The sequence below is a fragment of the Brachycentrus maculatus genome, unplaced genomic scaffold (genome assembly GCF_059751285.1).
Source record: "Brachycentrus maculatus isolate JH-2025_06_01 unplaced genomic scaffold, ASM5975128v1 h1tg000589l, whole genome shotgun sequence".
NCBI lineage: Eukaryota > Metazoa > Arthropoda > Insecta > Trichoptera > Brachycentridae > Brachycentrus > Brachycentrus maculatus.
This window is the reverse complement of record NW_028281329.1, coordinates 533905-1045000: the sequence shown is the minus strand read 5'-3', so window position 1 is coordinate 1045000 and position 511096 is coordinate 533905. Positions and strand designations below refer to the sequence as shown.

General features: G+C 32.7%; 31 protein-coding genes and 5 long non-coding RNA genes across 55 annotated transcripts in view; 15 read left to right on the top strand and 21 right to left on the bottom strand.

Annotated features, from left to right (window-relative positions):
* Positions 1 to 117283, top strand: part of wge (BAH domain and coiled-coil containing protein winged eye) — a 155183-nt gene extending 37900 nt beyond the window's left edge. Inside the window, exons 3-14 of one of the 3 annotated variants that reach the window (XM_088273609.1) lie at positions 71626 to 71697; positions 76662 to 76763; positions 81419 to 82060; positions 85773 to 85910; positions 100899 to 101009; positions 105652 to 105924; positions 107492 to 110826; positions 111174 to 111402; positions 111806 to 112743; positions 113187 to 113378; positions 114610 to 114774; positions 115295 to 117283. In XM_088273609.1, the coding sequence (XP_088129735.1) occupies positions 81586 to 82060; positions 85773 to 85910; positions 100899 to 101009; positions 105652 to 105924; positions 107492 to 110826; positions 111174 to 111402; positions 111806 to 112743; positions 113187 to 113378; positions 114610 to 114774; positions 115295 to 115507 (6069 nt within the window). In that variant the 5' untranslated portion in view covers positions 71626 to 71697; positions 76662 to 76763; positions 81419 to 81585 and the 3' untranslated portion in view covers positions 115508 to 117283. The remainder of the gene's footprint in view (positions 1 to 71625; positions 71698 to 76661; positions 76764 to 81418; positions 82061 to 85772; positions 85911 to 100898; positions 101010 to 105651; positions 105925 to 107491; positions 110827 to 111173; positions 111403 to 111805; positions 112744 to 113186; positions 113379 to 114609; positions 114775 to 115294) is intronic. The other 2 variants (XM_088273608.1, XM_088273610.1) reach the window with 2 other exon arrangements.
* A 5383-nt stretch (positions 117284 to 122666) lies between these two features.
* On the bottom strand, positions 122667 to 132337 carry Fmo-1 (Flavin-containing monooxygenase 1). 3 transcript variants are annotated; one of them, XM_088273578.1, is made up of 8 exons: positions 132098 to 132337; positions 127193 to 127387; positions 126503 to 126644; positions 125883 to 126057; positions 125401 to 125676; positions 124617 to 124783; positions 124300 to 124443; positions 122667 to 123346 (listed from the first exon to the last, which is right to left on the bottom strand). In XM_088273578.1, the coding sequence occupies exons 2-8, from the start codon at positions 127378 to 127380 to the stop codon at positions 123164 to 123166; spliced, it is 1275 nt and encodes a 424-aa protein (XP_088129704.1). In that variant the 5' UTR covers positions 127381 to 127387; positions 132098 to 132337; the 3' UTR covers positions 122667 to 123163. The 3 variants fall into 3 exon arrangements, with proteins under 3 accessions (XP_088129704.1, XP_088129703.1, XP_088129705.1); XM_088273577.1 differs by having other exon boundaries at positions 132034 to 132175; XM_088273579.1 differs by lacking the exon at positions 132098 to 132337 and having other exon boundaries at positions 127193 to 127511.
* Positions 132338 to 133709: 1372 nt separating this feature from the next.
* On the top strand, positions 133710 to 141799 carry LOC148301245 (uncharacterized). Of its 3 annotated transcripts, none has more exons than XM_088273606.1 (6): positions 133710 to 133796; positions 135267 to 135456; positions 136121 to 136294; positions 137696 to 137994; positions 139194 to 139273; positions 139815 to 141799. In XM_088273606.1, exons 2-6 carry the CDS (start codon positions 135277 to 135279, stop codon positions 140042 to 140044), a joined length of 963 nt encoding a protein of 320 aa, XP_088129732.1. In that variant the 5' UTR covers positions 133710 to 133796; positions 135267 to 135276; the 3' UTR covers positions 140045 to 141799. The 3 variants fall into 3 exon arrangements, with proteins under 3 accessions (XP_088129732.1, XP_088129730.1, XP_088129731.1); XM_088273604.1 differs by having other exon boundaries at positions 133740 to 133904; XM_088273605.1 differs by lacking the exon at positions 133710 to 133796 and adding an exon at positions 133966 to 134098.
* A 2444-nt stretch (positions 141800 to 144243) lies between these two features.
* Positions 144244 to 155546, bottom strand: Shmt (serine hydroxymethyl transferase). Of its 3 annotated transcripts, none has more exons than XM_088273599.1 (9): positions 155343 to 155546; positions 152256 to 152500; positions 149274 to 149389; positions 148797 to 148957; positions 147773 to 147968; positions 147210 to 147340; positions 146119 to 146259; positions 145350 to 145569; positions 144244 to 144594 (listed from the first exon to the last, which is right to left on the bottom strand). In XM_088273599.1, the coding sequence occupies exons 1-9, from the start codon at positions 155445 to 155447 to the stop codon at positions 144356 to 144358; spliced, it is 1554 nt and encodes a 517-aa protein (XP_088129725.1). In that variant the 5' UTR covers positions 155448 to 155546; the 3' UTR covers positions 144244 to 144355. The 3 variants fall into 3 exon arrangements, with proteins under 3 accessions (XP_088129725.1, XP_088129727.1, XP_088129726.1); XM_088273601.1 differs by lacking the exon at positions 155343 to 155546 and adding an exon at positions 155206 to 155337; XM_088273600.1 differs by lacking the exon at positions 155343 to 155546 and adding an exon at positions 153487 to 153623.
* Positions 155547 to 156538: 992 nt separating this feature from the next.
* LOC148301243 (neprilysin-4-like) lies at positions 156539 to 170258 on the bottom strand. Of its 4 annotated transcripts, none has more exons than XM_088273593.1 (14): positions 170106 to 170258; positions 168183 to 168328; positions 164439 to 165047; positions 163814 to 163885; positions 162915 to 163024; positions 162315 to 162483; positions 161283 to 162176; positions 161013 to 161199; positions 160614 to 160732; positions 159422 to 159814; positions 159075 to 159314; positions 158637 to 158754; positions 157833 to 157976; positions 156539 to 157256 (listed from the first exon to the last, which is right to left on the bottom strand). In XM_088273593.1, the coding sequence occupies exons 2-14, from the start codon at positions 168290 to 168292 to the stop codon at positions 157080 to 157082; spliced, it is 3342 nt and encodes a 1113-aa protein (XP_088129719.1). In that variant the 5' UTR covers positions 168293 to 168328; positions 170106 to 170258; the 3' UTR covers positions 156539 to 157079. The 4 variants fall into 4 exon arrangements, with proteins under 4 accessions (XP_088129719.1, XP_088129721.1, XP_088129718.1 ...); XM_088273595.1 differs by lacking the exon at positions 170106 to 170258 and adding an exon at positions 169580 to 169800; XM_088273592.1 differs by lacking the exon at positions 170106 to 170258 and adding an exon at positions 169636 to 169800.
* Positions 170259 to 170589: 331 nt separating this feature from the next.
* Positions 170590 to 177108, top strand: STUB1 (STIP1 homology and U-box containing protein 1). Its single transcript, XM_088273607.1, has 7 exons — positions 170590 to 170872; positions 171954 to 172152; positions 173185 to 173326; positions 175250 to 175355; positions 175437 to 175493; positions 176080 to 176196; positions 176749 to 177108. Exons 1-7 carry the CDS (start codon positions 170753 to 170755, stop codon positions 176872 to 176874), a joined length of 867 nt encoding a protein of 288 aa, XP_088129733.1. The 5' UTR covers positions 170590 to 170752; the 3' UTR covers positions 176875 to 177108.
* An 8627-nt stretch (positions 177109 to 185735) lies between these two features.
* Positions 185736 to 282801, bottom strand: LOC148301239 (uncharacterized). Of its 2 annotated transcripts, none has more exons than XM_088273602.1 (3): positions 224467 to 224763; positions 192787 to 192936; positions 185736 to 189230 (listed from the first exon to the last, which is right to left on the bottom strand). In XM_088273602.1, the coding sequence occupies exons 1-3, from the start codon at positions 224629 to 224631 to the stop codon at positions 188454 to 188456; spliced, it is 1092 nt and encodes a 363-aa protein (XP_088129728.1). In that variant the 5' UTR covers positions 224632 to 224763; the 3' UTR covers positions 185736 to 188453. The 2 variants fall into 2 exon arrangements, 1 of the variants encoding a protein (XP_088129728.1); XR_015838827.1 differs by lacking the exons at positions 185736 to 189230; positions 192787 to 192936; positions 224467 to 224763 and adding exons at positions 239034 to 239702; positions 275965 to 276166; positions 282500 to 282801.
* On the top strand, positions 209973 to 213390 carry LOC148301241 (basic juvenile hormone-suppressible protein 2-like). Its single transcript, XM_088273598.1, has 5 exons — positions 209973 to 210130; positions 210738 to 210871; positions 210983 to 211816; positions 211906 to 212063; positions 212210 to 213390. Exons 1-5 carry the CDS (start codon positions 209998 to 210000, stop codon positions 213282 to 213284), a joined length of 2334 nt encoding a protein of 777 aa, XP_088129724.1. The 5' UTR covers positions 209973 to 209997; the 3' UTR covers positions 213285 to 213390.
* On the top strand, positions 220367 to 223794 carry LOC148301240 (basic juvenile hormone-suppressible protein 2-like). Its single transcript, XM_088273597.1, has 5 exons — positions 220367 to 220527; positions 220955 to 221088; positions 221172 to 222005; positions 222089 to 222246; positions 222496 to 223794. Exons 1-5 carry the CDS (start codon positions 220392 to 220394, stop codon positions 223583 to 223585), a joined length of 2352 nt encoding a protein of 783 aa, XP_088129723.1. The 5' UTR covers positions 220367 to 220391; the 3' UTR covers positions 223586 to 223794.
* A 4112-nt stretch (positions 282802 to 286913) lies between the features above and the next one.
* On the top strand, positions 286914 to 296516 carry LOC148301238 (uncharacterized). The gene is made up of 8 exons (XM_088273591.1): positions 286914 to 287064; positions 287276 to 287466; positions 288310 to 288501; positions 290110 to 290256; positions 290499 to 290604; positions 291813 to 291946; positions 293200 to 293333; positions 293811 to 296516. Exons 2-8 carry the CDS (start codon positions 287278 to 287280, stop codon positions 293896 to 293898), a joined length of 990 nt encoding a protein of 329 aa, XP_088129717.1. The 5' UTR covers positions 286914 to 287064; positions 287276 to 287277; the 3' UTR covers positions 293899 to 296516.
* Positions 296517 to 296604: 88 nt separating this feature from the next.
* LOC148301237 (uncharacterized) lies at positions 296605 to 336637 on the bottom strand. 2 transcript variants are annotated; one of them, XM_088273564.1, is made up of 4 exons: positions 336122 to 336637; positions 307609 to 307701; positions 300678 to 300891; positions 296605 to 299575 (listed from the first exon to the last, which is right to left on the bottom strand). In XM_088273564.1, exons 1-4 carry the CDS (start codon positions 336297 to 336299, stop codon positions 299488 to 299490), a joined length of 573 nt encoding a protein of 190 aa, XP_088129690.1. In that variant the 5' UTR covers positions 336300 to 336637; the 3' UTR covers positions 296605 to 299487. The 2 variants fall into 2 exon arrangements, with proteins under 2 accessions (XP_088129690.1, XP_088129687.1); XM_088273561.1 differs by having other exon boundaries at positions 296605 to 299580; positions 300680 to 300891.
* Positions 336638 to 337361: 724 nt separating this feature from the next.
* On the top strand, positions 337362 to 340048 carry Lamtor2 (Late endosomal/lysosomal adaptor, MAPK and MTOR activator 2). Its single transcript, XM_088273590.1, has 2 exons — positions 337362 to 337565; positions 339551 to 340048. Exons 1-2 carry the CDS (start codon positions 337498 to 337500, stop codon positions 339858 to 339860), a joined length of 378 nt encoding a protein of 125 aa, XP_088129716.1. The 5' UTR covers positions 337362 to 337497; the 3' UTR covers positions 339861 to 340048.
* Positions 340049 to 340187: 139 nt separating this feature from the next.
* Positions 340188 to 343652, bottom strand: LOC148301235 (uncharacterized). The gene is made up of 5 exons (XR_015838826.1): positions 343312 to 343652; positions 342882 to 343027; positions 341913 to 342170; positions 341207 to 341464; positions 340188 to 341051 (listed from the first exon to the last, which is right to left on the bottom strand). It is a non-coding gene; the product is annotated as an uncharacterized LOC148301235 (long non-coding RNA).
* Positions 343653 to 345034: 1382 nt separating this feature from the next.
* Positions 345035 to 353163, bottom strand: LOC148301234 (inactive fucosyltransferase B-like). Of its 2 annotated transcripts, none has more exons than XM_088273557.1 (5): positions 352801 to 353163; positions 350417 to 350559; positions 348170 to 348427; positions 347120 to 347377; positions 345035 to 345606 (listed from the first exon to the last, which is right to left on the bottom strand). In XM_088273557.1, exons 1-5 carry the CDS (start codon positions 352981 to 352983, stop codon positions 345138 to 345140), a joined length of 1311 nt encoding a protein of 436 aa, XP_088129683.1. In that variant the 5' UTR covers positions 352984 to 353163; the 3' UTR covers positions 345035 to 345137. The 2 variants fall into 2 exon arrangements, with proteins under 2 accessions (XP_088129683.1, XP_088129682.1); XM_088273556.1 differs by lacking the exon at positions 352801 to 353163 and adding an exon at positions 351156 to 351247.
* Positions 353164 to 357746: 4583 nt separating this feature from the next.
* Positions 357747 to 373138, bottom strand: LOC148301233 (inactive fucosyltransferase B-like). Of its 2 annotated transcripts, none has more exons than XM_088273553.1 (5): positions 372840 to 373138; positions 362708 to 362850; positions 361463 to 361726; positions 359992 to 360252; positions 357747 to 359258 (listed from the first exon to the last, which is right to left on the bottom strand). In XM_088273553.1, exons 1-5 carry the CDS (start codon positions 373047 to 373049, stop codon positions 358778 to 358780), a joined length of 1359 nt encoding a protein of 452 aa, XP_088129679.1. In that variant the 5' UTR covers positions 373050 to 373138; the 3' UTR covers positions 357747 to 358777. The 2 variants fall into 2 exon arrangements, with proteins under 2 accessions (XP_088129679.1, XP_088129681.1); XM_088273555.1 differs by lacking the exon at positions 372840 to 373138 and adding an exon at positions 365428 to 365572.
* Positions 373139 to 374204: 1066 nt separating this feature from the next.
* LOC148301232 (inactive fucosyltransferase B-like) lies at positions 374205 to 379593 on the bottom strand. The gene is made up of 6 exons (XM_088273552.1): positions 379248 to 379593; positions 378559 to 378705; positions 378282 to 378424; positions 377620 to 377871; positions 376182 to 376439; positions 374205 to 374827 (listed from the first exon to the last, which is right to left on the bottom strand). The coding sequence occupies exons 1-6, from the start codon at positions 379452 to 379454 to the stop codon at positions 374365 to 374367; spliced, it is 1470 nt and encodes a 489-aa protein (XP_088129678.1). The 5' UTR covers positions 379455 to 379593; the 3' UTR covers positions 374205 to 374364.
* Positions 379594 to 380608: 1015 nt separating this feature from the next.
* Positions 380609 to 386118, bottom strand: LOC148301231 (inactive fucosyltransferase B-like). Its single transcript, XM_088273550.1, has 6 exons — positions 385790 to 386118; positions 384582 to 384854; positions 383596 to 383738; positions 382965 to 383216; positions 382095 to 382352; positions 380609 to 381326 (listed from the first exon to the last, which is right to left on the bottom strand). Exons 1-6 carry the CDS (start codon positions 385979 to 385981, stop codon positions 380867 to 380869), a joined length of 1578 nt encoding a protein of 525 aa, XP_088129676.1. The 5' UTR covers positions 385982 to 386118; the 3' UTR covers positions 380609 to 380866.
* Positions 386119 to 386657: 539 nt separating this feature from the next.
* On the bottom strand, positions 386658 to 392209 carry LOC148301230 (inactive fucosyltransferase B-like). The gene is made up of 5 exons (XM_088273551.1): positions 392067 to 392209; positions 390007 to 390149; positions 388718 to 388975; positions 387705 to 387968; positions 386658 to 387206 (listed from the first exon to the last, which is right to left on the bottom strand). Exons 3-5 carry the CDS (start codon positions 388726 to 388728, stop codon positions 386738 to 386740), a joined length of 744 nt encoding a protein of 247 aa, XP_088129677.1. The 5' UTR covers positions 388729 to 388975; positions 390007 to 390149; positions 392067 to 392209; the 3' UTR covers positions 386658 to 386737.
* Positions 392210 to 395127: 2918 nt separating this feature from the next.
* Positions 395128 to 398688, bottom strand: LOC148301229 (uncharacterized). Its single transcript, XR_015838822.1, has 2 exons — positions 398532 to 398688; positions 395128 to 395558 (listed from the first exon to the last, which is right to left on the bottom strand). It is a non-coding gene; the product is annotated as an uncharacterized LOC148301229 (long non-coding RNA).
* Positions 398645 to 403046, top strand: inc (BTB/POZ domain-containing protein inc). Its single transcript, XM_088273544.1, has 2 exons — positions 398645 to 398909; positions 399014 to 403046. The coding sequence occupies exons 1-2, from the start codon at positions 398721 to 398723 to the stop codon at positions 399464 to 399466; spliced, it is 642 nt and encodes a 213-aa protein (XP_088129670.1). The 5' UTR covers positions 398645 to 398720; the 3' UTR covers positions 399467 to 403046.
* Positions 403047 to 405735: 2689 nt separating this feature from the next.
* EMC3 (ER membrane protein complex subunit 3) lies at positions 405736 to 416147 on the top strand. 2 transcript variants are annotated; one of them, XM_088273646.1, is made up of 6 exons: positions 405736 to 405785; positions 412513 to 412780; positions 412854 to 412992; positions 413273 to 413390; positions 414442 to 414603; positions 415183 to 416147. In XM_088273646.1, exons 2-6 carry the CDS (start codon positions 412632 to 412634, stop codon positions 415401 to 415403), a joined length of 789 nt encoding a protein of 262 aa, XP_088129772.1. In that variant the 5' UTR covers positions 405736 to 405785; positions 412513 to 412631; the 3' UTR covers positions 415404 to 416147. The 2 variants fall into 2 exon arrangements, with proteins under 2 accessions (XP_088129772.1, XP_088129773.1); XM_088273647.1 differs by having other exon boundaries at positions 405736 to 405786; positions 412534 to 412780.
* LOC148301227 (uncharacterized) lies at positions 411067 to 412505 on the bottom strand. The gene is made up of 2 exons (XR_015838833.1): positions 412062 to 412505; positions 411067 to 411932 (listed from the first exon to the last, which is right to left on the bottom strand). It is a non-coding gene; the product is annotated as an uncharacterized LOC148301227 (long non-coding RNA).
* Positions 416148 to 417384: 1237 nt separating the features above from the next.
* LOC148301225 (developmentally-regulated GTP-binding protein 2) lies at positions 417385 to 422274 on the bottom strand. Its single transcript, XM_088273645.1, has 8 exons — positions 422094 to 422274; positions 421775 to 421932; positions 421518 to 421688; positions 420627 to 420770; positions 420246 to 420353; positions 420002 to 420159; positions 418653 to 418779; positions 417385 to 417675 (listed from the first exon to the last, which is right to left on the bottom strand). The coding sequence occupies exons 1-8, from the start codon at positions 422155 to 422157 to the stop codon at positions 417514 to 417516; spliced, it is 1092 nt and encodes a 363-aa protein (XP_088129771.1). The 5' UTR covers positions 422158 to 422274; the 3' UTR covers positions 417385 to 417513.
* A 566-nt stretch (positions 422275 to 422840) lies between these two features.
* On the top strand, positions 422841 to 445010 carry Rab40 (RAS oncogene family member Rab40). The gene is made up of 6 exons (XM_088273621.1): positions 422841 to 422876; positions 432356 to 432967; positions 435718 to 435855; positions 436872 to 437065; positions 439279 to 439501; positions 440262 to 445010. Exons 2-6 carry the CDS (start codon positions 432865 to 432867, stop codon positions 440513 to 440515), a joined length of 912 nt encoding a protein of 303 aa, XP_088129747.1. The 5' UTR covers positions 422841 to 422876; positions 432356 to 432864; the 3' UTR covers positions 440516 to 445010.
* LOC148301224 (uncharacterized) lies at positions 422886 to 424561 on the top strand. The gene is made up of 3 exons (XR_015838829.1): positions 422886 to 423179; positions 423477 to 423607; positions 424245 to 424561. It is a non-coding gene; the product is annotated as an uncharacterized LOC148301224 (long non-coding RNA).
* Positions 430680 to 432358, bottom strand: LOC148301223 (uncharacterized). 3 transcript variants are annotated; one of them, XR_015838830.1, is made up of 3 exons: positions 432059 to 432358; positions 431631 to 431761; positions 430680 to 430993 (listed from the first exon to the last, which is right to left on the bottom strand). It is a non-coding gene; the product is annotated as an uncharacterized LOC148301223 (long non-coding RNA). The 3 variants fall into 3 exon arrangements; XR_015838832.1 differs by having other exon boundaries at positions 431318 to 431761; positions 431891 to 432352; XR_015838831.1 differs by having other exon boundaries at positions 431891 to 432337.
* Positions 445011 to 445083: 73 nt separating the features above from the next.
* LOC148301221 (glucose-induced degradation protein 4 homolog) lies at positions 445084 to 448432 on the bottom strand. The gene is made up of 4 exons (XM_088273622.1): positions 448239 to 448432; positions 447792 to 447959; positions 447177 to 447409; positions 445084 to 445727 (listed from the first exon to the last, which is right to left on the bottom strand). Exons 1-4 carry the CDS (start codon positions 448383 to 448385, stop codon positions 445664 to 445666), a joined length of 612 nt encoding a protein of 203 aa, XP_088129748.1. The 5' UTR covers positions 448386 to 448432; the 3' UTR covers positions 445084 to 445663.
* Positions 448433 to 449547: 1115 nt separating this feature from the next.
* TrpRS-m (Tryptophanyl-tRNA synthetase, mitochondrial) lies at positions 449548 to 453784 on the bottom strand. The gene is made up of 7 exons (XM_088273560.1): positions 453639 to 453784; positions 453351 to 453536; positions 453115 to 453269; positions 452623 to 452852; positions 451186 to 451337; positions 450980 to 451098; positions 449548 to 449854 (listed from the first exon to the last, which is right to left on the bottom strand). Exons 1-7 carry the CDS (start codon positions 453723 to 453725, stop codon positions 449626 to 449628), a joined length of 1158 nt encoding a protein of 385 aa, XP_088129686.1. The 5' UTR covers positions 453726 to 453784; the 3' UTR covers positions 449548 to 449625.
* A 639-nt stretch (positions 453785 to 454423) lies between these two features.
* Positions 454424 to 460881, top strand: Pkn (serine/threonine-protein kinase N). Its single transcript, XM_088273558.1, has 3 exons — positions 454424 to 454566; positions 454675 to 456037; positions 458809 to 460881. The coding sequence occupies exons 2-3, from the start codon at positions 454746 to 454748 to the stop codon at positions 460619 to 460621; spliced, it is 3105 nt and encodes a 1034-aa protein (XP_088129684.1). The 5' UTR covers positions 454424 to 454566; positions 454675 to 454745; the 3' UTR covers positions 460622 to 460881.
* A 139-nt stretch (positions 460882 to 461020) lies between these two features.
* LOC148301218 (protein Cryzl2-like) lies at positions 461021 to 465835 on the bottom strand. The gene is made up of 6 exons (XM_088273559.1): positions 465524 to 465835; positions 465279 to 465404; positions 463515 to 463725; positions 462510 to 462595; positions 461927 to 462108; positions 461021 to 461607 (listed from the first exon to the last, which is right to left on the bottom strand). The coding sequence occupies exons 1-6, from the start codon at positions 465710 to 465712 to the stop codon at positions 461190 to 461192; spliced, it is 1212 nt and encodes a 403-aa protein (XP_088129685.1). The 5' UTR covers positions 465713 to 465835; the 3' UTR covers positions 461021 to 461189.
* A 604-nt stretch (positions 465836 to 466439) lies between these two features.
* Positions 466440 to 467703, top strand: Cby (beta catenin antagonist chibby). The gene is made up of 2 exons (XM_088273569.1): positions 466440 to 466711; positions 467350 to 467703. Exons 1-2 carry the CDS (start codon positions 466528 to 466530, stop codon positions 467559 to 467561), a joined length of 396 nt encoding a protein of 131 aa, XP_088129695.1. The 5' UTR covers positions 466440 to 466527; the 3' UTR covers positions 467562 to 467703.
* Positions 467704 to 467986: 283 nt separating this feature from the next.
* On the bottom strand, positions 467987 to 480413 carry Top3alpha (topoisomerase 3-alpha). Its single transcript, XM_088273565.1, has 15 exons — positions 480053 to 480413; positions 479763 to 479972; positions 478283 to 478535; positions 477333 to 477503; positions 477075 to 477250; positions 476427 to 476709; positions 475560 to 475771; positions 474742 to 474853; positions 474015 to 474244; positions 472983 to 473121; positions 471528 to 471688; positions 470371 to 471019; positions 469776 to 470073; positions 469078 to 469220; positions 467987 to 468427 (listed from the first exon to the last, which is right to left on the bottom strand). The coding sequence occupies exons 1-15, from the start codon at positions 480242 to 480244 to the stop codon at positions 468267 to 468269; spliced, it is 3390 nt and encodes a 1129-aa protein (XP_088129691.1). The 5' UTR covers positions 480245 to 480413; the 3' UTR covers positions 467987 to 468266.
* A 289-nt stretch (positions 480414 to 480702) lies between these two features.
* On the top strand, positions 480703 to 484392 carry Fie (Fire exit). 2 transcript variants are annotated; one of them, XM_088273568.1, is made up of 4 exons: positions 480703 to 480952; positions 481854 to 482064; positions 482164 to 482379; positions 482452 to 484392. In XM_088273568.1, exons 1-4 carry the CDS (start codon positions 480803 to 480805, stop codon positions 482649 to 482651), a joined length of 777 nt encoding a protein of 258 aa, XP_088129694.1. In that variant the 5' UTR covers positions 480703 to 480802; the 3' UTR covers positions 482652 to 484392. The 2 variants fall into 2 exon arrangements, with proteins under 2 accessions (XP_088129694.1, XP_088129693.1); XM_088273567.1 differs by having other exon boundaries at positions 480887 to 480952; positions 481841 to 482064; positions 482452 to 482789.
* Positions 484393 to 487856: 3464 nt separating this feature from the next.
* On the bottom strand, positions 487857 to 492542 carry LOC148301214 (WD repeat domain phosphoinositide-interacting protein 3). The gene is made up of 6 exons (XM_088273566.1): positions 492399 to 492542; positions 492037 to 492318; positions 491217 to 491368; positions 490108 to 490296; positions 489559 to 489796; positions 487857 to 488091 (listed from the first exon to the last, which is right to left on the bottom strand). Exons 1-6 carry the CDS (start codon positions 492463 to 492465, stop codon positions 487985 to 487987), a joined length of 1035 nt encoding a protein of 344 aa, XP_088129692.1. The 5' UTR covers positions 492466 to 492542; the 3' UTR covers positions 487857 to 487984.
* A 923-nt stretch (positions 492543 to 493465) lies between these two features.
* Mrm2 (Mitochondrial rRNA methyltransferase 2) lies at positions 493466 to 497086 on the top strand. The gene is made up of 3 exons (XM_088273572.1): positions 493466 to 493720; positions 494659 to 494860; positions 495733 to 497086. The coding sequence occupies exons 1-3, from the start codon at positions 493566 to 493568 to the stop codon at positions 496099 to 496101; spliced, it is 726 nt and encodes a 241-aa protein (XP_088129698.1). The 5' UTR covers positions 493466 to 493565; the 3' UTR covers positions 496102 to 497086.
* A 2785-nt stretch (positions 497087 to 499871) lies between these two features.
* Positions 499872 to 509363, bottom strand: Rad60 (DNA repair protein Rad60). Its single transcript, XM_088273570.1, has 8 exons — positions 509217 to 509363; positions 507135 to 507323; positions 506232 to 506453; positions 505739 to 505803; positions 504150 to 504272; positions 503704 to 503848; positions 502563 to 502738; positions 499872 to 502114 (listed from the first exon to the last, which is right to left on the bottom strand). Exons 1-8 carry the CDS (start codon positions 509269 to 509271, stop codon positions 501956 to 501958), a joined length of 1134 nt encoding a protein of 377 aa, XP_088129696.1. The 5' UTR covers positions 509272 to 509363; the 3' UTR covers positions 499872 to 501955.
* Positions 509364 to 511096: the final 1733 nt, after the last annotated feature.

Below are 511096 nucleotides of genomic sequence, written 5' to 3'. Positions count from 1 at the left end.
ACATTAAAAAGTCAACCTTTTTTTTGTAAAATAATATAATTTATTTCATTGAAACGTTTCGTCATTCATGAATTCTAAAAAAATGTACACTAGGGAGGCTCGTGGCAAGAGAAAATGATTGTGCTCCAATTTTCACCCGTTATAATACAGATATTTTCATCTTTCTTTTAAGTACATTCGTGTCTACAGAGCCTTCTTTGAACCATCTCTGGTTTTCGTACGATGTTTACGGTTTTTCATCCCTCTAGCAGCCGATTTAACAGACAAAAACCACTGCGCATCTCTTCTGATTAAATTTCAAAGATGTAATATGTATGCCAAATATCTACTAGATTAAAATAAGTTATTATTATTTCCCATTTAACACTTCGATTCAAATTCAATGTAAACTTTTAAATTATCAACAAAAAATACAATTAATCAATCATCATTTTTGCCATTTGATTGATTAGACGTCTTTTACGTTCAAAAATAATAAAATTGAGCGGAAGCTAAAATGCCAACGGTGAATGCGCGAGAACCATGAAATACTTGTAATGCTCTTCTGCGGCTTATTATATTCTTCAAGTATACAATATTATGCATTTGTAGGTATATATGCAGAGAGGATAGAGGCCCCATAATCGACATACTGCAGTTAGCAAGTTGATAATTACTCATTGTATATAAATCTGTTAAAGCTTAAGTATCTTTCAATGTCGCACGCCATCCCGGCTGATTTTTTCATGCATTTCTTGAGAGGCAAATATACGTCATACCAAAAAAACGATTTTAATAATATTGGAAAATATCAGCATAATACAATAATGTATTATGCTGATATGTTTTGTGTATACAGTAATACTTTTTTTTTAAATAAATGCTGCCTTAACATATACACGCCATACCGCATATTTATGATTCGACATTGATTTTTAAAATGAAAGGCATTTCCTCTAGTTGAACTGCATTTTTTAATAGTTGCATAGTTTTTAATCGTAGCATAGTTTTTTATAGTAGCATAGTTGAAAATGCAAAGCATTTTTAAGGGTTGTTATGCCATTTGTATCACCTTATCGTTAGCGTTATGTAGTCATCAATATATCTTCTAACCCTAATTCGCACCTAATGATGCATAGGGCACTGCATCGTAGTGATGCAGTGTTATCTTGATCGTTACTAACATGAAGGCAAGATGATCACTCCTGCGCTTCAGGGATCAATCCAGGGTAATATTTAATAAATATGTTTAAGAGTGCAAAATCACAAATATTTATTTTCACCCCCCTTGGGAATCGAACCCGGGGCTTCCAGTACGGTAGCTAAACACGCTAACCATTATACCACGGAGGCGGACATCAATATATGCGTCTTGTAAATTTATAATGTATACCGTATTTTTTAAAGAAATAGAGATAGATTTGAGTTCAACATATAAACATATGTCGATGTTAGGCTGCTCATCTTGCATAAGACTGATTTATGGGCGATAGGAATGGCTGAATTATGAAAATATACCTTCGTAATGCATGTGCGAATATTTTTATTTGGTATTCGAACGGCAGATGTCACATATGGTAATTTTAAATATTTTGTAAATTTATTTTGAAGTACACCCTCTGTATCCTATGCTACCTTCATTTATTTAAATTCATATTTTTCTCTAGTCATTTACCGGCTTTCGGGACCATGTGCCAAAAAACCGAAAGAGACGCAAAGAATTTCATCGTGTTTAACGAGATTATCAGCGATAGATAGTAGATATTTGAACAACGCTATAAATTATTTACTTTTTCTATGGTTTTATTCGTTCGTGATTGTAAAACCTTAAATCGATAGTTGATTAATTTGGATATGAATAATATGCGAAAACTGACGAAAATTTATAGAATAAGACAAGGTAGGTACTTTTCAAGTATGATTTTTTAAATGTTTTTCGTCGTGTTAAAATTTTTTGAAGAATAGACTAACTTAACTATAATTGTGCGTGTGGACCTATGTGCTCAGACGAATTTTTAAATTTTTTGAAGAATAGACTAACTTAACTATAATTGTGGGTGTGGACCTATGTGCTCAGACGGATCTGCGATGCGAAGTGATGGGGCAAGTGAACAAAGCTGCAGCCATCTCAGGATGCCTGAAAAATGCTATATGGAAAAACCCTGAGATGAAGATCGGCAGCAAGATCAAGATATACAAAACTTGTGTCCGACCCATCATGACGTATGGAATCGAAAGTAGAGCAGACACCGCTGCCACAAAAAACACGCTTAGAGTGTCAGAAATGAAGATTCTGAGAAGCATAACAGGCAAGAGCCTTCGAGATAGACTGAGAAATGCCAAGATCAGGGAAATATGCGAGATCGAAGATGTCGTTAGGTGGGGAAGGCAACGAAGAAGACAATGGTATGCGCATGTGAGAAGAATGGAACCATCCAGACTCCCCCACATCGCATTGTACGGCCAACCCCATGGTAGACGACTCCCGGGCAGACCACCAAAGAGATGGGCCGATAGCTGGGAATCGACGTCGCAGGAGGCTAATCCCTCTTAAAAACAGGCCGTAAGGCCTACAATAAGAAGAAGAAGAAGAAGAAGAACTATAATTGAAAGAGCGGTAAATAAGTTACTCGATTTACTGTATTTATTTACAAAATGTGGTTATCTTGATGTTGGTACAAGTTTTAAGAAAATATTAGTTAATTTACTACAGAATTTTATCAAAGAGCTACTCATTTTGTCATTTAACACTACCTAGCTACTAATGATACCTAATCATGCAATATTACCAAGTCTCGCGTTTTTGGAGTTGCGACGTTATTCGCGGGGTGCGTCGATGTATTGTCTATTTATGTTTTTGGTTAGCCCGCGAAAACATCCGATTTTATCTATGTGCGAACATTCGAAATTCAAATGACCCATTGTCCGTGGCCTTTTTTGTATCCCGAGGATGTTCGGGCTGACCTCTGCGCCGGCGCATGGCGGCGTGGGTAGGTACCGTTACTATAATACAAATCACTGCCTCTATAAATATAACGCTTTCCCAAATAATCTATGATAATACCTGCCTGAAAATGTGCAAACGGATATAATGAAACCTACTTACAGCCTGTTCACAGTTATTTTACCTCTAGTTTTTTTTTTTAATTATTTGCACTGCCAAATAAATAATTAAAAAAATAACAACTTGAGGTAAAATATCTGTGAACAGACTGTGGGTACACAGATAATGTTTCGGAAATATTCCATGAAAATACATGCCGGGGCAAAGATAATCCTTTCGACAATAATCTAAATACCTAACCTGCCTACATAGGTTGTAAGAGATGATAGTCTATAGAAATACATAGATAATGTTTCAGTAAAAATCTTTGGAAATAATGTAAGAAATAATGACACTGCCAGTAAATAAATAAATCGGGGAAATTTGTCGACATTTTTGTTTTATTGTCTGAATTAAGCTTTTCAGAAATCACACAAGAGAGTCGAATCCTTTAGCTACGTGAAATATGAAAGAAAATTGTTTATTGAAAAGTGCACATAGGTACTCGTATTGATTATTTGGTGCAACAACGACGTTTTTTTTAATAAGTTAAATACATACTTATGTCAAAACGTGCAGAAACTCTATTAACATCGGGAGAAACATCGACAGAATTGATTTTGTCGTGAAATACTGCGAGATGGTGCAAGAGTCATTGTAGAATTGGGTAAATTGGCGCCATTTCTGTTGCTACAACGTCTGAAAGGCATCTCCTGTAATATGTCCAAAAGTGTAATTAAGCCATTGTTCCACCAAACGAGCGATATATGTTTGTTACATTACGCTTTTTTACAATAATGAAATCATTTTTAAAGTTCTTAAATATTATGAAAATAACAGTACGAATATGATCGACCATCTGTCAGAGCAAAACTTATATAATTTGATGATAAAACATCCAATTATCTTCATATAATATTTTTATTTGCTCGTAATTATTATTCCCTTGTAATACCATCGTCACGGAACAGTAACGCCCTCTCCTTTTATTAATTTATCATCACGGCTTGTATTCCAGTCTTGGTTTTGTTTCATCTCGACCGCCAGCGGGTCAACTGCTCGTATTGAGTGACTGCCTTGGGTGGTGGTTAACCAAACAAAGCCCGTGTTTAGTTCGACACAATTGAAATCTCCCCACACCGTTTATAAACACTGTATTTATTCATTTTAAACGTTAATTTTATATGTTGACCATAAGGTTTATCGACGCAGTGTTTGATAAGCGACCACTAAATACCTATCATTTGAATGGAGCGATTATTTGAGGTACTATGACGGTTTCATTAAAATATAACAGCAAATGGATTTTTTTAAACCACACAAAATCGCGGTAGGAACAGAAAAATTATTTTTACTAAAGGCGTTCGATTCTAGACATTTAAATTGAACTAAGACACTTTTTTGTCCGCCTCCGTAGTGTAATGGTCAGCACGCTTGGCTACCGTGCTGTAGGTGCCGGGTTTGATTCCCAGGGGCGTGTCAAAAAAATATAAGTGCTTTTTCATTCTAATATTTATTCAATATTACCGTGCCTGAAGCGGAGAGCTGATCACCTTTCCTTCATGTGTTAACATTCGAGATAACACTGCGTTTATATGATGCTGTGCCCTATACACCATCGGGTGAGGATTAGGGTTTAATAAAAATACATTTAAATCACAGTGAAGACGTGTTGGGTTTGAAAAGTTGCAAAAACTTCCCGTTCGTTTTATATATATGGTGAGGGCTTTTTTTCCATGTAACGCGGTGGAACGGCGTTCCGGCACCGTTTTTTTTTTTTAATTTTTAAATTCAATTGTACGAAACAATATTTGTGCTTCCGTAAATCAATCTATATTTATATAATTCGTCAACATGATAAAATATGTTATTTGAATTATATGCAAACTTTTTTTTACAGTAAAAAGCTTCACATGAAGTGAGTTCCGGGACCTTTTTTGTTTTAAAAAAAGCCCTGTATAAGTATGGTTATGTAAAAGTTTATTGGGTACTGATCGATTTGTTTATAAGTATATCGTAGTCGTACAAGATAAAGTGACCAACTAACAAAGCGTAAAATGTTCAGGAGGGCCATTTAAGTCACTTTTGCTTGGCAAGAAAATAAACAATAAAGCAGTTAGTCATTTTTACCAAGTCAATATATTATACTTCCAAGTTTAAAATCGCTTTTAATTTTTTTCAGGGCAATATTAAGCTAGTAAGATACTCAAATACTCAATAATCACGTTTTTGTAAAAAATGCACTTGGTCACTTTCTCCTGTATGACTACGATATGTATTTTATTGTGTGCAATATTATGTCTCTAATTTAATCACCATACCGTAAAATTTTGGTTTTATTCATGTCCAATAATGCATAATGTATTCCGACAACTTTCTAATAATGTTTTTTTTTATCTTTGCAGGTAATCCATGGTTTTTCTTACACTCTACTTTCTATTGGAGATTTACACTTTTGAGATTCGGAAGGTATGACATCACTCATTGTTTCTTAATATACCATCTTCATCTAGAATGAAAACCTAAAAATAATCAATGAAAGTATATAACAAAGTATATTTTAACATTAATGAATTTAGAAAGGCGAACTTAATGATAGAGACTCCACATTTAATCAATTAGTAAACATCACGATTTGATGAATATTCGCTAAATTCATATCGTTAATCACGTTTCTTCAACGTCAAGTATTTTACGTGTACGTTCTTCGGCAGAACAGACTCGGTCTTTGAGATTCGGTAACATTTCAATTTCTTTATGTTAGTTATTTTTCTTCCGGAATTGGACAAAGGCATGTCCTATCTTGGCATTATAGATATTGGCATTATGGGCTGACACTGTTTGTGTCTTTGTGAATAAGCATATACGTATGACTCAAGTATTAAAAATACCTATATCTACAGGGAAACATATGCAGAACCATTGAAATTATATAATTTTTTGACATCTCATCAAAGATGAAGAAGAATATGGAAGTCTGGGCATTTACGGGGCTGACGACCGCCATAAACCAGTTTAATTGATCATTTTACACACGTGCAACATTCACCAATTCTACCCATTATTGACAACCACACTACTCAAATTCTTGGAAGTTCTGTATATATGAATCAATTTCGAAACGTTGTTCTTGAATCATTAGAAATTCACTAGAGACATCTATTGGTGAGATGAAAAGAAGCTTTTTATTGAGCAGAAACTCTTTTATTTATATTCAAAGCATTTACTTTGTGGTCAAACATTTTAATTGATATTAGTAATGTTAGTAAATAACCACTCACCGACTACTTCTGTCTACCGGTTTCGAGACGTACCCGTCTCTTCGTCAGGACATACACTACAATTTAACAATCATGCGAACAACACTACACCACACCCACTTAGTACTATTCACATACACTATCACTACACATGCAAAACATGCAGAGCGAGTTGTTAGTCCCACCATGCTTTTGGGAAACGTTTCCCAAAAGTTTCCCAAAAGCATGGTGGGACTAACAACTCGCTCTGCATGTTTTGCATGTGTAGTGATAGTGTATGTGAATAGTACTAAGTGGGTGTGGTGTAGTGTTGTTCGCATGATTGTTAAATTGTAGTGTATGTCCTGACGAAGAGACGGGTACTTCTCGAAACCGGTAGACAGAAGTAGTCGGTGAGTGGTTATTTACTAACATTACTAATATCAATAGGAACTCTTTTATTAGTATGTTATCTTTCTGTCTCTAAATATTTTTATTTTGCCTCAATTTCAATCCAAAGAATCTGGCGGAAAGTCTTAGTATTTTTTAAAGTTTCATTATCAGTAAGTACTCTTTAACCTACGTCCATTTTCGGTTTTATGTTTTACTATATTATTATTATTGTTTTATTTTGTAATTAAAAGCCATTTTAACTACTGTTTTTTAAAGATCTCCTAATGATGATGCAAACTAGCTTATGCAAGATTGCATATCATATTTATATTCTGGAGTATGTACCTACATATATATAATATATTTAGATCCATTCGCTATGACATCCTTCCTATAGGACGTCTCTTTGAAAATGTCTTAAAACCCAGTGACTACTAATAATTAATTTAAAAAAATACCGGTCTAAAAGTATTTCCACACCATTCCACACAAAAAAGTCTATTGCATTTCAAACAGGTTTTTGGTACTGAGTACCAACTACCGCATTATGAATAAATGAGAGTTTCGTTACAATACCCTTTCATCCGCAATCAATTCTGATCTCCGCAGCAATTTATCGCGATAAAACGAATAGCCCGTTCCATATTGTACACAAAAGGTTAGGCAGGGTAGCACAGTCCCAAAGTCCTCGAGAGCGTGATAGTTTGATAGTTAATTAAACTTGAAAGTTACGCGATCCCGTGTGTCGGTCTGACGCTCAGTCCCCGCCGAGTTGAACTTCCCCCGACGCGATAGGGGAGCCGGAAGGCCGTTTGGGTTTTATTGCACCTGTTATATAGGCGGGGATGGTTCAACCCTTCGGTGCCAGTATCTCGGCATCTCAGGCTTGCCAATTTGGCAGTTAATTACTATTACCGCCGTAACGTCCGTTCATGGGTAGCGAAATTGCGGACTCGGTGCCCTCGCTTCCGGTGCAAATCAATTTAATGAGAAACAAACTTAAACGCTCCCGGACAGTTTGAATGTCGTTTCTGCGCGAGCACTTTCTATTTTGTTTTCCTTCCTCGGTAATTCTAGCTGATATAATTGAAGTCTGCGTTTCTGAAACGTTAAAAGTCCCATTTGTTTGTAAAATTGCTTAAGTATGTGGAATTTATTTATTGATTTGGCGTTTAATTTGTAGAACTCCATTTTAATTTATGTATTAATTTTAAATCAAACACAGATTTTTTGAGTCTACTAAGTTGTATTTTATTCACAAAAACACATAAAAAATTATATTGTGACAATTGTTTCGCCTTGTTAGGGCATTATCAAACGAATGTCAATGACATTTATGTGGAATTTGTTCATTTTATCTGAAAGACATTCGTAGTCATACAGGAGAAAGTGACCAAGTGCATTATTTTACAAAAACGTGATCATTGACTACTTTATATTTTACTAGCTTAATATTGCCCTGAAAAAATCCCAAAGGATTTTAAACTTGGAAGTATAACATATTGACTAGTTAAAAATGACTAACAGCATTGGTGTTTATTTTCTTGCCAAGCAATAGTGACTTAAATGGCCCCCTAAACATTTTACGTTTTGGTAGTTGGGTCACTTTCTCCTGTACGACTACGATATATTCGATTTATTTATTTGAACATATTGCATACATAAGGCACAAATGTTATATTCCCGGTGAGAATTTTCCATTAGAGATGGGATTAAGGGTACCGAGACTGAAAATCAGATAAGAAAGAAGCAAATAAGAAAACACAGGGCAAAATGTAAAATATAAAGCAATATGAGGTACAGTAAATAGGCATACACAAGTAAGAAACATGTTTAAAGAAATAAAAAGAAATTATAACTATTCACTCACACGAATATCTTTCCAAAAAGTATTTTTTCAGTTCATTCATTTTGGATCCCTGACTGGGTTCTATTTTAAATACATTATATGTTTATATTTTATATACATATTATGTCAGTATTTACTTTGTCCACCTTTGTTAATAATTCAAAACTACCGTTACATATTTAATTTGTATTACTGTTCCGGTATTTTCAATGCAGATATGTCATTTATTGCTTTAGTTTTACCATAACGTGATAAAATGCATTTATCCAATAAGTCTTAGAAACAAAACAAGTCAATGAACTTTTTAATTTTTAATATATTTAATTACTTTCACTTGTATTTTGAAAACGTAGTCCAGTTACAAGTCCTCAAAAATCTCCTAAATTACACATATAAATATAGAATAGGAAAACAAGAAGGGTTCAAAAGAAAAGGGTGCAAATACCTACTAAACTATGTATAAGATATCGTGAGCATACAGTGAAAAGTGACACAGTTAATCCACGTAATTTTGACATATCGCTCACACTTTTCAAGAACGTCATAAATAAAAAAAAACTAGATTTTTCAGGAGATCGTTTTTAAAAGTTAAAAAATATAATACAATGTATTAAAAATAAATATCAAGCCACTTATTGAACATTTTACTGTGCAACAGATCTTTTTAGGTAAATCCTGAAGGTTTTTTCTCCATTTGAAAAATATTTAGGAAATTTAAAAAAATACTTACACAATACCTTTTCTTCAAAATGCAAAAACAACACTTTCTGCCCTGTTGCGGGTAAATATTAAGTATAAAATATGCCTCTTTTGCTGGGATATTGTACATTTTCTGGGCATTCCGAAAACATGCACAACTGAAAAATGCCAATTTTTATTTATGACGTTCTTGAAAGGAGTGAGCGATATGTAAGCTCATTTGTTTGGTTATAAACATATTTATTTTGTGAAATATTTTCTGTAATTCAATTATAATATTAATCTCACCTTCTAGTTTAAGGTTTCAAACATTGTTTTGAACTTGAACCTACAATTTAATACATTATTTATTCATATCAACTAATTTAAAAAGTTACTTTTTGGCAGTAAAGCTCGCGATATAAAGCGTTGTTTTTGGTGCTATTTTTTGCACTGCTGTTTTTTATTTTGTTTGTTGAATTTTCGAGATAATCAGTTAACAGTAATAAATAATCAATATAAAAAGCGATAAATTAAAATCATTTGAGTGTTTCTTATTCACAATTGCTTAATTTCGCTACGCTTATTGTATCAAGATTTGAGCTTGTATCAAGATTTGTGCCTTGTTGTGTTTGTAACATAGAATTTTGTCCAGCCTCATACCAGTCTGATGATGTCGGTTACGACGAAACCCGGTTGCTGGTCAAATGAAATTCATGTTGAAAAAATTACATATTTGCTATTTTATTATACCTACGTTGGATGTGTCGATCGATATTCGTATTTTACCATATCTCGATTGTGATTAAACCGACGACACTCTATCGCCCTCCATTGATGTCATCCAGTGTACTGAACCGTGAAATAAATATGTTGGGATTTACCCATTTGCTCGGTCGCCTTCCGCGCACAACCCTGGGATGGAAAATCTCTCGAAGCGACGACAAGATGGCGCCTAATTTCCGGCAATTTCCCGCCCAAAATTAACACGTTTCTCTCCGGTTAGTCACCTACATACTGACGCAAGTGTAGTCCCACATACTTCACTTTTTTTATTGAAGGGTGGGAAGAGGGCGGAGAAAGAATCCTCGCTTTTATAAATAAGATATTTTTCCCGCATTTTCGTCCGCTAAGTAAACGTTTAGTTATTATCATACGTTAGGTAGGTAGGAAGGGGAGAACGGGGTGTAAAGTTACATGGGTCAAAGTAACAACGGTCATTTCTCTGAAAAGTAACCGTCCTTGTAGATTTACCCACAATTACATGCTCCTTTCTTTGCATGTTACATCCCTGAAGTGACGTTGGATGAGTGACTTCAGGGGTTTGAAATCTTGGCCAAAAATTATATCTCCATCACGTATCTCTGAATATAAAAATAAACTAACTAACCATCACGGCGCTTCTCCGCAGGGATAGACAGAGAGAATTGAACGACACACCATTCTGTCTTTGCAAACTATCTTCGCCTCTTCCATATTCATGCATCTCTTCACACATACCCGCCGATGATCACGAGTCCTAACCTGACACCTTTAAGTATCATATTTGAAATACTTGATCATGCTAAGTTTTCTTCAGTCTTCCTCTGCTTCTTTTACCAGCCATATTTGCTTCAAAATTTTGTTTTGCTATTCTTTCTGATATCATAAATAGAAGATTTTAATTGCTTGCGAGTTAAAATTATCAAATATACCTGTAGTAAAAAGGTTTATTTTAAAAGTTGCACATTGTGCTAGTTGTCCGTCCCTTCACAAATATCATAATTTATCCTATCATCTTAGATCCCATCCATAACTGAACAAGCGTTTCATAAATTTTACCTATTTGATTCATGAAATAAATCGTTCATTTTTTTACCCTTATACGACTGATTATTATAATTAGACACTACTACTACTACCATCACGCCGTTTCCCCGCAGGGGTACACAGAAAGGATAGAACGCCACACTTATCTGTCCTGACATACACTCCTCGCCTCCTTCACATCCATACATCTAGTCATACATGCCCTCCGATTACGCAGACTTTTTGTGGTTGCATGTTGCAACGATATTTAATAAATATATAAGCGGCAAAGCAGCAGAGCAGCAAGCGGCAGCATCAAGAGTACGAGACGTCACCATTTACGATTCGCTTTTTCTATTGTAATCGACTCTCACGCGCCCTTCAACTACATACGAGTATGTAGTAAACGAAATACACCATTGAACGGAAACTTAAACATTTAAAAAATAGTGTATATGTTTTGGCAATACTGATTCTACCCTTTACATTTTCATGGTCATCACTCATTACTCATTAAAAATATAATTAATCTGTCCTAGAAATTTTTCCGCCTCCGAAGTGTAATGGTCAGCACGCTCGGCTGGAGTACTGGAGGTCCCGGGTTCTATTCCCAGGGGGTTAAATAGAATTTAGATTTTTTTTAAATTGTTTTGTAAATTAGTAAGTTAGCGAATCAAAATTCAGAACTCAGGACAAAATGATTTCGTTAGATTTTAAATTCCAAAATCATCATCTTGGCCCTGTAGACTAAGCATATCTAATATCAGAAAAAAATGAAATTTGAAAATTTGTCTTTTGAGTGGTAGAAAGTCAATGAATACTATTGGATCCTCAGTTATATTTTCGAAAAATGATCCCAGAATACAACCGAATCAATTTCCAAATTTTCCGGCGAAAATACTTCAAATACTTCAAAATACTTCAATTTCATACTATTTCTGTGAGGTATAAATAGGTATCAAATTGTGGTAGAGTGGATTCGAACCGAGAAACTCTGACTACAACCCGACCACAACCCGACACAATTATTTAAAACAAAACTGCCTGCCTGCCTACTTTTAATCTTACAAAACATTTTTCGTTGCGTTCCTTTTTTGCATTGGTAGTGTTTTATGTTTTGTCGTGTTTTTTTTCTCTTTTCCTTTTTTTAAATTAATTTTCGATATACACGTTTATCATGGACAATATGTAGATATACGCAAACTCCAGTCCTAATATTTTTCAATGTCTTATTTGTCTCCATTCTTTGACTTTGCAATGCATTACTGTACTCGTTCGTAGCTTCCACGGAGCATTATTTGGCATTCAGTATCCGCGCTTACAGCATGGAGTTTGTGGGATCACTGACTCCTTACTCTATTTCCTTTCTCTATTCCAACCCCTACTGGTCCTCCCTCCCCCCCCCCCATCCTCCCTACCCTCTCTACCTCACCCCCTCACCACACAGTTCCTGTACCCGCTCTGCGCATGACCGATCCTAAAGAACCACTTTTCTAAGTTCAAACCCAGTAAATTTTATTATAGGATAGGTCGACCAAATACTTAATAGATAACGCCATAAACCGCTAATTAAACTTTACCGCTCAGAAATTATTCTTGTTACGTTTTCGGGTGGTCTGAGTCAATATTATAATTGACATTGTTCGTGAAAATATACATTAGAAGGAACGGTTCGTTATTTTTACAAATTTGGGTCGGGCCGTGGTCCCGTGGTTAGTGTCGATAAATGTGAGTCAATGTTTCTACGTTCGAGCTCACATTTTTACAACTCGATTTCTATTTATACACACACGTGTTTGTATGGCCATTATAATAGTTTTCAAACCCTTATCCGCACCCCAATGATGCATAGGGCACTGCATCATATAAACGCAGTATTATCTTGATCGTACACACGAAGGAAAGGTGATCAGCCCTCCGCTTCCGGTACCAGTCCAAGGTAATATTGAATAAATATAAGAGTGAAAAAATCACTTATTTTTATTTGTCCCCCCCTGGGAATCAAACCCGGGACCTCCAGGACGGTAACCATTACACTACGGAGGCGGACAAAATATTTATAATAGTTAAAATAAGTTATTTTTTGTTTTTTTTTTCAACTAGATTGGGGTTGTATGGACATGTGAAGCGAATGGATAGCGAGAGAATGACTATATATAATAATTATAAGTGGCGAATGTGAGCAGAAGAACAGAACGAGGACGGCCGAAAAATACTTGGCACGGTCAGATTAATGAGAACCTAAAATCTAGTGGTGTCCAAAGTCTGCGTAATCGGAGGACATTTATGACTAGATATATAGATGTGAAGAAATCTAGGAGTGCATGTCAGGACAGAAGAGTGTAGCGTTCCATCCTCGTACCTAGTATAAAACCTCGCATTAAAATAACCACACTTTTCGTAGATTTTACAAATACAATATAATGCTTTTATTTAACTTTTAAGAATTAGATTTTTTTTGTAACATAGTTGCGATATAACAGATCTCTAATTACGGTATTCTCAATAAACTATTATCATTTTTCATTACGGGAAAATAAATTATAACAAAAAAGCGAGACTTGCTCTCCGAGGGCCACTGCCTCTCAGTGGGTCCACATCTCCTCCTCTGGGGGTCATCGGTTTGAACTATAAGAAGTATTTCAAAAAATGTAAACATGTTTATTGCATTACTTAAAGCTAGAAAGCTTCCGAGAAATGGCTATTTTAAGCCACCAATATCAAAGAGATTTTGTTTATTCTCGTATTATTTCTCTCACGGCTACCCTGTCAGTCTGTCCAAAATGAAGATGCTACCTATGATTTCCGTTACACGTAATATACGGTCTTCCTAGTTTAAAAACTCGTAATACGTCTAACTTTTTGGAATAAAATTCTTCATATATTCATCTTTTAACCCTTATCCGCACCCAATGGTGCATAAGGCACTGCGTTGAATAGAAACAGTTTTATCTTGATCATTAAAAACACGAAGGAAAGATGATCAGCCTTGCGCTTCAGGAACCAGTCCAGGGTGATATTAAATAAATATTAGGTTCAAAAATCACTAATATTTATTTTGACACCCCTTGGGAATCGAGTCCGGGACCTCCAGCATGGTAGCCTAGCGAGCTAAGCACTACACTATGGAGGTGGAAGATTTAAGGTCTACGTCAGGTCTGCGTATGAGTGTGCTTGTATCGATGTATGTAATCTCTAGCAAATGTATACAGCTAGAGCATGCTCGTTTCAAGCAAGCTTTATTAGTAGCTTATCAGGTTGTCTTCTGTCCTCGTACCTACCCTGGGAACGGTCAGCTTTCACGAATGATGCTCATCGATGCGACAAATTGATCGTTTCAGAGGCAATGAAGTTTATAGGATAATATAACATTCGTGCATTTATTTATAATTTTCTACGCTTTATGTAACACCGCTTCTGTTCCTGCTTACGAGTTTGCACTATTTTCTACATTCTACATTGACGCCTGTTGCTTTTGTATTATCCTACCTAGATAAAAACCCACTATTATCACTTTATGTCTTACTTAGTAAATTCTTCCATTCCTTTGTGAAAGTGATAAACTATATAGTAGAAATAGTGTAGAAATGGTAGTAGGACCATATAGTATACCACTTTCATATAGAAATAGTGGTATTTACTAAGTAAAACTTGAATTAAAATGGATAGATTTTACTAAAAAGTGACTGCGGAATCAATTAATAATAATAAAAAACAAAAACTACTAACTGAGGCGTATATTTTGGTATAAGTGTTCACTTTTCGCACTGTGCGACATTCTCCATTCTACCCACAATAGAAAATCCATACATTCATTTTCGAATATTTTCCATATCTTTTTTGTTACGCAAATCGTTTTTAAAGCGAGTTTAACTTATGAGAAATTTCACACGAATTATATATAGCAGAAGCTGAATAGGTGAGATTCTTACCGAATTAAATCACCTCAACGCCTGAGCACACTTTTATATACTTTCAAACTTAGTTTTGGATCAGTCTGATCGTGACCCAGTAGGTAAATTGCACAGACTTCTATTCCTTATCCATTCGTCTCCGTCAAGATACGTTTAAAAAAATCTTGATTCGAATCCTTAATTCAATTATATTTTATGTGGATATTATTTTGGCGCACTTAAAATTTTGTAACGATAATTACATATAAGATTGTAACATAAGTAATACCGGCGCATATTTCTCAAGAAATAATAGAGGTATTAGAAAATCACAAACGCAAAGTTTGTACACTATGAAAGACTAGTTTGAAACGCAGTTCATTAACATATTAATTAAATTTACTATATTATTTCACGTGTTAACGCCGAGTGAATCCGTTGGTCTAAGTCGAAACCTGTGATATTTCATAACTGTAACGTGATGAACGATTGTTCGGACCTCTAGTTTCCTGTTTAGATATAATACTCCGTTCCGGCTAGTGATTTCGTGAATAAACAAAAACCACTCTTATGTAGGTCAATACGATTCGTTCGCAAAGATCTTTGCCATTAACTGTAAGCTCTTTTTTCTCGAAGCATTGCCATAAAATGACGTTCTTGCCTAATATCAGACTAAGACTTTCTTTCGTGTTCAGAGTTCAGAATTCAGAAACACACCATAGAAGCTCGTTAAAAATATGTTAATTATTGTTTTTTTTTCTTACTTTCCTAATTCTCTATATTTCACTTATTAGCTGGTCAAATTTTTATCTTACATGTAATATATTATGTGAACTTTATTCTCTAATATGTATTGAGGGTCCATTTTGCTTTTTTATCGCGCATTTACTAAAATACCAAACATACAATATTTATTATACTTCTTTTACAGAGTACATACAATACATATGCATTGGCAGTCTTATTAGTACATCAATATCTTTCAACCAACCAAAAACAGTAGTAGTAATAGTTTTTAAGGTTTGTACCTTATTCCGTTTGAAATTTGTGGGCAGATAGTGATTGTACACTAAAAAAGAAAGAAAGAAAGGGATTGTAGGGAGTTTTAATAAGAATCATTAAATAAATACAATATTGGTTTGTTTATGAAACTGATATCAACAAAATGCAAGACAGACACAAGGAGTAGAATCGGGTGAGGAGGTGAAGGAGGGTAGGAGAGATATGAAAGATATATATTTCGGATGTTTTTACGTAGAGTAGTGCGGCTGTCCAAACTCAAACCACAGTAAGGGACATTTTTTTTGTAGTACGTTTTTTTGCAGTTTTGGACTAAGTAGACTCTACTGAGTCCAAAAATGCAAAAAAAAGTACTACAAAAAAATGTCCCTTACTGTGTTTTATGTTTGGACAGCCGAGTGAGTGGGTTATTCATTATATAATATGTACATTCTATGACAGTTTGGACGGCTCAGAAATTACTGAAAAACGATCACGTGTCGTTTTCTTCTTTGCAATTTCTAATGTTGAATACTTAAGCATCAGTTCATTTTTCTTTTATACTTAAGAAGTGAATAATTAGAAAAATGATTAATATTTTGTAATAGGACGATATTTGATGTAAAATAATTCCATCTTCTTTATTTGCACAAAACGCACCACGAAGGAGGGTCATGCGGTAAGGAAAACAAAGTAAAGCACTAATAAACATGATAATTTTGTGTCACTGGCAATAAAAGTGCACATAAAAAGTTTAACTTTTAAACCGACAAAACAAAATGTGAAAATGTAAATAACCTGCCGTTGTTCGATCTCGCATCCGATCTTCGCCTCCACCCGCATTCAGCGCACCCACCACAAAACCACTATCCGAAATAAATTTAATGTTAATTTTATTTATTATCCACCCTTTTTACAAAATCTTTCGGCGGAAAAGACACGTTAAATTCATGCTGTGGGTACAAGGTACGTACATACATAAGTGTATGTTCATTTCGTTGATGTAACAAAAATATGAATCGGTGATTTTTCTTCAGTAATAAAATCAGATTAATGTTTCAATTTAACAACTAAATAGGCTTGATCAATGGGAACGTTAAAAAAATGCGATTTTAGTCAATTGATGCCCTTGTAAGAAGGTGTTTTCTTCGTCATTGAGTTAGAGAATAAAGCTATCTTGGTTTGCTTGTATGACAATTCTCCATGGATTATTGTATCAATAAGAAAACTCATAGAAATAGAATGAAGTTCCACCAAATTTCTGAAAATATTCAATGTATTAAACTGTACAAAGCTTAACGTTTGTAATTCGATGTACGCGGGTATTATATATGCATATTTTTAAACACCACATTACAAAAAAAAGGATTATTGACTATTTGATATATTACTAGCTTAATATTGCCCAGAAAGAATCCCAAAGCGATTTTAAACTTAGAAGTATAATATATTGACTTGTTAAAGATGACTAACTGCATTGATGTTTATTTTCTTGCCGAGCAAAAGTGACTTAAATGGCCCTCCTGAACATTTTACGTTTTGTTAGTTGGTCATTTTCTCCTGTACGACTACGATATATATATAGATTTATGTATTCGTATTATGGCGTGGTTGTTCGGGCCTTTGCTTTCAATTCAAACGTGGGTAATTGAACATACTAATGTTTTTAGTGATGCAGATGGAACAACTTTCAAAGTGGAGATGACACGATTGATATTATCCTCCGAGAAGTGCTTGGGTATGATAATCCGCCAGCTGTCGTGGGCTCCAAACAAAACCCTCACTCCGTACCTCCTTGATTGTACGGCACCTCCCACACCACCAAACGACTCGTCACGCTCCTTTCGAACGAGGCTATAAAAGAATCAAAAGCTTGATTTTTAATGCACAAATAAAATTTTACATGCGCCATGTTTACGAGGCCAGTTTTACAGCTTTCCCGAACGCACTCGTTATGTTTTGTTTTCAGTTTTCTGACAGTTATTGATGAAACTTCTTTATTTTCGATGGCACGAGAATGTTTTGACAAATGGTGCTGAGGATCCAGCGCTACCAACAATAACCGCTTGAATAACATTTCTGTGTTGTCCTCTAATGATACGGGAAAACAAATAGACTTGACAGATTTTTTTTTTAATATTGACCCACAACAGCCAAATTATTTTCGCCAATATATTGATAACAATATAAGAGAATATTAAATGTTAAATCAAACACTAATTTTTAAAGTTTTTAAAGTTATATTTTATTGTTTTAAAAAAACACACACAAAATAAATCAATTTTGTCACAATTGTTTCGCCTAGTTATGGTATATTCAAACGAATGTGTATACTTATATACAATTGTTTCGCCATTACTAGGCGAAACAATTGTCACAAAATGTATTTATTTAATGTGTTTTTTTTTAAACAATAAATTACAACTTAGTAGACTAAAAAAATCAGTGTTTGATTTAACATTTAATAGATTTATATTATCCACTGACACTTCGTGATGGAATTGCATTTTAAATTTATTATTAGATTAAAACCAATATTTTTAGCTTTTCCACTTTTTTATTTGACCAGCGACCGGGTTTCGTCGTTACCGACATCATCAGACTGGTGATGTCGGTAACGACGTCCAGTCTGATGATGTCGGTAACGACGAAACCCGGTCGCTGGTCAAATAAAAAAGTGGAAAAGCTAAAAATATTGGTTTTAATCTAATAATAAATTTAACATTTAATACATAAATTAACATGGAGTTCTACAAATTAAACGCCAAATCTGTAAATAATATAATGTAAGAGAGCATCGATCAGTATTTTATAGAACTTACGCCTAGATTAATGCAATTTTTCATCAAACCTTGTAATGCCTTTAGTGCAGTACGTTTGAAGCTAAATTTTAATTAATTTGCCAATATCGTAATCTGGATTTACTCCGCACCAAAGCATTTACCACAAATATTAAGATGTGTTCCCTAACGATGAACATGATGAGTCAGGTTAATTAATTTCAGGAATGAGATACAGATATTAAAATACAAAGCATAGTGTAAAGAAACTTATTTAAATAATATACAATTTAGCCATACACTGTCTAAATGAATTATTTATTAATTCAATTATTTAAATTTCTTCTACCGACCAAATGCTGACAGTGTTATAATTTTAATATTATCTTTTATTACATATATAATTTATTAACTGTGAGTTCTTAACAGTGAAAATTTACTTTAACCAATAAGAGTTAATTCTGTAGAAAAAAATCTTTTTTTTTCTACAAAATTATGAAAGCAATGTTTGTTGTAGTCATACCTGATTTGTTTTTGCCATAATAGGTGCTTTTATGACGGAACTGATGTACTTTTTCGTTCCCTCTGTCTGTGTCGCATTAAATATTTTTGGCACAGGGTTAGCGCAATGGTGCGGAAAAAAAGACGCGTATCACGTACGCTGGTATGTGTAGGGCGGCTAATATTAACGTCTTTAACTTGGGTCATATTCTGAAGAACTCCTCTCAATGATGTTTCGGTACGAGTCAAAGTCAAATTTCGGTGCGAGGTTGATTCTTTCAAAGTTATTTCTGGTTTTCATTCTTGTCAATACGTTTTGAAAACATGCACCTGAGGCGAACTTTTGGTGTAAAATACAACCACTTTACAATTTTTGTATTCTTCAGTTTACTATCGTGTCTACTCAGAGTGGGCTATGACATTTTACGTATTTATTTAGTTTCATGACTAGTAAGTATCAAGAGAGATCGTGGTGAAGTTGAGTATTCAACTTTATGATGGCGCCTTCTGTAACACACGACCGATGTTTCCTACAATGTACGTTTTCACAGTAAGGTTTATCGAAACGAGAGACACGTTTGCTTTTGATTCAACCAATGTATTATGTGAACACTCTTGTGAATTAATAAACATCTGGAGAACGTAAGCAGTACAAAAATATTAACCTTTGGCTGGTCGCAAGTAGTCCTTAGCAAGAAAATGTCCCTCTCCAGAGAATCCCTAAAAGTGAGATGTCGGCAAAATCGAGAAAAGAAGCCTATCTCTAACCCTTACCCGCACCCAATGGTGCATAGGGCACTGCATCGTATTGACGCAGTGTTATCTTGATAGTTACTTTCATGAAGGCAAGGTGATCACTCCTGAACTTCAGGGTCCAGAGTAATAGTTAATAAATATTATAGTGTAAAATCACTCATATTTATTTTCACCCCCCCCTGGGAATCGAACCTGGGACCTCCAGCACGGTAGCTAAACACGGTAACCATTACACCACAGAGGCGGACAAATTTACCAATAGCAACCTGAAAAAACTGCAATATTTTAATTGTTTTTTTTTTTAAATAAACCGCGTTGCCTCGGAATATCTACCTTAAATTTTATGTTGTTTACATATTTTCTTAAAAAAATAAATGATCAAATGCTAATAAAAACCTTAACTTAACATGCATAAAATGTAGCTCCTTATCTATTTTTTTTCTTTGGAGATGTCTCTATCCACGCAAGGACGACGGTGTTAAAGTAAAGTAGGTAGTGACGACATGTAAACTAGGATATATTTTTAAAAGGCATTTATAAATTATATTAATAATAGGTAGAACGGTTGTTTATTTTGATGTTCCCTAGTGTCGTTACGGGCCTAATTTCATTCTCAATCCCATTTTCCCTCCAATTTCAGTTGCGAGGTTAATTTAAAGTTACATTCATCATCCTATAACCATATCTCTTCTTACTGCCATTTATACTACTCGGCTATAGTATGTTCACTGCGAACGTGACTGAAATACCATAAACTACAAACCTTGTCAGTCCTGCTATTTTTAAATGTGCTTATTGAAACTTATTTTTACAATATTTTATTTCCGGACTATAGCAATAAAATATTTGACGTCATTGAATGTTTTTTTTTTTTTAGGTACATTTTTTGATGGAATTGCATAATAATGATACTTGATTTATGTACTTTTCCCAAACCATCCAGACTCCGAGTCTCACTGTGTCAATTTATAACAAAATTAAGTACCTACTTTTAAAAAAAGAAAAGGGGAAATATGATTTCATTATAGTTATATGCATTTTTTTCGTTTTCCATTGTGTTTCTCAACTGACGTAAACAATTCGATACGCATGTTGACATAATAATTAATATCTTTCCGAATATTTTAATGGAAAGTATATCAAGAGTATATCAATGTTTGATGATATATAAATGCTTAAGTAAAATGTTGACCTTTTATCTTAATAGTATTAAAGTGTAATGGTATCACCGATAGAAGCGTTATATCTGAGATAACTATGTGTTTGATGTCAACAAGTCATCGCGCTCGATATTAATTTAACGAAGAATCTTAATTTTAGAAAATTAATTTTATATCCAAAATAAGACTTTCTGGCGCATAAACAACTGTGGAAAATATTAACACATTAGCGTTGGGAATGCGGAATCTTTGTGATCGATAGATGATAATCTTTATATTGAATCGTGGGCCTTTAATGTGTTGATGATGAATTTTATTGTATTATTAGGTTATATTTTTAATTTACACTTCCCTCATTGTGTATTCTTAAAAAGCGGGAGTATTTTTTTTATCAACAAGAAATGATTATTATTTTTAATTTTCTTCTTCGACTTTGATTGAAATACAATATATATCGCGTACTCTTTTACTACGAATGAATGCACTTTGATGGACTTCATCAGACAATTTATTCGTCAGAACAGAGTTCAAAAAGTGATATGTTGCGCGCGAGGTGGTTTCCAGGAATGACTCCTGTTTACCTAGGTCAAATCTACTATTTCACAAAATAGTTTTACACAGTACAAAAACGATGTATAGTGACATCTACAGTTCATTGATGATCTTACTCTTAAGAATTTCACCAGCAAGTTGTATTAATTATGGAGTTTATATAAATTAAACACAGTAGTTCTAAATGCAATCAATAACATTTAAAATAAATCTCAATTATTATAGTTGATAAAATCTTCACAAATGAAATATGACTCAGGCACAGAAAAACCTAAAGCGTATTTGTATGAATTTTTAGCATTAACTTTGAAAGCATAAACAATAATAATTGATGTGTTGATATGACTTCAATTAATTCCTGAAAAATATTCCTTATCTTTCAACGCGGTCTAAGAACACAATGCCGAAATTCAAGTTAGTTCGATCTCATCCGTAAATGATGGTAATTTCAATGTTTCAACTTCAATTTACAAATGGATAATACCTACCACAAATAATGTAGTATGTCTGCCGGATCAATTGGTTTAAAGTTAACAAAAATGTTTCGTTGTTTCGATTGGAACGGCCTATACGAGCGAGAGACCAGTTTTTTCTATCTGCCACCACAAGTCATGCCTCTCCGCCGGGGCCGGCAGGTGAAAAAAACCGACTTCCTAAAGACTTTTGGCGTGTGGCGACCGCGGCGAAACCGGTTACCGGCCGGTCTGTCGTGCCTGGAGGGGGGGGGAGGGGGGGGAGAGGCAGAGAGAGGAGGACCATCCAGCCAGCGACTGCTAGCGCCGAGAGATCCGAGATTACTCTCCTCACTGAGAATATCTAGTTATTTATATACCTAATCTATCTCGTAAAACTGTTCGGGTCCGCGGAGTAGACGTTAACGCATCTGGCTAGCATACATGCGGTCCCGGGCTCGATTCCCGTGGGGCCAAAATAAATATTTTTGAACTTTTCTCTCTAGACCGGTTCCAGAAACGTAAAACTGATCACCTTCCTTCGAGTAATTACCACAAACGAGACAAGAGCATTAATACTATAATTTGTTTTATGGAGATACAGGGACTGCACTTATTCACGCATATTTTACATTTTTAAAGTCCAGAAATGTCTCCTGAAAACAAAAATTTTGACTAAATACGCCGATATGGGATATATGTACTCTACATACTTTTTCCCTACGAATATGTTTTTAAATGAGTTGTATTATCAAATGTAGTAGCCTTATTTATTGATAAAAACGAAATTTAAGAACTCAAAAATAAACATGGATGACTGCTCTGTAGGGATTCTGTCTTTTTTCAGCACAATTCTGTCTCTACCAATATTTTCATTTTCGCTTCATCTGGTGAGATACAATAAACAGTCGACTTCAAATGAAATTTGCATTATTGTTTCCGGCATAACACTTCAGTAGGTACCTACTTCCTAAATCTCCTCCAAAAACTCCTCTCAATTAGAATCAAAAAGATGTGTCAGTTATCTCTTCTTTGGTTATTACGCTGAGAGATATATTTTATAATCTCTTTTTCTTTATGATATTCTACTATACTTCCTCTTTCGTTCTTCACCATCCTCTTTGTCTTGCATTATAATAATTGAAAGCCGTCATTCACTTCGTATTTATTTTCCATAAAGTCTAAAGGCGACGAATTTGTTTTTAAAAGAGAACTTTCCTCCCCTCAAGTTTACTTTATGCCTTCTATTTTTTAAAGTAAGAAACTTTCCCATCAAGCAGATTCATTGAGAACCGAAAAGGCAGTTCCCAACTCCTGTCTTGAGAATGGTTTTGCAACACTTGGAGGTTTGCGGTAGCCGTCACCCGTTTTGTAAAGGATTATGTTAATAATCGCATCATTTTTTATAGCTTTTCTTTCCAAACGCCCCGTAAAATAACGTATTTTATCGTCGATTCTTGACAGACCTAATTTTCACAACTGGACATGGGATTGATGTCGAAAGTCATCAACCGGAATGCAAAAATAAATCAAATGAGAAACAATGAAATTGTTTTTTTTTCTTGTTTTGTTAAGTCGGGATATTTGATACCCGCAACCTTATTTTCTTTAAACCCAGGTAACATTTAACGTTTTTAGATTTTGTGCTTAAAACACCGTTTTTGTATTGAAAAAAATTCGGCGAAATAAACATATTTACACGAAAAGAAAAGAGTTATTGATAGGTAAAGAGGTTTAAAAAACGTTTAAATTTTTTTTTTGTTTTTTGTTTTTTTTTTAATAACTGTGCGCGGAGACACGTCTGGCTCCTCGTGCAGCCGGTCACTTACTAAACTATATGTTTGCGAGATATAAAACGAGACTTGTATTTCTAACGACTCCGGTTGAACTTGAAACCGGTTGTCAATGAGTATTATCTGGAAATTAATGACGTTGCATTACTGAATATTTTTTTTGTTTTTGTTTTACCGATAAGAAGTCAAGGATCTCCCAGATAAAATATTAAAAATTCAATCTTTAACCGTTGTAAAATGCCAATTAAATAAATTTATTGTTAAAATTAAATTGATGTACACTATAAAGTTCATTGTAATACCACCAAATGAAAAACAGTTTACTAAACAATGTTGATTCTCTCGAATTCAGTTTTACCTTCTGGTACTTTCTGCTCTCCTGATACTTGATACTTTTGAAAAAATAAGGTAATTAATGGTATTTTAGTTTATAGAACAATAATTTTGGGCCTTTTTTACAATGTCACGAAAATCTACGGTTTTAATTCTCAAAAATATCCAATTTTCATATGTAACACTCACATAGTAGACATTAAATGAATTCACACCATCTGAATCACGGGTGGAATAAATAACTAAACTTTGACTATACATATAGTGTGTAATATATGTTTATCTGAAATAACGTTTTTCTCCACTTTTATGTTAATGTTTATAAATATACATTATAATTTATTGTAGGTACTTAAGCATGATTTATTTGTACTGTTTTTATTTAATATTTTGTGACTGCATCACCAAATACAAGAACAATGTTATACCATTTATTTTATTTTATTCTTATTTATATTTATTAAGTGTGCATTTGAAATCAATAATATTATACGTGGTGCATATGTTTAATAAATGAATCATGAAAACTGTTTCTTATCGTCTAGTCCCAACGAACTATCTATCGTATAAGCGCCCTTGTGGTAGTATTTTACGAAAATGGCGCTCTGTAAATTATCGATTTTTTTTATTTATTATTCTTAACCGAAAGTCTAACGGCCTAAAGAGAAAACATACCTTAAATATAAGACAGAGTTATAAATACTCGAATATTTAAGCTCGTATTAAGAAGAGAGAAAACAGTGTAACGCCCTAGACAGGAAATATTCTTACGACCTAGAGGAGAAATAGTCTAACGGACTGAAGAGGAAACAGTCTTACGGCCTAGAGGAGAAATAGTCTAACGGCCTGAAGAGGAAACAGTTTTACGGCCTAGAGGAGAAATAGTCTAACGGTCTGAAGAGGAAACAGTCTTACGGCCTAGAGGAGAAATAGTCTAACGGTCTGAAGAGGTAACAGTCTTACGGCCTAGAGGAGAAATAGTCTAACAGTCTGAAGAGGAAACAGTCTTACGGCCTAGAGGAGAAATAGTCTTACGGCCTAGAGCAGAAATAGTCTAACGGCCTAGAGAGGAAACAGTCTTACGACCTAAAGAGGACAAATTCTAACGTCTTAGAGAGAAACAGTTTAACGGCTTAGAGGAGAAATAGTCTAACCGTTAGAAACAGTCTTACGGCCTAGAAGAAAAACAGTCTTAAAGCCTGGAGAGGAAACAGTCTTACGGCCTAGATGATAAATAGTCTAACGGCTTAGAGAGGAAACAGTGTAACGGTCTAGAGAGGAAACAGTCCTTCGGCCTAGAGAGTAAGCAGACCTTGAAAATTGCTTAAATATAAGGCAGAGTTAGAAATACTCGAATATTATTTAAGCTAATAGTAAACAATAAAAACATAACCGACGAGAAGCGATCTCGGAGGCGGTATGGACTATGCTCGCAACTCCACGCTGTGCCCGTCGCACATGCTCGTGTTGCCGAATTGTACGTAATACGGATACGGTCATCATTGCGTCATTTTACGGCGCTACTCGGTGGACCTCTTGCACCACTGTGCATTAACGATACAAAACAATCACTCGAATATACATATAATACATATATGGCGGGGCTGTCTTGCAATGATGTGTAATAGATGCGGTCTGATCTTTAAAACGATAATTAAAATTCTACTGCATTAGGTTTTTTTGTTGTTTGCAAAAAAAATAATCCTTTCTCATGCGAGTGAATTTCCCATGAGAAAATGAAGTATTTCGTCTTTATTATTAAAAATAAAACACTTGTATTAGACCAGTGTTCCGCAAACTTTTTCTATTCAAGGTACACCTACCAAATTAAGAAATTTCAGAGGTGCATATTTAGCAGTTTATGGTAACATATTTAACATATTATGTTTAATGCGAAATGTGAGCCTACTTAACTGACCATAGGCAATCAAAGTTTAGAGCAATTGTGTTATTTTCACAAAACTAGACTTTTTTCCGCGGCACACCAGTGTGCCGCGGTACACACTTTGTGTTAGACCACTATTGTTGTGATCACCTGTCGATTAAAACATATTAAGTATATATAGTTTTTGAAACTAGTGTGAAATTAAACTCAATAAGTGGTCTAATACAAGTGTTTAATTTTTAATAATCAATATATCATTCCACAATGTTATTGGCAAATCAGGAAGTAATATTTTCTCTTTTTTTTCTATTTAACTAAGTAATAGGCGTCTGATCTGTCAACTTAATTATTTCAAATATAAATATTTTACATTATTTTTGCCATCTCAACTGGGATGAGAAGTAAGTGAAGTGTGTAAAGTGATCACTCAAACCAGCCTATGACGGTCGTAAGTCCTGTAAATACCCAGACTTCCATATTCTTCATCTATGTTGAGATGTCAAAAATAATGTAAAAAAAAACTGCTAATTGGAGATTATCAGATTTGTGAACAAGTATTTAAGCACACTCAAAATGTTGCATATAAATATTTTTTATTTGTCTTTTTTTTCCTCGTGGTTTCTGGCTTCTGTAAATTAAAAAAAAAAAATATTGTTATTTTAAGGCGTAAAAAACACTGCGTTATTTTTTTTATTGTATTACTATCACTTCGTCATTTCACCGCAGGTATAGGAGGAGAGGATATAACGCCACACGCGTTTGTACATATTATCAATTGACCTACACACACCCACACACATAGACACTTCTATGTTTCTTACTCAACTTTCCCTTTTGTTTTATAGACTTGTGATCTTTATTATTGTAAAATAATATTTTTTATGATAATTTTTTTTTCTAACCCTTATCCGCACCTAATGGTGCATAGGGCACTGCATCGTAGCGACGCAGTGTCATCTTGATCGTTAATTGCATGAAGGCAAGGCGATCAGCCCTGCGCTTCTTCTACCTGTCCAGGGTGATATTAAATAAATAATAAAAAATAATAAATATGAGAGTGAAAATCGGCCATATTTATTTTGACCCCCCTGGGAATCGAACCCGGGACCTCCAGCACGGTAGCCAAACGCGCTGACCGCTGCGCTACGGAGGTGGACACAGCAGCAATTAATTCATTAATACTAGCTATGCAAAAAGTGCCTACCGGAGTTCCAAAAACGGAAGTGAGTTTTTTTTGTGGCTGAATTTTATTGAACAGCTTCCGCTTGTACAGCACCAGCAGATACTGTTCAAGTGATATGAACTAGCACATTTTTATACCTATATTAAATCGTGTATACCTACTAGTATAAAAAAGGTCCGAGTCCAAACAGACGCGATAGTGAGATTTACATATTCGGCTGTGTAGTTCTATAAGAAAACTGATAACGTTTATTGGCACTGGGTTCAAGTGTCAGAAATAATGAATTATAGTGTGAAAATATCAGATAAAAATTATATCATAGTCTTTACTCATTTTTTTAAAATTTTCTGGGACTCTATTCATAGAGACAGAACGTCATTTTTAAGACATAAAAAATAATCAAAGATAAGAACATCATATGATCCTTCGTATGTAGTAATAAACGTCTTATTTTTAGTCTTAGAGATGCGTTTAATTTATGCGTTTTATTATAAATATGAAAATATAAATTAACACAAATAAATTATGAATATCTCAATATGTTAATATTGAATATATTTATATTTTTATAACATTAAAAAAATATATATATATATATATTTAAAAAGAACATTTTTACTTCGCTAATTAAATGAATATACATATAATAAATACCTCCATCAACGCTTCACGTTTATTCAGAATGTTTTTATAAACATTTACGGCGACTTCCTTGGCTTGTCCAGTCAAAGCCCTTCCTTGTCCCAACTTCAAAACTTCAGACATGGTCACTGTATACAAACGGATGTTCACCCAATCGAAACGCGTGATTTTACTACTACATTTATATGCTTGCATATAATACAAATGATTTCTTAAGTGTTAGTTTTGCATTCTTATGTGGCGACCGGTAGATATACGTAGCAGTGTTGCTATATGCCAAACCAAAAAATCTTAATCAAACATTCTAGAAATCTGTATAGATCAATAACCCAAAATATAAAATTAATTTTTACTAATTTTAGAAATCAAATCTTTTTCTATTTTTAGTTTGTAGCATGCATCATTGTAGTTGTTTTGATAGTAATAATCCTTCCAACGTTTCAGTACTTATTATCAAATGTTAATCATGCTCTATACATATCGTAGTCATACAGGAGAAAGTGACCAAGTGCATTTTTTTACATACATACATGATCATTGACTGTTTGATATCTTACTAGCTTAGTATTGTCCTGAAAAAATCCCAAAGGATTTTAAATTTGGAAGTATAATATATTGACTTGTTAAAAATGACTAACTGCATTGATGTTTATTTTCTTGCCAAGCAAAAGTGACTTAAATAACCCTCCTGAACATTTTACGTTTTGTTAGTTGGTCACTTTCTCCTGTAGGACTACGATATTTTCATTCTTCTGTTTTATCATATACTATGTCCAATTCCAAAAATCTGTATAAAACTAAAAGTACTACCTAAGACTAAAATCTGTCATCTGTAACGGGAGCTTAAAATCCGTATCAATACAGATAAATCTGTATACTTATATGGCAATACTAATACGGAGTATGAATATTAGGTACACGGTTGGTCCTCTGGAATGGGGAATTCTCGCTCCTTTTATTTCACTCACGCGCTGTCCCATTCGTCTCGTCAGTTGTCGTCGGGTGACAAAGGGAACGGGTAGTCCGTCTCCCGTCTCCCGTCTCCCGTCGGGGTAGGTGGCTGCCTGCGGACAGGTGGTCGCGGGCCCCGGTCGGGGGGAGAGTGCCGCTCTTTGTGAAGTGAGAATTAGGCAAACCATCCCTAATTGGGGCATTTACATCCGATTGTTCGATTCTTTGTGCCGTTCAAATCTGAGAAAATTAATTCATAATGAAATGTGCGATCGCGTAACGCGTTTTTTTTAGTTCTTATTATCACGGCGACCCAGCGATTCGAACCTTGTTGTAGAAATGATGAGATGTATAGCGCTGTAAACGTAATTTAAGACATCTGCATTTTACATACATGTAATATCGTGGGTAAACTGGCAAAAAACGTTAAGTCGAAAATACGAAATTTTGACTTCATGATGCATATTATACAGTTTTAAACGTTCTATAATCTGGCAGAATACACTAAGTAGTTTCAAACGTCATATTTAAGTATGTGGTTTTAAAAGTATATAAGTGGTTTAATAGCGGGTATTGTATTCAGTCTAAAAGCTTTGAATAACAGGGATTATTCAAACAGGGATTTTAGAGATAACGTTTTTTGCCAGTATCACACGATAAACTAATATGTTATATTATTTTTTGACATCTCAACATAGATGATGAAGAATATAGGAGTCTGGGCATTTACAGGGCTTACGACCGTCTTAGGCTTGGTTAAGTGATCACTTTACACACGTGTAACATTCACGAATTTTACCTATGATTGACAACCACACTACTTAAATTTTCGAAACTAGATATATTTGTTAATCTCTTAACACAGCGTGTGCGAGTTCAGTATAGCCATCTATGGTGGGATGAGTAAAGCTTTTATTAAGCAGAGACTCTTTCCATAATATGTAATATTCAGCGCAATGTACATAACTTCTAATTCGTTAAATTTGGAACTACAGTAGGAAGTAAAAATTTTACTCTTATAACAATTTATCGGCCCGGCTCTAAGGCACCGACTACTAAATTTTTTTCAGAAATAAAATCCCTGTTAGAATGGGCGGTTACTCGCACAGAATTATTAATTATAACTGGAGATATAAATATTCGTTTCGACCGTGAAACAGATTCAGCGACCAAACGCTTTAATGTACTTCTGAGTGATTTTGATTGTCTTCAAGAAGTAAATACCTCAACTCATAACGCAGGGGGTATATTGGATGTTATAATACGACGCAAATGTGATGAACATATTGCAGTCAATGTAACAGACATCGGACTGTCAGATCACAAACTAGTACATGGCGAAATCAATATCGGCAAACCCACCCCTATCTACAGATCCTTCACATCACGGTCGTGGAGGAAACTAGATATTAATAAATTTAAGACCGATATCTCGAACTCCTTAATTGGTCTGGATACTGATCGTAGTTCCAAGAATGTCGACCAGCTGGCTGATTTGTACAATGGTGTACTTTTCAGCTTGATAGACAAACATGCGCCTTTAACCACGAAAACCGTTCGTAAAAGGAAATCAGATGCATGGTTTGACGAGGAATGTCGACATGGAAAACAAAAACTACGGCGTTTTGAGCGTAAATATAGAAAGACGCTATTAGTTTCAGATCGCTTAAAGTGGCTCGAAGCACAAACCACTAATAGATTTTTGATTCAATCAAAACAATCTGCATATTGGTGTTCAAGAATTAGAGAACATAGGTCGTCTCCGAAACTCCTGTGACAAAGTCTGCAATCTGTCCGCGGAGATTGTGAACTTAAAATCAACACACAAGCCACTGCTTCCGAATTCGCTATTTTTTTCAAAAATAAAATCGAAAATATTCGGAAAGCAACATCATTGGTTAAAAATCCAACAATTTCCTGTAATGCCTTGCAGTATCTGAAAATTTTCGAGTCCACAAATATAAGTGAGGTAACAAAACTTATTAATGCTTTGCCCAATAAACAGTGTTTACTGGACCCACTACCGACATGGCTTTTGAAAGAATGTGTTAACGAGATTGCTCCATTTATAAGAGATCTTATAAACATGTCTCTGGAGAAAAGCATTGTTCCAAAGGCCATGAAAAAGGCAAACGTTACACCACTAATAAAAAATTCTCAGATGGACTCCGAGGACCTTTCAAGCTACCGCCCAATTTCCAACCTTCCTGTCATATCAAAAATAATAGAGAAAATTGTTGCCCATAGACTGACAACGTATGTTGAAAATAGCAAGTTGTTTTCAGAGAGGCAATCGGCATACAGGCGATACCACTCTACAGAGACAGGCGTAGTGAGAGTACTGTCTGATATAATAACTGCTGTGGATGCTGGTGACCTTGTTTTGGTTTCCTTTTTGGATATGAGTGCTGCTTTCGACACGGTTGATCACAATATTCTGCTGGAACGCTTGAGGAAGACATACGGCATCTGTGATAAAGCACTTGCATGGTTTTGCTCATACCTTCGAGAACGTGAATATTCAGTCATTTTTCAAAAAGTTAAATCCCCTTATCATTCCGTCTCTACTGGTGTACCCCAGGGATCAGTCCTAGGTCCTCTTCTATACCTTCTATATACGAAAGACATAGAAAATATTATAAAGTCACACGGATTGTGGTCTCACTGCTATGCGGATGACACTCAAATTTATTTTTATTGTAGGCCGGAGGAAAAATATAAACTTGTTGACTCTATTAATAAGTGCATTGAGAGAATAGGAGAATGGATGGCTGAAAACAGACTGACGTTAAACCCGTCCAAAACGGAACATCTCTGGATAGCCACACCTAAACGACAGAATTTGATTGATAACACGACACCACTCAATCCAAAGAGTACCACTACACCGGCCGTCAAACTGCTCGGCGTGTTCTTAGATTCTGATCTCTCCCTTGAGACTCAAATTAGCAAGACAACAAGTACATGTTTTTATCAGCTAAGGCAAATTAAAAGCATTCGCAAGAATCTGCCAGTTGATGCTGCCCGTCAATTAATAAATGCGTTTGTAATATCGAGAGTAGATTATTGTAACGGTATATACACGGGTCTACCAAACAATAAAATGACTCGACTGCAATCAGTGTTAAACGCAGCAGCGAGACTAATTTTTGGAATTTCTAAATTCAGTCACATCACCCCACTACTTCACAAACTCCACTGGTTACGCTTTCCAGAAAGGGTTGAGTATAAACTCTGCCTACTCATGTATAAATCAATACACAATATGGCTCCAGAGTATCTTAAGGAGCTGTGTATTCCAGATGAATTGGTTGATAGACGTCTCACGCTTCGATCGGCTACAACATCTGCAATGGGCAAAGTTATCTTACCAGCTCGCAAGCAACGCACTAAATTTGGCGAGCGTGCCTTTGCTGTTGCAGGACCGACGGCGTGGAATGCTCTTCCACCAATGGTTAGAAATAGTGAGAGTGAGATGATCTTTAGAAAAAGACTAAAAACACATTTGTTTTCTAAATCATTTCCACCATAATATTTTCCCCAATTCATTCACCGTGAAGCGCCCTTGAGGTATTTTTTTACGAAAATGGCGCTATATAAGTTATCCAATTTTATTATTATTATTATTATTACTCTTCTGTGATGTTGCTATTTTTTACATCAACCTGCAGTGCATGAGATCTTGAGTTCGATTAGCCATAAGATAAACATGAAATTTTGTGTTTTTTTTCACCATTTAATATGTTTGGATTGGTGCCTGAAGCGTAAGAAATGTCAGATTCACGTAATTTGCAATGTAACATACAAAAGAAAATATTACAAAAATATTTTAATGCATACTCGTGTATCGAGTATGTCGTATATTTATAGCTGTAGATTTCGCATTTTTTCTACTATTTTCACAAACAAAATCTTTGGCATTCAAATTAATACAATTGCTCCAATTACTAACTCCCGTCGTACACATGCGTCATTTTTTGAATGGATTATATTTAACCACTGTCAATCTTCTAAAAAATTTCAATCGCTCAAAACGCTGTTACAAAAGTACGCATATTGTATTATACATGAAATAACAAAGCATTCAATTTTATATTCCAACGCCTTCTCATTGAATCAGTTTAAAGACCTTATCAAACTCGAGATGATTAGATTCCCAGACAATACACTTTCGCTCTCCTGACGTGTATTGCTTTTGTAGAAAGTCCATACCACGTTTCTCCGCATAAGGGGTGGGCTGCATGAACATTTTTATTGCTTCTTCCTTCTCTGGTCTTATTTCGTTTTCACCCCTCACAGAATTTCCTGCACGTCAAATAATCAAATCGATATTAAGTAATTACAATTCACATGCATTTTTATTTCTACCTCGTCTTCTAATCTTCTCCACGTTTATTATGGACTTTTTAATATATTTTGACATTTAAAAAATATGCAAATGTTTTTTCAATTGACACTTTAATGTGGATGAATAGAAAAATGCATATCAGTGATGTACTATATTTATACTACGTGTAAATACAAGATTTCTTACATTATTTTCCTATATTCGAATCAACGACTTAAAAAAATAATAAGAAAAAATATTTATGGAATTAACTTATTACTTTAATACCTTCCTACTCTTATTGATTGTAAAAATAGTACCTACACTTATGTATTTATTTAATTAATTTATTTGTTTCATAGATAGATATATATTTATTACGGCTCTTTAGGCATTGCCTGTGTTGAGCCGAAATACTTACATGTTAATAAAAAAAAATATTCTTGTTTTTTTTTTTTTTTTTTTATTATTAGATTATATACATTACATACAAATATAACATTGATAAATATGATTTACAATTTTTTTCATAGGGTAGTATAACAGTTAATTCTTTAAGCCCACCAATTTGAATTTTTACAATTATTTTTTTCATCATTTTTGTATGAATATAAATATTTCATCATCTCCGATAAAAAATATTTTTTGATCGCCTCCGTTCTCAATTTGTACATCTTTTTTATAGATAAAATAAATGTTTTATATTTGTTGTTATCTAATTGTATTATTTTTATTTCTTTTCAGGTATGTCTACAATTTTCGGAATTACCTAACGAGTAGTTTCCATGTTGAAATGAGGAATGCATCGCAGCCGTGTTTATACAATTTATTAAACACCGCTCGAGTAAAACGTACTTCCCTGTAAGATAATCCTTGAAATTTATCAAGATGTCAAAACCGTAAGTATTTTTCTGGTTATGACTTAATTGCTGGATAATAAATTCTCCTAGTGTCATTTAAATAAAACAAAAAAATATATCCTAGGACCGTGCACGAACCCTGTCAGTTATTTTTTGGGTGTCCTGATAAGTGACGATGCGTGGGTCGTTCTTGTCTATGTAGCTCTGGTGAATAAAGTACATAGTATCCGCTGCTAGCCAGACGTGTCCAACTCCAGTGACGAACGGCATATTGTTATTGTACGACAGCTGTTGACTACTGCGGCATGTGGATATTATTCTCTCGTCAGGCTCTATGAGATAAACCGCGTGGTACAGCATTCGTCTCCGTCTGAATTCATCTCTCACGATAGAGAACGGCTCGCCTGTGAGAGAACTTCCGCCATCTGGAAAGGTCCCGCACTCCTCCGTAGGAGTAAGTCATTAGTCCCATTTGCCACTGATGACTTCATCAGATTCGCACCCTCGACACGTCTATCGATATAGTTTCCTTCAGGATTACTTACTTACTTTTGGTGTGGCTTCGGCTTTTTCTTCCACCATGGCTTGTGTCTTATGGGATTTTAGAGTCTTGACTCCAGTTTTGTTAGCCAGTCCACCGCCTACGGGGTCGCCTCATGGATATCCCGAAGGTCTCCATCGAAACCTTTGAGCCGGCAGTCCTGTACCATGTGTCCTTCAGGCTAGGGCTCATACGGAGAAAGCAATATACAAGGCTTGTTATTTTACAATACTAATATATCTGTTTTGAAATACAGTTTGACGTTATTTTTTACCATATCTACTCCACGCCATGTATGGTTACTGAGTTTTTCTTAAGTACCGGGCTAACTCTGATCTGTTCAAAAAGTTAAACGAATAGCGAACTGTACGATTACACACGAGTTCGAATGGCGGGGTCTCACTGTATGCTAGTTCGTACTATTCTTTGCCTTTTCTGTTTCCGTTGTTTGGGAATCCGCTCAAACTTTTACGGCACATAAATCTAAGAGGCCTTTAAAATTTCGTTCTCCGACTTTAGTTTTCTAACTCTCCCAGGAAATGCCGTCTTTTTATATTATCACGGTATGTTGTTTTATTTCGTGAGAATTACAAACGAGGTTAGCATTGATTCTCAAAAGCTGTATACGACTTTTGCATTGAATTCAGTATTTATAAATATATTTAAAACGAAAACAAACAGCGATTCCATATTATTACATTGACATCTCAATGAAAAATCAAAATTTAATTACGCACTTAATTATTTTTTATTTGTGGAATGTGCTTGAGTTTACATCATAATTTATTTCGCTTCTGCAAAAAAATGATTTCTTTTAATTTTCCAAAAACTTGATACACAAACAAATACTATAAACTAAAAAAATAAAAATAATAAGTGGAATAAAAGTGACGCCTTCGCGGTTTAGCAAAGCAAATATTATATTACGCGGTCGTTTAATTAACTTAATGAATACATTAATTACCTTTATTAATTGACACCCTTGAAGTACCTAAGAGTATACTTAATTTAATACGTATGAAATAAACTATGTATTATATAAACCCTTTCTCAGCAAAACATCTTTAGCACCAATTAGTACACTACGAGGATTTCTGAATAAATATATGCATGTTCCGGAAAAAAAATAGCGATCCATAGAGCGCTTGTGCACAACACGCAATTTTACCGTCCGGCAGTCTGGTTTTTTTATAAAAGTGACTACGACAGATTAACGTGATCGAATTTACGCGCACCGCGATCACGCACCGATCAAGCGCACCGATCCGAAGAAAGACGGCCAAAAGCACAAGCCAATCCAAGCCAATCATCCGTTTTATCATGCTAGCCGGGCTGACGGACAGTAAAATTCCGTGTAGTGCACAAGCCCCCTTAGATCGCTCCAAAGTGTACGATTGTTTCCAGATGATGCGTTTATTTATTTTAACCAGATTTACTAAAACAAGCCCATCTTTACCTAACCGGCGTTAACGCAGTTTTGACGGAAAAGGGTCGATATGCTAAGAGCGGGTAGGGATTCCATACGGATTGTTACAGATTGAACGTTACAGATTGAACGACGTAATGTAGATAGCTTTAACATTACTTCTGGCCTTTTATTTAAAATGACTTTTGCATTCTAAAACCGCTTATGGATTGTCAGGAAGGATTGTATTATCAGAAGTTAAAGTTAGCGACAAAAATTGATAATTACTTATGTTTTAACGAATAAAGGCAATGTTTAAGTTATCTGAATTACGTAGTTAAAATATTAACTCCCGTATGTAATCAATGCCCAGGGTTGGAATGACATGTAGCGAAGACAATTTTAGTCAGTCCATGTACCTACATAACGATCAAAATAACACTGCGTCAATACCATACAGTGCCCTATGCATCATTGGATGCGGATAAGGGTTAGAAGAAGATAGTTTGACCAGCTATTTTTTTTATTCGCAACACCGAGTGTGTCCACATACTTCATAGTTTCTGCAAGTTCAATTGAATAAATGGAACTTTCGAGTCACCGTTATGCGTAAAACTGAAGGAATTTAATATTCTTCTCGCAAAGCTGCATAGTAAACCCGCGATCGATTGTGATCCGTCCGTTTTTGACATAATGCACTTCTTCGAATGCAGCGTGTCTGAATTGGATACCTCTGCCTCCGGTCGGCGTGAGAATGGTGTGTAATTATTCGAAACGTGCGTCAGCATAAAACACAAGTGCGCCAGACACTTACAATACGGTCCACGACCACATTCACAAAGCCACGCAGTACCTACATATTGTGCGCTAACAACTCACACCATCGCACAAAAGTGCATTGTAAGGGCCTCGAGCGATTTTATATTTTTTTTGTCTTTTGATTCCGTCACGGATTGAATTTTTTTTTCATGGACGATGTCGACCCATATTTATTTATACATATTTAATTTTCAATATGAAGGAAAAATTACCTACACATTGTGCGCTAACAACTCACACCATCGCACAAAAGTGCATTGTAAGTGCCTCGAGCGATTTTATATTTTTTTGTCTTTTGATTCCGTCACATATTGAAGTTTTTTTATGGACGATCTCAAGCCATATTTATGTATTTGTATTTAGTTTTAAATATGAACGAAAGCAATTTTCTTTGTGTCTTTGTATAGTATTCGCAAAAAGATTTCGAGAAAAAAGTGTAACTGTTATGGGACCTCTCCGCATTATCTTTTGTGATAGAATACAGCGAAAAACTCAAGAGTAGACGTTGGCATGTTGACGTCAACAGGCCTTCCGTTTCATTAGAGTGCTCGGCATTTTGTGTCCTTTGGTTTATTTCACCAACGGTCTTTTATATTAATTAATATATTAATTAGTTTTACTTGATTTATGAATAAAAATATCATTACTTTGTTTGCTTTGTTTGAAAAGGCATTTAAATGGATTCATCAGAAACAGATTCAGCTTCGTAAATATTAGAACATTTACTCTTTTGTTTACAAAAATTAGTGTAATTCAGTAAAATAAGAAAATAACTCAAATAATTTACGTCATTAAACTTGAATCATCTTTTTTGTATTACAAATTTGCATAAGCCGCACATTCGTCTGTTGTGGTGACACAAACAATGTATGATAGATGTCCGAATATAAGGAAGGAATGCAAAGCTGTATTTGAGATAAGCATTATTGGTAAAATTAAGAAAGTTGTGTTAAGATGGAACAAATGAGTGAGGAAAGAACGGTAAAACAAATTTATGAGGCGAATGTAGTTAACAAAAGGAGCAAAGGAAGACCGAGAAAAACTAAGCACGATCAGGTATGTCAAATACTTGAAAACGGTCAGGTTAGGAGTCGACATAATCGACGGGTAGGTATGTATGAGGAGATGCATGAAAAGTGGAAGAGGCGAAGAATGTTTCCAAAGACAGAGTGGTGTGGCATTCTATTCTCTCTGTAGCGGCGTGATGGTTAATTAGTTAGATAGTTCAAATTTGCGTATATAAGTTCGTTCTCTTAATAGTAAGACAGCAAAATCATAATAACAAGTGAAAACGAAATGCAAGAAATGATTCATTTTACGTTAGTAAGACAATCTGTACTGCATTAATGTGCATTTAAATAACATTAGGCGTATAGTCGACGGTGTGTACTTACTTATACTGTATAACGATGACTAGTACGAGTGTAGCACATTTCACAGAACATGATAACTTGATGTTGATGGTTGATATCACTCGTATCAACACATTTTTCTGCTACAACCCAATTCACTTTCAAATGACCGCCGTTATCGCAACCTTATCTCGCTGGTTTAGTCGAAGACTTGCCGAATGTAACCTGCGATTGGACAACATACATTATACATTATTATTTTATTTACATACATCGTGCTTCTTAAAAAACTCACATATAAAAAAAAATATATGAAAAAAACCTGACTTGTCAATAAAAGACTAAATGTACGATTTCCATTAGTTTTCTTCGTTTTTCCCATTTTTTCCTATTTTTTATGACTCAAGGATGGAAGATGGCTTTCTCTGCTATACAGTAGGACCTCTTATAGTGAGAATAATTCGTTCTTAAATCTTACTCGCTACGCGAAACATTTTTTGTTTTGACTAGCGCGGAAGTCCAGGCTCACAAGTGAATGTCGTGAAAAAGGGACTTGTCCTTTCTCCGTGGCTTATGCGAAATGTCGCTCGTTAAGGGAGCATTTCGATGAGGCGAATGTACTTGGAAAAAGGAGCAGACGAAAACTGGGAAAAACTTTGCACGATCCGGTATGTCGAATACTGTAAGCGGTCAGATTAGGAGTCGAAATAATTGGCGGGTAAGTATGAAGAGATGCATGAACGTGGAAGAGGCGAAGAATGTTTGCAAGGACAGAGTGGTGTGGAAACGTGGAAAACGCCTACGTTTATACGCCTTGAATATTTTTTGTTAATTTTTTGTTGTTGAATAAATTGAAATTGAAATTGAATTGAAAAACGAGGCGAATAATATTTGCAAAGACAGAGTGGTGTGGCGTTCTATTCTCTCTGCCTACCCCTGCGGGAAAACGGTGTGTTAGTTAGTTAAAATTCCAGCCAAGTTAAGGGAAAAACTCTACTAAACAATTGTTAGACCCGCACTCCTCTATGGCTCCGAATGCTGGACGATCTATAACATCTACTCTAGGCAACTAAAAACTGCTGAAATGCGAATGCTTAAAGCGGAGACTGACCGGAGCATTTCGTCGTAACGTAACACGTTACGATGCTCCATCCATAGTTTCGGATGCTCGCTGATGCTCGCCGCGAGCGATGTTACGACGTTATGTTACGACGAAATGCTCGGGTCAGTCTCCACCTTTAGAGGCAAGATAAAGAGAAGCCTGGCTGTAACAGGAATGGTTAGTTAGTTAGACTGTTTTTAATCCGATTATGCGCTGGTCTTCCTACTCCCTCGGAGAAATCGCTCACAATGTATGCGTTATTGTATTCCCGCTGTTTCGCGTCGTTAATTTCTGATTTATATCGCCTATTAACGGTGGATTGTTGTCTAGTTGCATTGCGTGCCGATAATTGACACATTGTTATGAATGCATCTTTTTACATTAGCCACATTGTTGACGCGCAATTATAATTTACTGAGAGGTGATCAGTTTTGACAGACACTTTTCTCTTTTTTAGGCAGCATTTGAAAAGAATTCAGTTTCAGCATATCACGTCACGCATACTGGAATGATCGTAGTATTATCTGATACCAAGATCTTCAGACGTTATGAAACTAATCATACTTGCGAGATAAGTATTTAGTATTGAGACACTAATTCCAAACTCGAATTACCCATCCATCAAAGTCGAGTTATCGATTCCAAAATATAGATCACCAATAAATACAATATAACAAAAATCATGTATTAAAATCTTTTCTCGAGGTCAAAATATTCTAAACTCTTTCCATGGATTTTAAGACATCTTGTTGTTTCCCTCATAGCATCGTATTCTAGATATTTAAATCCCTTTGAATTTAGATTTTTTAAATCAGAGAAATATTTGTATTTTTATTATTTACAAAAATATTTCAATTTCATACTACTCATTATTAGAAATAGGTTGTTGTAGAATGGGTGCGAATCGAGAAAGTCTGACTCAAAAGTCCGCGACACTGACTACGGGACCACAGCCCATATTATTATTATTAGACAATATTAGAATTTGTTCATTGATATTGGCAAATGTGAGCGGAAGACCAGAACAAGGACGGCCGATAAAGGCTTGTCACGATCAGATTAACCAGAACCTAAAATCTGGTGTTATCAAAAGTCTGCGTTATCAGAGGGCATGTATGACTAGATGTATGAATGTGAAGGAAGCGAAGAGTGTATGTCAGGACAGAAGAGCGTGGCGTTCCATCCTCTTTGTCTACTCCTGCTGGGAAACAGCGTGATGGTATTAGTCTTCTGCAAACCTGTATCCGCACCCAATGGTGCATAGGGTACTGCATCATATAAACGCAGTGTTATCTTAATCGTTAACACATAAAGGAAGGGTGATCAGCCCTCCGCTTCCGGTACCAGTCCAGGGTAATATTGAATAAATATCAGAGTGAAAAAAGCACTGTTATTTATTTGACCCCCCCTCCTGGAAAGCGAACTCGGGACCTCCAGCACGGTAGCCGAGCGTGCTGACACTACGGAAGAGGACTAATGGCATCACGGCGGACGGATGGTATTAGAGTAGTAGTAGTCTATAACAAAACACCTTCGTATATAAAAGTACTAATATTGTATTTTTACGCCTGTAAACGTTCGTTGTTAACTGTTTCTCGTGTTAAAATTCAATATCTGCATAATATTACAGTTTTTTGTTGTTTGCAAAATATGTATTATTTATTAGCTCCTTCGAGCGTGCACTTCGGTCGTGAGTGACTTTGTTATTAGCGCTGGGTAGGCGTGCTCAAGCCGACTCGCCTACGCCTACCCAGCGCTGGGCCTGGTGCCTTGTGCCTGCCTACTGCCGATGGAGGTGCCTTCGCGGTTTCCCCTCTCCCCGCGAGACGCCATTTTGTCTCCGCGAATTGGCGCTTTTTCCATCGCGTGCATCACTTGAACGCGCCATGACAGCGCGATATCCCCGATAATAATAATAATGCGGTAGCATTGTTGGTCGTATGTATTTGCGTTTCACTGATTCAGCCACAAGGTACAATACGGTCTATACCTACAAGATGCTTTTATTTATTTATTTAAACTTACAGAAAAGAAATAAGCACATTGGCGGGCTTATTGCTAAAAAGCAATATATTCCAACCAACCAAAAACATACTAGTGATATTGATCAAAATGTTTGATACCATATACATATAGCTCGGCTGTCCAAACTCAAAACACAGTAAGGGACATTTTTTTTGTAGTACGTTTTTTTTTGCATTTTTGGACTAAGTAGATTCTACTTAGTCCAAAAATAAAATAAAAAAAAACGTACTACAAAAAATGTCCCTTACTGTGTTTTAAGTTTGGACAGCCGAGCTGTTTGCAATCAGATGGTAGATAGTACTTGAACATTAAAAAAAAACATTAGTTACAAAATGATGATAATTAGGAGGGCAAAGGAAAAAGGGAGTTTAAGGAAGGAGGTAGAGGGAAAAAACTAAAAAAGGAGGTTTGATGGACAACTAAGATTCTAATGATAAATAGTAATATCTCAGACGTTACTTAAAAGTTATCAAAGTTCTTTAAGCTTTTCAAGTATGCGTGTATTTTACTTTCTTCCTTCCAATTTCTTCAAATTTATAGAAGACCTTATCTCAACAGATTTTTAATCTTTAATATTAGGTCGTCGTCGTCGTCTAACTCCAACCCTTAGTTTGATACCTTTAGAAATACAAACTCATTATTTTCTTCTACATCCATGTTTCTTGTTTGAAAATGGTGATCACCCTGACTCCGTAGACATCTGTTACTGACAATTCCATCAGCCCTGTACCCATTTTTATCTATCTATTCATCACTTCCTCACACATCAGATTTGGATATGGTACTCTACATATATCATAGGTCTATATCAACGTCCCATCACTTTTTACCATTATTTCTAATAGAATCATTAGAATTTTTTGTTTAATGATTAGACTAGACCAGGGCTGTCCAAACCGGATATGATCCCGGGCCAATCCAAATAACTAAATACCTTGGAAGGCTGCAGAAACAAAAAACAATTAGAATGAAAAAACAATCAGACAATGATATCATTGTTACAATTCGCTTAATTTTATTGAGAAAACTTGTTGCCATCTGAGTAAATATTTAATTCATTTATTTGGTAAAAGGAAATTTTTCGTATTTACGGTAGATCAAAAACTCTTGCTTTGGTCAGCCCTGGACTAGACGATTAGACGTGTAGGTTAATATTAAACCTGTACGGCTGTCCAAACTTAAAACACAGTAAGGGACCTTTTTTTGGTACGTTTTTTTTGCATTTTTGGACTAAGTAGAATCTACTTAGTCCAAAAATGCAAAAAAAACGTAATGCAAAAAAATTGTCCCTTACTGTGTTTTGAGTTTGGACAGCCGTGTACTGGTCGCGTGGATCTCATCTATTCGTAATTCAAATATTTATGTTTATAATCTGGATTGTTAGTGTATTTAAGCATACAGCGATACTGCCGAAGGTCTCTCAAAGTTCTTAGATTACATGTGTCATCCATGTTCGTATTTTTTTCATGAACATAATTATTAAGAGAAGAGGACAGATGTAATTAATATTTTTGGGTTAACAAACCGTGCGTCTCTCACATCAGCCTAGAGTACTGCAGTATGGTCCGAAACATCGGCAAGAAGTCACGATAATACAGAAAAATGCTTAGCAATATTGCAGGAAAATGCATCCCTATCTGAACGGCCGTGAACATAAAAAAATCAACACGATTTTGTTATTTATGTCAATTTTAAGTCTTTTTGCAACAAAATTGTATTCTTCAAAAAAACGTACATGAGTTTCAAGGTGATCAAAATCAAACCGAATAACAGAATAACGTGAAAAACTTACCTTTTCTCGGTCAAAAAACGTAATTAATGTCTTCGTAAATAAAATAAAGTCGTAACAAAAAAATAGGAAAGAAGGAATATGAAAGAAATGAGCGTAAGTCAATTTTTGTTGCGGTATCTTCTCTTAAAGTCTTTTTAAGAGGTTAGAAATAAGCTCGTAACATAATTTATTTATTAGTGTAATCCACGCAACCCCCCCGCCTTACATTTTGCTGCCCGATCAGTTGCGCGGCTAAATATAATGTTAGTTCACCCGAAATGTTAGTTATCCACTTTTGACTCCAAGCCGACAATAGGTACAAACGGGTGATTTATAATTTTTATCTCGATATTCATCGCATGAAACTAATTTAGTTCCAATTCCGTTCGTGATTTAGTAAAGTCGTTTATACTGTATTCGTATCATAATACTGCTATCTACCCACGAGTAAATTTAAAATCACCTAAAATAATAACTAATAAATTTACACTCTCACGATATGTTTATTACCTTTTAAAGTAAAAAGAAAAATAGCAATAAAATTTGAATTAGCGTCTAATGTTCGTGTACCTGCCTACGTATTATTTTTAACGAGTTTATTTTGAAAAGAAAATCGTAAATTTTACTTAAAGAGAATTTTGGCTTCCCTAATTAGGTAAGTAGTTGGCCAATTAGGTAGGTACCTAAGTAATATTCCTGGGTTTCCAAAATTGCTTTTCTTTTTTCTCACAATGGATACATAATTTGGCCTTCGTAATGTATAATGCCTCCGTAGTGTAATGGTCAGCACGTTGGGCTACCGTACTAGATATCCCGGGTTCGATTCTCAGGAGGGAAGTCAAATAAATATGTAAGTGATTATTCACTCTAATATTTATTTAATATTACCATGAACTGGTACCTGAAGCGGGGAGCTGAACACCTTTCCTACATGTGTTAACGATCAAGAAAACATTGCGTTTATAAGATGCAGTGCCCTATGCACCACCGGGTGCGGATAAGGGTTTTTAAAAAATGTACGTAGTTAGCACATTACGGATCTCCAAATAGAATTCGGTGCCCGTCGGCTTAGCATAAATATTAACTAACTAATTACCACGCGGATCTCCACATGGATAGACAGAGAGGATTAGAACACCACACCATTCTATCTTCCATTCTTCACTGTTTCCACATTCATGCATCTCGCACTAATAAAAACATATTTACAGCGTCTGTATCCGCGCTTTGAAATATAGGTAGTAAAATTAAGTTTCCTTCTTATTGTTATCTTTATTATTTACTACCGAAGATTTTTCTTGTCTGAATATTTGTGTTTAGACAATCAATCTTTAACAGTTAAGATTAAGATATATTCTGACATATTCTTTCTTAGTAGATTAAGGAATAAGTTTTAAAAAATACTGCAGGACACGTTTATAAAACGTTTATTTGGCGAATGAAGGAAATTTAAATAAATTATAGATTATACAAAATAAAGCGATGAGAATAGTACTTAAGAAAAAAAGATTTAATAAACTAACTAACTAACCATCACGCCGCTTCCCCGCAGGGGTAGGCAGAGAGAATCGAACGCCACACCACTCTGTATTTGCAAACATTCTTTGCCTCTTCTACATTCATGTATCTCCTAATACATACCCGACGATTATAACGACTCCTGACCCGGCCGCTTTCAAGTATTTGACATACCTGATTGTGCCAAGTTTTCCTCGTTCTAGATATAATAATATAGAAAAAATGATAGAAGAACTCAACTGGTTACCTATAAAAAAGATACTAATATATAATATGCTTATCTTTATATATAAATTTATTAACGATGAACTACCCAAATATTTTAAGGAAAAAATAGATTTAAACAAAAAAAATTATTAGCATAGTACTAGAAATAAGGAGAACGTGTTAAGAAAATTCCGTGATCGGGTTAGGTAAGGTTAAGTCTGGGTATTTGTTTACATGGCAAAAGTCCAGATTCCGTGTTCCCTTACAAAATACTTTTTCTCCCATCTTGAGATATTTATAGTTAATTAAATTATTTAAAGACTGTCATAATTGATTCGGTAATAAATTATTTTTGACATCTCAACATAGATGAAGAAGAATATGGAAGTCTGGGCATTTACAGGGTTTACGACCGTCATAGGCTGGTTTAAGTGATCACTTTACACACGCGTAACATTCACCAATTCTACTGAATGATGAACGACAAACACACTACTCGAATTCATTAAATATCTAGATATATTGATTAAACTCGATCACGTGTGTAAAGTGATCACTTAAACCAGCCTATGACGGTTGTATGCCCTGTAAATGCTCAGACTTCCATGTTCTTCTTCATCTTCGTTGAGATGTCAAAATAATGTAATAAATAACTCCTTATTGGAGATAATCTAGATCTGTGGACAAGTATTTTCTTCTAACCCTTATCCGCACCTAATGGTGCATAGGGTACTGCATTGTATTGACGCAGTGTTATCTTGATCATTACTAACATGAAGGCAAGACGATCACTCCTGCGCTTCAGGGACCACCAGTCCAGGGTAATATTAAATAAATATTAGAGTGTAAAATCACTAATATTTATTTTCACTCCCCCCTGGGAATCGAACCCGGGACCCCCAGCACGGTAGCTAAACACGGTAACCATTGCACTACGGAGGCGGACAAATATTTTCACTCGCCCAAAATGGTGTAGATTCGGTAATATTTTATCCTACGATTCATTCGTATTTTAATAAAAGCGAACTACGTAAGTAGTTTATATTTTTTACGGTCAAGCTTTATGTGACATGGGTCTCAATGCTTACAACATCGTTGTCGAACACGATAACTTATGTAAATTCAAGGGTTGTGGTCTCCCCGGCGTGTAGGGATGATGCGGGCGGTAAGGTAAGTTCAGAGTATTGTGATTCAACCCTAGATTACTAAAATGTCCTACGAGTGACGTTGTTACTAAACATTCGTAAAAAAAACGACACTTAAACGGAAAGAAATACGATGGTCAAAAACTTTTATTATTTTAGAAGTAGGTACCTACATAGATAATAGTAACATTTTTTGGGTTCTAGAGATCACGTAATACTGAAAAAAAAAGTAAATATTGAAATTAAACACTGATTTTTAGAGTATACTAAATTGTATTTTATTATTAAAAAGTCATAAAAATAAAATTTGTAAAAATTGTTTCACGTTGTTATGGCATTTTTAAACTGAAAATGAAAAAAAATTAAGTCACATTAGCCAGACAATGTGTAGAAGGAAGCGCGGGAATGACGCGAACATTTTTTGCTTTTCAAGAATTGTCATTTTGCCGTCGTAATTTTTACGATAGTTTAGTATTCTACGGTTAAATAAATAAGTGGATGTTACCTATCGTATTTTTTTGTTTCACGCTATAACTTCTGGTTATAAGTTGATGGATTTGAATCAAATCTAACGCTTGCCAGGAATACTTTACAGTTTGAGTCGAAAAAAGCTACTGTTATGAGCAAAGTCTCGTATGTGGAATTACGCCACTAGTGTTGTGACAGACGCGCGAGCACAACGCACATGTCACCCGCCGTTGTCCGGACATTTGGGGCGTCTATTTTTGGAAGAACGCTCCCTTTCTCCTGCACTACTCCGCGACGACAGACGAGAAAGATTAGTTAAGTTAAACGCCAGAAGACTAATCTACTTTTATCTTCATATTTCTTCCCCCTATAGCAGCGTTACAGTCAGTGTGAGATCCTGGTTGGTGTAACACCGCACAATACGATATAATTAACCGCTTAATTATTGAGAACGAGACCACGCAAATTGTGCTCCGAAATATTTGCCTTTTGCTAAGGCAGTCTCGCAGCTAACCAATATGTTTTTGTACCATAAAGGTTAACCTGAAGCAAATGTTTTAATTTTGAAGAGTTATTAGGGTGAAAATTCATGGAGTTTAATAATAAAAGGGTTGTGGGTTAATTTATTAGTTTATATTTTTATCGGATTAACTTTTAAAATTCCGCTTACATATCTAACATTTGTTTTTGACTACGTTAACTAACATTTTAACTACTAACATTTTACGTCTACTCTTATTTCAAACCCATTTTATGAATTGTACCTGGTAAATTTTACAATTTAATTAATTGATTCGGCAGTCACTTTCTGGTAATATCTATCCATTTTGAGTTTAAGTTTTGCTTTGTAAATATTACTATTTGTTAAAATCCATTGTGACACGTGTTTCGGTGCATTCCACATTATTCAACACTGTATTTGAAAATGGTGCGGAATGCATCGAAACACGTGTCGCAATCAATTTTAGGAATTAGTGGTATTAACCAAGTAAAAAATAATGTTAAATTTAAAAAAAATTAAGTCCACCAAAAAAAAAAAAATTTTAATGAGGATGATATATCGAATCTGATGCTAGTTTCTTAACGGTAATCGATAAGTAGCATTAAAATAACCTATCTTTTTTTCGTAGTTAAACATATCGCTTACTCCTTTCAAGAACGTCATAAATCAAAAATCGTCAACTTTTAGTTGTGCATGTTTTCGGAATGCCCAGAAAATGTACTATATCCCAGCAAAAGCGGCATATTTTAAACTTAATATTTACCCCCTACAGGGCAGAAAGTGTTGTTTTTGCATTTTGAAGAAAAGTTATTGTTTAATTATTTTTTCAAATATACTAAATGTTTTTCAAATGGAAAAAAAAACCTTCAGGTTTTACCTAAAAAGATCTGTTTCACAGTAAAAAGTTCAATAAGTGGCTTGATATTTATTTTTAATACATTGTATTATATTTTTAAACATTAAAAACGTTCTCCTGTAAAATCAAGTTTTTTGATTTATGACGTTCTTGAAAGGAGTGAGCGATATAAACAATTTCCCTTTTTAAATATTTTTTTCGTTTAAGGATTATTTAGTTGGAAAAATAGGACAGCAGCAATGGTTAGGGCACCCCGGGTTGTATACCCGTACTCCTACAGGAGTTTACAACCTTGTCTAATGTTGGACATCGCTGAAGCGTACAAGTCCCTTTCTCGGAATACAAGTCCTTAATGACTGGTTTCTTAATTTATCTTTCCCGTGTCCTTAAATAATTACTGTGCACGTTTGTGCCTTGGTGTAAATTGTAAATCGTGGCATGTTATTCTTGGACGTCCTCGACATTCCATGCAAATGTGCATCGCAGATCCTAGCTGTGCCCTCTGCAATTTGCATTCAGATTAAATCGACTGCAACTTTCAATTTTACATTCTTTACTTAATTAAAAGTATCTATAACTGCTATCAAAAGTTTCTTTGGGGGACTCATACTTAAGCTTGTACGCGTACGGTGTAACTCTAAGTGCCTTAGTTATTGCTGTTATGCTCTTCTTCCTCTTCTTAATTAATATTACCTAGTAGTTATTCCCTCATTTTATTTCCCATGTAGCACGAATGACGCTGAGCTCCTTCACTTATATTATCTGCGATTATCTTAGTCCTATCAAATACACTATATTCCCATATATAAGAACTCGAAACGCAGTACCGATTACCATTCCTTCATTTATATGATTCCATATCGAGATAGCATACATAAAGCATAATAACAAAACTCTTTTATTATTAAGACAATGCGATCTACAATAACTCAAGCTGTTATCTGGGCTTTCGACCTGTATTCGGGTGACTTATGTGATCACTTTATACACTTGTGTAAGATTTCACCATTCTGCTCTTGACTAAATGAACATTGATTTTTGAAACCTACATAAATTCGATATCCAAGCACCCTTTCCCGTACAAGTTATAGGAGATATCTACGGAGATTCTTGTGAAGTAAATAGATGTGACCTTTCATTGTTTTGTGCAACATTTTTCCAATCTATTACCATAAACCAAAAGACGCTAGAAAATATATTTTCATCCCTACTTTAAGCAGTTTATTTAAGTCATTTATATTAATAGTACCTATATAAAAACATCTGTACACATTTTAATACTGGCTTTACGTGTACGAATATTATCACTTAGATTGGCCGATGATATGAAGTAAGTTTTCTATTTCTCGTAAATTCCTTCGTCTCTGTTGAGACGTATAAAATATATCATCTCAAAGTAATACATATGCACAAAAAATCTTTAAAACACAATACGTATTCAATACGCTTTATTAGGTACGGTGGAACCCCAGGATACGAATTTAATTCGTTCCGTAAGATTGTTCGTAACTCGAAACAATTGTTCACATAAGAAGCAATGCAATACAATGGAATAATTCGCTCCGGACCCCCTGAAATTGGTCCTTAATGTACTTAACCGTTACGGCAAAATTATCGAGACCAAGCACCTCAAAACGAAGAATAAAAACTTCCTGGTTTCGCTCTTCCGTTTGGTTGTATTGCAAATCGGTAACGATATGCCATTTAATATAATAAGATATTTTTAAGGCCCAACATACGATAAATCGTAACTTAATTTTCTTTGAACTCAGGTAATTTAAGGTAATTGAATTTTTTGATTAAAATACCGTTTTTGTATTGAAAAAATAAGTTTTTCTTCGAAATATTTTTTTTAAAAAGGTTTCAAAAAAGCGTTAATAAAAGATAAGGTGTTTAAAAAATGACATAAATATATATTTTTTCAAAATATTTAATGTATCCTAATAAAAATCAATTCTTAAATACTCGTATATTCTTTAAAATAATCTAAGATTCAGTCGTGATTCCACGACTGGCTCTTAGAGCAGCCGTTCGCGTTCTGAATTCGATCGTCTGAGATCTTGGACTTAAGTCTAGATTTAAATATCTGATATTTAAAATTTATTTTTAACTCGAAAACTCATTTCATATTTTTCCAAATGTAAAAGTTTTTGTATTTATATTTAATTTTGACTTTTTGGCTTAGGTTAAATGATTTTAAACAGTCGAATTGCGTATACGGTTCGAGTATGTATAGAGTATAGTGGCCCTGGATGGTTCTATGACATTCTATTCCAGATGTTGGTTAGGATAGTAAATGATTGAAGCCATAAATAAGCGGCAATATGCTAGGCAACGGGAGAACATTGCGTTGGTCCAGCATTCTCGGAGCATCATATCTGCTGCAAAAACTGATATATTTTCGGATATGCGTTCATTTTCTCGTAATAGCGAATAACAGAAATAGATGTCTTTACATGTCAACTATTTCCAACTTATTCAGCAACGACTTTCTGAATATTAATAATAATTTTGAATAATTTATATAGCGCCATTTTCATAAAATACTTCTTCATGGGCGTTCGCTGTGATTTATTCAAATATGTTAACATGATTTTAATTATTGGAACCAAAATCTGCAATATTAGTAATGCAATAGTCCGTAAACTATCCAGCAATTATTACTTAAGAATAAGAGTTTGTAGATATGTTTTTTTATCAACCAATATGAGATAACATTTTTTTTCATAATTCAAAATTATGGATGGGAATCAACATATGGCAGTTAACATTTTATTCAAGAATAAATAATATACCTCGATGGTGATGAAGTAGTTTTTTTCACCGCTCTCGAATGGGTTGACTTTCGGAAATAGCGCGAGGGAGTAAAAATCTACTTTAACATTAAAATTTCAGCTTTATTTTTAATTTGATATATAAAAAATGGTAATCATATGCCCCACGAATATAAGACATACTTGAAATGATTCCTAGCGTGGGTGATGGAATTAGTTTGTGGGGCAAGTTTATGAAATTATTACAAAAAAAATATAGGAAAAAGTAAGGTTTTTACGACAGCTTTGTTTTAGAAAAGACTAAGACATAAGTAAATAAGACAGTGATAAGGTCCCCAAGAACTTTTGGAAGAAAAAGTGAAACATGACGTCAAGAAGGGGACAGTCAAAAAAATCTTTGAGAGCAGTGGGTCTAAAAAGGTCGGAAACCTCTGCCTTATTATACACTCCAAAATCCAGACTTTTCATCAAAAAACTAGACTTTTAATCCAAAAACTAGACACCACCTGTTGACCCCGACATCATTAGTATATCACATCGTTATTCTTTGGTCTGCATAGCTCGTCTTCGTGCAATTTGTACGGATTGAGTGAGTGTTGCGTAGAGCATGTGGTTCCTCTGAGACAGCCGACAGTTTCGCCCACTGTTCAACTTGCCCCGCTGTACTGTGGAGGGTGGCTGTCTGCCCCCTTCATCCCCCGTCTCCTGGCAACCCACGCATCCCCTGCGTCGTTGCAACACTTTGATGTAGTATGGTCGTATCACCCACCCCAATGCGTCGTATGTAACCCCGACGCCCGTCTGTAAATATAATAACTCGTTCTCATCAATGCAGCAATTACTTCTTCTTTTTATGTATTAAATTTTAAATCAAACACTGATTTTTTTGCACTGACATTTTAACTACTGATTTCTAATTTCACAAAAAATGAATAATCAGCTTACTGATTTTTTTTAAATGAAAAATATCATAAATAAGTGTTTAAATGTACATAAATATTTTTTCAACATTTTATGTATGAAAGGTACCTTGTTATTAAGTAATAATTTATAAAATACCTAATACATTTTATGTGACCTTAGAATAAAACTCAATAATGTATGGAAAGGTACCTTACGTATTATTTATAATATGCTGAACGTTAGAGGCGTAGGTAATTATGTAAATCGATTATTTAATTAATTATAGTGAGCATATGTAGTAATTGGTAGGTAGGTAGGTACTGGTGCCTAATGAGTTTCGAAGAAAACATAACTTTTATAGTATTACCATGTGTGCAAAACAGTTTGTAGGCGACAAGAAATCAATCAATTTAAATAAATATTCATACTTTCATTAGAATAAGTAAACATCTTATCGATTGCCCAGTATTAAACGGTATGAAGTCCGAATATTTGTTTTGAACAAAATCGATATCAAACGTTTCTTTGAAATATACTATAGCCCCACATACGCGTATTCGATAACAAACCCTTTTGAAATTTACAACCTTTCAAACATTCCTAGTATCAAATCTGATTAATTTTCTCCACTAAATATGTAAAATGTCATGATTATAAATATAATATGTTAAAAATATATTTAGTGCGTTTAATTTTTTATCTTGTATATAATACAAGGTTTGTGTAACATTTAAAAGATTTTTGCTCATGTGAGATTTTCGCAGGTGGATTTTCGTAATTTTATAGAGTAGATTATGAAAAATCGCTCATTTTTTAAGTGTAAAAAACTTAATTCCTTTTTCAAAGCAGGATTACCGAAAGCAAGCGCGTCGATATCAAACAGCAACGTTTCTTGACGACTGTCCCAAGACGATAAATAGAATTTTGTTTGTGTTTTGTATTGTTTATTTATATAAAATTACAGTGTTTATATATTTTTTTATTTTTCTTCTTTAAACCTATTTTTATAAAACATACTTTCGGATTTAATGGATACCCCCTCCACCCAAGTATTCCCTTATATCGAAGTTTTACTGTATTCGTATTTGGAAAGCGAAAAATAGTACGATCAATCCGATTATAACTGCTTCTCAATAATGCGAAGTTACAAATCACGCATATACTCGTATGTATACACAAGAAGTATATAAATATGTATGTATATGTATATCCTAATAGTAATTATTTTGGTTCTAGAAACGTCGCAAAAGAATTATAGGACCCTTCAGTGACCTTTCTAGACTAAGAATGTTACTCGTTTTGGTATATTCTAAAGAGAGAATGTAGAATTCGAGTATGCCGAAAAAGGAAACCTTTTCTTGTGTTTGTTGCGAGAGTTGTTCCCAAAGGAACCGTTACTGTCCACTGCACACCTATTCATTAATTTGCGTGACTTACTTGACCCTGCTCTCCTCAAAGACGTTTATTACGCTGAATTTCAATCCTTCATTCATAGAATTATCTGTATTAGACCCAATATTTCCAGTGCACAACCTAATTTTAAAGATTTTAAATACATATCCACCGTCCCACTCACCTAAGACCTATTTAGTACTCACAAGGTCCTAGACAATGATTAAATAATGAAGCCCATCCTTAGTACTCACGTACATAAATACAAAAGATTGTCAACATTTTGAGTGTGTCCAAATACTTGTTCACGAAATCTGGATTATCTCCAATTACAAAATCTGGATTATTTTTTGTGAACAAGTATTTGGACACACTCGAAATGTTGTAAATAAATTATCTGGTCAAATTATAAGCTTAAATAATAAAAATGAAAATGATATTTTCTAGCGTTTCTCATGTGTGTGATTATAATCCAGGATTCGGACCTCACATACTTACAAAATAGTTTCTGCTCAATAAAAAAGGTTCTTTTCATCTCATCAATAGATATATCTAGTAAAGTTCTAGTGATTCAAGAACAATGTTTCAAAGTTTGTTCATATATATATATATAGAACTTCCAAGAATTTGAGTTGTATGGTTGTCAATAATGGGTAGAATTGGTGAATGTTACACGTGTGTAAAGTGATCACTTAAACCAGCCCCGTAAATGCCTAGACTTCCATATTCTTCTTCATCTTTGATGAGATGTCAAAAAATAATACAAAAGATTGTACCGATATTTAATACAAATTTTGTATCTATCAATTGAAATAAAAAAATAATGATAATCTGATAATAATATTCAATCATTCCTCTAAAACCTAAACATACTAAACTAGTTATACCTAGATCGTAGCTTCTTTACGTGGGCCAACTTTCACTCTCTATTGCCTGCATACATACTTGTGCATCGATAGTGCAGTAACCACGGTACAGAATTCACGAGACACGATAGTAGAGGTCGAAAATTGCATTTGTTTGGGTGCACGCATACTACAATAATTGCTTCAAATACACTCGTAATCAAAACGCAGAAGAGATTTGTAAAAAAATATCACCTTTTAGTTTATGTAAATTGTTTCACGCCACTCCTTATCCCTTGCTTCGAGGTGCATTTCTATTGCTTGCTGTGCATAATTTTAAATTGTTTTCTATCGTCCGATCTCTCGGGGAGACACTATCGATCGTCCCAATTTTGTGTTTCATTCGTACTTACTAAATTGCTGTATACCTGTCTCGTTTCGGAGTGCATAAGGATGCAGTTTGGGATATACCACCGGAAGAGACTTTATAAAAAAGTGTTTTGAATACGATTATCATCACAAAGTTTAAACACGTATTATTCTTGTTTTTAACTACGTGCCTTAAATTTTTATCGCGATCTCGTTTTAGGGATCTTTTATCCTAATTGATAATTCCATCGCTACATTATGTATATTACTGTATTTCGTTTCGTGTTTATTTACTTGTAATTACAGAGTTAAAAGAATTCATTTTATATGCATTGGGGGAAGTGTTTGAAAGTCTTTTAATTAATTTTTCATTACTTTGTTATGAATTTCTTTAATTTTGTTGAATTTACTTTGTTTTTCGTTCAATTATTTTTGATCAGTCAGGTTGTCAGTTGGTTTTGTTATTAGTACAATTTTTTTGTTGGTCAATATTTTCGCATAATTTTCAAAGACTGTTTAATTTAAAACGGTATTTTAAAATGGTGCTGAATGTATCGAAACAAGTGTTACAAAAGATTTTAAGAAATATTGATATTTACCAAGTGTTATTTTAATTACAATGTGACTGCCGAAATATTTAAATTTATCATTCATCTACAGCTCTTTGATCAATTGTTCTGCTTTTTTTATTTTATTTATTTTATTAATTTTTCTACATTTCATATATCGCTCACTCCTTTCAAGAACGTCATAAATCAAAAATCGACAATTTTCAGTTGTGCATGTTTTCGGATTGCCCAAAAAATGTACTATATCCCAGCAAAAGAGGCATATTTTTAACTTAATATTTACGCGCTACAGGGCAGAAAGTGTTGTTTTTGCATTTGGAAGAAAAGGTGTTGCTTAATTATTTTTTTAAATATACTAAATATTTTTCAAATAGAGAAAAAACCCATAGGTTTTACCTAAACTGATATGTTGCACAATAAAAAGTCCAAAAAATTTACTATATCCCAGCAAATGCGGCAAATTTTTAACTTAAAATTTACCCGCTACAGGGCAGAAAGTGTTGTTTTTGCATTTTGAAGAAAAGGTATTGTTTAATTATTTTTTTAAATATACTAAATATTTTTCAAATGGAGAAAAAACCTTCAGTTTTTACCTAAAAAGATCTGTTGCACAGTAAAAAGTTCAATAAGTGGCTTGATATTTATTTTAAATACATTGTATTATATTATTAAACTTTAAATCGTTCTCCTGAAAAATCAAGTTTTTTGATTTATGACGTTCTTGAAAGGAGTGAGCGATATATTTTTAGTATATTTATCCACAGTGCATACCTATTTAGATTCAACGTTCTGCCGTTTACCTATAATTATTATATAATTCGTATTTTTAGTAGTATGTGTATCATGTATGTATATATTTATAGTATTTCTTAATTTATGTATTCTAATCATACTCATTTGTATTATGTCTAAAAGGCTTGATTGAAAATACTAATTAATTGTGTATTTTTTCTTGCTCCTTGTCTGGATCAGGGTGTGAAGGTAAGTTATCGAAACCATTATATTGTTTATTACTTATAATATACATATTTTATATTCATTTTGAATAAAACACATAGTATATAAGACATCCTTTTTAATATTCCCGTATGTATTTTTATTAATCTATGATAAATATGTGATATGCGTATAATATAGCCTTATAAACACTGACTTATGGAGACAGATATATCGTGGGTATACTGGCAAGAAATTTTAACTCTGAAATCCCTGTTATTTAAAGCTTTTAGCCTGAATAAAATACCCGCTTTTAAACTTAAAGTTGAATTTACTTTTAAAACCACATAAATATGATATTTCCAACTACTTTGGTGTATTTTGCCAGTTTATAGAACGTTGAAAACTTTACAATTTGCATCACTATGTCAAAATTGCATATTTTCATTTGCCAGTATACCCACGATATGATATTCTTAACTAACTAACCATCACGCCGCTTCCCCGCAGAGGTAGGCAGAGAGAATAGAACGCCACACCACTGTCTTTGCAAACATTCTTCACCACTTCCACGTTCGTGTATCTCCTCATACATACCCGCCGATTATTACGACTCCTAACCTTACCACTTTCAAGTATTTGGCATATCTGATCGTGCCATGTTTTTCTCGGTCTTCTTCTGCTCCTCATATGATATTCCCTAAATGTCAATAAAATTCTTAATAAATACAATACACCTTGGTGGGGTTACAGATCCAGCATGCTTGGATAAAATTTGAACACGGTCAAATTATGGTTAATATGAACAATATGAAGCTTTTAATTTTATTTATAAATTGGATAACTGTCAAAAACTCGAGTTTCCCATCTGTGTATATTTGCGTAATAACCATTGCACTATGAGACAAAGACTGGTTCAACATTAAACTTACATTATTCAAATTGATTACTTATTTATAGTAACTTAACTTAACTTCAACTGTCATAAACGTGTTGTTGGAATGCTAGAAGTTATGGGTTCTCGGAACTCAGCTGGTCGCCGTTGCCAGTCGACTGTTGATTCTGCCATATTTCACCAGAACTGACGTCATGTTCATCCACCCATTCCTCGAACTAAGTAGAACCTAGTATCAACTTAGTAATCTGGGCCTGAAACGGATTGGACCGTTATTTTTAGATAAAGTAATTATTATTAGCCGTTAATTTATGGGCATGTGCAATTTTAGAACTTGTCCAAAAATGGAATATTTTGTATTTTCACTAAAGGAATATTTTGGTTTCAAACCTGCAAGGATACGATGGATCATGGATATGGACGTAACGTGATTCAATAAGATTTTAACGCCTCGTTTTTTTATGAAAATCATATTTCTAACATTTCTTGGTTGGTTAAATTCCCATAAAACCAAAACGATAGATAATGGATATGGACGTAACGTGATTTAATTAGATTTTAACGCCTCATTTTTTTATGAAAATCATATTTCTAACATTTCTTGGTTGGTTAAATTCCCATAAAACCAAAACATTTAAATAAAAATTGACTATTAACTCCCAACAACAACTTACATTTACTTACATTTTTGTATATGGAAATTTGGGCATTTACAGGGCTTACGACCTGTCATAGGCTGGTTGAGTGATCATTTTACACACGTGTAACATGTAAATATGTAAAAAAATAACTTTTAAGTGGAGATAATCCAGATTCGTGAACAAGTATTTGGCCACGCTTAAAATATTGTAAACAACATATGTATTATTATTGTATTTGTTTGTCACATTGATTTGTTCCACTACTTTATTTATTTTCCTCTGCTTTTCTTATTTGTGTATTAACTTTTCTATAATTATTAAAATAATTGACTGTATGTTGAATTTCCTCTATATGCGTTAGCTTTTTGCACAGCATAATTTAATGGGATTCGCAGGTTTTGTTTTTGTTTTGGTAGACATATATTGTTATCATCCACGACCTTTTCGTATCGATCTGAATTATCTTCGATAAACAGAAAACCTTCAAATGCCGATGGTACGTAATCAGGGTTTAAAAATATACGATAAGTATGTTTACAAAACCACACATTAAAACGTTGGTGTACTTCTTTTGAACTTTGTCCGTTTGCTATAAGGCTTACGGAGTTCTTGTCCATTTGACATGTCGTTCACTAAACCACTATTCGAATTTAACCCGGCATCATCCATTCATCTGTGAATTAATAATTTTCCTGATTAACATCGCACGTTCCTACGGCCTTCTCTCTTCCTCCTATGCGAAAGAACGAGCGCGCGATACAAATCAACCTTCCTTTTTTTAAATTCTTTATTCTGCCGCGGTGTATTTTTTATTCGTTTATCTTCCGTTCCGTTCACTCTCGCCGTTCACGTATCGAGATTATCGCTTTAGAACGAGACGCGATGTTTTCCCGCCTTATCTGGCATAACCCATCCGGACTACGGACGAGATCACGCGTAAAAGGCGTAGAAATTAAAATCAACCGCGTATAAAAAAGTAGAGAAAAAACAAATAGGGTATTCACAGTTCACAGTAACGAGCATCGGTTTTATCGTAGGCAGGTACTTTGTCTTTATTGGGACATTTTTAGACACTTGAACAATCCGTGGATACGAAAACTACCACATTTATTGAAGGGATAACGCAACGCAGTATTTTTTTTAGCATAAATTCTTTGTTGTGAAATGATGTACATATATATTTATAAATTTATTTAATAATAAAAAATGCCGCGGATCAAAATGCGTTAACGTATTAAATTTAAAAAATATTAACATATTTTAAGTTTAAATATTAAATTTTAAAATCAAACACTGATTTTTAGAGACAATAACTAAAATAGTAAATACTTAATTGTATTTTATTATTAAAAAACAAATAAAAATAAAAATTGTGACAATTGTTTCGCCTTGTTATGGCATTTTTAAACTAATATTTAAAGTTATTGATGCTATAGGCAAAGAGGATTAACAACACGCTCGTCTGTGCTGATATACACTCATAGCTGCCTCTACATTCATACGTCTACTCATACATGATTTGGTCGAGTCAAGTCTCTCTAGGCATTCTCGTTCTGTTCTCTTTCGTTCATTTATTCTCTTTTATACATTTGCTCCACATGTCCAAACCCCTCCAAAGAGCCTCCTTGATCTTTACAATAATTCCTAACACAGACTTACCTTCCTTTTTAATATTTCCGCTTAAATTTTTTTCGTAAGCCGATTTTTCCGCACATTCGCCGAAACGATCGCAGAAGTCTTAGTAAAAGGAAAGTCTATGAGTATGTCCCTTCGGTCCCCCTGAAATAATGGTCACCTTCGTTGTTCATAACCATGTCATCTTGTAGTTTTACGGTAATATAATAATCAAATTTAGTACATACTATTTTTTTACCATTTACGTTACAATACCATTTTTTATTGTAAACAGTTGTTTTTATCATACATCAATAAAAACTCAAGTACCTACCTAACTTTAAAAAAGGCATGTAAACTTGGTAGGTAATTACAATTACCTACATGATTTGCGACTTTTTGTATGATTACATCATATACTTATCATGAAATACCGTAGTGAAAGAGGAAATACACATTAGTAATCCATAATAGTAAAAATTCTATCCATTTTCAATGTAAGTTTTACTTAGTAAATATCACTATTTCTTATGCATTCCGCATCATTTTCAAACACCGTATAAGGTTAAAATGCTGCGGAATGCATCGAAACACGCGTCACAATGTGTTTTAGGAAATATTGGTATATAATAAGTAAAACTTTAGTTAAAAATGGATTCATTTTATCATAGAGTGGTTGCCGAATCAATCAATGAAAATAAATATTCTCCCCACAAAACCTAGCTTAAGGGACGTCAGTGGAAATTCGGTACTTTTCAATAAACGCATTTGAAGCTATGCTTCTTAGGTATTTGTGTACGTTAACGCATTGCCAGGACTTAATTCCATCTAATTACGTATTGCATAAGTACGTTGAGATAAGTACCACGGTATTCGAGGAAACTTTTTAGAAGGTTAATGTATTTAAATTGTATTTTAATTTTAAATTACTCGTTTCAGTAATTTCTGTTGGTTAAATGTAAAAATATAATTTAAATATAAACCCTCTATAACTTTCCCTCCGATAACGCGGTAGCCATCTCAACGTTATACAGTAGTGGGGTTTACTGTATAGCAACGTAACTACTTGACGAAACTATACCGCTTCAAGTGCGTCACCAGCCTGCTAACAGTCGATATAACCCATATCGCTCACTCCTTTCAACAACGTCATATATAAAAAAATATTGATTTTTCAGGAAATCGTTTTTAAAGTTCAAAAATATAATACAATGTAATAAAAATAAATATCAAGCCACTTATTGAATTTTTTACTGTGCAACAAATCTTTTTAGGTAAAACCTGAAGGTTTTTTCTCCATTTGAAAAATATTTAGTATATTCAAAAAAAAAATTAAACAATGCCTTTTCTTCAAAATGCAAAAACAACACTTTCTACCCTGTAGCGGGTAAACATTAAGTTAAAAATATGCCGCTTTTGCCGGGATATAGTAGTATACGATCAAAATAACACTGCGTTTATATGACACAGTGCCCTATGCACCATTGGGGTGCGGATAAGGGTTTTATTATTATTTTTATTATAGTACATTTCTGGGCATTACGAAAACATGCACAACTGAAAATTTACGTTTTTTGATATATGTCGTTGTTAAAAGAAGTGAGCAATATGTTTATTTTTTTTGTTTGTTGTAAATTCATCTTTATTTTAAGTTAATATTTATATAAGTATGAGTTTTCTTAATTTATGTTTAAGCGTAGTATATATTTCGTCCATTTCTAGGGTCGCATATTCTCGCCCTCTCAATTATCGTATTCACGTTTGTTAATAATTTTCAATTTCTAAACTAAAATATACCCTACATTTTATTGCTTCCCTATATATTGCTTAGGGTCCTAAATACACATACTACACGTGGCCTAAACCATGAATTATCCTGTAACTGGCTGAAGACCTGGTCATGACCTACTATAATAACAAAAACATTATCTGGGTACGGTTGTCGAAAGGTTTTTGAGATGTTTCCATTTTTTTTATTCCCGGAAGTCTTTACTTCATTCTTGTTTTTGTGTGCCAACGCCACAGTTTGTATTTTTTTAAATTAACATTTCTGAAGGGTTGTGCTCTGTGATAGTTAATCGCTTGTCAATAAAACGTATGGATTTTGCAAAAAATATATTCCGGGATAAATGTCTGGCAAATATTTATTACTTACTTGATAAACAAATAAAACCAATGTTAGGTACTCAATGAAGTAAAAAACACTGGTTACTCAATGAAATATTTTTTGTTGTTGTTGTTGATAAGAAGCCGAGGAAGTCCGAGGATAACTTGGCACAATCAGGTATGTCAAATACTTGAAAGCGGCCGGGTCAGGAGTCGTAATAATCGTCGGGTATGTATGAGGAGATGCATGAATGTGGAAGAGGCGAAGAATGTTTGCAAAGACAGAGTGGTTTGGCGTTCGATTCTCTCTGCCTGCTCCTGCGGGGAAACGGCGTGATGGCTAGTTAGTTAGTTAGAATATGAAAGTCTGAGTATTTGCAGGGCTTACGACCTGTCATAGGCTGGTTAAGTATTCAATTTACACACGTCATTTCTAGTTTCAGGGTTATCCATTGTTTTCGAGACATCCCGGATATACAAACTTTGGTTTTGATCAACCTAAAGATTGTGTACGATGACATAGCGACCCGACATATTTCATCTATTTTATTTTATTTTTCGTTTTAAATGGATTCCTTTTTTACTCGGTGTCTTATGGCTGTTTTATCTCGAGACCCAGAGAAGTCGCGTATTGGAATTCAGTTACTCTGCTAACTTGGGAGCACCTTCTGGTACCTACAGACTATAGATCGTCCTATACCTACTGTATTGTAATCACTATATGTGTAATAAATGGTTAGCATGTAATATATCGAGTGTTGACCACGTGGTTTGGAGTTCAATGATTGCTTCCATAATTTTGGGTATTATGACGATTACGATATTACCGTTATAAATTCATCTCCATAATGCCATTCCTTATAAATAATACATACTTGCAGGAATATCATTTAGGTAGGTTTATTTATTGAAGGTCCTATTCTCTGTCCAAAGCTAGGGTTTATAGTTCTTTGGACTACACAACGCCCGATTCTCGTCTTTGTAAGTTGATTCACGTAACTTCTCTTGGTATAACATTTGTCTTTTCTTGCTTTCTTCTTTTTCCCTGTTCTGTTTTATTAAAAAAAAAAACATTTATAAAGGAACATACATTGTATTCCCAATGAGTAATTTTAATTACAACATTTTGAGTGTGTCCAAATACTTGTTCACAAAATCTGGTTTATCTCCAATTACAGGAGTTATTTTCATATTATTTTTTTGACATCTCATTAAAGATGAAGAATAATATTTAATTTATTTTCTTTTCATCTCACCAATAGATGTCTCTAGTGAAGTTGTAGTGATTCAAGAATAATGTTTCAAAATTGGTTCATATACATATATAAAACATCCAAGAATTTGAGTAGTGTGGTTGTCAATAATGGGTAGAATTGGTGAATGTTACACGTGTGTAAAGTGATCACTTAAACCAGCGTATGACGGTCGTCAGCCCCGTTAATGCTCAGACATCCATATTCTTCTTCATCTTTGATGAGATTTTAAAAAATAATAGTAATTTTAATCACTTATTTTGTGTCAAGTTTATAAAAAACAAGTAACAAAAAGTATAGGAAAAAAATAGTAGTTTAAAACATATAAAGGCCCAATATATGATAAATTGCAACCCAGGTAACATTTGACGTAGTTGATTTTTTCTTTGAACATTGTTTTTGTATTGAAAAAATAAGTTTTTTAAAATAGTATTTGAAAGGTATGGAGTTAAAAAAGAATGACAAAAAACATTTTTTCAATGTGTACATATATGTATATTTTTTTGTTTTCAATTCGTGCGCAGTAAGACCACCGGCTTTTAGCGCTGCCGATCGCATACTGATTGCGAGTTCCCCCTTAAGTCAAAAGTTTAGTAAATGTTTTTGTTTTAAAATTTGTTATCCGGAGCTAGTGATGATATTTATTTGTTATCTGTTTCGCATTTTTTTACTCGCGTGCATTTATTGACAATCCCTGGGCAAACTATTCACTATACTGATGTCCCGGATATGGGTACTATTAGGCCAACTTCGACTGGGCTTTTCATCGCGTCACATTTCGATGGTTCATTCAACGATTCGGCAGCACACAACACACAATGCATCATACAAACAGTTGTTTTGTCTGTTCGCCCTGATTCCAAATAATGCGTCATTCATGTTCGATTAAGGCAGAATGCGCGACCCTTTCAATGACGCCAAGGCGTTGGATAAAAGCGAGTGTTTTTGCCTAGAATTTTCACTCATGAATTACATGAAATTATAGTAACTTTAAACATAAAGAGTAAATCCACTCGCAAGTAGGCATAGGCTATGAAACTTATAAAGTTGAAGCCTGAGTAGGGACACGATAAACGGTGTTGCATAAGCCGTAGCTAGATTTCAGAGTCACTTGGACGTTAGGTAATTAAAAAAAAAAGCGTTGGATAATGCCATGAGGCTTCCAAGATCAGTGGAAGACTTGATTTACGCAGAATGTTTTGACACTATCTAGAAATGTATGTTATTATTATTTTGAAACATTTTTTTTGTAAAAAAATCATTATGAAATGTATTATAATACAACAAATAAAAAGTAAATTCCAATTTAAAAAATAAGTTGATATTTGTTGGTGTAACTGCATTATTTTTTTAAAGCAAATCTATAGTTTTTTTTTGTCCATTTTTATTTAATTTGACCAGAGGCCGGGTTTCGTCGATCCGACATCATCAGACTGGTGATACCACCAGTCTGATGATGTCGGTAACGACGAGACCCGGTCACTGGTCATATAAAATAATAAAAAATAAAATCAGTACCTTCCAAATTATATGATTATAGTTGCTTTCAGTTTTATAAAATCATTCGCCTCCCCCCAGAACCTGTTTGGCATCCTAACTGAATTTTCGATAAGTAGCAAAACACGTGTTTAATAATTTTTGAAGATTATTTAAAAAAAGTTTTACTTGGTAAATACCACTACATATTTCTTACAATCTATTGTAACATGTTTCGATGCATTACACATTATTTTCAAACACCGTATGTGAAGCTAAGTCTAAATTTTTGAGTTGTGTTCTTGGGACGTTGAAGGATGTCATAATAGTGGTATTTACCAAATAAAACTTTTTAAAAAAATGGATAGACATTCACCACAATGTGACTCCCAATCAATTAATGAAATACTTATTTATTTTTTTACAAAAATGTTAATAAAATTAGTATATAACCACTCACCGAGATTTTTACGTCTACCGGTTTCGAGACGTACCCGTCTCTTCGTCAGGACAATCACTAACACAGCATGCAAACAATACTACCCTTCACCACCATAGCACCATTTACACACTCAAAACTACACAAAATGTCTAACACATGCGATTTTTTAATTAATGAAATGATTGAAAACCATTACATAACCACTATAAACGAAAAATAATGATTCGCATATCTTAAAAATGTTTTAAAATTGTTATTTCGATGCTCCTTTAAAAGTAAAGAGACGCGTATTTTATACTATTTTTTTGAAAATCCTCTTAAGAGTTAAAAGCAGGTAGACGAATTTACGAAGACCCATATTCCAGTAACCGAAGACGTTATACAACTGTATTTGACTCAAAAGGGAACGGCTTATAACAATTCCACGAGAATATTCAAAGTACCAAAATGCCAGTTGTTGAGATACGAAAAAAATCTTCTTAGCACTGCAATTTAAACAAAATCATTATTTCTAACAATAAAAAATTAAAGCTACACTACACTGTCAGTTCGAGGTTGCTAGTTTTAGTGTCTTTCCACACCGCAAAAGTATTGTGAAAACCATCGAACTATTTTTCTCCAATCAATTTTTGAGTCGCGGTTACGAAATAGGTTCTTCATCTTCGGTTGCAAAAACCACAGTTTATCTGCCTTTGAATAGAATATTTATGGGACAGTGAGCTGGTGCAATCCGCGTTACAACAAAGTGACATAAATGCAGTCTTCATCGTAAAAACATAACCAATTGTATAAGTCATCCTACAAAAACAGTTTTAGTTTAATTTATAGTCAATTAAAATTAAATGGTTACTTTACTTCGGGTTTCAGAGTACCTACAATGTTGTAACTCATCTGCATTTTTTTCTGGTGATACGTTCAATAAACACAATTCAAAATATAATGTGACCAGCCATTTACTTTTGGACAAAAGAACATTTGTTAAAAATAATTTTATATCCTTTTTAAAACCTGCGTACACTTAACCCTTCAAGCGTGTTGTAGATTATTTTTTAAGCGACTCGTACACATAAGCTGTAATTTTAATTTACGCAACGTATCATATCATTATATTATTTTTTAACATCTCATCAAAGATGAAGAAGAATATGGAAGTCTGGGCACGTGTAACATTCACCAATTCTACCCATATTCTTCTTCATCTTTGAGTATTTGGACACACTCAAAATGTTGTATCGTATCATTAGTTTAAGACAGATATAAAACAAGTTAACTTGAAATGCATATTCTACAAGATACGTTGCCATGAAAATGGTTAACGTGTCCAGAGCTACAAAAACAAAAATGCTGCCTAGTAAATATGATAATCGATAACACGTCTTGTGATGATAATTAAAAATAATGAAGTTATTTTCTTCTTCCGATAGTTGACAGGTCACGAGTTTTCCTCTGTTGTTTTTCGTATTCAACGGCCTACTGAATGCTTCGCATCGTGATCATCTAGGACGTCGGGCACTAAGTGTATGATAGGCCTCTCGAGTCAATCACTAGCGGCGTTTGATGAGGACCCCGCTCATTTCTTCATTTGGCACATCTGTCTTGTGGAATATGTATCTAATTAAAAATGTATGCTATTCAAGTCAGTGAAAACGTCATTTTCCCTTTTTTCCTGCACATGGATACCAAGGCCCTAGACTGTAAATCTTAACACGTTGACTGCCAGTGTCAGCTATCGGTGGACGAAACAAAGTATTTCAATTGTTCAATACTTTGTACCTTATACTGTCGTAAAGTCAATAAAAGGTAAATAATGTTTGCCTGCGGTGGCCGACGAGACGCAATTGAAATGTTTTGCATCGGTGGCTGACACTGGCAGACAATATGTTAAGATATATGTGCAGTGTGTGGAGAGCAAATGCTGTTACTATCGCAATTCGCGAGATGGTGATTAATTTTTCTTCATTCTTCATTCTTTATTGCACTCTTGGTGATTTGAGTTATTTCTTTCCGAAGACCGTGAAGTTATCCCCCGTCTTTCTTTGAAATTTCTTACACTATCCTCGTCTCGGCCCATTTGGCCGTAGCTGTTGGTCACGGGTCCGCAAAGTTAATGCAGAGTGCTCGGCCCGGAAAATCGATCCGCGATCCGCTAATGGACTCGTGATCTGACGTGATTCGCGAACAGGAACGTGATTTGTAATCCACGGGATCTGGGATCAACGGACAACCGAGTAAACTTCACGCATCGCCTTCTCCGGTAATCTGTCGATCTCTCTAATAAAGGAAAACTTTCTTCCCGCGATTTGCGTTTCTGTAACTCTACACATCTTGACTCGAGCCCCCCTTCCGCAAGTTTCGTAATTGAAAAAAATGTGCGACGAAGCGTATTTTTTAAAACTTACAATTCAGTCTGAAAGCGGACATTTGAAATTGCGTACATGCACTAAATAGTGCATAGGCAGTGGCGTGCACGGATAATTAATTAGGGTAGGCAGTAGAGGTAGGTAGTAAGGTAAGCTAGGTACTACTTAGTTGCGTTTTCATGTCAAGCGGGTAAGATAGGACAGGCACTTCTTGTCTGCCTATATGGAATGCACGCCCCTGTGCATAGGGTAGGTCAGCAACCATATAATTCAAGCAATTGTGCAGACCAACACCTTGTATAGTTCAAAAAAATATATATAAAAAACATAAGATTTTTATTCCACAGCGTCCTCGTCAATCTTTTTTTCAAGCTGCTAAGACTCGAGGTAGTGTTGTGAGTTATTCCTAGAAAAAAGTCATCGATCTTGTATTTTGTGTTGGTAATATGAGCCCGGCCTGATAATCCCCCTTCACATCCCTCCACTTCCGTCCCCGCACATGTACATATTTCGTCCTGACATCTTTCTGGGTAGGGTGGACATGGACAGTGGACGTACCATTGTTAGACATTTGACATAATTATAAACATTCAGAATTACGTCATATGATAAGTGGAAGCAACCAAATTATTTTTCTGTATTTTTCCTATTATCTGTATTTTATGTATAAGTCACATGTAACCGCGTTTAACGTCACATTTAGAGCAAAATTATCATTTTACATTTTTTTACTCCAACCGTGAATCGAACGTCAGAACAGGATTAAATCAAGCCGTAGTTATTTGACGTCATTTATTTTTATTTTTCGTATGGCGGGCCAATTAACTAACTTACCATCACACCCCTCCCCGAGAAAATAGAATGCCATACCAATCTGTCTTTGCAAACAATCTTCGCCTTGCATTCTTTCGTTATATCATCATTTGAACATACATCGTTTTACCGCGAATTCGAGAGATCGCATCACGACTGCATTTAGACCACTTTCTTCCTTCTTTTGCCAACTGCATGTTTCATTTCCATAGATAAGGGTTCAAAATATCCCAAACTCTTGATTAACTATGGCATTTTAGAAATGAAATAATCACGAATCGTGATAGATGGAGTGATGAGACACCGTAACATAATAACAAGTTGAAATTAGATTTGTCCCCTCGGGCTGGAACTAAACCGGCTTAAATTATACATTTAATTTTTATAATCTGATTTACAACCGTTATTTTCTCTAATGATACCTTTAATACCAATTATATCGGTTATAATCTGATAGGCGTTACAATACATAATCGTTAGCTTTAAGTGAGTTTTATTTCGTTGTAACCTAACCCAACTTACCGACCTAACCGAACTAACCTAACCCAACCTGAAAATAATATAATTAATATGATTGCATGTCCAATATCAAGAATTGCCTTAGGGACAACTGTTGAAATAATTTGATTTTTACCAATCATTTTTATACGAGAATGAAACCAGCTGTTTCATGTGTGAAAACTATATGTTTAACTGACTTTCAGATTTAGCGTATGATTACAAATTTAATGGAAAGAAGATCAAGAGAAAATGATAAATGCATCAATTGAAGTTCAACTCTAAAAAATGTATCAACTAATAAAAAATTAGGTATTTTTAGGTACCGTACTTGTAAAAATACTCGTACACAACATTTTGAGTGTTACTAAATACTTATATTTACAACATTTTGCAACATTCACCATTCTACCCATTACATTTTTATATAATATACATATGTAATCGGTATGGACCCTAATGTATGGAAGTGAAACATGGAGTTGGCAAAACAAGGATGAAAGTAGACTGAATGCAGTCGAAATGCGATCTCCCAGAAGAATGTGCGACAAAACGATGTATGATAGATGTTCGAATAGTGAAATAAGGAAGGAATGCAAAGCTGAGATAAGTATTATCGATAAAATTTAAAAAAAAGGTGTGTTGAGATGGTTTGGACATGTAGAACGAATGAGTGAGGAAAGAACTGGAAGTGTAATTGGAAAAAGGAGCAGAGGAAGACCAAGAAAAACTTGGCACGATAAGGTATGCAAAATACTTGAAAGCGGTCAGGCCAGGAGTCGAAACAATCGGCGGTTATGTATGAGAAGATGCACAAACGTGGAAGAGGCGAAGAATGCTTGCATAGACAGAGTGGTGTGGCGTTCTATTCTCTCTGCCTACCCCTGCGGGGAAGCGGCGTCGTGGTTAGTTAGTTAATTAGAATGGTGAATGTTGCTCTTATGTAAATTGATCACTTGACCAACCTATACGGGTCATAAGCCACTCCCATGTTCTTCTTCATCTATATTGACTGTCACAATTTTTGAGGTTGGAATATGCAAGCCACACTAGCCGAGCAAGTGTAAAATAATTTGAGTCGAGAGTTAGTATGAACACGTTATTCTCCCCTCCTTTGCGATCCTGTTCCTAAGCGCCTGTGCCAAGTGAACTTGTGTAGGTCCTGCACACTGATGTGGCGTCACACGCATATCGCTCACTCCTTTCAAGAACGTCATAAATCAAAAATCGTCAATTTTCAGTTGTGCATGTTTTCGGAATGCCCAGAAAATGTACTATATCCCAGCAAAAGAGGCATATTTTTAACTAAATATATACCCACTACAGGGCAAAAAGTGTTTTTTGCGTTTTGAAGAAAAGGTATTGTTTGATTATTTAAAAAAAAAATAAACTAGTTATTTCTCAAATGGAGAAAAAACTTTCAGGTTTAACCTAAAAAGATCTGTTGCACAGTAAAAAGTTCAATAAGTGGCTTGATATTAATTTTTAATATATTGTATTATATTTTTAAACTTAAAAAACGTTCTCCTGAAAAATCAATTTTTATGATTAATTTTTTTCTTGAAAGGAGTGAGCGATATGATCAGTAATAATTTGTACATCTTTTATGATTTTACGCACCTTTAGAGAAGTTTTGGCATATAAAACAATTAATTCAATTTTAGGTTGCACTGATCTTCCTTTGCAGTAGGTACTTACGAAAGATTTAGATAACTGAATACTTTTATCAACACGTCCAATGTAAATACAACAATTTTTTCTCTAAGCAAAAGTCGTCTTTTTTTCAAATTTTAGATTCGTTACCCTTGAGGTAATTTTACGAAAATGTCGCCATATAAATTATCCATAATTATTATTACTAATTATTACGCTACGTGTCAACTGGTAAGTAAGCTGAAATATGCCCAGAGACAATATTTTTCATTCTTGTTTATCAGTCATAGAGTTCCAATAGGAAGGCACTTCAATACTCCAGTTTCGAATCATGTTATGAATGATCTGATAAAATTGAACGCTTCGATCGGAATTACTTTATGGCCGCAATTCGCGATCAACACTTCGACTGCAGACTTCTCTCTAATGACTGCGTGTTGGCTCCCGAGCTGGCTTCAGAAGCTTCTGTTGGCGATATGAATAAAAAATAAGTTACCGCTTATTAAAAGAACATCACGACCATAAACTGTTTTTATTGCCGCTACCATTGGATGCCAATTATTTTTAGATAATGAACATCAGCGTGTACCTTAGCTTTTTGAAAAAACTTGTTTTTGAGCAAAATTTCCACTACCCGTCCGACCGACCAGCCCAAAACCAAACTGGTTTCTTGTACTTAACAATTCGCGAATAAAAGTGATTACGCCATCGTTGTACTCTTATTATCTGATCCGCTTTACGTCCAAAATTATACTCTGCCGAAATGGCTGTTGGCGTCCCTCAGGGTCAGCTTTTTGAGCCTTTATTAATATGAACTATTCCAAATGTTATCAGTAGAAAGATCTCAAAAGTTCATCAACGAAATTGATGATACCGGTACAAAGTATAACGAAAAATGGAAGGTAACAAGTAAGTAATGAAATCGTAAATCTTTAAAGGTATTCTTGTAATGTTTCTGTTAAATAATTTATATTTTTATATGATTTACCACATTTTTTCGAATTTTACGCTATATAATTAAGTTTTATTTCAGCCATGTATTTATTTATCTTATTTTACAGAGTAAACAGCTCTTTTCGTTCACTTCTTTTTAAAATTATTTTTTTATTTGTAAATACGTTTTAAACCCTAAATGTATAAATACAATTTCATCGCCAAAATCAAAATAACAGAAAAATCACTACAATTAAAACATTTACTTATTTGGCATTTTGAAAGCATAGAGTATGAACGTCCACATTTAAAATGAAGCTTTTTAAAGCTTTCCTCGTTGATTAATAACGATTTTTTATTAAACGTATATGAGTAATTTGTAAAAACTCGCATATTATGTAAAATATTCCTTTTTAAATTATTCTTTAATATGGACTTTTGAAATATATATTTCTTCGTTTGTTAAAAAATAAATATATATCACTATTTAAAAATTAACCTCTAGAAATCTGGTTTTATTGTTATTTTGATAAACGCCTTCGTTAAAATATGAGCACTAATAAATTCTAACCGGTTTCGCATTAGCTGATGCTGTATAACTATATCCCAATTAGATACACCAAATACTAAACAAGTATTTTTGCATATTTAACACAACCGAAATTCAGTACTCTTTTATTTATTCGTTATTAAGTTTCACTAGATTCAAGGTTAGTTGAGATCGCTCTTTAAGTAGTTGTGGAAGATTTTTTTATCACTTAGCGTTTATAAAAGGGGCTAGGCTCGAGGTTGTAGCTTAAGTATTTAAGCTAATACCTGAACTAAAAGTAGACTCGGAATTAGAAACAAGCGAACCCTGCCTGTGTAAATATAATTGCATGGAAATTCTAACACCGTTCCCATCGGGTGAAAAAATGTTTTTTCGGCCCTTGCTAGTATTTTGTTGCCCTTGCCCGTATTCAAAAGCATTAGAAATTCCAACAAAATGACAAAATTTACAATATAATAGTGTTTTTCTTGGTCATTGTGCCACGTGCTTTTCGCAGTTTTACGATGTAATATGATTTTGGCAAAATATTCTGTAACTGTTCCAATATATGCCACATATTTGGTTTCCAAAAGTGGACTAACTGCCCACCTTTTTCATTCTTGAAACATGGTAATGCTAATTTAGATCATAACGCGTTTTAAACTGATCTTCGGGAAAAAAGTAATTCATTTATTTATTTTTTCTCAATTTTGGGGAACGTCTTTTCTTCTGAATTTGGGGAACTTGACCTATCTTTTTTTCAGAGTTGCTTTTTCGGCCGATGCTTGCTGTGGAAGAGAATCAATCGAACTACGTTTCGGAGTGTCCATTCACTCTGCGACTGTTCTCATGTGCGTGTGCTGGTATTGTGTTCCAGGTGCGGGTGTAGGGGCGCCCCCCCGCGCGCCGTGGCTCCCCCCGCCCGCGGCCCCGCCCACCTCCCCTGACGGTCAGTACTGCGCCCCCGCCCTGGGCTGCTTGCGTAGACTGCTTCCTGCTTCCCTCTTCCTGTCCTCAATATCCCGCCGTGTCCCCGAAACACTTGGAAACTGCGATATAAGAAAAATGGTCTATTGTTTTCTAGGCACTGCCAGGCTTTCACTCTAGTCAACATGGTTCGACGAGATATTTTGGGTTCACACTTAGATGATCGACGGGATGGCTCAACATATTAAACAGATAAATCTGCATGATAAAATAAAAGATATTTGACAGATGTTTGTCAAGAGTTTAATCTACATTGAAAAAACAGAATTGTACTACGCTCGAACGGTGGTAACTTTTTCATACAAACATCCTTCTTTCAAAACCACTATCATATTCTAGATCTTACACCAATTCAATACAAATATTACTGTTAAATCAATATGGTGCAGAAACATCACTTTTTTGTATAAATTTTACTTGGCTAATACTAATAAAATGCATTGTCACACGTGTTTCGATACATTCAACATCATTATCAAGAAATTTAAGAGTTACGTCCTTGGGACCTTAAGGAAAGAGAAGTGAGTAGGATCTGTTTCTGATTTGTTACCATTTGGAACATAAACAATGGTGGGGAGGCTTTCGTCATTGTCATATCGTTAATTATTGATTCGATTTTTAATGTTTCCCATACGTTGTTCCATAATAATATTGAATGCATCGAAACACTTTTCACAATACATTTTAATGCATAGTGATATTTACCAAATAAAATTCAAATAAAAAAAGGATAGAGAGCCTCGTGACTGCCGATTCATATTTTTTTTTACGACAGAATGTGTGATGATCATTTAGAATAAGTTAAAAAGGGATACCTAGTGCGATTTTCTTTTTACAGCGAGTGTTTTTTTTATCGTACTTCATAATGCGTTTGCCAGAAACATTCCTGGAAGCAAAGACCATAGATTCATGCAGTTTACGTATCTTCTTCTTTCTTGTAGATTCGAGTAACTCCGCTTTTATAACGCCGTAGTCCGTTCTTTTGTAATGTCCAATTTTGGAATACATCTATCTATCTATGATAAATCTATTAGCTTTTTTAAAAATTTATTCGCTTTCGTAGAATTATTTTCTACTCGATGAAAATAACTATAATATTAGAGCTACATACTTCATTTATATTTTTACGTACCAAAACATTTCGATTCAGCTTATTTATGGTTTCGTGTTCTTCTTCAATTTAAGTAACATTTAGAACTACAATTATGTATTACAATCCTTTTTTTCAGTTTGTTTCATTCATCACTAGCAATCATTATTATTGTTGGTTCCATTATACATCATTGCTTCTAATTAAAATTGACTTATAAATGTCGTTAGCCACAGTCAACAGATTAAATGGTTGAAATATGTACATATTTTATATTGCTGAAGTGCTTTTGTATATTTTAAATCATTTTGTGACCGGCGATTCTAAAAAAAAAAATACCCGTATTTTTGCCTTCCGTTGCCTTAATTTGTTAGCATGACTTATTTGTAACTTTATCTCTTGTTATCTTAATTACTGTTAAAAACTTACTTTATTTATTTGTTAAAGTCTAGTGAATGGCTCTCAATGAGGTTTACTTAAAGGTTATTGAACTGACGTTTCTCAAATTAGCTTTAAAAAAACCAAAGCCTTCTTAAAAGTATTGTTCACTTTTGCATTTTTTTGTTACAAATGAGTTTTTTCAACCATCTTTTCAAAATACCGGTTTTGGATGATTTATTTTCTTTTATATTTTTTTTAGAATCGCATTGTGTCTTTAATTGGTTGGTCACGACTTTTCAAGTCGATATTCGATGCCATAATAAAGTCTGTCTACAATCCGATTATAATTTAGTTCGGAACACGGGCATAGTAACGTGTTCAGTGGTGGGAGATCATATTACTGTCATTCGTAGATTGTAATGGTTTTTTTTACCTTCGACAACTTTCACCTTCGATCATCCCCGGTGGGTAGAGGTTCCCAAACAAAATCAGTTTGTCTAGACGTTCAAGTTATTCTACCTTAGAAATTTTATCTGGCGAGGGGTTGTAAACAAGTTTTGCCTCCGGCTTTATACCTACCCACCACACTGTGTTACGTATCCTTCTACCTCGGGCTAAATCATCCAGGCCAGCGAAATTAATTAAACTTCGACGGTTACCTACACCCAGACGTCATTGCTCCGCAATTTAATAATGCTTTATGCGTATTATGTCACAAACATGCTAGTCCATCTTTTTGCGCTTACCTACACTAAATTATTAATCGTAGTACGAATCATCAATCTAAAGAACCGTCCGGACGCTCGGCCGCAGGTCATTATCAAGCGATAAAAAAAATTGTACGTTCACAAACTACATACAAACCGAGAAGCGGTAGATATACCAACACAATTATTGTGTTCTTTCTTTTACTTTGCTCTGATTCTGAAATTGAGTTCATCATTCTCATTTATTTCTTCTTTTTATTAGTTTTGTGTGCCTACTTTCGTAATATTATTTTCTTCAACCGTTGGGGTTTCACAGCACTTCTTTACTTCACTGGACAGGGGGGTCACTTTTCTTTTTCAATCTGTTGAATCCTTCACGGTCGCCCCACTAGGCTTCCGTTGGTCGTCACCGCTTAAAGTTATTGGTCGTGCTAATGACAACCGAGAAATTCGTATTGTCGAACTGTTGTTATGAATTGATTTAACCAGCGTACTCAAAACACTGGCATTCAACTGCTGATTTTTTTTACCGCAAACGAATGACAGACCACAATCATGACTTATTATTTGCTCGCTGTAAAACTTTTGGTAAAGAACGCAATTCTCTGGTGGTCGGAGTATACTGTCCCCTTCATTGTCTCAATATTTTAATACATAAAATTATTATTATATATAATAAGCTTGCAGTATTGTTAGTGGTTATGTCCGCCAGCAATAAATAATCTGAACGTTCAATACGAAACAATATTTATGGATTCATATATGTCTTCTTAATCTTAGTGTGAATGTAAAAAAAATGTGCACAATGTACCTTTAAAACGGATAATTACATTATCAGATAATGTGCGGCTTGTAAAGTATAAAGAAATGTAAAGAAGCTAACGTTTCCTAAACCAGGGAATTAAAATATCCACCATGCAAGCTAGCGAGCGAGATCTGTTTGATGGCCATTTTACAATGCAATAGGAAGTCAGCGATGTAGGATTATAGAGATAAGAAGATTTCCGTTTTTAGTTTCAAACGACGAAACAACTTAAACTCTTTTCACTTACCAAGTCTTGAACATTTGCTTGTATGTAATGTCCTTGTATACCTACCTACTACCAAGCGACGACGGTTCGGGTCCCGCGTATTTTTCTCATATTAAAGATTCAAATATTTACGTTTACTTTTATGGGGGAGCATAAATAAACATTTCAGAATGGTACAGAATGGGCCATTAAATAATATTGTCATGTATTTACAGCATTCGTACATACACCGATGAGAGCAGATTAAATGTGGGCAAAGTCCTGGAGAGACTTCGAACACATGCACGATGAGATGGCATAAAATTATGTAGATTTTCACATTGAAGACTCGAGAGACTGGCGTCTTTAGAATATACTCGAAGGTACTTGCCTATAACCGTTACATTGATTATGAAGAAGGCAGTTCTTTTGATGCATCTTCAGACAAAGCATTAATTTGGTACATTCGTATATTATTCAAAGGTCTTGATCTACCATACCTCGTGCTTTTAGACAACGCTTTTGATATTGTAACACATAGAATTTCTGAATGCTTAGCTTAGCGAGTACTTTTTTTAAAATATTTTAATTTTTATGAATAAACCAAATTTTAAGATTGAATGGTTTTGTTGTTCCTTTTGAAATTGTTATTATTTTTATACCAATCTAGCCGGGAACTTATCAGGGTTGCCAAATGCCCGGTTCTAGACTGGGTAGTCATTTTGTGAACTCCAAGCATGTATTCCAGTTTAAATTAATATCATTTTCTCAAAATGCTCCTGAAAGCTTGTTTGATTTTTCTTCCCAGCCCATCTCGTAGTTCCAGCTCAAACTTGCGGCTTCTCGTATGTAACCGACTGAATATGTCCATCAATGAGCTAGTAACTGGCTCACCATTATGTTGAAAACAATTCATATCCACGAAAAAAGTGTTCGACGTTATTGTACAGTATTCAAAGCGATAAAAAAAAAGTCGAGGGATTGGACTCCCACTAAAAAGCAGCGCCGACTTCAACATTCATGCGATAGATACATATTAGCCTTAAGCTGACTCCACGCAACACTCTCCTTATCTTTAAGTATTAATTTTAAATCAAACACAGATTTTTTTAGTCTACTAAGTTGTATTTTATTAACAAAACCACATTAAAAAAATAATATTGCGACAATTGTTTCGCCTTGTTAGGGCATTATCAAACGAATGTCCCTTATCCCCTACTATCCTTATCATTCCTCATTACCTTGTGTAATACCACTTAAAAAAAACACTACTTTATGACTACCGTTTTCTACCGACCTGATGATGGAATGATTATGCCGAAACAGCTAGTCATGAAGTAGTGTTTTTTTAAGTGGTTACACAAAGTGAACAATGAGTGATGAGAGAGTGTTATATTACCATACCACAAAGTTAAAAATGCTTTTGATATACAAAATATGACTCCATCCAAGCCAAATCGACTGGTCCAGTTAAGATTTATGAAATGCAAAAATAACGTTTGCAAAACTGGTTTTCTATATTTTTGGGAACGCATAGGTTTAAAGTATAACGCATCGGTTATGCAGTACGTAATCACCAAGTAAATAAATACATGGAACATTATCAGCGGAGATTGACAGCAATTTAACGAGTTTGTTTACAGCCCTGCGCTATTTGTGATTGGTGAAGCGGCATTTTTCAGCTATCGCAGCTCTTTTAGATAAATATAATATTAATGTTGGTGTTTTTGTGTTTCAGGCGGTGGGCGGTATGGCGTGTACTCGCTGTTCCCGCCCGCCCCCCAGGCTGCCCACAGAGTCGCCTCTGCCTCCAGCAGCGCCACGCACGCCTATCATAAGGGTATGTCCAAAATGTCTTATCATATTCTTTTTATTCATAATCTCCATCTAGTCCAGACACATTAAATCTTCCACTGCCTTGGAATTCATTCTACGTAATGATATTTTTTGAAAAAGTTCTTTCTGCTACATTGTATTCAAAAATCCCTAGAACTGGTGCATGAAATTTTATATCTAGGAAGCATGTTCACAAGGAATGGAAAAGTAAATAAAGATATTGATAGAAGAGTGAATGCCTTCAACCTTCAAAATCCTCATCCGCAGCCAATGGTGCATAGGGCACTGCATCATATAAACGCAGTGTTATCTTGATCGTAAACACACGAAAGAAAGGTGATCAGCCCCAGGGTAATTTTGAATGAATATTAGAGTGAATAAATAACTTATATTATTTGATACCTCCTGAGAATCGAACCCGGAACCTCCAGAACGGTAGCCGAGCGTGCTGACCATTACACTACAGAGGCGTCCGCCTCTGTAGTGTAATGACAGTGAATGCGGGGAATAAAATCAATGGTGCGATAAACAGAGTGATTGCAAATAAAAATATGTCTATGGAAACCCAAATGGCGGTTCACAACGGAGTGCTGGTACCAGCACTGATGTATAAAGCGAAACGTGGAACTGGCAAAGGAATAATGAAAGTAGCGTGAACGCTGTTGAAATGCGCTCCGCAGGCGATTGTGTGGAAAATCATTGTATGACAGAATTAAAAACGAAGATATAAGAAAGGAATGTAAGGCTGAACAAGGGATACTTGAAAAGATTAAGAGTTTTTAGTTTTAAGAGAAAAGATTAAGGTGGTATGGACATGTGGAGCGAATGGATAGCGAGAGAATGACTAAGAAAATATATGTGGCGAATGTGAGCGGGAGAACAGAACGAGGACTGCTGAAAAATACTTGGCGCGATCAGATCAATCAAAATCTAAAATCTGGTGGTGTCTGCGTAATCGGAGGGCATGTATGATCAGATGTATAGATGTGAAGGAAGCGAGGAGTGTATGTCAGGACAGAAGAGTGTGGTGTTCCATCCTCTCTGCCTACCCCTGCGGGAAAACGGCGTGATGGTAGTAGTAGTATTGGAAAAAAATAGATCTCTATTTTTTATCATAAAGAATGTTGAAAATTATACCATAACATACCGTTGGAAAATGTCGATTTCTGACTCCTTTTAAGAGTAGTAAATAGAATTTAAAACTATTGTTCCAACCTGGTAAATATAGCCATTATTTTTGTTTTTAGCCTTATCACTCCTATGTCGAGTGTGGCTCGACATTGTATTTACTACGCCTCGACTTCAAATGACGCAATTTCTAAAATAGGTACATAAAAAAATAGTAAGACCCTTTTTGAAATCTATAAATTGGTAATTTATTTACAAAAAAATAATAATTTAGAAATTAAGGGGTTCCAAGGATTAACAATGCAAATTTACATTAGTTGTTAAGTATATCTGGTTTTGTAATTAAAATCCATCAACATCCTCCATCAACATTTTTTTTTCTAACTTTGGCACGTGTGTTATTTATCTTCGCCATCTATTTACCTTTGTTACACCAATTTGTATATAATACCTACATACAAGCCATTGTAAAGTTCTATAGAAGTATTAAAATACTAGTCGATATCCTAAACTCACATTATTTATTATTTGACTACATAATATAAAATAAAACGTGTTTGTTAGTCGTGAACATATAAATAAACATTGCTTTTCGTGACAAAAATATTTTATTACTTATGACATAATAAAAATATTTTTTCAACTGTGATTTTTTATGAAGCATTGTTTTTTTTTCTTGCCAAACAATTGAATTTCCAGAAGATAAGCGATTCCATACAAACGTGATGAAACAATGCATCGCAGCTATCAGGATTGTATAACATTATCGTAGTGTGCGTTAAGTGCGCGTTTGTGTAAGTTACCGGTTGACCTTGGAGCGCATGAGTGGGCTGGCCCGTGCGCAGGCGCCTGCCCACCCCCCTTCCCCTCCTGTCGCGATCAATCCCATTCCCGCCCAATGTGGTTCAGATGCCCGCCTTCTCCGCGAGAGAAATACAATCTCCTCGAAACATATGCTATCCGGATACTAGAGAAAAAGCAACCGCGAACCGCTTTGACGTTTGGAGTTTTTGGACAACGGCATAAACGAACGAAATTTATGCGATTTCTTCAATTGCGCTGTCAAATTAAGGCTCGCAGAACAATCGATAGATAAGATAAATATTTTTTACTTACTTATCTTAAGTATTTTTTCCCTCTTTAAATAAACTTTATTTTTTATTTTTTAAAACATATTTTATAAAAAAAATATGGCTATTTTTTTTACTATCTGGAAAAAGATTTTTCTAACAGACCCGCACATTTTTTATGCGAGCCATATCCTCTTGCAGTTCTGCTCTCCTGATCAAATAGGAGGGACTTCAAAACCGCTCGTTGTTCAGTTATGCACACACGGCACACTCCTCCGCGGGCGTGTGTATACCAACACAGCTACACCGCCACGTGCATACGATGTTATAACACTAATACCTTTCAAGTCTCCCGCCCATAGCCGTTATCTTGAACAATCCTCCTTCCTTTATGCTATCCTGGTGCTCGCTTTAAGGTAGTCCGTAACCTGATTCGACATTTGATGAAAAAACGCGCGAAACGCAAAAAAATCGTTTTATACGCGCGCGCGCGTCTTTCTATAAAAAAATATAAAAATGAATTTAGAATTTCATATATGTTTTCAAGACTGTTATTAAATTGTAAACAGTCAATCAATGGCTGGACATACCCATTTTTTCAATTAAGCCGTACGTGTGTGTTGGTACGTGTAACATAAATAATCCCGTTGACCTGATTGTATTCGGTAATCAAAGATATCGATTTTCCAGAAGTGGTTGGCGTGTGACAGGTTCTAATGGTGAAATAGAAATTGGACGATAAACTGTGACATTTCCACGCGCATGTAATATTTACGAACCATCTATAATATAATGGACATTGCTAGAATACACATTTGCGCTGACGATTCATTGATATTCAAAACGTTTTTCCTTTTCATAAATACATTGGTAATTAGGAAATGCTTATTTTGTTATCATTTATATCTAAATTTATTAAATTGTCTATCGATTTTCACATTTCCATGGAGTCGTCCCTAGGAGCGTGCGGGTGTACAGGGCCTCGCACCTTTTAGAGGAAAAAGCTCAAAATTTGTGAAAAATTTCACGTCCATTGTTTACGGTTTAAAAAAAGGTCTCTTGGATTTTTTTGAATAATTTGCGACGACTTCGTGGAATTTTTTTTTCTTTAATTATTTTTTTGTCATCCTCGTAAGATATCATCTTACACCAGGCTTAGTTTTTCCTTTCGACGATTCCGATTCGTTTAAAACTTAAAATAGTATTAAAGATGCGCTTTTGGTGTTATTTAATTGATTTATTATTCATTCATCTTTAAGCCACTTATTCATTTCAGCTGCTTTTAAAATATTATTAAAAATTCATTAGTAAAAATAGTTTATTTCGATCGATATTTATGTTCGAGTCTATCTACCAATGAGTATATGAAGTATCTATCTATCGCGTTGCGTGTATCGATCCCTGGTTCGCCCCAACAGGTTTTCTCCTCTCCCCTTTCTCTGCATCCACCCTCTAGTATTTTCCTTCCACCCCTCACCCCAGGAAACAGCTGTGACAGTCCTTCCAGTATGTCCAGGGGTGGTCAGCTTGCTGAGGGTGATCTTGAACCATTATTATTATAGTGTAATTTTTGTATTCGCATTTTATGGGTGTACCATTCAAAGAGGCCGTTAATGATTTTATGTATTCACATACTCCTCTTTGTTAATTTCCCCCAAATTTGTTAGCAAATTAGTAGAGAAAAAACTTTACAGCCAACTTTGTGTCATTCATCTAATTATTATTGGTATTCAATGGTACTCACTCTAAGGACAATTACACAGTTGTTAAAAAAATCAATGAATTTCATTTTGAGGAATTTGGAAAGTCATATTTTAAAAAAAAATCTATCATAAGGGGTTTTGATACCTACAAATGTTACATAATGTTATAATATAAATTACATAACATCACACGTGTCTTGTTTTTTATGCATGTAATATTTTTATACAACAAGAGCTAGATATTTTGTCACTTTGCGAGTATATTGTAATGATCGTTGTTTTTTTTTGTATATTATTTGTAATTATTCTTACAATGGAAAAATAAAGGCTTGTCAAAAAAATGTCAATACCATATGTATGCGCGTATGCATTTCTTCTTTGCACACACGTTTTTTTTTAAATTATGTTATTTAATATTACATATACTTATATATGTATAATATATTAACTAATATTCAACTATTATATCCTATCCAGAGTTATTTTAAAACATCCATAAGTAGGTACACGCAAATCCTATCTAAAGTAAAACATCCTCTCAGTGCACGCAAATGTCACATAAATTACATAAAATATTTTTATTTTTTAAGTACATACTTATTTATGATTAATTTGAACGACTTTTTTGCTGTTATTGGTAGGTATTATTCTATTTCTCCGAACTTACCTGCGTATTTAATCGAATTTAGCCAAATAAGGCATTGGTACTTTGTTTCGTTAAACAATAAAATAAATTTTTCTTTTCTATTTTGTTTTAGTGTCCGAGTCGCTGTTTTCTGCTGCAGGCAACTTCTCTGTGGGAGGCCTAGGCGCTCCAACTCCTCCCCCTGGCTCGCCATACTCCCCTCTTCAACTGGACCTATTAGGCTCCTACTCCAACCATAACTCGACCAGTACTACTAACATCCTCATAGAGCAGCAGGGCATGCACACTACCACCTTCCAGGCTGCCAAGAAGTGCTTCAACTCCAACACTATTTGCTGCGACATGCAGACCGATGACTCGAGAACTTGGGACAATAGAACTAATTTAGCAGACGTCATTACGACGACAATGCAACCCTTGACGATCAAAACAGAAAATATCATCACGACTTCAAAAAAGTCCTGTAATTCTTGCGTGGTTGAGTCACCGGCTAAGAAAATGCCTCATTTCTTGAACGATGGATCGTTAATTTCAAATGGAGGCTGCAGTAGGACGAATCCAGTATCATGGACAACCACTGTACCATCAATGGGAGGAGCTTTAGTCCAAGTGAAAAGAGAACCTCCGAGTATCGACAACCACCAGGGAATGATGCCCATTAAATTGGAACAGAATTCTCCTTCGTCCAAGCCAAATGGAGAAATGAACACTCATCATTCTGTAGTCACCTCGATTGCTGGTTCCATCAGCAATGGTAAGTTATTTTTTTATTTTAAATATTAGGGCGGTAATAATTATTCCGTCATACAAGTCTCGGGTTTCCTCAACTGCATAATTGAACTGAAGTTAAATATTATCTCCTTGCGGCATGACAGATTTTTATATGTGTGTATGTTCGAGATAATTTCAACCACTACAGTCTCAATAAAATTACTGACCGCACATAATGTCGTTTGACTGTAAACCGGAACGATGGCAGCTGAAATAAATGCAAAACGTTTTTGTTAACGCTCGACCTGCGCACGGTGTTTCAAAGACACAGGAAATTCACGTCATATTTCTTTAGCGCCATCGTGATCAAAGATTCTCCTCGGTATGGCTTAACTGGAAACCGGAATCGCTGGTTTTATTTTATCGGGGTTTTCCACACTTTATATTTTAAAATAGTTGTAAAAAAATCATCTTAATTCGCTAAAGTATTTACTTAAATTATATTTTTTTAAATTTATAAATGAGAAAAAAAATTATCTTGCTCAAATTAAGTTGTGTTCTGTTTCGTTCGACGCTTGCTGACCTTGGTGAATCGCGCGGTGCCCGATGTGGCTCAGAACTGTACCATAGTACCAGGAGCGCATGAAACTGAGTCGGATTATCGGAATACCTACGTTACATTACATTCAACGTTCAACGCTGCGCGCCATTTGCGACATGATATTCAGTAATCAGTACGCTCAGCGATCCGTTCTCATTTCTGCGGCCCTCGTATTCTCATATTGTTATATTTCGTCATTGTAATTTTATCAAAACAGTTCACAACCAACCGTTTATTGTTTGTTAAGCTTGGTCTGAGTTTGCGCACGATTAGAGATATTTTTTTTCATTCGTCGTTGTTTTTATTTTTATAGTAAATAAATATCCATGCAATCAATTCCTTCTTCATAGCTAGATGAGAAACATCCAGCAAAATTTGCAGCAATAAAAATTCACCTATTTGTCTGTTACTGCATATAGAAAAATCAACACGCGATGGGAATATTTAAAACCACTAAATAATCAAATTGTTTGGCTGTGAACGGATAGTATACATGTGTATATGTGTATAGCTGTGAGTACTTCGAGTTTGAATTTTAAACACATTGAAGTGAAAGGAACGAAACACGCTGAATATATTTCGGAGTCAAGCTGCTCCGAGATTAAGAGGCTCACGCGAAATGCTAATCTATATTGTTGAGCAACAATAATAATACATAATATGTATAATTCTGTTAAATATATACAAAACTAAAATTTCTTACATCCTAGGTCAGTTGGGAAAGTAAATGCACTAAATTAACAAAGTATTGTGTCGGGTTGTGGTCCCGTGATTAGTGTAGCGGACTCTTAAGTCAGAGTTTCTCGGTTCGAACCTACTCTACCACAATTTGATACCTATTTCTAATAATGAGCCGCTTAGGCTCACAGAAATAGTATGAAATTGAAATATTTGTGCTAATAAAATAACGCAAATCTTGTTCTTTAAAAAAAACAACAAAAAAGGTATAAAATAAACTCGTAAAAACATGATTAAGGGTTCCATTGAGCTAAAAGAGAAAATACAGTTAACCTATGAATATGCTTTGTTTTGTGAGTACTCGTTTACTCGTTTGAAGTTCATTTTCAGGACACTATCTATGGCATTATATGGTATCAATATTATCTATGGTACCTAATAAAATTGTGCAATGTGAAACGTAATGTGTGATTTTTTTTCTACCTTACCAAGTCTAAGTTTCAACTAATAAAAAAAATAATTTTAAAAAGGAAATATGTACCGCAAACTGACTTAAAACATGTAGGTAATCTCGTAAAAGTTGACTGTCATTTTTTATTTAAATATTATGATAGAATGTTTACAAAAGTAACTAAAAATATTTTTATTTACTACTAGTTGTATCTGGCCACGCTTTGCTGTGGTTCAGTCTGGTTAAATGGAAAAGAAAATATAAAAACACGTGAGTGTTAAAATGCAACGTTGTGGCAAAACATCAAAGCAATAGGTTAATAAATTATTTAAGGAGATTTAAGATTTTGAACAAACGATTATTTTGATTTTTTAGTAGTACAGATACTGCCTCAGTTATTGAGGAGATTTCCAAAGAAAATACTTTATTATTGTTGAATGTTACCAAAGTTCCGCAAATCATAATGGTAGATCTTAATCGTTAAGTCGTCCAAAGAAACAATCCTTTATCTTTGCACTCCTGGAGGTCATGACAAGTGCTATATATTATATATTCTATTTTAACATTGTTGTGGATATCCAACCCGATCTAAATGCATTTATTTATTGGTCACGTGTTGTGAGACTCAAGCATTCACGCTGTTCATGAATCTTTTTAAATTGCGTTTGAAATGGCATATTTTAAATGTCAACCTCAAAGTTATACATAAGGCATAATAATATCGAATAGTGTAAACAATAATATAAAATGGGGAAACTTTTTTACTGTTTATTTTGACCAACGGCCAATGGAATTTTACACAACACCAAAAGTAATAACTATGTTACATAAAGCATTTAGGATACACGAGGTTATCACCGAAATAGAAATAGTGTCCAAACCCACAAACAGGGAAATTTATATTTTTGTTTTAACAATGTCGTAAATATAATACATGCATATATTAAATACCCAATGTTTTGCACACGAGTTTCCGCAATCTGTTACTGGCGAACGAATGCAATTTAGTGTATAATATAATTTACGCTAGGCATTTAGTTTTACCATCAGTCCATAATTCTGTCTTATTCGCTACATCTAAGTTATCTAAATTGCCATTCATTTTGGATAAAATTGTTAAACGTCGTCGTAATGTTTTTTTTATTCGTTGTCCTTTTAACTCAATTAGGCTAAGTCCTTCACAGCATTTTAGGCCTTCCTTAACACGTTCAATGCGTGAAAAAATAATGCCATACACTGCGAATTTTTGAAAATCCATAACATTGGTCAAAATCAATTCTACTTTATATTTAAACATCATAAATAAGTGTATTCCTTCGTGTTTTCAAAACATACAAAACCGGCTACGAATCCTTACCTTTATTCGACACGACTCCCGTCAACGCCTTGCTGCAATATTTGTATGGACACGAGAACTGTGTTCTTTATATATGGTACATATCGTAGTCGTCCAGGAGAAAGTGACCAACTAACAAAACGTAAAATGTTCAAGAGGACCATTTAAGTCTTTTTTGCTTGACAAGAAAATAAACATCAAAGCAGCTAGTCATTTTTAACAAGTCAATACTTCTAAGTTTAAAATCCTTTGATATTTTTTTCAGGGTAATGTTAAGCTAGTAAGATATAAATTAGTCAATAATCACGTTTTTGTAAAAAAATGCACTTGGTCACTTTCTCCTGTATGAATACGATATTTTTGATTTGACAAAACGTTCGACATTTATCACTTACAAAAAAACTGTCTTGCCCAAACAAAAAAATGTGTATGTATAAAATGAAACCTTTAGGTTCATTGGCATTTAATTTTCGTAACTTTTCCATGTGAAACATAAGTTTATCCTACTTAAAATTTAAATTAGATCCTTATTTTGTTCGACACGACAGTTGCACAGCGAGGGTCTGTGATGGTTATGAATAATTGATAAATGTTTGATGATTTTTTGTCGTTTCCGTTATGTCATCTTACTCGTATGCATTACATAATATAAATTATGTATGTACTTAATGTTTGTAATTATTCTTTAGGGACTATTCCGGTCGGCATAGCAGTGGCCAGACAGCGATTACCACACGAGTTGGGCGGAGGAGGAGGGGGCGGGGGCATGATCCCCGCCCCCCTCTCGCACTCTGGCAAAGATCAACTCCCGAGGTTTCCCGATTTGGGTAAGTGCTTTTCACTTTGTTCCTCATACCTTATACGCTTCTGCACTCCTGAGCAAATTATTATGTAAATGTCAACCACGACGGCCGTATCTAAAAAAAACCCCGTCAATATTAATTACAATAATTAATTTATTACACAACGTACACACAATTAGTACACAACGGAGTTCTGGTTCCCTTGTCTATGGAAGCGAAGCATGGAGTTGGCAAAAGAAGGATGAAAGCAGACTGAATGCAGTCGAAATGCGATCTCTCAGACGAATGTGTGGCAAAACGATGTTTGATAGATGTTCGAATGATGAAATAAGGAAAGAATGCAAGGCTGAGATGAGTATTATCGATAAAATAAAGAAAGGTGTGTAGAGATGGTTTGGACATGTGGAACGTATGAGTTAGGAAAGAACGGTTAAACAAATGTATGAGGCGAATGTAGTTGGAAAAAGAAACAGAGGAAGACCGAGAAAAACCTGTCACAATCAGGTATGTCAAATACTTAAAGCGGCCGGGTCAGGAGTCGTAATAATCGTCGGATATGTATGAGGAGCTGCATGAATGTAGAAGAGGCGAAGAATGTTTGCAAAGACAGACTGGTGTGGCGTTCGATTCTCTCTGCCTACCCCTGCGGGGAAGCGGCGTGATGGTTAGTTAGCTATAATTAATTTAGTGTTAATAATAATAATAAAATTGGATAACTTATATAGCGCCATTTTCGTAAAAAAATACCTCAAGGGCGCTTCGAAAATCAAATTGTCTTTATACCAAAGATTGCTCGTGTAAAAAAAATAGCTTTTGGATGTCAGCAGATCTGTTTTAGAGTGTTCATTAGGTAACTGATTGCCTGCCCATTTTTGTTAAATCCAGGAGTGTTATACGTCGCAGATTTATTTTCATAAGATAAAATAAAATAAATAAATCGTTTCTAGTGTATGTCGTAATTTTGTATATTAAAAGCATTGTTAACTTTGTGGTATGGTAATATAACACTCTCCTTATCATTCATCGTCCACTTTGTGTAATACCACTTTAAATTTATAAGTGGTATTACACAAAGTGAACGATGAATGATAAGGAGAGTGTTATATGTCAGAATTGACTGGAATGTGATTTTTTCCAGAAAAAAAAATCAATAATAAATTATCAATTTTGCCCAAAAGAGTTTTACCTGTAAAGTCTAAATGGGGGATTTATAGCCGGATATGAAAATCAAGTTTGTATTACTCATGTTGTCAAAAAACACGACTAAATAATAAAATGACTTTTCATGAGGGTTAGTCCAGTATTCCTCCGGGCTGTCCGATCCCGCACCACCGCGCACCGGGATGGAGTGAAGTAATTCATGACTGATTTATTGAATAATAAAATGAGAGAATAACGACTCACGGCTTTCTTCATTCTTCATTTAACTTCTTGGCTTTAACGACTCAAAAACTGGAACAGTCAACAACTTGTCACATTTCAAATGTCGCAGATATTTTTTTTGCCTTTGTTTGACACTTTACTTTGAAGCGTTTACTCTTCAACTTTACATACCGTACGTTGAATGTGAGTCGGGGACAATAGCTCCTTCCTACTTTTAATTAACTTTCTCGTGTTTTTACTCTTTACATCCCTCGAAATGGAATCTTTGGAGTAATTTGAAAAAAATATTTATTATTTGAATTGATACCTAATATGTAAAACTGACCATCCGTGTTCGTTATCTGTGATAAAGAAAACGCAGCCAACAATTAAGTCCTGAAAAGCGTTTTTTTTCTCATTATAGTTTTGTCTATGCTGTATCGTTTTCTAATGACATTTGCAATGGTTAATAATTTTGACATAATTTTCAATTAATTCTTAATAAAATGTTATGTTTGATATTAAATTAATATGAATTATAATATATAATAGCCTTTTAAATAAAATACAATAATACAAATTAATAATGATAATTGAAAAATTCTTATTACCTACCATTTATTTGAAAAAACTTATTCTATTATCAAAATCAATTGAGAAACAGACACACGAGTCACAACACGAGGGTTGTTTGATATACTTCGCCCCTGATCTATTTCAGAATGGATGAGAAAATGTTTTCATATCTTATTTTTCGACCTAGTTCAGTGATGCACCAACATTTCTTTAGCTTCCTGGTAGAATATTTGTCCGACTTCTGTCAACTATTGATCTACAGCAGTCATAAAAAATCATTGAATTTTGGAAATAGCCAACAGTCATCGGGTGCTAGTAGTTCAGGTGAATATTGGGGGTCTTCAAGCATTTTGAACACAGCCTCGTGAATAGCAGCCGTTGGTACTAACGCCTTGTGATCTTAAATACCGTCCTGATAAAACAAAACCCTCAGTTTCTTCTTCCTTTGTTATTTTATAATCTGCCGCAATTGGAGTAACAGCTTAGCGTAATAGAAGCATGTTACTTTGGGTCCCTTTGAGAGATAGTCATCAAGCAAACACCCTGCACCATCTCAGTAGACTAAAGCCATGAATGACCTCGTCAGAAGACGTTTGGATCCCAAACTTGCGGTGCGATGGAGACCCTTGTGTTTCAATGCATGTTTTGGCATTTGATTTCATTGTCATGTTTTTTGGGCCCATTTTTATGGTTATATACCGATCGAGAAAGTCCTGTTTATGAAGCAGAGAATAAGCTTTTTTGACATTCGAGGAACCCATCTTGCAACTTTTTCCATCTCCTAAACTTCCCTGTTGGACGGTCTGATAGAACACGCCCACTTCTTCAATCTCTGATGGGTTTTTTAAATAAAATTCTGATGAAAAATAAAAGTGAAAATTAATAAAAATGGTTAAGATATATCTATTGACTTGTAAAAGTTTTGACGTGATTTTCACGTGTATATAAAAAAAATACAAGATTTTAATCGCATTACATATTTGTGAAGTAAACATGAAAATTATTTATATGTGAAGATCTACATTGTTAATCATATTATCAAATGTACATTACGTAAATAATTCGGCGCAAGTACAAGTCGATTGTCACGAGGGTTATTCGATTATTCTTCAATGTGATTTTGTAACAGCACTTTTTTTTTATTTTATACTAGCCATTGAATCTAAAAGTATAATCATTCCACTAGGTCTGGAAGGAATGTTTAACCTCGATGGTATTAGGTTGGTTTTATTTGAAACTATCGAAAATCAATTTTTTTTAATTGTTTACTGCTGAAATTGATTTGACCGCGAATATTCCATAGTTTATTTTTATGTTTTCACAAACAACATATTGATAATTTAATCGATATTCTGTAATCAATCAAAAGTGAAGTTTTGAAAAGAAATATTTCTGGGAGAATTACTTAAAATATTGCTATAGAAATGGTTTTTTTTCTTTTTACATGGTTTTTCTCCATTCACAATTGATTGTCAACCATTGGAACGATAGAAAATTGAGTAATTAACAAAAATATACTGGATTTAAATTTTCATTGTATGAATTATTCCACTCTGAGAAGTATTAGGAGAACAGCGGGAGAAATGGGTACACGGCTGACGAATAACTAATCGATTTAATGCCCCAGGTCAGTTAATGTGAGTACAATAGCTGTACGAGTATGTATTGTTCATACAAAGTTCGCGCATTTCTCGTTCGTTTTCTCCCTCTGACTGAATGCGCCACCATGTTAGTATGTGCACTTTGAACTTTAATCAGCAGTGAAAAAAACGTTATTTTCGTTTTGCTTTCAACTCGGTGGCCGTAATTTATCTACTCGGAGACGGTGCGGATGGAGTAGGCGGAGAGCGCGGGCGCGAACGCTGAGAACAGTCTGAGTGTGATAAATCTCTCTCATTTCGTGCCGCCCTGGTACCGCTGTCGAGGGAATGTGAAATGGCGGGTAACTTTGCCACATAACCAAACCTTACTTATTATTTTCCGGAAATTCATATTAATATTACAATAATGACTGAATTATGAATAATAACTGTTTTTTGGTTACCTGATTAGGTTAGTATGTTTCATCACTTTTTCTCGGTTCAGATCAGCTTGTGATTGACGTCAAATTGTCATATTAGGAGATAGAAATACGCAATACGTGACCAAATTTGAGCACTAATTGGCATGATTGATCGAAATCAAAAACCGAAGTAAGTAAACCACGTATTTTAAAGAAGTTTTTTTATTTGATCCCCCATGTCCCATTTTGGAATGTGCCTATCTAATATGGCGGTCAATCATATTTATTTATGTATTAATTTTAAATCAAACACAGATTTTTGAGTCTACTAAGTTGTATTGTTGATTTAAAATTAATACATAAATTAAAATGGAGTTCTACAAATTCAACGCCAAATCAATAAATAAATTTATTTATGTAATTACAAGTGAAGTGTGCAGGCCTCTAAGGTTGTTCATATAACATGTACATTATTTACTTACAACATTTTGAGTGTGTCCAAATACTTGTTCACAAAATCTGGATTATCTCCAATTACAGGAGTTATTTTCATATTATTTTTTGACATATCATCAAAGATGAAGAAGAATATGGAAGTCTGGGCATTTACGGGGCTTACGACCGTCATAGGCTGGTTTAAGTGATCACTTTACACACGTGTAACATTCACCAATTCTACCAATTATTGACAACCACACTACTCAAATTCTTGGAAGTTCTATATATATGAACCAATTTAGAAACCTTGTTCATGAATCACTAGAACTTCACTAGAGACATCTATTGGTGAGATGTAAAGAAGCTTTTTATTAAAATGCCCAGACTTCCATATTCTTCTTCATCTTTGATGATATGTCAAAAAATAATATGAAAATAACTCTTGTAGTTGGAGATAATCCAGATTTTGTGAACAAGTATTTGGACACACTCAAAATGTTGTAAATAAATTATCTGGTCAAATTATATGCTTAATAATAAAAATGAAAATGGTATTTTCTGGCGTTTCTCATGTGTGTGATTATAATCCAGGATTCGGATCTCACATACTAATATAAGAGTTTCTGCTTAATAAAAAGCTTCTTTACATCTCACCAATAGATGTCTCTAGTGAAGTTCTAGTGATTCATGAAAAAGGTTTCTAAATTGGTTCATATATATAGAACTTCCAAGAATTTGAGTAGTGTGGTTGTCAATAATGGGTAGAATTGGTGAATGTTACACGTGTGTAAAGTGATCACTTAAACTAGCCTATGACGGTCGTAAGCCCCGTAAATGCCCAGACTTCCATATTCTTCTTCATCTTTGATGATATGTCAAAAAATAATACATTATTTACCATTCAAAAAATCTTTATAAAGTTGCATACTTTCTCATATTCCATGAGTTATTTCCCATATTATATACGAATATTCAAATGTTGCCAAGAGAATCCCTACTTTAGTTAAAAATAAATAAAAAAAAGTAATGTGATAAAAGAGTTAAGTTACCGGTGAGATGGAAGCGACTAACATTTTGCTTATAGGGCAAGAGCTCCCCCGTAAAAGCAAATAATTATCATCGTAGACGAGAGTGGAATTTCGGGTACCTTTGAATTGTCCATTTATGAACCCAGCTAAGGTACGTCCTCCCTCTCGAGTTTCGGTAAAATGAAACCCTTAAAACTCACTCCCTAGCCAGTGTCAGAAACAAGCGGTACTATTCTCACACACCCAAACCCACCCCGTTAGTCATCTCGTGCTACACACAACCTTTTTGAGGTGTAAACATCCGAATTGTAAGAAAACCTATATGATTATGCTTAGGCACGTCTAGTGTGTGGGGTTGATTGGGTTTTTATTCTAAAAGCGATCAACGATTAATTTTGAAGATATAATTTTTTTAAATTAAACAGTAAAATACGTATCCCTGTTATGTCACGCGTCAACAATCTGTCATCGTGCGGTCAATTTTCGCATTCTTTGGCATTGGGATTAGAGTGATATTTTTCCATGTCAGGTATCGAAAAAAGTAAATATGTAAAAATAGTAATTAAACTAAAGCTTTGACATTTCTTGAAGGAATGGAAGTGTAGAAAAAGTGTCAATGTTATATAGTTTTTCAAAATTTATCCTTATTTTTGTTGAAAAATTATAACGATTCAGGTTGTTTTGTAGCGCTTCTAAACGCATGAATAACACAACATTTTGAGTGTGTCCAAATACTTGTTCATAAATCTGGATTATCTCCAACTATAGGAGTTATTTTTCATCCTTATTTGTCTTCATCTATGTTGAGATGTCAAAAAAATAGCATGAATTACAATTTTTGATTATTTTTGTTGAAAACTTATAACGTATCGGGTTGTGTGGTATCGCTTCTAAGCACATGGGGTACAGAGCGATGTTAAATTACTAGAAAAAATATCATTTTAAATGGATGAGGGTAGAATGAATGGAATACGCGGGGGGCCTAGATCTGGTTAGTCGTTTTTTTTGTATGAACTTTTCGTTAGAAGGTCAAACTTTATATACAGGAGCACTGAATACGGGCGTATTACAGTTTATGAGTCGATTTGTAAATCCATATTTTGTGTTTTATTCAATCGTATATAAATATAATACAGTAGACGGTGATCCGGACTGATATAAAAAGAAGAAGAAAAAAAAGATGAATAAATCTAGTTTCCTTTAGTAGAGCTCCCTCGCGGTTGTTTCACGAAGTTCCAGGAACGAATAGTGAATTGCTAGTCCACCATACGTGACCATGACTGGATGAAGGGATCGCGTTGCGTGCTGTCTAGGTGCTCCTTCGCCCCAGCCGCCACCGTCTCGATCGTCCTAGATTATCGTATATCATCCATCTATAATCGCATGTTACAATTCCATTTAAAAACGGTGTATCTTTATTTCGATTGATGAAGGAAGTGGATATCTCCAGCCGACAGCTAATTCGAGGGACCCATCTTTACATTTTTATCTTACAGCAGGGTCAACAAGATATCGTACCGTTGTTGATGAGCTATGCTTAACATCCACCTGTAATTCCGTATTGTCAATTAGCTTGCATTCTTCCACGTGTCTCATTTTGCAAATCAAAATTCCCCTCACTTTTCTAAATTGAAAAAGAAAGATGACCGGAATATACCTCGTAGAAAACATTTCTGAGAAAGAAAAGGGATAGATATATTGACATTCCAGGAAATAGGACAGGTAATAAAGCACACACCGTTCTATCTAACTCGAAATGAATTAGCGCTGCAAGGAAACACGTATTTTTACATTGGCTGCTCTTTAACGACTTAAAATCCGACATTTGAAGATGTTGATATAAGGAGTAAAATTCGTTTTTTTTTCATTAGTAAAAAAAATACAAAATTATTTTTCTTTTAATTAAAATTCAATCTTACGAAATACTTTTATATTCTGATGACTAAAATCAAATTGCCGAATTTCGATCTGATAAAAAAAAACTGTTTTGTTTCAAACACTTTTTTTAGAACCTCTTTACCACTTAGTTAAAACTTATATTTAAAAATAATACTAGCCCCGCTCCCATAGTTACATTAAATTCAATGGTCAACAGTTGGTTGTTTTGATTTTTGGTTGAGTTTTTACATTCTAATTTTTGTAACGAAAAATTCATTTTATTTTTTCAATCTTCTTATACTTGCTAATTATATTAATTATAATAAACTTCCGTAAATATGTTTAGGTACCTATATGTTTTATGGTTATTACTGAGCTTTTCAATGAAAAGGTTTCATTATTCTATTTAATGACGTACTAATAATGCCGGGTAGGAGGCTGAATCCATCCCATTCCCCACACTTTATCCCTATCTCTGTACTGAATACAGCGGGGCTTCCTGTGGGGTGATCTACCCCCGAGGGTTTCCCAACTAGGGGTGGTGTAGTGTAGCTAGCTACTAGCTGTGTACCTTGCGTACCCACCCTGCATCCCTTTCGTATCCCGGATGACCTCTGTCGAAGGGTGGCATATATATAATTAAAGGATGAATCAACTGAGCTCAAGTGGTAATATTTATAGGTAAAGTTCGGGATTTCATAAATACCATATTTTTCGGAACATACGACGCTCGGACGATAAGGTGCACATCAAATTTGTAGAATTTTTTTTCAAAAAAAAGAATAATGAGGTACTGCATTTTCAGATTGTGGTTCGTACTTTTGGACTATGTGTCCATTTTTTTTCAATTATGAGACGCATCGCAATTTTGAGGTGATTTTGCAAGAATGAATAATAAGTACGATTGAATTATACCAAGACTAAGAAATATAATTAAAGTGGGTTTGTAATAAAATTTAAAATAAAGTAAACTGTATAAATAAAGCAAAAACCTAATAAGCAAAGCGAAACAAGTAATAAAATTTAACATCATCTGATTTATTGAACTTTAATTTACCATTTTGATTGGTATTTACATATTGTTATGATGTATCCTAATTTAGAGTATAATTTGTGTAGGTATGTAGATATGATATTTGACATCTACACTGAATTAAATATCGAAATATCTGTTACTAATAATAAAGTTCCATCAAGAAATATCTATACATAGCATCAATGAACGTGTAGCGTTTAATAAACAATAAACCTCTGCTTATAGAAGATAAGTATTGTCAGCAAATCTTTATTTCCTTGTTTCGTTGAATATTAAGTTAATTCCTATGCCGGAGGGCCCATAAAAATATTATTCAATTTTATTCCGTGTTACTTTTCGATCGCTCGAGGCCTTCAGGCATCAAAATGAAAATAAAACAAAAGCAGTGGGGGGACCTTTTGGCCCATGCAACCGATCTTGCGTCTCTTTTCCCTTCCGCGAATCCCTCAGTACAGAAAGAGATGGTCGCGTCTCTCGCATCTCCGACACATTTTTTGTGAGAAAAAAGAGAAACCTAACGAAGGCGTGCAGAGAAAAAGAGACGAATGGAAATTGTAAGCTTTTTTAAATGGAAGCTCTTTAATGTCTATATATTAAGTACCTACATATGCAGTCGTTTTAGAGTTTAGAGAGAACGGTGAATTTCTGCTCGTAAATTTGACAGAATTGGATTTGGGAACCCGTATGCATTCATGCTACGTATATGCAAAAGGAAATATTATTAAATTCTATTTTGTTGAAATAAAAACAAATAATTTATTTAGATAAATGATGCGATTAAAGTTCACCTTTCTTTTATAAGTATAAATCCAATAATATAGAGAAAAATTTAATCAATTAAAGTTGAAATTAATTAATGTACTATTTCAACCTACTATATATTCATGATGGCTTCATTACGCAAAAGAGTTAGAATCTCGAAAAAAAAAAATATATATATATATATATATATATATATATATATATATATATATATATATATATATATATATATATATATATATATATATATATACATATGTATATATTTTTTTAAAACCATTAATGATCACAATAGAAAATAAGTGTTGTGTCTGCTTTTTGTTGAGCCAATTTCAAATTACTTGGGTATTTGGAAATTGTCAACACATTTTCTTATTTAGTGATTCGCTTTTACCATTTTTAACAAATAGTGTGAAACTTGTTTCAAGTGATTACCTACTTTTACTTATATTTTGATGATCTTGTATTCGGTACTCGGAAATTCACCCTAAAAATAAAATTATACCATTAAGTAATCATTAAAAAGATGTAAGTACAAAATGACAAGACAATAAATATTTTTGTTTCTGGTGGGTTACAACTTTTACATACAGTTATCGGGAGATCATAAATTGAGGATCCTTTTCCCTTGTAATGAGATAAAATATCGAACAACCCCTCGAGATTAAAATTCCAGAGCTCTTCACTTGACATTGTCTTGTTCGTTCTGTATAAATTACATCTATGCTTGCTGGCAATTCTGAAGCTGCGATGCAGGGCTTCTTCTAAAACGTTGCACGAAATTATTTAGTGTTATTTTTTTTTTAACATCTTTCCCATTCCGGAATGCCAGAGTTTTATGTTGAGAAGGACATCTATAAATCCTAAAACGAAGTGGTATTGTCGAATGATTCAACTTTTTTTTAAAGATCCTTCTTTTCATTTGGTATCAGTTGGTGTCTTAGGAAAGAAATGATCGGGAAGTTAAGTACCTTCAGGCTATTTTGACAGCCTATGTACCTTATATTCCAAGCGAAATTCTTTGTCGAACTTCGGAAGGCTTGAGATGAATTCAAACTTAATACTTTGAACACGAGTCGAATGCCAAATTTATTGTCTCTTATTTTATTAGTATTTTACATCGCTTTTTTGTACGTATGTTTGCCATTGAGTTTGTCAATCTAAATTGTAAGCGGGTTGGCTTTCAAATGATTGGACGAGTCGAAATAAGTCGATAAAATTACTACAGCATTGCCAGGAAACCATGTGACAATGTCGGTGTTCGGTACTTCAGAATATATAACCATAAATAGCTAGATAGAATAACTGTGGGACTTTTTTCCACGGGAAATCTCACACTGATAAGGTTATATCAGATTGCAAAAATAATATCGCTTGTATTGTTTTCTACCGTGATTCGCTGGCCTTTTACAATAATGACAGTGTGAATTATATATTCTACCTACCTATAAACGCTTGTTGAATCATCCGACGACGGTCATGTTGCCCTGGTACTTGATATTCATGTTAGAAGAGGTTGTCCTCTATTCTCGGTACTTTCTTTAAAATCCTGTCGATCCGTCGTAGGTAGGTACTTCAAAGTATCTTGTAGTTTTCCATGACGTTGCGATTTCGTTGGAAGTGTTTGAAGTAGGAGCAAATATCGAAACTGGTAACATATAATACAATATCTTGTTGAACCAAAATACGTAGTATTATTATATAATATACACTTTTCACCCTCATTTACTAACAACAAAAGATCTCATAATGATTTAGTCGGGAGTGTATCAAAATCCTGTCAAATTTTACCTTGTAACGAAAAGTCCACGCCAAAAAGATTATGCTGATCCTCACTCCCTGATCGTAACTTTCGTCTAGTTAAACCATATTTCCTAGTGTGCGCGTGTGTCTAAATGATAATGTGGTGTTAGTTTTGTCACCTGTATTACAAAATAATCATAAAGTAAGATTTCGTGAACACCGTAGATTTAATTTTCCATTAGGCGAATATCCAGTTCCCGGTTACTAGCACTATTGAGACTACGTATAAATGTGAATTATGGTGTTGTGACTTTAATATTCCGTCTTCATACAAAATGCTTTAATAATAGCCCACCTCGGAGATCTTCACCTCCCACATGTGAGATGATAAATCACGCGTATTTATTTATATAAAGGCCACCATTGTGGGCTTTATAATATGAGATATTCACTATTTACAAAAAGGAAACGTTTTTTTATCCCACCTGATTTTAAGTCTACTTTTATAACTAAATTAGTTTTAGCTACCTATCCAAATAGAAACAGAGTTATTCGTATTTTCACCGATCTAAAAATCTTCAAACTTGCATAATATATTCGGGTCTTTTGCGTACGAATTTACCAATCCGAATTCCTTTAGAATTCTGTTATAAAAGAGTCAAATTGAATGCCATTCAAAACCTAGAGCGAATCTATCACAAATTTCTCCGATTCGAATTGGGATTACCTGCTAGAATATGTATACCTAATGGACCAATTGAATTTAATAAATTTAGCCGATGAACATAAGTCACATTAAAATTCTCAATAACTCAGAAAAATGTGCAGAAACGGTTTGTTGATTCATAAATACGTATATTAAGTTATGTGATATTTATTCCATAAACAATAATTGCGCTATATTGTGTAGAAGGTTACTGAAAATCTAAATAAAAAAATAGTAATCAAATATAAAAATAACCACAAATTTATCATACATCTCTCATACAAACAACAACGAAACGTAACCATCAGCTTAATGTATGTGTAAGTGTAATCTCACCAACTTGAATCTTGAATCATATTTTTTGTTAGTAGAGAATGTGAGATAGGCTCGGCTCTATCGTCAATACAATATAAAAAAAAAGCCATCGTGAAATTGCCAAAACACGGTAAATCCATTTTGCAAAAGAAACTGTTGAAATATTTTTTGAAAATATGAAACATGTGATATTCTTTGATGTTTGATTTGTTCGTATTCGTTAGAATTAATCTTTTAAAGTAGCTACTGATATCTCATGCCCTTGATGACTCAAACTTTTAAATGTCCTTTTGGTACTTATTGAATGTAAAATGTTTAATTGAAGCCTTCCGAAGCCGAAGCAATGGATCGGTGACTTGTCCAAGTGCATTCGTACACATACTTGTAACTGTAATAACAATAGACCTCGTTGCACGCCTCAGTTGACGAGTGCGTACTCCGTTTACTCAAACGCGACAATTTTCGTAAACCTACCCACCTGCGCTATTCTATTTGCGCAACCATTAAAATTTCCTAGTGGTGGTTGCGTTACTTTTCCATTTTTCTCACCCCGGTAGTTACGAAATAGTTACGAGCAAAACTGATTTCCATCGGTCGTCCGGCTACCAGGAGCGCATAACTGGCGAGGAGGTACGCTCGAATGCGCTCGAGAGGGACGGAGTGCCGTTCCCTCTCCGTATTCTATCGCGCATTAGAGAGAGCGCGAGCGAGTCGACTAGATTACCTTCGTTCGCGCGGGACCGATCAAATAAAAGAGAAGCGAATGAATCGGTATAAAAATATTTATTACAACTCGCTCCGCAGTGTCGTACATTCGTTTTAGATATTATTTTGTTTCCCGTCGATGATTGCATTATCGCGTGATTCCCTGGAATTGCACTATCGGAGGAAATTCACTTGCATTCGGTGTGCACATTATAAAATTAAATTTAAAACAGTAAGCTCGTTTTGTAATGTTTTCTTTCTATTAAAATAGATGCCAGTCACGCCCATTGCCATATTATTATGAAAAGTGATTATCTTCTTTCGTACATTCTACGAAGTGAACAATTTATTAACAGCAAAGTAAATGGGCCAGCAATTTCAGATAAGAAAAAAAGTGCACATTAGTTTATTTCTAGCATTTAAAATACATATAAAAGTAAATAGGATAGTAAGAGTAAGCTACAAGTAAAAAGATGAATCTAAATATAAAACTTATCATCTGGAGCAGATTATTTTAATTTTTTTTAATTATTGATAGATCTTTGATACATCGTTTTGGGTATAGGTACACTTGGGTCTGTTTTTATGCGGATCTTATTTATGCGATTTTGAAGTTCTGCGATTTTCAAATGTGATGGAACCTATCCCTTATTTTGTATGTAGTTCAAGTCTTTTTTTATGCGAATTCGCACAAAAAATCTAAAATTTACAACCGTTAAAGTATGATTGTGTCACTGGCCCAAAGTTAAGATCAAATCTTACATCGCATCTAAGAGATACGTACTTTATGGGAAAAAACAGAAAAAGTACTTGTAATTTGGATTGAAGATGTATCTCAAAATTCGATTTCCCAGGAAAAAGCGCTTCTGTTTTTATTTTTATGATTTTTTTATAAACTTTTCAATGCGATTTTTGGTACATTCTATCATATTGATTTGAAGTTATGCGGTTTTTAAAAACAATGGATGTATTTATTTTAAATCAAACACAGATTTTTTTTTTTTTTGAGTCTACTAAGTTGTATTTTATTAACGAAAAACACATAAAAAATTATATTGTGACAATTGTTTCGCCTTGTTAGGGCATTATCAAACGAATGTTCTAACAAGGCGAAACAATTGTCACAATATAATTTTTTATGTGTTTTTTGTTAATAAAATACAACTTAGTAGACTCAAAAAATCTGTGTTTGATTTAAAATAAATACATAAATTAAAATGGAGTTCTACAAATTAAACGCCAAGTCAATAAATAAAAACAATGGAACCTATTCCCCAGTTTTGTATGTAGTTAAAGTCTTTTTTTATGCGACCCCCCATGGAACGTATGTATCTATCGCATAAAAAGAGACCCAAGTGTACACACATACTTTGAACATACTGATTGTTATTACAATTATTTTTAACTTTTTGTATCTCATACAAATTTTTTAAAGTCTCTCATTTGTATGTTAGTTATGCAGCTCAATACGGCAGTTTAGTATAATAATGATCTAATACTTGGTATTATTATGTGTCACACAATGTAACACATCTGGCTGAGTTAGTAACCTTTACTCAGCTGTGTGCGATGTGCTGCATGTTTGTAGAGTGCTTTATCTTTTTTATATTTTTTATCACTCCACACACAAAATACTTACGAGAAACATGGTCTAAAAAGTGTAAAGGTACATTTGATCACACTCACTTCAAGAGATGGACGAGTGTGCAGGAAAAGAGCAATATGTATGAAGGTAGGAGTCGTGCACTCGTTTTCCTGATTTTGGTAAAACGTAACTTCAACGTCTACTTACCTATTTCAAATATTCCGAAAGAGAAAAAAAACAACTAAAAAACTTCACAAATGTCGTTATAAGAGATACCCTCTAAATTGTCGAGTCTAAATTGATTAGACCAGGTGTCTATTAATGTAATTAGTCCAGGGTGATATAAATTGTCCTATAAATTGGTCTGTCCTTTGTCGATCAGGATCTATGAACGGCCATGAAAATACAAAGAATTAAATCAATATGCCTCTGAAAACAAGTGTTAAATGTTTTAAATTCGTTAAAAAAAAAACAAAAATTTAATTTAAGGAAAAAAAAATCATACAAAAAAAATCCAAACTTAAAATCAACAAAAAAATATTTTATGTAAAATAAATAAATTATACAAAAAACTCATTTAGCGTATTTATTTATCTTTAAAAATTTCACTTAATTATGGACGCAAATATTTATTTATCGTCTAAAAAATCCATTTCGTTAAATAAAAATTATCAAAGAGAAAAAAAAAGCGGAAAACATGTGACACCAATATGCCAGGAGCGCATGAGGAGCGCGCGGCCTCTCCCCGAGTCGAGTACTGAGCACTGAATACTACTGTAGACAGTGAACAGGCAACACCGAACACAGAGCATAGAACGCCGAACACTGAACATTGAGTAATCGAGAATTCCTCTTTATCTGGTGTGTGTTGTGCAGATGCGGTCGGCGGGATGGCGGTGCTCGGCGCGGGGGAGGGCGAGGCCCCGCCCGCGTGGCCCCTCCCCCAGCACCAGCTGCCGCCCTCGGCCGCCGCGTGGCAGTATCCTCGTGAGTATTCTACCATTACGTCATCGTATCAATATTTACGGCTCTTTGTTGTAATCATCACTGCAGGTTATTTGTCCAATTATAATGCAATAGGTAGGATGGAATTTCGCCATTCGTCTATTTTCAAACTGATTCGCTATCCGTGCGACAAATGCGCGTTGTCTTCTGGCAGTGTTGGTAGATATCCCAAAGTTAAAGTAGTCGGCGGAGCCCACGAATCGTGCATTTATCTAAAAATAAGATTATCATTACAAATGTTGAATCTAAGTAGCTAATGTTGCGGGTTCGATTCTGGCCAACTGTTAAATGAATTAAAAAACAATAATTATTTTAGGTGTTTGTGGTGTATTTTTCTTATCTTCTTTCCTCACCCCTTTTCTCCTCCCTGCTGTCAAGCATCTAAAATAGAAGCTTTCCGAGTTACTTTCATGGTCTTTTTATGAAAATCTTATGTCGATTGAAAACTGTTTTTTCTGTTAACTTTAGTGCGGGTGAGCATTCTACAGTTGTCACGTCTAAAAATCACATTCCGCGCACAATTTATTACTTTCCCGAAAAATCGTCTACCTCACAAAGCTCTTGTTTGACATCAAAGCCCAAAAGCATAGCCAAGGCTTTATTCAGGGAAGGATTAAGGGAATTTAATGTTCCCCCAGAAATTCTCGCGATTAGATTTTTTAGCAAAATTAGAAGTAGCCCATCAACCACAAAAATGAGCCTCCCGCTCCAAATTCTAACATTTTTGCGGAATTTTAGATAGGGACACTTTTATTCTAGTGGTAGGGTTGGGCTAGAGAGAGCTCGGAGGGTCTGGCGCGAGCCCCTTTTTAAAGTTAAGTACGAAAAGCAGGGAAACCTTTGTTAAATTTAATGTAATATATAAACAAAATCTAGAAGATGAAAATGTTAAAAGCCCAAATAATTTCGGCGTAATCACCAATTTTGAAACTTTTCCTATTCGAAATATCTCAATATTTAACTTTTTCTTCTATTTTATTACAATTTATTTATTTTATTATTAAAGACCCTTTTTGTTGTCTTCCTATGCCACTTTTAAGTTAATGTATGTGTAATAAACATTATAAGCAAATGTGTAAAGGATAAACATGGTGTTTCCAGGGGCGTGCTTTCCATATAGACATATTCTATAATACTCGTATAATCATATAGATTTAAATCGTGTTGACAAATGGTTTCGTCCATCATTTTCTTTTAAGCTCAAAACATTAATTCCAGTGGAGGGCGAAAGAATTTGCAGTTTCATTGAAATGCTAGATAATGGGTGACTTTTTCACCTTCCACTTAACATTTACAAATCTGAGTTTGGCATGACATGGTGTCAACATTTTATTGATAACGTGTCTTAGATCCATAAACGAGTATGCTTATCTTCAAATACCAAGGCATTTCATGCACTTGCTACCATATCTGCCACGTCACGATCTTCGATCTCTCTCATCTTCTTCATTTAGCATCATTCTCAGCGAGCTGTAATTCACTAGAATACCTACTTTCAAAGCGTGGAAAAACGGATACAACTACCACATCGTGCCGTTTTCTTCAAATATAGTCATAGAGGATGGTACGCCACACTCGTCTGTCCTGACGCATACTCCTAGTTTCTTCTACATCCATTCATCCAGTCACGCATACTCTCCGGTTACATAGACTTTTGATACGACCAGATTTTTGGTTCTAATTAATTTGGTCCCACGTCCTGTTCTCCAAAATTTTCCAATTGCCAAATATACTCATTTATTCATTTTATCGTCATCCATTCGCTTCAAATGTCTAAACCACCTCAAATACTCATTCTTAATCCTTTCGATTATCCTGACTCTACCTTAGGTACATGTCTTTCTAATACTTCATTCTTAACTTTTTCTTCACACATTCGCCCGAGAGATCGCATTTCAATTGCGTTAACTCTGCTTTCATTTTTTGCCTATTCCATGTTTCGCTTCTATATCGTGGGTGTACTGGCAAAAAACGTTCACTCGAAAATATGAAATTTTGACTTATTGATGCATGATTATAAAGTTTTCAACGTTGTATAAACTGGCAAAATACACTATAAGTAGTTCAAAATATCATGTTTATGTGGTTTTAAAAATAAATTCAACTTTAAGTTTAATAGCGGGTATTTTATTCTGACTTAAAAGCTTTAAATTACAGGGATTTCAGAGTTAACATTCTTTGCCAGTATAATCTTAACATTAGTGTTGACACTAGCAATCCACTCTAAACTGGCGTGGGAAAAAATCATGCATGACCTGAGAAAATAATAAAGTTTAGTATATGACCATGACTTCCAAAGTTACATTTTTTAAATATGTTAATTTTACTTGTGAAGTTTATTTACTTACGGCTTTACTGCCTTTAACAATGTTGCAGTGCTTAATTAAATTGTGAAACGTGCAGTGCTTAATTACATCGGGAATCGAACCCTGGAACACTTACTCGGTAATAAAAAGTTGACCAACATGGCTTACATTTATCGTTTATACGCCCGAACGATCTATGTATTTCAAGCGAAGAAAGGAAGATCATTTCGAAGTTTTTGTATACATACATACTTCTAATAAATTTCACGGTTGAATGTCGAATGACCTGGCCCTGTTGCACTGCCAGCCACATCTCCAAACATATGCTCCAAATTACACCAATTTCCTGCTCCAAACTTGACAGTCCACGCCCCGCCCCCGCCCCGCCCTGCCCGCCTGGCCCCGCCCCGTCCCCGCGTCGACTAATCGCGGCCCGAGGAGGAGTGAGGCGTGCATCGTGGCCACCCCCACTTTCGTAGGCTCACTTTTCACTTCGTGGAATAAAATTATGGCTGTTTTGCACGTTTTTCGAGTGTGCACTTGTTAGATGAGGGGCTTTATGGAGATTTAATTACAACATTTTGAGTGTGTCCAAATACTTGTTCAGAAAATCTGGATTATCTCCAATTACAGGAGTTATTTTCATATTATTTTTTGACATCTCATCAAAGATGAAGAAGAATATAGAAGTCTGGGCATTTACATCTCACCGATACGGCTGTCCAAACTCAAAACACAGTAAGGGACATTTTTTTGTAGTACGTTTTTTTTTGCATTTTTGGACTAAGTAGATTTTACATAGTCCAAAAATGCAAAAAAAACTACTTCAAAAAAATGTCCCTTACTGTGTTTTAAGTTTGGACAGCCGAATAGATGTCTCTAGTGAAGTTCTAGTGATTCAAGAACAAGGTTTCTAAATTGGTTCGTATATATAAATATATAGAACCTCCAAGAATTTGAATAGTGTGGTTGTCAATAATGGGTAGAAATGGTGAATGTTACACGTGTGTAAAGTGGTCACTTAAACCAGCCTATGACGGTCGTCAGCCCCGTAAATGCCCAGGCTTCCATATTCTTCTTCATCTTTGATGAGATGTCAAAAAATAATGTGAGATTTAATTACGTGTTTTATTGAATCCAGACGCAGCGATGGCTTTTATTGTGATGTATTTTTAGTTTGCTGTTTAAAATGCAGTTTGATGTGGCCTGCCGTAGCAGCCATGGGCAGGTACTGGTGCACTAAATATAGCAATCGTACCTTTGATGTTGCGGATCGAATGGCATGGTAAACGAAAGTTAAAGAACGCTAGTAAACTCACGTTTGGAACAATGAGAGTGATATATTTAATATAATAAAACTGAAAACGCATTTGTTTACAAAATAATTTCCATAAAATTTCTCATAAAATATTTTTTTATGAGAAATAAATAATAATACTAAAAATAATAATTTTAACTAACTAACTAACCAACAAGCAACTTTTTCGTAGGGGTAGGCAGAGAGAATAGAACGTCACACCAATCTGTCTTTGCGAACAATCTTCGCCTCTTCCACATTCATGAATCTCCTCATACATACTCGCCGATTATTCCGACTCCTGACCTGACCATTTTCAAGTAGATGAAATACTGGATCATGCCGAGTTTTCCTCGGTCTTCCTTCACTTTTATTACCAACCACATTTTCCACATACATTTGTATTCTATGCTCTGCTACTTCCTTTTCCTCCTCCACTAACAAACTCTCTCTCTTGCTGTGAAATATAATGCAACTCCAGAAGCTCTTCGGTGGTCAGCTCTTGGCTCTTCCACAAGCTCATCAATATCCATTTTTAGTTTTCAAACACCGTATGTGAAGCTAATTCTAAATTTTTGAGTTGGGTCCTTGGGACGTTGAAGGTTGAAGAGGGGGTACGAGCTGTTTCTTATGTTTACTTATTTATTTAATTATTATTATTATTTTTTTAATTCTTATTAGTGGGAACATAGACAATAGACAAGGGAGGCTTTAGTCATTGTCATATTTGTCATATTGTTAATTATGGGTTTATTATAGCAGTAACGTTGTTATCCACCTCTAGTCCCGTGGTATTGGCCAAAGAAACAATTTTCACAAAGACGTCTTTCTGCGTCACTCATTTCGCGAAATGTCACTCGCTGAGGGAGCATTTTTTTCACAATCTGTTTTGCTCGCTAAGCGAATTGCTCGTTATGAGAGGTTCCACTGTATATTGCTCTTAAAGTGGATTAAAAAAATGATTCTATTAATCTTCAAAATTACAATTGTTTTTAACGAGTGTTTAATTTCCCTCTCGTAGCTCAAGTGTCGGTGGAGTCGTGCGTGGGGGGCCTGCAGCTGGTGCGCGACCCCGGGTCCGGGGGGCTGCAGCTCGTGCGCGAGGCGCCCCCCGCGGGGCTGCAGCTCGTGCGGGACCCGGCCGCGGGACTGCAGCTCGTGCGCGAGGCGCCCCCCGCGGGGCTGCAGCTCGTGCGCGACCCCTCCAGCGGCGCGCTGCTGCTGCTGCCGCCCGCCTACCTGCAGCCGCCCGCGCCGCCCGCGCAGCCGCCGCACCACCACGACATGTGGCAAGGTGACTACCTTGCTATATCTCACCCCCCATCCCCATGACTAGCCAGAATGCCCACTGAGGATTGTCTCTCTTCTCTCCTTCCCCACAGAGGCAGACGCCAGTTGAATGACGTCTACAAAAATACCTGCAGACAACCTACCATGGGTACTACACGGAATTTTACTGTCCGGCAGTCCAGTTTTTTTCAAATAAAACCGACTACGACAGTTTAACGTGCCGAGTTCACCAATCCGAAGAAAGATGGACAAAAGCACAAGCCAATCATCCGTTTTTCAAGCTAACCGGACTGTCGGACAGTAAAATTCCGTGTAGTGCACAGGCGCTCATACTGTCTCTCTCCAACATCCGATTTTATCGAGTTACATCAACTTCCATTTGCTCCGTGTTATTGTATTTCTCTCCTCGTGTAACGTTGTGTCCGGATCCTATTAAATAATCAATAGTCATCAATTATTTAGATGGGAATTGCATTTATTATTTACCTTGGTTATTATGTACAAGGGTTATCATTAATATAGATCATTGAGTGGATTTTTATTTCTTCTAACTTAAAAAGAGATATTTTATTTTGATCTGTGTTGTGGAACAGGAGGGATAATATAGTTTGGGCCAAACAGGAACTGGGCATTTGCTCATTGCTGGCAGGAAACCATGTAAAACTTCTCAGGGGAAGCCGGAACGGAAGGTCTTTTGACTATGTACTATGAAAGGTATGGTACCAAATAGTTGCCAATCAGTCCGATATCCGGTTATACTCTCAGCAGTTCACTAAAGTTAAGTGAGTGCAATTGAGCTGTGAATCACTTGATCTTGAAGGTACTAGTATGATTAAACCAAGGAATATATTCGTGAACATGACTTCTTTGTCTTTCGTTTTCACATTTGCAGTTTCCTGTTAATATTTGAACATTGTTGGCACGGTGCCAGCGTTATTCGCTTCCAAAGCTAGATGGGCTAGTCTGAGAGTTATTGTGAAATAGGTTTTCTGCCATTTACGAGGTCCAGGCATCAATTTTTGGTTTTTTCAACACTACATTTAGTGTATTTTCACATTACTAAAATGATAAATTGTCAAAAAAAAATATTTTTCTCGCTTGCACAGTAGGTCGGGCCAATCTGAGAATGTTTTCGCATTAATTTAACAACGATATAAAGTCTCATACACTTTGATTGGTATTTAAAGAGTGGATAGTAGGAAATCGCCGGTTTTATCTATAGTATCTAACTCCATCCAGGCTCACATCATGGAGGAATTTCAAATGGAATTAACCAGTTACAAAAATACGCTTTATTGAATTTTTAGATTCGCATAGAAGACAACAAAGTACTCGTATGCTGTTGGAAATCAATAGATTGTACTCAATAGTTTTTTACTCTCTCCCTAAAGTATGCTCCGATGGATTTATACACATTACGGATGAAGCCGACCAATGACACGAGCATAATGGCGATCTTGTTTAATCTTGAAAATGCGCGATGTGCGATTTACGATGTCGTGAAACCGCAAAAACAATACGAGGAATTCGCAGAATAGGTTATAAGTATTATCGTTTTGTTTCCTTCACAGAACAATTCCAGCAAGCGGTGGTGTGGGGCGGGTATGGCGGGGTGGGCGCGGGCGTGCTGCTGCCCCACATGCCGCCCCCGCTGGCGCCGCTGGCGCCGCTGCAGCTGCTGGGCGCCGAGCTGCTCACGGCCTCCACCACGCTGCACCACCACACCACGCACCAGACGCACCACAGCACGCGCCTCGTGGCGCTGGCGGCCGAGCCCAAGCTGCCCCCGCGCGCGCCCGCCCCGCGCGACCAGGGCTTCCTGCTCTACCAGCTGGACTGCCGCGAGCGGGCCGCGCCGCCAGCCGCGCCCGCCTTGCCCGCCGCCGCCGCCTCGCCGCCCGCCTCGCCCGACGTGCAGGACGCCTCCAACCAGACCGACACGCCCACGCCCAGCGAGGAGGACGAGCTCAACTCCAGCCACGCCGCCGAGTGCGCCTCCGAGGACATCAAGCACATCATCATCCCGCGCTCCCTGCAGGACCAGGTCGACAACATCAGGATCACGACGGTCGGCGATAACAACATTCAAATCACTCCCATGCTCTATGTGGATTCGTCGGTCCAAACAAAGAAAGAACCGAAGACTCCCGGCGTTGAACACTTCAGTCCTTCACTAGAATCTGATGCCGGAACTTCCCAGTCCTGTCCTCCCGCGGATGTTACCGAGAAATGTACCGATCCTCGGGAAAATAATTCCCAAGTACCGGAAGACCTCTCTATCGCCGACCCGAGTCCGGCTGACATCACCGAAGCGACCGCCGAGTGCCAACCTGAACCTAATTCGACCGTTCTACCCGATATCACAAAGGACACTGTTACTAATGAACCGCAAAACTCTATGCCCGAAGTTAACAAAAAATCCGATACCCCGGAAATGAAAGTCGTCGAAACGTTTCAGCTCCAGAAACCTATTCAAGTCGATTTGAGCGGATTAGAATTGCTGTCCAATAGTATCGAGCAATTCGAAACCAGGTCGAAAAATATGGAATCCTCTCCTGGTAAAATACCCGCGCTGCATATGCCCAGTTTAGGAGATCAGGTAACTTCTACCTCGACCCTGAGTGTAGATGTGAGAGATTCTCTCCATCCGCCACCCGTTATTGTGATAAAAACATCGCCCAAATCGCCCAAACCTGTTCCGGAAATGGAGACTACTCGTTTTGATTTTCCTCCCGCTAAGGCTCACCGAGCTAACGGCGCCGAAGATAACAGTTCTCTGGATGCGTTGGGATTACTGTGCGCCCTAGCGGAACAGAGGTTTATGGAAGAAGAGGAGGAGAGAAGAAGTGAACACGGTTCCGTCTCCAATACCAGCGCTAGTGAAGAATTTCCTCAAAGAGAAGTTACATTGCCAAATATCAAAATCGAAAACCACGACAAGAGCTACTCGGATAAATGTTTAAAATCAAAAGAAGAGTGGTCAAAAAGTAGACTACAATTGATAAAATGTACCGAAAACCAGACACCATCTGATCGTAGTGGAACTTCTCTAGATGAGAATTTGAAAAAAGAGTTTGGAAATGTCAAAAAAAATCTTTTTGATAAGGAAGACAATGATAGGTTTAAGAATTTGGATAAATATAAAGAGTTTTTATCCGCGATGCAATCATCGGCGGAAAGAAAACAAGGAAAAGAGCAAATCCAAGATAACAGAATACTTGACAAACGGAGAATGTCTGAAAAATCTAGAAGTAGTTCCACCTCTACCATCGACACAACAGAGTTGAGTGAATCGTTAGATAAAAGCTTTTCGAAGTTCAAGAAATGTGAATGTAAAGACGGGGAGACTCACACATGTAAAGAACGGGTCAAATGGCTCAGTTCCATGAATGCCATGGAATTGGATATGATAAAGCGTCTTGCGGATTTAAAACGGCAATATAGGGAAAAACAAATGGAATTGAGTAAACTTACACCGAAAAAGAGCCCGGAAGATCCGTTTAAAAGAGGTCCGGGAAGACCCAGGAAGAAGTCCACAGCGTCTGACAGAGCCAGTTCGCCGACTCCCGATATATCTACTTCTTTAAACTTTAGATTAAAACCGGCATCTGGAATTTTTACATCGTCTATATCTGACGACACTTTGAAGACCGTCGACAGAATCGGAGGCTTGGCTAAACTGTCGGAAGATGAACATAGTAATCACAACGATAGCAGAGACAGACACTTGAGAAGTGTGTCTCCCATTGCCGACAGCAACAGCAGTCAGTCATCTATCGCGACTCAGAGCTCATCCAAGAAGCGTAAAGTTGGGCGACCGAAAAAGCTTTTATCTACTCCCGGATCCCGCATTGCGACTGAAACAATCGTCGCTAAGAAACCAAAATCTAAGAGTAGTCTTGTGGGTTATTTGTTAGCTGCTAAAAGTAGACTTAACTTGCCCACAAGTAAAGGTGGAATTATTTATTCTAAAACTAATCCTCCTAGACCATGTGAAAATGATAATTCTCGGAAGAAAATTACTACTAAAAATTATAAAGGTTTGAAATTGAAGACTAATTTAAAACCGACAGATACTACTTGTTATTCCAGTCCGGCTAGTTCTGTCTCCGAATACAAATATCCAGTCGGTTACGATATCAAGCAAAAGTACGGTTCGCTTCTGAATATTGATACCAGCTCTGGGAGTAAAATGAGACCGAAGCTAAAGGCTGAACCGAAATTGAAAGAATATTCGGAAGAAGACGATGTAAATAACGATTGGTGCGGCTCTCAATCCAATCTCACAGATGTCAAATCTCAAAGTTCCTCCATGGAGAGTTTGCAAGAAGTGCACCTTAAAAATAAGCAAAAAACTGATCAATTGGCTCTTAAACATAAAAAAGTGATTGTTCCAAAAACTACTCCAGCGAGAAAGAAAAGGGATTCTAAAGACGTGTACGACACGAGTGACAGTGAAAATGAGAAGACGACCCCTAAAAAGCGACGGATGAGCAAAGCCAGCGATTCAAAAACTCCCACTGCCGGAAAGGTGAAGAGTTCTAGTAAGAATGCAAACATAAAGAAGAATATCAAGAAGCAGATGGATTTTAAAGACGATTATGACGCAAGTGACAGTGAGAATGAAGAACACGTTAAGCGGAAGATTACCAGCAGCAATGAAAAAACAGTGGTCAAGGCAGACAGCACAGATATCCTGGTGAAGAGCGTGGACCGCGGGCGCTGCACCCTGATGTTGGACCAGCTGGGCGGGGGGGAGGTGCGCGTGCTGACGGCCATGGGGGGGTTGTTCTACGCGGGCAGCCTGCGAGCTGTGAGGGCCCCTGATGTATACGCAGTCACTCTCGACGGAGAGAGGGGCAACCGACCACACATTCTCTCTAGAGAAGAAGCACTCCGTGATGCGGTAAGTTTTGCCTTCTTGCATCTAAATTTCTTTATTATTGTCTTTATTATTTTAATTTCTTTATTATTTTAATAAAGGATTCAAACAGCAGCCATAAATGAAATGTGGACCTTCCTCTACTCATAGCACAAAACAAAAGATATTCAGTCAGTTGGAATTATACTGTTTTTTTAGTAATAAACCCACCAATATATAATATACTTCCTTACTTAATCTGTACTCTATATGGAGCATGTGGAGTCCACAAACTACCTTCAAGCGAACAATGTATAGTATAGGTACTTATTAAATGTTAAGTGGAAGATTTTGTATTGCTACTTGTAACTATTCTCATTTATCTAAACCAGATTTTGGAAGTCTTACCAACCTCTACGAGCGAGTTACTTCCCGGAACCCGGCTGTGTGCGTACTGGTCTCAGCAGTACCGCTGCCTATATCCCGGCACAGTGGCTGAACCTTCCACCCCGGACCCCCTCTCCGACCACAAGTTTGTGTCGGTAGAGTTTGACGATGGAGACTCCGGCAGAATAGCCCTCGAAGACATTAGGCTATTACAACCGGACTATCCCATTGTTGGTGAGTTGATAATGGTTCATAAATTACAAACTTATTGTGGTAAAAATATTCATATTAACCTCTCGAGTAGTAAGATATTAATAAAAAGTTTGTATGTACCCAATGTACCTATGTGTATTATTGAATATCAACATTTTAAACATTTGCCACACACATAATCAATAAATTTTGTCATTTTAAAATAATCATACAGTAGGCACGGAGTGGTTAAGTTATAATAATTTGACTAGCTGAAAATACTACCTAATAATGTAAATAACGATATTTAAAGTACATAAATGCACTTCTTGAATATGTCAGTATAAAGGATTATATTTGAACGCTTTGTTTTATTTCCTCAGTCACAAATTGATTTCTCTAATTCTCCGGATAGAAAGTAATGTTTTATTTTGTAATTTTGCAGAATATGACTTAAATCCCCTGTTGACACTCAGCAAAAGAAGACGGCAAACCAGCGTAAACAGCACTGATGACAAAAAGGCTAATAATACTTCCGTGAGTTCAACTACGTCGACAGATTTAAACACCTCCACTCAGATTCCGAAGGTGGGTAACGGATTAGATACTTTTGTATCCAATTCTGAACAGTCTCAATTAGAAGCGGAGTTCAGCCACAGGGAAAGGAAGAGACTAAAGAAACACAAAAAAGAAAAACTAAAGAAACTGTTATCGAGAAGCGGCGATGAAAATTCCAATGAAGATTTTATCAGGAAGAAGAAGAAAAAGCACAAGTGTTGCGATGATCACTGCAAACACCGAAAACATCATAAAAAACATCATAAGAAGCATAAGAGACATCACCATTCTAGTTCCAAGGAACATTCCGGTTCATCTAGTGAGGATCCAACCAGGAGCGCAATGCTCGCCACTGCTTTGAGCCAATCTCCATTCTTCAAGATCAAAGATGTCAGTGTGAATTTATCCGGCGGTTTGGATTCAACTAATATAAAAATCGCCACTAAGAGCTCTACCGAAACTAATGCAAATGTTTCCGGTACCAAAGCCCCAATCAAAAAGAGACCACCTGTTAAATTAATCAAAAAGTCTCTTTTGGCCAAATCAATGAAAATGAAGAGAGGTAAGAAGATAACGGTCACGGATGTAGTTGAACAAAATGGGTGCTTGGAATTTGCAACAAACTCTGGATTGACCGGCACGGATAAACCGGGAGGTCCTTTGGTGAAGAAAATTAAAATAACTAACACCAATGGAAAGAAAGATGATAAAGAAAACTTGAAGGACAGTGGAATTGGCATTGATCATGATGAAGCTGATGGGGAGGAGGGCAGTAATTCAGCCTTCAACGGAGCCAATGAACCGGAGACAAAGAAAGAAATAAAGGTAAGAAATTAATAAAAAGAGTATCTTTAGAAATCACTTTAGTTCACCAAAAAAGGTCCCGGAACTTACTTCATGTCAACCTTTATACTAAAAAAAATATTTGTTCAAATATCATTTAAATATCTATTACAATACCATATTTTATCATTTTGACGAATTAAATGAATATAGATTGTAATTACGTAAGCGCAAACATTGTTTCGTCTAATTGATTTGGAAAATTTGAAAATAATTAAATTTATCCGTGAAACAAGGTGCCGGAATGCCGTTCCACCCCGTAACATGGTAAAAAAGCCCTGTTCATTACTATCTTTTAAGCATATCCAATATACCACTTTCCAATACTAAATCCTATGTGACTAAATTTCACAAAAACACCTCTTTAGATTATGACCAAATTCAGTATGACTATGAATATTGCAATATCTAATCTTATCTTGCAGAATATCAAGAAGCGGTCCAGCTCATCCACATCGGAGTGTGGCGGTGGTGGCGGCAGCAAGATGGCCGCCTTTCTGCCGGCTGGCGCCCAGCTGTGGGGCTGGCGCGGCGCCGGCCACCGCCGCCCACAGGCTCGTGGCCGCGCGCGCAAGTGCTTCTACCGCTCCATACAGAGAGGACAGGAGGTCATTAATGTGAGTGCTGCTCCTCTTACTTAATTTTCCTCTGGGGAGTCTTAAGGTGGGGTCTGACTGGAGCATTTTGTCGTAACGTAACATTCGCAGCGGGCATCCGAACATCGGATGGAGTACTCGGAACGAGCTCGGCTCGCTGTACTGGCTATACGAATGCTCGGATCGTAATGTGTTACGTTACGACGAAATGACTCCGGTCAATCCCGACCGTAATATGGATGAGTATTTTTTTATGTCTACGGACCGCTGGCGATGGGATTTGATAATTATGTACAAATAGTTAAGACCTTAAAAAAGAGATTGGTATTTTATATTAATATAAAAACACAATTGTATAATTCTTTCTTTTCTGTCTTTGAAATGAGGCCAGCGCAGAACGGCTGTCCAAACTTAAAACACAGTAAGGGACTTTTTTTTTGAAAAACTTTTTTTTGCATTTTTGGACTAAGTAGAATCTACTTAGTCCAAAAATACAATTAATGTTTTTCAAAAAAAATGTCCCTTACTGTGTTTTATGTTAGGACAGCCGAGAAGGTAAAATTACAAACCATTATTTGAAGAGAATAATGAATAAAAAAAAGTATTCATTCTTCTCTTCAAATACCGGTTACATAGATTAATTATCATGGATAATGGATAATAAAAAAAAAATAATCCGGATATTGTATGTTACTCGTATAATATATATTCTTCTTCTTCTTGGTGTAGGCCTTGTGGCCTGTTTTTAAGAGGGATTAGCTTCCTGCTATGTCGATTCCCAGCTGTCGATGCATCTCTTGGGTGGTCTGCCCGGAAGTCGTCTACCTTAGGGTTGGCCATACATGTGGGGGGATCTGGATGGTTCTATTCTCCTCACACGCACATACCATTGTCTCCTTCGTTGCCTTCCCCACCTAACGACATCTTTGATCTCATATTTCAAATATCATATTTCCTTAATCCTGGCGTTTCTTATTCTGTCTCGTAGACTCTTGCCTGATATACTTCTTAGAGTCTTCATTTCTGACATTAAGCGTGTTTTTTGCTCCGCTCTACTTTTGATCCCATACGTCATTATATATGAGTAACATAAAATATTAATTTAAAATCATTAATCTGATAACAAAAATCAGCACAATAATCCAGAATCCAGACAAAGTAATCCTGTTAGATAGTTTGCAACGCTATTTTCTTTGACAATTCAGTAGAAAAGATTCTAAAAGACAGTTGATCTCATATTCGGTATTGGCAGGTGGGAGACTCGGCTGTGTTCCTGTCCACTGGACGCCCGGACCGGCCATACATCGGGCAGGTGGAGTCTCTCTGGGAGGGCTGGCAGGGCAGCATGGCCGTCAGGGTCCGCTGGTACTACCACCCCGAGGAAACCATCGGCTGCCCCGGGACCCTGGCCACCGCAGTGAGTTAACATTTCTATCTCTGTACTCGGTGCCGAACCCTTCATTTAACCCTTTGAACCCGTTAAACAAAAAATAAAAGTTGATTTGAAAAATGACAACACGAAAAATGAAACCGGACTGATCCCTGAAGCGGAGGAGTGATTACCTTGTCTTCAGATAAGTAACGATCAAGATAACACTATGCCAATATGATGCAGTGCCCTATGCACCATTGGGTGCGGACAAGGGTTAGAAGGAGAAATAAATGTTGAACTCCTTACCAAAACACATGGCGGACTCTAAATTTTTATTCCATAGCAAGGAAGTTTGTAGCAACACAGACTTGTCACACCGAATTCGAATAAAATCTAGTTATTTTGACATATTTTGTAATAATATAACACAGAATGCAATAAGTACATAAATATTTTTTCTTGTTTATTTTTTGAAGCGCATATTTTCAACTTCACAATGAATTCATTTCTTTTCTCACCGTGGACGACCAAAAGGATCACTTCTAATAAGGTTGTCATTTTGCAGGGTGGACTATTTGAATCTCCTCACACAGACGAGAATGACGTGCAGACAATATCTCACCGCTGCGAAGTGTTAACTCTCGCTCAGTACCAGCTTCGTGTGTCTAATCAGCCGCAAAAGTGCGATAATAATGACACATATTATCTGGCCGGCCACTATGATCCTACTCACCAGACTCTACGCATGGAATCGGATATTCCGTTCGCCGCAGAATAGAAAATCTCTTCTCGAATCATATGTCTCTGGTACATACTTGAAATACCAGAGTGCTGACGAGAAATTAATATTTTCTCGAAGCGTATGAATTTTTTTTTGTTTGAAATAATACTAGCTTTACACGTGTGCTAAGTTTTCTTCCAAATCTACACTTTTTATTGTAGTGAGAAGTATTACATATATCGACAAAACTTTAAAATGTCAGTGCAATTTCAAGGCCATTTCTTGCGAGATTCGGGCATGACCTGTTGAATGATTAAGTCATACTTACAATTTTAATTGAAAACAATGATGCATATGTACAAACTATAGGTATTCCCTTATATGATAATATAATACAACTCGAGTAAATTCTTAGATTGTGTGTGTACTCAATGTTGTATCCTATAGAATACTTTATTACAATGGGAATTTCACTACACTTTGATGGCAAATTTAATAAACCTTTAGGTTTTTTAATTCTACTTTTCTGATAATGTTGTATATGCGTATTTGTAACCAGTAAACTATAGCTTGTGTTTGACTGTGTACCTATATGTATTTAAGGAGAACCCATTGTATTAACTTAAAAATAGTTGTAAGTTTCTAAATAAGAAAAGACTTAATACAAAAATATCCAGCATTTTGTTTGTTTTTTGATAATTTTATAAGATTTAGTATTTGGCCTAAAATATTATTATATTTTTCTTACGCAGTTTCCAGTCTAACTAACATTATGTATTTGCAAAATGTCACGTGAATTTACAAACCTAAATTGCGATTAATTTTGACCTTTTGTATATATGTAGTATGTAACTCAATTAGCGCTTTATATTTGTATTTAATGTAATAGAGAACTTAGGCGTAGTTGTACTTATGGAACATTGTCGCAGGAAGTGAGGAATGATGTATATTTTTGTATGGATTTACCGATATGTGAATATGGTCGTGGAGAAAAGGACTGGATAAGATAGAGGGTTTTTTTACACATTTTGCATGAACATACATATTGCGTAAGTGTTGCCGCACAAATGGATTATATCAGTCCAGCATTTGTGCAGTTAAAGAATACAGGGAAACTTTGAGATTGAGAATTTATAGATGATTGCTAATACTAGTATCATATCGGATAGGGTTGAAGGACCTGAGAATTTTGGAAAGTAATAACTTAATGGGATGCGTAAAGTCTAAGTCTTTATTGTTACGGTGAGGTGTCGGACATATTGTTTTCAAGTTATCTTTTGAATTTTTAGAGTTGTGGTTTTTATACCAAATTCTTCTTAGAGTATTATAAATTACAATACTTACATAAACTCAGCCAATTATTTTATTATTGACAATACGATGAACGAGAGTTGAAATGGCATGCATGTTTACTTAGGCAACATGCATTACTGCGAAATGGTTCCATTTTATAAATACCTATTGTAAAATGATTAAGTATCTTTATGTTTCCTGTAAATTTAGACGGAATTCTTTATCGCTGTAATTATAATTATTTGTATTTAATTTTCTGTGATCCTTGTTATGTAAATAATTTTGAAGGATATTATTTAACATGTTACATTTATTTTTTATTACCGATAAGTTTGATAGTTATTATTTCATACATTTTGCATATTGAAAATTAATATAATGCGTATAGATGTATGTATGTTGTAACCGAGGTTTTTTCTTTTTGGTTTGTTTAATTTCACTGATACGAAGACAAATTGAATATTTTTGAAATATAAGGGTTTTTAAAGATTTTATTAGTCAAAGAGATTCTGGTCAGAAAAATAATAAAGAGAAACAAAATTTATTTAAAGGACGTACAAATTTGTACGTAATATATTATTTTGCTCGTAAAAGATTTAAGAGTATTGAAAAATTGACGTGAATAAGTTTTATTTGGATCTATTTGGAAAATTGATCAAACATTGTATACTACATTTCTCTTAGTTTAGGTTAGTTAAGTTATATAAACAAGAAAATAACCTCAAGTGGGAGGGGTACATCCCCATTACATTATACATTCATATATCTCACGATTGGTGCTAGGATTTTATTTGTATGAATAATACTTAATACTTCCAGGGTTTTTTTTTTAAATAAAATTTATTTACATTTTTATGCTGTTAATCTCTTCAATGCGGTAGACTTGTAGATTACAGTAAATAAAAAGTACAAAATCAATGTGCTTGAACCATCTTTTCTCAGCGTGATTAGTATTTTTATAAGTATTCCAGTGAGAGTGTCATTTAACAAACTTTAATACGCTGTTTTGATTTTTTACACTGCAAAAATATCAGCGTCTTGTGATTATGTGGAGTTTTTTAAGTTTATTTATAGCTATCCTAAGTTTATTTCGGTTTCTGATTGAACTCACAAATAGTTTATATCCAAAGAAACTTTTGAATTAAGCGTTTTGTGAATCCCATGGCAAACTCTAATTTAACAATTCAAAATGCGTAAGTCATATCAAAAGCAATGGATAATACTTTATGGAAAATTTTCGTCCAAGCCCAGAGGTAAGTTTTTGCAGCTCCACATCCATTTGCTCTTGACATGATGGTGCGGTTTTGTTAGTTTTTTCGCTTCTTAAATAAAATATCATAATTTTATACATCATACATTTTATATGTACATATTTATGTTTATTTATTTAAAATCCACTGCTGTTATGGAGTTATGCTATCTAGTTTGCCAATGTCACTTCTCTCAAATATGCAACTAGTTGCCTATGGCATTCAAATAATGATAAGCGTAAGATAATATGGGTAATATTGTCTAAACATATTATATTTTACCATAAAATAATATAATCAATTTAACAATTTGCTTTAATTCCACTAGACCGATCTATTGGCCCAACAGTGTATGCGAAGCATTCTCCAAGACGATCTGTCTTTCCCGCACTTTGCTTGCTTAATTTGACACCATAATTTTTGTTATTTTTTTTTTCACTTGACTTGTTCGGTTTAGAAAAAAGGGTTCTCATCTATCTGGCTGACCGAGCGAGATAACAGTAAAATAATAATTATTGACAAGTATACAATTCATTGTTTATACATTTTAGGAATCTGTAATGTCATCAGATCAAATAAATAAAAACTAGTTATTTATTAGAATAGAATTCTTCACATAACCCACACTGTTTGCAGCTTATTTAGCTGCAATCAATTAATTGACTAAGAAAATAAGCAAAAATAACAATGTACTTTTATTACAAACTAGCAACTAACTCCATATCATATATGTATATAGTTGTTGGAAATCAAAAAGTGCTGATTTAAACCTTGCTTATTCTATAGAAGCAGTGGATTTTAATACATTTCGTGTATTTGGCATTCCTAAGTCTGCCATAAAGGTGAGATACATAACACATAATATGTTCAAATATGATGCATAATATTATACAATATCTGTCGCTTTATAAGTATGTATGGATTAAGATAATATTGACAATGAAAAACAAAAAGGGCGGATAAATAATTAATTTTGTCATGTTGTATTTTAAAACAAATAATGTTACAAAAAATATTCATAGAAATCCCAATCTATTGTAATATATGTATTTAAATTTTTTTCAATAAATGATTCAAAGTCATCAGAATACACAAAACCAGATGTATTTGAATTTAAAAAGTGTACAAATAACTCATTTTTGGATGAAGTGTTCGTTACTTACGCTCTCTTGTTTTTTAAGCATCAATATTTAATTTTTTTATGTTGTGAGTGCTGACAAGTGAATAAAGATTTTCATATCAATTGTCATAAATGAAATTTTAAAAACTGCTTTCTTACATGTAATCCAATGTTTATTTTTGACTGCACTTATTTTGTTTTATGAAGGGAATTTGAGATTAATGAAATATGTAAATACTAACTATGGTTCTCCACAGTTCAAATGACATGTTTATGTTTACTCAAATAAGTAATGTGTCAAAATTAAAATACTCGATAGTTTTTGTTGTTAATCTGTTCTTCATATTAACTGGTGCCAATGGGTTATGTTGCTTGTTTCCATTGTGTGTAGTACGGTGCACTCTACTCTTCATAATTAGTTAAGTCCAGTTAGCTATTATATTTTGTGATTAAGTTGCTTTGAAATTCTACATGAATAGGCAACAAACAACTCAATTCCTATTTTTGTTACACTAGAATCTGTGAATTGAGAATAGCATTTTATATTATTTATTTTTTAATAAGAATATGTAATCAATAAATATTCATAAGCGATGAATGTATATTTATAATATATCTATTGAAATGGAGATAAGTTATTTAGTTTAAGGATGATTATAATTTGCACTATTTCAATATGATTAAATAATATGGATTTTATTTATAAAAAAAACAACAAGCACCAATTTTTTTAATGTACTAATTAACCAAAATTATTTTAATCTGTCGGCTCGAAAGTTACTAGAGTTGTTTAGGTTGTACGACATTGAAATGCCTCAAAACGGTCATCTTTTCAATGGATGTGTGACTAAATGAAGGTTGACAAAATTTATTATGTCATTCTGATGTTTTTATTTCGATAAAGTCAATTAAGTTGGAGAGAAACTTACAAATTATGTAATATTTATTAATATATAACTGGCTGTTCATCTCTCTGTTGATGATTGTCCCAACTGTGTATTATTATTATATTCTTATTAGTGAGCTCATATGAGAGTTCATTTTATTTTTGTTAATCAGAATAGAAAGCCATATAAAGTAGTTTATACTATAAACATATACATATTATATAAATAAAATACGCTTAAATAAAATATTTTCTCTGGAAATTTAGTTTCATTTGGCTAATGGTGACGACATTAACATTCCAACACTCCATAATTATTTATGATTTAATTTATACAGTTGAAATATTTCTATATTATGGTTTTAAATTTACACTACTGTTTTTGGGAGAGCAGTCCTACCATTTACAGAGGTTTAAATCGTCTGTGGATTGAAGGACTTCTCTCTCAATACTATCAGCGTAAATTTAACCAGCAGTAATTTAACACTCCTGATAACACAAAGAAGTAAAATAATTTGATTTGCTAAATACATGTTTTGAATATTGAAGGCATTAACTTTGTGGATCATCTTGATGTATTATTTCGAGAAATAAAAAATACTTTGTGTTCTGATCCACTCACATTATGTGAGTGGATCAGAACACAAAGTATTTTTTATTTCTCGAAATAATATGCTAAATACATATTTACCACAAATCCCCTCAATAGTGTCACTACTTACCACTGTAAGTAAACACATTTAGCTACCATATTGGAGGTTCCGGGTTCGATTCTCGGGGAAGACAAAATAAGAGATAGTACCTACACTCAGACCTTGCTTTGCGTCGTTTCACTTTGCATTGTTTCAACGTTTTACTTTTGTTTCGTTATGTAAATATTCTCATTTTTTTAACATTTAAGGACTGAATGAAAAATACGGTAACATATTTTTGATGTTTATATGATTTCCAATGGCAAATAGCAATTCACTTTGCGTTGTTTCAATTTGCCTTTCGATATTTTGGAACGTATCTACGACGCAGTGAGGTCTTAGTGTATTTATTTATTACCCTACCAGACAGACGCTCAAGATTTATTTGCTTTTAATGATATAATCAACATCATGTCGATTTGGCACTTGCCCCATGTACCATTATTGGGTGCAGATCAGAAGAAGAAGAAAACTACAAATAAAACCCACCAAATAAATAGATATCAAAGGTTTCATCATCTGATCATTTAATTTCTTAAGGTAATAATAATTTCTTCCCAACTGTGACAGAAGAAAGAGAAGGCTATATTTTCCTGAAAAAGAGCAATAAATTCAAGAGCAGCGCAAAATAAGAGAAAAACTTTTCAGTACTGCAACAGCAAATCACACTAGGAGCGCAGAAACGCGAGTAATATACGTACGTTTACTTTTTAATTGGCGGGAAAACTAATGTTTGGGGAGACACGCCTACTACAGCTACCAGGAGCACAGAAAAACGGCATGAATAAAAAAACTAATTTATTTTAAGTAGCCTTCGTAATGCGCTCTTACAAATACTTTGTCCTTTTTATAAATGGTATTAAATTGCTGGTTTCATTTATTTTGTCACAAGTCAGAGGGGCGGAGCTTGGGTCGAGCGAGTTTCGTTAAGTAGTTCGCGCGCTTTACCAGCACGTTATCATGTGCTCCCGGTAGATTACTTGCGTTGCGCTGTTAACACAGGCAACAAACAGCAGGCCCGCCGCGCCCCCGCAGTCGCCGGCCTCGTTTCGTACGAGGGAATTTCAATCGATTAAAAAATACTAAAAGTTTTGTTGATTGGTGTGATGGAGAAAACTTTTTTCTTTTGAAAAGTAAAATTTCTGTTACAACTTAGGTAGGTACTCTTTCTTGATTGAGGTCTAAAGAGACCCCACGGGATGCACGTGTGATGATGTTGATGTATTATATGTATTACATCGTAAATGGAAATCTCAGAAAAATATGGTGAATAATAAATACATACGATTGAAGACTTGTTTTAGACCTGATAACATACATATATTCCAGATCGTTGGTTGTCTCATTTCCTGATTATGTATTTATGTTTTAAATACATATGTATTATTATTTTAAGAGTTATTTTGCATATTATACTTATGTATTATTTTATTTCCTTTATTTGCATATTCTAAGATTGTGGATTTAATAAAAATTCTGTTAATATGTATGATTTTTTGTTTATGCTATATAAAATGATCAAATTATAATCTACTACCAGTTGGCGCAGGTTCCATACAGAAGCTTACGTTGTGTAGATTACACTATTCGGTAAAAAAAAACAATTATTTATTCCTCTTTTTTTGATATCTTCATATATAACTTCCTGGCAATACTGATCGACAACCAGTTTCAAAGTGGCAAAGTCGTTAGAAATAAAGTTAAAGGTGTAGTTATTTTTTCATTATTCAGGTTCGGGTATGGATATGCATATGGCAGTAACTTATGGGGTTTTATATACACAGGTACGGGGTAAATAAAAGGTACGGTGGCTTGGAGATCATAACTCATCCCGTGCCCCTGGCCTTGAATGTAACGTGCAGCAGATGAGGAACCGGATTTTTTTTCACTGCAGCGTTTTCTTAGTGAGGAATTGGCGTAAGCTGTATTAAAAAAATAAAAGGTTTTTCAGGGAAGTTATGAAATAATAGTGATATTAAACGAATAAATCATTTTTTTCCAAGTAATTTACACAAATAATGGTTATTTAATCAAATTCCATGCTAATGTTTTTTATTCCTATTTTAATGTGTGGTATGCAACTTAAATAGCACATTTTATGATAATAAGGAGGGGTAATTTGAGTATATTGAATTTTATTCATATTAAAATGCATAACTACCCCCACAACATATGAATTTAGGCAGGCATATTTTTTTGTTGTTTACCCGACTGATACATTTAAAACAGATGGATGTTTTTAAAATTTCTAAATCTGAATTATTACAATTATGAGTATGTATGTAGATTGTATTGTGTAATATATCGTATACAATCTATGAGTATCATCAAATATATAGGTACGACTGTTTAATATATGTATGTATATATTATGTACTTATGTTAGTGATATTAAAACACGTCGAACATGCATGACTATCCACTCATGATATGAATTTAGGTAGGCACGTTTCTAGCTTTGCATTGGCAACCCTACTTTGGGTTTGTAATTCTATAGTACGAGAAGTTATTTTCGTCCACGATTTGAAAGTTGTAGTCTCTGAAGTGGACAATGTCATCCAGGAACATCTGGCTGGACTGGTTATGGACTTTGGCCATCGCTGGAGGCAGTGGGGTCAGGCTTGCTTCTCGTGCCAGGGATAAATAGTAGGATTCCTAGCGTGAGAAAATAATACAATAAATAAAAACGATAGTGCAATAAGCGAAATAGTACAATTTGTACAAAAAAAAATAAAATAAAATTTGGGGAAAAATATTTAATAGCTCTTTGATTAGAGATATATTAAGTGTGGAGGTTCTCACCAAAACGTTATCTTTCCATTATAAATGATTTCAAGTAGAAAATCAGGAATTCTGGCTTGTAAAATTGTTACGTTTTGGTGCGATTTAATAATTTCATATTGGTTTAACACAGGATTGCTCACGTTTTATCGCAACTTTATTTAAGATTTGTATAGAATACAGTAAAAAGAAAAGATTTTCATTTAAAGGATTTTTTGTGCAATGTTGGAAATGTTTTTCCAATATTGCACAAAAAACTTTTTGGTGAGGACCTCCACAAGCCACGAGTATATTTAACTTTGTATTTAAAATACAGCTATACTATATTGCGTGATACATTCGCATTGTGTCGAAAACATTGGAAATCTAAATTTTAATTTACGATATATGGTTACTTATTTATAGATAAACATAAATAAGAAGAGTAGAATTGAAAGCCAACGTTGTGTTTTTTTTTAATGTTAAAATACACATTTGGTTTCTTTTTCTTAAAAATCATACGAGTGTATTTTTTGTCCATTTCATTTGAAAGAACAGTATATCTGTAAACACCAACTCACACAATATTTTTAATGTGCCCTGGAAAAGAATTTGGTCGAGATTATACAGTAGTTATAAAAAACAGTTTTAAACTAAATCCAACGATTGAAAACCAAAGTCCCAATCCAAAATTGACGATATGTTTGCAGTTTATTTATTTTCTTAAATCTTTTTTTTCACTAAATGGTGTCTATACACCCTATGGCACTGCACTCCAGCGGAGTTGAATATGAAGCGGCGTGTATTTACATCCTCTACCTCTTTATTTGCATACGTGGTTTATTTACCTGATCTGGTCCCATTATGTGTGCCTGCCTCTTGGTATATCCCTTGGATAACCGTTCCTCCAAGTCCCTCGCTGTAGCTTTGTACATTTCTTCCTTGCTAGGTAGTGAGAATTGTCCTTGCATCAGCTTGATGAAATATCGCACCTAAAAAGATAAATGTCAAGTATAGAACAATGGCGATAAAAATATCAATTCAAAAAATCTTTCGAGGCTGAGAAAACTGATTAATTTCTCAGGTTCTATTCTTTGATGTTTGGTAGATAGAGAATATGCGATATCAATATCTTATTAGGATTAACGAATATTGTTTATCTTACCTGTAGGTCAAACATGGGGAAAGCGCAGACGTAGAAGGGAATTCCCACGAGGCACATAGTAGAATGCTCTATATTCACCAAGTGCTTGTACAGAGGCTGCACGTATTTCTTCTCTTCTACGGTGATTCCGCAAGAAGGGTCCAAGAATGGAAAGTTGTAGAGATATCCTGCAAATCGTTGATTCTAGTTAAATACTATATGGGCATAAGTAATCTAGAATGTTATAATGCAAAAATCAGACAATAAAAAAATTGGTAGATAAAAGAAGAGATCGAGATGGAAATAGGTACATTCATATGACATTATCGATTATCGAGAGATATTATTATATGAAATTACGGAAATTAAGTTAACGACGAAACTTGATCGGTGGTAAAATAAATAAGTGGAAAAATATGGACTTGTTATTATTATTTTATTGTAGTATTGATGCAATTGACTGTCCTCCATCGGACTTTCAGCAGCTTGAAAGCATAATAAATAAGTAGTTTATTACAAGTGTTTAATTTTTTTTAAGCTTGAAAGCACTCGTAGGGGCATCCTTGATCTGATTGGTCAATCGAGTTAAAGCTCTTCCTTTTAATAAAATCAACTACACCTTAATGTCTCCGGGTCATCCTGTAAAAAAAACACTGAGAATGCGACTCAAAAAGACAGTTTACATGTTTTATTTTCCTTAAACTAAAGTACAGTTTAGGTCTTCTCTTGTCTTAAGTAAAAACAAAGACATTCGGTGAATTTGACAGTCCACCAGGTTCTCAACACATATCCAACAACTTCTTACCGGTGCAGAAGAAAACTGCATCAACATCTTCTTCTGTCCCATCAACAAAAATCACCCTGCTGTCCTTGATCTCTCTGACGTCAGGTTTCTGGGAAAGGTTGTCCGGAAACACGGATTTAGGACTCTCCTCCATGTGGTGACTGAGCAGGACGCGGGTTGTGACGCGGCAGATCTCCACAGCGATATCCATCCCGGAGGGACCAGCTCCCACCACCAGAACTCTCTGTCCAGAGAACACTGAAGGCACGCGGTAGTCGTGGCTGTGGATCACAGTGCCTGTAGATAAACAACTTAAATTGATCTTATGCGGGTCTCGGATCTCGTGCGCATCTTTACTTTTCTCTGACATTTTGAAAACAATTTTGAAACAGTAACTACTTTCGTTTTTCTAGCCCTTTTTCTTAATCAAATATGTCATTCAATGGCTATAGTATTCGTATTTGTTCTGTATTGACATATCCAAATACATAGTATTTTCTTACCTTTGAATGTTTCGATTCCTTTGACTTCGGGAATGAACGGTGTGTTGTAGTGTCCATTGCAAATCATGACAGCGTCAAATTCTTCCACTTTATCTTCACGTTTCTCCAAATCTTCATATTGCACAATCCAACCATCATTACCACGTGGTTTTATGTTCTTGGCATAGTGATTAAACTTGAAATATATTGAATATTAGATATTATGGTGTACATTTTGATTTTTGGTTAGTTACATACGGTTAGGGACACAAAGAAATGTGCTAATAATGCATTATTAATTTCAATTAATTAAATAAATAATTAATTATTTATTAATATTTAAAAAAATATTGTTTGTCAATTTTGCATTTTTTATCGGGGTTTATTAATGAAATTTATTTTATACAAGTTGGAAAGTTATTAGATGATTTATTTGATTATCTCTAATAATAAATCATAATTCAATTTTGCTTTGTTCAAAATCTAAAAAGGGTCCGTTTTTAGACTTGTTCCAGTGAAGAAGAACAAAAATCTGCCCATCCAATTATTAAAAAACTGTCCCTATGATACCTATAAATTACTCTAAATATTCGACAACACTTCCTGTCGTGAGCATTACTTGGGTTTAGAGTGATGATTACCTTGATGTGTCTGGTGACGTCATGGTGATGTGCATACAGCTGCAGGAAGGAGAGCATGTCCTCAGCTGGTAAATAGGACCTGTCAGACTTCCCTCGAACCGGAAAGTCTGGGAAGCCCATAACTTCCTTGGGGAGGTTTGTTCTGTAGATAAGAACGTTAAACTGGAGGTTACAATAAAATAACGACTACGCATATATTAATAGATAACTACAGCAGGACTCTATAATCCGGATTAGTGGATCGTTCGGATTACAGTACAGAGAATCTGTAGGGTATTTTTTTTATCAAATAAAGTAAATATGTATTATGAATTTTAAAATGTTTTTATTAAAATTTTTAAAGAAATCAAATATTTAAGTGAGTCGAGATTTATTTAATGACAAGTAAAAAGCTTTGCCTTGCAATTAACTCAAAACTTGGCACAGGAATATCCGCTTGGTCAGCCCATTCTAGGCAGTTCTTCACTTTCGCCGTCATATTCTCGTGTTACTTGCCTCATCATTTTATCGTCATTTCCGTTTTTAAGAAGCGCGGGATGAATGAGTTTACCTTCGGATTACAGAGGTGTTCAGATTAGCGGCGGTTCGGATTAAAGCTGTACTCACAATAACAATATTAAACATTGGTTGTAATGCGATAGACACAGAAGTACGAGTAACGTATTATAGGTCTGGATTTCTTGGTCTAACCTGAGACTCTTGTACATGCTGGAGTGAATGGGCAAGCCATATTGGTCACACCCTGTTGACTCCGTGTAGACCCAAGTACCACCAAGTTCTGAGGCTCTCTCCAACACCAGCGGAGTGACTCCAGCCGCCAGGAGGTGACGAGTCGCACACAACCCTGATGCACCAGCTCCAACCACGCAAACCCTCATTTTTAGTCTTAAATCAAATACAAACTGGTCAAACAAGTCTCACGAAGATACATACATTATTGGTATTTGGATTCAATTGATTTCCCAATTATTATTGTAGTGATAATAGGATTTTGGACACAAAGATCTCCAAACCAATTACCTTTGTGCGAATTCATCCAAGTTAATGTCTAGTACAGAGTACAGGCATGGGGAACCTTTCTATTTCAAAAGGCCACATTCACTTATCTGATTCAACATGAGGCCGAAGTAAAGAAAACTTTGACATCCCTCCTAAATATTTTAATTATATCACAATATAAATTATTCAAAATGCAATTTAAAAAAATATAGAAAAAGTGCATATTTACAAATCAATTTACTAATCATCAAGCTGCGTATCTATAAGAAACATACTTAATACATAAAAAAAAGTACGTACATCATTAAAAATACTTGTTAATGTTACAGGTTTACCAACCTTTAATGACTAATTTGCATCTGCTTTTTGTTAGAAAGCATTTGAATATTTGGTGCTCAAAGCGAGCTCACTCATTCTCTCTCGCTTACACATCGGTAATCTGTGTTTTATTTTTACAAAAAATTGGCATCAGTCAAAAGGCCGCACTACAATAGCCAAAGGGCCGCATGCGGCCTTAAGGCCGCAGGTTCCCCATGCCTGGTCTAGTACAACATTTTGAGTGTGTCCAAATACTTGTTAACAATTCTGGATTATCTCCAATAAGGAGTTACATTATTACATTATTTACATATATATATATATATATATATATATATATATATATATATATATATATATATATATATATATATATACATATATATATTTATATACATATATATATATATATATATATATATATATATATATATATATATATATATATATATATATATATATATATATATATATATATATATATATATATATATATATATATATATATATATATATATATATATATATATATATATATATATATATATATATATATATATATATATATATTTATTTATAAATAAATATATTTTTATATATATAAATATATATATATATATATATATATATATATATATATATATATATATATATATATATATATATATATATATATATATTTATATATATATAAATATATATATTTATATATATATATATATATATATATATATATATATATATATATATATATATATATATATATATATATATATTTAAATATATATAAATATATATATATAAAGGGTCCGCCAAATAACTTTTTTTTTTTGAAAATGGGGCGCAAAACATCGAGTGTAGCTTCGGCTGTGTGGCACGTAGCGCCGTCCTGTTGAAACCAAATGTTGCCAATATCCTCCTCTTCAATTTTTGTGAACAAAAATCCGTTCAACATGGCCCGATAACGATCGCCATTGACTAACGGCCACTCCTTGCTCATTTTCAAAGAAAAATGGCCCAATTATGCCTCTGGACCAAAATCCGCACCAAACAGTGACTCGTTTTGGGTGTACCGGCTTTTCAATGTATGCGTGCGGGTTTTCTGTGCCCCAAATACGACAATTTTGCTTGTTTACATACCCGCCAAGATCAAAATGAGCTTCATCCGAAAAGATGATTTTTTTGGCAAAATCGGCATCTTCTGTAAGTCGAATGTCGCAATATTTTCCAGCGTTGTTCAAGCGTATACACAACCATATTCGCTTAGCGGAAAGATAAAACTAATTATTTGTCAAATCAGACATGAGCTAAGTGTTACCATTCACAAAATAAGCACTAGTTGAAAAAAAAAACTTTAGATGGCGGACCCTATATATAAATATATATAAATATATACATACATATATATATATATATATATATATATATATATATATATATATATATATATATATATATATATATATATATATATATATATATATATATATATACACTTATGTATATAATAAATGGAGGTTTCGATCCCTTCCGAAACTAGTCCAGTCCAATCAATTGCTGACTTGACTCATAAATTATATTTAGAGAGGTCTGGGTTGGACTTAAAAACCTTTTGCGACACTGGCCATATCCTTATAGGCAGCGGTGGGCTACAGGGGGCTCGCGCGGGCCCCTGTTAAATTATAGAAATCAATATTTTCCGATTAAATCAGTCATCTGCCATAAAAAAACAATTTCTATATTTCGTTGTGTGATGTGCATTTTAGGAACTTTTGACTATTTTTAATTATATGTAAGTATTTTGGATTCTCCTTTTTCCTCCACCCTTGTTAAAAAATTGCCCCCTGTTTATAGGTGTGAGATATGAGAAATGATAAACATGGATAAAGCGTAAATAATTTATATTTCAATGTATTTCACATTTATTTCGCATTGTTGTATTTTACCAATAATAGGAAATTCGATACAGAATCCAATAATATTTTTTTGTACATTCCTTACGAGGGCAGTACATTAGTAATGTAATAAACTCATTGAAAATAAAAAAGGATTTAATTTTATAAATTATTAGGATTTATACATATTACGACTAATTTATTAGAAAACATAGAGACAGTTACTATCTGACCTCGATTTCACGTAAAGTTTATCGTATTTACGATTATTATAGATGTTATGAAGAAATATCAAAGTTCATAGGGTCCGTGTCTCGTTTAGTGCTTTATTGACGTAAACTGACTATTTTCTTAAGATTAAAAACACATTTAAATATAATATAAGTAGGAATAGGTTTCAACACGTTTCTGTATAATCAATTGGAATTGCAAACTGATGCACTCAGTTATAAGTTATAAAATACATTTCATATTTCGGACAATCAATTATAGTTTGTTTACATCTACAGCTAATAATAGACAGCAAAAAACAAAATCCCTGTTTAAAAAAAAACTTAACCTTTTCTGAATCACTTGCATCTCTTTTTATTTTTATTATATGCGTGTGAGGTCGTCTCTTTATTTCAAATACGTGTCGACCTTTGTTTTCCCTAGGTCGCTTTTCCGATCTCACGTCGCATATAAGTGCAAAACATTTTTGATTAATTTGAATTTTGCAGTTGGAAAAAATTTAGTTTTAATTTCAAAACTATTGACGGACAAATAATTTGGCCAACGACAGGTCAATGTATTATATATAATTTTATCTTACTTATAAGTTTAATAAGTATAACTTATAAGTTTATCTGACTCCTTACGCGCAATGCAAAATAAATACCTATATATTTTATAATACATGTCGATAAAAACTATTCAGATAACACAATAATCATAATCAGTGTGTTAATATCTGTAAAATAATATAATAAGTAGACTTCTATAATTCTAAACAACATTGTCATCGAAATCTAAATTTGTTTTGTTCTTACAATGCTACAAACAATATATTATTATTTCCATCACACATAATTATTCCTTCTCCCCCCTCTCTATGAAGTTTGAAAAGTTTTGAAAAGTTTGGGAGTCTGTAATTAAAAATAATCCATACTGGTATGAGAATCATAATCGCAAAAATTTAGAGGCCTGAATTTTTTTTTCTTCCCAGGATTTTCGGGCCTGAAAACCGTCCTGGTCTATAAATTGTATCTTGCCCGCAAGTCAGTCAATGCAACCCTGGATAATAAGGAGCTTTTTTTAACCTTTTGGTCAAAATAAATGTTTACTTTATTATCACGATTGCTTTATCGCACTTTAAAAAATATTTTTAATTGTTTTCTGAATTACATGACATAAAGGAGGTAAATTACATGAGCTAAAAAGGAGAATAACGATCCTGAGAAAGATGAAAAGCCAGAAAATTACTAGAAACTAACATACATTCCAGAGACGCCTTAAGATCCAATATGGTATATAATATGTAAATCCAGGTAACATTTGACGTAATTGATTTTTTTCTTAAAACACCGTTTTTGTATTGAAAAAATAGTTTTTATTCGGAATAAATAGATGGGTTTGAAAATCAAAGAGTTAAAAAATAAGGAGTTAAAAGTCTAGCCCTCAGCGCGGTCGAGTGGGTTGTGATTTGAACGCTTGACATCTAGGCCTTAAGGGGATATTCGCAAACACAGAAGTCATTCCACCGGAGAGGTCACATGCCAAAGGCATTTTTTTACAGAATGAATGTTGGAATTTTTTTTTGTTTTTTAGAATATAAGTATATAAAAAAATTATTTTGATAATTTTTTTAACTCCTCACCTTTCAATAACTCTTTTCTTTTCAAAACCATATAATTACTTCGAAGAAAAACTTATTTTTTCAATGCAAAAACGGTGTTTTAAGATTAAAAAAAATCAATTACGTAAAATGTTATCTGGATTTAGAGAAAATTAACGAATTTTTAATTAACGTTTTACTTAGTAAATACCACTTTTGTGGTATTTACTAAGTAAAACATTAATTAAAAATGGATAGATTTTACCACAATGTGACTGCCGAATCAATTAATGAAAAAATTAACGGATACTGGCCTTAACCTAACTACGAGTACCTTTCTATTGGATCCAGAGGTATGTTAACCTGTAGTTATCGTAATAAATAAACACAAATAAAATGAAAATAAGTATTTTCATTTGATATAAAGCTGGGTTACTTTTAGCGCTTTTTGTATTCCTTTTGAATAACATTTGTTTTTGTTATAAAGTTGTAATCACAATACTTACGTATGTTGGGATAACGTATGAATTTTACCTCAAACACTGATTTGTATAATCACAAACCACTTACGTTTTAGTTCGCTGTAACCACTATTATTACGAGCTCACAGAAATAAAATTATATATTCAATCCGATACATCGCGATGTAGAGAAAACAGGTCAACTTATTTGTTTTAATAACAACTATCGGCAAACGGAGATAATATTATTATCGTACTGTATTTTTTATATCTTGGAACTCAATTATACATTATCGATAGGTACCTAGATTGATACAGTTGTGATTAGACTCGCAATCAATCCACAAATGATTCAACGAGAATGGTTTTCCTTCTTAAATAGTTACCATTTATATTTTACATGCACATTGCGTCAATTGCGAATGCAGTTTATCCGGAAAACTTGAGTATAAAGAAATTTATTTATTTATATTGTTTATTTATAAAATGTGAAATTAATTCACAATTAATTAGTTAAATTCATAAAAATCTGGGTGAATGATGCACAAGCGATAAAAGGGCCTCGCAAAAGCTTTGGTATCTAGCCTCGCTTTTGATTTCGATTTGAGACTCTATAACTTGCAATAAAGTAGATAGGTACTCATTAATTCGGACCGGTACTTATAATTAAATGTTTTTACTTATTTATTTATTTTTTTTTTGTTTTTTTAGTGTGAGTGAGGAAGTTTTTTTGTTGTTGTAGAAACAGGCTATTTTTATTTTCATTAACATTCTATTAATAGTATGTATAGTACGATCTTTTGGCTGATTACTGATACGGGAGGAGTCAGCAAAATTTCGCAAACGGCATCGGTTACGTATTATATTTATTGTCATAGGTCCTGGTTGGATTATTCATCTTAAATTTATATTTGATTATATTTCGCGGTTTAATTATGACAAAATAGAAGTAAAAAAATATTAAAGTTTTTGGCGAGGTGGTATATATGCACATATTATTACGTGCAAGTATACCACGTTATAATACGTGCATATATACGCGTAGATGTAACCATGATCGAACGTAGCCTGTTTGTAATTGTATAATATATATGCGTATGCGATTCACACGTATGAGAGATTAGGGAGTGCTTTTAACTAGAATTTTCACTCAAGAATTATATTAAATTCTAGTAATAATAAGTAGTAATTTAGTAATAAATAAAAATGAACCCACTCACAAGTAGGAATAGGCTATGAAACTTATAAAGTTGGAACGGGAACAGGATGAACGGTGTTGCATAAGCCGTGATTAGATTTTAGACTCGCTTAGGTAAAATTTATTTAAAAAAAATCAGATCGTATGCCAGAACATCGAATTACAGACTGGATTGCTCTCTCTATGAAGTGCCGCGCCAGATATATAGAGAAAAGGGACGTTAATACACACGTTTGTAAATTAATACAAGGGTATTATTCTCCCCACCTTTTAAGTAAGTGCCTAGGCACTCTTGTAAATGAGTGGTGGATACGGTCCGGCGCTATGTGAGTGCCATAATTTGGTTATTCGATACCGCTTATCATGTACATAATTAGAAACATAGTAACAGAACTAGTAGCTTGTTAATTTTTAATTCTAATAACATGAAATAAGCGAGCGAAAATTATAGGCAAAAACATCATGTGGCCTTTTCAAAAATAACAAGTAAAAGTTTTGCAAGGCAACAACATAAAGATTTAATGTTGTTTACGATTATTTTTCATGGCGTTGGCAGCTTTACAAGAATTCAAGATGGCCGTTAAAATCCCGCCTGTTTGAATGTTTTAAAGTTTGTGAAAAGTTTTTATTTGTTTATTATAAATTATAACGATAAAGTATACATCAAAATTTCAATCCTCAATAATTTTTAATCCAGAAATAAGAAAAGTCGCCTGAAGTAAGTACGCTCAGTAAATAACAGAATGTAAAACAGGTTTTGAAAGTGTAGTAAACAATGACGCACAGTTAGCATTTGTTTAAAATGTCCAAAACGTTTGTTGCTATTTACATTGCGTCAAAATTATTAAATCGACCCCATCGAAGCGATAACCAAATTCGTTAAACGTATTTGAAAATTCTTTTTTCTTTAAGGTTTGGTCTGTTTATTTGTTTTATGCCACCTGCAAATAAATAAGCTCTATTATTTTTATTTACAGAGCATAGTATTCGTTTTCATTTACCTTTAGCTATTTTATAATGTCATTTTAAAATACGCGGTATTGAAGCGTACGCATAAAAATATTATAAAACGTAGTTATATTTATAAGTGGTTTGCGATATTATGTCAAAAGTCGTGGTTTTCTATATCTGTCACTAACGTCAATCAAAAAGTACGATTCGAACCCAAGATTATATTTTTTACTGTTCGGTTTATGTAATGATGTAGGAATTGAATAAAGCTCTGTAATCCTTGAATATTTTGTTTTGCATCATGATAAGTATGCGTAAGTTTGTTATGATAATGTAGAATGGAACTCCATTATTCATATAAATTTGTTTTATACGGATTCTGGATCAGGTTTTTCATTCTCCTAGTTAAAGATTTTACTCGAGTAAACTTAATGTGCAGTAGAGAGGTGTTTGTTTACTTTTGACATACACAGAATGTTCTTATTTTACTAACAACTGCCTATTTCATACATTTACAAATATATTCAGAGGAAAAATGAATGTTGTTGCATCGAAACAAGATAAAAAAGTATATTTTTCTTGGAAAAATATAACAGTTGACAATTTTTTTCTCGCAGTGAAATTCCAAGTCTACAAATATTCATTTTATGAAACAAGAACTTACAACTTTTACTCTTAATCAACTTTTACTTATAGAATAATAAATATTTGTATACTTTCTGTGAAATTATCAAAATGCGCTATAGATCGTTACGATGCACACTTCAATTATAAAAACTGGAGGAAGAGCCTTAGAACTTCAAACTCAAACCTCATCTGCACCTGATGATGCATAGAGCACTGCATCATATAAACAGTGTTGAAGGATGAAGGAAAGGTGATCAGCCCTCTGCTTCAGGTCCAGGATAATATTGGAGTGAAAAAATCACTAAAATCTATTTGACACCCCCTTGGGAATCGAACCCAGGACCTCCACTATGGTAGCCAAGCGTGCTAACCACTACACTACATAGGCGTCACGATATATAATGCAAATACAATAATTAATTATATCTTTTGGACAGTTGAAAAAATTGAGCACATGTTACAATAGAATAGGCTATAAAAGGAGTACATATAATGTTTGTAGATCGGTCCAGATGGCGGAGGAGTACATCTTACGATGGAACAATTTCAATTCCATGTTGTCGGCGGGATGTGTCAGCCTGTTGGAGAATGGAGACTTGGCAGACGTGACTATCTCTGTGGGAGGGAACTGCATTCAAGCGCACAGATTTATACTATCCATCTTCAGCCCCTATTTCCGCAAGTTATTTAAGGTACATCAAGGCCACTTTACCCGATTCTCAATAAACTATCCCTTAGTTATTCAATAAGACCTCTTGAAGATTGCACTTAGGATATAATGTTCAAGACTGATGCTAGGCATTCCTAGGCTAGAGTAGAATCCTTTTTTCCTATTCTAGGACCCTGTAATATACTTTTTGGAGCTCTGATTTGTTTTCAGTCAGTCAAGATCTTACTTGGGTTGTGCTTGTTGAAATCTCGGCGAGCATATAAATTCATGGCATTGTTGAAAAATTACTTTAAAATTGGCGGTTATTGTAGGGCCGAATCGGCATTATAGCCGAGAAATTATTATGCGACCCATTCTTCCGTTAATATTGCCTAAGCGTGTCATTCAACAAATATATGCTCTTTTTCTTGTTTTTCGCATATACTTTGTGGCACATTTTATAAACTTTATAAAATATAACTGCTTTGTTTTTGACCACTTTTTATTGGTACTTTTCTCCAACCGGTTTCGACAAGAACCTTTGTCATCATCAGGGTTAAACATGTACATGTACATTTGTAGTTTTATTTTATAAAAAAACATTCTCGTTTTTAAAGTAATATCTCTATTACGCCACCGATTTGCCTCAAGGTTTTGTTTGATTTACTGTCTCAATTACAATGTCGATAATATTTTTTTAATTACAGGAAATTCCAACAAATCATCCTTTCATAGTCCTGAAGGATGTCACCCACACAGATATGACCGCTCTATTACAATTCATGTACAAGGGGGAAGTTTGCGTACAACATGAAAACATCAATAGTCTCATGAAGACAGCCGCTCATTTGGAAATCAGGGGACTCATGATGAACAATGGAGTAAGTAAATTCCTCACTGTAATGGTGTCATCCAGAGATTCTAAGGTGTAGTTACTTGAATAACTGAGACAGTTCTCTGCGAGTTGTGTTTTGTTAACTCCAGTATTGTCAGCTATTTTTATAATCCTTATCCACACTCAATAGTGCTTAGGGCACAGGATCGTATATGAGCAGTGTTACCTTGATTGTTAAATACACGAAGGAAAGGTGATTAGCCCTGCGCTTCAGGTATCAGTGTAGGGTAATATCAAATAAATATTAGAGTGAAAAATCACTTATTTTAACATTCCTAGGCATCAATCTTGGGAACTCTAACATGGTAGCCAGACGCAATGACCACTGCACTACGGAGGTGAACAATTATATACATTGTCAGGCTAAACTGTTTATGTACAGTGGATCAAATTTTGCTTTACCGTTTCACAAGGGATAACATTTCTTTTTTCATGGATTCTTTTTTAACCTAATGTTTTTTATTTAAATTTGTATTTTTAGCGCCGTACTCAATATGTAACTTACTTCAATGTTTTCACAATAAGTTCGGGTTTTGTTTTTGAGCACCAATTCGTCCTGCTGCCACAGTGCAAATATAAAACAAAAAAGAATTATGATCTCAAATGGTTAAAAATTTGTTTATTGACCACGGATTGAAAATCGTGAAAATTGCATATCTGCTTCTAGTGTGGGTATAAGAGCAAACTTTCAACATATTATTGCTAATCAATTGCACCAGTCAATGAGTTAGCAAAATAATAAAATTAATATTAACACACTTTGGACGGGTGATTTTTACGCCTGCGGACCGCTGGTGTAAAAAAGACCGATGGGATTTGATCTTTATGTACATATAGTTAAGACCTTAACAAAGAGATTGGTATATAATATACATATAAAAACATTGAATATGTAATTCCTTATTTTCTGAACTTGAAATGAGGCCGGCGCAGAATGTAAAAATACCCTTCCTGTCCTTAACCACTTAACAGTCAAATTTTGGCGAGAAAATTCGTCGGTGCAGGAAATCATCAGCAAACAACTCGAAACAGGACTATCCGAACACTGCTCGGGTTAGTCAATAAAAACAAATAAATAAATATATTTGGCTCAAGCAAATCAATACCACCAAGTTGGAATACAATTTACCCGCGCAGCATTCGGACTCATCAATACAACACAAACTCCTTGCCCGAGTCACGCCCGGGATAAACTGGCAACTGGTTAAGCATCAATCGACCAAACGGGTAGAAATACCTTTCCTGTCCATAGTGTGTTAATTGGAATATATTTTTGGCTCAGTTTGTAATCAGCAAACTGCAGTTTCCAAGGTTAAATCCTCCATTTTGCGACATTGATAAAGTTCTTCATGTTTTTACTAATATTATTATTTTCGTGTAATTTTAGAAAGTGGATACAGAACATGATATTGAGGTGAAAGATAAAAAAGAAACGCTTCCAACTGAAACGAGTATTACTAAGGAGGAGGTAATAAGTATTGAAATCCCTGCGGAAAATAACAGGACGGTGAAGCAAGATGTTGAAATAACTCAAGAAACAAATACCAATATGAAGAGAAGTCGGCCCGTTTCCATCTCCGCTCAAAAGCGGACTAAGAAAAAATCTAAAATTTCAGACCCGCCGGCTGAAGTCGTTCCGTCAGAACTTCACAATGCGTCTTCTTCATATAACAAGGAAAATGAAAGGTGAGTGACTCAGAACCTCTTTGCAGAGTTGTAGTTAACTATTTTATTCAAATAAAGTGTTTTTTTTTTAGATGGGTATTGCATTTATTTACCTTGCTTATTATGTACGACTTTTAAAGATCATTAAGTGGAGTTTTTTCTTCTAACTTAATAAAGATGTTTTATTTAAATCTGTGTTGGGAACAGGTGGGATAATCTAGTGTGGGCTAATCAGGAACTTCTCAGCATTTGCTCATTGCTGGGAAAACACATAAAACTCCTCAGCAGAAGGCGGACTTTTAAATGTCAATGGGCCTTCCGTTCCACTAGAAGAGAATTCATCATTTTTTATCCTAGCTTGGTTTATGGTACCAATGTTCTTCTTATGAACTATTTTTATCATGTATGATACCACCTCTCGTGACAGTTCCTTATGAACTATAACGGATCCGATGTCGGATAGGTCCTCACCTCATATAATCTGTTTCTAATGTGTCAACTTTGTGGTGTACTGGTTCGTTCATTTGCCTACTATTCTTGGATCACAATCCAGAGATTGATTCTCAGCGGGGTTAAAATATAAAATTAACTGTTTTTTTTACTGAAGTGTTTATTCCTGGATTGGCACAAGTACTGGATTGATAACCTCATCTTGATGTACCCAGTTGTCAATCAAGTTAACTCTGCATTAACATGATTTTTTTCCTATGGACCATTGGATCAGTGTAATATGGTTTTATTATATAATCAAAGTATAACTTTGTTTAAATATAACTATAAATATTTTATTATAACTTAATTATACCGGTTTCGAAGCTAACCACTTCTTATTATTATTTTTATAAAAAAAAATGATAAATTTAATGAATCAGGAATTTATTCCTTACAATGCTCATCATGTCCAAGCTTGTATATAGGAAAAACTTCTAGAAATTTTAACATCCGATGTAAAGGGCATACAAATAAAAATAAAGCCACTTGAGATCTACCCAAGCTCTTTTGCTTAGCGGCCAAAATATTTGGAATTTCGTTATGTAGTTTTGTTTTAGTATTAATCAGTCTTGAAAAAGAAGCGGTTAGCTTCGAAACTGGTAGACATTATAATTAAGTTATAATAACATATTTATAGTGATTTTAAAATAAAGCTATATTTTAATTATAAAATGGAAAATTAAAAAATTATTGCTTTAAATATAAATTATGGTTTTATTATGTTGCAGTGCAATTAAAACAGACCTACAGATAGAACCAGCAAGTACAGTATCCAGTGACGAATCTACTAAAGACACAGGTATCTCAGGTAATACTACATATATTCTTGTCCTAAAGAGAGATAAGCATTATCGATAAAATTAAGAAAGGTGTGTTGAGATGGTTTGGACATGATGTAAAGAAGGTACTTATAGTTTATATTTTATTAGAATTACATTTATTTTAGTCGTTTTTCAACCATCGATATTTCCTAAACAAATAGGAATTTTACTAAAATTAAGCATTTGGAATTAGTTATTACGTATAGTAGGAAAACCTTAAGAAACAATTGCTTTTAATAACTTTTCAATTATATGTTCAAGTACAACTTTATCATTTATACTCTTTGAGTGGTCGGCTGCAGTCTAAATGTGTAAAAACCATCAATATTATGCCATTTATTTTAGTTTTATGAGCTGCAAAGGCACTGTAGGGTATAATGGCTTGTCTTAACACTGAGGGTTTGCTTTTCCCTTACAGAATGTGTAGTTTAGAAAATGGTTGAGGGTGTCGAACAAAACTATGTGTAAATATTATATATATTTTACATATATCTCAATAATGTTGACATTTTGTTTCTCGAATTTCAGGTGGAAGTAAAAGCGTGAAGTGTCCTCAGTGCGATAGAACTTTTGCCAATTCTTATAATGTCAAGATCCACATACGGGACATGCACAACACCAGTCCGGAGAACTCTCTCGTATGTCCCATCTGCAACAAGCAGATGAAGAACCAGTCCTGTCTCCGAATGCACGTCTACAACCACAAGAAGCAATTCAACATCGACGAGGCCAAGAAGTCAGCCCAGTGCGTCAATTAAGAAAAACGTCTCAAAGAAACTACATTTTCCAAGTTGACCTGCCAATTTTCATACGTGTTGCATGATGGATGTCACAATGCTTGATGTATTGAGAGAGAAGAAAATTGTATTTTTTCATTGAATGATCAGGAATAGAAAAAAAAAAACAAATAAATGAATGAACACACTATTAAATAATAATGAGGGCCAAAATGCATTTTTTACAATATATTATTTTGAGAAAAAAAAACGTAAGATCAATTTCATAAATGTGGCATAATCTTAAACTGACCAATAGAAACGCAAATATACATGAAGTATTGCCTATAGAGGTATAAAAGTGTGATGTTTAATCATCATTGAAAATCTCATTAAAAATAGTGAGTCAGCATCAACGCTAAGAGATAATGAAATCCTTATAATTTTTTAATACACAGGGCAGTGACAGTATACTTGGAAAAAATATGGTTTAAAATGGATTTTTTTGTTTTAACCTTGCTTTAATGCACGTTGAACGAATGGAATTTTTTAAAAATGCTCATATGTTCAGACCATTTTCTTAATGGTCGTACTCTGTATTTTTCTTTATAACTTTGTATTTTTAAAATCCGAGTAAGATCAGATTAACTTTTCATTTAGGGAAATGGGATAAACCACTTCATGCTTATGTTGTTTTCACAAAAATAGAACAATTTTTATAATAGAATAATCTTATTTTTTATTTAAAGTGTTCAAAAAATCAAAACAGATGCAACGAAAAATGTTTACAAAAACTTAACCTTTATAGAAATATAAAAAAATAAATAAGTCTAACTATAATAGTAGAAAAAAAAATAACCTTGGTCATTTATCAAAGAATTTCCAATAAACTCAAACAGAGCGAACGAAGGTGGTGGATTGGCGAGCTTATTGCGGTTGTTAATCTTATGTAACCAAACAAGTCGAAACACGCGAGCAGTGCTCGGGTTGGCGTTATACACACATACGTCGTCCACTAGCACTGTTCGTTCAAAAGCATAAAGTGGTTAATCTCACAATTTCTCTCGAAGGCGCTAGTGTACTTAAAAAGCAGTGTGTAAGAGCATAATATTTGGTGGGCGTAGAACTCCTCACTCCTTTCACTTTGGTTTAACTTTGACCATTTATAAATCGGACGATTAAGAAGAATAAAACTATATCCGTGTAAAGGAACAACGTTTAAACGCGGCAACATTTTATGCATATATATTTTACAGTACATTATTTATTTTACAGAAATATACACGGTTTAAACGCTTTAATTTTGTCTTATCGAATTAAAATACACATTACTTTTTTAATTTTTGTTTAATCTTTAAGTATGTATTGGGTCGAGATAATTATGCAATTTATAATTTTACTATTGAAATTCCTGTTTATATGCCAGTTTTCTGTAAATTTTAAATGCCAGTATTGCAATTTTAAGATAAAATATTTTTGAATAGCTCCTATTTGTTTCGAATTAGAAAAAAGGTATTATTTTTTGATAATGTTAATTTTGTTGAATGAAAACATTCCGTTCTGAATAGCATAACTAAATTACATCATCCTGACAACTACAAAAATAACAACTTTAGATTTACTAGATTTACAAGATGGATGAGCTGCATTTAAATATTTTGAATAGTTTATTTGTTCAATGTTCTATCAATTATGATCGAGTTCTGTATGTATTTATTTTAAGTATCAATAATAAATTTACTAATTTAATTTAATTTAATACTATTTAGAATTCCATCCTATCTAAGAATATAAAAAGTAACCATATATCCCGTATGTGTCAGCCCCGGGTGCTCAATTTTTACTGCAAAATAATTTATTGTGTATAATTATTCATCTAAATTTGGTGACTGACAATCACCATTTGGAAACGCGTTATGATAATCAAAATTTTATTTAAATTATAATTTTTTTAACTCATTTTCCTTAGTACATTTTTAGTTAGCATTTTTGTAGTTTTTATATTTTTAAATGATGATAAGTTTTTATATTTTAACACTTTCAATTACATATTTTGTTACTTTATACATAGGCTTTTTTACATAAAAGCCGTAGTTGAGAAATCATATTCTATATTTTCCATATTTATAATGATTATATGGAAAAATTAAATTAGTTAATAGCATTTATTTTGAGGCATAATAAAAAAATGTACCCATTGGGCCCATTCCCATGTAAAGAAGTACATACTCAAATTCATTTTACCTTGTCAAATAGAAAAAACAATTGCATAAATAGTTTTTAAATCTTATTGTAAATATATTTTAAATCATATTTTTACAACATTGTATAATGTCAACATTCCATACATTATAAAGTAGATCTAATTTCCGCTTTAAATATATTTTAATTCATAATATTTTCATTGCAAATACCATAAAATAATTGCTCATGATGATCAACCGTCCAAATTATATTTAAATTTACATCTAATTTTATACACCCGTATATTAAGCATTTTAATTGTAAAATATTTAATTTTTTAAATATGTAACTCAATGTACCTAATTTAAATGTATTTTTTTTTAGAATATTAGTGGTGTGTTGTATTTTTTTGTTAATATAAGTTTTCTTAAAATTATAGGTTGTGAATCAATAAAAACATGACAATTATTATTATATATATTTATATAATATGGCAATTTTAAACAACCCGTTTCTCAAATTGAATTTGGCCAACAACATTCATAGAAAACCAGATCCCGATAGCCCAGTTGCCAGAATTAGAAAATATTTCTGAAATTGCATTAATTACATACGGCAGTTCTTATTTTGTAATCGTTAAGAGGTGCCTTAATTAGACTACTAAATCCAGAATTTTGGGACTCCAACACTGTTATGATAGGTATCATTAGCCTTTCAGGGAGTACAATAATTGATGTCTGACTTTCTCTGGGGAGTGAGTTCTTTTTACATGAATTTTTTTTCTTTACGAAATTTACATATATTGAAGATAGACATTATGTCAAAAAAAAACTCACCATATCTAGGTTTTATTTTATGACAAAACTACATACAAATATCCACAGATGTCATTGCTATACAAGCTACATCATACCAACTGACAGATGGACTTCTGATACTCCTTTGAGGAAAATTTGTACCAACGTTCATTTACGTCCATAATCCGGAAAGGTTAATTTGTCCTTTTTTAACTTAAGGCTAAAAAAGACATTAACCTCTTCTAGGAAATTTAATTCTGTAGACCTTATTTTAAACTTTTTTCTAAAATATTGATAATTTTCAACTCTTAGACCTGAGAGGTGAAATTTAATTATCATTAAAAAACACAGTCAAACGTCTTGGAGAAAAATATTGACGATTACAAAGTTGTAGGAAATATTTCCCAAAAATATAGATTTTGAACTACCAATGACCCCCTCCTTAACGTTTACAACAGAAAAACTGCTATGTATGTAGTTAGGTACATACCGTCTTAGGCTTTTTCATAAATAATTGATTTCTCATGTGTAAATTATTCATATTTATACTAGTAAATATCACTAGTGACCAAACTATTTTTGTACTATAAATGTGTGTGTAAAATAAGTGCCATTAAAAGGGTTTTTTTTCAAAGTCGAAGTTATTTAAAAATAAATAAAACAGCACCTATATGTACAATCTTTCTGATGAAGAAAAAATCCACAAAGGTGAGTATTAGACAAAGTAAGATACTTGTTGTTCTGTATATTAACCCCATGGTGCGTAGGGCACTTCATTCACAAATTTGGGTTTCTCTACTTGGGAGTTATTTTTATATTTTGACATCTAAACAGATGATCATCTATGTTGAGATGTCAAAATGATCTCTTTTACATTTAAAGTATGACCTAAAAAACTTGCATGCCAGGGCTACATGTTATTTTAATCTGGTTAGTATCCTTCTAGTGGCATCTGTGGGCAAAACCTTTAAGTATTGATCTGACTACTATTTTATTTTCAAAGTAAGAAGTATGCAAAGACTCGTATACGAGTCATCTGTGTTTTCTTAAATAAAAATAACAGACTAGTCATCCGTGGGAAATGTGTTCAAATAATATTAATATGATTAATATTTTGTGTCTCAAATTAACCACTTATATAACCAATTACTCACACAAATTACGATTCTGGCAGACTACTAGACTAAAAAAAAATAATCCAACCAAAATATTTTCCCTTTTTCTTCAGTGGACCCCTATTATTAAAATAAAATAACATTATTTCAAAAAATATATTTATTTAAAATAATTAAAAAAATAAAATACAGTGAATCATTAAATTTGAAGCTTTAAAGTAAAATGGCAATAAAATATATGGCAAGAATATACGTATTTAGAAATCCGAGTACCCCGGCATGCTAAACTTTTTGCTGAAAGCTTCCACTTCATTTTTTAAATTTTCCACAAGGGCTTTAATCTTTGTATTCTCACTTAGGACCTTATTGAAGTCAATCAGTTTGGGACCAGATATTTCGGAGACTTCTAGTGACAGTTTGAGGCCCTTATCTATGAAGTCCACGACCTTGTCGATGTCTTCTTCTTTAAATCCTCTGGTTGTAAGAGCCGGAGTGCCTGAAAGGTTGAAAGTCTTGTTTATTCATTGAAATATTAAATTCAATAAGAGTTTTATAGGATTTAACCCTTAGCTCTCAAGTCAATATTTTTGATATATTGGTTTTGTATTTTTCAATATTGATAAAATAAAAAAGGTGTGTTGAGATGGTTTGGGCATGTGAATCAAATGAGTGATGAAAGAATAAGTGGAGCGAGCTAGTTTTAACGCGAGTGAAACATTGTGTCATAATGAAAAAAAATACTTTGGGTATCGGTTGACATATTTATGCAACGTTATGAATTTGAAAGACAGCGTACGGTTTTAAAAAAATGTTTTCGTTTCCCTAAAAACAGTGCCGCGTACGAGTGTTGCTCGCATACATTGAAGACGTGGAGAAAAGGTTTAAGAAAATTATTAAACATAATTTTTATTTTGAACTCTATGCCTAGCGTGGAGTGTCTCATTGCTCTCTGCGCCACTTATAGTTCCTGAATGGTCTATTCAGTGGGGGTCCATATGTCCTCTCTATAGGTCATAGCAGATAGGATGCTACTATAGTTGACTCCTAAAGTTCATCGTTTTGAACACTAAAACAGTTTCCCAAACTCTCCTCATCCAAGCTGGATTCATCAGTTTCAGTGATCTTGTCATGAACTATAATGTAGTCTGTAGAATTCTCTTTATAAATGTAATACAATTTAAGCATTTTGAAGAACATATAATAAGGATTGAATGTCATGAAGTACAATGTAACAAGTAATGTAATCGGTACCCAGTCTGATGCCCGAGGGGTTGAGAGCACTCTTGTCTCCAGGAACCGTGTTCTTGTTGCAAGCGATGGAGATGAGCTCCAGGATTCTCTCGGCCTTGGCTCCGGAAATGGAGTTCTGGCGCAGGTCCAGTAGCACCAGGTGCACATCCGTGCCGCCCGTCGCCACTTTGTAGCCCCGGGACTGCAGACCGGAACACAGCCGCTTTGCATTCTCGACAACCTGAGGATTTGCTCATATTAAAAACAGTCTATTTTATCCAATTTGAAATTATTTATTTAGATACACAAATATTATAAAAGTTCAATTTTATTTAGGAAAGGTACAATATGCCTGACGGATAAATTAAGAAATGAAGATACCAGGAACAGAACCAAAATAGAGGATATCATGGATCGCGTGACAAGACTCAAGTGGCAATGGGCGGGGCATATTGCAAGACAGGACCCTACAAGATGGAACCCAAAATTTTTAAGATGGAGACCTTGGGAGAAGTAAGGAGGCGTCGGAAGACCCCAAAATAGATGGTCCGACGACAGCCGCTGTGGGGGGGTAGAAACTGGCTGAGGGATATGGAAGAGGGAGATATCCAGCAGTGGAGGACAGAGGGCTCATGAAGTAGAAGAAGAATATAATATGCGGAGACGCGTTACTTTATAGACAGAATACTTTCTTCAGTGCACTTTCAGTGCAGAATACTTTCTTCAGAAAATATATTTTATAACTTTATTATTTGATTCCAATAGTTAAATAGGCGTCTGTAATACTTACTTGTTTCTGGTAAGTTTTAAACTCGGGTGTTTTGGCTAACTTCATAGCGGTGGCGATGCCGGCAATGGCGTGGTTATGTGGTCCTCCTTGCAGTCCCGGGAACACGGCTTGGTTTATCTTGGCTTCCAGGTCATACATCACCTGGAAAAACATTACCAAATTATATTCTGTTTCACTTAGCCGTACAAATCAACAATTCGCATATCACCCTCAAACCTTGCCCTTGGTTAGTATTGTAAAGCTTTGACCACACTTTTCAATGATGATGAAGCAAAATTGAGTAATCCTTCATCACAATATTTTTAGTGTCAAAATCTTTCATTGATGAAAAGTTGTCTTTGCTAGACAGAAAACTATTTTTTTTAAACATTTCTTCTTGCCTTTCTGTAGTCAGATTCATATTTGTAAGTGAGTTTACTATGAATTGATATTTTTAAAAAGCAAAAAATAATTAATCGCAGCGTTCCTCTTTCTTTCTTCCTCCCTTATCTTACAGTGGTGCTTAGGGCGCTAGAATGAATTGTGTTATTTCGATCTTAGTTTATGTGTAGGAAAGGTAATTTTTCTAGAACTGGGAAGACCAGGCTAAAAATAAATAATTGGGAAAATACACTATGTACGTTACCCTAAAATGAAAATCAAAGAGACACATTGTAAATGATACTGCTCTAGAGGCAAACACTTATTATAATAAGAAAATATATTATTATTGATATATTTTCATAGTATGGATTTCCATTTCATTAATACATTGAGAATTATCTCTTTAGCAGGTCATAGCCAAAGCCTTTTAGACTTGGAGACTCATAGCCAAAGCCTTTTAGACTTGGAGACTCATAGCCAAAGCCTTTTAGACTTGGAGACTCATGGCCAAAGCCTTTTAGACTTGGAGACTCATAGCCAAAGCCTTTTAGACTTGGAGACTCATGGCCAAAGCCTTTTAGACTTGGAGACTCATAGCCAAAGCCTTTTAGACTTGGAGACTCATAGCCAAAGCCTTTTAGACTTGGAGACTAGTGTTTGTTTTCTTCAATATTTCTCCCTCGCTTACTTTTATTTCTGGTGGATTTCAATGCTTATGAGGTCAGTACCTTATCTCCATTGGGTTTGACCGACCGAACACCTTTCCTGAAGAATATTACTCCGGCACGAGGTCCTCTCAGGGTCTTGTGAGTGGTGGTGCTGACAATGTCACTGTACTCAAATGGACTGGGTATAACACCTAAAAAAAAACAATGAAATGGGAAAAACAAAAAAATTGAACGCGGAACCTCCAGCCCTCATCACTGAACTATGAAGGTGGATGATTTTTTATTACTAAACATTATTCTATGATTTCTTCACAATGAGTTAAAAGATACGTTTGTAAAATTACTGTATTTTCAATGACATTTTGCAATGCAACGAGTCAATCATGTGCCCTTTATAATGGCAAAATAATATATGATTTTTTTTGTTTTATAGTTTATATAAAAACAATAAGAACCATAAAAAGACACTAAAAGTTTTTGTATAGTTAAAAGTGGATGTCGGTAAAATATTTTTTTATTAAAAATCATATAAAAATTCTCTCGACAAATGTAATATTTCCTTTCATTAAGTAAAATGCCACTTGAAATGATATCCAATAAAGATTTTGAAAATAAAATGTTACCTGCAGCAACCAGTCCAGATATATGCGCCATGTCGGACATCAAGTAAGCCCCATTCGCATCAGCAATCTGTCGGAACCTCTTGTAGTCGAGGCAGCGCGAGTAGCAGCTGACCCCGGCGATGATGATGCGGGGCTTGAAGAGTTTGGCCGTCTCCGTTAACATGTCGTAGTCTATTAATCCTGTTTCCGGATTCACCTAAATCAAATAAATCGTCAAAAATTAGAGAAGCACTGACTACAGGTTCGCCCGAATATCGACTAGTCTGGTATTTGTAAAAAAATCATCTTCTACATCACAATCTTCCATAAAATCAAAATATCAAAACAAAATAAAATCAATACGTATTTGATTTGTCTGCTACCTCTCCGGTGATTATTTTATTAAAACTAAGGATAAAAAAAAGTTTACATGGAAAATACAGGTATCTTCAATAATTTTTTAAAAATTCTTCTATTAAACTACATTTTTATATGTATTCAAAAGCTACTGATATTACATATTTTTTACTGTTTTACTTTAGCATCTCAAATACTGATTTTTTTCTATTATACTTACTACATATCGGCAGTGTAAAGGCAAAGGACCAAATTTTACAGGAGAGCAAAAACAAACTTGTGAAATTAAATAACTCATTTGTTTTATGTATTTTTATATGGACATATCTTAAAAAAACTAAATAAGTATTGCAACTACAGCTATATCCTTTAGCCAGATTATGAGATACATAACATGGAAAATTAAAATTTTTACAGATATACCCCTTTACCATTACACTACAGGTATAGGTTTTCTGTTTAATATTTGTAAAAGCTCTTTGGGTGTTCATGTTAATTGAATAAAAATTTAATCTATTTTTTTTATTCACTGTTGAGGCATTTATTTAGCCTAATATATTGGTGCAACTTCACTCAATGTTTTTTTAATGTAATTTATATTGGTTTGCTATCTTTTAAAAATAATTACTCCACTTCAATCTTTTTGATAAGTCAGAATATAAACCAGTGATGGAAATAAAAGACATACCTTATAAGGCATGCTTTCAAAGAATATAGAGGTCGCGGATATTTTCTTGGTTTGAGTGAAGAATCCGTGAGTCAAGTGTCCGCCATCAGGGAGGTCCAGCCCCATGATGCGACCGTGAGGCTCTGCGATGGCCGTGTAGATAGCAAAGTTTGCCGGTGAGCCTGTAAATATTTCAATGTAGTTTTCAGAACAACAAAATGACCTTGTAAATATTTATATGCAGTTTCTAGAACAACGAAAATTCATATAATAGGTGATTTAAAAAGGCAGTGATTGGGTTAAAAAATACTCTTCTCTATAAATATAGCGGATGGCAATAACAATAATACTGGATATTTAATATGGAGCTAACTGTGAAGCATGTATGAAAATATGTTAAAATTATTTATTCAACATTTGAAATAAAAACAAGATTTTTTTTACGCTTTCATAATACATAATTGCAATTGGTAATTTTTTAAAAACTTTTGAGTGTACCTGAATAAGGTTGTACGTTGACTCCCCATTCTTCGGGATTTAAGTTAAAAGCTTCCAGTGATCTTTTTTGGGATAAGTATTCTATTTCATCGATGTATTCATTTCCACCGTAATATCTGTAATAAAAAACAATAAATATAAATAGAATTGAATGAAAAGTAAATATTGCTAGAATCAATACATTATTCCTATAACTGTGAACACAGCTTGAAATTATCTTTCGGTATGTATTCAGCACATATTCTGGTAAACATAATATGTACCTGTGGTGTATGAATTTTGAAGTTCAATTGGTGTAGAGTAAACAATATTATATTTACTTTTGTACACAAATAGATAACTTTTTTGCAATCTTATTGCTAACCAATAATATAAATAATACAGTAAAAATGGTAACAAATTTATTAAAAATTCAAGTACATTTTTGATGCAGTAATAATTTGTCATTATTTTGCTTTCTAGTGTACAAAATCACAGAAAAAAGTAATTATAGAAAAATAATATTTTCAGAGTTTTTTTTATTGCTTTTCAAACTATAAAAGTTACTTAAAAGATTTTTTTAAAACGATTTCTAATAAATCAAAATATGTTTCATAAAATTTGAGGTTTAACCGAGACTTCTATTTCTGGCTATGTTATTAAGATAAAATTAGTGTTTTTTTACTACTGGTGCTGGGTAAAAACCCATTGATCGGGAATGCCTAGAGCAATTGATAATGTGTAAAAAAAATTCTTATGTATGCAAGTTAAATAGATTGCAGTTAGCAAATTTAATTTTGCTATATAGTTGATAATTATAATGTTTTCGAGATAAAAACTATTTTAGTACTCAAGTCTCAGAGAGGTTATCTCATTTCTGAATAACAAGCTGTTTGTTATGAACAAATATAACATATCGCTCACTCCTTTCAAGAACGTCATAAATCAAAAATCGACAATTTTCAGTTGTACATGTTTTCGTAATGCCAAGAAAATGTACTATATCCCAGCAAAAGCGGCATATTTTTAACTTAATATTTACCCGTTACAGGGCAGAAAGTGTTGTTTTTGCATTTTAAAGAAAATGTATAGTTTAATTATTTTTTTAAATAAACTAAACATTTTTCAAATGGAGAAAAAACCTTCAGGTTTTACCTAAAAAGATCTGTTGCACAGTAAAAAGTTCAAAAAGTGGCTTCATATTTATTTTTAATATATTGTATTATAATATTTAACATTAAAAACGCTCTCCTGAAAAATCAAGTATTTTGATTTATGACGTTCTTGAAAGGAGTGAGCGATATGTTTGTTTCCAAAATGACTGAAAATATTTCTTTGATTATTTTACGTCAAGTGTCCTAAACTAAAGCAAATCTCCTTAGTAAGAATTATCTCAAATCAGAGTGTAGGGACATGGACGGAAGAATTAGAATATCGAAAAAAAGAGATTATAAATAAAATAATAAAATAAAACATGTTTCTTGTTATCCTTGATTAGCTGAAAGTCATTATTTAACCTTGAAATGCAGTGGTGATCTTGCCATGACCTTAACCCTGAATAAAAAAATAGCAATGAAATACTGATAGTGTTTTTTTTTGCCCACACTAGTTTATAGTTATATTTTATTTAATTTTTTTATTATTTTAAAAAATTGTATACGTTATTTAAAAAAACAATTCACTCACTCCTTTCAAGAACATCATAAATCAAAAAACTTGATTTTTCAGAACATTTTTAAAGTTTAAAAATATAATACAATTAATTAAAAATAAATATCAAGCCACTTATTGAACTTTTTACTGTGCAACAGATCTTTTTAGGTTAAAACTGAAGGTTTTTTCTCCATTTAAAAAATAACTAGTTTATTTCAAAAAAATAATTAAACAATACCTTTTCTTCAAAATGCAAAAACAACACTTTCTGCCCTGTAGCGGGTAAATATTTAGTTAAAAATATGCCTCTTTTACTGGGATATAGTACATTTTCTGGGCATTCCGAAAACATGCACAACTGAAAATTGAAGATTTTTGATTTATGACGTTCTTGAAAGGAGTGAGCGAATTATAAACATATTTTTAAAAAAAATCAGAGACCCAGCAAGCCACCTTGTGTGTCTTATGGGTGTTAGTTAGTTAGTTAGTATTTAGAGGTTTAATTATTGAGAAATCTACATCTGCAGGACAAAACGATTTGTTGGTGCTTTATGCTAATTCATCTTTTAACTTTGTTTGGTAGAGACATAGCACTAAGCAGCATTGTTGGACTAGGCAATGTCTGTTAGAATGATGATACCTGGCAATGCAAATTATTATGAAACCGTTCTGTGGTCAAATAAACAATTGACAAAAACTTTTTTTATGGTTTCTTCATTAACTTCGTGCTACATCATAATTTTTGATGATTTTTTATGAACTTTGTTAAATTAAAAGTATTACATTTTTATGTTTATTTCGACCCTTAGCCCCACCCAATGGTACATAGAGTACTGCATTATATTGATGCAGTATTTCTCTGATTGTTAATTACATGAAGGTAAGGTGATGTGCCCTGCACTAAAGATTATACACTAAAGGTTGCGCATCCAAAAATCATATACATGAACTTCCCTATAAACAAAACTGGGACCTTCAGCACGGTAGCTAAGCCCACTAACAACTAAATTAATGAGGGAGTATTAAATTACCTTTTAATAATAATAATTATTGCTTTTCCGAAACTAGTGGAAATTTAAAACCAAAAAGTGCACAATACTCTTAACAAAGTCTTGTAAATGATGAGTTGTTTTTTTCAATTACTTATAATAAAATACAGTTCCACCAAGAAATGTTAGAAGACAATCTGAAAGTTATCTCAAGTAGGTTTCAAATTTCACTTTCATTTAGCAGACTTCTTCCTCAATGTGCCGGGGTTACCAGTCCCTGAGGGGTGTGGCGTCCTTGATGACCCTTTTCCTGGCATTCTTTCATCATTACTCTCACATTTTTGTAAAAACAAATATTCACCTCAATCCCGGCAGCCCCTCGGAGTACTTGTTATGCAGACAGGAACTCAGGCACTGCAAGACGGCGAGGGAAGTGAAGTTCTCGGAGGCGATCATCTCTAAACCGGCTTCCTGCCTTCTCTTCTCCTTCTGTATGATGTCAAACAGTTCTGGATCGGAGTCCCAGAGATCCGCATTCATGGGGTTCTTCTTGTCAGAACTCATTGTGAATAGTGTTCTACTAGCCTTTGAAACTTGCGAATTTGCCTAGAATCAAAAGAATTAAAAATAAAAAAACTCAAATTATAAATGAATTTTTTTCCTCAAGTTAAGATTCCTATGTGGCGACTAATGTAATGAATGACGCGCCTCTTTTTGGAAGTGGTGTTATTATGATTTGTTGGTGGGTTCACTTAGGTTGGTGTGGGCAGAAGACAGATCTCCTGGGTCCGGAATATACGAGATTGGATGGGGATCAGGACTGTCGAGGCGCTATTTCGAGCTGCTTAGGACAAGGACAATTACTCTCAAGTGATAGTCGACATCAGGGGGACTTGACATGACACAAATAGAAGGTGAAGAAGTTAGATTCACTTAGCTGCGCAGCATTACTGTTGTTCAACTGGGGTGACAGTAATGCTGTATACAGGAAGCTAATTTTAATCAGCTTGTAATTACATGAGGCTAATTTTAAAGATATTCCATTAAGCCAAGTCAATATTGGTCTCTTTGAGTTAAGTACACTTTTCAGTTTTCGGCTTAGTGGGCAAGCATCACAATTGGCCTCATGTAAGTACCGTTTTAGGTAAGTACAGCCAGTCTGCATTGAGAGTAGTATAGAGATAACTGTTGATGGGGATTGTTACATGTGTTTGTATATACCTGTAGAATGCATTTGACTCATTAAACAAATTACGGTAATTTTTGCTCCATCCAGCCTATCAATGCTAGCTATTGCAAGTGAATCACCCTAATCCTTTCACTGTGGATGCAGAGCGCAATAGATATTCGGAGCTCACTTGAAAAATTATGTGTAAAAATAATTTCAATATTATTTTTCTTGTTCAATTATATTTTTCTATAATGAAAATAAAACAGTTTTCCCTTGCTTCTTTGTACAATCGTATCCTGGATATTTATGGTATTGAATGGTAAATGGCAATATTTTTCTTACATTTAATTACAATTAAAATATTGTAAAAAAATATGCAAGTTTCATTGGTAATTTGATTATTTGTTTTAAAAAACCTTACCATATTGAATGGATTTTTACAGGATCTAAGAGTCAAAAGTAACTTGCTTCGGTAGATAACAATATGCTACTGAGAGCAGAAAACAAATACTGGAATAATAATCAAGCAAAGTGTACATACTTGCAGGGGGCAAGTATATGTAATATCAGCGATATAAAGTGCAAAGCTAATAAAAATAAACATTGATAATATAATCAGGGAAAAATACAAGTCTGTCACAATTACTGTAAGTAAATGAGATCCCAACAAATAATATTGACTACAATAATAATTATGTTTTTTTAAGGTTCTTTTCAATTATAAAGTAGCAATTCAGTATTTTAAACATAAAACTGAGAGTATTTTTTGGGTTACTATGCTATGTCTTTTTTACTAACTGCTTGTGTTTTGGACTGCAATGCAGCGTCAATCATCTAGGTAAGTGGTAACAGTGGCATGAACAGAGAATTAATTGGGGTAGCCAGTAGAGGGAGGTAGTAAGGTAAGCTAGATACTACTTAGTAAGGTAGAGTAGGTACTGGTTGTGTTAAGCACTGCTTTTCTGCCTATATGGAAGGCACGCCCTTGAGTGATAGTCAATCTAAGCTCGGTAATGGTTAGGGTAAAATAAACTTATAAAATGTAAATGGAATATCATTTTCTACAATTATATTCAAATATAATTATGGAAAATGATATTCAATTTAATGACACCTTTCCTCACGAATATACAAGAATGATATTCAATCCTCATATCTTGTAGAATCCGGGCTGCAGTGCTCTTAATCATATTATGATTTAGCAGTTGGTATATTTCCCAAGGAGACCTTCATTTGTTCGTAACGAAAATTGAGCAAGAAATCAAACATTTAGTTTCCCGGTATCACTTTCAAGTATCTCATTAATAATCAATTAAATGTAATTTTAATAGACTTTATATGTTTATGTATGCAAAAAACAAATAAATAGATAAATTTTATTACATATTTTTAGTAAACCTCAACTCAAAAATTACGAGTACTTTGCAGTTGCATAAAATATTAAAAAATAAACAAACTAGTAAATGGTTAGAATTTTTTATTATTGCGTAAATGGCATTGTGGGTTCGATTCCCAACTGCAAAATGAAATTAAGCTATTTTTTTTCAATTGGGCTGGGTGTTTGTGATGTATTTTCACATAAATCCCCATCCATAATATCTTACTTGTAAACAAAGCTGTAAAAATAGAGACCTTGCGGGTTTATTCCTTAAAAACACGAAGATACGGAAGTCGGTGGTGATCACGATGAAAAGTTATTCCATATTGAGACCACGTAAAACTTACAAAGTTCCAGTTAATTGGATTTTAAAGCCTATATTCAGATAAGAGAGATTGTGAAATTTTGTTAATGAACAGTTATTAGAGTACGTAACTAAACAAGTTATTCAAATATGAACAAGTTCATTTCGCTATTTATCTCGAATGTCCGTGTAATAAAATATTTCAGACAGCACCCAGGTAATTATGATTGTAGGTATGAAAAGAAAATGGTTAAGAATTTCTAATTCCATTCCATTGAACAAATTAAACAGTAAAATATTGAATAATATACAGTTTATTAATTCAATAAATGCTTTATAATTTCATTGACATTGAAAACATTTCAAAAATGATAAGTAAAAAAAATGTCTGAGGAAATGTGGTTTCAAACTTCGCGTTATCACTAAAAACGTTAATGATAATAAAAAAAATTACATACCAAATTAAATCAACAAACTGATTTGAGATATTTAAAACATAAAACACTATTTAAACAAACTTTTAAACTTTATGGAGCAGAGCTTGAAAGAATTCGAAGAAAGTGTTTATAAAACGAATAAAACATGCCAAACTTACCGATAAGTCAAATCTCCGGAAAAAGGAGATAGCACTACTATAATTGCTTCTGCTTCTGATGTGTTGAAGTGAGACAGAAAGAAGTGCCAAACAACGTCGCTCCATATCTTTTTCGGACGCGAACTTGACCACTTTTTAATTATAACTTTTTGGTTAGAAATTAGAAAAAATAACCTTGCCACGCCGACTGGTTAACATGTTCTTAATTCAAAACTAAATAATATGCTCATACATTATTTTTGTCGTTGATGGATGTAAACTGAAACATTTACGTTCTGCCAAATAATGTGATAATAGATAACCTTTCACCTTTGTTTTGATAACGAAGATATCAATAAAAACAGTTTATTTATTTGTTAAATATAAATGCTTTTATATTAATTTCAATCATTTATACCACTAAAGTTGGAATATTTTTGTTCCGTATTTCGCAGAAGAGAAAACATCGAAGTAGAATAAGTGGCTCTATTTGACACTAGTCACAAACATAACCTATAGCATTATCGCTTGACGTATAAATTTAACAACAAGAGTATAACTTTTTTTATTGAGTAATGCTGACGATTTATTTTTGATTGAATAAAAGAAAAATATCACAGTATGCGATGGAGTCATTACGGGATGTCATTATTTCTTTAAAATTTCCGCCTTTTTCGTTTACACCTTGTCATTTTTATTTAACAGTTGGTGAGAGTGTTGGCTGTTGGCGCAGGTTTGCCAATACAAGCAAGCTGAAAAAAGTCTTTATACAAGAAGCTATCACAAGGTCAGTGGGTATTACAAAGTATATATCATACCCATATTACAAATAGTTCTTACTTGAATATGGTGTTACAGGTAACAGCAGAAGTAGATTTACATTATTGATATGAGAATATATTATTAGCATAAAGCAGAAATAATTTCTCCAGTTTTGTTATGAGTACCAACACTATAAAAATAACATTGTTCATTTCCCTGTTTTCTTTCATTATCTGCATAGGACACTGAAGTGGATTCATTGATCGTAAATGATTTGCAGATAAGTTGAGTATGCATTAATTAGAATGTGGACCTAGCCGGGAATCGAACCTGAGTGATTTAATAAGGCTAACTTGAATATGGTACTATGGAGGCGTGCCACTTTAAAACAATATAAAAAGGTGCATAAATGTTTTTATTTCATTGGGTTAAAGTATAATAAACTAAATAATATATTTTTATTTATATTTATAAAATATCACATTTTATTGTCAATACAATACATTTTATACACTAGTGCATACAAAATAACATTTTGAATTGATAAAATTACTACACCAGTATTAAAATTCTTAATATATTGATAATTGTGTCATTATTATCACATCTTGAGATTAACTTGTCTCTTTTGAACTACAGAAGTAATAGTACTAATTATTTTTAAAAAAATAACTACACCCTATTCCTCTTTAAAAAAAAGATACAGAATAATAACAATACCGTCTACTCCATTCTATTTACTTAGTTCATGCTTGTTTGATTTTTGAAATGGGTAATTGCAGAATATGTATATCTAGGCGTTTACATTCAAAATCCCTGGAATAGGGCATAGACATTTTTATATCCATATAATCATGTATCCTTTCATTATGCTTATTAATATTGCTCAAAACATGAATATTAATTGTCACAGGTAATGTAATATATTTTAAAACTTACAATACTAAATAATTATCTACACTATTTTTACTTGGTAGAACTTATTCACATTTTTTTTTACCAAACATTGCATTTTTTAACAGGATTCATGGGACTTCCAGAGGGACAATTAAAAACTCTGGCAAAGTCTTCAGAATTTGATACTGTTCCTATTACTCTAAACTTTCCTGGGCTGTGCACTGCTGTCTTTAATTTGTTTTTCATAGCTTCTGGTCTCATAGCACCACACCATACCTAAAAAGCAAGGGAATATTTGAGAGGTATTTAGTCATTCTGTTTGATGTTAAAAAAAATTGTAGTGCAAAGGATTCTTTTGATTAAGTGTTATCTTGACTGTTGAAGGTGATCAGTCTTGCCCTTTAGGTGGCAGTCAAAGAAATCCAGAGACTACGAGCAAAGCAACTAAATTTAATAACCTTTATATTATTGTGTACAGATAAAATATATTTACATTGTATGGAGGTTTCATTGTATATTTGTAGGGAAAATAAAAAGTAATATTTAAATCTCAATTTATATCTAGTTATATGTTATAAAAACATTATATATTATGTTTCTAGTTATAAAATATAACATTTGGCTACCGTACTCGAGGTCTCTGGGTTTAGTTTTCGGGGGGAGGGGGGGGTCAAAATAAATATGGGTGATTTTCACTCTTATATTTATCACCCTGAACTGGTACAAGAATTACAGGAATGATCACCTTGCTTTCATGCAATTAAAATAACACTGCGCTGATATGATGCACTGCTCTATGTACCATTGGGTGCGGATAAGGGTTAGAAGAGGAATAATATTTTATTTTTATACCTGAGCAAAATTCAAAAAGAAAAGTTGCGTGTTTGTGGCATTCAATCCGGGTAATGTCTCGTCTTTGTCATCGTTTCTATTTAACCAATGATTGTATGCTCTGAATGCTTGCTTAATCCCGCCATTATCGGCTATATTCTCTCCCTGAAATAAGTAAAAATATAGAACCATTTATTGTTCATCTTTTTAATGCATTAAAAAAATATAAATTATACAAAGACATATAAATTCATATTCAAACGTTGCATCAACCTGCGAATTGTCAGCAGATATTTAACTTTGATATTACATTTTTACAATTTAATAGACTGTGAGTTATGATCTTTGGCCAATATATGAAGGATTGTATTTTGCACACTCTCGCATGCTCAATTTAGTTTTGGGTTTTTAAAAGGTTAATAGTTATTGCAGGTATTGTAATCATAGATATGATATTATCACCCTTTTGTCTTTTTAGTAGAATTAAGACTTGATTCCAGCACTACAGCTTTGGCACGCATTTAGATAAAAGTTTTAGCTAGTTTTATGGATATAAGTCTAGTCTGAGGACTGTTACTTGGTTATCACATTTTATTGTTTATCTATCCTAAGCAGTGGTATTTCAGAACTTGAAGATGCCAGTCTACCACCACAGCTGTTATCTTTGATATTCGCCGACAAAATTCTCTAAATTTCAAAGTAGTGTCAAACAATGACGTGATTTTTTATCATATAGATGATAATGACTCCTACATAATACCCAAATCAAGCTCCCTTGTAGTAGGAATAAAACAAAATGAAAACTTATGTACAATTTCCTCTTACCTGTGTATTCACCCCATCCAGTGACATGGAGACTTCAGAAACAGTGTATTCACTGTATTGATCTATAAGGCATTGCGCTTTTTTATGGAATAATTTTATATCCAAGTCATGCCACCACCTGGAATAACATGGAGTAAAAAATGATATTTAAAATATGAATATGTATAAAAATGTGAATGTGTATTTGGTAAATATTTTTTTTTTAACTCCTGAAAAAAAATACCTAATTTTAGAGCTGGCTGTTTGGCGAAGACTAGTGGAGTATATTTTTGGTTGGGATTGATCCGTAAATTAGGCAAGTAAAGAGTTGGGCTATGGTTCTTTGTTTAGTGCCGTAGAGTTTGAGGAAATTGATTTGTGTTTTTGATAATGGATCGAAAATAGTATGAAATCAAAATTCTCAGTTGAGTTTTTAAGATAATTATTTAAAAAAAATACCTGTGAAGATTTCCAAATTTATCGAAGAGTCGTCCTTTATCGTCGAACCCGTGGGTAATTTCGTGTCCAATCACTACCCCGATTCCTCCAAAGTTTAAGCTTTTCGGAAAATATCTGTGGTAAAATGGAGGTTGCAATATGCCAGCAGGAAACATAATTTGGTTTTTGTTTCTGCTATAATATGCATTCACTACTGCTGGGGCTGTATTCCATAGGGTTTTATTCACGGGTTGGCCTAGTCTGATAAAAAATATATAGATTTATACATCATGCACATAAATAAAATTAGCTGAAAAAAAAGATTGAAACCCCTAAAACATTAGTAAAATTTAAAAAAAAATTCTTACCTCGCTTGTTCAGTTTTTGTAAGTTGCTTTAGTATGTTCAAGGTATTCTCAAAATATGTGTCCGGATGAATGGTTATATCTTTATATCGATCATTTAGTTCATCAAGATTCAGAATAAAATCTGGATAGCCAATTCTCAGGGTCATTGTATCAACTTTATCCGTTGCCAATATTTTAGTTTCTCCATCTATCCATGCCGTCAAATTCAACAGTTCTCTGAAGGATTCCTGGATCTCTCGTGTCATGATCAATGTGTCATTCTTGCTGTTCTCGTCAAAGTATTTTTTAACAAACATGGCTCCTAAAGCCATTCCCATATTGGAGTTCACTTGAGCCACACAATTCTTCCAGCGAGGAGGAGCTTGCTCACGACCAAACAGTATGTAGTAAAACCTATAATTTTAGTGGATTTATTGAAAGTATCGACCAACTAAAGTTACCGAAATCATCAAATACAATTTGGGAATCAACATGGATATACATTTTTCTAGACAAGATGGTAAAGAAGTTTGATGACACAATAAAAAAAACTGGACTCACTGTAGTACAAATACTCGAGTACTATATTTAATTTGTTTTTAATGTAATTGTTAGGTAAGTACTTTTTATTCAAAGGTTGTATAAGGTAAGTGTAGCAGTGAAACTAAAAAAAAATCACCCATTTTCCATGTACAAATTTACAGGCAGCAATATTAAAAAGGCAATTAATATATTTTTTTTACAAAATAACATTATTTAATTAAATTAATGATTTAAATATAAAAAAAACACCAAAAAAATTGTTGAAAAAATATCTTTCTCGAAAAAAGTTTTTTTTCTTTTCTTATAAATGAAAACCTTAATTGATTCAATTTATTAATAGTTTTCCTGTAATCTAAAATACGAATTCATCTATTAAAACGGTTTACTTGATGACAAAATTTGTGTTTAAAAAAAAATAATAACCCGCAAAGCCTCCATTTTAGAGGCTTTTCTATAGGTAGTATAATGAGGAAAGGGAAGATAGATGTGAACAATACATCACAAACACCCAGGCCAATTGAAAATAAATATTTCTTGAATTAAAATAAAGAAATTTCTTCAGTTTCTTGTTGATATTTATTTTATTACCCATATATCAGTATGACTCATCCCAACTCATAATAGTCTTGCATTCACAATGCAAATAAATTTTGATAATAAAATTACTTGCCTTTGCTTGGCTTCTTGAAATTTGTCATCAAGATTATTGACCCTGTGGCGGACAAATCTCCACAGAAGGTAATTGGCAATTGTTTTGGGCTCCGTCTGCTCTATCAATGATACTAATTCCTGTCAAGTGAGTCAATCAATAAATGTATGCACTTTCATTACAACAATGAATGATGGAAGATGGAACAAATACAGATTTATGAAGTATAAGTTTTGTGAAAAAGGGTTATTGAAACAAACCAGAAAGTCATAGCGAATTTGATAGAGAAATTTTTTAAATTAAGGAGCTTTTGAACATTTAAATCAATTTATTTTAGAATGACATATAGATTTAGTTTTTGCAGTAAGCCAAGATATAGTCTGTTATATGTATAATATGCATAGAGCAATTGTTACGAACCTCTGCATATTTTAAAGCAAATATAACAACAGTTTCATTGGACAATACCGTTCTATTCAAAACAACATTTAAATATCGGTTCCAATTTATTTTAGGGATCAGAGTTGTTAGTTCTTGTAAGGTTAGTCTTTGATACAGCTCCGAGATGTTCCTTCTATCCTCTGGAGCTGATGTAATTTTAGCTAATCTAAAATAAATAAGTTTACATTAAGAAATACAGTTGATGATATATGCTTCAGTAAAATGCATGCATTTGTCACATTTATTTACTTGGTTTCAAATTCTACTATTTCATCTGCTCCTTTTGCCGCATTTTCATATTCTGATCCGAGTAAAGTAACTATCTTGATTAAATAGCTCTTATAAGCATCCAAGTAAAGTTTGTTTGTTGCTTGAAGAAAATAATCTCTAGTAGGTAAACCTAAGCTTGTTTGGTCGAACTGTATCACAAACTCGTCAGAATTCTTAATGTCAGGCCCGACCCATTCGGAAAGTAGAATATCATTGTTAAATAATCTCAAATATGCCATAAGCTCCAACCAATCAAACTTGGAACCATCCCAGTCGGGGTTCAGTATTGGCCAATCTCCGAGGGTTTTTAATAAATCTAACAATGGCTGGTGTCCCCTCTGCTCTAGAATTTCATAGTTCATACACGATTCATAAAGATATTTTGCTTTTATTGTTGCTATGTTTTTATTATCATTTTCAATTTTATAGTCATCTTTTACTATTGCGTCAAAATCATAGAATGCCTTCCTTTTAACGATCTTTGCGTGTTTTTTTCTATTAAATTGCGCTTTAGTGTTGAGCTTGATTATTTTAGTATCTTTTTTAGATTTCTCATCCTTTTTGTTGGCATTTCTCTTTCTTCTTCCAGTTTCGTCATTTGTTAAGGAGTATATATCTCCATTTATATTTGCCAAAGTACTTTCAGTTGTTTGGCTAGTTATATCGTCGCTATCATCTAAGTTGACTAGACTGTTACGAGTATCCGAATCCAAATTTAGTCCATCAGTTGAAATTTTCCTTTTGAATTCACTTTTTAAATAATTAGAATTCACGTCAAAGCTGGTTTCTGCCGAATCATCCAAATTATCATCTGATAACAAATCCCGTAAAACAATATCCAAATTTTCTCGCAGCATTTCGAATGTGTCAAAGCTAAAAATATATAAAAGATCTAGAAATATACAAGCATTTAAAATACATAGACACTAAAAGATCCACTAAATTATGCATGTAATGTAATGGTTAGTCAAGCCGAAATAAATAGTTGTTATCATCATATTTGCATATTACCCGGCTTTATCTGCTGGAATGGGATTGAGTTGTGGCCAGTTACCGCAGGCGTATTGATAAAAATCTTGGCATGGGTCAGCCGTATGGTCCATATGACGTTTCATTATATTTGCTTGAGTTTTTCTTATTGCCTCAGGATTGCCTTGGTTGGTCCAAAAAGATTGGTTTCCTATAAAAAAAATTATCTGTTTTTATCTGATTTTTTCGTAAAAAATGATATTGACCATAGGACTGCTGGATTTCTATTTCTACAAATATCTCAGATATTCCCCATATATCATATTCTTTTGGCCTCTGTGACCACTTTTTGTTATACAAGATGAGCTTCAGACAGAAAAGGTGTCATTTATTTAAGGACTCTCCTTTTGTGTCAAAAATGAGAGCTTAAATATTGTATTTTAGAGAAAAAGCACAGTATAATAATAAAAATAAAACATTTTTATTTTCAAGATTATGAAGAGGAATATCCTCTAACTTTTAGCAGTCATTATTTGAAACACAGTGTATACAAGAACATGAACCTTTGTAAGGAGAAAATAATCTAATAATTTTATTTACTCCAATTTTACAATGATATATTGTATTTAATCAGTAACATACCTATTTCATCTTCTTCTTCTACTTCAGAGGTACCTTGATTTACATTCTCTATAATATCTATCTCTGCATCTTCCAAGACTGTGTCATCATCATTAACCTTTAATTCATCTCTGAAAACATTTAAAATAAAATGAAAGACTAATAGACGAATGAATTTTATCTTTGTAGCATTTTTTTTTTACAAAATTTATGATAATTGTTTGTTCTAGAATGCATTTTACCAGAAAAAACACCATATTGCAAGTATCCACTGTTGGTATATGATACAAAAAAGTCATATGTACTAAGAAATTCAAAGAAGTAATTTATCATTACATTAAATTTTATTCATTTCGTTGAAACATTTTTTTTGTAGTTTAATGATAGTTTAACTGAATAAAATTAACAATTAGGCCAAAAGAATATGCAGCGCTCTACATTAAATTTGCATAGTGAATCAATAGTCCAATTTAATAAGAGATATATTTGATTGAAATTGAATTATTTTTCAAAAAATGTATTAATGGAAAAAAGTATTATTTTTATTTGATTCACTACATTGTTAATTACAAGTATTATAATTATTTCTTTGCACTATTTTTATATGGAAATATCTTTTGATGATAAGTTTCTTTGATCCGTAGTACTAAGTAAAAGAAATTGAATTGATTGAATAATATTACTGAAGGACCAATCTCCATTGCTAGCACTGCAAGGTCAGCTTATAAATAAAATGTATATATCACTATCATTGGCTACACTGGCTTATTTTCCTTACTACAATGAAACACTCTAATATTTAGATTTAAATAGACCATTATTTTCAATAGGCTGAACTTGTGACCTTATCCACCAAATTAAAGATGTGGATGTTTCATTTCTTATGTTTACAAAACAAGATAATTATAAGACATCCAAACCTTGAAATATATTCTGTTTTAGTTATTTGCGATCCATTTTTTATGTTTTCTGGTTCAAGTGGAAAAATTAAACTGCAAACAAAAAATATAAATAAATAAACTGCAAATACAAATAGTGTGCATGTAAAATTTTAGTCTAAATCCATAATTATTACAACAAAAAGTTAATATTTGATATTAGCTTATATTACAATAATAACAAATAAGCAGTCAGATATCATTTAACATAGTTTAAAAAAAAAGACTTTAATTTGTATCAAAAGTTATAAATTATTTATATCCATTATGAAAACAATGTTGTCAAACATCATTGCCAATTTGATGTTTAATTTATCACATACAGAGTTTTATTACAGTTTTTTAATATTTAGAAAAATACTTCAATTTCATACTATTCCTGCGAGCCTAAGCGGCTCATCATTAAAAATAGGTATCAAATTGTGGTAGAGTGGGTTCGAACCCAGAAACTCTGACTCAAGAGTCTGCGACACTAACCACGGGACCACAACCCGACACTTATTGTGGTCATAACTTGTGTTTTTCAAATGTCAGACTACTGTCAATCAGTTTACCACAAAATGTATATATAACTACCGATCACATAATATTATTTAGTCTTACTTACTCTTTAATTTCAATGGTGGTGATGATCTCAAATTGTGAAGTATCATGCTGAGCACCAGTGCCGATAGTTAAATTCTCCGGTGGAGTTTCCCTTTTTTGTCTGAATGGAATCTGATTGGCAATGTCTATTGTGGAAAGTGGTGCGGTTAAATCTTCAGTGAACATCGATACATCTTCTAATCCATCATTCCCGCTGTTTACAAATGCATTAATATTGCTTTGGTCACTATCCGTACGATCAAAAATGTTTTTTATTAGATTTCCTAAAAAGCCTGATGGTTCTTGGTATTCTTCTTTAGATATATAGTCATTGTTAATCAACATGTGCATTTGTTTAGTGTCTTCGAATGAACTCAGAATATTCTCACTTTGTCTGTCATAGAAGTGTAGAAAGTTCTCAGCGGGAGGGAGTGCTATTGATCCGGTGGGAATGAATGATGTGCGAATGTCGCTGAAGAGCTCCCTGTCTTCGGGCGCCAGGATTTCAGGATGTGTGTAACGGTCTGGTATTCTCCGTGCAGGTTGCGGAGGCTCTGGGTGAGGGGTGATGAGCAGTGCACATGTTAGTGTTCCAGCTAACACTACAATAATTGATGCTACTAATTTTACCCTAAAATAATTGGGAAAATGTTAAAATTGTTGCATAAAAATTTTGAAGAGGGGAATGGTGTTCTTGTCTGTGGTTAAATTTATTTATTTTGTATTAATTTTATTGTTTTTTTTTGTAATAAGAATTTTTTCGACTTTTTTTTTCAAAATTATTAAAGTCGTCGCTTTCTATCTGTAAATTTGTATTATTTTGTATTTACCAAGTCTACAAACATAAATAATACAGAATATGTGATGAAAACAAAACTTCATAATTGTATGGAAAAAACATTTTACTGACTGAAAGTTGAATTGATGTCTTTTCTTTCTGATTTCATTCTAATTTCTTTCATTCATTTCTTTTCGAAATATGCATATTCGAGACACCCGTAGAAAGTTTTGAATTTTGACAGGCAGTGCTGCCAATGTATTTTTTTAAAATTTCACATAAAACACAAGGAAATTATATTCACTTTACTGGCAATAACATAAAAAACTATGCACCAGCACACGAATTCTATAAAAAAAGAGTATAAAATAATTGGAAGCGCTGCGCGCTGGCGCCAGAGCATTTCAGTCCTTGAATTGAACTCCACATTTACACGATATAAAAACGGGTAAAAAAGTATACTATAATAGTAAGTATATATATAAAAATGTATTTCAGCATATCGAAAAATGAATATATTTTTGCTTACTGTATATAAATTTTATTTAAAAAAAGTTTAACGTATAAAGTTAACAAAAATTGTTTACTTAGCCCCCTTCCGCGTGCCTCTGTGCGCTTAGTATTGAGTAGTACGTACATGCGAAGGATTTAGTAAATTTTAAATTACTGTTACACATTGTTAAAGAATATTCCTTTTTTTTGTTTTTTTTTGGCACCGTGTTATTTTGAAATCGTGTGAAAAAACACGTAAAAATGGAGTTCAGTATAACTTAGAGCACTGTGAGAATGTTAGAATTAACATTATCAAATAAACAATCACAAAAAAACTCGCATAAAAAGCCATGATGATAATTTAGTTTGGCATTTCTATAGATCTTATTTATTTTAGTTATACTCGATAGACTGCGTACTAAAACAGATACTATTATGAATTGATAATTTTTGTATGGGTTTTAAGCATTAGGAATTCCGACAGTAGGCTGATGGTGGATTTCCCCCTCGATGAACCACAATTTTCCGCAGTTAACACAACAACAAAAAACACACACACACATAAACATATACATAAATATATATATTTTTATATATATATATATATATATATATATATATATATATATATATATATATATATATATATATATATATATATATATATATATATATATATATATATATATATATATATATATATATATATATATATGTATATATAAATGAAATTTAAATTAACAATAATGGTCACTGCAATGTTAGAGCTGCAGTGCCGTATGCACCATTGGGTGCGGTTAAGGGTAAGAAGAAAAAATAAAATAAAATCTGTTTTTGGACTCACAAAAACGGATCATACACGACCATTTTTGAACTTAAAACGTTTATACTGAAGCTTTTTCGGCTATTACCAAAAGTTTGTTGCAAAACTCGTTTGGGCTTTAAGATTAAGTAAGTAGGTATAGTGGGTAATCACCGATCAAATTTATTGAATATTCAATAGCCCTTCTTCCCAAAGTGTGGAAAATTTACTAAGATGTAATAATTTATAAACGTACAGTATTAAGGTTTTTTTCAATACATGCAATCAAAAAATATTAATTAGGAATAGTTGGACATTTCACGTCGACTTTTAATAGTTCTGATTTCCGTTTTATTCATATCTAATGGTGCATAGGTAACCGCATTTAATCCGTACAGCGATATTTTGATGGTAAATTAACTAAAAACTAACTAACCATCACGCCGCTTCCCCGCAGGGGTAGGCAGAGAGAATGGAGCGCCACACCATTCTGTCCTCGCAAACATTCTTCGCCTCTTCCACGTTCATGCATCTCCTCATACATACCCGCCGATTGTTACGACTCCTAACCTGACCACTTTCAAGTATTTGGCATACCTGATCGTGCCATGTTTTTCTCGGTCTTCCTCTGCTAAATTAACTATTGGTATGGAATCATGGGGATTTGCTTAAACATCGAGATGTGCTGTTAGGATTAAGTGCATACTCCTATGCACAATTAATTACAAACAAAACGATAAAGTCTACCTTTTAAATTATAATAAAAAAAAAACATTCTATTGAACTGATTTCCATGTTTCATTATTATATCCATCATTAACAAACGTTTTGTGATTTTACTAACACCGATTGAGAGAAAAGGGCGTGGCGATGTGCTTTTTTTTTAAAATATAGGTTCATATCATAAAGTATATTGAAATGTTTCGGTGCCTCCGACAAAATATTATTACGGAGGTGTTAAAAATAGTTTAAGAACACTTGGTTTCCATAAAATATTATGCAGGTACTCGCACAAGCAAAATACTGGATGTATGAGCCCGCAGATTATTTTATTTTATTTTTATAAACGATCATTCCCTTTATACAGGGCATAAAGGTTCATTGAATTAAGAATCAGGACGAGTTATATGCGATTATGTATTCCGGCTCACAAGGTTAAAGTTTTCTTGAGAACCCAATGTAAAAATAATGTAAACATTGTTTCTTTCACCTACTAATAAAGAGTAAATTCGAAAGGATCATTTAGCAAAAATTTTTTTAAAAGTATTACTTCGTAAATTTAATTTTGAAATGATTTTTTTCCATCTTGCATATACATAGAGCTACTATGAAGAATTAGTATTTATTAATTAATATCTTGACTTGCATTATGTAACTGAGAAATTGTTAATGTGTATATATTTCTGAATAGAAACATATGATACATCATAATAAAGCTACAGTAGGTACAATAGGGCCGTAACTGTAAATAATATTGTATTTTTAATTGAAAATTTAATACAGAAAATTAACAACTCAATTATTTATTTTAGAATTAAAATATGTAGAAATGAAAAAATTATGATTATTTATTTTTACCTTGCTTGTCAGAAAAAAACACGGTGTCGTATACCTACTTAGTTTACACAATTTACATAACAAAGTAGAAATTAATATATATAATTATAATATAATATAATTTTTGAAATATTTACTTTCTTTTACTGGATTCTTTTTCCTTTTCTTCTTCTCGCATCTCTGATACTTCTATAATGTGAAATTGGTGAACCTTTTTCGTCTGACATGTTTTATCAACACTTTCCATAATTCAAATTAAAACGAAAACATCACTCGCTGTTTTCTGAAAGAAATTTCATCGTTTTTTTTTACACCTGATTGATAAAAAAATTTGTCTTCATATCAGTGACATGCAAATACTTCAAGTTAATATGTAATAAGCTTCGATCACGTTAACACTGTTAATTAAAATCGTTTTTAACATGAACATAGGCGCTTTTATAGAAACAAAGTGGATTGAAAGTACACGCAAAAGTCGTTATAAATAAATGTATCAAAACAAAATTTAACATTGTTATGAATACAAACGTCTCGGTCACTACTGGGCAAAATTTTATTGGCTCCTTCCGGCAAGACTTGAGATGCCAATAAACACTACTTAGGAAAATAATATTTGCATTTCTATTATGTAGGTATACCTATTATTTCGTAGACCATTGGTTTGAATAAACACCACTTATTGAAAATATTTACACATATGTACATACACGTATATATATATATATATATATATATATATATATATATATATATATATATATATATATATATATATATATATATATATATATATATATATAAACTTCAAAAAAAGTTTGTTTGAATTGGCCGTTTGAACAATTTACATGCACTGTGGCGTAACTGCCGTTGGGGATTCGATTCCCGCCAATTGCAAAATGAATTCAAGAAATAATTATTTTAAATTGGTCCGAGTATTTGTGATGTATTTTTCATATCTACGTTCCGTTTCCTTACTACCCTACTTTGAGACAAGTTTTTGAAATAGATGCTTTGCAGTTAATAATAAGGTGATCTTTTCACTTTACATTATTGCTTTTCTCTCTCCGCATTATATTCTTCAAATATTTTAATTTATAAATTATAGCCCTTGTTAAAAAATTATTTCTAGTATAAAGTAAACTAATAAAAACTACTGAACAACAATATTGCTGGTAAGTATACTTACGACGACGTAAATTAAATAAAAATATTTTTTATACTATTTATAAGGTATTTCAATATAAAATACTTAATAAACCAAGAAAAGAGTTGTTGCTCATTTTGTAACACACTGGATTGTCGAATTAGTGAAATAAGTCTGATTTTGAGTCTACGTTATATGGACAAATTGATTTATTTTCACAAATTTCGGAAATTTATTATAATATAATATTGAGATTCTACAGGATGACAGTATATTTTTCACATAGACTTTTATTTTTCTTTATCATGTTGCTAAATAAAATTTATTTTATTTATATTTAATATCGAATACTACAAAATGAACACCATTTCAATCAATGAGACTTTTTACCTCGATTTAAATTATAAGCAGATATTAAATTATTAATACAGTAAAAATATAAATACGGATAAATATTCCAGAACGATCACGACATTATTCACAGCTTCTATAAATTTGATATAAATAATATATTGAGTTATAAAACAAACAGTGAAAAAACTGTGATTTCTGGCAGATCACAGCAGCACAGGACTAAGATAGGTCTGCTAAGTATAAGGACTGTTGTACTTGTGGTATATTGAGGAAATCACAGGAGGAAATGGATCTAGTATTGTCTAGGCTCATGCTCTTACTAGTGACACGGGCTCATTCAGCCAATTTAGATCAATTGGATATTGTGTAAAAAAATGCTTTATATCATTCTGACGATAGCTATCAGTTGGAAATTACTAGTAAATAGGACTCGTGCTTTGCGTGGGAAATTACGAAAGATGAAGTGCATTCATTAAATAAAGTAAAATCACTCAAATAATACATGCTATGAGTGAGAATACAAGATATAAATCGGTATATAAAAAAATATTTACTTTTCTACCTTGACATGAGAACGTGCATCAAAAAGGCAACTACTTATGGAATTTAATGTTTTTGTGTACAACATTTCACATGTAAATCAAAAACATATTAAATTTGCTTTTGAATGCTTGATTATAAGAAAAACTGGTGCAGACTGCACATAAAAACAAATGCTTTATCTAAAAGAGTTCTAATCACATTATACTTGTACATTTATGTAGCGATACTTATAACAATATTATATTTTCGTATACCATTTTTATACGAGTCAAGTCGGTTGAATCGAGTAAATTGTCTTTCTTAATTTTTTCGAATGATTTATAAATATTAATTTTGATCTCCAACAATTGATTTTCGGTAAATAAATATTATTTTGTTCAAAATATAAAATAAATGTGATCATTTTTAAAATTCGCGCTATGCTCATTTCTTGCCATCATAAAAATATCGTGTCTATGGTGTAATCCAACGGAATTCTCTAGAATTAGGGAAACGTCAAACTTGCGTCAAAATTTATCCGTGGTGATCTGATTAGCTTGTTCCGATGTGGACGATTATTATTGTACAAATTACAATGTTTTGATAATTTCTTTCTTCCACTTTGGCCCCGTTTAAGTGTAAACACGTGTTTTATTTCCTCCAACGTCGTATATAACCTGAATCAACATGAGTAAACATATGTATTCGACTGTCAACCTTTCTGACAAAGAGTTGAAAGAACAGGGGAATAGGTTGTATAGTTTAAGGAAATTTGAAGACGCTCTCAACTGCTACACGAAAGCTATCGTGAGTAAACAAAATTTTATTATTCATTGGAACTATAAGTCACTTTTCGGTATGCATTCCACGCATTACAGACTGTTTGCACCACTCAAAAGACATTTTGGATCACATCTGTATTTTTGGTATGATAATCGATTTCTAAACGATCAATTTTATTCCATCAAACACACACACACACACACACACACATATATATATATATATATATATATATATATATATATATATATATAAATATGTATATATATATATATATATATATAAATATGTATATATATATATATATATATATATATATATATATATATATATATATATATATATATATAAATGTAAAATTACCTTATTTGATTCATCAATGTGGTTTACCACAAAGTATTCTTGGTTTTGTTTACTGTAGGGTATTGCTTGTTTGTTCGATATTGGCCATACTTTAAATAGAAAAATGGAGAACTGTCTTTTTTTGTGCATTTTTGGAGTAGCCGAGAAATCACAGCAAAAACAAAGATGTTTTTGATAAATGATGTCATTAGGCACAGTTCTCCATCTTTCTGACTCAACAGCTATATAGTCGATGCTTAATAATGTTGATGAACATATATATCAGTAACCTTTATTTAATTACACCAAACCCTCAGGTAATACAAAAATGTTTTATTAGGCTAAATAGAAAATGCATCAAAGGTACCATTGTACCATGAGGTAGGGATCGTACCATTTGTACGTTATCTATGAAGAAGAGAAAAGTAATTTGTATTAAGTAATCACTTAAACCAGCCATTTACGTAAAGTCGTAAGCGCTGTAAATTCATTTCTCAATTATTTTTTCATCTATACTCCGATATCAATGGGAATATAGCATTAAGTGGTTATTAGTTAGATTTGGTCTGTCAATTTTTGTTAAATACTGTAAAAAGAACACATCTCTAAATTCCCCGCCACGTTATATTGCTGACTTAATTGACATGTGAATTACTCCACATTCCATTGCTTTGTGTATCCTGCTACATAATTATTGTTTTTGATCACATAGATCCATTGTTAGTTGCATCAACATAAGACTGACTTGGAGTGCTATTTACAGATTAAGAACCCCACTGTAGCTACGTATTTTACAAATCGAGCTCTTTGCCAACTTAAGTTGAAAAGATGGGATTCATCTTGCCAAGATTGCCGCCGTGCGCTGGACATTGACGCCGCTCACGTGAAGGGACATTTTTTCCTCGGCTTAGGGTTGATAGAACTTGAATGCTTCGATGAAGCCATCAAACATCTTCACAGAGGTACTTTTTATTTTACTTGTATTTAAATATTTTTGTTCAATCAATCAGGTATCATCCAACGAACCAAAGAGTCAAAAGAAATTGGTTTTTTAATGATTTTTGAGTCGACACAATAAGATTGTTTCGTTTACTGACTGTTGATAACCATTTCCATTTATATTGCCATTATGACCATTGTGTAAAATATGTGCGTTTACTAATTGTAGATGATTCTTGGAATTGATTTAAAAATAAGATAACAATTGCATTGTTGATAGTTATTTTACTAATTTTTATTAAGCTTAAAAAGCATATTTTTATTTCAATAGGTGTGAGTAAAGAATCAATTATCTAAAATGTCAAATTATCAAGAGAGTATATTGTAATAGAATCAGCTACACGTAAAGTACATATACACATATCGCTCACTCCTTTCAAGAACGTCATAGATCAAAAAACATCAATTTTCAGTTGTGCATGTTTTCGGAATGCCCAGAAAATCTCCTATATCCAGCAAAAGAGGCATATTTTTAACTTAATATTTACACGCTACAGGACAGAAAATGTTGTTTTTGCATTTTGAAGAAAGGGTATTGTTTAATTATTTTTTAAAAAATATTAAATATTTTTCAAATGGAGGAAAAACATTCAGGTTTTACCTAAAAAGATGTGTTGCACAGTAAAAAGTTCGAGAAGTGGCTTGATATTTATTTTTAATACATTGTGTTATATTCTTAAACTTTAAAAACCTTCTCCTGAAAAATCAAGTTTTTTGATTTATGACGTTCTTGAAAGGAGTGAGCGATATGTGATAGAATCCTTTTAAACTCTTAGGAACGATATGATAATTCATTAAAAGATTAAAAAACTATTTTTTTCCTTTAAATATCAATTTGAACACCAAACAACTCTACATAATTTGATAATTTTTTTAAAGTAATGCTAACTTCTGTCCAATGGCACATCTTTTCCTAAAATGTTTGGTTTGTACAAACATAAATTAGTGTTTCATTACATTTAAAGATATATTTATGAAGAAAAAAATGATTACAGCTAACGATCTGGCCAAGGAACAAAAGTTAAACTTTGGCGATGACATAGCAGCTCAGTTGAGAATTGCTCGCAAGAAGAGATGGAATGTCCAGGAAGAAAAAAGAATAGCGCAAGAAATAGAATTACAGTCATATCTTAATAAGTAAGTTCTACATATTCAAGTTATGATTAGCGTTATTGATAAGATAAATTATTTTTTATCATTGATCATTTTTTATCTTTACATAGATTTTCTTTTTATAAAAAAGTCATAATGGAGGATTTTAGTTGCATTTCTCGTAAAAGTAAACATGGTGATATAATTTGTTTAAAATTTTATTTAATGGAAAACCAACAGAATATTTCGACAAAAATAACATAATATGATAAAATACAAAAAATAACAATTCCAATTATAGGTTTCCACCTAAGTAATCTAAAACGATTTTTTTTTTAAATAAACTGTCATAAATGTATAACTAAATAGAACATTTCTTTATCAACTAGTCAAAAAGACATCAACAACATTTCTTTTAAACGTATTAAAAGAAACATTATTGATATCATTTCATTAAGCATTTCATTGCACATGTCGCAGGCTCGATTTAAAAATGAATTTTGGTAGGACTTGGTGTGCATTTTAGGGATTTTAAGTTTTTGTTTCTGGTCTGTGCTCCCGGGACTCTTGGGGAAAATTGATGAGTGATAAAAGCTCTGGGCAATCTACATAATTATTTAAAATTTTATACAGAAAAATAATAATTCCGTTTCCTTGACTCCGCTATTAAAACTCCTTAAAACCCTCGTTAAGTTGTTCTTTTGAATTGTGGAAAGAAGTAGCGTCACTCGTTTGTCTCAATTCTTATTATTATACATATTAATGATTACCTAGATTTCTTTTTACTTTGATAAAATAAACTTAAAAAAAAATATTATGGCTGCGGTTGAATGTTAACTATGACTTCTTGTTTTACTACAATGACAATTTTGTTTGTAGTCATCATTTAATTGACTCCTTTGCTCATATTTCAGTGACACTCTTTCTCAATTGAAAAATTAATCTGTTTGTAGATTTTGGAACACAAATCACGGTTTTCCTCTTGTTATATTTTTTGCCATAGAATTTTAAATTAATAAATTAAAAAATAAATATCGAAATAGTACCAGAATTTTTTGTCTTAGGCTAAGAATTATTTTCTATTTTTTCTTCACTAACTTATGCACTTAAATACAATTCGCAAGTACCACACACAGTTGAAAAATTATAAAGGTTAAAACAAAAATAACGGTGTGAAATGATATCGTGCAAACACATTAAGCTTAGTATAGAAATGAAGCCATATAATTTGCGGTAAAATGTATTTCTGTACAAGAGATAATAATTAAGGAAAGGTCGAAATATTAGTAGAGAATTAGCATTCAAATGCCGTCAATGCATTCATATTAGTCTCTGATATTTCCCAAACTTTAAATTGTCTACCATTAATTTAATATGACTGTTTTTGACATGCATTTATGTTTGTTTTTGGTTTAGGAATGAGTGTGTAATTCGTGGATTTGTGTAGTAATGAGATATTTTTCACGGCTGTTTTACTAGGAAATATGGTCATACTTGTTTGCTACCACAGAAACATAAATTTAATCAGATTTTTGATTACTAGATTTATTTTAAATACCGGTTGCAAACCTTTACCTTCTAATTAAGTTATGTTGTGTTCCAATGAGTATCAATATAGCCCGACATTAATTCCTAAAGGACCAAGATATTCAATTAATATGGGTAATTAGTGTTAAAATAAGTAAAGATGTTAAGAACATTCAATCGTACACATTAGCAGTGTCTGGGTATGCAACTCCTGTGCTCCTTTACTTACATCATCTTTATCGCATTAGTATACATATTCCATTCCCATATTCAATAATCTAGAGCGCGGACAGACCACCTTGCCTTTATATAATTAACAATCAAGTTAACACCGCGTTGATCCAATGTGGTGCCCTATGCAACATCGAGTGGGGAAAGGGATCAGTTATTACTCGTCAGATTGATTAACGTCTTTGTTTGGAACATTTTTTTTACTTACAGATTGATTAATGAAGACACAGAAAGAAGATTAGCCGAGCTACGTGTCGAAAGCAATATAAATGAAGAAGAACTTCAACAAAAAAGTCAAGAAATCGAACAGCAAGCTGTGAGTTTTTATCTAATAACTTATTTTAAATAACTTGATCAAATTATCCAATTGTAATAATAAAACTTTGTGTTATTTCAGAATGACTACTCCAGTGAATTAAATAATTTGTTTGCTAAAATCGACGATCGAAGAAGAGTAAGAGTTTTTTTTAATTTTTAAAAAATAATTATTATTACAGAGTTAAAATTTGTTTTAAACCCAAGCTTATACATAATATACGTAAGCATGGTGCCTATTTTAATACAAATCAGGTTTTATAGTATGATTGGAAAATGTGTTTAAATGGAGACAACCAGTGGAAAGTATAGACAACATTTTGTTGAAAATTGTGTCCGAGAAAATGCAGAAAATCTTTTTTACTATTGAAAATAATTACAAAAGCTCCTTTTCATCAAAGATTGATTCTACTAAAAGTTATTATCAGGTCACAAATTTTTGTAAAATTTTATTTCATCGTCATAAATTTCGGATAGTGTTTGTATAGGTATGAAATAGGAATTTAATTTATCTATGTAAAAAGCAAAAGTCAAAATGAAAAATAAAAAAAATGTTTGATTGTAATTATATATTTAAAACTGTTGCCAGCAAAGGTCCACTACAATTGTCTTTGGTGTAAATGTCTTATAAAATGAACGATGACCATCGTATATAGAATCTGTATCTTCTGAAATTTGGCTGGCAGATTAGATTGTATATAAATCTTTGTTTATTTCTATGACAGAAACGTGATGTGCCCGATTACCTGTGTGGAAAGATAAGTTTTGAAATTCTGAACGAACCTGTTATTACACCGAGCGGAATCACATATGAAAGAAAAGATATTGAAGAACATTTACAGGTGAGAATCGTATATGTATATTGATTATGAACCATTTGTATCTTGATTCAGTGTTGTCGTTGCATAAACACCCTAAAAATTCACATTTTGCGCATGTATTAGTAAATGCTATATTACACAGTAATGCTGTATGTCTACCTGCGTAGTGTAATGATCACCATGCTTGGTTACAATACTGGAGGTTCCGGGTTCGATTCCCAGAGGGGAGGGTTATATAATTATAAGTAATTTTATCACTCTAATATTTATCCAATACATATTACCCTGGACTGGTACCTAAAACGCAGGGCTGATCACCTTTCCTTCATGTGTTAACGATCAAGATTACACTGCATGTATATGATGCAGTGCCCTATGCACCATCGGGTGCGGATGAGTATTTGAAGATGAATATTCAAGAATCTAGATCGCGGGACTGATCACCTTGCCTTCTTGTTCATTAGTGATAAACTTGAAAGTGTGTTGATCAACCTTTGCATCTTGGTGGGGATAGTGAATTTTCTGTATTGTACCTGTAATTTTACAATAAACTGAAGCATTTTTCTCTTTCAGAGAGTTGGCCACTTTGATCCCGTGACCCGCGTGAAGTTGACTGCGGACCAATTGATACCAAACTTCACAATGAAGGAAGTTGTAGATTCCTTTATTCAAGAAAATGAGTGGGCTCTTGACTATTAAATTTTTCCCATACAAGTTTTCCTCGGAAGCAATAATCTTTTAATTAATATTCACTATAGGTCCCCTTTTAAATATTTCGTGTGCATTGTAAGTGATAAAGCAATACCTCATATCTGAACACAAAATAGATTTTATGAGAGATAAAAATGTAATAAACCTTATTGTTCCAGATGATTATAGAATAATAATGATTAATGTAATAGAAAGTATAATTAATAAAAGTACAAAAATATTTTTTCTTTTTCTTTTCTTTATCTGAACCTAATTGTGTAATAGCTCAATGACGATACAAGGTATTGTTTTATTACAAGAGAAATATGGATGATATAACATGGTATCAAACATTGATGTAAACTGTGGCAGTGCTTTGTTTTATCACTTTAAGTTGTACAGTAAAAGCTTATTGATATGAACCTTGATTTTTTTTACCATTTTGTCATAATTTGAAAAATATGTACATATTACGAAATTCTAAGCCTTCGAACCATTTTTCATGTGAAACATTCAGTTCGTTCGGGTCCGAATGGAAGCCAAGAATTTCTTTACCAAATCCGGGAAATGTGTTGGATGCTTTCAGAGAGTGCTTGCGCTCTGATAGTTTTTACATGTGAATTTTTTTCCTGAAATCTCTTTGTAATTGATTCTATACCTTCCCTGTTTTTTTCAGTTGTTCTTTGCTATATGTTGTACAAAATCACCTGTAAAAGAACAAAAAAAAAATTCAAAATACTTTTCATATTTTGGTTTTGTAAATTTATAGTCAGTAAACTTTTACTGTGAAGTAATCACAAACCAAGCGTCAAGATAAATACGACATACTGGTGTTGTTGATAAATTTGTGCATTTTAATCTGTGAAATTAAGTTTTTATTTATTTTCGTATCAGAATGTAGCATCCGTCAAAGTATCCTCTATCTGATAAAATATAGCTTCCCTAAAGGTTGTTCAATAACTATTGTTAATTAACCATCACATTGGCATAAAAAACTGATTGCCCAACTACTCTGTCATTTCGTGATACATCCACGCCATTTGACCTTACTCCTGACCCTTTCATGCATTTAATGTAGCTGGTGCCGTGTGTTCTTCAGCCTTCTAGGTTTCTATTTCTGACCACATTTTCAAAATTTATAGTCACATAAGAGGTTGTATAATTTCCCACGTCCCTATGTCTAATATGTGCTTGGAATTTTGTCACTTTTTTGCTATGGACATTTAAAAAAATAGGAATTGTGATACATCATGGTGCAGATGTTTGGGCACAAATTCAAACATGTATTTCTGTTAATGATGTCATTATGTAAATATCATTGACATTTTCACTTTACAAGAAATGCCAGTCTGAGTTGAGATTCAAGCAAGAAAACTGTGATCCCAGTTAAAAATTTTAAACACTGAAATTGTCATTTATATTTTTTCAACTTTATGCATTTTTCTCAAGGAAGTATATAAATAAATTTTAATAATTTTAATAAATACTGTGACAATGTGGAAGTTTTTATTACATTTTTATCAAATCGTGTAATATATAAAATATATTTAACATAAGATGTGGCTAGTATCAGCACCAGATCTAGTGAACCGTCACTTACTGAAAAGGAACAGGAATATATTTGTTTGTAAATTTAAACCTGATTATTATTTTCCTCTTTGTTTTAACCAAGTGCCTGGGCGAGTGAACTTAAAAGCATCCGGTACTTCGATTCCATTGATGACAATCGTGAGGAATCTATGAGAATTTAAAAAATGAAATTGATAATTTAAAGTAATAGTTTTAACAAGCAACGTGTTTAAAAAAACTGGTTACCGATACAAAAATAATTAAGATGACCTTTTTAAAGATGTTTTTGCCATTGCACATATTTTCTCTTTGTTTTTAAATATATATTTGATTTCTCCCAATGTTGTTAGTAGTATGAAAACATTTGAGAGTGTGAAAAGCAAAATTTGATTTTTTCAATGGAGTTTTATTAATAAATTCTTATTTAATTTCTAAAACTCTCACTTATATTCTTGAATCTACTACTACCTAATAAGTGGTGTAATGGTTAAATGTGTAGAACCACGGCGTTTTTATTGGTGGTAATTCCCCACCCTTTACAAATATTAACATTTATTTTGTTTGACTGTTTTGTAAGTTTGTTCATTGCAGCAGGTTGTATGATTTTTAATCTGCATGATTTCAAAATGTTGTCTTTTCGAAACTCTCTGAAGGCCGAAATTCATTTGACAACCAAGTTACATTCCAACATGAAACAAAAGACCGACGCGTGCCTTGGTCCTACTTTATTACTGTTACAATTGATTATATTTTTATTAACCTTATACGACAATAATGTAGACATGATGAAAAACAACGAATTGAAAAGTCTGATGTCTAGAACTCAGATCAGAGCATAAATACCTTATATTTCCTAGTATCTATCTGCCTCTGTAGAGTAATGGTCAGCACGCTCGGCTACCGTACTGGAAGTCTCGGGTTTGATTCCCAGGGGGTCAATAAATATAAGTGATTTTTTCACTCTAATATTTAAACAATATTACCCTGGACTGATCACCTTTCATTCATATGTTAACGATCAAGATAACACACTGCGTTTATATGATGCAGTGGCCTACGCACCATTAGGTGCGGATAAGGGTTTGAAGAAGTATCTCCTATTCCTTTCAAATAATTCAAATGTCCAAATGTAAAATCACTTGGATCCAATACAATATAGAGTTATTTCTACGAACAAAATCCAGAAAAAATCATCACAATATAGAAGAGGATTGTATTGTGAGTTCAATCAGATTTATTGTATATATTTTAAAATCTAATTACACTTGGGTCTCTTTTTATGCGATAGACACGTTCCACGGGGAGTCGCATAAAAAACTTGCATAAAAAAAAGATAACATACAAAACTGGGGGATAGGTTCCATTATTTTTAAAAAGCGCATAACTTCAAATGAATATGATAGAATGTACCAAAAATCGCATAAAAAAGTTTGTAAAAAAATCATAAAAATAAAAGCACAATAAATATGTGTTCTTAATATAATATTTTATTAAAGTGGAAATGATACCCTAATCTAGTGGCTAAATTAAGTATGTCGTGTTGGGTAGAAGAAACACTATTTTCACATTAGATTTTGCTATGTAAATTCGCATAAAAAAAGACTTGAACTACCTACAAAAATAGGGGATACGTTCCATTACATTTGAAAATTGCATAACTTCAAAATCGCATAAAAACAGACCTAAGTGCACTCATAAATTAGTCTTATTGGTAGAAGTTAGGTTTTTAACTGTCATGTTATTTCATTTGCATGTTGTCATGTTTACTACCGCCATAAAATTTGAAATTGCATAGGTTTTTTATATCCATAATGCCATGCTGCAACATGTTTGGCAACTCTGTACATGATCTTTGCTATAGCAATCATCATAAATCTGTTGACATTACTACATATTTTGAATGTTTTGATTGGTCATGATAAAATATTTATTTACATATTTATATACAAGTACCTAGCCATTATCGTCCACCTATCTAGTGTACTGGTTAGCGTAGTTAACTAACTTTCTGGAATTCCCAGGGTAGGGGGTCCTAATAGATGTAAGTGATTTTTATCACTAATGTTTATTTAATTTCGCCTGGACTGAATTTCATCGGATGCGCGTACCTTTACATAATAAATGATCAAGATAATACTGTGTCAATGTGATGGAGTGCCCATTGAGTGCAAATAAAGGCTAGAAGAAGACTTACCCATCAAAAGTTTTTAAAATATGTATACAGTTGTAACTGTTGATGTGTTCTTTTTGGTGTTATGTATTACATTGATTATTAAGATTATTTAAAATATCTTTTTTTACTGATAATGTTATATTATATGATACGATACAATATTCTTAGAATATTATACAAATCAAACTAAATTTGATAATAATTTTACTCGTGAGTTTTAGAATTGAACTTATCAATCTCCAACTAATGATTTAGAGACTTCAAGATCTAATACCTTTATGTTCAATTTGATAACTAGCATATGTTAGCTCGTATTCTGTCAGAACTATTGGAAAATATTTTAAATCTGATTGAACAAAAATATATGAATTCAAATTCAGAATTCCAGAAGCCATATTGCTTGTCTCCGCCAGAGCATGAAAACTTATTTTTATTTTTAAAAATAATTATTTTTTCATATTTCTAGCGATGAATATCGAAACAATAAATGAAAATATGCTTTAATTCAACACTTAGGTAGACTAGTGTAGATACTTCTTGAAAGCAATATTAAGATAAATTATCTCTAGATTATGTAAAATAATGAATCGTAGTTATATTGATAAAGTAATTTAAAAAAAAAAACCTTTGTACTTATTTTTGAAAGCCAGAATTTATTTGCTGTAAGTACGGATATAGCAATCTGTGGGGTTACATTTTACCTTTATAGTTCAGAAATATCACATTTGGTAATTTTGCTGTTTCCACAGATAAATATCGTTTTAAGGTCTAATTCCTAAGCTTTTAGTTAGAGTGGTGTATGTATCCATTTATCAATAAATTACTGCGATTTGTTCAGTATGACATGAAATTAAAATCCCTCATATACTGCAATACCCATTAATGACTGTGGATATACTGCTTTCAAAGCGAATCAACCGCAAATCTCCATTTGTTTAACTATTGACTCAGTTCTGCAGCGTAATTAAATGAGATCAGCAACAAATCACGCTAATTCATCAAACAAATTCATTCATAAATGAGTACATTTACTGCTCTTATTAATTACGTCTAAGACATATGTACAAGCAAAGGATTGGTTTGAGACAAAGTATTATACCTCATTTTAATGAATAATATCATCCACTTTGAGTTTATACCTTGGAATAAGATGAGTTTGGAGATACCCTACCAATTCTACATAATAGAGTTTAATATCAATTCCGTATATCGGTCAGTTTAAGCAAATGTTCCAGATATCCAAGAAAATATCAGCGTTCAAAGTCACACCGGTTGTACAGTGAAAATGTATATTGAAAATGTAGAACTGCAGAAATGTTCAGTGATCATTCGCATTAAGTTGGTAATAATTCCTGTCTCACTAATTAGAACCTAAAAAATAAGATATTAATTTGATTGAGAGAAACACAGGATATTATTTTGCATTTTACATATTAATATTGTGAATTTACTGAATAGACCTTTTGCAATCATTCTCAATATAGTTGGGTGGAATTTAGGCTGTTAAAATTTTTGGTAAATAGATTACTGTGAAAAATGTTGTTTTATATTTTGGATGTCAAAATTTCTTGCTCATTTAGAGACTTACAATAATTAAACTGCATGTAACTATTTGGGCTAAAATTGTATTTATGTAAAATAAAATTTAAGATAGAACATTAGAGACATTGTGGTTCTAAAGTTACTTTAAGTTTAGCCATTGAGATTTAAGAAACATTAATTTTTAATGTTAAATATGAATAAAGGGAATGAAGTAAAATTTGGTGTTTTTATTAATAATACAAAATAAAAAATCCAGGCGGTGTTCTAGTTTGTGTGGTTGGTTGCGGTCAAGGGGTTAAGTAGGAATATTATGTCGAAGTGAGTTTGGATACGAAGGAACATTCAATAATAATACATATTAATTTGTCTGCTTAAAAATCAGATATTTTATTCCTGTATAATTTTAAATTTGTCGCATGGGTGAAATTATGCACCCAGGAATAAAAAATATCACCTGACTCGATATTTTGCTGTATTGGCTGAGAAAAGTCACCACCACTTTTGTTAGTTTTAGATTTAGCAATTTTGTTTATGATAGACATATTATATTTGTTTAAGATAAACTATACCTGTAATTTGACTTCAATACAATACAAATGTAATATTTTGAGGATATATGATATATTTTATAACAATACTCCTGGGATACTTAAGTGATTATCCTGGGAAGTAAGTCAAAATAAATCCGACAAAAAAGAAAAATTTCAAGAAAAAAAAGTTTATTTCTTTTATCTATTATCGTTGAATCTGGTTGTTTTGCAACCCGATAAATATAATCCCTGATAATTGCAAGTCCATAATTTTATATCTGGCTCCTTTCAGAGGTGTAGCTGTTGATGGACTGGATGTGTAACTGTTGATGTTTATACAATTGCTTGAATGTTTTGGGAATATGACAAAGAATCGGGTGAAAAGGAGAAGAGAAATAAAAAATGATGATTATTTATTCAGTCATGCCATTTGACGAATTATAGGTTTAACATTACTGGCTTATACAACACAAGTAATCAATATGTTACGAAATTTCTAGTTGTGAGCGAAGCATATTCCATCCCACAAGTTGTGTATGTTTTTATAAATATATTCAAATTAAAATTAATAAATTTCTAGGAAGTAAGGATATAAAATGTATTTTTTACATGAAATAAAACTGAAGCTCAAGTTTCAAATTCATATAAATTAAATTCAAGATGAACGAGGTACTGTAATTAATTTCAGAGCCAAATTAATGCTAATTTTATTTAAATTTCTTTGAGGGACAATGTTGCTTCTAATGTAAGTGAAATGACGGATAACTAGATCAATGCTCTCTTTAAACTTTCAGATCTCGCAGTGGGTGATTAATGCCCCTTTGGAGGTAGTAATTGGTGATCATGATACAGCTTGGGCTTTTATTGCTGGAAAGCCGCCTTGCACAAAATTGGTCATATAATTATACGGTATTCATTAGATTCTTTTATTACATAATATTAAAATAGATATATTAAATAACAGATCATAACAGAATATTTAATAGCATCCATTCTTTATTACTGCATCAAACATTTATATTGAATTACGGAAACAAATAATAAATAATTATACAAATATCTCATTTGTTGTTTTGACTTGCATATTAAGACAGGTGTTTAATATTTGATTTGTATAGATATTGACACGTAGTTGAAAATCAGAATTGAGCTTTTTGAAACTTGAGTCTACAGCTCTCGTGGTTAAGTGGAATTAGAATTGTGTAAAACATTAGAATTAACAGTGGTCCTTAAATACAATTAATTTTACAATTTGTTTTTCATGAAGTACATATTCAATATAAACTCTTTAGTAATTAAGTATTTGGCTATTGTTAGTACATTTATTTATTAAACAAGATTATGTAGAAGCATAGTGTAAAAAAAGATTTTATAAAATTATTTTTGTAGAAATGCTTTGTAAGCCTAATTGTTTCATTTAAAAAAAAATTGTATTTGATAAAAAGGAATATTTAAAGTATGTTCATAATGATACCCCGGAAAAGGTTTGTCTCTTTTTTAATTAAGCAATTTGAATTGTCACTACAATATTTACAATTTATTCAACTAAATAAAAACTACACCAAAATTCGCTTCGGAAAGCAAGAAAGTAATACAGATTTGCATTAAAATAAAAGGATTTATTATTATTTGCTAAAAATAAAATAATAACAAAAATAAAGTTTCCATAACTTCGATGCAATTTATAAAAAGTAGGATACAGGGGATGAGGACAGTCTGAATGTTATTTTTTCACAAATTTTCAAAACAAGGTAAAATTTTAATGGCAAATTTTAATACGAGCAATAATTTGCCAAAATATTTGTATTTTAGAGTACTTACATTATTTTATTATTAAGTCTCGTGGAAGAAGCAGGTTCTTGTAACTCCGCCCATTACTATTAACACTCGGCGTCCGGGAATACAGATACATGCGTTTGGGAATTGCCATTTCAAGCATGAAAAAAATGACATCCCAGTGTTAGATATAGATGTTACTAATGGTATGAAGCTTGTTTTAAGAACTGGCCCAATATTTGGATAAATTAAATTAAATTTTGGACAGTACTATAATTTATGACTTTTTACAATAAAAAAATTCAAAGAAGCCATGTTATATGTTTGTGAAAGGAGAATAATTTTATTGCTTTATCGTATATTTAAAAGAAGAAAAAATGTTTTGGATGTTTGATTAAACATACATGTTTCTACAATATGGGGTCTACAGGATCTCATATTGTGAAAACTTGTTTGATTATCATTTGAGTTATAAATTACATCCCAAAACTATTATATTTTGACATTTCAACATAGTTGAAGAAGACTATGGAAATCTGTCAATTACTCCTGTAATTGTAGATAATCCAGATCTGTGAACAAGTATTTGGATACACTCAAAATTTTGTATCCTAAAACTAATTTAAAAAAATATATATATCATTCGGTTGAATACAAGCCAAGCTTCATGGCGATGACCAGTGGACTCCCAAGTTTTAATAAGTTGTAATGATTCAAAGTAAGGTAATTTTAAAAAGTGAAATAGCATTTGAAATAAATGTTATCGTGAAGTATTACTTGTCCAGGGTTTTAAATAAATGCCCTATTATGAAGAGATCTACAATTCATAAATAATCAAAGTATTTATACGCAATGCATAACTGGATCATAAAGTTTAATCTAGTTCTATTGGAGAGTATTTTTACATACATTATTTGAGTATTTAAGGTGGTGTTGTTTAAGTAATAATTATGTATTTAAAATTTTCTTAATTTTTAAATTAAATTCATTTCATCGTGTCTATATGCTAATCTACAAGCACTAATTATATTAGTTAAGACATCCAAAGTCTATATTATTTTCAAGTTATTTTAAAATCTTCATGATATTTTGCAATTTAAATATCCATACTATTTTCTCCAACATGTTATTTATATATCATGAAATTATCTGGTTCATGGTCTGAAAAACTTCATAATTGCAAAATGTTAATAAATATTGCTCGATTTTGAAACTAGGATAGCAGGATCGATTCCCGCCAATTTTATTTATTTCAAATTGGTCTAAGAGTTTGTGATGAATTTTTCATTTTTTTCTCATCCTTTCTATTCTACCTACAGAACACCTTATAAAATAGAGACTTTGCGGGTAATTCCCTAAAACAACCACGAAAGACATTGATTATTCAGGTATATATTATGTACTATTTTATTATTGGTTATAATAAAGGTTAAAATTGGTTCTGATTCAGAATTTTAGGTAGCTTAGTAATAAGTTCAGGTTATATTGGATTGAAATAATTAAGGAAAAGTTTGATCATTTATAAATTTTGGATACATATAGAAAATAGAATATCCCATTAAACAGTCTTAGATATTCCATCTTTCATTATGAGTGAAATTTCCATGTATGCATGTATTGACGGAGAAAAGAGTATAAATATATCAAACTGCACATCACTCTTTACACTATCAAGTGCACACAAACTTGTTATACACAAAAAATGTGTAATCATTTGTAAAGTTGTATTTAAGTCATTTATACATTATAAACTCTATCCTATTATTGCATTAACGCTTAACTCAAAGATAATGTGAATTATACGCATTACCATTGTACATTTTAACAATATTTTTAAAGAATAATGATGTATTTTGAAGAGAAAAAAAAGTCTTTGTTATGAATATGTTGCAGCATAAGCTTAAATCATAATAAGATCTGTAATACACTTTACATCTACACACTCAATTTGGATCCTGTATGTATTTCGAAAACGTTACAACACTACCAACTGCAATTTTACAGGGGAATGAATGCCAAATATTAAAAATTCAAATTATTACTAGTATTATTTTATAGTTTTAAGATTTGTTTTTTACTTAATTGCTTTTTTATTACATTAACATTAAAAAAGTAATAGTAATTAGACGTCGTTAAATTATTTTTCTTTGCATTTCATCTGAACTCATACTTAACTCATTTTTCCAATAAATGTACCTTGTACCGTTTTCTGTGGATACTTTTACTTAATCATATGTGAAAACATTGTATGCATTTACTAGTGAAAGTTTACATTTGATTTACAGGTAAGTAGTATATGTATACACAGTCAGTATATAGATTCATTAAGTAAAGGCTTGTACTGCAACGTATATAATATTTTTTGATTTTCTCGGCCATTAAGACTTAGATTTTTACGTTTCACAATGCCTTGTATTGTACACACTTCTTACCGACATTTCAATCCGCATTGTAGCTCTGTAATCTGGGCTCACGTCTGGAATAATTTGAACAGGTGGTTGAGTTAAATATTTTCTTTTACTTTATGAAACTGATGTTTGCGTTGTGGCATAAAGATCCAGGCGAAGAATGCTGTATGTGGTCCGAAACGTCGCTAAAAAGTGCAAATACCAAATCACTGAAAAATTAGAGCAGACACCTTTTACTGCTCGTAGCACACAAAACCAAACATTATTGCTGAAACTATAAACTTCAAAAATTGAATTCCAAACTGGATATAGGAAATCCTTCAATATTGTCTTTTCTTTCGGTGTTTTGTGTTACGGGCTGTGTGTAATAAAGTTAGCATAGCATTTGTCAGTGATATTTTTTTTCTCCAAACACACAGGTTAATTTATTAATTAGTAAAAGAAGTAAGTAGCCTTTTTAGTACTTTTATCATTATATGGCAATGTGATCTGCATGAAAACCCAAAAATATGAACCATTTTACCATTTTGTGAGCAATCAAAATAAATCTTCAGGCAAACAATAAGCCTTAATTGCAATTTGATATTAAAACAACAATTGTTACAATACCCATAAATTGTTTTAAAAAAAATAAAAATTGTGACTATTGTAATGATAAATAAATAAATTATGAAACATTGATGATTTATAACAATTCCTGTATTAGTACCGATTTAGCCATCTGTTTTAAAATACTAGGTTTGAGAACCTAGCATATCTATAGGTGGAATATTACACCACATTGTGAAAATATAAAAGTCGATTTGTTATTTTGCCATCAACAAATAGTTATCACTGGGTATATTAGATGTACCAATAATTATGATTGAAATCAGTTCTCCATTGACAAGGAACAATTTCAACATATTTAGAAAAACACATTTGAAAACCTAGTTTAAAACAGATATTAGCCCGAGTTCTGTAAACAGTATTTGAGTAGTTAAGATCTTCTCCTTAAACCATGAATTTTAAGGAGAGAATTTTCAAAATTGTTGATTATTTTGGAGGTAATATACAATACTTTCACGCATCAGTAGCGCAATGTCATTCATAATTTATGGAATTTTATTTCTCGGTATGTCATTGTAGAATTGATACCAATTTAAAAGCGGAAATTTAGCTTTAGATAAAAATGTAGCAGTACCTAATAATGGTCTATATAAATTTTGCACATCTCTTAATAAAAAAATGCTTTCTGTAGGTTTGGAAAATGTGGCTACTCCTGTAAAGATACTCATACACTAGTCGCCGATAAGACAAGTGGGTATTGTCACCGAAAATATATTTTTCTAAATGTGATAGTGAGTAATAACATTAGATTTATTAAGAATAAGCGTTTTTCATACGACATATATCGCAATTTAAAAGGGCGTAGGAAAACCCAGTCTCGAATCACTTTGTCGCAACAGCCCAAATATTGTAGGTACATTAAAATTAAACGGATACATTAAGAGGCTTCGAAGAATCACTCGCACCGGTAAGGAGTCCCGCTCGGTCGAATCGTTTAATAGTTCTCGACGTCACTTCGGGTGCCTCTTAAATGAGTATGTGCTATTGTCCCAACTTGGAAGGGGTGAGCACGATCTCGGCGGGGGGCGGCGGCGCCTCGCTGGGCGGCGCGATGATGTTGGGCGTGTCCGCGAAGGTGACCGTGCGCGGGATGCCCGGCACGTGCGGCGCGCGGCGCGCCAGCAGCGGCTCGCGCGCGCGCGCCAGCTTGCCCGCCCGCTCCGCGCCCTCCGCGCTCTCGATCACCGTCAGGTTGTCCGCGCTCATCTCGCTGCTGGATATGCTGGAGATGTCGAAGCTGGACCCGTCCAGCGTGCGCAGCTCGGCGAGCGAGTCCTCCTTGGCGGGCGGCGGCTGCAGAAGCACGAGCGGCGCGGGCGTGGAGGGCGGGGAGGGTGGCGGTAAGGGTGCCGGCGGCGGTAGGGGAGCGGGTGCGGGCGGGGCCGGCGCGTCGGGCGGCGGCAGCGCGAGGCTCGGCCCGGAGAGGCGGCGCGGGGGACGCTCGGCGAGCAGCAGGCGCTCGGCGGCGGGCTCCTTGCGACGCGCGCGCGCCCGCGGGGGCCGGCAGCGCGCCGGGCACGCGCACAGCAGGATGCGCAGCAGGCAGCACGCGAGGCCGGCCGCTATGAGCGCGGGGCCCGCGAGGCGCAGCTCGTAGGTCTTGAAGCCCTTTTCCCCCGTGCCCACGAAGGAGATGACGAGCCCCAGCGCCACCGTCCCGAGCCCCACGTACAGCAGGCCCCCCGCGGCCCCCGCCGCCCGAGCCCTCACGCTGTCCTCCTCGTCGGACGACGATCCTCCGTACGATAAATCGTGAATCTGTAAAGTTACACGCGTTCAATTAGTGTTACTGAGGCCACAAAATGCCGAACATTTCTAGTGGAATTGAAGGTCTGTTGATGACAGTCAACAGTCCGGCTTCTCCTGAAGAGTTTTACGTTGTTTTCTCCCAGCAATGAGCAAATGCTGAGAAGTTCCTAATGGCCCACACTAGATTACCCCTTCTGTTCCCAACACAGATTCAAATAAAACATCTTTATTTAGTTAGAAGAAAGAAAAATCCACTTAACGATCTTAAAATTGATTAGCAAGGTAATTAATAAATGCAATTCCCATCTAAAAAAAATAGTGTTACTGATAATAATTTATCGACGCGTTCAAAATACATTAATAATGCAATAGTTTCAAACTATGTACTTTTGAATAAACAATACATTACCTCCACCCGGTACCTACTTTTAAAAACAATCCTAAAAACTGGGAATAAATTTGAAAACTTCTATGTTCAATCTCTCCTTCTCCGAGCAATAAAAACATAACCTCCTGAAAATTCTGAAAACTGAAGATGATAAAGAAAAACGGAAGCAACACAGCTGACAAAGTACACGTGGTGCGATGTTGTCGAATTACGCAATTAAAAATTTTCGACTCCAATCTTGGGTGTGTAGACGGAGTTGTTGACAAATATAAATATTCAAATAAAAATTGTTTGAACAGAAAGAGATTGTGGTTTATTATGGACAGTTCGTGTGGCGAGCTGAAGGAAAGCACTTCCGTGAAGGAATTTTAAACGGAACAAAATTCATACATAATGTATTTTCTTTATCAAACAAAAGGAAGCCGTTTATCAGTAAGTAATGCAAGTCACACCTCGCTATTCAACACCGCAAGCTACATTAATAAAGAGTTTTATTAATTCGAGTAATTAGCGTGAAAAGGTACATTTCTAAAATTTGATTTATTTTCCGAATGGAACAGGTACAAGTGTAATATATATTATATATATATATATATATATATATATATATATATATATATATATATATATATATATATATATATATATATATATATATATATATATATATATATATATATATATATATATATATATATATATATATATATATAATTTATTATTAGATTAAAACCAATATTTTTAGCTTTTCCACTTTTTTATTTGACCAGCCTGGTCAAATAAAAAAACCAGGCTGGTTAAATAAAAAGACCAGGCTGGTCAAATAAAAAGACCAGGCTGGTCAAATAAAAAAAGTGGAAAAGCTAAAAATATTGGTTTTAATCTAATAATAAATTAAAAATGCAATTCCATCACGAAGTGTCAGTGGATAATATAAATCTATTAAAAATATATATATATATAAATATAAGTGATTTTACACTCCCATATTTATTTAATATTACCCTGGACTGGTCCCTGAAGCGCAAAAGTATTCACCTTGCCTTCATGTAAGATCAAGATAACACTATGCACCATTGGGTGCGGATAAGGGTTAGAAGAAGAATAAAAATAATAACAAATATTTGTCTTTAAAGTATTCACTAAGTTTATTTACAACAATAATCACGATCATTTGTCAATCATTTGTCCGCCTCCGTAGTGTAATGGCCAGCACGCTCGGCTACCGTTCTGGAGGTCCCGGGTTCGATTCCCAATGGGGGTAAAATAAATATAAGTGATTTTTTCACTGTAATATTTATTCAATATTACCCTGGACTGGTACCTGAAGTGGAGGGCTGATCACCTTTCCTTCATGTGTAAACGATCAAGATAACACTGCGTTTATATGACACAGTGCCCTATGCACCATTGGGGTGCGGATAAGGGTTTTATTATTATTATTATTAAATAATCACGATACAATACTTGAGTTTTTGAGTAACGATATTTGAGTAACAAGTTATCTTTGTGATAAGAGCCATACCGCTCGTGTTTAGGGAGGAAATAAAAAAAAAATACTAAAACTTAAACTATGATGTAAAAAAGAAATAGTTTTGACTTATTTTACCTAAGTAATTAGTTTTAAAAGTGAAAATTATGTACTTGTCTTGAACATATCAGATTTGTGAATAAGTATTTGGACTCACTAAAAATGTTGAAAATAAAAATTTACTTGTTGATTGCTAACCAGCGCCCTTCAGAGAGGAGTGGTACAGTGAGAATAGTCAGTAGATTGTTCAATATATACAAATACATACTCCTCGATAGATTTTTTTCGTTGTGCGTGGACTGTGTTTGGAGGCTGTACCCGAGTTGGACAGTACATACGAAGCCATCTTAACATATTACATCTTAACAAGGTGACAGTGACAGCTTGTCCCGTATTAAGTCTTACTGGGATTTAGTAGGTTAGAGGCATGCTGTCCATTTCCCTTTCCACCTAGGGAAGTCATGAGTCTTTTCTGACCCCTTGTGTATAACGGTTATTTAATTATGGTAATAAAACGGCGTAACCTTGAATGAAAGAAGCGATTGGAAATGGTAATTGTTTTTATTTTTTATTTTTTATCCATGGCATGAACTTTGCACTCCTTGATATATCATCACGCCGTGTGCACTGCTTAGTGCACGAGGACGATTAAAAAAATTGAGAGTTATCTCTGTTTTTTTTTTAAATTTCGCCACCGATGCGGCCTCGTATCAAGGTACGCATACCGAGGCCATCCATAGGTGAACAGTTCACAATTTTTTGCGAGATATCGAGTTTATTATTTTTATTTATAGATTTGGCGTTTAATTTGTAGAGCTCCGTTTTAATTTATGTATTAAACATTTAAATCAAACGCCGATTTTTAGAGTCTACTAAATTGTATTTTAACGCATAAAAATAAAATTTGTGACAAGCCTTTCGCTTTAATGTGGCATTTTCGTAGTTTGATATTTACATATTTTTTTAAAAACCCTTATCCGCACCCCAATGGTGCATAGGGTACTGCGTCATATAAACGCAGAGTTATCTTGATCGTTTACACATGAAGGAAAGGTGATCAGCCCTCCGCTTCAGGTATCAGTCCAGGGTAATATTGAATAAATATTACAGTGAATAAATCACTTATATTTATTTGACCACCCCTGGGAATCGAACCTGGGACCTCCAGAACGGTAGCCGAGCGTCCTGACCATTACACTACGGAGGCGGACAAAAATACATATCATATTATTATATTATTATTTATATTTTTAGAAGATATATATATATATATATATATATATATATATATATATATATATATATATATATATATATATATATATATATATAACTTATATATATATATATATATATATATATATATATATATATATATATATATATATATATATATATATATATATATATAAAGTTCCCTAAAAATATAAATACGACATCGCTGAATGATCTGAATCTACATATTTCATATCTGCCTACTTCTATTATCCATTTATGGATAAGACTTTTACATGTATTGTCTATATTTACTTCCAAAAGCACAAATTTTAATTTTACTTTCCAAATATTGAAAAACCGGGAAAACACCAACTATTGGACTACGATCCGCCACTGGTTAGTATGGACTTATGTGAGTAGACACTCACCCGGTTCCTCTTCATCCAGCGCAGATGCGCCTCCGTCTGCTTGACCCGGTAGCCGCCCTGGCCGGGCTCGGCCGCCACGGAGCAGCGCCGCCCGCCCGCCAGCCCGGCCGCCCCCGCCGCCTCCTGCCACGCCGCCTTCCCCTGCGCGCACTATAACAACACGACTCATTACTTCTATATAATATAATTCCCAAAACCTGCATCCTACCCTCGTCCAGTTAGAATCATCACGTTTTATAGTAAGTCGTTTGGGAATTTGACAGAACAGTTACATCAAGTTATACACATACATATATGAGTATTACAAAACAAGAAATTACAATGTGGCAATTACATAATTCGACATTTCGCTCATTCCTTTCAACAACGTCAAAAATAAAATAAAAAACTTGATTTTGCAGGAGATCGTTTTTTAAAGTTTAAAAATATTTTTTTTATTAAAAATAAATATCAAGCCACTTATTGAACTTTTTACTGTGCAACAGATCTTTTTAGGTAAAACCTGAATGTTTTTTCTCCATTTGAAAAATATTTAGTATATTTAAAAAAATAAATAAACAATATCTTTTCAAAATGCAAAAACAACACTTTCTGCCCTGTAGCGGGTAAATATTAAGTTAAAAATATGCCGCTTTTGCTGGGATATGGTACATTTTCTGGGTATTCCGAAAACATGCACAATTGGAAATTTACGATTTTTGATATATGACGTTGTTGAAAGGAGTGAGCGATTTGTAAAAATACCTGGAAGAGGGACGAGAGGGAGCAAAAATGGAAAGGGGAAAGATCAAAGCTCAAGTCTAAGACAAATTGTACGAAATGAGGGGCACACCACGATATCAATGTCGACTGTCAATGTTGAATGATTTCAGCGCTAACAATGTCGAGTTGAATGTATCGAATTCCTTGTATGAATATGGTGAATATGATAAATAGTTCCTGTATTAATCGTTAATCAATTTTGATGAACGATAAATACAGGAACATTTTTTTTTGAGTTTGTTCTATTCGTGGAAAGCGCTAAGGTGTCAGCTGTCGTGGTGATCCGACTGGGAACCCTAAAACATATACCTACGCTCCAACAATTCCGGCGATTCCGGTACTCAAGATCCATGTACCAAAAAAACCCAAAGCAAACACAATTAAGTTCGTTATGTTTAACGAAATGATCAAAGACGGTTAAAAAAACAATTTTAATCAAAAACTTACGCAGTCTACCTCAGACGCTGAAAGACATTTTATGTATTTATTGTACAAGCGTCTTTATTAATTTGAATTTAAATTTTGCCATCATAATACAAGTTTTCAAAATGACATTTTTCATATAGTTGTGAAATATAACATGTCAAAAAAAACACATTGAAATCATTATATACACAATAAAAATTATGCACATAATCAATATACAAATCTGTAAATGGCAATAGTACCGGCAATCATATATATTTTTTTAAATCATAATTGTCTTGAGAATGGCTCCTGTAATGGTGACCGATAAGTCGACAAAAAGTACAATCAACACACGGCATAGTAAATATCTTATAAATGCGTAATGAAATTATCAGACTATACAATAATTGTCTCCTTTACGCTGTAGTGTAGAGGAATAACGGATACCATGATAAGTAGGCAATATACACCTAAAGCAAGTTCCATCAAACCTCGTGCAATATTCAGCGGGCCTTGAAACTTACATTTCATTATCTTGTAGGTAAATCTGCCGCTGCTTATTACTTTATTCCCACCTGGGAATCAACTCTTCAGCGAGCCGGCATAGTGTGTTTTCATCACAAGATAAACTTTTGCAGATTTGGGGAGACCGAGTCAGACACGGACTCAAACTCTTCGTATTAATGAGACAGGGATAGAAAAGTAAAATGTGATCGAAATGACTGCCTGTAACTAAACTCTTGGTAAAAAATCTGAAATAGACGGAAAAAAACAAAGGTGAAAGACTGTGTTGGACATAAGATTGCCTTCTCGAATTGTCACTGACTGGTGTAATTAATCAATTTATGCTCGTGTAACATTAACCATTGACAAGTGGAGAAACCCAGATATGTGAATCAGGATTTGATGAAAACTCCTAAAATGTGTGAATTTTCTAGTTTTTCATATATTTTCCCATAATATTTTTTTACATTGTATGTAAAAATATGTATTTATTATCCACCACACAGGAAAGACATTACGTTAAAAAAAAAAGAACTACATACTTGAAATATTTTCGTACGGTAACAGGACTAGTAAAAGATAAATTATAACGTACGAACAAATATCGATACAAAACGACGAAATAATATTTCTTCGCTCAAAAATAAGCGATATAACGCATTTATCGCGCGTATTTATGTGTCCTATCGTGATTTTCCTCGTGTAATCAACGGGAAGAGTTTTCGCTCATTTTACTTGTACGTACCTTTTCTGAAGCGCAGTAAGTAGAAATACAAGTAGAGGTAGATGGATCTGCTAAACATCGTTTGGCGTGCGAGTTTACACGTAAGTAGGTGCTTAATATGCCATTGTAAATAAATAGTAATGATATTCGTCATAAACCTTCCACACAGCTGTGATTCTCAACATTTGCGGCTGCTCAATTTCAAACTTTAGCATCAGTGCCGATGTTACTACATAAAGGCGGTGTTCACACGTGGCGGGGCGGCAGCGAACTCGCAATGCCAACCCTTAAGGTTTACATCGACTTAATTATTATCAGCAAAAAAGCATACCACTATTGAGCAATAGCAAGTTAGTAGCATGAGTGTACGTACTTTACTAGAAATAAGCATGGTTATTTCGAGTATGCTAAAATCGACGGACGTTCTATTTTCGAGCATGCTCGAAAATAGAACGACCTTCAATTTTTGAGCATAATCGAAATGACCATACTTGTTTTTATCAAAGTATGCACACTCGTGTAGCCAGTAAGCAGGTGCTCTGAACAGGTTTGCTTATGAGCATGCTTTTGCGTGTTTTTTTGACATTTTAAATTACCAAAAATAGTGCCAGTGCAATTTGGCGGGACTTTTTATCGATTTTCGGTTTTATTTGGATAAGACTTTGTTTAAAAAAATTAAAAGAGATTTTATATATTAAAGAGGATGGAGATGAAAAAAAGTTGAGAGCCGCTGGCAGTTTAACGTGTAAAGTTCAAAATGGCGTTTTATATGCGATCGATTTATTTAAGTAAAGCTTTTCACAACTTAACCAGATTTAAATCGCGTTTTATATTACCAAACAATCTTTCAAACCCCTCTTTGTTCCTGAAGGGAATCACAAGTCCCGCAATGTTTTAAGACTTATATCTCGATGTCTGTTTTTTGTTGTCGTTCAACTTGAATCTGTCCTTTTAGGTCACGATCAACCAAACATTATACTTGTATACAAGATTTTTAGATCATTTGTCACTTAAAATTACATTTTCATATTTAGTTATCCATGTTTTATTCGTATGAAATAGTATTAAATGAAAAAAATAGAAAAATGCTGAATATGATTCAATAAGTTGAATTTATGGAATGATTCCATGAAAGATGTCTCAAATTTATCAACAGGGGTTAAATTTAGGAAAATTGACATTATTTATAATAACTAATCTTCATTTTGTCGAGTTTAGGTAGACCGCTGCCAATTCTAACTCAGATGACCGTCGTCAGAGTCATCCAAGAGAAATTACACAAATGTGACGTCACCCTGACGGATTGTGTGAAACTACATATATTGTTCAGGAAAGGAGAAACTGTAATAAGTAATGAAAATGTATTATATCATTAGACAGTACATTTTTTCCTCATATATTGCAAAAAAATTATTAAATATTTAACATTAAAGTATGTAAACTAATATGGGAATCAATTTACGCGGGCGAAATATAAATAGCGCAGTCATAAGATATTAAATTAAAATAAGCAAGTATGTCTTAAATGAACATAATAATATGACAACCATATGAAACGTAAAATAAAATAAAAGGAAATATGCATTTCGACAATTTTATTTAAAAAATCAAGACTTGTCAGAAAAGTCCAGTCATTATGCCATATGAATTTACATGAATAAAATACCATAAATTAATTATTACTTAATTTCTAACAACTTTGCAATTTGTTAATCCGTATTGTCAGGTAGTTGAAGTTTCCATTTTTTTGCTGTTTTTTTTCGCCGATTAGAAGTCAAGTTAAAATTATCCACAAAACGTTTATAAGGGTTTACTTCTCTTTGGAACCGACGCCGACGCCCAAATATTTATTATAAAAGTACCTACTCAAATTATAATATATTTTTATCTGCAACTAATATGTAAAATATCGGTATTCTGTTGATAATATTGTATATAATTGCGAATTATTTGATTGTGCACATATAGCAGTATTAAATAATGTACTCATTATTTAATTTAAATCTTATTTGTTGCTATTGAAATATTTATAAATTTGATAAAAAACAACAAAAAAACACTGCAAAAAATATTAGATAAAACGGGAAAAACAACATTTCTCAATTTATACTTGAAGTTGTAACTATGTGGTTTCATATTAATAAATTGAATGGTTATGATTATTGTCAGTCCTCTGAAATTTTTAAGAAAGGTCACTTAAAGGATATCTTCTAAGTCGATCATCTAATTTGAAAATAGGTTTTGCAAGAAAATAGATTTTATTAATATTTTTTGGACATCTCAACATAGGTGACGAAAAATATGGAAGTCAGTGTTATTTACAGGGCTTACGTGTGCACGTGTAAAGTGACCATTTAACACACGTGCAACATTCAACATTTTCCCATGACAACCATGCTATACAAAATTTTGGAATTCCTATGTATGTATATATATATATATATATATATATATATATATATATATATATATATATATATATATATATATATATATATATATATATATATATATATATATATATATATATATATATATATATATATATATATATATATATATATATATATATATATATATATATATATATATATATATATATATATATATATATATATATATATATATATATATATATATATATATATATATATATATATATATATATATATATATATATATATATATATATATATATATATATATATATATATATATATATATATATATATATATATATATATATATATATATATATATATATATATATATATATATATATATATATATATATATATATATATATTTCTTTATCTTTTAAACAAATCTTGAGGTGAAGTGTGCTAGCATAAGTATCAGAAAGTACAAACATTATTTACAAGTATAATATAGTGAAAAATAAATAAACAGATTGTAACAGAATTGATCAAAAAGAATAACAGTATACTAAAAATTAAATGAAGAAAGTATAGAAAAATGATTAGCAAAATATAAAACTTGATATTTTAACCTTGGGCTTAGCAACAAATTAATGATATCTGTTTAAATAATGTTATTAATGTTAAAATTATGACTAAGTTACTAAGAAGATAAACTTAGAGGGTACGTGAATGTCATTTTATTTTTATTTTTATTTCTACCTATCCCAATAACAAGTTATCAACCGTTTAAATAATTAATTTCACCGTGATAATAATTATTATTGGTGTCAATATTATTCTTGAGAGATAGGTTCAAGCATACATTTAAGATTACTTTTTCTTCATTTTGTTTTTTTTGTAACAATAAGTCTAAATTTCATCATTTTAAATTAGCATTATTATTTTTGCTCCAATTTCTAGTACGTTATTTATAATTGTGGATTAGAGATTATTTGATATGGGTAGAAAGAAAAAAAACTTCAAAGGACTCGTATACTTTAACAATGTCTAAGTAACAAAGTCACAATAGACCTTGTACGGTCCCAGTAACACAAGAAATGATAGATCTTATAAAAAAGAAACAAAAGCTAGTAGAAGTGCAGGAATGGAACTCAGAGTTCCCGCTTGCTGCTATTCTCTTTTCACTGCTACTTCTTAGCCTATTTTTTCCCCTCATAAAGTAGTTATGTTATTTACTCTGAGCTTCATTACTTACGCCGTCTGTATCAAAAAATCTGGAGCGGTGGACTGATCAGTCTGATCACCTTGTTCTTATGTAATTGGTGTTGAAGTTAACACCGCGTCGTTCGCGTGTTTTCTAACGTGTTGCCAACGGACCCCCCGAGGTCTGTTGAATATGAAAAATGACTCATATTTTATCTTTACGTCCCCATTCATTTCAGACATTAAAACCAAATGCTAAGTAATTTTGCTATTATAAGGTTGTGTGGAGTTATTTTACTTGGAGTTTCGCAGTTCGGTTTTTGCTTTGATAGCATTGTACTGTTTTAGAAGGACTAATTGATGAGGAATAAAATATGAGTAAAACTGTATCCAAGCATCGAAATACTTTGGGAGTTACGTCAATTATTTACCTTTTACGTAGGATATATCAAATTTTCCCGCAATTTATCGCGTCTAGAAGACAATTACTATTAAAATTAATAGGTTAGTAACTGTCTTTCAAAACGAGATTTATATTTACAGGTGATGATGACATAATATGATCACTTGCATTTTTATAAACATGATAATTTTTTTTATTATCAAGAGTTCCGATGCTAAATATTTGCAGTATTAGTTTAAAAATTCAATTAAAGTTATCATGAAATGTAACAGATTCATTTAATTAGCATGATAGCGAATATAGTTATCGTGATTAATTCGTTTGACCTGTTCAACTCAGAAAAACATTTTTATCCCGAATCTTAGGCCCTGGATTCGTTTCTTAACACTATCACAACCTGATTCTCTTTATTTTGACACAATTCAGTAGAAGAAAATAAGAATTTTCAATACATATAAGGAGTTGATCAAAATAGCTTTTATATTTGGACCAAAGGTCGATACTCCGCGGTCAACGTAGTAACGAACTTTTGATACATATATATAGTTTTTTTTAATTACAAAAAGTGTTTAGCGTATTATTCACTAAAATAGAGTTTGCCATTTAGATTAGAACACGAATGATTGATTTATTTTTTATCACTGCATGACACAATACAGAAAAAAGTAAATTTAATTAGCTCGTATTAATGACCGCGCATTTCTTCAGCCTTTTGTCGATTAATTTTCCACGTATTGCCCTTGCGAGTATAAGTTGGAAATCGAGATTAGTAAGAACAGTCACACTCTTCATACAACCATTTGCAATATGTATGAAAAGTTCTTGGCCTACATCAAGAACTTTCCATACATTTTGTAAATGGTTATATACAGAGTCGCTAGTCTAAGGTGATACAGTGAATCGAAAACTATATTGAAGTCGCGACTTTTTTTGTTTTGTACAGCGAGGTCGGCGTTGTCGCAAACGATATTTTCAGGATATTTGTGGTTCAAATACGTAGACTCAATGGAAGGGTATTTTCACATCCTGCGCCGGCCTCATTTGAAAGTCAGAAAAGAAGGAATTGTTTAATGTTTTTATATGAATATTATGTACCAATCTCTTTGTACAGTCTTAGTCTTACCTATATGTACACAATTCTTTAATTCCGACGCCAGCGCTTTGCAGGCGTTAAAAACACCCATTCTTAGTATGTTAAGAGTAAAATTATAATATACATACATTGTTCGACAAAGATAACGGCTACCTGTGCCAACTACAATAATTACTCCATGGGCCGAGAACTTCTCGGACACCCTAGTAACATATATAAGGTACCTGACTTCATATTGCTGGGAACTTTGAGGGATTTTCACGTAACGCACGCCACCGACTTTGTGTAAACTGGCAGTTTCGTAAGGAATAACGTGGAATAGGAATCTGAATCACACGCACATTCATAGCTATTTTACTGGGGGTGAAATTCAGGGTCATCTACGGTCAATTGTTGCGTAATTTTTTTTTACGAAATACGAATAATCACTTTTGACCCCATTTTACCTTTCATTACAAAAATATTGTTTTCTTTTATAATACAACGATTACACGTGATAATGTACAGAATTCAAAACACCGAATAGTATTTGTATGTGTGTTTTTGTATATACGTATGCATGTATATATGTGTCCGCCTCTATGGTGTAATGGTTAGCGTGTTAAGCTACCGTGCTGGAGGTCCCAAGTTTGATTCCCAGGAAGGGGTCAAATAAATAAAAGTTATTTTTAACTCTTTCAATATTACACTGGACAGGTACCTGAAACGCAGGGCTGATCACATTTCCTTCATGTAAGTAACGATCTAGATAACACTGCGTCAATACAATGCAGTGCCCTATGCACCATTGGGTGCGGATAAGGATTATAAAAGAATGTATGTAAGAATATACGTATATACACACACATAATAATATATGTAAGTCCCTCTCGAAGCACAAGAGCTAAGTCTCTTTTTTTGGAAACTAAAATTTTAAGTTTGCCATATGTATAAATGTATAGAAATTGTATCGAATTGTATTTGAAAAATGTAACTGTATTTAATAAATAATAAAAAAAAGATGTATATTTGTGTTGTATATGGATTTTGCATTCCTTATTCTGTATTTCCCAAGTAATATTTTCTTGAATTGTTGGGTAATATATCCAAAATAAACAAGGTTTTTGTTGGATTGAATTCTAAATTTATTTATGGATTTCTTAATACGTGACGCGTTTCGTCTTCTTAGGACATTATCAAACAGCAACAGTGGGCAGTGTTTGATAAAGTCCTAAGAAGACGAAACGCGTCACGTATTAAGAAATACATAAATAAATGTAGAATTCAATCCAACAAAAACTTTCTTTTATTTTGAATATATTAATTACCCTAAAATTCAATATGGAATTCTACCAACTGTCTGCAGTTACAATAAATAATATTTTCTTGCACAGTATCTTCATATTTTATTAATTGTTTCGGCATTAACTTTGTGGTAAGACATGTTACAATGATTGAAGAAAACACTTGTTTTTATACCACTTGAGTTTTATTAAAGACTACTAGTTTCAGTTATTATTCAGACCTGAATGATTGAAGTTAAGCTTCTGTTCAGTTATTATCTATTAGTTAGTTATTATTCAGTTATTATTTCAGTTATATTCTATTCAGTTATTATTCAGACCTGAATGATTGAAGTTTAGCTTCTGAAACTAGTAGTCTTTAATAAAACTCAAGTGGTATAAAACAAGTGTTTTCTTTAATATCTTCATATTAGTAGAAATGAATAATGTCGTTTTGTCCATTGTTATGTAGATTTATACCCGCCCACATACACCATTGAAACCCGGTTTGCCCTGATTTTCGAATGGCTGTGATCCTAATACCTACATATTTCCCCAACACGTCAGTCCAGTAATTTAAAAGCAATTAAGACTGGTAACCAGAGGGTGAATAAGTTATTAGCCAGATAAACTACCAACTAGCTGACCGCAAAAAGCGCCGCGCACTCGATCGGTCGAATGGAAGCTTTTATAGGTTCAAATACAAAAGAAAGCGATAAAATGCTTTCCCGTACAGAACGCTAGCCTCTCGTGACTGAATCCAGGTATTTTTTTCTACTGAAAAATGTACAGAAATTAAACGCAATATAGCAAAACATATTATTGCCAAACTATTGATAAACCAAAGTGATTTAAACGAGAGTCTTTTTTCTAGAACTTTCAGGAATTCTCTCGTTACTTCTAATTATTTTTAAAAAATACCTCTAATTTTTCAACATGTTCCATTTAAAATGTTGCATAAAAAACAGTATTCAATAATAGTCAATAATTCATTCATTTTAAACCACTATCCGCACCCGATGGTGCATAGGGCACTGCATCATATAAACGCAGTGTTATCTTGATCGTTATAACACATGAAGGAAAGGTGATCAGCCGTCCGCTTTAGATACCAGTTCAGGGTATTAGAGTGAAAAAATCCCTTATATAATACTTATTTGACTCCCCCCCTGGGAATCGAACCCGGGACTTCCAGTTCGGTAGCCGAGCGTGCTGACCAGGCGGACAATACTTAGTGTGGAAGAAGATACTGAAATCGTTCAGTGACATGGTCGACACATCACAAATCCCCGAATCGCGTTAGGTAAGATTAATGATATTAGCCGAAGCTAGTTCGTATGAGATAACGTCAGATTAGGTTATTACGTATCAGACACGTTGCATAAAGCTGGGAGTTAGGAGTATAATTGGTTGCAGTCGGCAAGATGGCTACCTCAAATATACAGCATTTTACCCAATTACCTACCGTATGTATGAACATAATACATATTTAGCCATATGCATACCGCGACATGCCATGCAGTCTTTGCACGAGGGACCAATCATGTTTATTGCCATATTGTTTATAAATGTAAAGGTTCCAATCACGGTTCTAGAATAAAGTTCAACCAACATAACATAGACTAAAGTAACCATCTTGAACGGGACCTTCCTGTTTTTAGATTTAAGTTAGTTTGCCTGAACAACATTATTTTTTCATATTCATAGTATTTATTCCTCTTATTTTCAAACAACATTCCTTTTCTTTTTATTAATACATAAAAACTTGAAAAAATAAGTGTTTTCTTGAATATACATACTATCGTAAAAAATTGGTAGATGTCCCGTTTTGAGGACAAAAATAAATGTTCACGTTAACTTAGACCCAAAATGAGTCAACTTGCAAACCACGCTATGTTAAAAAATTAAGTTTTTTAGCCAATGGTGGCAGCCGGTAGAATATTGAATCTTTTTGATTTTGATTTGAACCGATTTAACCTTTTTTGAGAGATTTCAGAAAAAGAACTGTGGATCGGCATAGCGAGTTTCGCAAGAGTATCGATTTTTCCATTCCATTTTATTACTAACTCAACGAGTTTTAGCAGATTATGTTAAATATGGACGTTGATTATTTGAATTATCTACCGATTGAAGCCATTTTATAATTATTTTTTTAACATAACGTGGTTTGCAAGTGGACTACTCAAATAACAACAACAACTACAAAAACTTGAGAAAATTATATCTATATTTAAAATTTTATTTTGTATTATATGTAAGTTTTTTTCAGAATATTATTGGGACATATAGTAGGAAGACAAGGTATAAAAAGTAAGATAAAAAAGATAACAAATGAAGAGGGGTATTTACTTCCCACAATTATAGGACGCCACAGTAATAAGAACAATTATTATGATAGAAATTTAACATATTTTTTTTCAAGAAGATCCGAAATCTGGTGATCAAATAAAAAAATCTTTAAACTTGTTTTTCATCATAAAGTGATAAAAGCATTAATAAGTAAGAGTAATCAAAATAAAGAACTTAAAAATATATATGTTAATAATTTTCTCCAATGAAAGTTGTGAACTCTTAATTAAATCAATTCAACAATTATTTGAATCAAATCGACCGATTATGTACCACACACGAATGTTTTAGTAATTTCATATATTTATTTTTACATTTAAAAAAAAAAAAAGACTGAATCACATCAGGGAGTTCAACATAACGCAATTAGAGACGAAAATGCATAATTTAATATGTTGCCAAGCAAATGGATAGTAGAAATGCACCTTACAATATGCACCTGTATATATTTACGTATATATCTTTGTAATAGGATTACATACAGATTATGCCTATTACCCTAACACAGATTAGGGCGGGAATTTCCAGTGAAACATTTATTTGTGTATGTGTAAATACAAAATTAGATTGCGCATGCAAAATGCTTTGTCGATTGTCGAGAGTCGCTTTAAGTTTTCATGAAACACATTTTCTATCTCATTAACAGAATTGCCATTGTAAAATAAACTACTTTTGATTCCTATAAAGGTTCAAATTATTTATATTTCACGGATCTTTTTCAAAAAAGGGATTGATATGTTGATATGATATCGATAACAAAGTTACCTTTACTGAAAATACAATTTTGAATGACTTTTTCGGTGAAAAAAGGAAATTGATATTAATTTTCGTATGTACATAATATGTAAAAATAAAAGCGTGGAAGAATAAAACTGAAGAACTCCAGTTATATTAAATAGGGCGTAATTTTCGGGCACACCTAATCGTGATATCATTGTATAATAACAAAACTTCAGCCCCGCCTGTATATGGTGGATCCCATGTTTTGTAACAGGCAAATGTATTATTATACGTTAAATTGTGGTACGCGTTATGATTTAATTTTTTATAGTCCACATTCTTTTCGAAAACTTTATTAAGATTACAGAGGAAACTTTCATACCGACCATAATTCGTTCCAGAATCTTACTCGTTAAGCGAAACATTTTTTTTTGACTGGCGTGGAAGTCCCGGTTACAAGTGAATGTCGTGAAAAAGGCACTTGCCCTTTCTCTGTAACTCGGTATGCGAAATGTCGCTCGTTAAGGGAGCAACTTTTCGCATTTTTTTGTTCGTTATGCGAATTACTCTTTATGAGAGGTTTCACTATATATAATTTTGATATTTTGATGCAACGATGTATTTTAAGATAATTCGAGCGCAGTACAGTAAAGTTGGGTAAGATCCGATCAATCTGAAGATCCGGCTTGATGGATCTACATCACCGTAGATTTAGATGAATCGAACGGTTGAAAAAAGCCTTCGAAAAAAAACACATCTGGTGGGGGAATTTTAATCACAAATCCTATCGACGACGACTAGTAACCGAATCAACTAAGGATTCGTTCATCTGATCAGATCAACGGCTCAGTATACGGGCCAGGGTTCGTGAACAAGATTCACTTAAAGCTGTGGTTACTCAGTGTATTTAAACGTATTATGAGAACCCTCGTTAGTAGCATAATAGTAAGCCTCTTTGACTATAACCATCCTAAATATTTTAATTGTATTGCAGAAGAGCTTCAATATTATACAAACGTTCTTGTAAAATACAGCTATAACGTTGATTATACGTGATATATATATATATATATATATATATATATATATATATATATATATATATATATATATATATATATATATATATATATATATATATATATATATATACATAAATATATATATATATATATATATATATATATATATATATATATACATATATACACAAGTATATATAACAAAAACTAGTTAGAGTCGCTTTAAGTGATCATGAACCCTCTTTTCTTTCTCACTAACAGAATGGCCTTTTATATTACTATTAAATTAATATTCGAAAAAAAGGTGTATAAAAAAGGTCCAACAATATTTCTTTTACTATTTGATTTTTGTATGTATAAACAAAATACATCGTTAAATACATACATAGTACTTAATTATCTCTGTACTAGTGTTTTGGATTCGAATAAATTGTATAAAAGTTACGATTATTTTTTATAGGCAATAAAAAATGAGTAGGTACACTTTTGATTATTTTAATTCGAAAATTGACATTACAAAAATAATTTCTACAATGTCATTGGAGTCAAGATAAGAAACAATGAAAAACACTTCTATCTACTGCAATACTGACCTCACATTTAAACCTAAAAACGATAAGTGTATTTTACGAGTATAATTAAAAAATATCGCATTTTGATTTGGCGATTTTTAAATTTTAATGATTTAAAACTCGATAAAGGCACGCAAATGGTCACGGGTTTCCTACAGAATCATGCCGCGGAGAATAGCACCATTTGTTACAATTCTAACCCTTCTTTCTTTATTATTTACCCTGCCTTCGTATAATCATGATCGAATTAGAACCGCTTCAAATATATGCAGTGCCCATTAAGTGCACTTACACATGGGTGCGGATAGGAGCGAGAACACTCACGACTCGACATGTACTTCTATAAGGATATTTCATATTATTTTTGACATCTCATCAATGATGAAGAAGAATATGGAAGTCTGGGCATTTGCGGGGGTGACGACCTAGGGTGGTTTAAGTGATTTAAGTGATCACTTTACACACGTGTAACATTCACCAATCCTACTCATTATTGACAACCGTACTACTCAAATTCTTGGAAATTCTATATATATGAACCAATTTTGAAACATTGTTCTTGAATCACTAGAACTCTACTAGAGACATCTATTGGTGAGATTAAAAGAAGCTTTTTTTTTAATGAGCAGAAACTCTTTTATTAGTATGTGAGGTCCGAATCCTGGATTATAATCACATACATAAGAAACGCAGGAAAATATCATTTTCATTTGAATTATTTTAGCTTATAATTTGACCAGTTAATTTATTTACAACATTTTGAGTGTGTCCAAATACTTTGTGAACGAGTATTAGGACACACTCAAAATGTTGTACTTTTAGTTTAGTGTCGCGATTATTTTTTTCCAATTCATTTTGTTTCGAAGCTAAATTTCGGACTGACGAACAAGGTCAAGTCAACACCACGTCGATACGGTGTGGTGACCTATATGACATTCGACGCGGATACAGGTTGGAAAAATACTTTATTATATAATATTTCTGCAATACTTTATTGGCAACAAGCGCAGGGTAAAGATTATCATTAAAATAAAAATATTAAATTTAATGAAGGTTAAATTTAATATAATTATTATTTATTAAAAAAATACCTGATAACAACTATCTGTTTGTCTCGTAAAATACGTGAAATTAATTTCTTGTGTTGCTACTTCAAATGAAAATCATAAAACAACATAATTAGAGGAATCGTTTAAGAATAAAAGCTTTATATGTTACTCGAATAAGGGTCAGATATGGATAGAAGTCAATGTTCGATGTATTGAGGGAATAAAATATATTTTTTAATTCGAATATTAGTCAAAAATTAAAATTTATTCCCAAATGTATAATCACGCTACACGTTGCTGCGGGTCAGTCTGGTTAAATGGAAAAGAAAGAAAAGAGAAAGGACACTTTTCAATATGTTTAATTTCACAATACTGGTAGGTATACAATATTTGAGCAGCTGTCAAGAAACACGCTGTCCGTATGAGCAATTTCGAGTATTGCGTGTGTTGCTGTTACGCACATCAAATGTCGCATGTCGCAAATATGTATATAAAATATGTATATAATGCGCGTATTCGAATTCAACGTTGTCTCAAAATTTTGAAGCAAGTCCTTCAGCCCTCTAGTTTTTTTTTACTTGTTCAGCTTTAAGCATTTATATGTATAATATTCTAAAGTATTCTTCTTCTTCAAACTCTTATCCGCACCCCAATGGTCCATAGGGCACTGCATAAAATAAACGCAGTGTTATCTTGATCGTTAACACATGAATGAAAGGTGATCAGCTCTCCGCTTCAGGTACCAGTCTGAATAAATATTATAGTGAAAAAAATCACTTATATTTATTTGACCCCCCCCCGGAATCAAACCCGGGACCTCCAGAACGGTAGCCGAGCGTGCTGACCATCACATTACAGAGGCGGACTTAAAAATACATGTTAATTATTTTCTATCTCCGCTTCAGGTACCAGTCCAGGGTAATATTATTAATTTCATTAATTGATTCGACAGTCACTCTGTGGTAAAATCCATTCATTTTGAATAAATGATTTACTTAGTAAATACTACTATTTCTTAAAATCTACCATGACACGTGTTTCGATGCATTCCGCATACGGTGTTTGAAAATGATGCGGAATGCATCGAAACACGTGTAAAAGTAGATTTTAAGAAATAGTGGTATTTACTAAGTAAAACATTAATTAAAATAATATTATTAAGTAAACTCTATATTTTCTTTGTAGATTTTGTTTTTTTTTTCAAATCAACTTCAATTATCATAAGTGCTTAAGTTACAATTATAAATAAAATTTGTTATGCGGTAAGGACCATTCATTCGACACCATAGTTTACTGGTAAGAGCGTTCGGCTGCTGTGCTGGAGGTCCCGGGTTCGATAACCAGGGTAGTCATAATAAATAAGTGATTATACTCTCAACTCTCTGGATTGGTACAACAAGCGCAAAACTGATCACCTTGCTTTTATGGAATTAGCAATCAAGATAGCACTGCGTCGATGCGGTGCCTTGTGCACTTTTAGGCACGGATAATGAAACCTAGAAAATCTCCCACTGCAAACGAAATGGAATTGATTTTGACTGTGATCTAAGACCGAGGTAATATATGATTAAAAAAAATACATGGACAAAAAGCTTTTATATTTATTTTATCCCCTTCTCGGAATAAAACCCGGGACCTCATCCACGGTAGCTAATTATGCCAACCACTTAACCACGGAGATGGATAAAGTATTAATATACTTGTTGAGATAGTTTGGACACGTGGAACGTATGAGTGAGGAAAGAACGGTTAAACCAATTTTTGAGGCAAATTTAGTTCGAAAAAGAAGCAGAGGAAGACTGAGTAAAACTTGGCACAATCAGCTATGTCAAATACGTGAAAGCGGCCGGGTCGGGAGTCGAAATAATCGTCGGGAATGTATGAAGAGATGCATGAATGTGGAAGAGGCTAAAAATGGTTGCAAAACAGAGTAGTGTGGCGTTCTATTCTCTCTGCCTACCCCTGCGGGGAAACGGCGCGATGGTTGGTTATTTATTTATTTCAATTCATTTATTTATAGATAATATACACATTACAAACTTAAATTAAATCGTATACATTAACAAAAATAGAAAATAAGCAAGAGTACTATTGCTAAAGGTGTAGAAGAATCCAACTTCGGAAAACTCCATCAGACACATGGAACAGATCAATATCCAATGAGATATTGTTCAACATAGCGGTAGCTATGTTAGTTAGTTAGTTGGTTAGTTATTTTTTGACATCTCATCAAAGATAAAGAAAAATATGGAAGTCTGGGCATTTACGGGGCTGACGACCGTCATAGGCTGGTTTAAATGATCACTTTACATACGTGTAACATTCTCCAATTCTACCCATTATTGACAACCACACTATTCAAATACTAGAATTTGAGTCGGTCGGTCGGTGAATGACGGTCGTCAGCCCCGTAAATGCCCAGACTTCCATATTTTTCTTCATCTTTGATGAGATGTCAAAAAATAATATGAAAATAACTCCTGTAATTGGAGATAATCCAGATTTCGTGAACAAGTATTTGGACACACTCAAAATGTTGTATTTGGTTAGTTAGTTAGTTAGTTAGAATAATAAGACGGAATATCTGTAAAGTCTTGTTTATAATTAACGTTTTACCCAAAGTGTTGATATCCATGCAATCAGCGTGCACAGGTTAAACGAGCATCCCGCCGCACCGATACCAGAGCGGAGATAGTCGGCGGGTATAAAAGGGGGCGCAGCCTCTGAGCAAGTCACATTTGTCAACAGCAAGGGTCAACATGAAGACAGCATTCTTATTCCTGGCATTCTTGGTAGCGGCTTCGGCCACCTACCTCACGGGGACGGACAGCACGAGGAGGATCACCACCGCCGGAACCAACAACTTTGGGACCACCAAGACGGAGAAAATTGGTAAACATCATTCAAATAATTCGTTTAACCATTGACTTCACGTTACAAAAACTAGTCTAGCATAAGAAATTCTCTTCTTTGTTGATTTTTTTATTTAATTTTTAAGTATATTGATTTAAAAAATTAGATATTGTTGTTTGTTTTCAATAAGTATATAATTTTTTTTAAACTCTCAGTTTTCAGTATTTTGGATTCTCTTTGAAAAATGTTTTATTTTTATTTTATTCATTTAATATATTTACATTTTTAAGTATAACATAATACACTTGAAACATTTATACATATGGAAAACTTTTATATTTCGATTCGCTGTGCCTCTCCAAAACAGAGATTGAGCTCCTGTGCTTGGAGGGGGGGGGGGGACTTAGACTCGCGGTTAAATGTAATATAATAAATGGTATAATATTTTTTTTTGTATATTTTTTCATGGTTTATTATAATGGGCTTTAATTTTTTTCGTAAGAATTTTTATACCATCTATTTTTTTAATTCTTTAGGGAGCTTATTGAAATATTTAATTGCCAAATGTTTGATAGAGAATGAGCGTTTTTTTGGTTTCATTAATACGAGTATGTTAATATCGATTAATTTATGTTTTGTTGAACAGCTGACAAGGAATTCCTAGTCCGTAATAAGAATCTCGTCCGTCTCCTGAACCATGTCCATACTCACAACACCAACCCCGACCAGTCTGCCATTGCCAAGGAGTATCGTATTGAAACCAATATGGATAAATACGTAGTAAGTTAATTTATTATATATTCTATGTGTTAACGCTCTTGGTCGCATTCAAAAAGTAATTTTATTTTGTAATAATAACTCAATAATAACATAACTTATGATTGCTTCCAGAATACCCCCGCTATCAAGGAATTCATCACAATGTACAGGCACAAGATGTTGCCAAGGAATAAGATTTTCACCATTGCCAACGAGAAGCAAAGAGAAGAAGTCGTAAGCCTATTCCACGTCATGTACTATGCTAAGGACTTTGAAACCTTCTACAAAACCGCTTGTTGGGCTCGCGATAATGTCAATGAGGGTATGTTTGTCTACGCCCTGACGGTTGCTGTAATCCACCGACACGATACTCGAGGTATGACCCTTCCACCTCCGTCCGAAGTCTACCCATTCTTCTTCGTTAACTCTGAAACCATCCAGAAGGCTCAACGTATGAAGATGCAGGAACGCGTGTACGACATCAAGCTCGCCGAATTCAACGGAGTTCGCCAAGTCGATAATACCTTCTATATCAAGAGCAACCACTCCGGCTGGTATACTGATACCAACGAAGAGACGACATTGACTTACTTCACCGAAGATATCGGTCTCAACACCTATTACTACTACTTCCACACCGCATACCCCTTCTGGATGGACGGTGAAGAGTTTGGTTTGACCAAAGATCGCAGAGGAGAAATGGTAGTGTACACTCACCAACAGATCTTGGCCCGTTATTACATGGAAAGACTTTCTTGCAACTTGGGAGAAATCCCAAGATTCATGTTAACTAAGCCAATTGAGACTGGATTCAAATCTTCTCTGAAGCATCACAATGGATTGGAAATGCCATCGAGACCCAATGACTTCCTAATTAATACCGAAGATAATCTGTGGGATCTTCAAACAGTTAAAGATTACGAAAGGCGTATTCGTGACGCTATCGACTCAGGATTTATTATTACTGTAAGTATTTTTTTTCCCGTAATTTAATTTGACTTCTTCAATTCCATTGTTCGAATCTAAAAAAATCTAATGCATTTTTAACTATACAGGAAGATGGAAGAAAACTATCTCTTAGGAAGCCCGAAGATATTGAAACACTGGGTAACATTATGCAGTTCAATAAGGATTCACCCAACACCCGATATTACTTAAACGGAATTTTAGCTGCTAAGAAACTTTTGGGCAATGGAGATGATAACATCGATGAGTAAGTAAAAATAATATAGTATTGTCAAATCTAATACAATTTAAAAACAATTCCGTGTGTTATAAAATATAATTTTAAAAATTGTGAAACATTTAAAGGTATTGGTGATGCTTCAGAAAAATAAAAACAACCTCTTTTGTTTTCAGCTACATGACTAATCCCACCGTTATGGAACAATTTGAGACAGCACTTCGCGACCCCATTTTCTACCAGTTGGCTCAGAGAATATTGATGAACGTCGTGAAGTTCAAGGACACTCTCCGCCCATACACCCGCGAGGAAGTTTCTTTCGATGGAGTAAAACTCGAGGACATCCATGTTGACAAGCTAGTAACATTCTTCGATAACGTTGATGTGGATATCACCAACGCCGTTACCCGCAAAGGAGAAGAAGTTGAGCAAAACCGCGACCAATTCACTATTAAAGCCATTCACAAGCGTCTTAACCATCTTCCATTCAATGTAAAATTAGAAATCAACTCCGACAAGTCAACCGAAGCCGTAGTTAGGATGTTCTTGGGTCCCAAGTACGATAGCATGCATCGCAGGATCAAGTTCGACGACAACAGAGTTAATTTCTTCGAAATGGACATGTTCTTGCTTAACTTGAAGACCGGCAGAAACACCATCAACCGCAACTCGCGCGAATTCACCGTTACTCGGGAAGACCGCACACCCACACGAGATCTGTTGAAGAAGATCACAACTTGCGTCAACGGAAATGAAGAATGCATCGTCGATATTGCCGAAACCCAGACGGGCTTCCCAGATAGGCTTCTTCTTCCCAAGGGCAAGAGGGTTGGTATGCCATTCATGATTTACGTTGTAATCACTCCTCTCCATAAGACCAAGACTTACGGAAGCACCAACTTCGAGAAGACCAGCAAGACCACCGATTTGAATACCAAGACCAGCTTCATGGATATGTTTGTCAACAAGCGCACCATTGATGACAACGCTTTCGGATTCCCACTGGATCGCAAGATTGACTATACCACTTTCTGGAATACCAACATGATCATGAAGGAAGTGACCATCACCCACAAAGCTGGAATGAATACCAACGCCTACACAAAGGATATGGATGTGGACACCACCTACGACACAGAAACCGATAAGACTTACTATAAAGACACATACAACACGGATAGAGATACAACAGGCATGAGGATGCACAATACAGACAATGTCATGTACAGCAAGTCCGATCGCATGTATTAATTTATCAATTTTTCACTTACGTCTGATCTCATGTTATTCCATCTGCACACATGTCTTCAAAAGCTGTTTTTCTCAATAAACACGAGAATGAATAATTAAAAAAAAACTTTTATTTTTTCCTCCTACTTGTACTATTTATGTGAATAAAAAGGTTTTTTAAAACACTGGGTTGACTAGAAAAAACTGATGGGTTAAAAAATACAATATTTTGAGCGTGCCCAATTCATTGTTGTTGTGATACTGTGGTCAATGTCGAAGACTCTGAGTCAGCAGCGCAGCGACAAGTTTTCTAAATTCGAGACCATACTGCCACTAATTGATTCCTTTTTTTTTGGTCCGCCTCCGTGATGTTAGCGTGTTTAGCCACCGTGCTGGAAGTCCCGGGTTCGATTCCCATTAGGGGTGAAAATAAATAATACCGATTTTACACTCTAATATTTATTTGATATTACCTTCAATTCAATTAAATTAAATTCAATTCCGGACTGGTCCCTGAAGCGCAGGAGTGATCACCTTGCCTTCATGTAAGTAACGATCAAGATAACACTGCTTCAATACGATGCAGAGCCCTATGCACCACTGGGTGTGTTAGAAGTAGAAGATTTTTAATAACTTGAAGAAATTCAAATATTTGCGTAGATAATAAAAACACAAATATTTGTCTGTTAAGAAAAATGTTCACAAATTTTAGTTTCACCCCACTTAGGAGGTACCCATAACAAGATTTTGTTTCATTGCTACATCAACATAGACAAAGAAGTTTATAGAGATGAGATTATGGGTGTTTGGGTTTTTATCATTGGCATTGGGTGCTTTAAATTATATTTATGAATTGTGTAACATTGAATATTCTCCTCATAAATGATAAACCATATTACTTAAATTACGTTTAAATGAAATATTATTGATGTCTATTTGACTGTCTGATTATTGGATTAAGAAATGTAGGTTATATATAAAATTATACAGTTATACTTATGGAATGACAGTATTTTTTAGATTACTTTTAAGGGAAAACCTGCAATTGTAATTAAATTTTATTTTATTTTATTATATTTGTTGTTTTTTGTAAATATTCTGTAGAATTGAAAAAAAAATATTTTGAAGACTTGTATATGCATTGTGTGTTACAAAAAATACTTAACATTTTTTATGTAAACTTCAGGTCCTAAGAGCATAGTAAGTCCTGGAAATACCCAGACTTCCATATTCCCATCTCAATATGCGTCTACGAGTATATTGGATGAGATAAAAATAAAATAAAAATAGAGTCTAATTATTAAACCCGTTTATCGTCATGACATAAATGCCCGGGCATTCTAAGCAGAACTGAAACCATTAATAAACTTTATTGTTAAATTTTATAAAATTAAACAACTTTGTTTTAACCACTTTTTATTATTAACCTAATGGGGTTGCTACGCAATACATCATAAAATAGCATTTAGGATTTTTTACGGAGTTTTTGGTAGGGGAATGTAATTAATTATGAGTATTTTAATGTTTAATAATTTGATAAACCTTGATGATGATAAGGTTCTTGTCGAAACCGGTAGGTTAAAGTGTACTAATAATAAAAAAGTGGTTAAAACAAAGTTGTTTAATTTTATAAAGTTTATAAAATGTGCCACAAAGTATCTGCGAAAAACATTCAATAAATTCATTGTTAAACATCATGTATTCGAAGAAACATGTGCCCGGAATGTTGAATGAAAAAAAGAATTTGGTTGATCAGTAAAATTCAAGAAAAGAGAATTGTCCGCCTCCTTAGTATATTGGTGTCGGCACACTCGGCTACCATTCTAGGGGTTCCGGGTTCGATTCCCAGTGGGGGGTCCAATAAATACAAAAGTGATTTTTTTCACTATAATATGTATTCAATATTACCCTGGACAGATACCTGAAGCGGAGGGCTGATCACCTTTCCTTCACGTGTTAACGATCAAAATAACACTACGTTTATATAATGCAGTGCCCTACGCACCATTGGAGTACGGATAAGGGTTTGAAGAAGAAGTAAAATTACACCAGACTGATAACATGATTTTAGCAGAAACTTCTGACTGAACTATTGAATGCTCATGTGGTGTCCATAATATGAATCCACCATATGTTGTCGGTAGAAAAAACGCAAAGCATTATCCGAGAAAATTTTATTGGAAATGATGGTTATCCACAATATCGTCGTTGATAAATAATGTCAACGAAGCAATAATTTTAATTGATAAAACCAAACGAGAGGATGTGCTAATTCCAAGTATACCAATGATACAAACAAAAAGGCCATTTCAATTGAAATTATCGCAAACTGGCTTTAGCAATAACTATAAATAAATCACAAGGTCAATCATTGCAAGTACGTGTGTGGATTTTTTTTTAGAATTTGGAGAATCCGTATTTTTAACGTAATTAGGAAAACCAAGGGATTTGTTTGAATATACATACATACATCGCTTACCTTTCATATCAAGCCACTTATTGAACTTTTTACTGTGCACAGATCTTTTTAGGTAAAACCTGAAGGTTTTTTCTCCATTTGAAAAATATTTATTGTATTTAAAAAAAAAGTTGAACAATACCTTTTCTTAAAAATGCAAAAACAACACTTTCTGCCCTGTAGCGGGTAAATATTAAGTTAAAAATGTAACTTTTGCTGGGATATAGTATATTCGACATATTCAAAACAAAGTCGTTAAAAACATTGCATGTTTTTCTCATACGTTGGAAAACCAAGATATGTGTTAGTTTGAATACGGAAACCCCATAAACATTGTATATCCAAGAGCATTGCTATAAACTTAAGTTTGAATACAATAGAAATTATGGTACAGTACAAAGTACCTACTCAAATCTAGTAATAACAAAAGACAAATAGCCGGGTTCAGATAGTTTGGTATAAATAATGCATTATTTTAAACTAGGCGTAGGCAACCGTATTGTTAAACATAATAAAGTAAAATAAATGAAATGAAATAAAGCGACATGAATAATGAACGACATAATATTAATAAAATATTACAAAATTTAATGTGAAGATTGGTCTTGTACTTGAAATAAGACACTATCAATATTGGCGTTGGTATTGTTTATTGTATGTTTCATTTTCAACAAAAAAAATCAAACGTATATGTGCTGCCAAAAAGATGATCTTGTAAATAAGTATAAATTTGTATATTTGTATGTACTTATATACTTTGTGAGATGATTGAGGGCCGGATAAAATAGCTTGGCGGGCGTTGTCCATATTATACATAGTAGACTAGGTGTAGACTAAAGCAACTGATGTTTGTATTGGCAAATAAGAGAACTCTCAAGCACATTAAACGTTTTTTAATGTATTTTAGCATGAGGGAATATTAATTAACTAATGAAATCTCTTTAATTTGCTCATAATGGATTTTTAACGCCTTGTGAGAAAATATATCCAAATTGTATTTAAATCATATATGTACACTATCGTACCATTCATTAGAACTACACAGTTCATTCTAAATAATTTTAAAAGGTTGCTAATTTCGTTTGGTCAAGGGTGGCGCTTTGCTGTTGAGGCGGTAAGATTCAAGTAATTAATACAGAATATATAATAAAGTGATGTACCAAATGAAGTTTTTTTACGAGAAATTATAGCATATTATTTTTAATTGCATAAGATATCTCTAAATATTTTATTTTTCATACTGATTTGCGTAATCACGCGGTAAGTTCAGAAGGTATCACCGCGTGATTACGAACAAGCAGAATATGACCTCCTAGAGAGAGCTTCATACTAATGGAAGAAATGAAGATAATTCATATTATTCCAATGCATAACACTGATAAATTAATTCATAAGAAATAACCGAGCGATAAAAATAATATTTACAAGAAAAAATATTTATGGATTATGTAATATTTTTAATAGAAAATTATGAGACAATTATAATCATTAAATAATTAAACTAACTGAATTTTAAAACTTAATGTAACGATGAATAACCTTCCTTAGAAAAAAAAAAGTTTTTAGCGTAATGTTTTTTGCATCGTTTTTTCGTCTATCAAATTAACCCCTCTGGTGAATGACTATTATTTAAACCAATATGATGTTATTGGAATAAAAAGTCGATCCCGAGTATGAGAAGCAAGGCTTATTAATAATAATTTTTATCATTATTTACTACAAAGTTACATTTGTTTTCAGATAAATCTCAATATTTGCCTATTGGTATTTCAATAATACTCGATTGAGTTTAGAAAATAACAATATCTTTCATAGTTTGAAACTTATTAATAATTTTTGAAAATTTCGTTTAATTTAATGAACCACTATCTTGAATACGTTGGTTACAATTTTTACATACACAAGGGACAAAGTGACGCAAAATTACAAGATAAAATGGTTTTTAATGTTAAGTTTTCGATAAACAGTTAAAACTATAACAGGTTTTGTGAATTCGGGCATATCCCAGTCAGACTTGAATGTGGATAAGTGCCTATTTGCATAAAACCAAATATTAAGCAGTATGAGGTATGACTAGCAAACATTTACAAGTCCAGATTTTTCATCGATCTCATTCTCAGGTGGCAATTTTTTAGAAGTTACAATTTTGTGTGGAAAAAGGCCGTTAGTGATGTAGTGACTTTTGCAAACTGACGGATTTCCATACAAATTCGTCTAGAGGCATTCCAAAAGAAAAACAATATGAACGGCAATGCCTAAGTTCTCCGAAGGGCTCACTGCAGTTGAGAATTACTAATCACAGTGAATTGACCAAAGGTGGAAAATCTTGGTGACGTGCTACGTACCTGATTTCATAAAGTATTTCAGCTGATTCTCACGGCCAATATAGAAGGAAGACGTGTTATTGACAGTATGCAGCCATCATATTTTAAAAATGACCGAGAATCGGAGGAGTTCAGGGCATCGATTCCAAAGGGAAGATAATGCTTTAACTACATAACTTATTCGGTGAAATATAAAAATTCATAAATTTTCAAGTTTTGAAAAACTTTATCGACAACCGGTTTAAAAAGGGTGTAGTCGTTAGGAGTAAAAGTCAAGAAGTTAAAGTTATCTACATATGTGCGCCTCCGTGGTGTAACGGTTTGCGTGTTTAGCTACCTTGCTGGAGGTCCCGGGTTCGATTCCCAGGGGGGGATGAAATTAACTTTGGTAATTTTACACTCTAATATTGATTAAATATTACTCATGACTGGTCTCTGAAATGCAGGAGTGATCACCTTAGCGTCATGTAAGTAACGATCAAGATAACACTGCATCAATCGATGCAGTGCTCTTTGCATCATTGGGTGCAGACAACGGTTAGAAGTAGAAGACACTTTGTGTAAAATGTGTTATTTATTCACTTTAATTGACACTAGATAAAAAAAATATACATAGATACTTATAAAAACAATATTTGATAAAGATCGATGCGTATGCAGATTGTTTTCTCAACATATTTAAGGAAATTTTCATTGAAAAATACCTAAATTATCTACGTCATTCCGAAGGACGAAGAAAACTAGATTTTTGAGGAGAACGATTTTAAAGTTAAAAAATATAACACTATGTATTAAAAATAAATATCAAGCCACTTATTGAACTTTTTACTGTGCAACAGATCTTTTTAGGTAAAACCTGAAGGTTTTTTCTCAATTTGAAAAATATTAATTAAAGTTAAAAAAAATTAAAGAATACCTTTTCTTCAAAATGCAAAAAACAACATTTTCTGCCTTGTAGCGGGTAAATATTTAATTAAAAATATGCCTTTTTTGCTGGGATATAGTAAATTTTCTGGGCATTCCGAAAACATGCCTAACTGAAAAATGACAATTTTTTATTTATGACGTTCTTGAAAGGAGTGAGCGATTTAGATTTTAGGTCACGAATTACCAAAAATCTAATAAACTGCAAAATAGTAAATTGGATTGAAGCGGACATTCACATCGCAAATTGTCCACCTATGTTATAATGTTGTGCCTTAGTACTGCTTTTCTTTTTCTGTAAATGTCACTAAATAAAAAAGGTCGAAACGTCAATTTTTTTGTCGTTTTCAAGACAATAAGTTCAATACACAAATAAACTGTCTAGTTAACTAACTAACCATCACGCCGATTTCCCGCAGGGGTAGACAGAGAGAATTGAATGCCCTTTCATCCCTTGAAAACATACCTCCCAAATATACGAAATCATCTACCTCTTCCAAAGTGATAAATGAATAATTCTGGGATATTGAGCAATATTTTTATTGCATGCTATTAGGTACGATACTGAAACGGTATTAGGAGAAAGGAATTTAGGAAAAAACATCGTAAAATATTAATATTCGTCAAAATTCAAGTCTCTATGTTTTTTTTCAAAAAAATAACTCGCAAAGCCTCTACTTTAAAAGGCTTGTCTCCATGTAGGATAGTAAGGATAGAGACGGTTAATGTGAAAAATTCACCACAAATACCTAGACCAATTGAAAATAAATCTTTCTTGAATTTATTTTGCACTTGACGGGAATCGAACCCGCGACGCCAGTTTCGCAGTCGAATGTCTACCCAACTACGCCACGGCGCCTACTGATGAAATGTTTATGTTCGATAAAAAATAATTTATTTACAAAACTTTTCAAAACAGAAAAAAACTTTGTTAAATAGATGGAAGTTTAACTATAGTTTAATAATAAAATGTGATTCAAAACTTAAAAAATGTTCTTCGTGAATAGCAGGTTATCTACTACAATACAAACATTATATATTTTAAAGAAGTCCCAAGTCAGACGAAAATGCTTTGGCGTCTAATAACAAAAAGATAAACGACAATGTTGCATATTTTATTATAATTAACTTAGTAACACATATTTGATAGTAACAAAATAACATAAAATCATTTTTTGAACGCAGGTGCCGCGATTGGATACAGTTGTTTACGAAAACAATGCGCCCATTATGAAGTGTGATAACCGCTAATAATAAAATAATTCGATAAACTGTATCCAATCGCGTACAGGTTAAACGTCCAACGGTCCAGATTACGTGGATGGTTACTAAAGGAGATAGGCGAGTATTCTAAGATAGCCGGAGGTATAAAAGCATCCGCCGGACATGCAGAAGTCACAATTGTCACAGACAACGGTCAACATGAAGACTGCTTTCTTGTTCCTGGGATTATTGGTTGCGGCTTCGGCCACCTTCCTGAGTGGCACCGTCACCAACACGGGCACCGCATCAGGAACCTCCTATGGAAGCCACTATGGTACCAAGAACGAGAAGATTGGTAAGCCCAATTTACTTTATACTAACTTAAATTATTGAATAACCCATTAACCGGGTTATTTAACAGCTTCTGAGACTATAATTTTGCTCTTCCTTTTCTGGCATGATCATTTATCAACCATGTTTGAAAATAAGTACCATTTATTTCTTCAATATTTCTAATTAAACACTACAAAATACAAAATATATAGTTTTTTCCGCATAAATTTGATTTGACCAGTGACCCAGAGGGTTTCGTCTTAACCGACACCGACGAAACCCGGTCACTGGAAAAATAAAATTTATATGGAAAAAACTATATATGCGTAGTTGATATTTTATTTTATAAAATGCAGTTCCACTTAAAATGTCACTACAAAACTTAAATCGAATACATAAATTATTTCCGATTTTAAAATTCTTAACGTTAATGGGTATTTTATTTTTAGCTGATAAGGAATTCCTTGTCCGCAACAAGAACATCCTTCGTCTCTTGAACCATGTAACCACCGTCAATACCAATGAAGACCAGAGGGCCATCGCCAAGGAGTTCCATATTGAAGCCTACAAAGGCAGATATACTGTAAGTATATTATATGATGAAACTAGAAAAATTGTAAGTTTCAAGAGAAAGTAATTGTATTTTTTTCTACTTTCTGTGAACAGAACACCGAGGCTATCACAGAGTTCATCAAGAACTACAAGTATGGCATGCTACCCAGAAACAAGATCTTCACCATCTCCAACGACAAGCACAGGGAGGAAGCTATCAGTCTATTCCACGTATTCTACTACGCCAGAGATTTCGATACTTTCTACAGGACCGCTTGTTGGGCTCGCGACAGCATGAACGAGGGTATGTTTGTCTATGCGTTGACCGTTGCCGTCATCCACCGCCACGATTGCAAGGGAATAACTCTTCCTCCCCCAAGCGAAGTCTATCCATTCTTCTTCCTTAACACCGAAGTGATCACTAAAGCCCAACGATTGAAGATGCAGGAGCGTGTCTATGATACTAAGCTCGCAGACTCCAGAGGAGTCCGTCAGGTTGATAACACCTTCTACATCAAGAGCAACTACTCCGGTTGGTACACCCAGACAAACGAAGAAAACACCATGACTTACTTCACCGAGGATATCGGCCTGAACACCTATTACTACTATTTCCACTGCAGTTATCCATTCTGGATGCAGGGTGATGAGCTTGGTTTCTCCAAGAGCCGCAGAGGAGAACACTTCCTTTACACTCACCAGCAGCTCTTGGCTCGTTATTACATGGAAAGACTTTCCAACGGCTTGGGTGAAATTCCTCAATTCATGTGGAATAAGCCAATTGAGACCGGATTCAAGTCATCTCTTAGACACTTCAATGGCATGGTATTCCCTTCAAGGCCAAATGACTTCTTGGTTAACACTGAAGACAATTTGTGGGATCTTACAACTGTTAAGGATTATGAGAGGCGTATCCGCAAGGCCGTCGACAAAGGATATGTGATTACTGTAAGTATTTGAAACGTTTCTTTCACTCAATATACTTGTATTTTTTAAACTTAATGTTTAAAAAATTCCTTTTCTACATTCAGGAGGACGGAAGGACTCTATCTCTAAGGAAACCTGAAGATATTGAGAAGCTGGGTAATATTATTCAGTGCAACAAGGATTCACCAAACACCCGGTACTACTTGCTTGGAACATTGGTTGCCAAGAAACTATTAGGCAATGGTGATGATACTATCAACGAGTAAGTCAATTTACGTTGTACATAATATTTGATCAAAATGAGTATATAGTGTAATTAATGGAATACCGTATGTTTCAATATATTTACGTAATGTTGCATAAACAACAAGTAGTTTCCAATAAATGTATTTATTTCTTGTCGTAATAAATAATTCACAAAAGAATGCAAACTTCATAATGCGGAATTTGGTCAAATATATTGTCTAAAACGAAGATTTTTAATTTTCCTATTTTGTAAACCTTTTTTCAGTTACTACACCAACCCAGCTGTTCTGGAGCAGTTTGAAACCGCACTCCGTGACCCCATGTTCTATCAGCTCACCCAGAGATTGATGCATAACGTTCTGAGATTCAAGGAAACCCTCAACCCTTACACCCGCGATGAAGTCACATTCCCCGGAGTTAAGGTAGAAGATGTTACGACAGACAAACTTGTTACATTCTTCGATCTGCATGATGTGGATATTACCAACGCTGTGAACCGTAAACCCGAAGAGATGGATAAGAACCAAGAACTGCATATCTTCAAGGCTGTTCAGGCACGTCTTAACCACGTTCAATTCAACGTGAAGATTGATATCAACTCTGACAAGTCAACCGAATCCGTAATCAGAATATTCTTGGGTCCTAAATACGACAGCATGCACCGCAAGATTAATTTCGACGATAACAGAGTTAACTTCTTCGAATTGGACAGATTTGTGTACAACCTCAAGACTGGCAGAAACACCGTCAGACGTAATTCTCGCGAATTCTGGACCACTGTTGGTGACCGCACTCCAGCCCGTGAACTCCTGAAGAAAATCACCACCTGCATCAATGGAAACGAGCAGTGCCTCGTCGATACCGGCAGAACCAACAATGGCTTCCCAGACAGGCTTGTGTTGCCTAAAGGTAAAACTGGAGGCATGCCATTCTTGCTTTACGTTGTCATTACTCCTCTCCGCCAAACCAAGACCTATGGTTTGCCAGAAGAAAGCGCAAGTGGCAAATTATCTACCGTCCAAACGAGCACTCCGATTTCCACCGACAACAGGCGCAATCTCGATGATAATGCCTTCGGTTATCCTCTTGACCGTGAAATCGATCACACGACCTTCTGGAATCCCAACATGATTGTGAAGGAGGTGATCATCTTCCACAAGCCCGGTCTGACGACCAGGGATACCGACAAGGAAACCACCAACACCTTCAGCACAGAAACCGCCGACAGCGTAAACGTGTATACCAAGGACGAGACCGACAGCAAGTACGTGGACACAACTCGCACAACGGGCACAGGCTACAGAGACTTCGATAGCACAGAGAACACGGATTCTTACAACAGACAACAATGGTAATCTAGTTACCGAGGCATCTGACTACCCCGAAGATCTCCGCGAAAGCTATCGCTGAAGCATTACCTTTAGCGTACGTTTTAAAACCTTAATTAGCTTTAATTGCAAAACCTTGTGCGACATTGTGTTTATGAATAGCAATAAAAAAACCTTTTACACATTTGTGTAAATAAAAAAAAACTTTTTATTATTACTTTTATGCTCCTTTATTTCACTGTATGTGACAGTACAATACTGTTGTATTGCGTCAAATGAAGTAATTAATACATGTTTAAATTTTTCATGCGATGTGAGGCGAACAATCCTTCAGATATATGCAATACATAATAAATTAATTACAATTGTTGGACAATATATGGACGCATAATAAAACCATTACCTCCTAGAATATCTAGTTAATACATAAAACACATAAACTTAACGGACCTTTACAATTGTGGTAACAAGCACAACATAAAATTCAATAGTATTTCAGAAATATTCGGAATTGTTTCCACAAACTGAAAAAAGGAAATGCGTTAATTGTGTTTGATTTTCTTGTCAATCACATTATACAGATATCATTTAATCTAAAAAATGGATTATGTATTCTGATGCATTCTTTTGTAAGCAATTTAACGAGAAAAAACTTCCATTAAAAAAAAATAAGTTGCAAAAAACAATGGCTTCTTCAAATAGTTAAACAATCAGATTCTGTGAAACTGTCAAAGTAAATCGGACAGTATTGATAACAAGGAAATCTTGACAATGGTCAAAAAACTAATATGAAATTTCGACTGAAGCGTTATATGCTGACGCTATTAAGTTTAAAGAGGTGAATAATGGTTGTGCGTTGTTTTTTACGTGGTGCATAAAAAGTTTTCTTTAATGATGAAAAAACATACCCATGAAGGAGGTGGATATCTGGGGAACGGAGCAATATCCTTTGTGGCAACATTGCTCGGCAGCTCGTTCTTTATTCCTCTTCTAATCTTGTCCTTCCTGCGCGAGCGCTGTTTCGACCTAATCATCAAAGCCGCCTGCATACTGGCCGATAGAGCAGCTGTCATGTGACGTCACAAAACAAGATGGCTGGCACTATTTTGGAGCCAACGGTAAAACTTTTGCATGGAAAATCCGCGCCACACACTCGAGCCGACAGCTCCACCGAAACATAGTACCCATTTTAAAGGAAAACACTACGTTATAATATTAAATTATGCACATTCATTTTTCTAGCTTACGGGGAAAATCACATTTTTTGGAAGCAACTCTTGAAAATTTATATTCACTGTCATGTCGTCTGCAGATTCGACAATATTTTTTACATTTTTACGCGTGTTGAATTGACATTTACATTGTCACGGTTTGGAAGGATGGAAGCCACTCTTACTCCATGCTTCACCGGTGGCTACGTTACATTGCAGCAATTGAAGCATTTTCTTCTTGATTTGAAAATGGCGAGCCAAGTGTCGTCCTTACTCTTCATATTTAATGGTTTTGGAATCACCCCTTAAAAATACTAAATACTAACACTAAACAAAACTCCATCACTCTGAATGTTTGATTTTGTTCCGAGATATTAAAGACTGATATATTTTATCTACTTCACTACGATACTAGAAATTAGATCACTGGATATTAAAACGAATTAAGGTAATTTTAAATAATATTATTATTTAATATTAGAGAAAATAAGTTATTTTGGTTACGTAATGAATTATGTCATCGAGAATTAAAAGTTTATACAAGAATCATCAAAAGTTTAGTGGCGGTTATAAATATTTGTCAGTTGTGGCATGACACAACCATGCCAGGTTTATACATTGCAAGAAAAAGAAATTGTAAGAGATTTTGCTGGATTTGTTAAAATTCATATGGTAAATAAATTTTTGTTTTTGTTAATACAACTGTATTTTGAGTGTGGCCAAAATTTTCTACGCAAATACTTGACCCGATGGGTTATTATAAACATGTAGTATAAATATCTCAACAGAGACGGAGACGATCTTTTTACGTGAAGGAAATATAAATGACAGGCCTGGTTTTTATATAAACGTTAAACATTTAATAATGCAGTCTTGATTACTTTATCTTTTATTCGGTATAAAATATTTTTAAAAAATGGTTACTTAATCTTTCTGATAAAATTGATCGACGATCGGTTTAAAAATGGCAGTCATTATGAATACAATTTAGGACCCAAGTCAAAAGAATCTACACTGCAAAGTAAAGGATTGACTTTGTGGAATACCTGGTCTGGGTAATTACAGGACTTACGACCTTTCATCATATACTTGTGTAACATTCATCACTTTGTATTTATGATTAAACATTCATCGTGCATTATTATTTTTTTGTTGTTGAATATGTAGTCAATTTATTGTATAACAGGGATATCGTACGCTTCGAACTGATGAGGTCATAAGCCCAGTAAAGGTTCAGACCTCCAGTTTTCTTCATAAATTCTATAAATAAAGTTGCAACAAAATGGCTACAATTTAAAAATCAATATTTATTACTACATACTATATGTTTGTAGACTCAATTTGTAGATTCGTTCGTCACAGTGAGAAATATTATGCATATGACACATATTCTTAATGTGAATTGGTAGGTACCTATCTCCATATTTATTAGTCGAACCCTATAAGGGGAGGGGGTATATTTAGTTTTAGTTTCGATACATAATATCAATCATGCTTCAGAAAACTGGAACTTGGAATCTATTATAGTTTACATTTGATTAAATTAAATTATAAATAAAACACTTTAGTATTATATTTTAACGGCTAGTTTTGGAAGCTTGCTTCCATCTAAAGGGTTTGAATACAAACTTAAGTATCAATAAGGATAAATTATTATCCGTACTGATAGAAGTTGGTAGGATAATAAGTGAGGGGGGAGAGGTAAGTATATCTGATTCAGTATGTCCATGAATAGGGATAGAAAATAAATTAATAATTATTTCTAAGCACTATATTTAAATATGATGTGGATCTCGCATGGGTAAGTAAGTTTGGTCCCCATATTTCAACGTTCTGAATGCAATTTATAGGAGCGAGTCATGCGAGTTTAATATCGGTCATGCAGTTGCCTTAGAAATATTGGCATTTTAATGTACGTAATCACCAGTTAGAGACTATTTGAAACACGCGGCAGCTTTTTGAATGAGAGCTTCGACACGATCCCCAATTTGGCACACATTTGCACGGCATTTTTATCGGTGCTTAGTTTATGTTATTGCTAATAAATAATATTGGGAATTGAATATTGATAAAAACGTTAACAATCTCACGCCCCGCTTCGATAATGATTCGGGGTTACCACCATACACTCGACATCAATTACACCAAAAAATTACATATATTTTGAGGTGTTAAAAGGTTACAGTTTCATATTTTAAAACATGGTGATATAATACAACAGTTAAACCCTAAACCATGTCAATCGGTTGGTGATACCAACTTTTGTATGTGGCGTGCACTAAAGCTTTGATCAAGGGTTTTATATATATTTTTTGTTATGAAATTTAATTTTTAGTTCACTTTTTTTTGTTCTTTTAAACCCTTTATTCGTTTGCACACGGTAGGAATTGTATGAAACACCACTTCTCATATTTACAGTATTCAGACTGGCATTACAAGTATTAACCATAGAGTTTAAAATATAAATAGTTCTATATATAAATATATATATATATATATATATATATATATATATATATATATATATATATATATATATATATATATATATATATATATATATATATATATATATATATATATATATATATATATATATATATTTATATATATATATATATTTATATATTTATATATATATAAATATATATATATATATATATATATATATATATATATATATATATATATATATATATATATATATATATATATATATATATATATATATATATATATATATAACAGTTTATTTTCGTGGTTATTTCAAGTTTTTACATTCAGTATGTAGCAACGATATACACACAGGAAGCAATGAACAATCTTTACAGGTAAGTATAGAAATGATTCATAGGTATTGCCAACGACAAGATAGCGTGATTTTTCAATATTAACTATTGTATAGTGAGAAAAATGAATTCGGCGTTAAATCACCTTGACTTGCCTTATGTAAAATAGAACAAACTTCTACCATATAGCGGAGAAATATACGTGAATTTAAATTTAAGGTAAACTCGAATAAAATATAACATTTCAAGTAATTATCGACCGCGTTATATTTATTTTATATATCAGGGTAACTTTCGTCTTCAAATATAAATACAGTGATATCTCGGTATACGTCCTTAATCCGTTTGTTCTTAATTACTGCACTACTTGATTTTTCCGCATGAGAAAAATAAGGAAAATTGCACTATTTGATGCACGGAACTCGTATTCCAAAGAAATGCATGTCACACGGGCGTTTCTGCTTTTAGAAAAATTCAGTTCGTAATATTTTCCGTTAGAAAAACAAAAAGAAAACTCATAACGCCCGTGCGCTATGTTAAACAAAAAAAAACGCATCCTAACGGGAGATAAATATTTCAACTTATTTCAAATGGGACGTACATCGAAGTACCACTGTACTATTTTTACAGTCTAGAATCTAGAGCAGTGGTTCCCAAAGTGGTCCCTAGGGACTCCCAGGGGTCCCCGGGATATTTCAAGGGGTCCGTGGAAAGTTAAAATTGATTTGGAGGTCCCTGAACAGCGTCAGGGAGTCCGTAGAAGGTGTAATTTAAAATAATAATAAAATATGTGAATATTTTTATTAATATGGACATTATAATAAATAGATAATTTTAAAACGAGTGTTGTGAATGGTTTTCTCTTTTTTTTCTCCTCGATCTTTCTCACTCATATTATTTTTAACCGAATGGGCAGAACACAAAATACTTCTTCAAACAAATGTTATTTTATTATTCCTATTCAGTATTTTTTTTTAAAATTTATACTTGAAGCACTAACTTTGTGATTTTCCATTTTATAAATAAAATGTAGCATTGTTTTAAATAAAGTTACATTTGATTTTTTTTTCTATTATGCATTTATGTAGTTTTTCACCCAGGGTCCTTAGGCAAGATTTGATTATGAAAAGGTGTCCGTGGGTTAAAAAAGTTTGGGAACCACTGATCTAGAGTAATTATCGATTTTAGATTATATAATTTATTCAACGGGATTATTTTTAAACTAGGAAATCATTGTGCCGTAAGATATGACTAAACTCTGCTGAAATTGTGAACTCTGTATTGGATATCTGTGAGAATCAAGTCGGTTAGTTGAACTTTACTTCAGTATTGCATTTCGAGAACGGTTGGCGAATTCACTGAAAGTTGACGTTACCGGTGAAAAACGAAAAGCATATTATGACATCTCAACAGAGAAGAAGAAGAATAAGGAAGTCTGGGTGTGTACAGGGTTTATGGCATGTCATAGGTTGATTAAGTGATGAATTTACACATGTGTAACATTCTACCCATGATTGACAACCACATTTTCGGGCGTCTCCACAGTACATAAAATAATCCGGTTCGGATCATTGAATAAATGATAGGATACATTTAAATAAAATGGTTCAGCTAAATAAAAGTTTTCTCAACCTCAAACTTTTTCAAAACTAACAATAGATGGCTGCTATGAACACGAACATAAAGCGTCATAAGTTTTATGATATATGTGTGAGTTATACGTGTGTTTAAATTGATCACTTGACCAGTCTATACAGGTCATAAGCCCTGTAAATACCCAGACATTTATATTCTTCTTCGTCTATGTTGAGATGTATGAATTAAAAATAACTCCTGAGTGGAGAAATACAGATTTGTGAACAAGGATTTGTGACACACCTTAAAATGTTGTGAAAAGTGCTTTAGTTTTTTTTTTTGGAAAACAAGTATCTAATTTGAACTCAGAATCAGAATTCCATCCATATAAACTTTTTTTTATTCTCACATATACAGCGTTCCCATCTCTTGGTAGACCCTTAATGCACTTTGAATGACTTATCATATATCGCTCACTCCTTTCAAGAACGTCATAAATAAAGAAAAACTTGATTTTTCAGGAGAACGTTTTTAAAGTTTAAATATAATACAATGAATTAAAAATAAATATCAAGCCACTTATTGAACTTTTTACTGTGCAACAGATCTTTTTAGGTAAGATGTGAAGGTTTTTTCTCCATTTGAAAAATATTTTGTATATTTAAAAAAATAATTAAACGATACCTTTTCTTAAAAATGCAAAATCAAGACTTTCTGCCCTGTAGCGGGTAAATATTAAGTTAAAAATATGCCTGTTTTGATGGGATATAGTACATTTTCTGGGCATTCCGAAAACATGCACAACTGAAAATTGACGATTTTTTATTTATGACGTTCTTGAAAGGAGTGAGCGATATGATATATGCAGATTTAATTTCTTTTTTAGTTCCTCTAGTTTTTTTGAATTATTTATTTGGCAGTATAAATAATTTAAAAAAAAAATAAAAATTTAGAGGTAAAATAACTGTGAACAGACTGTAGACATATCATTGTATTATCAACATAAAGAGCTTGAGGACTTATCTGATTCGGTCACAGTAATTTTTGTTCATCAACTTCATTAAACGAATTTGATTCGTTCCGTCGAGCAACTACAACGCAACAAGTTATTTGCTTTTAAATAATTAACAGTTTTGATTACCTGCCCGGCTGTATTCAGATTTCTGAATATTCAATTTACGTGTAGGTTTTCGAGCATGTAATTGTCAATATTATTATGTCAAAACATAGGTTTGATGTTTATGAGTAGTTCTTGAATAATATATGTAATCAATATCGTAACAAGTGCGATGAATTTGTTCGGCTACCGTTACTCACATGAATTGTACACTGCAGTAAGAAATAGTTATCAGGGGTATGAGTTAACATAGATACATTTAAAAAAGGCAGTCAATTTTGGAAATCAATACAGATTGAGAAAAGTTGGTCAAAAATGGGAAAAATTACTGCGTGGAATAATCATCTATACAAATATTACCTTATTTTCTAGATCCAGATTACAATATGAGGTGGTAGACACACCTTAACGGCCAATGTCAGCCACCAGTGGCCAACACAAGGCATTTCAACTGCCTCTCGTCGGCCACCGGAGGCTGACACTTTGTACCTTATATTGACAATCTTCTTCTTTATGAGCCCTCTGTCCTCCACTGTTAGAGATAGGCCTCTTCCCCTTCTTTCCATTTCTTCCAGTCGGTTGCTGCTTGCAGCCAGTTTTTAGGCCCCAGAGCGACTATGTCGTCGGACCATCTCTTTTGGGGTCTTCCGAAACCTCTTTTGTTCTCCCAAAGTCTCCATCGTAAAATTCCATTAATATTGACAGTATAATGTCAGGCTGACAAAGTGTCAGCTTGTCATTGGCAGTCAATGTATTAAAAACGAATAGCGTGATTAAGGCGATGCTTTGTTAAACTACTCGATTTTGTCTCCAGACTAGGAAAAGAGTCAGATAAGTAAAAAAAATGCCCCCGATCTGTCTCGAATACCGGTATAATTGCAGCAGTGGTTTAGTGTTTTAAAGTGTTTTCGGTTCCTATTGTATAGTGCATTTGCCTCATAGAACAAATCAAGGTGATTGGCAACTCACTCAATAAAATCCAAAGTCACGTGGTTAATGTCGCGAATTCAAAGTTTATAGGTTCGAACCCGCCCTGCCACAAGTGTTTTCCAACATAAACCGTTTAGGTTTAGATTAAAAATAAAAAACAAATAATATTAAATATTTGTGTTGTATTTTATTTATTGATTCGGCATTAACTTTGTGGTATTTTGAAATTATTAAAGAAAAACTTGTTTTTTTACCACTTGGGTTTATTTATGACAACTAATTTTGGAAGCTAAGCTTCCATATCAGGTCTAAATGTAAACTAACGTAGTTTACATTTAGACTTGACGATATAAGCTTAGCTTCCGAAACTAGTTGTCATAAATAAACTCAAGTGGTAAAAAAATCAACTGTTTTCTTTAATAATTTGTGTTCTAAATAAGTTGTTAATACTGTTTTCATGTAAAAAAAAAACAGTATTAACAACATGTTAAACACAAATATTATCAAAAAAATCCATCAACAATCAATGGCTGGGACTTGCTGCGTTTAAAGCAGATCGTCCGCATTTCTCTATATGATTTTTTAGTTTTGACCTTGTCTTGGAAAGCAATTAAGTAAGTTTAATAAATCTCCTTAATTTACTCAACGAATGATCTAATTAAAAAAAAATAGTATCCGCTGATTTTATTATCGTTTATAAGGGATTGGGCCTTTAGACAGCCCTTCGAGCCGTAGCGTGTTTGAAGATGTACCTGTATTAAATACCTACATTACTTACGTTATAAGTTCTTAACCATTGCACTTTAGAGATTTCAAATTAATTACACTGCACCTTGGTGTGGCTGAAAATATCGCTGCATAATTTAGGGAAGCAATAAATGTGGAAGGCCGATCTATAAAGCAGCGACAACTTTCACATTAATATTTATTACCCGACAGTTTTATCGCTTTTAGAAGGAAAAGCAAAAGGTCGTCTCGGTAAAAATACTTTCTGACAAATATTTGTTTTTAATTCGTTGAAAGGTTGACAAAAGTTTTTAATAATTTATTTCATAAATTCTGTATTTCGATGAATATTTTTTTATGTTTAAGAAATGGACTCTTACAGTTTTTTATTAATTTATTTTTCTAACGTTAAATTGATGTTATAATATAGCATTTCCTAATGCTTCTGTCTCTCGGTATAAAATAACAATTCAGCTTACGATGGCAAATCAACGGATATCATTAAAATTCCCTTTTAAGGTTAAGTTTTCTGATATCGTATACCTACTAGCAACATAATTTAAATTGCGATTAAATTAAAATGCAAAAGGAGGAATTCTAATTATTTTTTGTACTAAGAGAACATTTCCCAAAATTATTCAAATAAAATTATAGTTAAGTCGGAAAAATTAGAGGATTATATATATATGGATATTATATTATATGGATATCGTAGTCATACACGAGAAAGTGACCTCGTGCATTTTTTTTACAAAAACGTGATCATTGACTATTTGATATCTTACTAGCTTAATATTGCCCTGAAAAAAATCCCAAAGGATTTTAAACTCGAAAGTATAATATATTTACTTGTTCAGAATAACTAACTGCATTGATGTTAATTTTCTTGCCGAGCAAAAGTGACTTAAATGGCCCTCCTGAACATTTTACGTTTTGTTAGTTGGTCAGTTTCTCCTGTACGACTTCGATATGCTTGAATGAAGAAAAGTAGAAAGATGATTGCAAAGACAGAGCGGTATGGCGTTCTATCCTCTCTAAAGGAAAGCGGCATGATAGTATTTAGTCAATGATGTTTTAAAAAAAAGACATTTGATTGAATCATTCTAAACCGCAACATTAGAATAATTTCATATAATGTGATATACTGAAACATCATCAAACGTCTAATTGCAAATCTGTTTTTGTTACAAACGTTAAAAAACTTTTGATAAAAAAACCTTACGAAGCGGTTCATCCGATTTAAAGCTAGATTATAATTTAATGGGTGATTATTTCGACGTTACTTTCACTCCTTGGTGTAATTAAAATTAGAATAAAATACGATAGCATGTTGTTGGCATTATTTTTTGTATTAAACTCGCATGTTGTGTAATAATAAATGAAATATTTTAAGGTAGGTCCTCATCCACGGAAAAAATATCGACCGGGACGACACGTTACAAGTTACAGCCCTCAAGCGGTGTAGGAGGGACGTATATCGATTATTCCATTTGGTTGCGGCAAGTCGCTTGACATGAATTCAGGTGGTCGGGTCGGCGTGAAAAAATCAATTGACTGAAACCTCTAACACAAAGTAGCTACTTGCCACTGAATGAACACTTTATCGGAAATTCCATGATTATTTTATCGCCATAGAATTTCCTGTCTGTAAAATTATAATAAAAATGTAAAGAGGATATCCCAAATGTTCTATGTGACTTTCGATCGCGATAACACGAGCTTGTGCGTTTATATTATATTTAAATTTGATGAATTTTTCGACTTGATTTTTATTTATTTATTATAATAGAACAATTAAAGCTTTAAAAAAATATATATATATATATATATATATATATATATATATATATATATATATATATATATATATATATATATATATATATGTATATATATATATATATATATATATATATATATATATATATATATATATATATATATATATATATATATATATATATATATATATATATATATATATATATATATATATATATATATATATATATATATATATATATATATATATATATATATATATATATATATATATATATATTCTTTATCAAATTAAACAACTTTGTTTTAACCACTTTTTTAATTACTAGTACAATTAAACCTACCGGTTTCGACACGAACCTTGTTATCATCAGAGTTAATTGAATTCTAAAACATTAAAAACAATAAAATACTCATAATTAATTACATTCCCTTACCAAAAAAAGTGTGTGTGGAAGTTTTTGGTAAGGTAATTAATTATGAGTATTTTAATGTTTTTAATATTTTAGAATTAAATAAACCCTGATGATGACAAGATTCTTGTCAAAACCGGTAGGTTAAAGTTTACTAATAATAAAAAAGTGGTTAAAACAAAGTTGTTGAATTTTATAAAGTTTAAATTTATATCGCTAAAATTCATAATTTTAATAATACATTTTCCGAATCCAACTAAACATAGTTATAATATAATCAATATCTTATTTTTTCCTTTATAATTGAAAGTCAACTTTTCATTAATTTTCTTTTCCTTCCCGTCGAAATAGAAAATGGGTATCGTAATCTCACAACCTAACATACCTGCGCCCACACAGCTGTCCAACTTTAATCAAATCTCCAAACTTTCAATTCTCTTCAAAGCAGTCTTAAACTAAATTATTTTATACTTAAATACCAAAAAAATACTTTTTTAATATGCTTTTTCTTCAGGTAACAGTAAAACGATAGTTGTAAAGTTTAGATTAAATCAGACGTAGTACAAACGATAAAAAAGTTACCATTTCAACTTTTCTAGACGTAAGAAGAACATTTATGTTTACTTTTTTTGTCCTTGTTGAACACATACTTCCGCTCCCGTAATATCCATTCCATCATACAATAGTAATCATCGCTCCACATTCTCAAAAGGAAGAATTCATAGGCTCACACTATCAAGAGGAAGAATTCATAGGCTCACACTATCAAGCCATTAATCTAAATTCAATTAGCTAAATACAGGAGTTCCTCAGGGTAGTCCCTTATGTCTAGTCCTTTATCAAATCTAATATACACAATATCTACACATTAGAACATTTCCTATTACTTATTTGCTGATTATTTTCAACTTCATCAAACATGCCATCTGAATTTCTATATTAGTCCTTTCATATAAAACCAACTAAAACATAATTCCCTCAACCTGAACAGTAAAAAACCTTGGCATCGTAATAAATTAAAACATAACCAACCTAGCAAGAACAATGATAATTGAAGTTGGGATTCTTTCATCTTATCTTCATATATCAAGGACTGGGACATATTCTTCCAATCACAGTAAAATTACATACACTTATTAAAATCCATATTTCTTCCTTCCATATGCTAAGTTAAGTTATTTGATATCTTGACACAAATATCGAATTTATTGATCATCTGGAGTGTCTAAAAATCAAAGTACCTACTTCATTTTCAACATAAAAATAGTATCATCCTCTCGCATTGAACTAAAAACGCTTTCTTTTAATCAGCAAGGACGACATGTTTATTAATTTCCAAAGTCATAAGAAAAAAGCTTCATTATAAAAAAAATATTTAAAAAATGATCTTTCGAATTGCCTTGATACTTAAAACTTAACTATTTGAAAAATATTTTTTTTTTATCTAAAATTTTATGCACTTGTAAATTGTTTATATAATTTTTATTACCTACCCCGTCAATTTTAGTAATCTATTTAAAAAACATACATTTTATTAGTAAGTAGATACGTAAAATGTTTTTGACTTAATTTTGTGAATAAATATAAGTGTGAGTATAAATGCTAATATTAACGTATTTCTAATATTTTGATTATTTTATTTGTTTCAAAAATGCAAGTTGATAAGATAATTTGGCGGAAAAGGATCGATAATACTAGAGTACTCGCTTTGGACACTTGATTAATAATGGGTCGATGGTTATTGACGAACGTTTCACATATATTGTTTTTATTAAAACGACACATAGAGAGTTTGTAAATTCCATTCATCAAGTACGTTTCATGCGTGCGTAATTTGTAGTTATTGATAACAGAACTATACCGATAGAAAACAATTATTTTAATATTCTAGTGTAAAGTTATAGCTGTCAACTTGTCGAAGGGCTCTTGGACATAATTCGATGCGCGGGTTGGATTATTTTTATTTGTTTAAATTTAACCATTGATTTTTTCATGTTGTTTGTTATTGTTTGAAGGTCAATTATTTTCATTCAATATTTAATATTTTTTTCAAATTAAAGCTTTCCGTTAAATTAAGAAAGATTATTATTCTAAAGATATTATTACAATTGGTTAAATTAAAGCGGTTAAAATATTTAAAAACGTTAAAATGCTCGATATTTATTCTAAGATATCGTGTTTTGAACTAATATTTGCTGGATTAAAAATATTCTAAGAGTTGTTATATTTTCTTAACACGTAAAATTTAATTATTGTTTGGATATACTTAATTGTATTTTTATTTCTACAAATAAAATTATTATTCTAGTATTTACATATATTTATGTAACAATTTTTCCATACATATATTAATTTTAATTCACCTTATACCGAAAAAATATGTACTTGTACATTAACAGGTTTTTTGCTCGAAAGGAATATATATTAAACCAACTAGTAACAGATAGGTTACACTTAGTTGCCTTATACAGTTGTTTGAAAGAAGTGAACAGATAGTGCTGGTATAATACAAATAAGTGGTAAGAAAAAATATATAAGGGGTGGCGTATATATGATAAAATAATAACAATCAGGGATGAAAATGAGTGGGGGAGGGGATCGGAGAGTATTTAAGGGATGATATGGTGGAGAATCAGAGTTCCAAAGGGAGATAAAACATATCAGACGTTTCTTAAAGGTTATCACAGAAGATGTATTTGTCACTTGGAAAGTCCAAAGTCTGGCAGCTTAAACTGAAAGGAATTACTGAAAAGTGGTGTATAACATCGAGTAATGGAAAGCGTTTTTCTTTGAGAAGAGTGAAGGGATAAGTGTATAATGATATTTAAGTTTATATTGATATCTCAACAGCGACGATATTTTCTGAAGTGATTATTCGATGAAAGAAAGTGGAAATCACGACAGGCATATTTTAATTATCTATCGTTACCTACATCAACGCACTGGAACGCACAAAACCTTATCAGATTACAATCTATTGACTGCTTCAACAACGTTTGAGGGAGTAAACGTTTTTCATTTTGTAAGGGTTGGTCGGGTAGTAATAATATTTTTCTTTTTATAAACGTGAAAAATAGGTAAATATACATATCTATCTATCATTACTAAGTGTCGTAACACTCGTACATATAAGTTCACTATTTTGAGTTCACATTACAAACATATATTAGTACCTAGTCATGTTTACATAAAACGATTACTTTTGAAAACCACAGATGTTCTCATCGACAGGTGAAAATACAAACTAATGACAACAACAAAACTGTTTTCAAATGTTGATGAGAACATCTGTATTTCTCAAAATTGGTCGTACAATAATAAACTCAGAAAAGTGGTCACATACAAGTGTTTTATTTTCATATTTAAATGAGTCACTCAGCTCCAAGACTTGGCTACCCTAAACATAGCTCGAGCTATTCTGTAGTACAACCAAAGAACTAGTACGTTTTGCAGGCGGCAATCCTATAGACCATAGATTCAAAGGATTTTTCCCCGAGACAGCGAACATACCGAAAGTACAGCATGACCTTGCCAACCTATTCAGATATCGTAAAGTTATTATCGTATTACGCCCTCGTTGTATAATGAGGTAATTTTTTTTGTCTATGGACAGTCTGCACATAAAAGAACCCGAGACAGAGAACATAACGAATGTACAGGATGACCTTGCAAAGCTATTTAGTATCCTAAAGGTATTATCGTATTGCGCCCCCGTTGCATTGTGAGTTAAAAATAAATAAAATCTTGTCTATGCACAGTCTACACATCAAAGTACCCTGAGACAGCTAACATACCAAAAGTACAGAATGACCTGGTTAAGTTAGACATTGTTGCATTACCCTCTTCGTTGCATCGCGAGTTAAAATAAATAAAAAGTTGTCTATGCACAGTCTGCACATCAAAGTCCTCCGAGACAGCGAACATAACGAAAGTAGAGAATGACCTAGCCAAGCTAGGCATAGTTGCATTACGTCCTTCGTTGCATCGTGAGTTAAGATAAATAAAAAAGTTGTGTATGCACAGTGTACACGTGTGAGTACCTCGCAGACCGCGTAGGGCACGTCCGTGCTGCCGAAGCCGACGATCCTCTCGGGCGGCGCCTTGTGCAGGCGCGCCTCCCAGTGCGTGCAGCTGTAGGCGCGCGGCGGGCTGCCCGTGGCGCCCAGCGCGCCCGGCACCCCCGGCTCCGGCGCCGGCCCGGCTCCAGCGCCGGGCAGCTCGTGCGCCGAGCGGCTCGCGCGCAGCTCCTGCGACCCGCCGTCGCCCGGCCGCAGGGACAGGGAGCGGGAGTGGGGCAGGGCGGGGGCGGGGGGGACCAGCTGGCCGGACTCGTGCTTGTGGTAGCCCTCGGGCAGGTGGTGGAACTGCTTGCTCTGCGGGGCCTTCTGGACCTGGCTCTTGGCCGGCTTGGCGGGCGGCTTCTTCGCGCCCGTCTTGCCCTGAGCCTTGTTTTGCCGCGCCTTGCGGCTGGCGATCGAAGCGCCACCTGCCGCCGCGTACATCTTATACTTATTTTATTGCGTCACGCGAGTGTAATCATTTCCGTACAAAACAATCAAATTGATCGGTTTCATATTCTAACGCGATATTCTGACATGACGATGTTGGAAGAAAGTACCCGTAATGGGAAAAATACTAGGAAAATCCATTTACGGGAACAAACGGTTGATCGGAAAACATTTCCTTTATTTCGTGTTATAAAATGACAACGTCCAAATCACATTAATATACTGTTACCGCGCTCGCTTATCTACCGCGAAATTTCAACTCGAGTCGGTAAATTTCTATATTGTCCTCGTTATTAATAGTACAATTACAATTTATAACAATACTTTAAAATCTAACACGGTTCAACTTAACGACACCTTATAGTTAACGTATCAACAATGATTATGTATTTCAAATATATTAATTACACCATTAACTAATTGAACAACGATCCAGTCTAATTTTGACAACTTATGCGACGTATTGCTTTCGTAGTTTCAACCGAAAATATTCCCTAAATGTACATCTCAGTTCGTTTTAAATCAAACCTTCCTCAACACGTTACATCTCTTATAAGACACACAGGGATATATTTTCATATATTGCTTATATTGCTATGATATTATTTATCGAGGAATTGATTAATCCATCCAACCGGTATTTAGAAATTGAATAAACGATCGACAAATTAAAACCCTTTAGAAAACAATTGTAAATATTGTTTATTAAAATTCTTAAACTATTGTCACTACCGAGAAGTCAGTGTTAAAATCAATTTTAAAACAAAATGTATAAAAATGTAAAATATTGATAAACGACCCTGTCAAATTGTGTACTTAAATCTGTATACTAAAAAGGGATAAAATCGGTAAAAAATTTTATTTCAATGAAAATGATCAACCATGGTATTAATTTCAATAACAACGTTTTGGATATTATTATAGTTGAACCTCTCGTATTTTAGCAAAGGAATTTATCAATGATAACGCGCAACGTAGTAGTATCGATGATGGAAGAATGCGAGAAGGAACGGGTTGATTGTGCGATGGATGGAGAAGAAAGGAAGATATAGAATGAGAGACCAGCCAAAAAAGCCAAAGAGGGTCGCCATGTCTGTAGAAAAAATATTAATTCACAAGTAGGATCTAGTTAAGTAGAGACGGTTCGGGATGATGAGATACTTGGGTATAGTAAAATGGTTCATATTTATTTCCTCCAAAATACTCATATCTAACACATATATTTGCATATTGGCATAATCTTATTTTATTATTTGTTAGTTTGGTTTAATAACGGGAAATGGAAAACAATTAAACCATGAACGACGATCTCATATCACGAATCGCCTCTGCCATAATTGATAATTAAAATCCATTATTACAATCATTTCAAAGGAAAAAAATACATGAGACATAAATGCAATCTTTACACATAATTAAACCAGTATTTGAAAAAATACAAATATACAATTTAGGTACTATAAACCTTTTATTATATTTAGGCATTTTGAAATTAATTGTAATATTCAATGAAAATTACTTGCTTTTAAATAATATTTAATAATTATTTTACTTTTTTATAACAGTAATGTTTTACATGCTCAATTTAAGGATTTCTTCAACTTGGTCGTCTAAATATAACATAAATTTTTACCTGTTTTAAAATCTAAAACTATTGATAAACCTACTACTACGACTACAATATACTAAATATTGGAAGTAAAAACATTAAACTAAGTTGCATAATTAAAATAATACAATAAAGTGTGAAAAAAAAACACACACAATACATGATTTTTTTTTTAAAATACATAATTAAAATATTTTGTGAACTAAATAATTAAATAAGTAAAGTGGATTGTTTTATTGCTATTAAATACATAATTATTATTCACTAATGTGCTATTATCATAAAATATATAATAGACAAATAATAGACAATATACAAAAAAATATGAAGTATAAAACTTAAAAAAAACCTTTAACATAAATACTTAAGACACACTTCTTTTCTTGCATTTGAGTGAAAGTTTGTTTAAACTTGCGCATAATTAGGAATCTTTTAACAGTCGTTGTTTTTTTTCTCTTCAGATAAGGGTAAGCCAACCTATCTGTGATGTTCAAACCCTCCCTAAGGCCTTATCGTTCCGCCCACATCCCTTGCGTGTTCAATATGTTCAAGCGCAATTTAGAAGCAATTCTTCGATTGTAGATAAAAAGTATTGATTAGATTTTATCACTTCACAGTGTTGTTTATTTCTTCTCTGGTAACATTAGACGGAGTATGTGTCATAAAAATATACATTTCTGGCCATCGCATAAATTTCTACAATTCATGCTTTTTATTATGACTGGTTACAACATATGAATGGTTCTAATAAATTGTATTACAAGCGGGGTAAAAAATTATTAATATAAATGATATTCAGTTAGTTAAGTCTACGTACCTCTTAAAAGTAAGCAACGTAAATATTAAATAAGTACATTATATAAAGTCGCCGTGGCGTAGTTGAGTAGACGCTCGAGTGCGAAACTGGCGTCGCGGGTTCGATTCCCGCCAATAGCAAAATGAATTCAAGAAAGATTTATTTTCAATTAGTCTGGGTGTTTATAATGTATTTTTCACATTTACCTTCCTATCCTTACTATCCTACCTGCAGACAAGCCTTTTAAAAGTAGGGATTATTTCTTAAAAAATACAGTATATAGATAGCTAACGTGTAAGATACAGTAAATATAAATGTTTATTGCAACAATATTATTTAAATATGGTGAAATGAATTTATTAATTTGTTTTTTAGTTAACATAATTTAAAATGGATGTGCGTTTATTTTAAAATTTTGTATCAATATATATGGCAGTCTTATAGGATAGCAATAAAATATTTCACGGTATAAATGCACCTATTGAATGTATGTACATACATATATATATTACCTACATTTATGATTGTCTTATAATATAGAAGTTGCTGTGACATTGATTCATTGAAAGGTCAGAATAATGTATTATAAAATTGGTGATTAAATTAATCTACATATTTTTTTCTCGCTGTTTACGAGACTTGACGAATCAGTCATATGAAGGACAAAAATGTAATATAAATTTGATTAGCGTTATATTAATAATTGTATTTCATTACAAAGTAGCTAAGATAACCCCCGTGTCAAATAGCGATTAACCGTATTCTAATTTTATAAGCTGATTATTGTATATTATTTGCACTCTACATACACATGGGTAAATGATAATTCGAAATTAACATAACATATTATCAAAAACATTTAATTTCTCTTTGTTGTTACGTGCGGTGTATTTTTAAGGAATACTTATAATTTTTATACAAAATAATGCATAGTAACAAAACATTTATGTATACGTGGTGATTGAAAACATATACACTCATATATTTAAATGTATATATATATATATATATATATATATATATATATATATATATATATATATATATATATATATATATATATATATATATATATATAAATATGTATATATATATATATATATATATATATATATATATATATATATATATATATATATATATATATATATATATATATATATATATATATATATATATATATATATATACATATATTAAAACATATATATTTGTGTCTGTGTATACCATACATATTGAACAGCGTGTACTACAAGAATTCAATATTAACTTATTGTGCTAGTTATATATTTATTTATTATAATGGTCATAAATTGACTTTCCACAAAATAATTCAAACAATTAGAGGGAAGCCGGTTGTAAACAAAATATTAGAGAAATAACGTAACTCTTAATAAAAAAAAACAACTTTACAATCCTGAAGTACTATGTTGAACCTTAATTGTGGCTATTTTTTCACTTCGACGTCATGGTTATAATTATTGATCTTTGACCTTTCAATTAGTCAGCAAATTTAAAGTAAAGTCTCCATTTTAAGCGAGCGCACAGTTAAACCAAACGTCAAAACTTTTTTGTCGACGTAGCAGTAAATACAATTCCGATAGATATATTTCTCATTTTTAAAACCTACCCTTGCCCATTAACAAAGTAAGAATTACTACAGTCGTAATAATTGTGCTAAGGGGACACGCAAACCTAAACAACCAAGGAAGGATTTTTTACAAGTAAAACTACAAAGTATGCATAACCTCTGAACTTTTGTGTAAGTAGTAACCTTTTTAACTATTCAATTTCCCGAAAGAAAAGTAAAGAAAATTAATGAAATTTTTACTTGTTTTCGTTCTGTCGGATTCAGTTAATATGGCAATGTGTGAATCATATTTTTGTCTTTTTTTGTCTAGCACGTTAGGCTAATATGGTTAAGGTCTCAAGTTCGCTTCATAGAATCTTGTTTGACCTGCTATAATATTAAAAAAAATATTTAATATTAAAGCATCGATACAACGAAAAACATATGTCAACTTCATTTCAGAAAAAATAAATTGAAAAAAAACATATCGACAACATAATGCACTCCAATACAGAAATAACTACAGCATATGTGTATCTCTCTAAATTATAGAGAGTACCTTATCAAATGTTTTATGTTATATTTCTTTATAATATTATAGTTATATAAATATATAATATAATAATGTTATATAAATAAAAATTCTAGTGTTATATTACCTTAGAACAGAGATGGAATGAATATAAAACTCTTCTCAGTATTATCTTGAATGAATGCTGAAAATTATTACTTATTTACTGAACTAAAATTGATAATTTTGCACGATTTTTAATTCTATTTCTTGACTTTGTATTGGATAGTTCATGAATAATGTAACAGCTCCATAAAGGGTGGATTCCTATAATACCGGAGCATAGCGCAAGCTGCAATTTACAAGTAGGAATTTTGTGCCTTAAATGCTACATTTATGGAAAAATATTCCTTTAAATACGAATTTGATGTCTGTATTTTGTAAGGAAATGATACGCTTAAAATGCAAGAGCCGTAAAAGCAAAATGAAAAGGCGATGAAAAAATGCTAATGCTGGTTTTTTATTCTAAATATATTCGTTTCTATTTGTAGTTTATTATAAATAGTTCGTTTATTCGGGAAGATAATATGCTTTGCTGAGCACCGAATTTTCGTTATGATGTAATTTGAGATATAAAAAAAAAACAAACTAAAATTGGTATGTCGATGACATTTCATAAAAGTAATGCAAAAAAAGTAAATAATATTTGAATCTTTAGTGGCATAATCAGAAGTACATAATAATTTTCATTCTTAAAAGCTAGAAGGTATTAACTAGGATTTCTACCCGTCAATGCTCATAATTTTGATTTTTGGACCTATGGTTCCATTTGGTTCAAGAAAGAGGAGAGTCCTTCGGATCAACAAATGCAGATCTTTCGGTACAGATGTAAGACTTCGAGCTAAAAACAATCGTTGTGTTATCAATTATAACAAAGAAAATTTTAAAAATCCAGATTTATATGAAAATATTTTTTTCTTTAATATCTTATGATAAAATAATCATATTCAGTCACCACAGTTAAAATGCCGTTAAAAAGTGAAACAAATACCGTAAAGAAGAATAGATTAATAATAATTATAACCAAAGTTTAAAAAGATTTTATTTTATTCACTCCTTAATTTTAAAATTATTACATATTGATTTAAAATAAATATATTTTCAGATAATTAATAATGTTGCCATTGATTTATTATAAAAATTTGTCATTTCAAGATATTAAAAATAAATTAATCTAAAGATGTACCTGCTTAGAAGTTAAGAATCTTCAAGTTATTTCACTCTTCGAATTATCTAAGTAGGGCACCGATGATAAGAAATGATTTTCTCGAAGCCTGCAATCTATCGGTGATATCGTGTCGAATTACGGGGTAGACATACGAGTATGTGGGCATGTAAGCTGTACGTAGGGACTCCTTGTAGTACCGAGGGAGCTAAGGTTACATTCTTGGAATGTTTCCAAATATTCAGTAATGCACTGCATCCGATGGAACATGTACCATAATGTGAAGTAGCTATCTGCAGCCGGTAAAACTGATATAAAGTCAGCTAAATGTGGATATTAGGATGGTCTTTTATAAGCGTGATCGGATATTAAAGCCGAGTTGAGGTAATTTATCAAGAGCGCTGACTTTATATATTTTTTCTAATTTATTATTCGAAAGGAAAAAAAAGAGTTTCTCCATGTGTTATTGTTGTACAAGGCGGGTAGGTACTAGTGTAATATATATTTTTAAATGCAGTTTTTGTTACTTTATTGACTTTTAACAGATTTTAAGAATACGGGTATTTCAAATATAAAATTAAGCCACGTTGGCTGATGTGCGTGTTTACAGTATATTTACTAATATTTATCTATGCGTCTATCATTATTTCGCTTGCCACAACGTTATCTACTTTTGTACTGTGTCTCTCTATAACAATCAGAACTTGTACAGTTATCAACACAGAGAACCAAACCGAACCTCGGTCATTAGCGTGATCACGTACCTCAACAAAACACGCATAGACTTGGAGTACCAACATGTAAATATAATATTAATAAAACAAAATAAAACACACGTAATACATAAATAAATGAAAAAGGATTTCATATTTACATTCACACTGGTTTAGAGATGCTAAACTTACGACTCACGTGCCGGTAAAATGACATGTTGACATTTGTGATAATGAAATTTGAAAAAAGTTGTTTACCAAAATATTCTTCTAAGATCGACTTTTTGTAAGATGTAAAATGTGAAGTATGTATGTAAAATAATGTAGCAAAGTTTTACCATCACATGTGTTAGGGTTGATTTCAAATCAAGCAGTAACGCGAAAATGACCTTAGAATGTTGTCATATAAATAAAAAAATATTTATTCAATTTGGTAAAAAAACATCCACATTTTTTTTATATGTAATGTAAATAATATAAAAAAACCATTAGTAGCAACGAATCTTTATCTATGGAGCAAAGCTAGCATGATCGTAGAAAAACAATTCCAAATAAAAAAGAAAAACACGTGAAAATCCTAATTTTTCTTTTTCTGTTTTCAAATTGAAAACAAATAAGAAAATCTTATTCCATAGGAGATGACCCTAACATAGGGCTCACATTTACCTAAAATGAATATATAATGCGTGTTTGTTATATCAACGCTGAATAATATGCGTTAGCAAATTAAAAAAAAATAAAAATCTGGAAGATAGTTAAAAAATATTTCATACAATAAAGATGTGAAATATATTTATACCAATAAATATGGTAAATCTCCTCACTAGCATGTTTTAAACGTAAGTCTTACAAATGCACAATTAAAATATTATTAATCCATACTGTGTTCTGATAATTATGTACATCTGCTTAAAATATTAAAAATACGCATATTTTATATATGCCTGTGATGGGAAAAAATATTATAAAAAAATACAAAGTTAGCGAAAAGGTAAAAAAATAATTTATACACCCCGAGTGTATTTCAACGGCAGTTTCAAGAGGTCACTTTATGTACCTACCTGAAGTTTTAATGCAAACATTTGGTCACGACATGAAAATCATGACTGAAAATCATGTCAATGAATTTTTCACTAAAAACTAGTTGACGTAGGGCCTAGTATTATGCATAAAATATTATTTAAGATGAGAAAAGAGTACGTTTAAAAAAAATAAACACTCAATTTAAACCCAAAACCATCGGTTATTATTATCAAAATCATAAGATTTTTACGGTCGTTTATATTGTTACTTGATTTTAGAATATTATGCCATCATGCGAAGAAGTTTTGGCCTTTGCAATGGTTGCTGGATGATTTCATCCAAATCAGTCCTTATTTTTTATTTTACCGTAGTTTCAAAGGTGTTTTTAACACGCGAACCCTATTTTACATAAATATATGTAGTATGAAATAGTCCAATAAAATCAAATTTGTTATTCAGTTTCTGATTAAGTCTATGGATGTTTTTTTTCACAATAACATCCTTAAGTATCCTTGCTATTGTTTTTTTTAATTACCTATCGTTCAAGTGGGGTAGAGTGGATTCGAACCGAAATACTCAGACTCAAGAGTCCGAGACACTAACCACGGGAACACAACCCGAAACTTTCAGTTTTATAGCCTTTGCGTACATGTGAGAAGATTCGCCCTTTATTATTAAAGTTACTATAATTTCATGTTATTCATGAGTGAAAATTATACGCAAAAACACTCGTTTTTAAGTTCCTTAAAAACGAGTGTTTTTACATAAGTTAAGTTTTTAAGTTACTATAATTTCATGTAATTCACGAGTGAAAAATTCTGGGCAAAAACGCTCGCTTTTTAAGCCTGTTCTTTTTTTGATACTGTGATTAATAAATAACACGGCCTCCTCCATTTTCAACGCGAATTATTTGATGTAGACAAGCGAAAGTAAAAGAACACATTTTTACAATAAATTAGAAACAAGATTTAGAATTTCATATTAAATTGCAATGTGCGAGTATGTATATGATATACATACGCATTGTAATGAATTAAACTGTATGTATAAGATACGAGATCTGCAAATCAAGTACTGAGAAGTGTGGGTCAGCACGAGATATCGACTCATATCATTTTGTCTCATATTATTGACTGACATCAAATACAACCATAAGCAATTTATGACATTAATTATGTTCATACACTTTTGACATCTCTACATAAAAGAAAAAGAAAATGGAGGTCCCAGCGTTTACGGGGTTTACGACCGTCATATGCTGGTTTAAGTGATCACTTTAAGAAGCCTATGATGGTCGCAAGCCCCGTAAATGCCGACACTTCTATATTCTTTTTCATCTACAATATGTTGAGATGTCAAAAAAAAAAAGTTAAATAACTCCCATAATTGGAGATAATCTAGATTTGGACACACTCAAAATGTTGCTTCGTTCATATGGATATTTTTATTGAAATATTCATATGGAAATCGGTTCAGAAGTAAACCGAAAAATGTTTTTCGGGGCGTCTGACGAGAAGAAAATTAATTTTCTCTGTAACTAACCACTACAGACTAACCAAAAGCATTAACAATGTTAATATGATTTACGGATATGGGCGCTACGAACGAATATGATAAAAATAATTTTTATGAATATGAAATCGCAGAAAGCCGTGGCCTCGAATTATAATCCGACAATGGTACAATATGCTTTCGCTGAAGCGTCGAGTCACGGCTCTCGGACTAAACGACACCCCTGAAAAGATGCCACTGAAAGGCGTCGATTCCATCCACAAAGCGTTGTGGCGTCGGCGTCGCACACTTTATTTACCCAACTGAATGGAAAAGGAAATTAATTTATGATAACCGACGGTACAACTTACGTTTTTAAATCGTTCTCATTGAGTAAAGTAATGTGTTTTGACAATAGTATAATGATGACATTATTGAGTAAGTACAATGATCAAAGCTTTTTACGTAGCACAAAACGAAAGAATCAGATAACAAGAATTTCGTTAATTATAAGCTTAAATAATAAAAATGAAAATCATATTTTCTGGCGTTTCTCATGTGTGTGATTATAATCCAGAGTTCGGACCTCACATGCTAATAAAAGATTTTCTGCTTAATAAAAAGCTTCTTTTCATCTCACCAATAGATGTCTCTAGTGAAGTTCTAGTGATTAAAAGACAATGTTTTAAAATTGGTTTATATATATATATATATATATATATATATATATATATATATATATATATATATATATATACATGTGTATATATATATATATATATATATATATATATATATATATATATATACATGTGTATATATATATATATATATATATATATATATATATATATATATATATATATAATATATATATATATATATATATATTATATATATATATATATATATATATATATATATATATATATATATTTATAAATATATATATTTATATATATATATATATATATATATATATATATATATATATATATATATATATATATATATATATATATATATATATATATATATATATATATATACATAGAACTTCCTAGAATTTGCGTAGTGTGGTTGTCAATAATGGGTTGAATTGGTGCACTTTACACGTGTGTAAAGTGATCAATTAAACCAGCCTATGACGGTCGTCAGCTCCGTAAATGCCCAAACTTCCATATTCTTCTTCATCTTTGATAAGATGTCAAAAAAAAAGAATTTCGTTAGCTATTATACACGTAACCAAGGTTGCCAATCTGTAAGGAATTTCCCAAACTGCGGAGAATCTCAACTTGATTGGGGAATTTGTGGGGATCGGCACTATGTGGGGATTTTAACATTTTAACATTTATTCATGTCCGCCTCCGTAGTGTAATGGTCAGCACGCTCGGCTACCGTTCTGGAGGTCCCGGGTTCGATTCCCAGAGGGGGGTCAAATAAATATTAGTGATTTTTTCACTGTAATATTTATTCAATATTACCCTGGACTGGTACCTGAAGCGGAGGGCTGATCACCTTTCCTTCATGTGTAAACGATCAAGATAACACTGCGTTTATATGACGCAGTGTCCTATGCACCATTGGGGTTCGGATAAGGGTTTTATTATTATCATTATTCATAAAAATGTTTTGGAAGTATATTTTTGCGTGTTCTTTTAGTATTATTTTTTATGTGTTTAACATAATTGTTTGCATTTTCATTTTTTAAGCTCTGTTTATATGCTACAAAATAATGAGTTAAGTGTTTCAATTATTCTTTTTGTGTACTATGTAACTAAAAATATAATATTAGCAATTTTTTTAGACTGTACTTTCTTATATATTTTATTTCGTGTCAAATGCATTTTTAATTATTATGCATTTTATGTAAACGCGCAATTAAGGCGTTAATATTTAAAATTAAAATGAATAAGTAGTCGTTTTTTTTATAAAAACTGTTTCTTTCCTTGGGATAAGTATGTGGGTAATTTGTGGGGAGTCGAAACTTTGTTTTTCCCCAATTTGGGGAATTTGAACTAGATTTTAGGAGAATTATGAAAATTGGCTTTGGCAACGCTGCACGTAACCTATCTTCATTATAAAAAATGTATAACTGTTAGGAGCCTAAAAATAAAAACTTTTTATAACCTACCTTTTTTTTACAAATTAATATAACTACTACTACTATTACTATCACACCATTTCTCCGCAGGGGTAGGCAGAGAGGATGGAACGCCACACTCTTCCGTCCTGACATACACTCTTCGCTTCCTAGACATCCATACATCTAGTCATACATACCCTCCGATTACGCAGACTTTTGATACCGCCAGATTCTAGGTTCTTATCTGATCGGATCGTGCAAAGTCTTTTTCGGCTATCCTCGTTCTGTTCTCCCGCTCACAATCGCCACATATATCTTCTTAGTCATTCTCGTTATCCATTCGCTCCGAATTAATTTTGATTACTGATATACGTAAAAACATATAATATCAAGATATTTTGGAAAAATCAAATATCTGTATGTACCTAATGCTCTTATATAAAGTACTATTCACAAATAGACTTTGGATTATATTTCAGTTTTATGTTTTAAAAAAATATATTAATATGATCGACATATGGCCATGAGGGCCCATATAAGATAAATTAAAAGTTTCATATTACTCTCCTTTTTGGCAACCAAAACGGAAATATTTCAATATTATAACCAAAAATATTGGGCGTTTTCAGCGTTGAATACAAAGTATCTACTTTAAGAGTATTCAGCAGTAAATTAGATAAAACAAGTCGTTATTAATGAAATATTATATATAAATCGTCGGCATGTTTTTGATGTAAATACATTCATAATATTCACGATAGACATCGATCGAACAAAAACAAATATAATAAAATAAAATAAAAACAGTATAATAGCTGGTAAATAAAACCTCAATGTCAGCATTACAAAGTGCTTTAAATTTATAAACAAAACGTTTTTCATTTATTAACGAAATATTATGAATATTAGGAATCATGAATTGGCAGTTTTTAAAAAAATGTAAATACAAAGTATAATTAACAATACATATCGATCGAATAACCAACGGAAAATAATATTTAAAAAAAAAGCATCTTAGCCAGTAAATATAACTTGAATGTTAGCATAACAAAGTGCTGTAATTTTATTAAAAAAACGTATTTTATTTATTAATGTAATATTATGTATTAATCGTTGGCATGTTTTTTATGTAAATACATAGAAATATTTAAGATAGATATTGATCGAATAACGAAGAAAAAAAATCATTTAAAAAAAAACAGTACAATAGCTGGTAAATGTAACTTGAATGTCAGCATTACAAAGTGCTGAAAATTTATTAACAAAACGTATTTTTAGCCAGTCATGGCGCACGGTGGATGAGTTGTAAAGGTTCTTGTTTACTTGGGAAAACCGCTGCCAATTAGTATCTCATTGTTCGTTAAAAACCTTTCATAATCATTATTCCGCCAAAGGTTACTCACTGCAAATTATATAATCGAACCGATCGAAGGACTTCCAGCCAGACTCATCTACATTTTTTGTTAAGTCGATACCGGTATTTCTTAAAATACGCGCATTCGTGAGATTTTCAAACACGCTTAGGATTAATGACATTTAATTGGGAGTCGATATCAAGGAAGTTATAGTTTTGGAAGTTCGCGTGTTTTGAGCGATTTAATTTTCCTCCATTAGTTACGTTATGAAGTAGAAGAATAATTACGATATTAATTTGAAGCATATTTAAAATTCCAAAATGCTTAATTGGAAAGATTCGTACGATATTTGGAATATTTGATGCCAAAATAAAATAAACGTCATCGAGTCATAGGGAATCTGCAGGCCATTATATAATATTTAAAATAATAAAAATACATTATATTTATTTATGATAAAATAAAATAAGTTATAATATCTCTTACCAAACCCTAAAACATAATTTCTTTCTGATAAGGTGTGACTAAAATTTTTATCAACCACTTTACACCCACCTAATAAATAAGATGTTGTTACATTTATATTTAATATATCATGCAGCTTCGCCGCAGGGGTAGGCAGAGAGAATAGAACCCCACACCAATCTGTCTTTGTAAACAATCTTCGCCTCTTCCACATTCATGCATCTCCTCGTACGTACCCGCCAATTTATTCCGACTCCTGGCCTGACCACGCCGAAATACTTAATCGTACCCAGTTTTCCTCGATCTTCCTTTGCTTCTATTACCAACTACATTCACCTCATAAATTTGTTTTACCATTCGTTCTTCATTTATTTGATCCATTTGCCTAAACCATCTCAACACACCTTTCTCAATTTGATCGATAATGCTTGTCTCAGCTTAGCATTCTTTCCTTATATCATCACTCAAACATCTATCATACAACGTTTTGCCGCACATTCGTGTATTACAAATTACAAGTTTATTAATAAAACACTCAAGTTTCGACTATACTTTCGATAAAGCGTTCACTTATTGGCTGTTGAAATACAAACATAATACCAACATATCGCTCACTCCTTTCAAGAACGTCATAAATCAAAAATCGTCAATTTTCAGTTGTGCAAGTTTTCGGAATGCCTAGAAAATGTACTATATCCCAGCAAAACAGGCATATTTTTAACTTAATATTTACCCGCTACAGGGCAGAAAGTCTGTTTTTACATTTTGAAGAAAAGGTATCGTTTTATTATTTTTTAAAATATACAAAATATTTTTCAAATGGAGAAAAAACTTTCACATTTTACCTAAAAAGATCTGTTGCACAGTAAAAAGTTCAATAAGTGGCTTGATATTTATTTTTAATACATTGTATTATATTTAAACTTTAAAAACGTTCTCCTGAAAAATCAAGTTTTTTGATTTATGAAGTTCTTGAAAGGAGTGAACGATATGTATTTTTGTATTCTTTACCTATAATATATTACTGAAAAATGCAAAAACTAAATGAAAACCCAGGGCAACAATTACTTACGGAATTTAACGTTTTAACTAAGTAATGTAGATAACTTTGCTGTTAGTTAGTTAGGCTTTTATTTCTAATGACTTTTCTATTATATTAGAAGTCACTGTTAAAAAAATGTTTTTTTTTTTAACGTAAAGTATTAAAATTTATATTAAGCTCATAAATAGATATGAAAAAAATTAACCTTCCCTAGCGTTGAACCTAGATTGTAAACAGGCTATTCTACGGTAAAAGGCATAAAGTTTTAAGTGTCACATTTGTGTTCAACTGTAATGGATTAAATAACGCAACCAAGGTAAATTAAGTGATTACGAAATACACTTCAAACCTTTGCACAAATGTTGTATTCAATAATATAAATTAAAACAAACAAAAAATTAAGGGCGAAACTAATAGAACGGAATTGGTGTCAACTTAAAAAATCAAAAATATCGATTCCTGTAATCAAATAAATGCCACTTTTTTTGAAAAAAACGGATCGAAAATCAGTTTTAAAGTACCAAAGCTATTAAACATAAAAACCCTATTTCCCACCCATTAATAAAATCCCATTAAAAATAAAAACTAATTACCATTTTTCTAGTTGCATTCAATTTCAATTAATCTCTTTTTGGCTAATTCAATACTTTCTTCGGTAAATTTCTTGTTTTATAAATTTCTCCTAATATCTGAAAACACTTTAATTTTAGAGTATTTTATAACTTTCTCTTCTTGTGAACGAAGATTTGAACACACTTAAATGTTGTGTATGTAAGTGTGTTTACAATATTTCGAATGTAAATCATAAATGAAATCGGTCCTAGAACTGATCCTTTGGGCAGTCCCAAAATTATTTTCTAAAAAAAGTAAAAGTTATTAATACATATTTTTTCATTCATTCGAACCCTTATCCACACCCTATGGTGCATAGGGCACTGCATCGTATAAACGTAGTGTTATCTTGATCATTAACACTTGAAGGAAAGGTGATCAGCCCTCCGCTTCAGGTATCAGTCCAGGGTAAAATTGAATAAATATCAGAGTGAAAAAATCACAAATATTTATTTGACCCCCCTGGAAATCGAACTCAGGACCTCCAGTATGGTAGCCGAGCGTGTTGACCATTACATTACGGAGGCGGACTATTAATACTACGGAGTTAAATGATTATTTTCGTATGAAACCCAGCCCTGATCCAGACTACCGCAAAGCACCTCCCACCATATCTATTTTTAATTCGCTCTCAGCAATCAGGGAAACTCGTTAGGCCAACGCGACACATTGATTTTCCATGCTTTGCCGTGAATATTTTAAGTCCTTATTATTCTTCACACACGCGCACATAAACACTTAAGAATATTTTGATTGTCATGAATATGATTCGTTAAAAAATACGCGTATAATAGGAGAGGTTGGCTAGCCTACGAAATATTTTAATTTCAAAACACAACACTATTCGTTTTAAATAATACTTTTTACGTAACGCTTCATATGCAGAATCGTTTCTTTTTATGAGTGTTTGTTTTTACTTATTATATTATATATTATTTAAAAAATGCACTAATGTTTGTAATTGTTTCGTTAAATACTTCGTTTCTATACCAGAAACTCCAATAGGGATCTGTATCCGTAGAGTTTGATTCCAATGGAAAGATAACGTTTTAACTTGAGACTTCAGGACCATTATATTTAACGAATTAAGTATTAAGAAACCGGTTGTCGATCCGTTTTATCAGCATTAACGTTACAGATTCACTGGGTAACTCTCAAATTAATTACTAATAATAAAAACTTGCATGTTGCTGAATTGAAGTAAAATTAAAACTACATATCTATACTATATCTATAAGTATAATAAATAGGTTACGTGTTATCCGAAGTAATTTTGTTAAAATAATATTGCGGAATGGCGAGGAACAAAAGAGTTCCCTCTTTCATTTGGAAAAGCTTCCCTTATTGGACTAATACAATCAGTAAGTAAGTAATAAGGTTATAAATTGCTATACCAACATTCTATTGGTAAAGCAATTTATAACCTTATACTTGAACCATTGAAGAGCGGAGGAGATATAATGTTAAATAAGTTGCCGGTTTCGTGGCATTGGTTATGAGAAACTCGTGCTTTAAAAATACAAGTTAAAGTAACTAACTATGGCACTCACTATGTAAGACACTACAGTCCATAAATTTAAATTAAAGCAACGTGTCCCAACGCCTGGTGTGCAGGCAATATTTAAACAGGATTGTTAATATGAAGGTACCAGTTAACTGAGAAAGTTTGTAGCGGTTTTTACATGTGCAATATAAAAACAACACTTTGCAAATCGCTAGTTTCTTGTGAAACACAAACTATATCCCGATTAATCTATTGATTTTCAAACCTCTTTAAATCAATATATCTCGAAACCTTCTATGGTTAACTTGATTTTTACCGTAATTTGCAAAACCTTGCGTTTTTCTTTGAAACCTTTGGTTGGACATAAATCAAAGCTAAGGAACCGAACGGAACTATTATAGTGTGTGAGCTATCTTTATAATAATATATAATTTGCCTGCATGGAAGCTAAAAATAAAACAAATTATACGCAGTAAGCCCGTATCCATAACTCTTCTAAATGGGAGCGAATCTGGAAGAGGAAAGTACTTAGAAAAATTCACTAATTAATTCACTAATAAATTCATTACTAAGTCCAATATTCAAGAATTGACGGATTAAAGTCAGGTGGAACTATGAGCTGCAGGCCTTATATGGTGAACCAGATATCGTAGCCACTGTGAAAACTGGCCGATTATGGTAAAACAGATTCGTTTAAAAAATGCCCCCATAAAGGTAAATAAGGATGGGGTTGTCACGTGCCACTGTGTACCAGACAATGAGGGAGAGCAAGAAGATAATGTTGTAATAATGTTTGAAAATATGTATTCAAGAAAAGCATTATCGAATCCATAATTATTTACTATGGAAGCGGTTAGTGCTAAGTTAAGTTAAAATAAAACAAATATGTGTAAGTATATAGTAAATTAGTATTCTCAACCTTCTCCCATAGGTGCATAGGGGACTGCTTACGGTTGATATAATATTGAGTTGATTGTTAATTAAATTGAAATTACTCATCGGAAATATTATATGTATATATGATGAAATATTATATGTATGTAATATGTTTCCAAATAAAAAAAAATGACGACAAGGCGAACGTTACAGGTTCCAGGTAATAAAATAAAAATTAAAGTGAGTTAAAAACATTTACCTATATTTTGACCCGCCTAGGAATCAAACCTGGGAACTCCAGTATGGGCAAACGCGGTAACACTATACTACAGAGGCAGTCGATACCATATATGAAAAACGTTTTTTGGATTTTTTTAAAAGGCACATTTATGGTAAACAAAAATACTGGAATTTATACAGTACGTACAAGAAAAAATGCCGTGACGTATTAAGGTAATGAAAGAGATTTGGCATGTTTTCCTTGTCAGGCGTAAATTACTTGGGCCCTGCACTATTATTTCTCTTGTAAAACATACTTTAAAAGGGAAAAAATGTAATTGGTGTTTTTTTTAACACGGCAACACGTCATGTTGTAAGAAAAAATACATTATAATTTAAAACACTCTTTAGTAAAAAAGATTCAGTTTGCTTTAATGCGGAAACAGAATTATTATCTACCAATTACACTAACAATTTCTTCATATTTATTTTCAATACTATATTTTGAGTACCTAATATATTCTGTATTTCGTCTTCTCTCTTGTCTTCCTTTTTTATTCCTTTTTTGTAAGATATGTAATTTATTTTACATACTTAAATATTGAATTAATTTGAGAGCTGTAACCACCTAAAAAGTACAGTAAATAAAAAAAAATCTTTTTAAAACATATACTCGTATAATAGTAAATAATTTGATATTTTACAATATCCACTTGACAGTTTTAGTTTAAGTACGTTGTTTTTTGTTTCTGCCATATTTGATTCAAGCTAAAAGCTACTCGAAAGCAAAAATCACACTTTCAGGAAAATCAAGGTGTGGACCCATAAACTGAAGTACATATGTATGTAACAATCACAATTATCCAACTACATAAATTGAATCTCATGGAGACGGAGTAACCAATAAATTTAGTGATAAAATAAAAAGTGTCTTATTGAATACGTATGTGTTTTAAAATAATGTTATTCCTTTCAACGATTCTCCTCGAACAGGAATTCTAGTATCAATATGAATTGTAACCGGTATATAAAGAATAAAGCTAAGCCGATTGACCTCCAATAGTAGCTCACTAAACTAATAACCATGGCCCTAACGACCCCGGCGTGTTGATATTACCCTGATTTTGGTAGTGTTTGGTTAGCGAGCACCTACTGGGGTGACTAACTATAGGGTACTAGCATAATGAAAATTTATTGCATTGTTTTATGTATTTTCAATTTCATTATTTACTAGCTGTGCTCGGCTACGCGGAAAATAAATACAATAGAAAGCACACATTTTTAATAAGTTTAATTTCACAATGCTTGTGAAGCGATGAAAATATCAAATCTATGAAACAACAATGCAATTAATGACAGCTGCTGTCAAGAAGTACGCCTGGAGCAATGTTTAATGTTGCTGTGTTCCTGTTACGTTCAACAGATGTTCGGTTTTAAAACTTACAATGCCTATTTTTCTTGTATCTTGAGATATTATATATATATATATATATATATATATATATATATATATATATATATATATATATATATATATATATATATATATATATATATATATATATATATATATATATATATATATATATATATATATATATATATATATATATATATATATATATATATATATATATATATATATATATATATATATATATATATATATATATATATATATATATATATATATATATATATATATATATATATATATATATATATATATATATATATATATATATATATATATATATATATATATATATATATATATTAAACTTTTTAAAATTTGTTATTGATGTATGCAATGATTGTATGCAATAAAAAAATCTTTTCTGTTTTTATTGTGAAATAAATAAACCTAAATATCAGATAAATGCTTTATATGTAAGTCCAGCATATCCGAATTATGGCTGCTTCCCACCTACCCTGTTATCCACCTCAATAGGTGCTTCACATCTGTTCAGAGGCAGGTAGGTTGATTCCTATCATTCGACTGTTAAATTTATATTTTATAAACCAGTCTCGGTACTTTTGTAGACGTACAAGCGTTTGCCTGTAGTCTACCATAGTTTTTAATGGGTATTGATTTCTGCAACAAATTATTGAACTGTGTTGACAATGTTTGACTGTATACACATGTATACAGTCAGACATTGTTTGTGTATAACACTTTGAACATTGTGTAAAATAAATGTTCAAACATTGTTCAGATTAGAGCTCAAAATAAGCGAGAATTACGTAAGTATGACAAGTATTGGAAGCTACTTGTTTATGTTATATTAAACTTAAAAACTGTTTTAAAAAAGAAAATTACTATTGAATAAATTACAATAAATGATAGAGTTACAATATCAGTATTGTTGGCAAAAATCAATATTCAGATGTCACCAAATGAGCATGGATATGTTTCTGTTTAAAGGTTTGAATTATTCTGGGATTATTAAGATAAAAGTCAAAACTACTAAAAAAATCTGATTCAAACGTTTCAAAATATTATAAACAGAATATCTGAAATTATGTTAACGGATAAATATATTATATATTCTGAATGTGACATATTAAGAAGTTTTGAAATATTCAAGCAAGATAAGTGTGTATTCGTAATGATTCGTTAAGAAAGACGGAGATGAAAGTTTATGGAGTTTTTTGAAACATATTTGTACTGATTAAGATCATTCACATGGAAATAATTTTATAAATGTCATTTATATTTAAAACCGTATGGTAGTAATAGTAATGTTCATCAGTAGGTATAAACTCCAATTACCTCTTTTATTAATTATTTTGTTTGTATAGGTGCTAAGACGTTTATTAGTAGTTTATATACATAACACAAATTTGCGATGCATGTGTTAAGTTAAGTCGCAAAGTTCACGTTAGTACCCAATTCCTAGAGCCGAGTGATAAATTAATAACGTAGTACCTACCTATTGTAAATCACCAGCCACCCAACAAGGTGCATTAAACTTTGGTATGAAGCAAAGTAAGACGCATAACTAATGACGGAATTTAGCCATATTAAACATAACTTCCGCTGATATCTTCCGTGAATAAAATACGTCAATAATTTACAAAAAAATTATATATATATATATATATATATATATATATATATATATATATATATATATATATATATATATATATATATATATATTTAGATATTTTTATATATATATATATATATATATATATATATATATATATATATATATATATATATATATATATATATATATAATATATATATATATATATATACACATATGTATGTGTGTATGTATGTATAAATATTTATATATAATGAAATATTTTTTTTTAAATTTTCAAAATCAGTTAGACGAAAAAATGTTTGCGCTTACGTAATTACAATCTACATATATTAATATAATTCTTCAAAATTATTAAAAGTTTAGTACTGATTTAAATTTTATTTAAATGATATTTGAATAAAACTTGTTTTAGTAAAAAGCTTGACTTGAAGTGAGTTCCGGGAACGAGCCCTGTTGATGACTAAGTAAAGGAACGAAAATAGTTATTATAAAAAAATACTAATTATTTCATTTTGAGTTTTATTTAACCTCACTGCACCACAAAACTTTAAAAAAAAAATTGTAATATAAATATAATTATTTATGTATTAGTTAACAGTTTTTGGACATTATCAGTGTAACGTTTTGAATTAAATAATTTTTACAAAGATTAAAATTAATCAAAAAAATTGAGATTAATTATTTTATGTAAAACATTTTAAATTTCAAATTTCTATACGGTGTGACTCGTTAGACATACTCCTTGCATATAAAAAGGAACGATAAATTTGGTTGGAATATGTCAACATCAACTTCATAAATGTCAAAAAGTGTCAAAGGGTAGAATGTATAAAAAAGACCTTGAACAATAATATCACTCTACGTGTGGAAAAATACTCCTTACTCAAAAGTGTCATTAAAACGACACACCTTAACATCGGGTTATATATCATACTGGAGCCGAAGTGAATATGAAAATTGTTTTAAATCCTGCATAGATCAATATGTGATCAGTTTAACTAGGTCGTTTTATAATATGCCGTTTTATAATACCAATCACAAAAATATTCACACTAAATGCCGACTTTTTCCATTGAGAAAATAAATAAAGCCGAGGGTATTTTTTATATTATTATAAAAAGTCAATTTAAAAAATGTATTTGATATTTATAAAATTCATAGACGCAACACTTAGGTTTATAAAAAAATATTTCAGTTGTGAAAGATATAAAGGACGAATTAAAATTTTTTATATTATGTTAAAATATTTCTTTCATTAATTGATTCGGCAGTCACTTTGTGGTAAAACCTATCCATTTTAATTGAAGTTTTACTTTGTACATACCTACCACTATTATTAGTTTATTTAACACTAACATTTCTTCTCTACAAACGTTTCCCATTAAAAAACTATATTCTACATAGATAAAATATTTTATTTATTGTTTCGGCATTAACTTTGTGGTAAGACATGTTACAATAATTAAAGAAAACACTTCGTTTTTTACCACTTGAGTTTAATTATAGACTACATGTTTCAGAAGCTAAACTTCCATCATTCAGGTCTGTATAATAACTTATACAGACCTGAATGATATATAATAACTTTTTAGTTATTATACAGACCTGAATGATGGAAGTTTAGCTTCTGAAACATGTAGTCTATAATTAAACTCAAGTGGTAAAAAACGAAGTGTTTTCTTTAATTATTGTAGATAAAATATTATATTTTCATAAAAAGGAGGTAAAAAAAAAAATAAGCTGTTGTTTGTATACGGATTTTAAAATTCATATATTCCCATGGTATAATGATAAAACTAATTATATTGTTATCATGAAAACATTAATATGTTTTCATGCTCTCTGCGTTAGGTACTATTGACCAACTCATTTAAAATTGCAAAATTCAAAACTGCTCAAAGTTATTACTCGGACCATATCGGTCCATGTCATAATGAATTGATATTATAATAATACATTTATCAAAAAATATAATTACTGTGATTTTTTAGCATATTTTTTTTACTTATTTTACAACACAGCGGTCGACTGTTTTTAGAATGGATTTTCAGAATGGAATGAAGACTAGTTTAATAATTGTCGCCAATGACCGACTGTTGTCTGGTAGTTCCTATTAGTTATGTAATGAAAATAATATTAATTACAGTAAAAATGTAAACGGCTATCGATTAACAAAACTAATTTGATTTAAATACTTAAGTATTATTTGATAATTTAATATCCATATTTAAAAAAACTGCAACTATTTTGTACAAAGAAATGCATATACGTTAAATTTCGTGTTTACATTATTTTAGGTTTACCGTGAATATTTCTATTTTATTTATTTATTTGTAGAATAATTTTCATATAGTTCATAGAAGGCGACGGTTTATTTTTTTTTATTTCAAGTGATGGATTGCCATAAATTTACTTTCATACATTATTTCATTCCGTGTTGAAATCGCGCTTAAACCTGCGAATATTTATTCTTTGATTTGACGTTTATTTCTTATATGATGATTTGAAACATGCGTGCATGTAGTTTACGTGAGCAGCTTTTGGTAAAATAAGGAAATGGGTAAATTTTAGTTTTAGATAAAGAAAATCTCTGACGGGCATGATTATTTGGAATATATATAAAAAAATATATATATATATATATATATATATATATATATATATATATATATATATATATATATATATATATATAGATATATATATATATATATACAATATATATATATATATATATATATATATATATATATATATATATATATATATATATATATATATATATATATATATATATATATATATTTATTTATATAAGTATATTTACATTTATAATATTGATAATATTTACCAATCGCACAGCAAAAAATACTTTTCTTATATGTCAGGACTAGATATACTAAAATGCATACCAAATTGGATAGAACGTGTGGAAACTCATTGATTATTAGGATAGCAAAAAATAAGATTCTATCTTCCGAACCAACTTTATATAATCTTCCATACTCTTCTTCATCTAGATATAGATTTCATCTTCATAAAGATTTGGACACACTCAAAATACCATAATAAATAACTAGTCATACTGTTGTAATAAGTCCTTAGTTTTTTTGGAGTAATGATTGTTTTATGTGTTTTAATTCATATTTATAAATATTTTATATCAAATACAGTTATAAAAAACCGATTGAAGCATTGTTTTTATAACCATATTTTATATACGAATTTCAGTTGAATACATAAAACAGCGATTACTTAAAAAAAATCATGATGTATATTCTATTTTTATATTGATGATAAAACAACAAACAATAAAAAAATCAATGTTATATTTTGTTAATATATAGGGAAAAATATTTTTTTAAATATTCATTTACCAATGTTTTTTCTCTCTCTCTAATATTTAATTACTAACTGTTTTAAAGCATATTCACCAAGCACATACTAACACTATGATATTATAATATTTTGAAAATATTACCCCCACATAAAAATACATTTTATTTAACTGTATATTTAACATTATTACTACGTAAAATATAATTTTATAAAATAATAAAACATTGTGCATTATTTTTGAAAATATGTTAATTATTTCGTAGTTTAGTCAGTCAATAATAAATATAAGCAGACGAGAACAGGTCGTTATGTTTTGGTATATTATTTTTAAGATTTAAAGTGTTTTTTAAATTAACCCAAAGCCGTAGGAGTTAAAATTTTTATCTAAGCAAAGTTTAACAATTTAAAATTAAAGATGTGTATTTTTATTTTATTTTTTATACAAAGGCACTAAGATTTAGTCAAAATTAGAAATATTTAAGAGTAATTGGTCTACTATTAAATTTTATCACTTATTTATTATGCTATGTTACTACATTGTCTTAAATTTCTGTTATAAATACTGATATTGTTTCATCCCATTTTGGCAAAAAATATTATCCGATTCGTAGATATATTAAAGGTTCTATTATGGAAACATATTTAAACAGATTGTCATCTTTTTCGTCACTACAAAATACTCCCCGGAACTCATAAAATAAACGTTAAACAAATATGACGATATTTGGTTTGTTGATTTTTAAGTGGTGTAGTTTCGCGACGCTTTTCGCTGTTAACATGGCCGCTCTCCGAAGAAGTAGGCGCCGCGACGGCCCATCGGAGACTGGTAATAATTTATATAGGGGCATGGCTTAAAGCTTCGTGGACGGCGCCTATAAAACCTTTCACGGAAGGTGAATACTTTATGTCGTTGCACGGAGCCGGAGGCACTACGGCCTTGCGAGTTGCAATTGACGAGAAGAATTAACGTTAAATTAGGCGAGCTTAATTAACCGCACGAAAGTGAGATTAGAAGGGACGGGAGAAAAATTACGGTTCAATTGGCTGAGACAGGAACTAAAATTACAGTATTTACAGAATTTTTGGACCAATTAATTTATTTAGATATATGTTTAAGGGGTTTTAGCAGCACTTATTACATTTGTGGTCATTGAGCTATTCTAAATCAGTTGCTAAAATTATTATGTAGGCAGATAAATAATATTTTTGTCAACATTAAAAAAAACATAGTTAAAGAAGTTTACTGAGAACGAAATATGAAAACCGTCTTAATTTTTGTCAGTAATTATAGCTATACTCTTTACTCGAAGGCGTTTGGTAGCTATTAAAAATATTTGGGTATATGTCTCGTGTTTTTTCGACCAAGATTTCAGACCCTATTTTTTTCAGTGCCTTAAGGCCTTTTACAGAAAACATGATTTACGAGTTAATGACAGACAAATCATTATCTAGCAATTCGATGAGAATGGATCATTTTAAAAACCTGTGTTGGATTCTTCCGAGCCTCAACCGATAAACTTTGTAAAAAAAGACACCTCATGTACTCGTATCTCACGAGATCCTTAGTTTGCAATGAATGTAACCAAAAAAAAATTTGATTTATTTATGTTTATACTTATTTTTAACAAATGAAGACGTTTTACGCCAAGAAGTAAGACGTCTTTATTAGTTAAGACGTAAGACGTCACTTTTGAGGATTGACTTGTAACGAATGAAACATGTAAATGTGTTTTAATAAACAAAGACGGTTACTTGGTAAAGTTCTGAGGCTAAAAGAGGAGCGCGTTGCTACTACTTTAGACCTTTGCTTCATCCAAGTAAAGACTGTTGGATGTATCGCTAAATTTAATTTAATTTTTCTTAAAAACAACTAGTAATCATTCTTGCCATCCAAAACTAGTTTCGTTAATGATTTATTGATAAATTGGTTGTTAAAAAAATACATTTACGAATATTACCACCAACATATATTTTAATCTGGTAAAAGATGTGATTAATAGCAGAAAATATGACAGTGTGCCATTAATTTACTAAAACTCATTTATGGTTCATTTTAGACAAGCAATCCAATTTTCAAATTGACGAGTGCTTTGACAGATATATAACTTATATTTTTACAAATTTCTTAGCTATGAGGTAATTTACAAGATCGAAGTTTTTATTTCGTAAACGAATGTAGAACGGGGTTTTCCATTTGTGTATTTTATACAATTATGATTTACAAAAAAGGAAGATGTGCGTAGACCTGAAACCCCGAGTTAAGGGTATTTTTAAAACCATTCTCGTTTTCATTAAAATAATAATGTTTGCGAATTCGTTTGATATTTTTCTTTTCTCTATTAAAGTACATACTTAATTATCTAGAAGGTAATATTTTTACGCACAGTGTCTATTTATGAAGGTCTCAACTCGTCTCAATAAACATTAATTTGTATTATAAAAACTACAGTTTAAATTGTACTTCAAGTAATAGAAGAAGTCAATGTGACCAAATTAAAGTGAAGGTACATAGTTTGTGCGTTTTTTAAACGCTTTTTACCCCAGGATTTTTTAATACACAAAGTTTCATAACCGGTATTCTCCAATATTTATTTTAATGTCAATTACACGCCGAATTCGTTTGATTTAAAATCGTAAAAACACCATAATCAATTCATTATCTTTTGCGTTATTCCGTTTTTTAAATATTAGTTTATAAATTTACAAAAGATAATACAGAGAAAAAAGCCAAAAGCTTAGTGCTATTTTGCAACAAGAACACAAGTTATAAAAAGAATTTTCAAACTTCTCAAATCTGGAATTTAAGCGATTAAATCGTTTTTTATAAGAAACAAATGTATGTATTTCTGGGCAGTTAAAAAACTTTGATATGATATAATTAATCTTAAACAAGGTTTGAATTTTCGACGTAAAGCACTCCTATCGGCATTTTCTGAAACTTCATTCCGACAGTTTTCATTATTATCCAAGTTATGAACCAAATAAAAATCATTCTATTATCAACACAATTTCACAGATGGCGTTAAAGGGTGATAACGTTTTTTAGAGAAACATCCTCCTGTCACGAGTTATCGATTAGATTTCGTTTAAATAATTAAAAATGTATTACATCAATATTGACGTTCCGTAAGCACAAAGGGAGTAGGTAGATGGTTACACATTATAATAATTATCTACGTCAATCATTCTTCACTTATTTGGGCGAATGAATAAAATAGTGGATTATGAATAATACAAACACTCGCTAAATGTAAAAAGTTCTTTGAATTCGTAATTTTTGTAACGGAAATAATATTTGATTTTATCGCATGTATTTATAAATAATAAATAAATATTGTAGTAACATGTAAAACACATTTGAATATGAGTAAAGAAAATACTTTTGTGGGTTTTATTATATTGTTAAATAATAATTGTAATTATTATGAATATCACACACACACACATAAATTTATATATATATATATATATATATATATATATATATATATATATATATATATATATATATATATATATATATATATATATATATATATATATATATATATATATATATATATATATATATATATATATATATATATATATATATATATATATATATATATATATATATATATATATATACACATTTATAAATTAATATATGTAATAATCAATATTTATTTGCGGAGACCCACCAAGCCATCTTTGGCAACCTGTCGGTGGAGTTCCTATTAAAAAATATATATTTAAGCATAATATATGTACACACAAAAAAGAAAAAAAAAGAAAAACTAAAACTTTTAAAAAAATTGAAGAATATCATTTCCTAATCATTTACCCATTTCTTTATTTTGCCTTAGGTCCTTATTTTTGTTTGCCCTCTTACCCCCGTCGGCAAGAAATAAAACTTGCTCGAAACTATGTTTTGAAGTGTTCTACTTCCTTATTCATTGTTGGGACCATCTTATACACTCTTGGGACCATCAACCCTTCGTTGTGGATGAAGCGGGTATCATAGTTGTGTACCTACTAGAGTATTTTTATGCTTTTTACTAGTTTATCGCTATTAATGGGTTTCCCATAACTTGCTGCTTAAGGACTGGTCACCTTGCCTTCGCGTAACTCATTATTTACTTTATATTAATTCAATGAAGTAAACTTTGCATCATTAGTTGCGTACGAGGGATGCGATCGATGGCAGTTAAAAAAATATCTCTTCAACAATGCAAGTTAAATTATTATACTATTACATATCTAACATATGCAGTAAATGAAGAAGAAATGTCGTGGTTTAATTAACCCAATAAGTCTTAATTAATAAAAGTTTTATTGAATATTATGGTTCGAGCATGCAAAATCGACTTGTCACGCTATTCGCCCAGCCTTAGCGTGGGTTCACACGAACCCATACTGTACAAAGTTGCACTTCCTCTAGTCGATAAAAAATCTTGATTAGTGTATACCATTATTTATTTATTTACTTATTTATTTATTTAATTACTGAAACATATTACATAATTCACATTTATAATTTTCCCGATGAGTAATTTCCATTACTAATTTTGGGACATGGGATTAAGGTTAACTGAAAAACAGAAAAGAAAGTAAATAACAAATAAGAAAATGCAAGTCAAAATGTGAAATATAAAGAAAGAAAAAGAACAGCAAATAGGCATGTAAAAAAACGATAGGTAAAAAGCACGTTTAATGGAAAAAATATAACTTATCACTTACACAAGTATCATTCCATAAAGGATTTTTTCAGTTCATTCATTTTAGATCCCTGATTGGGTTCTTTTTTATGTATGTCAGGCAGCTGGTTAATTTGGGTATATGCAATATATTGTAAGGACTTTACTCCAAACTTAGTTGAGTTTATCGGCCCCACATGTATTTTATTATGTCCTCAATTATTATAGTGATGAATTTCTCTGTTAAAAATCGGTTTGGTGTTGCTGTGAGTCGTTTTAAACATTATTTGAAGCGATTATTAGATCAGATCTGAGAATCAGTAGCGAAGAAATCAAATATTGTCGAAATTAAGAAGAAATCAAGACAAAGGTTTTCGATGTGATCGCGTTGCCAGACTGAAATGGCAATGGGTGGGTCGTGTTAGGAGACAGGAAATGGACATATGGACATCCAGAGATCTGCGGTGGAGACCATGGGACATGAAGAGAGGAATAGGTCAGCCCCAGAAAAGATGGGCTGATGACATTGTCCAAAAAGCCCAACGTAGAGAAGTCTGGGAAAACTTAGAAGAGGCCTATATCCAGCTATGGAGAAACAAAGAAGAAGAAGAAAAAGATTAAGTAATGTATAAGTATCAACATCTTGGGGATGTTCAATCGTAAATGATATTATAATCTATACTATCTAAATAAATAAAAAGAAAAGTTCTATAGTTATTTACAGCTTCCTTTGCAGTTATGACACAACGTTGCATTAAAAAACGCGCGTTTTTATTTAAGTGATAGGTATTTTTACTTGTGACAGATAAAACCAATTTTTCACGAAAAATCTTTTACCGCAATGACAGCGCCATCTGTTAAGTGTAACAGAAACACAGGCAAACTAAACATTGTTCACGCATGCTTCTTGATAGCCGTTGACACTTGCCATTTTCAATGTTTTCGATAGCATTTTTGGTTTTGATAGTTTAATTGATTCCAAAGCATGTTCAAAAGCACATTAGAAATGTGCACTTCCTGTTTTCTTTCTTTTCCTTTTAACCAGACTGACCCACAGTTACGCGTGATGGACTAGTTTTAAAATAAATGGAAACTGCAACTATGGAAGTAAAAGAAGCCATTTAATAGTAGCTTAAATATCAATAACTAATAAGTTCAACATTCCATTTTTTTAATTGCTCCAAATATAGTATTTTTGGCTGTGGTTATCTACAATAAAGTGATTTTTAAAAATCACATTTTATATCAGTAAAAAAAACCTTTTTGCACCCTAGTAACTCATCTCCCAGCGATCTCTTCCCTCGATTGAGTAGATGTAGTGCTTGTATAGTAGGTACGTAGGTATTGTATGTATGCCATACAGGCAAGTCAGTATACACAGGCCGAAGTGTCGTATCGTCTCTCATTACGTTTAAGGATCAACAAGTCCGCTATATTTTTAGTTCAGCAACAAGCGGAAGTGTTGGCAACAAGTACGGTCTCTTCATCATTAAGGATTTTACTCTTTTTGCCGGAAATATTCAGTTGGCCGCGCAACTTCTTGGCACACGGAACCGCAAAGGGGATATGCCTGTTAACTTTTGCATAAAGCTAACAACGAACGATTTCACGCGAACTTAACTTTTCTCACGAACTTTCCTTGCGCCAGTATCTATGATTCTATCTTTCTTTAAGTGTTTTAAAATTTTCATTACAAACATTATACACCCATTCCATTTCGAGAAAAGTTTTATTGAATATTTTCCAGACAACTTTTCGTTGCTGTAAAATTCTGCTAAATTTACAATGATACTAAGAATTAATGTTTTTTAACGCTTATTAATATGACGCTGATGAAAATAATCCTAAAAAAACAAGAATGAACTAGAGAAAAATCTTTTTTAATAGTCAGAAATTTATGCAAAATATATCAAATGATTCAATACCAAAAAAAAATAGTAATACCTTCAATTATAAACTTTAAAAATGGAATTGTTTAAGTTTGCCATAACAGAAAAAATAATATATTCATAAAATTGTTTGATTGACAAAGGGTTAAAAGTATACAATTAGTGTACCAGAAAATCCAAATAATGATAGTAAGTTGAATAAATTAATAAAAACGTTATAAATATTGTATTATATTATTTTAGGATAAAAATGCCTAATAAACGACAGCAATTAATTGATAATATACCATATACATAAGATTTTAGAAAATAACTGTTAAATATTACTTAATTTAAATGAATGTTACATTAACTACATCAAATAAAGAATGAGTTTTACCCTGAATTTTACGTAAAATTTTCATATGTATATCTGAGTTTGATATTTCATTTCGTGGGCGATATTTTTTTAATAAAAAGAATTTTAAGAACACTTACTTTTTCAAAAATTGGAAAAAAAGTGAATACCTTATGACAAGATATTTTTATTCTTTCGATACTTTTTACTCTAACATAAATCAAAAAATCATTTTATCTCCCTTTAAACTGAATAATGTATTTTAAAAACGTTACAGGCTAATTTCAAAAACAACATAAATATATACATTCATTTACAAATTCATAAACATGATAAACATGTTTTTTTGCAGAAAGCCACCAAGCCACCTATTTTAGTTACTATACAGACCTGCATGATGAAAGTTTAACTTCTAAAACATGTAGTCTTTGATAAAACTCAAGTGGTAAAAAACAAGTGTTTTCTTTAATTATTGTAACATGTCTTACCAAAAAGTTAATACCGAAACAATAAATAAAATAAATTTATACAATATAATACCTGTTATTTTTTAAGTGTGCAAACAAATCGCTTAGGCGGTTTCATTGAGCGCTATCAATTTATTCCATCTAACAAAAAAAATACATGTAGAACAATAAAATGCGAATGGAAAGTAAATGAGAATTAAAAAGGGGTTTTATTTGTAATTCTAAAACGAGATTAATTCAAGGCTTTATATGGATCCGAATAAAAGGCTTATTCAATACCCTTAAATAATAAAAATAATGAAATAAAAATGGTTAATTCTTACAAAAATATATTTATTTCAGGCACCAAAAAATACTATTTTTTTACAAACCACATAGTTCAATGATGCTATGAAGACAAAAAAATATCTAACCAGTAACTGAATAAAGAAACGAAACGTATTTGGTTTACATCGTTCTTACGTATTTTAATGAACCAAAAAGATTAAATAATTTTAAGAAAAATATATTAAAAAAACCTAAAAAGTATGAGAATAATTACTTAATTCTCGAATCCTCACCTCTTAAAAAGTCTGTCAAGTCTAGACGCCAGTCATCAATTGCAAGTAAATGATTTTTAAAAAAAGCACTTAACCCTTCGTCGATCGTGTAGGTGCTAATTAACCCTTGTGAAAATCCGCCCCCTATTTGCATTCCAATCTCGGCTGTGTACACGGGGTGCGGGCGCGGGAGAGGGTCCCGCCCCGTCCCGGATCAGTCACTCACGGCCAAGTGGGTCACGACGAGAATCGATACGAGGGGTCGCGCGGGACCAACAGAAGGTTAAGTCTGAATGCAATCAGACCGCGGAATTATACACATACATATTTATACACTTGTATAATATAATGAAGTTGTAGGTGTATGTATGTTCGCCTCCGTAGTGTAATGATCAGCATGCTCGGCTACCATACTGGAAATCCCGAGTTCGATTCCTAAGGGGGGGTGAAATAAATAAAGTGATTTTTCCCTCTTATATTTATTCAATATTACCCTGGACTTTTCCTTTCCTTCATGTGTTAACAATCAAGATAATACTGCGTTTATATGATGCAGTGCCCTATGCACCATCGGATGCAAATGAAGTTTTAAAGATGTAGGTAAAGGTGTCCGTAGTATAGTGGATGGAGGGATTGACTATCGCACATAAGGTCCGAGATTCGATTCCCAGCGAGGTAGTTTAGCACTGATTGATTCCAAATCCAACTATAGGTTTTTAATCAGACCAGAAATCACGAAAAACATTTGTTTTTTAGTTCAATTTTTTATCGATCGTATCGTAAATCTATAGTGTAGGTCACAATGTAAAAAAGTTGCTAAACTATTTTCAATTTGAAGATTTGATCACTCACTTTAGATTTTCCATTCAAATTATGCGTGTTTTATTGTTGTAGTGAAAATGGCTTTTTTGGCCATTATGTGGCGTTTTATTGAATAATGCAGATTTTCTCCATTTTTGTTCGATTTAAAGGAATTTGTTTATTGAGTTATTTGAGTTATTGTCAAAATATAGAACCTTTGCCGCACAATAATAATACTATAATATATTTATATATGCATATCAAAAAATCTTTAATCTCCACATTGCATCCTACATCTCAAATATATGGAGAAAATATGATAAAAACAAGTACTAGACAGGTGAGAAGAAAGATATGCAACATATAATTTACATACGGAAAGACTCTTATAGCCAATAATGATAATAAAATGTCTGAATTCTTCCGTAGAGGCGAAATAAAACACCAATATCTGGAACTAAAAATGGACAAAACAAAAACGAAAGTTCTTATCGGTAATGCAGAGACAATTTTTTAAGAGATATTTATTTATTTACGTTCTCATTCCTAAAGAAAAAGATTGTGAAACCGATATCCGAAGAGAATTGGAATGACAAAATCATCAATATCTAGTCTGACAAAAAAATACAAAAATCGGTCCATACTGGGTAAACGAACAACTGTACCAATGAAATTATTTATCATTTCATTGTATGAAGTGAAACACAAGGACTCAAGAGAAAGGTGTATGCTGCCCGTGTTTGAAATGTGGCACTGAAGACGGATGCTACGTAGTTCTTGTACTGCAAAACGCATAAGTACAGATATATCCATCTTCTAGGAACAATTACCGGAAGACCTCCACAGCATGCACAAACGGATTCTTCCCTACTTTTGGAATATTGTCAGAGAGACCAAGGAGAGTCTTGCCAGAGAGCCGGTAGTAACTGAGACATTCAAATGTGAATGAGTCTTCCGTTAGATGGACAGATAAAATAATGGAGTCAACCGCCTCCTCACTAAAATCCGCCTTCAACTTAGCCTAGGACGACAAGGAATGGAAAGGGATTGTGGACCAAGTACCTGACATTCCAGTCGACTATATAACGAGTCATCGAGCAATAAGATGAAAAAGAGATTCTTCACATGCAAAAAAATCATACATACAAAAATATATTCTTCTATTTCTTTTCATATTAGTCGGTATAAGAATCCGTAATATCCCTTTTTACAACATGGTAAACAACTGAAATTGTTTCCCGATCAAAACTATCATATTACTATCTCGGGCGAATGAAATATGAACCAAAGCAAATATTAGATTCGGAAAATTCCCATGCTACTGAAAATCTGGCGTAACGAGCCTTCTTCATTCAAAGATCGTACAGACTATTTTTAGAACAAAAATATCTTCATATTTACAATAAAATTTGTTTATTTCATGTATGGAAAGAAACCGACACTTCTATCTACCAAAAAATGTGTTGCTAACGCTAAAATAAAATATAAGGTAAATTACTAAATCACAAATACGTTTAAAGCTATTTCTTAACATCTTATGAACGTAGTAAAAAACATAAAACCTCATTTGAAAGTATATGTTTCGTATTTGTAAATCTTTTATAATAGAGAATTCTAATTTAACAAACTAATACCCTCGTACATATTTCATTTTACACATTTAATAAATGATATGTGCCGTATAGAATATTTAGGAAAAAAAATTAAACATTTTTATTGTCTTATTTTTAATTGAATTTTAAAATAACTTTTCTTTTGTTATAAATATAAAATAGTTAATTTTGCATAAAGGATTATTTAATTAAGTTTTGAGAATAGCACAGAATTTCACTATTGACTTCACATAAAATATTTGTTTTACAGCATTTAAAACATAAAAAATATTTGTGGAATATTTTACGTAAGTTTTTCCCATATGTCATTACATATCCGCAATGGATTACCATCGAAAGCGTACTAATAATTTCAAACTACTTGTCAAACACTGATATAAGACCTATAATCATTGATAAATGCTTCCGATAGAGGCATATTTTGTGCTCATATCCACGGGTTACATGTAAGAAAGTTTATATTTGAACAGTCAATTTTGGAACATTAAATCTAAAGTAGATTTTAATAGATTTTTAGATGGCTAAATGCGTGAGTCATAACTTTACTATCAGTATCTTACAAAATATTACGAACTTTGATAAAATTCGCCAGTTTTAAATGGAGAATTATTATTGATAACCTTCTCGAATTCTATGGGGATACTTAACTATGGTATACTGGAACAGTAGCCAAATAGCTATATGAATGTCGTGTCCCGATACAATAACGACATATCAACTATTTCTGTTTGTATTGTATGTTTGTCAGCCTCCGTAGTGTAATGGTCAGCACGCTCGGCTACCATTCTGGAGGTCCCGGGTTCGATTCCCAAGGGGGCTAAAATAAATATAAGTGATTTTTTCACTGTCATATTTATTCAATATTACCCTGGACTGGTACCTGAAGCGGAAGGCTGATCACCTTTCCTTCGTGTGTAAACGATCAAGATAACACTGCGTTTATATGACGCAGTGCCCTATGCACCATTGGGGTGCGGATAAGGGTTTTATTTTATTATTATTATTGTATTTTTGGGATATATGGATTCGGGAGGGATACTCATTACTTACTGAGACAAAGGGTGCGATTTCGACTAAAGATTCGATAAAAAGCTAAAAAGATTTTAAACATCACAATATTGGCGCAGCTACGTCGGCGTTAGTGGTTAATTTTATCTAACGATAAAAAAAATGTTGAACGAATGACTCGCATGTTAGATAGTCACAAAACACTAGAAAAATCTCATTTATCAAGTAATTAATTAAGGGTGAAAAGAAAGCACCATATGTTTCTAAGATCAATGTGAAGTTCACCCGTTTATCTGAAAATAAAATTAATGGACAACGTAAAGGAAACTACTCTTAAGTTGTTTCACAATCGTTGATATGGATCAAAATGTAAACGAGAATATTTGTAAATAAACGTCTTGTAAAATAAACAAATTAAATAAATGATGCTCATTTCAAATTTGGTGGATTAGGCAAAAAAATTAAATCTGCATACGTTTAATCAAGTCAAACGCACCTCATATTCAAATGATGTGCAATGCTGCGTTGCCTCCACGTAAATATATTATATTTCTCAAAATCCAATCAGTACCAAGTTTTATTTTCAGTGCTATTTGGGCACCGCCAACGGTTTAAAAAAACATTGCCCATATGTTATTTTTACTGTCCGGTTTTTTATTGGTTACTGATATTTCGTAAATTTTGTTATTGGTTGTTAAAGAATTTATTTATTAGTCGAATAAGTTCTGTACAAAATATTAAAAGAGGGGAAAAAATCTCAAATAACATCGTTATATTCTAGAAAAAGTTTATTATAAGAAATAAATTATCAAATAAGTAGTTGCTAAAAGTATTTGCGTTTTAACCGATTGTGAACTAATCCTTATTAGCGTGACACGTTGCTATATTTTAATATTATGTTTGCTAAAATATTTATGGTTTTAATTTTGGCCCTAGGAGCAGGCGATTTTCTCCTACAAATGAGAAATAATTCACTTTCACAATACCTGCCTACTCACTGTTAAACAATTTTAAACATTCCACTTAATTAAATCGAATTTAAATTTACGTTATTTGTAAAAATTAATCTGCTTGATTGTATTAAAAAAAAACGACAAAAACTTATTCATATGACTATTTATATTTTAAAATCTAATACGAATATGAATATTTTTATTAAATTACGTTTTTTTAGTGTGTGAAAATATTATTGTGTTTTGATAGATTTGTATACACGTACATATTACTAATTTAGACGTATTTTTAATATACTTTAACATGAAAAAACACCTTAAATTGGACATTTGATATAAAATATGCTCTTAAAAATGAAAAAAGGGGGGAACGTAAAATATAATTATAACTAAAATGAAAAGTTATAAATACTATACATATATTAACAAAGCACAACGATAAGAAAATATTTAGCATGCAAAACTTAGAATAGTACGTATCGTAAGTTTAATGTGTTAATTTGTCAAACTAGTAGTTTGAAAATGCCATAACAAGGCGAAACAATTGTTACTTTTTTATATGTGTTTAATAATAAAATACAATTTAGTAGACTTTAAAAAATCTATGTTTGATTTTAATATTTAAAATATAGAGTTCTACAAATTAAACGCCGAATCTATAAATATTAAAAAAAATATGCTTGCAAGTAATTTTTGTTATGGAATACAGTGCTGTTAGTACTGTTACTGAACTTTTAAAAAATACGTTGTAAATATAATTAAATAAGATTTTCTTTTTAACACATTAACCTGACGATATTGACGACTTAGATTTTTTTGTGTGAAACTATAATACTTAGTTCCCGAGGAAAATTCTAGAGTTAGAATGTTAAGGCCTAGCATTCGTTAAGTCGCTACTTAATTTTCTCCAAATCCAAGTAACATTTTATTTACTTAATTTTTTTCTTGAAATACCGTTTTTGCATTGAAAAAGTAAGTTTTTCTTACCAAAGAAAAGAAAAAACTTAATGAATGGTACGGAGATAAAAAAAATTATATATATATATATATATATATATATATACATATATATATATATATATATATATATATATATATATATATATATATATATATATATATATATATATATATATATATATATATATATATATATATATATATATATATATATATATATATATATATATATATATATATATATATATATATAAATATATATATATATATATTCTAAAAAACAAAAAAGTATCCAATATACATTCTTTTATAAAACGGGTGTGAGCAGACAAGTGACCTCTTCGGTGGTCTCTAGTGCAATGAATGCTACTTAACGAATGGTGGGCCTTATAGGTGGGGACTGACATTTATCGCAGCGTCGTTCGCGGCGAGCATCCGACTTCGGATGGAGCACTCGGCTCGCTGTACTGACTATACGAATGCTCGCATCGTAACGTGTTACGTTACGACGAAATGACTCCGGTCAGTCCCCAGTGTAAAGACACTTCAAGCAAGCTATATTTAAAGCCGACTACAGAAAATAGCAAGCCTCTCATTACGAATCCGAAACTCACAATCATCAGACTACATCCGCTGGCTCGGGATGGCATGGCTGCCGGCGGGGGGCGCGAGGGGCGCGGGGCGCGCGGGGGGCGGGGAGGTCGAGACGGGGCGCATCCTCCCTCAGGCCCCTAGGCGCCGGACGGGGGGCCGACCTTCAGTCTCACGTGCCGCTGGATTACCGACATCGCTGCTGGTGCTGCCCATCCGCGACTTCTGACAAAAAAATAATAAAATAAATAAACAAAATTGTGTCGGGTTATAGTCCCGTGGTTAGTGTCGCGGGCTCTTGAGTCAGAGTTTCTCGGTTCGAACCCACTCTATCACAATTTGATGCCTGTTTCTAAAAATGAGCCGCTTATATATATATATATATATATATATATATATATATATATATATATATATATATATATATATATATATATATATATATATATATATATATGTAATAAAATAACTAGGTACCTACCTATACATTTTATTAAGTACTTACAAAAAGTACCTACATAAAACAGTTCTACCACCAGATGCCGCATGCGTCGCTCAGAATAAAACAAAAGACTTCCGATAATATTATTAACGGTCAGAATCAGATAGATAGATAGATAGATAGATATAAAAATTATTATAAAGATAAATTAAGAATAAACTTTAATTACAAAGCAACACATTGTTTATTTTATTATTATACACCCACTTTACATATTATTTACACTTAATTTTCAAAAGGAAAATATTACCACGTTATATATATATATATATATATATATATATATATATATATATATATATATATATATATATATATATATATATATATATATATATATATATATATATATATATATATATATATATATATATATATATATATATATATATATATATATATATATATATATATATATATATATATATATATATATATATATATATATATATATTGAAGGTGTCCGTAGTATAGTGGTTAGAGCGACTGACTAATAACATAAGGTCCGAGATTCGATCCCCCGCGAGGTAGTTAATAAGGCATTGCAATATTTGGCATGTAAGGTGGTTGATATCAAATCCAACATTAGTTTTTTTTTATAGCGGTGTTAGGCACTCACATTTGATTTTCCATATAAATTGTATTTTTTGTTGTAAATATTTCTTATTTGGGCTATAATGTGGCGTTATATTGCGTAATGCAGGTATTCTCCGGATTTGTCAATTATTGTCCATAATGGAAAATATGTGATGAAACAAGTACTTGATAGGTGGGAATAAATATGTGCACTATTTAATATTAAAATTTTATATTTCGCAGTGCATACATATCTGACGACTTTGCCAACAAGATACAGAAGCTACTTATACGAATACCTTCTGTTAGCTTTCCATCCTCCGTTGTAATAATTTAACGTCATTTTCCTTAATTTTGCACTAAATCCTTTTACTTTGTAATAAAATAACATGGAATAAAAATGTAGGTATGCAGGTATGCATATCTATGATAATCACAATAATCTGCTAAATAATCCCGTTAATAACAAAGGAAATGTGTCGCCTGAACTTTGTTGATCTCACAAAGGTTTGACTATCCTTCAATTATAATTAATAGATTCATCGGCGGCTTCAATCTTTGATACGAAATATATATTAAAAGATCATTTCTCTTCAAATTAATTATATTTTTCCTATTTACAGAAATGCGTCATTGTAAGACTATTTTTTTTGAATTAACATTCTGTATGGAATAATTTTCAAGTGTGCCTCATATTACAAAATATGTTTATTATTCCGACAGCTTTTACCTAGAATTCAGACGGTATCCCTCGGTGTTGATACTATGATTTAAAATTAATAGTCGTTTGTGGTGAAACGCGTAGTATAATAGATGAAGCAGTACCGTGTTTGTAAATGTCAAATATTTTATGAAACACCGTCGAGACAAGCGTCACCATTAATGCAAAGTTTTCCATGGGGATTGTGGAGAAATCATTCTTATTTATAGCTAGTAATTGCTTTTGAGAAATTAACGTTTCCCATAGCTGTTGTTATCGTTACGTAATAACTAAGTTTTATACGTAAAAAATCTTATGTTTAATTCAAAAGTTGCTTACCTGTTATTCGTTAAAAAGGTAAGATTATTTTAAACCCTTAATTACTTTAAAAATAATATCATTTGATATTCAAGAAAAGCTTCAATTTTGTATTAAAAGCCTAAAAAATATTTTAAGACCAATTTTTGTTTATTGTGATTCGAGGTAGAAAAAAGAAAAAAGAGCTTTATTCATAAGCATTTTTTTGGCTTTGCTAAAAAATATCATAGATGAGTATGAGAAATAAGCCTCGCATCTACCTATGCAGAATAGGTACATATATCTACTACAGCTAGCTGTATTTGTGATTTTTCCCTCTCGTCATTTCATTGACCTTTTCAATTTTATGGCCGAGTATATAAAACGTCCATCTTGCGGAAAAATACGGTCTAACTATCGAGTTTCTATTTGCATAATAAAATAGAAGGAAAAATATCCGCTCTCGCTAACATAGCATTGAGTTTAATTATTAAATTACCTTTACTAATTATGGTACACTTTGTGAGTTTAAAATTGAATATTTAATATTTTCAGCTGTTTAAATAAAATACGAAATTAATGTGAAGTTATAATTTTTACAAACATATCATTAAAATTTCCCATAAAATAATAGAATATACTTCACGCGACTCACTTCTGTAAATTGCTTTAAAAAAACTATTAAAATTTTTAGAAATCGTTGATTATGGTAAAATTACAATGATTATAATTTATAACGTTCACGCTATGAATTATAAAAAATATAAATGAATCAAGGACCGAAATTACATGTAATTATTTCGAAGGTTTTTTAACGATACTTCTTGGTAGAAATGCACTTTATATTAGGTATTTTGTATTTATGATCATTTCGACACCTACATCCTTACTCGCAACGTGACGTTAAGGTGACAACTTTACGATTTAGTACGAGAAACGCGATTTGGAAAATTTTATCGCATTCTTTGTTTTATTTATTCCTTTGTCATTGTTTATAGGCGTCAATTCCAGATGGTTCCTTCATTTATATGTATTATTATGTAGTCATGGCGAGTTTGGTGGCAGGCACCGCCACGTGCGTGTTTGCTTACATTTCTACAGATATCTTGCTTGCAACTCAGTAGTAGTAGGTATCTATGAAATAATAATAATAATAATAATTTAAAAGCCAAGAAACACACAGACAATCCTTTTCATCCAGGACTATTATTGTTGCGACATATTGTTGAAGTGGATATGAAAAGGATTTGACAAAATTTTAACTGCTTATAAAAATAATCCAGGTAATATGTATATTTGTGATATTTGAAGTGGTACGGTATACCTGGGAGTGTGCATAAGATCTTGATTAGTGATATAATAAGAAATAATCTCTTTTTTTCAATTTACCCATGGGTTTTTATCTGAAGATGTTTTAGGAGCTTGTTTCATGCATGCAAGTCATCGAAAACTAACTCGAATAGAGGCATTACGAACTACATCCTCATAACTTCTGAATCTCTCGTAATCTTTCAAAGATCAATCACTGAATAAAATTGTACAATAGACGATTTAGAAGTTAAGAAATATATTTAAAAGTCGGAAAAACGTAGAAAGCCAATAATTTTTAATGTCAATTTATCGGATGTAGAAGGTGACGATGAAATTTCGCCTGAAGCTGACAGATAAAATTCTGACATTCTAATGATTCAGTTTATATATTTTGCGCCATGAGGAGGACAATGAAAGTCCATAAAATAGAGAAAAATAAAAAAAATGTAATTATATGTTTGGAATTAACAAAATTACAGGAGATTGATTTATTAGAAACGTTAACAATGATGTTTATGCGTTCCTTGAGAAAAGTAAAACCTCAAAGTGAACTTTTTTGTACAAAGAGATTAATTTGTAAAAAAATGTACTATTTGTAAAAATGTACATCCTGGAAACTATTTGCCAAAACTAAAAAATGAAATTATTTTTCTTATTTCGTGTTATTTCAAAATCGTGTAAAGAAAAACTTGTAAAAAGGAGTTCAATATGTGTTGGCGTGTGAGTTAAAACTTTTACCGCTTATGTGAGTGTCAGTTTTACTAATTACAGCAGTTCTGGCATAACTGCTATCGTGTGCTTAACGTAAGTACGATTATGTCGTGAGAAATAATGCAAATTAAACATAATATTATCATTGCAACAAGTTGGATTGTTTAACGTGGTGAACGAATATAATTTACATATTACTACCAAAAGTCCGTCGAACATAGCTTGAAAACTTTTCGAAGTTTAAAGTTATTTTTATGCTAAAGAGACAGCTAACTTTTTAATGATTTTTATTTAATTTCACGTAGTATTGTATAAATAAATAAAATAATTTACGACGATAAATAAATTTTACTTCTGAAATGTCAATGTTTATTGACAACATTAGTGCGCGGTATATTTCAAAAATTACTTCAGTTCATAATAAAGCAGAGAAAATCGTGCTTTTGAAAAAAAAGTACCTGAAGTATTACAAAGTGTTTGACTCAGAAAAAAATCAGACTTTTTGCCACTAAATAACATTCCTGAAGAAATTTTTAATAGCATAAATAACTAAAATGAAACCGACTATAAACATTTTATAAAATTTTTATTGCCATAGAATAAAAACACGACCCTAGTAAAGGTTCTCTTTGTTCCAAATTCCAATAAATAAGTAAAAAACATACGTTCTGCTTGATGAACGCAAGAATAAATTACACCTACCTAGATTAAGCGGTGTAAGTACGCATAATAAATTAGGACACACACTTATATTTTATATATGTTGGATTCGGAACAAAAACCTGACAAATAAACGAAGTGATATTCTTCTGTGTTTTCTATATATATATATATATATATATATATATATATATATATATATATATATATATATATATATGTAGAAAATATATATATATATATATATATATATATATATATATATATATATATATATATATATATATATATATATATATATATACATTATGTGTGTTTGTTATGTACTGAAAACGTGTAAACACACTATATATTCATAATAAAATAAAGATAAAAAAGTCTTAAGTTTTATATATTTTAGTTTAGATTTTTTTTCTCCTATTAACATTAAGAATAACTACTCTGAAATTTTGCAAACTTGTCTATACTCATGAGTACTAAGTATTAATGCACACATATCATATGCATTATATACCTCCATAACATAAATGAATATGCTTCAACGTGTGTTATTGGTAGATTATGTATCTCCGCTTATGGATTACACATGTGTACTATGTTTATTATAAGGAACCGCTCTATTGCATGAGAAAATTTCATAAAATATTTCAATAAACATTTATGTGACTTACACCTCATTTAGTAAAATACGAATACATTAAAAACTTAATTATACCTGTAGGTATGAGCGTATGAGGTAAACAATCGTAAAGCCAAAACGTCAAGTGTACAGGAGAAAAAACAATAATTGCGTAGATTTTTTGTTGCTAATTATTAGGAGTAAATATAAAATAAACAAAAACAGCTCTCACCGATCGTCAAACCGTATTGTTGCAAACTGATTTTAGAAAAAAAAAATGTTTAAACTTAAGGATACCCAATTTTTTTTCAAATATACATCGGAATTATAATAAAAAAATATACTTAGACACATGCAAGTTCGAGGATATTAATCTGACACTATATTAATAAATTAAATCATTTAAAAATAATCATCACGAAGTTCATTAAGTTATTTACAAAAAGTCAACATCATCTTCATATAACCAAATCAATTAAATACCAGAAATACAAATAAACAAACAAAAAATCGCAATTCACCAGCATAATCCTGGATTATTTTTTAATGAAACCATTTTTGGTAGACTGAGGCCTTAAGTTATGATAATTTGTGTTTCTACATACTTGTACATACAAGCAACATTTATATTTAAAAAAATTACTAAAAATCCTCGGTTACATTGTAATTTTCCCTGGCAACTAGTTGGCCAACTTAATATTTTAAATTAAAAAAATACGTTTTTACATTACCCTTACCTGAGTATACAACAATACACCAAACGACTGTTGTATTATCTTGATTGAAAATTACGTCAAGACAAGGCAAGACAAATATTACTGTGGATATTAATATGATTATTTTAAAGGTATGTTTAGTTATTAAATACACTAAAATAATTACTATTGCTTTAAGCCCGTAAACATGAGATCAACATTTTTCAATTTGACATAAAAGCACTAAGATATTATATTTAATAATTCAGTTTTCAAATAGAATTTCACAATCAACTGAAACATCAATAGAAGAAGGGTACACGTGGTAGTGTGTTAATTATTATTTATAAATAATTGATGTAGGTATTTCTAGAATTAAACGTATATAGGCGTTGTTTAATATTTTTAAGTACACTTTTATTACTGATTGAAGATATTATATGATACCTGATTAATTAATAAAAAGTGTAAAAAATCTTGGACCTACCAGTATTTTTCCAAAAGGAGGTTTTATGATACCGCCTCCGTAGTTTTCTGAAATACACCCATTTTCTCGTATTCCGTAATTATGGTTACATTATTTCACGTTAAGAATAATGTGTACCTGTCATTCAAAAGGGGTTTGGTCCATATAGCTATGTGTGATAAAACTGATATTATTCCACAGCGTCCAAAAAAGTCTCCCCACAATTCACTCGGCTGATAAGGAAACCCGCACCATTTAAAATAATATTCGCAATCGATTCACTTTGCGTATTTTCGTTCACAAATCCCGCAAATAACGCGTACGAAAATGTCATCACCATCCAAGAAAATCCACGCACTGACATTCATTATAATGGAGGGATGGCCGATTTTGTATATTTGTGTGTATGTCTGTCCCTTTCGGGACGGTCATATTTTCTTCAGAAAAGTATCGAAGGGGCTGCGAGGGAAAGAAACAGATATAGAGCGGGAATGAAAGGTGAATGCGTGCGCGCGCATCTTTTATTCTTGATTGAATTTGAGGTTAAGATTTTCCTGGAAAAGTGTCGTGGATAATAATAACTTTATTTTTATTTTAAATTTAGTCATTTGTTAAGTAATTTTTAAAAACATAATATGTCAATTTTATGTTGGCAAAAATATTTATAATAGAAAGACAATAATTATTATTATCGTAGGTATTCTACCTACGTACATACCAATTTTATTACAAATGTAGGTATAACATACCTACCTGTTCAAAAAATTAAGATTACCACACAGCACCGGCTGCAGGAAAGGTGTAATGTGTATTATTAAATGTATTTTGATTTTTAAAAAATATTTTTATTTTAATAAACAAAATTTTAGGCCAATTTTTTTCTTTATGACAAATACTAATCGATTAATGATTAATTTTTAAAATATGTCATTGGCCTCTACAAAATTTACTATCAACATCATTGCGTCAATCGAATGCAATCCCCTATTCACCACTGTTCGCAGAATAAAAATATGTTGTGATATTCACTCAGTGGCGCATGGGATACTAAATTCAGTGTCATTCCTATCAAAAGCAGTTGTAAATTCCGAAGGCTCCTTTCTACCAACAAAATACGTTAGCATAACACACGTATTCTGATAGATGGGAGCAGAAATTTTGATAGATTTTTCAATGGTCTTCAATTTTTTCAGCTTTTCAGGACGCATAAAAATTCATTCACCAAAAAAATTATGGAAGTTTTCCATTCTGGAAATTTGAGGTTTTCGTAACATTTTTCAAAATGAAATTGATTGCGTTAATTATATAAACATGACTTATATCAGATGCAAATTCTACCACTAGCATCATTATATCGTCAACCTCTCTAGAGGCAAAATAATTCAAAAGGTTGGGAACTATCAATAATCAGAAGTCATCTTGGTTTAGGTCGAAACATATCGCGAGTTCTGTACGCGCGCCTAGCGGACTTCATCCGAACTTGCTCAAACAATCTTCTATTTGTTATAAATCACAAATTAGGGCTCAATATATAATAAATTTGTAACATAATTTTCTTTAAATCCAGGTACCATTTGACGTTATTCAATTTTATTTTATTGCTTAAAATATAGTTTTTTGTAATGAAAAAATAAGTTTTTAATAAATATATGGTTAAATATATGGATAAAAATATATGGTTTTGAAAAGAAAAGAATTATTTAAATATAAGGAGTTAAAAAAATTATAAAAATATATTTCAAATATATATTCGAAAAAAAAGTTCCCTTACATATTAAAAAAAAAAAAAAAAGTGCGCAGAGCATGTAGAATAAACCGAATTGCGAGTTACGCCTTGGTAAAAATGATATTTAGTGCAATACTCGTACTAGGTCAGACATATTTTGTTTACAAAGTATTTAATATTAATAAAAAAAACAGACAGCTGCGAAACACCTAGCAATTAATTATGAACGTGTTATGTCTTTTGTTTGATTTATTTAATTTTGCTTCGTAACAGTAACATTACATATAGTCGAACTCGGTTTAAACGAGGATGAAGGGGCCGACTGAATTTGCTCGTTATAACCGTTCCTCGTTATATCCGAGGATAGGTATTTTTTTTTCAAACTTACCTATCACATGCAGTATGTTATCTGGAATGGTCACATAATACAATATGTCGCAATTGAAACAAAATTCATACAATTCACTCATTACACACATGTCATATGTGTGTAATAAGTTAATTGTCCGTGATGTTCTTTTTAAATGCAGATAAAAATACAATATTGACACTGAGATTGATGAAAACGTTTTATACACTTTCGCCTCTTATTCACTTAACATTTTTCGCGCCATGTTCTATTTCACGAGTAATATCCGCCTTTTCACGAATTGAGTGACACTTTTTATTATTAGTAGATATGTTAATAATTTGATGGTTTGTTTTGACTGACCTGGTCTAGAATTGATCTGACATTTCCCACCTACAAAATTTCCCACATACAAAATATGGAAACTATCGTTAAAATCCCCGAAATGACATTCAAAAACTATAAAATAAGTTATTTATTGTAATAAAGGAGGTCCTTACAGACATGACAAAGCTTGCAATTTGTAACATGTAATTTAAACCCATATCCGTGAAAAAAAAATTATTGTCGGTGACCACACCAATTTAGTACTTGGAGTCATAAACGTAATCCGATTGCCTAATTGCCTAATTGTCTAATTGCCCGGTTGGATTTTATTGTTTAAGGTCGAAAATGTTTTAAAATATTAAAATATTTACAACATTTCAAAAAATGCGATCTCTTTTTGCTCGCTATAGCCAAAAAATTGCTTGTTATAACCGTGAGTAAATGTAAGGAGAAAACCAGAAACCAAAATTTCAACGAATGTTTCCTCGTTATAACCGTGCACTTAATAACCGAGTTCGACTATATTTCTAAAGTAGGTATGAGAACAGGAGGGTTTAAAAATTACAGTTATCTGTAAAAAATAGTAACAAAAATCAAGGAATTACTAACGATATTATTTCCTACGAAAGCAAAAAATGTGCCATTTGCAGTAATTTTTTAGTTTTAGTTTCATTCGTTTTACTTTTTAGGCACTGTAAAAAAATATATCAAAGGTTTTTAATGCTTACTCACTTTTTTTCAATATTTATTAGTTAATAAGTATCATTACTTATATTGTTGGGTACTTCAACAAAGTCGAAGAGTATTCATTGATTTTTATGGTGAACGTTATAATCATAAACATAGTATTTGCGAGTATATTCTCTACCTTTCTGACTTTAAATATTGCAAAAACTAGTTTTCGAGAGCTGAAAAATGTTTAGAACTTATCGATTATAGATCAAGGGGTGCTCATATTATATTACTTTCTTAAAATATTAATAAAAGCTTTCATTTATAAAATCTGAAATATAATAAAATGAAGTAAAACACACACACGCATTTAAAAAAAATATATTAAAATAAAATTTTGTTTAAGAACAGAGCATTTCAATTTTAAAACATTTTTGGTTAAATTGAATTGAGGTATGTATAATACAGTGGAATCCCTTATAACGAACATAAATCGTTCCAGCCTTTTACTCGTTTAGCGAAACACTCGTTAATCGAAACATTTCTCCAGAAATGTATGTAATCATTTCAGAAATCTATGTAAAATACGAAATACGTTACAATACAAAAAATACCATTTTTTAAAGATTATTATCTAAAGACATTTGTTTTTGCCGACTGATTTTACTGAAAATTTACTGAAAATGTGTCACAGTATTATCATTTAATAAATTTGTAGCACGAAGAGCCATCCCCTTATTACGGTGGTGCTTCTTAATGTTCGATACAAAAGTTTCCTAGAAATGCTGAAAGCATAAGAAACTTTCCTATTCTTTTAGCATTTCTCTTAATGTGCTAGAAGATTGTTGCTCTACTAATTCCTTCTCCTCCATTAACAAGCTCTCCTCCATAATTTCTCACTGTGACATACGATGCAACTGAACAAGATTTTCGGTGGTCAGCTATTTGCGGTGCTCTTTCACAAGGTCTTTAATATCGTTGTTATCCACATCGAGTTCCATGATATTGGCCAACCACACAATCTCATAGACTGTAGACTTCACAGGTACTGTTTCAAAATCAAATTCGACAACGCTCTCTGGTCAAAGTTTTTTCCAAGCAGAAGTGAGGGTCCTCTTGATAACTCCTTTCCAAGCCGCGAAGTCTAGCTCACAAGAGAATTTCGTGAAAAATGGACTTGCAAGGGCAAGGAGCAAGGTCTCTCTAACTCGTTACGCGAAATAAACGCTCTTTATGGAAGCAACTTTTTCCTTGCTCGTTATGCGAATTACTCGTTATGAGAGGTTCCACTGTATATTTAAATTCCAAATAAAAATTAGAAATTATTTTCTGTTTTAGTTCATTAATCTCTGGAATTTTTGTTTTGGCAACATTTCTCGCGCTAAATCTTGTCTATGCTTTTCGAAAGCGTAAATAAAAATGGCGTTCGTGGCTCCAAAGTTTTTCGTTTTCATTTTGCTTTAACTATCAATGAATTGTAAAATTTCATTTCTGTGGTGCTATTTGATATCGGTAATTATGAAATAAGTTTGAATCCTTTCCGTCCGGCTTTTGATATATTTTAAATCCAAATGAAATTGTTCAAAACTGTGTACGATATGTCAATAATGGTGCAGAGTAAACGTTGTTTTTATCTGGCAAACAACATATTCCGCTGCATAATGGTGTATATGAAAAGAAATATGTTTTGTGAGGTTTTAAACGTTTAATTTGTTTGATGCAGACATGTTTCGACATCAGACCCACCCTCGGAATGTCCATCCTTATCAGACGACCATCGTCCCTCGGACAGATGCACAATTTCACAACTCTACTCAACAGCGGATGAAATACCCATGGCTGGAGAATCCTCCGTTCCAGATTCCACCTGAATGCCAAAGCACCAACAGCTCTAATTCAGAGAACTACCATCAGGTTAGCCATTACAAGTCAACTTCTTAGGAATATATTTCAAAACTATCATGGCTATCATCTAGAAATAACATGTTTTTCGTCATATTATTACAAAACATAACTTCAGTAACTATATCTACTTGTATTATTTTTTATCAAATGAAAGTAGGAAATTAGGAAATAATGCGAATATGGATACATACCGACCTATTTATTTTATTTACATATTGACCTATTTATTATATTTTGTGATTTGATTAAATAATATGACTCGAATTTACCATTTTTGGCTGATGACAGTCGGTAAGTCTGCACTATCTACCTTAAATATAGTAAAAATACCAGTCTCAGTTGTATATTTTTGCGCTAATCACTAAAAAACGTCCGCTTCCGGCTAAAGTCTATTGTGTTTTTAGACCCCCACATACAATGATGTGTTAATATCAAAGGCAACATTTTTTTTTATGGTCGACTCCATCGTTTTTATTTTGTTTTTCGGCCTCGCAAATATTGTATCACTAGATCTCGCTTTCCCTAGAAAACGCCCAGTTTGTGACACGTCTGTGTCTTTATTTCATAATGAAGATTTTAAAATGCTAAAAAATAAATTAAATGAATTTTATATATGTTAATCTAAGAGACAGAAAAATCACAAAATAAAAATTCAATAAAAATAAATTGTATCACCAACAAACATAACTAACAAGTGTAAGTCCCTCTCCAAGCACAAGAGATCAATCTCGATATTGGAGAGAACTGCGTTTTTGATTTTAAGATTGTAAGTAGAAATTTTTAGAAAATGAAATAAATCATATAAAAAAAATTTGGATTCATATAAAATAAAAAATTTAAAAATACTTTCAGGTGGCTCATTACTCCAATGTGCGACCGCAGTGGTCTACTCGGAGCCAAACGGATGGTGTGGCATCTCCGGTATACCACACGCCGGATGGGGAAGATGGTTCGCGCCTCTCCCCTTCTATTCTGGGGGTCTATTCCAAACCCTATCAGCCGGGGATAGAGATTCCTACGTACACGCTTCCCTTAGGCGTACAGGTAAATAAAATAAAATAACAACTAAGTAATTTTTTTCCACTTGAATTTTTATTTCACCAGCCACCGGGTTTCGTCGTAACAGAAATCATCAGACTGGCGTGAGCCTAGACAAAATTCTATGTTATGTATTCTATGCACAACAAGGCAGGAGTTGAAAACCATGATTTTATATAATTTTTCTGACAAAATGAATTTAAATTTAATGAGTTTTAAATATTGTATTAAAATAATAATTACATGTCGCTCACTCCTTTCAAGAACGTCATAAATCAAAAAACTTGATTTTTCAGGAGAACGTTTTTAAAGATTTAAAATATAACAGAATGTATTCAAAATAAATATCAAGCCACTTATTAAACTTTTTACTGTGCAACAGATCTTTTTAGGTAAAACCTGAAGATTTTTTCTCCATTTGAAAAATATTTAGCATATTTAAAAAAATAATAAAACAAAACCTTTTCTTCAAAATGCAAAAACAGCACTTACTGCCCTGTAGCGGATAAATATTAAGTTAAAAATATACCTCTTTTGCTGGGATATAGTACATTTTCTGGGCATTCCGAAAACATGCGCAATTGAAAATGGACGATTTTTGATTTATGACGTTCTTGAAAGGAGTGAGCGATGTAAGTTATGGTAAAGATTTTAGCCATGATTTGATATATTTATATGTTAGAAATGGATTTTGTATGTGAATTTAAATAATATATGATAATTAAATCTGGAAATGTTGGTTGAGGACCTCTTCTACTGCTCATTAGTATGGGAAATCCTGTATTCTCTGAAACATAACAAATTTTTCGGCAGCTTCTTATCGACATGACATTTAAGCATCTATTGTTTGTGTCTTAATGGGTACAGGTAAATATATAGGTCTTCCACATTTTAGATATGAAACTCATTCAAACTGTTTATTTGTCACACTCTTCCTCACTTCGTTATGGTTGGTTATTTCGTCTCATTCCTTACTATGGATAGCTGGAAATAGCAATTTCTTGTTTATAACCTTTATTGCACAAAATTATAGGCTATACAAAAATTAACTGATCTCTGTGGCATCGATCCATTGTGGTATCAATTGATGATATTGATAATGGAAAAATGAGTAATAGTGATCTTATGGATTGAATAATTTATTTGATGATTATTTTACAATACCTTTTGTCCGCTTCTGTAATGCAATGGTTAGCGCCTTTGGTTACCGTGCTAGAGGTCCTGGTTTTGATTCCCAAGAAGGGTTAAAATAATATTGATTAAATGAATATTTGTGTTTTATTACTCTTATGTTTATTTAAATTACCCATGACTGGTCCCCGAGGTGTGAGATGATCACTTTGCCTTCATGTAAGTAACGATCTAACACCATGTCAATATGATGTATGACCCTATGCACCATTGTAAGCGGATAAGGGTTAGAAACAGAATACAACACAGAATTTTTTAGATGACCTAAAAATGCCTGTATTGCCCCCTTTTTTTTTCCTTGGGGGTCAAGGGATCTTGCATCCCTTATGTCACCGCGACCATGTCAGGTCTATTGTGACTTTATTGTATTATTGTATTGCCCCTGCTGTAATAAGAAACTAACTTGATTTGACATTGTTTAAGGAATCGGGGAGTAGTGTCGGAGAGTATTGTGAGAGTGGGCGGGGCGCAAGTCCCGTGGTCACTCGGAGTCCCGTCCCCAGTGAGGTCCCGGGGGGTTGCGGGGGTCACTGCCCCGGCTTCCAGTATGTTTGCTACTATGTCCTGCAGGTAAGCTTTGCTTTATATTGCTTAGCAAGAATTTTTTAGCTCAAAACTCATGGTTTCATAATACAAATTGTTTAGAAGACCCATAAATAATATATAGGGTATCCGGTTGCAGAATTAGGATTTAAAATTTTAATAAAAAATAAACTGCAAAGGAAAAACATTTATTTCAATAACTATTACAAATAAGAGAAGTGCGGATTTGTTTTCTTAAAAATTATTTCGTCTTTGGTTTGTGGTTTCAGATAATCTTCGTGGTTGGAATCCTCACTGGAATATCCCTCTGTATAGCCGGTAGTGTGTTGAGACGCAGTAACCGAGGAGGTGACTTAGGAGTCCTGGTGTATATAGGTACCGATTCATATTTAAATTTAAAAAAATCTAATTAAGCATAGACATTAGAAGAAAGATATTTCTGGTGATTATAAGTTAACAATAAACATAAAATCAAAACATAATAAATAATAAAACCCTTATCTGCACCCCAATGGTGCATAGGGCACTGCGTCATATAAACGCAATAAAAATAAAACTCAATGAAGTGGATTATTCAAGTGTTATAAAAATAAAAATAATCATGTCATTCCACGAAGTTAATGCCGAATCAATAAATAATATAAAGTTAAATAAATTTCTCTATTGGACCTTTGGTTCAAAATAGAGGGAAGCCTTTCCGGTTGACAAAACGTAGGTAGGTACCGTGGACCAAGAACGGAAGCTAAAAAGGAGTTCATCAGACGAACCAAAGAACCAAGTCCTTCAGCCCTCTAGTTATGTTTTTTACTTGTCCAGCTTTAAGCATTTATATGTTTAATATTCTAAAGTATTCTTCTTCTTCAAACTCTTATCCGTACCCCAATGGTCCATAGGGCACTGCATCAAATAAACGCAGTGTTATCTTGATCGTTTACACATGAAGGAAAGGTGATCAGCCCTCCGCTTCAGGTACCAGTCCAGGGTAATATTGAATAAATATGACAGTGAAAAAATCACTTATATTTATTTTACCCCCCTTGGGAATCGAACCCGGGACCTCCAGAACGGTAGCCGAGCGTGCTGACCATTACACTACGGAGGCGGACAGATATCAAAAACATACTATCGGACGAAATCAAAACATACTGAATAAAAATCAATTCAAGTATCCATATTACAAATGTCATTAATTCACAGTCAAAAATGTTAATTATGAAGAAAAACCCGAATTATACACACACACACACACACACATATATTATAAATATATATGTGTGTATAATTTCATTTTCTACATACATTACAAAAATGTTTCGGTGAAATTCTGAACCTGCATTAGAGATGTCAATTTTGTAAAAAATAAAACATTGTAAAATAGAAGTAAGGATTTTACTATGTACAAAATACACAAGGGATTTTCAAAAAATTCTCTTTTCTGAAAAAAAAATATTACTAACTTTGTTGTATGGAAGTTCAACTATTTTAACAAACTATTCTTATTAGAGCCTAGTTAAGAATATGAATAATCCCAAGGTGCTGCACTACAGATGAAGATCTAGAAAAATTGGGTACGGTTGTTTCAGGTTGTCTCGCATCCATGGTGTGCAGTCTCCTTCTGGGTGTGCAGTGCTGTGTGCGCAGAAACAACAAGCAGAGAGGCAAGCAGCTGCGCATGAGGGCGGCCGCACCAGACTGCATTCAGCTCGACACCATTCCGGTAATTGGAACCTCTACCCGTCCTTTTGTATGTTTAAAAAAAAAGTTAAGAGCTGGAGTGCAAAACTTTTATGTTATTCATTAATTTGTTATTAACTTCAATTTCCTGACAATACGAAACAACAATCAGTTTCAAAATATCATGTTGGAAACAAACGTCCACTAGGGATTACGTTATATACAATAACTATGTTAATACTACGTGGTTCATACATTTGTGATACCATCCCTAAAGGCATGTGTAACTCTAGATATCACCGGGAAGGTGCTACAATATTTTTTTCCTGACAATACGAAACAACAATCAGTTTCAAAATATCATGTTGGAAACAAACGTCCACTAGGGATTACGTTATATACAATAACTATGTTAATACTACGTGGTTCATACATTTGTGATACCATCCCTAAAGGCATGTGTAACTCTAGATATCACCGGGAAGGTGCTACAATATTTTTTTCCTGACAATACGAAACAACAATCAGTTTCAAAATATCATGTTGGAAACAAACGTCCACTAGGGATTACGTTATATACAATAACTATGTTAATACTACGTGGTTCATACATTTGTGATACCATCCCTAAAGGCATGTGTAACTCTAGATATCACCGGGAAGGTGCTACAATATTTTTTTGCTTTCAACAATTTCTCCTAAAGCCTTGCTATGTTCTGAAATCGTAGAGTTTCATTGACCTCCATTGTTTGTGGGTTACAATTATAATTTGAAAATTGTCATAAAAACTATCTGTCATGCGCATGCTTTTTTAACTTTAGCGCATGCAGTTTATTGCATGATTTGTGTTGTAAAAACACAAGAAAGACTGCAGGCTCGGTGCATAAAGGTGTAAATAAAGTCTTCTTCTAACCCTTATATGTACCCAATGGTGCATAGGGCACTGCATCATATATAAAAGCAGTATCATCTTTATCCTTAACACATGAAGGGAAGGTTATCACTCCTGCGTTTCAGGGACCCAGGGGTCCAGGGTAATATTAAATAAATATGGGAGTGAAAAATCACTATTTATTTTACCTCCCCCTGAGAATCGAATTCGGGACCTCCAGTACAGTTGCCGAGCGTGCTGACCATTCCACTACGAAACCAGACAAATAAAGTACCACATACTTTAATCTGGAAATTTAGTGTTCAAGTACTTTTGATGAAGTGTGCTTTCCTATGTCCTACTCGCACTTTTCGCACGTTTAAAAGTAACTGTTAGACATTAATGGTAATTTGTCATCCCTATAGAATATGGGCCCTGAGGAGCACAGTGGGCCAGTACAGCACCCAAGCTTGGGCCAAGCCACAGCTCGACAGATGCAGCCCTTACTCTACCCGACCGGGAACTATGTAGGCGTCACATTACCTCGGGACTATTACAGGTAGTTGCTTCTTAACATCAATAGATATGTACCAAAAAACGATGCTCTAGTAACTAGAACTAGAACCTATGAACTATAGTCTAGTTCATAGGTTGCCGACAGGACGATACCAACTTATTGGGCACTGGAGTGGTCTTCTAGCAGCCAGTAGAGGTCCTAGGAGGGTTAGGAAGATTTATTCTGAGGAATTTTTATTATTCCCCCTCTGGGAATTTTCTTTTTCTTATCGATGAGAGTAAGTTTGGGAACTTGTGTTAAAATTCTTTATATCTTGCAAAAAGTGTAAGCACAAATATCTCTGCTAATGAGTCACTCTTCTACACGTACAATTATTATGGAGCGGTGTTTTGTAACGTGTCGTCTCAAAATTCATCAATATGGCCACTTGACACTCAAATCGCGGGACGACTACTATAATAGTAAAATGTGAACTTACTCTTCATATTGTACCTTGAATGGAATATAACGTATTTCCAGAAGCAGTCAACGTTACAACATGCAACAGGTGGAAGCAACCAGTCCACCGGGAGAGCTCAATGGAGTCCCGTGGTGGAGGCGACAGTAGATCCACTCTCGACTGATAGTCTTAGTAATAATACTCACCTACTTTATATTCTACACTTTTACTCTACAATACTTTAATCACTACCTAAGGGCAATGGTATCTCCAAGTTCTAAAGCCTAAAACTGCATACAAATCAAACTCAATTTAGCATTTTAAATGTCCGCCTCCATAGTGTAAATCCATGCTGGAGGTCCCGGGTTCAATTCCCAAGAGGGTAAAAATAAATATTTGTGATTTTTCAGTCTAATATTTATTTAATATCACCTTGGACTGGTACTGAGACGTAAGGCTGATCACCTTTCCTTTGTGTATTTAACGATCAAGATAACACCGCTTCTATATGATGCAGTGCCCTATGCACCATTGGGTGCGGATTAGGGTTAGAAAAGAAAAAAATGTTTCTAAAACTTTTTAAAACACATCTTGTTGACTATGGTGTACAAATGTTGAGCCAAGGAGAATTGTGACAATCGGTTGAAAGTTATTCATCTTGGTTTCAGTTTCTTTCCACGGAAAACAACAACTGTTTCTTGCTTCATCCAAATGATGGTATAGCTAAAACTATAAAATTTGGAGAATCCTGTTTTACCATTGCCCTAATTATTTATATCGGATCTTGGGTGCATTTTCATCACCACAGTGCCAAATATGTATTGCTAAAGAAAAAAAATAGCTAAAATAAGGCTTTGTGAATTTTATACACATAATGGTGCTAATAATATTAATGTTATTGCACAGTAAGATTTAAATTTCTTCAATATTTCTGTTTACCATATTGAATCAGAACATAATCGCTTTATATATATATATATACATATATTTGCTTGTACATACTACTAACAAATTAATATTATGCATTTACAAACGGGTATAGATAGTTTAAATTTTAAATTGATGTATACAATAAATATATATTCATAAATCGCTCACTCCTTTCAACAACATCATATATCAAAAATTTACAATTTTCAGTTGTGCATGTTTTCGGAATGCCCAGAAAATGTACTGAAACCCAGCAAAGGGTTCTACTGTACCAGAGGGGTTCTACTGTAATTAATATTGGATAATACTGGAGTGAATATTTTTGTGACCTTGGCCTATTGGCAAATCATAAGGTGAATAAAATATATGTGAAAGAAAACAAAATAGTATGTGAATGTGGCAGACTGTTTTGTCTACTTACAATGGAAGAAACGACTTGTTGACAGGACTTCCAATGCTGCATAATGTGATGTTTAGGGAAGTATATGTGATTTTTAGAGAAATCTTTATATGTAGATCAATCCTTAAATGAATCAGCACAAAAATGAACATTTGACAACATAGTGATATTTTTTCATAGATTTCAATTTTTATATTTAAAACACGACTAATGAATGCCTGGGCTTCAAAATTGGGAAGATTTTATTTTTGTATTTAAGGAAGTTTTAGAAAATTTAAAATAGTTTCTGCAAATAAGCGATGATGCAGATCTGACTTATTCGTTGGACGTGTCGATTTAAATACATTTTAGTATTAAAATTCGTAAAAATAGTGAAAAAAAACTGTTATTATATTTTTTTAAAACAGTTTTTTTACAAGCACAAATTAGCCTGTGGAGCAGTATCAATGTACTGGTATGCATCTCTTATGTATGTAATACTTTAAACAAATATTTAAGTGAAAGTACCGACTGTTTCATCCAAATTATGTCATTCGACATCTGCAGTGTTGAATTTTTTTTTATTATAAGAAATAATATTGCCAATTCACATTTATTTACATGATATTTATTGTAAAAATTCACTGCTCGACAGGTTAGTTCCATTTTTTTATAATTTTATACCAGTGAATGAATTTCTGTATAGTTTGTATATGTTGTGAATACTACAAGACAGCATTAGCATAAAGGAAAAGGTTGTAAAAAAATATTTATTTATGTAGCCTTATATACACTGTAAATTTATAATGCTCCTAATATTTTTGCTACTTTAGAAATAAAAGAATATTATAAGTAACTAAAAAAGCACTATTGCATTATACATGTTACACTGATGAAGTATGTTAATGGGGCCCTGGCACTATCAATAAAAATATAATATTACTAGTACATAACTCTGGAAAACTGCAATATTGTCCAACTAGAACTTTAACTTTAACTTTAAATTTATGTTCCATGAGCAATATATTACCAATGATGGCACCAGATATTATTTTAGATAAATCAATCTGGACTGTAGTTTTTGTTTACTTTATATTTTACAAAATGGAGACAATATTTAACATATTAAATACAAGATTCTATTCTCCACGTCATAGACAAAGTGTAATGAACACCTGAATAAAGATTGCCACTATTCGAAATTCAAATAGTTTTTCACCAATGTAATGTAATGTAATGTTTTTTTTTCGCAAATGTCAAAGTAATCCGTAGCAAAGAAATTGTCACATCAATGAGCAACATTCCCAGAAATATTGATATAACCTTATTGATACTGCCGAGGGAAACGACACTATGTACAGGATGATAATATACTCTCTTACTAGAGGCTCATTTTTATACTTACAATATTTTACCAATGTAAATCGGTAAAAATGAACATTTCTTAATATGCAAATAAAATTATTTTACATACCAATTGTTTGTTTATCCATAACTCTACCATCCACAAAAGAGAACATTTCGGAGTCTAGGAATAAATTAAGAGGAAAATGAAACAACATATATTTGTAGACTTAGCTTTATTGAACAGAGAGCCAAAATCATATTATAAATTTAGAATCCCTCAAAATAATTAATTGTTTTTTTTTAAATAATACATCAAAATAGGAATAAATAAAATTATTTCAGGTTATTATTTTAAAAATTCATCCGCAGTCTATTTTTGGTAGCAGGTTTTTTAAAATTCATGAATTTCACACTTAGTTTTATTTATTTATATAAAATACACAGATCTTTTACAAAATCATGTAATTTTACCTTAAATTTTAAATGACCCGCTACTGAAACTTACTGTGATTGCCGAAGGTGTTACGAATTTTGGAAATATACACTTGAGTTACTTTACAAGGTATAAGAAAAATAAAAATATCAAAATGAACAGTCACAACTCAACAAATAGAAATATGAATTCAGGCGACAGCTATCATATTACATATACATAAATATATTTTTCATCTCAATTTAATTTCCTAACTTGGAATAAACTCTGTTTTCAAAATTTTGGCCTTTTTCCAACAATATTGGATAATATTTGTCAATATAATACTTTGTTCAAATCAAACTAACAGAATTAGTTGCACGGATACAATATTTACCTGTATTAATTCATTTCAAATATATTTATCAACTTACGTTTACAAAATATTTGCAAGTGCATACAAAAATACAGATACTTAATCGGTAAATGATTTGAGCTTAGTTACGAAAACAAATTTCAAGCGCTTATGGAGACATTTACACATAATATTAGTATGGATGGATATATGTATGGTATTAGTAGATTATATTAATGAGATTCGTGCAGAGATATAGTTTAACTATAAAAGGCTGTTGAAAAGAGGCTCAAGATTGAAACAGAATTAGACAAAATGAAAGATTCATACTGAACAAGACAAACACATTTATTTGTACCTTCTAAAATATTCCATAAATTAAAAAAAGTATATAATTCAATATACTTCAATAGATTCAAACAATCAAAATTATACATACTTTATTATGTTTCTTAGCAGATGTATAATCATTTACAATTTAGCATATTTAAGAAGCGGCATAAAATGGATTTATTTAAACATTTATTTTTCACAATACGGAAAGATAAGGTACTTAACTACACTGATTAACAATGAATTTGTTTATTTCCCAATCCCTCATGATGGTTTAAGAATTATTTTATCCTAATATGAAAACATATATCATGAATAATGTTTAATTTATGAAAACAAATATGATTTGAATTAAAATCAATAATCAAATAATTACAATTTATATTTTGTCACCGCACTCGTTTGTTACATATAATTTTTAGAAAAGAAAAAAACAAAATGTATTTTTTTTCGAAGAACTTTTTATTTTAAAACTGAAACATTTACTTCATAACCTTATAATTGTTATTAACTTAGTTTATGATAAAATATTTTGGGTTTCTTTCTTCTAAATTGGACACACAAGTACTCGGGTGATTACTTGATTATATCTTTCACACTTTTGTGCCTTTTGTTTGAATTATATTTTTCAAGTAAATGCTGCAACAAGAATGGCATTCAAAATATTCACAATCACGCTTTCTTTTCAGTCTTTTTAAATACTTTTGTCAAACACACAATCTATCACACACATCCTCTGACATTCTCATTCATTTACATTTGAATATTACATAGGGCTTGTTTAATTACATGCATGTAAGTTTAGTAAATACACATTTAAAAAAAAAAGTAAAAAATAGTAGCACAATAAATCTGAACCTCTTTTACATACAATGATAAAATTTAAAAGATGAAACAGATCAAATGTAAAAAAAACTTTCCTGATTAATTGAGATCTTTAATCCATGGGAAAAATGAATTAACAACTTAATGGTTCTTTGAGTGCCAAAAATATAAAAATGAGATTGCAATATACTTTTCAGTCTGAGAAAAAAAACTTAAGTAACGCCGAATATTTATTATCAATATGTGAAAACATATTCTAAAAATATTCACAAAAAGTAGTGTGTAAATAAATTTAATTATTTAATAAAAAAATATATTGATAGAATTATTAGAAATCGCTAAACACAAAGTAAAGTTATCATATTAATCTGATACCTGAATTATCTTATATAATTCTGTTCTTCAATAATTCTATAGTAATACATAACATAGTATGTTCGAATTGGAAATATATAATATAAATTTTCTTGAAGTATCATACTATCAATTCAATACAAAAACAAATCGCACACATGTAATCCTTTATAGATGTTACATTCCCTTACTCAATGAATGACCCACTTGTGGACCCGAGTCCATGGTACTTTGATATGTGTTGTTTAATTTGCTTTGCAATAACATATGTGCAATTCTTCAATTTAGGACTCAAAACATTTTTGTCAGAATCATGTCAATTCTTAAACTGATGGACAAAATTTATACTTGCTATCAATACTAATGGAATATTTTTTTTAAACTTACATATCTCTAACATCGTATTCTTTAACATCAAAAGAATAATATGCAATTTAGAATAAAGTATTAAAAATATAGTTGAAGATTTTAGACAGGAATTTATCAAAATTGGAATGAATCGATAATACATAAAGGATAAAATTCTCCTTAAAATGTCAAATGGCCACATTTTACTGTTGGAACTAAAACATAAGATCATGTTACCTTAACCTAATAAGTAATGTTCATTACATACTAACGGATAGTATACACCTTTTAATGTCATCCTCCGAATGTTACATTATTTCCAAATCTATTATTATCTTTCCGTAAACATACTCGACATAAACATTAAATTTATGATTGGACAGCTTTCCCTGATTGTTCTTTTACTGACGGTAAAAAGAGAAGCAGGTATCAGATGCACCACCTTCTGCGGCGACGAGGCTTCCCGAAAGGAACTTATGCTTCTTCCACGTTCTTCAGGGGACGGAGCACTATCCGAGGGTCCGACTCCAACATGCGGTCACTCTCCTCGGCGCTGCTCAGACTACAACAAAAATCATACCAAACTTACGGTATTGACGTAGCAGGGTAATATATACATATAAAATTTATATATCGCTCACTCCTTTCAAGAACGTCATAAATCAAAAATTGTCAATTTTCAGTTGAGCATGTTTTCGAAATGCCAAGAAAATATACTAAATACCAGCAAAAGAGGCATATTTTTAACTTAATGTTTACCCGCCTCAGGGCAGAAAATGTTGTTTTTGCATTTTGAAGAAAAGGTATTTTTTAATTATTTTTTTTAAATATACTAAATATTTTTCAAGTGGAGAAAAAACATTCAGGTTTTACCTAAATAGATCTGTTGCACAGTAAAAAGTTCAATAAGTGGCTTGATATTTATTTTTAATACATTGTGTCATATTTTTAAACTTTAAAAACGTTCTCCTGAAAAATCAAGTTTTTTTATTTATGACGTTCTTGAAAGGAGTGAGCGATATGTGATGTGTTATCCCTAAAACAGTATCGGAATTAGAAACATCTCTCATCATCAGACAACCATTTTTATATTCAATCGCCATAAAAATAAACTCTTCTACTAGGCAAATAAAACACGCCTTTTGCTTTCCAGAATTTATAAAAGAACATTAATAGTTTTAAAGACCTTTATTTTTGTACCTTATGGACGTTTTAATTAAACCGTAAAATAAAAATCTGCGATTCGATCTAACAATCTGATCAAATCGAGGAGAAAAATTATGGAAATGATTTTACAAACACATGCTTTGTTTAAAAGATCATCTCAATTTCACAGATTCAAATGTGCCGGATTGTGGTCCCGTGGTTAGTGTCGCGGACTCTTGAGTCAGAGTTTCTCGGTTCGAACCCACTCTACCACAATTTGATACCTATTCCTAATAGTGAGCCGCTTAGGCTCACAGAAATAGTATACTATACTATAAAATACTTCAATTTTATATAATTGAAGTATTTTTGTAAATAATAAAAACACAAATACTAAAAAAAATTGCCAGTGAAAGAGCATTTCTACACTGTTGAAAGCAGGCAATACACGGTGGTTCTAGTGTTACTGCCCTCGAATTTATTATGATTTTCAAATAGAAAAATGATATAATTGTTACCACTCCTTGTTGTCCATGAGCTGGCGCCTCTCGTCGTCGGCGGGCGGCGCGTCCCTCACGGGCGCGTACTGCGCCGCCACGAGCGGGTCCGTGGACGGGTTGGGCTGGCCGCCCAGCACGCCCGTGCCGCCGCCCGCGCCGCCCGACTCGCCGCCGCCCACGCCGCCCTTGCCAAACACGCCGCGCCGCCGCACCACCATGTGCATGAACACGCCTGGGAAACAAAATCACACGCGGCCATTAATTATTGTTAAATACCCTCAGAATAATTAATGAAGAAGTTCTCAAAAAAGCTGGATCACACAGAGAACTCTTGTCGAATATCAAGGTTCGTCCATTAATTATTGTTAAATACCCTCAGAAGAATAAATGAAGTTTTCAGAAGACCTGGATCACATAGAGAACTCTTGTCCAATATCAAGGCTCGGAAGATTTCATATCTTGGTCATATATTTCGTGCAGATAAACACTACATTCTGCAAATCATCATGATGGGAAAGATAGGAGGACGTCGAGGACCTGGTAGAAAACAAACATTGTGGCTTCGTAATATTCGCGACTGGACCGGGATAAGAGTAGTGAAGGAGTTTTTCCGGACGGTGCAGGATCGCGAGCCTTTGCCATAGTGATCGCCAACGTTGGGGGGGCCTAACGAGGCATGCAAAGAAGAATCGTGCCGCGAGAGTGGTCATAGATTCCGTCAGTGTGTGGAATATGCAAAACATATCCCTTAAGGTGGAGACTGACCGGAGCATTACGTCGTAACGTAACACGTTACGATGCGAGCATTCAGGCAGTCAGTACACCGAGCCGAGCGCTCCATCAATAGTTTCGGATGCTCGCCGCGAGCGATGTTACGACGAAATGCTCCGGTCAGTCTCCACCTTTAGGGATCGAAAAACGAATGTTTGGATAAGGGAAAAGTCAAGGTAACAGATGTGGCTCAAAGAATCGTGGATTTAAAGTGGAACTGGGCAAGTCATGTGGCACGTATATCTGAGGATAGATGGACGAAAAGGGTGCTTGACTGGAGGCCTAGAACAGGGCGCAGAAGCGTGGGTAGGCTCCAGACAAGATGGTCCGATGACATTAAAAAAGTGGCGGGCCAGCACTGGAAGACCGTCGCCTCCGACAGAGAACTGTGGAAGTCCAAGAGAGAAGCCTTTGTTCAACACTGGAGACAAGAAGAAGGCTGAAGTATGTTATTTGAAGTAAAATATTGAATCGCCCCTTTAGACCCCTAAAAAGTTTGAAAATCGGAACTTTGAAAGTTTGATTTTGACTCTTACAAACAAAATACATTAAAATAATAATTTAAAAAATTAATTGAATTAAATTGAGAGTTTGGTTTCCATACTTTTTTGTTCCAGTTTGTTAGTCGAAAATTCCCAAACATCGCTTAGGATAAATTTATTCATATTTTTTTTTGTTTTTTTTTAATCGTCAGCGAGGGGTTGGAAATGAGCTTTTACCCCGTCAGACCTTGTACGCCCTCTAAACCTATCCAACAGATCCCACAATACCGCGATATTGCCCACTTTGGGAATCACTGAGAGCCAAATGAAGAAAAAAAACCTACTCACAAAAACCACGTTCTAGGCTGCGATGAGGCGAATTCACGATACTTCAGGTAAACTTATTATTTTATTTTATCTTAATATTACCATAAGAAATTATCTATAGTTTCATGAACCAGTCCTGAAATATGATAGACGTAAATAAGGACACATGTGATGATATAATTTGTTGATTAAGTGAATAATTAAAAACTCTCTACTTTTTTCTGAGTAACAGTGATATGAAAGGTTTCCTGTATAGAAATAAAAACGAGTACCTACGCAGGGAATAAATCCGAGATTCCCGAGAAAATGTCGACAGCGGCGTTATCGATCGTCCCAGCAAACGGGATTTTATAGCGGATGTTTTTAACTGCGTTTAATTACAGCCGTTATTAAAATCTATCATTCCTAGTTTGGAAATAATGTTTTTTTTTCAATTTATCTTGGAAATGGACCGCAGGATTCCGGCGAAACTGGATGAACTACCGATCTCGGTATAAGAAAGCAAGATCTAGACATTTGGTCAATTATTTTAACGATTAATAAATTTGCTATTGTTACATTACATTTTTATATATTAGCTGTACACAGCCAAGAGTTGCTGTTACTCAGTCTAGTTAAATGGAAAGGAAAGAATAGAGCATATAAAAACAGGCGCGCGTTCGAGTGTTGTGAAAAAATTAAAGCAATCGGCGAATAACTTTATGAATTTAAGATTTTGAACAATGTTAACGAACAATTACATTTGTATTTATATAAATGGAGACCCACCAAGCCACACGCGGCTGGTAAGGTAAGTAGCTAAGACTTTTTTTGTTTGTTTATTTTTAAAATAGAATATCTATGATTAAAAGTATCCGTGGTACTTAAAACTACGAAACACATTTATATCGAATATATTCCATTCCAAGATTTCAGAAGCTAGAGCCCACATGACTGACCGCATAATTGACAAATCAAGCAAAGTTGAGTTACGATAACGTTGGGCGTGGATAGGGGTAAAAAAAGAGTTAGATAACAAAGACCTTCAGATTTTTATCTGAATATAAAAAATGTAATGACTCATGACTGCGTTGAAATGGAAAAGGTTTTTATTATACTAGGTTAAGTAGTGTTTTGTCATTGGGTTAATTGTAACCCGAGTCGTTACAGTGATTGGCTGTTGGCAGTACATAAACAGTAACCACCGACCGCGAGTAACATAATACAACAGTTGGAGTATTTATTACATCGTAATATGCACAACAATAATAATGTTCACTTGGCCGACGCGTCATTCGTCGATGTTCGGGGGTAGGAGCATTAAAGATTTTTGTTCAAATGTATATTCAAATGATCACTCGAAAATAACAGAGTTATCAAAATAATAAAATTAAATTGTCAAACGCAAAGACAAGTAAATCCGAGAAGAAAGAATGGTAACAAAAACGACTTAAAATTAGTTGGAAATATTCGAGAAACGTCGAGAACGAAATGAGGCGTGCGTTAAAATAATTAAATAATGGACTCGCCAAAAAATTCTCGTTATCCAAATTCACTTTAATAACATCAACGACGTTTTTTAAAGACATAATTCTAGTTGTAACAAAATACTATGTACGCTTGTTTCAAATTAAGGTTGTCTGGCGTAAAAACCGTGAAGTTTTTTTCATCGTATAACACATACAAAACTCATTACTATAAAGTTTGTATGGTGATACGTTTAACAAATTAATAGCAATCACAAAAAAGGAAATAAAATACGTGTCCGGACACTTGAGCGTGGATATTATACGGACGAGTGCGGGTCAGAAGAAGAAGAAGAATAACTTATACAGACAATTTTAAAAAAATTGGTTGGTTTTTTCTCTTACGTATTTTAATTATTTTTTTAAATAAAAAACAATTGTAACCAATTCGAATTTTATTCGGCCAAATGCTCGTTTTGCTGAATGTCCGTCGTCGACGTGCCCGAAAGGAAATAAAATGTTATTATTTAAAACAAGGACAGAACTTTTTAACTAGGAAATGTTGCCAGTTATATTTTTTATCGGATGAAATATAGAAGAACGCAAAAGAAAAACACATTCAACCTGGTTATTAAGTTTGTTGGGAAAATGGATTAAAAACGATGATTATTGTAACTTCGAGGGTTAATGATCGGTAGAGGTAATAATATAAGGTGGAAAAATGTTAGTACAGCGGTAAAAAAAAGTAGGTCACGGTTAAGGAAATACAATTTATAGGTAACTTTAGAAGTTATCGAATTCATCTATGTACTTTCGTAAGGGGCGACTAAGGTAATATCGATTTACCAATAAATAATTACAAACAACCACCTTTTTTTATTTCAAGGCGTTTCAGGCGAGGGATTTCAAAGACTGTTTGGCTAAAGTCGAGCAAGTTCCAATAGTATATGTTCATACTTCAGATATTTCTTAGTAGTTTTGGGTTGAAATCGCTATATGGCGCTTGTATACTACACGGAATTTTACTGTCCGGCAGTTCGGTTAGCGTGATAAAACAGATGATTGGCTTGGATTGGCTTGTGCTTTTGGCCATCTTTCTTCGGATAGGTGTGCTTGATCGGTGCGTGATCACGGTGCGCGTAAACTTGATCACGCTAAACTGTCGTAGTCGCTTTGATTTTAAAAAAAAAGCGGACTGTCGGACGGTAAATTCCGTGTAGTGCACAAGCGCTCTTACGAAAGTGTAAATGAACTACGTAATACGAAAAGTTTTTTTAGATGGGAGTTTCATTTACCTTGTTATTATGTATATATTATTTACCTTGATTATTATGTACAAGATAGATCAATTGGTGTATTTTTGTTTCTTCTGCCTAAAAACATGTTTTATTATGATCTGTTTTGGGAAAAGGAGGAGCAATCTACTGTGGGCCAATTGGGAACTTCTCAGCATTTGTTAATTCCTGGGAGAAAACCGCGTAAAACTCCTCAGGAGAAGCAGGACTGTTGACTGTTGTCAACAGGCCTTCCGTTCCACTGGTAGAGGGTTCGGCATTTTGTGTCGTAGCTTGGTTTATGGTACCAAATAGTCGCCAATCAGTTCGATATCCGGTTATAATCTCATCAGTTCACTAAAGTTAAGTGAGTGCAATTGAGTTGTTAATTACTTGATCTTGAAGGTACGTCGTAATACAATGATTGAGCCGAAAAGTATATTCGAGAATATGCCATGCCTTATTTGTGTTTCGTTTTCACATTTGCTTATTTTTGTTATATAAGTATTTATTTATAACCCTTATCCGCACCTAATGGTGCATAGGGCACTGCATCAAATTGATGCAGTGTTATCTTGATCATTACTTACATGAAGGCAAGGTGATCACTCTTGCGCTTCAGGAACCAGTCCAGGGTAATATTAAATAAATATTAGTGTTAAATCACTAATATTTATTTTCACCTCCCCCCCTGGGAATGGAACCCGGGACCTCCAGAACGGTAGCTAAAACACGCTGACCATTACACCACGGAGATGGTCAAGATCTTGTGAACATTTTCGAGAACCAGCAACGAGGACTTTGAGATTTCAGGAGACAAAGAACTGGACAAAGATTTCAATTTTGAGCAATCAATACGCACTTTTACTAGATTATTCAAATTTTAAAAATAACTGTGATATCTACCCTGGTACAAAAATATACCTACGGATGGAAAATCATAAATATGGGCATTATAAATTATCTGGGGCCTGTGTTATCATGACATCATCACAAAACGTACACACCATTCAACGACATTGAATAATGCATTGCACAATGGCGTATGACGTGGTACAGTTTAAGATAATGTGTAAAATAAAGGATGCTAAAACCATTACGGATTCGAATCCGGTTCACAAACGGAAGAGGAAGTGCGTGCAATTAAACAGGCGACGCATGCGGGATACAAAATGCTTTCAATCGACCATTCATTCACCACCACACAACACTGCTTCTTCAAATTTATTATTTTTTGTGGTAAAAAATTGTCGAATGAAATTTGAAAATTAAAGGAAATAGAATTAAAAGAATGGTGAATGTTACACGTGTGTAAAGTGTACACTTAACCAGCCTATGACAGGTCATAAGCCCTGTTATTACTCAGACTTCCATTTTTTCGTCTATGTTGAGATGTCAAAATGTAAAAAGTGGAAAAACCCAGATTTGTGAATTTTGATCTGAACACACTCAATATTGCAATTTGTAATGATTTTCAGTATTATAATGCAAAAATAAATAAAGTTTAATTTTTTATATTTACCGCTATATCGTTATTGATTTAATGTGCAGGCTTGAACCCCTAACTGCAATTAAATTGACTATGAATCAGTCCTATGATTCCAATTAGATCCGAATATCATGTTTTTCATATTAATTAATTTATTCCTACAGTCCTTGTACCAAAATATCACATTATTAATTTCGGTATTTAGTTGAAGTTTTAGGAACACTGTCATCAAATAGAAAACATTTATAAATGAACTCTTGATGACACTGGTCTAACGATTGTCAGTGGACAAATGAATGAAATAGATACAATTTCAAAGGTTTTAATAGCGATAATAATAATTATAACGTGCATCATACACGCAAGGAAAGACTTAATTAAATATAATTTTATAATATTATATATCAACGTGTCTATGTGTATTGTGTGCGATGTAAAAATTGCTCTAAACAGTGGGTATTGATTTCGTCACTCAGCTGGATACTAATCTGAAAATAAGGCTTGTGCTAAAATTTTCATCCGAATCGGTTTGTTTGTTGAGAAGAAATTTGGCTTTAGTATTAATGTATGGGTAGATTAAGTACCCAATTAAATAATAAAAATAGGCCCACCCTTTAAAGCGCTAGTCTCTAATTTGCAAATACAAAAGGAGCGTTAGTAAAAATAGATAATTTGAGGGGTGAATAAACGGGTTTTTAAAAAAAAAGTCATATTAACAGAAAATTGTTCGTTTTACATAAAATGTGGTGCATAATTTTTTTTTGTTACTAAAAAAACACCTGTTTTTTGGAACTAAAATACATTTACAAACGTTGTGTCAATAATATACAGATATACTTATATAGCAGGGTTTAAAAATAAATTCATCTAGATTTATTCTTCAATAAAAGCAGTCGTCATTTTGACAAATATGAGTATTTTTCGTAAATATATATCTTGTAATGGTAGCGCATTAGCTACTGATGGTACGGCCATTTATCGTATGGACAATAACAATTTATGGAAACAAATTTGAAATTTTAGTTGCCTTAACATGATGTAATGAGATGTAAATAAGCATCATTATAAAATTTCTTAGCACGAAATTATAGTAAAAATGTGCAATCTAAATCCTCATTAAAGAGTACTTATTATATTTTTTAAATAAAAAATAAAACTCACCAAGAAGGGCAACACCGCCTAGCAGCATGAGTATGCCAATGACGAGGTATGTGACATAAGAGTGCAGGGCTCCGTCGATCACTAGTTTAAGGCCTGGAAATAAAACAAAACAAATATTAATAAATTTGAAAACTTTTCAACAATAACAAAATACCATTAGAATACTCTCAAATCTCTAGAGTTGGTTGCAATACTAATGCATTTTGTGTTATCAAATTAGAGGTTAACCACAAAGAACTGGTTACTATAGAGCAGTGTTCCGCAAACTTCTATTTATGAATTATCTATTCAAGGCACACCTACCAAATTAAGAAATTTCAGATGTGCATATTTAACATATCGCTCACTTCTTTCAAGAACGTCATAAATCAAAAAACTTGATTTTTCAGGAGAACATTTTTAAAGTTTAAAAATATAATACAATGTATTAAAAATAAATATCGAGCCACTTATTAAATTTTTTACTGTGCAACAGATCTTTTAAGGTAAAACTTGAAGGTTATTTCTCCATTTGAAAAATATTTAGTATATTTAAAAAAAATAATTAAACAGTACATTTTATTCAAAATACAAAAACAACACTTTCTGCCCTGTAGCGGGTAAATAATAAGTTAAAAATATGCCACTTTTGCTGGGATGTAGTACATTTTCTGGACATTCAGAAAACACGCATAATTAAAAATTGACGATTTTTGATTTATGACATTCTTGAAAGGAGTGAGCGATATTATGGGAACATATTTAGCATATTATGTTTAATGCGAAATGTGCGCGCAGGCATTCAAAATTTGGAGCAATTGTGTTATTTTCACAAAACTAGACTTTTTTCCGCGACACACCAACTAATCACCGCGGTACACCAGTGTGCCGCGGCACGCATTTTGAGGAACAATGCTATGCAATAAACACGATTAACCACAATAGTATTATGAATTACGAGCATAATAAATATTTCCTAAAGATTTATCTACACTTTAATGTTTTTAAATAAATGTTAAAAAGCAGTTTGATCAAATAAAATAGTAACATATTAGCGGAATTTATAAGTTAAAAGAAGAAATCTGTACTGTAACTATGTACCTACAAAATTCTAAAAAAATATGTTTTTAAAATAGTAGGAGTAAATCCTGTCAAACGTGATCTGGCCACATTATAAGACAAGGGTTCCACATTATACTACAGTAGGGATCCCATTTGTCCCGACACGTCACGACATGTTACCTTTAACGACAGTTACTGTAGTATACCTACGATCTGGAAAAGGTCCTGAAAGATTCTGAAAAGAGCGGACCATGAATTCTGTTCCCCTCGCGCACCGAGGAGAATGATATCGGGAAGATATGAGATCATTTTACAAATTAATTCAATCAGGACCATTTTAACTGACTACAAATATAAGGGACATAATACGTGTGCGTAAATATATAATTTATTTCTTAACATTGAAAAAAGTATCGACTATTTGAATTTATACAGCTGGTACTTGTTATGGAATGCGAAGTAAATAATACATAATTTTTGCCATGCATTCCATATTTTTGTCTTATTAAACGTTTGCGAGTGTAACGATACTATAACTGATATCTAGAAATATATTTTTGACATACGAAATGTCTGCAATAACTACGTTGTGATGCCCATAGTTAGCATTTTATTCAATTACATATATTCAAAGGGATTGAATTTGTATACAAATACTATTAGGTGCAATATTAAAAGAATGCGGATCAAGTGACACATTAAAAAATTATTAACCCGTAAAGCCCCTACTTTAAGAGGCTTGTCTGCCGCTAGGATAGTAAGGATAGGGAAGGTAAATGTGAAAAATACATCACACAGCACGCATATTGCTGCATGGCGCTCCAGAATAAATTTATTTCAAATACAGCATTGACAAAACAGACTACGTAATTCAATCTTTCAATCACATAAACCCAACGCGGAAAACAAGCAAATTTTTCATCTATGAAAGGCCTCATTAATGTCATAATTAATTTCAACTTTCATTAATTGATTCGGCAGTCACTTTGTGGTAAAATCTATCCATTTTTAATTAATGTTTTACTTGGTAAATAAGTGTATTTACTAAGTAAAACATTAATTTCAACTTAATACAAGAAGCTTTTTTCTATAGACGCCAATATAAAGAAAAGCTTTTTGTATGGAATCGCGCTTTAAGAAAAAGTCGGTAATTTTCAGGGTTATCGAGTTTTATATTACCACACGATATCATTGTGATTGAGCCCCAAGAATTGACATCAAGTAACACTGTAGGGGCAATCGAGATAAAAATATTGCATGATTCTATGGTTCAAGGCTATTTGCATAAAATAAGGTATACTGATTTCAAAAACAGTTCATGTCAGGTAGGGTAAAATATATATTACTATACGATAATACCGTTCACATAGGGGTAGGCAGAGAGAATATATTGTTACTTTATTTAAATTTTTAATGTCTTTGTGATCTCTTTATACGGGTGAACAATCCGTTCTAACATGAGAATATAATACTGATTGAAAAAACAAATACATATAATGAATGCTGGGCTAGTCGCAGTAGAGTAGTCATCCTAGCATGTAAGATATTAAAATGTACTAATTGCCATGTGATTAAGAACCGGGAAGGTGACATGCGAGGTCGTCATTAAGATGAAATTAATTTCCACTTATGCTAAGTGCGTTCTGCACTCCAAACAATGGCACGATGTGAATTAACTCCGTAATAACAGATCCGTTTTTTTAAAGCATTTCTTCGCCAGATCACATTATCCATAATGCTCGGGTCTCATAGAAACAGTAAATTATCAACAGCTTTGTTTAAAGAGATTTATTATACTAGGGCTTTGTAAGAATAATAAGACATATTGCTGTGTATAATCGTGCGATCATTAATCCTGTTACATTTGTATGATTCATTGTTCTCTTAGCAAACATTTGCTGCTGGCCAGTATTTATTTAAACAGAATCTAATTTGAAAACGGGTATGAAGCTGCGAGTGTCAGAGTCTCTTCTATTTCTTTTCTCATATAGTAATAATGGCCTTCACCCTGGTTTCCTTCACTGTTAGTCATCTGTATCTCATAAAATATTTTCCACTTCCATACCCAGTTATCAAGAGTGCAGGACTGGTCTTTGCGGTACTAGCGATCAAGTTTATACCATGTAAATCTAATGTAATGTCCTATGCACTACTGGGTGCTGATAATCAATGTACTAAGTTGTCAATAATATTGTAGAATAAACGGTCAGTATCCAGTACATAGTAATAAATGAAACTGTTAATAATTTGTATTATTTAAAACCGTAGAAATTTACGTTTAAAAAATTAAAGTAATCTACTAACCAATTTTTTTCTGTTCCTTTTTGAATTTCAACTAGTTTCATTGGAAAAAAAATTGACGTTTTATAGCATCAAAGTACTAACCATATATTTATCATATTAGAATAATAATTGACATTCTTATAACACAGGTGTAGTTGCCTTTGTTTCTTTTTAAGTTCACTTTTAAAGTTACGCTTTTTTAACATGTTAAACGCCAACACTCAAATTTGTCAATTTTGAAATTCACAAAAATAACTTTTCGGTTATTTACGTGTTTTATTGATATTAAGTTTTTTTTTATTTATTTGACGATGGGTTCCACAGTTCCAAAAATTTTGAATATAGTTCTTGATTGAGGCCACCGGTGCCCCCCATGGCGTTCAACGTATTAAGAAAATCATAACAAATCCTTGTATAATGTACAGCTATCAAAGTAATCAATAAAAAAAATAAGGAAATTGTAAATGTTTTAATCAAATAATTTAACCGATAATGTTACCGGAGGTAAGGAATAATCTATATTTCATTGGGTCATCGATATGTTCTTTCTAGGAACTCACCCTAGTTAGCCAGGCAACGTGGTAATATTTTTTTGCATTGTGTAACTTGGTTGTGTTGCCAAAGTAAAATATATACCTATATACCCATCATGAATCACAGCAATATGATATATAATTTGTACTACTGCTACTACTACCATCACGCCGTTTAGGCAGAGAGAATGGAACGCCACACTCTTCTGTCCTGACATACACTCCTCGCCTCCTTCACATCCATACATCTAGTCATACACGCCCTACGATTGCGCAGACTTTTGACACCGCCAGATTTTAGGTTCTGATTGATCTGATCGTGCCAAGTTTTTTTCGGTCGTCCTCGTTCTGTTTTCCCTCTCACATTCGCCACATATATTTTCTTAGTCATTCTCTCGTTATCCATTCGCTCCACATGTCCATACCACCGTAAAGAACTCTTCCTAATCTTTTCAATTATTCCTCGTTCAGCCTTACATTCCTTTCTTATATCTTCGTTTTTAACTCTGTCATACAATGATTTTCCACACATTCGTCTGCGGGAGCGCATTTGTACGCATTTGTAATTTGTACTCAAATAATAAATAAAATAAAATAGTAAAATACTGAACGTATTGTATATTTTTTGATAAATCTAGGATCAGAAAAATTGTTTTTTTTTTACGTAACAAATACAAAGATGATGTTCAAATTTCAGTATTTACCGCGGGTAAACAAGGAACGGTTGTCACGAGTAGGTACTGTGGAAGTAGGGACTGTGCCTGCCCAGGTCCTGCGTCCCCATTACATCGGTCGCTTTGTTATGGAACCACACGTTTCTATTGATGTCTGAATAAATATTTGAGATCACAATGAACAAACACAGTGAGTGATTTTCAATAGTGACCGCGGCATAAAACAATGGGTGAACACAAGCCCGACCCCCGTGTTACGGAAACGGTACAATAAACAAATAGATAATAGACAATAATGTACAAACTTTAGACACTATTATTCAAATATAATATAAATAACTCTGGACTATGTTCTACCATCGAGAATCAATAGACATAAAATGATTTTTCTACGAACGGTTTTTCCCAAAACGATACAAATAAAGCGATTACCGTTATTTTTTTTAAATAAGATATATTTATTTTATTTCAAATATTAATTTACTAAACCTAAAAAAATTGCATGATAATACCTAAACACTTTTAAAGTCATATATTTTTTGACCTTATTGCTTCATCTTAGATTACTACACAATGAAGTCCAAATAAAAAAGTAAAATATTATTTATTTTACAAACATTATGTTTTTCCTTATAATTTAAAACAATTCGGATAGCATTTCTCTCCTTTGTATGTTTCATGCTTCGTTCCCCACCAAAATGCCAGTGTACGTAGTTGAACAGTTAAGCATAAAGTGTCTATCTCGCATACATATGGAACGAGATAAAGGACTCTAGAACTATCCAGCAACAAAAACAAAACATATTTATTGAAATAGGGTGTAGGACTGCGTCACACCAGTAACTAAACAAATTGCCAAAAAAGCAAAAAAAAATGGGTGTATAAACTAATAACAGTAAAATTTAATATATACTCGAGAGAGAAATCGTTGCAAAAAACAGTATTAGCAATTTTGCAGAAAATAAATAAATTATCCAAAAAAGAAAAAACAATAACACGGCACAATAAATTAAAACGTCTATTGAATGAGTCATCTATGAATGGTAAAAATATGGAACAAGTCTGTCTGCACAAGGAAAATACGAAAGGTCAAAGACTATTGTAACACAATAAAGTAGTTCAGTAAAGCGTGTTGTCTCCTTTATCATCATAAATCAAATGGAATATGACATTGACAATAATTGAGTCAATTCATCAAGTTTCACAACTTAGGCAAACAACATAAATACAACTAATATATTTGTGCAACTATGTGTTACTCGCTGACGAGCATCCTAGCTTGCGGTCGGGGAAATATGGTATAGTCTGTCTACCTTAACAATAAAAGAAGATACAGAAAAACCTCAACATAACGGACAGATTGGGGGGAGAGGGTGTCCGTTGAAGCTAAGAGTCCGTTATATAAAAATAAGTTTAAAAAAAAAACTTAGATACATTTTTGGCACAGTTGTTGCTCCGGCTAGGTGCAGTCTACGAACAGGACAGCATTATGTCTCAAATTCTAGTGGTAGACGATGACGTGATTATCACCGTTAAAAATTGTTTACATGCGGCAACACTTGAATTTAAGCATTTATAATAACAGGACGTTTGTTTTTTACATTTGACCGGATTTTTTGTCCGTTATATCCGAAGTCCGTCAAATAGAGGTCCACTATATCGAGGTTTTACTGTAATAATAATAAAAGCTGTGTCACTCGATAAATATGCTCAGGAAAATAACAATTCAATTTTATGTAACTAAATTTAAATAAAGCAGCATTGAAAACAGGAAATAGCATTCGTAAGTCAATTACTGCGACAGTAAAAATGTCCCAATCTCCTCCCACAAGTTGAATGGAATTAAGGTAAGTCGATAAGAAAATGTTGGCCAACAATGGAAGTATAACATAATCTCCGGAGTACACTCCTACGCGAGGAAAATCAGACTAGAATTTGAAAGCAGTATGCCAACGCGTTTTCAACATGTTCAGGTAAACTGTGTTGTCAGAAATCTGGATACAGCCATTTTCAAAACTGTAATGTACGTCTAAATCTGGATACAGCCATTTTCAAAACTGTAATGTACGTCTAAATCTGGATACAACCATTTTCAAAACTGTAATGTATAATATATTATTAGATTAAAACCAATATTTTTTTTTAGCTTTTCCACTTTTTTATTTGACCAGCGACCGGGTTTCGTAGTTACCGACATCATCAGACTGGTCTGCCAGTCACCAGTCTGATGATGTCGGTAACGACGAAACCCGGTCGCTGGTCAAATAAAAAAGTGGAAAAGCTAAAAAATATTAGTTTTAATCTAATAATATATTAAAAATGCAATTCCATCACGAAGTGTCAGTGGATAATATAAATCTATTAAAAACTGTAATGCATGTCTAAATCTGGATACAGTCATTCTCAAAACTGTAATGTATGTCTAAATCTGGATAAAGTCATTTTCAAAACTGTAATGTACGTCTAAATCTGGATACAGCCATTTTCAAAACTGTAATATGCGTCTAAATCTGGATACAGCCATTTTCAAAACTGTAATGTACGTCTAAATCTGGATACAGCCATTTTCAAAACTGTAATATGCGTCTAAATCTGGATACAGCCATTTTCAAAACTGTAATGTACGTCTAAATCTAGATACAGCCATTTTCAAAATTCTAATGTACATCTAAATCTGGATAGAGCCATTTTCAAAATTGTAATGTACGTCTCCTAGTCTCGGCATCGATTGTAGTTTACAATTTCTAAAATATAAAATATCCCGTCTTACGAAAACAATTTATAAAATTATTACATATAATATTACATATATTATATACCATAGTATTACTCTAGTAGTATGTACCTTGATCGAATTCCTATCATGATCATAATAAATGGTCGTATCCAATACAAAGTAATAAATTTAACTGATAATAGTTATTATCTAAAACAGTACAAATTGACGTTTAAAAAGCCAATCATAACCTGATCTAGTAACCAAAAATATTTATTTACTGTTCCATTTTGAATTTCAACTATTTTCATTCTCTGATATTTTCATTAAAAAAAATACTGACGATTCATGTTTATTTGTTGTTACATTGAAGTATTTTAACGATTTATCATTTTGTCTACACTCAACGCTCTATTTCTCTGCACTGATCAAGTAATGTTGAACCTATCGTCAAATTCAAGAAGGCGTTGGAGTAAAAGGTTGAGAAACACCGACCTAGAAATAAGAATAACTATAAAAATCGATATTCTTAAGTGTAAATCAGCTCCACTTAAAGAAACACGGGGGAGTTTGCATTTTACACTCTAAACCAGTAATATCAATAATACCAACAAAAAACTGGTGTTTCCTCACTTTACGTATATCGAATGCGGTTTTTGTATTTTGAAAAAGTAATAAAACTGTAACAACAACAAAAAATTAATCCATGTATTTTTTTTTCTGTTCCTCCCATCATTTTAATGTTAGATAATAAAATATTTAGATTAGGAGTATCTAAGTCTAAAAACGAGTGCAACTTAAAAATCGCAAAATGCATTGCATTGTGACGTCACGTGTAGGAATGCTTTTACTGCACCACTTTTGACATTTCGATGTGAGTGGAGTCTAGTTCTCGGCAACAAACTATGCTACTGGTATTATCATTTCGCAGAGGCGTCCATCTTTTACAAGTAATAAAATCATAATAAAATTTACTGAAAACATGAAAATTTATTTGTCAATTTGTTTTCGGTGTTATACCATAAAACAAGGTATTAATGATAGTGTGTATTACCTATACCTGGATTTATATAAAAGATAGGTTTAAACAGGATAGTATTATAACTCCTATAGAAAAATAACTCCTATAATTGGAGATAATCCAGATTTGTGAACAAGTATTTGGACACACTCAAAATGTTGTAGGAAAATAACTTATTGAGCTATATCTTAAGATATATCATATCGTGATGTAACTTAATTACAAAGCGATTATTAATGCAAATAAAAAAATATGCAAGATGCTATTCCGGCGTGAATAAATTAACAGTAATGGCTCAATAATTTAAAGAGGTCTGGAAGTAATATTAATTTCTTCGCGTATCGACAATCCTCAGCCAAAAGGGCATAAGTGACAAATCGCTACTGTTCTGGAGACGCATTTGAGGCGCTTTAACTTTTCTAGGTAGTCGTTTACATTAACGTACTGCCAAGGCTGTATTCTATGTAATATTATGATTGAATAGTATAGGGACATAACTACTTAATAGCGTATAGCGCTATGAATACGTCTCGTGAAAAGTAGCGGCTTGTCACTCACCCCCTTTTGGCCGACATACCTTTTATGATGAAATGTTTATAAGATTTTAAGAGAATAATAAAACAGTGACCATTTCGGATTACCCTAAATTATTCATGAAAAATAGTCTATCAAATCAACTCTCCAGTATAAAACGGGAGCAAGTCCAAAAAAAGTTTTTGTTAAATTTATCATTATATATCAAACGATTCGTTAAAACGAGCTTTTACCAGTTTTGCATAGAAATAACTTTAAAAAAAAATAAAAAAATTATAGAGCTACCTACTTACCATAAACATATAAAAGCGGGAGTGAAAAAAGTAAAGACGAAAAATTGAATAATACTTCATACGACAAGCCACAAACGTTCAAGATGTCGCACTTATATCTTTATTGTAATAATTTTATCAGACAAAAATATGTAACGTTACTAAAATTCACGAGACTCTTTTCTCTGTCAGTTGTCGGTCAGGTCCATATAGAGATGACTAGACTCTGAAGACGGAGAAGTGAGACCAAATCGACCAGCTGCGTGTCAGCTCGGTTCGGCAACCGCCTCACACCGGAATCGATTGTATGTAAATGATAATCGTACTGTAATAGTAGGCAGTGTTACAAACCACAAATGGCGCGAGCTTCCTGCAGATTCCAAAATACGACGGCCTGTCAGTCATGTGGATAACGAAGCGCCATTCTCTGAATGAAAAGTCGAACGCTACAGTTAACGATGCATTTTATTTTGTACGAAACAAAAAAGTTTCACAATAGTCAAAACGATTGAAGAGATCGTTGTTTAAAAATCATTATGTAAAAAAACGGGTGAGATCCGAATCCGTCTGATGTACAGCATTTTGAACGATAATAAAAAAATCCACTTCATTTGTACTCTTGAGAGCCATTTTTTTAGTTAAATTATTGTGATTTAAATTTTAATTAGTAAATACCAATGATTCTTAAAATCTATTGTGACACGTGTTTCGATGCATTCCGCATCATTTTCTAAGTAAAACTTTAATCAAAATCTATCCATTTATAATTAAAGTACAACTTAAATTAAAGTCACAAAGTGACTGCCGAATCAATAAATGAAATGAAATTATTGTGTTTTAGATTTACATAATTGAAATTTCTATAAAAGCTTCATCGGGCGTGTGAATCGAATGAAATAGAAATAATATAATACATGAAATATTATTGAAATCAAACAAAAAATTTAACATTTCTCTGTGGTTTTCTTATGAAATTGTTTAGTAAAGTACGCCGGCATTATTCAAGAATTTTTTTTATCCGTAAGGTTAATAGCAAATGCCAAGCTGGAAGTCGATACGTTCATAAAAATAGATTAGCCTTTGTGTATCCGAGGCCCAGTTCACGTGGCAGGTTTGCTCACGATAATATTAAAATTTAATCATGAATGCACGTACTTCCCCAAGTAGCAAATAGTGTACGCGGTGGCTGTCCTGAGAACACTATTTCACAATTCTGAGACTCCCACTAAACTCCAATACTATCGCAATCACCGAAAGGACATTTTATGTTTATGAAAAATATTTATGGTACCTACACAAAAATTATTGTATGAACGAAAAAAAAGTCGAATTATGACGTTTGATTAAAAGGTTTTAGGATATTTTGCTCGTTACCTAGAATTTGATATGTACTTTTATTTTACACCGATTACCTGACATCTGCAACCCACGGGAAAGTAGAAAATTATTTAATTCAAAACTCATTTTACTTCCAAGAGATCAAAGATTCAAGTCTAGGGACGTATTTATTCATTGTTTTGACAGTTAATTTTCTTCCCGGAGACAAAGTATTTTATGACATCAGTAGGTGACTTCATTTATAAAGCGATCAACCTACCATCTTAAGCTTTTACGTTTGTCTTAAATTCAAATGCGGGTGCCATCTTTCAAGCATTCAGAATGGATAAAGAATATCAATGAAAAGTATTGTTAAATAAAAATAATAAGTATTGGATATACGCAGGCCGTGCTTTGTTCAGTGTAGTGGCGGATGTACATAGAATAACGATAAATCAAATCGAGGAAGATCCTAATTTACTGCCGTAGAAGTCACACAAAGAATACTATATGTGAACGTTTTCGGAAATGTCATCTTACGCCTAGCACATTCATAAAATAGTCGAGTCCAACTGCTACTTCCTGGTGACTCAAATTGATTCAATGAAACTGTGGGTATTTATAAATAGTTTATCCTCCAAAAGATAGGATTACAAACCATAATCTATAATATTTATGAACTTCGTACATTTACTTTATGAATTATTATTTAATATTTCCATTTTTTATTGAAAGCTGTCCCATCGCATTCCCAGATATGATACAGAAGCATTTAAGCTTCCTGACAGACCTGCGAGAGATCGCAAAGCATTTTTTGTATGTTTTATGAACAAAGTTGCGAAATTTATAAAAAAATGTGAAACAAAATAATGTGAATTTATATTTAAAAGTTTTCAATGTCCCTGTGCGTGCAAATCTAAATAACGCAAGTTTGTAAAACCACCACCAAATTATCTGCAAGTGCCCCAGTATAGGCAGTGAAAGGGAAAAACAAATTTTAATAATAACATTTCCATTGATTCATATTAAAGCTTCTTTTGAGTTAGGCTGTTGCCATGTGGCGGAGTGGCGTACTTTGGCTCTGTGTTCCGATTCGTGACGTCCGCCATGTTTTTCATTTTGCTCAGGGCGTATGAATAGTGCCGATTGTCTTGTGATTGAAAAAATTAAAGTTTATTATTTTATACAAAGTACACTTTATCGTTGAAACTTGTGTGAAATTGACTTTTGGATGTAAAAAAGGATAGACTCTTGTCACTCGAGTACCAGAGCACCCATTGATTGAATGTTATAATAAAACGCACCGCATGACAACATAATTTCTAACTACTCCCAAACAACGAACAACGTTGATGGAATGCCTTCGGATTTCAAGTAACCCTTCTTCTCAAATCGGAACTATCTTGAGTGAAATAAGACAGCCGCAAGACAAGAGCATGACAGCACTCTGCGTTTCTGGAATAATTACTTTTTAATATAACAAAAGGTCTGTGTAATAAAGCAGCAGCCTTGGAATATACACGTGCGAGAGTAAACCACGATCTTCACACAGAAAAGAGTGGGGGAATACTAGGTATGTATTATGTAAGTAGGCATATAAAACAAAACGAGCGAGGGTTCTAACCGCATTTTTGTGGTTAAGGAATGTTCACCAAAATAACGAAAATTCCATTTTAGAGATTGTACTAAAAATCTATCCAAAGAAATTTTAATTTATAATATTTGAATGCGGTTCGTCAATACACAACAGAAATGTCTTTCATGGTAAACAAAATATTGTATCAAATAAAATTAAAAAGTGAGCACTTTCATTCAAATTCCAATTAAAAGTTTGACCTTGTGAGTCAAATAAAAAGAGTTCAACCTTCAATCATTATTTTTCGAGCAAGTTATCGTCGCTGTGTACCCCCAAATGCTTAAAATTAATATAAACGCAATACGTTACGTTATGTTTACGAAATTTCCAATTTTTTTACTCCATAATTTTTGCTCTTTTTCTATGTTTTTGTAAGTTCCAGAAACGTCACGTCAACATTTTCTAGTTATTAATGCACATATAATAAGCACCCTTGTAGTAATTTACGAAAAAGGCGCTATATACATTATCCAAATTTATTATTATTACGATTAATTGCTATTCATTTAACTTATTTTTTTCCTGGCCGATATTAGATGGAAAATATCGTTTTTCTCAATGAAAATGTCAAATAAACGCGATATTTACACAAAAAAAATCCGAAATTTTACAGAAAACGAGGTTAAAGACGCGTAATATGACAGGAATACGCGTTTTGTCTGTTTTTAGTCTGTTGTTAAAAATATTTTGTATAATAAACCCAATATTCCTTTTGCATCATATTTATAGTGTATGTAATGATACACAGAGCACATTTGGGTAGTGCAGTGATACCTTTAATGTAATAAATATGAATTAAATTTTGCTTCATGTTTTTTTAAGATACCAGTTAAGGGCAGATAAATATTTTTCTTCAGAGTTGCAACATTAAAAAACGCCGAAATACAACAAGGGTGTTTATTATGTACGAATTGTTCACATACATGAAAAGAAAAAAGATGAATCAATATCAAATAAAAACCCCGAACGTAAACAATTCTCCAGATGGAGTAAACTTATAAACAAGTTTTATTTCCGCAAACTGATACGTGATGTATCAACAGGAAAATAAACGGGAGAACGGGAAGATAAAAACGCCTGCTTCAACACAACTTTACCGTTTTGATCGCAAATAAGCAATGGAAGCCTTAGAATAATAAAAAAGTATGCGTGTATTCTGTGAACATGTTAAAAATATTTATCAGTTAAACGAAAAATCCGTGGAAAAAAAGATTGAGCATATCTTGTATCCAACACCCGTCGATAAAAATCATAATTCTTGTAGTAAATTATCGTCACTATGACCCCATCTGCTTGAAAACCAACGTACCATATTCAACAAAGACAAGGACAATTACTCTCAACGACGTCACGGGGACCTGACATGACACATAGAGAAGAAAATTCAACAAAGCAAATGTATCTTTTCTATATAGCGACTGATAGCGAATCATTATGTTGAATGATATTTCGAAAGACAATTTTTATGAGTACCTAACGCTAAGAGAAATTGCTTTATATCTATATCTTGGTGCTTTTGTATTGGTCAGCGGTTTAGGATTATATCTCTTTACGCATGGCCAGACCTTGAATTTGAAAAAAAAATAGTCAACTGTCCAAAAACGTTTTAACTTTAATTATTGTTGAAAATGAGTGTGATCATACATTTCAATCCAATTAATTAACATATTTCCGACTTCTGACCAATATTCGACGAGAAAATATCATTTTATTCTCTCGATCATTGAACATTGACAACCAGCACGCAACACACGTGAAAAAAAAATCAGTTCGATACCTAGGATCGAACTACAGTATAAAGATGAGTTTACGGGTATTTCGTAATATTGAAAATTTATAATTTATTATTAGATTAAAACCAATATTTTTAGCTTTTCCACTTTTTTATTTGACCAGCGACCGGGTTTCGTCGTTACCGACATCATCAGACTGGTGATGATGGTGATGATGACCAGTCTGATGATGTCGGTAACGACGAAACCCGGTCGCTGGTCAAATAAAAAAGTGGAAAAGCTAAAAATATTGGTTTTAATCTAATAATAAATTAAAAATGCAATTCCATCACGAAGTGTCAGTGGATAATATAAATCTATTGAAAATTTATCTTTAAACTGACTTGTTCAAATTGTGACTCATATAAATATACCAAAAAAAAATATATCGTTAGAATAACGAATGAATCGAGTAGGATAACGAACAGATCGTTAGAATAAGGAATGCTGAATGCAAAATGCCGAGTCGTCCCACTCGACTACCGATCCTTGAGAGCGAGTAACCCATTGCATGGCTCTCTTGTAGGATTCGGTGAACACAAAGCAGATCAGGGTGCGGCGTAGGTAAGGCTACCAGCAGCGCTGCAGCACTGCAGCACTGCTGGTAGGTACCTACGTGGGCTCGCATACAGCGCGACGATAGCTCGGCGTAATGATAGGGAAAGAATGTCAAATTTTACAAAGGTGCAGAAAAGGACTGGTATTTTGACACCAGAAACTACGCTAATAGGGTCAAAAAAATAATTACGTGCTATATTTTTATAATCGAAGTTCCAATTGAACATAAAATTCGCCATCAAACGAATTCAAAATCTATTTTTAAAACCAAGTGTGTAATAAGAAAACGTTCGGGATTTTGCTAACTTACAACAGTACTATCGTCTTAAATTAAAGACCTCGGGAAAACCATAAATATGTGTCTTCTTCTTGGTGAAGGCCTTGCGGCATGTTTTTAAGATGGATTAGCCTCCTGCAATGTTGATTCCCAGCGGGGTTGGCCGGTTGGTTTGCAATGTAGGGGAGTCTGGATGGTTCCATTGTCCTCACATGCGCATACCATTGTCTTCTTCGATGTCTTTCCCACCTAACGTCGTCTTGGATCTCGCATATTTCTCTTTTCCTGGTGTTCCTTATTCCATCTCGTAGATTCTTGCCAGATATGCTCCTTAGAGTCTTCACTTTTGACACTCTTAAAAATATGTTACATTTTGTAATATGATGACATAAATATTTGGTTAATGTCTCCTAAAAAAGGTTTTTGTAACGAAGCATTAATTTTTCCGTAACGTATTTTTTTGTGTGTATGTACCAGAAAATAAATATGCAGTTTGTCGTCATGAAAGGGATTCGAGTTGTGACTCTCCAGTAACAAAGCAAGGTGTACCATATTCAATGAAGTGGGAAGTTGAATAGAGCAAAAGTACCAGCGTGGGCGATGGACACCAATATCTCGTTTACCTGATACAACTCTTTCAATTTAAAATTGATGCAATGAAATCGCAGACACACTATTGCGATAAATTCAAGTGTATACATCTAATGAAATACATCTGCAATGCCGCACGGTTCGTGCTTTCTCGCCTTGGGAATGCATTAATAAATTGTGCTTTTACCTATATAAAATGGGAGGACCGGCGTACTTGTATTGATATGAACGACCCAGCTGTGAAAATAAGCGAGCCAAGAAAACAAAATTATATCGATAGAGTCGAATGTTGTATTCGTACATACTTATAGGAAAAAAAATCAATATACCATTATTAAAATAGTATGTACGAATAGGTATGTTAGACGAGGCAGTGATTTTATCGAAACTGGTCGATTACAAAGCTGGGGTCCCGGGTTCAATTTTCGTCAATTCCAAAATGAATTTGAGAAACATTTATTTTCAATTGTTTCGGATATTCGAACAATTGAGTTATACTTTTTGTACCTTCCCTCCCCATCCTTTCTGTTGTTTTGCAGTGTTAGTTATTGGATTATTTACGCTTCTGGAATTTCGTTTGAAAAATCTGAGAAGAATTATAATCAACGGTATAATATTACGTACGAAACTAAAATGGAAATATTTTTAAATACGCACAATGAATTATTTTAATTTTAAATAATACGTATACTTTGTTTCCCTTCGTCTAGTCACAAGACGAAGGGAAACAAAGTATACGTGTCTGGTGCATGGGTTCCCAACGGAATGTGAGATTTTTAGGGGGGAGACCCCCTCCGTATAAGGAGACATTCTGGGAATTTCCTCTCCTCGTCGACGAGAAATTTTAGGACGGAGGCGTTAGACCAAAAAAGGTTGAGAGCCTGTGGCCTAGTGCATTAGCCTCTTGTAGAAAATGAGGCATAATATTATTAAATTATATTAAAAGTCAATTATAATTGTAATCAAAAAACAGGTAATGATTGTGATTATATCCGTATATGAATGACTATAAATATCTAAGCACTGATATACAAAATATATAAATAATACATCGTGATGAATAATGTAGGTACATACCACTGATATTATCTCATTACCTTAATAATATTTCAATCTTAATGAATTCCTAATGGGAGTGTCAACTTAAGATCATTATATTTTGATGTTCTTAAGATCTGGATTCGATTCGAGACACTTGTCACATCATTTCATTTATCATATTACCTTTATTATGATTGACGATCATGATTAAACTGCCGAAAAGGACCGTTTGGATCTAATAAGGGAGAAGAATAATCTCGTATAATTATTTTGAATTTTAATGTTTAAGCGTTCATAAATATATAAAACGTTGTTTTCCGCAATATGTAAAATTTATTCAATATCTTATAGAGATTTTATTTATTGTTTCGGCATTAACTTTGTGGTAAGACATGTTACAATGATTAAAGAAAACACTTGTTTTTTACCACTTGAGTTTTATTATAGACTCTACGTGTTTCAGAAGTTAAACTTCCATCATTCAGGTCTGTATACAGACCTGAATGATGGAAGTTTAACTTCTGAAACATGTAGTCTATAATAAAACTCAAGTGGTAAAAAACAAGTGTTTTCTTTAATCATCTTATAGAGATATCTATGTATAATATATGTTTAAACAGAGACGTAGTATCTTTTAAAACGAAGATAATATGAAATTTTAGTACAGTAAAATACATAAAATATTGTCTTTAGAGATATTTTGGTGGTCAAGTATCGATATGTGTGCATCACGTATATAATTAATATTTAAAATTACATTTCAATGCGAGTTGCATTTGGTCATACTTCTACAACTCGTTTAAAAACTGGTTGGCGATGAAGCCTGAAAGTGTATTAATACAGTGGCCATAATAAGTGATTCAGGTACATCTATTAGAAATTCTAACGCGTCGAGTCAAGGACGCAACCCGTTACAAATGGGCCAAATTTCATATTCCGAGAAAAATGTCATGAATAATATTTCGCGGAATGCCGTGTCAATCAGTGTAAAGCTCAATAACGACGTACTTGGCAAGACAGGCGGTGGGGTATATTAGTAAAATGTCTACTTGAGGCACGGCCATGCAAATTCTTACTTGGACGAGTACCGGGTGTTTCACTAGGTAATTTACAAAAAAAAAACGTATTTTTCATTCCACCCTTCGTTAAAAAAAACCTCACTTTAATGTACTGATTTAATAAAAATAAATTTGAGTGATGATGGTAACGATGGGTAAAAATTATTCTCGGATGCCAGTGTTTGACGTCTTGTTCGTTTTCATCCTGCTGTTTTCTATCTTCTTCCTCTTGTAAAAGAAAGAATTATCTCGTTTTTGAACAATTTTGACCTTGCATTTTTTTTACTTTTTAAGGATATTATTTTTATCACTCAGAACAGAGATATTACCGCGATATTACCATTACCTTTCATGGTACATTCATTCGATATTACCATTCATGCTAAGAGTCCCGGGTCTGTAAGTAAAAAACACTTCCAACGGATAAAGCTTCACGCCACGAATCCCGTGTTTGGAAATATAATTCCTTCTAAACAGAAGGGTAAACACCCTCTAAAAAAATAGGGACCTCAAAAATGGAAGACAGTGACCATCCGTTCACTGGATTGATCGCCGAAGACCCGTGCTTGCATTTTAAAATGTCAATTTGAGGGATTTGTATTTTTAAAACACAATTTCCACCATCTTTTGTGAGAGATGGTAAACTAAGACTCTTGCAAACATCCCATTAGTTAGAGTAGGAAGAAAATCACATACATTTTAAGGCAATAATATGAAACACCCTATATGAATGAAGCTGGGCATAACTACCGCGCCAACAGTCGGTATGAGAAGAATGCCAAGGAAAACGCGTGTACTTTATTGAGACGAGATGCGTACGTGTTATTATTTTTGATACCAAATGTGGAAAAGTTCTCGCTAGAAAGCCAAACAGGTGGATGTTTTCCTACCAGTACCCACTCACAATAATGCGACATCAGCCAAAGGAAAATTCAAAAGGCCATATTGCAATTTTATTAGCTACCTACCATGAAATACCGGGCAGTGTCTTCTGTTGGAAATCCTTAAAAGATTGTCATGTGAGCATTGAAAATCAGTATTAGTTATTCTCAGTTGATTTAAATCCATTGATTTGTATATTAATTCAAATCAAATCTGATTAAAAAGCATAATTGAGTATTCCTTTTATTATTAAAAACATATAAAATATAAATGCGAGATATTAGCAGTAAAATGTTGTAGGTAAGTGTAAAGTCTCATTAAAACGCAGATTTCGCAACAACACAAAAAAAAACTGATCGTATGACGTCATCCAATGTTTTTCGAGTATGTATTAAAAAAGCCCCTAATTCTAAGCGTTGTTAAGGAGTACTTGATGAACTCAAAGTATTTTATTTTTTTAAACATTATAAAACTCCTCATTCATTTAAGATGAAAACACCGAGTACTTGGATTATCCAAAAACATAGGTTGCCTTAATCATACAGTATGTTAATAAATTATTCACGATTAGTGAAAACCCTGATGATTTAGATATACGCTAGAAAGAAATATTTAAGCTCAAAAACAAACAAAAAAATACCCAAATCTAAGACTTTGGGACAAAAACCACACATGTTACGAAACCTTTTTTACAGGACACAGCAAAAACCAATAACATCTGATTTGAGGTACATTAAAAAAAATCTTTATACAGTTGTGTGTTAATTATATGCAAGAAATCTAAAAATAAAATAAATAACAAATAACGAATTCCACAAAATTGCACAAAACATAGGGTTTGTAATTAATAATAATAATAATAAAACCCTTATCCGCACCCCAATGGTGCATAGGGCACTGTGTCATATTAACGCAGTGTTATCTTAATCGTTTACACATGAAGGAAAGGTGATCAGCCCTCCGCTTCAGGTACTAGTCCATGGTAATATTGAATAAATATTACAGTGAAAAAATCACTTATATTTATTTTACCCCCCTTGGGAATCGAACCCGGGACCTCCAGAACGGTAGCCGAGCGTGCTGACCATTACACTACGGAGGCGGAGGCGGTTTGTAATTACTTGTCTTATATTTTTAGTATGTTTATTTGCTAATTTAATTTCTCATTTATATATACATATATTCAAATTAAGCACCCAACAGCGAGGATGCCAAGGCATTGAATCTTTTGCGGCAGGCGCTGGTGTAATAAAGTAAGTATTCAAAGTTAATTTGGCGTAAAATGAAGCAATACTAAGGTAGGCAGTTGGTAATGATTAATCAGCATGAGGTAATAGAACCAGTTCACGATATGTGGCGCACAAAAATGGATCTTGTACGCTCCGAGCCTTGTACTGTACTATGCGCAGAAAGAAAACGATTCGAAGGCATTAGACACGAAACGTTTACGATGATTTTTCGTTGCACAATACAAGTTCATTGTTGTAGACAAAAGAAAATTGATATAAAAATCACAACACAATCGGTAACATGCTATATATTCATTTTTAAATTCGTAAAGAAATAAAGGATTGAATTTCAGCCATATAAAGTTCCACCAACACATTTGCCACGGATGACTCGTACAAATATACAAGTCTGCGTTGAGTCATACTTTGAGCGTAAAAAAAACATCTTAAATCAACCATAGATACTGCCACGAACTCACAGATGGAGCGACGCGAGATCTATATGATACATGTATGAATTCCAAAACATTAAGTAGTGTGGCTGTCAATCGTGAGTACAATGGTGAATGGTACACGTGTGTAAAGTGATCACTTAAAAAGACTATAACATGTTTCAAGCCAGACTGTTGTAATGTAATATCGAGACATCAATATTTTCTTCATCTATGTTGAGATATCAAAAATGTAAAAAAAAACAGTCAGAGCAATACTATATTAAGATTTTTCTAACATATGTCACTAGAAGGATATTACTAACCTGAACAAAACACGTGGCCCTGAATATACGGATTAAGAACCTTCAAAAATATTCTGTTTAAATACTTCGGATTGTAAAGAAAACGTGAAAATTGTAAAATTCCAAGTAAAATTAAACTTAAAATTTATGGTAATTTTTCGAACATAATGTTTTTTACATATGTGTAAAAAGGTCCTATCACCCGTGGTGGTCCCGTGGTTAGTGTCGCGGACTCTTAAGTCAGAGTTTCTCGGTTCGAACCCACTCTACCACCATTTGATACATATTTCTAATAATGAACCGCTTAGGCTCACATAAATAGTATGAAAGTGAAATATTTCTGTAAATAATAAAAACACTAATATTTCTCTTTTTTAATAAAAATGTGTGTAGAACATATTCATAACTGATCTTTTTTCCTAAAAAAACTTATAATTTATAATAGGCGAATTGCAGATTTCTTCGTGTATGTTAACAGTTAAAATACTATTTTTTTAAGTGAATGTTGCGTAAAAGTATATTTCACATTATTTTAAGGAAGCGGTTACATTTCAATTATTGTTCAACATGTGTTAAAAGTATTTAGTGTAGTACCTTATACAACATAAAATATTGCTTAAGCGCCTAAATACATTTAAATTCATGTAAAGTGTGACGTACGAATTTCTAAAATTTATACGTTAACTTTTAAAATAGCTGAAAAATATGCAATCGAATATTTATTACGAATTTATTTAAAATCTTAAAGTGTTTTTTAACTCGATGATACATAGACGATTTATTCAGATTTCAATACTTTTAAATAAAATGGTAGTATGAAAAATCTAAATAATTATAGACCTCGTAAAATGAAAGCCATAAGTTAGGTAAGGACTCATTATAATTCCATTAGTCATCTAATTTCAGAAGGCAGTTAACATAATAGCGTTATTGCCAAACATGGAAACCGTCTGTTTAAACATTTTAACCAAAGCAGCGATTTCCAACTACATAACGAATTACATAGGTCTTAAAATATCTATGACTTTTTTACATCACGTTTAACATTGTCTGATAGTTAAGTGGCTTTTTTGCCTCAACGGAACCGATCAAAGTTTAGACGGTTCAAATTTCTATAGAATTGCATGTTGATCGAATGAGTGAGTCACCATTATGGTCTAGAAAACCGAATCTTGATAGTATGAGATTAATCATAAGAAACTTCGTCAAAAGAGATTTAACAACAACACGCAAATAATTATTAATATAATCAAATGAAAACAATCTTTTACGAGACGCGCTCTAATTACGTCCATATTAAAACAGTTTGACTGCGTTCGATTTCATTAGGCACATAAGTAAGTCGTAATAATAAGTATGTAAACGTTATTAGCCGCCATTGTTAAACGATCCTATAATATTTATTCTGTAACTTAAACAGTCAGCAAACAATTTTAACACCGCTATTCTCTAAGGCGAGTTCATATGTACAAATCGTTGAATACATTTACATAAGCAACTGCCTAAATAAGGAAAAATGAAATAATCTTCGTGGATATACTAACTTATGGAAATGTTCCTACTGCCTTATCTTATTCCGGTTCAAAATATATTCTACCCAGTTTAAAATACGTGTCAAAAGTCAGAACAATCAATGTTTATATACGTTAAGAAGAATGGTTTTGGATAACACGAAAAAAGAGTGAAAAATAGATTCGTGGGATCTTTACCTCTGTGTATCAAGAGTGAAGGGGCAGGATGGTTATTTATTATTTAGATATTATTTTAATATTGATCATACCACTAATATTTATAATTGCCATTATTTCAACTCCGCACTCAGAAATATACATTTTTTTTAAATCTTCAACATAAAAAACTAAAAGCATGTTCAAATAAACTACCTTATGAGCTCTTGCCAGTTCTAGTGTAAATATACTTACTAAACACATACAATTTATCAGATCGAAATTCTGAAAGGAAAATGCATGGGAAAGTTCTACAGCAGTATAAATAAATTAAAATGGTTCAAGCTGTTTTATTGTCTATTTACTTGAAAAATAGTGCATGCGTCAAAATAAACAGTCACTTGTGACTCGTGAGAGGGAGGTCTCAGCGGACGGGGAGTACCAAGATAAATATCACGCGAGTATTTAGGGGCCATAAAACACGAAGAAAAAGGTCAGTGTGTAACATGTAATGGGGTGTTTGTGTTACTAGGGGGCTGTCTGTTCATCGGGAACTATAATATTATGAAGGAAGGTCATAAATAGCAGCATGAAGAGTTTCTACAATAGCTAGCATACATTTAATAGCCCTATAACTATATACTTAACTGTAGAAATTATACCAACAAATTCTTAAATCTTCAGCAAGAAAAAGTCCTAGTGAAAGTCCACAAGTTTACTCGCTACGAAAGGGATTTTTGCATTATTAAAAATAAATAAACTATTTTGGGGAAAGAGAATAAGTTGACGGAATAATGTGCCATATTATGTAAAGTAATAAAGCAAAACGAAGCTATTTTATTTTATTTTCTGGGTTAACGTCAAATTCATGATTTTTTTTAAAAATCTCAAATAGTTATGAATCAATGCTTTAAATAAACTTTATGACTTTACTCAAGAAATGGTGGGTGAAATAAGTACCAGAATTTATTTTTGTACTTATTCGAATGAAATTTATCTATATTTTTACTATCTTATTGATTTATGCAAGGATTGTTACTACATTAAATTAAAATGCAGAATGACAAGATGATTACTTGGAATAAACAGTTTACAAATTTTAATTTGCGTTTTAAAACGTTTTATCTGCCATATCGAAAAATCAACACATGAATAATTTAAGCCAGTAAGTAGTATATCTACCTTATCACTTCATAAAATATTCGGTATTTTAATTTGCATTTAAATAAATATAAACTTTTAAATATTTCATAAAATTAATTTTGCAAGATAAATTTCGGGAAATTTGTAGTTTGAAATCACCATAAACGATAAAAAATTATGTTTAACCAGTAACCAGTTTTTTCGTGATATAAACATATATTGACGCAAGAAGACTTTAGGGGGAAGGTTTTAGAATTCATAAAATTGAAAAAGAAAATTTCATTGTATGTAGAAATGAGACGATTTATTGTATAATAATAAAGTAATGAAAGTTTCCGCCTATTTAACGCATTTACCATGAACGTACTCGTAGGTAGATTAGTAAAGTCACCGAAAAACCGCGGAAATTTCACTTTCCAACTAACTTTCACTCTTCTCAGCGTAAAATTTGTACAATTACTCGTACTGTACCTTCGCGAGTGCGTAACAAGTAGCGATTTAGTTTTAAGTAACAAAAACACAAAAGGGCACATCTAAAGTCACACGGTATATTTGCGTGATTGCTACATTATATATATTTTTTTCAAAATGGATTGACAATATTGAGGAAAAAAGTACACATAATTTATGAATAATTTAAATTTGAAAATTTATTTATACAATATCATAATTAATTAGTGAAATGAAGTAAAAAAATATTAAAACGAAATGTACATCAATCAATCGATTTTCAATTCGCTTAACACTAGAACCGCCGAGAAATGCTTCATATCTAAAATTATCCGAAAGGTGAATTTAAGGGATGTGTATTCTTTTTTTCTCCATCTTTGAATGTTTAATTACCATAGTGTTTTCAAACACAGTAATACAATTATGAGTAAATAAGAATACATATTTGAAAAACGAGCAAATTTACCGAATAAAAGCAAAACGGAGCAGTTCTGTTTATTTTATTGCAATGGGCAGGAATTTGCGAAGGGCATATTTGCTGACCGGTTTCGAAGCTATCTGTTGGGGCATAATAACAGATCTTAAGTTAAACAAATCAATAAATATACATCCTATTTAAGTACATGTATAAAATTGATATGAAATGCGGAAATACTACGTAAATACGATCAGAAAATGGTGAAAGGAAAATTATCTGAATAAATCTCTATACCTTTTATAAAATTGTTCATATTCATACATAAGTATGTGATTGAAAGTGGAGTTCACGATCTAGGACGTAGAGTTGAATTATTTTTAAAATTGAGAAATTTATTATACCTAAATTGATCGACGCTTTAACTCTCTTCTTCCGGGTCATAAAATAATCAATAAACTTGCTTGATTCGGAATCTGTAGGTACCGTAATTATTTATACTGCCCATAAAATTACAGTTTGAATATTATACCTTCTTACAGATGTAATGTATTCAGAAATATGCATATATCGCAGATTTACAAAAGAGAACATCGTGAAAAAACTTGGCATGATCAGATCAATCAGAACATAATTTGGTGGTGTCAAAAGCCTGCGTAATCGGAGGACATGTAGGATGTGAAGGAAGCGAGGAGTGTATGTCAGGACAGAAGTGTGGCGTTCCATCCCCTCTGCCTACCCTGCAGGGAAACGGCGTGATGGTGGTAGTAGTAGTAGTAGCAGTAGTGAAAAAACTATGCAAATATTGTTTGACGTCGTTGACGAAGGCCGCCAAATACGTCACGATCGGAATAATAGGCATGTTTTAGGAAAGAGTCTGGTAATGGTCTTCTAGTCAAACTCCACTCCATCACATCATGATTCTCAAGTACGTAACTATAGTATCTCAAATTATAATATTATTTATGTGCATCTAAAGAATGTACCCTTTAATTTTCGAAATACATATTTTAAAAATGCATGATTACGAAGAACTCGAGTTGATTTGTAAAGATCTCTTTCAGGTATGCCAAATACTTGAAAGTGTTCAGGTTAGGAGTCGTAACAATCGGTGGGTATGTATGAGGAGATGCATGAACGTGGAAGAGGCGAAGAATGTTTGCAAAGACAGAGTGGTGTTGCGTTCTATTCTCTCTGCCTACCCCTGCGGGGAAGCGGCGTGATGGTTAGTTAGTTAGATCTCTTTTTCTACATCTGCAGAATTGAAGCGATACATAATTTACATAAAAGTGTTTTTTTTTTACTTAACACATTCGTTGCTAATTTAAAAAAAACCCATGAAAACATATTGCTGCTCAATATATCAAATTATTTATATTGTGCATTATTTCATTGCACGTGTAGTTATTCAGGCATGAACGCGCTGCGCGTGTAAGTGAATGGCACACACGGACACACTAGGTGTGTTCTTAGCACGGAATAGTATAAAAAGGCGCATTATTTTGATGCATAATCGCAAAAACCTGTGTATGAAAAAGCCATAAAAATTCTTAGAACATATTATTGAAAGTCCATGACAAACAACTGTAAAGTGCAACATAAAAAAACACAATGCCTTATGTTAATATAGTAGAAAAGTAACGACTTTTATAGATTGTTGGTGATAATTTTGTGATTGTATTTTTCGATACATTAAAAAAAATCACATTTAATTAGATGCATTATATAGATTGAGAAAGTTTTGTAGCATATATTTGTTAAAAATACTGTTAATACTCTAATGGAGATCACTATATATTCTACCGTTTTTTTTTTCAAACATCCTTCTTTACGGTAAGTACCTTTGCATGAGTCATCCTAGCCACCTTGGAGCGGAGTTTCTCAAACTAGGGGCCGCGGTGAAAAAAAAAGAATGCCAATATATGTACAGAGAGTAGTGATAAAAAATATGTAAGTATACATAAGACGAAAACAGGCGAAGACAAAACATTTTAAATTTGTAAGGGTGGTGACTGACCGGAGCATTTCGTCGTAACATCGCTCGCGGCGAGCATCAGACACTATGGATTGAGCGCTCGGCTCGATGTACTGACTATACGAATGCTCGCATCGTAACGTGTTACGTTACGACGAAATGGCTCCGGTCAGTCACTATCCTAAAGGAAAGCTACAGCAACCAATTTTATTATATAGCATATTTATTAAGGATATACAGTAAAAACCGATTAAGAGACACACCTGTAAAAAAGAGAACCTCCTGACCGAGCCTGTCATCCATTTGGAAAGAGTACCACATCCCAATTTCGGCAGCAGATTCCGAACAGCCTCCATGATAATGATAATAGTCAATCTTCGGTGGGAGATGGTGCCCAGAGATGAAGACAAATACAAAATCAAACAAAATGCTACCCCGGTATGAGAGAAACCAATTTGTGCCAGCGAGTGAAACTGGGGATGTGAGGATGGGGGTCACGACGGTGAACAGATTGAGAATGGCTCTATAAAGTTGAGTACAGCCTGTAGCCAAGTGGTGAGCAGACAACGAGACAACGACCTTTCGTTCTTCGATACTCGCCGTAGGAGGAAGTGCGGAGTGAAACAAAAAAATGGAAGGTCACCTTACACTCTACACCGCAGGGAACCGGTAGGAAAATTGAATTAGGTTAAATAACCTTCGGAAGTGGAAACGAATTGTAGAAACGAACGAGTCGTAAGAACTTGGAAGACACCCGAGCCTTTGTACAAAATTATATATCCGTTCTTTTGAAATTCAGATAATATTAATTTATGGATTGGGGAGATTTGAAATGAAATTTTTCGACGTGTCAATAGCATTTACCGAAAAAAAATACATATGATATACAATACATAATATGAATACATATGATATGTAGTTTCACAAAAAAATGCGATAAGAAATTTTCCATTTCAATTAAATAGTTTTGGTAATAATTTTAATTTAACTAATTTATAAACAAAATATGTACGTGAGAAAATATGTTTAAAAGTGTAAAATAAAATACATAAGTACTTATATACTTTGAAAAAACAGGTACTCAATTGATATAATCTTCCTCCTGTTGATTTAATTGACGACTGGTCACGATGACCTTATCGTCTTCGAATGATCGTCATTTAAGGAGTCAAAAGTCATATATAGTCAAAAGTCATTGTGACAAATTCTGTCTCCCCAGTTCGACAGGAACAATTGGACAAATTTATGCGTCATAAACTTTTGACTGCCTATATCCAGTACTGTAAGTATGTTGTACCTTCCTTAGTGTTACTCGTAACTCAGAATGAAGGGGGTTTATATGGAACTGACAGAATCCATTGTTATTACTATAAAGATCGGCAACCGGGTTGATAAAATCACCAGAAATTAAAATCCAGAAGTTAATTTTACGTTGCCTACAAAACGTATGTAAAGCATGAACTTTTGTATGAAATCCCAGGTCAGATCATAGGATATTGTAAATATGACCTGGAGGGGGGAGTGGCGATCAATCTAACCGACCAGCTGACCAAAATAAATTAATATATTTTTGACAAGCGAGAATGTTTACTCAAGAATTAAGTATATTAAATTATAGTTACTACAATTATACTCACAATAGTCTATAAAACATATAAAGTTGGAGCCGAAGTAGGAACATGATAAGCTGTGTTGCATAAGCCGTAGCGAGATTTCCGTTAGGTAATTCCAAATTTTATTTTATCTTATTTCAGTCGTTCTTCTAACCTATTCTTATTTCTCATCACCAATGGCCAACCATGTTGAGACTTCCTTGATAAAATTTGAGTATTATTGCGATACAGAATGTGCATTGAAATCGCATGTATTTTTGAGCAATAGTCATCATGACGACGAGCAAAACAAGTCTTGTACCTTTTTTTCTTTTTTATTGTTACTCTACTGTGAGAGATGCATATGTTATTGTTTTTTTATTGATTAAATTGGGATTAAACTCTCAAAACTTACTAACTAACCATCACGCCGCTTCTCTGGAGGGGTAGGCCGAGAGAATAAAACGCCACACCACCCTGTCTTTGAAAAACATTCTTCGCCTTTTCCACATTCATGCATCTCGTCATGGCCGATTATTCTAACTCCTAACCTGAATACTTTCAAGCATTTAAAATATTTCATCACGTCAAGTTTTCCTGTTTTTATTTCCAACTATTGTACATTCGCCTTATTTTTTTACTGTTCTTTCTTCACTCATTCGGTTTACATGCCCAAACCATCTCAATGCACTTAATTTTATCGATAATGCGTATCTCAGCCTTGCGCTTATTTAAAAATAGATTTGTTACACGAAGGTAGTATTTTCTAAAAATGGTTCTTATTTTTGGCACCTTTACCAAATTGAAGCGGTGTTAACTTAATCACTAATCCCATAAAGGCAAGGTGATCCGTCCTGGGTATCAGATCTTGGGTAATATTAACACTTGAATAATACGTTTGAATTGAGTGTTTTTTTTGTTGTAAAAATAAATATACATGCAAAACGATTGGCATGCGTCATAAATAGATATGTCTAACTAAATATTCAAAGTGAACTCATAAAAACAGTGAGTATTGTGTATAAAGTAGTGTGTAAATAAGGCATATAAAAGATAAATTATAGCGAATTATTAATATGAAAATATAAAATAAAACATACCTGTAGCCACAACGATAAGCCCCAAAACAAATGTACCCCAAAGGATGCATCTTGACCTGTTAATTCCACTCGTAAGCCTTTGTGAAAAATACGACATGGGACAATGCCATCTTGACTCATTGGGCTGTTGTTCGTATGTCACAGTTGTCGGTTGATAAACCGCACCGCTGGCTGGCATTTTTATATAAATGAAATATATTTCCTTCTACAGGGCACAGAATTAACAATAACAGCACGAATTACCACACAAATGTATTTTAACTCAACAGATGGAGCACTGCACGAAGAGACTAACTCTTGTCAGCCACAACAAAACAACCATGAAATATACTTCTTCAGATCGGCGCAGGAGAGTAGAGATTTTATTATAGTAACACTCGATGGCAGTTGTGTTCAGAACTCAAATAAAAGGGCGCAATGTTACAATCTGACGCAGTTGACAAGGTTAACTCGGCACAATGACGTTTGAAACAGGACCCGCGTTTCGCGTCGTCCGTTCCACGTCCGTTCTCTTGTAATGTAAAACTGTGTAGGCACTTACAACTTTAGAAAGATTAAATATTCATTTCAGTCGTTGCTATTGGTCACAGTGTCTATTTTTTATCACCAGGGACTAGAGAATATTTCTCCTCGATTAGATGATAAATTAAAATGATTTTTATTTAGGTATTATTTTAGATTTTTTACTTTATTATTTATTATTTTGGTTTCTTTGGACATAAAAATAGCACTATACCGCAATAATGTAGAATTATCTTGATTGTAAAATACACAAAGACATGAAATTGATACTTTGTAAACATTCTGTGAGCTAAAAAATGAGGCTTTCCACAGAACTTTAACGTTAATATCTATATGGATAGAACCATTCTTCTACTTTCTGGCCACCAACTTATCGTCTTTGTATACTACTGGGGTCAGTTCTCTTCGTCCTCAGGTTGTAGGTCCTTCTGTCATAAATAACGTCACCGAGGCCATGTCTTCGAACCATGTTCTCCCTTTGCAGCATTCAAAGTTTTTTGTTATTCCTCTAGGTATCTTTCGATGAACATATATTGCTATTGCCTGGTTTACGATATACTCGGGTAGATAGAAACATTCAAACAAACGATTTATGGGATCTATAAAAATGGTGTCTTGCCATACGATATTAATAATTATGTAAATAAGTACCTACTCACATTTTCTATTCTAGTCACTTTAACAGATGTCGCCATAAAGAAAATCAAAACTAAATGTCAAACTGACAATAGATACGACAATGGTTTTTGGGTGTTTTTAGTCAGTGACAAATTTCGTACAAAATAAAAAAATTATAATCACTTAATAAGAACAAGATTGTAATTCAGGGGCATTTGTTATATTTCCTCGCTACTATGTTAAAACCAAAAGCCCTTACTCAAGTCTTGAGTCAAGCAAATACCGGAGGCATCGAAAATACCCTGTAAGACAAAGTATATTTTACATTTACATTCGTAGAGTATTAATGGAGTGAATCTACCTGCACTCTTCTTATAAAATCTCATAGGACTTTTGGAAACTTTTTTAATAAGGATTTTTTTGAAATAAGCCTGACGAAAAAATATTACTAAAAATACCTGCATTAGAAGCATGTGATTTCTCAAAATTAGAGTTGTGGCACTATTGTTGAAATTAAAACCTATTTTTATTGTTATTCTTTATCAAATTTTTAAGTACTAAAGAGCGAGCTTATTAAAATCACTACTTTTCCAGTCATGACTCTACTAATCTCGTTAAACAATTTTCGTTAAATTCATCTTGTGAGCCAGGAAGGCCTTAATAATCCAATTATACTCTTTGTAGAAATTGTATTTCATTGATTTAACTCTAGATTATCAACCATATTTACAATGTTTAATTTCTCAGACAACCACATTCACGTAGAAATTTTAATAATACTCTCCTTATTCATTGTTTACTTTGTGTAATACCACTTTAAGAAATACCACATCATGAATTTAATTTTTTGGTACAGTTAAGTCCAATTTTATGGAGAAACTAGCTCCGCATGAACATCCTAATTCGGCTTTATAACTCTGAATCCAGATTTGATGAGTTTTTCAGGATAGTTGACTGCTGCACCTTAAACGATTTTGATTTTTTTTTTTATATACATAAATTGTATACATTTATTTAAAAGAACAATTATAAAACATATTTTAAATGTTTTTTTGCAGAGACCCACCAAGCCACCTTATGTGTCTTGTCGGTGGAGTTTTTTTACATAAGTTTTTTATTGTTTTTATCTATTTTAACTTAATATACACACAAAACAGAGAGAAAAAATTTAAAAAAATATAAACTATTTTACAATTTTCATAGAAATTACTCTTGATCATTTACCCATTCCTTTATTTTGCCTTTGTTCCATATTTTATTTAGACCTCTAACCTCCGTTGGCAACAAATAAAAAATGTTCGGAACGATATATTGAAATGTTCGACTCCCACATTTATTGTTAATTTTTGGGACTATCAAATCTTCGTTTTGGGTAAATTGTGTATCATAGTTGTGCACTTGAAGATTTCGATATTTTTGTCTAGTTTGCTGTTCAACGATGATACTCATCCACAATATTCCACGCACCGGAAGCAACTTTAAATGTTTATATATCAAATTTGGATTGACCCTTGGATGGTATATATGACTGGGTACAATTTTTTTAACTATGGAATATTGCAGATTTTGAACCATTTTCAAATTTGTTTTTGTCGAATGGCCCCAAGACTTAATTCCAAAATGAGATATATATCATGTTTGTCTGAAATTTATACTTTTTAAAGGTTTTAGCAAATTTTTAAATAGATGACCATTTCACCCGGATGATAGATATCACGACAGTCAAACACAAAGTGATAACAAATGTCTCAAAACTGAGTCAGTCAAACTGCCTACATAGACCTACTAGCTCACTTCCACTCACCATCTTCCTCAAAGCGATAATTTTCAATCTCAATGTCATTGTAAGTCATACATATTCAATACTCTCCTTATCATTCATTGTTTCTTTGTGTAATACCACTTAAAAACACTACTTCATGACTACCAGTGTCGTAATAAACATTCCAACAGGTCAAATGTAGAATCCGGTAGCCAAAAAGTAGTGTTTTTAAGTGGTATTATATAAGGTAAGCAATGAATGATAAGGAGAGTGTTATATTACCATAGCACAAAGTTAACAATGCTTTTAATGTGCAAAATACAAAGATGTCCATTTTAAGTACATATTTTAATATAACATATTGCTTAAATTCCAATAAATAACGACCATAGAAATACACTTATCCAGTTTCACAATAAATCTGTTAATGCAACATCCTTCTGATAACATCTAACAAAATCCTTTCGTTTCCGCAAGAGAGGCATGATAAATTTTATATAAGCATTTTTTACTGTTTATTATTTTAGGCTGCTGAATCATGAGGGAGCATTATTGGCATACTCCGGTTACAACGATAAGGATGCGCGGGTCACAGCCGCTATAGCCAGTAACATTTGGACTGCGTATGAAAAAAACGGACGGAGCGCTTTTAAAGAAGATAGACTGCAACTTGTTCTCATAGATTGTTCAAATGGAAAACTAGTCATCACACAGGTGGCGAACCTTTTATTATGTTTGTATGCCAAAGAAAACGTTGGATTTGGTTTATTGAAAGAAAAGGCAAATGCTCTAGCGCAGTATTTAGAAGGTCCTCTTAAGCAAGTTGCAAATTCTTGAATCGTTATTTATATTATTGATTAGACATCTTAAGGTCTTCTTTTTGCAAATTTATAACTAAATACTTATTTCACACTTTGTAAATAAACTATATTCTAATGTAAAGTGCGATCAGAAATGTAGAAGACCTCTTAAAATTATTTGAAACTATCACATTATATTTACATCAATAAAAGTATAAGACTGTTTTTTGTTGTTTCATTTTATACTATTATATTGTAGTATAAAATATATTTTAGTTTTTTTTTGCCTTTTTATAATAGCAAATGAGATCTGGAAAACAGCGTATGCTTTCATAAATTCTTTAGTTTTATTGTTAATTATTGATATTTTTTATAGGATAAAAATCATTAAGGGGAATTCAAATAAAAACGTATATCAAAAACATGTTTATTATATTTAAATTATAAAAAAAATTACTACCTCAGATAAATATTCTGCATTCTGATCAGGGTTCTACCTAACTGCATAACAAAATATGACAAAACGATTAAAAATTATTTTGGACTAATTTGAATGTAAGAATTCGATACTATGGTAGGCTGCTTGCCACCTTTGTATAAATATAATAGATGGAAGTAATTATTTCAAACATCCCTAATATTTTTTGTATCTACTTATATTGTATAAATTCAAATAGTTTTATTTAGTGTAAATACATAGATATTTATTGTATAAATAAATTATTTTGGTATGTATCATTTTCAAGGAGGTGGTTTCAAGTAACTTATTAGTTTTGTTTATTTTACTGCACAATTCTTCAAAGGGCTTAAAAAATCAGATAGATCATCATAAATCTTAGGGCGGTCATCATTATAATTGAGAGCTTCACATATTCTACAGTAATGATAAGACCTTGTGCCATAGTAACCATGCTCATTATTAACGGCATATGCATTCCTCCATTTATGCAAATGAATATATTTATCTTCCCAAGTATTATTGACAACTAATATTAATTTCCCTAAATTACTTCCTGTCTCAAAATCATTGCTCAGAAAAGACCCGGGAGGTAGAATTTCTTTTAGATTGTTTAGTTTTGTTCCTACTATAATGGGCACCGCTCCCTTTGTATAAGAATTCCAAAAGACATTTTGTGTCAAATATTGGAAACAATCAGCAGATTCAAATGTTAAATAAAATGGATATTTGTTAAGAAGAGGACAATCCTTGTTGAATCCCTTTGGGCAGCTAAAAAAAGTTGAAATAATTAATACATTGAATAAAATGTTAATTTAAAATTAGTCAATATAAACAATATTTAAATTTCTTCTGATATTTATGGTTGTCAAGAAAATTATATTGAAGAAGTGAGAAAACTGATAGTATTTCAAAAAAATACATACGAAATCTCAGTATTGCCGCATGATCCATATATATCAACATCTAATACGTGTTGCAGGTCATTTAAAAATTGAAGATGTGGTCGATGTGGAGTACCACTTGAACAGTCATTGAGAAAGGCGGCTACCAATATTTGCCTCTGCTTTTCATTATAATATGGTATCAAAGATTTTGTAGCTGTTCTTATATCTTTGTGCTGTGGTATTTTAGCACGATATGGCAAAGTTCGTCCATTTGGAACTGGTATATCGGAGTCCATTCTGGAAAATTTTCATTTAATTTATCAACCGCTATTTACTATGTAAGTATATTACTGCTTTCATCACTACCTTAAAGCATACCAATCCTATCATCAACTAATATTGAAATATACTGGATAACTTAAGCTTGTACTGGAGACAGTTCTGTATATGTAATGAATTACGTGTGGTTCACAGAAGCAGCTATACTCCTGTGTCTCGCTGGTGCAAATTTACATGTGTACATGGTGTGTTCAAACAGGATTGCACATGGAGATATGCGTTTACTAACTATTAGTTGCGCGTTTTGAGTAACATGGAGTTGTCATTAGATATCAGTACCCATTAGGCGTTCTTTCCATTTAGATTGGGTGTTAGAGTTTATTATTAATAAAAGTAAACAGCCCAATATGAAGTATTTCTTGATCTGCTCTTTTCAAATTAATGCAAAATAATTTATAAAACAAACCTGTAAGTCATGGACCAGTTAAAAATACCAGCATAGTTAGCTAACGTATTGTTGTTCTTATACATAAATGTATTATACGGGCTTTCATCCGTTAAGAAAATCCATCGCTGGTTTGGAAGGCGAGTAGATAGAGGGGGTAAGTACTGTGGACCACGGAGCTTTAGTAATAGAATCACCACAGCATCAGCAGAACTCAATGCGGAATCCAAATAAGTAATTTCACAATTATTTACAGAGCAATCATCAAAAGGATTATTTCTAAAAAAATATATAAAATAATTTTCAATGAAAAAAAGGGATTTGGCCAATTTGTGAGAGGTGTATTTTATCAAATAAATTTAACTGTATGTAAGTTAACTGATGGAAAAAAGATAAACATTTAATATTTCTATTTTTTACCGATCCATCGGTGTATAAAAAAATAGGTAAAAATGCTTAATATGTATTTCATTTACAAAATGAATACTAATTGAAAATTATTTAAAAAATATCAAATTATTATATCTCTCTCCGAGAAAATGATTAAAACAATATGAAAAAAGTAGGCCCCCACTTGTAACCAGGACCTTAGTCAAGGAATGAATGGTTTCTAATCAAATGACAACACATGTAGTCATTTGATAAATAGCGTAAAAAGTGACTGCTGACTCAAGGACTCTAGCTTTATCTGCAGATGAATAAGTGAAAAAATGAAAATATTGATACAATTGCAGTGTTAAAATTCTACTTTCTTCAAACCCTTATCCACACCCCAATGCTGCATAGAGCACTGCATCATATAAACAAGTGTTGTCTTGATCATTAACACATGAAGGAAAGATGTCAGCCCTCCGCTTCAGGTACCAGTCCGGGTACAAATACATATATTGTTTATTGCTCAAACCAAACAGACAACATATATACATATATTGTTTATTGCTCAACCAGACAGAAATTTTATTGAGCAAAATAATAAAATAAAGTACTTACAATTTAGAAGAAAAGTATTTGATATGCCGTCTTTCAAGAAATGGACCATCTTTCCATATCAATATTTTATATGATTTTTCATCTTGAGATTTCGGATGATCCTCGTCTAAAAACAGTACCTCACCAAGCTTGGAGAAATTATGATACTAAAACATGATAAAAAAATTATACATATTGATCTCAAAACAAACATTTTTAAGAATAATAAAAATTAAAAAGAATTTATTTGAAACCGCCGATATTAAATTAAATAAAGAGGTAGGTATGTAATTATCTGTAAAAAAAAATTACAATTTTTTTTCTGCAAAAATTGTATTTTTATGAATAAATATTGTTAAAACATAATTCAATATTATCAAATAATTAAATATAATGAAACTTGTCTTGCTTTCATTGAATTATTAAATCATATTTTAAATTTATACTGTACCCGTCGCGCTTCAAAAAACTCATGCACATGATAGTTTGTTACTTGATCCTGGAAGAGTCGCAGAGGAATCACAATCACTATAATAATATTAATGAAAAGAACAAAAGATGTCCCTATTATACAGCGAAACAATTTTTTTTGACAAGACCTCGGTTTCAAATTAACTATATATTTTTTACTAAACATTTCAATGATAATAATTATATTTTACACTGCTTAAATCACTATAGTAATATTCATGAAAAGAAAAAAAAATGTCCCTTATATAAAGCTAAACATTTTATTTAAGACCTAAGTTTGAAATTATCTATATATTTATTATAGAACATTTCAATGTTAATAATTATATTTATACACTGATTTTAAAACTATGATGTCATAGATTTATTCTTATTTTTATTCTTTGTTCAAAATATATTTTTTAAATCTTTTAAGTAGGATGTTTTGTGTTTACTACACTTTGATCAAGTACAAATGTTTTATTTTTATTTTGTTGATAATCAATAGTTATTTACAATTAACGTTTTACTTAAATACAATATTTTTTTTGTTATTTTTATTGTTCTGTATGAACATGGTTCGACTTTCAACTGATGCGGAGAGGAAATTAGTTAAACTAAACAAATTTCCCATAAAATATTTGTATTTATACAAGACATAAATATCAGTGTGTGACTTCATGGTGGTTTGAGAATTAGGAAAATTACTTTTAAATGGACCGGTAGGAAACCAATTACCTTTGTAAATATTTGAATATGTATTCATGTAAAATCAGTGATCAACTGTAAAAGTTTCAAATGGAAAACCCATAAATATACTACAGCAATTCTATAGCTAATATTCCATATACACAGTGGCATGCACATAGAATTATTAGGGTGGCAGTAGAGGTAGGTAGTAAGGTAAGCTAGGTACTACTTACTAGGGTAGGTAGTAGGGTAAGCTGGGTACTACTTAGTAAGATAGGGTAGGTACTGGTAGCGTTTTAATATGTCACGCGAATAAGTTAGGACAGGCACTGCTTTACTGCCTATATGGTAAGCACACCCCTGGATATACAAACATGTAAAATGTAAATGAAAAAGGTAATGGTATGAAAGACAGGTGTACATGTGTATTAATAAAATAAAACATTTAAAAAATAAACAAACAAATATACACAAATCGATTATCAAGATAAATTGGCTTCTGGTCCCGTGGTTAGTGTTAGGTACTCTTGAGTCAGAATTTCTGGATTTGAGCCTACTCTTACACAATTTATTTTCTGTTTTTAATAGCGAGCCACTTAGACCTACAAAACTAGTGTTTATTGAAAAACATAATTAAGCAATGTATAGATATGTATTTTTTAAACTAAAAAACACAATCCGCCACTTCGATTCAGTGAGATGCAGGTAACGAGAGATTAAAGAGAGACTAAAAATTATTTAATTAATTCTGGTATGACTATAACTTTATATGTATTCTTATTAGAAAATTCATTTTTTATTGAAAACTTATTCCTCAAATAAAGAAAAAAATTATAAAACTCGTGTTTTCATACTAACCTCTGATTTCTTTATACATATTGTGTAAAAAAAAAGCATTAATCTTTATATATTGTTAAAGTAATATATTTTTTTTTGTATTACTGTATCCATTTTTTGGTTTAAATTTTTGTTTCATTGATTTAATTTATTGTTGTTTTGGAAATTTGTGCAATGGGATATGAAAACAGAAAATGTAAGGTTTTTCTTCATATTTTTTATACATTTATCAAATACATAGTATTCAATTAAATAAATTAAAATTTTGTACAGAACAGATAATATTTTTATTGCTATTATTTACCAGCAATTAAGCTTAGGATCTAACATATATGAAAGGTCATTCAAAATTTTAGTTTCTTCATTATTGTAATTAAGTGCTTCGCATAACCGGCAATAATGGAAGGAAGGCGCACCAAAGAGTCCGTGCTCATTCCTTGCTTCAAAGTGCTTTCTCCAGTCATGGTACTTCATGTAGTTACTCTCAAGTGTAGAATTGATGAACAAAAGTTGCCTTGCTAATTCAGCTGCGGATGAATAGTCATCAACGTGTATGTAAGAGTTTGGAGGCAATTGTATGCGACAGTCAGTTTTAGAAGGCCCCATCACTACAGGCACTGCACCAGTTCTGTATGCATTCCAAAATGGTTTCTCGCTAATGTATTGCTTGCAGTTTGCATTCTCAAATGATAAATAAAATAGATATCGATCCATTTGAGGACAGGATCCACCATATCTAGAATTTTTGGAAGTTCCTTTCTTGGGGCAACTGGAAATGAATAGTAAAATAGTAATGAACCAGTCTACTATTTTATCTATAACTCGCGATAAAAATATAGTGGCATGCTTATTAAACTATCTGACATGATCATTTCTTTGACTTTTATGGTGCCTTTACAATTATGGGAATTATGTGTAAATATAACATATCGCTCACTCCTTTCAAGAACATCATAAATAAAAAAAACTTGATTTTTCAGGAGAACATTTTTAAAGTTTAAAAATATAATACAATGTATTAAAAATAAATATCAAGCCACTTACTGAACTTTTTACTGTGCAACAGATCTTTTTAGGTTAAACCTGAAGGTTTTTTCTCCATTTGCAAAATATTTAGTATACCTATTTAAAAAAATAATAAAACAATACCTTTTCTTCAAAATGCAAAAACAACACATTCTGCCCTGTAGCGAGTAAATATTAAGTTAAAAATATGCCTCTTTTGCTGGGATATAGTACATTTTCTAGGCATTCCGAAAACACGCATGACTGAAAATTGACGATTTTTGATTTATGACGCTCTTGAAAGGAGTGAGCGATATATTATGCTATTAAGATAACATTAATTACAATTGGTAAATAGAGTATAAGTCTCATTTGGATAAGGTGCTAGACATTTTTTGTGCCTGCCTTTTTTAAACATACATTATGAGAAAAAGATTTATTCAATCTTCAAAGTACTTATTAATATTTTTTTGTATATATTGGAGATCAAACCAATTTTAGAGAGAATTTAAAAAGGAAATTAATTTTCAACAATCATAACCGACATCATCAGACCAGTCTGATGATGTCGGTTACGATGAAACCCGGTTGCTGGTGAAATAAAGTTGATGTGGAAAAAATGTCAGTACGAAACTTATATTTAATAAATAGATTGTTGAAAATTAATTTCCTTTTTAAATTCTCTCTAATTATGACACATTTATTATAATGTCATAAATCGTACTAGTACCTTTTATAAACGGATGTTATAACCAACATCTACCTAGAGTTATTATATATCAGAACCTGTCTGCTCTTTCATGTTCATGTCTGACCTTTAAATATCCAGCATTTAATTTGTGGAATTTAACGTCATAAATGGTGTAGATGAAAATATATTTTTACCACACAGCGGTATCACTACTTGTGATATCAAATAAATAAATACAAACACATTTATGATGGAAACAATATTACATAATGAGCTGGTAATGTCCATTTTTTTTGTCCGCCTCCGTAGTGTAATGGTCAGCACGCTCGGCTACCGTTCTAGAGGTCCCGGGTTCGATTCCCAAGGGGGTAAAATAAATATAAGTAATTTTTTCACTGTAATATTTATTCAATACTACCATGGACTGGTACCTGAAGCGGAGGGCTGATCACCTTTCCTTCATGTGTAAACGATCAAGATAACACTGCGTTTATATGACACAGTGCCCTGTGCACCATTGGGATGCGGATAAGGGTTAAAAAAAACCTTGTTTTAATCATATATACATAATATCTTGAAAACTTACACGTTGCGGAACTCAGTCCCGCAAGCACCATAAATATGTACGGTGAGGTGTTTCTCTAGTTCCCGAACATACTTCAGGCGCTGATTGCTTGGATTACAGTTGGACATTAAAACTGCAACCAAAACATCTCTCCTCTTTATATCTGCATTGGGTACCAGCACTCTCAACTTGTCTTTGAATTCCGCAGCGTGATCCACAACAATAGGCTTTGACAACGCCATGGTTCTCCCATATGGTACCGGAACATCAGATTCTAACCTGAAAACATTCAAAATAGTACTACAAATGGTTTTTTGTGTTTTAGATTTTTAAACAAAATAGGTTGACTGGTATAGTGGAGTATTCGGGAAGTTACTTGATTGCGAAACTGGTATCACAGGTATTGTAGACAAGGGGGATCGAATTCAATAATGACTTATTTAAAAGAAGTTCAACTTTAGTCTTGTCTGAACACCTTCATTAAATATCTGAAACATTACAATCTATCCTTGGAACCCCTCTTAAATTCTTACCTGATCCTAATCCCTATTCCTTGCTTTCATCAATATAGAATATTGTTATTAATAATTTGTTTTACAATTTTTGTTTATTTATTCCTATTTTGTATGTAAACTCTATATGTCTACCCACTAATTTCAAACAGGTATAACCTTGATCTACTAGTTAGTTGGAAGATATACCTTCACAAAAATACACTTTTCTTCACAGTGTATATATATGTATGAGCAAATTGACAGGTTTAAGTTTCAACTTTCACTACGTAGCATTCACCATGCTATCCATTATTGAACATTAATTTTATATAGTAAATGACTAGACATCCATATTCCCTTTGTATAAAACATGCGTCATCTCTGTAGAGACATTCAATATGTCTTGATATCCGTGTTTGAGTACAATCAGTTAAAAAATATTGAAAATAATACTTTATGTAATCTCAGTTATTTTTCTTTGATATTATTTTTACTATTTTGTTTTGTTGTTTTTAGCTGTACAATATCAGTAAAAACCCTTTGGGAATTTTTATAGAATAAAATATATTATAATCACCTATAGGACATTGACCAATTGAAATATCCTTCATACTGCTTCCAGTTATTGCTGGAGAATAGAAATGTGTGTACAGGACACTCATCAGTCAGAAAAACCCAACGCTGACCGGGCGGCCTCTCTTGACCGATATTTGGGAGATCCTTTATACTGGATAGCCTTTGCATCATGAAAACGACAGCATCGGCGTCCTTTATATCGCCATCACTGTAAGTCAACTCGCAGTTACTTACAGAGCACTGGCTGAATGGGTCCCTTCTAGAAATATAAATGTGTCATTGTTAAAATGAATTAATATTTTCTATCTATATGTAACTAAGCAAGTGTGTCTCTGAACACAATGAGGATGCTCAGTATTTTTTTAAGTAAATATCCCACAACTTCAAACTCTCATCCTCACCCGATGGTGCATAGGGCAATGCATTATATAAACGCAGTGTTATCTTGATCGTTAACACATGAAGGAAAAGTGATCAGCCGTCCACTTAAGGTTCCAGTCCAGGGTAATATTGAATAAATGTTAGAGTAAAAAAATCGCTTATATTTATTTGACCCTCTCCCTGGGAATCGGACCCGGGACCTCCAGTACGGTATCCGAGTGTGCTGACCATTAAACTACGGAGGCGGGCAATATCTCATAAAACCAACTTAAAAAATGAATATGTAGTAATGACTTTTTAATGTCTGAACATGAATGACATTTTTGAGGCTGAGATCTCAAATGTTCGAATTCAGAACGCAAACGGCTGCGTTAGGGGCTGGATATATTTCCGCGTGCGATTTTTTACAATATACATATATTAAAAATTACTTTTTTTATTGATTTTTTAAATTTTTTTTTAACTCCTTACCTTTCAATAACAGTTTTCTCTTCAAAACAATATATTTATTTCGAAGAAAAACTGTTTTTTTCAATACAAAAACGGTATTTTAAGCAAAAAATCGATTACTTCAAATGTCACTTGGCTAGCATTTATTAAAAGCAAATGCAGCAAGATTAGATTATATCACCTACATAATATGCGCTGTTGCTTCTTTTGACAGATATATCCACGTGACATCAGTGCATAATAATTTAAGACTTTTGTATTCTTTTTATGCAGACTTTTGAACAATATAGTATTTTTTTATGATGAATAAGGAAATAAATCATATTAGCTTTTTGCATTAAACACCTACGTGGTGTAAATAAATTTGACTGATACTTCTATTCGGTGAAAAAAAAGGAATAAAAGTTAATGTTACCGACGAAAATAAATCATTTTTACAATCAATTGGTTTTGCAAAATTGTTAGAAATAGACGTCCAGAAGTCAAATAAATATTAGTACTACATAATTGAGCAACAGGTTCAAACTAAAAAACAAAAAGGAGAAATATTTTAAATAAACTTATGTTTGTCCATCCCTCTGGTGAGTTTAGTACGTATACAAAGACAGTACAAAGATAATAAAATAAATCTCAAATTATGTTTTTAACCACTCTCATTTTTGCACGTTTTTCTAACCGGTTTCGGCAAGAACCTTGCCATCTTATGGGGTAGATATATACTATCTATCCCTGAAGATGACAAGGTGCTTGTCGAAACCAGTTGGAAAAAAGTACCAAAAATAGAAATGGTTGAAAACAAGGTTTGAGTTTTCATTTAATGAAGTTTATAACATGTGCCACAAAGTATCAATAACAAAAAACACTCAATAAATTGATTAATCCATTATAGCAAATAATTACCTGGTTTAGCTTAAAAACAGTGTACAACGGAGTCCTGGTTCCAACTCTAATGTATGGAAGTGAAACATGGAGTTGGCAAAAGAAGGATGAAAATAGACTGAATGCAGTCGAAATGCGATCTCTCAGAAGAATGTGTGACAGAAAGATGTATGATAGATGTTCGAATAGTGAAATAAGGAAGGAATGCAAAGATGAGATAAGCATTATCGATCAAATTAAGAAAGGTGTGTTGAGATGGTTTGGACATGTAGAACGAATAAGTGAGGAAAGATCAGTAAAACAAATTTATGAGGCGAATGTAATTGGAAAAAGGAGCAGAGGAAGACCGAGAAAAACATGGCGCGATCAGGTATGCCAAATACTCAAAAGTCGTCAGGTTAGGAGTCGTAACAATCGGCGGGTATTTATGAGGAGATGCATGAACGTGGAAGAGGCGAAGAATGTTCGCAAAGACAGAGTGGTGTGGCGTTCTATTATCTCTGCCTACTGGCGTGATGGTTAGTCAGTTAGTTATTACCTGGTTTCCTGAAAACTGAAAATATGCCTTGCTTCCAGGAACTCTCCCTGTTTCCATATTAATATTTTGTATTTTTTATAGCGTCTCTCTGGTGGGATTTGGTTCCGAAAAATTATGTTTCCAACAGCAGACATATTAATATCCTGAAAATAGTAAAACCAACCTGAACGTTACATATTATTTATTGATTCGGCATTAACTTTGTGGAATGACGTGTTGATTATTGAAAACAAAAACATTTTTAATAATACCATTTACTGAATTTTATTTCATTCACACTAGTTTCGAAAACTAATCACCTGTTTTGACTAATCACCTGTCGGTGAAAACAGCTATAGTTTTCGAAACTAGTCGTGTATAATGAAATGAAACTTAATTAGTGGTTTTATACAAATGCTATTTTTTTATTAATAATGAACGTTACATGGTGTATAAAGTGATCACTTACCCCAAACAATCCTAGGTCGTAAGTCCTGTAAACACTCAATCTAAAAACAATCTACGTCTCTGTTGATACTTAAAATCTTATATGTTATAATTTTTTATTAATAAAGAATTGTATTTTTTCACTAATACAATGTGTATTAAATTGTCTGTAATTATGTATAGGTAGTTACAAATTTGCTTTGGATTTTTTTCTATTTATTGCATTTATTTCTTTAAAAAATGACAAAATGATGAATTCGCGGAAAAATCAAGTTATTTAAAAAAAAAAGTTTGATCAAAATAAAATACTTACATTTCTCGGTTCATAATAAGATTCTACCATTAATAAATGGTGGACAATATCGACGACATCCACGTTTTCATTCTTATAGTGTTCTTCGTATATGTTTTTACTTCTATGTCTCGACACATGACGACAAAAGTAAACCACCAAAAACCCTATTAAACTAACTACTATGACATCTTTTTTAGTGTACCGAGCAAAAATGCGTGTGTGATGTGTTTTAATCATTGTGAAACTATCGACTTCTAGACATTCTAATTAGAGGAACAATATAACTTGTTTTATATTTATCGATAGCCTGCATAGCAAATGCACTTAATAAAAAACATGGAATAGTTGACAACCTATTCAGTTCATTCAAGAAATACTGATAAGTATTAGTTGTTTCGTGAGACATATATAATACATAATATGGATATTATCATTTTAACTACTGTAACTACACGTACCTGCATTAGTGCTAGAAAAGCTTTTATATTTTGTAATAATATTGAGAAAAATATATAGGTACATATTATATGTCTATATAGCCTTTGACCGAGACATCTATATCCTTCTTCATCCATGTGAAGATGTAATTATAAATAACTCCGAAGATGACAAACCCAGATTTGTGAACAAAGATTTGGACACACTTAAAATATTATGAATAAAAAATAAAATAACTGGAGCAATTAAACTTTGCCCGGGGTCAGATAATTTGAGTTTGTAAACGTCATGTGAGGATAAAGTTTTTTCATACTCTTTGTATTGCTTGCTACCTTTTTACTCATTCGGATTTTGCTATACTGTTCTAAACTTTTTGAAGACAGGTTAAAATATATATATATATATATATATATATATATATATATATATATATATATATATATATATATATATATATATATATATATATATATATATATATATATATATATATATATATATATCTGATATGTTATATAGAAAAGTAAATTTGATAAAAATATGCAGAATGTCAGTATTATTAATTAATAATATTAATGATCAACTTTAAACTGTAAAAATGTATATTGTTATATCAATATTACAGCCACCCTTGGAGAACCAAAAATTGTGAATTTTTGTATCGAAAACGTGAAAATAGTTATACCGATGTCATGTCGATCACTCCTTTCAAGAACGTCATAAATCAAAAATCGTAAATTTTCAGTTGTGCATGTTTTCGGAATGCCCAGTAAATGTACTATATTGCAGCAAAAGCGGCATATTTTTAACTTAATATTTACTCGCTACAGTTTTGTTTTTGAAAGTGTTGTTTTTGCATTTTTAAGAAGTGTATTGTTTAATTATTTTTTTAAATATACTAAATATTATTCAAATGGAGAAAAAACCTTCAGGTTTTACCTAAAAAGATATGTTGCACAGCAAAAAGTTCAATAAGTGGCTTGATATTTATTTTTTATACATTTTATTATATTCTTATTACGATCTCCTGAAAAAACTAGTTTTTTGATATGACGTTGTTGAAAGGAGTGAGCGATGTGTCACAATCGTCGGAGCTCACAAATATCATCTAGGCAAGCACATGTACAATATACAAATGGGCGACCATAACTACTATAAAGACCCTCTAAGAAAATCTACAATTTTGTGCGAGTCAATAGATTAACCAAAATCATTATATTCTTACCTCTCGAAAAGAGAAAAAATAATCCGTTCTTTCTTTGTGAAAATCGTCACCGAAATCATTTGCGCTGGTATACTTTTCATTCACTGGATATTTTAAATAAATTTCGTATGAATGTATCAAAAAAAGTATAATCGTTGTCAACGCTAAACTTACACACACAATCACAACTCTTTTAAGATGCATTTTGGAATTTAATAAAAATATATAATATAAAGATATATTGACTAATTGCTAACATTTTTGATAAATAAATTAAAGATTCTAAGAATAAAAGTTTTTATAACATTCAGCGACCATTTTTTTATACACGTGTTTAAACCAATATGAGTCAACTACTCACTTCTAAACAGTTGTTTTATTTCTAAATATTGACCTTATAACTTTACCTATCAAGCTCAAATATTATACTAATATTTGTACATTAATGTGACGCAAAATTTTGGATATCATCATAAATTGTCTGGTTATACGCGTTAACTTACTTTTATCTATAAAGATAGCATAAAATAATCGTGATCCTGTAGATTAGAAATACAATAAAAATGTCGCGTTGTGGTTGTTAGTGGTTAGTGGCTAGAGTCGCGGACTCTTTGAGTCAGAGTTCCTCAGTTCGAACTCACTTTACCACAATTTGATCCCTATTTCTAATAATGAGCCGCTCAGGCTTACTGAAATAGTATGAAATTTAAGTATTTTTATAAATGATAAAAGCACATATCGCTCACTCCTTTCAAGAACGTCATAAATCAAAAAAATTGATTTTTCAGGAGAACGTTTTTAATGTTTCAAAATATAATACAATTTATTAAAAATAAATATCAAGCCACTTATTAAACTTTTTACTGTGCAACAGATCTTTTAAGGTAAAACCTGAAGGTTATTTCTCCATTTGAAAAATATTTAGGAAATTTAAAAAAATAATTAAAACATACCTTTTCTTCAAAATGCAAAAACAACACTTTCTGCCCTGTATCGAGTAAATATTAAGTTAAAAATATGCCGCTTTTGCTGGGATATAGTACATTTTCTGGGCATTCTGAAAACATACACAACTAAAAATTTATGAATTTTGATTTATGACGTTCTTGAAAGGAGTGAGCGATATATTACTCTTCATTTCAATAAAAAAAAAATCTTAATTGAATACGACAGGAGCCGCGCCCTGATGTAGTCGGGTAGACGCACAACTGCGAATCTGGGGTCGCGGTTTCGATTTGTGTTAATTGCAAAATAAATTAAAGAAAGATTTATTTTCAATTGGTCTTGGTGTTTATGATGTACTGAACTATCCTATCTGCAGACAAGCCTTTAAAATGTTTAATATTTAATGTAAATTTCTTTCAGGGTTATTCCTTTAGAATAAATATAAAATAAAATTAAATTTATATACATACACCTACTCTTTTCTTCTCAACACCGGATGTCGCCAATGGATCATTCTCATGATGAGTTATTATTGGCTAATAAATTAATATGAAAAAATCACAAGACTATCGGTAACATTCTTATTGAAATATGTAGAGAAGTAAGGGAGATATTAGGGTTTAAACTTTAGATATTTGAATAAAACGAAAAACGAACACCGCTATACGTCATCGGGTGTGTTATGGGGCGTATCCCTTTATGTATCTGCTTTATAGAGCTGTAATAGCAGTAGTATGGATTCGTTTCTGTGACGTCATTCGTTACCAACTTACGAAAACAACGTTTTTACGAAGCCGAATTTTGCAAAAGAAAATGATTAATGAAAAGATTGATTATATAGGCTGTTATAAACACAAAACGAGTCTTACACAATCCTTTATAGATTGAGTACGTTAAATTAGATATTCTTCCCGAGTGATAATACCCTATTATTTCGGGAAGTCTTTGTTTCGAAGTTGGATTTGCAATGTTGTGCAGACGGCGCGGCGTAAAAAGGAGGTGAACATCATGCGAACAGCATTTACTTGTTAGTCGATTTTTTATAACGTTGCATATATTTCGTTCACTAAATTCCGGGAGATATTTTCGTCGCGCCGAAGATGAAATTTTTAAAAACAGATTTGTTTAAATAATGGCATAGTGTTTATAAATTATCGAACACATTTTACTTTTGAATTGTTTATGTTTAAATCGCGGTATTTATAGCGCAGTAAGCCTAAAAGTCCTAGTAGTCAAAGGGTTGATAATGTGTCGCACATTTATGCGTGATTCAAGTGAAAAAGCACATTGATTTAATTTATCAGGACATAAAATTGTTGCTCTTATCTTTTTTCGAGCGCGATAAACACTTTAAGATAAAATAATTTAAAAAAAGATATTTCAGATTTTCTAGATTTTCGGCTTATGCTGATTGTGTAAAGTTGTATTTTTTGTAAGTTGTATTTTATATATATATATATATATATATATATATATATATATATATATATATATATATATATATATATATATATATATATATATATATATAAATATGTATATATATATATATATACATATATATATATATATATATATATATATATATATATATATATATATATATATATATATATATATATATATATATATATATATATATATATATATATATATATATATATATATATATATATATATATATATATATATATATATATATATATATATATATATATATATATATATATATATATATACATTCGATTTGTGTAAATATGATTTTCGCAATAGTATTTGTTTTTTTATGAAATACGTTTGATGGAGATAAGTCATAGCGTACATACACATATGTATATAATAAATAATTTTAAGTTATTGAGTATTTAATGTAAGATTAAATTTTTATTATGAAAGAAACACAAATTGTTTATCGAAAAGTACTTTTAGCACGCAATAAGCGTAAAGTATCTTTGAAAGAATAATCTGTTTATTTTAAAAAAAATTCTAAATCGTATATTTTTCTTTCTAAAACAAAACAATTTACTGTCACAACTATGCAAAAAACAAAAAAAAACTATTATGCCTTCGGAGGGGTAGACAGAGAGAATAGAAAGCCACATAACTCTGTCTTTGAAAACATTCTATTCGCCTCTTCTATAGTCACGCATATCCTCATAATACCATAAAATATATTATCTCTCAGCTAGATATTGTACTGTTTTTAAATTGTGGAAAATAATTTTTTTGCAAGTTTTATATGTTAAAAAATAAACAGGTTATTGCTTCATAAAATTAAACACGGGCTGCAGTCCCGTGGTTTGTGTCGCGGACTCTTGAGTCAGTATTTCTGGGTTCGAACCCACTCTATCACAATTTGATACCTATTTCTATTCATGAGCCTCTTAGCCTCACAGAAAGAGTATGAAATTTTTATTATTTCCAAAAAAATATTTTTGTAAATAATAATAACAACACTAATATATATTTTTCTCTTTTTTTAATTAAAATAAAATAAGTAAATTTAATGTTAGTACTGTTAGTTATAACTGATTATTGGGGAGATAATCATTTCTAAACAAGGTATTCCAAATTTGTTCAACGTTGCCCAGTTGTTCTAAAAAATATCCAGAAGAGAGAAATAAATAAACCGTTGTGTAGTTATTACAAGTTTATTATTGTAATTTTATATTAGACCTTTTTTCATATGCATAATAAATATTAACGCGTTTCAAAACAAAATATAAATATTATATTTTTGTTGTAGCTCTTTATAAGTAACTAAATTATATGTTTATTGTATACGATTTTTTTTTTAAATCGTCAGTCTTAATCTGTTTTATTTTAGGTGTCAACTTTTTACGTTTATTTTAATTAATTAATCGTAAATAAATGTAATTTATTAATTGTTGTAAGAGTATTTATTTATTTCAATTTAAAAATTAGATCTAATAAATATACAAAAATGGATAACCGTGAATAAAATTTTATTTATATAGTACTTAGCATTAAAATTTTATATTTTTTTATGCTAATAATATTGAAAATAAAAAAAAAATACAATAAAATATTATTAGTAGTACATTAAAGAAATTTGTATGGCGGAAATCTAATTTTATTTAAAAAAAAATTATAATATAGTTCTACAAATATAATATTCGTAATTTATGGTAAAAAATCTAAGAAATACTTTTTTTTTGCGATGACGATGCCATGTCAAATCATTCGCTTTGTATTTAAATTTTATCGAAAATATTTCAAAAATAAAATAAAATGTATCCTGTGTAGAAAAATATATACATATATATTTAAGAACCACGATATCGGCGAGAACGATTTAGAAAGTAAATGTTTTTAAATTGAATTTTAATATAACGTTCCCTCTGATAACGCGTTGAAAGTCTCAACGTTATAGGGAGGAGAGTTACTGTTCTAATGGCGCCGTTTAAACTATGTTTGTAGTAAAAGCTTTTAGAGGGTAAACTCTAGATACAGTTTAATAAAAAATTATCAGTTATATATTTCAAGGCAACGAAATCCAGATCATTTCAAAATTATTTTAAAATTGTTTTAACTTAACACATAAAGGTCCATATATTTAAACAGTCAATACATTCTTTCCCTGTCCCAACGAGTATAGTGAGCCCCCCTTTGACGTTGAGATAGGTACCGCATTAACGGAGGAAACGATTATGGGTGTTAATTTTTTGAAAATTTTTTATTTTTATTTTAATCATCGGAAATTACTGAAATGAGTAATTTAAAAATAAAATACAATTTAAAAATGTTAACCGCCTATAACGTTCCTCCGAAAACGCGGTTCCTGTCTCAACGTTATAGGGGATTACTGTATTTAAACTCGTCTTTGATTTTTTAAATACATAGAAACATATGAAAGCAATTAAATTTGAGTATCAAATAAATCATTATTTTACAGTAATTTAGGCATTGTTTGTATTTTTATCATATATATATTTAAAAAAAAATTGTAAAAATGTTAATAAATTTATATAAAGGATCCTATTTTTATTAAAATATATATAGGTGTTGAATAATGATTTATTTCATACTAGATTTAAACATCATAATCATTCACGTACTTAATCCATTTTTACAAAATTAGGTCAATACATTTAAGCGACTTTTTTTAAATATATTTAATAATCAATAATTTACCATGGCACGCTTTATTCTTAACATTAATATTGCAGAATCAATGTTTTTAATTATAACATATAAATATTACAGACATAAATTTAATATAATAATGCGTCAAACATTACTTAAAAACTATAGAGATTAAATACTTTTTGAACTCCCTGTTTTTTCAGTAATGTGGAATGAATAAATAAATAGAGAATGATGGGAAAATATTCCAAAATCGTTGTATAGAACTGAACTATTTTGTTGAAATTGGAGAAGATACTGTCGAAAAACAAAAAAATCCACTTAAGGGGGTACTCGCAAACGTCCAATTAGTAAGCGATCGACTACGCGAGGGGCCAAACGTGTCTCCACCCACATATTTTTTTTTTAGAATATATTATATTTTAATTTTTTTTTTTTTAACTCCTTATCTTTTAGTAAATCTTTTCCTTCCAAAACCATAGATTTATTTCGAATAAAAACATTTTTTTTCAATACAAAAACGGTGTTTTAAGAAAACAAATCAATTAAGTTAGGAGTTAAAAATATGGTAAAAAAATCACTAGAAATAAAAATAATAAAAATTCCAATGTAAATTCCAAAAAAAATTGTGCGCGGACTCACGTATGGCTCTTCGTGCAGCTGGTCGCGTACTGAATTGTTTATTTGCGAGTACACCTTTAAATTCCAAATAACTGGACTACGACTACGATAGAAAAGTAAATATGTACTCTCCTTTCTCCTCCTACCGGGGTGATAAAAAATAAGTAGAAAAAATGCTAAGAATGCTGTATTTTGAAATTGTGCATTGCTGGTTATGGAACGACTTGTCCAAGGGCGTTCTGGAGATACAGCCGCCGCGCCAAGTCGTATGGCCGCTCCCCATGCGCTCTTCGAACCAGATAAAGGAAGAAACTCTGTTTAACTATCATTGCTTTTCTATATCCAATTCCCAGTCAGCAGTGTCGTGACAATGTTTACTGTCCAGCATATCTGACAGGTCATCGTACACTTTTGGTTCCTCGTCGTTGAAGTTGAGCGCCTCGCAGAGCCGACAGTAGTGATACGAAGGGGTTCCGAAGTAACCGTGCTCATTGGACACCTCGAAGTGTCTCCTCCAGTTGTGAAACTTGAAGAACTCTTCGTCCCAAGTGGTGTTCATGAATAGGATGTACCTCGCGAGATCTATGGGACGGGCATAGTCCCAAGTGTTGATGGAAGAGTCCGGTGGAAGCAGCTGACGCGAGCAGTTGCTCTTGGCTCCCAAGATTACTGGAACAGCTCCTTTGGCGTAGGAGTTCCAATAAACCTTCTCGGTCAAGTACTGATCACAGTTTGAGTTTTCGAACGCCAGGTGGAACAAGTATTTATTCAACAGGGGACAATCAACGCCAAAGTGCCCCGGGCATCTAAAAAAGAACGAAGAAATGTATGTTTTATTGTTCATAAAATTTAAATACATTACACTCATATAAAATGATTTTTTTTTCGGTATTTCAACTGTTAAATTAATACAGATATTTTTTTTAAATCAAATTTTTATAAAAAGTCTTCACATCGGTGTAGTGTATTCATTAACATTTTGGTAAAAGTACAAGAAGTCCTATGTTCGATGACATATAAAACAGTCAATTCTATTGAATAATTTACTGTTCCTGGATTGACACTAAATCTATCTAATTTATCACATATCACCATACCGTGCATAATATACAACCAATATAATACTGCATAATTTAAATGTTTGATTTTTCCATCATTGAGACAAGACACATTCATATAAGAAGAACAAAAAGAGAAATTAGTAATTTATATTAGGAACGTCATCTTAATTTTTGTTCTTTATTATGACACAGGTAACTTTGGTCACCTTTATAATCTTTTGAATTGTGACGTAAAAAAACGTTTTAAAATTAGATATGATTTTTTTGTGATATACGGATACTAACGTGCAATAAAACAGGCGTCATAAATATTACTATTCATAGCCTTAATCTTTACTAATTGAACCCTGATCTCTTGTTGACATTGCCAATGGCCAGATTTTACCAAGTTTTAAACCCCGATGTTCAACACTTACATTATTTAATGATAATATTACAAAAGTTATTAAAAAGTAAGTAAAATACGAAAAATAGTTACTCATTTTTTAATTCATCTCCGCAGCTCCCGTACACGTCTACCTTTATGTGTTTCTGTAATTCTTTAATATAATTTAACCTCATGTTATTTTTACCACAGTTAGAAATCATGGCAGAAACAAGAACATCTTTTTGCTTGATATCATTATACGGTACTAAAGACATAATTTGTTCGTCGAATGCCATTTCCTTGCCAGGCAACTTGACCTCGTTAGGTAGTGCAACTGTTCTTCCATAGGGAACAGGTACGTCAGAATCCAACCTGAAATTATTATTGAATTGATCAAATGAACACATTTTTGTTATGGAATTAAAAATCTTTTATTTTACATGTTTAATTTATTTTTTGTATTGAACGGTGTTATACCGGGATATATGTTGATTTGTAACCGAATCTATTGCATTCATGACTTATTTTGAAAAGTGATTCGACGTTCTGTTTTTACTGTTTAGATGTGTTTTCTTTTACGTACGTACATACTAAATCAGAAATAAATGTAAGTTAAAATTCAATAATAGTATTAAACGGTTGACTTAGTGCTAAAAAATAAACAAAATGAAATCAGGTTTTCTCATTAAATTGTCACATTAAACGTGTCTAAAACGTTTTTCAAATATAATAACATAGATGAAGAAGAATATGGAAGTTTGTGGATTTACAGGGCTAACAACCGTTATAGGTTTGGTTAAGTGATTATCACTTTACACACGTGTAACATTCACCAATTCTACACATGGTTTTACAAGCACACCACTTATATTTTTGGATCTTCCTGATACATTGATCAAACTCGTGGCACAGAATGTGTGAGTTCACGACAGCTATTGTTGTTGGAATGAGAAAAGCATTTATTAAGCAGGGACTCTTTCCATTTGTATGCTAGGTCCGAATCCTGGATTGTGTTCACATACTTGAGGCCCGCCTGAAAACTTATTTTTTTTTATTTGGCTTATAATTTGACCATTATATGTATTTACAAATACATATTTAAATAAATTGTTTAAAATATTTATGTTTTAAGACTGTAAATAAAGTGTCTTAAACATTTTGGTTGGGTTGTGATCCCTTGTACTCAATACTATCGGTAGTAATTTTAAAAACAATTGATGCCTACTTATGCGAAAATGCCTCCGTGGTGTAATGGTCAGCATGCTCGCCTACCGTTCTGGAGGTCCCGGGTTCGACTCCCAGGGGGGTTTAATAAATATAAGGGTTTTTTTCACTCTAATATTTATTCAATATTACACTGGACTGGTACCTGAAGTGGAGGGCTGATCACCTTTCCTTCATGTGTAATCGATCGAGATAACACTGCGTTTATATGAAGCAGTACCCTGTGCACCATTGGGGTGTGGTAAGGGATTTATTATTATTATATTATTATGCGAAAATACGAATAGTATTTACACTAGTATTTTCGCATTGAAGAACACATTTTTTCCTGAAACTAAATAGTATATTTGATTAGTACCTGTACGTCATTGACCAGTTGAAAATGCCATTATAATCCCTCCACGTATTATTCGAGGACCCGTAGAGAAACGTGTGTCTCGGGCTTTCATCCGATATGAACACCCACCGCTGGCTCGGGGATCTCGACTCCCGCGGAGGCAAATCTTCCTTCTTCAGGCGATGAAGGAGAAAGGCCACTGCGTCAGCATCTTTCAGGTCCTCCGCTTCGTATGTTAGCTTGCAGTTGTGCACCGAGCATCGTGCGGAATCAAACGGATCATTCCTTGAAATCAGATTAAATGAAAATAATTAATTGGTTATTGAATGTGATGCTCATAATTGAACATTATTGCAAATATTAAGTACTCGCAATGCTCATTCAGAATTTAACTACCTTAATTACATTAGATCCTAGAAAGGGCTTATTTCTCTGCGTTTGAGGGTTTATTTTTAATTTTTCTCGGTAACGTAAAATTCCTTGGCAAGGAAATATTAGAGTAGTATATATTTTCTGCTCAGTCTATTTAAAATATGTAAATAAAATATTTAAATTCATAAATATAAAAATTATTTAAACTTTCTTCGCAGAAGTTATTAACCGCTGTTGATTGAGTAAATATCTTTTTTAATCGACAATCATACATATTTTTTTACAGTAATCGACAATCATACTGATTTTGATGCATAAAATATAAAAATTGCATTCCACATATTTCGGGTAAAGAAAAAAAATAGAACACATGTAGTTACGTGTGTGTCTTGCTATTGTAATGTGTTGCTGTGATAGAAATTAAAAAGTGATATAACTGTTGCTCTATCGCGATACGGCATTAGTTTCGATATTGTTCATTTAACGACTTCTCCGAACTATAAATATATTTTGGATATATTAATTGGTAGTCAATAAATATAATCAGATAACGTTAAATCTGTCTATTTTTCATTAGTATAAATTTACTGTTGCGCTCGTTTATTTTTCGGTACAGGGAAAGAAAATTATATTTTAAAATTTTAATCAACCCTCAATACTATTTTAGAAATTAAAAAGAATATACATATTTTATTTAAAGTTTTTTCTCATAAAAATATGATATTTTTATCATTTGCAGTTATCATTACTGGAGGAAATACTCCAGGAAAATTCTTACGTTACGCTGATAACACTATTAATTTAATTATTCACGCTAATGGCGCTTTTACTTTATTCGCGTTAGATACATCGTTTTATGTGTTTGACGCTTACTGAATACAAATAAATATTTACTTATTTGCTGAGAAATGACGAACGTGCCTCCGTTCCAAGAAATCTCCATCCTTCCAAATTAGTATTTTAAATGTTTTATCCTTTTTACTGGGTGGCTTCGTATTCAGGAATAGGTATTTTCCAAGAGCAGATAAATTGAGATTCTGAAATCAAACAAAAGAAGTGATAAAAGTGTCAAGAAAAGAAAATTCGTTTTATTAATAGTAGTACCTATCATCCTCTTTATTGTTTTTAAAAAAGGTTGCTAGATAGAATCAACGAATCGCTGAAGATGACGAGGTTATCTGTGCTTGTCGAAACCGGTTAGAAAAAAGTACCAATAATCAAAGTGGTAAAAGACAATGAGTTTTATTTTGTAAACCTCTTTAATTTTGCCTGCGTTGAGAATCAATATCTATAGTTGTTGTTTTGGGACATTTGTGATGACTTTTCCATTATAGTTCAACTGAAACATACTACATTTTAAAGTTAAACATTACCTACATGTATTTCATCGATGAAGCATACAATAATTAAAAGTAAGACATAAAATCCTGGTAGTAAAAGGGATGTCTGAAGCGAGATGAGAAATTGGAAAACCACTATTTCAATTCTAAAAAAAATCAATTGCACAAGGTACATATATTTCTTCTTCTGTTGGTTGTTTTCTCTCATAATGTGATGTCCTGATATTGAAATACATTATTACGGGTAAACTTTCTGTAAACTAGTATTAATTTCATATTTTTTTGGAAGTACTGATTTTTGTAAATTATGCATGTCCTAATTATCACTAATTATCCTTGAAATTTCATAACAACTCATATAAAATCACGCATAGTATAAAAAAGCGTGTCGGTGAAATTACGATTAGTAGACAGAACCTTTACAATGAAAATACATCGTAGGAACTGATTACGAAGCGGAAATATATTGATTTAGGCTTTTTTTAAACTATGTCAAGAAATTTAGATGACTATATTGACATAATTAAACTGAATCTATTCACAGGCTTGTTTTGTTACTATGTAGACCAAGATATTAATTTTAATCGAAGTTTTAACCTTTCCTGGAGTACAAAAATTGATGTCCGACTTTCTCTGGGGAGTGGGTTCTTTTTACATGAGATTTTTTTTTTTTAATTAAATATTATAGATTTATTATGAAGATAGAAATTTTGTTACTTTTTTTTTTTAAACACCTTTTCGAAATATTGTTCAATAATGACAAAATTACACACAAATATCCACAGATGTCATTGCTACACAAGTTACATCATACTAACTGACAGACGTACTTCGACGTTCATTAACCTCGGTACTCCTTTAAGGAAAATTCGCACTGACGTTCATTTACGTCCATACTCCCGGACAGGTCAATGATTAAATACCACTATATCTGGACTATTGTCTGGACGACACAGAGATCGAGATATAGCTAGTACAATAGCTCATAGAAGAAATCTAAACTAAATAATTTTAATAAATAATAAAATGTGACATTTACTAAGTAAAGTTTCATTTAAAAATTGATAGATTTTCCTACAAAGTGACTGCCGAATCAATTAATGAAATCGAAGATATATATTTTAATATTAGTGTGAAATGTAAATGTAAATGTCATTAGTATGACCAAAATTAAGCTACTTATTCAGTTTTTCAACAGGGTTTTAACGTGGGTTGATTTTTTAAAGCCAATCCAAGAATGTCTTCGTTGCACAATTTTGTTTAAAGAAAATCGCATATTTTTAAGTAAGATTTTATTTTTTTATAAATAAAAGTTCTGGTAGAAAAAAAACCTGGCATGTTGCATTAAGTGTTGTTAACATTATGAAAAATTGTTCAAAATCAGTTTCAAAAAAATTGAAAATTCGTCACGAACGAAGTATTTCAAATGATGAATTTGTTATGCTTGTACCGATACACACGTTCCTTTATGCAAACACACCCAAAGCAATAACGTATTATTACGTTTGATTATTTACATATGAAAACGAAGGTGCACTTAAGCAACGTCATCCCAAGTCGTGGTGCATTACCCTATTTGACACGACGAATAAGACGTAATTGCATTGGTCTTGGTGAAATAAACGGATGGTCAATTGGTTGTAAAACCTGATCTTTTTAAAAAACATGTTCACAAAAGGTAAAATATACAAAAATTATTAAATTATATAAACGCAGTGTTATCTTGATCGTTAACACGTTGAAGGAAAGGTGATCAGCCCTCCGCTTCAGATTGAGTCCAGTGAAGAAATCACGTATATTTATTTGACCCCCCCCCCTGGGAATCGAACCCGGGACATCCAGAACGGCAGCCGAACGTGCTGACCGTTTACACTACGGAGGTGGAAAAATGGCGGAAATATAAAATTATTAAACCGTTGGTTATTGTTTTAAAACTAATAATAAGCATTTATGGGGCTGACGACCGTAATGCCCAGACTTCCATATTCTTCTTCATCTTTGATGAGATGTCAAAAAATAATATGAAAAATAACTCCTATAATTGGAGATAATCCAGATTTGTGAAGTATTTGGACACACACAAAATGTTTTAATAATATAAAAGTATTTGCAAAGGTTTTTGTATTTTATTAAGTTTTTTTAAAGATACAAAAAACATGGACGGATAAGTTTTACTTCTCCCTTGAAATCCAGATTTTAATAGGAAGATATACAAATGGATATAAAAATGGCGATATAATAATTTACATGCAAAGCATGAGACACTTTTAGTACATTTTTGAAGGCTATGACAGTATAAAATTGCATGTCTTGCGATAGTTTTCCATATTGCAATGGCTAATGAGTTATGCTCGTAAATGTAATATTATACGAGCGTGTCTTCGACTAAAAGGTACAAATTAACAAAGTAGACTGTTTCATGAATGTATTTTCATACATACTTAAATAGATTCACCAAGGTGACAAATAACTTTAATCTGATAAAGAATGTACTTTAACGCAGACAATACATAATAACATCATGTCTGCAGTCAAATGCATACATATGAATTATATGCCCGACATTTTATTTTTACAGGTGTATGTATGTATTTCAATGTCATTTAACATATGCGAAATAGTTATTTTAGGGTTGAGCATTTCGTCCGCCTGGCTTAAGTGATGGTAACCACGCTTGGCGACTGAGCTGGACGTCCCGGGTTTGATTTCCAGGAGGGTCAAAATATTTATTTCTGAAGTGCAGGACTGATCACCTTGCATTCATATAAATGATCTTATAAGGTAGGTGATCTTGTAAGTACCGTGTAAAAATCGAGAAAACACTGTTTCGATACAACTACAAGTTTGCAACATACAGAATAATGTTACAAATAAGAATTGATTAAATCAAATGTGAATTATGCGATTTAAAAAATATGAAAATGCCTATTCAATAATACATATAAGTAAAAATATTCTTAATGATACTTGAATACTAGGTAAAAATATTTTTAATGGAAATTGAAAATTTATGAATAAACTTTAATAACAATGTACGATATTTAATCTTTCAAAAAAACATTGATTCGTACGTGAAAGTCATAATTTTGGAATGAATGCGAAACAAACAATACATTTATGAGTTTGTAAGATATATTTTTTGGAAGTAATCTACAATAGTAATTAGTACTTAAGTTATTTATCAAAAGAAGGCATGTATCAGATACTTGGTTATTAATTGATTATTTTTGTGTTTTAGAAATTTTGAAACTGCAAATTTTACTGCAAATTTACTTTTGTAAAGTAATATTTTTGCATATCCGACTTTCATTGGATGCGGACGTGTCCGTATTTCATAATACGTTTATCATCCTTTAGTTTCGGGGATGTACGTACCTATACATGCATAATTATAATGAAAGACACTAACAATATTGGCACATCACCTTGAAAACTGGGTCGATTCTCTTAATGTACGGTAAGGCACTCTATCTAATGTAATATACAATAGTATGCTACATTCGAGGACCGATGTGTCGTTTCGAAGTAAGAAACATATTTAGATTATTTCCGATTTTGGCTAAGACATCGTGCACATACATATCGTGGTCGTACAGGAGAAAGTAATCAACTATCAAAACGTAAAATGTTCAGGAGGGCGATTTAAGTCACTTCTACTTGGCATGAAAATAAATACCAATGCAGTGTGTCACTTTTAACAAGTCAACATATTATACTTCCAAGTTTAAAATCCATTGGGATTTTTTCAGGGCAATATTAAGCTAGTAAGATATCAAAAAGTCAGTGATCACGTTTTTGTAAAACAATGCACTTGGTCACTTTCTCCTGTGTGACAACGATATATCAATAAAATATAATAGTATAATTTCGAAAGTTATTAATTTATATATTATTTTTGACATTTCATCAAAGATGAAGAAGAATATAGAAGTCTGAGCATTTACGGGCACACTACTCAAATTCTTGGAAGTTCTATATATATGAACCAATTTCGAAACATTGTTCTTGAATCACTTGAACTTCACTAGAGACATCTACTGGCGAGATGAAAAGAAGATTTTTTATTAAGCAGAAACTCTTATATTAGTATGTGAAATCTGAAACCTGGATTATAATCAAATACATACATGAGAAACGCCAAAAAATATCATTTTATTTTTATTATTTTAGATTATAATTAGCTATTAATTTAATCCAGATTTGCGAACAAGTATTTGGAAACACTCAAAATGATGTAAATTTCTATTAATGTTTATTTAATATTGATATATTTTTGACAAGCTTCGAACAATTTGGTTTTAAATCTTAATATAGATTCGAACATTAGTGGTCTTAAAACTTGGTTTTTAATATACAATATATCGTACCTAAAGACGTTTGTACAATACAAATAATAAATGTGTCACCTGAAAGTGAACCACTGGCGCTCTTTTCCTGAATGATAAAAGCGTCACCTATATAATTGAAATTATTTATATCAGCTGGGTAAATAATACGTATATTTATAACATTTAATGCGGTCTCGTAATGTAATTATTTACATACAATATGAATGTAATTACTATCAAAATAGGCGAACTTTTGTCTCATGATTTCTAACTCAACATAACAATGATAATTAATTTCATAATTTCTAACTCAACATAACAATGATAATTTGAGCATACCCTAAAAAAACAATTATTGGATAATATATTATACTGACTGCCTGCCTATAAACTGTGCCTTTTACTTATCATTTTGCATAAAGTTTATTTTAATTACAAAGAAAGAAGTCATTAATAAAAAAATGGATAAATTATATTAATACCAGTATTCATAAGTTTATAAAGACATTTTTATAATGATAAAAAAACATTTTATTTTTTGACATCGCATCAAAGATGAAGAAGAATATGGAAGTCTGGGCATTTACGGGGCTGACGACCGTCATAGGCTGGTTTAAGTGATCACTTTACACACGTGTAACATTCACCAATTCTACCCATTATTGACAACCACACTACTCAAATTCTTGGAAGTTCTATATATATGTCCGCCTACGTAGTGTAAAGGTCAGCATGCTCGGCTACCGTTCTGGAGGTCCCGGGTTCGATTCCCAGGGGGGTTTAATAAATATAAGTGATTTTTTCACTCTAATATTTATTCAATATTACACTGGACTGGTACCCGAAGTGGAGGGCTGATCACCTTTCCTTCATGTGTAATCGATCGAGATAACACTGCGTTTATGTGAAGCAGTGCCCTATGCACCATTGGGGTGCGGTAAGGGATTTAAAATTAAAAATATATATGAACCAATTGAGAAACCTTGTTCTTGAATCACTAGAACTTCACTAGAGACATCTATTGGTGAGATGTAAAGAAGCTTTTTATTAAGCAGAAACTCTTATATTAGTATGTGAGGTCCGAATCCTGGATTATAATCAAACACATGAGAAACACCAGAAAAAAACCATTTTCATTTTTATTATTTAAACTTATAATTTGACCAGATAATTGGAGATAATCCAGATTTTGTGAACAAGTATTTGGACACACTCAAATGTTGTAAATAAAAAAACATGTTTTATAAATATTAGAAACCCATTACAATCCTTTATAAGAGGTAAGGTTTATCACCTTTTATACAAATAAGTCCAAAGGACTCCAATTATCCGAATAAATTGGGATTAAACACCATTCGTGTAACAAAAATTCGGATAATTGATTTATTCCGAAAAATCGGTATATTTTAATTAATTACTCCACGAATTTTTTTTATTTTAATACTTGTTTTTTTTTACCGCTTTACTATATTTTATGATGACTATTTTCGAATGCTTCAGGTCTAAATGTAAACTAGTCGTCATAAAATAAACCCAAGTGGTAAAAAAAACAAGTGCTTTTTTCAATAATTTCATCATGTCTTACCACAAAGTAAATGCCGAAACAATACATAAAAAATTACTCCACGTATGTTGAAAATACTATTAAAAAAGCGCTTTTAATTAATTTAGTGAAAAGGTACCACTTTTACATGTTAAGCATAGGTATAAGTGCTGTAGATTAATTAGTGCAGTATGTACGTACCGCGCTGTAAATGTAAGTCATTGCTTGCTGAACATATCGGAGTTCGGATAGTTCTACTGTATATCGAATTGAAATAGATACACTTCGATCAAATATTTTGTTGATAGTGTTTTTACTATTGTACGAATTACAAAGTAAAACGGAAAAAAAACATTAAATTCTTTTTAAATTTAAAACGATTTTTGTCAAATATGTGATGAAGAATGGTGTTTTAAAACTATTGTAACGTGATAACGAATTTGTATTTCTCACTGGTATTTTCAATAAGTGGTGATTAGATTGGTTTAATATTTCGTACATTAAAATCACTGATAACTTTGTGGTAAGGTAATAAAACACACTCCTTATCATTCATCGTTCGCATTGTGTAATACTACTTTTAAATAATACTTTGTGTACAATATGTACGTGTATATGTGTATACAATCAGATACGTATATATACATATATATGTATACAATCAGATACGTTTAAATTACCTTCAATAATGATTATGACATTTATCGAGTATGTACATATCTGGATTGCTAAACAAAGTTTTCATTAATTTTATGATCAAATTGTGTACATTAACGACGTGATCAATATTAAGAAATTTAATATTATTTTGCTGTCAATGCCATCGGATAATGCACCATAGCTCAAAAAAATATCCACTGAATTTTCAAGCAAATATTTTATACTTGGGTTTAAAAATACCACAAATATAACAATGATATCAGATATTTGAAACAATAATATTTTAGAGTTACATATATGCAATTCAGACGTCAAGTTAGTTTGGCTTAAGATAAATTATCATGTGCACATTCTTTCATAAACAAGAGTTAAACAAACCGACGAGTAGATAACATCAACTCATTGCAAATTTGTTTTAAACAATATTTATTTAGTATTTTTTTCTTTATTAAGTTTTTTTATTGCAAGTACATATAACATAAACAAGCTATTTGTTAACGCAAACAAATCTCTATGTTACTATCATTATTATTTTTAAAAATATGGACCTTATGGGAGGATATCGCAAGTTTTTGAACCCATAGATGTTCCTTCATTGATTAGGGTTTGTGCTTTTAAGATGATTATTTCAACCATTAAAACAAACCTCACCCAAAAACTCTTAATACATATCGCTCACTCCTTTCAAGAACGTCATAAATCAAAAATCGTAAATTTTCAGTTGTGCATGTTTTCGGAATGCCCAGAAAATGTACTATATCCCAGCAAAAGAGGCATATTTTTAACTTAATATTTACGCGCTACATGGTAGAAAATGTTGGTTTTGCATTTTGAAGAAAAGGTATTGTTTAATTATTTTTTTAAAAATACTAAATATTTTTCAAATGGAGAAAAAACCTTTAGGTTTTACCTAAAATAATATGTTGCATAGTTAAAAGTTCAATAAGTGGCATGATATTTATTTTTAATACATTGTGTTATATTTTTTAACTTTAAAAACGTTCTCCTGAAAAATCAAGTTTTTTGATGTATGACGTTCTTGAAAGGAGTGAGCGATATGTCAAGAGTGTAGAGAGGTCGGTCAAAATATGACAAGAGTGTAAGAACGTTCAAGAATTCATGGTAATTTGGTTTATATCAATTTTTGATCTCGGGTTTAGTATGCGCATCTAGCGATTTAAAAAAAACTCTTACAACATCTTAGCGTAATTACTTATCCACATTACGGTTTCCGTTTGTTCCGATACGTCGGACATGAAACTTTTATTTACAGTGGTGTCCCGACATGCCAACAACCTAATGAATTTTATGATATTTAACTGAAATACGGTAAATTTGATTTTCGCACAAGTTATAACCAATTAAAGGTATAAAACGAAAACTAAAACTGAAAATCGAATTAAATTACTTATGAAAAACTAAAAAATAGAGATGTGTTCGACCTTTTACAGATCGTCAAGTTTATATTTACCGACAGGTGTAGGAAAAATATGGCAACCGTAATCTACACACATCGCTCACCCTTTTTAACAACTTCATATATCAAAAATCGTCAATTTTCAGTTGTGCGTGTTTTCGGAATGCCCAGAAAATGTACTATATCTCAGCAAAAGCGGCATATTTTTAACTGAATATTTACCCGCTTCAGGGCAGGAAGTGTTGTTTTTTTTATTTTGAAGAAAAGGTATTGTTTAATTATTTTTTTAAATATACAATATTTTTCAAATGGAGAAAAAACATTCAGGTTTTACCTAAAAAGATCTGTTGCACAGTAAAAAGTTCAATAAGTGGCTTGATATTTATTTTTAATACATTTCATTATATTTTTAAACTTTAAAAACGATCTCCTGAAAAATCTTTTTTTTTTGTATATGACGTTGTTGAAAGGAGTGAGCGACATATTCAATTCATAAATCAGTTCAATATGTTACTCGTAAAATAATAAAGTAATAACCAAGCATTATGTTTCATAATCAAAGGCAATATTATATCTTTGATAAGAAAATGAGAAAGTAATCAAGTAAGCCAGTTTTGTTAAATGAATATTCTATAATAAAGTTTGCCGTTTCCAACTGCCATATTGTTATGATCTTGGTTATTATGCCGTGTGTTCTACCTTTTTATAATGGCTACATGTAAATTTGTATAGATATGTGTAGTAAAAAAATACGGTATTACTTCCGATAGCATATTTTTATTTAATGGAATATGACTAATCGTTTTATCTTTGTCAAAAAATATCTGTCGTAAACGTAAACTTTAATAAAATTTTATCAATCAAAGGAGATTCCACTTTGTCAGTATCTAACATGCTCTTTTCCACGTCATCGTATTTATGTGTACGTTCAATCAATTCTTATTTATTTATTACTTTTTTTATCAAACTGTGAAACGAATGAAAGATACGTGAGAGAGATTTTTTTTAACGATACCGATAAAAAAAATAAGGTAAATTATTATAAATTAGCAACGTATGGTTATGAATATGTCATGATAAATGTTAATTTTGCCATCTAAAAAAATGTATGTTAATGCCTATTCAATGACATTAAAAATATTCTTAATGGAATTAAGAATAATTAATTACTCAAATGGAAATCGATAATATCTTTAAGGTATTATCTTTAAGGAGAAGAGTGTTATAATGTTAGTGTTATTTATAATCGTCTTAGATAAAAAATAAGCGTCATCTAAAAATAGTTTAAATGTTTTCTTCAGAGAAAAGTTATTAATCTCTCAGAAAAGTCGTTCATTTTTACTATTTCGATACAAAAAAAACACTTGCAATGAAAATTCTGAGTATCTTTAAGGATTAGAGTGTTATCATGTTAGAGTGTTATTTATTATCTTAGATTAAAGCGATAAATTTCTCTGAAAAATGTGTTAGTTTTAACTTTTTCAATACAAAAAGTAGCACTATTTAACGAAAATTCTAGTGATGTATATATATATATATAAATATATATATATATATATATATATATATATATATATATATATATATATATATATATATATATATATATATATATATATATATATATATATATATATATATATATATATATATATATATATATATATATATATATATATATATATATGTGTGTGTGTGTGTGTGTGTATGTGTGTATACATATATATTTAAATCATACCTTTAGTCCGGTAATGAATTCCTCTATCACAGTGGAATGATTTTTTTTAAAAAAACCTAAAAATTCGACACTTAGCGCTGGCGTCAGAGAGTTCTCAGTGCCTCTGACAAGTGGCTTACGAATATACGCCGTTTCTGAATAAATGAATAAAATAAGCGTCATTAGCAGCGCTACAGCCGCGCAGAAAACGTTCACTCTCCGAATATGCATTTTGAGGTAATTTTGAATATTATTACTAATTACAGACACTTATTCTTCGCGAGCGACACTTTTCATCTAAGGAGAGCTCGGAAAATTACGAATACGTCGGATAATCTGATACACACTCGCATTCCTTTATCTCGCCTCGTAGTTATGCTACCCTGATGCAAACATCGATCGTCACAATGCACTTTTGCATATAATATACGAGTAAAATTAATACAAATATAAACAATCTATGATTCTCCTAAAGACCTTAAAGGCATTTCCAAACTTATATATGTGCTTAACCATTTTTTTAAATATCACTTTAATTAATCAATCAGTATTGTATTAAAGATTTCATGTCTACCACAACTTGATTCCTATTTTTAAATAAAAAAAAAAGAAATTTATGAATGCATCATTTTCTTTCAAAGAAATGCCATAAGTTGTTTTGACTCATCTGAATAACAAAACATAATTTTTCACTTTAAAAGCGAAACAGCTGTCACTGTTTATATGAGCCATAAAACACTTTTCTATTTATTATAATATTAAAATAAATTCCATCACTTCAATTAATGAACCATCTATCACTAATGTCAACATTTCACTGTCTCGAACACAATTAAAGAAATGCACTCGATTTTTTTATTATTTTGACACGCATTTTTACAAAATTTTGGAACAAGGCTGAGGAAACTTGTGAAATATGCTATGATAGCACAAATCAATAATTCGCATTTTTTTCATATTAAAACATTACCTATTCAATTATTACTGAATTGTCTTTCGGTACAAATGAACACATTTTTATTATCGAAGAACATTAGTGGCCTTTTTAAACCTTGCACGATTTAAATATAAAATAGTGATACATCATTTATTAGCTGCCTATTACATATTACTATCGATGTTGTGTAACATATTGTTCCGATATAACGCTGCGCAAAGTGTACCGAATTTAATACTAACCGCTTCCCAACTACCAACATTATCTCTTTTTTATCGTGAAATTAATATTATAATCTAATGATTATTTAATCACGTTTAATGCAAAGAAAAGAAAATACGCTGTCATAAAATTGCCAGCTAAAAATATTTTTCTTAACCGTCATTAGCAATTCATACTTTTTTTTACAAAATGGTGAGGAAGAACTGGTTTAATAAAAAACAGTAAACAACAGTGTAATCAAAAATTTAATAAACATAACATTATCAGTTCTAGCATAAAGCAATATTTTTAAATACATAATAGAGTAGAATTTTGAATCACGGCTAAATATTAAAATTTTGTGGAGCTCCATAATATTACAATATTAAGTTGTTTAATTAACCACTTTTAGTTATTTTTCTGACAATTTGGACCAGGGCTGAGGTAGTGTTCCAATTCAGAATATCCATAAATTTTGGGTTCTTCGCTATTGTAGTTTAAAGCCTCGCAAAGTCTGCAATAGTGAAAAGAAGGGGCATTGAAGTATCCGTGTTCATTCACGACCTCCAGATGTTTCCGCCAATCTTGCAATTTCAAGTAATTTTCTTCGAAGGTTGCATTTATGTGCAAGATGTGATCGGCCAATGCTTTCGGACTGGGATAGTCGTACGCATTTATGTACGAGTCTGGAGGCAGAATGACTTTCAGAACTTCCCCCCGCGATCCCATTATGACCGGCACAGAGCCCTTTCTATAGCCGTGGCTGAACGTTTTCTCCGAGATATATTCGTCACAGTCCGAATTTTCAAATGCGAGGTAAAACAAATATTTATCCAGTAACGGGCAGTCATCTCCGTAGGATCCCGGGCAGCTGGAAAATTAAACGAAAATTTGTAAAATGGCATTCGCGAGTGTTAAATGAGTCGTTATGGATAAGTATCCGGTACTCTAGATTCTAGATAAATATGTATGTTTTATGTGTATCATTATCGTCTCCGTGAAAATCGCTTGACACAGATTACTCGTAACGTTCGCTTACCGCGCCGGATACGGTTAGAGTAAATAAAGCACATACATAATCCACGTGAACAAAAGAAACGTATTTACGTGTAAAAATATATTTATATTATAATAAAACATTTAATACAAATTTTATAGAGAAACGTAGGTCTTTGTCAATTATTATAAAATTAGATACTCAATACTGATCGAGTATGTTTCTAAACCGGAAAGTTATTACTTTTTTTATAGTGGTCGTAGTTTTAGATTTAACATACTCTGATCGCATGACATGCAGTCTGCACAACAAATTTTACTTAAAAAATCAAGATTTTTTAGTCAAACTCGTAAAAATTATTTAATTTATTTAGTCCCAATTTTTGTTCACTGTTTACAACAACTAAGATAAGAAAAAAATATTTAAAATTATCTGCTATTGGATGTCTTGAGATCGTTTATAAATTTGTATATGTCTGTGTCCATTACAAGAAATGTCACTAGATGCGCAATGGCAAAGGAATTTAGTCAAATATGCAATTGCAATAAGAAAAATAATATACACGAATCTAGAACATGTAGATCGTGAATCGAAACAATTCAAGTTTTATTACAATTTTATTCATGATATATTTTTAACTTAAAATTTATCACGCAGAAGTCGATAAAAAATGACCATATAGTATTTATGTTGAAAATCCAAAAACTTTATTATTTTGCAATAAAAGTCTCCTGCAGTAAAAAACACAATTTATTTAAATATTTAAACAGTGGTTTGCTTTTTACCCTAACCAGAATATTCATAACCATGTAATTTGTACTTTTCAAATTCGAGGTGCATTTTTTAAATTACATTACATAATTAATTTAGGGTTATTGATTGAAGAAAAAAAATAAACATTCATAAACAACAGAATTCGTTAAGTCGCAATTTAATTTTTTTCTAAATCCTGGTAACATTTATCGTAATTGATTTTTTTCTTACAACACCGTTTTTGCATTGAAAAAACAAGTTCGAACTTTCAAAGTTTCAACTTCGAAATAATATATGGCTTTGAAAAAAAAGAGCTATTGAAAGGTAAAGAGTTAAAAAATATTTTTTCCATATAAATTTTAAAACACAAATAAAAAAATCGGGCATGTACAGACATGTAACCTCTCCGGTGGTCTCCGGGGGAATGAATTCTGTGCTTGCGAATATCCCCTTAAAGTTAATTTTTTTAACTTACGCCTTTTTCAATTCTGTCCCGCAACGTCCATAAAAATCAACGTCCATGTATTCTTGTAGTTCTTTTACGAACTTCAGTCGACTATTGGCAGCTCCGCAGTTGGACATCAGCACTGCGGCCAGGACGTCTCGGCGCTTGCTGGTCGCATTGGGAACCAGGGCGGTGAATTTTGCCTGAAAGTCCATTGTGTCCTCCAGTACAATTGGACTTTTCCGTGGTATAGTTCGTCCGTACGGAACGGGAACATCAGAATCGGCCCTGAAAATAAAGAATTAAGAGTATTTAGAAAACATATTAATTTTCATACTAATAAAAGAGTTTCTGCTCAATAAAAACCTTCTTTTCATCTTACTTAGTGAAGTTCTAGTGATTCAAGAATAATGTCTCAAAATTGGTTCATATATATATATAGAACTTCCAAGAATTTGAGTAGTGTGGTTGTCAATAATGGGTAGAGTTTGTGAATGTTACACGTGTGTTAAGTGATCACGTAAACCCTATGACGGTCGTCAGCCCCGTAAATGCCCAGACTTCCATATTCTTCTTCATCTTTGATGAGACGTCAAAAAATAATATTTAGAAAATCATTATTTTTTGCATTTAATTTTACTCATATTCTTTTACCGATTATTAAAACAGGAAAATAAATAAATTTAGAATTTATATCATGTTTCTCGTGGTTCTAATAACTTGTCTAGGTTAAAGTTATCCGAAATAAGTACACAATTTTGAAGAATTGACATATTTATAGAGAATATATTATTCATCAATATTCTGTTAAAAATATTAGTTTTTTAGGAACTGTACGTATCGAAATTCAATTATAAAAAGAAATAAATAAATGTAGAGCTTTTTATTTAGTCAGTAAATTAAACATTTGTATTTTACAAATACATACACTATATAAAATAAAAACTCTTTTTAAAAACTTTTTTTAAAAAAGTCATAATTTAACATTGAAAAATGTATCTTATCCTAAATTATTGACCAAATTATTGACTACAATTTATATTTGAAGCACTAACTTTGCAATTTTCCATTTTATAATTAAAATGTAACTTTGTTTTAAAATCACTATAAATATTTAATTATAACTTAATTATAATGTCTACCGGTTTCGAAGCTAACCGCTTCTTTATCAAGACTGATTAATACTATTAATCAGTCTTCATAAAGAAGCGGTTAGCTTCGAAACTGGTAGACATTATAATTAAGTTATAATTAAATATTTATAGTGATTTTAAAACAAAGTTACATTTTAATTATAAAAATTTTACTTTTTATGTTTTGGTATATGTTCCAATGAGTACACAAGTGCCTTCAATCAGTCTGGGTCAACTGCTTCAAACTGTGCATTCCCGCTATTTTTTACTATTTTGATTTGCTAGGTCAAGTTCAATATCGGAATTCATCAGCTTTAATTACAGAGATATCTTACTTATAAGTCATGGACCAGTTAAAGAGCCCAACCAAGTCAGTCCAAGGACCCTTTCCCAGAGTGAAGGTGTTGTAGGGGCTTTCGTCGGTAATAAAGACCCATCGCTGACCGTCTGGCCTCGTAGCGTTGGGAAGACTCTTGGCTCCTTGCAATCTGTGGAGTAACACCACTACTGCGTCTGCGTCAACTAAGGAAGCATCTTCGTAATCAAGATAGCAGTTGTTTACGGAACAGTTCCCGAAAGGGTCGTGCCTGAAAAATTACATAGATGAGCCACGTATCATGGTATAAAGGTGCATGGTAGTACAAAGTAGCATGGTAGGCTACCCCATCTGGCATTCTAAAATAATGGTGCAGAAAATTACCTACGAAATAATTATTCCAAAATACAAATTTTACTGAAATACCAAGAGCATTTTGAGAAAGGGATAGAATATTGCTAATACTGTCTGTAACAACAGCTTTCACATGATATATCGAAATACCAATGATCCACCATGTACGCACAATTAAAATGGTACTCGTTCGCGATAATGTTATATCTACACATGGAAAATTACTCCTAGATACATATTTAAAAGTTTTTTCTTTTACTGTAAAAGAGAGGAAAACTAATAATTTTTCTTATGTTTGTGAATATTTTTAATATTTGGTTACTTTACCTTTCTTTGTGGAAGTAGTATAAATGTCGATTTTCCATATACTTTCCTATTTTCCACACCAGAATCTTGTACTGTTTCAACCGTTTTTCAGGTGGAGGCTCGTTAAGAAACAGGTATCTCCCGACAGCGGAAAGGTTATATTGCTGAATATGAAATAATTCGTTCAAATTTATATTTAGAACCAGCATATAAGTTATATATTTTTATATTTTTTAAATTTGTTCAGGAAAATTAAATAATTTTAATACATCATTTAAAAAAGACAATATTTTTTTACCTTTCTTGCATTGAAATAGTCATTGACATAATTTTCGTTTTGGTCCACGACTACGTATCGCTCACGTTGAGAACTTTCTTCTGAAGAAGACTGAAGGTTCTTCGAAACGGATTCGTCAATCACAACACTTATTTTGAATTCGCCCGACTTAAAAATCAAAAAAGAGTAATAATTAAATGTTTTTCTAGCAGATTCCGACTAAAAATAACGGTTACCGTAAAAAATATAAGCACCCTTATCTTTAAAAACTTTAATTAGATCAATCATAATAAAAGGTTGTTCTTAACATTCTGGCCGTTTTTCATTTCACTCAATTTAGAATTCACTTGATTATATCTAAGTAAGAATTATGTTATTTACGCGTCTTCTTACGAATCACAATTCCGTTAAGTAAAACTTGGTGACCAATATCAATAAATTAAGACACTCTCAAATATTAATAAAGATTGAGTTTTCAAAATATCAACAATATTAAATAATGACCTAGGAACTACTCAATACGCCTTGTTTACCGTTTCCTCGCCAACCAAGTTTTATCTTTTCAAACACCTATGATATATACACATAAAATATTTTAGTTGAAAAAAAGCATTCCAGAAACACTTTCAATATATTTGATAATATGATCGATTGGTCAAATAACATCGTAAGAGTAAGTATGTATTTAAATAAAACAATGGTATGCTAACCTTTCTGCCATCGAAATATTCGTTGATTATTTCGGAATGGTTTCCATCGAAGTTTTTGAGTAACTCGAAATCATCACCCATATAGCCAATCGCGTCCCCTCTACGTAAGAATTTATCCAGATACACTTTGTCAGAATAAATGAAAAACAAAAACGTGAGTGTCACAGCCAATGAACCGCACAAAGCAACCGCCTTTCGCAAACGCATTTTGTAGAAAAAAAATATGAGCACTGTTAAAAATATTCCGATTACTCCCGAGAGGAATATAAATTGACTCTATGACCTAAAAGTAGAAAAATACAGTATTTAGAGTACACGTTGCTCATTCCACATATTGTTGATATATATTTGATCGAATCTTTTATCTTCTGCAGTTGGTTCTATGTACAAAAGTAAATATTGATCTATTTTATTGATCCGTGAAAAAGAGCGTGTGTGAAGTTTGTATTTGACTGACATTGGGTGATCAATGAAAATGAATATCACAAATCATACAAACAAAAATGAAAGCATTAATATGTTGATCGCTAAATAAGTTTCCCATATTTTATTTTCCCTTATTTTTGCTTCCCAAACATCGGCAAAATAGTTTAGTAAATGTTTTTTGTTGTTGTGTTGTAAACGGCCAATTTTCCCTTATTTTTTTAATGCGGTCATGATAATAATAAAATTAACTCTATTTTTAAACTATAGGCATAGAAGTAAACATCATTGAAGATTGGTTTTCTTAAAATTACACTTTAAATAATCATAACCAGTGCGTAACCTTATTTACTCGGCTCATTCGTGGAAGGCTTTTCTTAAAAATTTCATAAAGGTATATCTCAAATAATCGTCGGCTCACAATACTCTATGTAATATTTTTGATTTTCAGAATTCTTGAATCCTAAAAATCGAAAATATGTAACATTTAAAGTATTACAAAATACTTTCCAGATTTTCAACATATTCAGGATTTTTAGGACCAAATAAAAATGTTGAGCAAAATTCTGAATTTTTGCTCAAATTTATTTTAACTTTCCGGTATTTTTTAAGACTTTCGATTTTTAAATCTTTTTAAAACTTGTGCTCATTTAGGAAAGGGTAAAAAAACATTATATTTTCAGATTTTTAAGGTCTTCCAAATTTCTTTACAAACCACATAACAATGTATTTTATTTTCAAAATGCCATTGATTTAACATGAAAAATATACTCCCCTTCATGGGATCTCGCAGTGACTTAAAATTCATGAAAATCTCGATGAAGTTGGATCACATCCATTACAAAATTTAAAAAAAGGGCATCTCACTTACCATACATAGCACCCTCGCACTACTTCGACCCCCACTTACTGACTGATAAGTCAAAATAAAACGAGAATTCAAGAAAAAAAATGTTTTTATTGATCTTAAAATAAAAGTATAGTATGTATAATAAATCGCGCTGAAAACAGTGAATAAATGTAAATTTTTACGTTTTAACGCTCATTGATTAGACCAAATGAAATCGAAGCAATTACCATTTGCTTCTCAATCATAAGAATTTTGAGTGACGTAAATATTGACACTTTTATTGACCGTCCCCGTGCCGTTTAACACAATTGGTTCCTAACAAAACGTTTATAATTTATATGTTTTATTACAAATCGTAACAATTTGATACAGGGTCGAGAAAATGCTCTAACTCCTTATACCCATAAACCTTTGGCTGGTCATCGTTATAGTTCAGAGCTTCGCAAAGCCTGCAGTAGTGATAGGAAGGCGCATTAAAGTATCCGTGTTCATTGACCACTTCTACTTGATGTCTCCATTGGTGAAATTCCAAGTAAGTGTCTTCAAACGTGTCGTTAATGTACTTCAAAGCGTTGGCCAGCTCTTTGGGTTTTCGGAAATCCCTCGTGCTGAGGAATGAGTTCGGTGGTAGGAGGATATCGGTGATGTCGTTTTGGGCTCCCATTATGATTGGGACTGCTCCCTTGCTATAAGCATGGTGGAACACCTTTTCTGTGATATATTGATCGCAATTTGAATTTTCGAAAGCCAAATAAAACAGGTATTGATCAAGCTGAGGGCAGTCATCGCCGTAGGACCCTGGACATCTGCAAGAAATAATAATAAATTATTTAAATACAGTACTGCCTATATCTACTACTTTCCATGTGGCTGGTTACATGCTATTGACTCCTTGATTAACTTTTCAGGAGCATATCATAAAATTTTTGGCCTTTATGGATCATTTCTAAAATGCACCTTTTTTATTACATTTCATCGTTATATACCTTTTACAAATTTTTATATAAGTGTATATATATATATATATATATATATATATATATATATATATATATATATATATATATATATATATATATATATATATATATATATATATATATATATATATATACATATATATATATATATATATATTTATATATATATATATATATATATATATATATATATATATATATATATATTATATATATATATATATATATATATATATATATATATATATATATATATATATATATATATATATATATATATATATATAAAACTACAAAAACGGCCTCCTGAAAAATCAAGTTTTTTTGATTTATGACGTTGTTGGTAGGAGTGAGCGATATGTTATGTACCATACCACATAAATAAAATGTTAAAACTACAATTTTCTACTTCTTATTTTTAGTTACTCGTATTGCCATTTTTGTCTTCAGTCGAAAAAAGGCGAGTTACGGGTACCGAAATCTGGATTTAGATTACCAATGACTTCTCCCCTTTCAAGTTTTACAATATTACTGTATATGATTAATAAAATTTGTACGTATATGGAATTTGTTTTTTTTTTAAACATTACTTACACGTCTTTCAAGGTGGTTCCACACTCTCCATAAAAGTCTACATGCATGTATTTTTGCAGCTTCTCTATATAGTCGAATCTATTGTTGTTTCCCCCGCAGTTGGACATCATGACAGCCACCAGAACATCTCGTTTCTTGATATCCGCGTTGGGAACTAGGGCGGCGAATTTAGAAGCAAATTCCTTCGAGTTGTCTGGCTTCGTGGGATTTTTCAATGGCAGAGTACGGCCGTAAGGAACGGGAACATCAGACTCGGCCCTAGATGTGAAACAATAATAAAATGCTATTTCATATTTCCATGTGCACTAGTACGTGTCCATTTTAACGATTTTGAAATTGAAATTTTCTCAATCTAATTTTCCTTTGTACTTTCCTTCCTTTATTTCCTTTTGCATAGAGCAGTAATGTCCTACACTTCGAGCACTTTAACTTTCCATTCACACTGAGCTCTTAAATTTTTTATTTATTCTAAATTATAACTCCTTAAAGGGTGTTAATATTATTTGACTTGAGCTTTGATCTTTCCCTTTTCCCCTTCCCATCCCGTCCCTCTTCCAAGTATTTTCATTAAATTACAAATTTGAAATTTTGTAACTGGAATGGTACAAATACTTGTTTTGTGTTACTCGATTACGTTTATGTAACTGTTCTGTTCAATTTTCAAACACAAAAATATAAAACGGTTTAACCACAGTAGCATATAAACTATATGTTCGTAAGTACGTATCCAAAATATAATTACGAAAGTTAAAATATTAACAAACATAGATTTAAGCGATATTTCATCACCGACTGAATTTTCGTGCTGAAGAATTCAATCTCAGAGTAAGTCTTTTTTGCGTTATGTAAAAACAGACAACAAAACATTACTTGTATGTCATGGACCAGTTGAACACCCCGACCAGATCAGGCCACTCTCCCTCCCCCAAATTGAATGTGTTGTGAGGGCTTTCGTCCGTGATGAAGACCCATCGCTGGTGGGCTGGTCTGGTCACATTGGGAAGGTTCTCCACTCCGTGGAATTGGTGCAGCAGGACGAGAACGGCATCAGCGTCAGCCGCGTCCTCGTCATCGTAGGTTAGGTAACAGTTCTGCACAGGGCAGTCGGCAAAGGGGTCGTGCCTGAATTTAAAAATAAAATTTCAAGTCCGAAAAATTAAACTTTAAAAAATTGTGTTTCTTCGTGGCGTTTAATTTGAAGAACTCCGTATTTTTTATTTTAAGGTCTTCTAAGTTGTAACGTAAAAATTAAAAATTAAAATTCGTCACCATTGTTTCGCCTTGTTAGGGCATTATCAAACTAGTGACAGTTGTTTGTTTTGCCCCAACAAGGCGAAACAATTATCACGAATTTATATTTTTTTAATATTCAAAAAATATATATAAGTATATATACAACTTAGTAGACCCTAAAAATCAGTGTTTGATTTTAATATTTAAAATGAAAATAATGTTTCACTTTTTATACAATGTATCAATGGGAATGTGAATATATTTATACCTTTGATCGTGGAAATAATATAAATGACGTTCCTCCATGTATTCTCCTAACTTCCACATTAAAATTTTAAACTTCTTATTTCGTTTTTTGGGCGGGGGATTATTGAGAAATAAATATTTCCCAACATCGGATAAGTCCAGTTGCTGAAATTATATACAATTGAAAATCATGAAAAATTTCAGAAACGCAATTCACGTAACACTGATAGCAAAATGTTACTGTTTTACTATATTATTTACTGGTTAATTAGTATTTACAATATATATACGTATATATACTACTAAGGGTGCTAGTAATTTTGAACGGAATAAAATGCTATTTTAAATAACGGCAAAAAATGTATTCTCTTGCATTGATTCGGCAGTCACTTTGTGGCAATACATATCCATTCTTTTTTTCACTTTTACATAGTAAATTTCCCTTTCTTCGCTTTATTTCGATGCATTCAATATAGTTTTAAACTAAATGAATAAGAAATAAGAAAGAAATCATAAACAATGTGAATACTTAACATTTTAAACTTCAACATTTTGAAACATTACAAATCCATAAAAATAAAAATAAAATTAATAATACTGATGTAATTTTTTTTACTGATAAAATAAGGGAATAGCTTTCACCCCCTCCTCATCATAACTCGCATTACTCTCAACTTTTTCTTCAATATCAAACTTAGTTTTACATACTTTGTTAAATAATGATGTGGGAATCATCGACACACGAAACACGTGCTGGAATAGATTCTAATAAATACTTTACCGGGTAAAAGTAAAACATTGTCATTATTATTTTGTTTGTAAATAAAAATAAAAATGGCAGAAACATTCTTTCACTGGGTGGCTGCCAAATACAATAACAAAATAAAAGTTTAATAAATAAAATGGTACATTTGGGCATGTAAGTAGGTGCCCGTATATTTAGTGCGAACCTCACAGTATATAAACTTGCGATAAAGGATATGCAGAGATTGATAAATCAATCCTTACGTTTCTTGCTTTAAAGTACCGTTTTGTACTGAAGCCGCCAGGTCCATAGTCCTCTTCGAATGATGTACTAGAAGATCTAGAAGAACTAGCAGACGATGACGACGATGACGATGAAGATGACGACGACGAAGAAGAAGACCATGATGAAGAAAGTGATTCTGAAGATTTGTATTTCTTTGATGGCGACCTTAATATCATTTCTACAGAACTTTCCTCTGAAGAGAAAGAGTCATCACTTTCATCAATCAAAGGCATTGGTCCTTGTTTTTCCATCTAAAAAACACATAAAATACGTTAATTTTGCAAAACTAATAACACATACATGTGCGTGTCGTGATCAGTACTAGAAATGTTTGGATAATAATGGAACTTACTATCATATTTGCAATTTGTTACATATTACAATGTCCAAAATATTTTTTCATTCATTTCTGAAAAATAATGATGAAAAAAAATGCTAAACATTTTTTCATTTGCTTTAAAACTGTGTCAGATCTCACAAATGTAGAAATAATCATGAAAATTTCAAGTTTAAATGTAAATTTGCAACTTACTTCATTATATTCACACACCCAGTAAAAGTGATTATAATATACACATCGTCACATTTCTAAATCGGTTCTGGGAAATTAGAAACAATTTAGTAATTATATTAAGAGATCAAATTCAATACAAAAACGTCGAAAATAAATGTCTGAAAAAAAGTTGTAAGCATCAAAAACATTCACAGCCAAGGAGGAACGGAGGAATGATGCCGTATTGTTTTAGTCAGTTCCAGTAATAATCTATGAGTAAGACAAAATTTGACAATACAGTACAGGAAGAAATACACCATGAACAGGATGATCGTCATTAGTCACCACAGTGAAAGCTAACTTTTGATAGCAGATGCCACATTAAAAGAAAAGATGGGTAAAAGTATGGAAAAAGTTATATTATGCATCCGATGCCTCCTACTAGTCGTATATTTTTACTTTAAAATGGGGATCCAAACTTATTATTGGTATATTCTAGAAGTTAGTATCTAGCAATTTGTGATAGTAATCTTTATTCTAGATTTATAAGAAATCATTATATTGCTTTTCATTGTTGGCGAAATTATTGCATCAGGTAATGTTTCTATTCGATTGTTTCATCAACCACAATCGTATCTTTATATCGTCTTCTATATGCGCTTACTTTAATAAAATTATTTTAAAAAATCTTACCCATTTATGATTAAAAAAATCTTCAATAAGTTTTGGATGCCTTCTAAAGTAATTTTCCAGTTGCTTGTTTGACATAAAGGTAAAGTTTGGTTCTTGGCGTGATAGTTTCAATAAATCCGAATACATTATTAGGACGACCATCATTAACACTGTTAATGTTCCACACACAACCACAAACGTTTTCAACCGCATATTTATTATTTATTATCCAATTTTCAAATGCGACTGCTCGTTCAAAATTATTTTTTTATTCAATACAAACCTCACAGCACTACTTAAAGGTATGGAAATATTGCGTGTTCTCGACAATACACGTAGCAAAATCTGCCATGAATAGTTTGATGCTGTGTGGCTGTATATTTGACTCTGTAAATATTGACCTATCCGTCGGTCCAATAAAAGAAAAACATGTTGAAATTGTTGTTTCAGCCATTTCTACAGGACGGTTAATCCAAGAGGCGAGTAGTCGATGATCAATAGTAACGGATTGTTCTAGAAGCTAATGACCACAGTATATAAAAACGTTATTTATTACATCGGGATGAATTTTCATTTGACAAATTTAATGTTTTGTACCTGTACGTACATGACTGTACTCACGGAATAAATTACGAATTACTTCAGGACCTCCAAAACCTACGAGCAGATTCAATTCTGGTATCACAATATACGTAGGTACTGTAAAAATTGTTTTTGTAAAAAGACAAAATAGCGTTTTGTTCAATCCGGTATATTTCTCAGTATTAATAGATTTTTCATGTTAAACGTATTGTTAAAACTATTTTCATCTCAAGCCATGTACTGTATTTCTAATATAAATCCAAATGTTGTATTTTTTAGATTTCGGAATAAATAAAATAAAAAAGACTTTTAAATAAAAATAAGGTTTTTAATTTAAATTAAATTTATATACAAAACTCAGTGATGCAATCCACTGGCGTGTTACTATTATTTAGAATTATTGTCGCAATTTGTCACAGGATCAAGTAAATGCTTCAAGTCTTCATAGCCATAGACTTTCGGTGTTTCGTCGTTATAGTTTAGTGCTTCGCATATTCGGCAGTAGTGATAGGACGGGACATTGAAATACCCATCTTCATTTGAGACAGAAAATTGAGTTCTCCACTCGTGGAATTTCAAGTAATTTTCTTCAAAGGTAGAGTTGATGTAGATAATAAATTTCGCTAGATCTTCCGGAGATTCAAAATCTCTAACATTTATGAAAGAGTTCGGGGGGAATAAAACGCGACCAACTTCAGTTTTCGACCCTAATACGATAGGGATGTTTCCCTTTCTGAAACCGTGGGTAAAAGGCTTTTCAGTGATGTATTGGTCGCAATTAGAGTTTTCGAAGGCGAGGTAAAACAAGTATTCTTCCAATAGTTTACAATCATCGCCATACCCCTTCCCCACGCACCTGAAAAATTTGCTAATGCATAAACATAAATAAGTTTACAACATTTTGAGTGTGTCCAAATACTTGTTCACAAATCTGCATTATCTCTAATCATCAGAGATCCATATTATTTTTTGATATCTCAACATAAATGAAGAAGAACATGGAAGTCGTAAATGACCCAGACTTCCATATTTTTCTTCATCTATGTTGAGATGTCAAGAAATAATATGGTAAATAAGTTTATATCAATAAAAAAAAGGGATTAATAGTAATAAATTTAGAAAACTTATATAGCGTCATTTTCGTAAAATAATACCTCAAGGGCGCTTCCATAATTACAATTGTGTATTGGTATAGTTGGCAGAATTGATTGATATTGATACCATGATATTTAGAACTAAAATACTTTTTTGATAATGTTACGCTCAATTACAGACATTTTTACGAAACTCTTAACCTATTTTCAAATAAACATTTCCTTTATACTTAATCAAAATGACATTCAAAATTGCTTACCGATTTCTCACAGTGCTATTGCCCCCACACCTTCCATAAAAGTCGACAGATATGTGTTTTTTTAATTCGTTTACATAGTCCAGACGACCGTTTTTAGTTCCACAGTTCGACATCATTATGGCCACCAGAACATCTCTCCGTTTTCTATTCGCATTGGGAACTAATCTCTGAAACTTGGTGGCAAAACTCATAGAATCGTTCAGCTGTAAAGGGGGAACTCGCTGGATAGTTCGACCATATGGAAACGGTATATCGGATTCCGCTCTAAAAACAACAATATAAGTTAATATACCCAACCATGTTGAGTATAAAATTGTATAGTAGACGAATATGCAAGGGAACCACAGAAATAGGAACAAAATATAATCAAACTATTTTTTTTTTGACAAAGACATTTTGACCATGAAGTTCGGAGCGATCAACTGGGGTCGAGATTATTTAGGGTGGGATTTCAAAACCATGATACAAAAATAATAAAAATAATATATAGAGACTTGGAGACGTCTCGTGTTGGCCATATGCTCCACCTAGAATGCTCGAACATGGAAAAAGAAGAAAAAGTAGATCATATATTTAAATGCACACTACACATTTCCCTGGATACATTCTAATTCATTAGTATCCCTATATTTTAATTGTATTTTGTAAAATGATCAGACTTCAGACGGTTTGAGATAAAACGTATCGATTCCTGATAAATTTAAGGTGTGAATATAATACATTTTGGACAAAGTCTCAAGACATTTTTTCATTTAATCTAAAAATTTTGCAGTATATCAAGTGATAACCGTGAAGAATTTTTTTTCATTATTGACAAGTATTCTTCCAATAGAAGAAAACATATACAAAATGACACATTTAAATTCTCTATTTTCCAAGCATATGGAACCATTTCTAACCTGTCATAATTGATTTTTGTTACAAATATGTAAACAGCAGTAACTGCATATCTGTAAATAATTCTAACATTTCCAAATGGCAGAATTACTAAGCATTGCATCTTGATGACGTACTTGTAAGTCATAGACCAGTTGAAGAAGCCGACAACGTCAGAGAAATATCCTCTTCCGAGAGCGAACGTGTTGTGAGGACTTTCGTCTGTCGTGAAGATCCATCGTTGGCCAGGTGGTCGAGGCACACTAGGGAGGAACTGGGCTCCGTGAAATTGGTGAAGAGATACGATTATAGCATCAGCGTCTTTGGCGGAAGTATCGTTGTAATCTATATAACAGTTGTCCACCGAACAGTTTGTGAATTTGAATGGATCGTGTCTGAAAAAATATATGAAATATCTATGTGATAAAAATGAAATATCCATATGACATAATATATGAAATTTGAAATATCTATGTGATATATTATATTAAATATAAAATATCTATGTTATATAATATATGAAATATATAAAATAATCTTTGTCATAATATGTATATGAAATAAGGTTGCATTTTTTATTTCACAATTTCTGCAAATTCGCATTAATAAAATTCAAAATATAATTAAGTATTTCTCGAATGTTTTCCGCAGATACATTGTGACACATTTTATAAAATTTATAAAATTAAATAACTTTGTTTTCACCACTTTTTCATAAATACAATTTAACCTACCGGTTTCGACAAGAACCTTGTCATCATCAGGATTTATTTTAATTCTAAAATATTAAAAACATTAAAATACTCTCACCAAAAACTTCCACACACTCCGCAAAATTCTAAATGTTATTTTTATTATTCATTGCACAGCAACCCCAAATTAAGTAGATTCTAAAAATCAGCGTTTGATTTCAAGATTTAAAAATCAATTTAAACGGAGCTCTACAAATTAAACGCAAAATCAATAAAAACCTTATTTGTTGATGTGAGATGTTGATTTTGAATTTTTTGCCTTAATGGAGCTCTTGAGGTTTTATAAAAAGTGTCGATACGCAATCCTAGAACAACAAGGGCTAGCCACCGGCCAAGTGGTTGTTCTGATGTCGCGTAAAGTTTATTTCGATAATATTTTTTAACTATCAAAACTATGATGTATACAAAGATATTGTTGAAAATAAAGCTTTTTTAAAATTAAAAAAAAAATGGACACATTTGAAATCGCGTGTTTCCATTCAAAGCCGGATAACTTTAAAAAATCATGTGTATGCTCATTAATATTCACAATAATACGTTATGGAACGCCTTTCCAAAAAAAAAACTTTTTAATTATAGGGTAAAAAACTTTTTTAATTAATTTTTTAAAGTGAAAATTTAAATGTTTCAAATGAAAGTCTAATGCTATTTGATCATGTTATTTAGTAGCTTACCTAATTTTGTTAAAATAATACAAATGACGTTCTTCATCGTGCAGACCTAATTTCCAAACGAGTATTTTAAACTTTTTTTGTCTCTTCGGTGGATGCGGCTCGTTCAGTAAAAGGTATCTGCCGAGTTCAGAAAGTTTCAGACCCTAAAAATAACATTTACAATACAATATGGGATTTTGATTGTAAACAAAACAGTTTTCATAGTTTGCGTAGGTGTATGTTTTATTTAAAAATAAATTAATGCTCAATTTACAATTCAATAAAAAATATTGATTTTGTATTACGCGTATAGTAAAGCAAAACACCAGGCACATTTTTTAACGACCGACCTACAAACATCGTTGATTACTCAATCGTGACCTCTTTACCTAATATTATACATCTAAGGCCTACAAACTACAAACTTTTTTATTTCTTGTAAACAATACATCACTTTTTTTACTAACACAAAAACGAAAACAACCGATTTACTGCATTGGAATGCAGTAAACCGCTTGCGCTCCCATCGAAACAGCTCCATCATACGGGCTGCTCCGTCCATGGGATTAAAGAATTCTGCGAAAACCAAAATTTCCGGCTGTCAATTCTTAAAATAATAAAATATGGTATTTTATTATTTAAACTAACTAACTAACCATCACGCCGCTTCTCCGCAGGGGTAGGCAGAGAGAATAGAACGCCACCCACTCTGTCCTTACAAACATTCTTCGTCTCTTCCACGTTCATGCATCTCCTCATACATACCCGCCAATTGTATCGACTCCTAACCTGACCACTTTCAAGTATTTGGCATGCTTGATCGTGCCAAGTTTTTTTTTTGTTTTTGTTTTTTAAATACACTAAATACATCATAATTTGATAAATTAAATAAACTAAATTAATCAAATAGGGAATTCTAATGAAATACCTAATTCCTAAACATTTAACATCTCCAACACCATTTCTGATAATACAGACTTCTGATACTAACTATTGATAATAACGAATGATCAATCACCCCAGACCCATGAATCAAAACTTTGTGCACAAAAGGTGGTAAATTGTACCACGGATAAATCTGCACAAGTTTTCGAGCAGTTTCTAGAGCAACCTCTTTAAATTAATCTTTATTAATTTTATAGCCTGACGATAGACACTGCAGCAGGTGAAAACATCTGTCGATCAAATTCTTAAATTATCCCGTAATTTCAGCCAAAACAGAAGAATTTATTTTAAAAAATACGAGCAGTATTTCCATCGTTAGAAGTGCCACTTCCTCCACCACGCGGCATAACAACATAACAACCCAATCGTTCCCTAAATTTATGCTGAATAATTGTTTTTCTTCGTAAAAGAAGAGTTTTGATCTGCGATGCTGTGGGCGCTTGATGCAGTCCCTGAAGTTTTTCCTGTGTACAGGACGTACACAAGCATCGCGGCTGTGCTAGCACCCGCTGGCGCTGCCAGAAGGCACTGGCTGAACTTCTTCGACGACTCGCACCACAGAAAGATTGCACTCTTCTTTGAAGTTTAACCAGTCATCGTACTTAGTGATCAGTATGACCGTTGAGCGGCCGACCTTCTTCCAATATGCTGACAATATATGACATATATTTGCAATACGGTTTTGCAAGTTGTTGGTATCAATATTTGTGATATCCGGTGATGATTGTGTCAACACGTGAAAGAGGTGCCGACTCCTCTCTACCTGGGACTTATGCTCTTTTACCAAATGCCAAAGCCAAACGTCCAATAAATGCATACGTGTATAAGAGAATTTATAAACGGTACCTGCAAAAAAAGAACAATAAATTAAAATACTAAAAAGTAACACGTGGTATTTTCGCACAGTCTCTACGCGGATATCGATTGGTGATACGAGCGACAAAAGGGGTTCCCCACGCAAGTTTACGCAGACAAGAAATTGCTCGTGTCGATCCACAGCAGATAAGTTAAAAGTCTACACAAAGAAAAAGAAAGAAGAAATAATAAAATAATTTTACGTACTGCGTAGAATCCATATAATTGAGTCAACCTATGAAATAAAAGAAAAACAAAAGTAAGTAAAATATTGTACTAACCTTCTTATTGAAATTCCATTTGTAAACAACCGTCACTAACAAACTTTTTCTAGGAACCGAACAATTGGAAACAGAGTGAGTAATTGCCCCTCGGATAACGCTAGTGAGATCTAATGCGATATGGTCACTTTGGATGCCAAAAAGCGAATGAATAATTTTAAAATCCTAGATTTATTTTATACCCTCAGGTAGTATGGCTAATGATCATGACTTGGAAGTAGTATGATCTTATAATCTTCGTAGATTGAAATATTTTATACGTAAGACAATTTTGTAATTTTGTTTTTTCTTTTATTTCCAGTTTTGTATTCTTGAATCCCTTGTTACATATCTATGATAAAATTATATAAAAATATCCTATAAATATTCCGGTTTCTTAGTAGCCTTGTTCACGTGGACATGGACGTCGTATACATAAATAAAATAATCGTACATAATCGTATATATAAATAAAACTCATTAAAGTGGTATATTCAAGTGTATAATTTTACAAAATTCAACATGTCATTCCACAAAGTTAATGCCGAATCAATAAAAAAGAAAACTTTATGATACCTATGAAGATTTTTATTTGTAGAATATTTTCATTTACATATAATATCAATTTGCATCTTACCTTTCTCGCCTGAAAGTACGCATCTACATCAAATGAATTTCCTTTCTTTGGTAAAATAATTTTGTCAAGTTTCTTAACCATATAAGAGTCAACTGATGTAGAAACTGTGGTCGTTTCTTGACTAGTGGTCAAAACAATTTCTTCTGTATCTTCAAGCATGCCCTGACTACCATCATCTCTTGATTCTTGGAATAGGGTAACTCTATTCATTAACCGAGTTCTTACCCCCTGTCGAAAATTTTCTTCATTCGGTATAAGAATCACGTCATCGTCATCATCGCTCGAATTAAATGTCAACAAAAATGTTAGCAAAATTAACAAAAATAGGACCACAAGTATGAATGTTTTATTTCTGACAAAAACTTTTAATAGATTCATTTTACAAGATGACACATAAGCAGGCTATACTAACACTATTTGTACTGTAATTTACAATGAGAATAAATGTAGTTTTGTGTGTTTTACTTTTCTTCGAACTAAATACTAATAATAATTTATTTACAGCTTGGAGTTATCGAATATTTCTAAAGAGCGACAGTATAATTTTTAGTACCATTAAAATATAATAGTACTCGTGATTGCACTGCTGCCTTACTTTGTTATCATCATTATTATATATTGCTTGCACGATTAAAGAACTCATTTTTCTTCTTCGTTTTCTTCCTCGATGCCTAGCTATGTGGTCTTCTGGGATGTCAGCCACATCATGCACAAGTCTTCTCCATTACTTTCTTTAATGGGCTTAGTTGAAGGAGGCGTTTGGTGGGGACCGTTTTGCTCCCTTGATTGATATGTCCACCTTGCAGGAGTCTCGCTTACCCTTGACTGTTCCAGTTGCTACCAGCTTCTCGAGACTCCCCTTGTTCTCTCTGGCGGTATTCCCAAAGTAGGGCGAATACCTTTTCTGCATACTGTGTGAAGGGTTAACTGTTCCTAAAGGACGGAGATATCGTAGTCATACAGGAGAAAGTGACCAAGTGCATTGTTTTACAAAATCGTGATCATCGACTATTTGATATCTTACTAGCTTAATATTGCCCTGAAAAAATCCCGAAGGATTTTAAACTTGGAAGTATAATATATTATATTGACTAGTTAAAAATGACTAACTGCATTGGTGTTTATTTTCTTGCCAAGCAATAGTAACTTAAATGGCCCTCCTGAACATTTTACGTTTTGGTAGTTGGTCACTTTCTCCTGTACGACTACGATATGTGTGCGTCTTGTAGTCGAAGAAATGAGAGGCATAGCGCAACATTTCAAACACATACAACATTTATCTTTCTTTTTTGTGTTCATGTTCTTTCCATACAATGCAATGGAGTATACCATATACTTAGTAGACTACTTCTAACATCACACCATTTCCCTGAGGAGGTAGGCAGAGAGGATTCAACGCCACATCATTCTGTCTTGACATACACTCCTAGCTTCCATCACGTCCATACATCTAGTCATACACGCCTTCCGACTACGTAGGTTTTTGATACCACCAAATTTTAGGTTCTGATTGATCTGGTCGTGCCAAGTCGTTTTTGACCGTCCTCGTTCTGTTCTCTCGTTCACATTTGCCAAATAAACTTTCTCAGCCATTCTCTCTTTATCCAGTCGCTCCAATGTCCATTCCACCTTAAAGAACTATTCTTAATCTTTTCAATAATCTCTAGTGCAGCTTTAAAATATGTACTTTATAATATCTTCATTTTCAATTCTATCATATTACGATTTTTTCACACATTCGTCTGAGGAAACGCATTTCCACGGTATTCACAGTGGTGGGATTCAGCCGGTTCGCACCGGTTCGCTAGAACCGGTGCCTAAGTTTTTTAGAGTTCGCCGAACCGGTCCTTAACCCTTTGTTGTCACACAATATACCGATTGAGATCATATATCGGAGCACGCACGGTTTACTTGGTCCGCCACGTTGTAAAAATATTTGAACCTCACGAAGAAAAAAATATATTGGGGAAAATATTATGGTGGAAATGATTTAGCAAAAAAATTTGATTTTGGTATTTTTCTAAAGATCATCTCACTCTCACTATTTCTAACCATTGGTAGAAGAACATTACACGCCATCGGTCCCGCAACAGCAAAGGCACGCTCGCCAAATTTAGTGCGCTGGTTGCGAGCTGGTAAGATCACTTTGCCCATTGAAGTTGTTGTAGCCGATCGAAGCGTGAGACGTCTATCAACCAATTCATTGCTCTTCACAGCTCTTTTAGATACTCTGGTAGATTTTTGAAATAGTGTGTATTCTCATACAATCGTCGCATTATAATTGAAGTATGCTTTTTACTGTATGTTTTTTTAATAATCCAGGAGGAAATTCAATTTTCCCCGGTATTCATATCCGTACTCGTCCAAGCTTGTGTGAAATATAATCCTTTGGAAATTTGTGTGAAACTTGAAGAATATCATAATAATGTATGTAAATAATACAAATTTTGACATAAAATTCAATTTTTATTTTATAATGGAAGTCAATAAAAGTTCACCAAATAAACTTAGACCGAAATTAGATTTAAACAAATTAACTCGTTTCAATTTAATAGTCATACAGTTTTGATTATTCATTACCACGCGCTGGCGCTGGTTGTAAATTGTATTCCTAAGCCCGTACTCCATCTAGCGAGCTGTAACTGTAACCGTTCGAGCTGCTATAACAAAGTCACAAACCATGTTTTAGTTAGGTACAGTAAGTAGTTTACATTGGTTCCCGAGTTCACCGCGAGCGCACTGCGTACCGCTCGCTACGATCCGGCAATGACGCGAGCGTAAAGGTTCGCACAGTTGGCAGACATGGAGTGCTCGTTGCTCGCAGTTGGCTCGTTGACCTTGTGCGTTTGGCGTCGTCGTGTGCGCGTACCCGCGAGCTGTAACAGAATCCATATTTACATTTACATCTGGCAATTTCTTTTTGAAAATGATTGATTGGGACGATGAGAAATCTCTAACATTAATCGATGCCTACAAAAACGAACCCTTATTGTGGGACCCAGCTAACATAAATTATCACAAAAAACATTTGAAAGATGACGCTTGGGCACACATAGGTGATATTATGGACGCAAATGGAGCGATATGTAAGCAGAAAATGATAAGCATACTGGCATCATACAGAAGAGAGAAAATGAAAATAAGGAAATCTAGGGACACCGGGAAAGGTAACTACTACTAAATTACTAACACTGAAATATTTTTTGGTTAGGCAATATAACTGGTTTACCTTCCCTTGGTTATGTATTAACTGCTTCGTCTGTTACAGATACAGTAGTTGCGTGAAATTTTAACTAAACTAATGAGCGGATACTAGAGAAACAGATAAACCAATGGCTCTCAAACTTTGCGAATAAAACGTTATAGAAATAAAATATGTATATATGCAAATAAGGACATGAAAATCCTAAAATTCTGGTTTGACAATAATCTATTATCCCTAAATACAGATAAAACATTCTTTATCCCATTTTGTATCCATAAACTCAAAATACCGACAAATATAAAAATTACAATTCACAATGGTGACTGCAGGGATTCAAATTGCAAAAACTTATGTTCTGTTTTATGTCCAAAAAAAGAAATAAAATATCTAGGTGTAATAATAGACCAACATTTGAAATACCATAGTCACATTAATGAACTAGTAAAACGAATAAGAAAATGCATATATATATTCATTAGAATCCGAAACATACTAACCATCGACAACCTAAAAAGAGTTTACTATGCTATCGTTCACTCACTACTACAGTATGGCATTATTGCATGGGGAGGCTCATACAACAACATACTGAACTCAGTGAAAATAGTACAGAAAACCATAATTAAAGTCATCTTGAAAAAAAAAAACATATTTCCAACAAAATTATTATTTAAAAAATTTCAAGTCCCAAATATAGAATCCATTTATAAAAAAACCGCAGTTTTTCAAATACTAAAGGGTGACAACTATTTAAATTTAACAAAGAATTTATCATCGAGATTCTCAAACGATTTTTCTATTCCAAAATGCAACACCAAGCAATTTCAGCAAAACTTCAAATATTTGGCAATCAAACATTTCAATAAACTCCCTAAAGAAATAAAAAAAATAGATGATATAAAAATCCTCAAGAAAAAAATTAAAGCTCTATACATTTAAATCTTTAAAAAAATATATTAAAAAAACTATTATATCTTTTATTATATAACATTAAACCACGAGTGTAAGTCCCTTTCCAAGCACAAGAGCACAGACTCTTTTATGGAGAGGCACAGCGAATCGAAATATAAAAGTTCTACATATGTATAAATGATTCAAATGTTATTATGTTATAAATAAAAATGTAAATATATTAAATGAATAAAAAAAAAAAAAAAAAAAAATATATTTTCACCATTCACGAATTCATAAATTAATATATTCTTGGACCATATGTATATATGGTCCAAGAATATATTAATTTAAGCGTAAAACGGTTTTTGTACCTGTAAAACCAAATTATAATATGGCATGACTGGTTTTATTTTCGTAGCATTTTTTGCAATAAGTACAATAAAAAAACGTCACTGATTGTTATTGTAATGTTTCTCAGTCTGATTATTTTTAATTCTCAATATATATATATATATATATATATATATATATATATATATATATATATATATATATATATATATATATATATATATATATATATATATATATATATATATATATATATATATATATATATATATATATATATATATATATATATATATATATATATATATATATATATATATATATATATATATATATATATATATATATATATATATATATATATATATATATATATATATATATATATATATATATATATATATATATATATATATATATATATATATATATATATATATATATATATATATATATATATCCTTATCTTTTTATATTTTGGTTTTTGTTTTCATGCTATAATTACTTACATTCTATTTTGCAGTAGGAAATGATTTATACGAAAGCAGATGGTATGCGTTCAAGGCACTTGATTTTTTAAGGGGTCGAAATAGATCATACGATGGAATGACATCACAGGTATTTATTGCAATTGATTATTACAAGCTTTATTAATAGATACATATGTTTAGATCGGTATTCCATAATGTATATATTTTTTTGTGTTAGTTAAAATATGCAAGAAGATTCAGTATTAGTATGTGTACATACACGCACAGTATGTATATATATATATATATATATATATATATATATATATATATATATATATATATATATATATATATATATATATATATATATATATATAAATATAAATAATGTAAAAATATAAATGATTATTTATTTATTTCAGGGCACAGAAGATTTTGAAATACATTTTCATCCTGTTGAAGAAAATATTTCGTCAATTAATTATGTGAAGGAGGAAGTTTTATCCCCTTCTCCTGCAGATTTACCAAATACTTCAATGACAGTGCCATTTACAGCCCCAAAAAGATTCAAGAAATCTGGGCCGCCTAATGCATATAAGGCCTTGGAAGAATTAAAATTGATATCAAAAACACTAACTCAACCTCAAATAGAAGAAAATGAATTTGATTGTTTTGGAAAATCTGTCGCGTGCCACCTGAAAAAACTTCCAGAGTCATTGGCTTTAGAATCAATGGGATATATTCAATCTTATTTAGTGCAACAACGACTAAAATCTTCTGAACATGTAAATAGTGAAACAAGCTTGCAGTATTCTGAAAATATATACTGAGTTTATACTGTGTGTGGAGTGTTTTATTTTATATTTTCAAAATTAATAACGTGTTTATTACTTAAATAATATTTTTGACATTTAGTTTGAACTTACTTTTTTGTAATTAGGAAAAAAACATGTTGATAAATATTTCACTCCTACATTTTTTCTGGATAGGAAAATACCCACAAACAAAATACTTTGTAAAATAGTACTTAAATTATTGTTTATGGCGTATAGCCCTGGCAACGCACTCAAAAGGTTTCTGTGGTAGAATCCATAGAAAAAATTTACAATAGCATCATGGCGGAAAAAGGAGACTCCTCAAAAGATATTAAACAAAATTGTTTAGAAAGGCGTAGTAGTAAACAATGGGTGAGATTAAATGTTGGGGGAACGTATTTTTTAACAACAAAAACCACTTTGTCTCGTGACCAAAACTCCTTTCTGTCACGGTTAGTCCAAGAGGATAGTGATTTGATTTCTGACAGGGTTAGTGTTTTTATGTATATTGCGAATTCTTCGCACAAAATTGGTTTCAGGTAAGGAGAAAAAAGTTGTTTACATTTATTCATAAGAATTGTTGCGATTTGCAGGACGAATCCGGCGCATACCTCATAGACAGAGATCCTACTTATTTCTCGCCTATACTCAACTACCTCAGGCACGGGAAGTTAGTTATGAATAATGAAATAGCTGAAGAAGGAGTCTTAGAAGAAGCGGAATTTTATAATATCACGGAACTGATTCGATTAGTGAAAGAAAGGATAAGTGTCAGAGACGGGCGACCGCTACGGGACTCTAAGAAACATGTGTACCGAGTGATTCAGTGTCACGAAGATGAGTTGACGCAGATGGTGTCCACGATGTCGGACGGGTGGAAGTTTGAGCAACTGGTGAATATAGGTTCTCAGTATAATTACGGCACAGAGGAACACGCCGAGTTCCTGTGTGTGGTGAGTCGAGAATACGGAGCGTCCCTCAATAGCCAAGAAGCGGAACCAACTGACAGAGCCAAAGTACTACAACAGAAAGGTTCCAGAATGTAAAAGACTGTACTTTTTCATTATTGTAGGTCGACACACCATCTTATGTTTAGGTTATTGAAAAGTCTTGCAATGACGGGCATTTAATTTACCTTACATCATCCACATTTCCAAGTATTGATAAGTATGTTACTCTGTTGATTTGTTGTAATGATTTTCATTTCGAATACGATCTTCTGGACAAGTACAAAATGTGTGTAGTCTAGCGATCATTTGATGTTGTAATAGTAAAGGTCCATATTTTGTATCGGAGTAACATTTTGGTAATTTGATCAAGCTGGATTATATTGACGTATGTATATATGGTGGGCAGTGTGTTCTAAAACTATAATCATGTTTCTGTATTTAAATTTTATGGATGATTGTCTTTTGATTTTTAAAGAGTTGATAATACTATTCTTTAACCCTTTTGAGTCTCATGGGAACAATATGTCCAACAGATTGAAAATCACCAATAATTCAGATTTGCTCTACAGTCGGGATATATATTCCCACCGGTCATATTTGTTTCCCCATACTCAAACATACAAATGACAATTTCTCGCATCAGTAATGATGCATTCTTGCCAGTGTTTACCTCTCCTGATGATATTTCCATTTGAGAAAAGGTTGTTCAGCAATCATTTCATTTTATTAACATCTAAATAAAGAAATGAATGCATGTTTTTATTATTTTTGTTTTTATAGCTTATAACATTTCTTGCTGTTATACCAAACTTTTCGTTCTTTTATACCAATACAATAGATTTTTCGTCAGATAAATGGAACTGATAAGGCCGGAGATTTTTATCACAAATATTATGACAACTTAGGAATGAAATAAAAAGGTTATCAAGGTATTTTACAAATGTTTTAAGCCATTAACATTATAAATGCTCTTGTGAAATATTTTTGTTTTTTATAAAATACTTTTTTAATGACTTAAGTGTCCCGAATAATCCGTTTCATGGTTAATCCAACCCGAGTTTACTGTAACTCAATTTCAGAAAAGAAAGTAGTTTGGGACTCAAATGGGCTAAAATAATCATAAAACTATGTAATTTTTTTAGGGCTTATTATAAAAATGAATTGATTTGCCAATTCTCAGGTTTCCATCACATCTCACGTGTAGACTTAATGTATTTATATACAATTTAATATGTGATGTTATAGAATTGAAAATTTAATAATAATTGCATTGTTAACTGATATTTATATTATTACCTACTATTTACGTAATGTTGAAAATGTTTTTGATTTGCTCATTTCATGTGAATAATTCTAGAACCACGATTATTACTTCTAAGCTACATGTTTAATTATTTTGTTTGTATAAAAGATGTGTGATAAAAAAAAACTAATATGGATTCCATTTGGAAATTTAGAATATTAAAAGATATGCTGGTTTCACAATATTGGTATTACAGATTTAAGAGCTGGAATAAAATGTACCGTAACCATGAAGTAACCCATTGTCTTATACGAACTTTATCCACCAACACCTTCATCACTCTACACATCACCAAACTTATTCACGGTATTATTATTCAACTTACTTGTATGCTAGATATGAGAGATAAACAAAACAATAACCCCCAATCGACGAGAAAAGCGTTGGTCTACAATTATGTGGCTGTCTATAATGGCAATCATGTCGAGATGTGTACCTATTGATATGTACAGCATCGCCACTATGAGAAACTTTTATGATGCAATGTTGCATTCCTTGTAGAGGGGGATAAGCCTACCCTGTTTATACCTGATTTTCTTACATCCGTATCCAAGAATTAAGAACAAAACTTTCAAAGCAACATAATATGTTATACTTTTTCCCATTTGATTTATATCTTGGTATAACATAGTTTTACATTTGATAAAATATTCATGACAATATTATTGTTAGTTTCATTCTGGATATTTCAATACAAGTACTTTTTTTCATAGAATAAATACTTTCTATTAAAATATTTGTTAATATAATTTTATTTTTAAAAATTATATATTTTTTTTATGTAATAAATGTATTCGAATAGCTCTCCTCAATGATTATTAAATCACATTTTAATTTACTGCATTCATTGTGTACAGTCGAATTTCCACATTATGCATTTGATAGTACGTTTGTTATATTTATGTATACATACAATTTTAACCAAAATGTATTATTACATGGAATTACATAAACATGCCTACAATAGGAATATTTTCTTAGATATTCTTCTGCACTCAACACTTAAATACATTTTTTAATGATTTCTTACTGAATACTGACCTTCAAAGCGCATGCGGGTTTGCCATTTTTTAAATTTATTGGCAAAGCACCCAATTTTGGGTGATACCTGAGGTTTGCCATTATTCATGTGTGATTCTGGAATTTCTCAAATAATCATGAACATATGCTTGCTTATACATAGTTCTTGGTTAAAAATCGTTTATTGGACGTTGCTGTCATACTGGACAATACATTTTAAGCATGTTATTATGTGAAATCCTAAATCAATTATGTGGGAAGAACCATAGAATGAAAAAAAAAACACTTTGTATAATAGAAATTAGTGTTTGTTACATAGATGATATAATACATGAAAATTCATAGATTTCTCAATAAAGATATTTGTTATTTGGAGAACTTTGGTAAATAGAAGCTGTTTATACGGAAGTTCACTGTATTTTTATATTACTTAAATATGTATTTATTTTAAAATGCAAAAGAAACTGACCTTAAATTATAACGTTTACGTTATAACAGCATGTGTGCTTTCATTTTTTTCATCATACCCACATGTATGCAGTGGCGTGCGCAAAGTTAGGCAGGCAGTAGGTTTGGGTGAGGATAAGGCATAGTAGGCACTGGTTGTGTTTCTATATGGAACACGAGTAACCCAGGGTAGGCACTTCTTTTCTGCCTATTTAGAATGCACGCCTCTGCATATTGGGTACAGTTAGTATTTATGGTAGTATTGAATGGGATTATTCATATTTATAGTGTGTATATAATATTTATGTTATAGAAATTTATTGAAATCATTGTTAATATAAAAAATTTTAGCGTGAATTTAAATATACTCCTTTCTTTAAAAAAATATATATTAATCAAATTCATTTTACATTATTCATTATCGTTAAAGCAACCTGTTATATTCTCAATTCTTATTTTGTATATGAAATCTTTTTATTGCGCTCTAATACAGGGCTGTTCAAACCAGATACAATCCCAGGTCAATCTAAATAATTAATTAGATTGAAGGGCTCCAGTAACAAATACTTCAACTTTAGCCAATCAAGCTGTGGGTAGCATCCGACCCGCAGGCCTTGCTTTGGACAGCCCAGCTCTAATAAAAGACAATGTTTTCGGAAATCCTCCACTATAGGACCTTACATTTCTGAAAATGCTAGAATACTTTAATAGGCAAGCAATGGTGTTTGTTTTTCGAATGTCTGCTTATTATTTATACATCATACATGCATCATATTAACATTCACTGACCTTTGTAATAGTTTTATATAGTATGTTATGTAAAAAATTTAGACAAATTTTTCATTTATGATCAAGTATACACTTATAATATTGTTAATTTTATCATTAAAAAATAATTGAAAATTTTGTTTGATTATCTTTCGTTTAAACCTTATAAACTTATTTACAGAAAACTTTCCTGTAAATAAAAAAGCTTTTAAAAAAAAATGTATATGCAATTGAAGGATGAAAATGATTGCGAAGTTATTTAAAAGTTGTCTAATGGCAGTCCATCCTGTTTATTACTGTTTTCATTTATTGCATTTCAGTACACATAAATTAAATGACAGTATACAGGCATAATATAATAGATGACGATACATGAATTAACAAGTCATACAATATTCAATAAAATCACCTTGTCTTACTAACTAGGGTAGATCTCTTTTCTAAGTCACAAAAAAGATCTTTAATACAAAAGTAACAAGAATGAATGTAAGTAAAGATTTATTTAGAGATAAATTAGATATCATTGATAGGCCGCCACCAAGAAATATTTTGAGGTGACCTCTATTAGTCACCAATTCCCCACAGTTACCTTGACCAATGCAACAAAGAAATCAATGACTCCTTCAGATTGACAGTTATTTCGCCCTTCCATATTCAGGCGTATGTTTTTAAATTTATATACCAATATAATTCAATTGTCTATAAATTTGTTTTTAATAATGCTATAGCAATCAGATCTCTATCAGAGTTTTGAGTAAAGTAAGTATGGGTTTACCAATCACAATAAATTATCGGCGCATTTTCATTGTTCTGAGGTCTTCCGAGAGGGACTCGCTCAAAAAGTGGTAAGTTTTTTTTTTTAGAAGGTTTTCTGGGATCCATGTGGTTTTTTTAATCAGCCCACCTCCCCAACCTGATTGACAATGCATACTGTACTATTTTTTAAATTGGCAATATTTGGAATATTGCTTGTAGAAAGAAAGAAAATGATGTTTTTCTAGTTTTTATGCATTTGCTGCAATTTGGATATCTCATTTAAATAGAAATCTATAATACCAAAATATTTTATATTTAGAACATTTTATAATTGCGTTCAGTCGCATAATACCCCACTTGAGTAGTGATGCAGTCACAATTGATGGCGTGAACGTGGGTGCCCCCCTTAAGTTTTACCAAAACAAATGTATTCAGGTGTTAATGTATTATTATCTCGGTGTCAAGTGTTGATCAATTTTTTTTCTAGAAAATTTTGCACCCACCACATTATTATTTATTTTAGCATAAACTTTGTAACAATAAACGACACTGTGGACTATAACTGTATCAACTGCAAGTTACACCAGTTTAACGTTTTATGTATAATTGCCAAAAAACCAATCTCATGACTATTAAGTTATTATTTTTATCGTCATTTATGGATGTCTCATGACACCATCACTTGGTCACAAAAATATTTGTCCTATGTGGATGGAGCATGGCATAGTTAATATGTGACCACCAAAGTATATCTAAATCATTTGCACTGTGGCATAAGTGCGTAATTTCTCAACTGCGAAACTGGCGTAGGTTCAATTTACCCTAATTGTATCGAGTATTAAAAAGTATTTGTTTTGAGGTAGTGGTGTGTTTTTCATGAAATCCTTTTTTTATCACTCTTACTTGCAGATAAACCTCAAATACAGTTGTTTCAAGTTATTTATATAAAAATGCAAATATTTCTGTGGGAGAGCATGAGCAAAAAATTTGCGACTTGAAAAATCGGTACTCTTGACGTGTTGCATTTTTAAATGAATAGGTAACATAGAATTTTTATATTGTTACATCACAAATATCTATGGGAGTGTAAAACTCAAGGGAAACTTTACTTTCTGCACGCACATGCGCATTTTTAAAGTCTTAACAGGGTTTACTATACAGGGGAGTGAAAACATTATACTACTACCATCATGCTGTTTCACAGCAGGGGTAAGCAGTGAGGATGGAATGCCAATCTCATATGTCCTGACAAATGCACTCCCACCCTTCCTTTACATCCAAACATCTAGTCATACAAGCTCTCCGATCACTTAGACTCTTGACACAACCAGATTTTTGGTTCTGATTGATCTGGTCGTGCCATCCTCATTCTGTTCTCCCATTCACATTTGTCAAATATACTTTCTCAGTCATTTTCCATTCACTCCACATGCCCATACCACCTCAAGGAACGTTTCTTAATCTTTTTGATTATTCCTAGTTCAGCCCTACATTCCTTTCTAATATATTCATTTTTAATTCTGTCATGTAATGAATTTCACACTTTTGTCTAAGGGAACGCATTTCAATAGCATTCACTCTGCTTTCATCCTTCCTTTACCAATTCCATGTTTACAATTACATATTTTTATTTGCAAACATTATATTCAAAGCACCATTTCATATGTTTTCTGCTTTCACCCTGCTCTCAATATCTTCATCCACTTTTCCATCCCTTGAGAACATACTTCCTAGATGTAAAAATCCTCGCACTTCTTCCAGGTATTTATCATGTACGATAATCTTACATTCTGTTTCATATTTCTCTCTTTATTTTTTTTACTTACAGTCATTCATTGCCATTTCCCATACATATTAACAGTTCAAAAGTGCGGTATAAAGTATATAGTGATAAGCGCCTTTGAGATATATAGTATTTTTGGAAAATGGCTCTATATAAATTATTCAAAACTATTATTTTTATGTCCCTACTCATCTTTATGTAAAACAGGTACCTACTTAATTTCGGCAAAAATATTGACTTGTTGCAACACTATTTTTCTCCATAGAAAAATATTTGATAGTAGGAATTGGAAAATGAGATTTTTTAATACATATTGACAAATTCCGCGGTAGGTTTATTGCTGGTCACTCACGACGAGGAAAATAGTAGATTTTGTTACATTTTCTCTGGTTTTGTAACGTTCAAGTACGAAATTTGGAAAGACGAAAGATTTCACTGCCAACCTGGCGATATGACGCGAAATCATTAGTATATAATGTTTGTATATAAGCTTCGTTCGAGTCTGGCCGGGCGGCCGTTATGAATTCATTGCACAAACTAATTTATATAATTCATTGTAAACAATAAATGACAAGCCGGGTGATCTCGTGTTGAAAATAACCATTATATATTGGAAATGTGAGTACTTCATTATTGGTAAGGCGTTTCCTCTCATTCCGCCGTTTGCCAAACAGCTGTCAAACAAATTACGCAAGAAATTTGTCTCGACTGCTGCTCAAATAAGCGCTAATTAGAAGAAATATGTATTCTATAACCTCCGGAATGACCCCATCAACAGCATTGCAGGTAATCAACTGTTTTTGTTGTTGTTTTTCATGCCTGAAAAACTGTGCAATCTTCTTTGTGTGAAATGTCATTTTGACAGTCCGTTGACAGCGAGTCTGTTTTTATTATTGTTTTTATGTTATATTTTAGGTAAAGTACGGACAACCGGCATAGTTACAAGCACATTTATTGTCATATAATGTTATTTATTGCACTATATGCATATAAAATAAGATTCAACAAACACAAAAGATGTCATTCAAAAAATAGCTACAGCACGTGGCGTATAGATTTTGAAATGGTTTTCCAGTTTTACTTATACAGTTACAAATGTCAATTTACTAGTGGGTGCAATGCTTGGCCATGTTTTGTTCACAAAGAAATAAGTATGGATGATAATTAATAAATAATATTGGATATATGATGTAAGAAGACCAGCCCGACGAAGCTTGCAACCGCAAAACCGGACTGGACTCTTTTGCTGACAAATTTCCAGCCCCCATCTGTGCTCCACGAGTAGTTTTATGATGAGGTTGGAACTCTTCATATCAACCCCTCCGAGAAGCCTGCCACTGTATACCTTATAAGACCATCTTAGTGTATACCGGTGTCTGATATCCTCACATCGGAGATCGCTCAGTGGGTCGTAATGCTCGCAATTATTTTTCAAACATAAAAACTAATTCTGTAACTTTGTTACCTTTTCAGACTCTTGCAACTATTGGCAAATGACTTGTCGCGGCAGAAGGGTTCCATTTCCCCCATTGTGTTGGCGCTTTGGACAGTTTCATTTCCTAGCGCTGGATCAGAATATATAAACTACAGAGGACGATTCGGCATTGTTTTATTTGGATGTGTAGCCAGTAATTACTGTTTTAGTGTTTGCAGATATGTATAGGCAGATAGATGATATAACCATGAAACGTGTGTTATTGCACAATTTTCTTGGGAGTTATTCATCGTGACTAATATATGTATACTCTCCCCCCTGAAAATAAACATATTATGCTCTTAAATATGTTTTTATTTTGTTCATTAATGACCGAGATCCTTGAAAAATATCATCCTATCCCGCTCTCTGTGATCTTACAACATTGGCCTTAATTTTTTACAGAAATGCAATCTAAAGTAACTAACTGACCATCACGCCGCTTCCGCAGGGATAGGCAGAGAGAATAGAACACCACACCACGCTACTCTTGTCTTTGTACACATTCTTCTTTACGCATCCCCTCACACATCCTCCTCCCAACCCTTATCCGCACCCCAAAGGTGCATAGGGCACTGCATTATATAGAAGCAGTGTTATCTTGATCGTTAAATACACGAAGGAAAGGTGATCAGCCTTTCGCTTCAGGTACCAGTCCAGGGTCATATTAAATATATATTTGTCTGAAAAATAAATAATATTTATTGCGACCCTCTTGGGAATCAAACCCGGGACCTCCAGCATGGTAGCCTAGAGCGCTAACCGCTACACTATGGAGGCGGACCTCATACATACCCGCCGATTATTCGGATTCCTGAATTGACCACTTTCAATTATTTTAAATACTTGATCATGCCAAGTTTTGCCCGGTCATCCTCTGCTCATGTTCCCAACAAGATTCGCCTCATAAATTTCTTTAACACTCCTTTCTTCGCTCGTTCGTTTAGATCTTTTATAACTAACTAACTAACCATCACGCCGCTTCAGGCAGAGAGAATAGAACGCCACACCACTCTGTCTTTGCAAACATTCTTCGCCTCTTCCACGTTCATGCATCTCCTCATACATACCCGCCGATTACTACGACTCCTAACCTGACCACTTTCAAGTATTTAGCATACCTGATCGTGCCATGTTTTTCTTGGTCTTTCTCGGCATAAATTTGATTTACCGTTCTTTCCTCACTCATTCGTTCCACATGTCCAAACCATCTCAACGCACCTTTCTTAATTAATAATGTAATAAATAATAAATAATATATATAAATAATAAATAATGTATGTAAAAATAAAAATAATAGATCAACCTGGCTGATCGGTGATAATATGCGTGAATAGCCTATAAATAAAAAAAAGACATTCATAATAACAGCAATGGGGGCGCGAGATAGAGACAGGCATGAATATAGAAAGAGGTAGAAAGACATTCGCCGGAGCTAGCGGTTGAGTTCGGCTTCGTCCACAGAACCAAAGATCAATTAACGAACATCTATTTACTTATATTTCTTCTTTTTTTATGGCTATTCACCCTTCTAGCCAATGCGAGTTATTTTTTATTTATATATTATTATTTTACACTTTTTACAATTTAAAAAAGATAAATGTTTGAGTTTTTATTATTTACAAAAAAAAACTTCAATTTCATACTATTTCTGTGAGCCTGAGCGGCTCATTATTAGAAAGTGGTATGAAATTGTGGTAAAGTGGTTCGAACCGAAAAACTTTGATTAAAAAATCCGAGACACTAGCCACGGGACCACAACCCGATACGATTTGAATTGAAATCGTTTGTTTTCCTGTAATTGGGGTTAGCTTCATTATTAAGTTAGTTTGTTTAGTTAGTTATTTTATATATTTCATACACATTTACAAATGATTTTCAATTAATTTTGTTTGTTAGGGGAGGTCGATGAGATTGAGATGTTAGTGGAAAATGGAATTGGATTGAGAAGACAATACTTGACATGTAAATTTATCTTAAAATTTTCGACTAAAAAATATAATATTCTGATTTAAAAAAATGATAGTTAATAATTCCGAGGGGGCGTCAGAGGCCTGCACTTGCAGGGCATTAATTGGAGACCTAGATCTTATTTCATTGGGTGCCCGTTTAATGACGGCTTCCTTTCAGACCTCTCCAGCATTAGCATTCCGTTTTCCACTAACCTCTCAACCTTATTAACCTCCCAAACTTGTTTGTAATAATTTTTATTTCTGCTAATAATTTGGATGCAACTGGCTATCCAGAAGCTTTCAGATTCATTGTCGTTGCATGACCTAGTTGTGAAAGTAGAGTGGAGTTCCCTAGATTTTCAATTCTGCGGCGATTGCATCGTTCAGAACTATCTTCAAAAGCTGTTCCGCACGATCGCGCTTTTGTTGTTTTCGAGTCATCTTGCCCCTATGTGTGGCGCGGCGAATTGCCGGCTTTGTGAGTCAGTGACAAATTGACATTCTGATTCTGGAGAAGGGTGATTGATGCAGGGGACAGAAGACGATTGAAAGCACGCGTGGAGAAGAATCATTAAAGATATCATGAAATACATTTAAAAAATAAAAAATATAAATTATACATTTGTGGGTTACAATAGTACATGTAGGAAGGCTCAATATATAAATACATACAGATAAACTTCACAAAAAACATAATAAGATAATAAAAAAAAAAACAAATAATTCAAATCGTATCGGGTTGTGGTCCCGTGGCTAGTGTCTCGGATTTTTTAATCAAAGTTTTTCGGTTCGAACCACTTTACCACAATTTCATACCACTTTCTAATAATGAGCCGCTCAGGCTCACAGAAATAGTATGAAATTGAAGTTTTTTTTTGTAAATAATAAAAACTCAAACATTTATCTTTTTTAAATTGTAAAAAGTGTAAAATAATAATATATAAATAAAAAATAACTCGCATTGGCTAGAAGGGTGAATAGCCATAAAAAAAGAAGAAATATAAGTAAATAGATGTTCGTTAATTGATCTTTGGTTCTGTGGACGAAGCCGAACTCAACCGCTAGCTCCGGCGAATGTCTTTCTACCTCTTTCTATATTCATGCCTGTCTCTATCTCGCGCCCCCATTGCTGTTATTATGAATGTCTTTTTTTTATTTATAGGCTATTCACGCATATTATCACCGATCAGCCAGGTTGATCTATTATTTTTATTTTTACATACATTATTTATTATTTATATATATTATTTATTATTTATTACATTATTAATTAAGAAAGGTGCGTTGAGATGGTTTGGACATGTGGAACGAATGAGTGAGGAAAGAACGGTAAATCAAATTTATGCCGAGAAAGACCAAGAAAAACATGGCACGATCAGGTATGCTAAATACTTGAAAGTGGTCAGGTTAGGAGTCGTAGTAATCGGCGGGTATGTATGAGGAGATGCATGAACGTGGAAGAGGCGAAGAATGTTTGCAAAGACAGAGTGGTGTGGCGTTCTATTCTCTCTGCCTGAAGCGGCGTGATGGTTAGTTAGTTAGTTATAAAAGATCTAAACGAACGAGCGAAGAAAGGAGTGTTAAAGAAATTTATGAGGCGAATCTTGTTGGGAACATGAGCAGAGGATGACCGGGCAAAACTTGGCATGATCAAGTATTTAAAATAATTGAAAGTGGTCAATTCAGGAATCCGAATAATCGGCGGGTATGTATGAGGTCCGCCTCCATAGTGTAGCGGTTAGCGCTCTAGGCTACCATGCTGGAGGTCCCGGGTTTGATTCCCAAGAGGGTCGCAATAAATATTATTTATTTTTCAGACAAATATATATTTAATATGACCCTGGACTGGTACCTGAAGCGAAAGGCTGATCACCTTTCCTTCGTGTATTTAACGATCAAGATAACACTGCTTCTATATAATGCAGTGCCCTATGCACCTTTGGGGTGCGGATAAGGGTTGGGAGGAGGATGTGTGAGGGGATGCGTAAAGAAGAATGTGTACAAAGACAAGAGTAGCGTGGTGTGGTGTTCTATTCTCTCTGCCTATCCCTGCGGAAGCGGCGTGATGGTCAGTTAGTTACTTTAGATTGCATTTCTGTAAAAAATTAAGGCCAATGTTGTAAGATCACAGAGAGCGGGATAGGATGATATTTTTCAAGGATCTCGGTCATTAATGAACAAAATAAAAACATATTTAAGAGCATAATATGTTTATTTTCAGGGGGGAGAGTATACATATATTAGTCACGATGAATAACTCCCAAGAAAATTGTGCAATAACACACGTTTCATGGTTATATCATCTATCTGCCTATACATATCTGCAAACACTAAAACAGTAATTACTGGCTACACATCCAAATAAAACAATGCCGAATCGTCCTCTGTAGTTTATATATTCTGATCCAGCGCTAGGAAATGAAACTGTCCAAAGCGCCAACACAATGGGGGAAATGGAACCCTTCTGCCGCGACAAGTCATTTGCCAATAGTTGCAAGAGTCTGAAAAGGTAACAAAGTTACAGAATTAGTTTTTATGTTTGAAAAATAATTGCGAGCATTACGACCCACTGAGCGATCTCCGATGTGAGGATATCAGACACCGGTATACACTAAGATGGTCTTATAAGGTATACAGTGGCAGGCTTCTCGGAGGGGTTGATATGAAGAGTTCCAACCTCATCATAAAACTACTCGTGGAGCACAGATGGGGGCTGGAAATTTGTCAGCAAAAGAGTCCAGTCCGGTTTTGCGGTTGCAAGCTTCGTCGGGCTGGTCTTCTTACATCATATATCCAATATTATTTATTAATTATCATCCATACTTATTTCTTTGTGAACAAAACATGGCCAAGCATTGCACCCACTAGTAAATTGACATTTGTAACTGTATAAGTAAAACTGGAAAACCATTTCAAAATCTATACGCCACGTGCTGTAGCTATTTTTTGAATGACATCTTTTGTGTTTGTTGAATCTTATTTTATATGCATATAGTGCAATAAATAACATTATATGACAATAAATGTGCTTGTAACTATGCCGGTTGTCCGTACTTTACCTAAAATATAACATAAAAACAATAATAAAAACAGACTCGCTGTCAACGGACTGTCAAAATGACATTTCACACAAAGAAGATTGCACAGTTTTTCAGGCATGAAAAACAACAACAAAAACAGTTGATTACCTGCAATGCTGTTGATGGGGTCATTCCGGAGGTTATAGAATACATATTTCTTCTAATTAGCGCTTATTTGAGCAGCAGTCGAGACAAATTTCTTGCGTAATTTGTTTGACAGCTGTTTGGCAAACGGCGGAATGAGAGGAAACGCCTTACCAATAATGAAGTACTCACATTTCCAATATATAATGGTTATTTTCAACACGAGATCACCCGGCTTGTCATTTATTGTTTACAATGAATTATATAAATTAGTTTGTGCAATGAATTCATAACGGCCGCCCGGCCAGACTCGAACGAAGCTTATATACAAACATTATATACTAATGATTTCGCGTCATATCGCCAGGTTGGCAGTGAAATCTTTCGTCTTTCCAAATTTCGTACTTGAACGTTACAAAACCAGAGAAAATGTAACAAAATCTACTATTTTCCTCGTCGTGAGTGACCAGCATATCGGATAGTTTTCTTAAGTTAGTCTGTGTTTTCTTACATTCAAGTAGTTTCACCAGTTTAATGGAAATAATGCCACACTTTCATACAAATTAATGTGTTCAAATAGTGTATCAAAAAATAATGGCGGAATTACTATTAGATCCTAATATAAGAGGATGGGTGTTTTTACCTATAGTCACGATCACGTTCCTTGTTGGAATTCTCCGACATTATATTTCAATAATATTGTCTTCACAGAAAAAAGTGGAAATACTTCAATTGCAGGATAGGTAATACTTCATTTAAAAAAATACATTCGTATCTACTGTCGCAATTTCCAATTACATTTCCTTTTTTTTTCAGCCAGGTGATGATAAGATCTCGACTGTTGAGGGAAAATGGAAAATACTTGCCGAAACAATCGTTTTTGATGAGAAGACATTGGTTTAACAATGAAGAGACAGGCTATTTTAAAGTCCAAAAGAGAGCAGCCGCATCTCAGGTAATTAAAAACAATATATTTAGGTTATGGTCAACTTATTGGTACTTAATCGACCTTTGAATTTTACTTTAAATATTACTTGTCCAATGTAATAAACGTATAAAGACAGCAGTAAGCTTGGATTATTCATTCGAATAACTTTTATTCATTCGTTCATGGTATAAAATAGCCTTTATAATTGCCAATGTTTGTAACCCTAAAAGGTAGGTTTTGAGATAGTATGATATTACATATCAACAGCAGATAATTAAAAAATAACTTCTATTTTTTTTCACTTTAGAACCCGATGACAGATCCGAGTGTGATGACAGATATGCTGAAAGGAAATGTGACCAATGTTCTCCCCATGATTGTTATCGGAGGTTGGATCAACTGGATGTTCAGCGGATTCTTGACAAGTGAGTGTGCTCAAAATTATGAAATATCTAGTATCCGAACAGTGCACTTACATTGGACAGTAATAAGCTGCAAAAAGTCTAAAAACCTGACACAATTTATATCAAATGCTGATGATCTTATTTTTTGTGTTATCCTATGTTACTATTGTACTTTTCATTCCTCAGGGCACTATGACACTAAAATTATTAAATATATATTTTTTCAAATTGTTTATTTTTAACACTAATATTTGTCAATTTTGAATTCTCAAAAAAAAAACTTTAATTTAATTTAAAAAAACGGCAATTCACGTATTTTGATAATGTAATGTATTAAGTTTATTTAATTTTTTGATTTGCCGATGGGTTCGATAATCAAAGCATTTTGAATATAACCCTTTATTGAGGTCACTGGTGCCCCCCATGGTGCTGCGGTTCAACACAGGCGAGGTCACCGGTGATTTGAAAATACATAATATAATTTTATAAAATTATTTGATAAAACAAACTCAATTTGCGTAGTAATGGCATTTTCTATTTAAATATTTCCAAAATCCACACATTCTGTATTCATGACTAACTAGGAACTCTTTGACTAGGAACATAATTGAATGTTGAGACAATTGTGTTATTCATCATCAATAAAGAAATCAAACTGATATGTAATGCTGTTTTTTGTCAAAGAAAAACTCAGTTTGTTCAAAAACTCAACTGGTTTGGAGAAAAATATATGAATTTTATTCCCATATCCAGCTTTACTTTTAATTAGTTTCTGTAAATATTTATTAAGAAAACCATTGTTTCAAAACCTGTTTTAATTTACCCATTTTTCATTTGAACATGAAAGTTTTTGGTAATTTTTTTAGGTGGTGTAGTAAAATTTTCTATACCCCATTGATGGGCAAATACTAATGTTATCTGCACTACAATACAAAGCAAAAATGTTAATTTCTGTATGGAATTCCAGGCCAGATTTCACTGTATTATAATATAATTTTCCTTGTAATTGTCTATTGTGGATTTTATCAATTAGCATCTTCACCATTAACTTTATATATTTGGTATGTTGCAGCCAAAGTACCATTTCCGTTGACCCTACGATTCAAGCCCATGTTACAACGTGGTGTGGAGTTATCGTACCTGGATGCCGCTTGGGTCTCCTCGGCCTCCTGGTACTTCCTTAATGTTTTTGGTCTCCGCAGTATCTACACACTCGTACTGGGAGAAAACAATGGTAAGCCATTATAAAAATATTTTTAAAAAACCTATACAGTGAATCCCCCTATAATGCTGAGATAGGTACCGCGTTATCAGAGCGTATGTTATAGGAAATTAATTAAATTGTATTTTAATTTTAAATGACTCATTAAGGTGGAGACCGACCGGAGCATTTCGTCGTAACGTAATACGTTACTATGCAAGCATTCAGGCAGTCAGTACAGCGAGCCGAGCGCTCCATCCTTAGTTTCGGATGCTCGCTGATGCTCGCCGCGAGCGATGTTACGGCGAAATGCTCTGGTCAGTCTCCACCTTTACAGTCATTTCCGCTAGTTAAAATGTAAAAATACAATTTAAAAACATTTAAAACTCATAAACTTATAAAATTCTCTAAGAAAAAGGGGTAATTATGTCAACGTTGTAGGGGAGTTAACTTTACAATATATACATCCATTCTGATTATTTTAGTACATAATTGTGTAATTTAGTGAATGCAGCAGTGTGCTTTATTATTGCTTAAACAAACTATCTAATAAGTAATATTAGATGGTCAATTTGATTAAGATGGAACTAAGAAATATTACAAAATTTCCAGCTGCTGATCAGTCGAAGCACATGCAGGAGCAGATGTCTGGAGCCGCGATGGCCATGCCGCCTGATCCTAAATCGGCTTTCAAGGCAGAGTGGGAGGCGCTGGAGATTGCCGAGCATAACTGGGCACTGGCCTGGACCGAGGGGGAGCTGTTGCCGGCACTCAAGGCCAACCAGAACCCGCCTGACGACACCATGCAGTTCCCGATCGCGTCACCCATGTAGCATTACACGCCGGCTGACTTTCTACCAAGGAATGACTGGCACATTGGACACTAAACACTGAACAAGTAGACGAATCTGTAGAATTCATATTTTTTGATAATAGGTCATAAACTTGTGTTCTTGACGCATACAAGAATTATGCTGCATTAACCAAAAAAATGTTTTGTAGTTGGTGTCTATATTCATATTTGAGTAAACAAGTTTATTTGTACCCGAGTACATCCTAGACGGAGTGGTGTTCCCAAATATGTATATTATTATCATTTTATTTGAATAAAAAAGAAATACAAAAAGGTTTATTAAGTCAGTATTTTTTTTTGTGTATGTGCAATATAATTTGATTTTTCATAACTGTGTGTCGTTAGTATTTGTTGCCGACATTTCGGAGCACATTCCAGTATCCTTCTTCTTAGCTGATCCCTACTGCATATTAGTTTACCTTATTGTTGCATCATTTGATACATTATTTACTGTACAGATGGAATACCAAATCACAATTAAAACCATATGTATGTGTGTTGCATCGGCTGAATGTGGATAAATGTAAAACTTATTTATTAAATCTTTTATTTATATATTATGATAAAAGTATGGTCAATGATTGCACAGAAAATATAGTAAAATAATATAATACTAAATAAATTTATTTGTTTGTAGGTCGAGAATAGCCCCTCACAACCCATGCTTACATTGTAACAAAGTTTCCCTTATAATATATTCCATTAATAAAGGATCCAGATTGGATGTATGTTTATTTAATACTTTTTACAAAACCCCCACCAATTTGATTCGTGAAAAAGAGAACTTAATGTTTTACCTATTAGTTCAATAGAAGTAATGATTTAAAAACTGAAATTTCATTTAATCCGTCATTATATTCATCTACTCTTTGATATTTCCCTTATATTTTAATCTATTTTATTTTATCACATGACTTCGAAACAAGGTACCTGGTGTTTTGAGTTGTTTTTACAGCAAAAATTAACCCACTTCATGTTTAGATTGCAACTAGTTACTTGTCTTTTCTAAATCCCCCATCGCTAAACATGATGACCACTTAGATCAGTTAAGTTTTTTTTAATAAGCCCCACGTTTACAAGTGATTTAAGCTCCAACAAACAAAATACATTGTAATAACAATAATTAAAGGATATAAGAGGAGATAGCAGAAAAAGAAACAACAATATAATAAACTGACATTAAGGAAAATATAAAATAAACTGTTTGGTCTACATTAATTCAATCATATTAAAATCTTGACAGTAAAAAATATTGTTACCTTGTGGTGGGGACTGACTGGAGCCATTTCGTCCTAAAGTAACACGTTACGATGCGAGCATTCGTATAGTCAGTACAGTGAGCCGAGCGTTCCATCCATAGTCGCAGCGCTCGCTGCGAGCAACTTTACGACGAAATGCTCCAGTCAGTCCCCACCTTTTAATGTAACTCTGAAATGAGTATCATTGAGGTAGGTCATTTTAGTTTCAATACAAAAATCCTATTCACAAGTGCAGTGATTGGAATTTTTATATTGAAACTGCAGAATGACGTGGAAGTGACTGCTCCCAAGTGTCAATGTATTCACCAGGTAAAGTTTTCAATTGCAGTAAGAAGCATTTCACTAGCAAACTGACTTTTGATATTAATATCAAACCAACCACAACTGCAATTTAATACAATTAAATTGAATGCATTTTAACCAATCCACAAGAGTATCTATATTGTAGATATAAAAATTCTCAAAACTACTATTGTTAACTTGGTGTTATTGCTACTAAACATTTGTAAAATATGAATACACCAAAACCTATTAAATCATATCATTTATTTATTTCATTTTCCCTGTTGTGTATTAGCAAATTTTTAAAATAAATTTACCAAAACAATAAAAGTGAACAAATAATAAAAAGCCAATTTTTTTTTTCATATAAAATAATTATTTTCATATTGGATGTTAATATTATCAATGATACTATGCAAATGAATTTATTGCAATAATTTATTTAAAAAATGTTACAATACATTTCTTAAAAAAATGATCATAATATTATGTAGCTTGCATTCTCCGAGAAGAACTTGCCAGTAGCACTGAGGGTAGAGTATAATTCCTTTATTTTTTCACCACCTGAATGACGTCTTCATCTTGCATGACGTGACCGGCTCCTACACGTTGGGGGGAATACTTAGTGGAGGTTCCCCACACGAGGGCATACTTAAAGGCAGCAGCCAGAGTCCGATGAATGGAATGGCAGACATGTTCGACACTAACACCCTAAAAAAACACACATTACCGTTAATATTCAATAAAATGTAACGGAAAAACCAACATTGGCCGAAAACAAAAATCTTTGGTATTGTCGATTGCTTTTTGCAGAGTCCGCCTCCGTGGTGTAATGGTCAGCGTGTTTAGCTACCGTGAAGGAGATCCCGGGTTCGATTCTCAGGGGGGGGGGGGGGTAAAATAAATATTAGTGATTTTACACTAATATTTATTTAATATTATTACCCTGGACTGGTTCCTGAAGCGCAAGAGTGATCACCTTGCCTTCATGTAAGTAATGATCAAGATAACACTGCGTCAATTCGATGCAGTGCCCTATGCACCATTGGGTGCGTATAAGGGTTATAAGTAAGTAAAGTTATGCAGAGTGGATACTTGGACATGGAAAAAAATATTAGATGTGTTCGAAACGTTGTCATTCCTCGGACTCCAGAATGCACAAATGTCTCCACCGTGCAGGAACTATCAGTAACCAAAAGGCTCTAAAATCTAACATTCGCAATCATAAAAATATGGAAACATATATATATATACATATAAACATATAACATATATATATATATATATATATATATATATATATATATATATATATATATATATATATATATATATATATATATATATATATATATATAAACATATATAATATAAGAGTTTCTGCTTAGTAAAAAAGCTTCTTTACATCTCACCAATAGATGTCTCTAGTGAAGTTCTAGTGATTCAAGAACAAGGTTTCTAAATTGGTTCATATATATAGAACTTCCAAGAATTTGAGTATTATGGTTGTCAATAATGGGTAGAATTGGTGAATGTTACACGTGTGTAAAGTGATCACTTAAACCAGCCTATGACGGTCGTCAGCCCCGTAAATGCCCAGACTTCCATATTCTTCTTCATCTTTGATGAGATGTCAAAAAATAATATGGAAACATAAAATACATGAACACTAAAAAAAGTATACAAACCTTTCTCAGGATAAGACCATCTTCAAAATCTGGCGGAGCACCGGGCTTCTTTGTGTATACTCTAATAAGGGAAAGGTACTCCCAAAGGGTTTCCAGTAGGAAATCTAGGTTCAACTTCATATTACAGCTAGAAAAAAATCATATTTTTACAATTACTGCTGTGAAAATGTAACTATTTTACAAACATTCGCCCACCGACTCCGAATAATGCATAACATTCTGAATCAAGTTGATGCAATATTATATTATCAATTATGACAGGTACTTCTTGATCCAAGGTAAGATATTTAATAATTAAAAATTATAATTTATTCAAACTTGATCTAATTAGAAATGAAACCCTAGATAACAGATTTTGTCTGCCTCCGTAGTGTAATGGTCAGCACGCTCGGCTACCGTTCTGGAGGTCCCGGGTTCGATTCCCAAGGGGGGTAAAATAAATATAAGTGATTTTTTCACTGTCATATTTATTTAATATTACCCTGGACTGGGTACCTGAAGCGGAGGGCTGATCACCTTTCCTTCATGTGTAAACCATCAAGATAACACTGCGTTTATATGACGCAGTGCTCTATGCACCATTGGGGTGCGGATAAGGGTTTAATTATTAGATAATAGATAACAGCCTGAATTTATTTTCATTCCAATGAAATATTATTTTTTTAAATCAAACAAGATAAATTTATTTATCAAAAGAGAAAATTTTTTAAGGTTTAACATACGTTAGTTATTTACCAAGGAAAACTTGGCACAATCAGGTATGTCGTATACTTGAAAGCGGCCAGGTCAGGAGTCGAAATAATTGGCGGGTATGTATAAAGAGATGCATGAAAGTGGAAGAGGCGAAGAATGTTTGCAAAGAGTGGTATGATGCTCTATTCTCTCTGCCTACCCTGAATCGGGGCGACTTGATGGTTAGTTTGTGTTTTATGCACAAATGTTTTAATTTTCGTGTATTACACGCAAATCTAATTTACGGATGTACATGTTATGTGTTTCAATACAGTTAAGTTAGTATATACATATGTAGGAATTATGGTACAAATTATAAAATATAAATAGTAAACACAGTCAGGCTCCTTAGTGTAGTGGTGAGCACATTTGGCGACAATGATAAGGGTCCCGGGGGGTCAAAATAAACAATGGTGATTTTCACTACCTTATTTGTTAATATGTATCACACTGGTACAAGAACCGTGGGACTGAAACCTTGCCTTCGTTCAATCAACAGTCAAATTAACAATGTGTTGCCCTATGCACCATTGGGTGCAGATAAAGGTTAGAAGAAGAAGGAACAAGAAAAATGTTACGGCATCTGCGAGATGATATTTTGTAAAAATAATAGTTACCTAACGACTACACTGTTCGGTTGTCGGGCAATCCTATCCACTTCCTCGATGGAAATTTGATCAATCTTGTTGTAAACATACAAACACGGAAGATACACTCGATTAGCCGATATAACATCAATCAGCTCATCAGCAGTACAATCCTCACGGAATAATACCTTGTAGAAGGAAAAAAACATCAAAATAAAATATGCACATAAACATATACTTAAAGATAATAATGAAATATTTTATTTGTACCAACCTCAGCATTGAACAACTTGTATTCGTGGAGGATCATTTGAACCATTTTTTCATCTATTTTCGTAAGAGGACACGTTGAATTAAATGATAATCCTCCACCTTTTTTTATCTACGGAAATAAATTACATTTAAAACATACTGTAACCAAACCTGGTTTTATAGCCTAGATATCCAACAAACTGAAAACTTAACATCCTTACTTAATAATAATATATCTAAATATTTTCTCTGGTTCACTAAAAGTGACACCAGCCATTTAATGTAATTTTTTTTCTTCCTCCCAGAGTATTTACTGCACTTCTATTAACTGTTTATTGTGTATACAAGCAAAGTCATTTAAAAAGTAAGTCGTAATTGGTAAAACTCTAATATATAATATTACCTTGAAGTAAATATTAGGTTTCCGTTTGTTCAACCTTATTCCAACACTCTCGAGTTCTTTCTCTAGAAGTTCTCTATGGACATAGGGTTTTGTTGCATCCAGCATCATGAGAACTAAATCCGCTGTCCGAGCAACGGCTATTACCTAAAAGTCAAAATTAAATAAAAACTCCCCACAATTGATCAGTAAACTCAACAACAAAACATCATTCATGCTCCATCAGTGACGTAAATATTGACTATTTTAGGACCATAAATAACGGAATCTTATTGATTCCGTAATGCCAAGGTTAATATTTATCTATTTTAAAATTTAAAATCAACTTTATGAATTGAATAATAGAATATTTGAACAAATTGGGAATAGGGTTCAACTCACCCACCTGTCCAGCATCTAGTCTTGTTTTTGACTACATCTATCATTATTTTTTCAATTGTTTCGAAAGTTTAATGAAATTGAAAGAATATATTGGAATATGAAAATATGTTTACTTTATTGAAAAAGAAATAAAGTTTTAAATAAATAAAAAGTGATTTTTGCATAAGAAATAGTGAAGACAACAGAATTATTGCTAAAAAACTATCGACTGTCAAAAGCGCGGGAATGTGTAGAATTGTAAAATGGCTGGAGTTATACAAAAAGGAAACAATCCGTATTTAACTTGGAGTAGAATATTCCACCCGACCATGCTAATATACAGTACACTAATCACAAGTAACCGCAAGCCAAATTTTAATCTGTACAATTTTTTTTGGTGTCTCTCGCGCTGTACCTAAAGTAAGCAAATAGAACGCTTATAAGCGTCTCTCGCTCTCTACGACAGTATTCAAAAGATGCTTGTAATAGTTTCCTGCAAATAATGTGTTAACACGATTCCACAATTTTCCTCACCTGACGACCTCTGCCTTTGCCTTGCGAAGCTCCTTCTATGATACCAGGCAAATCTAGCAGCTGGATATTGGCTCCCTTGTATTCGATAACACCAGGAATGCAGGTCAGCGTTGTGAACTCATAACTAGCCGCTTCTGACTCTGTGTGAGTGAGAGTTGACAGCAAAGTTGACTAGAACATGTAATTTCAATTAGATTAATAGTTTTTTGATTGTCAAAAACAAAATGAAAACTGATCAAAACTGAAAATCAACTTACCTTTCCCACAGAAGGGAAGCCAATAAGCGCGACTCGGGCATCTCCGGATTTCAGCACATCAAAACCTTCACCCTTTTCTCCCTTTTTAGAAGGCTCTAAAAGCTGGGATCGGTATTTGGCGAGCTTGGCTTTAAGAAGCCCCAAGTGATATTCAGTGGCTATAAAAGATTAACATTGCAAGTACTTCATAATCATATAATCGCTTTAAGTTAAATTAATAGGTATTTTTTTTTTTTAGACAAAAGCATAAAACTAAATACGACAGAAAAATATGTATGCCGAGAACTGATTTCATGGCCCTATTAATTTTTAACCTTACCTTTGTTCTTTTGAGTTCGAGCTATTTCCTTTTCAATTTCAGAGATTTTCTCTAAGATACCCATATTTATAAATTTCCAGAATAATGATTTAGACCAATTTCCGTCACCGCATTAAGAAAATATATATTACGCTAATACAATATCACACCACACCGCACCGCACTATTGAAGGAAAACGTCAAATTTGAATCCATAGATGGAAAGTTCTAAATAAAATTGACTATGATAGACTGTCGAAAACAAAAGGTCGTAAACACTTTTAGAAGTAGGTTTCTTTTGATTATATTTTGATCGGTATCAAAAAAGGTAACTGTTGTTCAAAACAAGTAATTTTTCTAGGTGCCCAAAAATAAGAGAATTTTCCGAAAAGGTGGTTACTATTTCCGCCTATTTTCGACTTTTTCTGAAAACCCCAATCAAAATATAAAAATATAAATATTTGTAGTCAGGTTCGTCATATGACTTTCAGATGAACTTATTATTTTGTAATAGTATCTATATGAATCTAATATATGGTTCGAAAAAAAATGTATCTAATGATTCCAAAAATAATAGTAAAAAAACTGTTAGAATTTCTGTAAATATATGCTTTAGTTGAACATTGAACTGAAATCTAAAAACAACATAAATATACTAGTAAAACCTTTAATTATCTTCCCTCAAATTTATGGCCATTATTATTATTTTATTTAAGTTTTCAGGCTAGATATAAAATAAAATAAATTACATTGTTATTAACAAATTTTGTCTATGACTTGAATGCGATGTCGAAGTGCATTAATGTGATGCTGGTCACTCACGACGAGGAAAATAGTAGATTTTGTTACATTTTCTCTGGTTTTGTAACGTTCAAGTACGAATTTTGGAAAGACGAAAGATTTCACTGCCAACCTGGCGATGTGACGCGAAATCGAATACCTACAGCGCCATCATTAGTATATGATATTTGTATATAAGCTTCGTTCGAGTCTGGCCGGGCGACCGTCATGAATTCATTGCACAAACTAATTTATATAATTCATTGTAAACGATAAATGACACGCCGGGTGATCTCGTGTTGAAAATAACTATTATGTATTGGAAATGTGAGTACTTCATTATTGGTAAGGCGTTTCCTCTCATTCCGCCGTTTGCTAAACAGCTGTCAAACAAATTACGCAAGAAATTTGTCTCGACTGCTGCTCAAATAAGCGCTAATTAGAAGAAATATGTATTCTATAACCTCCCGAATGACCCCATCAACAGCATTGCAGGTAATCAACTGTTTTTGTTGTTGTTTTTCATGCCTGAAAAACTGTGCAATCTTCTTTGTGTGAAATGTCATTCTGACAGTCCGTTGACAGCGAGTCTGTTTTTATTATCGTTTTTATGTTATATTTTAGGTAAAGTACGGACAACCGACTCTGAGCTGTCGGCAGAGCCACCTGGGAAATTTCGGAACATTGTCGGGATGGCAGAAGCCGAGTTTAAATATCCTTTAAAGAAAATACCCTGCGTGTCCAGCGCTCAAGAGGTGAACGATTAAATGTTATTTGAAGCCCACCTTTCATAAAGAGTTACACTAATCGCGCCATATCATCCGAGCATGGACTCGTAAGAAAGAAGCCAAACATAATTACAAGTACATTTATTGTCATATAATGTTGTTTATTGCAATATATGCATATAAAATAAGATTCAACAAACACAAAAGATGTCATTCAAAAATAACTACAGCACGTGGCGTATAGATTTTGAAATGGTTTTCCAGTTTTACTTATACAGTTACAAATGTCAATTTACTAGTGGGTGCAATGCTTGGCCATGTTTTGTTCACAAAGAAATAGGTATGGATGATAATTAATAAATAATATTGGATATATGATGTAAGAAGACCAGCCCGCCGAAGCTTGCAATCGCAATACCGGACTGGACTCTTGATGCTGACAAATTTTCAGCCCCCATCTGTGCTCCACGAGCAGTTTTATGATGAGGTTGGAACTCTTCATATCAGCCCCTCCGGGAAGCCTGCCACTGTATACCTTATAAGACCATCTCAGTGTATACTGGTGTCTGATATCCTCATAATCGGAGATCGCTCAGTGGGTCGTAATGCTCGCAATTATTTTTCAAACATAAAAACTAATTCTGTAACTTTGTTACCTTTTCAGACGATGCAAGATGCAACTATTGGCAAATGACTTGTCGCGGCAGAAGGGTTCCATTTCCCCCATTGTGTTGGCGCTTTGGACAGTTTCATTTCCTAGCGCTGGATCAGAATATATAAACTACAGAGGACGATTCGGCATTGTTTTATTTGGATGTGTAGCCAGTAATTACTGTTTTAGTGTTTGCAGATATGTATAGGCAGATAGATGATATAACCATGAAACGTGTGTTATTGCACAATTTTCTTGGGAGTTATTCATCGTGACTAATATATGTATACTCTCCCCCCTGAAAATAAACATATTATGCTCTTAAATATGTTTTTATTTTGTTCATTAATGACCGAGATCCTTGAAAAGTATCATCCTATCCCGCTCTCTGTGATCTTACAACATTGACCTTAATTTTTTACAGAAATGCAATCTAAAGTAACTAACTGACCATCACGCCGCTTCCGCAGGGATAGGCAGAGAGAATAGAACACCACACCACGCTACTCTTGTCTTTGTACACATTCTTCTTTACGCATCCCCTCACACATCCTCCTCCCAACCCTTATCCGCACCCCAAAGGTGCATAGGGCACTGCATTATATAGAAGCAGTGTTATCTTGATCGTTAAATACACGAAGGAAAGGTGATCAGCCTTTCGCTTCAGGTACCAGTCCAGGGTCATATTAAATATATATTTGACTGAAAAATCAATAATATTTATTGCGACCCTCTTGGGAATCAAACCCGGGACCTCCAGCATGGTAGCCTAGAGCGCTAACCGCTACACTATGGAGGCGGACCTCATACATACCCGCCGATTATTCGGATTCCTGAATTGACCACTTTCAATTATTTTAAATACTTGATCATGCCAAGTTTTGCCCGGTCATCCTCTGCTCATGTTCCCAACAAGATTCGCCTCATAAATTTCTTTTACAGTCCTTTCTTCACTCGTTCGTTTAGATCTTTTATAACTAACTAACTAACCATCACGCCGCTTCAGGCAGAGAGTATAGAACGCCACACCACTCTGTCTTTGCAAACATTCTTCGCCTCTTCCACGTTCATGCATCTCCTCATACATACCCGCCGATTACTACGACTCCCAACCTGACCACTTTCAACTATTTGGCATACCTGATCGTGCCATGTTTTTCTTGGTCTTTCTCGGCTCCTTTTCCCCATTACATTCGCCTCATAAATTTGTTTTACCGTTCTTTCCTCACTCATTCGTTCCACATGTCCAAACCATCTCAACGCACCTTTCTTAATTTTATTGATAATGGTTATCTCCGCTTTGCATTCCTTCCTTATTTCACTATTCGAACATCTATCATGCATCGTTTTGTCGCACATTCTTCTGAGAGATTGCATTTCGACTGCACTCAGTCTACTTTCATCCTTCTTTTGCCAACTCCATGTTTTACTTCCATACATTAGAGTTGGAACCAGGACTCCGTTGCGCACTGCCAGTTTAGCTTCCGCTGATAGGTTTTTATTTGCCATAACTGATATTATTAGAGGGTATTTCTTTTTCATCGACAATTTTAATGACTTCCTTTAATCTGACTCTATCGAATGCTTTAGTAAGACCTGCAAAGCAGAGGTAAGCTGTCTTATTGAACTCTCTTGCTTTTTTAACTATTTGTCTAACAACAAATATGTTGATATTATTTATGTCCGAGTTCACTCGGTTTCTCACCGTCACATATTTAGCATATTCTTCTGGTGACGGTGAGCTTCTGTATTTCAGATGGTTTTTCTTCGGCGAGTTCCTTGACTTCATCAGTACACCATTTTATCAATAATGATTATCTCAGCCCTGCATTCTTTCCTTCTTTCACCATTCGAACATCTATCATACATATTTTTGCCTCACATACAAATAATGTAAATAAAAATAAAAATAATAGCACAACCTGGCTGAACGGTGGAATACGCGTGAATAGCCAATAAATAAAAAAAAGACATTCATAACAACAGCAATGGGGGCGCGAGATAGAGACAGGCATGAATTAGAAAGAGATAGAAAGGCATTCGCCGGAGCTAGCGATTGAGTTTGGCTTAGTCCCCAGAACCAAAGATCAAAGACGAATATCTATTTACTTATATTTCTTCTTTTTTTATGGCTGTTCACGCTTCTAGCCAATGCGAGTTATTTTTTATTTATATATTATTATTTTACACTTTTTACAATTTTAAAAAAGATAATTGTTTGAGTTTTTATTATTTACAAAAAAAAACTTCAATTTCATACTATTTCTGTGAGCCTAAGCGGCTCATTATTAGAAAGTGGTATCAAATTGTGGTAAAGTGGGTTCGAACCGAAAAACTTTGATTAAAAAATCCGAAACACTAACCACGGGACCACAACCCGATACGATTTGAATTCAAATGCAATTCGCCGCGCCGCACATAGGGGCAAGATGACTCGAAAACAACAAAAGCGCGGTCGTGCGGAACAGCTTTTGAAGATAGTTCTGAACGATGCAATCGCCGCAGAATTGAAAATCTAGGGAACTCCACTCTACTTTCACAACTAGGTTATGCAACGACAATGAATCTGAAAGCTTCTGGATAGCCAGTTGCATCCAAATTATTAGCAGAAATAAAAATTATTGCAAACAAGTTTGGGAGGTTAATAAGGTTGAGATGTTAGTGGAAAATGGAATGCTAATGCTGGAGAGGTCTGAAAGGAAGCCGTCATTAACTCTAGAACACTACCCTCAACTTTATAGGCATGAATACTACCGTGGGGTACCTGAGTACCCCGTAGATATTTATGAGTTAGAAATAAAACTATAAATTTATCAATTAATTTCTTGTATTTACTCAAATGTACTATTACTTAGGCCTACAAACAAAACAAATTGAAATAATTTTTAAAATTTTTGTTTGCAAAGATTGCATATTTTTATTTGATGGGTGCACAAATATGACGACGACAAGAGGAGCACGCGGTCCTCGATTTCCTATCTTTTATATGCGGACAGAAGCAGCAGCGATCAGGTTTGGTATCTCGAGGGACTGGTTCAGCAATGTCCATTTCATTTTTTAAAATACCATGTATAGATTTCCTTATATCCCGCGGCAAACATGGCCATTGTAATTTTTCTTGCATATACGGTGTTATAAGAGATTTTGCCATTTCCTTAAAAAATAGACGTCTTTTCGGAATGAGTTTCTTGTCTGGACTTCTTGACATAGTATAAAAAATCCAGGAGTTTACTCCTACTGTATTTAAGAGGGTATAGAAAATACACAAAGGCTATCTTCTCGTTTTTTCTAGACGTAGAATACTTTTTACTCATCTGGTCAAAAACATCTACCCACATTTTATTTTATTATAAAATGCTATAATTTCTGGCAGTAGTACTTTATTTTCTTCATTGATACGATACCACGAATGTCATCTTCATCGCCACTATCAGCGTATTTGCAAGCAACAAGAGTGGAGTAGTGATTTTGAGAATTAACACCAGGCTCTTCTAAAAGCTAAAATCTTGAATGAGGTCATCCAGTTCATCATCTGAAGCACCTCTAGTATTCATCTCCTCATTATCCAAATCTTCTAAAAACACTGCTTTTTCACCATCAGTTCTAAGACGTCGATTTGATCTATGAGACAAATGACTAACAAAAACGTAAATTACTTGTCATGGAAAATAACAAACTTATAAACATATGTAAAAAGAATAATAAAAACACGATTTTAAGTGATAATAAAAACATAATATACCTAATAAAAGAGTTAAATATTTATTTCAAGAATAATATTTAATAAAACTTACCAATAAATAACAAAGTTCAGCCGCCTTCGAATTTGAAAAAACTTTGACAACTACTACCGTGGGGTTCTAGAGTACCCCGGAACACCCGCCCACACGTCTGTACCTGCGCGACACTTCGATGGACAGTTCGTCGCAGTAACTAATAATTAGAGATTAGCTTGAATGGCGCAAGTGTGGATACGATATTTTTTTAAATACTGGGTTTTTAAAATCCTGTGGGGTACTCCAGTACCCATGGTAGCGTTTAAGAGTTAAACGGGTGCCCAATGAAATAAGATCTAGGTCTCCAATTAATGCCCTGCAAGTGCAGGCCTCTGACGCCCCCTCGGAATTATTAACTATCATTTTTTTAAATCAGAATATTATATTTTTTAGTCGAAAATTTTAAGATAAATTTATATGTCAAGTATTGTCTTCTCAATCCAATTCCATTTTCTACTAACATCTCAATCTCATCGACCTCCCCTAACAAACAAAATTAATTGAAAATCATTTGTAAATGTGTATGAAATATATTAAATAACTCACTAAACAAACCAACTTAATAATGAAACTAACCCCAATTACAGGAAAACAAACGATTTCAATTCAAATCGTATCGGGTTGTGGTCCCGTGGTTAGTGTTTCGGATTTTTTAATCAAAGTTTTTCGGTTCGAACCCACTTTACCACAATTTGATACCACTTTCTAATAATGAGCCGCTTAGGCTCACAGAAATAGTATGAAATTGAAGTTTTTTTTTGTAAATAATAAAAACTCAAACAATTATCTTTTTTAAAATTGTAAAAAGTGTAAAATAATAATATATAAATAAAAAATAACTCGCATTGGCTAGAAGCGTGAACAGCCATAAAAAAAGAAGAAATATAAGTAAATAGATATTCGTCTTTGATCTTTGGTTCTGGGGACTAAGCCAAACTCAATCGCTAGCTCCGGCGAATGCCTTTCTATCTCTTTCTAATTCATGCCTGTCTCTATCTCGCGCCCCCATTGCTGTTGTTATGAATGTCTTTTTTTTATTTATTGGCTATTCACGCGTATTCCACCGTTCAGCCAGGTTGTGCTATTATTTTTATTTTTATTTACATTATTTGTATGTGAGGCAAAAATATGTATGATAGATGTTCGAATGGTGAAAGAAGGAAAGAATGCAGGGCTGAGATAATCATTATTGATAAAATGGTGTACTGATGAAGTCAAGGAACTCGCCGAAGAAAAACCATCTGAAATACAGAAGCTCACCGTCACCAGAAGAATATGCTAAATATGTGACGGTGAGAAACCGAGTGAACTCGGACATAAATAATATCAACATATTTGTTGTTAGACAAATAGTTAAAAAAGCAAGAGAGTTCAATAAGACAGCTTACCTCTGCTTTGCAGGTCTTACTAAAGCATTCGATAGAGTCAGATTAAAGGAAGTCATTAAAATTGTCGATGAAAAAGAAATACCCTCTAATAATATCAGTTATGGCAAATAAAAACCTATCAGCGGAAGCTAAACTGGCAGTGCGCAACGGAGTCCTGGTTCCAACTCTAATGTATGGAAGTAAAACATGGAGTTGGCAAAAGAAGGATGAAAGTAGACTGAGTGCAGTCGAAATGCAATCTCTCAGAAGAATGTGCGACAAAACGATGCATGATAGATGTTCGAATAGTGAAATAAGGAAGGAATGCAAAGCGGAGATAACCATTATCAATAAAATTAAGAAAGGTGCGTTGAGATGGTTTGGACATGTGGAACGAATGAGTGAGGAAAGAACGGTAAAACAAATTTATGAGGCGAATGTAATGGGGAAAAGGAGCCGAGAAAGACCAAGAAAAACATGGCACGATCAGGTATGCCAAATAGTTGAAAGTGGTCAGGTTGGGAGTCGTAGTAATCGGCGGGTATGTATGAGGAGATGCATGAACGTGGAAGAGGCGAAGAATGTTTGCAAAGACAGAGTGGTGTGGCGTTCTATACTCTCTGCCTGAAGCGGCGTGATGGTTAGTTAGTTAGTTATAAAAGATCTAAACGAACGAGTGAAGAAAGGACTGTAAAAGAAATTTATGAGGCGAATCTTGTTGGGAACATGAGCAGAGGATGACCGGGCAAAACTTGGCACGATCAAGTATTTAAAATAATTGAAAGTGGTCAATTCAGGAATCCGAATAATCGGCGGGTATGTATGAGGTCCGCCTCCATAGTGTAGCGGTTAGCGCTCTAGGCTACCATGCTGGAGGTCCCGGGTTTGATTCCCAAGAGGGTCGCAATAAATATTATTGATTTTTCAGTCAAATATATATTTAATATGACCCTGGACTGGTACCTGAAGCGAAAGGCTGATCACCTTTCCTTCGTGTATTTAACGATCAAGATAACACTGCTTCTATATAATGCAGTGCCCTATGCACCTTTGGGGTGCGGATAAGGGTTGGGAGGAGGATGTGTGAGGGGATGCGTAAAGAAGAATGTGTACAAAGACAAGAGTAGCGTGGTGTGGTGTTCTATTCTCTCTGCCTATCCCTGCGGAAGCGGCGTGATGGTCAGTTAGTTACTTTAGATTGCATTTCTGTAAAAAATTAAGGTCAATGTTGTAAGATCACAGAGAGCGGGATAGGATGATACTTTTCAAGGATCTCGGTCATTAATGAACAAAATAAAAACATATTTAAGAGCATAATATGTTTATTTTCAGGGGGGAGAGTATACATATATTAGTCACGATGAATAACTCCCAAGAAAATTGTGCAATAACACACGTTTCATGGTTATATCATCTATCTGCCTATACATATCTGCAAACACTAAAACAGTAATTACTGGCTACACATCCAAATAAAACAATGCCGAATCGTCCTCTGTAGTTTATATATTCTGATCCAGCGCTAGGAAATGAAACTGTCCAAAGCGCCAACACAATGGGGGAAATGGAACCCTTCTGCCGCGACAAGTCATTTGCCAATAGTTGCATCTTGCATCGTCTGAAAAGGTAACAAAGTTACAGAATTAGTTTTTATGTTTGAAAAATAATTGCGAGCATTACGACCCACTGAGCGATCTCCGATTATGAGGATATCAGACACCAGTATACACTGAGATGGTCTTATAAGGTATACAGTGGCAGGCTTCCCGGAGGGGCTGATATGAAGAGTTCCAACCTCATCATAAAACTGCTCGTGGAGCACAGATGGGGGCTGAAAATTTGTCAGCATCAAGAGTCCAGTCCGGTATTGCGATTGCAAGCTTCGGCGGGCTGGTCTTCTTACATCATATATCCAATATTATTTATTAATTATCATCCATACCTATTTCTTTGTGAACAAAACATGGCCAAGCATTGCACCCACTAGTAAATTGACATTTGTAACTGTATAAGTAAAACTGGAAAACCATTTCAAAATCTATACGCCACGTGCTGTAGTTATTTTTGAATGACATCTTTTGTGTTTGTTGAATCTTATTTTATATGCATATATTGCAATAAACAACATTATATGACAATAAATGTACTTGTAATTATGTTTGGCTTCTTTCTTACGAGTCCATGCTCGGATGATATGGCGCGATTAGTGTAACTCTTTATGAAAGGTGGGCTTCAAATAACATTTAATCGTTCACCTCTTGAGCGCTGGACACGCAGGGTATTTTCTTTAAAGGATATTTAAACTCGGCTTCTGCCATCCCGACAATGTTCCGAAATTTCCCAGGTGGCTCTGCCGACAGCTCAGAGTCGGTTGTCCGTACTTTACCTAAAATATAACATAAAAACGATAATAAAAACAGACTCGCTGTCAACGGACTGTCAGAATGACATTTCACACAAAGAAGATTGCACAGTTTTTCAGGCATGAAAAACAACAACAAAAACAGTTGATTACCTGCAATGCTGTTGATGGGGTCATTCGGGAGGTTATAGAATACATATTTCTTCTAATTAGCGCTTATTTGAGCAGCAGTCGAGACAAATTTCTTGCGTAATTTGTTTGACAGCTGTTTAGCAAACGGCGGAATGAGAGGAAACGCCTTACCAATAATGAAGTACTCACATTTCCAATACATAATAGTTATTTTCAACACGAGATCACCCGGCGTGTCATTTATCGTTTACAATGAATTATATAAATTAGTTTGTGCAATGAATTCATGACGGTCGCCCGGCCAGACTCGAACGAAGCTTATATACAAATATCATATACTAATGATGGCGCTGTAGGTATTCGATTTCGCGTCACATCGCCAGGTTGGCAGTGAAATCTTTCGTCTTTCCAAAATTCGTACTTGAACGTTACAAAACCAGAGAAAATGTAACAAAATCTACTATTTTCCTCGTCGTGAGTGACCAGCATGAAATGTCATCAGAATTATTGTCTTTAACGTAGTCAAGATATTATTAAAAAAAAATATTTTTCTTAAACAGATAAGTTTTTAACAATCTTGAATATCTTCCGTCAATATTAACTTACGTTTGAACTACCATATCAGCTAATGGAATGTACGTAACCCGCATTTCGAGATAAATTATTGACATAAATATATCACATACTTTCTTTGTAAAAACTGAACGACCTTGTTTTGATAAACACAAACACCTTTTCGGATGTTTACATTGTGTGGGAATTAAGTAATAAGGTTTGAAGGGATAACAGACGTATTCATTTCGTTTCGAGTGTCAGTTGGATTGTATACAACGTGTTTTGTTGTGCGGTTTGAACAGTTTTTATTCTGTAGACAATGCTAAGTGTACGAAGAAAAAGTTCTTGTATTGACTGCGGGCTGAGGTGAATGTGATGATTATGAGTGCGGGTGCTCCGTGGGAGCAGTATTGGGTACCGGATAGCCATACACTAGTGGTATGTTTGGGGGCACAGGCCTGGTGGGACCCCCTGGGCCGGGCCCCAGCGCAGCGCTGCAGGGTGGCATCACCACACTTCCCCGCTCACACCACCAGAGAACAGGTATTTCCATGACCTATTTTTACTTGAAAAAAAAAAACAAAATATGTGAAGACATTAAAATATTAGATTTGATATCATCAGCTAATCTTATTCTTCTGCCCATTGCTTGTCCGGTATCTCAATAAATGTGTTCGTCTTTATTATGTACTGTTACTGATTGATTCCTAGACTTCTCAGTATCTCAATTGGATTTTTTCTCGGACCCAAAATTTAAGCGACTCGGTATAAATATACAGGTCAAAATATGGTTAAATCTCTCTCCTGTAAAATAGCATTTGATAATTTTCAATAGTATACTTAGAAGGGCTCGTTATGTTCTTACTATTTCCTGTCTTTAAAGGAGCCCCTAAAATACAGGCTTTTTGTGTTATTCCTTTGTAAAAATATTACTTCAGGTAGAATAATATTACCTGTTACAGGTACACATTCCGATGTTTATAAAAATAGAAATAGTGGTATTTGCCAAGTAAAACTTGAATAATACATTTTTTTTAAATCAATCATTGAGCTTTCATCCCAAAATACTGTTCTAACAAATATCTAAGAAAATCACCATCGGGTCACGGAAGAGCGACAAAAAGGGAATAAAAGCTACGTCCCGTTTGAACCGTGCTAGTCTAGAAGTTGAAGTTAGCCGGCAACACCGTCAGAAGCAACAAAAAGACTAGGATTACCGTTCACCATCTGCAGTTGGCCTACCACATTAACGAGGAGTTCAACAAGCAGCTCCTCAGCGTGACTATCGCTCATGGAAGCGTCCTGCTAAACATCTTGGCCATTATCCGGCCCAAGAAGACCGTGAAGAAGGCTTCATAATATGTCAGCTCCCCTTTTTTCACCCTCGGACTCCGCTTACTCGACACCTTGAGTCTGATTGACAATTGTATTATTTTTATTTTTTATCTAAATATCATAATCATATCATTAGCTTAGTTTTTGTAAGCGTCCTTGGGGTAGTATTTTATGAATATGGGGCCATAAATATTTTCCAAAAACATTATTATTATTAGTATTCAACATAAGACTGGAAAGGGTCTAATTTAATCTCCATATTATTCATATTTAAAGCTACTTTGCTTAAAAACTTTGTGTTTAGTCATTTTTACTTTTATATTTTTTTACTATCATTTATCACTCGAGATTTTTATGCCTACCGGTTTCGAGATGTACCCGTCTTTTCATGAGGACAATCGCTATAACAGCATGCAAACAATACTACCCGTCACCACCATACCACTATTAACACACTTAAAACTACACAAAATGTTTATTACATGCGATTTTGTGTAGTTTTAAGTGTGTGAATAGTGCTATGGCGGTGACGGTTATATACGAGGGGAGGTCAAAAAGTTCGCAGAATGACAGAGAAGGATAATGAAATGAAACATTAAACTATTTTTCCTTTTCAATGTATTCTCCCTTAACCCTAATACATTTATTAGATCTGTCAAATAACTTATTAATACCGTCGAAAAAAAAAATTGTCTTGGGCGTCAAAATAGGCCGAAATTGCCGACTTTACTTCATCGTCGTTGCCAAATTTTTTTCCACGCAGTTTTTTCTTCATTTTTGGAAACAAATGATAGTCGCTTAGGTCCAGGTCTGGGCTGTAGGGTGGGTGGCGCAGTTGTTCAAAACCTCACCGGTGAATGGCAGCCGTCGCAACATGGCTTGTGTGCACGGGTGCATTGTCGTGCAAAAGGAGTACGCCTTTTGTAAGCTTTCCTCGCCTTTTTTCTTTAATAGCTTCTTTTAATTGATCTAGTAAAGAAGCGTAGTATTCTCCCGTTATGGAAACACCACGTTCCGTATAATCAATCAAAAGGATACCTTCTGTATCCCAAAAGATCGTCGCCATGATCTTTCCGGCCGATTGAGACACCTTTTACTTCTTAGGAGGGGGTGTGCCTTTTTTGTGCCACTGCATCGACTCTTGCTTTGACTCAGGTTCATAATGGTGAACCCAAGTTTCATCACCAGTTACAATTTGGGCCATAACTTCCTCCCTTTGCTCTCCACAGCGGTTCAAAAACTTGTAAAAACTTTCGACGCGCTCGCGTTTTTGATGGGCAGAAAGCATTCTCGGAACCCATCTTGCACAGACTTTAGTAATGCCAAGGTGTTGATGTAGGATGTTTAATATGGTTATTTCTGATACTCCAACTAATGCTGCCAGCTGTTTTTTCTTTAGCCGGGCATCTTCCAATACAAGTTTTTCAACTTTTTCGATTATTTCTGGCGTGGTAGCCTCAATCGGCCGTCCAGGTCGGGGGTCATCTTCAATGGAGTCCCTCCCTTGTTTGAAAAGGGCGTGCCACTCATAAATCATGGTTTTCCCAGGAGCGGAGTCCCCATAAACAGCTAACATCTCTTGAAAAATGGTTTGAGGTGTCTTTCCTTGTTTGGTGAGAAACTTAATGACGGCGCGATATTCAATTTTCTCCATAGTGGCTAGTTTCTTCCCGATTGACTTGTTTACTCGTTGATAACTCAAAAGCTAATGACCTGATTAGGCTAAAACTTGGTATATATACTAACAATGAGTCACTCAATTAGCGCCTACCTGGATGAGTAAACTCACCCTCGCCAACCCCGCCATTCCGCGAACTTTTTGACCCCCCCTCGTATATACTAATATTACTAACATTAAAAAAATGTATAAAAAGGTCTAATTCAATTATGAAGTTCATAAAATAAACACCATCTGAATCAATAAGCTTAATGATTTAATCAATTATTTTTCTTTTTAGGACGACCCCCAGCCGTCCCGAAGCAGTATGATTATTTACTAAAGGTACTCCTGGTTGGAGATTCCGACGTCGGAAAGCAGGAGATATTACAAGACTTGGAAGATGGATCAGCCGAGTCACCTTTTTGCAGTGGGAGTGGTGAGTTATTCACATTCTTAAGCTGTTAGTTGCCTTAAGTGTGTTTATCCACTCCGTGTTTTATTTCCGTTTAAAAATGATCTTACGATCTTCTAGGAGCTTCAATCATTCATTTATTGATTCGGCTGTCACTCTGTGGTAAAATCAATTCATTTTTAATTTAAGATTTATGTACTTAGTAAATAACTATTTTGAAAAATTTATTGTGACACATCGCTCACTCCTTTCAAGAACGTCATAAATAAAAAAACTTGATTTTTCAGGAGAATGTTTTTAAAGTTTAAAAACAAAATACAATTTATTAAAAATAAATATCAAGCCACATTTTTAACTTTTTGCTGTGCAACAGATCTTTTTAGGTTAAACCTGAAGGTTTTTCTTCATTTAAAAAAAAACTAGTTTATTTTTTTTTTAAATACACAATACCTTTTCTTCAAAATGCAAAAACAACACTTTCTGCCCTGTAGCGTGTAAATATTAAGTTAAAAATATGCCACTTTTGCTGGGATATATTACATTTTCTGGGCATTCCGAAAACATGCACAACTCTAAATTGACGATTTTTGATTTATGACGTTCTTGAAAGGAGTGAGCGACATGTTTCGATGCATTTCGCACGATTTTCAAACACCTTAAGGTATTTGAAAATGATGCGGAAGATTGAATATGATGCAAAGTTTGAATATGATGCGGTGTTTGAAAATTATGCAAAATCCATTGAAACACATGTCAATAGATTTCAAGAAATAGTGGTATGTAAAACTTAATATTTAAAAAAGTTTCAATATTTTTAATTAAATTAGAAATGTGACAACAAGATTAAGATATTTTAATTTATGGTAGATAATTTTTGTTTAATATGTATATATCAAAGATAGAGAGGGATTGTTTTAGTATTCTCAGAGTCTAGTCGAAGTTGATATCTCTGATTCTTTCTGTCTCTAATCTGTCAAGTTTTGGAAATGAAACTAGAAATGTGTTACAGTTTTAGTATAACAGTTTTTTTCTCATTACAGCCTACAAAACGACCACAATCCTCTTGGATGGGAAGCGGGTGAAGTTGCAGCTATGGGACACGTCGGGGCAGGGGAGGTTTTGTACCATCATACGGTCCTACTCCCGGGGGGCGCAGGGTATCCTCCTAGTGTACGATATAACCAACAAGTGGTCATTCGATAGCATAGAAAGGTGGCTTGAAGAAGTAGACAAGGTTTGTAAATCTGCACTCTTTATCGGCAACCAGTGGTGTGTAGGTACTCCTTTATCATATTGAGGCGGTGTTATTTTGGCAAGACAAACAGAATAGAACGCCACACCAATCCGTCTCAAACAATCTTTGCCTCTTCCAAATTCATGCATCTCCTCATACATACCCGTCGATTATTCCGAATCTCGACCTGATCACTACCAAGTATTTGAAATACTTGATCATGCCAAGTTTTCCTCGGTCTTCCTCTAGTCTGTGTTGATATAAAATAAATATTAGAGTGAAAAATCGCTTATATCACAAATATATTTATTTCGACCCTTCGTGACTTGAACCTAGGACCTCCTGAACATAGCATGGCACCCAAATGTGGTAACCACTGCACTATGGAGGCAGAGTGAAATATTAATAATAAGAAAGTGTATGGTAAAGTCTCATTTTTTTACTTATTTATTTTTTTACAAAAATGTTAATAAAATTAGTATATAACCACTCACCGAGATTTTTACGTCTACCGGTTTCGAGACGTACCCGTCTCTTCGTCAGGACAATCACTAACACAGCATGCAAACAATACTACCCTTCACCACCATAGCACCATTTACACACTCAAAACTACACAAAATATTTCAATTATCATTTTTTTATTACGAGTTACAGTGTGGCTCTTATAGATGTTTTCGGTGGTAACGCTTCTCATCACCTGCAGGCTTGTGTATAGTTTTGCCTGTGAATCGGGACTTATAGTAATTTCTGCCCAAATGCCTCACAAGATTCTACCTAAAGTTAGAAGAAATGAGATACGAAAATATTGGCCCTATCTAGTACAGTTAAACTTGGTTATAACGAGAATGACAGGACAGACTGAATTTGCTCATTATAACAGTTACTTGTTATATCCGAGAATAGGTATTTTTTCATAAACATACTTATCACATAAAGACATAAAGTATCTGGAATCAGAATAGGTCGCAATTCAAACAAAATACACAATAAACCATTTGTCATACATATTATATTATACACCCGTATGTCATATTTTTCTGTCAATCAAGTTTTCGTATAAAATTTGGAAAATCCTGCGCTTCTTTCGGTACAAAACCATTGTTGCAAAGCTTCATCAACATTCGTGCTATCATTTTGTTCCTATTTTTCTCGGGTCTGTGATGTTCTTTTCAAATGCAGATAAAAATACAATTTTGACATTGTAGATGATTTTCACTTCAACATTTTTCGTGCCATGTTCTTTTTACGAGTTATTTCCACCTTTTCACAAATTGACACTTTCTCTTATTAGTAGACATGTTTAGATTTCGAAGGTTATTAATTATCTGCTTAAGAGAATTGATCTGACATTCCCCATCTCATAATGTTTATTTGCTCAGAGTAAGTATTCGTATAAAACATATAAAATGTGGAAACTATCGTAAAAATCCCCGAAACAAGCATGTCATTCATAAACTATCAAAAAATCTGTTTATTGTAATAAAGTAGGTCCCTACAGACATGACAAAACTTGCGATTTGCAACATGCAATTTAAACCCATATGCGTTGAACCTTTTTTTTATTGTCGGTGACAACACCAATTTAGTACTTATTGTCATAAACTTCATCCGACCCAGGCGGCATCCGTCTAATTGCTTAAGGTCGAAAATGTTTTAAGACATTAAAATATGTACAACATTAAAAACTCTTTTTGCTTGCTATAGCCGAGAAGTTGCTCGTTATAACCGTGAATAAATGTATGGTAAAAATCATAAACCAAAATATCAACGAATGTTTCCTCGTTATATCCGAGATCTTGCTATATCCGTGCTCGTAATAACCTAGTTTGACTGTATTTATTTTAACTATTGTATCACTATCTCAGGGTATCATTCAAGTGGTCCTATATATTCCGCAACTTCTTTTTCTTCATGAGCCCTCTGACCTACACTGCTGAATATAGGCCTCTTCCCCTTCTTTCCAATTCCTCCGGTTGGTTGCTGCTTGCAGCCAGTTTTGAACCCCTCACAGCGACTATGTCGTCGGACCATCTCTTTCAGGGTCTTCTGACACCTCTTTTGTTCTCCCAAGGTCTGCATTGTAAAATTCTTGAAGTCCATCTTGTGGATATTCTGCACCCATGCCATATGATATTTTGTAAATAAATCATTGACACATTACTGGCTCTATTTCATACACAATGTTCCCTAAAAACCTAATCCAATTTCAGCATGCTCCGGGCGTGCCCAAAGTATTAGTCGGCAATCGTCTCCACCTCGCCTTCAAGCGGCAGGTCGGAGAGAGGGAAGCGGAACTGTACGCTGCCAAGAACAGTATGGCGTTCTTTGAAGTCAGTCCACTGTGTGACTTTAATATTAGAGAAAGTTTCTGCGAACTTTCACGGATGGCCCTACACAGAAATGGCATGGAAAGGTTATGGAGAAGCAATAAAGGTAAGACTTTGACTTCTTTTATTTTAGAATAGAATTTGAGTAATCAACAAAACCGACTGGATGTTCTTTATATATTAGAAATATGTTTTATAATTTGGTTTCAAAATAAATTATCTCCAGCTATTAAAATCTTCACATTATTTTTTATTTCATTGTACTCAAGTTTGAGTATAATGAAATGAGAAATATTTTTTCCTCATACTCGCAATTATAAAATTCAGTTAGCTTCCAGGGGAATTCATAGAGTCAGACGTCTGATAACACCCATTTTTTTTTTCAGAATTGTATTAAAAAATATTTTTATTTTTAAAATCCTTACCTTTCAATAACTCTTTTCTTACCACATATTTGTTTTGCAGAAAAACTTATGTTTTCAATACAAAAATAATATTTTAAAAAAAACTTTGCATCAAATGTTTCTTGGGTTTAAAGAAAATCAAGTTGCTATTTAACAAATACTAGGCCTCAATTTTGTCACCAATCTTGGCAGGAACGCATTTTCAAAAGTAAAATGAATATTTTACGATATTTTAAGAAAAAAAAATCAAGAAATTCAGTAGTGATACATATGTAAAGTGATATGAAAGTTGTAAGCTCTGTAAACGCCCAGACTTTTTATATTCTTCTTTATGTATGCTAAGATGTTAAAAATAATTTAAAAATTAACTCCTAATTGGAGATAATCCAGATTTGGGAAAAAGTATGTATACTCAAAATGTTGCAAATGAAAATATTGTTAAGTGAATAAATATAATTGCAGTGTTGAGCCTCCAAGAAATGTGCTGTCGGGCCATCGTTCAGAAGACGACCGTGTACAGTATCGAGCAGCTGCCCCTGCCGAGCGTCATGAAGTCCCACCTCAAGTCCTACGCCATGACCTCCTCCACCATGCAGTATCGCAACCTCAAGGGCTCCCGGATCAAGCTGCCCACCAACAGCACCGCCCTCAGCCCCAACGGGACTATCGAACACCGGACCTCGTGCACTGGCAGAAACTCCTGCGTTATCTCCTAGTAATCTCATACATGCATTCACGATGCATCACTTTTATTATTACAAATTATCCTTTATCAGATTAACCTGGGCCCTTCTAATGCATAAATATTTTCTAATTAAAAGCATTGAAACATCAAGGCGGGGACTGACCGGAGCATTTCGTCGTAACGTAACATTCGCGACGAGCATCCGGCTTCGGATGGGACACTCGGAACGAGCGGCAAGTACCTCGGCTCGCTGTACTGACTATTCGAATGCTCGCATTGTAACGTGTTACGTTACGACAAAATGACTCCGGTCAGTCCCCACCTTTACAAGAGTCACAATTTCTACTCCATTTATTTATTTCATCATACACATAATTACAATCTTAAATTTACAATAATTTGTCCTTACTGAGGACTTGTCTATCATGAGTCACCCCCTGGGAATCTAATGTTTAGCTACCGTCCCGGGTTCGAATACATTCAACTGCCTCATAAAATAAAATGGTAAAATCAGTTTGAGCTTTTACTACGCCGGGGTCGCCCTTACCAGGTACTGGCAAATCTGCAAAGGCCTTTTTTTGCCTGTATGCGGTACAGGAAATTTGGGGAAAGTGCTAAATTGGTGAGTTTTTTTGGCATCTTTTCAAGTGGAAAAATATAATAAAACAACAACTATATAGATTTTTCTATTTTATTTTATTTGGCCAGTGACTAGGTTTTATCGTTACCGACTTCATCAGATTGGTCAAAGAAAAATACCATAAAATCGTTTTATTATGTAAAATGCAGTTCCACCAAGAAATGTCAGTACAAAACTTAAATCTAATAAATGGAAAACATTTTCAATCTCCATGGTTCCATTTTAAAGGATTTCAACTGTAGTTCTCTATCATTGTTTTCCAAATTGTTATTTAATATTGTCTACATCAATGTTTTTTTTTGAAGATGTTTTATTTCTATTTTTCGTCTTACATGAGCTGACTGTCAATTTTTATACTCATTTTGGTGCCCAGTCTTTTAAAATTAGTACAGATAAGCTATTTTCATGTTAACCTTTCCCTTACGGTACTAAAATAAAAATGCGTGTTCCGGTGTTGGGTAGTCGATACACAATAAAAAAATTGTAAACAATAATTACATTCATACAGCTTATATAACTCATTAATTATAGTTGAAGTCAAAAATTATAATATTTGAGATTTATTTGCTGAAAATATTAATAAAAAAAATCATCTGGCAACGCTGACAGAACGGGCATAGACCCACTATGATTGCAAGCCCGAGAGCTGCTGCGCACTAGTAGCTGGCCGCACTCCTCGCACTTCAACTGTGAAGTATGCAAAAGTGAGATGCGAATAGTGTCGCGCTTCCCGCACACTTTTCACGTATCGTCGAGATAAGGTAAGGTCGAGGCACTCACAGCGCTGTTTATACGCGAATTTGTTTCTGACGTTCACAAAATACCTCAGATGCACCCAATAAATTCAGATTATTATTAATGTTATTTTTTAAATCAATGCGTAAATATAATATGAAGGGATACCTAAAATCTTAACCTTGTATTTATTGAGATATTGATGGTTATAAGAAGCAACGTGTAGTAGCCACCCAACACAGGGAAGGAAGGGTTAAACCTTTTTTGTGTTATTATGTTGACATTTAATGTACCGTGTGAGTTTGATAAGGGATTAAGCGTGCTGCTTTTGTGTAAAGGTTAAAAACATTACTTTGATTAGAAAGGAATAAGTGATTTCCTCGAGTTCTCCAGAAAGATGTCTAGAGACTGTCGGTACATGTATTTTTAATAACACTGGATAGCAATTTATAACTTTTATTTTGTAACTGGCATGATAATATCTGATCTTTAAGCACTTTGCATAGCTGAATTAAAAAATGAAGGCAAAAAAAATGTAGCACGTCAGATTTTTTAGTTATGGATATTTTTTATTCTGATATTGACTTAAGTTTATCTTATTACATATTTATGTATATATATATATATAAACATATACATAATGCTATTGTATTCAATATGTATAAGTTAATATATTTCCACTGTTACTCCATAATTATCGATACTTTTTTTCAATCCTTAAGACCTTAGACATGTCTAGATACCAACCACTATTACGGTTTCAACGTATGGGGTCCATACAAACAATATATGACTGTAACATCAAAACTCGACGTGATACAAGCTTGTTACCATATAGACTTTGAATAAGAACGATTAACTTAGTCCAAATCAGTCATCAAAATTTCAGTTACAAAATCATTGTTGGCCAGTGTAATCTGTGGGCAATGATAAATCTAGTAATTTTATAACAATGCACCAATGAATAACTTGGAGGGCTCGGTTAATCTGATAATGTATAAAGCTGCACAAGATACAAGCAGCTAAGCTTCGGCATTGTACATATATAATAAGTATAAGTTTAAGCGGCAAACTCGTCTCTTTGTATCTAAATTATCAGAGATGGAAGTATACATATTAGTCTTAAGCCAATTTGTTGAATCGTTTGTGTAAAAGTGACTGTGACTTTGTATATTGTAGGCTTACTGATTGAAAGCTGTGAGGAATTTGAGTGTTTCGTATAGTGAGAAAAATCGTTAAAGCAATTCTTCTAAGAATATAAAGTACAATATACAACAATATAAAATATATTTAGAGAAAAAAATCTCTGTTCAATATATATATTGCAATATTTTACTGTTATGTATAAAAGTGGTTTTAGTTAACAATTATTTATTTTATTAAGTATGTATGTAGTTTTAATATTATTCCCTTTCACTTAGTGCTCAAATACTGTGAAATTTTTTTTGATACTAGTATCATATTAAAATCTGCATATATGTTTTTATAATGGTTTTGGTAAACATTGTAAAATCATTTTACTTTTCCCAAAAATAGTTTTCCACAGTATTTAGTACTAATTTATCGATTTGGATGGTGTACACAACAAAAGTTGTAGTTATAATAATATGTAATTTTTACACATTTCTAAGCAAAATGGCAATGTTTTTAATTGTATAATCATGTAAAACAAATATTTTTAAATAACTGATGCTAGTTCCCTTTTTATGAGTTCATCTATATGTTTATAATAGTCAGATAATATCTATTTCCACAACAATATTTCAAACATAAAGTTTATATTTATAAATCCTGAGTTATGGAAGTTACTGTTTATTCTGATTACTATTTATTGATGAAGTACCAATTCTTCTTTACTTTTTTAAATAAATATACAGAAATACCCTGGAGATTTCGGATTATTTAATGAATAATCTGATTCATAAGTACAAATCCTTTTGAGATATTACAGTAAAAAGCTTGTTAATCAAAACAATTTTAAAAAAATCATAATTTGAAAATTTTATGAAGTTTCGGCATCACCATCCTGCTATTAACTGCTTTTGTTATTTTGCCAACAAATAAAAAACCAAAATTACCTTTCAACGCTATGCATCTGTTCATGAATGGGTTAAATTTGCAATGCAAAATATTTTTTACTTTTAGGTTCCTTTGATATCAAATCAATGAGCTATTACTGTATCGGTACTAAAGTTTTTTTCTTCATATATTAATTAAAATAAATTATGAATCCTCACCATTTTATAGGCTTAAAAACTGTAAATCTTTCCTTTTTCTATTTAGTTTTTTTTAAGCCTCTACTAATTCTAAAAAAAAAATCTTTGCACTTAAAAAGCTTTCTGAATGTCTAAATTATGAAAAATAAATCTGATGGCAATAAAGTCACCCCTCCTTTTGAAAAATGTTATTTAATGAAAAATAAAGTACTCTGTACGATACGTTGAAATATATATTTTATCATTTTAAATGAGGATTATTTTTTATTGCAACAGTATTTTTGGTATAAAATCTGCGCCCTTAAGTATTGTTTTATTGCAAGACTTAATTTATTTAACGAAATACTCAATTTGTAACTTTGGATAACAAATGTGAATGAATCATGCACTTTGTTATTTTTGCAAAGTGCAATGACTTCAAGAGTCCCAATATTGGGTTTAATATGTATCGCTAGCCTACACAAATAATGTAAGTGCAGCTAATTCCATCCAAGTCGTAACCGTCAATAGGTGTATTATAAATGTCTTTCGAATGTATTGTGAAAATAAAATCCATATAATTTTATACTCAATGAATGACTTTAATTCTACCGGGAACAATCCCAAGAGATTGAAAACTAAATGACACCTGCATTATATGTTCCTTTTTCATTGCTCCACAGGACCCCATATTGTGACAAGCGACTGTTACCCTTTTAGCTGAAATGCAATCAATAGCGTTCACATGGAAACATACATTTCTTAAGTCGCACTATATTGATATGCCACACAAGTGGCAATTACATGTATTGACATGTAATTGCCACTTGTGTCACGTGTCAATCGTTAATCACATGCGCAAGGAGTAAGGCGCCGCATCAGATTAATGTACTGTCGACTCGTCAATTTAATTATATGTCATAAATCTCATGGATCATTAAAATAAACCTTTTAGACACTTGAGTGGCAATAAGTTCTAAAATCACGAAAAACCTTTGTTACATTAAATAAACAATACAAAAACAATTATTAAAGAATTTATGCTCACAGCGCTTTTATTACAAAATTATGTTCATCAGAATCGAACAATAAAATAATTTTTCAAAATTTTACAAATCATTTTATTCCAACATGGTAATATTATAAGAGATACAAGATATGCAATACAAAGCTACAAGTCCAACATATTGCTTCACGTTATAACATGGCTCAAATAAGTAAAATTAAATACATATGCGTACAAACGAATTTCAGTTAAAAATGTAAAAATATCAAATAAATAATATATCACTAGATTTGACAAAAAGACTATTATTGAACAATATAACGCTATTACAAGTACATTTAATTGCAGTCTACAAAATACAACTGATTTGTAAATTTATAAATAGAAGTAGAATCTTTTCAAAATAATCTTAAATTGCACAATGCACACATATACAGAAATATATTTAAACTTGACGTTTTCAGTCTAATGATTTCATTGAATTGCATCAAACGAATTGATTTAGATATTTCTCTCGTAGTATTTCATAAGAGGCAATGTTTAACCACAAAATGTAGGGATGGTGAAACATAAAGGGAGCAGGCCGAGTCGAGGGAAACATTTTCATCTGAATTCGTAGATTTGGATACTATGTTCGGGGACGTGACTCAAATTCAGGGACTGGTACCTGGAAAATAATACATGTCAATCATATTAAACAACAATTCACTCAGTTGCAACTTAAATTTCGGCATTGGTGACCTCCAATGTGATACAAAACTTAAGGTTAAATGTTACTTGTAAACCAGTGTCTCTGAAAGATTCCATGAAATGCCGAGAACTGCAACTCCGTGTGGAATATATAATTATTAATTTGTGCTATATTAATAAGAAACAGTCTTACAAAATCATGTCACACAGAAGACTCTATTTACTGTGATTGATTATCTGGAATTCATTGTATTTCGAAAATGACTGAAAAGTAGGTTCCAAAATATGAAAAAAAAATATTAGAGCATGTTTTTATAAAATTTAAACACGTGAACGATGAATTACTATCGTCATATCTTCATGATGCTATTCAACATTTTTATCATTATTTTAGGTTTCAGTTTGATTTTCACGCATTATATAGCGGAACAATGGTAATTATTTGTAACAAAAAATATTTACCATTTTGTCTCAGTAAATCTAAAGTCCGCTGTATTAAATATTTATATTTTACCACTAATAATAATTTTACATAATTCATATAGTGCCATTTTATGTAAAATACAATTAAGGACAGAATATTTGGTTCTTTATAACCTATAATTCTTTTTGAAAACTGATGAATTTTGTCATTAGGATTGTTACGTTACGGTCATTCGTAATCTGAGATTTCACTGTAATTAAAAGGTATGTAAATGATTGAATAAATGCCAATTTGCAATAGTAACTAATATGTACATACTCCATTCATTTGTTTACATCATAATATTATATACCAATTGCCTAAATTATATATATTTTTTAAGAAATAGTGTTTTTTTTATACTACAGTTGACACTGCATAGATTATAGCTCCCACATTAATTCTACACCATTGCATGGCTGATCAAAAATAGACTTTGAGACTGATATTTGATTGATATTCAATATTTGCTGATATCAAAATCAATCTACTTATTTTGTAGGTACATTTATTAAAGACTGATTATTATTTTTTATTAAGACTGTAATCTTGAAAAGGAGATAAAGAATGTTAAATTAAAATTGAAGCAAATTACAAAAAAAAGAAATTACACAAAAGCAAATGAATTTTATAAACCTTCATCTAAAATTTTATACTAACCAAAACTCAATTATAAGAATATAAACTTACATTTCTTACATATCCTTTTGTAAGCCACAAAATGCAATTTTACAGAAGTATTTAAATATATTTTGTGCGGTACATATGTATGGAGTTGGCCGAGATTTTGATTAGATTTTTTGTTAGTTGAAACTAAGAAATAGATGTTTTTTGTGGTTTTTTTAAATGAAATATATACAGAATACATAAAAAATGTTTATAGCTTGTGCGATCTCTATCGCAGCCCCAAACTAATGAAACAATATAATAAAAACATAAAATGCATTCAAAGTGATTTCTTACCATTCTGAGCTTCTGTGGTAATAATACCCTTCAATGGTAGCAGCAGATTTTTGGAAACAAATGTAATAGAAGCCAGCAAATGACGCTCCGTTAATATCCTTTATTGTGTGATCGGGAACTAAGAAGTGTTCCTTCCATCTCATGAAAACAAAATCTGTAGATGCTAGAGCCTCGTAGTCAAATGTGTCGGAGTTGAAGGTTTTTACGTACTGGCAAAATGAAGTGAATTTACTCTGAAAAATAGAAGAAAATCAGCTAGATTTAAAAAGGGTTTATGGAATATGTATACATATACACATACACACATGCACATATGCATATATACATATAACACATAAACTGCGGTTTGATGAAATGTTAAACTTCGTCAAACTGAGGAAAAAATAATGCAACTTTGATAAATGAAAATAACACGTTTAAACTACATTGAACGCAAATTGATAGCTTTTAATAGACTTTTTAAATCGAAAGAGAACGCAAATTGATAGCTTTTAATAGACTTTTTAAATCGAAAGAGATTAAATATAACACATAAATAAAGTTTTTTTTTAAAAAATAATTGATCATGAGTTTGAAAAGAGAATTGAGTACAATTATATGTTTTGTCTTTCTCACCCAATGTTTCTTGTCAACATCTTCATCTGCGTCCCATTTTCTGGTCAAAAATGGATATTTAGCTGATATTATTTCTCCATCAAAAAATGTAGTGAGCGTAGGAAATTCTTCTGTCAAACCTTTTATTTTCAAATACCCACAGAGATAGGAGTTTTCTTCATCTACATGCTGAAATAAATCAAAACCAAAACAACGATCAGTGAAGCATGGATACAAATAGATTTGCGCAATTCAATCCGAAATTTTCACTCATACTCTATACAGATACAATAGATACTGAGCTTTGACATCTTGAGAACAGTCATAGCAACATGTAATCGAAGTAATGTAAATGCGCAATAAATATTATTTCTAATTATAACTTGAGATTTTCTCTGCAAATAGTTAAGACGCGTAATTCGGAACAAAGAAATTTTAAGTAACAGTCTCTACATTGATAATACTAACCTGCAAAACAACTTCTACTTCGTAGGAATTCCCTTTAGATTTTTGATGGCCCTGAAACTTCGATCCATTATAAAGCAAGGACTTGGTTACACCTGGTTGTTTGGAGTTTGCTGGCGGCGGAGGTGTTATGTCGACTTTTACTGGCATTCTTGTCCCATTCAAAATGATGCCTGAAAGTGACAGCCTGCAAAAGTGACGGAAGGGGGAATCGACAATATGGCGTTCTGTACAAAAAAATGGTATGTAGTATTAAAGCATAGACAATTATTATTTACAATATGCTCACAAATATAAATCAAATATGGTAGGTAGGTCCTTATTCATACGTTTACAAAATCGAGTAAGATGTCCTGCGAATAACGTCCAATCTGAAATAAACTTTATTGATAAATAAGCACCTACTGTCAAGATAATTTTTTTTATCATAACTTTGATAAATTTAGACTCATAATTTTTTTGAAGTTACTTGATTTTGTAAATTTGAAACACTAACCAAAACCTACTTAAAGCAGACTTCAGCATTAGTTTATCCTACGGTGCAGAGGGGAAAGGGGAGTTAGAAACTTCAAATGTTGCGACTGGGACTGAATTCAACTACCTATTTGTTCAAATCAATATATATATATATATATAAATATATATATATTTATATAAATATACTGAAATGACGGTTTTCACTACTGAAACACATTTATTTTTTTCATTATTTCCACCATAATATTTTCCCCAATTCATTCACAGTGAAGCGCCCTTGACATAGTAATTTACGAAAATGGCGCTATATAAGTTATCCAAATTTATTGTTATGTGACCATTCCAGATAACATACTTTACGTGATAGGTATGTTTTAAAAAAAATACATATTCTCGGATATAATAAGGAACGGTTATAATGAGCAAATTCAGTCGGTCCCTTCATCCTCGTTATAACGAGTTCGATTGTATATATAAATCCTATTCAAATATTTCTCAGGCCATAAATCACTCAAATGTTTTCCTCGTACTCATGTACTTTATGGTATTAATATTTCCTGACTGCATATAAGGTATATAAATGCAATGCGAGCGAGATGTCAAACTGAAATATTCCTACAGGCAAAGATGGACCAAGCAGACATTTACCAGGTTATTTATGGCAACCAGTAAAACATGGAAAACACGACAACCACTGACCAAAACTCCTTTAGTCCATATCTCAAAATATCACATTAAGTAGTACCTTGTTTTCATCATTGGATGTTTACAACAAAAAAAAACATTTACAATATTGCAAGCCAAGTAGTTGATTTAAAGGAAGAAAAAACATCGATATTCTAAATCTATTTATTATAAATAAGTTATATAAATAACACCTAATATTTAAAATTAAATTATTTATAAATTGTCCTTATTTTATAATTGAAGATATTTGTTGTTTCCGCTCGCTGAGCTGTGGTATTCCTAAACCAACTTTATCACAAACTTCTCTGAAGGTTTTGTCTGCTGTTTTATTTGCTTTAATTGCACCATTATTTAAAACATCGATAATATATTGCGGTTGAGACAAGTAGTCATTAATTTTTGATCTAATTGGTTTTAAACGTGCACAAACTGTTTCAGCCACCAAATACTTATATCTGAAAAAAAGTTAAATGAATGAGAAAAAAATTAAGGTTTTAGTGAGTGGGATTTATGTTAAAAAAATTATTGTACTGGACTTGACTCCAGGGTTGGGTTTCTTTACAAAATTTAACACTTTAACAACGAAATGAAGATAATTTTTAATATTCTGCTATTCAGTAAAAAACCAAAATTTAAAAAAAACAGTGAATCAAACTTTCTACTAATACTTCTTTTTTTACCCTTATCCGCACTCAATGGTGCAAAGGGCACAGCATCATATAAATGCAGTGTTATATTCTTCTCTAACACATGAAGGAAAGATGATCAGTCCTCCGCTTTAAGTACTAGTCCAGGGTAATATTGAATAAATATTAGAGTGAAAAATCACTTATTTTTATTTGAACCCGGGACCTCCAGAACGGTAGCTGAGCGTGCTGACCATTACACTACGGAGGCAGACTACTAATACATATTTCATAAAAAATGCCAGTCTTTTATCTTCCCTATAAAGATTAAGATACAGGTTTAGGACATCACAGGGCTTACAGCCCGATATTAGCTGGTTCACAAGATCACTTTATACACTGTGTAACATTCACCATACTAATCATTATTAAAAAATAAATTATAAACTAATATGTATTCCATGTGACAAGAAACAAACTATGTGCAAGTTTGAAGGAAACAAGCCCTGTAAATGTCTAAACTTCCACATTTCCTTCTCAAAAAAGTGGGGACTGACCAGAGCGTTTCGTCATCATGTAACATTTGCGGCGAGCATCCGACTTCGGATGGAGTACTCGGAACGAGCGGCGAGCAGCTCGGCTCGCTGTACTGACTATACAAATGCTCGCATCGTAACGTGTTACGTTATGACGAAATGACTCCGGTTAGTCCCCACCTTTAAAACACCATGGTAACAAGTCCTTGAGGATTTAATTCAGTATTTGTTCATAAAGAGTTGTATGCACTGATAGCATTCTTAACATTTTGTCCTGTTTATCTGTTAATACACTTCTGCACATTCAGTGTTGCATCCTCTTGTTCCTACATCCAGTATTATCAATTCGTTTAGAAATACCATCATTATGAATATTTCGATATCGATGATATAATATGTGGACAAAATATATACTTACTTGCCAGTGGTAACACCAAATACTTCTTCAACAATTTCTTCAGGAATTTTATCCGTCATCATACAATGAATATCTATCATATTTGATATACCTGGTCTAGTTTCTGGATCATAGGTAACCTAAAAAAAGATTAACAATAATGCCCAATGATCATATCAATAGAATTAAAAGTAATTACAATAATGACATCCAATATGAAAACATACTTCTGGATTAAAGTCGGTGACTGCTTTTCTAAACTTCTTAGTTATTTGTTCGTCTGAATCTGTTAACAGAATTCGTGACTTTGGATCGGGTTCTGATTTTGACATCTTTTTTAGGGGTTCTCTTAAACTCTTAATACGGCTACCAGGCTGATCTACATACAGAAAAAAACATTAAATCAAAGTGTCGGGTTGTGCTCCCGTGGTTAGTGTCGTGGACTCTTTAAGTCAGAGTTTCTCAGTTCGAACCCACTCTACAACAATTTGATACCTATTTCTAATAATGAGCCGCTTAGGCTCACAGAAATGAAATTGAAATAATGTGTAAAAAATAAAAACACAAATATTTATCTTTTTTTTTTTAAATATACCTTTCAGCTTCATAGGGCCACATTGAAAGAAGGCAAGTTTTTGGGGCATACATAAAATAACAGTGTTATAAAAAGATTAGAGTAACATATATTTTTTTTAAGTTATCAATTTTTTTGTTAGGCATTGTTGATTGCAATTCTGAACAAAGGTTTTACAAACCCGATTGAAAGTTTTTACATAATATTTTATATATTCATATCAACTAGAATAATCAGATAAGGTTACAGGCGTGGGGGGAACCTGTGGCTTTAAGGTCGTATGCGGCCTTTTGGCTATTCTGATATATGACTTGTGACAATTAAAAAAAAAACTAAATACCTTTGTTTATAAAATTAATTTATATATTAAATTTAAAATTTAGCTTCTATATGTTTGTGTCTGCAAAACTCGAAAAGTAGTTGATGGATTGACTTGAAATTTTTACCAATGCAGCCTAAATGTTGAATCAGATAAATTAATGAGGCCTTTACAAATGAAAAGATCCCCACCTCACTGGGTTGAATAACCAAGAGGTTGTTGGTGATTTTTTAATGGGAAGAAACTTTTCGTATTAAAAGTGGGGTCTGTACATTTGGCAGCACTGGACTTTAGTGTTGCAATTGCCAGCAAGCTGATCTGATTTTTTTTACGTCTCTCCAGTAGTATTTATTTATTTGATTCAAGTTTTGGACATTTCTTGGTGGAACTGCATTTTATATAATAAAACAATTATCAGACTGATCCTATGATGTCATCAATGACGAAATTCGGTCAATGGTCAAATAAAATAAAAGTAGAAAAAAGTGTATAGTCGTTGCATTATATTTATTGATTTGTTATTAATTAAACTTTTAATAATTTAACTATGTTTTTTTGCAGTATTTCTATTTTTATTTTATTTTATTCCTTGTTATTTTTTTGTTTGTTATGTTTGTATAATACCATATGTAATTGTTAACAAAATATGGTGGAGTAAGTATTACACCCACTGCTTAGTCAAGCCAGAATAAACTTTAATGTGAATTTAAAAAAAAATGTTCATTGACTTTTCAATTTCCTGTACGTATAAATATATATTTCTTTATTTACCCCCAAGCAATGCAACAGGATGGGGAAACGTTTTCCCAAACTTGTGGTTGAATGTCTTGACTATTTGCTGTGCCATTTGCAAATGCTGTAATTGATCTTCTCCAACCGGGACATGAGTAGCTTTATATAAAAGAATATCGGCAGCTTGAAGCACAGGATACATGAATAGGCCTAGAGGAATGTCCTTCATGAATTCTGACTTTTCTTTGAATTGCGGTAGATGTGCTAACCTTGAAATAAAAATTCAAATTAAATTTATATATCTTTTATCCACATACATTTCTACCACGGATAAACCCAAAGTATAGAGGCTTCAAAGGTAATTTGTTTGAAAAAACTTATTTTTGTAAATACTGATATAGATGACGAAAATAAAAAGACAGGGTGATCCAAAAGCACAGAAAAAAATCAGTATATGTGTAAGATATACAATCTATGCAAATGATACCAGAAATTAAACAGAATCAGTTTAGTAAGTAGATAAATTAAAACCTTGACATGGTTGAAAAGCAGCCCAGGATCCAACAAAGCTCCGCATGTCGTGTGACACTTGATTGTAAAAAGAGGGTAGACTTGTTGGGATCGATACCGCAAGCAAGGAGAGTGGCAGTCATTTCCAAAATATTACTACGCAATGTTTCAGGTTCCTTCAACAATGGAAATAAGTTTATAACACGAATTTTGAACTGTAAAAGACACAAACTCATTGAAGTAAATCAAGCAATTACATGAGGAAGTGTAATAGAATGCAGATCAACCACAGAGACTATCACATCTTCTCCACTGTTTTGCAACTCAACCCATTTCTTGATAGCTCCTAAATAATTTCCAATGTGCACTGAGCCAGTTGGTTGAATTCCGGACAGTATTCGTGTAGGCCATTTAAAATCTTTAGAATCCGACTTGTCTTCACCCTAGATAAAAATAAACTTATTGAATAAAACTTAAAAATGAAAATTATTTATGTAATGGATTTTTTTACATCAAATACATCATTAATCAGGAAAAATATTTACTATTTGTGAAAAATGGCGAGAACTTGAAATTATACGTTCTAAAGCATTTTTTGATAATATTTTACGCCAAATTACGGGTAAAATCATTGCTAATTGAAGTAGTTACTGTAATTTTTCTACACTTATTTGAATATCGTGTGACAGATCCATATGAATATTTTTGACATTAGAACCATAGAAATAAAAGGCAAAGGCTGTTCATCTTTAGATTTTACATTAAAAAAACGTATAAGTACTTGCTTTTATATGTATTAATATAAAAATGAGTACTAATATGTACTCGAAGGTTAGAAAACTAATAAAGTAAATAATAAAAAATAGATACTTTATTTCTACTCAAATGAAAAATGATAAGCAAGAAAAACCTTCAGAACTATAATGGCGCTTCAAGAGATGCGTAAATAATAAATTTACAAAAAAGAATATGAAATTTCCAAAACAAAATATTTCTCATTTTTTTATATTTTCGTATTCTTTGATATTTTAGATAATGAATGAATGGAAGATATTTAAAAATATGTAATTTATAATTTAAAAAAACGCTACAATCTACTGAGACTAGTATTGCTATTTATATAAAACATCTCAGCGTTGAAAGTTTTAAGTGTATGTATTCAATTTATTTGTAGAAGTCAGTAATAAACATGAAACGGTGAGTTTGTTTATGTTGGAAGTGTTTGATATTGTAATATATATACTTATACACCTACGGTTCATGTTTTCAATCCTGAGCGTTTGCTTGACGTTTTATAACCGAATTCTTGTTCGCTCCAGTGATATATTCTGCAATCACAGTATAAGCTCTTGCTATTTTTAAACTTGTTACATCCTACAACATTTTTTTATAGATTCATTACTTTTGAATTCGTAAGCACTTCTAACTGACAGCTAACGCAGTATTTGTCTATGGCCGACATAGGTAGTGCTGGTTAGTAATTTGGTTTTAATTTAGGTTCTTTGCCCATAATTATAGTGCTTTAACTGAGTCATCATGTTTTAAAATAGTGGTTTTACATATTTGGTTTATTTTTAACAGGTTCCAAGGCTGATGTGTCGAAAAAATGATATGATTTGAGTCCGTTGACGGTCGACTCCTCGGTCACAACTATGGCAGACCCGGGCTATTATCAAGGTGATTACATTAGACACCCAGTGCTCTACGAATTAGGGCACAAATACGGCGTTCAAACGGAGTCGGTTCCGGAACTCGCTTTGCCAGCCAAATTGGAAGAGTTGAAGGAGTTAATTCGTCGCGAAATTCGCAAGGAATTGAAAATAAAGGAGGGCGCGGAAAAGCTTCGAGAAGTCGCCACTGACAGACGTTCTCTATCGGACGTCGCCAGTATCGTCAAGAAAGCTAACATAAAACTTAAAGAACTCAACTCGGAGTTGCAGGAATTAGAGTCCCAGATCATTCTTTCTAGAGGGCAGACGGGTCCTCAGTCCCTGCTGAACATATCGTACGACGACGATGTCATCCTCTCGTCCAGCGCGGAGCAGGCGCAGCACCATCTCGGGGACGCCAAGTTTTCCGACAGAAGGCTGGTCTCCCTGGAGAAACAACTCAACATCGAGTTGAAAGTAAAACAGGGAGCCGAGAACATGATCCAGAGCATAAGCGGGGGTCACCAGTCCAGGGACAAGAAGCTGCTCGCCGAGGCGCATCAGATGCTGAAAGACTCCAGGGTCAAGATCGAGTACCTGAAGCTCAGGATTCTCAAGCTGAGACAGGGCCGACAGAAGGACGGATCCAACGAGCACGTGGCCGGCTCCAACGGGGAGAGCCGCGAGGGAGGGGAGTCCTCGCTCGACGAGAGGATCGCCGAGCTGCGCAACCGGCTGCGGATAGAGACCGCCGTGGTGGAGGGCTCCAAGAACGCAATCCGGCTGCTGCAGAGCACCAAGGCGCCCGACAAGAAGGCGCTGCAAGAGGCGCAGGCGAGCCTCACCGAGTCCAGCCAGAAGCTGGACCTGCTGCGGCGCTCGCTGGACCAGCGGCGGCTGGAGCTGCCACCTCGCAGCCCCGTGGCGCGCGAGGTGAGCTGGGAGCTGCAAGCGAGCCCGCACGCCGGCTACACGAGCCTGGGCGCCGGGCGCGCGGAGGGCCCGGCGCCGGCGCCGCCCGCTCAGGCCGTGCAGGTCACGGGGCAGCTGGAGGTGCGCCTCATGGGCTGCCAAGCGCTGCTGGAGGACGTGCCGGGCCGCGCGCGCAAGGACCACGGCGCCAGCCCCTCCGACCTGCGCTCCTTCGTCAAGGGGGTCACTATCCGCAACTCCATCAAGTCCTACTCCATCAAGGAAGAGACCAGCAATGAAATCATGGCCGTCCTCAAGCTGGACAATCACACCGTGGCCCAAACCAGCTGGAAGCCTTGTTCACAGCAGGCTTGGGATCAAAGGTGACAATTTTTCTCTTATTAAACAACACTCAATATCTTAAAGTGGATATGTCCACAGTGTGAACAACCAACCTATTTTTAGAGACTGTTTGCTTACATTTGCGTAGTATGATTACAAATCGCTCACTCCTTTCAAGAACGTCATAAATCGAAAAACTTGATTTTTCAGGAGAACGTTTTTAAAGCTTAAAAATGTAACACAATGTATTAAAAATAAATATCAAGCCACTTATTGAACTTTTTACTTTACAACACATCTTTTTAGGTAAAACCTGAAGGTTTTTTCTCCATTTGAAAAATATTTAGTATATTTAAAAAAATAATTAAACTATACCTTTTCTTCAAAATGAAAAAACAACATTTTCTGCCCTGTAGCGGGTAAATATTTAGTTAAAAATATGCCTCTTTTGCTGGGATTGTGATGCGAAAACATGCACAACTGAAAATTGGCGATTTTTGATTTATGACGTTCTTGAAAGGAGTGAGCGAAATGTGATGTGATCTGGCCTTCTATCCTCTCTACTAACTTACCTTACTAGAGATTTTACTTTGTAAGTAGACTTTAGATGGAATTTAGTAGAAATCATATCATTGGACTGTACATCGTAAGATTTCATGACTCGAGTCTCTTGTCACATAATAACGGAACTGAAAATAACATATTTCACAACTCCCAATAAGATGGAATAAGTCTTAGAGTTGTTGCTAAATATAATTCCATTTTGTTTTTATAAAGTCTCTATTACACTCAAAGAAAATATTAACAGATTATGAGTTCAAGGATTGGCGAAAAGAAAAACTAATTGCGTAATTGCATTATTAATAATAATAATTTTTTTATTTCAACTCAATGTAAGAACTTTATTATTTATTTTACATACTGTAACCTTGTGATTGTTGAAAAAGATATTGTAGCTGTCTCCTCTTGAAGCTACTACACAGGAAGATACAAAATGGATTAAATTGGATAATTGTCCCTAGCGATACATGTTTAGAAACAATTTGTCGGATGACTATTTGCTTACCTATGTATACATTTGTTTTAAGAGTGAAATACTTCTTCCTTTCATCCAAATGTAATGGTCTATGAGTTACTCCATTAGAATTATGAATAATCGTGTGTTAACATATCGTTAACTCTAAAATCCCTGTTATTTAAACCTTTTAGCCTGAATAAAATACCCGTTATTAAACTTAAAGTTTAATTTACTTTTAAAACCACATTTATATGACATTTCAAACTTCTTAAGTGTGTTTTGCCAGTTTATAGAACATTGAAAGCTTTTAATATGCATATTAAGTCAAAATTGCATATTTTCAAGTTGACGTTTTTTGCCATCCAGTACATCCACGATATTAAAACTATCCACTTCACTATGGTATTTATTTGCATAATGATTTTGTTAATACTTGAAGATCAAATTAAATTTTATGATGCGTAACATGTTTAATATTGCAATAAAAAATATATTAAATAAAAACACCACATTTGGGTGTGGTATTTTTGTGTCGCTGGAAATTGAATCCAGGTTACCATAGGTGGTAGCTGAGTACGCTTACCCTTGTGCTTTTGAGCTGTATGATAGTTAAATACTCTATACCGTATTCTCTGTCTCCAAACGGTTGAAAACTATGAATTTTTTTATAATTATGGTTTTCAGATAAATAAAAATGATGAAAAAACTTATATTAAAATATTAAATAGTTTATATGTTAGTGTGGTTAAACCTTATATCAAAAACCATCTACATACTAGGTTTAAAGGTAAACATGTGTCAGGGATTGTCAATTTCCCAAGTTAAATAGAGAACTATGTTATTCCATGGCATCAAACAAAAGTATGTTTTTTCCACCTTACCGACCAATTCCTATTGGATCTTCAAGAAAAAGTTATTTAAATGAATCATATCTTATCATTTTAATTAACTTGGTGTAGGTATATCTAAATGTAATAATAAAATAAATACATATTACTATAGATAACCTCCATTTCATATCAATTTAGATTTATTTTTGGAAGAGGAGAGCCAATATTATTTAACTAATAAATGTCACCAATCCTTATCAGGTATTCTAAAATAGTTGATGATATCATTGAGAAATGTCATATCTTCACCACGCTGAATGCTTTTTTCCTAAACCTTTGAATTAAATATTTCAATATACTTTTATTTTAGTTGTTATAATTACAAAACACTTAGTTATTTCTTATAGCTTTGATTTTTAAAAAATCCTGAAGGTAATCAGTTGATGCCGGATAGTTGTATGATGTATGAGTTATTGGGCAAATATATAGAGGTGATATACATCAAGATAATATTACATGTGTACATTTCATGATTTGACTTATAAATAAACAACTCTAAACTAAAAACTAATAAACGTTTGGTAAAAATGCCTTTGAGGTAGCACTTTGCATATATGGTCTATAAATCATTCTTCTAACCCTTATCCGCACCTAATGGTGCATCGAATTGACGCAGTGTTGTTTGGATTGTTACTTACATGAAGGCCAGGTGATCACTCCTGCACTTCAGGGACCAGTCCAGGGTAATATTAAATAAATATTAGAGTCTAAAATCACTAATAATTATATTCAACCCCCCTGGCAATCAAACCCGGGATCTCTAGCACAGTAGCTAAACACTCTAACCATTACACAACGGAGGCGGACAAATTATTCAATATATTATTATTAACGAAGGATAAATAAGAAGAAAGAAAGTGCTTTGATTCCACATGCAACATATTTAATATTTTTATTGTTACAGATTTTCAATCGAACTGGACAAATCGCGTGAAGTGGAAATCGGAATTCACTGGAAGGACTGGAGAGGACTGTGCGCAGTAAAATTTTTACGTTTAGAAGAATTTATCGATGATATTCGTCATGGAATGGCATTACAGCTAGAACCGCAAGGTTTGCTTTTTGCCGAGATCAAATTCATCAACCCCATGATATCCAGAAAACCTAAACTTCAGAGGCAGAGGAAAATATTCAAGCAGCAAGTGAAGAATATTCCTCGGGCAAATCAGATGAATATCAATGTTGCGACTTGGGGTCGTTTGCTCAAAAGGTCTTCCCCTTCTATACAAAATATATCTAACGCTCACATGCCTCCCGCTTCTCAGCTCAGCTTTGAAAATATTCACGTTGACAATAAACAGGAATCCCCAGAAAACCCCGACACTACGATCGGTGGCCTCGCTGGAGTCCGGCCACTCGGTGTTCCCACCCCTCCTGTACCCCCACCTAAATCTGCTCAAACTCCTAAGCCAAATATCAGTAATCTTCGAATGGAGAAGGAATTACAAGTTGCGTTGAAAGAATTCGACTTCCTCAATGTGGAAGACTGGCGAGACAATAACGCTACTATTATCCATAGCTCAACCGGCGTCTCCTCTATGACGTCTACACCCATCGTGGAATACCCTCCGTCCCCTTCTCCAAAATCTTTCGACTTCCCGATTGTGGAAGAACTTGTAGAAACAACCACCATTACCAAATCCGTAATTCCCAGTGTGGTACCCGAATTTAGGGACAAATCTTACGACTCTCAAAAACAATCCCAGTCTGAGTCTATGAGTATGGACAGTTTTAAATTTTTAAGTGTCCTCGGTCGCGGACACTTTGGCAAAGTCATACTAGCCCAGTACAAAACCACCGGAGAATATTTTGCCATTAAAGCTCTTAAAAAAGGTGATATAATCGCCCGCGACGAAGTCGATTCTCTGTTGTCTGAAAAACGCATTTTTGAAGTTGCAAATGCGATACGCCATCCCTTCCTCGTAAATCTGTTTGCATGTTTCCAAACAGATGCTCATGTGTGCTTTGTAATGGAGTACGCAGCGGGCGGCGACCTCATGATGCACATCCACTCGGATGTTTTTAGTGAACCTCGAGCAGTTTTCTATGCTGCGTGCGTCGTATTAGGGTTGCAGTATTTGCATGAGAATAATATCATATATCGAGACTTGAAACTTGATAACTTGTTATTGGACACAGAGGGTTACGTAAAGATCGCCGACTTTGGTCTGTGCAAGGAAGGCATGGGATGGGGGGATAGAACGGGAACCTTCTGCGGGACCCCGGAGTTTCTGGCGCCGGAAGTGCTGACAGAGACCTCCTACACTCGGGCCGTGGACTGGTGGGGCTTGGGTGTTCTCATATTTGAGATGTTAGTGGGAGAGTCCCCGTTCCCTGGAGACGACGAAGGGGAGGTGTTTGACTCGATTGTGAATGACGAAGTGCGCTACCCGCGCATGCTGTCGCTAGAGTCCATCGCCCTGATGCGTCGGCTGCTGCGGAAGAACCCCGAACGGCGGCTAGGATCGAGCGAGCGCGACGCGGAAGATGTGAAGAAGCAGGCCTTCTTCCGTAACATAGCGTGGGACCAGCTGTTGCTGAGGAACATCAAGCCGCCCTTCGTGCCAAACATCTCGTCGCTGGAGGACGTGTCTAACTTCGACAGCGAGTTTACGTCGGAGCGTGCGGTGCTCACGCCGCCCAAGGAGCCGCGCGTGCTGTCGGCGCAGGATCACCGCCTGTTCGGGGGCTTCTCTTACATGGCGGACTGGTGCTAGCCTCCCCTCCCCTTCCTTTGTGCCTTCACCCCCTTGAAGTCTGAACTTTCCGGGCTTTGCTCGAGCCTTATAGCTTGTGAGTGGTATTTACGCTAGTATTAAGCTACTGTTGTTATTCTATATGTTAAGCGCAGCTAATATGCGATAAATTAAGCCGAATGTTATCAACGGAGATTTAAATATTGCGGGTAAATTTGTAACACGAGCTACATTTTACCAATTTTGAAATTTTAGAACAATATTTTTAATAAAATATAATGAATATTTACAGTTATACAAATTGTGATTTTAATAAATTCTGGCAACGATGCCTGTAAAAGTGTTTTTATTATAAATTATGATTTAAATATTGTAGTGTGTAGGCTTTAAAAACGTAGTTATAAATAATTATTCATAAAATTTTTGAAACAATTTATATTAGATAGGATATACATATATATTATTATACAATATGAAGCGATAAGTTCAAATCAATATTTATTCTACATTTTTAATAACATTTGCAGACATGGATGTATGAAATGAGTTGATTTTATATACTAAAACATTATTCACTTATACATATCTATTAGTTTTTTATTTTTATCAAAACTTTACCCGTGCACATTTTTCCCTTAATGAATTCTATAGCATCATTGACATCCTCGAGTTGGAAGGTCTTGCTGATGTGTGCTGTGATCAGTTCCTCTTCATAATACTCTAATATCTGGCTCACTAAACCATAAAACTCTTCCCGATTTGTATCTCGATAATTAAATATATTTACAGTCTTATATTTTTCTCTAACTTCTTGTGACATTTCTGCTTTTGTTTCTTCTGTTTTCTTTTTATCTTTTTTCTTCTTATTTTCTTCATTATCACTGTCTTCTTCATTTACTTCTGCTTTTTTTCCATCTTCCGAGTTTACTTCTGATTTTTTTTCACCTTCAGACCTTTTCTTAATTCGATATGTTCCGAGTACCACTCCACTCGATGGATCTTTGATGCTGGAAAAAGTAAAAGAAAAAAAATGACATTACAGATACAATAATACACAGAATACTGGTACTTGAACAATATAGGGATAATGTCTTATGGAATTGGCAATGTGCCCTATATAAAATTATTATAAATTTGACACACTTTAAATCATTTTAAAGTATAAAATCCATAAATATTGTCTTTTGTTTTGGTGTTTTGTGTTATGAGCAGAGAAAAGGTAACATTCCATCTGTGAGTGGTTTACGTCTGAATTGAAAAGGTACAGTAGGTTGCTGAAGTTTTTTTTTTTTTTTTACTAATAAGGTACATATAGTAAAATGTTACCATTTAAAAACTGTGTTAATAATGGGTCCCCCGACAGCATCGTAAATAAGACCGACACCCTTGTCATCAGTTGCCTTCATAATTTCCTTCAAGTTTCGTTTAGGATCATTCTTAAATGCGGCAAATGCTCCTCGATCACGGAGTAAACTAGCTTCTCCATCCGTATCCGCAACTGCTATTACCTGAAACCATATAGATTTCATAATTTCACTTCAGAATTTCATTTAAGAATCAGACTTCATTCTGTAATAGATTAATTTACTCATATTCACTAGTATATATTGCCAACGATCAAAACTGTCATTTATCGCTGTGGTTCCACATTTTATTATTCATCATAATTAAATAAGGCATATTTTAAAATCTCATTAAAGTCCACGATTGTTGATGGATTTACTTTCGGCATTCAATGCTGATAAGATGTAGAAATTATAATTAATAAATGTAAAAATTATAACCAAATATTATTATTTTTAATTGTAACAGCTGCCTATTTTATGAATTTTGTTTGGTTTTTGTCATTTGGAAATCAAAATACAGCCAAATTAAATTATCAAAAAAATAAGTACATATAGCTATATACCTTTGCTTTAAATATTGTGGTAGCCACTTCTACTGCAGCTAGACCATAGCCCCCTGCTCCTGCCACTATTAGTATAATGTCTCCTTCTAAAAACAATCAATAATGGCTAATGGTAAGAACTGAATGCGCTTTTTTTAATGTAAAAAATTAATTTATTTTTGATTTCATGAATACACCATGTTTCAGGAGGAGATCACAAAAATTCAGGATAGGGATACATAACCTTATGAAAAATACCATGCATTTGTGTTTTTAGCTGTAGAATTGAACCTTTATTATACATAAGACCAAAATGAAAACCTATCATGAATGGCTAAGTGAAAAATAAAACAACAATATACGAGTATATGTATATACCATTTGGTGCGGATAAGGGTATTTTAATTTTGAAACTTATGTCTCAAAATATAAATTGTCAATTTAATTCAAATAAAATAATATTCCTTTACGATTTAAGTTACAATTGCCAAAGTATGTAAAATTATAATATTTCACAACTTTCTTCCCCTCATCTGCACCATCCCAGAATGTGGGGTAATTGGGGTCAATCCATTTATTCCTAGTCTTGTCATATTCAAAGTAACAGGATTGAATGATTATAAAATACAATCCATAAATTAAAGAGGTACTTGCGAGTGTTTTTGCCTAGAATTTTCACTCATGAATTACATGAAATTATAATAAATATAAACATAAAGAGTAAATCCACTCACAAGTAGGCATAGGCTATGAAACTTATAAAGTTGAAGCCTGAGTAGGGACATGATAAACGTTGTTGTATAAGCTGTAGCTAGATTTCAGAGTCACTTGGACGTTAGGTAAAAAAAAGAGGTACTAATGCACTGCATTACACTGATGGAAAATTGGAGAGTAAGACTAGGGTGATCAGTCTCGTTTTTTCTTAATAAAGAAAATTGAAATATCAATATTGGCGACAATTTCCCAAACCGCAGCGGTGTTCCGGTTTGTAATATTTTTGTCATCCTCAGATACTGTTATAGTTACCATTTAAATTTGAAAAGTGGGTGAACGCAAGTAGCGCGGTGGAGTGTCCACAGACTACGGCTGCAGCATCAGGGTAGGGAATCTCAGGGTGCAGCTCCCACACGTTACTGGCCCTCACTATGGCTTCTGTGGCGAGGCCTCCATTACCAGTCTGCTTCATACCCACTACACGCTGGCCAACACTCAAGCTGGAATCGCAACCTTCACCCACCTGAGTATTTGAAAAAAAATGCCAATAAGGTGAAATTAAAGACAGATTTTGTTACATAGACTCGGTATTTATCTTATTAACCGCTTGTACAAACATGTGTAAATACATACATTTTGGTATGAGTATCATTTTTTGTTTGGTCAACTATTATTTAAAATAGTAATCAAATGTGATTTAATTTGGTATCTATTTTGGATAGTAAGTAAGTAAAATTCTTCCTTTATTTTTTTTTACAAAAATGTTAGTAATATAAGTATAAAACCACTCACCGAGATTCTTATGTGTATCAGTTTCGAGACGTACCCGTCTCTTTGTCGGGACAATCACTACAACAGCATGCAAACAATACTACACATCATATGCTATGGTGGTGATGTGTAGTATTATTTGCGTGCTGTTGTAGTGATTGTCCTGAAGAAGAGACGGGTATGTCTCGAAACCGGTAGACAAAAAATTTTTAGCGAGTGGTTATATAATAATATTACTAACATTTCTGTAAACAAATATAAAAGTAAAAATGACTAACCCCAATATGATTATGGGAACCTAGGGTTAAAAACATAATAACACAAAATAAGCTATATATTCAATAAAAAATGGTGATTTTATTTCAGTTAGTCATTTTTAACTGTAAAAGTACAGCATAACAATCAATGGGGCTCTGAAACACCTTTTGGTTGTGTGTTACCAGTTGTGGTATTGTGTGAATATCTTTGTCTCCATGGACTGTACTTTTACTGGTACATTGTATTTACGTAAGTGGTGCATTATATTTACACCATATGTGTGACATAGATGGGTAGATGCCCTACTGTGAAACTGGCATTGCAGGTTCCATTTTTGTCAAATGTAAAATGAATTCACATATTTTTAGTTATTTTTAATTTGTATGGGTGTTGGTGATTTATTTTCCATATCTACCTTCCTTATCATTACTATCCAAGCTTCTAAAATATAGGTGAATTGCTTATATTTTTTTAAAGCATTGCTCTCTCATATTGCAATGATTTTTCAATTAAATGCTTCGTTTTTTATTTACTTATTTTTTATTCAAGTACAATTAATTCAAATTATATTATCTTGAACTAAGCCTGCGAATTCCCTTCCTAAACATAAGCAGTATGCTTCGTTAGAGGAATCTTGTTACTTAAATATTGCATTGTAAGGTTTTGTTATATCTTACATTATATTAAATACAATAAATATGAATTAAATTACTAAAATAATAAACTAGAGTCAGGATAATTGGCGGGTATGTATGAAAAGGTGCATAAGACTGCTTGCAAAGATAGATTGGTGTGGCGTTCTATTCTAATGACGGTTAGTTATGAATAAAAATATCAAATTGGGATGGTGAAATTGCAGTAAATAATTTTAATCACTGTTTTCTTTCATGTACAGAAATATTTGAGATCTTTTCATAAATACAACTATTTCCATACTATTTTTGCAGGCCCATTATTAAAAATATGAATCGAGTTGTGATAGAGTGGGCTCGAACCTAGGGACTCTGTGAGTTGCACTATCCACGAGACAACAACCCAACTCTTTACCTCTATAATTTCTCCAGATAGCTCATATCCTGGAATGAATGGCAATTCCTTATCACCGTCATTAGATTGCTCCAAATATTTTACATCATTGATGTTTAAGCTGCAGTAGTTCACTTCAACTCGCACCTGTTACATTCAAAACATGATTAAATATTATTTATTAAATTATTCCTAGAGTCAAGGTTGCTGCAAACAATATTTTCTAATAAGACAAAATGTTATCGAATATCACAAATAATAATTACCTGCCCAGGTCCTAAAGGTAATCGTGGGAAATTGTCAATCAATAAAGGCTTTCCATATTCTTTGAGATATGCAGCTTTAAAAGTCGAATTTAACCTAAATTTAATAACTTGCGGCGAAAATGAAAATTTATTGAAGACAGCTCTAGATACAGTGTCGCGAAATTTAAATAATACCATGGATCGTGCCATATTTATTGCGTAATAATTTCATATGAGTTGGTAGTCAAACTTTGAATACATAATGCCTTTTCAAAAACATTTCTTACCCTATTTTTATATTTTCGTCAGTCTTTCACTGACATAAACTACCATAGATTTTACTGACAGACTGATTTTATTGCCAGTTTAAAAACATTTTTTAAAAATAATAATAAGCAATGTAATAAGTTCCTATTTAACAGTATTAATTTACAAATCGCTCGCTCCTTTCAAGAACGTCATAAATCAAAAAACTCGATTTTTCAGGAGAACGTTTTTAAAGTTTAAAAATATTACACAATGTATTAAAAATAAATATCAAGCCACTTATTGAACTTTTTACTGTGCAACAGATCTTTTTAGGTAAAACCTGAGGGTTTTTTCTCCATTCGAAAAATATTTAGTATATTTAAAAAAATACTTAAACAATACCTTTTCTTCAAATGCAAAAACAACACTTTCTGCCCTGTAGCGGGTAAATATTAAGTTAAAAATATGCCTCTTTTGCTGGGATATGGTACATTTTCTGGGCATTCCAAAAACATGCACAACTGAAAATTTACCATTTTTTATTTATGACGTTCTTGAAAGGAGTGAGCGATATGCATATTTTTTTTTTAATTTATGAGGGATATAAAAATGTAAATCAAAACATTATAATTGTATACTAACGGCAACGTATTGTTTGTATCCTAGAATTATACAATGGAAAATCATTTTTATTTTGGTTTTCGTTGCCATGGATACGTATAATAAACAAACATGGCTTCTGTAAGATTATCAACAGTGTTTGTTTTAATGCTAAAATGCCGTTCTTTTCTAATAAATTTTCCCCAAAAAAAATTCCTACTAGAAAGTCAGATACGTCAATAGTGAGTCGGGAGCTGGGTTCCGAATTTGCATCTCGGGAACTTGGTCTAGAAATACCCCAAATTAAATTTAAATTGGGGGAACATGAAATGATATTTGAGGATGATCAATGGATCCCAGGTAAATTAATCTAACCTATATACCGCATGATTAAATGTAGTGATAGTAACAAATAATATTATCATCCTCATAATCTCAAATAAAAATATATATTGTTTAATGGAATTATATTAACAGGTACTTAATAGAAACTGCTACTTTCGTAGTGTGGTAGTGATAAATTTTACTACGATACAGAGGTTCCCAGGTTTGAATTGTGTATATCTCATTTGCACCTAAAGCTTTTTTTATTTAAGCTTCTAGGCTTTGTAAAAGTTTACTAAAGAGAAACTGCGTTAAACAACATATCAATTACTTCACAATATTTGTGATGGTTTGCTTTTTTCATGGTCAGTCTCCACCAGTCTCTATCCATTTAGCGCGCTGTTGTATTACTTTATAAAGTAAGCATTTAGACTCCCTAGCCGCGCTTAAAACTACATTGTCCTACATGTTCCAACCAATGAATCCACAACATGCGCCTGTATTACCATATTTCAAACACCTCCAGCCGCTTCTGTTCTGCCTGCCCGATAGTCAATGACAAAACTTGGTAAAGATAACAAGGCAAAGGAGAAGAGAATATGAATTTCTATTAATGCTTATGATTATGGAGGCATTAAAAAATCTATTGTATTTATGTATGTATCTATTTTTAGAGGCTGGTATTGGTGCTTCAACTCACAAAGAAAATACAAGGCTTAAGAAGTCGTTGAAAAGTTTAGAAGAAGAAAATAATTTATTGAAGTTGAAATTTGAGATACTTCTGGACATGCTAACTCAGACAACAGCTGAATCACAAATTCAAATTAAGGAAATTGAGCAGTTGAAACATGTAAATGAGAAATCTTCAAGCAGAAAGAAGAGCTAATAATAAAAAAGAAGACAATGTATTTATTTACGTAACTGCTTACATTTTGTAAATTCCACATTGAAGACAGTATGCAAGCGACAGGGAGTTGATGATTCCAGATCATAAGAATGATTATCTACAGAAGTATTATAATATTTTATTAACTACGAGTTTACACAATATTAACAAAGCATTTATTCATATAGTCAAGACACAACATGAACATAAAGCATTATGAATTAGAATTTGTCTTAACACATCAGGCTGAGGCCTTCAGTACCCTCCTATGTAGAGCAAGACACGGGCAAAACAGCAATTGTTTAAAACTATAAAGAAACTAAAGCTGGTATTGACCAAATATACTCGAAAATGAGTTGCAGCAGGAAAAAAGAAGATGGCCCTTAAATAAAAACCATTTCTTACAAAGGAAAATAAACAAAACATTGGAATGGAAAAATATTTATTTATTTATAGATTTACATTTATAAATAAATCACAGTTAGAGGTGTGAGAATACAAAAGATTACTTACATAAGATTAGTGACGATAATTTTTTTTTAACACTCAATGCAGTTATTATGATTGGCTACCATGACATTTCATGGTAAGCGATTTTTACTTGAACATGGAAGACAGAATATCATATAAATAGATTTATGTGATTGTAATTGCCACTGGTAACAAGCAAGATGCCACTGAGTGTAACTGATGACTTTTCCCACATTATGCATTCAGCCGGGGACATCTATTTCGAGTGTGTCCTTCCTCCCTGCAACTACTACACCTCTTTCTCCCTCTCTCTCCGGAACCTCGTGAAGACCCTCCACGGGAAGATGATCCACGACTTCCTCGACTACCCCGCCCTCGTCCTCGACTTGGTATGTCTGTAATAAGTAAAATCATTTTGGATAATGTATAGTGTGAGATGTAATGATGTGTATATTTTTCGAAAAATACTTCTTATTTATTGTAACTGCAGACAGTTGGTAGAATTCCATATTGAATTGTTGGGTAATATATCCAAAATAAAACAAGGTTTTTGCTGGATTGAATTCTACATTTATTTATGTATATCTTAATACGTGACTTCTTTACATATAAAAACTAAGTTTGAGAACAAACTCAGTTTTGTTCATAAAAACTCTTTTTTTCAGATTTCAAAATAACAAAATAGGTACACTAATAGGAGGGTAGAATTTAAAGTTTTACAGTATTGATAGTCCGCAGGTCATCCGTCAACACCCTTGAATTGTACCCATTCAAGGTCACTATTCGGTGTATACAATGTATAACATAATAGAAAAAGAACTGATTCTGAAATAAAATTGATTAAGCAATCACTTTTTGTACCAATTAGTTATAAAACTTTGTGCAATAAATTTCTAAAATCAGAGACAAAAATGGCAAATGGTTGTTGATTTCTCAAATTACATATAAAGTTGACCGTTCTGTAGATGAGTTTACCTTTATATGTGACCATATATATGTTAGGAATATGTTCTCACATGAAGTAAATTAGATGGTTCCATCTTACCCGTTGGAGCAGTTCCCCATGAAGTAGAAGGATCTGGATTGGCATCATCTCCCCACTGGAAATATTTGCAACGGGTGGCCGGAGGCTTGGGGCAGCTGAAAAACTTGCGCCCTTTATTGTTTCCTTCCTTATGTACTGTGAGACTGGAAAAAAACAATAAAATATATAAATATAGTTTCTCCACGTTCTCACTTGCTTCAAATCAGTATTTTTCACATTTTTTAAATATACATATATTTTTAAACTTTTATAGGCAATGTATAAATAGCAATGAATTGTACATTGTAATTCATTGCTATTTTATACATATGTGGGCGCAATTGCCATATGTCAGTTTTATTAATATAATGTTATAAGATTCAGTACAAATTACTTCTTGAAAAAATTGGTTGGTAAAAGTGGCATATAATAAAAAAAGGTCAACACCACCAATTCCATTTCTAATATAGTTGAAGGCAATGTTATACCTTTTTTACTTATTTTAATGGCTGGCTTGTGTAGCTATTGCGTAGTAGACCCCGAGTTAGAATCCCAAGGGTGTCTAAATAAATGTCTTTTTTCTAACATAAATGTTTTCACTAATATGTATTTCACCTTACCTATGTGTAATTTGTGAATAGATTAACACTGCATCAATCCAACGATCTAAGCACCATAGGGTGGGGATAGAATTAGGGTTATAGAAGAAAAAGTGTAACCTTTTAGCGGGTAAATTGCATTCACATTGTGGGGAATCATCATCCCCAGATGGATTCCATGAGTTGTCTCCCCAGGATGTGTTGTTGCTCCCGCCCCAGGAATTGGTGGTGGAGGTACCCCATCCATTGTTGCTGCTGGATGGATTATTATTTCCGCCTCTGGCGCTGTCCGAGGAAGTGTGATTCCCTCTGGAATTTCTGGAAGGGCCGGAGGGAGCTCCGGGATCTTCCGGAGCGCTATCAGCCCAGAGAAAGAAATTGCAACCTGCACTGTTCTTACATTTGTAAAACTTCCGTCCTGTAAAATAAAATATGAAGTGGTTTTAAAAACATTACATATGTATATTTGAATAAGGGGATTTTGAGCTGGGTTTCTCTATATCGAAAACGTAATAAACAAGGTTTAAAGCTGTCTCTAAATAACTTAAAGAGATTATGGTATCAGGAGCCTTACATGGCACTTACCCTTACTAGAATAGGCAGGTATCAAAGTTCTCTAATTGCAGGTAAGAGAAAGAGTTTTTTTTAAAACTCTTATTTAAAACCTCACCAGACTGATGAAAATGGGCGCTGATCAGCAAATATAAAAAATTACCTAAATTAGGTGATGCCTTCTTGACTGTTAATAAAATGGCTGGCTGGCCACAGTTGCAAACGATTTGATTGTCTTCATCATTAGGCTGAGACGATCCCCAACCAGGAGCGTTCCCTCCGCCCCTTGGAGGGTTATTATTTCCCCTGCCTCTGCCCCTCCCATTCGAACCCCCTCGACCATCAAACTGGTTCCTGCTGGTGTAACCACTGTCGTTTGTACCACTAAACCAAGACGAAGAGCTATCTGGATTTCTGGTGGTATTTGAATCATTTGTGTTGGACCAGCTGGAATTATTTTGAGTTTCGTTAGGTCTGTTCATATCACCATCGCTATACCAATTATTACTTCTGCCTGGATTATCATTGTCATTTCTACTCGGATTTGTTCTGTTAATGTTTCTTGCACCCGTATTTGAATTGTCGCTAGTTTGGGTGAATACCCTCGATGTTGAACTTGGAAAGCCACTATCTGACGAAGTATTTGATACACCGAGGGTGGCGCTTGGCCTGACAGTACTGAGGGAGATATTCAGTAGTTGCAAAAGGTTTGGGTCGCAACCACCGATACAGCAAGTATGAGGGCTGGGGTATAAGTGATCGAGAGATCTTCCTTTCCAATTGATTTCTATCTGGTGAAATGTAGGGCCACACTAAAAGTAAAAAAATACACATACTATTATTGCTCTCATAAAAATGTACTTAACCAAAATTTACCATACAGAGTACTGACACAATATTAACAGGGAACTCAAATTAAATATTCATTACTTAGTCATTTTGAACTAGTGCTTTGGGTGGTTTTCATTTTTAATATGATTGGACGTTTGTAAAGTACAAGGAATTAGGCCTTTGGATTTTTTTAGGAAAAATGTGTAAATGAATTGAAGTGGAAGTATTTTTCATTAATTATCAGACAAAAATAACAATAACAATTATTATCTATGAAAAAAAAATTGTTTTACTTTGGCATTTTCTTAGTTCAATTTTTTTTTACAATATATAAACCGTTTTTTAAGCAAAAAAAAATTAAGTTTAAAATTTGGAAATTTTTATTTTGTGTTTCCTGAAATACCATTTTCACATGCATATGAGAAATGATGTGTCAGTCTTGCAATATAACAGTGAAATACTTATGAACATATGTTAGATATGTCTCACCTCTTGGCATGTAGAGTCCAAAGCACAAACTTTGTTGACTATTGGAGGGAACCAAATGCTTCCCCTGCATTGAGGATACCCCATGCAGCTGATGAACTGACCTTGTCCGTCTTTCTTTGTGCGAAGAGTCATGTCCGATTTGCATTTTGGACATTTCATCACTACAAAATATAAATCAGGTATATTTAATACAAACAAGGTAACTATCCACCGCGACTAGGATTGGGAGGGTCTGAAGCCTTGCAGGTAGCCTGCTTGCACAGTGCAGGTGAAAGCTGTACGCCTCTAGTCAATACTATAGTATGTTAATACATTCAATTTTCCAGTTTTGTAAGGAATTTAAAAGGTCCAAATCCAAACATTAATAGACATTTATGAAATAAATTTTAAATCAGATTTTTTGAGTCTACTAAGTTGTATTTTATTAAAAAACACATAAAAATTAACAAACATTCCTAAAGTTAATGCTTTCAATATTCAAAACATAACAAACATTAGTTTAAAAATGCCATAACTAGGTGAAACAATTGTCACAATATGAATTTTTATGTGTTTTTTTTAATAAAATACAAATTAGTAGACTCAAAAAATATGTGTTTGATTTTAAAATTATTACATAAATTAAAATGGAGTTTTACAAATTAAACGCCAAATCAATAAATTAATAGACATATTACCAAATACTTTGTCTACACTTCTGAAATCAATTGTGATGATGAGAATAAGTAAAATTATATTTTTAAGTACAGGAATAATTATAAAAATATTAAATAAATATATATTTTTTTAAAACACCAGTAAAAGTCCATCATTTACAAAATGTTATCACGAAATGACAATGCCGTGCAGACAAAGATATTTGTGATGAGTAGTTGGACCTCTGTTTACAGGTATCACACAATTCGCTCACTCCTTTCAAGAACGTCATAAATCAAAAATCGTCAATTTTCAGTTGTGCATGTTTTCAGAATGCCCAGAAAATGTACTATATCCCAGCAAAAGAGGCATATTTTTAACTTAATATTTACCCGCTACAGGGTAGAAAATGTTGTTTTTGCATTTTGAAGAAAATGTATTGTTTAATTATTTTTATAAATAAATGAAATATTTTTCAAATGTAGAAAAAACCTTCAGGTTTTACCTAAAAAGATTTGTTGCACAGTAAAAACTTCAATAAGTGGCTTGATATTTATTTTTAAAACATTGTGTTATATTTTTAAACTTTAAAATCGTTCTCCTGAAAAATCAAGTATTTTGATTTATGACGTTCTTGAAAGGAGTGAGCGAATTGCGTTCTAGACAAATGCTCACATCATAGGTGCCCACATATAATACTAACCAACACTCATATATTCAATAGTAATAAAAATATTGATATTTCTTGTTAGTTAAAGCAATTTTTTTGCAATCAAAAGTTGTAATATTCCTACTAAAATCAAATAATAAAAATCTTACCAGTTTTATTAAAGGCAGGAGTGAGAATATCATTTTGTTGTGGAACCACTGGTGCTTGGTTAAATCTCTCACCGAGTGCCTGATCAATTTTATTTGCTTCTTCCGATACGGTAATAAAAACTTCTCTATATCTGGCTATCTAAAAAAAAATTGATTTTAATCTCTGAAGATACACAAAAATTTACCATACTGGCCTAGAATTGAAACACAATGCAGTCTTGGAATATAATGCAACTGTTTTTATTTTAGGCCAACATTTGAAATAACAAATATGTTTTTTCATATATGTATCTGTTTAATAAAACGGAATGAAACAGAGTTAAAATAATAGTTTTATTTTAACATTAAAATAAACATTTTAGTCTAAAATATCTCATTTATCCAGTTCTTGATTGCTCGAAGAGGAATCGACATCCATTTCAGTACATAATCTTGCACCCCTTTAATATAATATAACCATATCCGCTCCCTAGGTGGAGCATATGGAGTCCATAAACTGTCTCCAGGCTTTTCTGTCGGCTGCCAGCTCCCTTGCATCCTCCCAAGTCAGATCCGCGTCCCGAAGTTCTGACGAGAACTGCCGACGAATTGTCAGCAGTGGTCGTCCTGGGCGGCGCGAACCTGATGCCTTGTAAAAGAGGCAAGCTTGATTAAGGCTCTCAGGAGGCATGCGGAGTACATGGTTAAGCCAACTGAATCGCCTTTTCTTGACGACAGTTGTGACCAAGATTTGCTGCGTCCTACGCCTTATCTCTTCATTCCTCACAAAGTCAAACCACCGCACGCCTAAGATTCTCCGCAAACACCTATTCTCAAAGCTTAGTACACGGCTGCTCTGGGCCCTTGTAAGGTGCCATGTTTCACAGCCGTATAAGAGAACAGGAGCAATGCAGGCATTGTATAAAAACCCCTTTAATGTTGTTTGAAATATGGACAAAAGAATTTTAAAGTGAAGCACTTAAAGGATTTTGATGCTTTGGAAATACTTGTGTATATAAATTGTTGAGGGAGATACTATCAGCAGATTGATACCTGTTGTGCTAGTACATCTTGAGGTCTCTTTCTTCCTTCACATACATCCTTAAGATCTGCCTCCAGGGCAGCTCTGAGATGAGGTTTGGAGAAACTCAGTCCCATGGCATCGTATCCTTCCACCAGTCCCATTCCGAGCAAGCCGGGAACAAAGTGAATATTATCAGCGAGGGCCACGTATGAACGATTCTTAATTGTTTCTATATGATCTGCATGTGTTGCGTCAGTTCCTAGACATAAAGATTGTACAGTTTATATTATTATTAATTGATCGTGTAGATTTAATGCTATATGTCCAGCGTAATAATTAACTTCTTAAAGAAATACATTTTGATTGGTAATTTTCCTACTTTTAATTTAATTTTCTTAATTATGTTCTAACATTTATTTTGAATTTTAATTTTAATTTTACATACATATATGTATTCTTTAATTTTCTTAATACTTCAGTTTACCTGTTTTTCTACAGATTTTACTATTCAATTTTTTTTTAACAGTAGTTGATGGTTTTCCACTTTTTTTATTATTTTAAAATGATTACAATTAGCTTAGAACAATATTTTTAATCGTTTTATGTATATTGTATAGCCATACTATGCCTGTGAGATATTTTTGTTTATGTTAAATAAAATTCTCTGCAAGAACTCAATAAGAAAGAACCATTGAACTGCTAAATATATGTTCTACTGATGAAAAAAATCAATACAGGTAAGGTATAAATTCACACCGATTCCATGTTTATCCATGAGAGCTATTAGATCTGCCTCCGTGAGTAGATTTGGAGCTGAGGTCTGTCCGTCAATAACTTCCATTTGAGAAGGTAGAAATGATTGTCCTTCCTGTAAAAATGGTATAAACGATTGTTTATCTATAAAATAGAAAAAATAAGCACTGAAAAAATCAGTTATTGAAATTTCTACCAACACTACCATGTTTTTAACAATTACTACTATGTTTTTTAATAGTTTTATAACATTAATGTGGAATTGTTTAATTGGCTTTTTTTTTAGACGTAACTATTTTTGTTAATGTAATGTAATGGTTATAATTGTTTTATTAAAATTAAACACTTGAATATACCACTTTATCGAGTTTTATTTTTATTTACGACTAGTTTCGAAAACGACAGATGTTTTCATCTTCTGGTACAAATTATAACTAACAAACAAAAATATATAGGTGTATATATAGGTTAATAAATATAGGGAGGGGGGTTAAGGAATTAGATTTTTGTAAAAGGAAATATTGATAATAATGGTGACGTATTTTGAAACAACATATTATTAATTATTGTTTTATCTAAATTAAAATTTTTGTGTATTTCTAAATTTTCTAAATTATTCATGACTTGACCTTTATTTGTAAACAGAGTGTAATAATTTAAGTGTATGAGAGTCAAATGAGTGGTTAGTTTAATGTAACTATGGTTTTTTATATAATTTTTGTACAATTCCCGAACAAATAAAAATAAATAAAAATACCTAGTATATCATTATAATACATAAGTATATTGACTATCCAATAATCTATTTTTTATGTTTTTACCTCATAAATGTGAATTTCCTTCCCTGACCATTTATCATAAGGGTAAACATCTAGATAGTTCCTAGCCAATATCATGAGACCACTAGCTGTAAACTTCTCTCCAGCAATATCGATATCCACTATGGTCTCATGTCCCTGAGCATCCTTGCTACAGCAGGCCAGAAATGAGCGGACTATCAACTCATACACCTTTTTGTCATTCCCCGAGAGATCTGGAAAACAAATCATATCAAAATAAAAGCTAATAATGTAAAAGAGATTAAATAATAATAATAATTAAATAATGTAATTGAAATCCAGGATTTATGACGGTCGTCAGCCCCGTAAATGCATATTCTTCTTCATCTTTGATGAGATGTCAAAAAATAATGTAAAAAAGAGATGAAATATTATATAGTCACATATATGTAATGGATTCACAGATTGAATTTCGTTCCATGCTCAATTGAATATATTTCACTTAAAGATTGCAAAGTAAACGTAATAACAAACTTACTAACAAAATCAGTATTTTAGAATATAAAAAAGAAAATGTATATGCATTAAATAACTAGACATTGATTACAAATTGAAACAATTATGTATTTATTTTAGCACCTGGTCAAATTAAAAAGTAATGCAAAATAACAGTGCATTAATTTATAATATTTTTTTTATAAGGTTAAGAACAGATTTATAGAATGAATTAAATTTATTACCAGAGGTTCTATTGTATTTCAATGCTGCTCAGATTTTTATCCATGATTTATATTTTTATAGTCATTCTATGTAGATCTATATTTTCAAGCTACTACTAACATTATGCATAATATAGTAGCAGCCTGAAAATATAGATACACGCAGATTGTTATTTAAAATGTCTCTTACTCGTAACATGTTTGGTGGGATGAATTGGGGGATGGGCTTGATCACTCTTGTTACCCTGTCTCGGGTTAGGTCCTCCCGAGTCCAGAATTCCTTGAGCAAAGCTCCCCCAGTCTTGGTCCTGGGTCTGATGTTGCACCAGCGTAGTGAGATTCAATTCCTTGGGGTATATGTTTGTTTCCGTCCTCGGGTAACTGATCACACCCTGGGTGTACAACTTTTCAGCTATTTTCATAACTTCCTTGGCGTTTATTCGGAGCTTACGAGAACTGATTTTTTCCAATTCCTAAGGAGGTAAAACAGTTCTTATCGGATTCAATCAATAAAAACACTAATAATAAACTATTTATTGATTTGGCGTTTAATTTGTAGAACTTCATTTTAATTTATGTTTTAATTTTAAATCAAACACAGATTTTTTGAGTCTACTAAGTTGTATTTTATTAACAAAAACACATAAAAAATTATATTGCGACAATTGTTTCGCCTTGTTAGGGCACTATCAAACGAATGTCTTTGAAAGTGTTTCTTTACTAAAGAGAAACAGCAAGCATGTCGCAAAATATGTAAGAATCATAAATCACATTTTGATTTATGTAAATAATAATCGTAATCCTTATTCTTAACAGGTTTCTGAGTTTATTTACTTACCACAGTATCTAGAGGCAGGGGACGCCATTTAGACTTTGGTTTACTTTTTATAGTCTGCACTGTGGCCGTGGGATTCTCAGAGCACATATCATGTAAGATCAAACACGCCTGTTCATCAAATAATCTTGTCCTCTTCCAGTTAAAATCCACAGTCAGATTATTTAGTGTGTGGGAAACTATTCAACACATATAAATAATTAATTTGTCCATAAAAGTAAAGGGAATATGCATCGCAATAAATTTCATTGGTTTATTTACCTTTTATTTTCCAAAACTTTTCTGCAACAAAGTTTTCTACGGCCCGATATCGCTCCACGACAAAGCCAAGTGTGGGAAACTGACATGACCCATAGCTTACGAGACTAGTAGCCAATTTCTCAGGAAAGACTTTTTGTAGTCTTAATGTTTGAAATCTGGTAAAAGCAGCACCTAAGACCAAAACAGCCAAACATTAATAAAAATTATTTAATATTATTTTTTGACATCTCATCAAAGATGAAGAAGAATATGGAAGTCTGGGCATTTACGGGGCTGACGACCGTCATAGGCTGGTTTAAGTGATCACTTTACACACGTGTAACATTCACCAATTCTACCCATTATTGACAACCACACTACTCAAATTCTTGGAAGTTCTATATATATGAACCAATTTAGAAACCTTGTTCTTGAATCACTAGAACTTCGCTAGAGACATCTATTGGTGAGATGTAAAGAAGCTTTTTTATAAAGCAGAAACTCTTATATTAGTATGTATTTTGTGAACAAGTATTTGGACACACTCAAAATGTTGTAAAATTATTTAATATTTTACAATAAAATAGTAATTGATTTTTTTGTATTCATGTTTCTTGACGAAACTTCATTAGAATGAAAGTACTTGGTAGAATAATTTAAGTATTGCATTATGCATCCGGCTCTTGGTTAAGGTATTTGACTACCATGCATTGTGTCCCGAGATCGATTCACAGCATACCCAAAATAAATATTATTTATTTCCTCAAATATTATATGTCACCTTACACTGACGTGTTACTAAAGTTACACTGTGTGTGTGTGCTTCGTGCCTGTTCGTAAAACTGACCACGGGTCTACAATCTTATCTTATTTAGTATATTGGTTTTGGTAATAACGTGTAGAAACATTTACTAAAAACTGACAATGCATGACCTCATTAGAATATTCCAGAATTACTGATGGTTTCTTACCTATCCTCAAATCAAGTTCCTGCCTCACATCCACTGCGTCACTTATATTCTTGTTAGGAGCACCGATAGTGCTCAGAGCTCGGCGGACAGATGTTGCCGTAATTTCAGAAAACTTGGCCCTATAAACCTTTAAATTTGGCTTCACCTCCGTGCAAACTTGGATGATTTCAAAGCCAATATTTTCACCTTCTCTGTCACAATCCGTCCATATTATCAGCCCCTGACACCCACGTATCTCTCTCTCGAGTGTTTTCTGGAAAAATATTATATTTCTTTACACATTAATTTTAGTAATCTTGGTGTTAGGGTTATAAAAGTATTTCACCTGCTAAAATTTGACTTCCTAACAAAATTTTGTGTAGAATTTCAAGAATTGTAAGTCAATTGTTTTACTATTCCCCTAAAATTTGAAAGATATAAAGGATTTAACTTTAGACATTTAAATTGTCACCAAAATATTTAGTCGAACCTAAAGGTAGGGACTGATTGGAGCATTTAGTTGTAACGTAACATTCGCGGCGAGCATCCGAACATCGGATGGAGTACTCGGAACGAGCTCGGCTCGCTGTACTGACTATACGAATGCTCACACTGTAACGTGTTACGTTACGAAGAAATGACTCAAGTCAGTTCCCACCATAATGTCATTACAAGAGACTTACGATCTATGAGCTCCACCCTCTACTTCTGCCGTGCATTTTGATAAGTATATTCTAGAAATGTTTAATTGGAGTTGCCAACATACTAAAACGCTGTTTTTCAATAAGCGATTTTGGAAATGAAAATATTGATATTTAGAATTGTTCAAATTCATTTTATGCGTTGAGCATGTTAAATACAATACATAAATCAGATCTCATTTATAAAGAAACTTGATTTATTTTATTTTCAAAAATAAAAAATGCATCTTTTACCCTACTATCACAATATCAAAATGGCTTACTCCACTTTTCTTTCTATTGAACTTTTTAATTGTGTCAAAACAAGATATGAATTTTGATAGGCACAGTTGGATAGATATGCCTTCTAACTAACTAACTAACCATCACGCCGCTTCACCGCAGGGGTAGGCAGAGAGAATAGAACGCCACACCACTCTGTCTTTGAAAACATTCTTCGCCTCTTCCACGTTCATGCATCTCCTCATACATACCCGCCGATTGTTACGACTCCTAACCTGACCACTTTCAAGTATTCGGCATACCTGATCGTGCCATGTTTTTCTCGGTCTTCCTCTGCCTTCAAAGTGGCATAATTGATTATTGTTTTTCATATCTTCTTTCTTCATTCTCTCTTCCATAAGAAAAACCAGCCGATATCCATATGTTTAGTCGATTTTTTTTAATAAGAAAAATACTTCATAGTGAAAAATTACAATTGTATATATAAAACGACTTGCTACCAATATTAAATAAACTAAGAAAATAAAAACTAAGTATGTGAATAAAATAAGCACTGCAAATAAAACATTTAAACATACCTTAATCTTTACATAATCTTCAGGACACAGCTTCACTACTGGAGCCTCAAAGAGAGATAGAGGATTGCAAGATTGCCATCCTTTGTAGCTTCCAACAAATTCATAACCCAAAAGGTGACCTGATACAGATGTCATAACCATTGTGCATTTTTGGTTGAGGACAGTGGCTTCGAATTCGTATATTTTGTTGTAGGGAGAATACCCTTCCCTCTGTTAAAGAAGGCCGAAAAACCTTATTAGTGTCTTAATACATATTCAATAAAATATTAGTTATTTTTTTAGTAACTTACTCTGCGGGAAGTTCCATTAGATAAATGACCGGCAATAGTTTTAGCGGCGTCATTTTTTTCAGCAACATTTAAATATTTCATTCCCATTGAAGAACTGTCATTCGAACATTGCAGTCTACGTTCACGAAATAAAATTGTTTTGACAGATAGTCGCTTAAATACGTTCTGTAAATGCGACACACTTTTCAGCATAACTTGATTTCAATTATAAAAACGCTTATTCTAATGGAGATGTAACTATGTACAATCATGATATTTATTCATAATAGTAATTTTTGTAGCCTTTTCTATTTTGAACAAAGACTATTAACTATTTATGATTTTGAGGTTAACTGAACATATGTAGGTACAAACATTATATACAGCAGAGAAGTTACTTGTCAAATATGTTTTCCCGCTAAATTTGTTAGTGTTCTCAGTGTAAAAAATAATAATAATATTGTTACCTATTGGTTATTAGGTCCCTAAAGGATTATTTTTTTTAAAAGTGGGTTTGATTTTCTGTTACAAACAGTTATATGTAAATTAATTAATTTTTAGCTAAATATAATATTTTTTTGGTATTTTATCATTGTGATCAAAAGTTATTTATGGTCCAGAAAAATCAATAACTTTTGGCATGCTCTGTTCGCCCCTTCTATTGACACTGCGCACTAAAATAACTGGGTTGTGGGTAGCTAAAGCAAAATTTGTTTGTACACAGCGGTGCACTTAAAATTCTGTTGTGTAATAGCGGATAATTTTACTAAAATGTCCGAGACACAGGTTACTAAAGTACCTGACACACGGATTGCTACAAAGCCAAAAGAGAAACAGAAAGTACTGAAAATTCATCTTTCATCGTTTTTATATGTTTTCAACCTTCGCCAAGGCGCAATACTGATTGCAGTCCAACATATTGTAAGTTTTCAGGCATATATTTTTTTTCTTCACAATATTTGTGCGATCTTTTTTACATTATTTTTCTACGGAAAATCAAAATAAAGTTGTTTTTTTACAAGTTTTTATGCATATTATACAAAACAACAATGAAAATCGGCACAATAGAGATTTCAATACCAACTTTTTTTCGGTTCACGAAAGACAATTTTTTTTATTAACTAGAGGTGCGTAAATATTTTTAAAGTAATAAAATAACAAATAAATACAATTGTTTTTATCCTTAAAAGTATTTATCATGAGGAAATATTATTCTCTTAATTTTTTTTTTATAAACATATGGAATGTTCCTTAGGAAAGGCTTTGTTTGTCTGCTGTAAAACAATTTATTATATTTACGCAGAAAAGATTTTTTTGAATCAAAAACGTATTGAGGTGAGTGAGATCATCTGGCATACTATCAAATTATTTTTTTACCTTTTGGAAAAAAATAGGTATTCAGTTTTGGGTCTTAGTCAGTTAAAAATGATATGACGGACGTAAGATATTCAAAATTGGTGGACCAATACAAATGATTCATATAAATAGTTTACTTTGTTAATATTACACACACACACATGTGTATATATTTATATATATATATATATATATATATATATATATATATATATATATATATATATATATATATATATATACATATATATATATATGTGTGTGTGTGTAATATTAAACAGAGTTAACTATTTAGTGCGACACTAACCATGGGACCACAACCCGACAAATAATCATTCAATAAATAACGAAGACGCAATGTGAATGAGTAAACTGGAAGCCACTCAACTTTTTAAGAAGCTTGAGAGTGTTCCATAAAAATGAAATGTTATATTTTTCCATTTGATCTATAAGGATGTATGTTTAGGCTCTATCAGCATGTGCTCTCATACTTTTGCTGGTGGGAATTGCTCATGCCCAAGAGATGATGGACATACTAAATGCAGATATGGAGGATAATGCTGAGCGTGAGGGAACCATTCTGATCGATGAAGATGACATAATGCTTTTCCGTGAGGGTCCAGTTGAGGCCACTAATAATCAGCAAAAGTTCAAGGTGGCTCAAAACTTGGCTATGAGTAAGTGCATTTTTTTATAATACAAGTTATAAATTTTATGAATCATTGGGATAAAATATGATATTGTATATAATTACGCACAAATTATTTTTATTTTAGTGATGGTGGTTTTTCTGTATGCTAGTCTGATCAGCACAGCCATATACTTGATGTTCTGTATGGCTTTATTCTATGGGGCGGCTAAAAATAAGAAGGAATATATAGTTCCCTGGACGTTCCTTGCTGCTTTTGCAGTTCTTATTCTTATTGGAGCCTTGATACTCGGAGACAAAAGTGCAACCCTGACCCAGCTATGTGGAGGACACGCTCTGTACCGTAAGTTGTTATAATATATTTTTATTGATTTAATTTTCTTGAGGCGAAATTAATTGTTGAATTCGTGTTTAGGATTTGGCAGTACTCTTCTTGTGTTGGGTCACCTTTACTGCATCATAGCAGTGGCAAGTTTCATTTACGAGCTTAATACCATACGCAAGAAACTTCACAAGAATGCTAAAATCAGATTGATCCCGAAAGAAAAATATAATGGCAAAGGAAATCTGAAAATCATTCTGAATCCTGCCGTTGCCGAGGCCCACTTGGTTTAAACTTGCGACATTTTGAAATCCAAATGTAATTCAAGGTATTAACATATACGAACAAGGGTATTAAAGTTTATAGCTTTTGAAACGTCATTGGTGTAAAGACTGGACCTACTCTCGCTAGGTTCAATGAAATGATAATTTAAAAAAAAAGCTGTCAAAATATATTAAAGGATTCTTGAAAATTCCTGAAAATAATGGCCATGGACTGCTACCACTACATGGAAAATATAATACTCTGTATTTCAAATTAATGATATTGAATTTTATGAACCGAACTTATTTTTGTAATGTTACCTTTTTGTATTATTAGTAAAATGTGTGATGTGATAAAACAACCCGTGAATCTCAATGTAATCTTATTTTATTGGTTGTTATAAATATAAATACATATTTATATTATGTGATGAGAAATGTATCCTTCCAACAAAACATGCACAGTACATACTTGGGTGTGAAATTATTGTGATTATTTTTATGAAGTAGTTAAATAATTATTGGGCAATTATGTTCCTGTTATAAAAATGTTTATGTGTGAATTTTTGTCTAGTTTTCGAGGCAGAGAAAAAAACTATTGAGAGGCACTTTTGGGAAGAAATATATTCGAATTTTGAATGATACGGAAAATTCACCTTTTTCTTATCAAATAACTTTTTCTAACCTGAAGTCAAAATGGGTCAACATAATTTAACCCTTTTCCTAAAAATATATTTACCAAATTTGGATATGTAATTTTCTCTAGCAATCGATTTTTCAAACTAACTCTTATATTTTAAAATAATACTTGCAACATTGTCAAAAGTATTGCAGACACTATTTTGATAAAATTTAAATGTAAAAGAGGTACATTGTTTTCTCGATAAAGAGCTCGATACAAAATTACAGTTATTCTGAAAGGTAAAGGGTCAACTGATATTGTATTTTCAAACTTCACTGCATATAATATTTTAAATTAATTGTATTCAACTCTGCCTAAATAATGTGAATTACTTTTTTAAATAGTACATTACAAATAATTTAAGCCACATGAAATAATAACATTGTTTGGTTTTGGATTACAGCATATATTTAAGTGGCACTTTTATTATTCATACTATTATTTTTAAATCTATCAGTAAATGAAACCAGTGAAGACCAATAATGTATTTGAAATAGTTTTAAAGACTGTCAATATTTGTATAGTCTTTCTTTTAAATTATGACCTGATTTAGCTATTTATGACCTACATAAGTAAGGTTGCCATAAATCTTCTTTTCTAGGATATATGTCCTGATTTTAAAGTCTAAAATACATATCCAGGTGACTATTTACGATGGATCAGCTTTTATACCAATTTTGCCATGCAAATGTGCTACTTAAAATCATTTCCATAACAAAATCCAAAGTAAATGTGGTACAAAACATGTTATTAAATAAATACGCACACATATATGACATTCCATCAATGTTCCCAGTGCATACTATTATTTGCATCAGATATATTAGAGTATGTTTAAAAAAATATCTTTACTATTTTTTCTTCATTATTTAAATAACTCACATTACTCTGGCATGGTTGAATTTGTTAAAATAATAATAATAAAATATACCTATATCATTTGAATTGTATAAATTTTATTAAATGTATCACTACTAAAAAAAATATATACCTAGATATAAATATATAAGACAAAAAAACATGTGGAATCATGCAAAAAAAAACAAACAAAAAAATACCACTGTAGAAATAAAGCAAATTGAAAAATGACTTCTTGTTTTATTTTAATTATTTTAATGATTGAATGAATCAAAATCTTGTAAATTACATTATCTCTTACTTGGATATCGAATTCTTCCTGACAGACCATAATGAGTAAGGAAAAGTACTATGAAATATATTGAATTGCGATATATATATTTTTTGTTAAAAAAAATATGGTTTGTTCTAGTCTGGATTACATAAGTAAAAAAAAATATGGTTTTCACACTTATATTTAAAAATTTTGATATTTTATAACTCTTACCTCCGATTGACACTTACAGCCAAATTTCAAGGTGAAAATTTAAAAAGGATTTGCTCGTAACCAAAATCAAAATACTTTTTCTATATTGCTAGAATTGTCAGTTAAGGATATTTTTCGAAATTTGTATATGCTGTAATTTAAAATACGAGTAAGTATATGGAAAATAAAAGTCATGCTACGTAGAGATAATATTAATTTTATTACCATGTTTTAAACAGAGCAGATAAATGTTGAATGATTTACATATTATAAAAAATCTAAAGAATGTAAACTATGTATATCTAATAAATACCAGTAGGCACTCCATTTTTGTTTTGTTACAAAAAAACTCATAGTATTTTACAAGTGTGAATAAACAAGATGTTACTCAAATAACACAAATTTTCAAAATTATTAATTGTCAAAAATCAAATATTTTAAATAAACAAACTAATAATTTTGGACATCTAAAAATAAACCCCAGGAAAAACATATTGCTAAAAATAAAGTTTTAGTAAAAATAACCCATTAAACAAATAAATTTGGAAAACCTTGCATTTCACGCCATAATAACACTTTTTTAAATTGAAAGACCACCTTATTCTCCTTACTAAAAAGGGTATAAAAATAAAACAAATTCATATACATATTCAATTTAGTTAGATAAATTTATATAAAGTTATGTATTTATAACAGGTATACTGATACATATATAATAGTTTACTAATGTGACATACAGAACTTATATTTTGGTAAGCAAAATTATTTTAAGCGTACTGTAAGCGAAATGTATAAATGTCGAATTTCAAGGACCGCCATCATATAAAATAAAAATTTATTTCAATATGCTGTTTGAAGATACAGATAACTCTTGAAGAAAGTGCAGAGCCATTATGGAGATCATCAAAGAATATTAACAGGATTGAAAAAAATTAATTTAACCGAAAGCTTGCATGTTCACATGCTTGTGGCGCTGGCCGTACAAAATGTCCCTGTTAAAACTTATTACTTTTATTAGCCGAGAATCATTATCTGCCTTTTAAATATTGCGTAACTACTGATCAGTAGTTACGCAGTGATATATATATTTTAATTATATTTAAACATACACCAATATCAATACTCATGATATTGTCATATCAAAATACAGTCAAACTCGGTTATAACGAGGATGAAGGGACCGACTGAATTTGCTCGTTATAACCGTTCCTCGTTATATCCAAGAATAGGTTTTTTTATTTAAAAACATACTTATCACACGAAGCATGTTATCTGGAATGGTAACATAACACAATATGTCGCAATTGAAACAAAATTCATACAATTAACCCATTACACACATGTCATATTTTTCTGTCAATCCAGTTTTCCTATAAAAATTGGAAAATCCTGTGCTGCTTGAGTACAAAACCATTGTAATAGTTTCAACAAAATTCGTACGATCACAGTTTCTTTTTTTTCGAGTCCGTTGTGTTCTTTTTGAATGCAGATAAAAATACAATATTGACACTGAGAATGATGAAAACTTTTTATACACTTCGCTTCTTATTCACTTAACATTTTTCGCGCCATATTCTATTTCACGAATAATTTCCGCCATTTCACGAATTGATTTTTGGTCACTATAGCCGAGAAGTTGCTCGTTATAACCGTGAATAAATGTATGGAGAAAACCAGAAACCAAAATAGCTAAAAATGTTTCCTCGTTATAACCGAGATCTCGCTATAACCGTGCTCGTAATAAACGAGTTCAACTGTATGATCATATATGTAATAAGTTGTTCAATGCTGGTTATAATATTAGAATAAATAATATATTTAAAAATTGTTGAAAACATGTTGTAACAAAACAGAAAAAAATAATAATTTGGTCCCGAGCAAACACTTACAAACCAGTAAAAAAGACAGCAACAAAAAACTACACAACTCGCGATAATGATCTAAATGAGATATCTATGCACCTAAATAGTTAGTTATATTTGAAGGTAAAAAAAGTGCAGAAAAAAACGTAAAATGTGAATAAGAAAGGCTTATCTGCTACAATATAAAAAAATTGTAGTGGTTATCACATTTGGCCAATTAAACAAATGATAACGTACAATATTTATTTATTTAAGATAAAGCATTTATTTTTTTGCAGATAAATCGGCATCTACATACATATCTTTTTTAAAACTTTGTGTTACTTGCAATATGTTTACTATACAAACAAGTGCATATGTATATTGTTTTACATTCAAATATTTTCTACTCGATAACTAGGTTTTTTTATACAATTACATTTATTTTTTCTTAATATATTTTATAAACTTTTTTAATAACAATTTGCACAAATAATTTATGCAAAGTAAATATAAAATAATCTTTTAACTAGAACTATCAACATGATATCATTGAATTAAATAGATAATTCACATTCTACATCTGACCTAGGATTCACAAGCTGTCAATTATACTGCACCATGTAAGACAAGTAAAAGTTTGCTGAGAATTGTAATATAATTGATTTATTTTGTTGATTATATTCATCCTTAATACACAAAACAAAATTTAAAAGCTATCAATGCCATGCTTATATCAATGTATGTTAGTTATTTTTGTTCAGATTAATACCTTGATTTAATATAGAAAAAACATTTCAATAAGAAGTGCTTTATAAACATGTATATTAATTTGAGAGTTGCTTTTGAAATGCCATGGCCAACCCAGCAAGGAGAGTGTACATACATATTTAAAAAAAAGATAACATTTCAAAGTACTTTTTAAAGTTTGAGCATTTTAGGCTTAGGCTATTTGATTCAGATTGAAAAACTAGAAAATAAAATAAAATCATATATCATGGGTTCATTGGGTTTTACAACTGAAATATTATATTGTAAATGATCGATCTTTCAAAATAAAATAAATGGATAAGTTATTAGAAAAGGTATTTACACCATATATTATATTGAGTCTCATTGTATTTATGCTAGGGAAAAAACAGGAAGAGCAGAATAAGGTTATTTTAATATGTAACATATTTTAAAGAATTTTCACAAAAAATAAACATATATCAAAGTAAACTTTGGTAAATTTGTGTCAAAATGAGATCTTTAACTGTAAATTTATTAAAAATTGAACACAACCAAATCTCCATGTGAAATAAGGAAACAAAATTACAAGACACATTGATTCAAGGATCAAAGTAACGAATAGGATGGATATATTTTTATTTTTAAATTTCAACTTCTTTTATGGAAATTAGACTCGCATGAATTTTTAGTAAAATAAGAAACAACTAAAATTGAAAAACAATGGCCGAAGCGGTGCATTTAATATAATTTCTGTAAAATCTTAAAATTACAAAACACCGACTTTTTAGTGTCTTTCATCAGTCATTTCGAGGAACTGGTCACATACATCCCTGGAACTTTCCCCCTTGTTAGTGAACACGTATTTGTAGTATGTCCCGTCAGCACAAATAACTAGAAAAAAATTACGAACATCTGATAGTACATATTATTTTAATACAAACATATTTAGTTTGATATAAATAAATCTGTATTAGATAATCAAAAACTGATTATATGATTTACGATAATACGACGCAGTGACTTGTATTCTGTTGGCTTGCAAGTTTTTATACGTACCTCATGCTAAAATTATGTAACGAGTAGAATGTACACATACACTGCAAGACAAAAAAATTACGAGTTTACCTGCTACCGTATCCCTTGACTTCACTGAACCTTTTTTCTAAGAAATCCTTTATCGATACCTCTTTCTTTTGTTCGATAAATTAAGGACACTATGTGTCACCTTTCTACAATATTTACATTTTAAAATGTCTTAACAGTCTTGTTTTACCCGCGTTTGAGTGAACATAACACAACAATCATGGAATGTGCAAAGAAAATGTCGATTGCGATAAAATTCAAAATAATCACATTGTCGCAACAAAACATATCTAATTGTGAAATATCTCGTCGAGTTGGGTATTCAGAAGGTGCAGTGAGGTTTTTATTAAAAAAAAATCAAGAAACTGGATCCATAGAACGGAAAAAAGGAGCGGACGGGGGCGCGTGACATCTGCCCGAGATGATCGCTTAATAAAAAAATTGTTATGCGCGATCAATTTATAACGGCACCCGAAATACACGCAGAGGTGCAGTCTACCAGCACATCAACATTTTCAGTAAAAACAGTGTCCAGGCGGCAAATTATGGGCGATTATGAAAAAAAAAAAGTAAAAAAAAATCAAAAACCATTGAGGAATTAAAAAAAACTTGATTCAAGTTTGGGAAGAAAAAATAACATCAGAAATTTTAGATTCCCTTTACGCTTCGTTAAATAATAGAATTTTACATGTTATAAAAAATAAAGGTGAATTCACTAAGTATTAAATGTTTTTAAATGTTATAAATATGTTTAAATGTAAAATATGAATTAAAAAATCACATGTCTTTTATTATTCCATCACAAACGATCGACCATAAATGAACCGTTATGGGTCTCTAAGGTTCGGGTAATCTGATACCTGATAAGTAATGGCAATTTCTAAGTACAATTCGTGAGAGGGATCTTTTATTTTAACCTTGAAGTAATGAGTAGTCATCACATATGTCAAAAAATACAAAAAAACTGATAAAATATCAAGAATAATTCATTATATGTCAATTTTAGTTTTTTTTTGAGGAATCGTAATTTTTTTTGTCCTGCGGTGAACAATGGAATTTCAAACCCTTTGCACAGAGTTAAAGTGAATGTAATTCGGGCGTGTGGGGATTATCAAAGTATTCACTTAGATATGAATATATTAATGCGACAGTAAGAGAGACATTTTAAATATTGTGTTTCACAACCACAATATTTTAGTCAATCGATGTAATTTTAAAATACTCTGATTTAAATGCTTAATTTAGAATAATAACATAAAATATTTAGTAACATACCGATGATAGAAGATTTATCAGATCCAAATGCACAGACGCAAGGTGGACCATTGGGAATTGTAAATTTGCAAAAACTCCAAGTGCTGGCGAAATACTTTGGAAGGAATGAAGCGTTTGCCAAACTGGACTGTCTATTTAATTTGGGATCTTCGAGACTAAAGATATGCACGGTGCCGTGGTCAGAAGCCACACAAAGGCAGGTACCGCTGTGGTTGAAGTTTATACAGTAGATTGAAGCCTAAAAATAAACAAAAGATAATTATTTAATACCAATCATAAATAAACATTTTCAATCATTCATTCAAAATCTCATCCGCACCTGATGGTGCATAGGACACTGCATCATATAAACGCAGTGTTATCTTGATCGTTAACACATGAAGTATTTGAAAATATTTGGATCTTATTTATAGAAATTTGATCCACCCAATATGCAGAAATTGTGCGAAATCAGACATAATACAAAGGTATTTCAGTAGTGAAAACCGTCTTTTCAATATATTTATATAGTTAATAAATAAAATTAAGATTTTCATCAAATTAAAGTACCTGATGCGCTCCTCTTCTCAGTTCTGCAACTTTATCACCAGTTACAGTATCAAAGACTCGAATGAGCGTTCCCTTCTCGCTAGCCGTAGCCAAGCGTGTTCCCGTAAGGCTCAGAGCCATACAACTTAGGGCCGCTTCGTGAGCGGCTATGTCAATACTATCCCTTTCAATATTTGCTAAGTCTACCATCTGTAAACATATTATATGTGTAATCTTCTTACAAAAGAATGTAGATGAAAAACATATCTGTTACCCAATTTTTTTATTACTAAGATAATTTGATGGTTATTGGGATATTATGGCACCTACTGTACTAGCCCGATTTTATCTCAATCATACAAATTTTAAGCTAACATTTTAAATTTCATATCATACTTACTCTTAAGACAAATTTTCAGTTATTAAAATTAGATAAAATTAGTAACTGACATTATACGGTTCCGTTCATAATAAACAATGAAATATATATATATTTTATTCAAGGACATTCGACTAATACTTTATATGAAATTCTAGGTATTGTAAAAAATACATAAACAAATAATTTTTAAAAACAGGATATTTTAAAATATAAAAAAAATTATAATGACAAGTTGACAAAAATTCTATCAAAAATATTTTGTTATATTTATTACATAGAATATCTAGCAAGATAATTAAAATGACAATTATCTTTGAAGATGATAGCCTCATAAATGAAATCAGTAGAAACTGTGTCACTCTAGTGATAGGAAATGTGTTTTTCTACATACATAGATAATAAAACAAAATAAAATATAGGAGAACAGATAAAATGACACAATGTTTTTATTCATGTAGTTTTATTTTTAATAGATAGAACGGGAGAATTTTTCAAATGTAAATTTCAAAATGCAGATTTATATCAACATTTGGCATACATTCTAAAAAAAAAAGTAAGGTTAACAAATTAAAAAATATATATGAGAGATCAATCAAAAACTATTTTGTCACATAGATTTCAATGCCTCATATATAATAGAAATGTTGATTTTTGTCATTGTTGTTTTAATAAATGCGTTGTATTCGGGCCAGTATGGTATTTAACAATGCCAACTTCAACAAGATAAACAAAAAGTAAAATTACTAACTTGAACATGTCCAGCCTTGCGTCCTGGGAATGCCAAAAGGGAATTATTACTGTTGGGACAAAGCACACATAAACCCCGTGGATTTGGGCTGGTTTCAAAAACATGAAGTTGTTGTGGAGTCACCGTAAAAGTGTAAACTTTTATAACACCCTCTGAAGATTAAATATAAACGAATAAATATGAAAATAAAGCAATGATTAATAATGCTACGAAATCCTATTTTATATTTAAATACAGTCCAATAAACAGCGATTTGGCAAAGTTCTCCCAATGACAAATATTTTCATTGAATGTAGAACTTTAAGGATATTTAAGAAGTTATATAACACTAATTTCTATTCACAGAATATTTCTTTTATGTTTTAATTTGTCTCCTTTGTTGCTGATGTAGGATTTCACCTAATAGCATGCAAACAAATCATTTTTACCAAGTAATCAACCTCTATTGAATTGGTAATGTTTATATTGATATCAACATAATCCTATATTTTATGTACAGCAATTTTTCAAAAATAATAACTAAGTTTTATGTATGTTTTAACAGGCGTGTTTTACGAAAGTGTGGGTTATTAATTGAAATCTTTTTATTTTTGTACTTATTCATGATTTATTAGCATCATTCAAAGTATTGCTTAATTTCTGTTTTAAATAAATGTAATTAAATAGTTTTAAATCAGCTGTCGATGGGAGGACGACTTTTCCGAAACTAGTAATATCAATTTCAAACCCCAATTCAGCAATAATTTTAAGTTAACGCCGACACCATAGTCGAATAAATTGTCTCAACATAAAAATGTAAGATATTTTTTTAACAACTTACCCAAAACAACAACAATTTTATCTCTGCGTAATTTAACGGCTTTCACAGGAGCGTTAAAGTCTAATGATATCGCAGGAGCTTTCTTCAAATCGTCCCAAATTGTGACATGATTAGGAGGGTAAACTGGGTGGGAGCCTCCGCCTACAAGCGCCATATAATTGCAACGAAATAACATTTCTACGTACGAAAGTCCTCCATCGGCAAATTCTTGCTTTTCTTTCAATTTCAAAGGGTCACAATTAAAAACGCGAAAACCATTTTCCGTCGCACACGCAAAACAACCTGAAAACAAAATATAAACAAATGTATTTACGTACCGTGAATAATACGTACTTTTAATGACGCATCATTCCGGTGGATACCTTGATCCTGATTAAACCCCGCATACAACAATCCGTTACGGTAGGGATTTGGTGAACTTAAATACATTTTTGAATATTTATTGAAAATATTTGTATAACATCGTCACGTCAGACCACCATTTTAAAGTTATTTTAACCTCAAAGTACGCAGTGACAGCTGTCATACATAAAGGGCTACAAAGTGAAAACATTTTAGCTTATGGTTTCATACAATCGAGAACATTAATTTCTGATCAATTTTAATTTTTCTTTGAGTACAAACCAAATGTCAACATATAATAATTGATGTAGTGTTTTCATGATCGAGAATAATACGGTTTCTAGTATATAACCTTTAAATACGGTCATCAGACCTCGATGAATTTTGGCGGAAAATATTTTAATTAATCTATTGAAAAATTTCCCCTGAATTGATTTACAGATTTATATTTTACAGTTTAAGTATGTGCTTTTTATAATAAAAAAAGCAGCATTCTATAAAAGATTAAAAGATTATAATTATTTGCTATAAAGGTGTTCTTGAAATATTTGTTTGATTTTTAGGTTCAACTAAATATTAATATTATCATAAATAGAAAGGAAGTTACATATTTAAATGTCTTCAGAATAACTTTTGACGTACAGCAATCTTTTTTGAAATCATAAAGATACCACAACTGATAAAGCGAGTCAAGTGACAGATTTCTTGGATTTTTCTCTAAAGATGGATTATTTCAGTTTAGTGCCGGTTCTCTCTGTCCAGATTGGATTTCGTCATTCCGGGATTAACTGACTTCTTTTAGTATATTTCCTGAATTTACAGCAACTTTAAAAAAAAATACTCGTATATACAAATTCTGATACATATTTCAATGTACTTACTATTAAAGGAGAAAAAATGAAATAACCAATGTACACAATTAAAAAGTAAAGGTTTTTTTGAAAAAAAAAACTTTAAGTGACCTTAATGTTTGAGAAAATAATAAAAATTTTCACATAACAAGAAAAACGCTTGGTTTGAATTTTCAAACTAGACTTTTTTTGTAATAATTTATTATTTATATATTTTTTGTGCTGATAACATTTTTATTGCCTCACTATTCGGTAGACAGCGATGTACATAATCTGTGGTATTGTCGATCTATTTCTAGTATATAATCTTTGATATAATCTGTGATCACTAATAATATGTCAATTTTTAAAAGAACTTCCGCGCGTTGTACGTCATTACTCTTCAAGGCGATCACACCAAAAGGAAAAGAAAAAGGGACAAGCTCCAACGATTGGCTTGTCAGACAATCTTCTGATCCTTATGTCGAGAAAGCCAAAATTCAAAATTACAGGTTAATGGAATACATTTTTCAACCAATTTGGCATTCGTATTTTTTTCCATTTCAAAATAGAACTTTAATTTTGTTCTAACTCAGAAAGCTCGGTCAATATCCTCTTTCTCTAATGCCGTCGCCAAAAAAAAACTACGTCAAATGTACTCACAGAAGAAGGATTTCACTGGGACCGGGACTAACTATAATGAAATGATATACCCATAAAATATTCATAGGTTTTCAATTTTTATTATAAATAAATATGGAATTGGTTATCTGGAATATCAACACTTTTTGGTGTGATATATATATATATATATATATATATATATAAATATATATATATATATATATATATATATATATATATATATATATATATATATATATATATATATATATATATATATATGTATATATGTATATATGTATATATGTATATATATATATATATATATATATATATATATATATATATATATATATATACATATATATATATAAATATATATATATATATATATATATATATATATATATATATATATATATATATATATATATATATATATATATATATATATACATATATATATATATATATATATATATACATATATATATACATATATATATACATATATATATACATATATATATACATATATATATACATAAATATATACATATATATATACATATATATATATATATACATATATATATATATATATATATATATATATATATATATATATATATATGTATATATATGTATATATATATATATATATATATATATATATATATATATATATATATATATATATATATATGTATATATATATATATATATATATATATATATATATATATATATATATATATATATATATATATATATAGACATGTACAAGGTATATATAATATGTATATTTGATTTCCTTTGTTCACAGGTGTCGCAGTGCTTTCAAGCTATTAGAAATAAATGAAAGCACCAAGTTTTTGTCACCAGGTCAAGTTGTTGTAGACATTGGAGCGGCTCCGGGCTCCTGGACTCAAGTGGCTGTTAATAAGGTCAATGCTCTCGGAACTGAACCCAACAAACCCAAAGGATGTGTCTATGCTATTGATAGACTGCAGATCTATCCAATTGAGGCATGCTCCATTTAATTTTGTTCTATATAATGACATAATTATTTAATTGTTTTCAAATTATTAACCAGTAAAGCGCCATTTGCGAAAAATAATGCATGGCAATCGGCAATCTCATACTTTAGGACAAATATCACTTGGGAAAATAATATGCAGCAATTTGCACTGTAAGGTGTGGTTCTCATAGATATCTCATATCTTCATTAACATTTTTTACTTTTAAAAACAAAATATGATTTGAAATTTAAAAAATTAAATGGTAGTTAATGGTTAGTTAAAATCATTACAAAAGTTATAAAAAAGCCTCTATAGTTCGACACTTTGCAACTTCAGTATATTTGGTATATAAGATTCTTGTCAAGTCAGTCACTCGTAAAAACAAAAAATGCAGTTACTAGAATTCATTGACATCAATCACAGGGCTCCAAGAAACTGTTGCCGAGTTGCGTTCCTTAAATATCCGTTCAGACTTAAGTCCTGAAGTAGGCAATGGATTTTTTCCCAGTGATTATGAAACCATAATAATTTATTTAATAATAAATTATATAAATAATAATAAAACCCTTATCTGCACCCCAATGGTGCATAGGGCACTGCTTCATATAAACACAGTGTTATCTTGATCGTTTACATATGAAGGAAAGGTGATCAGCCCTCCGCTTCAGGTACCAGTCCAGGGTATTATTAAATAAATATTAGAGTGAAAAAATCACTTATATTTATTTGACCCCCCCTGGGAAACAAACCCGGGACCTCCAGAACGGTAGCCGAGCGTGCTGACCATTACACTACGGAGGCGGACAAATAATAAATTACTATGGATTAAATATAATTTGTTAAATTAGATATATATGATAATCTGTTTCATTTTTCAGGGAGCCACCGTTCTTAGTAGTTTGGACTTTGAAAATGAAGCAACTCAAATCAAATTGAAAGAATTATTAAAAAATAGTAAAGTGGACGTGGTATTGTCTGATATGGCCCCTAATGCAACAGGGATACGGTACTTGGATCAGGACAATATCATTAGTCTGTGTTACAGAGCCTTCAGGTTCGCAGCTCAGGTATCGCAAAAAGACGCTTCTCTGCTAGTCAAGGTTTGGGACGGGGTAGAGGTACCCGTTTTGGAACTAGACCTAGGAAGGTTCTATAAAACTGTAAAAGTTATTAAACCACCAGCCAGTAGGGGAGATTCTGCGGAAAAGTTCTTATTAGCTCGCGGGTTCAAAGGGCTGCAGGAGTAAGTAATTAAGTTACTTGTTTGATTGACAAAAAAAAATAACATTGTGATACTGCAAAAATGCTATTGTTTTTTAATTGATAAAATTGTTAATATTAAAATGTTGTATTGGTAGAGCGTATTTATTGTAAATTTAAGAACTTAAACTTTTTTTTCTTAAAATGTTTTAGACATCAGTTTGTGGTTAGTGTCGCAGGCTCTTAATTCAGAGTTTCTTTTGTGGTAGAGTTTAACCCACTCTACCACAATTTGATACCTATTTCTAATAACGAGCCGCTTAGGGTCACATAAATAGTATGAAATTGAAATATTTGTGTAAATAATAAAAACACAAATAATTATTTAAAAAAAAATTATTAACCTCTCAGCGACAAGAGATAATACAAAGAATGTACATGTATTCATAAAAATATCAATAATTTTGCAGTAGTTTAATCCAGTCTTATTAATTTATCTGACTGTATATGGACAGTATTTGTTAAAATAGATACCTATTAAAAGTTAAATCAATTCATATAAAAAATTACAACAAATACAATTAGTACATTGTGTTCCAATTGAAATTTTTAAAGAAATAAGAAAAGTATAAAGTATTAAACTTTCTATTTTTCGACGGTATGAAAAACAAATGATGTTATTATTATTATTGTCTCAATCACAAGTTACCATAAAAAACTTGCAACGTATGTAACTGTGCCATTACTGTTATCGCGAAGTTTGTGCTCCTTGTTGACGAGTGGGAACTTGACCTTGAAGCGTAGGATCGACTACCCTGCCTTTATACAATCATAGATCGGATGCAGTACCCTACGCACCGCACCATCTGGGTGACGGGGGAAGAAGAAGAATGTACATAACTATTTGTTTAAGATTTGTGTTTGTTCTATAAAGTATATTATATTTTTAGAAATAATAGACAACTGATTAGTTGTAGTTATTAAACAAAGTTGTAGTTATTAGACGAATTTGGAATAAATATTTCTTTGTTATTTCTTGCTGTTTTGTTGCCCCTATATGTCCGCTGTATATATTGGAGATTAATGCTAAAAAAGTCTTGCTTTTTTAAGGGGATATTCGCAAAGACTGAACTTATTCACCGGCCAACCGCCGAAGAGGTAACATGTCTTTCCTCGCCCAATTTTTTTAAAGAATGTATATTTGATATTTTTGTTTTTTAAAAAATAAAATTTTATACTTTTTTTTTTAAATTTCTTACCTTAAAATGACTCTTTTCTTTTCAAAACCATATAAATATTTCAAAGAAAAACCTATTTTTTCAAAATTATATTTTGACAGTCATCTGACCACCGAAAATTTAGCCGTGGCAAAAAAAGTGAATAATTTGAAAGAAAAAGATAACATGTAATCAGTCTACAAAGCAGTATACGCATATAAAACGCCTAAAGAGACACCGTTCTTAGTCTTTATCTTTGCTATGATATTGCACCAGAATATTGAAAATCAATTTATAATAATTGGTACTATGTTCATACATTTTTATTTTTATTTTAGCATAAAGACATAGTTTATCGAGAAATAATTATTTACTTTATCGTTTATCTGTTAAATTGGCATAACCATGGCATAAATCGATTTAACTGAAGACAAACTAAAAATATTGTTTAACATTCCCATTCGGTACTAAAATAAAACGCGCATCCCGGTGTTGGGTAGTCACTACACAATGAAAAATTAGCGATTTCAAATCGGAAAAATATGGACATTCATAGCTAATTAATCATTAATTAATCCCTTAATTAATCATAAATGAAGTAAAAAATTACAATAATTTCGATTTATTTGCTGAAAACATTGAAAAACTATCTGGCAACACTCACGGAATAAGCATAGGTCTACTCTTGTTAGAAGCTCAAAAGCTACTGTTGCGGCATGCCGCTAGCCCGCTAGCCAGCCAGAGAACATTGAGTTTTGAACTTCTCACGCTTGCACAGTGCATGTATGCAAGAGTGAGATGCGAATATAGTGTCGCGGTTCCCGCACACTCTTCACATGCTGTTTATATTCAAATTTGTTTCTGATATTCACAAAATACCTCCGTACCCGATAAATTCCGATAATTATTAATATTTTTTTTTTAATTAATTCGTAAATATGTTATAGAGATATTATGGTTATTAGAAGCAATGTGTACAAGGTACACAACACCGGGAAGGGAGGGTTAAGCACATGATTCTGTTCAAGCACATGATTGATATTAGTTACATCAGCCATAATCAGAAAGAAGGAAATATGAAAATGAATGTATTTTTATCAATTTCCAAGTTTAAAAGGTTCGCTCTTTGGATATTGCCATTTTTTCAAATTGATATATGTATCATGATTTCCTCTAAAAATAAAAACAAAATATATCAACTTATTGAAGAATGTATTTGTATATGTAAAAACAAATACATAAATATATTTGGTTCGGGCAAATCAATATGTACCATCAAGTTGGAATACGATTTGCCCGAATAGCACTTGGACTCATCAATGCAGCACAAACTCCTTGCCCGAGTCACCCTCAGGATAAACTGGCAACTGGTTAAAATATGAGTAACCACAGGTCTCCACACCCTGCTTGGGGGAGTTTTTTTGTCAGTGTAGGTATCTTATAAATGTTTTTTTCTTATGTAGAGTATGTTTTATTCATTATGCTAATCTATATGGGTTGATATATTCATTAGTAAATAGGTTAAATGAGATACATCATGAATTAAATGCAGAAATAGGGTTAAGAAACTGTATTTACATTTTAAATTATACATATGAGAGTATTATACAAAACTAGTGATTAAAAGCAAGCAAGCATAGACAAAAAAAACATAAGTTGAGTAAAAAAAGGTGGAAATTTAAAAAAATTTTACATTAGAAATAAGAAGAATATAAAATATAGTAAGATTTTCAAGTAGACTCAAAAGAGCGAGGGCCATATATTGTCACATGTACATAATTCAATTAATCTATTACATAAGTGGGGATAAAAATTCCTACAAACTTCTGTATTCAGTATATAAATAAGTTGCCATTAGCAATGTGTGCTAATTAATAAACATAAATAATATTTAATTCATTTAAAGCTATTTTCGAAAAACAAAATAATGATTTTATAAAAACTCTTTTATTACAGTTTTAATCGGACAATCGTCCGACATGATAAGTATGTTAACAAATGCAGCAACACACGAATGCTTAAAAATACTATATATTTTATGGCTACAACAATATATATATTATTATAATACATAAAGTAAAAATATTTTTTATTGAAATAAAGCTTGGAACGGTTAGTATGAGAAAAAATATTCAAAAAATACAAATAGGGCATAAATACCAATATATGTAGCTAGAATCTTAAATTTATATTGAAATATATTTATATATATATATATATATATATATATATATATATATATATATATATATATATATATATATACATTATTATTATTATTTTTTTAATATGAAGTGGCAATTTCAATATTGACTATCCTTATGGAAAATTCAAACATATAAATAATACATACATACATGCATATAACCAATTAAATGTTTTTATTCATTAAATTAAGTTGCCACTCTTCAGTATTAATTTTGTTAGTACTGGGGAGTGGCATATTTGTGCTATATTATTATGGCTCGCGGTTTTTTATCGGAATGCTTTTGCTTTGAGCTCAATCTACAAGGCCATTCACAACAATTCACATGAGAAAAATGCGGACTGAGTAAAGAAGTAAATTGAAAAAAAAAGGTAGATTAAAAAAATTACTTTGCTTTTGTAAAACGGAATGTAAATTTTTTCTTTTAACAATTTGTGCATTCGAATATACATGTATTTATAATATGCAAACATTTCAGTGTCCTATTTTATTTTCCAACCATTTTCTTTTCTATACTTGTATATAATGATATCAATCTGCTTTTTAAAGCTGCCATTAGAATATTTTTATATGTGCGTAATATACTACCGAGGCAGTGCTGAATGGATTGTCATAGCATTACACTGATGCTATTTCCAATTGTAAAATCTACAAGTGTTTATATGTTAGATCTATCCTAATTTATTTTGTCTAAATACTTCCGATAGGTTTATCAAATATTGAATATACATATAACAACATTGGTAATTGCAAGGTTTCATTACTCAGTGGCTTCTTCAAGTGCCTAGTCAGATTCCCAAACATTGGCAATTACCGTGGCTTTTCCAATTCCAGGACAGTTGCCACATTTTCCTCCTACCTTCCCCGCGAGAATCAGCCAAAGTACTTTGTGGTTGTTACTACATAGCATGCGACCGAGATATGGCACCTGAAGTGTTTGTACTGTAATCGGTCATTTTCCACTGATTACCTGCAGCCCTTTGAAGAACTATATAGTTAAAGTTGGTTATCATTGCCATCTATGAAATTCCAAGCATTCACCTTAATGGAAACATTTCAAATGCCTCGAGATAATTATCGAAGACAAAGATGGAAATGTCCATGTTATAGCCATAACATGATGTTGGATATTTGACTAATGAACTAAGATTGACGGGTCTCCGCAAAACAATATTTATCTTTTATAAAAATGTAAAAAACATCAATGTAATAAACTTAAATAAATAAGTTGAATCCCGAGTTTAAGAATAAGGTTTTCATTGCAGAAGACTTGGCTAGGTGAAGGTGTCGGAGTTGTTTCTATTAGGCATTTTATTTATTTGTCAGGATCTCGATAGCTACAGTTTTGCTCTTTGTGTTCTTTTCTAGGAACATAACCCTTGTGAATACTGAGCAAGCTACAGTATTTATATCACATCGCAATAATGTTCAAATTGCTAACATTTTGATTCATTGATAAATTTAAGTGCCAGTGTCTTTATATATAATATTATACATTATAATCAACTGCAGAGTGAGATACTTAGGTATTAATCTATTGAAAATTCCTAAACTATTTCATCTCCGTTGATTTTGAGTGAGTTTATCAAAATCAAATCAGTGTCTTGCCCGCAATAGTATACATAATATTAAATATTGTTAAATGCCATACTTATACATAACTGACTTACAATATTACTTTTTTTTATTGTTGTTATTTTCCAACTAAAATAGGGGCTTGTGATATCCCTTTATGATAATTAAGTTTGAATGTTTATTTTGACAATTTTAAATAAATACATTTGAAATAAATGCAATTTTTTTATGTAATACAGCAGCGAAGTGAGGGATAGCTGTATCATAAGCCATAGGAATATCAAATATTTTATGTTCGTCTTGTCCAAAACATATATCTATATATCATTCAATAACTAAGAAAAAGTGTAATAATACCTAAAAAACCTTTTTACGTTGATGATACCTCAATACCTGTTACATATAAATAATACCTATATATCTGTTACATGTGAATGGATACCTTAATACCCGTTACATGTGAACAATACCTGCTACGTGTCAATTATACCTTGATACCTGTCACATGTGAATGATACCTTGATGCCCATTACATGTGAATGATAACTGACACACATTTTATACAACAGATAAATTTAGTTATCATTTGATTCTTCACAATATCAAAGTTGAATTTGAATTTGAAAATAAGCCCAGGTGGACTTATTATGAATTCCTCGACAACACATTTACTGAACTCGTGACAATTTCTAAAACAAACATTTTGCTAGCTAGAATGTAAAACTACTAACTCTTAAGGAAACCAAAGTCATTGATCATTTGGGAGTTGAGAGTTTATATGGCAATTAATTTTCTTGTCAGGACGCTAGAGATTTTTTATGAACTTTAGGTAGTGGATCATAGCTTTAAACAAATCTAGCAACTTAATAATTAAAGGAGCTCCTTAGTTAGGCAGACTTCAGTTCAGGAAGATACCTTAACGTCGATGCATTCATCACCTTCAAAATCCAATTTTCTAGGAGTTGATTCGACATCCACCAGCTCCCCGTCGAAATACAACTTTAATTTATCTAGTGGTAGTTCGTACTCTTCAGAATACCGCATCATGGCATACGAAAATTTCTGCAAATTAAATATGTTAATTTTTAAAACTAGCAATTTGAGATTTGACTATTTTTTTTAAACTATCATTTAATATTTAACATGAGTTTCGGTGCATTCAACGTCATTGTCAAACACTGTTTGATAATGATGTTAAATGCATCGAAACACGTGTCACAATAGATTTTAAGAAATATTTGTATTTAACAAGTGAAAGTTAAATAAAAATTGATATTATCACAAGTGACTTGGCTTAACTGGAGTTTTTATGTGAGTTATGAACCATTCCATTTTTTAAAATGAGCAAAAAAACAATGCGCGGAAATTTGTGCTACAAGTTATATGTACATTTACGCATGATTCCTGGATATAATTGTGATAATAGACATCTGTGGTAGCTTTGAATCATAAGTAAAAAATGTACGCTAAAAGGGTTAATAATTTAAAATATAAAAAGTAGAATGGATACCTGATCAACCCCGATCCATATTTTGAACGGCTTCCCAATCTTCGTATCCATGCTCTGAAGTTTGATATTTAGTTTTCCACCATTTTCTTCCCTCTTTTTGGTAGCACCCTTGCCTCCATACTGCCTGGCCGATTCTTCCGCAATATGGGCCACGCTTTGAGACACCACACCTCCTTCTGTAGTTTGATAAAAATTTACAGACATATATTCAAGTAAACAGTTAGCTTATAGTACCAGCTTATAGTACTGAATTATGTTAATAAAGATGAATTGTTCTTACAATATAGCGAACTTTGAAAAGTGACAAGTTTATTCACATAATTTTGACATTTTAATGATTAAAAACTTTTTGTTTTACTGTTGTTGTTGAGTTTTGTGAATTTGTTTAACATATTATATTATATAATAATACGTATTACTCACTAGATAATGATTTTTATAAAAACTTTAATCAGAATTAGATTGCGAATGAAGATTCATAATTAAACAAGCGTGTGTTTTTTAAAGGAATAATCCGTAAATTGTCTATCTTAGAGGCTTGTTTGCAGATAGGATAGTAAGGATAGGGAAGGTAAACGTGAAAAATACATCATAAGCATCCAGACCAATTGAAAATAAATTTATTTTGCAATTGACGGGAATCAAACCCGCGACGCCAGTTTCACAGTTGAGCATCTACCCAGCTACGCCACAGCGCCTATGATGCAAACATTTTTTTACTTACTCATTTTTGCAGCATGCTCATGATATATTTGAGTATATAAATAACCTTTAATAATGAAAATGTCCGCCTCCGTAGTGTAATTGTCAGCACGCTCGGCTACCGCTCTGGAGGTCCCTGGTTCGATTCCCAGGGGGGGGTCAAATAAATAAAAGTGATTTTTTCACTCTAATACATATTTATTCAATATTACCCTGGACTGGTACCTGAAGCGGAGGGCTGATCACCTTTCCTTCATGTGTAAACGATCAATGTTATCACACTGTGTTTATATGAAGCAGTGCCCTATGCACCATTGGGGTGCGGATAAGGGTTTTATTATTATAATTATTATAAATGAAAATGTACATTCTATTGTTTCATAATTTTGACCAAAAGGCGCAAAAAAAAAACTGGCTTTGGCGGAAATGCATATCTTACCGATGAATTGACAAACATTGTAGTTGAAGTCGGCTGGCGTGTCCTGAGGCCGCAGGACCCGGTCTCCCAGAGTCAACAGGAGGTGGTCAGGAGGGACATTTTCCAGGTTTGTGAAGAAATCAAAAATTGATTTGATCTTTTGATACTGTAAAAAGAAAAATTGCTTAAAAAACATTCACAAACAAGTTAGGAAAATTCCTTATTCTCTTTTTTTCTTTTTTTTTATACCAAAATTCTCAAAGTTTGGCACGCATACTTTTACATTGTAAGAACTGGTTTGAACTAAGCCACCCGTCTAGCAAAGGTGAGTTGGGTGAGTATTCTGAGTCCTAGCATGAGAGTGAGCCAGGTGACTAATTTGGAAGCTATACTTAGGAGTTCCTTAAGATAATGGATACAAATTTAGATCCACTCTCATACCGGGACTCTATTGGACAAATTGTTACCTTTCGTATGGGAAATTTGTGATAGTCCGTGCTTCTCCAATATACTTTTACGGAAATTTCTTCATTTTCACTTTCTTTATCAGAACAATTCAAGCTGGTATCCAGATCAACATCATTAGTTTCCTGCGAAATAAAAAAGGAATTAATTTGATATAAAATTCTATAATGTATGCGGGGAGAATGGATATATTGTTGATATCATATGGGATTTGAGAAAAGGGTTAGCAAAATACTTAATAAATAATATGAGTAAAAGTATTCAAAATTTAATCAAATTGGGATCAAAATCCATCGAGCAATCCAAATCATGAATTAGTAAACTTAACTTTTTTGAAGTTTACTAAAACTTGAAAAAATAACTAACTTTTCAAAAATTCATGGTTGCACAGACGGTGATACTTCAAAAGCCAATAGTATTTTTTGCTTAAAAAATAGCAAAACCAATTAATGGAATTGGAAATCTATTCAATTCAGAATGAATTTCACCAAAGCAAGCCTAATAAATACTTCACCAATTTCTAAACTGATGGCGCTACAATTAGCCATACTTCCAAATCTATTGAAAATCGTACCAACATCTGGAAGGTTCTGAGACCATTGCATATATACAGGTTTCAAGAATAAATGCAATATGGATGTTTAACAATGGCCAGAATGGTGAATGCTACACAAGTCGCTCACTCCTTTCAAGAACATCATAAATAAAAAAAACTTGATTTTGCAGGAGAATGTTTTTAAAGTTGAAAAATATAATGCAATGAATTGAAAATAAATATCAAGCCACTTATTGAACTTTTAACTGTGCAACAGATATTTTTACGTAAAACCTGAAGGTTTTTTCTCCATTTGAAAAATATTTAAGATATTTAAAAAAATAATTAAATAAAACCCTTTCTTCAAAATGCAAAAACAACACTTTCTGCCCTGTAGCGCGTAAATAATAAGTTAAAAATATGCCTCTTTTGCTGGGATAAAGTACATTTTCTGGGCATTTCGAAAACATACACAACTGAAAATTGACGATTTTTGATTTATGACGTTCTTGAAAGGAGTGAGCGAAGTGTATAAAGCCAGCCAAAAGCCAGGTCGTTAGCCCTGGGATCTACTTTCATATGAAGAGGAGTGATAGATATTTCATATCACGTTGAGAACCTGTATGTGTCTGATATAATAAATAATATTAATATTTATTTTTTGTCTGTTTCTGTAATACAATTTAGATTTATTTTTTTTATCATAAAAAATTTAAATTAAAAACCCTTAAAAACCGGAAGTGAAATATAATTTTCGAATTCTGGCAATATATATATTCTAAATATTGTTCTGGTAGACACTGTAGTATAGATGGGAGATGCTCGATTTTGAAATTGGCATTGCTGGTTTAATTTCTGCCAGTTGAAAAATGAATTTGAGAAATATGTATTTATTTTCATTTGGTCTGGGTGTTTGTAATGTATTTTTCACATCTACTCTTCCTATCCTTTCTATCCTACCTGCAGTCTCTGCAATAGAGGTTTTCCAAAAAATTAGCTTTACAATACATAAATAAAGATAAGCATGGATCTGACAGTTCACAGGTATACACTTACATTGGATTTAAGCTGCGGTTTAGCAAACAAAGGCTGTGAAGAATCTTCCTCATCGGTCCAGCAACCTAGAAATATATGTTCACAATATTTTTAGTGTATTCAAATTTTTGTTCACAAATTCTAGATTTTATTCACTTAGGAGTTATTAAAATCAAGCTAAGCATTTTATTTATCGAATTGGTAGAATTTTTCAATCAATATTGTATTTAATTTGTGCGGGTACCCAGTTATTCACTATTATAATATATATTGTCTGTAATTGTGTTAGTATTTATTTTTTCATTCCTCTTGATGCCTAGGGATTGTGTAATGTGTCCCTTCCACTAATTCTATAATCAAAGAGCTATAATCAAAAGCTATTTGGTGTTTCAACCATTGATTAATGATATTTTATTCCCCTCATATCTTTCTTACCAGTAGAGAAGTATGAAGAGGTCTATTGGGTTACTCGATGATAGTATGCGCTAGATGAAACAACCAAACTATGGTTTACCAAGATTGACAACAGCCTGCACGTTGGAGAACCTGTGACGGCCGCGCGAGCGCCGTGTACCACGAGTGGCGGGAGTGCGACGCGTGTTGCCGCGACTGCGTCTGCTGCGCGGCAATCCCGCTGCTGCCGCTACCCCGACAGCGACCCCCGCCTCCGCTCCCCCTTCGTTATCCTCCGCTGTGACATGAGCTCGATTGAAGTTGGCGCAAGCCCTTGATATGTCTGGAACAACATTGTTAGTTGAGGTAATATAATGACGCATGTATATATCATGATCATTTGCATATTCTGTCAAAATACTGACACATATTTTGATTTCTAGTAGCATATTTTTCTTATTATTGTGCCACTGCATGTTGGAAGTTGGCATTAACATATCATGGTAATTTTGATTTTATCGGCAGTCGCCTATTGGCACACAAACATTTAGAGTCTAAATGTTTGTGTGCCAATAGGCGACTGCCTAAATTTTAGACCATGATACGTCCAAACGTTGTCATAAAAAAAACTTTAAAAACGATATTCAGAATATTTTATGCATCATATTATCACCTTAAATGAAATAAATAATGTTTACCTACGGGCCAACAACATTCAATTTCATCTAGAGACGTCAGTAGAAAACCTCTGTTTTTTTTTCTGGTGACTAAATTGTTGAATGGAAGTTACCACTAGTACATACTTGGAAACAAACTTGTTAAAATATTGAATGAAGGGTAGGAGTAGGAGAAGAAGTTATTTTCAAGAAATAAAGGAGCACATAAATGTTGTATTGTAACAAGATGTTTAACAACTGGCCAAAAGGAGAGAGGAATGGAAACTGCTATACCGATTAGAGCAGGGCTCTTAAGCTCAAGTACTTATAAGTATAAAAGTAGCGGAGATTTCTTTCATAAATTTTACCTGATTCTGTAGACCCAGTGGAATCTGTAGCGGAAATTTTCTTGGCAGGAACTCGCTTCTTGAATTTCTTATTTTTTGTTACCTTTGGAGACGGACTGTCTACGACTATTGGTGATTTATCAGAGTCACTCGGGCAATCACTGTCCACTGTATCTACTTTAATACCAGGGTTCCAGTTTTTCTTCAACTCTGGAGGTGAAAAATCAATTGCAATGATGAGAACAATGTTCCAAGCAAAAAAAAAACATTAGCGCCCTAATATTGAACTAAGCAAAGAAAGAGTGTTAAATATTACAGAGCGTATTTTGGTTACAGTCAATATACCCAGATCTCGCTTTTCGTTTTTTCGAAGTTGCCTCATCACTGAATTAAGACTCATTTTCGCTATCTTTGATGTTTATATGATTTCCAATGGATAATAGCAATTTACTTTGCGTTGTTTCAATTTGCGTCGCGATATATTGGAATGTATCTACGACGCAAAGTGAGGTCTTAGTGTACTTATCACTTCCTTTCTACCTATTTACCCGTCCTTGGCTACCTTTATGTAGCTAATATTATAATCTATACACATGAAGGATTGTCAGGCATAAGTTTTATATAACAGGCTCTTGGCAACTTCCGACGTACTAATTGCGACGAATCTTGCAATTGTATTAATCTACATCACAACTTCCAAGAGCATGTTCTCTATTTTTGTGTACTTTACGGTGCACTATGTCTTACAAGGCATTGGTAAAAAGAAACGTATACTTTAAAGACATAATGTTTTATATCTTTTTTGTGAATAAACATTAGTTTTTAAGCAAATCATTTTAATCAATAGACCTCATTGCATTTTTTGTGGTGTAACATAAAGAGCAATGGAGAGAAAGATGCTAAACACATCCCTTAGGACCTGAAAAACTAATGTTTGGAAAAGGGAAAAGACCGAGGTAACATGGCTCAAAGAATCACAGAACTGGATAGGTCATGTGGCACATATGTCTGAGAATAGATGGAAAAAGGTGCTTGAGTGGATGTCTAGAACAGGACACAGAAGCGTGGGTAGGTCCCAGACAAGATTACGGTCCCAGTACGATTACATTAAAAAAGTGGCAGGCCTGCACTGGAAGAGAGTAGCGTCCAGCAGGCAACTGTGGAATTCCAATATGGAAGACTAAACAAAAACGATTAGTTCCTCGCATAGTTATCAAATTGCTTAGTATAAAAAATTAAAATTAAATTAAATTAAAATTAATTTTTTATAGAAACGAAACATGGTCAATAAGTAAGAAGAACCTGGATATGTTTATACTAGAGGTGAAACAGATATCTGGTCATCTGGTATTTAGCCTATCCGGACAATTTTTTAGTATCGGGTATACTGGCTACTACTGGCCGGATACTAGATACGTAATAAAAGCAAAAAATTATATTTTAACCACAACTATATGTAATCTTAAATAAATATGCTTTACGAATCCTTAACGTTAATTAGAACTAAATTGTAGCGTATTTGATGGAATCTTTATTTTATGATTTTTAAACTATTTTGATTCCAGCTATTTTTAGAATTTTTTAGAAGAATTTGTTGGAAATCTACAAATATTGTGATTTAAAAAAATATATATATACTTTAATGCTATGACGAAAAAATATGATTATCCAGTGCAACATTTTTACACCAATTTAAAATGGCTTCAAATGAGAAAATTGAGGTCATTATAAAAATTAAGAAAAAAGAACGGCGTAAAGAAAATTTAATCTTCATTCAAAGTAATACAAATCCTATAATATCCTATCCCATATCTCGAATCATATCACGAGATATATTTTTGACATTCTGGTTGACGAAATATTTAAAATAATTTTGCTCAAAAATATGATTTTTTTAAATAAAAATATGCACACGTAAGTTAGAGGTGTAATAAGCAAATATTACTTTAACTAAGAAATTATATTATACATTTAGATGACATATCGTTCCGCTGTTTACAAAATGTATACGTTTTTGACAATCAGTTGTTAAGAACACTTTCGGCGGATTGACAGTTCATTTTATTAATGGAAAAATTAAGTGTGAATAACAACTTTACAAACCATGTAACTTTTGGGCTGTATTGCCGTAGAAATCGTCTTCGGAAGAAGATGACATTTTAGAAGTCACCGCAAAACGCTCACAACGCTTGATATTTTTCTTTCACGTATAAATCGCCATGTTTATACGCCACAAGCAAACACAAGCATAGATTTTTTTTAAATCTATGCTTAGAATTACCAACGTAAGGAACCGAATACCATAATCAAATAAAAAAGGTACAAGAGATAGTATGCTCAAATAAGATCCTTTTTACTTATATGAATTTATATTGCGGCATTATAAAAAAATAGTATATATCTTCTTCTTCTTCTTTTAGGACTAGGTCCTGTCATTCTCGGGTCGGTCCTGGGAGGTGGAAGACCAGCTATCCTTCCATCGTTTAGGTGGTCTTCCTGGGGGTCTGATCTCGCCTATGCTGCTGTCTGCTGCCACCCTCACCACTCGATCCGAACTCGCTCTTCTCACATGATCTCTCCAGAAACGTCTTCTTTCTCTTCCCCATCGCACAACATCTTCAACATCGCAGATTTTTCTTATATCTGAGTTTCTTACTCTGTCGCGAAGTATTAGGCCTGCAATGGGTCGTAGAGTCTTCATTTCGGATGTCCTAAGAAGGCTTTTTGTTCTCGCGGTGTCGGCTCTTGTTTCCGTGCCGTATGTCAAGATCGGTCTTACGCAGGTTTTATAGATCCTCACCTTACTCTCTTTCATCATGTATTTGTTTCTCCATACAAAATTTTTTAAGCATCCAGCTACAGCAGAGGCCTTATTTGCTTGCTCTCTTACTTCATTGTAGAGGTTATTGCTGCTGGACACTTCGACACCCAAATACTTAAATTGCATAACTATATATACTTATATAGAAAATGTCATAGATTATATAGTAGGATAGAAAAAGTCAAGAAGGCAACAAATAAACTTAAATGCAAGGGAAATGAAACGCGGTATTGGTCAAATTGGTAAGGGGTTAAATTATTGCTTTCACGCGCGAAAATTCGTATTTTGAAAACATGTTTTAAAATAATTGCATTACACATTTATTTTATTGCGATTAATGATATCCCAACACTGTCGAAAAAGTTTTTAAAAAGGAATTATGGAAGTATAAATAAGGCTTAAGATTTACGACCCATCATTCACTGGTTTTAGTAATTACTTCATATCTTTATGGAATATGCATCATCCTGACCGTGATTGAACATCCACATAACATTGATTGTTTAAAATTTCTTAATTTTCCATTGGCCATAGACAGAATGATGAATGTTACTTGTACACAATGCATAATCATTAAAAACAGCCCATGACAGGTCGTAAGCCCCGATTGAACTGCAGCATGCATTTTAATTGCCAATGATGTTAAAGAATATATAAAGGTTATTTATTCACATTTTTTAAATAACGTTATTAATTAAATGACATATTTAAATGACTAAAGTGTCATTTAAATATGTCATTTAATGAATAAAATTAAATAAATGTGGTTTGAGCTAAAATTTGAGTTATACCTACCCGTAACCATCATAAAGACGTTTTATTTTTGTGGAACAAGCAGCTACTCGTTGAATCTACAAAACTGGAGTTTTCTTTTTTTATGTAACAAGCCTTCATAGCTTGTTTGAAATAATAGCTCTGGTAATAAAAAAAAAACAATAGAAGTAATTATGCTTCAACATAATCATTCGGTATTGAATAGGAACTATTTAAAACACCTGGATTTATTATCATATCGTATGTTATTGTATATGGTACATACATATTGTATACATTATACAAATGTATACCTAACGCTAAGGAGATTTTCTTCTCAATAATAGTTACCAAAAATGTAGACAAATAATTAATTAAAAAATAATGAAGGAATTTATTGTTGGCTAAG

Bases quoted from the DNA above. Each gene is read 5' to 3' on its own strand.
- LOC148301230 (XM_088273551.1), bottom strand. The intron at 387,207-387,704 runs GTAAGCAATTTT...CAAATTTTTCAG, and splicing joins AATAGCACTGTGAGAAATCG to GTGCGTGGGGAAGGGGTATG.
- EMC3 (XM_088273646.1), top strand. From the start codon at position 412,632: ATGGCGGAATTACTATTAGATCCTAATATAAGAGGATGGGTGTTTTTA. The intron at 412,993-413,272 runs GTAATTAAAAAC...TTTTCACTTTAG, and splicing joins AGAGAGCAGCCGCATCTCAG to AACCCGATGACAGATCCGAG. The intron at 413,391-414,441 runs GTGAGTGTGCTC...GGTATGTTGCAG, and splicing joins GTTCAGCGGATTCTTGACAA to CCAAAGTACCATTTCCGTTG.
- Top3alpha (XM_088273565.1), bottom strand. From the start codon at position 480,244: ATGCTGAAAAGTGTGTCGCATTTACAGAACGTATTTAAGCGACTATCT. The intron at 476,710-477,074 runs GTAAGTAAATAA...TTACCTCCTTAG, and splicing joins CCCTGCCTCTAGATACTGTG to GAATTGGAAAAAATCAGTTC. The intron at 471,020-471,527 runs GTGAGACATATC...TTTTACTTTTAG, and splicing joins TGGACTCTACATGCCAAGAG to TGTGGCCCTACATTTCACCA.
- LOC148301245 (XM_088273606.1), top strand. From the start codon at position 135,277: ATGGCGGAGGAGTACATCTTACGATGGAACAATTTCAATTCCATGTTG. The intron at 137,995-139,193 runs GTGAGTGACTCA...ATTATGTTGCAG, and splicing joins TATAACAAGGAAAATGAAAG to TGCAATTAAAACAGACCTAC. The intron at 139,274-139,814 runs GTAATACTACAT...CTCGAATTTCAG, and splicing joins TAAAGACACAGGTATCTCAG to GTGGAAGTAAAAGCGTGAAG.
- LOC148301214 (XM_088273566.1), bottom strand. From the start codon at position 492,465: ATGTATTTAAGTTCACCAAATCCCTACCGTAACGGATTGTTGTATGCG. The intron at 490,297-491,216 runs GTTAGTAATTTT...ATATGTTTACAG, and splicing joins GCAAGGCTGGACATGTTCAA to ATGGTAGACTTAGCAAATAT. The intron at 488,092-489,558 runs GTATGTTACTAA...ATTTTTTTCTAG, and splicing joins TGATAAATCTTCTATCATCG to TTATTTGTGCTGACGGGACA.
- LOC148301218 (XM_088273559.1), bottom strand. From the start codon at position 465,712: ATGGCACGATCCATGGTATTATTTAAATTTCGCGACACTGTATCTAGA. The intron at 462,596-463,514 runs GTAACTATAACA...GATTGTTTTTAG, and splicing joins CCACTTTTCAAATTTAAATG to AAGGAGACATTATACTAATA. The intron at 462,109-462,509 runs GTATATAGCTAT...ATATGGTTTCAG, and splicing joins CCACAATATTTAAAGCAAAG to GTAATAGCAGTTGCGGATAC.
- inc (XM_088273544.1), top strand. From the start codon at position 398,721: ATGGCGGAAAAAGGAGACTCCTCAAAAGATATTAAACAAAATTGTTTA. The intron at 398,910-399,013 runs GTTAGTGTTTTT...TGCGATTTGCAG, and splicing joins GTGATTTGATTTCTGACAGG to GACGAATCCGGCGCATACCT.
- Lamtor2 (XM_088273590.1), top strand. From the start codon at position 337,498: ATGTTAAAACCAAAAGCCCTTACTCAAGTCTTGAGTCAAGCAAATACC. The intron at 337,566-339,550 runs GTAAGACAAAGT...TTATTATTTTAG, and splicing joins GGAGGCATCGAAAATACCCT to GCTGCTGAATCATGAGGGAG.
- LOC148301234 (XM_088273557.1), bottom strand. From the start codon at position 352,983: ATGCATCTTAAAAGAGTTGTGATTGTGTGTGTAAGTTTAGCGTTGACA. The intron at 347,378-348,169 runs GTGATTATAATA...GAATGTTTTCAG, and splicing joins AATTGGTCAATGTCCTATAG to GTTAGAATCTGATGTTCCGG. The intron at 345,607-347,119 runs GTAAGTTTTCAA...ATTCATTTCCAG, and splicing joins GGGACTGAGTTCCGCAACGT to TTGCCCCAAGAAAGGAACTT.
- LOC148301237 (XM_088273561.1), bottom strand. From the start codon at position 336,299: ATGCCAGCCAGCGGTGCGGTTTATCAACCGACAACTGTGACATACGAA. The intron at 307,702-336,121 runs GTATGTTTTATT...TTTTATTTCCAG, and splicing joins GCTTATCGTTGTGGCTACAG to GCCTTAAACTAGTGATCGAC. The intron at 300,892-307,608 runs GTGAGTTTTATT...TTTGTTTCCCAG, and splicing joins AGGCGGTGTTGCCCTTCTTG to GCGTGTTCATGCACATGGTG.
- Cby (XM_088273569.1), top strand. From the start codon at position 466,528: ATGCCGTTCTTTTCTAATAAATTTTCCCCAAAAAAAATTCCTACTAGA. The intron at 466,712-467,349 runs GTAAATTAATCT...ATCTATTTTTAG, and splicing joins GGATGATCAATGGATCCCAG to AGGCTGGTATTGGTGCTTCA.
- Shmt (XM_088273599.1), bottom strand. From the start codon at position 155,447: ATGGAGCGACGTTGTTTGGCACTTCTTTCTGTCTCACTTCAACACATC. The intron at 147,969-148,796 runs GTATGTCTTTTA...TATTTGATTTAG, and splicing joins TTGAAAGCATGCCTTATAAG to GTGAATCCGGAAACAGGATT. The intron at 147,341-147,772 runs GTAACATTTTAT...GTTTTTTTTTAG, and splicing joins ATCTGGACTGGTTGCTGCAG to GTGTTATACCCAGTCCATTT.
- Rab40 (XM_088273621.1), top strand. From the start codon at position 432,865: ATGTTTGGGGGCACAGGCCTGGTGGGACCCCCTGGGCCGGGCCCCAGC. The intron at 432,968-435,717 runs GTATTTCCATGA...TTTTCTTTTTAG, and splicing joins CTCACACCACCAGAGAACAG to GACGACCCCCAGCCGTCCCG. The intron at 437,066-439,278 runs GTTTGTAAATCT...ATCCAATTTCAG, and splicing joins GGCTTGAAGAAGTAGACAAG to CATGCTCCGGGCGTGCCCAA.
- LOC148301241 (XM_088273598.1), top strand. From the start codon at position 209,998: ATGAAGACAGCATTCTTATTCCTGGCATTCTTGGTAGCGGCTTCGGCC. The intron at 210,872-210,982 runs GTAAGTTAATTT...GATTGCTTCCAG, and splicing joins CCAATATGGATAAATACGTA to AATACCCCCGCTATCAAGGA. The intron at 212,064-212,209 runs GTAAGTAAAAAT...TTTTGTTTTCAG, and splicing joins GGAGATGATAACATCGATGA to CTACATGACTAATCCCACCG.
- Fie (XM_088273568.1), top strand. From the start codon at position 480,803: ATGTCCGAGACACAGGTTACTAAAGTACCTGACACACGGATTGCTACA. The intron at 482,065-482,163 runs GTAAGTGCATTT...TTTTTATTTTAG, and splicing joins GGCTCAAAACTTGGCTATGA to TGATGGTGGTTTTTCTGTAT. The intron at 482,380-482,451 runs GTAAGTTGTTAT...ATTCGTGTTTAG, and splicing joins TGGAGGACACGCTCTGTACC to GATTTGGCAGTACTCTTCTT.
- STUB1 (XM_088273607.1), top strand. From the start codon at position 170,753: ATGAGTAAACATATGTATTCGACTGTCAACCTTTCTGACAAAGAGTTG. The intron at 170,873-171,953 runs GTGAGTAAACAA...TGCTATTTACAG, and splicing joins ACTGCTACACGAAAGCTATC to ATTAAGAACCCCACTGTAGC. The intron at 175,494-176,079 runs GTAAGAGTTTTT...TTTCTATGACAG, and splicing joins AAATCGACGATCGAAGAAGA to AAACGTGATGTGCCCGATTA.
- LOC148301240 (XM_088273597.1), top strand. From the start codon at position 220,392: ATGAAGACTGCTTTCTTGTTCCTGGGATTATTGGTTGCGGCTTCGGCC. The intron at 220,528-220,954 runs GTAAGCCCAATT...TTTTATTTTTAG, and splicing joins TACCAAGAACGAGAAGATTG to CTGATAAGGAATTCCTTGTC. The intron at 222,247-222,495 runs GTAAGTCAATTT...ACCTTTTTTCAG, and splicing joins GGTGATGATACTATCAACGA to TTACTACACCAACCCAGCTG.
- LOC148301232 (XM_088273552.1), bottom strand. From the start codon at position 379,454: ATGCGTTTGCGAAAGGCGGTTGCTTTGTGCGGTTCATTGGCTGTGACA. The intron at 378,706-379,247 runs GTTAGCATACCA...TTGATTTTTAAG, and splicing joins AATATTTCGATGGCAGAAAG to TCGGGCGAATTCAAAATAAG. The intron at 377,872-378,281 runs GTAAAGTAACCA...GTAATTTTTCAG, and splicing joins TACTACTTCCACAAAGAAAG to GCACGACCCTTTCGGGAACT.
- Pkn (XM_088273558.1), top strand. From the start codon at position 454,746: ATGGCAGACCCGGGCTATTATCAAGGTGATTACATTAGACACCCAGTG. The intron at 456,038-458,808 runs GTGACAATTTTT...TTATTGTTACAG, and splicing joins CAGCAGGCTTGGGATCAAAG to ATTTTCAATCGAACTGGACA.
- LOC148301243 (XM_088273593.1), bottom strand. From the start codon at position 168,292: ATGGAAAGTGTTGATAAAACATGTCAGACGAAAAAGGTTCACCAATTT. The intron at 163,025-163,813 runs GTTTGGATGTCT...AAATGTTTTCAG, and splicing joins AAAACAGAATATATTTCAAG to AGATGAATTAAAGGTTAATG. The intron at 157,977-158,636 runs GTAAGAGGAAAT...TACTTATTTCAG, and splicing joins TGGATGGGGTGAATACACAG to GGAGAGAATATAGCCGATAA.
- LOC148301238 (XM_088273591.1), top strand. From the start codon at position 287,278: ATGTTTCGACATCAGACCCACCCTCGGAATGTCCATCCTTATCAGACG. The intron at 290,257-290,498 runs GTAAGCTTTGCT...TTGTGGTTTCAG, and splicing joins TTTGCTACTATGTCCTGCAG to ATAATCTTCGTGGTTGGAAT. The intron at 290,605-291,812 runs GTACCGATTCAT...CGGTTGTTTCAG, and splicing joins AGGAGTCCTGGTGTATATAG to GTTGTCTCGCATCCATGGTG.
- LOC148301221 (XM_088273622.1), bottom strand. From the start codon at position 448,385: ATGCCAGTAAAAGTCGACATAACACCTCCGCCGCCAGCAAACTCCAAA. The intron at 447,960-448,238 runs GTTAGTATTATC...GATTTATTTCAG, and splicing joins AAGTAGAAGTTGTTTTGCAG to CATGTAGATGAAGAAAACTC. The intron at 445,728-447,176 runs GTAAGAAATCAC...ATTATTTTCCAG, and splicing joins TACCACAGAAGCTCAGAATG to GTACCAGTCCCTGAATTTGA.
- Fmo-1 (XM_088273578.1), bottom strand. From the start codon at position 127,380: ATGAGGGTTTGCGTGGTTGGAGCTGGTGCATCAGGGTTGTGTGCGACT. The intron at 126,645-127,192 runs GTTAGACCAAGA...TCTTATCTACAG, and splicing joins AGCATGTACAAGAGTCTCAG to AACAAACCTCCCCAAGGAAG. The intron at 123,347-124,299 runs GTAAATAAACCA...TTCTCACGCTAG, and splicing joins ACATAATGGGACCAGATCAG to GAATCCTACTATTTATCCCT.
- LOC148301231 (XM_088273550.1), bottom strand. From the start codon at position 385,981: ATGCGGTTGAAAACGTTTGTGGTTGTGTGTGGAACATTAACAGTGTTA. The intron at 384,855-385,789 runs GTAAGATTTTTT...TGTGTTTTTTAG, and splicing joins ATTTTTTTAATCATAAATGG to ATGGAAAAACAAGGACCAAT. The intron at 382,353-382,964 runs GTAATGTTTTGT...TTTCACATCTAG, and splicing joins AACTGGTCCATGACATACAA to GGCCGAGTCTGATGTTCCCG.
- TrpRS-m (XM_088273560.1), bottom strand. From the start codon at position 453,725: ATGATTTTACCCGTAATTTGGCGTAAAATATTATCAAAAAATGCTTTA. The intron at 453,270-453,350 runs GTAATTGCTTGA...CCATTGTTGAAG, and splicing joins ATTCTATTACACTTCCTCAT to GAACCTGAAACATTGCGTAG. The intron at 451,099-451,185 runs GTATGTTTTCAT...ATCTTTTTTTAG, and splicing joins TCACCGACTTTAATCCAGAA to GTTACCTATGATCCAGAAAC.
- LOC148301239 (XM_088273602.1), bottom strand. From the start codon at position 224,631: ATGACAGCTGCTCTATCGGCCAGTATGCAGGCGGCTTTGATGATTAGG. The intron at 192,937-224,466 runs GTATGTTTTTTC...GTGTTGTTATAG, and splicing joins GATATCCACCTCCTTCATGG to TGCGCGCAGGGGAAGGCGGC. The intron at 189,231-192,786 runs GTGAGTGTCTAC...GTAACTTTACAG, and splicing joins GCTGGATGAAGAGGAACCGG to ATTCACGATTTATCGTACGG.
- Mrm2 (XM_088273572.1), top strand. From the start codon at position 493,566: ATGTCAATTTTTAAAAGAACTTCCGCGCGTTGTACGTCATTACTCTTC. The intron at 493,721-494,658 runs GTTAATGGAATA...CTTTGTTCACAG, and splicing joins GCCAAAATTCAAAATTACAG to GTGTCGCAGTGCTTTCAAGC. The intron at 494,861-495,732 runs GCATGCTCCATT...TTCATTTTTCAG, and splicing joins TGCAGATCTATCCAATTGAG to GGAGCCACCGTTCTTAGTAG.
- Rad60 (XM_088273570.1), bottom strand. From the start codon at position 509,271: ATGTCATCTTCTTCCGAAGACGATTTCTACGGCAATACAGCCCAAAAG. The intron at 503,849-504,149 runs GTAACAATTTGT...TTCTTTTTACAG, and splicing joins ACAAATTTCCCATACGAAAG to TATCAAAAGATCAAATCAAT. The intron at 502,115-502,562 runs GTATCCATTCTA...TTTAATTTGCAG, and splicing joins TATGGATCGGGGTTGATCAG to AAATTTTCGTATGCCATGAT.
- LOC148301233 (XM_088273553.1), bottom strand. From the start codon at position 373,049: ATGCATATTCGGAGAGTGAACGTTTTCTGCGCGGCTGTAGCGCTGCTA. The intron at 361,727-362,707 runs GTAAATATTTAT...TCTGATTTCAAG, and splicing joins CGTCATTTCTCAGCAAATAA to GAATGATCCGTTTGATTCCG. The intron at 360,253-361,462 runs GTACTAATCAAA...TAATAATTTCAG, and splicing joins AACTGGTCAATGACGTACAG to GTTGGATTCTGACGTACCTG.
- LOC148301225 (XM_088273645.1), bottom strand. From the start codon at position 422,157: ATGGGTATCTTAGAGAAAATCTCTGAAATTGAAAAGGAAATAGCTCGA. The intron at 420,771-421,517 runs GTGAGGAAAATT...TTTGACTTTTAG, and splicing joins GCAAAGGCAGAGGTCGTCAG to GTAATAGCCGTTGCTCGGAC. The intron at 417,676-418,652 runs GTTTGTATACTT...GTGTTTTTTTAG, and splicing joins ATGGTCTTATCCTGAGAAAG to GGTGTTAGTGTCGAACATGT.